Source organism: Halichoerus grypus, chromosome 10, assembly GCF_964656455.1.
Source record: "Halichoerus grypus chromosome 10, mHalGry1.hap1.1, whole genome shotgun sequence".
Lineage (NCBI taxonomy): Eukaryota > Metazoa > Chordata > Mammalia > Carnivora > Phocidae > Halichoerus > Halichoerus grypus.
The window spans coordinates 39,357,879-39,934,594 of NC_135721.1; the positions used below are offsets into that span (position 1 = coordinate 39,357,879).

Here is a 576,716-nt window from a genome sequence, read left to right on the forward strand (position 1 = left end):
TTTTCCAACTATAGGTCATAACCCAATGCAATCAGTTTAGTCACAGTAGCTCTCCCTGGAGGTAACACTCCCAGGGGGCATGCTGGAACTCTGGGGGGGGGGGTATTTTTTGATCACCACAATGATTGGGGAGTACTACTGGAGTTTACAGGAGAAAGGTACCAAAGATACTAGGTGTTTGGAAATGCACTAAAGAAGTGTCCAGCATCCCAATAAGATATGCCAAATCTCCCACCAGACGTTCAAGTACAAAATATAGTAATAATAACCTTTAAAATAATCTAATCATACTACCAAACTCCATTTCCCCCACAAACACAAAATATTTTTTGCAACTTTAGTAAACACTTATTTTCCAGGTATGCCACTATCTCGTAAGAAAGACCATTTTGCTTTATTTAGAACTTTACAAAAGACTCTTTAACATTTCAGAAAATCTGATGAAGTTGTTCGTAGTAGCTGAGTTTCTAGTATAGCATACCTATACCAGACTGCTTTTATTTATTTTTGAAGATTTTATTTATTTGACAGAGAGAGACACAGGGAGAGAGGGAACACAAGCAGGGGGAGTGGGAGAGGGAGAAGCAGGCTTCCTGCTGAGCAGGGAGCCCGATGTGGGACTCAATCCCAGGACTCCTGGGATCATGACCCAAGCCGAAGGCAGACGCTCAACAACTGAGCCACCCAGGCGCCCCAACCAGACTGCTTTTATAGCTATAACTTTCAAATAGGTAACAGAGATTCCTCTGAATAGATTTATTTCCAAACATTATTTAGTAGGGATTTATTTTTTTAAAGATTTTATTTATTTGACAGAGAGAGGCACAGCGAGAGAGGGAACACAAGCAGGGGGAGTGGGAGAGGGAGAAGCAGGCTTCCTGCAGAGCAGGGAGCCTGATGTGGGGCTGGATCCCAGGACCCTGAGATCATGACCTGAGCCGAAGGCAGATGCTTAACGACTGAGCCACCCAGGAGCCCCTTTAGTAGGGATTTATGAAAGAGGGTTCTTTCTAAATTGTATTAACATTAAAAAGTATTTCACATCAGGCCACCTGGGTGGCTCAGTCGGTTAGGTGTCTGACTCTTGGCTTCAGCTCAGGTCATGATCTTAGTTGTGGGATTGGGGGTCGGTGTGGGGCTCTACAGTGGAGTCTGCCTGAGAGACTCTCCCTCTCCCTCTGTTGATCCCCACCAATTGCACGGGCATGCTCTCTCTCTAAAATGAGTAAATAAATCTCTTAAAAAAAAAGTATTTCAGGGATGCCTGGGTGGCTCAGTCGTTAAGCATCTGCCTTCGGCTCAGGTCATGGTCCCAGGGTCCTGGGATCGAGTCCCACATTGGGCTCCCTGCCTGGCGGGAAGCCTGGTTCTCCCTTTCCAACTCTCCGCTTGTGTTCCCTCTCTTGCTGTGTCTCTCTCTGTCAAATAAATAAATAAAATCTTTAAAAAAAAAAAAAAAGCATTTCACATCAAGGTTGTCCTATATACATTTAAGTTTTTTGTGGCAGAATGATTAGAAATCTATGTTGTAAAAATTAAATGTTAAACTTTATTTGGGGTTATTATTCTTTTCTTTTTTACTCTAATAATGTCTCCCAAAGTCTACCACATAGCTATTACTATTTCTTTTTCCAGTCTAGCCTCTACTCCCTATTATTTATCAAAAGATATGCTCTCTAGGGGGGGTTAAAGACTAGAAGATAAATGTAGGTTGCTAATGGTGGGTTCCATGAGGTTTTCTGTTGGACTTCACTTCCTTGTCCCATGCCAAGTCATTTCACAGAGAATTATTTTGACACTACACTTATAAACAAGGTCAAACTCATTGATGAGTATATAGTGCTTTTATTTATCCATGTTGACAATCTAATTTGTCTTATGTTATCCCTACATCAAATAAGATCATTTCCCTCTTTTTAAAACTTCCCCTTATTTCATTTTTCTTCATTCTAACAGTTTTTATTCTACTATCTACATATATCTCAGCTCTTTCATTTTCCTACACTTTTTATAGGGTATGTTTTCTGATCCTATTTTTTAAATCCAAATGTATTTACTGTAAGTAGATGCAGACACTTAATGATGTACTTCACTGTAACATCTAAGGTAGTTGGTGACTTATCAATGAACTTTATTTCAGAATAACCAACAGAGTATTAAAATATGGGTCTGATAGGGTTGAGAATCACTAATTTAGTGGATCTTATGCAGAATTTCTTGCAAATGGAATAGAACAGAAAATTATCAGAGTACAATGCAAACAGGGTAGTTTCATGAAACTTTTGTTTCCATTATGTGTGTATTTTCTGAGTGTTGTAAAAACGTATTTCTTGCTAGAATTCAGGGTCAAATAAGTTTGCAAGCCACTGTTAAAGTTCCTCCCCTCCAACCTCCCCCAATAACTAAACAGACCAGTGGTCAACAATCCTCCTACAAGGTTGTTCCCCTCTTGGGCTCTCTGCAATCTATTTCCCATCTCTATGTCCTCTTCCTCTCTCTAAAGCACATGCAATCTCACCTTCCCCACTTCCCACATGTATGGGTTCCAGTCACTCCCTCAATTTATTTTTTACCTTTTCTGTCTTGAAAGCAAGCAAGCAAATACACAACGAAAAACTATGGGCATGGAAAAAGGCAAAAAAAAAAAAAGTGACCTTTTTAGGGGCGCCTGGCTGGCTCACTTGGTAAAGCATGTGATTCTTGATCTCGGGGTTGTGAGTTAGGGACCCAGTAGAGATTACTTAAAAATAAAATACTGGGGTGCCTGGGTAGCACAGTTGGTTAAGCGTCTTACTCTTGGCTTCAGCTCAGGTCCTGATCTCAGTGTCATGAGATCAAGCCCTGAGTCAGGCTCCCTGCTCCACGAGGAGTCCGCTTGAGATTCTACCTCTCCCTCTGCCCCTCCCGCTCATGCTCTCTCTCTCAAATAAATAAATCTTCAAAAAGAATTATAAAATAGGGGTGCCTGGGTGGCTCAGTCGTTAAGCATCTGCCTTCGGCTCAGGTCATGATCCCAGGGTCCTGAGATCGAGCCCGCATCAGGCTCCCTGCTCCGCAGGAAGCCTGCTTCTCCCTCTCCCACTCCCCCTGCTTGTGTTCCCTCTCTCACTGTGTCTCTCTCTGTCAAATAAATAAAATCTTAAAAAAAAAAAAAAAAAAATTATAAATAAAAATTTTTTTTTTAAAAAAGTGATTTTTTAGGCATGACGGAATCCAGAAAGCATAAAGGAAAGGCAGAGGTATGTCTACAATAAAAATGAAAATCCTTTGGAGGAGCCAAGACACCATATAACAAGGCAAATATGACTGGGAAAAAAGTCCTATAATATCAAAAAGGTTTAATATCCCTAAGACTGACAACAATCAGGAAGAAAGAAGCAATTCTAGTGAGGGGGGGAAAAAGTGAGTGCAACAAAAATTTTTAAATGAAAATTAGTCATACCCTATGACCCAGTAGTTCTTACTTCTAGGTATATACCTAGACACTTAAAAAATGATTAGAATTAATGAGATGATTTATTAAGAGGCTCTCAGGTTTTCTAGGTATAAAGTAATATTAGCAAAAAGAGACATGTATTTTACCTCTTATTTTCAAATGTTTATTTGCAGTAGTTATTTGATTTCCTGTCTTAACATGTTCACTTAACTGGAGGTTCTTAAAAAGGGTAATATTACTTCTGAGAGGACATTTTGAAAATTTGGTTATCACGATGATTGGATGTCACCTCGGCATTTGGGAGGTCGATGCCAGGGATTCTAGAAACTTGCAATGTGATCACACAGTGAAAAACTGTCCCACCTTTCCCATGGCTTTAAAATGTCCCAATTGGGGGAAAAAAAAAATGTCCCATTGGAGGGGTGCCTAGCTGGCTCAGCTGGTAGAGCATGTGACTTTTGATCTGACGGTCGTAAGTTTGGGCCCCACATTGGGTGTGGAGTTTACTTTAAAAAATAAAAATAGGGGCGCCTGGGTGGCTCAGTCGTTAAGCATCTGCCTTCAGCTCAGGTCATGATCTCAGTCAGGGTCCTGGGATTGAGTCCCACATCGGGCTCCCTGCTTGGCAGGAAGCCTGGTTCTCCCTCTCCCACCCCCCACCCCCTTGCTTGTGTTCCCTCTCTCGCTGTGTCTCTCTCTGTCAAATAAATAAATAATTAAAAAAAAATAAAAATAAATAAAATGTCCCAATGGAAAAACCTGTTTATAATGACTTGAACTTAGAAGCTAAGTCAGTGTTACATATAGATAGTAAGTACTTTTTGCACGATTTTAACACACATTGACATCATCAGTAATACAACTGTTCGGGTAAATTGTTTAGAACTTGACATCATGAGTTGTTCAAAAAGGAACAGCATCGAAGGCAACTTTGTTTAAGGTATGTGAACTGCCAATACGTCTGTTAGGGATTTGCATTTGAGGCTGTCACATTCACAGTGATTCTGTATATAGGTACAACCTCTTTTGTTATTTCCTCTAATATAATCATGCCTGAGAATTTACATCTTGAAAGACACATTATTTTATTACATATTATTTTGTTTTTATTTTTCCTCTGTATTACAGCATTACAGTGATTTCTTTAAAGTATGCAAGTAAGAGTTCTTTATAGAAAAATTCCAATGAACAAACACAGGAAAAATGGTAAGAGCTGGAAAATCAGCATCTTGCAACCACTATGAAACAATAGATCCAGGCAGCTTACATCGTGACAGCCCATGGAGAGACAGGCTGACATTTGAACCCACTGAGACAACCAGACATTATGGGCCTCTGAAAAGGATATAATAAGAAGTATTATGAAATATTTAGCCCCTATGAAACATTCTTACCAAAACAAACATCTGAATCAAGCCTCTAGAACACAGTACCACTTAAAAGAAATATGGGGAATGAAAGGATATGTTAAAATGACATCACAAAAATGTAAGCCAGAATGTCGGAAATACCAGTCCAGTTTCTTCAACAAATAAATGGCATTTTTAAAAGAGGAGAGGGCTGTTATAAATTAAGAGAGATTTTAAAGGACATACCAACCAAATGTAATATGTAGACCTTGTTTAAGTACTGATTTTAACAAACTAACTTTAAGAAGACAATTTTGAGACAACTGGGAAAACTGAACATGAATTGGGTATTAGATAATATTAAAGAATTACTGTTAACTTAATCAGGTATGATAATGATACTGTAGCTTCACATACAAATGTGTGTGTGTGTGTGTGTGTGTGTGTGTGAAATATTTGTGGATAAAATGATATGCAGGTCTGGGATTTGCTTTAAAATGTTCAAACCCCAAAAAAGGGAGAGGGTTGGAAATGGATATAAAAATGGCAAAATGTGGATGTGTTGAAACTCAGTAATAGAAAAGGGTAATATATTAATTATGTGTTAATCTCAGTCGACTTCTTTAGAGTCCTAGAACAGAAAAAAGGGATACAGGATCATCTCCTTAGTTCTGTCTTTAGGTTGCCACAAACCTATGGATCAACATTCTGTGAGCTACTCAACCAGTGAGCAGCTCTTACACCATTATCTAATAAATCTATCCTGTCATCTAATAAATCTATCCTGCCCCGAGGACAAGGACACTCTTGGTCCGATATACCCTAATGAAGGAGAGATACTGTATACAGTGATATTCTGATGTATCTATCTATTTTAAGCAAACTCTACGCCCAATGTGGGACTTGAACTCACGAGATCAAGAGTCCCATGCTCTACCAAATGAGACAGCCAGGCGTCCCTTGATACACCAATTAAGAAGCCTAATCAAAAAAAGAGCTAAGTTTGGTATGCTTGGTCTCAGTATATTATTTTCCATGGATCCTTTTCATTACTATCTTTCATGGGCCTTTTCCTTAGCAAATTTGTTCTACTGTTCACAAAATCTCCTGTGTGTTTTCCTGCCTTGGCCTTTGTATTACACCCTCATTTCTGCCTACGGCATTGGTCTGGAATGTCTATCTGCTTCTACTCTATCCAGGCAAATCCCTTCTCCACAAAGCTGGCTCAAATCCCTTCCCTCAGTCTCCATGCCTTCATCTGAACACTTTGATTTACAGAATGTCAGAAAAGGAAAAGACTATTCATAGCTCTCACTGGCCTTTTAATTTTAAGTAGGTAAGCCTTTTGGTATCTCCTGTATTTTTATCCTTCCTGCTCCTTTAGAATGCAAATTCCTTGAGGGCAGGGACTATATCTTATATAAGGAAATATATCTTGCATATTGTTAGTACTCAAATTATATGCAAAGAATTTAGAAGCATGATAAACAGCTGTTTTCTATATCCAAGATGAAAACGATGAAGATGGCTCAAATAATGAGTGCTTGTTATATGCCAGGCACTAGCCTATTTTACATATAATAACCACTGACCAACCACCCCAAGGTTAGTAAGCATTATGCCCATTTCATGAAATGATTCACAGAGAGATAAACAACTTACTGATGTCATAGTTAGTAAGTGACCAAGGGGGGTTTGAACTCAGGCAGTCTGGCTCCAAAATCCCATTCTTAAATTTTACTATTTAGCATCTCTGAAAAAACCTTGAGTAAACAGGAAAATTTTACTCCCTGCAGAAGTCTAGCCTCTAGTATTAGTCTACAAACCAATAAATAAACTCTGAGCCTATAGTTTTGGGTCACTTCATCTCAACAGCATATACAGTAGAAAATGGGTTGGAATCAGAGTCATGGGATCTGAATTCTAGTCCTCACTAAGATCTCAAGTAGTATGACTCAGCCTTTCTAAAACACAATTTTATTTGGAGAAAAAAAAAAAAAAGGAAGGTTGAGTTCCTTCTGGACCAAAAGGTCTATTAGTCTATCTACCTCTTGATTTTATTCGTGAGAAAAAAGAACGAAAATAAACGAATTCGTTACCCAGCTGCCAAGCCGGCCTACCTCCCACAGGGCGCTGTCCTGGTCTAGACCTGCCACAGGACACACGGGGGCTCTCTGCTCCATGCTGCCTCTTTCCTGCTACTTTGAGAAAAAAAGACAAGGTCGGAAGGCCCTGAAACAGACATTTTTACCTAATAAAAGGTTTGAGGAACTCAAGTCACACTAAACTGGAGAGAGGAGCAACACAGTCCCATCAAGTCTTGACTTCAAGATCTCTAATGACCCTGCTGAGCCAATTCAGCTCCAGGTCACTCACCCAGGTGGCATACACACCTCCCCTTGAACATCTAACAGACATCTCTAACCTAGTATGTCTGAAAGAAAACTCTTGACCACCCCCCCCCCAAAAAAAAACGTTCCTTCCCTCTTCCTGCCTTCCCCGTCTCAGTAAGTGGCCCTCTTCCTACCCACATGCTTTGGCCTATACTACACCAGCAAGTCCTGGTAGCCCTACATTCAAAGAATTAAGTTCAAATGTCTTACCAGGCCTATAAATGCCCCACATAATCTGGCCTCAGTTTATCCCTACCTCGTCTTCTCTCCTCTCCCTCCCTGCCTAGTCAGCTCCCAGCCACTCCGTTCCTCAAACAACCTACTTTATTCTAACCCCAGGGCTTTATTTTTGATGGTCTCTGCTTGAAAGGAGCACATCTGGGGCGCCTGGGTGGCTCAGTTGATTAAGCCTCTGACTCTTGATTTTGGCTCAGGTCATGATCTCAGGGTCATGAGATCAAGCCCAGCATCGGGTCTGCTCTGGGTGTGAAGCCTGCTTGGGATTTTCTCTCCCTCCACTCTCCTCCCAACCACCCCTTCCCCGCTCATACTCTAGCTCTCTTGGGAAGGAAGGGAGGGAAGGAGGGAATAAAGGAGGGAGGGAGGGAATAAAGGAGGGAGGGAAGACCACATCCTCTGAAAGACCTTCCTGACCACTCTTAAAAATAGCCACACAGATCACTCCATTCACCTTCCAACATATTCAATCCTTACTGCCTCACTCTCCTTTACTTTCTTCAGAGCATTTATCATGAGTCAAATTATACTACAGGTTTCTTTTCTGCCCTCTTCCCCCAATTAAAATGTAAGCCCCACAATGAGAACTTCTTATCTTTCATTACTCTATCCCCAGTTTCAAATACTGTGTGCCTACTGGCACAGTATTTATTGAGTGAATGAATTTTCCCAGTTTTTTTTTTTTAAGAATTTATTTATTTACGAGAGACAGAGCACGCAGGAGCACAAGCAGGGGGAGGGGCAGAGGGAGAGGGAGAAGCAGACTCCCCGCTGAGCAGGGAGCCCGATGTGGTACTGGATCTTAGGACCCTGGGATCACGACCTGAGCCGAAGGCAGACGCCCAACCGACTGAGCCACCCAGGCGCCCAAATTTTCCCAGTTTCTAATATCTTCCAAAACCTGCTCTAGGTGCTAGAGATACCTTTAGCTGTTGACATCTCTCCTTCCCTTCACAGCTAAATCTTTAGGTAGCGTTCCTAACTTCTCATGTTCATTGAGGATTGAACACCCTGCAGTCTGAGCTCTCTAGTCCACTCCTCTAAAAGTACTCACTGAATGGGGCACCTAGGTGGCTCAGGCGGTTAAGCGTCTGCCTTCGGCTCAGGTCATGATCCCAGGGTCCTGGGACAGAGTCTCACATCGGGCTCCTTGCTCAGCAGGAAGCCTGCTTCTCCCTCTCCCTCTGCCTACTTGTGCTCTCTATCTCTCTGTCAAATAAATAAATAAAATCTTAAAAAAAAAAAAAAGTGCTCACTGAATTCCACAACTTTCTCACTCTAATAGCTCCAGCCAACGAACACTTCATTCCTTGTCTTCTTGACCTATTTGCAGCAATACCGACTGAATCCTCCTTCCCAGAAAATCGCCTTCCTAAGTTTCAACGCCAGCGTTCTCTCTTGGTTCTCTTCCTACTCTCCAGGCTATTCCCATTGACACAGTCTCCTGCTCCTTAAATGTTAAATGTTTTCAATGGCTTAGTGATCAGTCTCCCCTCATCTTCTCAATCCATGTGTTCTCACCATCACTGCGCAACCAACTCTTCTACTATGGATTAAGTCCAAACTCTTCTGAATTCCAGACCCACATGTTCAACTGCCCCTGGACATTTCTACCTGGATTTCCCATATGTACCTCAAATCCAACATGCTAAAAATGGAAATCACTTCTCTTTCCCCTGCTTCCTACCTTCTCCCTCAAGGCATATTTCTGTCTTACACAGGCATCTTGGTGAATGGCACTGCCCAACTAATCAAGCCAAAACTCCCAAGTTTTCTTAGACTTTTCATTCTTCCACAATATGTCTAATTAATCACCAAGTATGTCTCCTTTTTGCATGCAGTACAGCAACTTTCTGATCTTACTGTAATTTAACTGTCCCCCTCCTCCCTGCAAATCCGTCCTTCAGGGCTATCCTTCTGGAACACAAAAATCAAATTCCTGGCTTAAAATTTCCTAAAAATTCACTCCCTATTACCCCACCTTCCCGACAAAGTTCATCGCGTGGCATTGCCCTCCCCCCCACCCCCCGCCCCACTCCTTCTGCTTCAGTAATGCTAAATTTCTACAGTCTCTCCTTTTTCAAAGGAAAACCCTTTCTGTTCAAGTCTCCCTCCATGGGATACTCTCCCCAACACCACAACACCCCATAATCCATCAACTACCAGTTCAAATGCATAACTTCTCTTGGGATGCCTTCATGAATTCATCCAAGAAACAGAGAGCCTCCATCATCTATTGACTATATGCTGTAAGTATAAATTTATTATACTTCTTACGATATTATATTATAATCACCTCTCTCATCTTAAGAGGGATGGCTTTTTTTTTGTCCCAAGTGCCCAACATAACATCTCCACTTAGAAATGGTATTCAAAATATACTTATTAAATGAATGGATTAAAGTAGGGGTCAGCAGGGTCACCTGGCTGCCTTGGTTGGTAGAGCATGAAACTCTTGCTCTCAGGGTTAAGTTCAAGCCCCACGTTCAGTATAGAGATTACTTGAAAAAAATTTTTTTTAAGATTTTTTTTTTTAAGATTTCATTTATTTGAGAGAGAGAGAGAGAGCAAGAGAGAACACAAGCCAGGGTGAAGGGCAGAGGGAGAAGCAGACTCCCCGCTGAGCAGGGAGCCTGATGTGGGACTCGATCCTGGGATTCCGGGATCATGACCTGAGCCGAGAGCAGATGCTTAACTGACTGAGACACCCAAGCACCCTTTTTAAAAAGATTTTATTTGAAAGAGAGAGAGAGCATGTACGTGAGCACGAACAGAGGGGAGGGGCAGAGGGAGAGGGAGAAGCAAACTCCCCGATGAGCAGGGAGCCCGACATGGGGACTTAATCCCATGACCCTGGGATCATGACCTGAGCCAAAGGCAGATGCTTAACTCACTGAGCCACCCAGGCACCCCTTAAAAATAAAATCTTTAAAAAAATAAGTAAAATCAAGTAGGTGTCAGCAAACCATGGCCCATGGGCCAAACGTGGCCCACTGTTTTTGTACAGCCTGCTAGCTAAGAACAGTTTTTACATTTTTTAATGTTTAGAAAAGAAATAATTTTTAAGAATATTTGGTGATGCCTAAAAATTATATGAAATTTAGATTCCAGAGTCCATAAAGATTTTTTGGATCATAGCCATGCTCACCTGTTTATGTTTAGTCTTATGGCTGCTTTCATACCTCAACGGCGTAGAGTAGCAGCAATGCAGGCCATATGGCCCACAAAGCTGTATTTGCTATAGCTTGTACAGAAAAAAGTCTGCTGACCTCCAAGTGAAATATAAATGAACATGGGCTTTGGTTTCTAACAGAACTTGGTTCAAATCCTGGCTTTACCACTTACTATCTGTGTGACCTAGCACAAATAACCCAACCTTTCTGAGATTCAATTTCTTAATTTGTAAAATGGATTAACATATCTTGCTGGGTTGTTCTGAAATTTTACTAAGCCTTTTAATCAGGGTCCCTGCTGTAGGAACCAGTCTATAAAGTGCTCAGTACAGAGTTAGTTATACTTAATGTTAAGAAGTCAGGCCCTGGTTGGTATCCCAGCTCTATCACAGACCGTATGACCTTGGGCAAGATGCTTAACTTCTCAGTGCATCAATCTCATCTGTAAGACGTGGATAATAACATATATTTCTCAGGACCGTTATGAGACTTAAATGGGTTGGTCATGTGAATGCTAAGCAGTGCCTGCAGACAGTAAGCACTCAATAAATACTACTATTAATAGAGCAGTATCAATTAGTTTCTCCCTTCCTACATCTACTCTACCTCTCACTTCTAGTCAAAGCAGCCTGCATCTATAGAAGTAAGTTAATACTTGCGTGACAAGTGCTATTATAGAAAAATGGGTGGTCAGGAAAGGGTCTCTGTGGCTTGCAAGTCACATCACAGTCATAGTTCTCTTATGTCTCCAATCCTCCCTTTTCTAAATCTTTTCTTCCTTAGAAATCTAGCAAATCCCCAGGCTTCAAAGTAGGGAGCTATAAAATTCCTATCTCTAGCCAAGATTTCTCTCTCTTGAGCCCCAGGGTAGTATTTCTCAATTCCTGATTTCTACCTAATGGCCCAGGATCACCTTAAACTGAAAATGCCAAAAGCTGAAAATTATTCTTCCCCCCAACTGTTCCCCATCTCTCCCCTCCTATCTTCCTCATTTACTAAAAGAACCTGCTATTCTTCCAGTGCACAGGCTGGCTGTCCTGAAATCGTACTTTAGTCCTTGTTCTCCTGCAATAAGACTACCTCAAGTCATCTTTTTCCTTTCGTTCCTATTGCCACTGACTACTTCAGTCCCCTTTAACTTCAAGCTTATTCCACCAAAAAAGCTCTGATTGGTCTCCCCACCACAGGCACCACTCTATACCGCATGCGCTACCACACTAATCTTCCTAAAACATACCACTTTTCACCATGCCTTTTTTCTGCTTAAAACTTTTGGTGTACTACCCCCTCTTCCAACCCATAATCTATATGGAAAAAGGCAAAGATGACTTCAGTGTGGCAATCTAAATCCTTACCTATCCACCTTGCTCCAGTCTTCCTTTTTAATCTTAGTCCCATGATAAAAATACCATCACCTAACATTTATGCAGTGCTTTATTTTACTCAGAAAACATTCTTACCTGGCTTGCATTTCATCTCCAAAATAACCCTTGGAGAGAGGCTAAACAGATCTCAGTATCTTTCTCTTACAGAAGAGAAAACAGACTTCTAGCACTGAGCTGGAAGTCAGAACAAATGGGTCCCTGTCCCACTCCCCCCGTGAATTCCTAGTAAATCAATCAGTCTGTCTAATACCTCATTCCCATCACTTACATACAGGAGTCTTCTGTTCCAGAAACTCCGGTCTCAGTGTTGTCCCATCCACCTCTCTCCAACACACCTCATGTTTTCTTAGCTCTCTAGTTTACCCCCTACCATTCTCTCACTTGGTAGACGGCCCTAATCCCCAACTCCTGTTATAAAAATACAGTAATACAGCATAGGGAATACAGTCATTAACATTGTAAAAACATTGTACAGTGACAGATGGGAACTAGACTTGTGGTGATCATTTTATAATGTATATAAATATCCAATCACGATGTTGTACACGTGAAACTAATATAATATTCTATGTCAATTATACTTCAATTTAAAAAAAACCCAGTTATTTCTTCAAGTCTTCAGTTTAAATGCCACCCTTTTGAGAATGCCTTCTCTGACACCCAAAACCATTCTATTCCACTTGCCAACACCATGGAAGCTGTAATAACTGAGTTGACACTTACCGCCCCAGTCATACTGCAGCTAGTTTATCTCATATACTTGGACCTTCCAATACCCCCCTCTAAAAGGAAAAATTGTTAGAATTTTCTATTTGTCTCTGTACCTATCACAATACTTTGCATGTAAGGACTTAAAGTTTTGGATTAGACAGCGTTGGCAAGTGTTTTTCAAATAGCAAGTCACAAACCCTGAGTAGAACGTGCAACCAATCTGGGTCACAACTAGCGTTTTTCCCCACCTCACGTGGGTAATGTGCCGAGGCGGTAGCAAGGTCTGAGGGAGGCGCACGTCAACACACGCGGTGAGCAGCCAATCGCCATGCTTAGGAACTACAAAAAGGTCAGGATTCTGTTTTTAATGAAACAATAGAAAATAAAATACATCTCTCATAGTAAAGATGAGTGCTGCTTTGTGAAACTCTTACTTCATTACATCTGTATGTAACTGCTGGATCATAATATCAAATACATTTCTTACTCTGTGTTGTATTTTTTTCAAGTTTGAAAGCTAATGTAGATGACCCAATTTCTAGGCTCAAGCGTTTTACATTTAAACCAGAGATATTTGCTTTCTACCAAACCCCACACCCTACAAGAACCATCAGCTAAATAGAACACATAGATACATAGGGGCTGAGGAAGACAAATCTTAAAAGAGTAATGAGCGTAGGGGAAAGTCTGTAAAGAAATGTTTCTTAGAGATGTTAGAATGGGCTACAACACTAGGTATTTCGTTTCCAGCCTCTGCCATTTGTTTAGCCAAAAAGACCCCTCTAGAGAAGGGCTCCGAAAATGTATTTCTCAATACTCACAGTTAAAGGGCCCTCACCACAGCCCACAATACGAGGGTATATAGGATCTGGCCCTGGCTATGGTCACTTCATTTCCCTTTCCCTCTCAATCATGGTCTTCCAGCCATAGTGGCCTCCATGCTGTTCCCAGAACATTCTAAGTTTCAGCATCTCTGCACCTGCTATATCCTCCCCCGTGTCTTTCCTTCTTTAGATTTTATTTATTTGACACAGAGAGAGAGAGAGAAAGAGAGAGAAAGTGCGCACAAGCAGGCGGGAGTGGCAGAGGGGTAGGGAGAAGCAGTCTCCCCGCTGAGCAGGGGGCTCGATCATGACCTGAGCTGAAGGCAGGTGCTCAACTGAGCCACCCAGGGGCCCCCTTCCTTCTTTAAATATCCTTCACTTAATTCAAAGTTCTTTTTCTTTTAATGTCCCATCTTCAAAAAGGTCCTCCCTGACCACAGTATGAGGGAGGGCCCCACTCCCTATTCCCTTAACCCACTGTATGGTTTTGCATAATACTTGTCACCACCTAACACTCTAGTACACATCTATTCTTTTATGGTCTACCCCAGGGATCCACAAGCTTTTTCTATAAAAAGCCAAATAGTTAATATTTTCAGCTTTTTCTGTCACAACTACTCAACTCTGCCATTATAGTATAAAAGCAGTTTAGACAATATGTAAATGAGCAGATGCAGCTGTGTTCCAATAAAACTTTATTTACAGAAACAAGCAGCCGGCTGGGTTTGGCTCAGAGGCCATGTACCCCTGATATATTCCTTCTAATAGAATGGGTCACTAAAAAAAAAAAAAAAAAAAAAAAAAGAATATGAGTGTCATAGGGACAGGAATCTTCTCTGTTTTGTTCTCATCATGGTATCCTTGAGGCCAGAATAGTGCCTAGCCCCAGGTACACATTCAATAAATTCAATAAATACATGTTGAGTAAATTAATAGTACTGGTCTGGAGTGGAGAGCCACAACTCTCTTCCACTTCGTTGGGGGACAGTAACATGGTGTTCAAGAAGAATGAGGCCAAGGTCAGCAACTGTACTTCCCTTTAGTTAGTACCATACCATGAAAAATGGTACCACAACCACTGTGTGCCCCTGTCACCAGCAATAACCCATCTCACACATAAATGCTTTGGTCATAACTGGGTCCAGGGAGAAACCTGTTAAAACACAAATGCCTTGGCTCCACCCCCAGAAACTCTGATTCAGTAGGTCCACGGTAGGCTCCAAGAGTCTGCATTTCTAGCCAAGTTCCTAGGTGATGCTAATAGTGCTGGTCCTAAACTACTCTTTGAGAACCAGTGGGTAAGAGCACCCACAAACCATATAGTATTTTTATACTGTTAAAAAAAAAAGCCATAAATTCCTGATGTTCCAGTGATCTGGTTGTGGGGGGGGCGGGGACTGAAAAAGAAGATAACCATAAAACTGTTCTGTGGGAATGTTGCCTCAGTGAAATGAAGGCAAACACCACAAGGTCTTTAATTTTTTACAGACCATCTCCCAAACACTCTGTTTTTACTTGCAAATCTAGCTCTAACTGGCTAAAACAATATGCCAAACAGGTAAAAAAGAGAAATCACCAGTGGCCAGCTAACCTTGATAGTGGGCTATTAGCTCATAATCAGTTTTCTTAAAATTACTTTAAAAAATAATTTTTTTTTCTGTAAATTTTTTTAAAGTAGGCTCCACTTCGAACATAGGGCTTGAACTCAGGACCCTGCGATTAAGAGTCTCATGCTCTATGGACTGAGCCAGTCACATGCCCCAATTTTCTTAAAATTACTTTGAGGACGAATCATAACCACCTGCTTTTCTATTGTTAGATGCCAAGGGCCTTTTCCAAAAGGATACTAGAAAGCCAATCTTATTACAATGAAATACACCTACAATAAATTACCAAGCCTGGAGGTCACTTTCTTCAAATGATAAAAAGTCTATCACCACCAGACAGAACCCACAACTACCTCCTGAATCCACCATAACAGAACTTACAATGGACTAGTAACAATTTTTACAAGTTCTACGTTCGTCATCACAGAAGACTTAAAATAACCCCCCAAACTCACATTAAAATCACCCTGAGGCCAATATTTACTCTTCCAATCTGAATAGCCCACAGAGGGATTATAATTTATATACATTTGTAGCTGTTTATAAAGTAGTTTTCTATTGTAATGGTTCTATGTTGCCAACATAGGTTAAAAAATAATTTTAAAGGGGCGCCTGGGTGGCTCAGATGGTTAAGCATCTGCCTTCGGCTCAGGTCATGATCCCAGGGTCCTGGGATCGAGCCCCATATTGGGCTCCTGGCTTGGCAGGGAGCCTGCTTCTCCCTCTCCCTCTGCCTCTCCCTCTGCTCATGCTCTCTCTGTGTGTCTCAAATGAATGAATAAAACTTAAAAAAAAAATTTAAGGTGAAAAAGTAAGGTAAAATCTTGGTTCTTAGGAAAGAAATTCAAGAAGCAAAAATCCAGAATGTTAATGAATGGACCATTAAGAAGATGGCAATACTACATCAAAATGTACCTACAAAAAGAGACTGTATGTGATCAAAAAATGTATTAGCAGACCCCCAATGCATGAGTCTAAAGATGATTCTCAGCTAAGATCAAGTATTTTTGATCCAAATTTAGTATCTGAACTCAAGTGTACTAACTGTAAAATATACACTAGATTTTTAAATTTTTTAAGAAAAAAAACCATAATTTTTATGCTGATTACATGTTTAAATGCTAATTTGGATATATTGGGTTAAAGTATTAAACTATTTAAATTAATTTCGGGGCGCCTGAGTGGCTCAGATGGTTAAGCCTCTGCCTTCGGCTCAGGTCATGATCCCAGGGTCCTGGGATCGAGCCCCGCATCGGGCTCCCTGCTTCTCTCCCTCCTTCCTGCTCGAGCTCTCTCTCACTATCTCTGTCTCTCTCAAATAAATAAGTAAAATATTTGAAAAAATAAATTAATTTCACCTCTTTGGCTTTGTTACTGTGGCTACCAGAGAATTTAAAGATTTATTTATTTGAGAGAGAGAGCTCGCGTGCACACACAAGCGGGAGGGGCAGAGGGAGAAGGAAAGAGAATCTCAAGCAGATTCCACACCAAGCATGGAGCCTGACACAGGGCTCCATCTCACAACCCTGTGATCACAGCCTGAGCTGAAACCAAGAGTGGGTCCCTTAACCGACTGTGCCACCTAGGACCCCCCACCAGAGAATTTAAAATTACATGTGGCTTGCACTAGATTTCTATTGTATAGTGATGGTCTAATCCAATTCTGCAAGTAGACTTGCTCTCTCCTCCTCCTTTGGGTGATTTCTAAAAAGCTTGTAGAGGGCGCCTGGGTGGCTCAGTTGGTTAAGCGACGCCTTCGGCTCAGGTCATGATCCTGGAGTCCCTGGATCGAGTCCCGCATCGGGCTCCCTGCTCGGCGGGGAGTCTGCTTCTCCCTCTGACCCTCCCCCCTCTCATGTGCTTGCTCTCTCTCATTCTCTCTCTCTCAAATAAATAAATAAAAAATCTTTAAAAAAATAAAAAAAATAAAAAAAAATAAAAAGCTTGTAGAAAATTATATGGAGCAAGAAAGAACATGAAGCTATGTGATATGTCTGACATGGGATGTCAGGAAAACCATGGGTCAGGTGCTCATCCACTGTCACTTCAGGTCTGATCACCATTTTTCCTAGGGAAGGGAAGATCAGTCCCTCCTCTGTGACCACTATGTATATCCGTATCTACAGCCACACACACAAACTGCACACTTTACATTAATTTCAAATTGCAATTAACTGTATCAGAATCCCTAGCTTATCAGGCAGAATGTAAGATCTCTGATTATGAAAACTACCTGGTTCCCAATACCCAAACACCCCCAGCCACCTAGTATGTATTTCATTCTTATAGAAGAGACACATCTATAACAACTCCTTTATTTTAAGATTTTATTTCTTTATTTGACAGAGAGATAGAGCCAGAGAGCACAAGTAGGGGGTGGGGGAGGGATGACAGAGGAAAGGGATGACAGAGGAAGAGGAAGAAGCAGGCTCCCTGCTGAGCAAGGAGCCCGGATGCGGGGCTCAATCCCAGGACCCTGGGATCATGACTTGAGCCGAAGGCAGACGTTCAACCAACTGAGCCACCCAGGCGCCCCCTATTTTTATTTTTTTTAAGATTTTACTTATTTGAGAGAGAAAGAGAGAGAGAGAGAGAGAGGGCACATGCGCACGAGTGGGGGGAGGGGCCGAGGGAGAAGCAGACTCCCTGCTGAGCAGGAAGCCCTGGGATCAGGACCTGACTGGAAGTCAGCCGCTTCACCGACTGAGCCACCAGGCGCCCCTGTAACAACCCCTGTAAATAAGTCCTGCCTGTTTTACTGCAGTGTCCTTAACTCCTAGTTTAGAAAGTTTCTCATTTCCTTGCACTGCCAAACCTCTACAACCATAGAGGACGCCAAAGGAGAATACCGACTGAGGAAGAATACCAAAAAGAAGTACCATCTAGTTTCTCACTCAACAGTTGCTATATAACCATTAAGCCTCTGCACCGAAAAAAACTAAACTGAATACAAAATTTAAACATTTTATCCCTTGAGCTCTTTTCTAAGCATCAAAGATACTTATAAACCTACAAGGAATAACCTTCTTGAACATACTCTAACATATGCAGATGTGTGTTGAGACTTCTATAGTCTAAGGGCAATACTGTTAAGGAAAGAAATGTCCTGCTGGGCAGAATTGGAAGTATTGAGAAACTTAAATGAAAATAAGCTTAAAAAAGAAAAAGAAAAGAAAAAGGAGGGGGAGATGAATATTGCCAAAACATTAAAATATGTACATGATTTAATTACCCTGTCATAAAATATAAACTTCAAGGACTAATTCCAGCATACTGGAAAAGAACCACAGCCCAGGGCGCCTGGGTGGCTCAGTTGGTTAAGCGACTGCCTTCGGCTCAGGTCATGATCCTGGAGTCCCGGGATCGAGTCCCGCATCGGGCTCCCTGCTCGGCAGGGAGTCTGCTTCTCCCTCTGACCCTCCTCCCTCTCATGCTGTCTCTCATTCTCTCTCTCTGAAATAAATAAATAAATAAATAAAATCTTTAAAAAAAAAAAAAAAAGAACCACAGCCCAGGCAACAGGAAAGCATTTAATTCCCAAAGGTGTTTCAACCCACTGAATATTATCATCCTGCAGAAAGGGTCACCAACTTGGGGCAAGCTCTGGAGATGACTTTGAGTGGTACTCAGTGCGAAGTCCATAAATATCCACTGAGTGAATAACTGAATGAATCAGAAAACTCACGCAAGGTGCAATTAATATTCAGAACCCACAGCCAGTTAATCCGAAACCAGAGCTAGAAGTAGAACCAAAAACAGTACCCGGATCTAATCCCAAACCATTCCCCCAGGAGTCAGCTCCCCTTAAATTTTTTTGTTCTGTGTAGTTTATCCATCCCCTCTTACTTTTATGAAAAGTTTCAAATCCTCTTTCCCACATTCTCCCTCCTTCTTAACCAGCTTCCCAGATAAAAACAGAAGATAGCATTTCCAGTCTCACCATTTTTTAGACAAGTAACAACATCTCTAACAATCACCCACAAGTGTTCAGATGTCTGGCCTCCCAAAGGCCAGACATTGTGCTCGGTGGTAGGGCACAAAGGTAAGCGTAACACTATACCTACCTTTCAGGTGGCTTCCTGGGGAGGCAGACAAGCAAACAATTACAGCATAAAAAAATACTTGGAGAATAAGGCAGGAGTGCCACTAGAGGGACCCTTAACTTTACTGGGTGGGAGGGGAGGGTAACAAGAGTCTTCAAGGAACAATGAAAGAAATAAAAGTCAAAACCAAAAAATAAATTATAATTGAATATGCCTGTGACTGTTCTCCTAGCTCCCCAAGTTAGCACTCTAAAGTGACTCTAATGAAAATCCTCTTACTATAAAAAAAAAAAAAAAAAAAAAAAAAGCTGAAGTTCAGGACACTGGCACTGAGTACTAGCAAGAGAGGGGGAAAAAAACCCCACACGATTCAGCAGGACATAATGCTAAACCTAATTAGTCATGATGTCAAGAGGCTTCACCCATTTATTGTCTGTCCCTCCTAGCTAAAGGTGACTTGACTGACCCACTCTTGTGATTTCAGTTGGTTTTTTTCTAGCAGCAGTGATAGACTTGCAGGGGTCCATCCATACTTCCAATACTCCTTGCGTCCACTGGCAAAATCTGCTGGACTGCTGGTTGGCACTGTGGCCATGGAAGAAATAAACTGACCACGTACATGAACCGGATGGACCCACACTGCTTTTTTACTATCCAGAAAGACAACTAAAACCACCATTAGCAAACACTGTGGGAGGGTGGTAAGAGAGGTAGAGTGGGATGGCACCCCGGAAAGTGCCTAACAAGGAAATTCATCTCTTGCTAGTTTCATAGGACACTGAGTTTTCACCTCCTGGTACTCAGCCCCAAGCTTCACGCCCACCTTGCCTAACTTTCCTCTGCCAACAATGTCCTGTCCTCTTGTCTAACCATCCCAAGAACATCCTCTCTTCTCTTGATCACTCACTTCCTTCCCATGGAATCTAGGTAATATGTTCCCTTAGGAAACTGTCTGCCTTTTCACATATCTCCATCATGGATCAGGACATGGCTAATATATAAAAATAAACACATTTTTTAAAAAGTTCTGATTGTACACCTCTTAAGGGCTCTTTCTTCAATTTTATTTTTAACAATTTTATTTATTTATTTGAGAGAGAGAGCGAGAGAGGGAACGTGTGAGTGCAAGCAGGAACAAGCAGACTCTGCGCTGAGCCACGGAGCCCAAGATGGGCTCAATCCCACAGTCCTGAGATCAGGACCTGAGCCAAAATCAAGAGTTGGACGCTTAATGGACTGAGCCACCCAGGCACCCCTCTTTCCTCAATTTTAATGAATAACTTCAGCAACTGAAATATCTATACCTTATCATTTAAAAAAACTGAAAAACATCATGGCTCCTAGCACAACACTAAAATTAATATGGAATTAATTTTTTACAGATATTTTAATTATGAACAGCATTTTACTTTTAACTCTGGGCGGGGGGCGAGAACCGCACAAGTACCTGTGGGGGGGGGGGGCAGGAGAGGAAGAGAGAATCTTAGGCTTCACACCCAGTGCGGAGCCCAACAGGGGGCTAGATCTCATGACCCTGAGATCATGACCTGAGCTGAAATCAAGAGTCTGATGCTTAACCAGGCGCCCCTTAACTTTTAAGAATATAAAATGTAGGAAATGTTTCCTTTGAGTTCACGCTCATGAAAATAGCCCCCCAGGAATATTTATACTGTAATTAAAAAACACTATTTCTAGGATAATCCAACGATACCTTAACCTTCACTAAAAACAGCTTTTGGAACCTCCAGTTTAAAACAAAAACACCAAAAAACCCGTAAACCTCAGCAAATGTATATGGTAAATGTTATAAAGCTGATGTTTTGAAAATTATGACTCATAAGTGCATGGATTTCTTCATTTTTAAGATATTGCAAGCTTAACCTAGGGATTTGTTTCACATCAGAAGTGTATTAAGTTTTTATTGTAAAAAAGTTTTCAATCTTTAAACAAGATTGCTGCTAATACATCTTAAAATCCTAAGACTGAAAGGAATTTCTTCCAGACTAAATTTCCAATTTAAAATAAGAAAATTATATTTTATGACATTTTAACTTAAACACGAATGTCAAAATATGGGGAAAATGAGTTCCTAAGTCAGTTTTATGAAATCATGAAATCGAAAACCCCGGAAATTAAAATATTTACATTCTTATCTATCTTTTATTGAAAGTCAAGGTAAATGTAATTCACGATTTCTTGAATTGAAAAAGTCTTAAGAATGTCATAATCTTTTAACAGATCATAGTTAAAATAAAATAAATGGTCTGACATGTTGGTAAAAATCTTTTCAGTGGGAGTCAATTTACTTCACTTACAGGAAGGCAAAAGTCACCACATTAAAATCACAAGCCAATTACCAATCCTGGCTTTGCAGTTCCCAAATCCTAAAAACAAAATTATTGCACATCACTCTGGGATCATCTGCATGTATGCTTTTAGGGTCAGATAACATTTTTTAGAGAAGAGAAAATTTAAATCTACTAACAACAGTGGCAAAATTTCAAAAAATGGTACAACTTTCAAAAGCTAGATTAATGGCCTACCTACTTCTGTACTTTACAGTTGGAAAATAAACAGTATCAGTTGCTTCTGAGAATAACAATATGATCACCTACCTGTTCACTTACTTGCTATCATTTTTACATATGAAAATCTTCTAAAAACTAGGGGAAATATAAATCCAGTAAAGGACTCTATGTGGAATCTCCAATTTTTTCCAAAATCAAGAGTAGCCCACCAAAAAGTTAAGAAGGCACTGAAGAAAAACAAATTCCCTCTCTGAAGTCGGGAAATTCGGTTAAAAAAAAAGCTGGTAATTATTTTGTTATCAATTCATTTATCCATTCCTTATGGCATGTCTCACATTTGTCTGTGGATGCTGTGCCACCAAATTTAAGGTGAGGAGCTGGGTCTCATTCATTCACCCCCACATTCCGTGGTTCCTAGCAAAGTGCCCTATACATACTAACAACTTGAAAAAAGGTTGACTGAATTAAGGCAATAAATGTGTTCCTAACTGCAGGTAATCAATTAGGCTCGAACTCATGCAAGAACATTCATAATTTCATTTTAGCTAATAAGCACTGAGTAATTTGATGTGTTTTTAATTTGCCAAGCTATTAAATGGATTTTAAGCTCTGAATAACATTCTTATTTTTTAAACATATTCAAAAGAAAGTGTGTAGTGAAACATTAAAAAAATATTCTTACAAATAAAAAAGGCAATGATTGGTTTCACTGTGTATAACATGGAACTAGATGGTGTTGGTATGGTGAACACAAAGTGACCCAGCACTGATGTAAAAGGTTTGTTAACAAGAACATTACAAAGAGAATTAGAAGCTGGAAAAATGGAATTCTGGCTAGAAAAGTCATAGTGGGCAAGCAGAAGACTTAATTAATACAGAGTACTTTTGTCTCCACTCAGACAGGGTCTTGGGAAGTTGGGAAGCCTGTTTCCCACCCTGAAGAACAATTACTTCTCCACCGATCTACAGGGTGCTGCTGGAAACCGAGGTACAGACCATGGACCGAACCTACCATCACCCAAAGGAAACGATGGAATGAATACCAAGCAGAATGGGCCCTTGGGCTCCTGGGTGGCTCAGTTGGTTAAGCGACTGCCTTCGGCTCAGGTCATGATCCTGGAGTCCCAGGATCAAGTCCCATATCGGGCTCCCTGCTCAGCAGGGAGTCTGCTTCTCCCTCTGACCCTCCCCCCTCTCATGTGCTCTCTCTCTCTCATTCTCTCTCAAATAAATAAATAAAATCTTAAAAAAAAAAAAAAGAATACATCTTAAAAAAAAAAAAAAGAATGGGCCCTTTATGGGCTCCCAACAATTCCAGTTCCACCAACTCTCTAAAGCTCTAGTTGAGAAAAGAAGTAGGCAAAGTATAGCCCACAGGCCAAACTGAGCCAAGTTCAGCCACCTCCTGCGTTTGTATGGCCTGCAAGCTAAGAATGGTTTCTACCTTTCTTAAATGGTAAAACAAAGACACATTTTATGACATATGAAAATTATATGAAATTCAAATGTCAGCATCCAAAAATAAGGTTTTCATTGGAACAACGCTGTGCTTATTCATTCCCATGTTGTCCATAGCTGCTTCTGTACTACAACAGCAGAGCTGACAGAGACCGTAACGGCACACCCAGCCCATAGTGTCTACCACCTGGCCTTTTACAGAAAAAGTACGCTGAACCCTGGCGAGAGCATTTCTTTATGCTCCTGGTTGCATCTCCTTTCTCAGAGGTGGTCCACTGCTTCACAGAGTTGAGACTCTAAGCTTGACAGATGTCCATCTTGGGGCTGTGTTGTCCAAAGTTACATCATTACATATAATATCCTGCAACTCTTTAGGGTGGGCACAAAGACAAAGTAACAAATCACATGCATTGGGAAGGCCCTGAAAAGGTAGCACAATCCAAATACATCATTACAGGCCGCACATTTCAGATCTTTTACCAGACCACCACATCCAGTTCCGGGTCACGTGGTGAAAGGAAACAAGAACCACAGAGAATTTGGAGATTGGATAGATGATTAAAAGAGCTCAAAAATCATACCACTAAAGAAATGCTAAAAGAAATGGGATGTGCTTGCTCAAAAAAGAGAAAAGCGGAGAAAGAACTATAATACGTGAGGGTGTCAAACTCTGCATTTGTTGACAGATTAAATTTTTACTGATGAAAATAATGGCAGCCTCAACTAATACTGCACAAACCACGCATCTAATGAATTAAATGTGATTCTTAATGAGACTGCCACTCCTGCCTTAGGCCATAAACTAGCCCCTTAAAAGATAATCACTTGTCAAATATTGTACTGTAAGTCTTCAACTGACGGATTAGAGGAATGTTCCTTTTTCAGAAACATCTGGCATTATGTAAGTTACCAGAAAAAGTGTGCTATTAATGTGCTGAGGTTTAGTAATATTCAAGTAACTAAAAAGTAACATAAGTTTCATAACCATATGCCTTTCCACAGGACCAAATAGGGGGAAATGGGCTTAAATTACAGAATTTGTGTTACATTCAAGAATGTTCACACTGTGGGATTTTAATTACTCTAAAAGATTACTGGTAAAGGAATCTTCCCAGGACACCATTCAATTAGAATGGAACTATCTGGATGTTATTCTGAAGCAGAAGAATGGGTCTCAAATCAATTCTTCCACTGCTGATTCTGTAGTTTTAACTCTCCCAGTTCTTATGAGTAAGAGAGCCTGCAGCCATGCTCAGTTTCATTTTGTCTTGAAGGTGGTCAATGTACACACGACTACATCTGACATAAACTTCAAGATCCCAAATTAAAATTTGGTTGTAGCTTTAATAACTTCTTTTAAATTACAGAGATAAGAGTATACATTCCCATTAAGTAGGAAAAATTGGGAAAATGGGCATAGTTTCCAAATATTTCCATGAGCCGAAGTACCTTATTATCTCAAAATGTCCAACACTTGCACACAGTAAGTGAAGACGGTATTTAGTTTTGAGCCTTTTAAAATACAGAATCCTTGAACACAAAATGTTCTTTGAGTCAATCTCAACACTGCAATTAATAATACAAATTCTGAAACTTGCTCTAAATATAATTTTAATCAACTTGAGTTTTTCAACCTCGAAATTCTAAGGCCTGCATTTCCCTAAGAAAACCCTTGCAATGGTGTGAAGCACACACTAATCTGACTCACTAAACTTTCTCCACTCCTACATCACCTATACAGGATTTTAAAATCCAAGAGTACACAACTTGCAAGCCACTTCTACAATCTTGCATTAACCTTACCAGGATAAACTTTTCGCCAAGTCTCTTAACACTTTTTTATTTATTTAAAGACCTGGGGTAGTGAAACAAAGAAAACACAACCCCCTCCCCCTTTTCTAAACCATATGGCAGTAAATTGAAGTTAACTTCTTTTTTACCGGCTCAACGCCTATACATCGGTCCTAAACATGTTTCTCTTTGTGCCCTGGGACTGGGCTAGAACTGTCTGCTTTTTTGCAACTGTACCACAATCATGTTTTTGGATCGAAAAACAAGTCCAAAACGCCCCCTGACCATTAACAGACCTCGCCGCGGTCATTTACCAAAACCTGGTTAGGTAGGTAGTGCACGCAGGGCGAGGGGCCCGCGGCCCGCCCGGAGCGAGTCCCGCTCTGACCGGGTGATCGAGCAGGGAGTTTACTCGCCCCGGCCGGGCCGGATCCGCCCCGGGAACTTGGTTACCCGAGCCCAGGGACGCGCCGAGGCCTAGCCGCGAGGCCGGGGCGGGCTCCGGGTGGCGGGGGCTTCCCGTTCCCCGGCCGCAGAGCCTTCCCGCCCGCCCCGCGGTTGCCCGCAGGCAGGGGCACTCCCCGTCGTCTCCCGGCGACCGGACGCGCCTGCAGGGTCCACGGACGGCTCCTCTGTCTCCCGCCGCCGCCTGCGGCCCCGTTCGGCGGCCGCACCGAGCCCTTCCGGGGCGGCGGGAGCGCTAGGCCGCGCCGGAGCCCGCGGCTCCGGGGCCGGCCAGGCGGGCCGCGGCGTCCGGTATCAGTCCCGAGGGCCGGGCTCCCGCCGGTAACGGGCCCCGCCGACTCCCCTCCCCCTCCCCCGCCCCATGACAGTGCAAACCCTCCGGCCGGCCCGGCCGCCCCGCCTCCGGCACCAGGCCCAGCTCAGGGCCGCGGCCGTGGCGGCGGCGGCGGCAGCAGAGCCGCCACGGCTCTCTGCCCTCGCTCGCTCGCTCCCAGGCCAGGCGCCTCGGGCCCGGCTCGGGATCGACCGAAGTCTCCGCCGCTTCCCGGCCGCCCTCCGCGGCGCCTGGCCCGGGCGGGGTAGGCCGAGGCCCGGGCGGTGGGGGCGGGGGCTCCTCTCACCTTCATGTCGGGACATCCTAGTTCAGACGGTGGCGGCGCGGCCCCTCCCGGGCTCCGGCTGCAGTGTCCCCGGCGGGGTCCCGGCGCTGCCCGCGCCGGCCGGCCGACTCCCACTCGACTCCCGGGCTCGGCCGCGGGGGCGGGGTGGGCAGGGGAGCGCTCCCGCGGCGGCGGCGGCGGCGGCGGCGGCGGCGGGGAGGCGGCGCGGGGCGGGAATGGGGCCGGGCCTGGCCGGGGCTGAGCTCCTCCAGGAGGCGGGTCCGACGCCGCGGCTCCGCCGGCGCCCGCCGTGACTCGGTCACTCTCGGGCCCGCCGGCTCCCGGCTGCGGCGCCGCGCTCCGCAAATCCCGCTCCTCCCCTCCCCCGGCCCACCCCCCGCCCCTCTCCCCCGGCTCCCGGCCGCCGCCTCCTCCTCCTCCTCTTCCTCCTCCTCCGCCTCCTTCCGCCGCCCGCACGCCGGCCCCGCCTCTCGTTGCCCGCGCCGGGCCCAGCCACCCGGAGACCCCGCGGCCGGCGGTCGCGGCGGGGGCGGCGCGGCGCCTGCCCGCGCTCGCCAGCAGGCCGTGGTCGGGCGCCCGAGCCCGGCCTCGGCCTGGCCTGGCCGCCGCCGCGCCGCCACGCAGCGCGTAGGGAGGAAGAGGAAATGCCCGGCCGCCCGCGCCCGCTGCTCGCCGGTACTGCCGGCCCGCGTGGCCCGAAGGGCGCCCGCCTACCCGGCCGCCCCAGCTCCGTCTGGGCCCTACCCGGGTCCCGGCCGTGGGCGCCCCCGCCGGCTGCGCTGGGCTGGGCTGGGCTGACCGCGGGCGGCGGGCGCTGCCCGGCGAGGAGCTGCGGGCCCCGAGGGGCTCTGGCTCTGGGGCGCATGGCTGTCCTGCCGGCCGGGGAAGCGAACTGCGAGCCCCGACCCCGAGGAGAGGCTGCGGACTGCCTGGGGACATATGTTTGTGTTTCTTTTTAAACCAGCTGCTCGGAAGGGAGAGGCGGCTGGCCTCAGGTCGTCGTCGGGTGTTGCCCCGCCGGCCGGGTGACTCGCGGTCGGGAGAAGGCATGGGCGCGGGAGGGCGCGGGAGGGCGCGGGAGGCGGCCGGGCTTGGCTACGGTGCTCCGAGCCAGGCTCCTCTAGAATCATCTCTTTGGAGACTCTGCCCCCGCCATCCTGGGTGTCCGGTAGGACCCCGCGCAAAGTTTGATCCAGCACCTTGGCTCACCCACAGTGCGCTGCTTGGAAAACTGTTGGGGGGGGGGCGAGGGTGTTGTGTTGTTGTTTTTTCCCTTTTTTCCCCTGCCCGTGAACCATTTTCCCGTTTTCATTTCTCTTTTACATTTTTACCCTCTTCCTTGTCAACTTTGTTTTCAGGCTTATTAATTCAACGAATACGCGTACTGCCACGTGTTCGCGGTAGCGTGGTTTGGTGGAAATAGACCATGCTTTGGAGTCAAGACAGATCAGCCATTGGATTCTGGTTCTGATATCCTCAGTGTAACCTTGGACAAGTTATTTAACGTTGCTGAGCCGCCGTTTCTTTGTCCTATGTTTGGTTTTGGTTATTTTAATTTATCCTTTTATATTTGAAATTGTTCTGGGTTTTTTGGTGTGTGTGTGTGTGTGTGTGTGTGTAAAATTAATTCTGGCTCTAGGCTAAGGCTACTCTTAATCCTGTACACCATTACTAGCTGTGTCACCTGGGGCAAATGACAGCCTTCCTTGCCTTGATTTCCCCATCTTTAAAATGAGCATGATTACAGATGATACTATGGCTAATAATGATAACAGGTAGGTATTTGGAGGATTAAGTGCTAAAATGTATATAAAATAGCACAGGTCATAGTAAAAATAGTGTTTGTTACCATATTTAATTAAATCTGGTTTTAAGGCACTTCCTGATTTCAGACATTAAAAAGCTCTTCTTAAAGTCAAAGAATAGGTATTAGGTCACTCAGATCTACCCAAGGACTGTATTTGGTGGTAACTAGTGATAAACTAGATATCAGCCAAATAAGGTTTAAGCAGGGACTTTGTCACCAGAAATATTTCCATTGCACTTCGGGAGCTTTTGCCTAAATTAAATCCAGCACAGCTGTTCAAGAAAGAGGTTCATCCAGGCCATAATTGGGGTTTGGTGGAATAGAGAGAACTGGGCTTCCAACAGGGCTAGCTAACACTTACTGAATGCTTACCTGCGTCTTTCTAAGCACTTTACAGTATTGGTGTGTGTGATCCTGGGTACCAAACGCTTAAGGAGCTTCTGTTTCTTGTGAGGACAACACCACCCTACAATTTTGTGATGAGTAAATGATGTCTGCAAATATATTAAGATACAGAGGTTAAGGCATTGTCAATAATAGTAAAAGTATGCTGGAGCAGGTAGGAGAATGGACAAAAATACTGCACTCCAGGAAGGAATAAGAGTAAGTATAGAGATTTAGTTTGTTTTGGTTTGGGGGGTTGTTAGCTAATTCTGTTTCAGAGAGCAAACAGATAAGTATCTAAACCTCAAGGGAATATCGGGTCTTTGACAGTTACTCCATTGTTTGCAATTAGTCAAAAGTAAGAAAGGGAAGAAAGTGACTAAACATTGTTCTTCTTTGCATAAGACTAAGGAATATTATAGTTATTTGGAGTTTTCTTGGCTGCAGGAAACATTTTCTCAATTCAGTTAAAGGTCAGGCCCTTCAATTTAAAACAGCCTGCTTGCTGTCCTGCCACGTGGGAGATTTTATTTCCGAAAAGGTTAATTTAAAGTGCTTATACCAAATTGTCTATCAAATGATTTCTTTTCTCCAGAAATGGTTCCTCCAGTCCTTTCCTCTCCCAGTATCTCCTGGAGTTCTTCCAGGTCCTTACCTCGCCAGCCCATCTTCCATACTATGGCCCATTTCTGTTCAGTAAAACAAGCTAATGCATGGAAACCCTGGTGAAATCTGAATAAGGTCTGTAGTCTAGTTAATTGTATTGTGCTAACGTCCGCTTCCTGGCTATGATAATTTTCTATAGTCCTGTAAAATGTTACTACCATTGGAGGGAGCCAGGGGGAGTGTACATGGGTCCTCTCTGCAACTTCCTGTGTGTACTGTTATTTCAAAGTAAAAAATCATAGACAAATCAGATAATTGCCTGCCTCTGAGGGGGGTGGGAGCTGGGGATTGACTGCAGAGAGAACTTTTAGAGGTGTTGAGGATATTTTAAGTCTTGATTGTCTTAGTGTTTACTGGATACGTTTGTCAAAACTTAAAGAACTATACACCCCAAAGGGTAAAGTTTACTTCTATATAAATTATGCCTCAAAACTGACTTGGAAAAAAGGAAAGCAAGCTCTTGTCACCCCAGCCTCCTGTGTCCTGGAGGATGAAATTTAACTTCTATAAGGCCCAACAAAATTTTCCTTCATCTGCCAGGGTACCCTCTGCTGTCTTACATTGATTCCTGCCCCCGAGGCTTTGCACTTGCTCTTCCTTTGCTTAAAGAGAGCACAGGAAATTCAGGCCCAAATTCAGATTCCCTGTACTCTGTTAAGCCTTCCTTGCCTCCATTTGGCACACTACTACCTTTCTCTTTTCTGCTCATGCTATGCTGTAATTTTTAATTAGTGTTCATCTTTCAGCTAAACTCCAGGGTAGGCAATCACATGATTCATTTCTATCTCTGGGATCCAGTAGTGTTGAATGAGGGGGTGAATGAATGAATGGAAACTAGAAGAATGCTTATTAAAGTAACTTCACAAAGTATGGTCCAGTGTCCTCCAGACCTTTCTAGAGGGTCAGTGAAAATGCTTGGATTTTCTTATATACTTCAAACAGCACATCTCAATAGATTGAATGTGGAGGCAGATAAGGTAAACCAGCTGTCTTCGGTTAAGCCGAACATTAAAGGTATTTGCAAAACCGTAAAACATTGTCACACCTCCAAATGTTTGTGTTTTGGAAAATATTTATTTTCCGGGGCGCCTGGGTGGCTCAGTCGTTAAGTGTCTGCCTTTGGCTCAGGTCATGATCTCAGGGTCCTGGGATCGAGCCCCGCATTGGGCTCCCTGCTCCGTGGGAAGCCTGCTTCTCCCTCTCCCGCTCCCCCTGCTTGTGTTCCCTCTCTTGCTCTCTCTCTGTCAAATAAATAAAAAATCCTAAAAAAAAAAAGAAAATAGTTATTTTTCTTAAAAATATTTGTTACTGTGAAATGGGTTTAAAGTGTGTGAAGAGGGGCACTTGGGTGGCTCAGTCGTTAAGCATCTGCCTTCGGCTCAGGTCATGATCCCAGGGTCCTGGGATCGAGCCCCGCATTGGGCTCCCTGCTCAGCGGGAAGCCTGCTTCTCCCTCTCCCACTCCCTCTGCTTGTGTTCCTTCTCTCACTGTATCTCTCTGTCAAATAAATAAATAAAATCTTTAAAGTGTGTGAAGAGATTCTGAGACCAAAACATTTAAGAATCTCTACCTTTAGAGATTCTTACAAGCCCCTCATTGTTCGAATGAGAAATGATAACGATGCCAACGCTTGAGTAGTGCTCTGGTACGTGTAGCAGGCATTGTTATAAGCCCTTTACTTATGGGTGCTATTATATCTTTATTTTATTCATAAAGTAAGTGAGGCGCAGAGCTAAGTTAATTGACTTGGCCACATACCTGGTCACGGGTAGAGCCAGGATCTGAGCCCCTGTGGTTCCAGAGGCTCTGTTGCTAACTAGTTTTCTGCCACCTCCTTGGATGCCTGGAAAGGGTCAGAAAGGCTCATGCTATCTGGTAACCTCACCCCTGTATGCTTTCTAACTAACCTCACAGTAACTGCAAGAGTCACTGAGGCCTTGAACTTGCTTTACAGTTTTTTTTAAATGTATATTTTTATTATTATTTATTTGACAGAGATAGCACAAGCAGGGGGAGTGGCAGGGAGAGGGAGAAGCAGGCTTCCTACTGCGCAAGGAGGCCGATGAGGGGCTCGATTCCAGGACACTGGGATAATGACCTGAGCTGAAGGCAGATACTTAAGTGACTGAGCCACCCAGGCACCCCTGCTTTACAGTTTTCATTTCAAATTCTGCCACCCTGAGTATTTTCAAGCATGGCCTTGCAATGCCTTTCAAATCTAATCATGTGCACCTACACTTCAACCACCTACTCCCCTCTCATGACCATACCCGGAACTTGGATATACAACTTCCTGTTTTATTATAACTTCCTGTTTTTCCAGTTTTCTTAATCTACCACTAAATGTATTCTTTTAGGGGCGCCTGGGTGGCTCAGTCGTTAAGCGTCTGCCTTCGGCTCAGGTCATGATCCCAGGATCCTGGGATCGAGCCCCGCATCAGGCTCCCTGCTCGATGGGAAGCCTGCTTCTCCCTCTCCCATCCCCCCTGCTTGTGTTCCCTCTCTCGCTGTGTCTCTCTCTGTCAAATAAATAAATAAAATCTTTAAAAAAAATTAAAAAAGTAAAAAAATAAATGTATTCTTTTACTTATTTAGAACCCCAATCCCTCGGACTTACCATTTAGCCCTTATTTTTTCTTTTAGCCCCATTCTCTTCCTGACCCAGTGGGTGCCCTACCGGCAACTCAAGCTATTCTCATTCATAACCTTTGACTCTTTAGACCCCTCATTTTCAAGCTGCACCAGCTCTGCAAACTCCCAGTCCTGAATCAGTTGCATGACTCCATTTCTCCCCACCTATATCTGCTTAGGGTGCAGAACACAGCATTAAAAAATGATGGAAATGTATGGGGGGCAGTGGAGAGCTGTTAAAAAATCTAGCAGGTCCAACTACAGTTGGACCTCTGTTCGGTAGTCTGTCTTTGATCAGCACCCTCTACCATTCTCAGATTACTATAAACTTTCACTTGGCTTCAACTGCTTATGCATCCATATCCCCAGTATATAACCTCACCTTCTAATCACAGAGAAAGTAAAGTTTAAAAAGCAAGAACTTCGCACTATGAGACTCCAAAGGAATCTGTACACGTGTATCCTGCTGCCTCACGCCCTCGCTCCCATCTCAGAAGAACTGAGAGGTCCCTCTTTTGTTTCGATCCCACCTCTGCTTAGGATCCCACTTCAACCCATCTTGGATCACGCTCCTTTAGCCACCCCCTTAACATCTGTACTTCGAGCCGCTCAGCCTCACTGGTTCATATCCCTTGTCCAAAAACACTCCAACCCTAACTCCCTCTGGTTACTGTCCCATTTCTCTTCCCAGTCAAGTTTCTTTAAAGAACTCTCACTTATCAGCTGTATGACCTGATGAATCTGGTTGCTTGGTTTCTAATGCTGTGAGCCACTCATTTATCTGCGACACCGTTCCTCACCTTCCCTGCCATGTCTGCTCTTCCCCTGTCCCCTATTGAGTTGAGCAGAATCACAGTCAACCTAGTCAGTCACCCAAGATGAGACCAACAGTCATCCTAGACTTCCCTCCCATTTACTTCTCATGGCCAGTCAGTCACCAACAGATTTTACTCATGAAACATTGGTTAGGTTCACCCCTTTTTCCATGCCCATGGTGGCCAAACCACTGCAGGCCACTACCACCCCTCCCTGGGACTCAGAGTGCTCCTGACTCCTTACCACTAATCATACTCCCGTCCACTGTCCTTCATACTGGTTAGCTTTTTTTCTTTTTTTGACTAAATTTTTAAAACTGTAGGGGTGCATGGCTGGCTCATTCAGTAGGGTAATGTGGCTCCTCATCTCAGGGTCATGAGTTCAAGCCCCATGTTGGAAACAGAGCCTACTCAGACAAAACAAACAAAAAACTATAAAAGTAATGCATGTTCTTTGAAGAAATTTTGGACAATACGGAAGAGCATAAAAAAAATTGCTTATAATCTTAGCACCCAGAGATAAATAAACATTGTTATATTTTGATGTGTTTCCTTCCTAGAGCTATTGTTCAGAATCACAGACTGGATCATATTCCACTGCTTAAAGCCCTTCAGTGGCTCACCTTCAATGTTCCCTATCTCTTGCAGACAACTCAAATGCCTACCAAGGTCTAAAGTCTATATTACAGGGCCTGCTGTAGTTCTCCAGCTTGTGTAGTGCTCCCCGCCCTGGGGGCAATGTTACCTACCCTGTGGTCAGCGTTAAGTGGGTCGCTCTGGCTTCAGTGTGATCTCCTTTTCTGCTTTCAGGGCCTTTGCATTTGCTTCTCTGGCCTGTCTGTACCGGATCCTTCCTATGACAGGCTTAACTTAAGGTCATCTTGGAGAAGCCTTTCCTGACCATTCTATCTAATAGAAGACCCTCCCACACACTGATTTTTTTTTAAGTCCTGTTTCTTTTCTTTTCTTTTTTTTTTTTTTTTAAAGATTTTATTTATTTATTTGACAGAGAGTGAGAGAGCACAAGCAGGCGGAGCAGCAGAAGGAAAGGGAGAAGCAGGCTCCCCGCTGAGCAGGAAGCCCAATGCAGGGCTTCATCCCAGGACCCTGAGATCAGGGCCTGAGCTGAAGGCAGACACTTAACCGACTGAGCCACCCAGGCACCCAGTCCTGTTTCTTTTTTATTTTTTTCCAAAGATTTTATTTATTTATTTGACAGAGGGAACACAAGCAGGAGTGGGAGAGGGAGAAGCAGGCTTCCCGCTGAGCAGGGAGCTGGATGCGGGACTCGATCCGGGACCCTGGGATCAGGACCTGAGCCAAAGGCAGACGCTTAACGACTGAGCCACCCAGGCGCCCCCTGTTTCTTTTCTAATATTTATTCATATGAATTGTTAACAACCATTGCAAAACAGGATTTCAAGAGCCATAGGCTTTTTCCCATTCTCTGACACAGCAGTCCCACTTCAAGACATTTAGCCTATTTGAATCATGACTGATACATGCAAAGATTTCAGATACAAGGATGTTTTATCACAATGTTCTTTTTAATATTTAAAACTGAAGACAATCTAAATAAATTACACTTTATACAAGCCCAAAGCAGCTAGAAATACATTTGTGGTACGTTTTCAGTGAAAAAAGCAGGTTTCAAAAATATATCCTGATACTGGGCGGCTCAGTGGATTAAGTGTCTGCCTTCAACTCGGCTCATGATCCCAGGACCCTGGGATCGAGTCCCACATTGGGCCCCAAGCTCAGTGGGGAGCCTGCATCTCCCTCTCCCCTTGCTCCTCATCTCTCTTTATTAAATAAATAAATAAATAAATAAATAAAATAAATCTTAAATATATATATATATTCTGATCCTTTTCTAAATGGCATCATGCCATTGTTGTCTTTTTAATATAGAGTGGATAGATACCAGATTAATATGGTTATGGGGGGCACAATATGAACGATGTATGTTATTTGTTCAATACATACTTATTGAGAGTCTTCTGTGTCCACCAAGGACACAAGGATGAGAAAGAAAACCATGTCCCAATCCTCGAGGCATTTACATTTGCAAAATTAATTGAATTGAATTACTGTTCTTTTTTTTTTTAATTTTTTTATTGTTATGTTAATCCCATACATTACATCATTAGTTTTAGATATAGTGTTCCATGATTCATTGTTTGTGCATAACACCCAGTGCTCCATGCAGAACGTGCCCTCCTCAATACCCATCACCAGGCTAACCCATCCTCCCAACCCCCTCCCCTCTAGAACCCTCAGTTTGTTTTTCAGAGTCCATTGAATTACTGTTCTGATAAGTATTTTGAGAGCTTCTGATGCAGATGTGAAGGGCCTTTTCCCCCTTAGTTTTGAAATTTTCTATAATGAACTTGTACTAGTTTCATAGCTCTTTTGTTTCTTTTTTATTTTTTTATGTTTAATAAAAAATATTGGCATTGAGGGGCGCCTGGGTGGCTCAGTGGGTTAAGCATCTGCCCTCTGCTCAGGTCATGATCTCAGGGTCCTGGGATCGAGTCCCACGTTGGGCTGCTTCTCCCTCTCCCTCTGCTCCCCTCTCCCCCGCTTGTGCTTTCTCTCTCTCTCTCTCAAATAAATAAATAAAATCTTTAAAAAAAAAAAAAAAAGGACGCCTGGGTGGCTCTTAAAAAAAAAATCTTTAAAAAAATAAAATAAAAATTAGCTGTAAAGCTCTGCCCTTGGGACCCATTTCCTGACCTCTTCATTCAAGTGTGCTGGGGCCACGTCCGGGAGAATCACCTTGGCGGGGTGGGGCTTGTTAAGCTTTCCGAGTCCCTGAACACTCTCAGAAGGACTCAGTCCCAATTTCTAAGGGGTGGGGCCCAAGATCTACATTCGAAAGAACACCCATGGGGAATCCCAGTGGTGCCATAAAGTTGGAGAACCCCCTCCCAGGTGCTCCCAATTCAGTTTACAACTGTCCATTATTGAAATTAAATTATTCCCTTCCCCCACCGTGCTACTCTTGGGAAGGAGTGTCTCTTCATCTCCATCCGTCTAGTATAGCCCTGCCCTAGGTACGCTATGAGAGTGGGCTTGGGTTTTGTTAAATTCATTTGTGAAATCAATGTGTCCAGATCTGGAGCCCAGGTGTCCTGACCCCCAGACCCGCAACTTACCTATTCCATCATGTGTTATCTCCATAAGTCGCTGAATTCTTCAGAAAAGTATTTCCTGCTTTGACTATGTCTAAAAATCCTATGCAAACTTAACCTCACACACCCACATAGATCCTGAGAAGAATGGGGCTTACAGAGGATTGGTTGCTCTAAGAAAAGTCAAAGTGTAGCCGGGCCGCAGGTGTGCAAGGATACCTGGCTCCAGGGGTCCCAAACCAGGCTTGGCCGCTCACTGCTGACAAAATTCAAAGGCTGAGAAACTGAGGGGTGGTGAAACAAGAAAGGGATTTATTTCAGTGAGGCCCTTTCAAGAAGACCGCGGACTCACGTCTCAAAGACTGTCTCCAAAGTGCTGAAAATACTCCCAGGTCTACATAAGGAAAGGTCGGGGGGTACTTGCAGGTGGGCAGGGAAGGTTAAGTCATTGTCTTGGGCTCAATCATAGGTGGGGTCTTGCTGGCTCAGGAAAGTCCTTATTGCTTGAGGGGGTAGTTTTGGTTCCCATCAGGGGATGCTTTGCCCTCAGGGTCTTTTGCCTGAGTTAAGAGATAAGCTGGAAAGAAGAACTGACTTAGAAAGTTTGAGGTCAAAATGGAGGTGGCTGAAGTCCTCTTCCAAATGTGAAGTGCTGCTCTTAAGTGAACTGAGTAGAATCAACACGAATTTATAGGAACAAGCCCCTACAGCCGGTGGCGTCTATTTTCAGTGTCACCCAAGTCCCCCCAAACTCAGCAAGGAGTTAAAACATACTCTGGAAAAGAGCCCTGGAATGTAACAGCAGTTAAGTGGGTGCTTGGGAGGTAATGAGTCCTAACAGAAGGCTTGCATGCAACTTGCCTGGAGAAATTACAGGGTATCTCCCACCCTACCCAAGGGTAGAGATGCTCTGATACTCTTAACAGACACAGTACCTGCCCTTAAGGGAGTCACAGTATTGTTCTCGCTCACTCACCCAATTCCCAGCCTATAATTTGGTATGCTTTGCGGATTTGCCTGGCAAGGCACAGGACTCTGAGCAAGTGACCAGAGCCAATTATTTTGCCAGCTAGACCTCCTGTGCTCACACTAATAGGATTCTAGTTTTGAATCACCTGTGACTTGGGTGAATGTGAAACAGTCAGTTTCCCGGAGTGTGGTCTCCTCTGGACAGATGGATATAGAGCTGGGTCTGCTGGTGGGCTTGATACGACAGCCCTGCCCTGGGAAGCCCAGCAGTGGAGACTGGCCAGCCTCCAGCGGCTCTCCATTACTGCACTGCCTCGCACCCTCTCCCCCCTTCAGGATTGCAGGTGTCCTTTCCTGCCCTGACGGCCCCCTGAGAGGTTGTTGAGGGGATTCTTGGAACCTCAAATTCCAAAAGAGTTTGAGTCAGAGAAAGCTCAGGGCCCTGGGGCTCACTTGGAAGGAAGAGGGAGAGTGGGGGTAGCTGATGGTAGCGGAAGAGAGCGGACATAATGGAACAGACTTGGACTGGCCACACTTGTGACTTTGAGGACAGCCCCCAGGTTCTTAGTTCCCCTGAGAGAAACCTCAAGAACCAAAACCAAGATCCTTAGCCCCTAAGTAATTCCTACAAACAGCATTTAACAGACCTGGCTCTGAAAAACATTCACTCAAGGGCAGATCCGCCTTTGGGTGCCTGAGGCTTACATATTTCTTAGGGGCGACTCTGAAGAAAGAAATACAAAATTAGACACAGGGCATTAGAAGGCCCTGTTTCAGGAAGCAACGGACCCAGAAGCTTCAACTTCAATAGTTCCACAGTGAATCTGTCTTTGCGTTCATGCTAGAGGGTAAAAGGATCGGGTGTCTGTGATCCCAGAGGATCAGAGAGTTCTCTCTGGATGTGTAAAGGGAAGGAGGCAGCGATGAGAGCAACTTTAATGTTTTACTTCCTTGTTCTTATTAATCACATTTTTTTCCTTCATCCCCCATACCCAGTTGTAGGTCTAAATGCTAGACTGAGCTATTCAGGGATGGGAATCATTTGTCATTCATCTTTGAATCCCCAGTACTTCACACACAGCAGAAGCAAAGTATTTGTTGAAGGAAGGAAGGAAGCAATGAATGAATGAGTGATTGAATGAACGAGTGAACTCTCCCAGGCCCTCAGAATTGACAGTCCTGTGTATCCCTCTCTTTCTTTCTTCTTGACCACCTGCAGGAGGTAGCATGAACTCACAAAAGAGCATGAGTTCGAGAGTCAGACCTGAGTTTGAATCCCAGCTTTGCCACACACCATCACAAGACCTTGGGCAAGTTACCCAACATCTTTCAGCCTCAGTTTCCTTATCTGCAAAATGGAGTCGATAATACCTCCCTGCAAGGTTGTGAGAATCAGCAATGTCTATAAAGTGCCTGGTACCTGGTAGGCCTCAATCAATGGTAGCTGTCCTGTTATTTAGGTCAAGGGTAGGCAGACTGCAACCCATGTGCCCTCTTTGTAAATAAAAAAATTTTTTTTTTTTAAGATTTTATTTATTTGCGAGAGAGAGAATGAGAGACAGAGAGCATGAGAGGGAGGAGGGTCAGAGGGAGAAGCAGACTCCCTGCTGAGCAGGGAGCCTGATGTGGGACTCGATCCTGGGACTCCAGGATCATGACCTGAGCCGAAGGCAGTCGCTTAACCAACTGAGCCACCCAGGCGCCCTGTAAATAAAATTTTATTGGAACACACGTTTTTGTTACATGTTGTCTATGGCTTTTGTGCTACAAGGAGAGAACTGAGGAGCTATGACAGAGACGATGTGCCGACCAAAGCCTGCTATTTGCCATATGGCCCTATACAGAAAAACTTTGTCAACCTCTGGTTTAGGCCTTCATTACTCCCAACTTGTGGGAATTGCCTCCTAACAGGTCAATGGAAAAAGCTCTAGAAAGCTCTAGAAAGGCTCCAGAAAGCCTCTGGTCCTTCTCCTATTCTGCTTTCTCGATTCTGCAGCTGGAGGTTTTTCTAAAATGCAAATCCCATTAGGGTTTTACCCCCGCCCCAACACACACACCCCTTTGTTGGCTCCTTATTTTCTGCAGCTCCCAAGTGGAGCCTTCAAGATTTGTCACAACCTGGCCCCATTCTTCTTCTGCAGCCTCGTCTCTTCCTTCTCCCTCTCCCCTCCGTGTCCTGCACACCAGCCGCAGCAGACCACAGATCAGGTCAGTGGCTTGTGCAGGTCTGGAGCTGTGCCCCCATCCCCTCTCTAGAGTGCCTTTTCTCTGTTCTCTTCTCTCTTCTCTGTGAAGCCTGTGCTGGTCTCCTTCCCCTATACTCTCATATAAATCAGGCTAAGTGAACTATGCTGCAGTAACAAAACTACAGATCAATGGAACAAAGAATAACATATACATAAGTGCCCCACTCCCACAGTGTTCAACAAGCATGGATGACGGGTTTTTTTTTCCTCCCAAGAATGAAAAAAAAACCCAGCCTAGCCTTTTTTATTTTTTATTTTTGTAATACGCACGCAATGAGTACCTTATTAACAGATACTTGTCATTTTGTCTGAAACTTGTCATTTGGGCACTTGTAGAGGTTTTGGTTGATAAACAGTTATAAAAGGAGAACTTCATTTGAGGAAGAAAGACTGGAAAGTCTGGAAAGATGAACTGTAACTAAAGGGTCATGCTCAAAACTGCTTTTGGCCACAGGGAGAACTCAGAAATGCTGGCTCACGGCTGGCTCACTGCTGCTTTCCCTAAATCCACTTCTTGAGCCAGTCCCCAAGGTGGGGAGTACGGAGGAGCCTCAGCCCGGGGGTGTGGGGTTGAGTGAGGAGGGAAGGAGGACCCAGCCTCTGTCCGAACTGGAGTGATGCCTTTATTAGTACCCTCTTCTCAGCAGGGCATAAAACCACGGTTGACCTGCTCCAAGTGGCACCGGGGAGTTTCCCCAGGACTGTCTCTTTATTCTGAATGCACTTGCCCTATCCTGAGGTCTCTAGGTCTTGTCCTGCCCCCTGATACTCCGTTTCTGCAGAGCCCCTTCCGACTGGCACTTTGGAGCGACGCCTTCTGCACCTGTGATGCAGCCCATCCGCCCACCTTCATTCTACGGAGCACGTTGGGAGCAGGCTCACCTCTGCCAGCCCTGGGCTGATTCCTGAGCTCCTGTGTGGCCATTGCCATGTCTTTGCTTTATACCCTGACCCGGGGACACCCACTGATCCTACATGTTTCTGAAATCATTGCTTGCCCTGCCTACGATCTCAATCCTTGCCTTGGCTTTTTGTTTGGGGTCCTACTGTGGTGTCTTTCTCTCTTCCCTGCCCTCCCTGTGAACTGGATCTTTGACTCTGAGCACCACCCAGAGCCCTGATTCCTGCCCCTGTTCTCCCAGGCACCGCCCTATCAGAACCCATTGGAAAACCAGGCTTGGAAATCCAGACCAGCATCATCCCTCAACTCCACTGCCATTCCGTGCCTCACCCCACGTACCTCTGGCCCCATCTTACTTGATGCGCAGCCCTAAGAACTCTCAATGTAGACCTGATTAAATTTATCGTGCTTTATTGGGATTAGGTGTTGCAGCACCAGCCCCTCTATGGGGTGCTGAACACCGTCCTCTTTTGGGAATCCACCTCCCACTCTCACTTCTTTTCCAATCCCGGTCTGAGCAACCTGGTTCCTGATTTTGAGATTCACCTTGTTCCTCAGTTACTGGACACTGTCCCGGGCTATCCTCTATCAGGCTTCTGAGTTTCCTTTTTTTTTTTTTTTTTTTTTTGATTTTATTTATTTATTTGAGAGAGAGAGAGAGAGAATAGAGGGAGAGTGAGAGGGAGAAGCAGGCTCCCTGCTGAGCGAGAGCCAGATGCGGGACTCGATCCCAGGATCCGGGGATCATGACCTGAGCCGAAGGCAGACGCTTAACTGACTGAGCCACCCTGGCACCTCTGGCTTCTGAGTTTTCTTTTGATTCTTTTCAGCCTGGAGCCCTGCGCTCTCTCACTGTGCCTCTGCTGCCCACCATCCCAATGTTGGGGCCAGCTCTTCAGAACTCTCATAGGGAAACCTCAGGGACCACTGGTCTACAAGCATAAAGAGTATCTTCTCCCAGCCAACGAAGTTTATTCACTTAGAGTCTGGCCTAGACTAGAGTAAGCCTATCTAAGTATTATTTATTGTTGTTGTTGTTGTTGCCATCACCCTGTAATTAAAGTAGACAAGGTCTGTTCTCCAAAGAGGAAGGCATACACAACAGCTAAACATAGTAAGCCATACTTTAAAGGTTAATGGACACCCCCTGACTCCTGCCATGTTGCTTCAAACCATGCTCCCTGTAAGTGGCATGTAGGACTCACCTTGAACTTTCATGAACTAGGACTGTTGTTCTATTGACCTATTCCTTTGGCTTTAATATCAGTCTGTGACTCAATGATCCCTTTTATCCACTCTGGTGCCTCTATGAAGTCATCTTTCCTTCTCCTCGCTACAAGTGACCCTCCACCCGAATGAAGTCTGAGGCTTGCTAACTGCCCTTCCCTAATGACCTGGCAAAGTGTGAAGAGCTGGTAGCTTAGAGAATGTCCAGAACCTACTGGCTCCTTTTACGATGAATGAACTGTGGGCACTGGGTGTCTCTTAGGATGGGAATTGGACTCCCATGTACACGGGCTTTGAAACAGGAAGACACAGGAGGGGGCTTTAGGATGTCCGAAGCTGCCCGCGAACAGAGGACTTCTGCCATTGAGGCCACGTGGCCACTGGGGAAAGTCAGCCCGAATGTCGGTTGGGAATAAACGAGAAGGAGGAGGAGATTTACCGAAGGGAAGAACAAATCTGAAAGAAAAAAGACCTGGCTTCCTCAGGGCCTGGTCCTGTGCCTGGTCCATAAGAATAATGTATGACAAAAAGAATGAATGGATGAATGAATTCAAGGAGGGAAGGACAGAGAAGGAAAATAAAAGACACTATCATACCAATAAAATAAATGAGTCAACAGCAAGATTTGGCTTCCAGTGACCTGGGACCTTCCTTCCCTGCCTCCCACCTTCCCTCCCTCACTTCTCTCTTTCTCTCTCTTTCTTCCTTCCCATACTGAAGTGGTGCTGACTCTTGTCCCCACGAGGGTGGCAGTTTGGCTGAGCAAGGCACCGTGTGCAGGAAGAAAACCAGCAGACTTGGTCTGAAGGGTGATGTGCGCCTGCAAGGCCTAGTGGAGAACCATAGTCCGAAGCAGTCCCTTTAGTAGCAGGGCTGAGCAGAGCACTTGGTTTCAAAAAGGAACTAGCAGGATTAGCTGGGATGAGGGCTTAGGTGAGATGTGCCAAAATTTAGCAAATGAAGCAAATGTTCTCTTTTGTATAGGGAGAGCTTTGGGATGAAATGTTAAAGCAAATCACTGATCAATACGGTTCACTGGTATAACAGTGTGTAACTGTTAAAAGGATTTCATTCACATACCATATAATTCACCCTTCAGAAGGGTGTTTTTAGTATATTCAGAAGCAATTTTTAGTATATTCACAGAGTTGTGCAACCATCCCCATTATCAGATTCTAGAAAATTTCATCACCCTGGATCTGTTAGCAGGAACTCATTCCCCCTACCCCCAGCCCCTGGCCACCACTAATTTACTTTCAGCCTCTGCATTTTCCTCTTCTGGACATTTTATAAAGAATGGAGTCATACAGGGGCACCTGGCTGACTTAGAAGAGCACGTGAATCTTGATCTCGGGGTCGTGAGTTCAAGCCCCATGTAGGGTGTAGAGATTATTAAAGATAATAATAATAAACTTAGAAAATGGACTCATACAATATGTGTGTGGCTCTTTGTGTCTGTTGCTTCACGGAGCATGATGTTTTCAAGGCTTTCCCATGCTGTAGCCTCTATCAGTGCTTCATTCCTTTTTATGGCCGAATACTATTCCATTATATGGATAGGCCACATTTTGTTTACCCCTCTGTCAGTGGAAGGGCACCTGTGTTGTTTGCACGTTTTGGTTATTATACATAATGCTACTCTACTATGAACATTCGTGTCAAGTTTCTGTGTGGACACGCTCTCCTTTGTCCAGAGTACACCCCTGAGAGTAGCGGTGCTGGGTCATATGGTGGGTAACTCTATGTTTATGTTTTTAGGGAACTACTCAGCTGTTTCCACAGTGGCTGCACTATTTTACCTTCCCGCCATGAATGTCTGAGAGCACCAGTGTCCACACGTCCTTGCCAATACTGGTTATTGCCTATCGTTTTGTGATGGCCATCCTACTGGGTGCAAAGCTATACCTCATAGCGGCTTTGATTTGTACTTTTCTCCGAATGATGTTGAGCATCTTTTCATACATTTACTGGCCACTTGTATCTCTTCTTTGGAGAAATATCTAAACAATACATGACTTTGACCTAGACGCACATAACCACATTCCGCATGGACAGTCTGAGAGTGTGCACGGGTTCTGATAATCGCTTATTTAAGTTACCATCAGTGATTAGAATGCAGAGGATAGGAATGCTCCCCTATTCCTTGAAGGAAGAGGAATGCTGTGTGGGTTGATGTTTTTCCTCAAAGTGGCTTTTCCCAGCTGTCAGGTGGCATATTACTAAGGGATTAAATTGAGTATTAAATATGAGCAGCATGATATTCCGTGGCTCATGCCGGTCAGCAGTACTGGTTATTGAAGGTCTGCATCTGTTCTGATTAGCTGATGCCCTGGCCATGATGTTTATTTAACGTTGGAATACTGTGCCTATGTCCTGAGTATCTGGTCTGTGTGTCTGGCATACACTTGGTAATTGTTCATTTCTTTCCTTCCCTCCTTTTTTCAGGCTCCCTTATGTCTTGCCATCATCAGGAGTAGGCCAATAATTGCTAGTATGTACATTTTATTGTCACCTCACCCTGGACCCAAGAATGTGCTTTGTTTTTTTTTAAGATTTTATTTATTTGAGAGAGAGAGAGAGCGAACAAGCAGGGGGAGCGGCAGGCAGAGGGAGAAACAGGCTCCCTGCTGAGCAAGGAGCCCGATGCGGGGCTCGATCCCAAGACTCTGGATCATGACCTGAGCCGAAGGCAGACGCTTAACCAACTGAGCCACTCGGGTGCCCTCCAAGAATGTGTTTTGATGCTCTTTGGTGGCTGCTCCGGTTCTTTATCACGAAGATACAGCCCTTTGCTTGTATGACTTTGGCAACCGCTTCTAATCCCAGAGTCCTCCCTTCAGACACTCAGTCTGTTGACTTGAAGACCCATTTTATTTTATTTTATTTTAATTACTTTAGTAGGCTCCACTCCCAACCTGGAGCTTGAACCCATAACCCTGAGATCAAGAGTCGTATGCTCTACGGACTGAGCCAGCCAGGTGCCCCTTGAAGACCTTATTTAAAGGTGATATTTCTCTGTGGACACATTGAGTTCACATTTGGTCATGTTCTCACTTACTGATACCAATGGTGGTAATCGACTGTGTTATGCTGACAAAAGAAGTATTATTGTTTGTAATTGTTTGTATTTGTATTGTCTCAATTGTTTGTAACACTGGGCAAAGGAAAACAATTAAAATGTTATTAATAGGGGACTGGTTAAAGAAAGCCTGGTACAGCCATATATTGCAGGGGTTGGCACGCTTTTTCTGTAAAAGGCCAGATAGTAACGTTTTAGGCTTTGTGGGCTACCGAGTCTCTGATGAAATCATTCAGCTCAGCTGTCATAGTGCAAAACCAGCCATAGACAATATGCAAATAAATGGGCTTGGCTGTATTCCAGCAAAGTTTTATTTAGGTGTTGGGCCATCTTTGGCCTGAGGGCCATGGTTTGCTGACCGCTGATATAATGAACTCCTTCTATGTGGCTATTAAAGGATCAAATAGAATTATGTGTATTGACAAAGATGTCCATCAAGTTCTTTGAATATATATATGTATGTATATTTTTAGGAAGGAGGAGGGCAAAATTACACATACACTTGTACAGGCCCAAAAAAGAGTCTTAAAAGACACACACCCAACTGTTAACAGTCACACACAGAGTGACCGGGATTGAGGAAGTGGGAGGTTGGGGCAGGTGTGGGGCAGGTACTTTTCCTTACGTTATTGCTTGAATGTTGTGCCCTGAAAGAGCCTTGGTTTTGTGATTAAAATAAAATTTGATAGTGGTGCCTGGATGGCTCCATCTGTTAAGCCTCCAACTCTTGATTTCACCTCAGGTCATGATCTCAGGGTCCTGAGATGGAGCCCCTGTTGGGCTCTGTGCTGGGTGGGCATGGAGCCTGCTTGAGATTCTCTCTCTCCCTCTCCTGCAGCCCCTCCCCCATTCACTCTCTCTCTCTCTCAAAATAAATAAATAGATAAATAAATAATTCAATAGGGACTTTTTTTTTAAATTCAAATGAGTTTTACTGGTCTTATAATGTGCATAAACTTGTATTCTCCATAAGATGTAATAACTTCACAATTGTAACAGCCACATAATCACCATTACGCAGTGCTTCTAAGCTGCAGAATCTCATGGTTATAAGTGAGAGTCTAGATGGATCCATGGACAAAGGGGAGGCAGGTTTGGTGGAGATGCCAGGTCAGAGCCTTGGTTGGGAAGGATGAGGCTGAATCTGGAAGCCAGGGTCTGAGGCAGAGCTGGGGACAGACGCAGCAGGCTCAGCCCAGGCCTTCCCCTGGTCAGCAACCCCCTGCGTTGGGCTCCTTCCAGGTCTGAAGGGTCACAGGAATCGTCCGGCAGCTTCTGCTCTCCGGATCATTAGATGCACTTTCACCTGGGCCAGGAGCTGAAGGTCGGTGTGGGGAAGAGGTCCGTACTCTTGCAAGTGGAACAAGAAGCAGACAAGTTAGCAGGTGAAGTGCACAGCTCCGGAATATGTGCGCCCAGAGGGGAGTGCAAGTGGGAGGGGATCTTTGTGCAATAGGTCACATCTGAGTCACATCTTGAGTCACTCTGAAGTATGTATAGGAGTTCACCACATCAACCAAGGCAGGGCAGGAAATTCCAGGCAGACAGAAGAGCAGAGATGAAAGTTCAGAGATGGGAAATACTGTCAAAGTCACCCTAAGAAGTTTATGAACAGAGAAGAAGCCAAGAGACGGCGCGGATCAGGAAGGGGAACCAGCAGAGGCCTGCAGGCAAGGGAGACAGGAAGTCACATCTGAGCTGTAGGAGATTTTCTGGCGGTCACGGGGAACGGGGGGAGAGCCCTCAATCATCTCTTGTCCAGGTGAGAAGTGATAGGAGCCTGGATTCAGCCCAGGAGTGGAATGTGACCATGCTGCCCCTCACCTCTGGGCCATTGTCTAAGCTGTCCCCTCTGCTTGCTATGTCCCCTCCTCTCCTCTTGGCATGGCCTGTTCTCCTTCAGTCTTTAAGTTTTTAAAACTCAGGCATCAACCCTCCCTCCCCCAAGAAAAGTTCACAGACACCCTCACTCCACATTCTACCGCTCCCAGCTGGGTCAAGGACCTCTATTCTGGGCTTTCTGTCTCTGTGTGAATCCCATAGCTTTATGATTGTATTTCGGTTTCTGAATTATCAGTAGACGGTGATTTTCTTAGGATAGAAGTCAGGTCTCATTAATCTTTGGGTCTCCTCAGGGCGCCTGGGTGGCTCAGTGGGTTGTGTCCGCCTTCAGCTCAGGTCATGGTCCCAGGGTCCTGGGATCGAGCCCCACATTGGGCTCCCTGTGGGGAGACTGCTTCTCCCTCTGCCTCTGCTGCTCGCCCTGCTTGTGCTCTCTCTCTCACAAATAAATAAATAAAATCTTAAAAAAAAAAATCTTTGGGTGTCCAAAGCACTAGCATAAAACTTGGCACGGAGAAGGGGATTAGTAAATACCTGTGACTGAATGAATAAAGGACTGAATGAAAGGTGAAGAGTGGAGATGAGAGATATTGGGGAGGCTGAATCAGGATAACCTGTTGTTTTATTCGAGGCAAATTAATACCCAGAGACTGAGCTTGTCTTTGCCGCCATTTATTTAACACTGCAGGAATTTCATAAGCCAGTAGCAGACAAACCAACGGTAGACTTAATCATGCTATTGTTCCAGGCAAGGGGAGCTGAAAAGAATCAAGTCCGAATTGAGTTAAGGTGTACCTTTTTAGGAATTGGTACCCAGGAGAGACGGCTTAGCCAACCAGAGAGCGGACGTCCAGCTGCCAGCGCAGAAATAAGAGTCCCCTGTTGCTAGAGCTCGTTGCTAGGGAATGATGGCACAGGTGTTGACCGACAAGGGGCAGAAAGAATCCCCTTTATTGCCCCAAGGCCTTCAGAGAGCTATTCAGATCAGCAAAGGGTTGCCTTGCCCAGACTGAACACTTGGATAGTTCTCACAAACTCTCGGTATTTATAGTCTAAATGTCTATTTGACATAGTTGCATCTCTGTATGTTTTCATTGGGTTTTCTGGTTTGGAAGTAGGGGACGTCTGAACTGTTTTTACTCACAATATTTCTGACACCCAGTGTATGGGGTTTTTTCCTCACACCAACCACTTCAATTCAGTTCTGATACTATCCACCTGGAGTTAGTGTCCGATCACCCAGGGCGAAGGCTAGTCCCACCAGATGGCACCCCCAATGGCAAGTCCAGGTTCTCAAGGGTACCTGACCTACTGGCTATAAATTGGGGGTTTCCACAACCCCCTGTTCAGGTTCAGTAATTTGCTCTATGGCTCACAGAACTCAGGGAAACACTTTGCTTAGATTTACCGGTTTATTATAAAGGATACAACTCAGGAACAGCCACAGGGAAGAGGTGCATAAGACCAGGTTTTAGGGGGTGAAGAGGGGGTGGCATGAAGCTTCTCTGCCCTCTCTGGGTGCATATCCTCCTAGCACCTCAATGTGCTCACCAATCCAGAAACTCTCCGAACCCCACCCGAAGCTTTCTAGGAACCCCCATCCACCAGTCAGCTCATTAGCATAACCAAAAGATACTCATCACTTTAGAGAGCCCAAGGGTTTTAGCTGCTGTGTACCAGGAACCCCGGACAAAAATCACATATATATTTATCACAGGAAGTGATACTAATTTTAAGCAAGGCAGGAGATAGGGGAAGAAGAGAAGATACGAGAAGGAAGATTGTTCAGTCATCTCTCGTGTAGTGACACAAAACAACAACGGTCATTTATTATTACCTTTTGCGGTAGCAGGGGTCAACTGACCACCCCCAGTCCCACTCCCAGGCCCAGCCGACAGGCCCCGGATCCTGGGCGTGGCTTCTGTCTGACCTGTTCCGTGTCCCACACATCTGTTGTATCTCAGGGTAGAGTAGAATGCCCCTTGCCGGCTTTCCCTAGTGGCTGTGTGCCACCCACGTATTCCAGGAATTCTTTCTCTTAATCTTTGCAAGAACCCTCTTATAGATGCCCAGACCCCAGATGCTCAGGGCCTGGGCAGCCTTGTGAAATGACCTTTCTCATGTGATCCGTTCTCTATACTTAGAGGGGCCACATGGGAGGGCTCCTTCTTGCCTTGCACTGGAAGCCTGGCATGCACAGGTTTCAGCAAACAACGGAATTTATTGAATCACATAACTGAAAATTCCAGGGGCTGGATCTCACTTTAGCCATGGCTGGATAGAAATGTCAGGACCGTGATCTCAGTCTCTGATGATTTAGTCTCCCTTTCTGGCCCTAGGCTCTATCCTCAGCGAGTTCTCCCTGCGTGGGGGCAAAAAGTGGCTGCAGCAGCTCCAGTCCATCCCTTTCCAGCCCAGTCAAGCCAGAAGGAGCAAGCCTTTGATCTAGAAGGGCAGGCAACAACCCTGGGAGTCACTGACGTGTGAGCAAACCATACTGGCTGTTTGCTGGCTCCTGAACCCATCTTTGAAGTCTGGGGCCAGCAGCAGGGTCTTCTGCTGGATAAGGAGGGATGTGGGGTCCCTGGGGGGTAGAGGAAGCAACAAATGCGCACTACGGGTGGGGGGGTCCAACACTCTGAAATCCCACCAGGGTGGAGCTCAGCCAGCCAGCACGGTGCCTGGCACTTCGACGCTCTCAAGAAATGCTTCCATATTGCATGAAAATATGGTACCACTAATCTACCACCTGGGACTCTGGCCTTATGGTCAACGTGGGCCCAAATGGTGGAGATGCCTGCTGGCTGAGTCAAGATACTCTAGAGGCCTGCAAGGCACATACTCTTTTTGTTTTCGAGATTTAATTGCTAATCTCCCTAGGGAAATACAGGCAAAAAGGCAACCTGCCCCACCCCACCCCTGCTGCCCGCAGAAATGTCGCAGAGAATCAAGTCTTTTAAGGTTGTTAGAGCCATAGTCCTTATTCTATAGTTTTCAATTCTTTTTCCTAGATGGAACCTAACCTGCTAGCCCAATTTATTAATTTGTTCATTCATCTGATGAGCATTTATTGATCACCTACTCTGGGGCAGACACTGGAGATACAAGGGTGATTAAGGCCCAATCTTAGCTCTTGAGGCATTCATGGGCCAGAGTAGGGGAGACAGACTGAACAAATCACTGTCCTGAATTTGATGATTATTAACAATAAAGGTACAGAGGAAGAGCTTTGGAAGGAAGGGGCTGCCTTTTCCCCCGGGGCCGCTTCCCCGTGCAGTTCCTCAGAACAGTGGGGTTGAAATCACCTCACTTCATGCCTGGTGCACTGCCCTGTATTGCAAACGGGAGGGTAAAGTTGGCAGGAATTCTATGGAGGGGAATCTGGCAACAACTAGCAAAATATTTCCAGCATTTTGTCTTCTGTGAATGTACCTTTCCGTGCACATGTACGGAATTACATACGTACGAGGTTTTTCGCCGCAGCGCTGTTGGTAATAATGAAGCCTGGAAATAACTTTGAGGCTTGACATTGATAAAAAAAGATGGTGCAACCACAAAAGGAATACTATGCAACTAGAAAATCAACTCAGTGGGTGCTGATCTGGAACAGTCTCCAAGACATACTGAGAAGTGAAAAAGCAAGCGTCTGAGCTGTGTTCTAATACGCTGCCTTTTTCACACAAAAAAAGAAGAAAATGATATATTTTGCTTGTGCATATATAAACTAGCTCTGGAAGGAAACAACAAAAGACACATAGTTCCTTCGGGGAGAGGACGTGCGTGTCTGAGGGATGATGAAAGGGAGACCTCGCCGTGTCATTTTTACCACCTTTTACTTTTTACTGTATTATCTGTTTGAAAGAAAGCACCCCTCGGGGCGCCTGGGTGGCTCAGTCAGTTAAGCATCTGCCTTTGACTCAGGTCATGATTCCAGGGTCCTGGGATGGAGTCCTGCATGGGGTTCCCTGCTCAGTGGGGAGCCTGCTTCTCCCTCTCCCTCTGCTGCTCCCCCTGCTTGTGTGCTCTCTCTGTCAAATAAATAAATAAAATCTTAAAAAGAAAAAAAAAAAAGGGAAGAAAGCACCCCTCTCCCTATGCCTAGCTGAGAGCAGGAAGGAGGGTGGCAATTTGTTATCTCTGGGCAGGGTAGGCCTGGCTGATTTCATCTTGGTGATCCCTTTCTCCTCCCCCCCGAGAAAGGACATCTTTGGGCATCTTTCTTCACATCGACTTGGCATGAACTCTGAGCGCCGCCGAGAGCTGTTCCACCTAATATTAGCTTTCATTTCCTTTTCCACGCCCTACGGAAGACGTTGTGCTCTCACAAACCTCAGGTTCGGTGTGTGGAAGGTCCTGAGGCTCCGAGTGGACGGTCCGGCTGCGGGCACTTCACACTTTTGTGCTTGCTGGAGGCAGCTGTCTGCAGCGAAGTTTGCCCCTTGCTCGGGGCTGTTCCAGCCATCAGCTCTTCCTGCTCCGCTGGGGAAAGTCCCCTCTGAAGCCACGTGCTGCAAACCGAAACCAAAGTGTAACGGCCAACGGTCATCACTGCCAAGTGCCTCCTAAATCCTCCCTGAGGTCCAATTCCGTAGGAGGGCCAGGGCCCGGGGGGCTGGAGGCGCCCAGCTCCTACACCTGCGGAGTTTTCTCCATCTACATTTGTTTTCCCTCCAGGGAGGGGTTTTCGCCCTCGGCCCCTCCCTCCCCACCGTGCCTTTTCTTTTCTGATTCTTATTTTAAATGGAGCTGAGAACTGCTGAACATTTTTTTAAAGGCAAAGAGAAGCCATAAGGAGATCTCCTCTTTCTTTCTCTTTCAAACCAAAGAGGACGTTGGGGAGCAGACGCCCCCATTTCCCTTAGAAATCTTCAGTGGGGGACAGGGGTTTGCTTAGGGGCCAGGCAGGTGAAGTCAGTCAGACTGGCCACCCAGGAGTAAGGTAGTCATGGGGACAGGGGTGCTGGAGGAGCTGCGGACCCAGGCCCTTCCTACAGGAGGCAGCTGAGGCTCGGCTCCAGCCCATATTGGGGTACGTGGGATTTTGCGTTTTTTGTTTTGTTTTGTTTTTTGGTTTTTGGGGGGTGGGGAGGCACAGGAGATTTTGATGTGAAATTCCATGCATCTTTAAAACACGGTGAGGGTCCCAATCCGGGGTAGGCCTCCTGTGCACAGACTTCTTTCCAGGCAAAAGGCTGCTGCTGTGCATGTTTTCTCCTCTGCCCCTTGGTCGGAACCCTTCAGGGTGCTGGACTGCCTGAGGTTGGTTGCATGATACATGACCTTCGTCTTAGTCCGTTGGGCCTGCTATAACAAAATGCCATAGACTGGGTAGCTTATAAACAACAGAAATTTATCTCCCACCACGCTGGAGGCTGGGAAGTCCAAATTCATGGAGCAAGCAGATTCATCACCTGGCAAGGGCCTGCTTCTCGGTTCCTAGACAGCTGTGTTCTCTCTGTGTCTTCACATGGAGGAAGACACTAGGGGGGCTCTGTGGTGTCCCTTGTAAGTCACTCGTCCCATTCATGAGCCCCAAAGGCCCCACCTCCTCATACCATCACCTTGGTGGGGGTAGGATTTCAACCTATGAATTCTGGGGGACACAAACATTCAGACCATAGCGATCTTCTACCAGAAAACTACCCCCTGCCCCATGGAACCAAAGGCTGTTTGATCAATATGCCCTCTCAAGGAGAGGTCAGTCCCGGATTTGAATGGTTTTAATATTTGTTTTGGTTGTTTTTACTATTTAATCTGTGTTTCTACCATCTAGCATTTCAAAATCATTTTAATTGTTTATGCCTTTTAGATTAGAGATTTTTTCTTTCCTATTTACTGTTTTTGGTTAACAGCTGTATTGAGACAGAATTCACATACTGTACAATTTACTCATTTAGCTCGTACAATTCATGGCTTTTAGTATCTTCAGAGTTGTGCAACCATCACCACAATCAATTTTAGAACATTTTTTTGTTGTTGTTGTTTCCTTTTTCTTTTCTTTTTTTAGTAATCTCTATGCCCAAGGTGGAGCTCAAACTCACAACCCTGAGAGCAAGCGTTGCAAGCTTTCCGGACTGAGCCAGCCAGGCACCCCCAATTTAATTTAATTTAATTTATTTTTTAAGATTTTATTTTTAAATAATTTCAAAACACAGCGTGGGGCTCGAACTTAAAACCCCAAGATTGAGCATTGCATGCCCTCCAGACTGAGCCAGCCACCTGCCCCACCCCCAATTTTAGAACATTTTCATCACTCCAAAAAGAAATCCGCCTAGGGCGCCTGGGTGGCTCAGTCGGTTAAGCGGCTGCCTTCGGCTCAGGTCACGATCCCAGGGTCCTGGTATCGAGCCCCGCATCGGGCTCCCTGCTCGGCAGAGAGCCTGCTTCTCCCTCTCCCTCTGTCTGCCGCTCTGCCTACTTGTACCCTCTCTCTCTGTTAAATAAATAAATAAAAATCTTTAAAAAAAAAAAGAAAAAAAAAGAAATCCGCCTAGCAGTGACTCTAAATTCACTCCCCGGGAGAAATGTTCCCAAGCCTCAGGCAGCCACTAATCTACTTTGTCTCCATGCATTTGTGTATGATGGTTATTTCATATGAATGGAATCATGCAATATATTGACTTTGTGTCTGTTTTTCTATTTAGCATGTTTTCAAGGCTCATCGATGGTGCGGCATGTATCAGTACTGTGTGTACATTCAGTGCTCTAAATTTCTCTTTGTTTTTTTTAAATAAATTTCCCTTTAAGTACTGCTCTCAGTGCATCTCATAAATTTTGATAAATTGCATTTTCATTGAGTAAAAATATTTTACAATTTTAAGACTTATTTTGAGACTTCTTTGACCCATATGTTATTTGTGAAGTGTGCTGTTTAATATATTCTTTTTTTTTAAAGATTTTATTTATTTATTTATTTGAGAAAGAGACAGAGAGCATGAGCATAAGCAGGGGGAGTGGCAGATGGAGAGGGAGAAGCAGACTCCCCACTGAGCAGGGAGCAGGAAGCAGGCTTGATTCCGGGACCCTGAGATCATGACCTGAGCCAAAGGCAGACACTTAACCAACTGAGCCACCCAGGTGTCCCTGTTTAATATATTCTTATATTAATATATCCATATAATGGTTATAATATATACTAATGTATCCAAATATCTGGGGATTTTCCAGTTACCTTTCTGCTATTGATTTCTAGTTTAATTTCATTTGGTCTGAGAGCAGACTTGGTATGACTTCTATTCTTTTAAATCAGCTGAAGTGTGTTTTACGGCCCAGAGATGGTCTATTTTGGGGAATGCTACCTGTGAATGCGAGAAGAACATGTAGTCTGCTATTGCTGGATGAAGTACTCTATAAATGTCAGTTAGATCCGGCTGATTGATGGTGCTCTTCGGTTCAGATATATCCTTATGATTTCCTGCCTGACGGATCTGTCCATCACTGAGAGAGAGGGCTGAAGTCTACACCAATGGATCTGTCTTTCTTAGTGCAGTTCCATCGGTTTTTGTCTCCTGTATTTTAACGCTCTGTTGTTACGTGCATACAGCTTAAGGATTGTTATATCCTCTTGGAGAACTGACCTCTTTATCTCTGATATTTTCCTGTTCTGAAGTCTGCTTTGTCTAAAATTAATATAGCAATTCCAGCATTCTCCTTTCTTCTGAGTAGTGTTCTTGTGGTATGTCTTTCTCCATCCTTTTACTTTTTTTTTTTTTTGAAGATCTAATCAGCTTTATTAAATAATTCACGAGTTGAGCAGCATCCCAGCTAGCAAGTAGAAGGGAGTCTCTCCATTCTTTTACTTTTCTTCTGTCCATGTCTTCCTATTTAAAGTGGATTTCTTGTACACAACATATAACTGGGTCTCTTTAAATTCACTGTGACAGTTTCTGTTTTTTAGTTGGTGTATTTAGGCCATTCACATTTACATTGATTATTGATTTAGGTAGATGAGTAACTACCATGACACTTGTTCTTTTTTTCTTTTTTTGTGGTAAAATATACCTAACATAAAATTTACCATTTTAACCATTTTTTATTTTTGTTTTATTTATTTATTTTTAAGATTTTATTTATTTATTTGGCAGAGAGAGAGAGAGAGAGAGCACAAGCAGGGGGAGCGGCAGGCAGAGGGAGAAGCAGGCTCCCCACTGAGCAGGGAGCCCGACTTGGGGCTCGATCCCAGGACCCTGGGATCATGACCTGAGCCGAAGGCAGACGCTTAACCGACTGAGCCCCCCAGGTGCCCCATTTTAACCATTTTTTAAAAGACTTTATTTATTTATTTATTTTAGAGTTGGGGGTGGGGAGGAACAGAGGGAGAGGGACAAGCAGACTCAGTGCTGAGTGCAGAGCCTGATGCCGGGTTAGATCCCACAACTCTGAGATCATGACCTGAGCTGAAATTAAGAGTCTTGGACACTTAACTGACTGAGCCACCCAGGTACCACCGCACCCCGCCCCCTGCCACCATTTTAACCATTTCTATGTGTACAGTTCAGTGGCATTAAGTAAACTCTCAATGTCATATAACCATCACCACTCTCTATTTCCAGAACTTTTCACAATTCCAAACAGAAAATCTGTACCCATTAAACAATAACTCCCTATCCCCTCTCGCCCTTGCCCCAGGGAGGCTCTATTCTACTTTTTGTCTCTATGAATTTGCCTACTCTAGGTACCTTATAGAAATGGAATCATGAGGGACGCCTGGGTGGCTTAGTCAGTTAAGCGTCTGCTTTCTGCTCAGGTCATGATCTCAGGGTCCTGGGATTGAGCCCCACATCAGGCTCCCTGCTCAGCAGGGAGCCTGCTTCTCCCTCTCCCTCTGCCCCTTTCCCCTGCTTATGCTCTCTCCCTCTCTCAGATAAATAAAAAATCTTAAAAAAAAAAAAAATGGAATCATTATACTCACCGTTTTGTGTCTGGTTCACTTAGCATAATATTTTTAAGCGTCATCCATACTGTCGCATGCATCAGAATTTAATTCCTTTTTAAGGCTGAATAATAATCCGTTACAGTGATACACACATTTTGTTTATGCATTCATCTGTCCACGGACATTTATTGTGTGGTAGGGTTGTTTCCACCTTTGGCAATTGTGCATAAATGATGCTGCTAAGAACGTCCATGCACAGGTATCCGAGTCCCTGTTTTTCTTTCTTTCTTATCTTCCCTGCTTTTTCTGCCTTTTCTGGTTTTGAGTATTTAAGACATTTTTTTCTCCTCTTAGCATATCAGTTACATTTCTTGAAAAAAACTCTTTTTAGTGGTTACCCTAGAGTTTGCTACAATGCATCGAAGCCTACTTTTAAATCACTCTCCACCAGTTCGGAAGTATCATAAATAGTGCCAAATACATGGCTGCGATTATAACTTTGAACAATTATCTTAGATCAATTAAGAATAAGAAAAAAAAACCTTTATTTTACCTTCATTTATTTCTTCTCTAACACTCTTCTTTATGAGATTTGATTTTCTGATCTATATCATTTTCCTCCTCCCTGAAGAACTTCTTTTAACATTTCTTGTTAAGATGAAGGGCAGGCCTGTAAACGACAAATTCTCTCAGAAGGGACAAAACCATCGGCCACGGAGACAATTGCGAGGATCAGCAAGTGCAAATATTCCATTCCAAATATTACAATTAATTAAGGAAATATCTGGGGCGCCTGGGTGGCTCAGTTGGTTAAGCGACTGCCTTCGGCTCAGGTCATGATCCTGGAGTCCTGGGATCGAGTCTTGCATTGGGCTCCCTGCTCAGCAGGGAGTCTGCTTCTCCCTCTGACCCTCCCCCCTCTCATGCTCTCTATCTCATTCTCTCTCAAATAAATAAATAAAATCTTCTAAAAAAAATTAAGGAAATATCTGAGCCCTGTAGCATCTTCTCCTCTTGTAAGCAGCGTGGGGAGAGGTCCTGGCCCGGTCCTTTCCTCACAAGGCCTTCAGACCTGCTTGCTGTCTGCCTCCTGGTGGTGCTCAGCGGTAAGGGCAATACCGAGGACCCACGTGCCTGTGCTTGGGACACATACAGGACTTTACCCACTCAATTCAGGCTCGTGTTGAGAGGTGCCCAATGCAAGTGTGTGAGTGTGGGTGGAAAGGCAGCTTTGGGAAGGAGGAGAACAGAACCCCAGGAGACCCAGCTGAAGCCCTGAAGGCTTCACTGACACCCTCTTTGGGGTGCAGGGAGCCGCTGGTATAGGGGAGCACCCTGGGAGATAAGAGGCCTTCGCAGAGCCCACACTTAATTCTGAAGTGGAGTCAAAGCAGGAGGAAGCTTCGTGAAGACTGCGAACAATGGCGGTCGGGAACTCAGGATCCTCCACGCCACACCCTGCCACCACTGGGGGTTTGTAGGACTCAGGCTCAAGGGCAAATCTCAGCATTCCTGGGCCCTGTCTGTCCCCCAGTGGTCAAATCAAAAGGGGACACCAAGTAGAACTTGGGATCTCATTCCTCTGAGTGCCTCTCAGGGCATCTGACCCACAGGAGTCACTCTGATACCAAACGAGGGGATGAGAAGCTACTCAGCACTCCTCAAAGAACACACACATACCTGGCGTGGGAGACAGTACCAGAGCCAAGGTGGGACCCCACACAGCCATGAGTGCAGGACTGGTTTGGCTAGGTTTGGGAGAGCACGGGAGGAAGGCATTAGCTACGCTGGAACATGGAAGGGATCCCCTTTGAGCCTGGTCTCCAAGGAAGAGCAGGTTCCTGCCAGGAGGGAGGGAAGGGCATTCAGACAGAGAAATAACATTAGAGGGGTATGTGTGACTAGGGAACAGAGGGGAGGTCAGTTGTGGCAGAAGAGGGAATGTTTTGTTCTGTTCTGTTTTTAAGGATTTTATTTATTTATTTGGGAGAGAAAGAGCATGAGTGTCGTCGGGGGGTGGACGACAGAGGGAGAGGGAGAAGCAGGCTCCCCACTGAGCAGGGAGCCTGATCTCAGGACCCGGGATCATGACCCGAGCCAAAGGCAGTTGCTTAATTGACTGAGCCACCCAGGTGCCCCAAGCGAGAATGTGGGAATGTTTTGAATTTGTTGTTTCTGGTCTGATGTGGTAGGTACTCCACTACTCTCTGGCTTTTTTCTCTGATGCTCAAAGATCATGGGACAGAGAACAAAATACAAGGTGTTCCAGTTCTCTGTGTTGCAGAAATGGCCACCAGATGGCACTCTTTCCCCCTTCTAAGGTCTCCGGTGTTTGGCACCTTGGCGGCCACCTGGAACCTACTTAAGGGCTGTCCGCAGGCTGGTGGTTTGAGTGCCTGCATGGGGGAGGTCTGGTATCCCTCTAAAACATCCAGTGCTTTCCTGAGAGGAGACAGAGTCAGAGAGAACGAAATCCAGAGCCAGGGAGGAAGGGGTGATATATATATATATATATTTTAAGATTTTATTTGTCAGGGAGAGAGAGCACAAGCAGGGGGAGTGGCAGGCCTAGGGAGAGGCAGGCTTCCCGCAGAGCAGGGAGCCCGACGCGGGGCTCGATCCCAGGCCCCTGGGATCACGACCTGAGCCGAAGGCAGACGCCTAACCGACTGAGCCACCCAGGCATGCCGAAGAGGCAGTCCTTAACACAGAGGTGGCCAGCCAGTGTTGATGTGAAGCAAGGACCGGAGAGCAGGACCGCGGGACTCCGTGTCCCCGGCGGCTGCGGGCCAGGGCGGCAGGCTTTCCTTGAGAGCCTGGGCATGTCATGTCAGCGCGTAGTGACGATGGTCACGGGGGAGCACCTCGGCCCCACACCATCCAGTGCGGAGGGTTCGACGGCCCACTCTCCTGCCGCTGGCCGGCATGTCTCCTTCCTCTCAGTTCCGAGGTGTGCTAGGCAGAAGCAGCACCCCAGGCCCTTACAGGGTCATAAACGCACATGCTTGGGGGCGGGGGAGCGGCGGGGTCTGGTGAGAGCACAGGCTCCTCCCGACAGCATTCCAATTCAAATTTTCTTAAAATACAGAGTCGGCTTAACAATGCCCATCTGCCCGCTACTTGCATCTAAAATGCTTGGCCCAGGATAAAGTCCACACTCCCTGCCATGGCTCTGGGGACCCCTCACACAGCTATTCCCATCCTCCACCCCCCCCCCCCCCGCCCATGTCCCACCTGCTCCCCAGGCACTTAGGCTCTGTGCCCTGCCCTTCTACAACCTTCGTCCAGGGCATAGGCCCTTTGTCCGGAAGGCCCTTTCCCCCCTTCCTCACCTCATTCAAGAGCCAGCTCAAGCGTGGCCCTCCCCTCCGCCGGGTAGTGCGGTACCTCCAAGGCCCACACCGTCAGGACCACCGCACCGCTTCACGCCAAGGGGCGACTTCACTTTGGATTCGGCGAGAATGGCGCCCCCTGGTGTTCCGGGAGCAGCGCAACGCCGCCGCCGGGCAGGGAGCTGGTACTCTGCGCGGTTTAAGTTACGGGGTTCACGCCACGCTGTGGACACCTTCACGGAGAGCCACCAGATGGCGCGCGTCCGTTCGTCTGGGGACTCCGCAGTCATAAGCGGATGGTGACTGGGGAGCGGGGTTACGCACACGTTTCTGGCACTCTTGCATCCCAAGGTTCTCTTTGTTCCAAACGGCCCCTGGATCTCCCGAGGCCAGTAGAGGCCGGCTTGAGGCGTCTTTCTACAGCATTCCTGCCCCACAGCTGATTCTGATCACCCTTAGCCTCATTTCCTCACCACATGGGTGATGTTGGCTCAAGAAATTGCCGAGTCATCAGACCCTCTCGTGATGCTTAAACTGTGAAATAACAGACCGGTGCATCCCACTTGCCTGGACCTGCCCTGGATCAGCCTGAGCCTTCCTGGCTTGGAGAGGCCATGGACTAGGCCTGAGGTCCTGGTGGGCCAGACTCCAGGAGAGGGTCTGGAAAGAGCCCCCTCAGCACCCTGAGCCTGTGGGCAGAAAAGGGGGAATCTTCTCCAGGAAGAGCTGGGCATTAGTGATGGGAACAGTCAGTGTTGGCCCAAGAGCTAGTCATCTGTCTTGTTTCTCTCATTAGAAGAGCCTCTAGAATTTGTTTTTGGTTTTTTTTAAGGGGCTGGGCAGCAATCTAGCTGGAAGAGGGTGGCCTGTGGGGTGGAAATGAGGGAGGCACCTACAGATCTGCTTTGTGCCTAATAAGGACACTGCTTTTGCAGTTTAATAAAGCAGCAATATTTTCTAGAGATGTCTTTATTGCATTTACATGAAGATGTTATTATAGGTGTTTATTTATGAGGTTGATGTAGATTATAGTGGGAATTACTCTGTTTCACTGTTAAATAATACGTTGGCTGTTAGTATGAACCAGATGGTTTTATACTCTATTAAGTAATTCATCTATTATTAGTTTACTAAGAACTTTAAGAAATCAAATATAGCTGTTGAAATTCATAAAAACAGATTTTTGGGCTCATATCAAGATAAATGTACTTTTTTCTTTTTGCCAATTAATGAGCTGAATTATGACAATAGATTTCCTGATACTGAAATATCTTGGCATTGTTGTAACAAACTTTAATTAGCAGCATTATAGCAGTATTATTTTAATGTACTTCCTGATTAAATTTGCTAGTATGTATTTTATTTAGAATTTTACAACAATATTCATAGATTTTGTTTTCAGGATCTTTTTGGCTTTGTAAAATGTATTGGTAGACATATGTCCTTTTCTAGCTACTGAAACAAATTTTGAGGTGTTGAAGTTATTGCTTTCTTGCAGCTTTGAAAGAAATCATCTGTGAAACCATCTGGGCCTGGCACTCTACTAAGTTATAACGATGTGCGAAGTGCGCGCGTGTGTGTGTGTGTGTGCGCGCGCGCACGCTCGCGCCCATGATGTTATTCGGTGCATAAAAGCTTGTGGATGTTTTAAAATAATGATTGCCAATATTAAACAACACTCTTTAATTGTTCACTGTTTTCTGACTTGAATTTTACTTTGATCTTAACACCCTAAGTTTGCCTTTCTGAAAACTGATGTACCTTTCTTGAAAAAATATGATTGAAAATGGTTTTGACACTGTCTGAGAGTCCTTCACAAGGATTTTTTAAAGATTTTATTTATTAATTTATTTGAGGGGGGGTGTGGGGGAGGGAGGGGAGGAGCAGAGGGAGAGGGAAGGGGGAAAATCTCAAGCCAACTCCACGCGGGGCAGGGCTAGATCTCATGACCCTAGCTGAAACCAATAGTTTGGCACTTAACCAGCTGAGCCACCCAGGCGCCCCCTTCACAAGAATTTTTTTTAAGATTTAAAAAAAAATGTATTTATTTGAGATAGAGAGTGAGCAAGAGAAAGAGCAGGAGCAGGGTGGAGTGGCAGAGGGAGAGAGAGAAGCAGACTCCCCGCTGAGCAGGGAGCCTGACACGGGGCTCAATCCCAGGACCCTAAGATCATGACCTGAGCCAGAAGGTGGAAGCTTAACCGACTGAACCACCCAGGCAGCATCCCCCAACAAGGATTTTTTAAAACATTTATATTTATAGTAAAAACAACAACAACAACAAAAAATACTCTAGTCTTATTTCTCTTATCTTGAATTATGCTCTCTTTTAAAATAATGCTTCCTTGGGACGCCTGGGTGGCTCAGTTGGTTGGGCCTCTGCCTTCGGCTCAGGTCATGATCTCAGGGTCCTGTGATGGAGCCCCGCATCGGGCTCCCTGCTTGGCGGGGAGTCTGCTTCTCCCTCTCCCTCTGCTCCTCCTCCCTGCTTGTGTTCTCTCTTTCTCTCTCTTAAGTAAATAAATAAATCTTTGAAAATAAATAAGACAATGCTTCCTTGTTTAGTCCTTTGTTTTCTTAAACAAGTTGTTTTCTTTGTTTTTCTTAGGTTTTTTTTTTTTTTTGTATTACATAGAATTGAGCTCTGTTGCATATAGCAGAAACCCCCCAAAATTCAGTGACTTGAATATCAGAAGTTTCTTCGTCTTCCTCATAAAGAAGTCTGGAAGTAGGCAACCCAAGCCTGATATAGATAGAGGTTCTGAGGTTGGTGCTCAGAACTGAGGCTCCTCCCAGCTTTCTGCTCCACTATCCCTCATACAGTTCCTATCTTTAAGGTCCTTTCCTGGCCCCAGGTCAGGGTGGGAACCTGACTTCTGCATTCTGTGGTCCGTGCTGGAGACAATGCCTGCTGGAATCCAGTGCCTATGAGGATGAAATCACAAATCAACCTCAAGCACTGTGCTGGTTAATTTTTTTTTTTTTTTAAGATTTTATTTATTTACCTGTCAGAGAAAGAGAGAGAGAGAGAGAACAAGCAGGAGGAGCGGCAGGTAGAGGGAGAAGCAGGGAGCCTGACACAGGACTCAATCCTAGGACCCCGGGATCATGACCTGAGCCAAAGGCAGATGCTTAACTGACTGAGCCACCCAGGCGTCCCTCTGTGCTGGTTAATTTTCTATGTCACCTTGGCTAGACTGTGGTGCCCAATTATTTGGTCAAACACAGTCTGTTGCTGTGGAGGTATTTGGTATGTGATTAACATTTACAATCAGCTGACTCGAAATAAAAGAGATCACTCTCCATAATATGGGAAGGCCTTAAGAACAAAAATTGAGGCTTCCTGGATAGGAAGGAATTCTGTCTTAAGATTGTAACATGGAAGAACTGCTTGAGTTTCTAGCCTGCTGACCTGCTGTATAGATTTTGGTCTTGCTAGTCCCTACAACTGTGTGAGCCAATTCCTTAAAAATATCTTTTTCTCTCTCTGTATGTACACACCCGTATATACATGGGCGGTGTATGTGTGTGTGTGTGTGAGCGTGTGTCTGTCTGTGTGTCTGTGTGTCTTTAATCTCAGAACCCTTGCCCCAGCCCTGATTTTTTGGTAAGAACATTGGGAATAAGGGCCATGATGACAAAGAAGTTAAGTGTTCTCTACCAGTTCAAGTTTATCTGCACCAAGGTAGGACTCATGTAGTTCCCAGGGGCTAAGAGGTTAATATGGGGCCTGTATATGCTGGTTTAGTACATGACTGTGGTGAACAATGATGAGTCTGGCTGCTTAATATCCATTTACCCTGTTCTTAATAATAGTCCTTAATTTTCATTTACAAATCTACTTGAATTTTGTAACTTTGTATGGTGACAGATGGTAACAAGGCTGATTGTGGCGATCATTTCACAGTGTATGCAAATATCAAATCATTATGTTGTACACTTGAAACTAATATAATGTCGTATGTCAATTATACTTCGTTAAAAAAAAAAAAGAAATCTACTCCATGTCTACTTGATGTTCTTGTGATTCTAGTGAGGCTGACCCATCCCCTAACAACAGGCATAGCATATGACCTAGGTTTAAACCAAACTGTGTCCTGGCCAGTGTGGTTGGGCCAGGGAGGCGCATCTGACCTAGTTCCGACAGGTGAAAGTTAGGTCCAGGCTTTTTTGTTTGAACTGGATGAAGAGACATTCTCTCTTTTCTGCTGTTCTCACACCTCGGAGGAAGGTAGTCTTTGAGCTGCAGCAGCTGTATGGTCACGATGAGTGGGAAGGTCATCCCGAGAAGGAAGATGCAGAACTGAAAGATGGAGAGAGAGAAACCAGGTCCCTGTGACATCATTTGACCATTTCCATCAGCCACACCCGAGGCAAAACCTACTCCCTGGATCTCTCGCTTACATGAGTAAATAAATCCTTCTTTTGCTTAAGACAGGTCAGATATGATTTTTTTAAATCAAAAAATCAAAGAATCCACATGGTACGATTCTTCACTCTTCCGTTTTTTTTTTTTTCCCTAAGAACAAGCCAGATCAAATAACCTGGCATCTGAGTAGCAGGAAAGAAAATAAGGGACAGTTTGGCATGAGATAACATTTGGACAAAAACAGTGACTCAAAGAACAGGTTCTTTTTAGTTACCGATGCCTCCGATGAAGGTCTTGGGGCTGCACTGATGCAAGAGTGGGAGCTTTTTTGAGCAGAATTGCCTTCCTAGAGAATAGGATTTCTCCACAATGTAGAAAAATTCTTAGCTATGGGGTGGGTGCTTGACAACTGTAGATAGCATTCATGGGGCCAATGGGTTGTTGTTGGTTTTTTTTTTTTATCTTCCAATTAATAGCCAAGTCCATCTGATCTTACTGACTTCTATGAAACACATCAATTTAACATTACAGAGATCGACGTAAATGCCACGGACATTCAGAGTAAAGGCTGAATAACACCAGGACTGAATCAACAGGGCCATCTCTTCATCTTAAGGGCTCAGCTTCTGAATTTCACTAGAGAGGTGAGGATTAAGCTTGGTACCCATTTAGTTTTAAACCAGAATACAGTGTCCCATGATCCTGTATTTTGTCATTAAACCAGGGTACCTGTTTTTCTTACCTGTGAGGGAATGAGGTCCAGGAGAATCCACTTCGTTTATCCTGAGCAACTACCTAGCCTGCGACCCAGTACTTAGCAGATGCTTAATAAATTGTGGTTGAGTAAGTGGAGAAAGCAATGGATCAGTGAATAGCGGTAGCTTCTCCACTGGGGCTGGCCCTACCTAGCATGTTGATTCTGGCCGACCCTGCTGCTTTTTCCCACCACGAGCTTCCACCCAGCCTCCCACCAGTGGCAGCTTCCAGGGTTTAGCCTGATGTGGGTTCACCCTGCCCTTCCCCGGGCTCAGTGCCAGAGACACCCACTTTATCACGGCCTCATTTTATTGTCTCTCAACAATGTGTTGGCCATAAAACTAATTTATGATACTGACTCAGGGACTGTGGAGTCTCTCTCCAAAGCGCTACCGTGTCTCCCACTGTGCTTTCTGGGAAGTACCCTGCTTATCAAGTTCCCCTCTGGAACTTGAGACACACAAATGAAGTCACACAGACCAGTTCAAGTTTCTGTTTGTCTGTCAGAGTACAACTTCTGTAATTGCCCCCATCATCTGAAGTCTTGCCAGTTCTCCCTCTGCAAAGTGTTTTGTTTCTGTCCTGATTTTCTATCCCCACAGCCAGTGGTGTGCTGGAGCCAAACGGCACCGACTTGCAAAGATCCAATCGTTACATTTTCAGAAGGCAGCAAGCTGATGGTTAAACTCCTGACAGCTTAAAATTGGCCATATTTACACCATAGAAATCAGCAAATGCTACGGATCAGCTCTTACCTACCTCCACCCTGACTGAGAGCTGGTTGGTAAACACTGATCAGCATGGCACCGTGGATGAACCGGCCTTTCCCTAACTTCGGTCCTCATTACTTCTTGCTTGGACAGTTACAATATCCTCATAACCAGCATCTCTGCACCCAGACTTCCCATTGCAGAGGATCATTGTAGAAGACTTTTGACTGCAAGTAAGGAAACCTAACTACAGATTTCTTAAGTATAAGAAATATGTATTATTTCACATAACAAAATATTCGAAGATAAGGCACTTTCAAGAAACCTCGGCATCTCAAGAGCTCATTATGTGCACAGATTCTTTTTATTTTTCCACTTTGCCACTGTCAATGTGTTGCACTTCCCTTCACGGCTTCAAGAGAACTGTCATGGTTTGAGAAGGTAGCACATCCTCACACAGTGGCCTGCAATGTTTTTTCTTAGGTCCTTCTTAAGGAGCAATTCAGTCTTCTCAGAAATCCCCGAGGCTTCCTCGGGGGTCCTTGACCAGAATTGCAACCCATATCTATTCTTTTTTTTTTTTTCAACCCATGTCTATTCTTAAGTCAATCACTGCGAGGGTAATATTAAAATTACCATGATTGGGTGAGACCGCTAATTTCCAACTGTTTAGAACCAGCATCCCCTTTTGGCATCAAGTATTTTATAACACTCCTCCTTCCTGAAATGGAAATCAAAGATAATATAATCTACCCTCACACATACTTTAAAAACAAATCAATACAAGCCCTTATTGGAATATAAAGGTGAAATAAAGGAATAGAATTTATAAAAAATTATATATATGCATTTCAATATATATGGTAAATTGTATTATCATGACTCCCAGGTATTTCCTGCCTTCCCTGTAACAGAATTATACATACCAACTGATAGCATGGGACTTGCTGTGCCTCACCCAATTGATGCCAGGCAGGCTTGCTTTATGATTTGCTTTGGTCAATGGAACGTGAATGGAAGTGCCACAGCTGAGAAGAGCTTGAAAAGCCATTGCATGGCTCTCCATTCCTCTTTTTTTTTTTCAGAGATAGTGACAGAGATAGTGAGAGAGAGCACAAGCAGGGAGGAGCGGGAGAAGCAGGCTCCCAGCTGAGCAGGGAGCCTGATGCGGGGCTCGATCCCAGGAGGCTGGGATCATGACCTGAGCTGAAGGCAGACGTTTAATGACTGAGCCACCCAGGCGCTCCTCTTCTTTCCTTCTGTCTCAACAAGAGCATGTCCCAGGCAGGGGCTACTCCTTTGGCTTGGCTCTCAGAATAAAGACAGGTGCAACAGGCGCAGAGTTTCAACTGATGTCTACATGGATAAGAATACAATTCGTTGTTGTAAGCCATTGAAATTTTTGGAGTTTGTTACTGCAGACGACCTATCAAAAGCTGACTAAAACACTATGGCACAGTAATATTCTACAGCTAAAGACGCAATCTGTACTTTGTCTGTTTGCACCTACACCCAGCCTTACCATGAATCCAGCAGCTTCAAATGTGCACTGATACAATCGCGTTGTATCAACAATTCAAAAGCCAAGAAAAATATCACTGTCAGTGCCACGAACTCTTGGGAAAGCTCTGAGATAAAAAAACAAAAAGGGCATCCCTCGATTTACATTTACAGGCTAGCTGCATTCTTGGAAAATGCAATGTATACTAAATTTGTGCAGAATTCATTTTTGCTAGATTCACATAATTATAAGGAGATATTTCATCGATACAAATGTGCAGTAATTCATTTACAAGTCCAATTAGGTAAAGTTCAAAAGTAGGCAAAATACAGACACGCTGTTAGAAGTGAGGATAGTTAGATGACTATCCTAGGCACTATGGTGTGTTCAGCTTGTGAGGATTCATCAAGCTGTACACTCATTTTTAAATTTTTTATTTTTTCGAGTTGTATACTTGTGACCCGTGCATTTTTCTATATGCATGTTATACAATAACAGAGAGTCTTTAAAGAAAGTCATGCAGGGGGCGCCTGGGTGTCTCAGTCAGTTAAGCGTCTGCCTTCAACTCAGGTCATGATCCCAGGGTCTTGGGATCGAGTCCTGCATTGGGCTCCCTGCTCAGTGGGGAGTCTGCTTTAATCATAGGATTAAAAATATTGGGGTGCCTGGGTGGCTCAATCAGCCTCTGCCGCTCTATCAAATAAATAAATAAAATCTTTAAAAAAAAAAAAGGCATGCGGGGCACAGCACAAATCTTTGATGTGTGGAATTGTCCCATGCCTTGCCGGATGTCTACTATTCCTGACCCCTGTTTATGAATTGTCAATAGTGTTCCCAATCATTATGATAGTCAAACTGCAACCAAACACCCTCAGAAATTTCTATAATGCTCAGCGCCTGGGTGTCTTGTGTTTATACTAATCAAACTTTGCTCCTGGGGCTGGCCCCTTGAAGCTTGTCACCTGCTTCATATCTAAATAAAATTGGGCTGCCATGTGCCACGAAGAAGGTAGGATAGGAGGGGATGAGGAGTGGGTCATGGTGGTGATAGTGGTTGGATAGATAATTGTCTTTGTCGGTCACAACATCCTTCACATGCTATCAAATACATCTCAGATCACTTTGTCCCAGCCTCCAAAATCTGCAGTGGCTCTTAACTGTGTACAGGATAAAAAACTCAATGTACCTTCCTAGGCTAATGGTGAGGCTTCTGTTTTCACTGAACCACTCCCTCTCCCTCCTCAAGGTCTTCAAATGTTTTTCCTCATGAAGCAGCCTCCTACCCAGAGTTCCCACTCCTTCATACACCTTCTCTCTAGCATTTACTTCATTCTTTGTTGGCTCCCATCTTGTGGCGCTTCCACAGGCCTAGTACAGTGATAGACCCTCGCTGGATGCTCAGAAAGGCATGCTGAATTAAACTGAACACGAACACAGCCTCTGTATTTCACAGACAACAGCAGTCCAATATCTAAAATCTTTTAACTGGTTGAGACCCACCGTTGCCGTCTGGATAATATACAGCTTTCAGTCAATAGCCTTGATTATGAATCACCTGTATTTCCCCTCCTCGTAATAGGAGTGTATCCTGAACTGGGCTCTGGGAGGAAAATGAAGATGTTTGGCTTTCTTGCACCATGGTAACTTGCACATACCCATCATGCATGGGCTCTGTCAATGCCCAGTAGAACCAACATTAAGACCGTGGTGGGGCCTGGTAGCGGCGTGGCTTTAGCGTAGACAAGATGGAGTAGGGGAGGCCAGGTGATATTTCAGCTATAATTCAGTAAGTAAGTATTGAGCATGCATTATGTGCTGGCTTCGATTAATAAGAATCAGTCTCTATTCAGTCTAGCCAAGAAGTGATGTATGTGTCCAGGTACCGGCAGAGAGGTACAGATAGGAGCTGAGAAGAGAAAGAGAAAGTCTTTGGCTGGGAAGTCCAGGAGGGCTAATCAGAGGAAGTGGTGATTGGTAGGGCCTTGTAGGATGGCTAATGTTTGACTAATTAGAAAAGAGACAGAGGGTCACTCAAAGTGGGGAAAATATTCAAGGGGGCTTGTTTATACAATTTTCAGCTCTTTTCTCTGAATTAATAGTATACGGCCTTAAAATCTGGGAATCCTTAGCTCTTCATAGGATTAAAAAAATTGGGGCGCCTGGGTGGCTCAGTCAGTTAAGCGTCTGCCTTCAGCTCAGGTCATGATCCCAGGGTCCTGGGATCCAGCCCAGCATCAGGCTCTCTGCTCAGCGTGGAACCTGCTTCTCCCTCTTCCTCTGCCTGCCGCTCTGCCTACTTGTGCACGTGTGCTCTCTCTCTCTAATAAATAAAAAAAATCTTTAAAAAAAAATCTTTTCATTTTAGCTTCAGAGCAAGCCTCATTTGTGATCGGACTAGTAATTGGTCCCTGAATTCTCAGAAAGGAGGGAAAGGGTATAAACCAGCAATTCACTATAATGCTCCCAAGGGTGTCGGTATTCCCCTGTGGCAAGGGATAGAAAAGAGAGGATAAGAGGGCCTGGGGTGCCTCAGTGCTCTCTGGTACTCCAACTCCAGGTGCTGGGTATGTCCCCACTGTGATTTCCCCGTGATCCCAGGGGATAGATCACTGGGAGAGAGGCGGGGCCTAGGAAGGTGGGCCTCTCTGCCCATACTCGGCCTTTTTGGTCTTAACATTCAGGCCTCAGGATGTCTAGATGTGTGTGCCAGGGCGCAGGTGGGGAGCCCAGACGGGTGGGGGAAGGCAGCCTTACCTTATAAACTGATGCGGTGTTTAAGACTTCGGAAACGGTAAGTGACCTCCCTCTCCTATCTGCATTTCCTTTCCCCACCTTGCCCTGGCCCCATCCAATCAGCTCATTATCTTAGAGTGGAAAAGCAAAAGCGCCCTAAGGGTCCTCTTGATTTGTGTCTTCTTAAATTCTGAGGAAGAGCGAGGCTGTCATCAGCACCCCATAACCTCAGAATAGGAAGGATTTCTTGGGGAGGGGGTGAGAGAGTCATGGGAATCTTCTGAGAGTAAAGGCACCCTAGGAGATGGGGTTCTGGAACTGCTCTCCAGGGTGAGCCCGCTGGGGTCAGGGAGTCTGTGGGACCCACAGGAAGGGAGCATGCGATTTACATCCCAGATAGGGCCCCAGAGAGGAGGTTGGGGCCACAGAGGCCTTAGGTGTGGCTGCCCAGTCAGGATTCATCGTGCCCATGAGGGGCACCCATGGAGCTCCCAAGGTGGAGGGTAGCTTGGGGAGGGGGGGGGGAAGGAGGCACCCTTCAGCAACCAACCTTGTAACAGTTGCCAAGTCCTTCAAATCGGCCTCCTCCATCTCCTGCCTTCTCACCCCTCATCTCCCTGCTGCGTGCTCACTCCACCCCAGCTGCTTGTTCTTCCTCAGATCGTCCAGCACACTCTTACCTTAAGGCCCCTGCATTTGTGTTCCCCCTCCTGGAACCTCTTATCTTACCCAGAGGCCTCCCTTGACTGCCCTATTGAAAACCGCAGTGGTGCTTCCGCTCCCTCTCCCCGCCCAGCACACTTCTCCCCTTCCCTCCCCAGCCCTTTTCTCCAGAGCCCTTCTCACCAGTAGACCTAGTGTGTGTTCCTGTTGGAAGGCAGCAGAGATTTCTTCTGTTCCCTTTTCTTTAACCTCCCAACAAGAGACCCCAACAGGGTCAATTATGCTCAAATGGTAAAGGCTCATGAAATCTCATGAAACGTTTGACACAACAGATGTTCCAAACCTTGGGTTATGGAATCCCCAAAAGCATACCCCTGGTCCCAAATTCTGGCTCCAGTACTCACTGGCGGTGTGACTTTAGCAAATCCCTAGTCTCTTTGACCTTAGCTTTCCCCATCTGTAAAATGGGTAATTATACTGCTTTAATAGAGTTTCTGAGAACTAAAAATCCTAACACAACGTGTGGCTCACAGCAGACACTCAGTAAAGGTTAGTGTCCTTCCCCCCGCCCCCCCACCCCAGGGAGGGGGGCTAATGTTTCTCTTCCTTATCCCCCCACCCTGACAACCCCACTCCCACCCCAGGTACACTTACCCTCCATAGCCCAGGTCTGTCAAGTCACTCCTTTGTGCAAAATGGGCAGTGGCCCCTCAGCCTAGGTGTCCCTGCTCTGGTCTGCTGTGGCGGCCTGTCTCACCCACCAGGATTTTAAGTTCCTGTGGACAGGGATCACACCTCATTCAAATTACTTGCCCTCAAGTAATTTTACCCGACGGTAAAAGCTTATCAAAAATCCAGTGTCCAACCCTCTTATGATCAGACAAAAATGTGGGACAAATCACTAAGCAATGTGTCCTCACCTCCCTTTTTAGAAGAAAACTTCTCCCCTGGAATCATAAGCCAGTTTCTTTTGTTCCAGAATGCCCTGCAGCCTCCCCACCTCCCATCCACTACTCCCTTCTGGGCTGGTCCCCCTCTCCCCAGGGGTCTAGAGGGTGTGACCCTGCGGGGCTGGCTGCCAGCCCAGCCCTCCCTCCACACACCCACCCTTCCTGCTGCTCCCAGCACCGGAGGCTGCTCAGCCCAGAACTCCCTCTAACGGCTAGCTTTTGTGGAAGGTTCTGCACTAGGGTTGAAAGACAAAAAGCTAGGCTGTCCCCTCCAGCTCTGATGTTCCTGCTGTGGTTTCCCCTGGATCCCGCCTTTGTTTTCCTTTTTTAAGTTCCAAGAAAGCCTCCAGGAGACTTTTGTGACCTCACCCAATTTCCAACATTCCGGATTTAGTTGCTTACCCCTTTCTTCTCAGACTTTAAATCACTGTTCTCTTTCCGGGGGTGAATCAGAACTATGAGGCCAGAGAAACAGTGGGACGGTAAAAGCTTATCAAAAATCCTGCTCCCCTGGAAAAGCATTTTTCCCAAAGAGCTTCCAAGAATGACAAAGTGAGGTTACATTTTACATGGAGTGCATGAAAACCAAGAGCTAAGCAGCTAATAATAACGCATAAAATCTCATGGAGAAGCAGGTAAAATCAACATTAAAAATAGTCCCTCCAAACCGGCCGTTCCGCGACCCCCTCCCGCTCTGCGACAGCAACTCGACTCCCGCGCGTGGGGTTTTGCTGCAGCGACACTGCCCACGCGTTCCCAACTAAGACTCAGACCACGCCAGCCATGCCACGAGGTGTGTTTTATTTTCATTAAACATACAAATAATTTGCTATAATATCCCAGGGCAAACCGGAGAATTTGGCAGTCCGATTGGGGGGGGTCCCCTCAGAGACCCGCAGGCCGGTGGCGTCGGCACGGAGTGCCCGGGTTCACAGTGCAGCTTGTCGCTCGTGTCCATCTTGCAGGTGGCTCTTCTTCCTCCACATCACGACTGGGGTGTCTCGAAGATGACGGGGGCGGGGAATCCTCTAGGTTCTTAGGATATTTCACTCCGCTTCTCCTGCTCAATGGCTGTAGAGAGAAGGCAGGCGGCACTGGGGGATGAGGACACCTTGCAACCCCCCAGCCGAGGAACCCACGAGGTCTGGGTCTGAAGAAAGAGGCTTGGGGCTGGGAAGACATGCGCTTCGTGGAACAAAAAGGGGGCCGGGGCCGCAGGGACCCGGCGCCGTGGTCAGGTGGGGGTGGGGCGGGGTTCTCGGAAAGGGCGGGGGGGGGCTGGGCTGGGGGCACGCGGACCCGGAGGCGGGGGTGCACTCACTCTCTTTGGTCGGCAGGGTGTTCTTCTCCTGCGTCTCCGTTTTCTTCAGCTTGGCCTTATCGAAGCTGGCGATTTCCCCCATGTCCGGCTTGTCTGCCATTTTCTTAAAGCGATCCTAGTGGGCAAAGCAAGGCGGTTGGCCTGCGGCCGGGGCCAGCGTCCCCTCCGCCTCTCCGCCGACGCCTCTCGACGTGGCACTCGGCTGGGGCGTTCCCGGTCCCCGCAGGCCGAGGATCTGGGCGCGTCCCGCATCCCCCCCCCCTCCCCAGCCCCAGGGCGTGGTCCATCGGCCGGGCGTCCCGTCGGGGAAAGGCGCCTGTTGCGGCGGCCGCGCGCCGGCCAGGTTCACCAGCTCCGACCCCACCCGGATGGGGCTCCCGCCCTAGGCAGCGCTCACCGTGGAGTTCCGCTCCGAGCCCGGCGCCTGGTGCTCCCACTCGCGTTGCTGCAGCAAGAGACAAAAGAACGGCGCCCGCCCCTCGTCTTATATACGCCGCGCCCCGCCCCGCCCCTCGCCCGCCGCAGCGGGGGCGGTGCTGGAAGACGATGGGCGGGGGCGGGGGCGGCGCGGGCCCCTTGCTTCCCCGCCGCGCCCTCCGCTGGGCTGCCTCGCGGGCTGGGCGCGGCTCTTCCTGTCCCGGTGGGGGGTGGGCGGGAGAACCAGCTCCCTGCGCCCCCAGCTCGCCTGGCTTCGCGGTGGAGGCTGTGGGCGCTGCCGGGTGGGCGCCGGGCCCTAGCTTTCCGTTTGGGGCTGCGCTCCCCTCCCCGGGAATCTGCTGCTCCGCTCCAGAATGGGCGTGGGGGCCGGCGGGGGAGGGGTGTGTGGTGTGTATGTGTAGTATGCAGTTGTAGGTGTGGATGGATGTGCGGCCTTGCACGCGTGCTCTGCAGTAATCCCTGCTCGCAAGAGACCCCCCCCATTCCTGTGCAGTTGCCCCCCCCCCCGACCTCCCAACTCCCCTTTTCCTCTTCTCGGGGAGGCTGAGCCCTTGCGTCGTCTCGCACTAAAAGAATCCCAGCCGAGGGTTCCTAGTGATGAAGGGACAGGGGAAACAGGTTTCCACTGCTCTTTGCTCAGATTGGGGTTGGTTGCCCTCTCTCGTCTGCCTTGCTGAGCGGAGCGGCTCTTGCGGGAGCGGTGGCGGGTCATCTTGAATGCTGGTTACAAGCATTGTCTGAAGGGCGGTAAACAGTCGGGAGAGGGCTCTCTGTAGTCCTTCCCTCACCAGGGCTCTAGGAACACTGTGTCCAAGGGTGTGGTTTTCCTCCTTGAAGTTAACCTTGAAAATATCCCTGCAAACGTTCTTATTTTCCTTATTAACCCATTATAGGAGTGGTGTAATGCGATTGTTCAAATCTTTCTTAGAAAAGTTGTATTTTCAGTTGTATTATCTAAAGATGTTTAGATAGTAAGTTCCATAAATTAACAACGCCAGGGGGTGAAGCTGGTCTTTGTTTTATTTGTCCCGAACTTTCCTTTTTTAAGTGTCAGGGGGTATTATTAGCAAGCTCTGTTAAAGTGGGATTTGGTGGAAACATCCTAAATCCTGTCCCCGCCGCCCTGATTTTATCTGCTTTTCTCACATTCCCTCAGTGTGTTTGGAACAGAAGGAAGAGTATTTAGGCGTATGAATGTGATATACCAAACTCCTTGTGTGGCCTTGGGCAAGTCTTTTCCTACACCTCGGTTTCTTCATCTTTAAAATAGCTTTAGCATAAAGCTTAAGTGAGGTAATAGAAAAGGCACCAATATGGCAGCCCCATGAGACTGCCATACTCACACTTCATTAGTGTATCAGTCAACTATCTCCACAATATGCCGTGTAACAAACTACCCCAAAACTCGGTGGCTTAAAATAATAATCATTTATTTTTGCTCATTCATCTGCTGGTCAGTCAGCTGCTGCTGGGTTGGGCTAGGCCAGGCTGGGTTCCAAGCTGCCAGTTGGATCTCATCCTCTGGACCAGTATCTAGCTGATGCTTGTTCTTCCCAAGGTGATGGCAGAACAGGAAGAGGGTGTAGCACAGAAGAGTGTAGGAGTGATGAAGTGTGTGTAAAAGCATATTATGTCAGCTCATGTCTATGAACATCCCATTGGCCAAACCCACTGTTAACGGAGTGGAGAAGTATATTCCACCCGTGGTGGGGGAGGGAGGGGAATGAATATTTCGTGACTAAAAATCCAACTTCACAGGCAGGGAAGGCAAACAGCTGTAGCAAACAGCCCCCAAAGTGGCTTAAAGCAATAAGAATTTATTTCCCATTCATGCAGCAACACTACATGCTGGTGTTTCTGGTCGGGCAGCTTACCTCCATGTAATGACTCAGGTACCCTGGCTTCTCTCTTGTCACTCTGTCCTCCTCTGGGTCCTGGAAGTTTACTCCATTCAGCCAGTTGATAGGAAAAGAGGAAAAAATACAGGACTGCATTAGAGTTTTTATGGACCAGTCTTAAAAGTAGTCTCCATTATTTCTGCTCTCATCTCTTTGGCCAGGACTTAGTCTCATGGTCTTATCTAACTGTGAGGGAGGCTGGGAGTGTAGTCAAGCTGTGCACCCAGGAGAAAAAGAAAGCAGGCTTGGATGGACTTGGAGCATTCTCTGCGATACACTATTGAAGGATCTGTCAAACTTGAGCTTGAAATTTCCAGACATCCCGAGACATCGACTTTTTGGAAGGTCTCACTGCCACTTAATTCCTTTTCAGATGCAATGCCAAGCATTATTTAGGTATTACCTTACAGGGCCCCACCTTTGGCCTGAGCATTTGTCCCAGTTTGGACCCCTGGTGAACTCCAATTCCAACTTTTATTTTGGAAACAAAGGAATCTGTTTCTTCTAGAGACAGCTATAATACACGTTTCAAACGCCTTTCTTGAGTATAGATTGTCCTGTGTGACTTTCTTCTAGTGAATGAAATATGGCAGAAGTGATGCTTTTCAGTTTATGAGTTAGGACATAAAAGGCCCCAGGGCTCTGCCTGACTCTCTCAGGATGCCTTTGCACTCTGAGAAAACCAAGCACCTACAAGGAAAGGCTACTTGTAGGCATTCCAGCCACAGTCTCAGCTGAGGTCTGAGCCAACAGCTAGCATCCACCAGTAAGCAGGCAAACAGGTGAGCCTTGAACTGCCCCGGCTAGTTGTCCCTGGCCAAATTACAGGTTGGTGAGCAAAATAAATTTGTAGTTGTTTTAAATCACTAAGTTTGGGGATGTTTTGTTATGCAGCAGCACCATGAGATGGAAAAGTCATAACGTACTGGTGTCAGGGTCTCAGGTCCCATTTGGGGATTTTTCCTAAATATCTTCTGCAATACCCACACATATACTTATTCAGTAAACATTTATCAGATATCCATGAAGTATCTGGCAGTGTCCTCTGGATGTGGAAGACGTAAAGATGATGAGACTCTTGAGTTACAAGTCTAGTGTGGTAAATGAATTACTCTGAGTCAATCAACAAGCTCATGCTCATACCTTGCATTTACTTATGACTTGGGCGTCATTTACGTCTGACAACATTTCAGCCTGCTGCTTGGAACAGATTGTATACTGTTAACAGATGGTGTTGAGAGAGCTGAACCACTCAACTCCAATTACATTTCCATTTTCTTTGTTGAGAAGGATGCTTTGGAAAATGTCGAGCTAATAAGAGGAAGCTAATGGACTCTTGATGACTGTCAACTGCAGGGTAGGGAGGTGGGGGAGGGCGTTGGTGTGGGGGAAGCCTTTAGAGATTTGCCGTGGGGCAACATTCCTCAGGCCTGTTCAATTTGACATTTTTTTTTTTTAATTGGGGATTTGAATGGGGATGTAGATAGAATGCTAATTATATTAGGAAGGATGTAACTGTAAACGCTAGGGCAAGCTGGATCCTGTGGAGATATGGAGAAAATATGATGAGACTAGACCTGATAGGGGCAGATGTGGAGCCTTCTTGATCTGACCAGAAACCCTACAGGTACAGACAGATGCGATGAACATGATTACCTCTTAAGAGGAGGTGAATTTTGTGGCTATGTGAGTAAGAGGAAAGAGCTTTCGGTCCGAGTTTCCCCTGACTGTAAGGAAGACATTCACTCTGCTTCAGAGTTTTTGCCCTTGTTGAAATGCTCATGTGAGATGTTCTTCTTAGTCTAGATATTCACATTGTGCACCTTCTTATTTCATTTAGAAAGTTGCTTAAGTGTCCTCTCCTCAGAGAACCTTCCTTGACCACCCATATAGAGTAATTCCCCTGTTATTCTCTCAACTTTTACCTTGTTTCATCTTTCTTCATAGAATTCATCTCTACCAAATGTGTTATATATTCCTTTATTTGTTTGTTGTCTCTCACCCCACACTAGGAAATGGAAGAGCTCAATCTGTCTGGTGTACCACTGCATCCCAGCACCAGATGCAATGCATGACACCGCGAGTGCTCAATCAATATTCTTTGAACAATACAAAAAATTCGTTTGTTTTAAATATTTATTTATTTGGGAGAGAAAGAGGGCAGGGAAGGGGCAGAGCTAGAGGGAGAGAGAAAATCCCAAGCAGATTGTGAGCTGAGTGTGAGCCCGACATGGGGCTTGATCTCACGACCCTGAGATCACAAGCTGAGCCGAAACCAAGAGTCAGACGCTTAACCAACAGTGCCACTGAGGTGCCGAGGTGCCCCAATACATAAAATTCTTAATCAAAATGAAATAAACTATTCTGGAAGAGGTGATGAGTTCTCTGTCCTTGGAGGCATTCAATGAGAGGTGGATAGCCAGGTATGTGGACTGTTATAGAGATAGTTCAGACCTTGTGCTGGAGTAGGCTCACAGGTGAGCAAATCTATTTCTCCCCAGATGACCTTTCTGGTCCTTTTTTTTGCTGTTATTTCAGCCTCCTCTTGGGTACCAGTTTTGCCAGCCTGAGGATAGCTGTGTGACTCTCACACAAAGGAGGTATGAGGAGCAAAGAAATCAGGCTGTGACCTCTGTATTCTCCACACCATCAAAGCTCTAGTTCTCTTTGTAGGTCATGGAATTTCAGGACTTCTCCAAGATAAAATTGTGAAGAAGGGAAAACAGGCCTTTGAGGTTCAGTCTCGCTGACGATTGTTCTGCTCTATAGTTGTGTGGAGGAAAACCCCTTATTTAAACGTTGGCAGCTGCTTAGCTCGCCCAAGTGGCTAATAGCCACAGAGTGGGAATATTATTGCTCCGGTTTTCATCTCTGGCGCCAGAATAGCAATAATCGTGGCGACCAATATTATGGAGCCGCTCTTGTGCTCCAGGCCCTGCACAAAGGACTTCTACGGGTATTATCCCACTTAATCCTCCCAGAAGCTGTGTGAAATGGCACTATTTTGATCATTTCTGCTTTACAGCATAGGATCTGAGACTTGGTTAAGGTCACACTGCAGGTAACTGGCATTGTTGAAATCTGAATCCGGGTTTAAATTTTTAATTAAATTTTAACATGGAACGATTTCCACATTAAGAGCTCTATTTTCTCATGGCAGCATTTGATTAGCAGCTGCACCCCTGAAATGGGCCATGTCCTCTTCACTTGACTGGGTTCTCTACCACTCCCTAATGTCTTCCCAGCATGGAGACCAGGGGCAGTTGTCATTTCTCGTATCTGTACTGGTGTTTTCCCTATAGTAGAGAAATATTTCTTGTGCCCGGACCTCTCTCTGTGGAAGTCAACTTTTAAGGTGGTCCTCAATGATCCCCCCGCCTTGTTCCCACCTTTGTGAAGTCCCCTCCTCTGTTGTACCAGGATAAGGTCTGTGTGACCAATGTTTTATGGCAGGGGAGATAGTATGTCATTTCCGAAGTTAAGTTATAAAAGACTATAATTTCCATTTAGGTGCCTGGCTTTATTTTTCTTTCTCTTGTATCTCTCATTCTGGGGCAAGCCGGCTGCCATATTGTGAGCAGTTCTATGGAGAAGACCATGTAGTGAGGAGCTCAAGTCTGTGGCCAACAGCCAGTGAGGAGTGGAGGCTATCAACAAGGGAGTTGGGAAGTGGGTCCTCTGGCCCCAGGTGAGTCTTCAGATGGCTGCAGCGCTGGGTGACAATTTGTAACCGCCTGGGAGACCCTGAGCCAGAACTGCTGAGCCAAGCCATTCCCAGAAACTGTGAGATAATAAGTGGTCGCTGTGTTATCTTGCTAAGATTTGGAGTAGTTTGTTACTCAGCAATAGATAAACTAATTCACTATCAAAAGTGGGGAGAACAAATAGATCAAGAGTACTATGTAGTTAAAGCAATGAAGAAAGAGCCTATTTATCTGTGGAAGTAAAGAATACTTATATCATTGTGAAGCCTGCCACAGTAAGAACTAGGTATATGGGAAAGATGAACCATGACATCTTAATGAGCCAGGCCCGTTTTACTTCTTCACATGGTCTACCTGGCCCCTCTAGCTCTTTGAGTCTTTCAAGCTTGCTGTAAAACAATGGTTTTCACACTGTTTTTGAACTTGATGATTGCCTCCCTCCCCAAGAAGTGCATTAAGTACATTTCACACTGTGACTCACATGAGCACGCACAAATGAAACAAAAGTTCCCTAGAACAATATTCACTTTCACTATGAGTATTGTACTCTAAGCTTCTCTGTTCTATTCATTTTCATTTTTAAAACCTCTTCATTTTGAAATGATTATAGACTCACAGAAAGTTGCAAAGATGGTACATTGAGGTCCCCTGTGTACTCAATGGTAACATCTTCTATAACTATAGTGCAATATCAAAACCAGGCAACTGACATTGGTGCAGTCTACAGACTTTTCCAGATTTCACCCATTTATTATGTGCACGTGTGTGTATTTCTCTGCAATTTTATCACATGTTCAGAGTTGTACAACCACCACAATCCAGATGCAGACCTAGTCCATCACCACAAAGGGAATCCTTCGTGCTACCCCTTTATAGTGTCACCTACCCCCATTCAACCCCGGCTCATAACCCCTGGCAACCACAATCTGTTTTCCGTCTCTAAAATTTTGTCTTTTTTTTTTTTTTAGATTATTTATTTGACGCAGAGAGAGCGAGAGCAGGAACACAAGCAGGGGGAGTGGGAGAGGGAGAAGCAGGCTCCCCGCTGAGCAGGGAGCCCAAAGTGGGACTTGATCCCAGGACCCTGGGACCATGACCCGAGCCGAAGGCAGACGCCCAACGACTGAGCCACCCAGGTGCCCTAAAATTTTGTCTTTTGAGATTGGCTTTTCTAGCTCAGCAGAAGGCCCTTGAGATCTATTCAAGTTGTGGAGTGTATCAGTAGTTTGGTCCTTTTTATTTCTGAGTGGTATTCCATGGCATGGATGTACCTGTTGAAGGTCATTTTGATTGTTTGCAGTTTTCAGCTATTAAAAATAACACTGCCATGGACATTTATGTACATTTTTCTGGTGTGTGCAGACATAAGGTTTCATTTCTCTGGGATAATGTCCAGGGGAGTGGTTGCTGGGTCATATGGTAAATATATTTTAGTTTTGTAAGAAATTACCAAACAATTTTCAGAGTGGCTGTACCATTTTACATTCCCACCAGCAATGTGTAAGAAATTCTTAGCATTCTCGCCAGTATTTGGTATTACCACTCTTAAAAAAATTTTTTTTAAGTTTTATTTAAGTAATCTCTCCACCCAATGTGGGGCTCGAACTTAGACCCCCAGATCGAGTCCCATGCTCTTCTGACTGAGCCGACCAGGCGCCCCTCATCGAGGTTTTAATTTGCATTTCCCTAATGGCCCGTGGTGTTGAACTACTCCTTTTCATTTTATTACTTCATTAAAAATATGATCGTGACCTGCCAACTTGATTTTATCATCCACCAACTGGTTGTGAACAGCAGTTCAAACCCTGTTGTAGTGGGATCCTTTCAATCAGTGGGTTAGCATCCTTTATTCTGAAATCATCCCCTCAACTTCTAAATTCTCCTTTTGCCTTCAAACGACAGATGTTTCTGAAATTTTATGTGTCACCCAGATGTCCTCTGGGGTCTGAAAAAGATCTAGATAAGAATGATTCCAACTCCTGTTTGATGCTTTCCCATGGTTTCTCTGAATTTTCTTATGGTTACTTTTGGTCTCTCTGAATTTTTGTGTCTCCACAGTGATGCACATCCAAACATGGCCAGCCCTTGGCTTTCATTTCCTTCTTCACATCAATTGTAAATATAAGGCTGGTTTGTGCATTGCAACCTTTTTTTTTTTAAGATTTATTTATTTATTTGAGAGAGAGAGAGAGAGAGAGCACTTGTGTGTGTGAGCAGAAGAAGGACAAAGGGAGAGGAAGAGAGAGAATCCACAGCAGACTCCCCATTGAGCACAGAGCCTGATGCTGGGCTCGATCCCAGGACCCTGAGATCATGACCTGAACTGAAACCAAGAATGGGATGCTCAACCAACTGAGCCACACAGGTGCCCCCACAATTTTTTTTCTTGCTTTCCCTTAAGCAAAATTACTAATTGTGTTCTCAGGATTTTCACATAGGGACGCCTGGGTGGCTCAGTTGTTAAGCGTCTGCTTTCAGCTCAGGTCATGATCCCAGGGTCCTGGGATCGAGCCCCACATGGAGCTCCCTGCTCGACGAGAAGCCTGCTTCTCCCTCTCCCACTCTCCCTGCTTGTGTTCCCTCTCTTGCTGTGTCTCTTTCTGTCAAATAAATAAATAAAATCTTTAAAAAAAAAAAGATTTTCACATAACTTGTGTTCTACAGATAGTATGATCTAAACAATTAAAAAATAAGATGTAATTGCATTCAAAGTGTACAAAACTTGAATATATATACAGTCAATTCTCATTATTTATGGTTGTTAGTTCTATCAAGTCACTGCTGATGCTGAATTAGTGAATACTAAATCATTGCTCCTAGGACACATACAGTTAGGTTCCCATGAGCTTTTGGTCACAACATTTTTGTCAGCTGATCAATACATAACCTTGTTTTATGTGTTTCTGTTGAAAGACACCTTATTTAGTATATATTGTTGTTCATTAACATTAAACTTCCAGCCAATGGCACTTTAAAATACTCGAACAAAGCTTATCTGACAATGTATTTTCTCTGTGAGGTGCATCACAGCCTCCTCGTGCTTGAGAATACTAGACAGCCCTTCGGCACTATGCATGGGGCCATTTGAACAGTGAAACCACCAACAAAAATGAGAAAAGTAGGATACTAACCAGACTGCAAAAAGGATAGTTGTTTACATTATGAGAACTAAAATAAGAAGGCAGAGCATTGCCTTGTTTGGCCTCAGCTAGAAACATGTGCGTTGGGGGACCTAGATTTTTTGGCACTCTGTGCCTGTCCTCAGATGACCACAAAATTGCTGTGGATATTGATTTTGGGGTTACAAATAAATTTTAGGATATAAGTGAATTCTCAAATAGGGAATCCACGAATAATGAAGATCGACTGTGTTTTCATAAAAGCTGTGAGTTAAATTTAAAAATGTTAAATTTCATATATATTTTAAACAAGATTTTTTCCCCTGAAATATTATCTAGTATTCTACAGCAAAATGCAAATAATTATTAATGAATTTCAAAATTGCAAGCCAGCCTCATTTAAAAATAAAATATTTGATTAAAATTTTTGTATATGTAGTAGTTAAATGCAATGAATAATTTTTATAAAATTTAAACTGCCTGCAGTTCTAGCATTCAAAGCCTCTCTTGTGGCCAATATAATCTGTATATTGCTTCATATGTGTTATGTGCAGACCTACCTATGTACAAATAGAAGAATAACATGAACTGTGTACTATTGCAAAATATTGCTCAGCTGTCACATGTGCACTTGCTGGGAATACTGTGCTAATTCGTGAGTAGTTCCTGTAGCTATAAGAATTTCTGTGCTAATTTTTGGAGCCATAGACTGGAACAGGAAAAGGAGCCAGAAAATGGGCGTTTGGTAATACTGGGAATTACGGTTTCCGAAGAATCTGTGAGAGAAGACGTTTGAGGGACCCAAGTGCTTAGGTAAGTGCTCTTGTCACTCCACTCATCCCTAATCTCAGGGGAGTATTTCATCTTTGGTGCTGGCTGGCGGCTAAGCCTCCACACCTGTCTGTCTGGCACTGAGGTGCAGTCAGCCTTTGCTTCCAGGATACGGAGGAAGGAAGCCTGCGTCCGGGTCTGCACGGTGCTCGTGTGTGCGCGGTGGTCTAACGGGCCAGCCCCTCTTGCCTGGGTCTCTGGAAGGGACACCTACAAGCAATGCTGCAAATGAATGAAAGCGAACAAAATCTGTGTGAGTGTCTGTGTAGGATAAATTCTGTTTCTTTATAGTTTTTGACCAATTTTCACATATTTCTGACTTCTTTTTAATTTGCATCATTTCTGGAAAATGGGCCCCTTCTACATACTACATTTTTTATCCTCCTCCTTTAAAGAATATGCAAAACTGCCCTTTTCTGTTCAGTTAATTTGCTCATTTCAGAATTCTGTCTCCTTTATGCAATGTGTTGCTCTTTGGCTTGGAGCCAGATTACTAAGCTTCTCCCAATCAAGCCTGATAAAAAGACAATTACAAGCTCACTGGGGAAGGAGTAATAATTTATAACAGGCAAGTAGGAAGAAAGGATTTACTTACTATCACTGCACCTCCAGAAAGGATTGTGGTAGATGTGTGCTTTCAGGCAGGCCCCTTCTGTTGTAATGAAAGTATAGACATATTTATGAAGCACCTCAGATAGCACGTGGGGGTCAGGAGACCTGGGTCCAAGCACTGGCACCATTACCTAGCAGCCCTGGGCCCGCGGACCGTTACATCGTTTCTCTGAACTCCGATTTCCTCCTCTAAGAAATGGAGATTGTAATTGAGCTGTCACCAGGATCTGTGAGATCAAGTATCTGAAAGCGTTTTGTAGGTGAGATGTATTATGTGAAGGGGAGTGGTTCAACTACTTTGGTTTCTTTTTATAATTTCCCTGCACCATGCTAATTACTTCTCTTTAGTACTTTCTGAGCTAGTCTCAGTATTATTCTATTGTTATCATTCCATGCTCCCCAATAAATGCTCCTGAGCTGAATATTTATGCTTCGAAAGAGGTTTCTGGAAATGTTAAAGGACACGGTGATAATGGATGGAAGAAAATGCCAGAGTTCTGAAATTAAGATCAGATGATACCTGGAATTGCCTGGGAATTGTTTGCCAGGAAGCCAGGGGAGGTTTCCAGGGCCGGAAGTAGGAGGGGCAGGGCTGGGATTTCCCACCGTATTGGTTTGCGTGGGCTGCCGTAACAAAAATGCCACATACCACAGACTAACAACAAAACAACAAAATTTTTTTGTTGCCTAAACAACAAAAATTTATGTTCTCACAGTTCTGGAGGCTGAAAAGTCCAAAATCAAGACATGGGCAGGTTTGGTTTCTTCTCTCTCCTTGGCTGGTTGATGGCCACCTCATCATTGTGTCTTACATGGCTGTCCTTCAGTGCATGCTCATCCCTGATGTCTCTGTCTGTGCCCATATTTCCTCTTCTTACAGACTCCAGTCAGATTGCATTAGACCTCACCTCAACAGCCTCATTTAACGTAATCATCTCTTTAAAGGCCTTATCTCCAAATACGATTATATTCTGAGGTATGGGGCGTTAGGACATATGAAATTTGAGGGGACACAATTCAGCCCATAACACTCATCAGGATTGGACTCACATGTCAGCACAGGTGCTGCACTTGGCCCCGAACAGGAGCTCTGACTTCTAGCCCCTGTGACCCGATGCAAACACATGACTTCTTGCAGGTACCAATACATATTGTGACCAGTCGAATAAATCAGGGAGCTCTCAGCTGGGAGTCTGACTTTCATTTGACATGGTTCATTCTTTCATGTGCTCATGTATTTATTCAACAAGCATCTCCTGGGTGCCTGTCAGGTACTGAGCACTAGGCCAGGTGCAGGGGATTCCAGGCCATCTTGCCTCTGACCTTGAGCTGTTCATGGTGTGTAATGGAAATGGACACATAAATAAGGAAATGGGATGACGTATGATGGACATCACAGGATGAGTCTACACCACATTTGTTGGTGGCATAGGCTGATCCACATGGCCGTGGGCATTTGAGCTGAGTGTTTGGCAATGTGTAATGCCACGAAGAATAATAGCAGACATTCACGGGATCTTCACTCTGTGGCAGGCTCAGTGCTATGTGTTTTACTTGTGTTATCTCAACCATAGTCATCTCAACCACCACTGCTACTGGGTGGTTGAGTCCTTATGCTTACCCCGGGAGCAAGTGCTGTTACCTTCATTTTACTGATGAGGAACCAAAGGCCCAGGGAACTTGTTAAGGACTGAATGTGTCCTGAAAAATACATCTGTGGGAGCCCTAACTCTCGGTGTGATGGTGTTAGGGGCCTTTGGGAGGTAATTAGGCTTAGATGAAGTCAAGAGGGGCAACTCTCATGATGGAATTAGTGCTTTTATAAAATGAGGAAGAGGCAGGAGGGCTGTCTCACGTTCTCTCCACAAGTGCCCGGAGGAAAGGTCACGTGAGCACACAGTGAGAAGGTGCTGCAAGTCTGGTCTGCAAGCCAGGAAGAGGACCCTCACCAAAAGCTGACACTGCTGGCATCTTGATCTTGGATTTTCCAGCCTCTAGAATTGTGAAAAATAAATGACTGTGGTTTAAGCCTCCCAGTCAGTGGTGCTTTATTCTGGCCGCCCAAGCCAACTAAAACGGAAGTAAAGGAACTAGCTCAAGGTCTCCTGGGCCTAAGTGGCAGGGATGGGATCAGAGGTTATGATGGTGAAAATCTCAGCAGAAGCAAGGCAGGGAGGAACAGGGAAGAAAGCAAAGAGGGATGGTAGAGGGTGTCGTGCCTTGGCCCCTCCGTGCCTCAGTGTCCTCGTCTGTAAAACAGTAATGACAGCAATAGGATACACATCCCAGGATTGCAAAGTGCTTAGAACAGCACCTGGAGCATGGTGAAGGCTACGCTGGTGTTTGCTCTTACCGCATTGTCGATGGATTTCATGGATGCAAGCAGATTAGTTAGGAGATTGTCACTATGGTCTACACAAGAGATAATGAGGGTCGGGCTCACAGAGTGGCAATGGGGATAAAAAGCTGAGAAATTTGAAAGTTAATCACCGTAGAAAATAAGCAGTTGGTGGATGTGATGTAGTGGGTGACAGAGAGGGGTCTCCAGCTGGCTTGGGTGACATAGTGACATTAATAGAAATAACTAACACTGTGTGCTCGGCTCTGTGCTGAATGTCCCTCCCTATGCCTCCAGAGCCTCATATGTATATATATAGTATAGTATATACTATATATTTATGTAGTATAATAAATAGCTGGGGACTGTAGCCTAGCCAAAATGACACATCAAAAAAGTCCTCACAGGGGCACCTGGGTGGCTTAGTTGGTTAAGCCTTTGACTCTTGATTTCCGTTCAGGTCATGATCTCAGGGTCGTGAGAAGGAGCCCTACTTCAGGCTCACACTCAGCGGGAGTTTGCTTGAGATTCTCTCCTTCTCCTTCTGCCCTTCCCCCCACTCACACATGCACACGCACGCATGCGCGCTCTCTCTCAACTAAATAAATAAAATCTTTGGGGCACCTGGCTGGCTCAGCCGGTTAAGTGACAGTAGGGGTAAGCTGGCCCTGTGAAGAGGGCCCCAGGGAAGGCTGCCCAAGCCAGAGATTTAAGGAAAGTGGAAGTTAGATTCAGTTAATCTGCAAAGCCAGGAAGGTCAGCCAAAAAAAAACAGACCCTGAGTTACACCAGCAGCAGGTACTTTATTGATGGGGGCAGATTAGCTTCTGGATCTGGGACCTCCTTGGGGAAGAGGGAAAGAGAATGGACCCCAAAGACTTTCTCCCAGAGGGCCTGAATGAAGCCCTAGGAGACTTTGAGCAGGAAGGTAATGAGTTACCTTTAATGTGCTGGAGTGGGCTCCCAAGTACCCCCAGAGAAATAAACAAAGCTGCATTCCCTGCCCCACCCCCTCCCCCCCATATGGGTCATATGTTCCCTGGACATGTACAATGTAAAAGTCTCTCCCATTTGCTTTGCCTTTCTTCTATCCCAATATCTGTATGTTTTTTTGTGAATGGGGCATGGTAGTCATCACAGCCCCAGTATGGTGACCCCGGGGTGATGATGTTAGCTGTGCTCTTTAGATTGCAAATCACTGGGACTTCCTTTTTTTATTTTATTTATTTATTTATTTATTTATTTATTTATTTATTTTAGAGAGAGAGACAGAGAGCAAGCCTGCGAGTGGGAGGAGGGGAAGAGGTAGAGGGAGAGAGAATCCCAAGCAGACTCTGTGCTGAGTGCGGAGCCCGACACAGAGTTCGGTCCAACGATCCTGAGACCATGACCTGAGCCGAATTAAGAGTCCGTCGCTCAACTGACTGAGCCACCCAGGCGCCCCATCACTGGGGAAAGGGGGTGTTTCAGCTTGGGTTTCCAGGGAAGCAGACTCTGAGCTGGTTTCATGTGCAGGATATTTATTAAGGAGTGCCTTAGGATTAACACCTATGGAAGGGGAGGATGGGAGTGAGATGGGGCAGAGGATGAAGTCAAGCTTGGACAGCCTCAGTAACCCCGACACCCTGGGGGCCTCTGGCACTAGAGTTGTCCCAAGGTGTGCTGAGATGGCCTTGGGAAGGGTGAGCTGGCTCTCTGCAGCCGAGACAATATGGAGGGCCTGGCCCCTGTGTGCTGACGGTGCCCCTAGCCAGCTGGGGCAGTAAGCTCTCCCCGGAAGGAGGGCGGGGCAGGGCCTCTCCGTGTCCATCACGGGGGTTTAGGGTAAGAATACCTGAGGGCTGGAAATCGACTGCTGCCAGCGACCCCCCAGAAACTCTGAGTTTCTCCTGCACTGCCCCCTGGTTTTCCTCACTCTCCCTGTGAGTTTCCATCTTATCTCCTGTCTGCTTCCTCTGTGGGTCTGGCCTGCTCTCTCCTGGGCACCACCTGGATCATTCTTACCAGGTTCTTCTGATCAAGTTCTCGAAGAGTTGTTCGCTTTGACCTGGGACTGTCAGCCCCAAACTCTTGCAGGGAATGCTGGTTCTGGAAATGTTACTATGTCTTTCAAAAGCTGGGTGATACCTGCAGGCAGGTTCATTGTCCTTCCTTCTTTTGTGTATGTTTAAAAAAATCTCCTTAATAGAAAATATAAATCAACAAATCTCCTTCTGAAAGAACATGTTAGCTGGTGATGGGAGGAGGAGGTAGAGGGTGGTTGAAAGTGTGGATTCTGAAGTTAGAGTGTGCGAGTTGGAGTCCAGCTCCTAGTGCACAGAGGAGCTCAGGAAGAATCTCACCTCCCAAGGCTGAGCTCTGCTTCCCCAGCAAGGGCCCAGGGCAAGCGGGCCCATGACAGACAGGCGCATGGGTGCCTGGCATACCCATGGCAGTTCTTTTATGGAAAAATATCAAGGATGAAGCCCACAATGTACTTTTTCTTTTTTTTAAGTTTTTATTTAAATTCAGTTAACATACAGTGTGATATTAGTTTCAGGTAGACAATAGAGCGATTCAGCACTTCCGTCCATCACCCGGGGCTCATCACAAGTGCGCTCCTTCATCCCCATCACCTGTTTCACCCTTCCCCCCACCTGCCTCCCCTCTGGTAACCGTCAGTTTGTTCTCTGTAGTTAAGAGTCTGTTTCTTGGTTTGCCTCTCTCTCTCTCTTTTTTTCCCCCTTTGCTCCTTTGTTTTGTTTCTTAAACTACACATATGAGTGAAATCATATGGTGTTTGTCTTTCTCTGACTGGCTTATTTTGCTTCGTGTTATACTCTCTAGCTCCATCCATGCCATTGCAAATGGAAAGATTTCATTCTTTTTTATGGCTAAGTAATATTCTAGTGCGTGTGTGTGTGTAGCATATCTTCTTTATCCACTCATCAATCGATGGACATTTCTTCTGTTTCCATAATTTTGTTGTTGTTGATAATGCTGCTATAAACATCAGGGTGCATGTATTCCTTTGAATTAGTATTTTTGTATCCCTTGGGTAAGTACCTAGTAGCGCAATTGTGGGATAGTAGGGTAGTTCTGTTTTTAACTTCTTGAGGAACCTCCATACTGTTTTCTACAGTGGCTGCACCAGCCTGCATTCCCACCAACAGCGCATGAGGGTTCCCCTTTCTCCACATCCTTGCCAACACCTGTTGTTTTTGTATTGTTGATTTTAGCCAAAATGTATTTTATTTTTTTTTATTTTTTATTTTTAGCCAAAATGTATTTTAAAAAGTTGTATGTGTCTGTATACAAGGACCAACTGGAAAAAATAATTTTAGTGATGGCTCATTTCTGGGAGACTATAAAATATATTTTTCTCTGTAGACCCAGATCTCCTTGGGGTAAGTGTGTGCATGCAGACTTGGAGAAAGCCTCCTCTTGGGCTGGAATTCTGGGCCCACGAGGAGGTGCCACAGGGACCTTGGGAAGAAGGGAAGCAGATCGCAGACCCTCTGGCCAGGGTGGCTGGTGGCCTGCTGGTGGGAGGGGATCTGGGCGGAGATTCTCCCTCACTAAGGCTGCTGACATTGGTCTGTGAGGCCAGGCCCCATATGGATTGCCATTTATGGGGCAAAAAGAACTTACCATCCTGAAAAACAACAGACCTCTGGCGAGGAATGAAAGAAGCAGGGATGGAGATGCTTCCCCACTCTGTCATAAAAGTATCAGTTGCCAGATGCCAGGGCGGCATTCCAAAGGCTGGTGGGGTCTCAGGGGCCAGATGGGGGTCACAGCAGACAGACAGACGGCAGAGAGATGGTGGCTGGGGTTGCTGGCAGCACATTGCATCTCTTAGAAAGGACCGGCCAGGCCAGCAGCATTCTGGGCCACCACTCCTGGAGTTGGAATAACAAGAATGATAATCCCGATGGGTTTTTTCAGCACTGATTTTCTTCGCTGCCTTAACCTCTGCAGCATCATTCCTGTTCGTAAAAATGGCATTTGGCCATGTTGTGAAGAGCCGGTGTGGTAGCCGGTGGGAAGAAGGGATAGATTGTTAGGTTTTGAAGTGCAGGGCACACTCCCAACTGGACTCGCCACAGAGGATGTCTTCAAGAAGCATTTGGTTTAAAAAAATCATAAAATTGAAGAAATGAAAAAAGTCGTGATTTTTATTTAAAAAAATCAGCAATACAGAAGCATAGAGAGTAAAAACTAAAGACCCTCTTTTCTTCCCTCTCTGACCCCACACCAATCCCTCTCTCTCCCCAGAGAAAAAGTCATCAGTTTAGTGTGTGTCCTTACATTCCAGAACATAAAGATGTACCTCATTCTTTCAAATGCCCACATATCTTTTCATTACCAGGATTGTTTGAGATTTTTACTGTGATAATGCTTCCATGAACTGAGCTTGGTGATTCCCAAACTGCGGTGTGTATGTGTGTGTGTTTGCACGTATGCATCAGTATTTCCTTAGGACAGATCCTTACAGTGGAACTTCTAGGTCAAAGGGCATGTACATTTTAAATGGTGCCAAATTGTCTTATAAAAAGCCTTTAATTCCTGCTGGATATCGCCATACTTTTATTTTTGCCAATTTGAGAGGTAAAAAATGCATGTCGTTTTATTTTGCTTTATTAAAAGAATATTTATTCCATTTTTTTAAAAAAAACTATGGTAAAATATACATAACATTTACCATTGTAATCATTTTTAAGGGTATAGCTCTGTGGCATTGAGTACACCCACGTTGTTCAGCAGCTATCACCACCCTCCTCCTCCAGAATTAATTGCTTTTGTTGGATTAGCTAGTGAGGATCTTTTTGTCTATGGACTATTATATTTTTCCTTCATGCGTCTCACCCTCCTTCCTTCTTCCTTTCCTCCTTCCCTCCTTCTCTTTGTGGCTTTTGCCTTTTTATGATCTCTGCAGATTTTCTAACTAGGCTGATATCCTTTTTCTTTCTCTCTTTTTTAAAAATTAAGAGTTTTTCTGTATTATGACTATGATCTATTTTCAGTTTTACATTTCTTGCATGTCTCCTTAAATATTACATTAGTTTTAATTTTTACAACATTTCTGCAAGATAAGTATTATTATTCCCATTTTGTGGATGAAGAAGCTAAAGTTCAGAGGGGTCATGTGACCTGCCTGAGGTGACATAGCTGAGGTGGCAGAGACGAGATAAGACAGCTTGGTCTGGCTTTTCCACAGTCTCAGGCCACAGGGAAACTACCTGAGGCAGTAAGGCTCTGATAGAGCGTAAGGCCAGCCGGGTGTCTGGGAAGGCCAGGGGAGCTCAGGGGACTTCAGGGGGAGGCTGGAAGGATCTAGAAGTTGGCATTGCCAAGCAGGGAGGAAATCAGAGAGAGAATCCCCTCTTCCCCTGTTATTGCTGCATGGAGAGCCAACAAAGCACATATGAAATTTAGGTCTGTGGGTGTTCACTCCCCCCCTTACCGCCGTGGCCACGGAGCAGAGGCAGGAGGGTGTGGTCTGGTCCTTTCTGGGCACTCATTGCAGGCAGTTTCTAGTTCCTCCTCTCTCCCACAACCAATCAACCACAAGTTGGGTGGGTTTCACTTCCTCAGTGTCACTTCTCATCTTTTTGTCCCCTGCCAGAACCGGGCCCAGGTCCCCACTGTGTCTCCTAACTGGTCTTACCCCTTGTACTCTGGCTCCCTCCAGGTCCCCTCCATGCTGCAGCGCACATCTGGTGGTGCAACTGCTCTGCTTCAAACGCTTGGATGGTGCCTCAGCGCCTCTCACGCGGGCGCCGAACTCCTCAGCCTGGCCCACAGGCTCTTCACCTTCTGGCCCCTGCTTATCTCTCCCTTTCCCGATGTTGTCTGCCCGGGTCCATGTGTCAATCAGACTGAATTCTGTGAACATGACTAACTCTCTCTCATGCCTCAAGGCCTTTGCCTCTAGTGTTCCCTCTCCCTGGAATGCTGTTCCTTGGCTAACTTGTGCTCAAATGTTATGTCTCTCTTTAAACAACATTCCACTGGGAAACCCTCCCTGGAATGATGGGCTCAGTTATGGGCTGTGCTGTTGCACACATCCTACCACCTGGTAATTTTCCTTTTGTCTGTCTGTCTGTCTCTGGACCCTGGCTGCATCTTAGAATTACCACAGCTGCTTTTATTTTTATTTTATTTTTTAAAAGATTTTATTTATTTATTTGATAGCGAGAGAGAGAGAGAGAGAGCATGCACAAACAGGGGGAGTGGCAGGCAAAGGGAGAGGGAGAAGCAGGCTCCCTGCTGAGCAAGGAGCCCCACACTCAGGACTCAATCCCAGGACCCTGGGAATCACGACCTGAACCGAAGGCAGAGCCCAACCAACTGAGCCACCCAGGCATCCCAGTTTTGTTTACTTTAGATTCATAGTAAAAATTACACATTTAGCCACTTGTGTGTGGTTGGTTCCCCTTTGGAAGTCTTCTCTCCTCCTCAGGCTGTGTTGAAACCAAATGCTACACCGTCAGAGGCCCCAAAACCCACCTCTGAAAGGTTGGTGTATAATTTAAGTTTCATGGAAAACTTCTTGAAATTTCCATTACTTATGAAGAGTAAAATATAATAAAAATTCCCTGGCCGCCATCCCTGCCATCTTTGTCCCCCAGCAGGCTTCTGCAGTTTCCTTGTCTCCAGTTTCTTCTCCTTTCCTCCATCTCTGAAAAAAACAGTTCTTGCAGACATGCAGCAGTTCAGCTCTTTCCCTCTGCTTGCATATTCCCTGCAGTAAGCCAGAAGCCAGAAGCTAGCTTTCAGTGAACAGACGGCTAGTTCCAGTGCTCTCCTCAGTTCACCCTGACCTACTGTTCAGCCCTTTCTGTCAGGAATCAGTCATACAGGCCCTAACACTGCACCGCACTCCCAGGAGCGAGATACCACTCACGTCAGTGTAGCCTCAGCCTTGTGGCATGTGGGCAGGGGAGAGGCAGGAGAGGAGGAACCGGGAGGACAGTAAAAATGTGTCAATACGGGGAGAACTTCTCCCCACCCAAGGTCTGATGTAAGACCAGTGGAAGCAAAGGCATGGCTTAGGGGCTGGCTGAAGTTGCCCCAAGTTGACAGACAGTTATCAATGCCTATTAGCCAAAGACCACCAGGGACACACACAAAGTTGAATTAGTTAGACTTCCTGCTCTTTGCAGAGAGGAAAAGCTCATACCTTGGAAAACTGTGGGGCATCTCGGAAGGACTTGTTACAGAATTTGGTTTATTTTGTTAGGTGACTTGGGGGAAGGTTCAAGGAAGCAGGGCTCAGCTCTCGATTGGGTGTTCTGAGGAAGGGGGTGTCCTTCTGACTGGACATCCATAATAGCTTGCTCAGGTTCCCATAACAAAATACCACAGACTCGGTGCTCAAACAATAGAAATTTATTTTCTCACAGGTCTGGAGGCCAGAAGTTCAAAATCAAGGTGTGAGCAGGTGTGTTTTCTCCTGAGGCCTCTTTCCTTGGCCGGAAGAGGGCCGCCTTCTTGCTGTGTCCTCACGTGGCTGTCCATCTGGGCCCGCGTGCCCCTAGTGTCTCTGTTGTGCGTCCAAATTTCCTACCCTTACAGGGACAGCTGTCAGATTGGATTTGGGCCTCCAGTCACCGTCTCATTTTAATCACTTCTTTAAAGACCCTGTCTTCAAATACAGCCACATTCTGAGGTACCGGGGTATGGCCTTCAACATTTGATTTTTTTTTGGGGGGGAACATCATTCAGCCCAGAATGGTATCTTAAAACATCTTGTCTATAAGGTGGGGGAATCATAAAGGCTAAAGCTGGGATTAGGGAAGAAGCAGCAGTTACTCATTAGCCAGGACATGGGGATGTCTGGTCCTTTTTGTGGTTCGGACAAGGTTCATGTCTTGTCTGTGTGGAGACATGATTATGGAGTCATCTGGTTTTTGTCTTCCTGCACCACAGTCTCAGACTGGCCTTGCCAGTTGTTGCTATACTGTGAAATTGTTTACGTTCACCATGCAACGATCAGTAGGCGAACACCACGGCCTGGCTGTGGATATTGGCGGCTTGTAGCCACACCAAGGCCTCCCTGATAAAGCTAGGCCACTCCCTGCTGTCAGGGGAGGTTTTCTCCTTCCCAGGATCCAGGTACACACAGCGGACTTGCTCAGCAAAAGCAGCTGTGGGATAATTGCTACCCTTTCCCACTTACAAATTCTGGCGCCAATAGCGGGTGACCAAGAGAGCGTGGCAGAATTCTGGTTCCCCTTTGGGAATGCATGGAGCCTGAAGGCCTGGACAGGCGGGAAGCAGGTCTGCAGTGGCGCCCGTTGAGCACACACTCTGATGCTGTAGCCCCCGGCTGGAATACCTGGGAATTCCTGGCACTCCGTTTCACCCGGTGTATTAGTTTTCAGTTGCTGTGTAACAAATCACTAACCCAGTGGATTAGAAGAGCACACATTTATTGACTCACAGTCTCTCTGGGTCAGGAGTTCAGGCATGGCTTACCTGGCTCATCTGCGTAGGGTAACACAAGGCTGCAGTCCAGTTGCTGCCCAGGATGGGGCTCTCACCAGAGGTGCTGCTGGGGGAAGGATCAACTTCTGTGCTCACTCAGGTTGTTGGCAGAATTCATTTCCTCATGGCTGTAGGACTCATGATAGCTTGCTTCCTCAAAGATGGCAATGGAGAGACTCCACGCAAGATTGGCACCACGTTCTCGTGTAATCCCATCCAGGGAATCACATACGTCCCATCATCTTTGTCACCTTCCATCGGTGAGAAGCACGTCACAGGTTCTGCTCACAACTCAAGGGGAGGCAATTCAACAAAAGTGTGAATACCAGGAGGCAGGATCAAGGGGCCTGCCCTCCATACCTGGGCTGTCCTGACCATCTTGGGAAATGTGCAGTGTGTTAAGTGGTCAGGATTGGGATGGCTGCAGGCTGGTCAAGCCGGGCTGGCTGGGTGAGGCCAGGAGAGGGCACAGAGGTGTGGTGGAAGCCACGACAAATCCTCTGTGCACCCTGAAAGCTTTGTTTCTGAGGGAAGGTCTGATTTTGGGGAAAGAACGAATAGGCCTTCAGCATATAATTTCCTCAGGTGACTGCTGTGAAGGGGACAAGCCTCATAGATTTACGTAAATTCCAGAATCCATTGGTAGGGGCACAAAAGGAAGAACTTAAGAGTAGGTGAACAGAGGAAGGACATATCAACCGTATATGAAGGAGAAATAGAAAGTAGCAGGGAAAGGTTTAGGAACATCCAGGTCTCTGGCAATGAGATGCAAGGACAATACTCAAGTGAGGAACTGAACTGGATACAGAAACTCTGGATAGGCAGAGAGGAGGCTAGAGGGACGTTTAGCATCTCCTTCCTAACCTAAGGGGAAGCCAGGAAGGCCAATCAGCCTAGATTGGCCTTCTAACCTAGAAGATAGGTGAGGACCTGGTCGTGCCAGCCTGCCTGTCGCCAGGTCTGGGGCCCCACTGTGAAGTCATAGGGACTCAGGAATGTCTGTATAGACAATGTATATAGCATAGATGTGATTCTGTTGAATGTCTGGACACTGAGTATCTTATAGAATAAATTTCACTTAAGGATGGGTCTAAGGTAGGAAGCTCCACCTAAAAAAAATATTAGAACCAAACAAAATGGTTCATTCACTAGACATTTCAAATTCAGTGTATGACCATATCCTGGGCCATAAAACAAGTCCCAATTAATATAAAATCATTGCAATCATACAGAATATGTTCTCAGATTACAGTGGACTTAGACCAGAAATCAATTAACAAGATGTGTAGGAAAAATCCATAATTTGAAAAATAAGCAACGTACTTTTAAACTATCCATGGTCAAAGAAAAAAGCCACCAGGGAAATTAGAGAGTATTCCAGGGGTGCCTGAGGCTCAGTCGGTTAAGCGTCTGCCTTTGGCTCAGGTCATGATCTTAGGATCCTACTCAGCAGGAAGTCTGCTTCTCCTTCTCCCTCTGCTGCTCCCCCTGCTTGTGCTCTCTCCCTCATGCTTGCTCTCTCTCAAATAAATAAATAAAATAAAATTCAAAAAGTATTCCAAATTGAATGATAATGAAAATACATCTTTTCAAAAATCTGGGCAATGCAGCTAAACCAGTACTTAGAGGGAAATTTATAGCTTTAACATGCTTATATTAGAAAAGAAAGGTTTAAAGTTAATGACCTAACATCACTCCTTAAGCAGCTAGAAAAAGAAGAGGAAAATAAATTCAAAGTAAGTAAAAGGAAGGGCATAATAAAGAGCAGGAATCAAGGGAATAGGGAAGAGACAAACAACAGGAGAAAACTAACAAACTCAGTCTCGTTTTGTCACACATTTTCCCTCCCCCTCTTCCCTCTAGCCCCAGTTGATGGGTGGAGACTTCATTTGGAGTGGGGGAAAGAGTATGAAATAATAATAGTTCCTGACGCTTTCATCTCACAACCAGAGAGACGATTTTTGCCAGTAGGTGGCAGTGCTGGTAATCTGAAAACGCCGACAGGCTACACTTCGGGTCGGTTGGGGGGCCAAGGTTTGCAGTTCGGCTGAAAACGGGTCGTTTGAAGACCGGAGAGTCAGCTCCAGAAAGCAAATCCTCACTGAAACCTAGGACAAGAAAAATTTAGCGATTTCACACTTAAACGACTGTGGAACGAAAGCTGGAAAAACTTGGCTTTTTAAAGCCAGGGGTTCTTTCCTGGAGTTTTGTAGATGGGCACTTGCCGTTCAGAAAACTCCTCCCATCGTGTGTAAATCTGGGCCACTGCGCCTCCCCCCACGTCTCCCCGCCTTTGCTTCTAGTTTCTATCGAGTCTCAAAATGGACAGCAACTCAGAATTAAGAACCCCCACTACACCCCTCAGAAGGTGATCCCACGTAAGTCTGGGCTATACAGAAAGGCTGGTAAAGTGCACTCCGGCCTCGGGTAGCAGGTGGCAGGGGCTGGGCACAGCTAGGGGCTTTGATAATTTTTTTCTTCCTGAAGCATCAACGCTGTGAAAAGGCCCTTGGAAAGTTTGGGGGCAGAAAGGGAGCAAAAACATTTTGTAGGCCTGCAATGTGCATCAAACAAGATGCTTTCCATCAATGTCCTCATCTAATCTGTGAGGTAATCCGAATTTGGTGTTCACATGCTTAATACTATTACCCCACATCCCTTAAGAGGACACTTAATGGAGTGCCGGCCTTTGTGGTTCCGGACTTTAAGTGTATGCACATACTGACTATTCCCCTCTTTTACAGACAAAACTTCAATGCCATTTCCTTTGTTTAAATGAGCTTGCCTTAAAAAAAAAAATAGCCTATATTTGTTTCTTTGGTCTGTCTTTTTCGATCAAGAGCCACCCTCAGAACTGGTAGCCTAAATACAGACGTGAGGGTAGGAGCCAATAGGATTTCTGCGCGAGGCTGGAAGACGGTGCTGGAACTGGACTCTTCCCTTCTGGCCGGCTCACACGGTGGCCGGCGGCCCCGGCCGGGTTTGGGCGGGAGAAGCGGGACTGAGGGGCAGCGGGGTGGGGGGTGGGAGGTCAGGGCCCCGCCCCACGTGGCCGCCGCCGCCCGGCTCGCCCCAGCCCCGCCCGCAGGCGGCCGCGCGAACTGCAGGGAGAGCCGACGCCAGGCGCGGGGCTGCCGGCCAGCGCCCCCCACCCCTGGTCCCCCGAGCCCCGCGCGCCATGGCGAGCGCCCCGCTAGTCCGCAGCTCCGCGGCCGCCGGCTAGCCGGACTGTGCGGTCACTGCTGCCTTACTCCTTCCCCCTCCCCTCCCCGCCTCCCGGGGCTCCGAGCCGCGGTGGGGAGGATGAGTCCCTGGAGCTGGTTCCTGCTGCCGACCCTCTGCCTCCTGCCCCCCGGCGCAGCCCCGCGGCGCGGCGCGCCTGCCTCCGCCAACTGCGAGCTCAAGCCCCAGGTAAGGCGCGCGTCCGGCGCGGGCGAGGCGGCTTCCCCGCACCTCGCGGGGGTGGTTACCGTCCCAGGCCCGCGAAGCACCGCGCCCTCGGATCCCGTGCGTCCGGCCGCGGCCCCGGGTTCCCCTTTATGGCGGGGGGCACAGCCCCCCGGCCGTATGAGACCCTGTCCCCAGCCTTCGCTATTGGGCAGGGCAGCAGAAGGGAGAGTCCCGGCGGGGTCTCCTGGGTCTCTCCAGCCTGCTTCGCGGGCTTTAGCGGACGTCGGGCGGATGAGTCTTCGACGACCGAGCGCTGCAGGGACTTGGGCACATTTACTTTGGAAGTTTGTTTTGCCCTCTCTTGCCTAGCATTTAATTTCTCCTGCTTTTATTGAGATGGTAAAAGCGCCCTGCAGCTGCTTGACTTAACCTTCATATATTCAATACCCGAGTTAGAAGGGATTTGGGGGAGCTGAAGCCATTCCCCTTGTTTTACCGATCTGGGAAACTGAGGCTCAGAGAGGGACCTTTGTGCCCCAGGTGACAGAGCGCATTCGCGAAGTAACCACATCTGACAGCCTTGCGTTCACGCACACGCGCTTCCCTCGGTATTCGCATCAGCGTTTTGCAGGTGAGGGGAACTCAGGCGAGGGAGTCCCGGTGACCTGCCCCGGTCCACCCAGCCCTCCAGGAGCAGAAGCCGAGCGGAAATAGGACAGGTCTTGCGCCTCCGAGACTGGCCTTCTATCGAGATTTCCTTCTCCTGATCAGTTTTCTTACGCTCGGAATTTTCTGTCGTTCTCAAGTTCCTCTTTTCCGAGCTCCTTGGAGCTTGAATTTTGTGTTTGTGTCGGTGGGTCTGATCTCCGGATCTCTGGAGCTGGGGAGGGTGATCCTAGGCCCGTCCTTTGGATGGCGTGTGCACCCTCGGACACTACGTCGGCCCACCTTCGGTGACACCTGCGCAGCATCATGGGCCCCGTCACCCTGGCTGGTGGTAATTTTATTCATCATCCTAACCACAGCGAAGGAGAGGGTGACCTAATTGAGCCTTCCTGTTCCACGGGGTTTAGCGGGGAGTCACACTGAGCTCCCTAACGCGTCCTGGGCTGCGGACATGCGGAGGCTCTAAGAAGGCGGGAGGCGCAGTCGCCGGAGAGGAACGGTACGGCAGCTGCGCTCTTGTTCTACAAAGCAGAAATCCATCCTTTCCTATGAAAGCAAACGTTTTTCACTGTTGCAAATCCACTCGTAATTATAGTGTGACCAGTGAGTCTTGATAACGTCTCTGTTTCTCTTGATTCTTGAACCTGTCTTCATGGCCTTTTTACTCCCTAGTTCTCAAACTTTTTGGTCTCAGGACCCATCTACGTTCTAAGAAAGTATTGAGGACTCCAAAGAGCCTTTATGTATGTGGGTTAATGGAAATATTAGTAAAACACAAGAATACATAAGGACACATGCCATTAATTGTCATAGCAGTGATATTATGCCACACCTGTAGCCTCTAGAAAAGTCTGTTTGTATACACTTATGAGAGAATGAGAGCATAAGAGGAAAATATCTTAGTATTATTACTGAAATAGTTCTGACTTTACAGACTGCTCGGAAGGGTCTTGGGGACAGCCTCAGGTCCCTGGACCACATTTTGAAAATCTCTGTTCTGTTCTGTGGGCAAACTGTCTTATCCCCTGCCGAGGTCAGGTCAGTCAGTGGCAGGACTGCGGGTGGGTGTCCGAGGAGGCTGGGGTCTTGAGATTGTAGAGCTCCGGAATCCAGCCTCCAATCCAGCGCAGTGGCTTACTGGGTAGCATTCTGCGGCTTGAGAGCTGGTTTGGTGGTCAACCTTCGTTAATCATTACAGAGAGCTCCTCCGAGCTGGTCTCTCTGCAGATATTGCAGGCTTTGCACTGAGCACCATGCAGGTTGTCTCTTCCTTATCTATACTCAAACAGAACTCAGTACGTGTTCTTTATTCTTCCTGCCTCTGTTCTTTCACATGTGCTATTTCTTCCCCCACATATCCACATGCTTGCTCCTATACTTCCATCTGGTCTTTCCTCAAACTCTTTGAAAGAGACCTTTCCTGATTATCTATTAAAGATTATGTCAACCCCCTGACCCACCTGCCCTCCTATCTGCCTTTCCTGCTTTATTTTTTCCCGGAGCACTTAACTGATAAAAATTTGTTTGCTTCTGCTTCCCTAACCACCCCCCCCCCACCATGTAATCTTCATAAGGGTAGGAATTTTTGTCTGTTTGGCTTGCTGCTGCCTCCCCAGTGCTTAGAAGAGTGCCTGGCTGCAGTAGATGCTCAATAAATATTTGTGAATGAAGAGTGTCAACTAAAGCCAACTCACTTTGGTATCTTCCTAGCTGGTGTGTTGAAGAGTACTTTTGGAAAAGTGCCATTATCACAGGCCCCAGGAGGCTGGGACGGGAGGGAGCTGAGGGGTGCAGCCGCTAAGGGACTTAGTCTGCATTGCACAAGTTGTCATTGTGCTCCTTTGTTTCATTGCATGGATTACTGATGTGTGTGTTAAAATCGCCAGTGACTCAGTTGACAGAGCTTGTAGCTTCTTGCGTCTGTCATCCATGGCCGTGTCTTTTTCTTTCAGGGCAGTTGCAGCAAGGTTCAGAAGGGACGTGTTTATGGTGTTAAGTTTTTATTCTATTCGGTCATAATGGTTTTTTTTTTTAAGATTTTAGTTATTTATTTGACACAGAGAGAGAGCACAAGCAGGGGGAGCCACAGGCAGAGGGAGAAGCAGGCTTCCTGGGGAGCAGGGAGCCCGATGCGGGGCTCGATCCCAGGACCCTGGGATCATGACCTGAGCCGAAGGCAGACGCTTAACCCACTGAGCCATCCAGGCGCCCATCCTTCAGTCAAATGTTAAAACACATCGCTTCACCTAGTAGCACATGGTGGCCACAGTTACACTGAAATGGGGTAGTAGAACAATTTTGTTCTTTTCCTTTTGTGGAGGCAAAACAGCCCCACCCCTGAGTATAAGGGCGGCAGGGGCAGTTGCACCCCTTGGACCCGCGCAGTGGCCTGGGGGGTTGCTGGTGGGCAGAGGCACGGGGAGAGCTCCTGGATCAGAAGCCCTGAAGACTTTTCTTTCAGCTCCTGCTCTACCCAAGGCGTGCCTGGGAGGGCGCCATCAGTGGCCGGCAGAGGGGGTTGCTGGTGCCACGTGGGACAGAGCTAGCCCCTTGGTCAGAGCAGAGCTCCATTTACTGAAGAAGCTCTATAAGATGAGGAACGTTTCTTTAAAAACACTTCAAAACCCCTGCCTTAAAAAAGTGGGAAAGCCCCCCAGATTGCGTTATTTTGAAAAGACAGAGTGGGAAAAGGTGGCAATCTGAGGATTTAAAAATGGTGTGGGGGCGCCTGGGTGGCTCAGTCAGTTAAGCGTCCAACTCTTGAGTTCGGCTCAGGTCATGATCTCAGGGTTGTGAAATCAAGCCCTGTGTCAGGTTCCATGCTCAGCGCGGAGTCGGCTTGAGATTCTCTCTTTTCCTTTCCCTCTGCCTCCCCCCCACCCTCTGGCTCATTCTCTCTCTCTCTCAAATAAATAAATAAATAAATAAAATCTTCAAAAAAAATGTTGGTGTGGATTTATTTGGCGAGGTCCTGGGGCTAGGGAAGGGGACCCGGACAGAGCCTTTTCAGATTCTGAGTCAGGAAGTGCTCCTGAGCCACCGTGTACCTACTAGAGTATTCGTGGAAAGAGATAGGACGCTGAATCATGAGTATAGCCTGTTGCATGTTAAGGTCGCATATTGTGGTGTTTTAAACCCAGGGCTCAGCCTGCCTGGCTTCGAATCCACTCAGCAGCTAGGGGACCTTGGGTAACATCTTAATCCTCTCAAGGTTTCCATCTCTGCATGTGGAAATGGCCAGCATCTTAATTAGTTGTGTATCTTCTCAACTGCCTTTCTTCCGATTCTCTCCTGAATGGGGGGTGCCTGGCAGGCTTTCACCCCCACCATGCTACCAAAACTCTTCTTGTTTAGGTCCCCAGTGTCCTCAGTGTTGCTCCATCCAGAGGCCAGTTCTCAAATCCTTGTCTCATTTGGCCCATCAGCCACACTGAACCCCTTGCTTACATTCTCCTCCTTGAAGTGCTGTCTTCAGTTGGCTTCCCACTCTTTCGATTTTCTCAGCAACCTCGATGGTCACTTCTCTCATTCTCTTTTGCTGGCTGCTCTTCTTTCCCTTGACTTTGCAAGGATAGATTATTTCTAGACCTTTTTTTCCCCAATTTGCACATAGTCCCTTGGAAATCTTACTCAGTCCCATGACTTTAAATAACGTCTAAATGGTGATAGTACCTCGTGTTTATCTCTGGCCCAGGCCTCTCCGAAAGTCCAGACTCCTGCATCCACCTCCTAGCTCAACCTCCCCACTTGGTTGTTTGCTTGATATCTCGACTCAGCAGGGCCCAAGCCAGACTTCTGACCTTCTGCTCTGCTCCTGCTCCATCCCGTCTCTCCTCTCTCTTGGTTGATGGCAACTTCAGCCTTTTAATTAACCAATTCCTCAGCAAGTCCTATTAGCTCTAGCTTCCAGAATATATCCATCACATCTCAGTTCTGTCACTACCACTGTGTTCTCTCTCTTGGATTCTTTTGGTAATGTCCTAACTGACTCTCTTGCGTCTGTCCTCATCCCTCCATAGTCTACTCCTTATGGCCGCCAGAGTGATCCTGTTTACGCATTAGGTCGGCTCCTATTGTTCCTCTCACAGAAACCTGCCCTAGCTCCAGTGTGGCCTGGCCTTGCTCACCTCTCTGACCTTTCCCCCTGCTTTGCTCTTCTCTCATCCTGCCATAGTTATGATGACATCCTTGCTAGAACCTTCCTAGAACCTAGAACCAGGGCCTTTGCACAGCTGTTCCCTCCTCCTGGAGGAAATGCTCTTTTCTCAGACATCCCCCTGGTTTGCCCTTTCACCTCCCTTCACAGCAAGGCCTAAATCTCCTACCAGACATTCCGTGATTTTCTGATCACCTTATTTAAGGCTGAATATCTCCTGCACCCGTATTCCCTGTTCCCTTTCCTGCTTCCATCTTCTCCACAACGGATATCACTGACATACCCGAGGCAGGGACCTGTTTTTCATTCACTGTTGTATTTCTAGGGCCCTAGAATACCCCAGTGTCTCCTGCCTACAACAGTGCCTGATACATAATAAGTGCTGCATAAATAATTGTGGAGTAAATGCACGTTGAACAAATGTAGTAGGAGCATTCATGTGCAATGCTTGGATTGACCCTGGTGCACAGTGACCATTATTGTTCTTAGCGTCATTATTGTTACTATGTGGCTGGATGCCAGAATGTGAGTCTCTTTTTTTTTTTTTTTTACTATGAGCAGTTTTCAGCAAAAAGATTGTACAACAACTGCATTTCTATTTTTTTAAAAAAGATTTTATTTATTTATTTGGCAGAGACAGTGAGAGAGGGAACACAGGCAGGGGGAGTGGGAGAGGGAGAAGCAGGCTCCCCAGGGAGCAGGGAGCCCGATGCGGGGCTCAATCCCAGGACCCTGGGATCATGACCTGAGCCGAAGGCAGCCACTTAATGACTAAGCCACCCAGGCGCCCCAACAACTCCATTTCTAGACTAATACTAATTGAAAAGGCAGTAATAAATAATTAATAAAAATGGATACATATAGTTGAACAGATTTTTTTTAAAGAGAAGTTAAAGGGGGCGCCTGGGTGGCTCAGTTGATTAAGCGACTGCCTTCGGCTCAGGTCATGATCCTGGAGTCCCTGGATCGAGTCCCGCATCGGGCTCCCTGCTCGGCAGGGAGTCTGCTTCTCCCTCTGACCCTCCCCCCTCTCATGTGCTCTCTCTCATTCTCTCTCTCTCAAATAAATAAATAAAATCTTTAAAAAAAAAAAAAAAAGAGAAGTTAAAGGGGCACCTGGGTGGCTCATTCGGTTAAGCCTCTGTCTTCAGCTCAGGTCATGATCCTGGGGTCCTGAGATTGAGCCCCGCGTCGGGCTCCCCGCTCAGCGGGGAGACTGCTTCTCTCTCTCCCTCTGCCCCTCCCCCTGCTTGTGCTCTCTCCCTCTCGCTTATATAAATAAATAAATAAATCTTAAAAAAAATAAAGAGAAGTGTTAAGTATTTTGAGGTAGGATGAGACTTTAGGGAGATTAAGGGTATTGGGGGAAAAAACAAACCAAAACCAAAGTGAAATGAAACCAGCCCTCCCACTCTGCCTATCCCCCAACCCCAACCATGACCCTGCAATATGCGTTGGATTTTCCTGGGAATATATTTAATATCATAGTCTCCTGATAGATGACAATGAGTTAGGGTGCCCACGGGTTTAATAATAGCATTGTAGCTCTTTGCTCTGTCTCCCATTTGGAAACTGTGTAGAAGTCCTTTGCTAGACTGTGTGGAACTTGTGTGAGCAGATCCCTCCTATAGGTCAGCGGTGCCCAGTCATATCACCATCCAGGGCCCTTCAGTTAGCAACTTCCCCGTAAAATGAACAAATAAACCAAAATAAACGTCTACCTAGAAGACCACCTCTACCAAACCAGTTGCCTTTATAGGTAATCATTTTGTGACCCATTTTAAATGAACCAAAGTATAACCGTCCGTCTCGGCTTTTGATTTGATTAGCCTCTAGTTAACCAGTGTTTTTCTACTGGCTTGATTTAATTCTAACAAACAGTGAGGCATTTGACTGCTTAATTAACCTTGGCAGCCATTGTTTTGGATAGAGTTTCAGTTTGGCTTTTTGATGTATTTAAATAACCCTGGAGACCGTCATTACTCCATAAGAGGGTGCCTGAGGGCTGGCTGGAGACCCTGGATTTGATTCATCCCTTAATATCAATTCAACCATTAATAAGTTTTAAAAATACATTCTTTCTTTCATTTTTCATTCATTTAACAATTACCTGTCTAGTTTGTTTATTCCCATAACCTATAACAGATATTGTTATCTAACTTTTAAAGATGGGGAATCTGAGATAGAGAGAAATGAAGTGGCTTTTAAAAATCTCGGGGAGGTAGCTGAGACAGAAGCAGAATTTAGGCTCTTGTTACCAATTAGTGCAGTCTTGAAAAGGTGTGTGTGTGTGAGCAGAACTGTAACTTAAATACTTAAAAAAAAAACCAAGGTCACAGGCTGGGGGCTAGTGAGATATGTTCTGTTTGGCTTACAAGGCATTTAAGAAAATGGAGGCAAAACATATTCCAATCAGATTTTTTTTTTGAGAGAGAATGTGTGAGCTGGGAGGGAGAGGCAGAGGGAGAGAGAATCTTTTTTTTTTTTTAAGATTTTATTTATTTATGGGGGGGAGATCACATGCAGTGGGGAGCGGTAGAGGGAGAAGCAGACTCCCTGCTGAGCGGGGAGCCCGATGCGGGGCTCCATCCCAGGACGCTGGGATCATGACCTGAGCTGAAGGCAGACGCTTAACCAACTGAGCCACCCAGGTGCCCCTCCAATTGGAATGTTTTATTTAAACTCAAGATTTGTAGTTGCTTTTTAAAAGCCTGTTCTGGAACACTAGGCCTGCTCCCAGGTGGCCAGCACTGGCTCAGGCTGCTTTAGCCAATAGTGTTTATCCAGAGCTGAGAGCCTATTCGCTGCCCACCTTCCCCCACCATTATCTCATGCCCAACCCTTGTGTTCTCTGCCCTCCTCTGAGTGGTCAGAAGGTGTTTTTGTGGAAGGTGGCCAGAGGGCAGGAGGAGAAGAGAAGGTTGAAGGCTGTGAGAATGGGGCCCCTGAATCAACCAGCTTTTGCCTTAGATTGTGAGATTCTGTGTATCATTTCATTTGAAAATAGGTAGATGCTGCTTACTTAAACCATTAACACACAAATGCAAATACGGCTGATCCTCATTATTTGTAGATTTCGTATTTGTGAATTGGCCTGCGTGCTAAAATTGATTTGTAACCCCTATGCTTGTGGCACTTTCATGGTCATGTGCAGCCATTCCCAGAGCTGGGGAAAATTTGAGTCGCCCGATGCACACACTCGCAGCTGAGGTCGAATACATTGATGCTGTGCTGTGTTTCAGCTCTCAACAAGTAACAGGTGAACAAGTGTCCTTTTGCTGGTCTACTGAATGCTACGTTTTTTGCATTTTATGCTTCTTGTGGGTGATCTCACTGTTTAAAATAACCAAGCACAGAGACCGTCTCGTGTTCCTAAGCACAAGGAGGCTGTGACATGCCTTAGGGAGAAAATGGATGTGTTAGATGAGCTTCGTTCAGGCATGAGTTTTAATGCTGTTGGTCGTGAGTTCAGTGTTCATGAATCAACGACATGTATTCAATAAGGTGCTTTTCAACGGAAGCACATACAGAACAGGGCTACGCATTGATCTGAGAATGAAAATGTTGTGACCAGAGGCTTGTAGGAACCTAACCCTTATATTTCTCCTAGGAGCGGCAGTTCATTATTCGGTAATTCAGTGTTTGTTTATAGAACATAACTATGACAATAATGAGAGCTGATGGTAAGTTGAAACTCTGCAATCCAGGAAAGCATGTTACTTAAAAGGCTGCTGAAATTAAAGCTTTTTTTTGTAAAGAAATGTCTTTTCTGTAAACCTGGATTTTCACATTTCTGGGTTGCTTGACGCATGGTTCACCTCATGAGTCTATCTGACTTTGAGACTTGAAGTCCTGGAGGGCTGCCCTGTGCACGTTTTTATAGGGGGTCTCTTAATGAACAGACATGTCGTCAATGCCCACTTTCGAGACTGAGACACTCAGGGCACCGTGGCTTGGCCGCGGGTGGATGCTCACCGCTTCTAAGCCTGTAGCTGCTGGGAGAATGTGCAGCCATTGAGAGCCACTGCTTTTGGGAATGTTGGGTTTGAGATCCAAAGCCACAGACACCATCAGTCTCCTGCCTGGGAGAGGTACCAGTGGTCTCTTCAGGTGTCCCCTTATCTGTGTCCTTGGAGTCTCTTGAGAGTCCCTGCTTTACCTCCGGCCCAGTTCATTGCTAGGGCAAACTCAAGGACGGCTATTGCTTTTTTGACTTCAATCAGCATTTCGGTGGAAAAGGGGGAAAATGCTGCCTTGAGGACTCCTACTGCTGGCAGGTGAATGTACCTAGACTCAGAAGTCTAAATCCGACTCTGATCATTTTTCTCCTGCTGTGTGACTTGTCTCTCCAATTTGTTCTCTCCTGTTGGGTTTCTGACCGTCCATGTTGTGACTTAGTGTCCTTTCTGTTCCTTTCAGCAAAGTGAATTGAATTCCTTCTTGTGGACCATAAAGCGAGACCCGCCGTCTTACTTCTTTGGCACGATCCATGTTCCATACACTCGGGTGTGGGACTTCATCCCGGACAACTCCAAGGAGGCTTTTCAGCAGAGTAGCATTGTGTACTTCGAGCTGGACCTCACGGACCCCTACACGATCTCAGCCCTCACTAGCTGTCAGATGCTGCCACAGGGAGAGAACCTCCAGGACGTGCTCCCCCGGGACATCTACTGCCGCCTCAAGCGCCACCTGGAGTACGTCAAGCTCATGATGCCCTCGTGGATGACCCCAGACCAACGTGGCAAAGGTCTCTATGCTGACTACCTCTTCAATGCCATTGCGGGGAACTGGGAGCGGAAGAGGCCCATCTGGGTGATGCTCATGGTCAACTCCCTGACGGAAGTGGACGTTAAGTCCCGTGGGGTGCCTGTCTTAGACCTGTACCTTGCCCAGGAGGCCGAGCGGCTGAGGAAGCAGACTGGGGCCGTGGAAAAGGTGGAAGAGCAGTGCCATCCACTGAATGGGCTGAACTTTTCACAGGTAAGACCCTCTTTGCATGAAGGACTTGGCCTTTGATTGTGTGTGAATCCACTGAATTATAATCTAGGAGGTGGACCAGAAGCATAGTTTATCCAAAAATTGTCTTTGCTCAAGAATGTTATTCTGGGGAACCTGGGTGGCTCGGTCAGTTAAGTGTCTGCGTTCAGCTCAGGTCATGATCCCACGGTCCTGGGATCGAGTCCCGTGTTGGGCTTTGTGCTCAGCAGGGACTCTGCTTCTCCCTCTCCCTCTGCCTGCCACTCCCCCTGCTTGTGCTCTCTCTCTGTCAAATAAATAAATAAAAATCTTTTAAAAAAAGAATGTTATTCTGATGAAAAAATAAGCCTAAGAGTCAGTTATATCAGTTACATGTGTATTACTGAGAGAGAAAAGGTTTTTTCTCTTGTTATCCCAACAAATATTGGCATACCTTTGTCACTTGTTTTAACTTAGGCCATTCATTAACAAGCTGCATTGAGAGGATGTGGACAATGTGAATGTCAGACTGACTGTCACAGGGTATGGCCTGGTTTGAAAATGATGCTGGCCAGGGCTGTTTTAGGTCACCGTGGTCCCTTTGGGATCATTGCTCTCCCTTTTCAGATCACTCCCCCCAGGAAATTCCTTTGTAAGGCCGAGTTATGTTCCTCTTTTCCATAGTTTATAGTCCCTCCCTCAGGACACGAGAATTTAGGTTCATGTTCTAGAAGTTCTTCATTTCTCGTAAGACAAGTGACACTTTATTAAAGTGCCATTGTTTAATCGGTTTGGTGAAATTTGTTGTTGTTAATGTTTTAAAGTGCATTAGGTGCTTCTGGGGGCCAATGGGAATTTCGCAATATGAAATAAGTAGATTTTACTTAAAAAAAATTTTTTTTTAAAGATTTTATTTATTTATTTGACAGAGAGAGATATAGCGAGAGAGGGAACACAAGCAGGGGGAGTGGGAGAGGGAGAAGCAGGCTTCCTGCTGAGCAGGGAGCCTGATGTGGGCCTCGATCCCAGGACACTGGGATCATGACCTGAGCTGAAGGCAGATGCTTAACGACTGAGCCACCCAGGCGCCCCATTTAATTGAAGTATAGTTGACATACAACATTACATTAGTTTCAGGTGTACAACATAGTGATTTGACAATTATATACACTATGAAATGTTCACCACAATAAGTATGGTTAACATCTGTGACCATACAAAGTTGTTACTATTATTGACTATATTGAAATAAGTGTTCTTGTTTTGCAGATATTCTCAGTGGTTGGCCTTGGGAGGTTGGACCTCAGAATAAAAGTCAACCCTCTAGGCCTTAGCAGGTATTGAAAGGCTGAACTGGGGCTGTTACTTTAAGAACTTAAGGACATTCAAGAGCCTAAAAATAGTGTTCCTGAGTTGATAATAAAATTTGTAGGGAATTTAATTTACCTGGCTAAGATTCTATATTAATAAACACTCAGGTGCTAAAATACAGTATTTGTTTAGCACATTGAGATTTATTGACAAATTAAGGGACCAGTAGTTGTCCTATTGATCTCTTGGGGGAGTTTTCTTTGCATTATTTTGGAAACCCAAAGAGTCAATATTCTAATGTTTTCAATGTCTGCATTTAATACAATGTTTTCTAAAAGGCAAGTGCTTTGATTTAAAGGCTCATTGATTTTGACCTTACAAGCTTGAAATCTGTGAGCATTTTTGCCTGAGCTAAGCCTTCTTTCATACTTCCAGTTGGGAAAGGAAAAGGCTTGGAAGTAAAATATTATCTTAAGCAAGGTATCATTGTTTTTTTTTTTTAAAGATTTATTTATTTGTGGGAGAGAGAGAGAGCATGCACAAGTGGGAGGGGCAGAGAGAGAGAGAATCTCAAGCAGACTCTGCGCTGAGCAGGTAGCCAGTCACCGGATTCGATCCCATGACCCATGAGATCATGACCTGAGCGGAAACCAAGAGTCGAATGCTTAACTGACTATACCAGCCAGGTACCCCAAGCAAGGTATCCTTGAAGGAAGGTGTGTAGCACCATTTTTTAAGATAATAAATACATTTAAGAAACATTTTAGAGCACTATAGTTATATACTAGAGTGTCATTTGATTTTGTGACACCTTCTTAAGGTTCAAGTAGGTATTTAATATTCATAAACTGAATTTTTTTATAAGACCTTGAGGCTAAGCTAGTGAGTTTAGAGTTGTTTAAATTTAGGAGGGACAATTGTATGATGTTCCTGAGACTCTTTTTGGGATGTAACTTCCTATGTTTCATTTATAAACAGTAAAATTCAACCTTAGCGAATAGGTCAATGACATTTAACATAAACCTATACCCATATAACCACTACTTGGATTGATTTACTGAACATTTCCATCACCCCAGAAAGTTAGTATAAAGTTTTCTTGCAGCATAACTATACAGAAAAGTGCACATGAATTTTCACAAACACAGTCATGTGCCCAGCACTCGGGGCTGGAAACAGAACAGCACCAGCTCCCCAGAAGCCCCCTGGCCCCCCTCCCATCTACTCCACACTCCCCAACCGAGGATAACCACTCTCCTGAAAGTCTTGGAGCAGGTAATTACCCAGTCTGCCCCCTTTAGGGGGTTAGGCTTCTTTTGCTTAGCCTTCCCCACTTGATTCACCACGTTGCTGTGTGTAGTTGTCCATCATTAGTTCTCACTGCTGTGTGGAATTGAAGAATTCCATCAGAGGCTTTGGGGTGGGGGCTGATGTAGTCTCCCTTCTCAGTAAGTCCAGAGAACAGTAAGATCATCTGCATTCATTTTGATAGAAGCTGAGCCTAACTCATTCCCTTGGGTCCTTTTCTTTTGCCCCTTTGAGGAGTGGTTGGTTCCTTCCTCTTTGTTCTCTGTAGCTCTGAAGAAGGACATCAGGGGGAGCCTGACTCTGCCCTGAGACAGGGAGATGGCCAGGTCCTGCAGGCTCCTGAGCAGCTACCAGGAAGAGGCGGAGGAGAGACTGAGTCTTCCTTGAGGCCGGGGCAGGCCTCCTGGGAGGAGTCCCGTGGCCCTATACTCCAGGGCTCCCCACCCTCCTCTTAGATTGTAGGGCGGAGGCAGCTGGAGCCTGAGGCACAGCTGAGGCTGGAACGCTGTGCTGGCAATGGGAGAAGCAATGGACCCAGAGCCAGATGTACTGGGGTTAGAGTTCCTGCACCATCACCAGTGTAGGCCTTTGAGCTGTTCCCTTAACTTCTCTGAACTTTGTTTTCTTATCTTTAAATTTTTTTTTTTTTTTTTTTAAGATTTTATTTATTTGCGAGAGAGAGAACGAGAGACAGAGAGCATGAGAGGAAGTGAGAGGGAGGAGGGTCAGAGGGAGAAGCAGACTCCCTGCCGAGCAGGGAGCCCGATGTGGGACTCGATCCAGGGACTCCAGGATCATGACCTGAGCCGAAGGCAGTCGCTTAACCAACTGAGCCACCCAGGCGCCCTGTTTTCTCATCTTTAAATGGGGCTAATAATACTTGCCCCCTACCATCCTGTTGTCAGAAGCCAATAAAACAGTAAATTGGAAAACACTTCATAAATACTATACAGATATAAGGGGAAGAGAACTAACATATAATGCCTTCTGTGAGCCAGGCCTCATCGGTAATTTTACATTTAATCTTCAGAACTTCACAAGATGGGCAAGCATCATCCCCATTTTATAGGTGAGAAAACTGAAGCTCAGTGCGCTTAAGAAACTTGCCCATGATTGCATAACCAACAGATGGAGGAATTTGGGTTTGATTCCAGATGTATTAAAGGTCATGGTGACTTTGAGTCTCCAAAAGGTGTGGTGGTGAGGGTGAGACCTTGGAGATTTGAGTTGCAGTGAAAGATTCTGGGCTTCTGTTGTCTAATTCATTAGCCATTGGCCACGTATGGCTGGGTTTTCAGCACTTGAAATGTGGCTAGTGTGACTTAGGAAGTGAACTTTAAATTTTATTTTATTTTAGTTAATTTGAATTAAAATTTAAAAACTGATCATTGATCCAGTTATTGGGAAACTTTTAAGTGTGTTTGGAACACCTTGGGCATGTGGATCTCCTTTCTCAACTATAAATAATATGAAATTGAACTACAAATCAAATGTTTTGATGCAAATTTAGTATCCAAAGTGAGATGTCAGGTGAGTGGAAAATACATGACAGATTTTGAAAACTAAGTACGAAAAAAGAATGAATAACTTTTTTATACTGATTACCTGTTGAGATGATAATGCTTTGGATATACTGGGTTAAATTAAATATATCATTAAATTTAATTTCACCTGTTTCTTTTCTTTCTTTTTTAATGCGGCTATTAGAAAACTTCAAATTAGATATGTGGTTCACACTCTGTTTCTGTTGAATAGCAGTGATCCAGATTGTTTCTGGATGCGTGTGTCTGAGGCAGGTCCACTTGGAGTCCATGCTGCCTGTGATGCGTCCCCTCACTGGACCCTTTGCCCGTGTGCCTAGCCAGGGCTCTGGGGAGCCTCTAAATGCCGATGGCTGCCCTTTCTGGTGTAACCGGCCTGGGTCAGCTTTTCTCCATTGAGTTGTGATGCTCTTTGTTTTTAGCATATCATTACACACACACATTCTCTCACACCCACGCACGCACGCACTACAATGCACGCACCACAATGCACGCACCACAATGCACGCACCACGCGCACATGCATGCCCTCCCTCTGCCTCTGCACTTCCTATTTTGTTCCGGGGATCTGCTTGCCCCTTTCTGTGTTAATATCACATTCTTAGCGACTGGATTTAAATATTTCTTTAATGATTTTGATTATCGTTTTGATGATGGTTTTGTTAATTTCTAGGTCAGTGTGGGCAGAACTGACATTTTCCCCCATGTTAAGCCCAATAATCCGGGAAAATGCCATCCTTTCCATTTATTTGATTGTATTTCAGTCTTCTTATTTTGTAGAATTCTTGATCTAGATTTTGCTCAAGTCATAAGTTTCCTCATTGTTTTTAATAAAAATCTTGCTGGTGTAAAGGCTCTCTTCTCAATGTGTTCTCTATCTGGTTACTGATTTTTATATATTAATTTAACCACTGAGTTGAAATTGTGTATTTTAACAATGGTAGTTGATCCTCTTGCTTTCTTAGTGACCAGATACATCATTCACAAATAATTATTTTATCTTTACCTTTCCGCAGTTTGTCTCATTTCTTCTTGCCCTCATGTGTTGGTTAGGATACCTAAAACAGCGTTAAGTAGTAGTGGTAACAAAGGGCATTCTTTCTTTCCCCAACTTGAATGAGAATGGCTTTATTATTTCACCATTAAATGCAACGCTGGTAGTTGATTAGTCTTTCTGATGTGAATGAAATGTCCTTGAATTTCTGTTTTACTAGGAATTTTTTTTTAAGATTTTATTTATTTATTTGACAGAGAGAGAGAGAGCACAAGCAGGGGGAGCGGCAGGCAGAGGGAGAAGCAGACTCCCCGCTGAGCAGAGAGTCCAACACAGCTCCATCCCAGGACCCCATCATGACCTGAGCCGAAGGCAGACGTTTAACCAACTGAGCCACCCAGGTGTCCCTGTTTTACTAGGAATCTTATCAGAAGTAGTAGTTGTTATTAGTGGAAGCAATTGTTGAGTTTTATTAAGACCCTTTTTTGGTCTCTGTTGTGATGCCTTTTTTTATTGAGATGTAACTGACACGTAACATCAGTTCCAGATGTACAACATAATTATTTGATGTTTGTACACATTGTGAAATGGTCACCACAGTAAGTCTAGTTAACATCTGTCACCGTACATAGTTAACAAAACTTCTTGTGATGAGGACTTTTAAGATCTCTTCTTTTAGCAACTTTCAGTGATGTCTTGATCTATGACTTTCTTTGTGCCTCTATCCATAGACTTCTCAGTATTGAACTGTCCCTGCCCAGCTGACCCTAAACTTCAAAAACCAGGGTGTGAGTTCACTAAGAGTTACCCTCCTAGGCCGCCGTTCCTATATTCATTTGTCAACACATCCATTGAATTCCTGCTGAGCATGGTGCTACGTAAAAAAAGGATAAGATGTAATCTGGTTGTTGCTCCCCAGAACTTGAGGTCTTTATGATGCAGGTAATCAGGTTCTCCAGGACGGGATTCTTCACTGTTTTCCTAGGACTTAGCACCATGGTCCACACTTGGTAGATGCTCAATCAGCTTCTGCGGGGTAAATGATGGAAGGCCTCTTTCTGTTCTAGATCCCTCACGATTCCATTATTTTCCCTACTTCTCTCTCCCCCTGCACATCTCCCCTACCACCCGAGAGCTAAGGGTTCCCCTCAGCTGTCTGGATTTGGCATGAGGGAAATGATGCTTCCTTCCTGTCTGTGGATTTGATCTGGCCGTCTCAGGGCAGATGCCGTGTTTCCCGCTCCAGGATGCAGTCAGGTTGTAGCGCCTCTTCTTTCACCCCAAGTTCCTGCCTGCTTGTACTATTAGGTGCACTGCCATTCCTTGTGTGCAGAAAGCAGATGAGCTTGGAGCCGGAGGCTTAGTGATGCAGGGCTCACCTGTGAGTCCCCTGCCTGCCTTCCCAGCTGCACAGGTGGGTCCCCATTAAAGACTCAAAGAGTTCCCTGGAGAAATGATCTTCCTAAATCCCATTTCCACGGTCACACACCACCAGATACCTATGCACAAGCTCCAGGTGTGGGCTGCTGTCTGTCGGCTTCCCCTGGGGGGCTGACCAGAACAAATCTGGCTGACCAGAGGATTCTCCTGCCCACTTCCCAGTGATGGACTGGATGTCATGTGGGCTGGGGTGGGAATTTGGAACAGGCCCGGTCTTCTCAGCATTGGAGTCTGTCTTTGGGACCCAGTCACGTCTAGGTTTGGGGTCTGAGTCACAGGACCCAAAAGCTAACATGAATGAAGCCAGGAGGCCTGGGGTTGCCCTCTGCTTCCCACATGTAAAGCTGCATCTTTGGGCTTTCTGGATCCCCAGATACTGAAGTTGGTTGGATGGGGACGTCCTGTGCCAAGCCCAGAGTGCGCTTTAGATGATGCGTAAGGGTTCTCATGATCTGAATTGCTGTTGCGCAGAATCGTTTCTGGCACTGTTTACTCTTGCCAATAGATGGCACTCACATATTTCATATTCGCCTTTTCACCTGTCACTTCTGCCGTCCCTTCCAGTAGCCGGTGTCACTGCCAGTTCTTGCCCTCTGCCCTGGGACCCTAACGACTCATTCTCTCTGCTGAAAAGCCTTTTTTTTTTCCCCCCACGAAGTGAAACCTTAAACAACGGTTTGGGCCCAGTGGACATACCTCCTGAGTCTTATGAAAGAGTGCATTTCTTGAGTCACAGTTTTGGTGTGTTGGGAAGATGGGGATTTTTCTTCTTTGGAGCAAGTTCGCTTTCGATGGATCAGTTCCCAAAGAGAAGAAACCATTGGCTCTAGGATGGGGCTCTGGTCCAGGCGGGGCAGAGTGGTGGAGGCAGCCCCTGGCAGGGCAGATTCCTGGAAGGGATGCCGTCCGTGTGTCTCCATCTCTGGCTGTTAAGGGCCAGATGGATGGAGGAGAGGCATGAGCTGGGGAGGTGCCGGCTGGTCTGAGAAAGCCTCCTGAGTACTTGAGGTCAGATTCTTAGGAGGGTGTGGACCGGCCAGGCCCAGGATAGCCCAATCCTAGGAAAGCATGGGGTGCTTTGCTTTGTAGTACTTTGCAGGCCCCAGAGCTCTGTTCCCAGAGGCTATGGCAAGAGTGCTGGTGGGTCAGCGAGCAGAGGCCCCAGTGGGGTCAGTTTCCTGTTAGAATAACCCTGGTGGACGGCTTGGGGTCACGGTGAGACCGAGCAGGGCTGGCCTGGGCTCTTTGGTCTCCCGTTTTCTCCCATCCAAGTACTAACCAAGCCCAACCTTGCTTAGCTTCCGAGATCAGCCGAGACCTGGCGACTTTAGGGTGTGGTATGGCCATAGACTCCAGTTTTCTAATCCATTTCCACTTCTCAGTGCTGCCACCTGCCAGATTCACAAGTCTGACTTGCTGAGGGAGTTCCTGCTCCCTAGTCATAAATTCCAGTAAAAGCAGATGGTCTCATCTTTGAAATTGATCATGATACGGACGGGTGACTTTTTCACATTTTCCATAATGGAAATGGAATGTGCTTGAAGATGGAGATCTTGACATTTTATTTTTCCTGGGTAGGTTTGGCTTAAAGTAAAGGCCTAGAAAAAAAATATATGAGCTCTTGGGGCACCTGGGTGGCTCAGTTGGTTAAGTGTCTGCCTTTGGCTCAGGTCATGATCTCAGGGTCCTGGGATTGAGCCTGGCGTCAGGCTCCCTGCTCAGCTGGGAGTCTGCTTCTCCCTTTCCCTCTGCCACCCCCCTCCAACTCATGTGCATGTGTGCTCTCTCTCTCTCTCTCAAATAAATAAATAAAATCTTAAAAAATATGTATATGCTCCCTAAAAGGGAAGTGGTTTCTAAAATATAGGCAGATTTGTTTGTGAGCTCAAACACTCTTAATAGTGACCTCTTCAAGGCAAGTGAGCTGTGCCTCAGGATACGTTGTCCCTTCTGCCGGGAACCCTTCCTCATGCTGTTCCTCATGCGGGCTGATTAAGCTTACACATTATTTCCTCCATGAGGAATTCCCAAAGCCAGAGTTGGCCCTCCACTGTTCTTAGCATTCCTGTGGAAGCCTCTGCTGGAGCCCTGATGATTGCCTGTCTCAGAGGTGCAGGCTTTTTTTTTTCTTCTTTTTTTAAAAGATTATTTATTTATTTATTTGAGAGAGAGAGAGAGAGAGAGCACAAGGAGCGGGGAGGAGCAGAGGGAGAGGGAGAAGCTGACTCCCATCTGAGCATGGAGCCTGACAAAGACGACAACGAAGATGATGCGGGGCTCAATCCCAGGACCCTGGGATCATGACCTGAACTGAAGGAGACGCTTAACCGACTGAGCCACCCAGGCGCCCCTCAAAGGTGCAGGCTTCTGGGGAAGGCTACGCCATGCTCTCTTGGTCCTCGTACCCCAGCTCCTAGCGCAGTGCCTGGCGCACAGGAGGGGCTCGCGAGTGGTTATAGGACAATGGGCGGGCTGCTGCGGAACGTGCCAGTGAGGCTGGTGGGCCATGGTGAGCTCGTAGATGCCTTGGCTGTAATGGGACACAACACGAGTGTGTGCTAATTACTTAAAGGAGGTGAATACAGCCTTTCTAACTGTGTTAAGACCAGCCAGTTAAAATACACAGTATGTGCAATCTTTTCACTTTTATTTCACTCTTATGCTTTTTTACATTCCTTCGCACCGTTGTTCTGTGATAGTGTCGTGTTCTTATGCATAGCGGGGTGAAGTGCTGCAGTCAGGGTAAATGCTCTAGGGGCCTGTGACATCTCGCCCCTGAATCAACCTCGGGCCTGCTTGCACACAGAGCATCAACATAGCCCTTGTGAAGGACACTGTCTCCAGACGTGGGAAGTCCAGGCTGGCCCATTAGCCCACCCAGGGAGGTCTTCCACGGCATTTCTTCACCTTGGCCTTCCCTTTTGCTTTCTTATTTTTGGACCAGAAGTGGAAAATTGAATCAACTGTGTACCTTATGGCCGGCTGTGATTTTCACGAGCTTCCAGAGACTTGGGCTCTATGTTTCCACCTGGGAACAGGCCTGCTCAGGATTTGAGTCTTCTTCCTTTTTTTTTTTTTTTTAACAACTGGTCTTTATTTGGGACATATTTCTTCAGCACTCAGCATGGGCTAGGTCCTCTGTTTCTTATTTTAGGGACTCAAAGACAAAGCTGGTGGCGATCCTGTCATCCCCTGGCTCTGGGCTGCCTCTCTAAAGTCCAAAGTGAAGTTAAACAAAAGGCGGTATTTTTGTGCACCTGCATGGACACCACACGTGCTGCTGGCATTCTGACCTCCGCTGATCTGACCCTGCTCTGCTCTCTTTGGGGTCATAAGAGAAGCACTTCAAGGGATGCTGCGGTCTCGTTTCTGCTCCATGTCCCTACCTCCTCCCTGGTGAACTAGGCTGGGGGCAGAGCACTTCTTTGACGCCCCAGCAGCCAGTTCTTTCGTGGTGGACCAGCTCCAGGACGCCCCTAGACTCTAGGAATAACTCCCAGCATATCTCTTTAGGAGGGGATGGGAGAGTGTGAGCCCTCTGTCCCTCCTCCACAGTCCACCTCCCAAGCAGGGGTGGGTGAGGCAGAGTCTACCTTGCTTGGAGGAGATGGGGGAAGGGAAAGGGGAAGGAGCCGGGTGGGACTGGACCAGCTGTTCCCTGGGCCCTGCAAGGAGCCAAAGTCTCAGCAGGATGAGGTACTCTGTGGCCCAGCGATGGAGCGAGGCTGCCCCGGGCTCTGGAGGGGGACGTTGGTGGCGCTGTATGGTGTCACAGCTTGGGCATCATGGCACGTCTTCTCTGCTTCTCCACCGTCCCTCCTGACACATTTGGTGCTGCCTTTCCTCCCCGCACTCTTCCATGAGGCCCTTCCTTTCCTTTCATGGCCATTCAGGCCTTCAAAGGGAGCAAGTGGGGCTTTGGTGCCAGCCTCAGCAAAGGCTGTGGAATCATAAAATGTGGATGACAACATGAGAGACCTGAGGGGTCGCCTTACCCCATCCCTGGGGTCCCTGACTCCATTCCAGGCGAGCCTCTGCTCTTAGCAGGTACGTTGGGTAGGCGAGGTTGCTTATCACTGAACAGAATATCCTCGTGGGGTGGTGCTGACTGACTTCTCAGGGAGGGGACAGCTCTGGGATGCTCTGTGCCGTCTGGGGCTTCAGTGGGGCCCCCAGTTTGCCCGGGACTGGGCAGCCATGTTTGCATTTGCAGCGGTCATGGTCATAAGCTGGACACCATCTGATGAGACCGCTGATGTCGTAGACCCAGCCCAGGCCCAGAAGTGATTCTGAGATGCTGTAGGGTCAAAAGTCCTCCAGCACTGGGCAGAGGGAACATGTTTGTAGACATTTGAGACAATCCGTGACTGAACCCAAGCTCAGGGGCCTGACACCTGCCTGTGCCCCTGCCCCACCCTCCCTCCACTCCCCTGCTGCTCCCGCCTTCCTTCCTGGATTCGAACTTGCAATGTCCTTTTCAGCTCCTCCTTTTGGACTCCTGTTCTTGTCACCTTGCCCAAATTCTGCAGCTGTACCCTGGGTTTCTGTTATGGACTGAATTGTGTCCCCCCCACCCCAATTCATATTTTGAAGCCCTAACCCCAAGTACCTCAGAATGTGACTGTATTTGGAGATAGGGTCTTGAAAGAGGTAATTAAGTTAAAATGAGATCACCAGGGTGGCCTCAAACTCAATATGATCAGCGTCCTTTTAAGAAGAGGACATTAGGACACAGACACAAAAGGAGCGAGGACCATGTGAAGACACAGAAGATAGCGGTCTACAAGCCCTGAGGAGAGGCCTCTGGAGAAATGAACCTCACCGACACCGTAATCTCTGACTTTCGGCCTCTAGAACTGAGAGAAAATACATTTCTGATGTTTAAGTCACCCAGTCTGTGGTACTGTGTTATGGCAGCCCCACAAACTAACACAGCCCCTTCTGTCTGGCCTTTCCACTTCATCCCGGAGGAACAGACCAGAAAGGCAAGAAGAAAACTCCACTCTTGTGCTACCAGGATCCATTTACTGATCCTCCCTTCTTCTGCTTATTTCCTTTCTCTTTCTCCTTGTCCTCTGTTTCTCTCTCTCTCTCTTTTTTAGATATTATGTATTTATTTGTCAGAGAGAGAGCACAAGTAGGGGGAGTGGCGGCAGAGGGAGAAGCAGGCTCCCTGCTGAGCAAGGAGCCCGATGCGGGGCTCGATCCTAGGACCCTGGATCATGACCCGAGCCGAAGGCAGACACTCAACTGACTGAGCCACCCAGGTGTCCCTCTCTTCCTCTTCTTATAAGGACTGCAGTCCTATCAGATCAGGGCCCTACCCTTATTACCTCATTTAACCCTAATACCTCCTTAGAAGCCCTGTCTCCAAATACAGTCACACTGGGGGTCAGGGCTTCATCATGTGACTTTGGGGGTGGGTGGGTGGCACAGTTCAGTTTGTGACAGGAGGCCCATCTGACGTCAGGGCAGGATGCGGACTGGGTGGAAGGGAGAGAGAGTGGGCAGGAGGCCTGACCGAGGAGAGAAGGAGAGGAGAGGCGTGGAGGGTGTTGAGGGGGTGGCAGACAGAGAAGAGAGGGAAGGCCTGATCGGCCTGGTGCATTCTGCCAGGTCTCTCTATGTGCTCTCGGGCTCTTCAGGAGCCACCATCATTTACAAAAGGACAACTTACCAAAGGACAGGTTGGAATGTTACCAAAGTTTCTGTCATCCTCATGCTTGAGTCTTTTTGCTGTGAAGAGCCCAGGTCCAAGTTCTTAGGGGCGCTTTCCCTCCCCACTCCCTGGAAAGCAGAGCTCAGTGTCCAAAGAAGTGTGTGGAGGCTTTACCTCCCATGTCAGGCAGCGTGTATAAACGTGACAAGAAAAGAAGCAGAATTTCTCACCATCTTGCTTTGAGGGGCCAGTCTAGACTATTCCATGGGAATAGACTCCTTTCAGGTAGAGAAGGAGGAGGGGTTTTACAGAGTGGCTGGAAGGGAGAAAATAAATGAGCTTGAGGAGGACATCCCCACTGCCTGGATACCCAGGTGAGATGGGAGAGGCAAGGACCAGAAATCCTCAAGGGGGGCTCGAAACAATATCAGGGCGGAATGTTCTGAGGACAAGGAAGACCTTCCCCTACTGCTCTCCAACTACAAGGGGCTGAATGGCTCTCAAAAGTGAACTAAGAAAAAAGACACAACAGCCCACCGCCCCAGAAGGTGAGGCCTGCGCCTGAACAGATGCGAGCCCCTTTGTTCACAGAGCTGGGAGGCTGGTGGGGTGGTGCGGGGCTAATGTGAGCCGCATAATGGGCGGTGCCTTTCATATGCAGAGCAGCCCTCTGACCTGAGGGGGATGAAAGTGCTGCAAAGTGGAGAGGCTCGATGGGGGGCCTTTGTCTTTGACAAAACAGGCATCTGCCGGAATCGAACCCCCTTGCCCGCTCCTTCAGCCCATGGGCTCCCGCAACAATGCCCCAACTGGGACCTGGGTCTCCCCACAGCTGAAGAAGTCTCAGGAAAGAGAAAGAAGCATGCTGCAAATGTTGGACAGGGAGCTTAATCGATTCTTTCCACAGCCTAGAAAGAAAGGGAGAGAGAAGGGCTGTAGGGAGGCAAGGGGAGAGCGGAAGGGGAGACATGGTGGTGGTGGGGTGTTAGCAGGATGGGTGGGGGCGGGTAGCAGGAAGGAAGGGCGGCATTTGAACACTGGAGTAAACTGTCTGGTAGTAAGCTTGTTACTTTTCCGAAGACAGTGCAGATGGGGTGAGTATGTGTCACTGGAGGGATGGAGAAGAGTATGCAGCTAATAAGACATGTTTTGGGGTGGACTGATACTTTTTTTAAAAGACAGTATAAGCAAGCACAATATGAAAGCAGACATCCATCTGACTCACTCTGTTTCCAGAGGGGAAAAGAAAGTCCCTTCAAGTCTCTGTGTTGTCAGAAACTCTATGCTAATTGTAATAATTTCCAATAGTTCTTCCTTTCTTCCTGTTTCTTACCCTTCTTGAAATCTTAACCAATACTCAAAACAAAGCACTTGGCATTTGGCCTAGAGATTTTCTGCTTGTGGATGATTTTTGAGTCTATTCTGTGGGGTCCATGTACTCCTTGGCCATAAGGCTGATGGTGCTGTGTGTCATTGACAGGACGTCCACCTAGTTGTCATGGGCATGGCTTGGGGGGGAGTGGACAGACATGTCCTATGTAGGGCTGTCCCTTCAGGGGCTGTGGTTTGGGTAGGGAGTTGGGAGAGGAGGGAGCATGGTGATTTTGGCATCTCTCATCTGCCTAGCAGGAGAGAGGGTCTGAAATAAGAGGACTGACCTCACATAGTGATCTCTGGGTGAGGGGCATTTGTTAATAGACGCAGAGAGTGACTTTGAGGCTGTCTCTGAATCTTTTTACCTGAGTGGTACTGTTATAACCAGGATAGGGCATTCAGGAGAAGTAGGTATACTGCATGTCCTTGCTCAGAGGTGCATGGGTCCTAAGCAGTTGGGCCTTGCCTTGGAAGAAGTAGGCTTTAGACACCCTGGAGAGGTCAAGGCTGGTCTTGCTGCCATCCTGCTGTTCTTCTACCCAGCTTCTCACTGGAAAGAGCGTGAACTTAGGAGGCCATGGATCTGGGATTGAATCCTGGCTCCCTCCTCATTTCTTATCTTTTTGACTTGGGGCAAGGTACTGAACCTTTCTGAGTCCGTTTCCTCCTCTGTAAAATAGGGTTGATGAAACAAACATCACTGTAGTGAGGAATAAACTAGAGAACCTCTGTAGAGGACCCAGTGCATAACAGACTTTTGATAGAAGCTCGCGGTTACCTTTGCTCCTACAACCCTAAGTGGTTGGGCTTATTTGTACCTACTCAGTACCCTCTTATACCCCATCCCTGTTGATACATCTTTACACCCTTGGTTCCTCTTGCCTCGTTTTATTCTTAGGCATTCTTGTCACGCTAGCAGGAGAAACCGGGACAGCATTGGGGGTTGAGCTTTATTTCTGAATCCAGTAGTTTGCCACCTTACATACCCTTACTCCAAGTGTCTATCTTGGAGTGATCGGTTCAGGAGCCGATCTTGTCAGTGATTTGTTCTGGAGCTGATCTTGTCAGTGATTGGCTCAGGATCCTGGTTTTAAGCCAATCAGCATGCAGAATTCTTCTGGCTTCTCCCATTGGTGTAGGTGTGAGCATGTGTCCTAAGTTGGCCCAAATAGATGGAAGAGAGGAGAGGTTAGAGCAGAGGTGTTTGCTTGCCCTGGCTTGACTTGAATTTTCTAGTTATAAGGGTGGTCCAAAAATTAAGCAGGTGCATAGGCCAGGGGAGCCCTGACCTTACTACACTCCTCTGCTTTTGGCTTTCTGCTGTGTCAGAGTCTGTTTCCTTATGATTTAAACCAACTTAGGTTCTGTTCATCCTGATTCCCACTGTCCCTAGTTACAGGGTAACTGCTCCATATAAACTCCACATTCCTTACCTGGAGTCACCATTTTTCTTTACTGTTTTATCAAATATATATTTTAAACAATATAGTGTTTGGTCTTGTTTTTGAATTATTCTATAAATGGAACTATACTATATATTTTCTTCTGTGTCTTGCTGGTTAACCCAAATTGTGTGATATTCATCCATGCTAATGTGTGTGGCTACTATTCATTTTCACTGTTGTGTGGCATCTACCACAATTTTTTAGTTCTCTTCTTGATGGACATTTGGGCTGTTTCCAGGGTTTTGCTGTTCCAAATTATTTTGCTATAAACATTCTCACAGTAGTCTCCTAGAACCCACATGTGAGAGTTTCATTCCCATATGCTATGGTTTTCCTTTCTATTTAATTAAACTATAGGAAGGAAAGCTGGGATGACTCTCTTGGGACACTTCTATGAGCCTCGGTCTTCCTTCTCTGACTCCTCTTTAATTGGCTTCAAAGGTTACTGTCTTCTTGGTCTCAGGAATTAGATACCTGTGATCTCCAGCCACTTGCCACCTTCTGCTGGCTCCACAATGACCCCCTCGCCGATCCCCAGCACAGCCTTAGACACGCTATTTCCTTCTACCAAGAGATGAGACCACCGTTTTTGTAGTAGGACTGGCTTCTTCAAATTCTTTGAGAGCCTACCCACCTGGGTCTCTCACCTGTGGAACCTGACCTAGCCATAGATTGGCTCCTCCTGTTTGTGAGATGCCTTAGATCCTTCCTGGTAGGCCTGTGGTGAGGGCAGGAGCGGGGTCTGTTGCCCCTATATTTGTTTCCTAGGGCTACCCTAACAAAGTCCCACAGACTGATGGCTTAAAACAACAGAAATGTATTCTCTCCTACTTCTGGAGGCTGGAAGTCCCAAGTGAAGATGTCAGGTCAGCAGGGCCATGCTCCCTCTGAAGGGCCTAGAGGAGAATCCTGCCTTGCCTCATCCAGCTTCTAGTAGTTGCTGGCAATTTTGGCCTTTCTTGGCTTATGGATGCATCCCTCCAACATCACACGCCTGTTTTTTCACCATGCGCCTCTACAGTATCTTCCCTCTGTGGGTGTCTGTCTGTCCACATTTCCCCTTCTTATAAGGATACCATTCCCGCTGGATTAGGGCCCACCCTAATGACCTCATCCTAACCTGATTACATCTGCAAAGACCCTATTTCCAAAAGGTCACATTCACAGGTAATGGGGATTAGGACGAACATATCTCTTGGGGGGAGAAAAGTCAACCCATAACATCCTCTTTTTTACCCCCTCTGCTGCCTCTACGGCTGGTTATGGAGATGACCTTTGGATTGACTTGTCTCGCCTGACCTGTGGGGATTTACACTTGTCGTGTGGTGATGGGAGCTCCTTCTACCATGAGCTCTAGCCTCTGTTTTCCTTCTGTCTTTCTGGGCTTCAGCGCTGGCCTGGGCGACTCTGGCTTCCATCCCGTTCCCTCATGGAGCCTTTACTCTGCCCAAATGAGATGATCACTGGACGTTTAGCTGTTTCTACGTTGGGCTTACTGGTTGTCTTTGCAGTTGCCACACTCCTGCTGCCCTCTGGGGAGGGACTGGCTCCTGGTGACGTGCTGGAAGCAGCCTCTTAGGACGAGCTTGCACTACCATCCTCCGTCCTGCTCGGACTCTCTGAGGCCATGGTCATACTTAGTCGTGCTGGCTGTGCTTCTTCCGGGACCCCTGCTGGCTGTTCCTGTCATCGCTCCATCGTCTGTCCCGGGCTTATGGATTTGGTTGCTGCCATACTCAGCTCTTGCTGTGGTCCTGTGGCTGCCCGAGCTGCCACCACCCCTGTCGTTGCCCCTTTGGCAGGGCCTGGAGGCCCCGTAACTACAGAGGAGTATGTGCTCAGGGTGGATACACTGGCCCTTCCATGAACAGAGGTTTTGGGGGTACATTGGATCCCTCACCCTAGCATGAGCAGAGGAGGTGGCTCAGACAGCACAGGGACCATATGGAGGCTCCTGATGGGCGCCTGACCTGATTCCCTTCTCCATGGAGCTCTGTGGCCTGTGCCAAGGGGAGGAGAAACAATGAAGACAGAGAAGACAGAATGTGAGACCAGAAGGGTCTGCTCCCCTCCCTTTCTGAAACGGAGCAAATCAAATGCTTCCAAGTGGAAGAGTGTTTGAGGTCATTACGTGCAGTCTCCCCTTTAATGCAGGAATCCCCTCTACATGGACATTCCAATTTTGATTGAAAAGTCCCAGTGCCAAGGACAGCAATATTACAGTTCCCCAGGGAACATCGTTGTACACTTCTTTGTTGCACACGTGTGCTAGTATTCCTGTAGGAGAGGTTCCTAGAAGTAGGACACATGCGTTTTCTGTGTGGATGGCTGCTAACAGATTGTGCATGTATGGAAACACACATTGTATCGATATATACAAAAATGACTACATGGCAATCACAGAGAGACAGGGAGCTCAAAAAGAAGAAAGGACTTTCTAATAGTTGAAAATGTCCCACAGTAGAGCAGGGCGCCTGACTTGAGATAGCAGGCATTCAAAAAGAAGAGCTTGGTATACCCTGAGAAGCACTGGGAACCTCTCCAAGGTGGCAAGTCCCCCAGTGGTGGCTTATTTGGCCCTGAGCCCTTCCAAGCGTAACGCATCTTCCAAGGGAGCCTCAGAGAGAACAACAAAGGTTTCGAGGGCCCGTCCCAAAGCGCTCTGAGCCCGTCTCCTTGTGTGTTTGCAGAGACCTGCCATGGGGCTCTGCTTGTCCTCCGTCATAGACCCAGGCATGTCCATTGTATCCCCAGCTGGGTTGGCCCGAGTTCTGCCAGGACCCTCCACGGGTGGCCTCAGGAGATAAATGAGTTCTTCCCAACAGGTAAGAAGTCCTCCTGTGTACCCTGAAGATAGCAGGAATGGCCGGCTGGAAGCTTCAGGGGTAGCTGTGGTTTCAGGGGGTCAAGGACAGAAATCTTGACAGGTTTCAAGGGAAGTAGCCTGCTTAGCTCTTAAGACCTTGGGGGCCTTTAGTTCCTTCCCCTGGTGGCCCCTGCTGGCCCTTGGTGGCACGTGTAGCATGCTTTTCCCGGTGTGTGGCTGGTCAGGCCAGCAGCGTGGCGCTAGGTCGCGGAGGGTGGGCTGATGGGGGCCACGCCCATGGTCGGCATCTGGGATGTGGGTGCGCACATCGGTCACTTCTCTCCTGCTGATCAGGATAACGTTGCTCTCAAACAACGACGTGTCCTTGAATACCCGCTCTCCTTGTCCTCTGGCTGCTGCAGCGCCCCCTGCCAGGTGCCGAGTGTGCCCACGGCGTGGCTGCTGTGGGCCGGGTGACGCTGTAACACAGATGCGCTGCTCTTGGCACCGCCGGTTTTCGGTGGCAGGGCGGAGTGTAGCTCGGGGGCCAGGTAGTGACCGCGATGGCCCGTCTCTCTCGGGGGTTTCCAAGTCCGCCTAGACTCCACTGGGTGTTTGTTAATCCTGTACTGCCCTCTGTGACCTGTTGCCGTCACACACCCTTTTGTTCTGTCCCACTCCCAGGGGGCAGCCCTCAGGCCGAGGGCCAAATCTTCTTCCCCAAATGCAGCTCCGTTTCCCAGAGGACAGGCTGCTGCCGTGGGGGGTGGGGAGGGGCTGCTGCTGTTATTATTATTATAATTATGATGGGAGTATATCAGGCTAATGACTGTGCTGACCCCTCCGGGTGCTTTATCTCCTCTGCCTCTCGTCCTCTTTTCCCTAGTGCCTCTTGCTTGGCCCTCAGGCAGAAAGACTGACAGTGAGTGACAGGGATCTATGTAAGGTATCTGCCACTCAGGAATTTTTAGGAGAATTTGTTGTTCTGCCTCAGCCCAAGTAGCTTGGCAAGGCAGTGACCATACAGGAGGCGTAATTCTTGGAACATCCCCCGTGCACTCCAAAAGCTGGACTTGAGAATTTAGAACGTGGATTTCTTCTGAAATGATGTTTTAGGCGGTGGTTTCTAGGTTCGGCCACAGAGAGTTTTGTTTGCATGAAAAAACTGTAGAAGCAATTACGTTTCAGAAGCATGCTGGTCCCAAAGCCCCCACATCCTTCCTGGTGAGGATATGAGTCAGACTCCAGAAACTGTGGTGCGGAGAACTGGCATTCAGGCTCGGAGAACTGAGCCAGGAATTGACTGCAGGGCAGCACCCACCAGTGGCTCTCTGGAGACGGTTCACATTTTAAAGAGTTGGATGTGTTTGCTATTCATTTCTTCAGGTTCTTGAAGCTCTAGCCCTGACTTAATTCCGTCAGTGACTCCCAGCCCGGCCGGCACATAGAATCACCGGCGGGTGAATGTAGGTGGCGGTTCGGGCTAGCGTAGCTGTAGTTACAAAAGGTGCCCGTAGGGGGCGGTTGCACGGGCTCTTGGTGGTTTCTGGGTGGCTCCGCTGTATGGACGGATACTCTAGATTTTTTTTTTTTTAAAGATTTTATTTATTTATTTGACAGAGAGAGAGAGACACAGCGAGAGAGGGAACACAAGCAGGGGGAGTGGGAGAGGGAGAAGCAGGCTTCCCGCTGAGCGGGGAGCCCGATGCGGGGCTCGATCCCAGGAACCTGGGATCATGACCTGAGCCGAAGGCAGACGCTTAATGACTGAGCCACCCAGGCGCCCCTGGATACTCAAGATTAAAAGAAATAAGCAAGCTCCAGAGCAGTGGGGAGAGCATGCTGAGATTTATGTCAACAGTGAAGTGGTAGATAATGAGTTGCCATCTGTGGTTTGGAAGACACTGGCTTAGAAGATTTCCTGGGAAAATCACGCCGTATGGGTATCTGGAGGAGAAGGCTCATCTGAGATTTTGGAGAAATGAACCTGAGTCCTTGTAGGATTGTCTGAAATCTTCATCTGTGGAATTCTGCCTGGATTTCTCCTTGGGGCCTGCCTGTGTCAGCCTGAGCCTAGAGCAGAGGTCCTGGTGATGAGGGAAGCAGAAGCAGGTTCACCTCTGGCCCAGAAGGCTGACCTATAGCCTGCATAGTTTCAATAAGGATCAAGTACGTGCTGGTGGCTACATTCATAAAGGCTCTCGTGAGTGCCTGTAAATCTCACCGATAGTTAATACTGAACTGAATTATAAGCACCATAGAAATCCTGCGAAAGTAGTTTTATGAGCGTAAATTCGAAGAAGACATTGATGATCTCATACTCCCCGGATGTCACCTTCCCCCGTGAGCACTAAGCATATAACTACCAGCTTCCTACAGCGAAAGTACAGCTCCCTGTGCCTGTGGGTTCCGTCCCCGCGCTACTTAAATACACCTACTAAGTTGCACCGTACAGCATCTCGAGAATTCCTTCTCGGCCGTTGTGCTCGACGATCCTGCCACACTAGGACAGCTTTGGGTTGGGGGCAGTGGGGACACCTCTGGGGTGACCCTGGGCTTCTGCATCCAGCCTGCTTTTTCCCTGGAGAGGCTGTAGGAAACCTTCATTTTTGTCCCTTCTTGCAGTCAGAAATTTCCTTTTTCCTTTTTTGTGATTTGCTGTAGTCACTAATGTTATCTTAAGGATAAGGGTAAGTCTCAGGCTGCACGTCCTTCAGAAACCGTGGAGGATAGCCCTGTTTGCCAAACCCTGGCTTTCTATCCCATCATTGTTTTGTCTTCCGTTACAGTGGATGGCTTCAGTACTCGCCCTTGGAAAGGCGTCTGTTTGAGTGCGTCAGGGCCAAAGGAGCACAAACAGAAAAGCAGAGGAGATAGCTCTGCATTTCTCTGTCTATCATGTGTCATTCGTCTATCTGTCGGCTTTTACACACAGAGACTGTCCCTGGAAAAATACACAAGACGCTGGCCGCAGTGATTGTTTTTAGGGAGGGGGATTGGGGTACAGGAATAGGAGGGAGCTCTTTTTCTTCGTACTGTTTGAAACTTTTACCATATTCATATGAACTACTAAGAGAAGAGTAAGCTGAGACTGACATGTTTTGACTTGTGTCTCCAAATCCTTACACTGAAGTCCTAACCCTCAGGACCTGAGAATGTGACCTTATTTGGAAATCGGGTCTTTACAGCTGATTTAAGATGAGGTCATTGGGGTGGGCACTAATCCAATATGACTGTGTCCTTATACAAAGGGGAAATTTGGACACAGATATACATGGGAAGCGTGCCATGTGGAGATTGGGGTTATGCAGCCACAAGCCGAGGAACGACCAGAAGCTAGGAGAGGACCTGGAACAGATCCCTCCCTAATTCCTTCAGAGGGAGCACGGCCCTGCCAGCACCTTGATTTTGGACTTCTGGCCTCCAGAACTGTGAAACAATACATTTCTATTGCTTAAGCCTCCCAGGTTGTGGTCCTTTGTTATGGGCAGCCCCAGGAAATTAAGACAACACATGAGAAAATGTTAGCAGAGTCTCCAAAGAAAGGGGCTGATGGAATAGAGAGGAGGAGGGGTGGGTGGCAGGGGGTTGGTTAGGGATGAGGTGAGGGGGCCACCCCGCCAGGACCCTGTGCTTGCTCCTTTGCCCTGCCTGCCCTTCCTGGTCGCCTGCCTCGGCTCTCAGTTGGATGGGCTGCACAGGAACAGCGCCGGGTGAGATCCTGCAGCGCTGGGAGCCTAGGTCAGTGACAACGCTCCATCAGGATCGACCTCCTGGGAGAGACCCCTGGGCTCAACGTGACTGAACACAGCTGTTTCCGAGGAGTTTGCTATCTGTGAGTCACATCCTGACCCCCCAGATTTCTCAGACTGGCTCCGACTTTGCCAAGCACAGCAAGGAGAGTGAATTGCCTAAGTGACCAACAATCATGACTCCTATCAGACTGTGGGGCCTTTCGAGGTGCCACAGCAGGTCTCTGAGGAAGCTGGGCCTGGACCTCCATGGTTTCAGCTGGCTGAGTGTGGGGCTGTGTATTGTTTTTGTGGCTCTGTCTTGCGCTCCCTCACTCCTGCTCTGGGGCCTCGAGACTGCGTGCGAGGACGAGGGGGTAGGTACCTCCTACAGCTGCAGATGCAGACACAGAAGGCCCCCCCTGGTTTGGCCCCAAAGAAGGCCCCTCCAGCAGTGCCTCAGGGCCCTGCCCCTGGTTGCATGGAGCTTGATCATCAAAAGTAAACGTAAGGAGCAAAGATAAACATCCCAGCAGAGGTTTTGGAAACCTGTTGGACAGGTGAAATGTCTTTAGGGTAAATGACATTTGACCACATTGTAAAGGGACTGAATAAACAAAGGCCTGATTTAACCTGCCAGGCGGGCCACACAGTCTTCTTCATTTTGCAGATCCGCCTGTTCTGCAGGATGGGTGGCTCAATCTTCTCTAAATACCTAAATACAAGAACACCTTCAGAAAAGCATTTCAAAGTCAATGGAAACTCTTGGAGGAAGGTAGGCCAGCAACAGATAACCTGGGTTTGTCCTGAATGGCTTTAGGAGAAGAGCAGAATCCATCAGCATGTATTTGTGAGCTAAGCAGAGCTTGAGAACTTGCTTTGGAGGAGACATTGAGAGACAATGTGTGAGACCTTGGCCTGGGGCCTGGTAGACCTGAGAGGGGCTTCATTCTGCCCCTCCCCCTCCTCTCCAAAGCTTTGTTCCTCTAGCTAATTCGAAGAAGTCATTGAGCCATTCCCAGTGGTGGTGGAGAGGTCCCAATTGTGTGGCTTTAGAATCCAGAGGCTCATCTTTGTGGAAGACTGAATTTCCTCACTTAGACCATAATTTGTGGATGTGCACCTGGGTGTATCTATCTGTCAGCTCATGTCATCAGTAGAGGGGTTGGGGACAGGGCATGGCCCAGAAGGTCCAGGCCCAACAGAGCAGAGGGGGACACTTGGAGAGGAGAGGAGGGGATTTTACAGAGGGACCTGCCCCCACCGCCTTTGCTTAAATCCTCAGGACAGGGACAGCCAATATTAGAGTAACCGTGGGAGACAGGGCCATGTGTGCCGCTGTGGCCTGTGGGAAGCAAGTCACCAAGTCCCCCTGCCTCTTTGCCCTCAGAATGAAGAGGATGTGTGACAGGAGACAGTAAGGGGGTTGGGGCTGCGTAGGGTCATCTGCTGACTTGAGACCTGTAATATGTTGTCTCCAGAGAATCGAAAACTTCCTGCTGAAGACCTCCCAGATGCTCCCATGGACCCCGCCTGTGTGCTTTTCAGCAGATGGGGAGGGAATATTCCAGCCAGGCGGTATCTGTACACTGATTACTGGGGCAGCACGTGGAAGGGCAGCTGCCGGAGGTGATATGGCTGCATCCACCTGGGGAGAGCGGGAGAGAAAGTGCCATGGCATCCTCAATGTTGTCAGGAGCCCCAGTCCCCGCCCGCCGTGCCAGAATCCCGCCTCCCCCTCTGTCCCAGCTCTCCAGTGCCACGGAGAACCACTGTTTTGTAAAATTCCTCGAGGCTGGATTTTCCCAAAGGATGTGCCAGCGAACCCTTCTCGTATGATGTGTGCCTCAAACAAACTTGGGAAACAGTCTCCCTTTGTGAAGAACCGCAGCTCACATGAGTGTATCAGAGACTCTGAGAACTCGTCCAGATAAACCTGTTTGATTTTGTTTGGCCCTCGTTTCTCACTTTTCCATAACTTCTATTAACGTCCCACCGACCCAGTGAATCCATTAGGTGGCACACGCCACACTGATGGTTAGAATGGCCTCGTGGATGTTGTGTATATTTTCCTGTCCAGTCCTTCGTGTAAGGGAAGCTGTTGTCGGTATGTCCCTGTCTGTGTGTCCCCAGCTGCCTCCTGCCTTTCCTCCCCAGCTTCTTCAGACATTCATCTCAAGCCGTTCTCTGGTCTCTTCACCTCCTGGCGACTCTCATGGGCTAGCTGCAGGTGGTCCGTGTCCGTTTTAAGGCACTTCCTCCAGTGTGACCCACAAGGGGCCGGCTTGGGCAGGACTGTCCTCCTTTTCTCTGGACACCGCCCAGGGATTTGTGTTCCCTTTTGTAGCAGCAGTGTCCATGTCCTTACACAACAGACGGAGAGGTGAGGCCATCGCCAACCTCGGACAAAAGAAATAAGATGGCAGCTAATGATTGCAGTATCAGTGAACTTAAAAGGGCCCTGTGTTTTCTCCCCTGTAGGTCATCTTTGCTTTGAACCAGACCCTCCTGCAGCAGGAGAGCCTTCGAGCAGGCAGCCTTCAGATCCCCTACACGACGGAGGATCTCATCAAACACTATAACTGTGGGGACCTTGGCTCCGTCATCTTCAGCCATGACAGCTCCCAGGTGAGGGCCCTTGTCCTCTATCCAGCTCAGCATGCATTTAAACACAAGAATAAAGACTTGACCTGCTGACGCCTGGACCTTCTGTGTACAAAGGATCGAGGTCATCAAGGGCTCCAAAAATAAAATCGGACAGGTTTAGATGTTGAAGGAGACGCCGCAGCTAACAGAGGTATTCTTTATGATACGTGGGAACTGAGGAGGTTGCGTTGATGAGTGCTAATTCTCGGATCCCAGGCAAAGGATGAAGCTTCAAGGGATCCAGCGGCAGGCCTCATGGTCCGGGGCGGCCTCCGGAGCAGGGAAGGGATCCTAGTGCGGAAGCCCCTGGCTGACTTAGACAGCACTTCTGGGAAATGATGAACCAGAACCTCAACTGCAGCTTAGTGGTGGCTTCTAGGAACACGTGAGCACGATGGGTTGGGATGTGTCCATGGCCGAGCTGGTGCTGTGAGTGACACATGGGACAGGTGACACACGGGACACATGGGACAGTGAGTGACACACGAGATAGGTTTTACCTATGGGCTGTCAAGGGGAAAGAAGCTCAGAGGAATGCAGCCTCCCTACAAGGATATTTGTTACTCTTTTATCAACAAGCTTCCCAGGGGACAAACCGTGGCTTCCTCCCCTCCCCCCACCAAGACCACGTGGCGGTGGCAAGTGCCAGCTGAGCTACTGAGTTGGGGAATGTGTTGTCTCCAGCCCCAGGACCGGTGTCCTCCTGTGGGAGGAGGGTGTGAGTGATGCTGGGGGTCTGTTAGATCTGGGGACCCTGTCTTAAGGAAATGTGAGTGAATATAAGCGGTGAACAAGGAATGGCAGCCTGGGGAGAGGGACAATCGAGGCTGGATCCAGCATCAGCCCCGCAAGCGTCAGAAGATATAATGAGCTTTCCGGAGAGTCTAGGGCTGGCGGAAGTAAAACCCGGGCAAAGCAAGCCAGGGGAAGGGGAAAACAAGGAATGCACTAAAGAAGGAATAGTAGAGGAGAGGGGGGTGGGAGAATGGGTTAGCCTGGTGATGGGTATTAAAGAGGGCACGTTCTACATGGAGCACTGGGTGTTATGCGCAAACAATGAATCATGGAACACTACATCTAAAACTAATGTAATGTATGGTGATTAACATAACAATAAAAAATTAAAAAAATAAATAAAAATTAAAAAAAGAAGGAATAGTAGAATTTATGGTGATGACAGTTCTTATGGGCACTCTTGGTGGATGTTGGGGGAGTGGGGAGACAAGTCAAGGTCAATTGGGACATCAAAATGTGAAATGGAAGGAAAAGCTAATATGGACGGGGGATTTGGAAGTTATATGGGCAAATGGGCCACCTGGCTGGGCGGTCAGGAATAGGGGCCTTATGCATTCCTTCCACGCGGCTCCTCATACCTGTCCTGCTCACAGCGCCCCCACCGGTGGTGTGGGGTATTGAGGATGTGCCTGCTGCCGTGCCACGCGGGCCAGGCTGGTCAGGCTGAGGGGTGCACGTCGTAGGGCACGTTCGGCATCTAGAAGGGAGAGCAGGATGGCAGTGGGAGGCTGCCCTGCACACTCTGGGCTGCCTGCGCGGGGCGGGGGGCGGGGGGGCTGGTACAAAGGAAGTGCTGTGCTGAAGAGAAGGGACTGGGGGAAATGGACAGAAGGATCCCACATAGACGACATGATTTTTTAAAAGACGATAAAGGAGTAGATGAAGGCTTTGGACTTGAAAATGAAAAAAAGTATCATTTCAAGGAAATAGCGAAAGGGGATCTGTTGTCGGTGAAATGGAAATTATGGCTGCGCTACAGAGTGAGGACGTTCAGGAGGCCTTTGAGCGGCTACTGCAAGCGGGAGAAGCAGCCAGTGTAGACACCCTGTTTCATAACCGAGTAAACCTTGTGAATGGTTAACCTTGTTAAATCCCTGGGTAGAGGAGAGAGCATGCGCCCGGGAGGAGGGGACCGAGATGGGCTGGGGAGAGAACTCGTGTGTCCCCTCACCTGCGGCCTCTGCGGGGAGATCGTCACGGTTTTGGGGTCCTAGCACCCTGTTGTTGCCCTAACACTGCAGCTGGCTAGCGTGAGTGCCAGAGCCAGGTGAAAGATTTGCCAGGAGGGTAAAGAACATTGGAGAAAGCAAGAGGGAGACTTGGGAACTGGAGAAGTAATTACAATGACCATGTATGGAATTTAGAACTAACAGTTGAATGGTTATAGGCATTCCATATATTTGGTAGTAGGGTCGTAATTATTGATTCTAAACTATGTATTTATGTAAAATTATTTTCCTAAAGGAAGCATGTGTGAATCCAACAAGTACAAACTATGGATGTGTTAAGGCAAAGATATGGTCTCCTTATATAAACACATGGCGCCAAGCACTCTCATTTAAATAGAACAGAAGCACTGTCTAAAATAGCCCAAGAGTTCTTTCAGTGCACTTCATTTAATATGTTTGCACTTGGGTTACGGAGAATGATATCCCAGTTTGAAGAAGTAGCAGGGGGAGACCCCCAGGAGTGGTGTGTCTGTCTTCCCCCTTCCCCCGACAGCAGCTTGACCGTCTAGGCTGGGTGATTTTGTGCTCAAATTAAGCAACTTCGTTCATAACTCTGTTGCCCCTAATTTTTCTCTTTCTTTTTCTTTTGGCGGAGGTTCCCAATTTCATTAATGCCACGCTGCCACCTCAGGAGCGTGTGACTGCCCAGGAGATCGACAGCTACTTCCGCCGGGAGCTTATCTACAAGCGGAATGAGAGAATGGGGAAGCGGGTGAAGGCCCTTTTGGAAGAGTTCCCTGACAAAGGTTTTTTCTTTGCCTTTGGAGCTGGTGAGTCGTAGGTTACCTCTGCCGGGACGCTGGGCTCTGATGCTCCTTCCACGAAGGGCATGCTGGGGTGGGCGCCTGGTAGGAGGTGAGCTGAGTGGCAGACACCTTTGACTTCGTTCACTCGCCAAGTGGCGCCGGCTGATGCCCGAGTATCCAGCATGGTTGGAACTTGGCTGGGCAAGCTGCTACCTGTGACATCAAGAGAGCTCTCTTTCCACGTGGTGCTCATGACACACTCCCCTGGAAGCTGGGAAGGCATTTTTCTCTCTTCCGAACTCAGCACTTACTCCCAACTTCTTTCTGGCCCCTTTCACTTTTTAAACTAATTCCCCTAAAATTCGTCATGTCTTGTCTCTCCTCTCTGACTCTGAGCCTCCCAGGTGGAAGGCCTGGGGCTGATAGATCAGCTGTTACCAACTGCTAGCAGTGTACAAGGAAACAGCCTGGGACAATGATTTCCTTTTGTGGGGCTTTTGAAATAAATTATCTCCTCTTCTTGAGTGATTCTATCACAGCTTTGCACCCTCCAGAATTAAAGACAGAAATGCCAGAGGCTGGGTAGTGTGCAATATTTATCAAGTCTTCCAATTCATGACCATGAATCTTTCCATTTACTTAGGTCTTCTTTAATTCCTTTAATTCCTTAGTTTTCCTTGTACATCTTGCAAGTCACTTGTTAGATTTAGTACTAAGTATTTTTTTATGCTTTTAAATGGAACTAGTTTCAGACATTTGCCAGACCATTTGCTGGCCTCGGCTTTCTCCTTTCAAGTCTTTCACTAGCTTCATTGACTTGGGCAAGTCACCTCCCTCAGTTTTTTTCACCTTAGTAAAATGGGGGGTTGGAGAGAAGCATTTTCAGAGTGGCAGAGTGAGAGGTCCAGTATAATTATCACCTGATCTCAAGATCCTCAGCTTTATTACATCTGCAAAATCTTTTTTTTTTGCCACGTAAGATAACATTCACAGTTCCGGGGATTAGGATGCAGATGTATTTTGGGGGACCTTTTCCACAACATCTGAAAATCAATTAACGTAATACCCCATATTAGCAGACTAAAGGACAAGCACCACAGGACGCTCTCAATAGAGGTAGAAGCCAGGCTCGATTGCTTTCCGCTCCTGACGTCCAGTGGTGGAGAGCGGGGCACTGGGTGCTGGGGGGACGGCGGATACTTTGAGATGACAGTGGCCTACCCTGTGGTGTGAGGCTGGGCAGCAGGTTGGCTGGCAGGTTGATCTGAGCAGATCGTGGGGCAGGCCCTCCGGATGGGGACTGTGCTGGACAGATGGCCCAGGCGGGACTGCAGCATCTGGGCTAGCCTCATTCTCCAGGCACAGCTCGTCCTATTCCTGCAGTGCTGGGGCCAGGCCTCACAGCCGCCGGGGGTCGGGCGCGCCCTGGGCAGCCGCTAGTGCCGAGCTCTCTTCCCGGGGCTGCTTTCTCCACCGCATGAATCCATTTCTCCTCGTGCCTTCTGAAGGCTGTGGTAACCGGAGGGAACCCCAGAAATTGCTCCTGACACTTAGCCCTAATGGTTTAAGATTTACAAAATCTGTGGTTAGCAAACTTTTAATTGCAAAGCGAAGATAACCCAAAACTAAAAGAACCAGCATTTAAAAGCAAACAGCAACTTTTTCTGTGGGGGTCTGGAGATAAGATTTAGAGATGAGAAATGGAGCTCGCTCTTGGAGTAGGAGGAAAATTAAGTCAAACAGAATAGCTTGGTCCCGTGATGAGAAAGCATTGGTAATGGGGGCCGTTCGTTCACTTGACAAATATTGTTTGCCTTCCTAATTGGTTGAGAGCGTGGACTCTGGAGCCAGACCACTGGGGTTTGAGATGCAGTCTGCTCGATCTCTCTGTGCCTCTTCTCACCTGTAAAATGGGGATAATAATACACCCACCTTATAGGATTGTTGGGCATCAAGTGATGTGTAAAGCGCTGCACCTCGTGATGCTCCATGACTGTTAGCTACTTTATTTGTGTGGTCACTCCCTGCTGTGTGGGCTTGGTAATGGCTGGGGGAGTGAGGGTCACAGCAGTACTCCGCAAGCTTGGTAGCCACCCCCCCTCCCCAGTCCAGGCATAGTCTTGTATGTATGTATGCATGTATGTATGTATGTGAGAGAGAGCGCATGCGCAGGAGGGGGCGGGGGGGAGGGGCTGAGGGGGAGGGGGAGAGACAAGCAGACTCCCCTGAGATCATGACCTGAACCCAAACCGAGAGATGGACGCTTAACCGACTGAGCCACCCGGGCGCCCAGGCATAATGTGTGCACTTCTGCACCAGGGCTAATCTGGGCCTTGCCAATGTCCCTTTCATCTAAGCCAGTTGCCTATCATCAATCTTGGGGTCATATAGCCTCTACAGTTGAACCCAAGAACATAGTAGGGCCCAATACCTTCTGCCATAGTCACTGCCCTCGGGCTCCCCAGGCTCCCAGAGGCTGATCCAGGTTCACCCTGCTTCCTAGAGCTGTGGGAACAGGACACGGGAGAGACCTACAGACAGCTTGTCGCCTCTCTTGCAGCGTGGATGTAACTTAATTTGCTGTCCCAGTCTCTGGTTATTGAATATTGAGGTGTCAAAATTGCATAGACTCTGCTGCTGCTTAGCGTGTGACGTCCTGAACCTGTGTTACCTGTTTTCCAATTTAAAGTGAGATAACGATCCCTCTAAAGTTCTGCGCAATAACATGATAGGCTGCTACAATTTAATGAGCCATTTAGGACATTAAAGTGCCAGACACTGTCACAGAGAGGGACATGTCAGTTCTGAGCGTCAAAACCTGAAAGGAGGGGCTCCTGGGTGGCTCAGTCAGTTAAGCATCTGATTCTTGATCTCAGCTCAGGTCTTGATCTCAGGGTTGTGAGTTTGAGCCCTGTGTTGGGCTCCATGGTGTGGAGGCTACTTAAAAAAAAACAAACAAAACCCAAAAAACCTGAAAGGAATGAAGGTTAATCCCAAGAGCTACTTTTGGTCTTTAAAATGTTGATTTTAAGATGTCACTATAAAAAAAAAAAAAAAAAAAAAGATGTCACTATAAGCTTATCTGTTTGATCTTTGTTGTTTTTTATTAAAAGGGAAAAAATGAAATAAAATTCAGGTGGAGGTTTCCAGCCATGATGGCTTCTGCTAAATGGAGGTTTTGATTGTGCATTTATCATTATGTGTCGGACAGAAGGGGGCTCAGGTCTCAGAGGTGGTTGGCTTGTATAAATGAGAATGGTCAGGACTGTTAACACTGCGTTCAGAGGTGCATGGGATTTGGTGTCTAGGCTGTCTCCTTACTGTGTGACTCTGGGCAGCTCACTGCGCCCTTCTGATCCTGTGTCCTCAGCTCTGCAGTGGGGCTTATCACTCCCTGCCCGCGTGGAGGGCGGGTGGGAGGCCTGACCGCAGAAACTCTTTGGACTCTCCTGGGCCGTACAGAAGGGCGGGGGGTTGCTAGGGTTGTTTGACTTGGGGTGTGTGTTTGGGGGTACAGTAATCATGGGAACTGCCGTATTTCTGATCATTTTCCTTCCTGCAGGTCATTTCATGGGCAACAACACAGTGCTCGATGTCTTGCGGCGCGAAGGCTATGAGGTAGAACACGCCCCCGCTGGACGAGCCATCAACAAGTAACCTTCCCGTGCTTCTATCCTGGCTGGGGAGCAGGTGGGGGGCTGAGACCCCCATGGGGCTGCCTGGGCACCAGGGTGGGCTATTCCCTGAGGGGCTCCAGCGGCCCCCAGCATGGCTATTACCCCCTTCCCAGTCTGGCCACTTGGCACCCGGCTCAGCTGGCATCCCGTTGTGGCTGGGGCTCTGTCAGACATGGGTTGGCCGGCCAGGCCCTTCGGGCAACAGGAGCCATACTGGCCTTTTCCTCAGCAGTCTTGGGGCAGAGAAGAAGGAGAAGGGAAGGATGCTCCATGGTCGTGGGGGCCCCAGGAGGGGAGATTAGGCTTAATGCTCAGTGCCCTTCCAGTGGGCACTTGGGAGGTTTCAGGGAGGCAGATGGAGAAATCAGTCCTAATGTCAGGTCAGAGGGGCTGGAGGCGCAGGACGTGCCTGTGAGACCCGTCTTGGGGGCCGGAGCTAAGCCCCTTCCTTGTCTTTCCCTGAGCTGTTTCTCCCCCCAGGTTTGCTCATTTCTCATTTTGATGGCCCTGTGGACCCTTCCTTCCCCTTCGGTACCAGTCAGCTTGGGTTGCCATCACAAAATGCCACAAACTGGGCACTTGAACAACAAAAATTTATTTTCTTACAGTTCTGGAGGCCAGAAGTCCCAAATCAAGGTGTTGGTAGGTTTGGTTTCCCCTGAGGTCTGTCTCTCTGGCTTGCAGATGGCGGCCCTCTGTGCTCACACAATCCCAGCGTCTCTCTTTGTTTAAATTTCCTCTTCTTACAAGGACACCAGTCAGATTGGATCCGGGCCCACCTTAACAGCTTCATTTCATTTTATTTTTTTAAAAGATTTTATTTATTTATTTATTTTATTTATTTATTTGGCAGAGAGAGAGAGCAGGCGAGCACAAGCAGTGGGAGCTGCAGAGGGAGAAACAGGCCCCCTGTCGAGCAGGGAGCCCGATGCAGGGCTGGATCCCAGGACCCTGGGATCATGACCTGAGCGAAGGCAGTCACTTAACCAACTGAGCCACCCAGGTGCCCCAACAGCTTCATTTTAACTTAATCACCTCTTTAAAGGCCCTGCCTATGCCTACAGACACATTCTGAGGAATTCAGCCCCAAACACAGCCATGCCTCACCCCACTCCCTCCAGATCGTGGTCACCAGCGCCCCCTCCTGGCAGAGATCTCAGCGGTGGTGAGGAGAATGCGGGTCCCCTCTGCTGAGGGGATAGAGAGAGAGGGTCCGCGGTGGTGTCTGCTCATGGCTGCCCTTCCCCAGGTGTCCTCTCTCTCCTCGGAAGGCTCCCTTCAACTCATGTTGTTTCAAGCCAGGGCCTCTCCCTAGCCCCTCACTCCAGAGGGTCCTCCCTCACAGTCCAGTGCTCCCTCCCTGGGGGCCGGGATTCTGCCCGTCTCCCTCTGAGCAGGCAGGCGTGGGTACACCTTGGGCCCGTCTCACCCCGTCTGTCCTCATACCTGCATCCAGGGCGTCAGTAATAACGGTTCTTCAGTAGCACTTCTACTCTACAAATCCCGCACCTGAGACTCCTCATTTCTCACCTTCATCACACCTCGGGCCTCCTTTCTCGGGTTCCCTCCTCTCCTTTCCCTTGGCTCTTGCCCTCTGGTCCATTCTTTGCTTTCTGTGGGACTAATCTTGCAAGTGTCCCTTCCTCAGAAAACTTCAGTGGTTTCTTGCTGTTCTTTTCCAAAGTCCGGTTTCTGCGTGCTGATGTCTCGGCACCCAGACTCTGCTGTTTTTCCAGCACGGGTGTGCTTCTCGCGTGAGAAAACCTCCCGTCCGGGGTGCTGCCTGGCCATCTCCCCCTGACAGGGAAAATCCTGCCCCTCCGTCAGGCCGCTCTGCTGGCGGCCCAAGTGTGGCTCTTTCTCTTCCGCCTCTTCTCCTTCAGCCCTGGACGGAGAACCCAGCCCTTAGTGGTTCTCTGCTTGTTTTGGGGGGACTGTGTGCTTCTGGAAAGCAGGGTGGGCTGGGCCCCCTGGTCCCTTCTCAGGCCCCTTCTCCCGCTCCCCCCGCCCTAGGCTGACTGGGTGGGTGTTTGGCACATAGTCCTTGTGGGTGCTGAAGAAGACCCTGCCGGGTGTGTGTGTGTGTGTGTGTGTGTGTGTACACGTGCACGTGCATATGTATGTGTGTATATGTACATGGGTGTACATATGTGTGCATGTGTTCATGGTTCTTCTCAGGCTTCCTACTTCTGTTTCTAATCCTGAAACCTGCCTCTGGGAGGAAGTGAGGTCAGGAATCAATATTTTGAAAATCTCTCCGTGATTCTGGTGCACAGTGAGGGCTGAGAACCAGTGCTGACATCCAGCTGGGCTGCTCACATTTCCAGGGGAGGAGAGAACATTTATCGATTGGTTGTCAGGAGGCAGCCAGGTTCACACAGACTCTCAGTGACTCCTCAAAGCCAGCCTGTGAGGCAGGTGTTTCTTCTTCTTTCCTGATGGAGAAACTAAAAGATCACACAGCTAATCAGAGCCACAGTGCGGTTCGGACTCTTCCATCTGTGCATCCCTTCTCTTTCTGCCCTTTCTTCTTCTATGTTTTACTTCCCAGATCCTTTGTCTTTGTTCACGCAGTTTCCTCTGCCAGAGGTTCACTGGTCATCCCCGCCCCTAACTCTATCAGAATCTGTGAGGCCCAGTGCCAATGCCCCATCTTCTTCTCTGCCCCAGCCTGGGTCCACCCCCATGCGTGACTTCCCAAGGGGTTTGGTGTGTGCTTCTGCCGTAGCCGTCCTGGCCTCTGGCACACAGGATGTGCTCCATTTGGGTGTGTCTATGACTTTTTAGTGGTAAGCAGTGCTCCTAGGGGAGGCCATGAGGGAGCATGAAGTCTGGAGAGGAGCTCCTGTTCGGGGAGAAGAAGGGGCGAGAGGATAAGGGCCCAGAGTGGGGGAAGTGCCCACAGTGGAGGTGCTGGTGAGGGCCAGAGGCCGTGGAGGCACCTGCTTCCTTCCTCCCCTCCTCAGCAGCCATGTGCTCACCCTTGAGGGATGATTCTGATCCTATGGAACTTGGATCTGGGGCAGGCTGTGTGGGTGGGGGCACGAGGCCTTCCAACTGGTGACCTAGCTTACTCCATCCCTGCCAGCCCCTTGGTCTTGGGGTAGACCGGTCCAAGGTGGACAGAGAAGGGCTGTATGTTGGAGTGAGGGGAGGGCAGCTGGCAGCCACTCCCCTCCACCTGTCAGCAGGCTGGAATACACAGGAAAGGCCGCTGGCTCTGAAGCTGTGGACAAGGGTCCTGCTGGGCGCTGATCGCAAGGGTTTAGCCAGTCCCCCATCCCCACACCCCTTCCCAGGATAATGGATGCTGTAGGTTTTATTTTTGTTTTTGTTTTTGCTGCCACAACAAATTACTATAAACTCTGACTTCAAGCAAAAGACTATTTTACGGTTCTGTAGATCAGAAGTCTGACACACGTCTCATTGGCTTGAAATGAAGGGGTTAGTGAGGCTGCATTCCCTTCTGGAGCCTCTAGGGGAGAATATGTTTACTTGCCTTTTCCAGATTATAGAGGTTGCTCTCATTTCTTGGTTTGTGGCCCGTCCCCCCATCTTCAAAGCCGGTGACATTGCATCTCTCTGACCATCCTTCTGTACTTACATCTGCCACTGGCCGCAGAAAAGTTCTCTGGATTTAAGGACCCATGTGATTAGATTGGGCCCACCCAGATAGCCTGGGGTAATCTCCCGCCTCAAAGTCCTATATCACACCCAGAAAGTCCCTTTTACCAGGATAGGTAACAAATGTATTCACAGGTTCTGGGGATTAGGACGTGGACATCTCTGGGGGTCATTATTCTTCCTACCACAGATTCCAGTGAGGATGTGGTGAATGTCCCTTAGGCTACACAGGGGTGTGCTCCAGGGTTCTGGTCATCCTTGCTGGGGTACATCCAGTGTCACTCATCCCCACACAGAGGGACTGGGAGAAAGGGGCATGCACACGGAGTGCACACTGTGAGCTCAGCCCTGTGTGAAGTGTAGTGCCTGGGTCATTTCAATCCTCACAGCGACCAGGTGAGATAGCTCCACTTTACAGAAACAGCAGAGGCTCAGAAAGGCGAATTACTTTGCCCTAGTTTCCAGGCCTGGGTTCTTTCCTGGATACCACATGTCCTCCCGTGGGTGTGTGCCCAGGAGAGGGGCCATGCCAACCAGGGTGTTTCTTTCTTGGGGACTTCCATGGAGTGAGTAGATTCTGTGAAATGCAGGGAGGGGACAAGCAGTCTCTCAGCACAACAAGAGTCCTGTACTGTGGCCAAAATGACCATGGGCCTAGGCTTCATAAGTAACTAGAGGTGTCGCTAAACTTTGGGAATTCAGATGGACCAAAACATGGTAACTTCAACCTGTGATGGGATCCTTAAGCTAGCCCAGAAGCTCTGGGGCGGATTGGGCTGTGTTCAGCTGCTGGGATTCTCTGTTCCTGGCAGAGCAGTGGCTACCCCTGCTGCCCTGGGGACCCTTAAGCCTGTGCCTGAACCCTTGTGAGCATTTGTCTGTAGGATCTCTCCCAGGAAATTATAGCGACGCTACTCTATGCTCGCCATAGTTTCTGTAGTGAAAATAGATTAGCTTTATAACCTGAAAAAAAAATCTTAATGATGAATGTTATTTGAAAATGACACTGAATCCTTGTTGGGACCTAGGGCAAGAAGTTTATTTTCCTGGTCCTCAGTTTCTTCAATTGTAAAGTGGGTGTTATGATTCCCAGGACATCTCAGCTGTGAAATACGAGAAAGATAAGAATCAGGAGAAGTAAAATTAATTTCTTCTGGATTAATCCTCCCTCCCACCCCACCCCCACACAGGGGTAATTAACTTGGTTCTCAAGCCCTGGCCTTGGCTACCTGCAGTAACTGGGCTGAGGTCTTCTCGTGTCTGTTGTGATGTGATTTGAACAGAACCGAAGCTGTGATTTGTCCCACTGTGAGGATCCACTGCTTGAAGCTATCAGAGCTGAGCCCTAGTGAATTTGAGTCCATGTTCTTTGCTAAGTAAGAGCAACAGACTTTTTTTGAGTGCCTACTGTGTACCAGGGCCTGTTTGGGTTATATGGAGGTCAAGGATGACATAGACGTGACCTCTGCTGGGGCAGAGGGCCTCGGCATGGGGTCTGCCTGACCATCTGCTCCTAAATCTTCCAGGAGGCCACCAGAATCTTGGAGAGAGGTAGGTGGGGCAGTTTTCCTCTCTAGGCTCCAGTTTCTTTGTTGGCATAATGAAGAGGTTCATTTAAATGGTGTCACACTTATGTGTCAGGCATTGGGCTGGGCTCTGGAGACAGTGATGAATCTGGCAGGTCCTGTCCTCCAGGGCCCTTTTAGCTGTAACTATACGTTGCTGGGATTCCCAGCCTCAAGTTCAGAATAGGGGCCTTTCTTCTTTCTTTGCCATTTGAGGAATTCCCTTCTTTTACCTTTTTTGCCCACCCTGAGTCTTTCCTTTTTTCATTTTCTATCTCTTATACCTCCTCCCTTCCTCACACAGGGCCATGAATATTAATTGACAACTCAGTTCTGTCAGGCTGTGGGTCAGAATTGAGCCCTGCTTCTGGCTAGTGGGCACTTCATCAAGGCTGACTCAGGGCAGAACGACTGAGTTTCTATGTATGCTGGTCTGCTGCACGCACACTGTTGGAGGATGCACAGGGCACATCCACTGCTCCCTTTCTTCAGGTGGATGGGCCCTCACTGCCTACATCAGGAGACAATGGGATTGACCTCCAGTAGCTGGGATTCTTCTCTTTCTGACCCCTTCTCAACCCCAACTTAAATCCTTGACAAAAGTCCTGTTGTAGGAAGAAACCTGGTCCTTCTAATGGCTTATTTACCCACTGGAAGAGATTCTTGGGGGTGGGACTACAGTCACCTTTAAGGGAAAACTAGAAGCAAGTTTGAGTTTCTCATCAGTTGTGAAAAACATATTTCCGTCTTGGGAAAGACGGTTTATGGTGAGCCCTGGGGTAAGGTGGTTAGAAGCCAGCCCTGTGAAAACTAGCAGGCATGCACGTGGGGATGGGGCTACTACAGAGTCAGTCTGAAAGCCCTTAGGAGGGTAAAGGAGGGATTAACATGATTAAGGGCCACTTCAATTGTCCTAAGTAAATGGCATTCAAACATTTTTCATGTCTCTTTCAATGCTGTAATCTTCAGTGACTTTCTAGACAGTTGTGACCTATCGTTAGGGAAGGGCAGTAATTATACGCAATTTAAAAGAATCTATTTCCTCCCCAGCTGGGGGATTTGGAACGACTATGGTGACAGTATGGGAGGGAGAAAATAAGGCGTCAATGACAGTGATCGATTCTGGAGGTGGCTTCGAGAACCCTCCCTAGCCAGCTTGAACTTTCACATTATCTCCTTGTTTTGAGGCCCTGAGCACTGAGGGCGGGGAGGACGCCATGCTGGGCGACTCTCCTTCAAGTCCATCTTCCCCCCACCCCTGTTCAAAGAGAGAAGAGCCAAAGTCCCTCGTCGGGGCCGACCTCCCGGGTCATCTTTGCTCCGGAAGTGCCCTCCGTGGAAGTGCGGGCACCGGAAGCGGCGTCTGCGGCGCGCTCGCTGTTGCCTCCTCACGTGCCCCCGGCCGGAAGTGCCGACCTGGGTCGTGAGGGGGAGCGGAAGTTTCGGAAGAAGCGGAGGCGGCCGCGCCCACAGCGAAGGCAGCGGCTTCGGCAGTTCAGCGATCTGTGGGTTCGACTGGAGGAGAGGTGAGGCAGTGGTTTGGGCTGGGCCGGTGGGGAGCCCATCCCCGGGAGCCATCCGTCCCACTGGGAGTGTGGGTGGGGGGCAGGCCGGAAATGCCCATCACACCGCTTAAGAGGGTGGGGGTTCAAGGCTCTGGTGGGGGTGAGCACCCCACTCATGGACCAGCCTTCCTGTTCCTCACAGCCTTGGGCACTGTCTTCTGTTCACTGTGATACAGATGAATCCAGATTAAAGGTAGTTGCTTCGAGCCAGAGCAAGGGCAACATGTTCATCTTTTTAAAGAGAGGGTGGGGGGCGGGTGTGGGTATGCCTGAGTGTGTTGATTTACCAGCCCTTTCTCCACTGCAGATCAGGGATTTCAGTTTTGCAGAGCTGGAAGCAACCTTGTGGGAATGGGCTTATTCAGCCCCCACATTTGACAGGGAGTAGGATGAACACAGAATGTACTCTCAGAGATGCTTAGGAGGTAGATCAGAGGTGGACAGAGGAGTCAAAGGTGATGACTCAGCCTGTTCTGCAAGGCATAAGGCTTCTGGAAGAACTACATCAGAGAGGCCTGGGATCCAGGATCCAGGATCCAGATCAATTCAACCCAAATGTACTGAGTTCCTCCCATGTGCCTGCTTTTGTGTTGGGTGCCGTGGCTTTGGAGTAAACCAGGCATTAGCCCTCTGCCTTCATGGAGTTCACATTCTGGGGAGGAAGCCAGATTTTGAGTTGATTGTCTGCAAAGGAAGTGTAGGGTACTGTGGGAATGCTCTTTTGTTGGAGGTTACTATTTAGGGTTGGGGGTCAGGAAAGGCCTCATGGAGTGAAGGGACCTTTTGGCTGATACTGAGTAGAAGCCTGACAAAGTGAAGCCCAACGAACAGAACTTGAGTCTTCATCAGGAGATTCAGGGATCCAGTGCCTGCATAGTGTTTAATAATAAATGTTGAATGAGTAAACACCTGAGCAAGGAGGGGAAGGAGTTCCAAGCAAGTGGGACAATTTGAAGGCCTAGAGAGAGTGAGCATGTTGAAGAAACCAAGATGAAGTAATTATGGCTGGAGCCTGGGAAGTCAAGGGGAGGGGGTGGGGTGGGGTGGGTCCAGACAGGAAGTGGAGTGGAGTGCCTGCAGACATGAGGAGCCACTGAAGGCTCAAAGCAGGCATCCAGTATGCTGTGGAATTGGCTTTTTAAAAAAATTTTTAAAAAAGATTTTATTTATTTACCTATTAGAGAGAGAGAGTGAGCGGGGGAGGGAGAGAGAGTCTGAAGCAGACTCCATGCTCAGGGCGGAGCCCAACTCAGGGCTTGATCCCATGACGGCGAGATCATGACCTGAGCCAAAATGAAGAGTCAGATGCTCAACCGACTGAGCCACCCAGGCGCCCCCGGGATTGGCATTTTTAAATGGAGGGAAGCTGGCAGCGAAATGGGACCTGGAGAACAGGGACAGATCCTGTTGAATCCGTGTTCAGTGGTACCTGCAGAGAGTGGCTCTTCAACTATCCTTCCTTGGGGGGTGGAGGAAGAAATTGACATACTCAGTTCTTTTTCAGTCTGGGCCCTTTCCTTTCAAGGTGGCCTGGAGTCGGGCACTTTACACCTGAGCTGAGCTGAAAGGTCCAGTTGGGTCTGAGATCATGGGCCCCTCAGCTCATACTGTCTTGACTTGGGATGTCTGCATGGAGTTCACACTGGACCTGAGCTGGGTCGGGGGGGAGAGCCAGATCCCAGGGAGGACCCCTCATGGCTTGGATGGGCCTCTGCGTGTGGTCAGTGTGGAGGGTCCCTGCCTGAGATTGCCCAAGGGCTAATGACACGCAAATCTGAGTTGGGGCTTCTTACACCTAGAGTTTTAATAATCTTTGAACCAAGAACCATGTCGCCGGGGGGAGGTTGTCCGATGTGCTGGTCTTAGCACCTGAATTACTTGGATTTGTTGTAGCAATAGTATTAAGGGACAAAGACACAGGAAGCCCGTTAACATACTAGGATCCATTCCCATCTTTAAAAAAGGGAGATGAAAAGAAGCTGTGTGGGCCTTCAGGGGCCTTGGAGTATCCACTGGCTCCTTCTGAGCTCTGAGACTCTGTTTTTTCTTTTCCTCGTAGCGCCATGGTCCCACAACTCCAGGTCCCTGCTCTGGGTAGATCCATCTCTGCTGAGCTGCGGCTTCCTCACCATGGGCATTCCCACCACAGCCACATGGTGGCCAGCAGTGCCTGTCTGTCTCTCTGGGCTCCTGTGTTCTGGGTGCTGATGCTGGCTTTCCAAACAGAGACATTCCTCCTGTAATGACTGGAGGAGCCAGGCCAAGCCCCGACCCCCTGGACTTGAAGGATGGCCGTTCCTGTACTCCACACTCTGGTCTGGCCTTGATAGGCCCGACCCAGGAAAGGAGACAGAATAAAATGCAGTGTTGGTTCTTCTCTTTCCAAGGAGTGACTTTGGGTTATCCACCAGTGCTTGGGGTGGGTGTACAGTTTTGTAACATAATGAGTTGTATGAAAAGAATTATAAATGTATTATATAAAAATGATTAAATACATTTTCTGTGTAGACTTTTCCCCACAATATGTATATATTATGCAAACAACTCTTGCTCACACCCTCTGGATACTATCACTGCTTCACTCCTGGGCCCTGCTCCTGGCCTACCTGCCACTTTGGATCCTGACCCTGTTCTTCCTGCTGCTCCTCTTCCTACTCACTCCTGGTTCTGGATTCAGGGGAATTAATAGGCCATGGGACCTTTGTTTGCTCCTCTCTATTCAAGGTCTGGTGGCTGGGCTGCGTCCTGCACTCTGACAAGTGCTTTAATTATGTGTGATGTGTGAGTGTCTCGCCAACACGCTGAAGACTGGGTGAATGGGTGGGTTTCGTCAAAGCTGCTGTGCAAGAAAGCACTTTGCAAACGCTCCTTCTTCCTGTCTTGTTATTTATTATTTATATGTCTATGTCTTTTACAAATAAAATCTTATGGGGAACCTACATAAAATGATTAAGAGTAGAATTGTCTTGGTTGAGTCTGAAATGGGAACTTTTAGTCCTGCCCCCCGCTTCCCACCTCATGGCAAGGTTTCTTTAGGGGCTTTCGAGCAGCTCACAGAAACCCAGAGGGTCTGCCCAGGACTTAGATGGGGCCAATAAGAAACAGATGTGTTTGTTCCTAACCTGGTTTGGGGAAAGCTTGATTGCCTGGGCTCGCAGTTCTGTGATCTTCTCTTCCTAGACTTTCTTGTGGGTGCATTCGCAGTCATTTCCAGGGCCCAGAAGATCTTTGGGGTCTACTTAAAGAGTGGTGTGGCGGTACTCAGGATGCGTGTCCTCCACCTTTGCTCCATTCTGCAACATGCACCTGTATTGCAGGGGTAGGAGGACTCAGCGTTCCCAGAGTCCCTTGCTGCTATGCTTGAGATTCTCCTAATGAGATAGACTCGCCTGACTTGGAAGGCGGAAAGAGACAGAAGAACTTCCTCTTCAGGGCTGGTGGCAGGTATGTGTAGGCTCCAGCAGGCACGAGAGTGTGCAGTGGCCTGGCTCTGCTGTTCCTCGTCCAGTCGGTCGCTGTTCCACGGGTGCGGTACAGTGTGAGGTTGGCCCAGTTTCCCACAGCGCTGTGACCGTGGATTACAGCTGCTGTGGTGCCTGACGTCAACCTCTGCCTTGTGCAGCTGCAGCCATTCCCATGGCTCAGTAAGTACCTGTTCCCGCTTCGAATGCCAAGAGTAGTCTCGGATTCCTGCTCTGAACTCTAAGTAATAGAAGTGCTGTCTGCTTCTCCGGGACTTGAGTCTGTTTTTAACTTTGATAGGTATGGGGACGAAGGCGGAGGTAAAAGGGGAAGGTAGGATTACTGGGCCTGACCCAATTCTTGCAAATTTCTGCAAGGGGGTGGTGTGGCTTTATCCATCCTAGCTGCGTGATTCCCAGTGTCTTGGCTCACGTTATGGCTGAGGAGGCAAACAGACCCTTGTTGGCAGGGCTGACACAAGATGATTTGCAACAGTGACTGCTCCATCTTTTCCTCTTTTTTTTTTTTGGTGACTGCTCCATCTTAATGGTGGCCCAATAACCTCTGCTTTTGAGGTGGCAGGGGCTCAGGTGCACCTGGGGGGGACTTGGCTGCTTTTCACACAGGCTCGTCCTAAAGTGGAGGGGAAGTTCTGTACTTGGGCAGGACCAACCTGCACTTCCGTGAAGCACAGCAGCCTCTCCTAAGGACTGTAGTATAGCCCCATAGAGCGGGGGAACAGGCACCATGGGGTCGAGATCTTGCTATCTAGCTCATTTGCTCATCAGCCTCCCATGTGTCGGGCTCTGAGCCTTCATCTGGTCTAGAAATCGAAGCCCCTGGGGCCACGTGACTGCAGTGTACACCAGGCCTTTTATATCAGAGTGAGGAGGAAGGAAGCCCCTGTGGATAAGGCATTGCTGAGCTCTGACTCGCCCACGTTACTCCCCTCACTCCCCTCACTCCCCTCAAGTTATTGATGGGAAGCTGCCTGGCTCTCACCTGGGGGAGGGGGAGCAGGTTTAAGAGGTGAGTGTTGAACCCACTGCTTTCACATCAGAGCTTGAATGACCAACAGGAAGAAACACTCAAACACTTTATTTTAGATTAGAAGAGAAAAACCACACTTACTACCCTTAAGTCAGATCTGAAGTAAAGCTATTTTGCTCACATATAAGTTATGCAGACCTTTGTCCCCCATCAGGAAAGATCTCCGGCCTGGTTCTTTTTTAGCAGGAGGTGGCGACTTTTCACTCATTGAGCTGGCAGAGCAAAGCTGATCCCTTGGCAATCCAATAATCTTTGGAACGCTTGGAGGGTAAGAGGACAGTCACCACAAAGTTGGTTGAATGACCTAGTTAAGGATACAAGGACAAAAGAATAACCCCTTGATACAAAGAGCACTGTACTGGGAGTCAAGACACTTGGGTTTCAGACCTGACTCAGTCTCTAAAGATAATGGGCAACTAACCCTCTATGGATTTCAGTTTTATGCTCTATAAGATGAAGATGTTAGAACAAATGATCCTTTAGGACCTGTCCAGCTTCGACTTTGTATAATCTTGTAAAATATGTTTCAAATTCTCTGCAGGCTGACTGAGGGAACACTGGACTAGGATTCAGCCTTGAGCTTTTAGTGGGACTTGGGATACAGTTGGTAGGTCGGGCATCTGTTCATTTGTCCATCTGTCCGTCCGTCCATCCATCCATCCATCCATCCATCCATCCATCCTTTGTTTCACCCTGCAGTTAGGCACCAGGGCTCCTGAAATGACTAAACACAATTGCAGATATTTGGTCCTCAGCTCTGGGACATCTGAAGTAAGAGGTCACTTTTGCACTTTTTTCATCGTGGGCCTGTGTGAGGGGCCAGGACCAGTGTAAGAAGAAGAGCATTCGGCTCTCAAGATGGCACTGCATTCATAGCAAACCCCATCTATGTGGAAGTTGGGGAAGGTGGTGGTGTTGCCAGCAGAGAATGCCCGTATCTCCCCTTCCCTTCCCTTTGTGTGCCACGCCCTGCATGGTGCCTTGGCAGTGCTTGAGGGCCATTTTATAGTACAAACAGCATACACACACACACACACATTTAACTGTGAGTTTGATTCAGGATTCAGATAAGGTCCATGCCTTGCAATAGTGATGTGTCTTATTTTATTTTTGAGAGAGAGAGAGAGTGTGTGTGTGAGTGGGAGTGGGGGGAGAGGAAGAGAGACAATCCCAAGCAGGCTCTGCAACCAGCATGGAGCCTGACATGGGGCTTGATCCCTCAACCTTGAGATCACGACCTGAGCCAAAATCAAGAGTCAGATGCCCAACCCACTGAGCCACACAGGTGCTCCAGTGATGTGTCTCTCAAATTTCTTAAAATTGGTAGGTTCTCCCTCTGTTCCTTTTGCCACTCCCTTGTAATTGTTGAAACAACCAGACTATCCTATAAAGTTTCCCAGAGTCTGGATTTTTGCTGACAGCTTCCCTGTGGTGATTTTAAGCATGTTCCTCTATCCCTGTAAAGGGGTGGTGAGATCTAGAGGCATGATCACATTCAGGTTTGAGTTTTTTGGGACAAGAATACTTGAATAGGTGGTGTGTATTTTCATCAGGAAGTACCTTATGTCTGATTTTCTTTCTTTGTTGGGATGTTAGCAGCTGTTGATAATTATTACTTAGAGTCATTATTTCATTAGGGTTAATAATAATTTTAAAATTTAGTGATGATTAAGTGTAAAGTATCCATCAGTGATTTAATATTTGTATGTAGTATGACATAGGGTCTAAGTTTGGTATAACCAATTGTCTGAGCACCATTTGTGGAATAATTTCTCTCTTCCTGACCTATTTTATTTTATTTAAGATTTATTTATTTATTTGAGAGAAAGAGAGAGAGAGAGAGAGAGATAACACAAGCAGGGGGAGGGGCAGAGGGAGAGGGAGAAGCAGACTCCTGGCTGAGCAGGGGGCCTGATGTGGGACTTGATCCCAGGACCCCAAGATCATGACCTGAGCTGAAGGCAGACGCTTAACCCACTGAGCCACCCAGGCGCCCCTTCCTGACCAATTTTAAACCAATATACACAGTGTGTTTCTGTGGTCTGGGGTCTGTATCCAGTGCATTGATCTGCTTGTTGAGTCTTGTGCTAGCGCAATATCATTAAAAATTTTTTTTTTTAAAGATTTTATTTATTTGACAGAGAGAGAGCGACAGCGAGAGCAGGAACACAAGCAGGGGGAGTGGGAGAGGGAGAAGCAGGCTTCCCGGCAAGCAGGGAGCCCAATGTGGGGCTCGGTCCCAGGACCCTGGATCATGACCTGAGCCGAAGGCAGACGCTTAATGACTGAGCCACCCAGGCGCCCCTGCAATATCATTTTAATTACTACCTTTCCTTGGTTCCTCTTGCCAAGAAGACAGGGTTCCTGTTGGAATTTTAGCCAATAATAAGACAAATGACTCTTAAAAAAATGGGTAAAAGGGGGCGCCTGAGTGGCTCAGTCAGTTAGGTGTCTGCCTTCAGCTTGGGTCATGACCCCAGGGTCCTGGGATTGAGCCCCACGTAGGGCTCCCTGCTCAGTGGGGAGCCTGCTTCTTCCTCTGCCTCTGCCCCTCCCCCCTGCTTGTGCTCGCTCTCATGCTCGCTCTCTCTCTCAAATAAAATCTTTTTTAAAAAAATGGGTAAAAGACTTGAACAGACAGTTCATCAATGAAGATATAAATAAGTACCAGAAAAGATGGCTAACATCATTAGTCATTAGGGAAATGCAAAGTAAAACCACAAGAAGATACCACTATATTCTATCATTCCATCTATCTATCTATCTATCTATCTATCTATCTATCTATCTATCATCTAAAATTAAAAGGACTGGTCATCCTAAGTGGTAGTGAGGATGTGGAGGAACTGGAACCCTTACACACTGCTGGTGGGAGTGTTCAATGGTATGGCCACTTTGAAAACAGTTTGGCTGTTTCTTAAAAAGTTGAACCACGTACTTACCACATGATCCAGTCATTCCATACCTAGATAGTTATCCAAGGTAAATGAAAGCATATGTCCACATAGAAACTTGTACATATCATTATTAATTTTAATATGTTTTTAGATTTGTCATAGGAGGGGGAGATGAAGACATGATAGGAGTGTCTATTTTAGTCCTATTCCGTATGTTACTCTTTGAGAACATACTGTAATTGAAGATTTTATTAGAAAAATATTTATCAGTATCTATATTCTCTACTCAAATGAGAAAATGTTTTAGTTCTTTCTACCTTGCCCCTCTCCCATATTTCTATCATCTGGAAATTTAGTTTCAAGTTCTTAAAATCATTTTTATGGTCAAACTATTAAGATTTAAGTGTGTGTGTGTGTGTGTGTGTGTTTTAAATAGAGGGTCAGTGGTGATTAATTTAGAGCCACTGTATGTCCAAAAATAGGTTTACTACTCCTTCCCTTTTAGATGATAATTTGGTTGCATTTGTTGCAGTTCTATGGTTCAAAGTTGTTTTTCCTCAGCCTTTAAGGATGTTTGTCTCTTGAGGTGCCTGGGTGGCTCAGTTGGTTAAGCATCTGCTTGGCTCAGGTCATGATCCCAAGATCCTGGGATCGAGCCTCGCATCAGACTCCCTGTTCAGTGGGCAGCCTGCTTCTCCTTCTCCCTCTGCCGTTCCCCCTGCTTGTGCTCTCTGGCTCTCTCTGTCAAATAAATAAATAAAATCTTAAAAAAAAAAAGATGTTTGTCTATTTTCTTTTTATGTGCGCTGTGGATAAAGAGAGATGCTTGGTGTCAATCTGATTCTCATTCTTGGGAATTTTAGTTCCAGTGTATTCATATATTTATCTCTTTGCTTTGAGTATTTTCTTTATCTCTGATAGTCTTAAGTATTGCTTTGATATATCTTTTAAAATTTATTTCTTTGTTGTATGCTTTAAAAAAATCACTCCTACCACTTTGTGAGATCTTGTAATCTGGGGACTCAAGTGTTTCCTTCAGTTCTGGGAAATTATCAACCATTATTATCCCTCTTCCATTCTCTTTCTCCTTCCAGATTGCCTACTAGATAAATACTGGAAATTTTGGCTCCTTTCACAATGTCACTTTTTTTTTTTTTTAATTGCATTGTGCTGTATTGTGAGGGATTTCCTCAGCTCATTCCCTGCTCACTCTTTGGCGGTGTCCTAGCTGTGTGTGGGCAGATCATCAGCTTCTCTGTTGATGGGGCTTTCTACTTGGTTTCTTTTCTCAGGGCTGCATCTTAGTTTCAGGCCCACTCGGATTCCCCTTTTTGCAACATGGCATTCCATTTTTGGTTCATTTTCAAATCCGTTTTCTATGATGAGTCTCAGTGGCTTTGGTGGGAGAGAGATTTTCATGTCTACTCAGGTCATCATTTTGAAAATAAAAGTCACTGCTCAATAAGCTCTATTTTCTACTTATTAGACTAATAGAAGAAAGCATTAGTTTTATGATGTTAGTCCATACTCAGAGTTAAAAGAAAGAGAATTTATAACATTTATAAATTAGTATGTTATAAGTGGCCTCATTTTAAGCCTTGCTAATTGGCTTAAGATCTCTCCTTGCACAGTATAGCTTTTTTTTTTTTTTGGACTTTGTAGTTTGCGTTTTGTCATCATTTGGGCCAATCTTGGCACATCCTTACCTGTGGTTGAGAGTGTTCCTGCCCGGGCCCCTGTTTTATAAAGTGGGGAGTGGTAAAGTGTTGGGTTTGGCACATAATTTTGTTGAGGTTCAAAATGCACCACAGGCAGCATTGGATTCATCTGTCCTGGCAATGCGTCCTCTATCACCATCTCCGTATTGTCCCATCGAGAAGCATCCATGAACATTCCATGAACAAGAACACCATCCTCAGGAGAGGGCAACTGAAAGATGACGAGACGTTTTAAGGTGAGAAGAGGAGAGGGGGATTAGCTGTTGTGGGCCATTTCCTGAGTCCCACATCCTCACGAGTTAATTCTAAGAACCACTCTATAGATTGCTGTTATTACTCACATTTTAGAGAGGAGAATACCGAGGCTTGGAAAGGTAAAACGACTTGCTTCTCGGTTTGACACCAAATCTCATACTTCCCACAGTCCACCAGGACCTCTAATAAGGGATACCATTTATGGGCTTCAAATGATCTGGTATGATATTATGACTTTCTCCTTCTCACGGGAAGCAGATGGGATAGGAGGGCTGTAACTATCATGTTCTTTTTAGCAAGGTCTTTCGAGGGCCTGGGTGACCTCAAGATAGATTCTGTATCTGTAGTAACACTTGCAGAGCACCAGTGGAAAGTTCCTTTTTTGTCTTCAGAAATTATGCTAGATTTTTCATGTTCCTATTAAAGGGGGGAGAAAGAGAGACAGAAAGACCCTGCCCCTTAGTGACCCGTGATTGGACGCCGCTGCGGGAGCACAATTTTGGCCGGTTGTAGGCTTCTGTGTCGTCCTCCCTCAAACACTGAGCGCGTTTGGCCACTTGTGGAGCCAGTTATCTTTTGGATAATGGGAGCTTCACACCTGCAGGCAGTGACCAAGCTGTATGGACACGGGTAGTATCTTTTTATTGGGAATAAAAGAATGGTAAGCTCTTTTTGGCTGGTCTTCACTTCCTAGCGTCCCGAGCTTCGTCTCTTGGGCAGGCAGTGTGGGGCCTGCCTTCCTGTTGGGGGGCTGCTGCACCCGCTTGTGCACGTTTGCCTTACTACAGGCTGCCCTTGCCGGGCCATGGGTGGGAGCCATTTGGGCAGCCACCCAGAGGGACTGTGTTTTCCTAAACCGCACAAAGGTGGCAAACGGGAGGACAGTGGCCCTGCTTGTACGTAGCGGAACGAAAGCTGTGTGAGCACAGTCTCTTGCAGACATTCACTGGGAGGACCAGGAGTTGGGCCCACCATACGACCTGCCATCTCCATAGAAGGCAGAGATCTAAAGCACTGTCATGGCTCAGTGCCCATGATCCAAGGTGGAGGTGTGCTGTGGGTTGGGGCACGGTGGAGGGACAGAGGTCCTGGTGGTCAGTGTAAGCTTCCGTCTGTCAGCCTCCTGGGGCAGGTACAAATGTGCCAGGCCCAGAGCAGGGCCAGCGTTCTGGAAGGCCTTGGCGAGAACTTTTATGTGGGTGCCTTTCCGAGGCCTCAGTTATTCCTGATGTGGGCCTGGGACACCCTCCTGCCTAAGAAGGGGCTCAAAATAATGAGGAGTGCAACTCTCAGTTTATTTTCTTTTTACTTTAAAAAGGATTTTGATGCTAAAACAAATTTCCTTAAAAATGTAACCCTTTTTATTGTCATTTTAAATACAGATAATTGGGGCGCCTGGGTGGCTCAGTTGTTAAGCGTCTGCTTTCGGCTCAGGTCGTGATCCCAGGGTCCTGGGATCGAGCCCCGCATCGGGCTCCCTGCTCAGCGGGGAGCCTGCTTCTCCCTCTCCCATTCCCCCTGCTTGTGTTCCCTCTCTCACTGTCTCTCTGTCAAATAAATAAATAAAATCTTAAAAAAAACCCAGATAATTAAGAGGTATGGGATATTATAGTATTTCATAAGTAAGCCATGAATATTGGATCAGTTTGGTCTTTGTAAGTTTTTGCTCATGAGAACAAAGAGTAGATCAATCAGATCTGAGTGGGGTGGATACTGATAGAATTATCCAGGAGCAATTTCTACTAACTGATGCCAGGATATGTTAAGGAAAGTTTAGTAAAGCCATTCACCACAACTATGCTGATTGAGGAGTGAACACTTTCTTGGAAAAAACAATCTGGAGCAGATGTTTGATTTTGTGGCACGTGTAGAAAATTATATTTATACAGCTCACTAGTGTGGGTAGGTGCTTGGAGGCAGAGCTCCAGTGCCCCATCGATACCCCCTCAGCACACTGAAGCTGGGCAGCTCAGATTGGCAGCGGTGGTGCTCATCCCTGGCTGTACACTGGAATCACCAGGGGAGCTTTGGAAAATAATGGTGCCTAATGAAATTGCAGTGATTCTGATGTAACTGGGGTGTAGTCTGGGCACTGGGATTTTTGAAAAGCTCCACAGGTGATTCTAACCTTCAGTCAAGGTTGAGAATCACTGATACTCTAGAGCTGTGGTTCTCAAACTTTAGTGGGCTAAGAACCCCAGGTAGGACTGTCACAGTACAGATTTCTGGGTTCCAGCGCAGGGTTTCTGATTCAGTAGATCTGGAATGGGTCCTTGGAATTTGCATTTCTAGTAAGTTCCCAGGTGATGCCCATGCTCCTGGTATTGGAACCACACTTTGAGAACTTCTGCTCTAGAGGGAGTAAACTATGTAGGCAAGGAGTTTAAACTGCTTCCTTAGTGCATTCCTATTAATTACGTCATGTATTTATGGTTATATAATGTATGATATATTGGTATATTCCTTCTGCTAGGAGGCAGTTGAATGAACAGCAAATAAATTCAGCCTATAATAATAATTTATTGCGGGAGCATTATGCGCTGGTTATTTTTACTGCATTACAACTCTGAGGTTAGCAGCAGCAGCCCCATTTTACAGATGAGAACACTGCGATGCAGACATATGAGTCATTGCCCTAGCACACACAGCTGGCAAAGGGGAAAGTCAGAATTTAAACTCAGGCCTGCCTGATTCTGAAACCTTTGTTTTTAACATCTGGCTAAAGTCCTGATATTTAACCCTTTTCTCCATAAGAAGGAGAAAGTTGCCATAGGAATCTAAAGAAATAAAGTGTTACTTTAAAAAATATCTCTATAAATCAGACTAATTTAGGCAGTTCCATCTAGGCATTGCTAGACTGGGGAGTTTGTCTGAGGGGTGTGAATCTTGTCCTGCTTCTCGTGCTCCTTCGTGTGGGAGGCAGTAGGGGAGTGGGGCAGGGGAGGTTGGCTGAGACCTCAAATGGCAGAGGGACAGAGCTGCTTTGCTGTAACAGTAGTCAGGGGGACAATACCTCCAAGTCCATGGGCAATTCTTGTCCAAACTGCACTGTCTTGGCAGCTTCTATAACTGCAGCTTGATCCCGGTAGGTAGGAATCATGTTGTATTTGAAACTCAGCTCATCTATAGGCAAATTGTATTTCCGAGCATGATTTTGAAGAGTTCCTATAAATACGAAAACCAGAAAGCTGGGTCCTCGGAACAACACTGCCGTTTCTCGAACACGGCCTCCGCTTGCCTCCATCAGTTTGAGAGCCTCCTCTCCACTGAGAAGTCTCAACCACTAATGCCTTATTCTGTATTAGTTCATCAGCTGGGAAGCCTGCGGTGATGTTGGGAGGGGTGGAGCCATGGCGGGGCTGGGAAGAGAGGGAGGAAGGCCAAGTCTCAAGGGCACTGCTCTGCAGTGAGGGAGACAGACCAGTGCAGGAGTTCCAGAGCCCCATCTCCCTAACTTCAGAGTCCTGCTCAGCTTGTCTTGTATGGGCTGTTAATAAGGGATTCAGGATGAGACAGATTAAGGGCTGGGCCCTCTAGCTGGAGTCCTTGAGGGCTGATGGAAGGACAGAAGGAGTATTTTTTAGAGGGAAGGAAGCTGCGCTGAGGTGGGGCCAGAGCAGGGGGTGAGCAGGTGGTGCCTTTAAGCACGGGTCGCATGGGTCGCATGGGTCGCACGGGTCGCACTGGTCGCACGGGTCGCACAGGGACTGGGGAGTGCTGTGGACCTTCACAGCAGCAGTGCACTCGCGTGCACAACGGAGAGGGTCTGGGATTAAGTTGTAGGGGAGCGGCTGCTATTTCTGTCATCCTTTCCCCTGGCAAGTGAAGAAGAGCAGGGCCTCACCGAACTGCCCTACAACCAACAGTCCACGGTTAGGTCATTGGCAGCCAGGCCTTTCCCCCGGTTCCTAGAAACCCAGCATGTAACAAATCACGGTCTTTTCGGTGGGATTTTTCTTGGGAAATCACGGTTTGTTACCTGTTAGAAATCCTTGAGGAAAGAAGAAACCGGAGATCCAGAAGGACTTAGGCTGCCCCCTTTTGAGCCACAACTAAAGGAGAAACATTACATCATCATGTATTGTTTTTCTGAAATGGAGTTTGTTATTTAAATCAAAGTCATATTCTGGAGGGCCTCTCAGGAGACAGAATCTCAACCAGCCTGAGTTAGTCACCAGCCCCGTTCTCACTGCCTGTCTGTCCCCCCTTCCTCACCCAACAGCCTGACCATAAATCCAGAAGCTGGTTATTACAGGGGGTGTGGAAGAGGGGAGACCACAGCAAGGTCACACCTGGCAGTTTGGACCCATGTCAGATTGGTTCTGTACCTCACGGTGGGGTCCTATGAACTAGATCTGAAACTAAAATGGGATGTGGGGATAAGGGCCAAGGGCAAAGTACATTATAATGAGCATGACTTCCAAATTGATGCCATTCGGGAAGTTTCTGTTTCTTTGGGCTCGGATGATCCCTCAATGGTTGCTAGTGTTTCAGTTTGCTAGGGCTTCCTAAGGACCTTAAGGCCTACCGTGTTCATCAAACCCCAAAGAAGTGAATTTTCTTACGTCCACAAACGCAGTCCTCAGGATGAGGTCTTTGACCCATGATCCTAGTGGCTTCAGGGATGGGTAGGCTGTGCTGGACCACAGAGAAGGAACCTGGTTGTTGAGGAAACTGTTATACACCTTCTCCATTTCTTCAGACATCACCACTAAGCCGGCGATGGCTTTGTTGAGTGTTTCCAGAGAAGTCTGAAAGAACAAGAATGGGGAGATACCTTTCACAGATGTAATTATCAAGTGTGAGTGCCACTCATTTGAGGCAGCTGGTACTGCCTTGGGCTGAAGGGCCCACTTGCTGGGTTCCATCCTCTCGGTACACGGTCTGCTGGGCCAGACCCTCCAGTCTTTCATCCATTTTTACAACATGTGACCATAGGGGTGGAAGAGCTGGGTGGGGGTGCGGGGGGTTCAGGTGGTTAATAGCAGAATCCAATGAAGTGGAAAGAGGGGAAGGAGGAGAAATATCCCCTGAAGCCTCGAGAAGTGGTTTCAAGAACTGCCACTGAACAGCTTTCCTTCAGGCTAAAGGAAAAATGGGCCTGACGGTTAGTTATTTGGGAAGCATGGGGGTGGTGGTGGCAACTACCTCAGGCCTCCGGGGAGCTCTGCCCCGGGGCTGCCCATGGCCTCTGAGGTTAGAGCAGAGAGGGAAGATTCTTAGATGAGACCAATCTTTCAGCTGGTACCAGAGAGTCTCCTTGAACTGGAAACACTTCCTTAGGACATCCCCTCACCCTCCCCTCGCCACCACAAAAGTCAGAGGCTGGTAGCAGCCTCAGGAAGCCCAGGGCAGTATGGGTTAAAGAGGAAGGCTGGTGTGGGATTGGTAGGGCCTGCACAGGTTCCAGTTTTGTGAAAACTACTGCTATCTACTGGGAAGATATTACAGAAAGACGTTGGAGGCCAAATTTATCTGGATTTAAAAACAAAATAAGGTCCAGGACCATATAGTTCTGGAGATAGGCCATATGTGGATGAACAAGGTTAGTCAGCCTTCCCTTCCCTCATAGGGTTATCCCCCTCAGCAACCCCCCCCCACACCCCGTCTCTCTTCACAAGAGGCAGTAGTATGAAAAAGAAGAGTTTTAGTTAGATCTGCCCTTGGGACATTAGGAGCCCTTGGTAGTGTTGGAAAGCAAGGGGGCTCTCAGCCACAGCCGAGGCGGTATTCTACCTTAGATACCGAAAATGGAAAAAGAAGCAGAAGACTTATGTAAAATGCTGGGAGAATGCTTAAGTTATGGGGGGGGGGGGAGGTTAGGCAGCTAGGGTCTTCTAGGTCTGCTTAAAATAGAGGTCACTTTGCGGCCGATTCTCCCAGAGAAGAATGTTCAGTGGGAGAAAGTGTACTTCAAGATGTTCTTCTCTATGGCTAGAAGCCTGACTAACAGGCTGGCCTCATCTCCCCCAGGAACCTCCTGGCTCACAGTTCCGTCACTAGAGGGAGGAGAATGGGCTCCCCGGGGTGCTGCCACCTTCCTTGGCCTTTCTTATTGCCGCCGCGGTGCTGCCTTCCTATTCCCTGGGTGAAATGAAGGTGAGGCTGGGCCAGAGTCAGGATGGGGGGGCGGTGAGGGGCCACCACCTCTCCCTCAGACAGGAGTGCCCTGCCGTGATTCCCGACTGCCTTGCAGGCTGCTTCTTCCTGGACTCTGCCCTCTTCTTCCTGTAGGTGAATCCCTCCATTACTGGGAGACGGTAACATTTGACCAGAAGTGGCCACAAGGAGACTTGAGAGCCACACTTATTCATTCGCCCATTCAAATAGTCACAAAGATTTAGGATGTGTCAGGGACTAGGGAAACAAAGATGGCTAATATACTAGTTTCCTTCTCTTCAAGAAGTTCATTGACTCATGGGGGAGCCCTCCTCATGGAGGGGAAATTACAAAGTAATGTGGCAGGTACTGTGATAGACACAGACACCTGAAATGATGGAGTGCTGAGGAGGGGCTCCTAAGTTATCTGATGGTGGAGGGATGGGCTGGTGTGTCAGGAAGACTTTTTGGAGGAAGTGACATTTGGATTTGTCCATCTTCAAGTAGGTGAAAGGTCATGATGTGGAGGAGGCCAGACATGAGCAGCATCCATGTTCGTCCTCTGAACAACAGTCCTCCCTTCATTTTAGCTGGGCATACAGCAATCCAATATAGAGACTGTATTTCCCACCACCCTTGCAGCTGGGGTATGGCCATGTGACCAAATTTTGGCTAATGGGGTACAGGAAAAAAATGATGTATGCAATTTCTGGGTCACATTTTTATGAGCTTTCTCTCAGCCCTCTCTTTCCCCTGTCCCCCTGGCTGGCAAAAGGGGACAATAGAAGCAGCCACCTTAGGCCCAGAGATGCAGGCTAGCTGTTGAGACTGGAAGAGCCAACCCTCCAGCTGGGGACCCTAGATGAGCTCACAGAGCAAGATGAACTACCTGCCCTATAGGGCTTCTTCTGGGCTGTTACCTGAGAGGGAAGTGAATTTTTACCTTGTTTTGGTCATTGTATTTGGAGGTCTTTATCACAGCAGCTTAATCTCTATCTTGGCTCTTTCAGTGTAGAAGGAGATAAGCCCTGGGCTGGCCACGTGGCCTGTGACACTGGTATACAGCTGTCTAGATCCCCAGTCCCAAGGTGAGGACTTCACATATTCAGCTGACCGGTGCCCCCCTAACCCACAAGCCTAAGTATTGCCAGCCAACCAGCAACATCGGGAGACTGCTTTTCTAATAGGAGACAGTCTTTGGCTTTAAAAGATTTACACCAGTTGTCCTCCCCAATCTTACCACCGAGCCTTGACTTTGTGCTAGGTATTTGGTCCTTGCTGGGCAGCAAAATCTTTCCGGGTAATATTCAGTATTTGGTCTCTAAAAGTTTTTGTGTTTCCCTTATCAAAGTTTTGCACAGAGAAACCAGGGAGGCCTTTAGCCATCATTACAAATTCAAGGCCATCCAGAAAGTGTTCCGGAACATAGGCAAAGTCTCCCAATAGTTGTCCTCAAATTTTAGTGGCAGTGAAATCATCTGGGGGAGTTTATTTAAAATTCATAATCCCAGGAATTTCTCAAGGAATTCTAACTCAGTAGGTCTGGAGTGGGATCAGGGAATCTACATTTTGAACATGCCACATGGCAGATTCTAACGCGAGCATTTTGTGGCCCAACTTGGAGAAACTCTGGTTTTTATAGTCGTCATAAAGACTGTGTTATTATATGCAAACCAGACATCAGGAACATGCACTGAATCTCTCTTAATTCAGTGCTTCGGTCCTTGATCAAATGTCTAGAGTCAATGCTCATTCCAGGGGTGTAAGTTAGGATAACGAGGACACTGGGATCTGTAACGTCACAGACTGATGGAGGCCTTATTAGAGAAGGGGAACAGACTCGTTGGATGGGGGTCAATTCCATTTTAGCCAAGTTGTGTTGGCAGAGTTGTTAGCATATCCAAACGGAAATGCTGAAGTGGTGGGAACCGGACGATTCTTCCGAGGCTACGCTTCTCTACAAAGCTTTGCTGCCCATCAGCAATGCGGGCAGTGAGCGCTCATACGTGTATTAACTTCAGTAGCTTGTTAAAGCGGTCCACTTCTTGTCCGAGCATGGTAGTCAAGGAGTTAAGGCGTCCTTGAGGATCCCTGATGAAAAGGCTCTCCGATGCACTCTCCATTTCTAGTGTTTCTGAAACACACACAGCTGATTCCTCAGATTGATCATCATGGATGGCTGTCCTCCTAACACTGCTATCGTCATGCACTTAGCTTAACTCTTACAAAGCCGATGACTTCTGCACCTGGGCCGGGGCTGAATGGGAGTCAGGCCCCGCACAGACCTCAGTGGCAAAAGGCCATCAGGACAAGCGGTTACCTGGCAGGTGAGGGCCATCCCTGGGACCAGAGGTGCCAGCGACCCTGAATTTTCTCTGCCATGCAGGCATGTAAGCCGCCCTCTTCCCTGCACACGTGCACTGCATTTCAGAGACGAGGGGGTGGGTGGGGGGAGAATGAGGGATGAGGCAGGTGTAGCATTTATCTCGTTCCTGAGCATTATTCAAAGGGACTGACTCAGTTATTAGGCCCATGGTTCAGGCTGGATCGAAAGTTCTGCTCTTCCTTTTCCCTACAGTCTAGCAACTGGAGGCTCATAGAAGCGATACAAAAATGAAGGACCAGCATTTTGCCTGCATGTCTGAGTGAAGTGTTAGTGAGTGGCTCTGAAGTCCATATACTGAATTCCTTCTGAATTTGCATTTTCACTGCTCTAGAAAAATCACACAGCGGTGTGGGTGAGTCTAGTCTCGGGTCATCCCCGGTGCTGTGCTCATACGTCCCGGGTCCCCTATCAGCCCCTGAGGGGCTATTCCAAACCCTCAGGTCTCTTACTGAACCAGTCACATCCCTGTCCCCTTTGCCTTAGCAGATGGCATTGCTTATTTCACGCTGAAAGTATAAGCTGTATTAAGCTCAGAGAGAAAAATCTCCTAGGTGTCAGTGGAACTCTGTGAACCAAGTACACAGTCTTCCAGCCAGCCACCTGCCTATGTATCCCTTTTCCACCCAGCCCTCCATCTCATATTTGTTAAAAATCGCTTCCTAAACTAACTGACACAGTTTGCTTCACCATCAACAGAACCCTCTACTCAGAAGGCCTCTTTTGAGGGCCTGTTTTGGGAGGAGACGACTGGCTTTTGAGGTCACACAGGCCTTTTCTTCTGGGGGTCTTAGGAGGATTGGCAAGACTCTGTCTGTTGTATGGTGATATAATAAGAAATAAATATTTTGGTCTTTGTCCCTGGTTCCTCCTGGCTGGAGCCCCCCAGACCCTTGTAATTTCCTAAGTAATAAGAGTGATAGGTTGCATCATTTTTTATATTTGGCTTTGACCCTGGCTCCTACAATAGCTTCTGAGTGTTAAAGGTGAAAGGAGCGTCTTTTGTTATTCATAACATAAGCCTGGGTCTTTGTTAATGAGATGGCTTTGGAAAGCCTCTAAGGGTGGGGGGCTCTTTGTCAGGGGAACCAACCATGGGATTAGACTGTTGGAACTTTCAGCTTCCCCCTCTGACCTCTTGGGAAGGGAGAGGAGCTGGAGATTGAATTAATGACTAATGGCTAATGATTTAGTCAATTATGCCTAATAATGAAGCTTCCATAAAAACCCTAACTGAAGGGGTTTGGAGAGCTTCTGTGCACTAGGAGGGTGGTGTACCCTGACTCCATGGGGACAGAAGCTCCTCCTCTTGAGACTCTTCTAGACCTTGCCCCATGTACCTCTTCATGTGGTTGTTTATCTGTACCCTTTATTATATCTTTTATTATAAACTGGTAAATGTGTTTCCCTGAGTTCTGTGAGCCATTCTAGCAAATTTTAAACCTAAGAAGGGGGTTGTAGGAACCCCCAAATTATTGCGGGTTAGTCAGAAGTATAGGTCACAACTTGGGACTTGAGATTATCATCTAAAGTGGAGGGCAGTCTTATGGGATTGAGCCCTTAACCTGTGGGGTCCACGCTAACTCTGCTTAGTGTCATAATTGGATTGTAGGATACCCAGTTGGTGTCCAGAGAGTTGGAGAATTGCTTAATGTAAGGGAAAAGCCCACACATTTGGTGTCAAAATGTTGTGAGTAGAGAGAGAAACACAGTTTACTTTTACATTAGACTAAGAAATGTAAATCTACAGTCACTCTAAGAAAAGTGTGAGAGTAGATCTCTGATCATTTGGGAAGATTCCTTAACTCACCAGAAAACAAGGTGATAATAATTTAGCCATTTCTCTTGAATCTAGAACAAAAATGACATGGATTCTAGAGCAGGGCTATCTAATGGCACATTCTACAATAATGGAAATGTCTTCGACCTGTGTTGTCCGATACAGTAGCACTCAAAATATGGCTAGTGCAACTGAGGAAATGAATTTTAAATTTTACTTATTTATATTTAAGTAGCCACTTGGGGCTAGTGGCTACTGTCTTGGGCAGCACAGGTCTAGAGGCACAGGGAAGCTCAGGAAAAAGTCTAGTTAAAGTTTCATGGGGCTAGAAACCAACTTGCACCTAATGCTTCTGGCAGTTGGGTTGTTGAGGTGCTCAAGGCTTCCATGGAGAGCTCCGAGTCAGAAGTGCTCTCTACATAAAGAAAAGTGTATGTAATAAAGCATATTTGGATACCTGCTCATCACTCAGCTTTCTGAGTTTATTCCTGAAAGTCCTATGATGTACAGAAGCCAGGGATTATTTATTACCTGGAACTCTGGTCCGGACTGAAGCAACAAGTTCTTGGACAATTTCATCATTGCTTTTTCCCTCTCCACCAGATGACGACCTTGGCTGAACTTCAAGTATGGTGTTGATTAAAGTGTTGGTCTCTTTGTACTGTAATGTTGGGAAGAGACAGAACAGTGAAGGCTCGAATTCTCAGACAATAATTTACAGTACAATTTACTTATAGAAATGGCAATTGTCAAAAAGGGAAAATTTTTGTGTTGAAGATAGAATTGGTAAAATGTGCTCACTGGAAATGCACAGTACAGGTGACCCTTGAACAATGCGGGGGTTAAAGCTCATTGCCCTTCCTGGTTACACAGTCAAAAATCCATGTATGACTTGATTCTTCAAAAATGTAACCACTAATAGCCTACTGTTGACTGGAAGGCTTACCAATAACATAAACAGTTGATTAGCACACATTTTGTGTATGTATTATATACTGTATTCTTAAGTAAGCTAAAGAAAAGAAAATGTTAGTAAGAAACTCATAGGGGCGCCTGGGTGGCTTAGTCGGGTAAGCGTCTGCCTTCGGCTCAGGTCATGATTTCAGGGTCCTGGAATTGAGTCCTGCATCGGGCTCACTGCTCAGTGGGGAGCCTGTTTCTCCTTTTCTCTCTGTGTGCTCCTTTACTCTCTCTCTCTCTTTCAAATAAATAAATAAATCTTAAAAAAAAAGAAAAAAAATCCGTGTATAAATGGGCCACACAGTTCAAACCTGTGCTGTTCAAGGGTCAATTGTACACAGTGGTCAGTGTTATATTTAAACATTTTTGGTTGAACAATAATGTGAATGTACTTAATGCCACTGAACTGTATACTTAAAAATGGTTAAAAGGGTAAATTTTATGTTATATATATTTGACCCTAATAAAAAATGAATAAAAATTTTTTAGCTAATCATTTAAAAGACAGTTTATAAAAATGAAGAAGAAATAATGAGAATGCTGTTTTGAAACATACTTTTATTTAAATAACATTTTTTTCAACTAGAAAAGTGTTATGGCTTATTATAGAAAATTTAGAAACTACAGAAAAGTATAAAGAAAAACTAAATATTCGTGATCCTGCTTTTCAGAAATATTTATAACTTTAGTTTACCCCCCACTTGGACATTTTCTCTGTATATGTGCATCTAATTAAAAAAACTGAGCCCATACAATTTATATAGTATTCATTCTTTCTCAATTTCATGAACATTTTTCTCCTATCACTGACAAATCTTCCTGAATCATGCTTTAAGTGACTGTGTGATACTTGGTGGTATGAAGAGCCATAGTTAATATAGTTGTTTATCTATTATATTACTACTAGATATGTTTTGGACATTGCTAGTTTTTAGATTTTATAGAACTTGGTGAATAGAATATCTGTATATGAATTTCACCCACTATATTTGAAATTCTTTAAATGATATATTTCCAAAAGAATATTTTTAAAATGGGTATTATTATATTGATTTCTAAAAACACTGTATCAGTTTATACTCCCAACAATAGTGTATCAGAGGACCTATTTTTATTTTTGCAAGAATTAATATCTTTGCTTAAAAATCTTTTCAAATTTAATAGGTAAAAAGTTTCTCTCTCTCTTTTTTTTTTTTGCTCTACTTGGAGGGTTATCAGAGTTAAGCATTTTATTTTATTTTTTTCAGAGTTAAGCATTTTAAAAATATGTTCATTGGTCATCTGTATTACATCTTTATAAATTACTCATGTATTTTGCACACTTTCGATTTTTAGTCTTTTTGTTACTGATTTATCAGAGATAATTCTATAATAATAATTAACTTCTTTCCCCCCAATTCTTTTGTGGTAAAATACATGTAACATAAAAATACCGTCTTAAGTATCTTTAAGTATACAGTTCAATGGTATTAAATACATTAATAATGTTGTGCAACCATCACCACCATCCATCTCCATAATTCTTTTCATCTTGTAAAACTGAAGCCCCTTACCCATTAAACAGTAACTCCTCATTTCTCCCTTTTCCCAGCCCCTGGCAACTACCATTCTACTTTCTGTCTCTAGGATTTTTGACTACTCTAAATACCTCACATAAATAGAATTATACAGTATTTGTCTTTATGTGACTGGCTTATTTCACTTAGTATCATGTCTTCAAGGTTCATCCATGTTGTAGCATATTACAGAATTTCCTTCCTTTTTTTTTTTTTAAGATTTTATTTATTTGACAGAGAGAGACAGAGCGAGAGAGGGAACACAAGCAGGGGGAGTGGGAGAGGGAGAAGCAGACTTCCCGCGGAGCAGGAAGCCTGATGCGGGGCTCAATCCCAGGACCCTGGGATCATGACCTGAGCTGAAGGCAGATGCTTAATGACTGAGCCACCCAGGCGCCCCAAGAATTTCCTTCCTTCTTAAGGCTGAATGATACTCCATTGTATGTATATATCATTTTTTTGCTTATTATCTGTCAATGGACACTTGGGTTGCTTCCACGGTTCAGCTATTGTGAATAATGCTGCCGCTGACCAGGGAGCCTGATGCAGGGCTCAATCCCAGGACCCTGGGGTCATGATCTGAGCCAAAGGCAGACACTTAGTGGACTGAGCCACCCAGGCGCCCCTATTTTTGGACATTTTAATCTCCATTCTGGAAAGTTTAAGTTTGTCCTTTATATCACATGTGTGATAATCTATATACCAGTCCTGGTCTGTAAGCCTCCAGGGTAGTTTTTAATTCTGCTGTGGTATTTTTAGTTTCCTTGAAAGATTTCATTCTCAGGCATCTCATGGCATCCTGTGTGTGTGTGTGTGTGTGTGTGTGTGTGTGTGTGTGTGTGTGTATCAGCCAATTCTCAAATTCTGGCTTTCTCTTTCTCCAGGCTAGGTCTTCTACCCTACCTCAGATGCCAAAACACATTGTTTATTTTTTTTGTTTTTGCAGCAGGTGATTTGCAGAGGGCAAGTCTGTATCTTCTGGATGGTGTTTTCTATCCTTTATCCTTTAGTATGTTTTTTCCTACCTATTTACTCAGGCTCTGTTGTTTTTTTCTTTCCATTTATTCAGCCTCTAATGAGAAAAGAGATAACAGATATCTGTTTGTGCATAGTTTATACAGATGGCCTTTGACTTATGCTCATTATTGTTTTGGGAGGCAATCTCTGCCTTGTATCTCCATTGATGTGCACAGGTCAAGGTCCAATTTTCTTTACTAGTTTCTAATAAGCATCTAAGTAGGTATAGTTTGCGGAGTGAGGAAGGAATCATATCTTTAATTAAAGACTCTATTGATGGCAGGCAGAATTAGCTAACCTAAAGCAGCTAATCAAAGAAATCTGTTGGCTCATACACTGGGAAGAAGAGAACACAAGTCACATGGGTCTCAGGCATGAATGGATCTAATGTTTTCTCTCCAGTACATGCTTGGTTGTTTCTCTCTTTCCTATGGCAGATGAGCTTCTTCTATGTGGTAGGGGGAATGGGTTGAGTGTCAATGATAAGGCCACAGACAGCTCCAGATATGCAGTATGCTAGCCAGTGATTCCAAAGGAAAGAGAAATCCCTCCCCCAATCCTAGCATCTATATATACTAAAGCTTAGGGAAGAATTCTCATTCACCCAACCTGGTCCATGTACCTGTTCTTTGGACCAATTCCAGTGGCTAGGTGATGGAGTACTGCCTTTGGCCAGGCCTGAGTCACATGCCCACCTCTGAAGGTAGGGAGGTCTTACCAGAATTTCATGGAATGAGGAAGGGGCTGTTATCCCAAAAGGAGGAGATTGGGAGTAGGGCATATACTCTACCAGAAAAATGGAGGAAGGGAGGCTAGACTGAAAAGCATACCACCGTGCTCACTACATGCCTGCTGTCTCATTCTCAGTCATTGTGAACCAATGGAAAACACAAAACTACACTCCTCGGTGCACACTGCCAAGAGTGTTACCTCTGCCAACAATGCTGTATTTCTCACAGGATGCAGCAAGTCTTACAATATCTACACTCCCCTTTCCCTTCTCCCCCCCACCCCGCCCCATGCCCCACCCACTCCAGAACAAACTGTCAGATATGAGTGAATATTAACACTTGTTTGGCCACCTCTTTTTCTTCCTGAAAGCAGAATAATGAAAAACAAGATAATATTCTAACTCCTTGCTAAACAGCAAAGCAATTTTTTATGGCAGAGAACCATGACATAAGGTGGCAGAGCATTGACCTCCTGGGTTTTTTTCTGGAAGTTCCACTGTTGTTTCTTATGGATTCATTGATATCTAGGTAGACCTCACCCTCTAACACTTGTATGGGCAAAATTTAAGTTGAAAGGAAGATGATTCCCTTCACCCTTGTGAGCCAAACCTAGTCTCCAACCTTTATAGTATTCCAGGCCCCAAGGGCCAGACCTTAGTTCATGACTTCGGTTCATCCACAGATGCCTGACCATGGCAGATGAATAAACTGGAAAGGTATGTAGTACACGGGTAATGGAGGGGCCTCAGGTGCCATGCTGACGAACTTGGACTACCCCTAGGTAATGGTGGGGCATCAGAAGGTCTTAGAGGAGTGAAATGATCCAGTTTGCTCTTTGGACCTACTGCTCGTGTCTGGCACTGTGACCTGATGGACCACAATTTTAAAGAACACTGTTTTATCTGTCTTGGATGTTTGTTATTGTACTTTTATAACTTACTCATCTGTGGATCCATAAACCTTTGTGTAATATGATACAGATTTGCTCAGTGTGGAGGGAAAAGGGCAAAAGAGAAAGGACTGTCTGGATTATCGTCCAAATCCCCAAGTTAAGGTGGACTAGCGGGTAGAAGGCCGGGAGGTCGGGGAGTGGCCAGTGACAGGGAAAAATGCACGGATCTTAGGATGCTGTGAAGGATCCAGAGGGAACAGGCTAAATTGGAATCGAATGCTGAAGTTGAGGTGAAACATTTACTTTGGTTATTTAAGGATATAATAATTTATGGGACTAGTGAGATGATTATTGATGTTTCAAGTTTACATACACAATATGAAAATGTATTTTAGGCTAAAAGGCCACATACCTGGAAAACTAGGTTGGCATTTTCATGCATTCCAAATATTTCTGGGTCATCCATCAAAGGCAGATTTTCAATGTAGTCCTTAAACTCTTGTAGGCTGTCAGCCAAAGGTGCAAAATAGATGCCTGTTTATTGCAAACACAGAAGGCAGGTATGTTTCAAATAGACTAGCTTTGTACCACCACCGTTAGTCCTTCTCTGCCTGTTCAGATGGTGGCTATAATCAAGTGCCTTCCACAGAAAAGGGGATTGTTTTCCCCACTCTCCTTGCCTTCATTACTGTGCCTGGTCGCTTTCCCTTTTCTTGAGGCCTTGAGCATGTGATTAGTCTCCTACTCTTTCAGGGTGTCTCCTCCAGAACCTTTCAAGATTCTGGGAATCCAGGGATGTGCTGCTGAAAGCCATGCCTTGGTAAAGGGCTCCAAATTTATAGAACTTTGAAAACACATTTAGACCAAATACAACCATTTTAGAACAAATAATTCAAAGTGGCTACTGCACAAAAGATATTTTCGTGCTTTAACTGCCAAGCCACTTTTGGAGGTGGTCAAGCGTGGGGCTGGGGCGGGCGGGCGTGGGGACTGGGCTGTGATGACTGGACACCGAGAGCTCCTGGATGGAAAACTGAGAGATGCCGCCAGTGACATTTTGCAAAAGGTCCTTTCCGGAATATTGAAAAGTCATTCACCTGATTCCGAATATTTATAATCCTCTTCTAATGTTTCAGGAGAAAAGAACCTTTTTAAGACCGTACGAAGGCATCTTTGATCCCAGGTATCTGTAACTCTACCACCATATGTAATTTCACCTGAAAAGGAGTTTGCATTTTTAAACATATTTTTTATTGATATGCTTAGCCAAATTCCAATAGGTTTATTTATATGCACATTTATTTGGAACTGAAAGTGAAAAGAGCATATCAGAGTTTCCTTCAGAGAATAAAAGGCAGGAAAAAACCTAGTATATGTACCCTACCCTAATTATTTTGCTTTCCCCAAATAACCAGAACCAAAGCCACTGAGCTCTATTTCTCTTTCTTTCTTTCTTTCTTTCTTTCTTTCTTTTTCTTTTTTCTTTCTTTTTCTCTTTCTTTCCTTTCTTTTTCTTTCTTTCTTTCTCTTTCTTTCTTTCTTTCTTTTTCTTTCTTTCTTTTCCTTCCTTCCTTCCTTTTTCTCTTTTTCCTTCCTTCCTTCCTTCCTTCCTTCTCCTCCTCCTCCTCCTTCTTCCTCTTCTTCTTCCCCCTCCTCCTCCTCCTCTTTCTCCTCTTCTTCTTTTGCTGCAAAATACTGATTTTGGGTCTTATTCCATCATTGATCACAGTATTCTAAAACATATACACTTCCTATGCAACACTGATTCTTTTTGAGGCCAGTAAATGAACCAAAACATTTACAAGACATTGAAACTGTATGCATACTTTATAATTATTAAAATTAAGCTAGGAAGGAAAGATAGGTCCAAGGTGAAAGAGACAACTTGCCTCACAGAAATTATGTTGTGGGGAATTAAAACTTATTAGTACCCCATCTCTTTTTTCACAGAGAAGCTACTTTCAGCATGCTCCACAGTCATCCCAAAATTCTAAGAGGAATGATATCTATTCTTCTTTGGAATAATATCATTGCTGATATAATTCCTTGGGAAAACTCCAGATCCATTGCTACATTTCATTATTTACCACGTAGTGTTCCCAGAAGGATTTTACATATGGTACTGACACTCAACTTCTGGATTCTCTGAATGTTCAGCCATTCTCATCTCTATATCTTCCATTATGTCAGGAAGAAATGTTTTTCATTCTCTTTCAAGCTGAGATGGTTGGTGAAAGAAAGTTATTTCAGTCTTTGGAATCTCAATAATTTATTTCTTCTAAGGGAGCAATGTCTTTACTTGCACCTCTCATAGGGACACTTATTTTCCCTCTCCTGTTGAAGCATTTTTGGTCTGTCGTGTTGGATCAACCACTAAGGGGAGGGGAGAGGAGGTAGAGTAGGTATTACAGCTGGTGGTCAAGTAGCTAAATCTCCGTATTAGCAATTCTAAGAGGGAAGAAAGAGATGCTGTTGTATTTTCCTGGGTATATTCTTCTGTCACCTTCTAGGAAGTCTTGGAACACAAAGTTCGGTTACATCTTTGTAGTGGGTCCATCAGGTCTGGGCCTAAATTGAGGCTCCTCTTGGATCTTTGGGGCTGGATGGGAATGTAAGCTCAAGTTTCTCCAACTGCATGATGGTGTCTGGAAAAGGAGGATGGCCAGGAAAACTAAGACTTCTATAGTTGGTAGGTGGTGAGAGGAAAGAGTTGCCCTAAAATACTTTTTTAAGTCACAAAGGACAATATCTGCATTTTGAGAAGCAGCACAGAAATATTTTCCTTACAAATTATCAGACTTTGTGCTTCTCCATCCAGATTGAGTTTTACCCTTTTCTTGGATCAAACTGAGTAAATAATTTTGACTCAGAGTAGACGACTCACTTTTGGGCTCAATTTTAGGAAGGAGTCTTCTGGGTTTGGTTTTCCCAGAAGAGGGACCTGGGGAGGAAGTGTCCACCATACATGCCCACCACCTGTCCTGGCCCTGACATCACAGTCCCCAAGGGTCTCGTTGCAGATTCCAGTGTGGTGGCTTCCCCCTTCTCTTCCTCTTCTAGCCCCAGAGGCTGGCTGAGGGATGGCCCAATACAAACTGGACAGGCCTTAGGTTTGGCTTTGTCCTTGCCTACTTTGAGCTTAGATCTGTCTCCTGGAATTATGTATTGCTATACCTTACACTATAAAATTTTAAGACCTTCCCCACCCCCAAATACCTTCTCATATTTAAAGCCTCCTCAGTATTTCTCTGTTTATTCTCTCCTGTTTATTTTTTTTAAAAGATTTTATTTATTCATTTGAGAGAGAGAGACAGACAGAGCACAAGCAGGGCAAGGGGCAGAGGGAGAGGAAGAAGCAGACTTCCTGCTGAGCTGGGAGCCCAACATGGGGCTCGATCCCAGGACTCTAGGATCATGACCTGAGCTGAAGGCAGACACTTAGCCATCTGAGCCACCCAGGTGCCCCTATTCTCTCCTGTTTAGTTTCCCCACTGGTGTTTCTGTATCTTCTTGTTCAGTCCTTCATGTTGCTTTTATTATAGCTTTGTAAATTATTGTACCTCTTTACAGCCTAAAGGACTATGATCGCCAATCATTGATTACAAAGTAGAACCAAAATTTACTAACAACACACACAGGCCTTTCAGGTTGTGCCCCCAGCTTACCTTTTTTAGTTTTGTTGAAGATAAAGCGCCCCTCCATGTACATCCCCTCTTCCTACTATGCACCAGCCCAGCGGAAATGCTCACAAGTTCTACAGACAGGCCACACCTCAACCCATTGGGCTTTTACATCATGATTCTCTCAGCCCAGTGTGCTCTCCTGCCTTTTCTCTCCCAGTGAGCCCAACTTAGCTCAATGTAGCTGTTCAGCACTTAGCTCCCAGCAGAGCTCTCCCGGATTCCCCCGGGGTAGTGTTGTTCCTTCCTAGTTCCCACAGCATTGCGCAGACACTTCTGATTTGGTTATTATCCTAACATAGAGTTTATTCATTATCTCCACCCTCCATGCCATGAGTTTTTGGCAGGCAGGGTCTATGTCATCTTTGTATTTCTAGCATCTCTTGTAGTAGTATTAGGCGTATTTTCTGGATTAATGCATAAATGACTGCCGAAAATACCACCCTATGGATAAAGCATTCATTGCCTTTTTGCTCCTATCCATTTTTTAAAAACAGCTTTAATAGAGAGCTATAATTTAAAAATCATAAAATCCACATAAAATTTACATGTATAATTCAGTAATATTTAGTAAACCTGCAATGTGTGTGTAACCGTCACCACAATCTAATTTTATTTTATTTTATTTTATTTTTTTAAAGATTTTATTTATTTATTGGACAGAGAGAGACACAGCGAGAGAGAGAACACAAGCAGAGGGAGTGGGAGAGGGAGAAGCAGGCTTCCTGCCGAGCAGGGAGCCCGATGCGGGGCTCGATCCCAGGACCCTGGGATCATGACCTGAGCCGAAGGCAGACGCTTAACGACTGAGCCACCCAGGCGCCCCCACCACAATCTAATTTTAAAACATTTGTATCATCCCCCAAAAGAAATCTTGTGCCCCTTCTCAGTCACTCCTCATTCTTGCCCCTGCTCCATGCAACCAGGAATTTACTTTCTGTCTGTATACATTTGGTTTTTCTGGAACTTTCATATAAATGGAATCATACAATGTGGTATTTTGAGCTGACTTAAAAAAAAAAAAGACTATTTTAGAGAGAGAGGGAGGGAGGGAGAGAGCGAGCAGAGGGAGGGGTAAGGGGAGGGGGAGAGAGAATCTTAAGCAGGCTCCCCGCTGAGTGTGGATCCCAACTCAGGGCTCAATCCCAGGACCTTGATATCAGGACCTGAGCCCAAATCAAGACTTGGATGCTTGACTGACTGAGCCACCCAGGTGCCCCTGTGCCTGACTTTTTTACTTAGCATAGAGTGTGTGGGGTTTACCTATGTTGCAGCACGTATCCATACTTTATTCCTTTTTATGGCTGGATAGTACATTGTGTGGATACGCCACATTGTTTTTCCATTCACCAGCTGATGGAAGTTCAAGTTGTTTCCATTTTTTGGCTATGAAGCAATGCTGTTATAAACATGTACAAATTTTTTGTGTGGACATGTGTTTTCATTTTTTTCCTGGGTATACACCTAGGAGAGGAGTTTCTGGGTCATATGGTAAGTCTATTTTAAAAATCTTCCAAAGTAGTGGCACCATTTTACATTGCCACCAGCAATGTATGAGGGTTCCACTTTCTCCATATCCTCACCAACACTTCGTTACTCTTTTTTTGTTGTTTCATTTTTTAATTATAGTCATCCTAGCCGGTATGAAGTGGTATTTCATTGTGGCTTTAATTTTCATTTCCTTAATGATGGAGCATCTTTTCATGTGCTTATTGGGCATTTATATGTCTTCTTTGGTGAAATGTCTGTTCAAATCTTTTGCCCATTTTTAAATTGGTTTATTTTTCTTTTCACTGTTAAGTTGTAAGTGTTCTTTATATACTTTGTATACAAGTGCCTTATCAGACATATGATTTGCAGATATTTTCCTTCAGTCTGTGGCTTGTCCTTTCACTTTCTTGATGGTGTTTGTTGAAGTATAAAAGTTTTAAATGTTGATGATGTCCATTTTTTCTTTATTGCTTGTGTTTTTTGCATCATATCTAATAAGTCATTGCCTAGCCCAAAGTCACAAAGATTTACTTCTATGCTTTCTTCTAAGAGCTTTATAGTTTTAGCTATTACATTTAGCTCTTACAGGACTCATTTTGAATTAATTTTTGTGTATCATATGAGATAAGGATCCAAATTCATCCTTTTGCAGATGGATATCTAACAGTCCCAGCATCATTTGTTGAAAAAATTATCCTTCCTCCATTGAGCCGCCCTGATACCTTTGTTGAAAGTAAGCTGATCATCACTATAAGGTCAATTGACCATCATCATTTTATTAAGAAGTGTTGGCCCCACTGGAGTAGTGGAGTGCTGGACGCCAGAGTATAAAGTAGCCCCCTAGATTCCAAGACCACCCCTTTTGGTCCACTCTGAGGATGGTCCTCATTCATTTTCACTGTTGTTTCACTGCCCTCCATTTCCAAGGTTTATTTGCCTTTCAAGGCTCTAGGTCACCTGATCCCTCTCTGTTCTTCCCCATTTCCCTTACTCACCAGTAAAAACCACCCATTCCCATTCTGCCCCTTTTCAGAGTGCTCTTCTTCCCCCCACTTCCCAGTGCAAATCATTTCTTCATTATTCGGGCCTACATATTCCACATTGGACCTAATTTTTTGGCACAAGGTCCCATGTGGCCACAATTAGTATTTGCTAAAAATTGTAATTCCTGAAATATTTTTTCCTTTTTCACAATTATACCTGAATCAACAGGTCTCTACTAGTCAAGCAATGTTCAGATTCTTTTGAATTTAAGAGCATACTCTCGAGGCTAGACTGACTGGATTTCAATCTTGGCTCCACCACTTATAAACTGTGTGCCTCAGTTTCCTCATGTATAAAATAGGTATATAACAGTCCTCACCTCATAGGGTTGTTGTGAGGATTAAATCTGCTAATTCTTGGGAAGTGCTGAACACAGTACTTGGCATGTATCAAGAGAGATATAAGGTTCTGCTATTATTATTTGGGAAAACACCTGCCCATTTTCTATGTGTAAATATTCTCATGATATTCTTATCATGGTCTTATCTTTACAAAGGGACTATCAGAATCATCATCACCACTATCAAACACTGGGAAAGGATGCCATCTTTATATGGGCCGTGGCCTGGCCACGTGGGCATACTGACCAGTAATGTAAATCAACGCATCCCAGGGAATCTTTCCTTCTTGACAATAAAGGTTGAGGTTTAGTAAAGCACATTCCCTGTCACTGTCATTAAATTCATAGCAGATATTCCAACCAAGGGGGCCAAACTTTTTTCTCTCCTAGAAGGGAAAATGAAAATAGTCTTACATAAAATTTGATAAAATTAACTTTGTATAAAATATTGAGAAATTAAAGGTTTCTGTTGAAGTTGGGCATCCGCATTCTGTAAAATCAGTTAAGATCATGAAGTTCAACTTCATCTAGGCTTTCAGTTTGGCTTACAGCAAACATGGGCGGCATCTCTTCCCAGTCCTAGCTCTTCTCCAAAATTTCCAAGAGAAAATTTGACATTACTGGAAATATGATAGATCTGTGAAAAGGACATTTGTCCTTCATGGTAAAATAAAATATTTCCCCATCAAAATAGGCAAAAAAGAAAAAAAAGTTCTGACACTAATCTTCCATCTGATGGCAAGAACTACTCTCTACTCTTCTAAGGCATCTATCACCTAGGCTTTTCAGTCATGTCACAATGTGCTGATTACATACTGACTTCTCTGCAGTGACATCTTTTTTTTTTTTTAAACTGGTACACAGAATCATAACCTTTGTTTCATGACTTCACATAGTGAAGTCTTACCCTTTCCTCATTATCTCCCTATCCCATCTTAATTTCTTAATTCCAAACTAATGATTATATGAGAGGTCTCATATTCCCTCCTCTTGATCTCAAAATTTCCCTAGGTCTTGAACCACCTCCCTATCTCAGCTGTTTTTCTTTGTACAATGGGGGCCTCACACCTGGAGCCCCTGGTCCCAGCCTCACGGATCTCCTCTAGGATCTTGTTTACTTATTTATTTTGTATTTTGCATCTTTAATCTTTGTTTTTTTCTTTACAGGTCTTTCTCTGGAGACCATACACATTTGAAACCCAGGCAGCCAGTCTAATCAAGACACCATGTAGAGACATGTAGTCGAAGAGTCAGAATTTAAGTGCAGGGTCATAGGATGGACACCAAATCACAGCAGTGAGCTTTGAGCAGAGGGAAGGAGAGAGTAGTACTGAGTTGAAGGTCCTCTTTCAGGGGACTTGGGGCTCTGGTCACAGGGAAGAGGCTCTTAAGTGTGGTGAGCCCACTCAAATAGGAATGGGCAAGAATGAAACTATTGCAAGAAAAATAATGGACTGATATGTGCAAAGAAGGGGTAATAAAAATAATCCTGAAATTATGGAGATATGAGACCACTGATTTCAGAAGTAGAGCCTGGAGGGAAGCAGATTTGGGAGTGAGGCATAGCTGAGGAGATCAATTTTGTGCTTTTGAATTTAACCTCGTACATTTATCCAGGTGATGGTGTCCTTTGGTCAGATCAGAGTAGAGCTGGGAGGCGAAGCTGTGAGCTGCTGAGGTGAGGGGAGTACAGAGAAATCAGCCACTGAGGGAGAACAACTTGGGTTTAGACCCTGAACTGGGCCTCAGCACTTCACAATGCCACTTGTAAGCTCTCATGTAATTCCCACTTTTTAAAAAATTTATTAACATAATGCACTTTCTTGTTTCTACTAAAAAGCAAAAATTAAGTGTACCTGAATAATTGCATGGAAGAAGCAAATGCCAAATATTATTTGTCTCCATTTTCTTCCAAGTATATTTTCTTCAAAAAACGAAGGTGTCATTTCAGTAAATGCTCGTCTGATATTTGCACGTAGACCTTTCGGAGGCTCATTGGTTACCTGGATTCAGACACATATGTGGCAGAGAGGGCAATTTTATAGATTCACATTATTTCTGAATAACACACATAGACTGAAGCCATCGAGAGGATGTGGGGCATTCCTGGCATGTGGGGGCCTGCTCTGTATCTTGCTCAGCTTCAGTCTCTGCAGTCGGGCCTCATGGGGTCTTTAGACCTATAGTCGGTGAACTGTCTCCACAAGAACCTCAGACAATTTCTTTTGGTGTCCATTTTTCTAAATATGGGCCAGGAAGTATGCTCAGGTCTGCAGCATTGGATTTTCCACGCATCCCAACATATGGCATCCCTTGATGACATGGGACAGGGAAGGAAGAGGCATCTCTTGTTCCTGAGTGATCATTCATATGCAGAGGCTTTCTATATATTGGAGACTTCCAGCACTGAAATCCAGCAGCCATACTACCTGTAGGCCTTCCTATCTCTCACATGCTGAAATAGCCTCTTAATTCTGGGAGGGGTTCCATTCTCACTACACTCTGCATCCTTGACATTTTTTTTTTTTAAAGATTATTTATTTATTTATTTGACAGAGAGAGAGAGGGAGAGCTGGAACACAAGCAGGGGGAGTGGGAGAGGGAGAAGCAGGCTTTCCGCTGAGCAGGGAGCCCGATGTGGGGCTCGATCCCAGGACCCTGGGATAATGACCTGAGCCGAAGGCAGATGCTTAACGACTGAGCCACCCAGGCGCCCCCTTGACATTTTCTTATAGAGTTGAATGATCAACAGACTAGGGCGCACAAGGATGAGAGTGACTTGGGAAACTGCCTGCGTGCTAGCAGGTGAAGGGATACTGACTTCCCCCTCCCAACCTGGGTCACCCACACTTTGATGTGGTCCTGTGTGGGGCCTGGGCTCCCCGGACGACTCGGGGAACACTCTGAGGCCAATCATTTTGCACCATTCCAACCATGTGCATACGTTACCTTGACAGAATTTTGAAGAACTGTAACAGGAAATGTACTACTAGGCATGGAACTTAAAAAAAGTCGAAAAGTGTCCTTGATAGTAATAGCTGTTTAAAACAAAGACAAAAAAAAAAAATGAAAATGCTTAACTTAAAATAATACTTTTACATAACAAACACTTATTATGGGATAGCAAAAAACCCGCTGTGAGCTCTGTTTAAAGGCTAGTTTAAGTCTTTTATGTTGTAAAATGTTCTAAAATGGAGGTGGGAGGAATTTTTATAGAAACTCTTAATACATGAAAATTTGGCAATCTAGACACTGGCACATCCGAGTAAAGATATTAAGGACACATTAATTTTTTTTTTTTTTTTAAAGATTTTTATTTATTTATTTGAGAGAGAGAGAATGAGAGAGAGCACATGAGAGGGGGGAGGGTCAGAGGGAGAAGCAGACTCCCTGCCGAGCAGGGAGCCCGATGCGGGACTCGAAGGACACATTAATTTTTAATACTTGGAGGTGTTAAGGGCCTTCCCTCTGAGATGGGGAAAATTTTCAATTAAAAAATAGGACAGTTACTGCCAGTGCTCATGAAGTGTTTTGTTTTATTTTTAAACAATTCAATTTATGGCAGATTGCATGAAAATGGTCAGAAAGCCTCATGGAGAAGAAAGGGATTTCTCCACTCTGCAGATAAGTTGCAAAGGGAATTGAGGGAGCAGGAGTATGGACAGGCTTCATGAGTAGCATGAAGAAGTTAAGTCAATATGCTTACTTTGTGAGCTTTGCACAGAAAGCCTAAGAAAATGAGTTCCCTTCTGGGTTCAAAAGGCTGAAGCAAAGTTGGGAAAAGTGTTGTTCCCATTATCGGAAGACGCAGGCATCTCCACGGATGACTTTCTCGGTGCTGGTTTTTAAGTACATATTATGGTACTTCTCCAGCATTCCAGGCCTGCTCCCTCCCTAGGGTCTTCGCACTGGCTCTTCCTTCTGCCTGGAATGCTCTTCCTTTAGATTCCCCCACTTTCTTCAAGTCTTGGTCAAATGTTACCTTCTCAAAGAGGTTTACCCAGATCACACTGTTTAAATTGCTACCCACTCTTCCTCCCTATCACCCCCAACCCCCGCCCATTTCATCCTGACCTTTCTGATCCTCCTTACTCTATTTTTTTCCAAAGCACTAGCCACATTCTATCATACCATAAAATTACTTATTTATCATATGGTTTAATTATTGTTCGTCTCCCCTTACTAACATTTAAGTTCTAGGAGGGCAGATATCTATGGTTGTTTTGTTCACTGTCCTACCTTAAAGATCTAGAACAGGGCATGGTACATGGTAGGTTCCCAAATATTTATTGAATGAATGACTACAGATTAAAGCTGAATTTATGCTTATTTTGGTAATCTAAATTCATGAACTACATTAAATAGCTAAAATTAAAAGGTAGTTCTAGTAAAATTCTAGAGCAACACTGAAGTTGCTTGCATGGTAAAAACTATTAGGTATAGAAGTCAGACATCAACCAAAGTCTTAGGGCTAATGAGATAACCGAAATAACCAAATTTTCAATAACCAAAAATCCAAAGCATGAAAAAGGTAGATTTAGAGAAGTACTTTTATTCATACTTTTTCTGTTATAATTGCAGAAAGCATCAAGAATATTAACTTTCACAGACATCACAGAAGTTTCGAACTGGAATGGAACCTCAGGAATCATCTTAGCATAGGGTTTCTAGCGAAGATGCCGTGTGGGCATCTTATGGCTGGGGAAACTGAGGCCCAGAGAGGAGACATGGTAGCACAGGCAGGGAGTAGTGGGGGCAGAACTCTACTCTACCCCCCCCAGCCCCTTTCCTTCAGGTGGGCTTGCAGTTTCGAAGGCCACAGCCTGCTGCAGCCTCCTTTGCCTGGCAAAGCAATATAGCTATTGTTCCTCTTTATCCTAAACTCTGTCTTTGCTTCGCTATTTTGGCTCCGAAGCACTGAGGTCGGTTTTCCACAACATGGCTAGGAGGCACACATGAGGGTTAGTTAGTTGGCATAGGAGTCACAGAGAATAAGAAGTGGTGAAACACGACTCTAGGGGGATTGGTGGCAACTTGAATCTGTGAATCTTCTCTCATTCTGTAGTGAAAGATTTAATTTCCTTGCTTTGTCCTAAGTCCATTTTTCTATTTCTTTTATCATGCCTATATGTAATCTATTTTGAATTCAAATGGCCTCCATAGAAAGGAACATGAAACAGAAATGATCCAGTGGATCATACCCACAACTTGGAGTCTGAAGATCTTTTTTCAAGTCTGGATTGTGTAATTTAACTAAAACTCTCTAGGTCTCAAATTCCTCCTTTTTATTATGGGGAAACATAATTCCTACAATAAAAAATTATTGCAAGAATTGGATTCAACAAAGAAAGTCTACATAAAAAGGTATTATTATGAAAATGCTATGTTTTCAACATACTTGAATCTGTGAAGGTTTTAATTAGTTCTTCCATTGCCAACATCCAAGAAACAGCAAGATGGCAGTTTTGCAAAAATACCCAGTTTCCTGATTTCATTGCATCTTTGATCATTCTTTCAGCAATGGGTCCTTGTCCTTGCCCCAGTGAAATTGATTGCACCCTGAATTCCACAACAACAAAAAAATGCTGTTTTATGTTATTTATAAGCAATGAGACTATGAAGAAATGTAAATATAGTATACTCCTAAAATATGCACACATTTCAAATCCTCATTTTAATAGATGTGTAAATATTTATTTTCTTGTTTTAAAAAAACATTATCTACTATAACACACATATAGAAAAGTCCAAAAAACCAAATATATAGCTCTATGAATTATCACAAATAAACACCCGTGGTTGAGAATGAAGTTTGCCAACACCCCAGAGACATCTCTTTTATGCCCCTTTCTACTCCAATGACTTTTCCTTCCTCCTTCCCAAAGGGACCTGTTATCCTGATTTCCAACACTATCGATTAGTTTTTAAAAACTTAAAAAAATTTGAAGTCTCACATCCATATAGAGTAATACGTAAATCATTAGTGTACGGCTTAATGAAGTCTCCCAAAGTGAATGTGTACACTTGTAACACCACACAGGACACAAAAAAGAGAGGATTACCAGCACCCACCCAATTGATAGACTTCTTCATTCTCAAAGGTAAAAACTATTTTGAATTCTAACACCATAGATTAATTTTACTAGCTGTTATATTTTATATAAATGGAATCATATAGTATATATATCTTCTGTATTTGGTCTGTTTCAATCAACATTATTTTTTTAATTTATTTTTTATTTTTTTAAAAGATTTTATTTATTTGACAGAGAGAGAGGGAGTGCACACAAGCAGGCAGAGTGAGAGGGAGAAGCAGGCTCCCTGCTGAGCAGAGAGCCCGACATGGGGCTCGATCCCAGGACCCTGGGATCATGACCTGAGCCAAAGGCAGAGGCTTAACCAACGGAGCCACCCAGGTGCCCCAACATTATTTTTTTAGATTAATTCATATTATTGTGTGTCATTGTAGTTCATTCATTTTCATTGCTATATAATATTCCACCCTGTGATTATACCACAATTTATTCATCTTTTCTGCTCTTGATGGACATTTGGGTTATTTCTGGTTCTTGGCTATGACATCCAATGCTGCACTAAACATCTTCTACATGTCGTTTGGTATACATGCACACTCCATTTTGTTTTGTATATTGCTAGGAGTAGAACTGCTGTTTGACACAGTATGTGTATGTTTAACTTTATTATAATATCAAACTGTTTTCCAAAGTGATGCCACCATTCTGAATTCAACTTCCACAGAGAGTGTTTCTCCATATCCTTACTAGCACCTGGTGGATGTATAGTGGTATCTCACTGAGGTTTTAAATTGTTTCCGCTTTTCATAGCTTTATTTGTTGGCCATCTGGCTATTCCCTTTTATATCTCCCCTCCCTCCTTCTTTTTTTCCCATTGTCCTTTTTTAATTTCTAAGATTTCTTTATATTGGATATAAATCCTTTGTTAAATTTTTACTGTCTCCACAGTTTTGCCTTTTCCAGAATGTCATATAGTTGGAATCATACAGTAGGTAGTCTTTCCGGATTGGCTTCTTTCACTCAGTAATATGCAGTTAAGTTTCCTCCATGTCTTTTCAGGGTTTGATAGCTCATTTGTTTTTAATGCTGCATAATATTCCATTTCATGGGTGTACCACAGTGTATTTACCCATTCATATACTGAGAGACATCTTGGTTGCTTCCAAGTTTGGCAAGTGTTAATAAAGCTGCTATAAACATCTGTGTGTATATTTTTTGCATGGACATGACATAAGTTTTCAACTCCTTTGGGTAAATACCATGAAGTGTGATTTCTGGATTATATGGTAAGAGTATGTTAATTTTGTAAGAAGACCGCAAACTGTCTTCCAAAGTGGCTATACCATTTTGCATTCCCACCAGCAGTAGAATTGCTGTTGTTAGTATGCATTAATACAATCTGTTTTTATGTCTAGTAACCTTACTAAATCCATTAAAAAATTTTTTAAGATACACTTTATCAGAGTAAAAAATGTTCTATTTCTGGTTTTCTCTTTCTAAAAAATGATTTCTGGATTCTTTTAAATATTTTATTTATTTATTTGACAGAGAGAGAGAGAGAGCACAAGTAGGCAGAGGGGCAGGCAGAAGGAGAAGAAGCAGGCTCCCTGCTGAGCAGGGAGCCCGACACGGGGCTCGATCCCAGGACCCTGGGATCATGACCTGAGCTGAAGGCAGCTGCTTAACCAACTGAGCCACCCAGGCACCCCTGATTTCTAGATTCTTAACTAGGATTTTTTTCTCCATGAATGCATGTTGAATTTTAACAAATGCTTTTTCTGCCTCATTAATAGTTTTCTTTATTTAAAGGGTTTTTCTCCTTTATTCTTTCAGTGTGGTGATTTATATTAACTCATTTTCAATATTTTAACCATCATTGCATTCCTGGGAGAGATCCAGCATCGTGGGAAAGTTTTCAATAATGAATTCAATTAAAAAATTATTGAATGGACAATTTAAACATTCTAATTATTCTTATCAGTTTTTAAGTTGTGGGGACACCTGGATGGCTCAGTCGGTTATGCATCTGCCTTTGGTTCAGGTCATGATCCCAGGGTCCTGGGATCAAGTCCCTCATCAGGCTCCTTGCTTAGTGGGGAGCCTGCTTCTCCCTCTGCCTCCTGCTCTCCCTGATTGTGCTCTCTGACAAATAAATAAATAATATCTTCTTAAAAAAAAGTTTTTAAGTTGTGTTTTTTGAGAAATTTTTTCATTTCATTAACATTTCAAATTTGTTGGTGAAGTTTTTTTAAAAAATATGTTCTTATGATCATTTTAATGTCTGCTGATCTATAGTGATACTCTTTTCATTCATGATACAAATTTTTTGGATCTCTGTCTCTGTCTCTCAACAGTTTCAGCAGGGATTTATGTTTTATTAAACTTTTTTTTTTTAAAAAGCAGGGCACTTGAGTAAGTGTCAGACTCTTGATTTCTGCTCAGGTTATGATCTCAGGGTCATGAGGTTGAGCCCTGCATTGGGTTCCGTGCTGGGCGTAAAGCCTGCCTATGATTCTCTTTCTACCTTCCTCTCCCACAGCGCATGCCTTCTGTCACTCCCTCTCTCAAAAAAAACAAACAACTTAAAAAAAAATCTACTTCTGGTCTTTTGGATCTTGTCTATTGAATATATGTTTCTATATCTGTTCTTACATTTTTTTCCTTCTATTAGAGTTTAATCATTACATTTTAGATTGCCATTTGCCTAATATATGCACTTATGCCTATAAATTTCCCCGTAATCCTAGTTTCAGATGCATCTCACAAGTTTTGATATATTTTCACCATTATCCTATTTAGTACATGTTTGAATTTCCATTTCAATATCTTCTTTGTCTGAAAATGGCTTAATCTTAGCTTTGTTTAAAAATTTGTTGTGACAATGGAGCGCCTGGGTGGCTCAGTTGGTTAAGTGTCCGACCCTTGATCTCAGTTCAGGTCTTGATCTCAAGGTCCTGAGATCAGCCCAGCATGGAGCCTACTTTAAAAAAATTGTTTTGACAGGAATAAAATTCTATGTGCACAGTAATTTGCTTTCAGTACTTTGAATATACATTTTTGTGGCTTTCATTGTTTTGCAGAGAAATCAGTCAACAGCTTACCTGCACCTTTGAAGATAATCTTTTACTGTACTGTCTTTGTTTTTTTTTTGCAATTTACTATGATGGGTTTTTGGTAGAATTGTTTTTGTTTACTTGTTTGTTTTAAAGATTTAATTTTTAAGTAATCTCCACACCCAATGTGGGGCTCAAACTCATAGCCCTGGGATCAAGAGTCACATGCTCTATCAACTGAGCCAACCAGGCACCCCACGTAGAATTGTTTGTGTTTATTATGCTTGGCATTTGGTAGGGTTTATTTAATTTGCAGATTGGTGTCTTTTGTCAATTTTGGAAAATTTTCAGCCATTGCTTTTTGAAATATTACTCTGCGCTCTTTTCTCCTCTGGGACTCAGATGGTATCTTATTAGATCTTGTCACTGTATCTCTGTCTCTTACTCTCATTTGTCTTTTCCCTTGTTTAGTCTCTGCATGCTTTTTACTCATCAAATTCATCTTGGAATTCTTAATCTTAATTCTTAAATTCTTAATTTCTAAATTCTTAATTTTTCAATTCTAGAATTCTGCTTTTAAATAATTTTAGTTCTCTGTCAATTTTCTCAATCTTTCCTTTTTGAACATTTAAACATTGCTATTTAAAAATCAATCTCATGTATCCATTATCAGGATGCTGTACTGTGTTCCTATTATGTATTGTTTTTCTTGACTTTTAAACATGTTTTTTGGCCTTCTCGTGTCCCTGGTTATATTTTATTTGTATGCCTAGGATTTTGTGTTCCTCCACACAAGATTCACATCTTCTGGCAAGCAGCTAGAGATACTAGTAATCAGGGGTCACCATAATCTCCTTATAAGTGTATTTCTTACCTGGCCTTATTCCTTCTGATGAATCTCCTTAGAGGGCCAAACCAAAGTAAGGGAGGTGGTTTACCAGTTTCCTCTACGATTTAGTCGGCTCTGGGCTCCAATTTTGTCCCCTTTGTCCCTTTAATCAGTGAAAAGTTTTGCTCAGCGTCTCAGCCTCTTTGCCTCCTCTTCTGATGCCTCTCTGTGAGTGCAGGACTTACTCTTCTGGGTTTTCTTCGTCTCTGGACTATTCCTTACTATTTTGTTCATTCTCCAAACTTTCAAGCATTTTAAAAAATATATTTTGTTCAAGGTTTCTAGTTGTTCTTAGTGGGGATATTAGTCTGAGTTCTTAGTCTGCCATTTCTGGACCAGAAGTCCTTAAATATTCATAAATTTACAGCTAAGTGCCTCATTACTATACCTTACTGGTTTTTGATATGTAATATTGTTTTTGTTATGTACTTCCACTTACTGGGAAATTTCCCTTACGACTTCCCTTTAATAGATGAGTTGTTCAAAAGGGCATTTTTGGTTTTCCAAATATTAAAAAAACTAACTTTTAAGATTGATTTTTAATATTAATTGTGTCAGGGATTAAGTTTATCTTATTTTTGAAATATGACTTAGCACACGGTTAATTCTTATAAGTGTTCCATGTGTACTTGAAGAACTTGCATTTGTTCTATGCATTGAGTGCATAGGTCATTAATCAAAGGTCATTAATTTCACTGTTAAATTTATTGTCTGAATATTTTATATTCTTAGCAATTCTGCAACTTTTTTTGTTCTTCATAATGGTTTCTATTAGAGATGCATTAAAATTTTCCACATTAATGTTACTTTATCAATTTCTCCTTGTATCAGTTTCTCCAGTTTTTGCTTTATAGATTTCAAGCTTTGTTAGTTGTGTACAATTGTACAATTGGTGTTTTTTGTTTGTGGGTTTTTCTATATATCATACAGTTGCCCTTACTTTATCCCTAATTTTTTTTTTTTTTGGCCTCAACTCTATTTTGTGATATTCCTTTGAATTGTCAACAGCTTTTTTTTGGTTAGTATTTGCATAGTATCTCTTTATTTTCTACTTTCCTATGCTGTCTTTGTATTTTTTATGCATTTGCTAAGTAGCATATAGCTGAATGTTGTTTTTAAAATCCAGTTTGGTCATATTTATCTTTTCACAGTTGAGATATTTTTACTTTCTTAGGTATTTGGGTCAATTTCTCTATTTTGGTTTGACTTTTTGGTTTACTATATTTTGAATTTATTTTTCTTCTTCCTTCCTATCTAATGTTGGATTAGAATATTGCACTACATATTCTTTTGTTCCTCTCCTGGCTTGCACACTATAAATTATTTATTATTCTGGTGTTTTCCCTTAAAATTTCAACATTCCATTCAAACACAAATTTTCTCAAGGCAAACAGAGTTATTCTGTACTTCTTTTTTCTTCCTGAATACATCAAGAACTTAGCATATATTAACTACCTATTAACATCCCTCCCCATCTTCTGATTATCTTGAATTCTTTTATGTTTAATACTTACTGTGAAATATTTGAGACATACAAAAGCTATAAAGTTAATATAGTGAATATTCATGTACCCACAATCCAGCTTAGGAAATAAAACACTGTCTACATGATCTGAACTGCAGTGTGCTCCTCCTTGTTCACTTCTGTCTCATTACCCAACCTTCACTTCCCAAGGTCACTGCTATCCTGGATTTGGCATAAGTTCCCTACCTTTCTTTATACTGTTATTGCAATATTATGAATTCCTAAACAATATATAATATATATAGTTTAAAATTTTTATATATTTTATATTTCTCCAATATTATATAGTTTTTCTGCAACTTATTTTTTTGGCTCAATATTAGTTTGTGTGACCCATCCATATTGATATACATAGTTCTCGTTTGTTCGTTTTCATGACTATGGTGTATTATATTCAATTTTATAAATATGCCACAACTTGTATGATCATTTTTCTAGATGGACATTTTGGATGTTTTGGTGTTTTCTGTTATGTTTCTACAAATGTTCTTGAACATGGCTCCTTGCACCATGTGACTGATTTTATTCTACGTTGCAGATTCAGTGATGACTTGTTGAAATGTAGGGGATGCCATTTTCAACTTTAACATACTGTCAATTACTCTTCAAATTGATTTTAACCAATTTTTCACTCTCACTTGTAATATGGATATTTCCATTGCTCCTTATCTTTGCCACCATTTTGCCAATTTCATGGGTATGAAATGATATCTCCTTAATGGCTTTAATTTGTTGTATCCTAATTACTTGTGAGGCCAGACATCTTTTCAAATGCTTATCAGGCATTTAGGTTTCTTTTTTTTTAAAAAAAGATTTTATTTATTTATTTGACAGAGAGAGAGAGACACAGTGAGAGAGGGAACACAAGCAGGGGGAGTGGGAGAGGGAGACACAGGCTTCCTGCTGAGCAGGGAGCCCGATGCGGGGCTTGATCCCAGGACCCTGGGATCATGACCTAAGCTGAAGGCAGACACTTAACAACTGAGCCACCCAGGCGCCCTGGCATTTAGGTTTCTGAAATTTTCTATTCTGAAAATCTCTGAAACTCTCCTGTTCATATTTTTTGTCTTTGTTTATATTGGATTGTTTTCTTTTTCTGAGATCAAGAGTTGGATGCTTAACTGGGTGCTGAGCCACCAGGTGCTGTTTTCTTTTTCTTATTAATTCATAGGAGCTCTTAACAGTTCTGTATACTAATTCTTTGTTAGGATCTCAGAACCAAAGGCAAACGTCTAGGATCATAAATTTTATGTGTCAACTTGACTGGGTCACATGGTGTCCAGATATTTGGCCAAACATTACTCTGGGTGAAACTGTGGGGGTGTTTCTGGGTGAGATTAACATTGAATGGGTAAACTGAGTAAAGCAGATTGCCCTCCTTAATGTGGATAGGCCCCATACAATCAATTGAAGACCTGAATAGAACAAAAAGGCTGAGTTAGAAGGAGCTCCCCCTGCCTGTCTGAATGGTGACACTGGTCTTTTCTGGCTCGGATTCAGATGGCAACACTGGCTCTTGGGTGTTGAGCCTCCTGGCTTTCACACTGGAACTTACACCATTAGTTCTCCTGGTTTTTAGGCCTTTGGACTAGAACTATATATTGGCTGTCTTGGGTTTCCACCTTGCTGATTGCAAATTTTGGGACTCCTCAACCTCCATAATCATGTAAGCAAATTTCTATAAATATATATATATATAAAATTATATGTTATATGTGTATATGATAACATATATTATAAGATACTTTTTCTTTCCTCCTTTCCCCCCTCTCCTTTCTTCCTTCCCTCCCTCCTTTCCTTCTTTCCTCCTTCCTTCTTTCTTTCCTCCTCTCCTCTCCTCTCCCCTCCCCTCCCTTCTCCTCTCCTCTCCTCTCCTCTCCTCCCCACTCCTCTCCTCTCTTCTCTTCTCCTCTCCTTTCTTTTCTTAGTTGGGTCTGTTTTTCTGGAGAAGCCTGACTAGTGCGGACTATGAACTCCAAATGAACAGATAGGACCCATCATCTTATAATCCTCCAGCCAGGGAAAAGGCCAGACCCGCCACTCCATGGAGGGGCCTGTCAGGTGTTAAGGCTGGAAATTACCTTGTAGATAAGAGACCCCTCCCCTCCCCTGCCACCCTGAGGTCTTGTGCACTTCCCTACCCATCTGAACACCATTTTGGGGAGGACTGGGGGAAGAAGTCAGGAAGACTGACCTTTTTTGAGAAAGAAACCAAATCAGCTTACCCTGGAGACATTTAAATCAAAAGAAAATAAATAAAGTAAATGTGAGAGTTTAAACTTCCCCCTGCCCCTATTATTCAGCAGGGTAGAGGCTCATGAGAAAGAGGAGATTGATAATACAACATAAGGAGCTCTGGAATTTTTGCACATTTCATACGGAATAAACCAGTCCTTTTACAGTTACATTAAAGTAACATCTTAAATAACAAAAAGTTTTAATCACTATTCTACTAGCTTATTATACATTTTGGAAAATCTTCCCTTTGTTCAAATAAAGTTTACATCTGCTTTTATTATTTTTGACCACATTTTAACAACAGGCATAGCTAAATATTAATATATCTTAATTTATTTAGTAAGGGATACCTAATGTAGGAATTCACACTCCACAGAGGGAAGAAAAAGGGCAAATTTTAACAAGGAGATGTTCATATGAATTACAAATATGGCACCATGTGACCTTACCGTTCTGAATACCCGCTGTCCCTGGCAAACCTCTGGAATGCGCCCATAGGATCCGAGCCTGTGCTTAAGATAAATACCAGGGGAGTGTTATATGACATGTCTTGATACAGAGTGGGCAAGTCCACAGGTGGTGTCTCTATAAAGTGTTTTCCAAGATTTTCTATTACAAAGTCTGTAAGAGCAAAAACCACCTGAAAGTTGAAAAGAAAAATGTTTAAAAAACAGTATGTTGGATGAGGATCCTTCATAATTCTATCCTATTTCTCCCCTTCAACTTCTCCAAGGGGGTGCCCTGTTGTTCTGCACTCATTCTCTCTTGATTAGGTATCTTTCTTTCTTCCTACCAGATTTGTGCACCACGTAACTGCCAACAGCCATGGTTCCCATGACCTCACGGAGCAAGCTGACTCTTGGATGAGAGGAAAGTCCCTTGTCATTCCATCCATCTCCAGACCTGCTATTGCCCCATCCTTGCCTCTTTTTGTCCCATCCTTCTCACATTCTTGTGGACTTTATTTTCAGTCCTTCCACTATCTCTTTCTGCACTATTGATCTCCCCCTCTCTCCCAGATCTTCTTATCATCATACAATTGGGCTCCTCTGTCTCCTATTAGTAAAACCAAACAAAAGCCTTCCCTTGATTGCTGTGCCCCTCCAGCTATTTTCTTTCTTTGCTTCCCTTCATAAGCCAGCTTCTCAGAATTGACACCATATATTGTCTCCCCATCTTCCTCTCTCATTTTACTCATCAGCCTCTTCTGACTTTTCTTGGGAACCAGCCTCAGCCCTGATGATCATACCCCTGCCTGACCACTTCCTACACCGATCTGTTTCCTTCACGGATCCTATCCTAGCCTGTTTACTCCATTCCTGCTCTTTTTTTTTTTTTTTTTTTTCCCATTCCTGCTCTTGCAGACCCTCTCCCTCTTAGCCCGCATGGAGCTTTTGTGTGAGATGGGAAAAGGTGTCCCTTCTTCAATATACTTGTGCCAGAAAGCTGTCACGATAAATGTACAAACCACACCTACAGTATCTATAATGCAAACGGCGCCCTTAAGGGTTGTGCAGTGCACATCCAGCACAACTGTAAGCAGCAGTCTTGCTTTAACGTTCGCCCTCCATTAGATGTTGACATCACCTCGTCCAAACAATTCTTGTATGTTTTTTGCTGTTATCGTTGAGAGGGGACATCTCAACCTGGTTCAGGGCCATGGCCTTGGATCGCACCCTTCTGTGGCCAGTCTGGGAAAAGATGTTTACATGCCTGCCCACTTAAGTGAGGATATATTGTGCACTAACTATAAAGGGGGCATGGGCTAAAACGGACAGCCTTGCAACAGGGCCAAGGGAGTTTGGAGTTTAGTTTTAGCTATGTCATTGTGTGACTAAATATAATTTCAACATCAGTTTCTTCATTATTATTTTTAAAAATATTTTTGATAGTATGATCTATTTATTTGCTTTTTACTTTGACAAAAAGTGCTTAGAGTTTACAGTAAATAACAATATACAAAGCACAAATAATTTATTTCTTGGGGCTGTTATATAAATATAAAAGTGGTAACATACTCATGAAATGTTTTTGAACTCAAAAAGTTGGAGAAATATTTCTTTTGTAAACAGGACAAACTGCCATAAATATTATATAGAGATGTAGGTTTCCAATGGCTTGATTAATGAAAGATCACGAACTATCGGTTACATGTGCAATTTCTCGTGTATGAACTGATTTTATGAAACATTTCAAATATGCAGAAAAATAAATTTGCACAAAACACACCCTTGGTTAGGCTCAAGTCTACCTCATATATACCCAGAAATGTGTATTTCCAAGAATATGGTTAAGTACATAAAATACAGAAAGGAGACGCATCAGTTACAGCTATGGAGTTGAGGTTTCCTGTGGAATTAGCATGTGGTTTCCTGTCTTTTGATTTGGTCTGGTGCTATTTGTCCCTCCAGTGATAAGTTCGTGATTCCCAGGCGGAGGAAGAGGTAATACAATAGGACTGAGTATAAGGGGTGCCTGGGTGCCTCAGTCAGTTAAGTATCTGCCTTCGGCTCTGGTCATGACCCCAGGCTCCTGGGATCGACCCAACAACCCCCTCCCCCCACCCACTCCTTGCTCAGCAGGGGAGTCTGCTTCTCCCTCTCCCTCGGCCCCTCCCCCAGCTCATACGCATGCACACGTGCGTATGCACTCTCTCATAAATAAATAAAATCTTAAAAACAACAACAGAACTGAGTATGTGCGCATGCCTCACCACCATTGCTAAATGGTCCTCTTCACTTTCCTACTAAGCGGCTAGGAGTTCTCTGCTGTTTCCAATGGTGCATTAAAGATCTTGTCCATATAAAAGATAATGGATAACAACTGTGATCTTATTTCAAATCCAAGAGGCTTCTTGGTTTCTAGTTATTCTAGTCAGTGCGAGTGAAGCAGGCCGGCTTCCTGATGTTGGGCGTGCCCCTGATGCAGCGGCCTGAATAGAGAGTGCACCCCTACAGCTCACAACACTGCTGAGCTGGGAGGCGTGTGGAAGATTTCCTGCCCTGGCCTTTCTTGTCAGTTGCTCAGTTCTAGCTTCTGTGCACTCTGCATCTACAGTGTCCTTGCTTTCAGAGTCCTCATCATCCAAGGAAGTCTTGTTATCTTGCAGCGGTCTTAACTCGTAAGTGATTTTGGGGGCTTTCACTAGGTGCTTCCTGTGCCATGCCCCTGGAGGTTCCTAAGTAGTGTCCACTGACGTGCTTGCTCCTTAGGTTCCTTCCATATCACAGGCTGGAATGGATCCAATTCTGTGACCCTTCTGGAATTCTGCTGTTTTATTCTCATCAAGATTTTTATGGCAATCCTGGCAAGAATGTACATGCAAATGTTTCAGATTTCCCACATCTATGGTCTAGGGAGTTAGGCATCTCTTGAAGACCACCCTCTGAAAATCCCATGTCTGGCTGCAGGATCGGAGACTTTGTAGTCTCTTCCCTCTTTACCACCAAGTCCTTTGCTAGGAGCTCCTCTCACTTTCTTTTTAAATTGAGTTTCCCAATTCTGACCTATGTGACTCCACTGTGTCTTGCTTAGAACCGTTTTCCTGGCCTGCTGCTTGATCCTTGTCTGCCTGAGGCCTTCAGAGCATTTTTCAGTTCATCTTCCCGATCAGAATCCATAGGGAATTCCTGAATTTAGGTAAATACTTTTTTGAAGGTACTGATGGGCCGATAGTGTACAAATTCACTCTTGAGAGACCCTGCGTTTGAGAATTCCCTGACTGTTGCTTTCATTGTGACGAGAAGGTAAGCTTTAAACTTTTGGAAATAATGACCCCTTGTTCATCCTTCCAGAGTGGTCAAACCTCATTTAAGTTATAGTGTATTAGATGAAGGGTAAAGACCCATTGTGCGTTATATTAGAACACAAGTGCTCATACTATTTTTTTTTAAATTGTGGTAATATACATATAACATAAAATTTAGCATTTTAACCATGTTAAGCATATAGTTCATAAGGAAAATTGCATTCTGGTGTTTCTCAAATTGGAAAAGCTGTGCAAATAATGCTCTGAGAAGATTTCATCCTGGGTGACTGTCTACACTGTGGTTTTCAACAGAGGGAAAACCTGGCTCTCAAAGAGACTGCCACCTTCCCAAGGTAGAGGAAGCCTGGACTGAAACACCAAGACTGTTAAGGTTAGGATTCTCAGTAGATTTAGCCTTGGAAATCAACAATACTGTATGTGATATGTCTTGATGTCCTCATTTGTCTGCTTTGAGAATGATTGTTTCTCCTTATATCTGTTTAATCACAGTAAAGGAGGGGTTCACAATATGGTTTCAGGATCAGCATCAGCATCATCTGGGAAGCTGGTAGAAATGCAGATTTTTAGCCTGTTGCCCAGACATGCTGAATCAGAAACTCTGGGAGGTGGGCCCCAGGTCTCTGTGCTTTACCAAGCCCTCTAAATGATTCTGATGCACATCAAAGTTTGAAAACACTGGTATAGAGGACTTTTCTTAGCTTTGGTGTGGTGATGAATTATTCTCTAGCAGGCAATCTTTATTCATCTCTGATCTAAATGATAATTTCTTTTTTTTCTCTTTCTATTTCAAATTTCTAATAACCTTGTCCTGAGAACTGTTGATAGTACTGATGCCAAAGAAAGGATTGTTGGAATGATAGGCATTCTACTTCCTGTCGTGGTTCTAATGACTCTACCACCTGGTTTACTTAGAGGTTTTAAATTTAATTTAATTTAAATTTTAATTTTTTTTTAAGTAGGCTCCAGAACCAGCATGGAGCCCAATGCAGGGCTTGAATTCACAACTCTTAGATCAAGACCAGAGCTGAGATTAAGAGTCAGATGCTCAACCAACTGAGCCACCCAGGCACCCCTGCTTAGAGTTTTTTGAAATGAAGTTTCATTAATAGGTCCAAACATGCTATTTCTGAAGGAGGCTGAATTTTACGCAAGATTGTGGTATTTCACACAAGCCACTGTGTTGGAACATCCTCTTTCTCCCAAAGGAGCAATTGACTCTACCACTTAGAAACACTGGATACCCAATGGGCTCTGCTTGTGATCAGACCTGGGAACAACAGTGCCTCACTGCACAGATCTTATCTCTGGACTTGTCCTTGTTCGAAGGCTTTCTCAGATTCTCTTTTTCTCTGGGCAGGGGGTCCAGATCTTTAGAACTTGAATTCTTTACTCTGGAACCCCAATTTCTTTAGCAAGTCATTCTCTGGAATCAGTACCAGGGTAAGGGTTGTTCCCAAATGCCTTGATTAGTGTATCTGTTTGAGAGGAGGTGTAGCTGGTATAATAATGTCATGCTTGGATCTTCTCTTCAGGGTGACTTTGTTGGTGGTCTTGACTGATTAAGGTCCCTGTCCTCTTTGGAGTGCATATCTAGCTCTTCATTTCTGAAACCTAATCCAAATTCCAGACTCCTCCATGTTGATTTATATAGCAAGTTTTATTTGATAGTATAACACAAGGAAGATCTTTGGTTGAATGTATTAATAAGAATTTTCAGTTAATCCTCTGTGAATTTAGTATGACTGTATCTGTCATTTGTAGATTTGATCACATTTAGAGAACTGTCCTGGGACATGTTGCGAGAGTCCTGGTGTTCAAAGATGTAATTTTTTTTATTATGAAAATTTCAAGCACATATAAAGTCAGAGATTAATGAATTTGATGTTTTACCCGGTTTTAACATTTGCTAAGAAAAAGCCAATCTTGTTTCATTGATATACCCACCTACTCCCCCACTTCTTAGGATTATTTTGAAGCAAATATGTGTCATATTTTCACATCCTCAGCACATGTCTCTATAATATAAGGACTCTTTAGAAAACATATAACCACGGTACCGTAATCACATCTAAACAATTAACAATAATTCCTTAACATCACCAAATATCTAGTCAGTGTTTACCTTCCCCTAATGAAATTATAAATGCCTCTGTGTGTGTTTAAATACAGTATATTTAAATCAGGATCTAAATAAAACTTATACATAGAGATCAGTTGGTTTGTCTAAGTCTCTTCGTATCTATTAAGTTTCATCCTTCATCTCTTCCCCCTTGCAAAACAAACAAACAAATAAATAAACAGACAAAATGTGTTGTTGTTGAAGAAACCAGACTGCATGTCTTGCAAAATTTCTCATAGTCTAGAATTTCCTAGCCTCAATGTCTTAATCTTTAAAACTCCTCCTTTGGGCGCCTGGGTGGCTCAGTTGGTTAAGCGACTGCCTTCGGCTCGGGTCATGATCCTGGAGTCCCGGGATCGAGTCCCACATCGGGCTCCCTGCTCAGCAGGGAGTCTGCTTCTCCCTCTGACCCTCTTCCCTCTTGTGCTGTCTCTCATTCTCTCTCTCAAATAAATAAATAAAATCTTAAAAAAAATAAAAATAAAAATAAAACTCCTCCTTCTTTGGGGCTCTTGTCACTTAGTTACCCTTTCATCTTTTGTCAGCATCTAGTCTGGTAGCCACTGTCCCATATTCACTGAAGATTTTCCACCTGGGCCATAACCTTACTCTCCATTACACATCTGTTCCAATGATTTCTCAACTGTGTCCGAGGCATTGTCTTGCCACCATCTTGTTGGGGGCCATGTGGCCATCCAACATCCTAACCTCACAGTTTCTTGACCTCTAACTCCAGTACACAATATCTCTTCTCTTCCTCAGTCTCCCACACCCACAGCCACCCTCAGGATATTGTCATCATTCAGAACTGTGCATTAGAAATTTTAACTCAGTGTTGATCACAACTCTCCCATCCTTCTAGCTACACCTCTAGTCCAAATACGTTTGCTCCCACAGAAACTTCCAGGGTTTTTCCTTTTCTCCCAGTCTAGAAGCCCTTTCTTAGATCTCTTCCTCTTTCTAGTACTACTTTTACCAACAGTCTCAATTGCAGCCTTACATCCTCTATTCTTCTATTGCAATCATCTGTGGCTCAGGCCAACCCTACAAGCTAATTTCCGTGTTCCTACAGAGAAGGCAAAAAATCCTACAACAGAGCATCAGTATCTCCCAATTATGCTTAGGCTTTCTTCAGTTAGTTTTCTCCTTCTCATTTCTCATAGGAACAACCATCATTTTTCTCCAGTGCCTCCTGAAACTTATTAGAATTATCATCAATGACATCAGGAATTATATCTGTGTATATACAAAAACTGGAACTGTCTGCAATGCTTCATTCATTCTATTGATAACTTTTGCTGTACTGAAACTCTATACATCCTTGGTTTCCACGTCACTTTTTTCTCCTGGTGTTCTTTTTGCCCCGATGACTATTCCTTTTCATCCTTTCTTTCTGCCCTTTAAAAGTTGGTGCTCCTCAGGGTTTCATCCCTTGCCCACCTGTCCTCTTATTTTATTATGCATTATTCCTATGTGCTTTTGACAACTCCCATGGTTTTACTTCCCAGCTCAATGCTGATGACCCCCACCTCTCTATTTCTAGCCTATATTTCTCTCTAGAGTTTCCTACCTACATATTAATTGCTCTCTAGACTGCTATATACTCTGATAACTGGCAGGTACTGCAGACTCAGTGACATCTTTCTGTGTTATGCTTCTTTCACATTTGCTTAGTTGTTGATATAGCTATCCTCTTTGGCACCCAAGCAGGAATTGGGAGCCATACTGATTATCTCATCTCCATGTCCCCCTCCATCTCTTCAACCTACTACCTCTATCCTAATTCAGGCTGCCATAATTTCTTGCATAGACCAGTCCAACAGTCTTCAAACTGGCCTTGGTGACTATGGTTTTGTTCTCTTCACATCCCTTCTTTCCACTGTTGCCAAGATCCGAAAGGCTCATCAATTCCCTGCTAATGCCCCCCAGCAGACCACTGTCCTCTCTGGAGAGCACAGGTCCCTAATGGTGCATGCTAGGAAAGGATAACCACGTTCCTGGCTGGCTCTCTAGCCTTTTCTTTCATCATTTTCTGTATAAAACACCATGTTCTATTAATAACACAGTCTCTATTTCTTAGAACCTTCTCCCAAACTTGGCCATTGTTACTCTCTAAACAAATAAATCTAATCAGTTATGAATCATAACTGGCTGATGAGCATTAGCAGAAATAACTATAACATAGTCCTTAAAAAAAAAGATCCTACCTTCTCTTCTTTACAACATTTAATGAGAATTAGCTTTTGGAAAGAACTTAATACTGGATGCCAAGAATTATGGCTTTTGATCTCTTTTTCTTGTGTCATGAATTCCTCTTCTGCCTTCATTTTAGAATAGCCTTCCCATTCAGCTGGGTTAATATAAGTCTCAAAAGATCCTGGAAACACAATTTAAAAAGATGCTTTAATTAGAGTTGGTTTGACTTTGAAATTAAATAAATATATGTGGGAATTTAAAAATCTCTACATTTACTACCAGTTTTTTTTACCACAAATGTAAGTATATTAATCTCCCCCTCCCCAACCTAATTAAAAATAATTTAAAATTGGATCAGAAAACAAATTCAACAGAAACCACTTACAAAAAGCAAAGCTAAAACAAAAAACCAAAATAAACAAAGAGCTTAAAAATAAAAGGATGCATAGAGACACATTAATCAAATGTGAGCAAAAAGGAAATTGAAGTGATAAGAGTAACCTTGAAAAAATTAGAATTCAAGGCAAATGTAATTAAATGGGACAAAGTAGGTTAAATTATATTAATTAAAATACAAACCCCATAATAAAAACAATAAAACAAACCTATATTTGTCAGATAATAGTGTAAGAATACATCAAGCAACCACTGCTGGAGGTGGAGGAAAAAGCAGAAAAAAACATAACAGTGGTCAGAGATAACACACAATTCTCAGTCTGTGACAGATGAAGCAAATCAAAAGCTCTGGCATATATAATTTGAACAATATAAATAACATATGAATAAATTGACATATATACAACTTTATGCCCTAGTAAAAAGAATATGGTGCTCCCTCTCCCCCATGGAATACTTATAAGAAATGGGCCTCACATGAGGGTTAGGATCCTCGTGAGTCCTTAATGGTTATAACATGTGGCAAGACTTAGCACTGAAATTCCGGTCGGTGCACGGTCTACGGTGTGCCGTAAGCCTCTCAGCAAGCCCACACAGCCAGTGTGTCCTCCGGTAATGAAACCGGTTCCTTTGGCTGGACATTAGGCAAAATAGTCGGCTTGAATTTCAAGCTAGAAAACCACTTTCTCCAGCTGGTCTCTACTGGGGTTCTCCTCTGAGGGTCTAATAATAGCAATCAAAGAGGAGGTGACAGAAATGTAGTGACACTTGAGACTATGGCCCTGGAGGAGTGTGCACCTCTGCGAGACTTCTAGTTTCTATACGGAATGCGGACAATTACACAGTATGAGACCACAGGGCACAGCACATGATCGCTGTGGTTGTGCTATTCTGAGGGCCAGAGAGTAGAGCCATTTATTCTAAAAGGACTTCTTTTTTCTGGAGGTTCTCATTACTTACTATATAATCACTACGATTCTGGCTAATGAGAGAGGATAAGACAGAATATTTTATTTTATTTTAAAAGATTTTATTTACTTATTTGACAGAGAGAGACACAGTGAGAGAGGGAACACAAGCAGGGGGGGTGGGAGAGGGAAAAGCAGGCTTCCTGCGGAGTGGGGAGCCCAATGCAGGGCTCGATCCCGGGACCCTGGGATCATGACCTGAGCTGAAGGCAGACGCTTAACGACTGAGCCACCCAGGCGCCCCAAGACAGCATATTTTAAATAACTCTCAATTAATAGGACATGAAGCACCTAGAAACCATCAAAGACAAAAGATTAAGGCAATTAGGAAGCTTTTGAAGGTAAGAATGACATTGGAATTAATTATTAAATGTCACCTGCAATGATCTAGAGCTCACTTTTAGAACACAAACCATCCTATCACACATATACAAACCTTCACAGTTGTGCAGGATTTCCAGAATAAACCCTGAAATTTAACAAATGAAAGCAGGAAAGTTGTTTTAAATAGCTGAAATTTTAGTCCCAACAGACAGGGACAACGCCTGGTGCCTTTTGTCCAGACATGATGAGTTGTTCCCAGAACCCCTTTGCCTTCTGGTCTCCATCCCTCCCCTCCATCCCTTCTTTCTTTGCCTCTGTGTTTAGGAGGCTCCATCTAGTTCTTTCTGCTTTGGGTCTGTCCCTAACTGGCCATCTCTAGGCTTCTCCTATGAAGTGTTTTTCTTTTTGTGTTCTACCACTACCTCTAGCTGTCTTGTTTAGCTGGTCCACAACATAGAAACATCATTTCTACTTGATGCATTTATTGAAGAGCATTTCATTTTTTCTAGTCTTCATTTAGAAATCAAACAAGTATATTTGGATCCCAGAAATTCTGGTCCATCTAGACTTTAAATCACCACACTTAGTGGTTAGATAAATACTCATAGTACAAGTATAAGAGTGATTGTTAAAGAATAGAACTAGAATGCAGAACCTCAAATAAGTATGGGGTAAATTAAAGAATGGAGAAGCCACCTGAAGACCAGAAAGAAGGAAAAAATGAAGCAAAGACAAAGGCTGCCAAGAAAAAAATCTCCACAAAATAAGATGATAGAAGGAAGTTCATATAGGTCAGGATTTCTCAGTCTCACCACTATGGACGTTTTGGGCCAAGTGCTTATTTGTTCTGGAGGATTGTTCTGAGCACTGCAGGATGTTTAGCCGCATCCTTGGTTTCTACCAGTGAGATGCCCGTAGAACCCCCCCAGACCAGAATGTCTCCAGACACTGCCAAATGTCCCCTGGGAGACAAAAGTCCTCCCCAGGTGAGAGTCCATGAAGTGGATCAATGACTCTCATAAATTATCATTGAATTAAAACTTCCCTGTTAAAAAAGAGAGACTCTCGCACTGTTCAAAACAGCAAAATTCCACTAAAGATACACCAAAAACATGACAATGACACAAAAGAGTTAAAAAAATAAAGATTATAGAAATATATAGAAGGGAAACACTAACCATGAGAATTGTGCTGTAATTACATTAACATTAGAAAATATATTTTAAGGCAAAAAAGAACTATTTAAAGAGGAATATTATTTATTTTTTAAAAAAGATTTCTTTATCTGAGGCGGGTAAAGGCAGGGAGAGGGAGAGAGAAAATCTTCAAGCAGACTCCCCACTAAGCGTGGAGTCTGACACGGGGCATGATCTCATCAGTCATGAGATCATGACCTAAGCTGAAACTAAGAGTCGGACACTTAACCCACTGAGCCACCCAGGTGCACCTAGAGGAATATTATTTAATAAAAAAGGATTAGTTTACTAGGAAGATAATAATTTTAAAACTATTTATACTGAATAGCATAGTTTCACAGGATATGAAGGGAAAAATTCTGGAATTTCAAAGAGAAATTGGCAATTATAGTGGTATACCCTGATACCTCCCTTAGAAACTGACTGATCAAGTGTAAAAAACATTAATAAAATAAATACCACAATAAATTTGGGCTAAAGGTCACATATGGAATCTTCCATCTAAGAAAACACGCATGGAACATTTTATGAAGACTGAAATCTAAATAAATTACAAAGAGGGATGCCTGGGTGGCTCAGTTGATTAAGAATCTGCCTTCAGCTCTCTCTCTCCGACAAATAAATAAAATCTTAAAAAAAATAAAATAAATTACAAAGAATCAATTTCATGCAAACCATGAGTATAATTTCCATAACATAATTAAATTATAAACAATAAAAAGATAGTTCCCCCAAACCTAAGTGTTTTCAAGCTAAAAAGTGTACTTTTAGAACTGACAGGGCTACATATTAAAACTTTTGGGGAAAATTTACATAGAATGTTATAATTCAGAGCACTACCTCTGGGGAAGAGGAGAAGGGTCCTGTGACAGAGAGGATTCTGGGAGGCTGGTACTATTCTAGTTCTTGATTTGGGTGGTGGTTTGTAAGTATAGTTAGTTTTTGATAATCAGGTTGTACGATTTTTTTTTTTCAAGTAGGCTCCATGCCCATCATGGAGCCCAACTCGGGGCTTGAACTCATGACCCTGAGATCAAGACCTAGCTGAGATCAAGGGTTGGATGTTTAACTGACTGAGCCACCCAGGTACCCCAAGTTGTACAATTTGGTTTGTGCACTTTTCCATATATATGTAATCCTTCAATGAAAAGTTAAAAAAAACCAAAAAAACCTATGGGATGTAGCTAAGGCAATTCTTAGAGGTAAGTATATCCCCTTAAAATGGAGATAACAGTAAATATAAAATACTGAAAATTCATGGGCCAAGCATTCAACTCAAGCATTCAACTGGGAAAGCAAGTAGTTCACATTTTCTTAATAATGAAGAAATTTCCTAGTGAAAAATATTGATACAGCAGAAGAGGTTAAAGGAGACATCAAAGTTGGGATTCACAAGCCTGTTTATAACTCCCTATAGCAGATCCTTTTTGACATATTACCTATTCGGATGGAAATAGGATGTAACAGTATATATTGTGTAAGTCCTTTAAAAACTACAAATGATTCTTCTAAGTCACAGCATGCGAACCACATGGCAGGATGCAGCCAGGGAACATCAGGCCTAGGTGGGCGTTCCTATTAGAAGACAGAAAGAAAATGAGTAATCATTCACAAAGACAACCACAAAATATGTTTTCTGCTTGTCTAAGTGAAAAATCAAGCTCCAACATCATGCTAAAAATAACCATTTGCCTAGGACAAGGAATTAGGTGGGGTGAGACAGAAATGATGTTGAATCAGTTCTACCTGTAGACCTTTGCTCAGAAGCGCACCTGGTGAAAGCTTTCCAGGTTGACATTTGCAGAAAGCAGTTGATCTGGTGAAGGGTTAACATTAAATGTGTGACTTCTAGCCTGCTCCCCAACTCATCACACCAGTCACACCAGTCTCTCCTCACCCTCCAGATAGTCTTACAATGATTTTTTTTCCCCTAAAGACTAGCTTCATGGCAGTATTCCATGAAGCACTTACACGTGGGTAAACAGTTTTACAAGAGACAGAGAAACAGCTGGGATCATAGACTGAAACTAATCCCTTGAAAGTTTCAAGAGTATTTGCATGAGGTTCTATACTACATTTTTAAGTAGATTTATTGAGATACAATTTACATACCATGCAATCCATCCATTCAAAGCATACAATCCAACGTATTTCGGTAAATTCATAGATTGGTGCAACCATTACTAGAGTGAGTTTTAGAACATTTCCTCTCCTCAAAAAAACCCCTAGTATTCTTTAGCTACTACCCTATCTGCCCACGCCCCCAGCCTAAACAACTACTAAACTGCTTTCATTTGTCTGTTCTGGACACAACATATAAATCAAATTTTATAATATGTGGTCTTTTGTGACTGGCTGCTTTTGCTTAATGTTTTGAAGGTTTACTTATGTTGTGATACATATCAGTACTTCATTCCTCTTTATGACTGAATAATATTCTGTTGTTATGAATAGACCACTGTTATGAATAGACCACATCAGTTGATGAACACTGGGGCTGTTTCCACCTTGTTGGTTACTATGAATAATGCTGCTAGAATATTCATGTCCAAATTTTTTGTGTGGACCCGTTTTCATTTCTCTCTGATAAATACCCAGGAGTTGAATTGCCAGATCATATAGTAATTCTACATTTTGCTTGAGGAGCTGCCAGACTATTTTCCAAAGTAGCTGCACCATTTTTTGCTCTAGTCAGCAGTTTATGAGGGGACTGATTTCTCCACATCCCACCAACACTGGTTATTATCTGTCTTTTTGATTCTAGCCATTCTAGTGGGGATGAATGGTATCTCCTTTAGGTTTTGATTTGCATTTCCCTGATGAATAATAATGTTGAACATCTTTTCATGTGCTTATGTATATCTTCCATGGAGAAATATTTATTCAGGTCCTTTGCCTATTTTTTTAAATTGGGTCATTTGTCTTTTTTTGTGGAGCTTTAAGAGTTCTTTATATATTCCAGACAAATCCTTTCTCAGATATGATTTGCAAATATTTTCTCCCATTCTGTGGGTTGTCTTTTCACTTTCTTAAGTGTTCTTTGAAACAAAAGCATGTTTATTTTTGATAAAGTCTCATTTACCTATTTTTTCTTTTGTTGCTCATGCTTTTGGTATCATATCTAAGGATCCATTGTGAAATATGCAGTCATGAAAACTTCCATGTTCTCTTACAAGAGTTTTAGCTCTTATGTTTAGGTTTTTTGGTACATTTTAAGTTATATATGGTGTGATGTAGGGTCTAGTTTCACTGTTTTGCATGTGGCTGTCCAATTGGCCCACACCATTTGTTAAAAAGACTTCTTTTCAGGTGCCTGGGTGGCTCAGTCGTTAAGCGTCTGCCTTCGGCTCAGGTCATGATCCCAGGGTCCTGGGATCGAGCCCCACATTGGGCTCCCTGCTCAGTGGGAAGCCTGCTTCTCCCTCTCCCACTCCCCCTGCTTGTGGTCCTGCTCTCGCTATCTCTCTCTGTCAAATAAATAAATAAAATCTTTATTAAAAAAAAGGCTTCTTTTCCCAATGAATTGTCTTGGCACCCTTGTCAAAAATTGGTTGACTATAGACACAGTTTTATTTCTGGATTCTCATATTTGATTTCATTTATCCATTTGTCTATCTTTGTGTTAGTATCATACTGTCTTGATTATTGCTGCTTTGTAGTGAGCTGTGGGATCTGGATCCTTTGTGATTCCGTATGAACTTTAAAATATGCAATTCCATACGAATTTTAAAATAAACTCGTCAAGGGGCGCCTGGGTGGCTCAGTTTTTAAGCGTCTGCCTTTGGCTCAGGTCATGATCCCAGGTCCTGGACTCGAGCCCCATGGGCATCAGGCTCCCTGCTCAGCGGGAGGCCTGCTTCTCCCTCTCCCATTCCCCCTGCTTGTATTCCTCTCTCGCTATCTCTCTCTCTGTCAAATAAATAAATAAAAAATCTTAAAAAAAAAATACTCTGTCCCTTAAATAAATAAATAAATAAACTCATCAATTTCTACAAAGAAGTCAGCTGGGATTCTGATGGGGATTTCACTGAATCTGTGGATCACTTTGGGCAATATTGCCATCCTAACAGTACTAAGTCTCTAATCCATGATTATGGGATTTTTTCCCCACTTATTTAGGTCCTCAAATGTCTTTCAACATGTTTTACAGTTTTCAGAGTATAAGTCTGAGCTTCCTTTGTTGACTTTCTTTCTAAGTATTTTATTCTTTCTACTGCCATTGTAACTGGATTTTTTCCTAATTGCATTTTCAAATTGTCTCTTGCAAGCATCTATGAGAAATACAAATTAATTTTGTATATTAATCTTATATCCTGCAAACTTGCTGAACTCATTTATTAATTCTAATACTTCAGTTATTTTTTAGTAGGTTCCTTAGTATTTTCTATATACAAAACCATGTCCCCTGCAAATAGAGATACTTTTACTTCTTCCTGTCTAATTCTTCCTGGATGCCTAATTGAGCTAGCAAGGATCTCCAGTACAATGCTGAAAAGAAGTGGTTAGAGCAGACATCCTTGTCTTGTTTCTGATCCTAGGGAGAATGCACCCAGGCTTTCACCACTAAGTATGTTGTTAGTGTGGGTTTGTGTACGTGCCCTTTATCTAGTTGAGGGAGCGCTCTTCCATTTATAGTTTGTTGAGTGTTTTTATGATGAAAAGGTGTTGGGTGTTGTCAAATGCTTTTTCTGTGTCTACTAAGATGATTGTGCAGTTTGTTTTTCTCTTCTGTTGATTCTAATGCTATGTAGCATTTATGATAAAAATGGAAAATACTAGTATTAAAATACTAGGAACTAAATAAAGTAACTCGATAAAAGATATCCTCCAAACACATTTATAAAAAAAAAATTAGCCAAGAATCATTCCAATTTCCTTGTGGTGGAAGAAAAGAGAGTTTAATAAAAATTTTTGAGATGTGTCTTAAGATGATTTCTGACTAATTTTAAGTTTTGTGTTTGATGGTATTTAAAACATATTTTACATTTCTTGTCAAAATACGTTGCTCACGAGAAGTAGCAGGTGGTACTGGAATGGACACAGGCTTTGGAAGCTTAGACAGGTTTGAATCAGACTCTGTCATGCGTTAGTTATCTGATTCTGGAAAGTTCTTTAACCTCTTTAAGCATCTGCTTGAGAAAACTGTAAACAAGGCTATTAACAGAGTGTTGTGAGAAGGACGATAAAGCACTGGGAAGGGCCTGGCTGAGTGACCCACTAACAGTCAGCAATAGAGTGAAGCGGGTAGGAGGGCAAGCTCTGCAGACTGACTGTGAGGGTTCCAGCACTGGTCCCAAACCCCAGTAAGTATGTGAACATGACAAGTTATTTAATCTCTCTGTGCCAATTGTCTATCTGCAGGCTAGAGATAAAATTAGGAACTCACATAAGGATACTGAGAGGAATAAATGAGCTGATATCTATAAAACATATAGCAAGCCCTCTGAAGTATGAATTGTGATTATGAAGTTAAGACAGCATTAAGCAAGGATTAATAGAATATGTAAGATGGGGGGGGACTGGGAAGGAAGGACGGCTGGTGGAGAGGTCTTGTCGGGCTTGTCCTGGGAACATAGGGCACTGAGAGTCAAATAAAAAAGGCATAAAGTCCAACCTCCCAGTGATACACGGAGGCTCAAATAGTGGCAAACAGGTGCAGAGGTCATGTCTGCAGAGACCAAAGGTGGGGCTCAAGATAGGCAGGGCAGAGCCAAGCATTTAGAGTGGGGCTAAGCTGGAACTGCAAGCAAGAGTTGGGGCGGGGGGCTGTGGCTCACTTCTGTGGACCACCCAATTCATGGTATGTGGGTGAGATAGGCTAGTTTAAGGGGCTGGAGAAAGTCTGACAAAAGGATGAACACAAAGAAGGAAACTGCAGGAGAGCTCGTATTACAGTATTCCAGAAGGCGACAGTTCAGTCATATTAGTTCCTGTGTTTTATAATGAAAGATGTGTCCAGGCAAGAGGGAGTCATGATTTCCCAAACACTATTGCCAAATCTGTGAATTACAACATTTATTGCATTTTAGCTCTTCATATGTGTAAGATGGTCAACTTTTCAAAACATGTTCACATCTCCTAGCCCATTGGTTAATCCCGACATCCCTTTTGTATAGGTGAGGACAGTGCTGCCTAAAGAGGTTAAATTTACTGACATTGCCCAGCTACTGGAGACGGAGCTAAGTGGCAGCCTAGCCCCTAGACCCCCAGTACCTGCCCCCCTGGGCCACATGGCCAAATGTATCACCTTCAGCCACTGCAGAGCACTGGTAGGTGCTTGTGGTCCCGATCTAGAATAAACTTACAATCCAAACTTGAGATAGGTACCTTTTCTAATCCTGCAGAACCTCGGAGAAAGAAATTCCATTCAGCATCAGTTAAGTTTTCTTGCTGACGCATGATCTCAACACAGAGCATAAAGCTGTAGATGAGTTTATGTTGTTCAAAAAGTCCTCTTGAAACATTGACATAAGCGGTTAGAAGAGTTTGTTCCAGCAGTATTTCCAAGCGCTGCTGTAGATCATCTGTCCTTAGAGAAGTCTCGATTGTTGTATTGAACAACTGTGCAAAAGAGAGCTCTATCAATCTCTGATTTAATTCAATTTCTGTGGAGGAAAAAAAAAAAATCCCTGCTCCTCACTCCCGCCCTTCGGGACCCTGTATTCAGTGGGTAAATAGCAGCACAGGAGAGGACTACTGTACTATGAAAAAGTCCAGAATTCACCCCAAATTGATAAGTGATAGTTATTTTCTGCATTCCCCTACCTCTCCCCATTTTTCAGAAACGAACCACTGCGAACCCTTGACAATATACAAAAGGCATCATCTTGATGTGAGGCGGAACACAGGAAAATGGAGGTGAGCTGCCACCACCCGTTTTTTCATATTCTTAACTCGGATTTGATAATCACTTTGGGGTGAGAGACAGAAGGGCAAGGTAAGGTCATGTGCTCTTCTTGGCACTCCCCCAAGATCGTTAGGATGTGGGAAGAATGGGCTAGGATTTCGCCAAAATTTAAGGGAAAGCCCTTGTTAATTCTCCCCAAAGTTTGGTTGACAAAGGGAAACAGAGGTGTTATTTAACACACTTAGAAGAAAAGAGGATCGAGCTTTCTTTAACAACCTGACAAGAAGCAGACAAGTTCAAAATCCAGGGAAGGTGTGACGCTTGGTGCCAAAATAAAACATGGCAAACCTTGACACACACTGGTAGCTGAGAGGAATTTTGGTGGCGAACAGAGGGTGCTCCTGGGGATGCTGGGTAAGTTCTGCTGTATAATGGGTGAGGCAAACTCCCTGTCTCCCCCGGAAACCTTCGGGTAAATTGATCCTGCTTGCTCAAGTTTTGTGACATTGCATCTGCTCTTGGGAGAGAGGGACTGCTGCCACAAAGAGGATGAGGGGTGAAAGTATCCTACTCATGAGAAATCTGATTCAACAGTGAATATGAGATGAAGAAGAGAGACCATACAAAAAACAAAAGTTGCACAGTAATATCAGTAATATGGTGGGAGTGGGAAGCAACCAAGGACAGGAGAGCAGGCCATGTATGATTTGTCTAAAAAACGTTGGGGAGGTGCGGTGAGGGATCGGGATAGCCGGTTGTATAGAAAGTTCTGGGGACAAAGATACAGAAACCAATTCGCTTAAGGTCAGTGCTGTCAGAGACTTGAGATACAGCACAGTAAAAATCTAACAGGGGAAAGGAAGTTGGATTATTGTAGAGACAGTATAAAGAAACAGCATGGAGCTGTGAGTCTGAAAAGAAAAAAAAAAGGCAGGCCAGAAGGAAAACCAACAAGCTAGTTAGCCAAGGAGGCCAAGAGAAAGTCTTTCTTTTCTTTCTCTGCAGTTTTCTGTGCATACTGGGCACTTGAGTGTTGAGAAGACATGGCAGGTGGAGTCACTCTTGAACAGGTAAGTCTGAACCCAAGCTCCTAGAGGGTCTTACTTGATAACTAGACTCACAAACTGTCTGAGGCTAAAGTAACTCAACTGGGTTTAAAGGGAAACCAAAGAAATAAAGTTCACTGACAAAACAACACACTTACCTGTTTAAAGTATTTTAACGAATACTGGTACATAGGATCTATTTCTGAGAGGCTTGCAATAACAAAGTACATGACGGAGCCTTGAGTGGCTACTGGACGGTACTTCTCACGAGCGACATTGATCATCATTTCAGTGGACTCGGCTTCCTTTAGCCTGATTTTAATGGCACCAGAAGTGATCTGAATAAAGGTATGAAAACAAGTTCTTAAGGATCCCTTTTTAAAAAAAATGGTAGGATTTTTGGAGTATATCCAGTTAGGTCTAGGAAAGAAATAAGGATACAGTGAATTAGTGATTATAATAAGGGGGTCCCCAGATAGAACGACTGACTCTCAGGTCTCCGTGACCTTCTTCTGACTGAGCTGACCTCTTTCCTTCCAGAACGTGGAATAGGCAGCTGGGAACAGGCAACACAAGAAGCCCTGACAAGCTGGAGGAGCACTTCTCTGAGACTCGACTCTGAATGACTTCTGGAAAGGAAGCCCTAATACAGCACTCCCAGTTGCTCCCTGACTTCCGCATGAGCAGTCCTCAAATGATGTGGGGTTCGCATAATGAGAGAAGGTATAAAGGGAGAAGGGGCATCCATGAAACTGCCCCAAAGAGGAGGGTGGAGAGAGGCTGGAAGGAAGTGGTATCACATCCCACTCTGGAATCATAAGGAAGACTAAGATTCTCTTTCTTTCCCTAGTGTTCCCAGGTGTAGACATAAGGCAACCTGGGGATAGTAGCTGTTGTTTGTGAAGGGTTATAAAGCTAAGTTGTTGGAGATGGTTGCGAGGTCTTTGCTATTCTTTTGGTTTTCTGTTTTGGGTTAGTGGCTCTGGGGAGCCTTTTGGTCAATGGGCTTTCCAAAGTTCCCTTCTCTGGCTCCCTCAGTCTCTCTATATTGCTGCCTGTCTGTCCTCCTCTCCCAACCCCCATTTCTTTCAGCTGTGGATATTCCTCAACTGGGAATTTGTCTCTAGAAAGTCAAAGGGTCTAGGTCAGGGACCATGAAAAATCACTGTGGGAACTGCTGTTTAGTGTTGGCTCTATTGAAAGGAGAGCTAAAAGGGAGTCTGAACAAGCTTTCTGTCTAGACCCCACTGCCCAATAGAAACATAGTGTGAGCCACATATATAATTCTATCTCTTCTAAGTTTATTAAAAGTAAAGGAAACAAGTGAAATTAATTTTTTTTTTTTTTAAAGATTTTATTTATTTATTTGAGAGAGAGAGAGAATGAGAGAGAGCACATGAGAGGGGGGAGGGTCAGAGAGAGAAGCAGACTCCCTGCCGAGCAGGGAGCCTGATGCGGGACTCGATCCAGGGACTCCAGGATCATGACCTGAGCCGAAGGCAGTCGCTTAACCAACTGAGCCACCCAGGCGCCCAAGTGAAATTAATTTTAACAATAATTTTATTTAGCCCAATAGAACCCAATATATGTTGATTATATTAGCATTTAATCCATTTAAAATAAACTGAGATTTTTAACTTTTTTTTTGGATTAAGTCTTTGAAATCTAGTGTGTATTTTACACTAACAACACATCTTAATTCAGGCTAGCCACATTTCAGGTGCTTAATAGCCACATGTGGCTAGTGGCTAAGTTCTAGACTGTCGACCCCTGTCCTCCAAGAGAGGGAAGGGAGGGACTCAGAGCTTTTTCCAGGAATCAAAGGCTCAAACTCTCTCTGTATTAACCACTTAGGAACCTGAGGGGACAAGAAAGGGTAGAGTTGAGTGGAAAACCTCGGTCTCGATATTGGACTCAACTAAAGCATTTACATATGAGTAGGAAAAAGGAAGTTGGTATAGGAGCAGTTGGATCAAGGAGACCCACCTGTAAACAATCCTTGGAGGAGCCCAAGGCCCTGATAATGAAGAATCCAGGGCTAAAGAGAAAGCAAAGTAGACTACCTTCTTCTTTTTGCCAGAGAATATTAGAAGACTATACACCTCAGTTGAGCTTAGTAACTACTTATAGATTTTATGCCCAAGAGACTTGAGGCCTCAGCAGTGATTAGAGAATATGACATATATTTTAAAATGAGGGCTCTGGGGGGCACCTGACTGGCTTAGTTTGAGGAGCATGTGACTCTTAATTTCAGGGTTGTGGGTTTGAGCCCCATGTTGGGTGCAGAGATTATTAAAAAAAAAAAACAAACAACTTAAAATAAAATAAGGGCTCTGGGAGTTTAAGGGAGTATAAACTATAGGCAGGAAGTGGTAGGAAATGAAGCCCAGGAACAATCAGTCCTATCCCTACCTGATAGAAAGGAAATCTTCAAGGCAACTCCCTGCAGACACAGAAACCAGCTCACAGAGAAAGAAGGCAGTCAGAACACATGTATCTACCTTACTCCCTACTGAAACCATGATACAATTATAGTAAAGGGATTTTTTGAAACAGTGCAAACCCACAAAGATAGGAAGAATGGAAGAGGAAATATCAATAAAATTTTGAGAACTGGAAAGCAGAGTAGAGTGGTAATGACTTAGCAGATGCAGGAAAATAGATTCCTAAGCTGGCAAAGGGAAAAGCCAAAAAGTCACCCAATTTGTAAAACAGGATCCCCGTCAAAGGCTTAAGAATTCGTGGCATCCAACCCCTGGAAGTGGGAAGGGCCTAAAATAAGAATTGGTTGATAGACTCCCAAGTCATCTCCCCACCAGGCAGGGGGTTGTCCCTTCCCCACTCTGACTGAAAAATAGAGGTTTCTTCCTTGGGGAAATTAAAAGAGAGGATTTTTTGACGGAAGGAAGCCAGGGATAGTTGAGGGCCCGGTACCATAATGAAAACAAAGAGATTAGGTAAATGTATACACAATGGATACTAGGATACCCTAGCTCTTCTCCTGTCCTCAGCCCCTAAAATACTTGCAGCCAGATCTTCATACTTCTAGGCAATGTAAACATTGGATATGTAACTATAATCAGAATATAAGTACAGTGGGAGGCTAGGGGATGGGAAGAGTGTGTGTGTGTGTGTGTGTGTGTGTGTGTGTGTATGTATGTATGTGTGTGGTAAAAGTATAGACAACAGTGAATGGATAAAAGAAAAACTCAAGAAGTAGCAATATGCGTCTATTATTTAGAGAAAAGATGTAAAACCCCAAATAATCAAAACAAAAAAGAAGAACATAGTTGTTTTTATGGAGGAAGTCATGGATGGTAGTGGTGGTGGTGGTGGGCATAGAGAAAGCAGGGAATGCTATCACAAAACTTGTACAAATATTTCATTCCTTAAGCAATTTGCATGTAAAGCTTTGTTTGTTTATTTATTTATTTAAAGCGCATGAGTGGGAGGGGCAGAGGGAGAGGGAGAGAGGGAATCTCAAGCAGACTCTGCACTAAGTGCGGAGCCCAAGGAGGGGCTCAATCCCATGACCCTGAGATCATGACCTGAGATGAAATCAAGAGTCGGACCCTTAACCAACTGAGCCACCCAGGTGCCCCTCATGTAAAGCTTTGATAAAAAAAAAATAAATAAATGGGTTAACCATTGACTTCCAGAAACTAAAAACCCAAGGAAGAATGAATGGAAAGAGGATAAAGAGACTGACAAACAAGCAAAGAGAGAAAAGAAATGGGAGACCCAGAATGGGATCTCAAGAGACTGTAGGATAGAAAGCAGTATCATTTCTGATGTCAACAAAAGACAAAGGACATAAACTTCTGTATTCCATGTCAAAGGTTTTTTTTTTTAGTAAATTACTTTGTTTCTCATGAATGGATGAAAATCATTTTATAGGTTTTATTTCCAGTATACTTTTAAAATTATGGTCTGAATGAGAAACAATTTAGTACAAGATTATATGTTTAATGTAAAACTTCATCTTACTATTGTGACATTTTTACTGAGCACCAGTTACATACAGGGCACCAGGGTGAGCCCTTGGAGAAGGAGTATCAAGCTGCACTAGTCACAGATTCAACACCAAATTGAACAGGCTAACATGAGATTTAAGACCTGGGATTTGATAATGGTGACATAAGGTAAACAATGTCAAGGGCTGTAAAAGAGGGTCAGGTAAGTTGCTACAGGTGTTCCAAGGAGGAAGAGATTAATTCCAGCTGGGCATACCAGGGAGGCTTCCAGATGGAGGTGATACTAATGTGACTACAACTGCTTTTCCTTTCAACTTGTATCCTGTCCCAGTTCTTTACATTACATGCTTGAATAAAAAAATGCAGACAAGACAAGAGGAGCAGTTGTCTACGATTTACCTCCTCTTCCATTGTGGGGTGAGGGGCCCTGCTAGCTAGGTTCGTTCTTGCGCGATGCTGGCAGCCCTGGTGTGGCTGCCATTCTTGCTATAAAAGATTTGCAGGGACCCTCAAAAGTGGCAGTTGTAACTTTTGAAGCAATACACTTTCTATACATACTAAAAATATTTTACTTGCCTTTGAATCCTGGAGTGTGTCAATAAGTTCTTCATTGTCCAGAATATTTCCTTCCGATGTAAAGAGCATTCTCAGGATTTTCTCCTCGATAGTTTTCAGCTGGTTTTTGTCAGTGTTGATCCTCACAATGAGCTTGATTCTTTGTTCCTCCAACTCGGGTTTTTCGAGTCGTACCACATCACTGGAACCAAAGTTTGAATACTTAAATTATGGCTTTATCAGTGCCCTGAAGTTGCTTCTATTTTTCTTTACTACTTAGCTGAGTACTAATGCTACTAGCCAAGTCCTAGTGCATAAGGCCCCTCTTTGCTGGGTTTATAAGGTGGCTATTCACTGAATGACATGTTAGTTCTGATTCTTTATCTTGTATTTCAAAACTGACAGTCTACCACAGTCCCCATAGCTTCTGCTCATCTTCTCTTCAGAAAACCTGCTCAGTGCTTGATCCCCCTAATCATTCAATTTCTGTATCTAATGCTTGCTTGTGCCAGGCTGAAAATGGTGCCTGGAATATTCTTTTTATGGGAGATTCCGAAATCCCACCACCTCCATGAAGTGAGTCTTGCCTGGGTCTCATAAAAGGGCCTTATCTCCAGCTCCACTCCTGTCAAAACATGTGAACTTAGATCTCCCTTCATTTTTGCTTTCATAATCCCAGCCCTGTGTTTGCAGGAACTAATCTTTATTAAGCATCACTCTGTGCCAGGCACCCTGCTCAGAGTTTTATGTGGATTCTCTTGTAATTCTTTGAATGCTCCTGTGAGGTAGGCACTGTGGTTACCACCCCAGCTTGCAGATGAGGGAACAGACCCTAGTGGGTCACTTCCTGAGCTCACGTGGCTCTGAGAGGCAGAGCTGGGCTTGCACCTGGCTTCGCTGACTCCAGGGCACGTGCTTTACCTGCTAGAATGAACGGCCTCATTGTTCATTTTTATGTACATACCGAGTTCAGAAACTTTAAAAGTTATTATATGAACACCATAAGAAATCATCATCTCAAGTTCATTTGTTTAAATAATTTTTTCAGAAGAGAGGAGTATAAACTAGAACCCAGAGATTCTGTGTCCTACACCGGAGGCTCAACATTCTCGCTTCCAGGGCACTTGTCTGTGTCCCTGCAGTCTAACATGCTGACAGCTTGTGACACAACTAAGCGGAACTCCTCACGGGAGTGCACGGGTATGAAAACGGTTCAGCCATGTCCTTAGAACATGTCTGTAAAATGTGCTGAAATACCCTTTGTCCGGAAAGAAGTTAGCCTTGCAGAAATTAAGCAAGTTAGTGGCTGGCAGAATAGATTCCTAAAATAAACAAGGAAAACGAGACTTAAACTCAGTGATAATGGAATAAATCAGGATAATCTTGACCCAATTTTGACTTGACTCAATGAATATGACGACTTATTTTGAACGTGGGTCTAAATAATCTTTTCCTTTAGAGCTAATGTAGTATATACACATACACACATACATACACATATACTCACACACACATATATAATGAGTTTTTAACCATATAAATTTATTATTTCAATAAATCCTTACAATTTTTTTGTCTAAGCCTCTTGGCTAATTCTGATAATTACTATCAACAATTCATAATCTTATTTTTGGGAAGCAGAGATTTAATCACAGAGTATACTGAAGGAGGGTATTTAATTTTTTGAGGTGGACAGATGTAGGTACAATTAAGTACACCAAGAAAACACCTGTAAACCAGTAAAACAGGAAAGCTCTCTTTGGGAGTTTTTCTCACAGGTATGGAGCAAAGCATCTAAAGGAACCACACGACGACTGACTTCATTCACTTGCCCAAGATTGGAAACCCCAGTGAAGGGGAAGAGGCTGGGCTGGGCTGAAGGCCTGGCCCGAACCATGGTTGAGAAGTAAGGGTATATCCCTGATCTTGAGAAGACCGTGAACAAGACTGGCAGCCGCAACAGTGACAAAAGATGAAGAACCTGGTTGTTTATTATCATCTTTATGACTGATGACTCATGAGTGGTGCTTTCACACATTAAAATGTTTTGTCACAATTTCTAAACAAAATATGAGGAAACTTTGCTTCCCCCCCCTCCCCTCCCCCCACTTTTTTTTTTTCTTTTTACCTTAACAATTGATCCTCTAGACCTGATTTGGTTACGGTGAAATTGATGATGGTAACTTTAATGCACACCTGAAAGAGAAGCATAGATTTACATAAAAATGCTTAAGTTCAGATGAGTCAAATAAGAAGTGCTTTCTTTAGTAGAACAGGGCCCATTATTACCCAGCTGGATGTCTCTTGGGTCTAATTGTGAACATACCCACATACCCACACACCCACACACCCACCAAGCATATTATGTCTTACAGAATCCTAATATGATTTTCCCTGCAGTATGAATGACAATCTTGTTCCTCACAGGCCACAGTTATAGAATCCTACATGGTGCTTTAAGGAAAGGCGAGCCAGCAGAGGGTTAAAAAGATCAGGTTCTGATTCCAGGTACACCCTTTAGTGCATGTTAGACAAGATACTCACCCCTGCTGAGCTTCAGTTCCTGAGATTTAAAAATTGGGATAATAATAGTTATAACTCACAGGGTATTTATGAAGACCAAATGAGGTAAGAAAATCACTCAGTTACAGTGACTTGTACATAGTTTGTCCTTGTTGAAAACAAGTGATGACTGATAATAGAGCTTTATATGTATTGTGCCATCATAACATTTTTATGAAAAATGGTTGCTATAATATTCTCACATTACTAGAATAAGTTAACAGCAAAAAAAGAGTGTTTGAACGTCCCATATTTTACATGTTATTCTTATTTAATCTTCACAATGAATCCTTGAAGTAGGCTTTATCTCCACTTTTTGGTTAATTGACTTGAGGATCCAGGACATGGAATAACTGGCCCACGGCCACAGAGCTAGTATTGGGTAAGGTGTGCGATGCTCCCTCCCAAAAGTTAAATAAGTGAGAAGGTTGTAAGTCATTGGCACATCGGTCACTCTTCTAAACTTCACCATGGATCTTGCGACATGAGCTCTGGCAGTGGCTGTGAAAATTATACCCCTCAAGGCTGACCTGGGCTTTTAGTGGCATTTCCCTCATCTTATTCAAGAGGTGTGTCTGTTTCATCTAACCTGAGCACATCTAGTGAAGACAGGCAGCTATGAGAAAATCAGTAACTAAAAGGAAAATGACACTATTTGGAATGGCATATGCAAGGATTTTATTGTTTTTGGGATGGAGGGGAGAGGTGAAGGAGTAATTCTGATTTGTGAAGTTTCTTCCCTAATTGTGTGGGCCCTGTTGGAGAAGGGGAGACCTGCCACACTGGGAAGACCCTGTGGAGCGTGCAGCCGTGCCTGGAGCTGTGGCAGCACCGAGGGCCTGCGGGGGACGAGCGACCTCTTGGAGCCCTGTGCAGGAAGGCAGAAAGGAGCCCCAGCTGCCTTCATTTCTGTTGCAACTGCCTTGGGCTCTGCAGCACAAGAGTAGTTCTTCCGGATCCTATCGTAGGTCAGGGACGTGTGTGGAAGTGAGGTTCACATAGATCCCCTTAAAGTCTAAGCGCATGAGGGATGCCCCCTCCTCCAGAACTCAAACACTGGATGTTTGAGTCATCACTCTCTAAGGGTGACAGTCACCAGGGTTTTCAAGCTGGCAACTTCTTTATTTGGGCCTTTATGCCACGGGCATTTGCAAATGTTAACATTCGCATGTCCCCCTCTCCCCACAGACTCTCTGTGAAGCCCTGGTTCATTTATGAGCCACAGCAAGAGGGGCACAAATGGCCTTGAGCTGCAGGAGGGAGAAGAATGATTAGAAGGGAGTGCTGCTCTGTGTTGTGCAAGCAGCTGTGGGCCGGGAGGGAGATGGAGAGAGCGCGCTGAAGAGGTGCTCAGGGCCTCGGACAGGGCAGCACCTAGGGACTGGGTGGGGAGGGACTCAAATCCAACTGAATGGCGAGCAGAAGGGCAACTGGAATCAGAATCAGGATGCAGAAGAGAAGCAAGAGTGGAGGACAGTGGAAGGAAGGGGGGTGGCAGAGCAGTGGGGAAAGGGGGAGCTGGGAGAGGGCCCACCAAATGTCAGAGACCGTCACACATAATAGTCCACTCGGGCTGGGAATTCGAGACCAGCAGCTCATACCTCAGGCAGGTAGTGGGGATTTGGCAATTTGGTTGTCATATAGAACCTAAAGTTTTTGTCATAATCAATGTCTGAATCTCCAAGGTGAATGAGCAGCCGTCCACCACTCATGAAAGTCTGCTTCAAGAGAATGGGTTCTAGAGCTGGATCCAAGGTTTCTTTAAGCTTGAAAGTTAGAATACAAAAAAAAAAAAAAATAATAAGCCATTAAAATGGATGGTATCAATTTCTCTAAATTCCTTGGGCCTCCAAATTTACTTTGAATGAGCAATTTTCCAGTGATCTGATAGATATTTCTCTTACTATGCACTCATTACCTCTAACGGTGTATATTTTCCAGTGGTTATCTTACCGGTAGTCTAAGAAAATATGATCATGTGAAGGCAATACAGATGGTTAGACTAATTGTACATACCATTCATCCCCATAAGGAAGAATCTGAGAAAGGCGGGTCTCTGCACGTGGCCCTTCGGCAGGACCCAGACAAATGATCTGTTCACTCTCATGGCTGTTCTAAGGCAAATGATGACAGTCTACAGCCTGCAGGCCAAATCCTGCCCTCTGTGACCTGTTTTTGTATGGCTCTTAAGCTAAAAATGATTTTTCACCCTGTTAAAGGGTTATAAAAACAAAACCCTAAACCTAAACCAAAACAAAGAAGAATATTTGTTTGAATAATATTTGTACAGGGACTGTATGTGGCCTAAAAAAACTAAAATATCTGGCTCTTAACAGAAAAAGTTTGTGGACCTCTATTTTGTATGATAGCTATTTTCTTTCCCTCAAAGCAAATTTGATTGTTGGCAAGAACTTGGGCCTGCAGACACTGCTATCGGACCCCATGACAAACACCCTTATGTCAGCATGGGTGTGATGGGGGTCCATGGCCCAGGAGCTGTCAAAATTTGATTGTAATCCATAGTTAACAAATCTATTTCATACTGTGACATGATACCCAAGAATGTAAACAAAAGTTTATGAGATAAAATTTCCATTTCCACCTATGATGCAATTTTGTGTTCTTAAAAATCTATTCTATATCATTAAAAAATGCTGGTTGAGACCGACTAACTCCATTTCACACCCACGAATAGGTGGAGAGGAAGTTGGAAAATACTGCTTTACGAATGTAAAAAGCAGCTAGGTGCATGTTAATGACTCCAAGTCACAGAAAGCAGTTACAAGGCCCTGCCATCCAGGGGCAGAACGTCATAGAAAGTCTTTTGTGCCCTGCCTTGGAGAAGAAATTCCCCCAGGACCTCCTGTGTTACAAAGTAAACTGCAGTTTAAGAATCCAGTTTGGGGCTAACATAACTGCACCAAAGGTTTGGGGAGACTTTACCCTCCCCTGTAACATCAGGGTTTGGATGAGGGCCTGGGACCCACTACAGAACCTTTCCCATGTTGGTCAGTCAAGGCTAGAAGGGTAGAGAATAATAATATTTATGCCCACCGGAATGTTTTGCTGGCCTCCCGTCGTCAGCATGTGTAGACAGTTCCTGCTGGCCCCAGGGCTCTGCTGCTCTGCACTTTCATGGCAGCTAACCATCAAGAGCCACAACGGGGCTAAGAATCAGCAGTGTCAGAAAACAGCCCATCCCACTAACACCAAAACCATGTCTGGAATCAGAAAAATCATTCAGTCAATGGATTGCTCCCCACGTGATAGTGCACCGTTTAAGGAGCAAAGCGACTGGTTTGAACAACTTGCAAATGGAGCTGACTGGTGTCTCTAGCATGATGCAGGTGTGGCCCGTATAGGATTCCAGATGTGGTCTGAAAGTTGGGGATGAACCAGAGAAAAGAAAAGTGAAAAGCAAACCTCTTCCAGCAAGACAGGTAAACCAAGTTGGATTGAATTTTCCAGTGTACGTAAGAAATTACTATCCGTAAGCTTAATGATCTTTAAACCACTCTTGCTTTCCTTGTTCCTTATCCAACGGTTTGCCTGTTTGAGAAAGCACAAAGCAGGACACTGGACTTAGAGATTTATAGATGATAGCAAGTGAAAGTTTTTAGAGTAAAGTTTAGAAATTTTGTTCAATTTAGAAACAGTTTTGAAAGATGAAAAAGATAAAATAAAATATTACCCCCCTGCAAATAAAAAACACCTTTTAAACTCCAGTGTTTGGGATTCTTCCTTTTATTCAAATTTGAAACAAATGAAGAAGAGACACATCTAGGGAAAAAGCCCATCCTTAATGTATTCAAGCTTGTCTTCCTGGCTCTGACAACAGCTCCCTTTTCTAAACCCCACTTAGAACAGTATGATCCATGGACTTTGGAGTCAGATAATAGGATTCTCTAAATTCCAGGCAGGCTTACCCTAAAACCCATCCTACCCTGACTTCATTCTGACTCTTCAGACCTTTTAGGAACAAGAACTATATAGGAAGGGTGCCTGGGTGGCTCAGTTGTTAAGTGTCTGCCTTTGGCTCAGGTCACGATCCCGGGGTCCTGGGATCGAGCCCCGCATCAGGCTCCCTGCTCGGCATGAAGCCTGCTTCTCCCTCTCTCACTCCCCCTGCTTGTATTCCCTCTCTTGCTGTCTCTCTCTCTCTGTCAAATAAATAAATCAAATCTTAAAAAAAAAAAAAAAGAACTTTATAGGAATGAATTTCTGCTCCCACAGAAAATAGAAAACTAATGGTCAACCCCGTAAATAAAACCAATCAAAATCAAGTATGCAGAGCAGTTGGACTCTTCTTCCCTTTCACCTTCTGCCTCCACAAAATGAGGAACTTGGACTAGAATACATTTTTTTAAAGGTTTATTTATTTATTTGAGAGAGAGAAAACGTGAGCGAGGGAGAGCGAGAAGCTCAAGCAGACTCCTTGCTGAGTACAAAGCCCAACTCGGGGCTTGAGATCAAGCCCCCGAGATCATGACCTGAGCCGAAACCAAGAGTCAGACATTTCACTGACTGAGCCACCCAGGTGCCCTTTTGACTAGAAGACTTCTAAACTCCCTTCTAGGTCTAAATCCCCAACATCTTACAAGTGTGTTCAAGTCCACTTTTGGAATTTGGAACGGACAGCATAACAGTAAGCAGGGCTAGGAGGCTGCTCTGCATCTGAAGCACTTGTTACGCACCTGATCCTGGGGATCAATCATCAGAGGCCACCGTCTCCCTTGAGTAACCAAGATACCATTTTCTGTTGATATTATGTCACGGGGCAGCCCATCAGTGTTCCACTGCCGTATTTCGTAGGGATCGCCAAGAATGTTAATGAGACTGAAGGAAGGATTAATTGGGATCTCCAGAGACAGACAGTCCTGGATCCAATATTCTATAAGCTGTGGGAGGAGGAAAGCTTATTTGTATAGAGTCAGGAACACTTGGTAAATGAGGATACATACAGAATGTCATGGTTATAAGTAAGTTCTAGTGGTCTCCACATGCATCCTGGCATCAAAGCATAGGACACAAGAAGTGGACTGACAATCAGATCTGGGGCCTTGAACCATACCATAAACTAGCGGTGACTTTGGGCACGTCACTCCCCATGTCTGAACCTCAGTTTTCTCATGTATAAATGACAAATGTTATCACAGTAGTCTTCAACCAGGGGTGTATTGTCCCCGTTGGGAGAGTCTGGAAGCATGTGGAGAAATTTGGGGTTATCACAATGACTGTGGGTGCTACTAGCAATGAGTAGATGGGGCAGAGGATGTTGGCAGGTTACCTCCTTCAGTGAATGGGACAGTCCAAAAGCACCACTGGCATGGCTCACATGGCACCAGATGACCCCTGAGCTTCTGTTGAGTCTACGAGTCCTATACTAACTCGGTTTTATAGCTCAAGGGCAAGGATGAAGCCTTTTTAGGAAGGCATTTCATAAAAATGGCCTGAAAAATCTCTCCAAATAATTTCATTTACTGCTCCTTCCCATTGCCTAGCCCTTTGTAGCAGTCTCGCCAATTCAGAAAACTTCATCTTGTCTGACTTTAAAGATTTATTTATTTATTTGAGAGAGAGAGAGAGAGAGAGAGCATGGATGTGGGTGGGGGGTGCAGAGGGAGAGAATCTCAAGCAGACTCCGGCTGAATGTAGAGCTTGATGTGGGACTCAATCTCACGACCCTGAGATCATGACCTGAGCCGAAATTGGGAATTGGCCGCTTAACGGACTGAGCCACCCAGGTGCCCCCATCCTGGCTGACTTTAGATGCCACTTCTGATCATAAGTTGGGGGGGACTCCCTGGCCCTTTTACTTCCCCCAGGTTCTTGAGCTGTATAAGGAAGTGATGACTAACTTTCTAAGGCAGGAAAGGAAAGGAAGGAATGTGTTAAGGAAATCCTAGGGGTAGACCATTGCTGGCTGATGGGGGAGCTGGAGGGCTGTGGAGTTTCCATCATGGAGAATCTTCACAGTGGAGAGCCTCCCTCTAAACTCAGGAAAACTGCCTCTGCCAGTTTCAGCTGCTTCTCCCCACTCCTCACAGAAAGTGAGTTTACTCACCGATTGCCTATACTGGGCTGTGAAGGCCCCATAATAGGCAACACAAGCTGCTGCTATAAACACATTGCCAATGATATTTGATATCTCCTCATTGGATTTCTCGATGCTTTCTTCCCATCGAACTTGCTCATCTCCTAATGCAGCCGTCAGCTTTCCAGCACGTATCAGACGTGCTTTGGTCAGGGCCATAGTCTTTGCTAGAAAATTTTAAGAAAATCAAATCATGTTATTCAGTATTTTCCTAAAATATAAGATGTTTATTCACCTGCTTTTGCTTATAGTGACATTAGCATTATTTAGCTAATGATGTCAGTACATCTCTATGAAACCTCATACCAATTCAGCGTTACTTCCCATTCCAGAAGCAAGTCCACGTTCACCTCTTCCAAGCAAACAGCTCCTTTATGATACTCCGTTACTCTGGCTGAAGCTAGCTCTCTCTGTGTCTGGGTAGTATTTATTTTCTGGATCAAATGTCAAGTCGTGCTATAGTGGAACATGTCCCAACAAGCCTTCCACACAGGAGTTGAATGTATGCCATATGTGCAGCTCTAATCTTACATTAGGCTAGTCAGTACCTCCGTGGAAATACGTCCTACATGTTGGATGGAAGCTGAGATCTGACTGCCTGAAAACTCTTTCTACTTTTAAAAATCAGGTATCTCCTTGTGGTATATATATATAAAATGGAATATTACTTAGCCATCAGAAAGGATGAATACTTACCATTTGCAACGACATGGATGGAACTGGAGGGTATTATGCTGAGCGAAATAAGTCAATCAGAGAAAGACAATTATCATATGGTTTCACTCATATGTGGAATATAAAAACCAGGGCAGAGGATCATAGGGGAAGGGAGAGAAAACGGAATGGGAAGTCATCAGAGAGGGAGAAAAACCATAGGAGACTCTTTTTTTTTTTTTTTAAAGATTATTTATTTGAGAGAGAGAGAGCAGAGCGAGAGAGAATATGAGTGGGGGGAGGGGCAGAAGGAAAGGGAGAAGCAGGCTCCCTGCTGAGCAGGGAGCCCGATGCAGGGCTTGACTCCAGGACCCTGGGATCATGACCTGAACCGAAGGCAGTTGCTTAACCGACTGAGCCACCCAGGCACCCACAGTGAGAGACTCTTAACTGTAGGAAACAAACTGAGGGTTGCTGGAGGGAGGTGGGTGGGGGATGGGGTAATTGGGTGACGGACATAAAGAGGGCACATGATGTGATGTGATGAGCACTGGGTTGTACGTAACTGATGAATTATTGAACTCTGCATCTGAAGCTGTACTATATGATGTACTATATGTTGGCTCATTGAATTTAAATAAAAAAAAATTAGGCATCTCCTGACCACCATAAATTTATGAGTTACTTACCTAGACCTTCTTTCTCATTCACACCTTTGTCATATTCATCTTGTAAGGCTTGTATTTGATCTTCTACTTGCTTTAGTAATGCTTGCTTTTCTCTCAGAGTGGCCATAGTAATATCAAGTTCAGCCTAATAAAATCAAATAAATATTTAAAATGAAAATCCAAGGTCCCCAAAGAAAATAAAATTTGCCCACTTCTAATACATTTTAAAAATAGGATTTATGTTCTTTTTCATGTCTCAAAATATTTTGATATGGTATATAAAGTTAAAACAAATGTAAAGTTTTTAAAATATAAGAATAGAAGCATAACAGAACAAAACAAAACAAGAAACAAAGCCCAATAAAATAAATCACAGAAGGAATAGAGAAACAGATGTACCATTGCACATTAATCCCAAACCATTTGGGATTAATTAGTTACTACAATGGATTAACTTTAAATGATGAAATAAATGGAAGGTTCACTCAACTGGGAAAACAAATCTTTCCTAGCGAGTTCTCTAGAGCAGGGGTCTGCAAACCAAATTCAGCCTGCTGCCTGTTTTTGTACAGTTAGCAAACTAAGATTGGTTTTACATTTTTAAATGGTTGGGGAAAAAAAATCAAAAGAAGAAGAATACTTCATGACACATGGTAATTGTATAAACTCAAATTCCTGTGTGCATAAATAAAGTGACATTGGAACACAGCCATGCTTACTCGTTTATTATTGATGGCAGTTCCTGTGCTGCAACAGCGGAGCTCAGGAATTGCAATGGAGAGCAGATAACCAGCAAAACACAAAATATTTACTCTCTGGGTCTTCACAGAAAAAGTCTGCCACCCCTGCTCTCGAGCCACGGTTCCTTTCAGTAACCCTATCCACTCAATGAGCATTCTTTGTTCTGCTTGGGACCTCACATCCGATTGTGGCTTAAGCTGGTTTTAGACCCTCAGATGACATCACGGAGTGTGGGAGTATTAGCAAATGCAACCCAGAGGATCACATGCTAGAGCTAAAAGGCACCTGAAAAATATCATTGGCCTGATGATACGACTATACTAAGGACTTATTTTCCTTTCATGCTGGGAAAGGGCTGATTTTAGAGGTCATTTCTGAAAGCATAATCTTCACCAGCTCTTTTTCTACAAAAAAAAACTAGTTTTCAAGAGCATTGTTACTATCTATGTTTTACAAAGTCACAGGAGCTTGAATGATTAATGATCATGGCCTTTAATTGTATAAAATATTGCAACACAAATGATGTACCTGTGCAGCACGGAGTTTTTGTCTCTTTGGTTCGACTTCTTTGACTACCCTAGAGTATAAATCCATCGCTCTTACCCACATGCACATGGATTTACATGCTCTGGACACTTTCTCTACTTTTTCAGGCACAAAATCAGGATTGTTAATATACTTTTGAAGTTTTGCCAATATCTGAGGCTTTATGTTCTCCTTATCATATTCTAAAAGTCTTCTTAGAAAGTTAGAATCACCAAGAAGTTGCTTGGCTGTTGGCCAGTCAGGCCTGAAAGACAGACATAATAAGTTAATAGCACTGTAATAAAGTAATTTAAGAATAAAAGAAATGTGTTCTTTTGAGAACATTAAGATATTATCCCAATCAGTGGGTAGTTTTAATCTTGATACCATAATCCCAGTCACTGGTAGTTAAGTACACCACAATTCCTGGGGAGACATTCCTGGATGACTAATGTTTCATCCAACCCAGTTTTGGTAGAGAAAGGAATTACAAAATCAGAGTTTTAGAAATGTAAGACATTACAGAAATAATAGTTTTATTTTTACAATGCCCTGGCACTCACATTTTTACCCCACTTGCCTTAGTTTAGGTCCTTAAAAATCTCTTGCCAGGACACTACGATCACCTTCTACCTGGTTTTATGTCTCTCAGTCAACCCTCCTTCTTGTGAACTTCTGCCAGATTGGTCTTTCTCACAGGAAAAGCTGATTATGTCGAAAATGTTCAATGGTTCTCAGTCCCCTCTGGCCCAGGCTTTCCATCTATGCTTTGCAGAACTCCCTGGCTCCACTAAGGTGCTGGCCAGAGAGGGAGCAGGGAAGCTGGGTGGGGGTCCTCTGGGCCTTCTACCCTTGCTTGATCAGTTTTACATAGAAAGATTTCTTATAATTTTTATTGAAAAAAAATTGTATTACTAAAGAAGGTTTGAAAACTACACATCTCCAGGATCAAACACAAGACCTTGCATGCTGTCATCACTGCTCTCCTCCCCAGCCCCATCCCATTCCACGAGCATCAAAGTTCCCTGAGCTCTCCCCATAGTCTCACTCTCCACCTGAGCATCATATCTCAAAAACCTGCTCACACCTCTCCATGAGCACTCTTTTTTTTTGGAAGTCCTGGTACTACGCAAATATCGCATATCTTGAAATTATTATTTTTCATGTCTGTCTCCCCATTATCCTATATGTGCCTTAGAGAAGAGCTTTGTATCTTCCATCATCTAGCACAACACAGATGTTCAAAAAAATGCTTGTTGAATCAATCTGTTGATTGACTGACCAAATCAGTAAGAAGGCAGAGAAGAGAATGAGCACATATAAATGAAAATGTAGAAAAACACCAAAGAAATTCCCCCATGCATTTTGGTAACACATGATTATGGATGTACTCACTTGGCATTCAAGAGAATAGAAATCGCTTCCATAACAGTCATGACCATATCTGGGGGCTTTGTAAAAACTCTGATTTCCGATATGTCTGCTTTATCTAAGGAATCCAGGGCTTTATTAGCAGCATCAAGGGCAGGGAGAGCTTCTTCAAGGTCTCTCTGAGCATCATCGGCAATTGCTTGGGTTTCCTCAGCTTTCACTTTTGCCGTTGCTTCATCTTCCTGCACAATGCTACGGACCTAAACATTGAAACACGGCTGCTTAGGTGGTCTCATTATTTGAATTTCAATGTTTAAAAACAAAGCCAATGATAATGCGTCATATTTGCCCCTCTGGATTATACCAACAATGAAAGAGTATTAGCTACAGCACATTTTAGGCTCTCCTTTGTCCATCTCATGTAGGCTGATGGGATAATTGAGCTGAAGCTGTTAGAACAAACCATTCCTTCTTAGGAGATGAAGAGCTGCTGCTTTATACTTGTTGGGGGTACTTTTCTCACCACTCTCTGTCCCACTCATTGTGTTCACTCATTCTCAGGGTGAGAACCAGGCTGATTCATTGAAGGTAGATTGTTTACAACTTAAAAGCATTGTTAAAACTATCAATTACTTTAAAGACATATAAAATTAAAAAAATCCAATCCCATGTCATGATATATAGGTGATCAGTTGGTGATCAAAACCTTCTCATGACCACAATGTCAGGGAATGCATACCTGATCGGCATTTTCTTGATCTACTGCCAATTTGTCCATCAGGGCTTCCACATCTTGTGATTTTTGAAAAAGGACAGGTTCTAAAGCTGAAAGTTCTAATTTCATTTTATCTACTAGTACGTTTGTTTCTAATAGCTTGGTGAGACCGTTCTTCACCCGGTCACGTGCCTAGATGACAATAAAAATATCTATTATAATGAATATTATAAACTATACATTTCTTGGCATCTCTTACTCACGTACTAGAATTTTACATCTACAGAACTGGTAAATCAGTTTGTAATACTTAAAATTGTGAACAGACAGAAATCTTCAGGTAACAGAACTCTAGGAAATGACCATGACATTCACCACGGTGGGTGTAGATCTATGCCCCCTAGCCACAGCAGTTGGCATGTCACCAGACTGCGGGCTCACCGAGGAACCACATCATATTATTTTTATTCCCTTAGCTTGGCAGCTTGGTAGACTGTTGAATGAATGAGGGGTAAGTTCAGATAGGAATTTCTGGAGGCCACAGCTCTAGGAACTTGTTTCGTCAAGATGGGTAAGCAGAGCTAGGAACTTGTCAGTGTTCTGGGGACTCAGCTCTGGTTGCTGGATCTGAACCCTACTTCCCAGTGGTAAGGAACTTCTGACTAGGATCAAAGAGGCAGGACCTAGAAGAGGAGGCAGCCGTGAATAACTATTTTTTGAAGGTGAGTCAGAAAGCCTGGTTCAAACTGACAGGTTTCAAAATATCTATCAAGTTATTTTACAAAGCATGTATTTATTTACCAAGTAAAAATCCTCTGAAAAACATTAAAAATATCTTAATGGTCTATACTTCTATTTTAATTTTGATTAAAATGTTGAAAATTTCAGCTCATGTTAATAGCCTGCTGATGGTGATCGTGATGGCAGCCACTCTTTCCTGAGCACCTCGTAGGTGTCAGATCATATTCCAAGCCCTTCACAAACAGTATCTTATTTAAACTCCACAACAATCCAAGTGGTAGATGTAGAAATTTCTAAACCTTATTCTCTACTAAGCCCTAGAAGTTACAAAATGTGCTCACGGTTGTGCAGCAAGAAAGAGGCAGAACATAGGTTGTATATGGTCTGCCTGACACTGAAGTCCTTGCTCTTAATGGCAACTACGGACACATGTTAGGCCACCGGAACTCCATCTCTGCTGCTTAACAAAAGGTTCTCCTTCTCATGAAATATTACAGAGATGTCTAACTTACCGCCTCACTTTGATGCTGTTACTATATCCGTCTCATTCTACTGAGGCACTTAGGTAAATGACAGTAGAAAAAATATACATATCAAGGAAGGGGAAGGCCTCTCGGCCGACAGCATGAGACATTCTTTTCATCTTTTTGTCTGTCGCAGGTTGTCAAGGGCACATGTGGGGATGGAGAAGGCTCCAGCAGGTAAGATGGCATGTAGAACTTCCGCTAGTTCTGGCAAGTTTTGAGTTCAAGCAAAAAAAAAAAATTTTTTTTTTATTGATAACATTATACTTACCGAAACCAGCTGCTTCTTTTTCTCACTCAGCATAGTCAGGAAGAGATTGATGAGTTCCAAGTAGGAGGTAGGCGTTGTGTAGTACCGTCTGCGGAGCTCCATGTAATAGCGTTCTGCCATCGTGGAGACGCTCAAGTGAACGTTCACGCACATGAGGGAAAGCTTTTCTTTCAGTTCTTCTTTTCCAGCATCCACGTTTGCAAAAAACGTCTTTGATACAGAAAGAAGTGCTTCTCTAGGCCACTGAAAATAAAGATATAATTTGGAAAGTCTGTTGCTCATTTCTATAATATACATTTTAACAAGTAAGAAAACATATTTCTCTGGACCTCTTCCTTGCTTTGTCCCCCCTTTTACCCAATGAATTCCTACTCATGTCTGTAATGTGTAATGAACGGAATGGCTGGATTCATTAGAGAGGGGTTTGGGGCTGCATTTTCTATCCCCAGCACAGTGTCTGGCACATGGAAGTTGTTTAATCAGGATTTGTTAATTGAATGAATAAATGAATGGGTGTATTTAGAATAATTCCATGAATAAAATCACATACATTACGAGGACCTCATGTCCTTACTCTGTTTATTATGCAGGTCCGTTATTATAATCATTGTCCTCTTCACCTCTTCAACTTCTTTGCTCCTTTCTTGTTTCTCTGCACTCACCTGAACCTTAGCCAAATGCAACTTTCTGTTACCCCATGTCTGTGACTGTGTAGTTGAGCATGGCTAGAGAAAAACACACAACCTTGCCGACTGGCCTCACTTTAACTTTGTGACAACTAGCTCAAGTGGGTTCTTAGAGCAGCCCAGAAAAGCTTCTACAGACTGCTAACACCTCCTCTTTCCACTTCATTCTCAGCTGATGACCTCGCTTCCCACATCACTAAAAATAGAAGCAACGAAAACAGAATTCAGTGAGCTCTCACCCCCACATCTTCCCATCTCCCTGTTATCTGTGCTCATGTACTCTGCCCCCCGCTCCTGTTCCTCTGGGGTATGCTGTGCACGCTCCCTGCCCAGGCCGACCCCTTCGCTGATGACTCCATCCCATCTCTTCTTGCCTATTCAATGCCATTGGTACAACTACACTTAAATCTGTCTGCTGCTCTGTCAATATAGTTCTTTTCTGGATCACTTCCATCAGCACACATGCATGCTATTTGTGTTTCCCACTTAAAAACACTTTTCTTTTGACCTCACATACCCTTGTAGATACTACCCAGCTCTTGGTGTTCTTTTGGGGCAAAACTTCTTGAAAGAGTTGCCTATGTTCACTGTCTCTGATTCCTCTCGTCTCTTCTCTCTTGAACCTTTTCCCCCATCACTCCACTGAAACCAAGCTCTTGTCAAGATGACCATAATTTCTACATTGCTAAATTCCATAGTCTCCTCTTCCTTTATAAATTCTGTTTAGCCTTTGTTAGGTCTTTATCATTGTCATCTCCTGTATATGAGTAAATTCCTAGCAGGGTTTAAAGCTAATGCAAGTACCCTTGAGTTATTTTTGGGCAATGTGTTACCCCTTTAAAATCAAGTGAATCCAGGGGCACCTGGGTGGCTCAGTTAGTTAAGCCTCTGACTCTTGATCTCAGCTCAGGTCTTGATCTCAGGGTCGTGAGTTCAAGGCCCGTGTTGGACTCTGCCTTGGTGTGGAGCCTACTTAAAAAAAAAATCAAGTGAATCCAGCTTCCCAGAGAGGTATCCTGGTATGTCACCAACCTGGACAAACCAATCAATAGTGCAGCAGTTCACAAGGGATGGAAACATCCGGCATCGGGACCGAAAGGCCTCCCCCACAGGGCTCATACAGAGAACAATGTGCAGCTTCTGACGGACTCTGCTGATAAAGTGCTGAAACACCTGACAAAAAGATATATTTCAATTAAAATAAGGGTGAAGTAACAATGAAAATAAGTGTTAGCTAATGCCTCTGGTCTACCAATACTAAATAAAAACACGTTAGTGTAGCAGATGCGCGAATTGTTTTGGTCAACCTCCATTCCAACCCCTCATGCAGTCTGGAAAGATTAAAAATGACATTTGGCAGACTCCATTGCAACTAGGATTCTGGATGTGATGTAGGTTTTCCTCACCAGCGTATTTAAGGAGGCCTCTTGAGTAAGGTGGAGAGAGGTATTCCTACAAGTTTTTGCTTTGGGGTAGGGGCCACTGAAGAGAGAGACAGGGGCAGGGCCACAATTTGTGCAGGGGCAGAGTCTGGCCGAAGCGGCATGGGCCTGGAGCCACCATCTGGGGATGTGGCTCCTTCTGTCAGCTATGTTCTTTTTTTTTTTTTTTTTTTAAAGATTTTATTTATTTATTTGAGAGAGCGAGAATGAGAGAGAGAGAGAGCATATGAGAGGGAGGAGGGTCAGAGGGAGAAGCAAACTCCCTGCTGAGCAGGAAGCCCGATGCGGGACTCGATCCCGGGACTCCAGGATCATGACCTGAGCCGAAGGCAGGTGCTTAACCAACTGAGCCACCCAGGCGCCCTGTCAGCTATGTTCTGACGAGGCTGGGGATGTGTGGCTTTGGAGCCGGCAGCCGAAGCAGCAGCATGCTGATTGCTGATGGGTTCAGTGGCTTCCAGGCTTGGCAGCTTCCCTGACCACTGACTTCTACCACGTGCATCTCATGATCATGCTGAGGAACTCAGCCTGGAGTCCCTTTCTTGGGCTCTCCCAGTGATTCTGTGTTCCTCGAATAAACCCCTTTCTGCTCTCGTCAGCTGAAGTAGACCCTGCTGTTTGTATGTACAAGCCCTGACCTAGTAGAGTAGAGGAGATCTCATAAAAGGACACAGAGAAGGCCTAAGAAAGAATGTTCAAAAAATTGAAGAACATCCAGAAGCAAGGGAAAGCACAGGGGCGGGCCAATAGCAGCATATGGAATCTAGCACTGTGTTGGAGAAATGGAGGAGGACAGGAGCTGGGTTGTTTCTCGGATGGGGCTGGGCCTGGAGACGTGGGGGAATCCATTTCTGTTTCAGGTGCTCTGATCTTGCTGATAGGCAAGGGAATCAGAAGTACTGCACTCCTCAGGCAGGGCACGGAGGATATGGGAAATCCCTTTGTGTTGAAAGAAGGATATGGCAAACTGTCCAGTTTGGACAAGACTATGACCTCCGTGGGGCAGTAGGGTTTCTGTTTTCTGCTTTCCACTGACCTCTTTGGAAGTCTGGTGAACCAATGCTTTGAATGCAGGGAGTAAAATACATAGAATTACAAAGGAAACCAATTATATTGGAAAAAACATCCATCCATGGACTCCTCAAAGGGATTTGTAGATTGTTAAAAAAAGGAAAAAAAGAAAAAAAAGAAAGGAAGGCTAACACAACTTTTTGTTTTACTAAAGCCGTATCACCACTGTGACATGTCCTACCTCATCTCTGTTCCCCTCAGAAATGCCTACTTCTTTCGCCCTTGGTCTGGTGGCTGCTAAAACATGTTCCAGTTCATCCTTTTCAAATAAATTGGGCACTTCACCTGAGTTCAGGATGTTATTTATATCTTCCAGGAACTCCTCCACTACAATCTGTAGAAGAAAGCAGAGTGATCATTGTAACTCACCCAATTGGTTCACATTTATTATGTGTAAATTGTAAACCAAATATTTAATCAAAATTCACATTGAGTTAATTTTATCTTTAAGAGAAAATAATCTTAAAAATTAGAATCTTAATATCCTAACACAGAAGTGCATTGATTTTTCATTTTTCCTTCCTGTATTGCTTCTTTTTCTTTTTTTTTTTAAAGATTTTATTTATTTGACAGAGAGAGACACCGCGAGAGAGGGAACACAAGCAGGGGGAGTGGGAGAGGGAGAAGCAGGCTTCCTGTGGAGCAGGGAGCCCGACGCGGGGCTCGATGACCTGAGCCGATGACCTGAGCCAGAGGCAGACTCATAATGACTGAGCCCCCCAAATGCCCCTTTCCTGTATTGTTTCTTAAAAGGAATTCATCTTTTTCATGGTTCAAGTAACATGTACAAACATTTTATTTTACAGTTATTTTTTAATTTATTTTAAAAATTTGTTTAGGGGTGCCTGGGTGGCTCAGTCATTAAGCATCTGCCTTCGGCTCAGGTCATGATCCCAGGGTCCTGGGATCGAGCCCCACATTGGGCTCCCTGCTCCGTGGGAAGCCTGTTTCTCCCTCTTCCACTCCCCCTGCTTGTGTTCCCTCTCTCGCTGTGTCTCTCTCTGTCAAATAAATAAATACAATCTTTAAAAAAAATGAAATAAAAAAATAAAATTTTGTTTATTTGAGAGAGAGAGAGAGAGCACGCATGCACACGTAGGCATGCAAGTGAGGGGAGGGGCAGAGAGAAAATTTTCAAGCAGACTCCCTGATGAGCATGGAGCCCAACGTGGGGCTGGATCCAACGACCCATGAGATCATGACCTGAGCCGAAACCAAGAGTTGGATGCTTAACCGACTGAGCTACCCAGGCACCCCTGTGCAACCATTTTATATTCTGCCCTTTTTCAGCTAATATTTTCTCATAAATATTTATCCATAATTCTGTAGAGTACTCATTGTATTTATAACCATTAATGGGAGCATAACACACTATTGAGCTAATGTGCCCTATTTTTACATAGACTTAAATGGTCCAGAGTCTTGTTTACATTTTAAGAACATATGTAGTTCTATAGATTTTTTCCCCAGTTGGATTATTTCCTGGGGATAAATTCCCAGGAGTGGAGGGTGCCTGGGTGGCTCAGCCAGTTAAGCATCTGCCTTCTGCTCAGGTCATGATCTCAGGGTCCTGGGATTGAGCCCGGTGTTGGGCTCCCTGCTCAGTAGGGAGTCTGCTTCTCCCTCTCCCTCTGTTCCTCCCCCATGCCCCCCTGCTCGTGCTCTCTCTCTCTCTCAAATTAATAAATAAATAAATCTTAAATAAAAAAATTCCCAGGAGTGGGATCAGCCATTAAAATGCATGAATAGTTTCTGGATTTTGAAGATTTTTAAATTTCCCATTCAATTCAAGTAAGATTTCATTAACCTTTAACATTTATTTTTGCTAGTTTAGGGAGAATTTTGCTTTGGGAGAATTTAATTTGCATTTCTTTGATTATTAGCAAGGGCAAATATGATTCCACATTTATTATTTTCCATTAAAAAATCTGTTCAAACTATAACCATTTAAATATTGGAATTTAAATTTGAATGAGTAGTTTTCATATTATAAAATAAACCTTTTGCCTCTAATAATTGATGCAAATATTTAAGAAATCTACAATTTATCCTTTTGTTCCAGTTAACTTTTTAGTGTTAAGAAGTTTGAGTTCTATATATTTAACTATGACAAAATATCTGTTGTTTTATTTTCTTCACTTGTAACTTTTTGTTTTTTTCTTGAAGTTGGCATAATTGTGTCTTGTTAATTTTCCCCAAGAGCAAACACTAGTTAGTTCTTTGTCCTGATTTACTTATTTCTGCTTTTATCTTATTATTCACTTTTTTGTTGTTGTTGTTACCTTGTGATCTTTATTTTCCTGAACTTTTAAGTCAACTAATATATGTAGTTTCTAATTTTTTATTCAAATCTATAAATTTAATCCTAAGAACTGTTTGACTGCATTCACAGATTTTTATTTATATTAAGTTCATTTTCCCTGTTCTCTAAATAGAGATTTAAATTTTGATGTTCTTGACTCAGGAATTTTTTATATGAAATTTTTTTTAAAGATTTTATTTATTTAAGAGAGAGAGATAGAGAGAGAGAGAGCTAGCAAGAGACAGCATGAGCAGGGAGGAGAGGGAGAAGCAGGCTCCCCAATATATACACATAGGCATGCAAGTGAGGGGAGGGGCAGAGAGAGAAAGGACAGGCGCCCTGTCCTTTGAGCAGGGACCCCAATGCCGGGCTTGATCCCAGGACCCCGGGATCATGACCTGAGCCCAAGGCAGATGCTTAAAAGATTGAGTCACCCAGGCACCCCTATATGAATGTTTTAAAGTCCTGAGCCACATCATTAATTTCTCCTTTGATCAGAGCGTGATCTGATCTTTGTGATAACAAAGAATGTTATCACCGTAGTTTATGCTTTTTTGAATTTCTTGAAAATTTGTTTAAGTCTAACATATGATCAATTTTTGTAAACCTTCAGTAGTATTAGAAAATATTCACTTTCTTTGTAAAATATAAATGTAGTATATAGCCATTAATTCCAGCTTAGAAATTATATTCTTCATATTATCTAAACATACTTATAACTACTTTGTATTTGCTAGAAATAGCAAATTAAAATTTTAATGTCTTGTTTCTCTCAACTTCTCGTATTTATAATAGTTATATATATATATATACCTACACACATTAATTTCAGTTATTATGGTTATGTTTACTCTCCATTAACATAGAACATTTGAGATTGATTGGGGCTTTCAAAAGGGTATAATAGCCTTTTGTTTGCTTAAAGTGGAGCAAGACAGTCTGACTTGATCTTTGGAGCTTTAATACTTAGAGCCTTTTTATATAACTTGCTTAATTTTTAAAAGCAACATTAAACTTCTATAAGAAATATTTTAATTTCAGAATAATAAGAAACTACAGATAAACAAAATTAAGAAAATAAAAAAATCACTCACAATCCCATGACCCAGACATTTTCTAATTGTATATACAGCATATCTGTTTAGTTATACATTAAACCAAAGAACCTATATGGTAGATGATTTGTGTATGTGTTATGATGTAACAACACATCATAAATACTTTTCACATTAATTAATGTGTATTTCCACAAAGTAATTTCAAATTTTTTACAAACTGTCCTATTGTATAATTACAGCACAATTTACTTGTGTGACTCTCTCATTGAAAAATGAGGCTACTTAAAATTAACTGTTATTTTAAAATACTGTATTAGATTTTCTTGTACATACAACCTTGTATGCAGTTGTGATTACAGGTAAGAGAAATTTAAGGGCTTTAACTGCATATTGCCAATTACCTTCCAGATGATTTTGCTAATTCACAAGTGAGGTCTATGCAAGGCCTGTTTCCTGACACCTTTGTCAATACTGCATATTATGATTTTTTAACCTTTGTCTGTGTGCAAGGCCAACCCCTGACATTTATCTTTACTGAAATTTCTTTGGTTACTGGTGAGGCTGAACATTTCTTCAGGTGTTTAAAGCCCTTGATATTTTTTTTTTTTTTGCGGGGGGGGGGGACTTTCTATTCACATTTTATTACATTTTAAAATTTCTTCTATTGATGTGCTTGTCTTTTCCTTTTCACTTGAAAAAGACTGTATTTGTATTTATTTTCCAGCTTTATTGAGATATAATTGACATATAACATTTTGTAAATTTAAGGTGTACAATGTATTGATTTGCTACACTTACACATTGCAACATGATTACCACTATGGTATTAGTTAACACTTCCATCACATCACATAATTACCATTTCTTTTCTTTTCTTTTTTGTGGTGAGAACATTTCAGGTTTACTCTCTTCACAACATTAAAGTATATAAGTTTTGTTAACTATAGTCACCATGCTGTACATTAGATTCTTAGAACTTAATTCATCTTATAACTGGAAGTTTGTACCCTTTGACCAACATCTCACCATCTTCCCCATCCTCCAGCCCCTGGTAACCACTATGCTTTCTGTTTCCATGAGTTTGGCTTCTTTTAGATCCACATATAAGTGATATCATACAGTATTTATCTTTCTCTGTTGACTATTTCATTTAGCATAATGTCCTCAAGGTTCATCCATGTTGTAAACAGCAGGATTTCCTTCTTCCTCATGGCTGAATGATACTCCATTATGGGTCTCTGTGTGTGTATACTTGTGTGTGTGTGTGTGTGTGTGTATATATGCCATATCTTCTTTATCCATTCATCTATTGATGGACACTCAGGTTGTTTCCATATCTTGACAATTGTGAATAATGCTGCAATAAACATGGGAGTTCAAATATCTCTTTGAGATCTTGTTTTCATTTCCTTTGGCTATATACCCAGAAGTGGGATTGCTGGATCATATGGTAGTTCTACTTTTAAGTGTTTGAGGAACCTCCATACTGTTTTCCATAGTGGCTGCACCAATTTATTTTTTATTTATTATTATTATTATTTTTGGGGGGGTTGTCCAATGATCCTTTATTGAAATATTTTCCTTTGTAGTTAACTAGCTGGGCATTCCACTGCACCACTGTTGATGTCATCTACGATGTCATGAGGGTGGTGGCCATCAACATTACAGCCCACAGACTGGGCAGTCCCCAGGATCTCTTTAATGGTTCCAGAGAGTTCTCTGGCTAAAGATCGGTGTTGCATCTGTCAGGCAATATTGACAATCTCATCAAAAGTGATATTTCCACTGTGCTTAATGCTTTTCTGCTTCTTTCTGTCTCTTGGTGGTTCCTTGAGGGCTTTGATAATTAGGGCAGAGGCAGAAGGTACCACTTCAATCTGGGCCTGTCTGTTCCGAATGGTCAGTTTTACTGTAATCCTTAGACCCTTCCAATCACCAGTCACCTTGGCAATGTCATCACCAACCTTTTTTGAAGACAGACCCAGTAAGCCGATCTTCGGGGCCAGGGCAGACATGGCACTGACTTCGCCACCGGTGCACCTCAGGTACACGGCTTTGTACCATTTTCCCCATCCTCCAGCCCCTGGTAGAACTTAGGTGGCATGGCGGAGGTGGCTGGTGTCGGATGAACCCGGATTTGGGACAACCGAAGACAGTTGCACCTTTGCCTCCTGAGCCAAAAGCCAAAAGAAAGCGGCTGCACCAATTTAATTCCCACCAACAGTGCACACGGTTCCTGTTTTTCCACATCCTTGCCAATGCTTGTTGTCCCTTGTCTTTTTGATGATAGCCATGGTAGGCTATATGTTTCTAGGATTTTATCCATGTCTTCCAGGTTATTCAATTTGTTGGCATGTAATTGTGTGAGGTGATATCTCATTGTGGTTTTGATTTGCATTTCCCTGATATTACTGATGTTGAGTATCTCTTCATGTACCTGTTCTGTTGGACATATGCATGTCTTCTTTGGAAAACTGTCTATTCAGGTCCTCTGCCCATTTTTTTAAATTGAATTTTTTTTTTTTTTGCTATTGAGTTGTATGAGTTCTTTATATATTTAATTATAATGTGTCTCAGTGTAGCCCCTTTCAGGTTCAACCTATTTGAGCCTCATGGATCTGGATGTCCATTTCTCTCTCCAGGTTTGGAAAGTTTTCAACCATTATTGCTTTAAATATATTTTTTTGTTTCTTTTTCTTTCTCTTCTTCTGGAATTCTCATAATTTGGACATTATTTCTTTTCATTATGTCCTATCAGTTCTGTAGGCTTTATCATTCTTTTTTCTTTTTGTGCCTCTAACTGGATAATTTCAAATGTCCTGTCTTTTAAGTGACTGATTGTTTATTCTGCATGGTCAAGTGTGCTTTTGAAGCTCTCCATTGAATTCTTCAGTTCAGTCATTGTATTTTTCAGTTCAGGATTTCTATTCGGGTTTTTTGATGGTTTCTTTTTCCTTGTTGAACTTCTTGTTCTGTTCATCCATTATTTTCCCAATTTTGTTTAGTTGTCTGTGTGTTCTTAGAGCTCACTAAATTTCTTCAAGAGAATTATTCTGAGTTCTTTATTTGACATTCATTGATCTTCATTTATTTAGGGTCAGTTATTGGGGTTTTGTTCATTTTCTTTGGTGGTGTCATATTTACCTCATTTTTCATGATCCTTGATTCCTTACACTGGTATCTGCTCATTTGAGTAAGCAGTCACCTCTTCCAGATTTTACAGGTTCGCTGTGGCAGAGACAATTCCTCATCAGTCTGCTTAGTTTGGGTTTCTGGACATGTCAGCTAGCAATCCTTGAGCAGGTGGGGCTTGCTGTCAGGGTCTACTTTGGGGTGAGGCCACTGCCCAAGCTCTGAGGTTGGAGGTGGGGTATACTGGCTGAGAACAGTTGGACAGGACTGCTGACTTGGTTCTCTCCCCAAGCAAGGTTGTAGGATGGGCTATGTGGTTGCCTAGATTCTCTGGTCTGGCTTCCTAGATGGCTGGGACTGGGTACTATACTCAGTAACAGGTAAGGCTATGAATTAGCTTCCCTGTCCTGGTGGGGCAGTGGAGTGAGACCCAAGGCCCCCATGGCTCATTGTTTGGGGACCTAAATCAAGCAAGGCTGTGCACTGAATTCTCTGGCCAGATGAAGCCACTGCTTTGCAGACAGGGAGCAGGGCTGCTAGATGGGCCATGCAGCTTCTCGTGTACTCTGGTTAGGTTTCTGGTCAGGTGGGCTATTTCTCTGCCAGGGTGGAACAGGAGAACTGGCTCCAAGGCCAGAAAGGCTCTCTCTTTGGGTCTTAACTCAAGCCAACCTGTACACCAAGTTTCCTTTCTGAATGGGCCCCCTGGCTTTGCTCTGTGGATAATCATCTCTGCTTGCTTTATTTTCCACTCAATCGTTGGTGGCCAGAGCTGGTGGTGTATATACATTTGGCTATGGGTCCTTTCTCATTTGTGAAAAAATATTTATATATTCAGATATAAATTCCCTGCATGTCACAGATGTTAAAAATATTTTCCCATTTTATGACTGTACTTAATTTAAAATAATTTAAGATATTTATGCATCAGATCTATCACTTTTTTATTCCTGCCTAATTTCTATAAAAGTTTATTTTCCCTAACGTTGAAATGCCCAAGTATAGTCAATGCAGAAAATTTTCTTCTTTAGAATAAATTCGAGATCAGTTAAATTGGTTCTTATAGACATAAATGTAATCATGTAATCCTATTTTAATTTTAAAGTTAATTTAACCCTAAAACAGACATCATTATTTTCCTTTTCTTGTGTAAGGCATATTTCCCTAATTGATTTCAGTTAGGGAATAACTTCCTTATATTTACTGCTACAGAAACAATTTATTACTTTCTACTACCCATGTCCTTCTCAAAGAAAAGTTCAAACCTCTCTCACCCCCTTAATCTTTGATCATATTTACTTACTCGGAATTTAAAGGGTAACAAAATGGTTGGTAAAATAAATGAAAACGTAGTATAAAAGTCTTTTACAAGGTCTAAGACGTCTGCTATCCAAGGGAACGGTTCCTTGAACTACATCATACAAACTATTCAAAGCACACTCATGATCATGACACTTGTACTTTAGCTATTTAAACATATACCTGGGTGTCTGTGAAGAGAAAGACCATATTCCTGTCATCTACACCAGCCAGTTTGTACAGCTTCCTCAGGTCTTCGTGAAAACTGTCATAATTATATCCCCGGCTCAGTTCAATTTGCAAACATTTGTAACCACATATGTGAGCTGCAAGTCTTGTAAGAGACTGCTTTCCTGTGCCTCCCACTCCAACAAGCAGGGCGTTGCCTCTTTCCTGACGGATCATGCGGGCAATCCTGCAGGCAGCAAAGTAGAGAAAGACTTTGTATTTCTTTTCTTTTCTTTCTTTTTTTTTTAAAAGATTTTATTTATTTATTAGAGAGAGAGAACGAGCAGGAGGGAGGGGTACAGGGAGAGGGAGAAGCAGACTCCTCGCTGAGCAGGGAATCTGATGCGGGACTCAATCCCAGCACCCTGGGATCATGACCTGAGCCGAAGGCAGACCCTTAACCGACTGAGCCACCCAGGCGCCCTGCTTTTGTGTTTCAATGGCAGAATTGAGTAGTTGTGACAGGGACCATATGACCTGCAGAGTCTAAAATATTTATTACCTGGCCCTTTATAAAAGAAGTTTGTTGGCTCCTTTCCTAGGATCTTTTGCCAACTCCTCCCCTACAGTAAGCAAACAGATGATTTAGGCACCATTTCCACTGTTACGTCTCTAACAGAGTGGCACATCTAACAGAAGGCACAACAGATCATTGTTTATTTCTCTTCAGTCACCCAGGTAGGTATAAAATTGAGAGGTAAAGGGATGTGTAATAATGTTTTGCTATTGTTTTCCATAATGTGCACACGTTCGACAGTAGATGAAATATTGACTATTATAAAAATCTTGCATTTTATATGTTACTCTTTCCTTGTTTCATGTATAGTACAGTAATTTGATTATTTTCATCTTAGATTATTGGAAACAAATAACTTGTCCATTCTGTTTCCAGTGTTCTTCTTCCTGTCAACTTACATATCCAGAGATAGAAAACCCCCTTCATTAGAAATCCTCCAAGGTTACATTTTCTCTATTGTAGTAGACAAGAGAAGGCTGTCCTCATTAGTGGCTTACATTTTCATAGAGATCTGTTTTACCATCCTTGAAGTATGGTGACAACTTTGGGCATATGTAATAGGTGGAAACAGCCTGGAGCAAATTGCCCTTTGAAAACACAGGCTCTAAAGTAAAAACAATTTTTTTTTTCTGAGTTGAGAAGGCTTTTATCCACTTATCCTATGCAAAAAAAAAAAAAAAAAGTCTAAAATGTCACCAACAAATGGAAACGTAGTATTTGCTAAATTACTGAATATTTAGTAATTGTCCCATAATTCATGTTCATAATGAAGCCCTTTCTATTGCTACTCAGCAGTAGGTATTTGAAAACCCTTACAAGCAGAAATTTGTTTACTCTAATTCCTAACTACTGATCCTCTTTAGAAAAAGATGTCTACATCGTTATTCACATGGCAGCCCTTTGTGTATCTGAAAACCAAATCTCCTCCATTCTACAAATGGCTTTTAATTTCCTCCTGTAATACTTTAAGCAATCCTTGAGTAGCCTGGTGATTTTCTTTCACAGAAGTCAGAAAGATTATAAATAAAATTAAGTTGACTTTGCCTATCATCTGGTCTATTCTCCAGGAAGTTCCTCAGACAGAGTACTGCCATTATTTTTTCTTTGCAGGCTCAGGGCCTGTGTGAGCAATCGGATAAACGTTGTTAGGAGGTAGTGTGTGGGTATGTCGGCAGGGGGATAGATGAGAAGCAAGTGGTATCTCGACAACCCAATGACAAACTATTGTATAACACTGGAGTTGTGACAAAAATAAATTCTCAAATTAGAGTTAATTAAACAGAAGTAGAGGAAAGGTAAAAGACTTGATTGCTTATGGTTTATAGAAAAAAAATTCTAGGATTTAACAGTCAAAATTAACACGATGCAATACTAAAATGTAGTTGACAAGGGAAAAAAACCAGTCATTAAAATCTTGCTATGGTAGCAGACCGTGGGAGATCCTGTCCTCACTCACACACACTTCACACTGTGGATTCCACAGACTACCGTATCAAGTCTGCGTGTCACATTTTAAGTGGAACGTGGAGAAATTATCAAGTGCTCAGTATGTTGAGGCTGGAAATAATCCCTAACAGGCAATAGTGGAAGATCTGGGTTATATCTGCCCAGAGAATACAACGCTAAGAGGAACCTAGTCACAGTTTTCAAATATTTGGAGGGCTGTAATGAAAAAACTGGATCCATTTTGGGTGGAGGCACCTGCAGCCAAGTTAGAGTCAAAGGGCTGGATGCGATTCTCTGCCTATGACTCACTAGCTTGCGGACTTTGGACAATTCACCTAATCTCTCTGTGGTACACAGTATTGTCCAAAAATGGCTGCAGTACTATTTCTGGTCCTACTGGCTCTTTGATCCTGTCAAGAGATAGAGTCTCTGACCCCTTCTTGTGGACGGGGTGGGCCTGTGCCACTCTGTTGACTAACAGAGTTATGGTAGAAGTGATGCTATGTGACTTCCTAGGTTAAGTCGTGAGAGGCCATTTGGCTTCTACTGTCACTCTCAGGGCACAAGCTTGGGAGCCCGGAGCCATGGGAGAAGCCCGGACACCCCGATGCCACCGCGTAAGAGGCACAGGCAGTACGCACAGAGGCAGAGGTGTGCCAGGCCCTCCAGCTGCTGTCTGACTTGAACTGCACTGAGACCCCAAGACAGAACCACTGGGAACCATGAGATCATGAACTAATGAATCCACCAAGGGTTGCAGTGGCTGATTATGACCACTGGAATATTCTCTGAGTCTTATTTGTAGAGAGATTAGGATATTGAGCCGCAGAGAGGCGTTATCACAGTTAAATGAGATACTCCGTATCATGGTTTTATATTCATGCCGTTATTGTCACTGCTTCACAGGATGGGACAGATACAGATGTCACAGGGAGCAGATTTGGCATCATCCTTGAAGCGTCATTTCAATACTTGGAATTGTCCAACAGTACACAGATGCACTTTAAAAAGTGGTGCATCCTGGGACGCCTGGGTGGCTCAGATGGTTGGGTGTCTGGCTTTGGCTTGGGTCGTGATCCCAGGATCCTGAGATCGAGCCCCGCGTTGGGCTCCCTGCTCAGCGGGGAGCCTGCTTCTCCCTCTCCTGCCGCTCCCCCTGCTTGTGCTCTCTCTCTCTGACAAATAAATAAAATATTTAAAAAAAATAAAAAAAGTGGTGCATCCTATGATTTCCCTCATATGTGGAATTAAAGAGACAAAACAAAAGAACAAAGAAAAAAAAGGAGACCAAAAAAACAGACTCTTAAATATTGAGAACAAACTGATGGTTACCAGAGGGGGGGATGGGTGAAATAGGTGAAGGGGATTCAGAGTGCACTTGTCATGATGAGCACCGAATACTGTGCAGAAGTGTTGAATCACTGTATTGTACATCTGAAACTAATACAACATTGTATGTCAATTATACTGGAATTAAAATTTGGAAAAAAAAGTGGTGTATGCCCCAAGGACTGCAGATATTCAGGCTGGATACCTATTTGTCAGGGATGTCTCTCAAAGGAAACTTTGGTGGGTGAGAGTCACACTCATAAGCAGATGGAATCTACAATCCTTGGATTTCACTCATTTTGCTATAATCTTGAAATGCATCTTTCTTTAGGCATGCATGTAATCAGCCTTGTCATACTGTACATGTATCTCTGTAAACTACCTTAGATCCTTTTTTGTAATGAGACAGGGCATTTAAAACAAACAAAAACAACCTATTAATATTTAGCAAAAATAACCCCTGGGACTCCATAGAAAGTTCATGCCACTTATATTTAAAATATATAAGGAGGGGCACCTGGGTGGCTCAGTCAGTTAAGTGTCCGACTCTTGATTTTGGCTCAGGTCATGATCTCAGGGTCCTGAGCTCAAGCCCTGCATTGGGCTCCAAACTGGGTGTGGAGCCTGCTTCAGATTCTCTCTCTTCCTCTCCCTCTGCCCCTCCCCACCCCTGCTCTCCTCTCTCTTTTCCCCTTTCTAAAATAAATAAATAAATAATAAAATAAATAAATATATATATAATAACTTTTACATTATAGCAAGATTTGCTAATAGGCCTTTGTTTATCTAGAAATCTAAAGACTTTTGTATGACTTAATTCTTACCTTTTAATACACAAGAAATTAGATCAATGCATTATTGGGCACCTTATAGTACATACCTTGAAACATGTTCTATAGCATCCTGGAAGAACACCAACTTTACTTCTTTGGGATTTGTAAGGTTATAATCATCAAGATAGTCCTCTAGAACATTTGCGATTTTCTCCATATCGGGCATGTCATCATAGATCCGGTCAATCTTATCTGCTCCAAACTATAAGATGATTTATGGGAGAGGGACCAAGTTAGATCAATTATGACACAGAAATATACACAACATTCATAACCTTAGGAGGGAACATTATTTTATCCATGTTACTATGTAATCATTTGCATGCATATTTTATTTATTTGTATATATATTTGCATATATATATGCGCAAGGCTTTCAACCCAAGGAAATGGGACTAAGAAACTCAGATTTTCATAGTAACTGAAAATCCATTTCATTTAACTTCAAACAGTACATTGGAATTTCAATGATCTTTGCCATAAAATTCATACAGCAGCTCAGAAATAGGTTTCCAGTTTTTCTTGCTATACCTTACTTTGGGTTTGTACTTTTGCTCTCAGGCTGTTGACATCAGAGAAGCTAAATGGGCTGAAAATGATGCATGCCAGACTGTTATGGTCATAAACAATCATGCCAGAACTACATGTAGTTTTTACACAGCAGTCATCTGATTAAATAAATCATGGAGAATGAAATTTGGGGTGAACTAGAAGGAACTGAGTTCCTGTTTGATGTCTTGTGTAGACCTGTGGATGTGGTCTTTTCTTTGCTGGGGCAACTGCCCTGGGGGCATTTTCATTTGGAGCCAGTGACTAAAATAATGCAAGAAGGGTCCAACTGTTGTTTTCCCTTTGCTTTATTCTCCCATTTGATGATTTTATCAGTAGAAACACATGGGAAATATAATCGCCACCTGGAAACAAACTTTGGACTTTGTTTTTAATAATACATTTAAATAGATATATTGCATGTAAATAAATTATTTATCTTTTTTATTTGATAGGGATTACCAGGGTGATGAGGTAATTGCATACACACAATATAAAGACAAGTTCGTGCTTTTGTTTAACCAGCGCTGATTGAGAGCCTGCTCTATACCTAGCTCTGTGCGGGAAGCTGGGGATTTAGGGTGAACAGAACAGACACAGCCCCTGCCCTCTTGGAGACACTAGGAATGTTGTGCCCAAACAAAAGTCAACTTGGTAAAACGAGATGGTTACCTATCAACATAGGTAGGATGGTTAGAAGAAGACTTATTCAAGGCGGTTCTAGAAGGCAAAATTAGGGCTGGTGGGTACACGTTATTGGGGGTACAAACTGAGGAGCATAATGTCAGAAAAATTTTGCTACTGATGAGAGCTACCCTGAAATGAGGAGGGCAGCATGGTTACCCACTGAGCTGCTGGAAGTGTGTGAGCACAGGCTGAAGAGCTACACAGAATACAGTAAGGGGGGGAATGCCAGTCCTGAGTTAAGAAACTAACCCTCCCTGTTTCCTTCCAAATCAAAAACTTGATGGGTCTCTGATTCAAACTATTACCAAAACAAATGTGACTAGATCAGGAGTCAGCAGTCTGTTTCTCTAAAGGGCCAGATAAAAAGTACTTTAGCCTTTGCAGGTCATATTGCCTCTGTTGCTACCTCCCCACTGTGTCTTGTCATGTGAGAACAGCCATGTAAAAGAACAGCACACAGTCAGGTGGGTGTGGCTGTGTGTCCATAGAACTTTATTTACAAAAATGGGCAATGGGGTAGATTTGGCCTATGGGCCATAGCTTGCTGACCCCTGGTCTAGATCTTTAATCTTCACAGATGCAAAGTTCTTGTTGAATATGAAATTGAACTGTAAAATAGTAAGTGCTTTATTTATCTTCAAATATAGGCAAGTCAGTTCAAGATACCTACCTTAATAAAGTCTCCAAAGATGATGGGTCTATTTAAAAAATATTCCAGGCCAATTGCAATTCCAAAATGTTTATCTATTCAAAAAACAAAATCAATTTGTGATATATGATAAGCTTGAATTCAGTGTTTCAATAAGATATACAGAATAATATCAGCTGTTACTTTTTACTTAGAGGGCTTAACTAGTAAATGAAAGTTGAGAGAAAGCCATGTTGATACCACACCATTTTAGTTTGGTTGATAATCTCCTGGATTTAAGATTAAGAATGTTTAATATTAATAAAAATTTTATTAAATAATAGATATTGAATATATATTTAATAAATAAGAGGTACTTTAGAGATATCTTGGCTTCTTACCAGACAAAATGCTGGTTCTCTTTCTTTCCCTTTTCTACTTAAAATTGCATACTGAATTTAAAATATTAATTCTTCCTGAATTTTAATAAAATGATTTTCCTAATATTTCACATATTTCTACATATTTGAGTCACTGAAGAGAAAAACTTTTACCCGAATGACTAAAACTCATTTTGCTTACCTTATCTAAGCTCATTTTAATTTTTCTTTATAGAAATCAAATTGCTTTTCTAGGCCCCCCACCAAAGAAAGAAAAAGAACAGGTACATAACGATTGATATTTACTGGCCATTTCTGTCAAAATAGTATGGAAATAGTGTTTATCTTCATTATTAATCAAACGGTCATGGAAAACTCTTTGGCATTCATGGCAAAAGAGTCTAAATATCTGTATTTCTTCTCTTATTGTTCCTGGATCACACTGGAGGATACCTGTTTTTGAAGAAAGAGGAAAAAGGAAACTTCTACATTTGTGAAATATCTAGTAATAGTTTAATTAACTAGAAAATCCTGCTGAAATCCAGCTTTATCCCCACACTACCAGAGGTGGGTGCTTCCCTAGTGGGTATACACACATAGAATAATGGTGATCTCTCCACAGTTTGGCTATTGCAGACATTGCTACTATGAACATTGGGGTGCATATGGCCCTCTTTTCACTACATCTGTGTCTTTGGGGTAAATACCCAGGACTGCAATTGCTGGGTCATAGGGTAGCTCTATTTTTAAATTTTTGAGGAACCTCCACACTGTTTTCCGAAGTGGCTGTACCAACTTGCATTCCCACCAACAGTGTAAGAGGGTTCCCCCTTCTCCACAACCTCTCCAACATTTGTTGTTTCTTTCCCTGTCCATTTTTGCCATTCTAACTGGTGTAAGGTGGTATCTCAATGTGGTTTTGATTTGGATTTCCCTGATGGCTAATGATGATGAACATTTTTTCATGAGTCTGTTAGCCACTTGTATGTCTTCTTCAGAGAAGTGTCTTTTCATATCTTCTGCCCACTTTTTGACTTATTTGTTTTTTGGGTGTTGAGTTTGAGAAGTTCTTTATAGATCTTGGATACCAGCCCTTTATCTGTAGTGTCATTTGCAAATATCTTCTCCCATTCTGTGGGTTGCCTCTTTGTTTTGTTGACTGTTTCCTTTGCTGTGCAGAAGCTTTTTATCTTGATGAAGTCCCAAAAGTTCATTTTTGCTTTTGTTTCACTAGCTTTTGGAGATGTATCTTGAAAGAAGTTGCTGTGGCCGATGTCAAAGAGGTTACTGCCTATGTTCTCCTCTAGGATTTTGATGGATTCCTGTCTCACATTGAGGTCTTTCATCCACTTTGAGTTTATCTTTGTGTATGGTGTTAGAGAATGGTCGAGTTTCATTCTTCTGCATATGGCTGTCCAATTTTCCCAGCACCATTTATTGAAGAGACTGTCTTTTTTCCATTGCATGTGTTTTCCTGCTTTGTCAAAGATTATTTGACCATAGAGTTGAGGGTCCATATCTGGGTTCTCTATTCTGTTCCATTGGTCTATATGCACCCCAATGTTCATAGCAGCAATGTCCGCAATAGCCAAACTGTGGAAAGAGCCAAGATGCCCTTCAACAGATGAATGGATAAAGAAGATGTGGTCCATATATACAATGGAATATTACTCAGCCATCAGAAAGGATGAATACCCAATTTTTACATCAACATGGATGGGACTGGAGGAGATTATGCTAAGTGAAATAAGTGAAGCAGAGAAAGTCAATTATCATATGGTTTCACTTATTTGTGGAACATAAGGAATAGCATGGAGGATATTAGGAGAAGGAAGGGAAAAATGAAGGGAGGAAGCATCAGAGGGAGAGATGAACCATGAGAGACTATGGACTCTGAGAAACAAACAGGGCTTCAGAGGGGAGTGGGGGGGATTGGTTAGCCCGGTGATGGATATTAGGGAGGGCACGTATTGCATGGAGCACTGGGTGTTATACGAAAACAATGGATCATGGATCACCACATCAAAAACTAATGATGTATTGTATGGTGACTAACATAACATAATAAAATTTAAAAAAAAAAGAAAAAAAAGGATAATGGTGATCTCACTTTTTGAAAGCAAAACTGGACATACTATCTGACAAAAACCTTTTTCTTGTTTTGTGATATTTCTTTCACTGAACACGTGAAGTGGTCAGACTTCATAGTATAGGCTATGTTCATCTCATTATTACATTCGGTTGCAACATGTTAAGTGAGGAGTGTCATATCTCTTTAGTATACATATATATTCATCCAGTAACTCCCCCCACCCCCACCCCTGACCTTTACCCTGTTTTCAAAACACCAATTCCCTCTCTCATTCTTTTCCAATGTTCAGTCCTCACCAAATGCCCTTGGTCCTTCTGGCTTCTATTCCAAATTACTCTGATTACTTTGTATTAATATAAATTATAACTGTAAATGCAGTTCTAATAATATCAAGTTACAACAAAAGCAGTGATGTATAGCAGTCCTTGAAATGTTCATTCTCTCTGGGGATGCTTCACTTCTCACAACACAGTGCAGAGGGGGACAGGGAGAATATTTACTCTACACATAGGTATACATGGCACACAGGATGAACCATACAACATAAGAGCAAAATCCCTGAGTAGGCTGAAGGGGAGGGGGACACTGAATGTGTCAGACGGGGTATTGGCACATGACCAGAACAGGGACAACTCAGCCACTGCAGTAGGAGGAAAGGCAGATGCAAGTGGTCTGGGATAACTGGAAGATGAGGCAGTTCTGGTTCTATTTCTTCTTCTTCTTTTTTTTTTTTTGGTGAAATAAAAAGAGAGGTCATTAGCTGGGAGCCAGAAATGGAAGGGGATGCTGGTGGTCTGAGGAAAGCTGTGAAGTCATCAGGCTGCGGTGGGGGTGGAGGGTGAATTGAATAGGGAACATGTAATGGGATTTCTAGGTGGGGCACAGACACTCATAGACATATAATTCTACTGAGAGACTGGGGCGAATGGAAATGAAGGGAGGGTGCAGGTCAAAGAATGAGGGTTCCATACATTACCTTGTACACACTTGGATAAATCTCTCAAGTTAAAGACATAATGGGACTTGGCTGGTGTTGGCAGAAGATCAACACTCATTCTGTTATAAATCTCAACTGCGGCTTCTACAATGTTTGCTGCGGTTTGCTTTACAGCTGGTGGGAAGTCACTAAGGAAGCCGTTTAAGATGGCCTAGAACAAGTAACATAATGTGAGAGGGTTAGATTTTTTTTTTTTAAACAACAAAAATTTCTCATCTTTCAAATACTCCAGATCTGATGATGCTTTTTCTAATAATAATTAGAAAGCCGAATGCCAATGCAAGGACATATGGGTGATAAAACTCTGCCATTCCCTTCAGAATATGTCGCCGAGAATGGGCTCACTCCTGTCTTCTGTGATAGTCTGGTGATGCCTGAGCAGCATTTGTATCGGACCAGTGAACTGACTGAACTTACTCTCCACGTAATTTAGACTTCTGCTTCCTGTGGATCCAGAGGTTCATTGTGGCGTGCCCAAACTCATCTGGAAATGAGCTGAGGGCCTCTCTCTGATATTTATGGGTGCATGACCAACAATTCCATGGAATTGTTGTTTAAAGTGCAACTTACTTGTAACTACAACCCGCCCCCCTTCAGCTTCCCTGTCTCGGCATACGGCCCCACCCCGTGCTCAGAGCAGGAGCTTGCAAGTCTCCTTTGACACCTTCCATTCTCTGTCCCCACAGTCAAGCTTGAACGCATATCTTGAATCTCTCTGGATCCCGGACATCACCCCATTCCAGCCCTGACTCTTTCATCTGGGCTTCTTCAGCCCCTCCTTCTCCTACTTGCCTCTCCACTTCCACTCCTGTCTCCCTTCAGTTACCTTCGGTCAGGAAGATCAGGCACTGCCCAGCCCCTCACTTTGTCTTCTTCCCCATTGCTCACCATGACCCAGCCGCCCAGGCCTAACCACCCAGGCTCTCTCCCCTCCTCAGGGTCTTTGCACAGCTATCTCCCATGCCCACCCTCTTCCTTAGGGCTCCCTGCTGCCAGGGACTTTTTCACTCCTGTGTTTTAGGTTACCTGTCATCTCTTTGCAGAGGCCTTCCCTGACTCCTCCTCTCAGTGTCTCTTATGGCTCTCTCATCTTCTCATATACAACTTGCCACAATCTCTGAGTACATATTTATTAGCTAGCCTGCTGCACCCAGATGCTTGGGACAATTATTACAGATTTTTAAATAGGTAAATTCCCATCACAATGGTGATAGGAAGGCACCAGAATGCACATCAATGCTTGTAAGTCAGTCCTTGTGACTTTAGATTTCGGATTCTCATATAGGAGATATTTTAAAATAAACCCAAGTATTTGTTTCAATGAGCCTCCTCATTGAACATTAGTTTTAGGAGCCTACAAGGACTATCTTTTGAGCTACTCTCCTCTAGGCCCCCAACATGAGTTTACCATTCTCCATACAGCCCATATTTTGAGTAGGAGCATCCCAATATATATAAAATAAAAATTTTACTATACATATGTACACTATATATATAAAAAAATTAAAATTCTAGTCTGTTTATTCTCCATCCATTGTAAATTTGTATTTATAAATATAGTACATATATAACCATATTATATAGTTTTATATATATAGTATTAATATAATACATATTAGTTCATTTATCTGTTTATTATCTGTCTCCATGGTAGAAGCTCCATGAGGACAAGGATGGCATCTTCTTTGTTTAAAATGTAATACCATGCACAAACAATGAATCATGGAACACTACATCAAAAACTAATGATGTATGGTGATTAACATAACAATAAAAAATAAAAAAAGTGTAATACCAATGTCTGGCCCCTGGTACATGCTCAATAAATATTTCTTTAATAAATGAAATTAAGGGCTACTCAATTTATATTCAAAAATTAAAATTAGCATGCCATTATAGAGTTTACTGAGGACCACAGCTTGGTCTTCTATTCAAAGGTCTGGCTTACATGACATATTTGGCAACTTCAAAAAGCTTCTACTCAGAATATGCACACAAGATAGAGCCAGAATTCCCACAGTCTGGGGGAAGGATGCTTTGGCATGAGCACACTGTTAGTATTTCATGGAGTTGATCATTGGTTTCAATTACTGCTGTCATACCTTTCTAATTAGAAATTATATCTAATTTAATGACAACATTATCAATTTAATTTGTTGTGTGCTGCTTAGTTTACCTTTAGAATGTACAGTGATGCATATTTTTGGTGTATACATTTTCACTAAGTAAACACTAAGACATGTATGAATGTGTCACTGCCCCTCTTTGGCTCCTCGGCGATTTACTGCCAAAGTCAGCTTCTCCAGAGCAGTCACCTAAGTGTCTTATTCCACTTGTATGCCCACATTACCATTTCTCGCCCCTGTGACTGCATTTGCCCGTGTGCCTTCTGTTCCCAGGATCTGTTCCTCCCTGTCAACTCTTGTTCCCCAAGGCTCAGCTCGCTATCTTCTCCGTGAGCCTTTGTGGTTGGTTATGGCATGCTCACTCTAGTCGTGCTGCTTCACGATCTCTCAACATCCTACTCAAAATAATGTTGCATCTTTTATTGAACACTTCTGCTAAGCACTTACAGGGCAGGCACGGTTATTTTTCCCACTTCAAGGTTGAGGAAGTGGCCCTTTAGGGAAGTTTGTACAGGTGGAAGAAATATGGGTGGTTGCTTTTGTCGGAGGTGGTGGTGGCAGCGAGGCAATGAATTCTGGGTCAGGTGCGTGGCGCTTGAGCTTGCCCGCGTATGGGGAGCTGGTCAGGTATGAGAGGAGCACAGAGGCGGGGGCGGGATAGCGCCCGAGATCTGCTGAGTGCTGAGCGGCACGGGCCCACGATACAGCCTGCCTTAAAGGCTTTGGCAGTCTTTCTGCATTCGTGAAACTCTCTCTGGGGCCACAAACACAGAAGGCAGTGATGCAGATGCCCATCAGCTACTGCCCAGAGGTCCCTGTGTTTACCTGCTCTCTGCTCAGCAAAGGGACAGATGGGCTCCTCAGAAACACAACAGCCTATTCTGACTGTGGGAGTTTGGGAACACATGTTTTCTTTTTCCCTCTTGCCTAGGTTTAAATTCCCACTCACCTGAAAAATCTGCTTCAGACTGTGCTCTGAGGGCATGGGAAGGCACAGCATGCTGAAGTGGCGGATGAAGCGGGGAGTCACAGGGTTGCGGCCCCCGCCTGGGGGTGCACATGCCGATAGGATCGTGACATCCTGGGTGGGAAGAAACCCATGCGAGTCACCCAGCCAAGCAGGAGACGACAGCTGCCCATACCGGTGGCAGGACGTAGAACCACCACTTATTTTGAGGACCTACCACGTGACAGCATTACCTCATGTCCTCCTACACATTACCTGACTTAATCCTCACAACCACCTCAGGAGATCTCTACCATTACCCTCATTCTGCAGATGAAAAAATCAAGACCCTGGGTGGTTAAGTTGTTCAAGGTCACTCAGCTAACGCTTCTATCTGTAGAAACACACCTATGTAAAAATGTAACCTTAAAAAATGGTTAAGAATTTGTATGTTAGGTTAAAAGATATTCGTTCAACAAATATTAAGTATCATGGATTCTTGTTATTTGTTGTAGTTATGTTCTATAAAATCACTGGAACACTGAATTTACACACAGTGAACCATTGCTCCTGGGGGGGAACTACAGAGTTGGGTTCCTATGAGCTTCTGGTCATAACATTTTCAACTGACCTATACATGATATTGTAATTGCCTCTGGTCTTGCCTCCTCTTAGACCACCCTTCCCTGTGGCCAAGGGAATCTTTCCATAACAGTTCCTCTAGAGGCTGTGCATCTCTTAGAGGATAAATCCACATTCCTTATCAAGGTACCATGGCCCCCTGGGCTGACCTCTGCATCTGCTGCCACTCTGGTGCCCACATTCCACAGCACCGTGGTGTTCCACACTCCCTGCTTCAAGATGCAAAATGCTCCCTTCCCTTGCTTGCCATGCTCGGACTGCAAAATCCCCTTCCAACATCATCTCTTCTGGGAAGTCTTCTCTCATCCTCAACCAGTGCCCACCCTGCCTCCCTCCACTCATCACCCTGCATTATAAATACATGTGTCCATCTATCCCCTGAAGCTGAGTCCCTGGGGAGATGGGCCCATCTCACTTGTCCCTGAATCTCCTGAATAAATTAGCAGGGCAAGAATTTAAAATAGATTAAATAAATTGAGTCACATACACCAAGGCTGTAGGTTAGAGGCTGAATTGTGTCCTCCTCTTCTCCTGGTCAATCATACGTTGAAGGCCCAACTCCTGGTATCTCAGAATGTGACTATATTTGGAGATAGGGTCTCTAAAGAGCTCTAATCCAGTATGACTGATGTCTTTATAAGAAGAGGACATTTGGACACAGACAGATACAGAGGGAAGATCATGAGAAGATACAGGGAGAAGACTGCCATCTGCAAGCCAGGGGGAGAAGCCTCAGAAGAAACCCACCCTGCTGACCTCTTGATCTCAGACTGCCGGCCTTTACAACTGGGAGACAATAAATTTCTGTTGTTTGAGACACCCAGTCTGTGGTATTGTGTATGGCAGCCCTAGCAAACAAATACACCATCTTTTCCTACTGTTTAAATTTAAACACACAAAGTAATTTAAAACCTAAAGTAACCTGTATGTCTTTCCAGAAGAATTTGTTTCTGTCATAAAATCCACCAAAATCTTGATACTGCCGAAGTAATTCAATTGGAGGTTGAGAGCCATAGTGATCCAGTCTGGGCATGTTTAAATCATCAACAAAAATCACAACTTGTTTGTTTCCCGGTGCTCCTGGGGAACAAAATGAATTTAAGAATTAAGATTTGCCATTGGAAAATGTAAGACAAAGCTCAGGTAAGGCTTTGAACTCAGTGAACACCCCGTAGGTTGTAATGCACACATTCTGAGTGATGAGGGCCCCAGCAGGGAGAGGTGGACAGGGCTGAGACACCCATACTGTCAGGTGGGCCCCCACCCTCACTCCCAGAGGGGCAGGATGCTGCCAGCTCTCCAGTCAGGTTTGGATCTTTCTCAATCCCAGTCACTGCCACTGCTCTCCCCAACTGTGTGGCCTGGCATGGGGTGAGGAAGGTCACTTTCTTTTCAGAGCAGGAAACAGAAGTACTCCAAAAGTTTCCTTACATAAATGCCATTGCACCACCCTCCACAGGGAAAACAGGGCTGGATATTCAAAAGCATCCTGATCACATCAAAGGGAAATCCAATACAGTGGAACTTCACAATGCCATATTTAACTTAGAGAACATCAATATACACACTAGTCAAAAAAAAAAAAAAAGAGTAGTGACAGAGAAAAGAGAACAGTGTAAGCAGAGGTGACCCCACCCACTCTGGCATCCAGTACTTGCCAACAATGAAGGAACCAAGGCAAACTCAGTGCCCCACTCCATCCTCCAGATCCCAGAAGCCAAGTAGCTGGACAGAAGTGGTGAGGGGCTCAAAGAGAATCATTCATAAAGACATGGGTCTCCCACCAGAGAGACTGGCATCAATTGCCCTGTGCCTACCAGAGTAGGAAAAAGGGAATAGAGAGGAGACAGTAAAGCAGCTGGTACCCCCACAGCTTGGCACAGAGGGCCCATTAGATAATGGACAATGTGGAAGGCAGCTGGGCTCGAGCTGGCCTCGTGTGCCACCCAGGAGGGCTGTGGGCTGGCCAAGTGGACCCAGTAGCAAGGACTGCAAGATGTACTGCTGGAGGGTGGGCCTGCCTGGGGGCTGGGACCCTGATTCCCAACATGAGGGAACCTTCCAGTGGGGAGGCCAGTGCCTGACCTGCGCACATCTTTCTGGGGAGTCCCTCAGGGAGCTGCTCCTGGAAGCCTGCCACACAGATAGCACAGACCGTCGTGCAGCACCAGCAAGAGAAGCAGAGACAATCCACACGAAGGCCCATATAATGCCAGTTAGGGAGAACATTGTCCTGTCCTCTCCTCCTCCCATCCCAACACACCAGAGCCTCCTACAGGAGGGCCAGGAAGGGCAAAAGGGCACCCCGTGCTCTGCTCCACCTCCAGCACCATGAGCCACAAACCAGGTCCATGACAGAGGAGAGGAAGAGCTTTACATTGGGTTTTGGATTGAAACCTTACATTAGACCTGACTCAAAATAGCTGCAAGTGACCAGAAGTTATGCTATGCAGTTAATATGGGATGGTGAGGGAGATCCCACAAAGCCTGGCTGAAAGCACTGACTGAAGACAAAACCTAGACAGTCTCATGGCAATTCCTTGCAGAGTTCGGATAACTCAGTGCGCCAGATACAAAGTCGTTTGTTTGTTGGTTTGTTTTAAATAAAGGGAAATCAATGCAGGTTTGAAAGCATGCGTGGAGAGGGGCAGCCACAGAGAGGAGAGATTGAAGATGTTCTGAGTTGAAGGTGATGACAGAAATACACTGCTTGATTGCTAATGGTAAGATGTCTGGATATACAGCCCAGGAAAGAATGCCATTCACAGAATCACCTTTACAAATAAAATAAGCAAAGAAAATATCCATTTGTAACTTTATTACATGCAGTATTTTTGTGATTATTAGTTTAATAAATAATTTGGGTAAGACAAATAAAAATGATCACTCTTACCTAGTATATTTTTTCTTTTCCTTTCCAGTTTTGACTCAATGATCTCTTGTGTTCTTGCAGATGAAGTTTGAGCAGAAAAATTCAGATAAACAGGAACATAGCCGGCTGATTCCTGAATTCTATTCAACAATCCTTTTGCAATGACAGACTTTAAATTAAAAAATATGTTAATATATGTATTCAATATATCTTTCAATTGTCCACATCAGTAATAATCCAGTACAATGAATAAAGAAACAGGATAAAGGAGATAGGTTAAAGCTAGATCGAAATGTCTACCTTCTTCCTGGAGATTCCATTTAATTATATTTATCAGAGCCAAAGAGATAGTCTAACCAGCTCTATCTTAGCAAAAGTTTTTATTTTAGTTTTATACCAAAATCCACCTTGGTTCCTATCCAAGTCAATTTGGTAGCACGAGTCCTAGAAGAACCCAAACCTCTTTTAGAAATAACTTAGAGGAGGAAAAAAAGAGAAGAAAAAAACCAAAATAATGTAGAGGGTCAATAGTGAATCCCTGTTTATGTGGACTCTCCCCAAGCCAAGGAGACCAAACAATCAACATTTCCCTCTATGCTCTGCTTTTTTCCAAACCCCATTGCTGTGTCGGGTAGAAGTAAATGGGCAGGAGGACACGGACTGGCCTTTATCAACAGTCCTCTGGGGACACCAACTGTTCTGACCACCCTGTTCCCACCCTAACCTGTGTGGTGGCAGCCTCAGAAATTCCAAGGGATACGACTGAAAAGCCCCCAAACCCAAAACACTGGTCCACAGGGTCCTCTGGTTTATGAGGTATTGACCCCAAGGATTTATTCAGAAACTGGCAAACTTTGGAGTAATTCCCAAGATAGATACAGATTCAGCATAGTTACATTCTTCCTAAAAAATGATCAAAATTCAAAAGAATTTCCTTTGAAAAATAATATGCTATTTCTGGGGCTTATAATTCCAAGTCCACCATGCCCTCATTTTGGGACAGACCTTCTTGTTTCAGATAGGTTTCCTACCTTGCCAACTCCAGTTATTCCCGTAAACAACACTGAATGCCTGACTGCCAGCAATTTTTCCATTAGATACCCAAAGCGCACTGTGTCCGTTGTGGGGACAAGCATTTCAAAAAAAGGAACATCTCGGCTGTACTTGAAGGTGGGTATGATTCGTTCCCAGGGATCCAGCCGTTTGGTGTCGAAGTCCATGTGGATGCTCCACAGATCACCAGAACTGGGCAGCTGAAGTATAAAATCAAATACCACTTTCAATAGGACTGCCACACAGCAATAGAAAAAGTCATACATAAACAAAGGCAGTCATAGAATAGGAATGTATTTGGGTTTCTTTTTTCTTTGTAGAGAATGTATTTGGGTTTCTTTTCTCTTTTTCTTTTTTCTCTGTTTCTTTCTTTTCTTAGGTATCAGTCTAATACTTTAAACATAACCATGCAATACAATGCACAAAAATCTTGATATATTGATTATATTAAAACCTTAGATTAGGGGGCACCTGTTGGACTCAAGTCAGTTGTGTGTCTGACTTCGGCTCAGGTCATGATCTCAGGGTCCTGGGATTGAGCCCTGTGTTGGGCTCCTTGTTCAGAAGGGAGTCTGCCTGTCCCTCTGTCCCTCCCCCGGCTTGTACTGTCTCATTCTCTTTCTCTCTTTCTCAAATAAATAAAATCTTAAAAAAAAAGACACATTAGATTAGAATTTTAAAGCATTTTCTTTTCTTTTTTTTTTTTTTTAAAGATTTTATTTATTTATTTGAGAGAGAGAGAGAGATAGCGAGAGCAGGAACACAAGCAGGGGGAGTGGGAGAGGGAGAAGCAGGCTTCCTGCCGAGCAGGGAGCCCGATGTGGGACTCGATCCCAGGACCCTGGGATCATGACCTGAGCCGAAGGCAGACGCTTAACGACTGAGCCACCCAGGCGCCCTTAAAGCATTTTCAATTCAAGTCATCATTCAAGGGCTTACTCCTTGCTGACTACTGTGCTTGGTGGAAGAGGCAAATGCTGAATGAGACCCAGTCTCTGCCTTTAATAACCTTGAAATTCACATGCGGGGAACACAAGCATATCAGTTAAGATTACAGAGAATTAAGATTCCAATGGAGTTAGTACATTTGCAAAGGCAGGATGATTCATTTTTACTTGCAGGGGAGTTTATGGTGGTGGCTGGAGATTCAGGAAAGCTTCCAAGGGGTGGTGATGCTACAGTTCAGACTTAAAGGACAAGCAGCAGTGCTATGGGCAAAGAAGGAATGGGATGGGGAAGGAGGGTGAAGAGAAGGCTGAAGACATGGGAAGTACCACACATACTGGGAAATACAAGAGCAGTATGTACAGTGAGAGATGAATCTGGGAACACAGACAGGGGCCAGGTTATGAAAAGCTTCACTTTTTCTTTTCTTTTAATTTTTAAAAAAGATTTTATTTATTTATTTGACAGAGAAAGAGTGAGAGAGAGCACAAGCAGAGGGAGCAGCAGAGGGAGAGAGAGAAGCAGGCTCCCCGCTGAGCAGGGAGCCCGACTCAGGGCTCGATCCCAGAACCCTGGGATCATGACCTGAGCCGAAGGCAGACTCCCAACCGACTGAGCCACCCAGGGACCCCTGACAGCAACTCTTAATAAGAAATCCATTTTACAGGGTGACCTCATACCTATATACATATGTGTGTCTATGAATATGTATAATATTTACCCCTACTGTCTGCAATTCACTCTATTTTCTATCTTATTCTATTTTTTAAAAAACTTTTGAGATGTAACATCTTTTGTCAGATTTTAAGAGTCCAGTTTAAGGTGTTTTTGCGTATGTAAATATCAACGTAACTACCCCTGGATCATGATGTAGAACATATTCAGAACCTCAGAATGCTCCTTTCTTCCCCTTCCCCATCAATACCGGCCATACCTCCACCCTGCTCTGAAATAAATCACTGATCTACCTGTCTGGTCTATCTGTCTACCCTTGTGCTAACACCACACTCTTTATTTACTTACATTAGCCCCAGTATACAGAATGGTGCCTACCATGTACCAGATTTCCAATAAATAATTGTTGAAATGAATACTCAATGCTTGCTTTGGACCATCTCCTACTGCCCTTTGATGATCCCAGATCATTTCTCTTGACCCAGAGGGATCTGTCTCAAATTCCCAACTGTCCTTAAAATGGCCCATCCTGTCCAATTATGATACAGTCATGTTGGGGATCCAGAAAGGTGTCATATCTACTAGAAGGTCCTAATCCATAGAGCTCAGATTCTTAGGGAATTTTTTTCTTCTTTTGGTAACTTTTTACTTTGATATAGGTTAAAACTTAAAGTTAAAAGAACAGTGCAAAGAACTCTATATATTCTTTATCTAGATTGATGGTTCACATTTTGCCCCCTTGTTTTATTATTGCTCTTTCTACTCTATGAGAGTTAATTGTATACACTATTCCACCTTACTCTAAATAACTGAGTGTGTATTTCCTAAAGAACAAGAATGTTTTCTTATATAATCACAGTAAAATGATCAAAATCAGAAAGTTGAATAGTGATATGTTATTACCTAATTTACATTCCAAATTCAAATATTGCCAGTGTTTTTAATAATGCCACTTACAGCTATATTTACCCCAGTCTAGGATCCAATACAGGATAATGCATTGTATTTAGTTATATCCCTTAAGTCTCTTTATTTGGAAAAGTTCCTCAGCTTTCTTTGTCTCCCATGACAGACAATTTTGGAGAATATAGGCCAGTTTATTTTATAGAATACTCCTCAGTTTGGGTATTCCAGGTGTATTCCCATAATTAGATTCAGGTTATGCATGTTTGAAAGGAATACTTCACAAGTGAGGTTTTGTCCTTCTCAGTGCTCTGTATCAGGAGGCACAGGTTTGTCCTAATACTGATGATGTTGATTTCTTAGTTAAAGTAGTGTTTGCAAGGTTTCTTTACTGTAACAATACTATTTTTCTCTTTGCAGTTAATCAGTAATTTGTAGGAGATACTTTGAAACTATGTAAACATTGTTTGTCATCAAGTCTTCACCCACTAGTTTTAGCATCTGTTGATGATTCTTGCTAAATCAATTATTACTATGACAGCTGCAAAGTAATGACTTTCTAACTCCATCATTTCTCCTATATAGATTAAATGGTATTCTTCTATGAGAAAGAGCTCTTCCTTCTCCCCCATTTATTTATTTATTCAGGTATATTTTTGTTATGAGTATCAACTCATAGATTTTTATTTCATGCAAATGCTTGTAATCCCATACTATTATTATTTATTTTGATGCTCAAATCTGTTCAGATTTGGTCAGTCCCTCAAACTGGCTCCTGTGTTCTTTTGACATGTGTGATCATTCTTTGAGCACTTCTTTGCTACATGCCATAAGAAGATGTTTTAGGTTCATTTTATACATTCCCCTGTCCTACTCCTGGATTCATTCCAAGGAGCTATTTCATTAAGAAGCCTTGGTTCCCTTTCATGGAGAACAGTATTTAGAAATTAGCATACTAGGTACGCTCATTGCTCTTGGGGTATCCTTTCTTCTAGTTCCTATCAGCACACAGAATTAGGAAATTTATGTATGTATGAATATATGTATTAATTTTCATATATGTATATACATTTTTTATCTATGAGTACCAAGACTTCCAATTCCAATGCAAGAATACAGGTGCCTTCTAATCTCTCCCCTTTCATATTTGTAAATCCTTTTCCTAACAGTGAGAAACCTGGTTGACATTATCCTCAACATATTTATTCATTTGCTCAATTTTAGAATGTATAGAAAGTAATTTCTGAATTGCCGAACCATAACACTGTGAAAAATAAATGTACTAACTAGAATTCAATATTTGTTTATGGTAGGGAGTTTTTATATACTTTTATACCTTACTTTCTTCATATGGCTGGGAGAGGATTCTTAAAAATTTTAATACAATAAATATTATCTATGGTTTAAAAAAGTGAATAATTTTTGAAACTCTTTTAGTGAAGGATTTTTATTTGCAGTAGAACTAAGTGTTTCAAAATTTTAGTCTTGAAATTTAATTTTAATGATACAGAGTTATTATGTTAAAATGAAATTTATTTGGCTCTTACCCTGGCATCAGGATTATCATCGAATTGTGTTCTAATAAATGTATCAAAAGAATCCCAGTAGTTTTCAGTTAGATTACCACCCAAAGACCATAAATAACAGAATATGAAAGTCTGACATAGTATTGTATTCAGTTTTGTTTGTTCCTGCAAGAACAAAAAGAAAGAATTTTAGTATTTTATTTGTTAACATAAATTGCATCCTTAATTTCAAAGCCTGAAGATTGTTTTCTTTTGTCTAGACTCATGCATTTTAAAAAGAGTATAGTGTATGTTTCTTATAGTTGACTCAATAGTTCACAGAGCAATGTTTTATACTAGTACAAGAAAATGAATGGCAAGGTAGAAAAAAGCTCAAGGTTGTCTTTCAACTGATTATTAACACTTTGTTTACACCTGCATGAAAGTATGTAAGCAGCTATTAGACACATACTGGGAATGTGTTGCAGACTGTAGGGAATTTAAACATTGAGTACAAGAGTAAACTATAGGTTCTCTTACATTACTTCCAATTTTGAGATTCTATGAATCTAGTCACAATCATTACTCCCCCAAAAATTAACTTGAAAATCAAATGATCATTTTATAGAAAAGTTAGTTATCTATTTGCAAAGCATCTATACAACAATCTCATTTTCCTAGCTTTATAGCAGTGAGAAAAACCTTTCATACCATTGTCAAATTAACTCCATCCTTCCCAAGTATCAAAGACTCCAATAAGCAACAGAGTGTAGTAACTTTGCTGATGTCCACTTGTGGGATTGCTTGGCCACATTTTTTATTGATAAAATATAAACCATCATCAACATAACGTTGGAAAAGATTCAATATATATTCTTGGGTTTCCTCATTCAGCTGAAAATCATACAAACAAATAATATTTCAGTAAGACCCGATAAAATATGTAATTAAATTTAGAAATGGGTTAGTTTAAATCTGTGTATTACAATATATTCTGTGACTTTTAGATTAAAGGGTATAAACATCACAAGATATAAAACAAATTGAAATTTAAAAAAATCTATGATTTGGGAGAGACATATGGAGGAGATCCTGGGTAGTGGTAGTGGACAATGTCCTACATCTTGATCTGGTAATGGGTACAGAGATGTTTATTTTATAATCATTTGTTACCTGTCAATATATATTTCATGCAGTCTTATAATTAAGAACAATTAAAAATGAGAAACATAAAAAAACAGCAACTTAACTATCTATGTAAGGAAAAGGAATAATTCCCAAAGATTTAAAAAGAATGCAGCCCCTCTCATCATTCCTATTTAACATTGTACTGGAAGTCTTAGCTAATGCAGTAGGACAATAAAAAGAAATAAAGAGTACACAGATTGGGAAGGAAGAAAAAAATGTCTTTGTTCATGGATGACATGATTGTCTATGTAGAAAATGCCAAAGAACTGACCCCAAACTCCTGGAACTAATAAGCACATATAGCAAGGTTACAGGATACAAGGTTAAGATACAGAAGTCAATTGCTTTCCTATATATCAGCAATGAATAATTGGAATTTGAAATGGAAAATATAACACCATTTATATTAGCACAAAAAATGAAGTACTTAGGTATAATTCCAACAAAATATGTGCAAGAGTTAAATAAGGAAAACTACAAGAGTCTGATGAAAGAAGACAGAGATGACCAAAGTAAACAGAAAGCTATTCAATGTGTATAGATGGGGAGATCCAGTATTATAAAGATGTCAGCACTTCCTAACTTGATCTATAGATTCACTGTAGTCTGAATCAAAACACCAGCAGGTTATTTTGTGTATACCAACAAACCAATTATAAAGTTTATATGGAGAGGCAAAATACCCAAAACAGCACATTGTTGAAGAACAAAGTTGGAAGACTGACATTATCTGACTTCAAGAATTACTAAAAAGCTACAGTAAGCAAGACAGTGTGATACTGGCAAAAGAAGAGACACAAAGATCAATGGAACGGAATAGAGAGCCCAGAGATAGACCCATACAAATGTAGTCAGCTGATCTATGACAAAGGAACAAAGGCAATCCAATGGAGAAGGGATGGTGTTTTTCTTTTTCTTTCTTTCTTTTTTTTTTTAAAGATTTTATTTATTTATTTGACAGAAAGATAAAGAGGCAGAGTGGCAGGCAAAGGGAGAGGGAGAAGCAGGCTCTCAGCTGAGCAGGGAGCCTGACGAGGAATTAGATCCCAGACCCTGGGATCATGACCTGAGCCGAAGGCAGAGGCTTAACTGACTGAGCCACCCAGGCGCCCCGGGATGGTGTTTTCAACAAATGGTGTTGGAACAACTGGACATCCACATGCAAAAAAATATGAATGTAGACACTATTATTACACCTTTCACAAAAATTAACTCAAAAAGGATCACAGACCTAAATGTGAAAAACAAAACTAAAAAACTTCTAGAAGATAACAGATAAGAAAATCTAGATGACCTTAAGTTTGGAAATGGGTTTCAGATACAATGCCAAAAGCTCAATCCATGAAGGAAAATTCGATAAGCTAGACTTCGTTAAAATTAAAAACTTGTGTTCTGGGTGCCTGGGTGGCTCAGTCGGTTAAGCGTCTGCCTTCAGCTCAGGTCATGATCTCAGGGTCCTGGGATCGAGCCCCACATCAGGCTTCCTGCCTGCTCCCTCTGCTTGTGCTCTCTCTCTCTCTGTCAAATAAATAAATAAAATCTTAAAAACAAAAAACAAAAAACTTGTGTTCTGTGAAAGATTGTTAAGAGAATGAAAAGACAAGTCAGGCTGGGAGAAAATTTTTACAAAATACATACATGACAAAGAACTTGTATCCAAAAAATTGCAAAGAACTTGTAAAGCTCAAAAATAGGAAACAACCCAATAAAAAATGAGCAAGATTTGAATAGGCATCTCACCAAAGGAGATATACAGATGGCAAATAAGCATATGAAAAGACACTCATGATCACATATTAGAGAAATGCACATTAAAACAATGAGACATAACTATTAGCATGGTGAAAATCTAAAACACCAACATCACCAAATGCTGGTGAGGATGTGCAGCAAGATTTCTCATTCATCGCTGGTGGGAATGCAGAATGGCATTTGGAAGACAAACTGGCAGTATCTTACAAAGCTAAATAAAATTTTACCATATGATCCAACAATCACACTTCTAGATATTTTACCCAAATGAATTGAAAACTTATGTCTACATAAAAACCTGCACACAGATGCTTATAGGACCTTTCTTCATAATTGCCAAAGCCTGGAAACAATCAAGATGTCCTTTAGCAGGTGAATGGATAAACTTGGTAAATCCATACAATGGAATATTATTCAGAACCAGAAGGAAATGAGCTATCAAGTCACAGAAAGACATGGAAGAAACTTAAAAACGTATTGTTAAGTGAAAGAAGCCAATCTGAAAAAGCTACATACTGTATGATTCCAATGACATGACATTCTGGAAAAGGCAAAGCTATGGAGACAGTAAAAAGATCAGTGGTTGCCAGGGATTAGGAGGGGGTATGGATGGATGAATAGGTAGAGCACAGATTTTAAGTCAGTGAAACTATTATTTATAATACTGTAAGGGTGGATATATGACATTATACATTTGTTAAAACCCACAGAATTGTACAACACAGAGAGTGAACCCTAACATAAACTATGCATTTTAGTTAACAGTAATGTATCAATAATGTTTCATCAATTTTAACAAATCACTTTTAACAAATGTACCACACCAGTGGGGGATGTTAATAGGAAAAACTATGTTTGGAGGAGAAGGAGTATATGATAACGTTCTGTACTTTCCATTAAACTTTTCTATAAACCTAAAAGTGCCCTAAGTAATATAGCCTATTAATTTAAAAAGAAAAGTATATTTGGGAAGGTTTAAAATCTTACAGTAGTCATGATACATTCTCAATTCTGAGAATTATTTTAATAATGTACTCTGAAACTAGAACATATTATTGTTCAAATGTTGATGCCTAAGAATGAAAAAAACAAACAATAGTTTTCTGATTCATCTTTATAGGGGGAGAGGCAGAAAGAAGACGGCTCCCTGGATGGGGGCTGGGATGGGGCACAACACTTCAAAAGATCCCTTGCTAAGCTGAGGCAAAGAGAACTCCTATTTTGGAATGGAGAGGGTGCAGAAGGTGATAGAGACCTGAGTTGTCCCGTATAATAATGTGGAATGTTTCCTCTGAGGTTAGAACACATCTTGGGTCAGAGACCTAAGATTGGGTGGGAGGGAAACTAAAGGTTTTCTTTTCTCTCAGAGGTGTTAGGGGCTCCTACAATCTAAAAACAATGACAGCGCCTAGATTAAAATGTTCTTTTTCTTCACTGTGATTCCCTCTCATTATCTTAAGCCTTCTGCAAAGTCTTTTTTTTTTAATTATGTTATGTTAATCACCATACATTACATCATTAGTTTTTGATGTAGTGTTCCATGATTCATTGTTTGCATATAACACCCAGTGCTCCATTCAGTACATGCCCTCTTTAACACCCATCACCAGGCTAACCCATTCCCCCACCCCCATCCCCTCTAGAATGCCCCTGCCTGTTCTGGCTGTGTTTAGGGGACTTAAGGAAGCAGTTTGTGTTTGTATGGGAGAGGAAACAATCTGGGGAGAGGCCAGGCAGAGTGGGCAGGAATCAGAGTGGCAAGGCAGCTTGGCAGGCTGAGGTAACAGATAATGAGGACAGATTTGGGGGGGATATACATTTCGGGAGGATCTCAAGAATTCTTAGGGAGAGGCACTAGGTAACGGTGCTGGAATTCCCTCCACAAAGCACAATGAGGTCTCTTAACTTACTACAATTTGGGCACGCGAGGGCCTCCGTCCTGACCGATGGATATGTTGTGGAGTATCTGGTTGTACTTACTTTTTTAGAAGTACTCTTCATCCATGTTTTAACATAAGGCATCCATTTCAGTTCTTCAGGATCCACAAACACCATTCCACATCGACTGACTGTTGCAGGAGAGGCAACCCTTAGATCTTGCACCTAAAATGGAAGGAAGTTGAACAAAAAATAGCTAACAATACTTCCTAATTCTTCCCTCTTCAATGCTGATGGATCACATGTTTAAACTTAACACTTTGTATGAAAGGGAGAGGGACAGCCTTAAGTAATCAAAAATGGAGGAGGAAAGATAAGTGAGGCATAAGGTGAAAAAAACCCCTAAGAGGATAATGTCAAATCCTTACGGGAAGGTAGAGGTATTTCTTTTTCCTCCTCTTTGCTTTTGTCTTCTTTACTTTTTCATTCTTATATCTCACCCCTAGCTGAACGCCTGGCCACATAGCAGGCATTCAATCCCTGTTTGGTGAATGGGTACAGCAGGGGTGGTATCTTCCAGAATATTTTATGGCTGTATTAGGTTCCTTTTCCAATCTCTTCACCAAATATTCATACCACAGAGAGATAATTTATTCATAGTAAATATAACTACTTTTTTTTTTTTAACTTAGAACGCATTTCAAATCATGTAACACCATTAATATATTGATTAACTATTTCCAAAAGAAAGGAAACAAGTGCTGAGGAAGATAGAATTTATTGTATTTCCTGTTTCTAGAGAAACAGGAATATTTGAGAGTCTTCAGTTCTCAGGATGCACACTCTACTATAAAAGGACAATTTGATAAGGATGTAAACAATTTAGGATGTAAACAAAACACCATGGTAGGCCTTACAGATAGTAAATGACATATCAGCAAGAAAAAAAAAATTGATGACGGCATGCCAATCTAATGAGTGATTTCACTCCACAGTAAGGCATATATATTTACCTCAAAAAGCATGTGGATTTGAGGTGTGAGTTTGATCCTCTCACTGTTAGCCAGACAAAGCATCTTGTTATCATCCAACACTGTATTCATATTTTCAATCCAAAGAGCATCCACGGGCCCATCACTGATGATCCATTTATGGTCTTCTGAAGTGTCATTCACAGCTGCTCGGACACTTAGTGCCATCAAACCATCTTTCCACTCCAAGGTTACGTTATTAACTTCGCCATATAATTCACCCATTGTAATTGATTTAGGATTAAGAACGTATGTTTTAACTGGTTGATAAAAGGGATTGTCTACACCAAGTTTTCGCAAATTCCCTAAAGTTTCTGCCAGTATTTGGTAAACTGTGGTCTTGCCACCTCCTGTTGGCCCGACTAACATCACACCATGTCTTACCAGCATAGTTTCATAGAACTGTATCACTTTTTTAACCATACATGCCTCAGGCTGAAGATTCTGTCTATTCATGACATCTATAATTGTTGACTGCAATATACCATAATCATGTTCTGGAATTTGGACTCCAGGAAAAAGATCAGATATGATTCCACTGAAAAAAACAAAAATAAAATCATTGGTCATTGATATTTCCCAATATTTATTACAATTAATTTATTACAATCATTGATTACAATGAGTCTTATTTTTCCCCTTAATCTTTTCTTCTGAACATGCACAATACTAGTCTGTCCTATGTGTTATACCAGAATCTAACATTTCTCTGATATTGTGTATGATTTTTTTGTTTCTTGTACAGTAGACCAATGTTCTTAAGTATATTGGGAGCTTTTTGAGGTAAGGAATATCTCTTATGTGTTTGTATTGTCCACAGTACATGGCATAGTATCAAACATACAGAAAGTGATGAATTTATCAGTTTATTTTAAAAATTATATTTAATCTCAACTTTTTCCAAAAGCATTTATGCATGCTTATTACTGTATGGATATTCAGAAAAATAAGATGGAAATAGAAATAGAAACTAATAGTAGATTAAAAAAAAGGGAATAAAGGAGAAATAATTGTTTCTGTGAGAAGCAGACAATATGGGATGTTTCTATGGGTAAAAAAGAAGCTAAATCCCTACCTCACACTACATACACAAATACATTTGAGATATAATAAAGGCTTCAGTATAAGATGACAACAAAAATACTAGATGAAAATATAACAGATATATTTTGCAACACTGTGGTTAAGAAGGTCTTTATTTTATTTATTTACTTAAAAAATTTTAAATTTAAATTTTAGTTAATTAGGGGTGTCTGGGTGACTCAGTTGGTTAAGCGTCTGCCTTCAGCTCAGGACCAAGCCCCACGTTGGGGTTCCCTGCTCAGTGGGGACTCTGCTTCTCCCTCTGCCCCTCCCCCTGCTCATGCTCTCTCCTTCTCTCAAATAAATAAAATCTTCTAAAAAAATAAATTTTAGTTAGTTAACATACAGTGCAATATTGGTTTCTGGAGAATTCAGTGATTCATCACTTACATACAACACCCAGTGCTCATCAAAACAACTGCCCTCTTTAACACTCATCACCAATCTAGCCCATCCAAGAAGGTCTTTCTAAGGAAGACAAGAAATCTACAACTGTTATTTAAAAAGTTGGTAAAGTAAAAAAATAAAAACAAACAAGCAAAAAAACACAAACGTGTGAGAGAAAAGGCTTTAGAAAAGTATTTCCAATTTTTATACCAGATAAAGTTTATGATTTCCTACAAATCAATAAGAAAAAGAACACAATAGAAATATGCTCTAAAAATAATAAATATAAATGACTAATGAACACAAGAAATAATGCTCAATGGCACTAATAACTAAAGAAATGCATATTAAAATAGCGAATGACTTTTGATCACTCTCTAAAACATTTAAAAGGAAATAGGTATTGTCCTAAAATAATTTATATAAATGTAAATATCTTTGGACAACATCCTAATAGAATCTATCTAAATTAAAAATACCCATACTCTATAAAACCTAGGATATTTACTAGAATCTCATTTATAGAAGTATCACAGGTGTGTAAAGATAAATGTATAGGAATTTTCATCATTGTGTTCTGCCAAAAGGGAGTAGACATGTGTCTACTCAGAAGATCTGACAGAGGACAAAAGCAAAGGGAACTCCAGCATAGTCATAAATGGACATCCCAGGATGATCAATGTGCACCAGGGTAATGGGCAAGTGGTCCAGATTAGAGCAGGAGGACAGAGGGCTCCAAGGAGACAAATTTGATAGAATGTTTTATATAATTGAAGGGTTTTTTTTTTTTAAGAGGAGATTTACACATACCCTGGCAGAATTTGGAAATAAATGATTGATAAATCTATAGGAAAGTAGATGAAGGATTAAAAAATAAAAACTAAGACAATTAACAAATGCAGGGAAAAGAAAATAAAACAAAGGAAATGTAGCTCAGCTGTGGATACTATTTCTATAGCTGTAATAAAGTGTGGGAACCCTGGACATTTAGCTCCAGTTAGACTGCAATGTAACTGCGGGGCAGGGGGAGAGGGAGAGGTGCATGTGCATATCCTCATCTCCTGTTTACTCTATAGAGCATACCTAAAACAGAAAAATCAAGAAATAGCATAAACACAGTACTTAAAACTATGGAGGGAAATAACAACACAAACAAATAAAGAACTGAAAAATGCTTGCCTTTAGGAAGTGGGAGTTGGTGAAGGGCATGGATGTACTGTTTCTCATGAGACTAATTTATGATAGTTTTTACAACTACATACATATATGACTTGGATAAATATAAAACTTAATAGTGAAAGTAGAAATAGATAAAAGCCCTCACATTTATGTTAAGCCCCAAGTCTGGTTTTTTGGGGTCAGGAATGTCTCTTAGGTCAGAAACTTGTAACCAAACGCCAATTTGTATGACATACAGCCTAGTGACCAATACTGTGAAAAAGAGAAATGATTGATTGTTGCTTAAGCTTTAGGATCTTTATTTTAAAACTAGTATTTTTTTTAAATTGTAAAAAGTATCTCCAGAAAAGATAAGGATGTTATTACCTTGTTAGAGACAGACAAAACTGAAGAGCAGACTATCCTTTACCTCTACACAGCAGCTATGCCTTATTCCGTAATGTCTAGAAACTTACCTGAACAGAAGAGCATCATCTGTTAGGAATTTTGGCAAGTTGGAGTCTCGTAAAGCTCTTATCAACACCACATCTTCACTTAGGTCTGGATTCTCCCTTTTTAAAGACCTAAATTTAAAGGGATAATTCAGATGATGTTGCAAGAACGCAGTACTTCTGAGCATGATTTTCCAAACCTGTAGGTTAGGGATTCTACTTGCAAAAAGCTGTGGAAGGCACCCCTCCCCCTGTGGATTCCTGCTAGAAGGAGAGGATCATTTTTCCTCGCATGCCCACTGTCCGTCTCCATCAGAGCACAAGGACAGATCAGGCACTGGCTACATGGCCTTGGGGAGAATGACAAAGGTATTTTTTAAACCTCCCTGCGTCAATCCAGACTTTATTCAACCTGAATTTACGCTTTCCCGAATACACCATAATGATTCACATCCCTGTGACTTTCTTCTCTCAGCCCAGAAAGTCCTTCTTTGCTCTTTTGACACCTCTTATTTCTCCTTCAAAACCCAGCCTAGTTACTCTCTCCTCCAGAAAGTTCCTCTATGGCCCTCCTCAGAGAACCTTGGGCATGGCCCTATTATGGTTGCCCCCATGCACTGTATCCTAGATGACTTGCTCCTGTGTCTGTCTCGCCCCCTGGCCTGTGGCTGTGTTCCTGGAGTGCAACTGTGTCTGAACCCCTTAGTATCCCTGGTCTTTACATGGCAATCTTATAAAGGGGAAAAATAGTGTATCTGGGAGGTTGAAAGAAAGAACAGAGAAGGGCAGGGAGATTTGGCCCAGGAATATAGGGGCCAGACAGAAGGGGCCCTGGATGTGTGGAGCAAGAACCAGTGAGTCATGGCCTAAAAAGGACTAGAGAGAAGGTCGATTCCCTCAGAGACTCCGGATAAAGTGGGGGTTCCAAAGGTAGGGGTTTCAAGAGGTTATAAAGGAAGAAGTTGGGGGCGCCTGGGTGGCTCAGTCCCTTAAGCGTCTGCCTTCGGCTCAGGTCATGATCCCAGGACCCTGGGATCAAGTTCCTCATTGGGCTCCCTGCTCAGTGGGGAGTCTGCTTCTTCCTCTGCCTCTCCCCCTGCTTGTACCCTCTCTCTGTCTCAAAAATAAATAAAATATTAAAAAAAAAGGGGGGGGAGAATTTGGGGCCTAAAAAGAAGAAAACTAGAAAGCTGCCTTACTAGAAACTACAAAGCAGCTCAGTGTTGAACCATATGGGAATGGCAGAGGCGGAGCCTAGGAAGTAAACCTGGACTGAGGTCAGAATGCGGAAACTGAAGTTTCTCTCAACCCTTCCAGCTTTCTCAGGTTACAGGTATGACCTACCTTACTGTATATGCATAACAAGTGGTGCCTTTTAAGTCTAGTCATTCTATCTAAGGTGGTAAAGGCGGTAAAGGCTTTTGTACACTGAAACCCAACATATACGATGAGTTCAGAGGAAATGAAAGCTAGCCGAAGCCTGGTCGAGAGACTCGGGTTCAGTGTGGGGCCAGCCAGGACTGCCGTGTGATGAGGAGAGAGGCCCCATTTGGCTGTGGCCTGGGAGTGTCAAGGTAAAATGATGATGGTGGCAGCTAACATTTCCGAGTCACTCTCTATGTTGCTTTAAGAGCCGTCTGTGAATTAGCCATTTGCTTTGCTTACATGGTTTAGAATTTCACTCTTGACCCCTTTGGTTTCTTACCCGGCCATGACCAGTACAGACTTTACAGCTCTCATGCCAAAGTCATAGTGATCCTGCTGAGAGAGCTGTTCACTGCAAAGCTTATACATCTGGGTCATTTTTCTCGCTAATATTTTACTGGATTCAAATCCTTCCGAATATAGAATTACCTGGAATGGAAAAGTACAATGCAATGCTTCTTATATTGTATTGACAGCGATATATTAGCATAATACCAATGTATGCAAAATCTACGTTAGGCATTATACCTCTCCGAGTTGTTATATCATTTAACAAAGAAATATGAAGATTGCAAGGAAAAGGGTTTTCTGTGTGACAAGAAGGTGGAAGGTGGGATATTACACAGGGATGCTTGAGCAGTGATTCTGCTTTCTTTCTGTAGATGAAGATGTGGCCTTGGTGACATTGGGTTCAAGGAACAGTAGAGCCCCTGTTTGAAAATGTTCGCATCGTGGAGGTTGGATGGTGTTACAAGGCCTGCGTACAGAGGCAAGACTTGAGTGTCTCCGATCTGGCGGGAACACCACCCTGTGGACAGATTCAGTGATAGCTGGGTGCTCCCTTTAGGCTCCCTGAGTATCAAGGCAAGCTACACAGGTTTACAGCCTTCCTCTGCCCTAGGAGGCTACCTTGCTTCTGACAAGTTTCTGCATTCTTGGTTAAATGAATTGGATGACGACAGTGGAGGTGAGTGTGGACCCTTTCTTCAATCCATAACCTACTCAAATCACTGCAGTTGGCCTCAGAATCCGGATATGAAATGATGTAGACAATTAAATTCATTGATTCATTCCAGTTTTATGGGCCTACTCTATTCCAGATACCATTCTGGGCACTGGGGATATAGCAGTTACACACACACACGCATACACACCAAAACATTCTAGGTGATAACAGTCCTAGCTACATGAAGAGCAAACAATAATGTGTAACTTTTGCCAGGGCACAATCATAAAGGAAACTTTCTACCTCCATAGAATCAAATGGTAAATAAAACATGCTTAAACTTTTTCTGCTTTACAGTGCGAAGCTCACCTCTGCAATCAAAGCGTAATTCGGAACCATCATTGCAAAGGGTCTAAACAGGGCTTTCAAATTATCCGGCAATTCGGTTCTGCCTGCGTATCCAGGATTCATTGTGATAAAAGCTGCACAAGTCATGACCAACTTTATTTCCCGCCCCTCAAACATGAATCTAGACAGCTGTTTAAAGGAAAGAGAGAGTATAAGCTAACACTTCTCTAGACATTTGGAAATTCTTTCACATAAACACCACTTGAGTACAAAACTTGTGTATGGAACATTCAAGCAAAGACTACCAGCCCAGTGAATCCTGCTATTGGACAACAGGGAATGTTTCTCTCCTGATTCTGTACTACCCACTCCCAATCTCTTCTGGGCTCAGTATTTCCTGCTTTTTTGTTTCTCTGCTCCTGCTTTGCCCAAACTGTCCCTGCCTTTCTGGCCCAGTCCTGTAATATTTTAGGCCTCAACCTCTTTTGCTGAGACTCCTCAATTTAAGTTAGATTTAATGGCCCTGAAATCTTCTCCATCCCTACTTTCTGGTATTCCCTAAGAAATTCTAATGGGATCTGAGTCCTTGGGTGTTGGAGGCCCCACTCTTACTCTTGGCACTACCCCTTCACTTTCATTCAAGGGCAAACACCTGTTGAGCATCTGTTGCAGATGAGGCATAGGGTTAGGTGTGGAGGTGGAGAGCTGAGAGAGACTCACTCGGGCTCCCCCCCCCGCCCAAGAAGCTCCCAGGCCTACAGTGTGGAGTCAGATATGGAACCTGTGGTTGAGCAGTACAACAGATGCTCCATGGGAGGTGTGTGCAAAGTCCACGGGAGGAGCAGGGAAGCCTGTTGGCCCTGAAGAATGAAGAAGGGCATTTCATGTGGATAAGCAGGGGGAGCTATCTGGTCAAAGAGAGCAGTGCATGTTCAGGAAATGACCAGATATTCACTTTGCTAAAGGGTAACGTTCCAAGAGGAAAGCATAGCTAGGCCGAGGCCTGAGCATCAAGAGTCTTGCATGCTGGGCTAAGGAATTTGGATTTTGCCCTGTGGGTGGGAGGAAGCAGAGAAGAATTTTGGGCAGAGTGATAGGATCAAAGGTGGCAGTAGAGAGGCTGGACAAACTATAGAGGGGGACCAGTAAGGAACTGTTATTGAACAAAGACAAGATCCGGAATTATGGAGTTACTATTAGGGATGAGAGGCATCTAGCAGATACAATTAAATGGACTTGATGATGGCTTAGATTCTGGGGTTGATGGTAATTGGGGGGGGGAATCCAAGATGAATGCCAGGTTTCTAGCTCGGCCACGGGAGGAAGGCACTATTAACAGACACAAAGAATATAGGGAAGACCAGGAGATGTGTCATAGCCCGGAGGAGAAAATGCTGGGCAGTACAACGGAGACCAGTCCTGCAGCCACTAAATGGCTGTTTGTGCTATTTTTCATCTATTCCAGGGGATCGATTCCACTCCAACTATCTCAGATGTCTTCCTCCCTTCCTTTTACCTCACGTTGCTGCCCTCCAGTTGGCAATGCTTCTATCCTGCCTCCATTCTCGTTGGTCCTTCCCTCTTAGTCCCCATGCTCTGCTCTCAGCTATATGGTCAGCAAGGTAATAGTGACTTATGAGTAATGCTGTATCTGGAGGTCCCTGCATTTAATACAGGCCTCCTCTGAGTATGTGGGAGGCAAGAGAGTGTGTAGTTGAAGGAGCTCAGACTTTGGGGTCACATAGATTTAGGTGAATATCTTGGTTTGTGGTGTCCCCAGAAATATTTTTAAATTTCTTTGAATCCTTTTCATCTGTAACCTTGGGAAAATGCCTTCTACTTCATGTAGCTTTAGTGTGAAAATGAAATAAATGAAAAGTACAATGCCTTGTACAATTTGGTGACTCACTAAAGTCCAATATCTGCTTTCTTTTTACTTGTTCTGTAATTTGCTTTTTTGCAGAGGTGATAATCAAAACATTTAACAACTCTTTATCAGGGCACCTTCTGGTGAGAATGGCCTCCGTCCCTAGAGCTACAGCTAGGTCCAGAGCCCCCCTGCTACACCAGAATGAACCCTCATGGCTGGATCTAGCAAAGATCTGGTGCTTTTTAGGAAGGGGACAAGATAGTGGTTGGGGACCCTCTAGGGACTCAGGGCAGCGAGTATGTAAATATTAAACAACTGGCAAGCCTGTTTTGGTTTGTATAGGCTGAGAGCCTTGGGTTCTGCAGGGTTCCTCTCTCATTTTTCTGCCAGCACTAGGCTGAGCCTGGGGGCCACGATGAAGGCAGTGGAGTCCAGAAGAGGTACAGGGGAGAAACCTAACAGAGAAGTAAATGTCAAAGGCAAGAACAAGAAGAGGAAAATAGGAGGTGGAGGGGACAGGGACAGGCTGTGGGTGGATGCGTGTGCGCATGCGTGTGTGCGTGCATGGGTGTTGGGGGTGGGAAGAACAGAGCTCCTGGAAAGCAGGGACTGAGTCTCACCATCTGCGTATCCCCAGGTCCCCACACAGCGTGTGACATATAGTTATTTCTGTGTTGCCTGGATGAGGAATTAATTCACTCAACTATGTCTTATTGCTGTAGTACTCACCAATTACACTGGAAATATGGGTAGACATGCTAAAGTTAGCATTGTTCTTCCTAAAGTGCAACAGACTTCAGAAATGCTACCTCCATGGACAATTGCCCACACCTTACCTTTGCGGCTTTGGCATTCCTAATGGTAATGAGTTGCTGTGCTATGACCGACAAAACTTCTATGTCAATTCGATTAAATTCATCAAAGCAGCACCAGGCCCCTGACTGTGCCAGACCGCTGAAGAAGCGCCCCATCATCTGAAATCAAAATAATGCCATTCGACTTTGTGCTTTATGTTTACGTTATGTTTATGCTTAGTTTTATGTGAATACTGGGCTATGTTAGAAGTTAGTGCCTTCATATGAGAGGTCCAGAGTTTCTTCCTCTGTAGGTCTGCTGTGGGGCCTGATAATTTGCATTTCTCACAAGTTGCCAGGTGATGATAATGCTGGTGTCCAGAGTTAACACTTTGAGAACCAATGCTCTAGAACTTGGCTTTTCAAAGTGCACCAGTGAGAGTTGACATCACCCAGGGGATTTGAGAAATGCAAAATTTCAGGCTTCCTCTAGATCTCCAGAATCAGGATATGCACTATAATGAGATCTTCAGGTGATTCACAAGCAAAGTAAAGGTGACAAAACACTGCTTTAGAAGAAGAAAGCTGAAAAGAAATTGAAACCCATTAATCCTGATGCTTAGAATGTGTTCCTTTATTGTTTTTTTTTAAAGTTTTTATTTAAATGCCAATTAGTTAACAGTGTGATATTAGTTTCAGGTGTACAATTTAGCGATTCAACAGTCCCATCCATCACCCTGTGCTCATCACAAGTGCCCTCCTTCATCCCCATCACCTATTTCACCCATCACCCCACCCATCTCCCCTCTGGCAACCATGAGTTTGTTCTCTACAGTTAAGAGTCTGTTTCTTGGTTTGCCTCTCTCTCTTTTTTTTTTTTCCCCTTTGCTCATTTGTTTTGTTTCTTAAATCCCACATATGAGTGAAATCATATGGTATTTGTCTTGGAATGTGTTCCTTTGAATGGCAGTGTTCATGACGTATGTATTGATCCTTCTCTATGAGCCTGATCATTCCATTAAATTCCATTATGAGTCATCCTTGATATTGTAAGTGCTATATAATGGGTCTACATTTTTAAATTCAACCCCCAGACAAAGCAAAGAAGGCATAATTATAGTTCTAGAATAGTGCAACTTCATAAACCTTCACATGGTAAGACAAAATTATATGAACTAATGAAAATCAGAAAGTGAAGTTGGAACAGAAAGTTGGAGGGTTATATCTAATAAAATCTTGATTTTATAAGTTGGCAGATAATGTTCAAAATTGATATATACAAATACCATAATAGACACAAATTTTTATAGATAATAGCAATCACCAGAAGAAGTAAAAACAAACAAATACAATCAGAAACTTGGTCTCTGGAGAGTGGAACTGGGTGATGTGAATAGAGAGAAAATCTGTTATTTTTAACTTTGGATCTTTCTATACAGTTTGAATTTTTTCACATGTATATATTTCTTTAATTTAATTATTTTTTAAAGATGTATTTATTTATTTTAGAGAGAGAGAGAGAGCACGAGCAGGAGGAGCAGAGGCAGAGGGAGAGAGAATCCCAAGCAGACTTCATGCTAAGCGCAGAGCCTGATGTGGGGCTCAATCTCACAACCCTGAGATCATAACCTGAGATCATGACCTGAGCTGAAACCATGAGTCTGACGCTTAATTGACTGTATCACCCAGGCGCCCCGATATTTCTTTAATTTTAAAAGGTTAGTGTAATAAATCCTTATGGAACAAGGTAGAGTATAAATAAGAATAAATAAATACTTAAATTTCTTATCATTGAATATAATTGGTACTTCAGGGATCATCAAACTACAGCCCACAGCTATATCTGGCCTGACACCTGTTTTGTGAATGGAATTTTCATGGAACACAGCCGTGCTCGTTCATGATATATTACATTTACATACGGTACGTGGTTGCTTTCATGCCACAACAGCAGAAAGAATGACAAGTTGCAAGCCTAAAATATTTACCACTTGGGCTTTTCCAGAAAGCTTGCTGACTTCTGCTCTAGAGTCTAAGATAACTGAGTCATATGTATGCATCCTGTGGCTTGAAGTGTCACACAGTACACACTTGTACCTTTGGGAGTGCACAGTTCCCGGGAATGATTGAGCCTAAGCAATGACTACCTAACCATTAAAAGATGGATTCAGGTGTATAAATTCAAATTTTGAGTTGAGAAGATCGAAAACAACCAAAATTATTATGGCCAAGATAAAAAAAATCATCACTATCATAAAACTTGATGTATCTCTGCTGAGATAATGAGGTCACTTCATAGCAGTGGGAGCAGATCCCCATAAAGGTGGGATGTTAGGGAGTATGAATTCTCCCCTGGATTGCTGACAGCAGTTTCCCAGACTCTTTCCTGTGTGTACCAGAGGCCACCTCTGCACCTGTGCTGAAGGGAGAGAGGTCACCTTTCCTGATTCACCCTTCCTGAGATTTTCTAGTCTCTCGTTCCTCTCTTGTTCTGCTCCTGTGAAACAACTTTCTGCCTGTGCTGCACTTCCACTATTTTTTTTTAAAGATTTTACTTATATATTTGACAGAGAGACACAGCGAGAGAGGGAACACAGGCAGGGGGATGGGGGAGGGAGAAGCAGGCTTCCCGCTGAGCAGGGAGCCCAACGTGGGGCTCGATCCCAGGGCCCCGGGATCATGACCTGAGCTGAAGGCAGATGATTAACGACTGAGCCACCCAGGTGCCCCAACTATTTTTTGTTTATTAATAAAAAGACATTCCCAGCAACATCTTTTTTTCCCTAAATTTTAAAAAAAGGATCAGGGTTTTTAAAGAACATGTCCTATGAAACACTAATTTCTGAAGATGCTTCTGAAAAGTAAGTATGATTTACTCTGTAAAAATGAATGAATTACAGTTTACTTGGGACAATTTAAATGATTATATTCTAAATTCAGACATTATACAGGCATTCATGTAACTTTCAGAAAAGTGAGACTATCAGCTCTGTGTGTTAGTGGCCAAAAGGCACCCTTGGTGAAATATATTCCAGATTCGCTGAATTAAATAAAGGTAAATAGATTTCCTAACTGTGGGACTTCATAAAGTGTTTCATATGCTACTTTGTGCTATGAAAACCTGGAAGGGGAATAAGGTGTGACCAAAAACTTTGAGAACTACTGTACTGAAAAATCTTACCATGCATTCTCACCTCCTACATATTTCATTTTTAATACACAACTCTCTGAATTGCTCATCTCTTCCTATAAGCTTATTCCTTGTTCCTAGATTTCCCTGCTATTATATCTTGTATCTCATCTCATTTTTTTCTATTTAGTGACATGAAAAGACTTTTAATTTTGCCACCATTTAGTAGATCCCTCAATGGCCTTGATTCTTACCTGGACCACTCAACCCACCTTGTGGTGACTCTTCTCCCTTGCTCTATTTATCCCACTTTGACCATCCCTTGTCTTATTAGTTTCCCCCTTGCTTGCCATCACCCTTTCTCTCCTTTTTTTGTCATGCCATGTTGCAAGTGAGAAAGCCCATAAAGCACTTAATGGTAGTGTTCAGATGCTGGCATGTACCTTGTAGTCCAAACCATCGGAGCAGTTGAAGACCACACATTGGATGGCAAGAGCTTTAGCTAGGTCTTTGGTTGTCTCTGTCTTCCCAGTACCTGCAGGACCAGCCGGCGCGCCTCCCAGGTCGAGCTGCAAAGCTCCCATGAGGCAAAGGTAGCAGCGATCCTGAAGAAATGCAGAAATTGTCATTATTGAAGGGAACTGACTCAAGCCATAAATTTATAAGTCTCTTCCTTTCTACAGGAGGAGGGTCATTATTTTCTATGAAAGGTTTTATAGCAATTGAGATATACTCAAAGATCCAGGCACATGATTAATGATGCACATCTCTGCTTCACAAAGATGTATTCATGGCAAATCCTTTGAAGAGTTAAGGTTGGATGGAACTTTTCGAGACTATTTTTTTTTTAAAGATTTTAGTTATCCATTTTAGAGAGAGAGAGAGAGCACGAGTGGGGCAGGGGGCAGAGGGAGTGGGAGAAGCAGACTTCCTTACTGAGCAGGGAGCCCGACGTGGGGCTCGATGCCGGGACCCCGGGGGTCATGATCTGAGCTGAAGGCAGATGCTTAACCGACTGAGTCATCCAGGCGCCCCTTTTCAAGACTATTTTAAGAAAGCATTTGTATCACGATTAACCTAATTCATCACTAACTTACCGTGAGAGGAGTAATAACTAGTCTTGGGCATGCACCCAAATACTCGTAGCCATAAGTGTACTGAGAGAGCGCCATCCTAGCCACACAATTATCCACATCTACATCCCAATAATAGCGCAGTTGTCTCTGCCAGTCAAAGGAATTGACTTCCTCTACCTGTATAAGTGGTAACAATGATATATATATTAGATGCACTAATTTCAGGAAGAAATATATGATTTTACTTAAATAAAAGTTACCTTGGCTTGAACAAGTTCAGTGACTATGTCTCTTGCATGTACATCAATAGTAATTAAGGCAGTTATGATGTTTCTCTGTAATTTTGGAAGACTGCCTCGAACTATCACTGCCAGGGCATTTAATCTCTACAAATCAAAAGAAAACCTGTCATAATGAATTTTCAAAAATCAGCTTACATATCTATATTTTTTACCATCTTTTTCTATTTTTTACTATTAAATTTGCAGCAGACATTTGCCAAAACTAATTTAAAAAAAAATTTTTTTTTTTTTAGATTTTATTTATTTATTTGAGAGAGAGAGACAGAGATAGTGAGAGAGAGCACAAGTGGGGAGGAGAGGGAGAAGCAGGCTCCCCACAGAGCAAGGAGCCCGATGCGGGACTTGATCCCAGGACCCAGAGATCATGACCTGAGCCGAAGGCAGCTGCTTAACTGAATGAGCCACCCAGGCGCCCCTGTGACCTGAAATTCTATGAAGTCCTCAAGAGATGGTGTTCTCGCATCTCAAGAAAGTTGTTTCTTCCCTTTTCTGTTTCAAAGGTAATTTAAAAAAAAAATGCAAACTTGCCTGGAAGTAGAATTAAATTTGTAGTTAAAGATTGGGCATACTGTAAAATGGCATTCCTGAACTACAGCTTAAAAGTTCTTGTAGAATGGTATTTGGATTCAGTTATTTATTGTGTTATTGCTGGCTGCCTGAGGATTCTCTAGAATGGTAGAAAGGCACATCTTAAGCCTAAGAGTAGAAATGGCACAAATCCTGGGGTTTTCCAGGATTTGAATAAGCTTCTGTGAGAGATATCCAAGACCTACTAAATACAAAGTCTCCTTAAATGTTGCAAACCATTATAATTCTGAGATTTTCCTCTTCAAATGGTCTTTTCCTCCTATTTTTATAAGCATTCTTATAAATATTACACAAATATCAAGGTAGTGTTCCTAAGAAAACCTGAACATAAATGGTTTTCGTAAGAACCCCAAAGCTTTGTAAGGCAGGTCAGAGCATTAAAATTTCTGAAGTATGTGACTTGCATTAGCCAAATCAAAAAAACCTCCTGAGACCATCCTGCACAGCATTATGTTCACTGTCACCCGGTTAAACATCTCACCTCAAAGTTTACTTTCTCAAAATCTTCCAGGGCCTCTACGTGGTTACCATCTTCTCTTTCCAGACACTCAGTCAAATCACGGCACCACATTATTTGAGAAATGGTCAGGATCACCTGCATGGAAACATGGTCCTTAAGTATGGGATGCATCTCACCAGCAATGGACTCAGAGGTGGACATTTAAGGAGTGTGTTACTTGAGAAGGGTGGCCAGCAGTCACCCAGTCTGTCCTTGGTTTCCCCTGATAGTCGGCGATGGCAGCTTTGCTCAGGCGACGCAGAGAAGTGAACATGGCTTCCTCCACTTTACCAAGCCATTCCTCCACGTTGCCCCGGGCTTTCAGGCCTTTTCCCAAGCTAACCTAGCGGACAATCAGCAATGATAACATGTTCAGTGTGGCACTTGCCAGCCATACATCCTCTGTACTTCTATAACAGAACCCTGACACGCTGAAGCCTATCCACAAATACTAGAAACTTCTATTGATGTCCCACTCTACATCTCTCTTTACCTCCTTTTTTTTTTTTTTTAACTGCTTCCCTTTGGAGCCAAATCCCTGAAAAAAGGAGTATATGTGTCTACATGAATTCCTTCACTTTCTTTTCCTACTTACTGCCATTTGATTTTCGGCCCCAACTATTCCTCTAAACTTGTTAAGGTCATTAAGGTTACCAATGGTCTTTCAGTTGTCAAGTCCAGTTGATACTTTTTAGTCCTACACATATTTATTTCTTGGACTTCCAGTGACCTGACTGCCCTGCTTGTCTGGGTCTCTTAGTTCTTCTACCTTCCCTTTAACTTTCATGTTTTCCCTGGATCCTAGCCGTGGTCCTCCCCTTTCTCTTCTTCTGCACTAGTGATGAGCAAATTCTTTTGCAAGAGGGTCAATTCAGGACAAGTAAAATGTTTATAGGTTCCTGCCACTTCCGTGGATACATCTCCTGCTCTAACTGAACTGAAATCCTTGGCATTTCCCCGCACATTTCCTCTGTATGAAATGCTTTCCCTCTCATGTCTCTGCTCCATCTTCTTTGGCTGTGTGTGTGTGTGTGTGTGTGAGAGAGAGAGAGAGAGAGAGAGGGGAGAGAGAGAGGGAGGGAGGGAGAGATTTCTCTCTGTGAAGTCCTGTGGTTCTCCACAATTTGCTAATGGATTCACTCCCTTGGTGTTTACTGTATGCCAGGCTATTATCCAGTGTCCTGGATACACCACAGCAAACAATGACAACTAACACTTTCATAGCACCCACTGGGTACAGTTCTAAGTAATTTACATAGAATTATTTGTAAATTATATATATACACACACACACATTTCAAATACTATTTGAAAATCCTCAGCATCTCATTAATCAGGCACTATTACTATTCTTCATTTTATAGATGAGGTTAAAGGATGGGACTTGAATCCAGGTGGCCGGGCAGGAGACTCAGCGCTCTTAACCAGCTCACTCGTCTGCCTCTTGTGGAGAGTTGAGTAAGGCTGGGCTCCAGTTATCTCCACTCTGTTCCCAAGAACAAAGCACACACCTCTGTTACTGCACTTACTGTGGTACTTTTCAATCATTTGTTTGACTGTATCTCCACTAGAGCTCTTTGCAGGCAAGAATTTCATCTTTGTTATCCTTGAAACTGCTGAGCCCACAGAGTACGATGCGGTAGCACTTGATGAATGCTTAGAGTGACAGACAGTAAATTTCTACCCTCAACCCTAGAAGGGCAACAAAGCTTCCCTATAAAGAATCATGAACAAAAACACCTCACCCGTTCTCCTTCTGGTGATAGCATCGCTAAAATATCGTTAGTGTAAATTTTTTCTGGCTCTCCTTCCACACCAGGAATTTTTCCTTCAGTAGGAGGCATGAGAGCAAATTCAAGCTTTGAAATGGAGTCAAAGCATTTCCTTAAGTGTGGCTGCACAGCTTGGGGATTTCGTGTCTGGGCCAGAATCTCCAGAAGTTCATCATTTGACAAGAAGTAAAATCTGGATTAAAGAAAATACTTAAAATATAACTTCAAAGTGAAGGAAAGCCTTATGTAGACATGAAAGATAAATCCCTTAGCCATATCTCTTTCCCAATCACTGATTTCCTGAACTTCCAACCTACCAGCCCTGGGTTTCTGGGGAGACCACGTGTCTCTACAATTGTTACGGAGACTAGTGTGGATGCATCTCAGACATCCAGAATTAGTGCCTGATACATAAAAGATAGATATTTTTCAAAAAATTATAAAAAATGCTAGCTCTTGCTATGACATTGATTTGCTCTAGAGTGAAGATATATTATTTGTTTTCCCTAGAATCTAGCCTTAGTACTTTACACCCCCCTGCTTTCAATACCTAATGTGTTGGGTAGATGGATGGGTGGTTACAGGAGCTTTATTTGGTTCTGTGAATATCCACATGTGGCCCATGCCAATGTGATCCTGCATGGGATTTTCTTAGATCTTGCCCACCAGGGCCATTTAGAGTCATGAAGACACCATCGGTAAAGAACTGGAGAAGGGGCATTCCTGGATGCCCAGGGATAAAGGCCTGGCCAGAGAAGACATTTCACTTCTGGAGTGGAGGAGGCTACCTATGAGAGATCCCTTGGTTTTGGAGGGAATGAATGGTAAAGAGCCCATGGCAGGCCCCACGTGGAAGAGAGGGGGCCAGATATGCATCAGCCTAGTCAGGCTGCTCTGCTGCCTTGCCTCTCTTCCCCTTGCCCCAAACCTGGAGACCTCAGAAACCTCATAGGGAGAGGGGAGGGTTGATCACCACATAGCCTCATCATCACTAAAGCCTTTAGACCTGCAACAATCTTGGGCAGGGAAGGGGGAAGTTTTCACTTTGAAAGAAGTTCAGAGTTTGATTATTAAAGATCATTTATTGGTTGACAAGAGGTTTTTGTTTGTTTGTATTATTATCTGAGAATGACCAGAAAATTCATGAGGTCTGCTCAAGATTTGGTCCAGGGGCAGGAAGAAACCTGCCCCCAGCAGGGAATGCAAAGGCAGTTATTAGTTAGAAATAAAGATGCTTTTGGTTGGACTCTATCGGTCCTGCTACTTTTACCATCCAGTAATAATTAATTTGTGCCCATGCCTCTTTTTCAGCTAACGAAACAGGGGGATAACTATAAAGATTGGACCATGAGCTCTGTGAGAGCAGGAATAGTACTGTATTCGTCTTGTGTCCCCAGGAACTAACTTGGTCTGCAGCTCACAGTATGTCTTCATGAAGGCCTGCAGGGTGAAATCAACACCACAGAGAGCCTCCTGACATAACACAGTAGCAGAACTAGTTCATGCAGTTCTAAGCAAAAGAACAAATAAAAGCGGATGCTTTTCAGTGGTCAATATTATCACCGGTAAATTTGTTTCCAGTTTTCTTTAAGTATCAAAAGTAGTATATAGATTTTCTCTGGCTTTGGGAGACTCAACTTGGGAACCACTCAATTAAGAGTGAAACAGACAAAAGGCACATTCCAAACCTCAAACTCTTTCATCTTTATCCATGTTGCCTGAAGGATGTTTTAGTAAGATTTGTGTATATTCTTTAAAGCCTGACCACTTCTGTTAAAACTCAACCAAATCTTCTGGATCTTGGATTTCTCGTGCACACACATACCCTGTTCTGGTCCCCAGCAACAACCCCTCTCAACCAAGTAACCCAATAAGTACCCACCCCTGGCTGCCACAGTGCTTGTCCAAGGACAGACCTTAAAGGCCATTTCCTTAACAACTAACAGGAAAATACCAGGGAAGATGAAACATTTTGCCAATGTCCTCTGTGTTACAGTACAGTGTGCCCTAAGGAATGAAGTTGGGAACTTTGGCCACCATCAAATAGTTTATCCTGGTTTTAAAAAAACTGTATTATAATGTTTATTTACATGACTATCCACCTGTTAACCATGAGCCCCATTAAGGCAGGATCCAGCCTTTTCTTCTTTGTATCTTTAGCACTGAGCATAACATTTGGTATGTTCTTGGAATAAAGAGATGAGTAAAAATATCATTTGGAGTTTGTGAAATGATCTCTTGGGCAACTTCTCCAGTGACACTCTTAGGTCACCGATTAGTGCAAAGAAACCTGCTCAGGCAACAGAGGGTCCTCTGACTTTTCGCATGCACCTCTATGGACGCATGCACAGGCAGGCACACACATGTGCACCCAACAGTGAAACAATGCTGAGACCTAGAATCCCTCCAGCACCTCGGGTACCTGCCCACTTAATCCTCCACCAAATATTGTACCTTTATCCTTGAGCCTTACACTCCCCAATCAAGATATCAGCTGGATTGATTCACCAATTATCGTATCTTTCTTGTTTCATTCTGGTTCCCTGATGTTTTGAGGTTACGGTTTGTTTTAAGTATATCCTTTTAAATTAATGGATAGTCTTCACTACTAAAAATATTGTAGGTTGCTTTATAAACTTACCTTGGAAAGATAACTCTTTTTGATTCTAAATATGCCTCTAGACACTTTTGAATTTGGTCAAGTAATGCATTATTATTTTGAAAAGTCTCCAGAAGTCCTGTTTATTGGGGGGGGGGGGAAGAGGTGTTGGTAAAATGGTGTTAAAATAAATAGAAAATACCATTTTAAGTGGAAGTAAAATATGATATTAACATTCTTTAAAGCTTTGGTTTTATTTGATAAAAAATGGTCGAAAAAATTTAAATTGCAGGAGGTGGGCTAACAATGTTAACTATTACTTTTAATAACATTATCTAATGGTAATTTTAATATTTACCACAGGCAAACAAGTATTCAATCTGAAACAATTTTTAGCTGGCACCCCCAACTGCTGGGAGTGCATAACCAAAGCCAAACCCAAGTACAGACCGTTGTGCATGCTAAGTACATTTTCACCTCTGGTCTTCACCTTTGTTCTTCTCTCTGCTTTTCATACCCTCCCTCAGATTTGCATGTGTCTCACTCCCTCTTTCCTGCTGCTTTATGCTCGAAAGCCACTCACTCTATCAAAAAAGCCCTCCACCACACACACACACACACACACACACACACACACACACACACACGGCAGCCCCCAGCTGTTCTCTAGCCCCTTATGCTGCTGAATTTTCCTTCATAGCTTTATCATCACCAAATGACATTTATAGGTCCACACTTCTTTATCTGAAATCCCTAGGACCAGACGTATTTTGGAATTATATATATTTTTTTAATTTCAAAAGTTATGTAACAAGTCTGCGGCAGCACTCTGTGATCACACACGTTAACATTATTGCAGCAAAAGGTTTGAATATGCATGTGGTAGGCAGAATAAAGGGTGCTCAGAGATGTCCGTGTCCTATTCCCCAGAACCTGAGAATACGTTAGTGTATACGGAAAAAGGAAGTTGGGAGATGTGACCAATGATCATGGGATGGGGAGATTATCTTGGATCATCTAGTGGGCCCAATGTAATCGGAGGGGTCCTTCGAGGAGGGAGGCAGGAGGGTCGGAGGCAGAGAGGAGATGTTAGGACAGAAGCAGAGGCTGAAGTGATTCAACTGCTGGCTGGAAGGTGGCTAGGAGTTAAAAAATGTGGGTGACCTTCAGAGCCCCAAAGTTTAAAAGTTTTTAATTCTATCACACCATATAGTTTTTCCTTTCTGTTTCTGTTTTTATGTAAGCGTCTTTGGGCAAAGGGCATAGCCCAGCAGGCTGCCTCTGCTTGACAGGGAAGCTGTCTAGAGCTATTCAGCAGAAAAAGTCATATGTTGCAGAACAACACACAAGCTTGCTGAGGCTTTGATAAAGTTCAATAACCATGTATGTGCACGCACCAATGCTTTGATTCCATATCCTTAGAAACAGAACTTATTAAAACACATTTCAGTCTTGAGATTAGAATTAAAATTTGTGGTAATATTTTTAAATGTTTTTAATGAATTAATGAAAAATAAGATGTGGAAATTTTTATGGTTATAAGTGTGTGAGAGCTTTAGCAGAATGGGTCAACTGAATGTGAATATATATCTTGTAGTCAAATTCTGACATGCAAGCCTCACTGAGACTCTGTGGCAGAATCCCCAAATTATAAAAGCAGCAAAAAGAATCAGATTCTTGGGGCACCTGGGTGGCTCAGTCGTTAAGCGTCTGCCTTCAGCTCAGGTCGTGATCCCACGGTCCTGGGATTGAGCCCGGCATCGGGCTCCCCGCTCAGTGGGGAGCCTGCTTCTCCCTCTCCCACTCCCCCTGCTTGTGTTCCCTCTCTCACTGTGTCTCTCTCTGTCAAGTAAATAAATAAAATCTTAAAAAAAAAAAAAAGAATCAGATTCTTGGGTGCCAAAACTATGAACTAAGCTGACAGGTAATAATAACAGTGATAATAATTAACAACAACAACAACAGTGTTCAATTCACATTGTTCAGCAAGAGAGTCGATGTGCCACAAATATTCCTGGTCATCAATGCTGACAAGAATCAAGGATTGACTGTACCCCATATTGCCAGAATCTTATAGGTGCTAAACATATTAGATGGTTGTAAACCCTTTTTATTTATTTTTTTTAAAGATTTTATTTATTTATTTGACAGAGAGAGAGAGAGACACAGCGAGAGAGGGAACACAAGCAGGGGGAGCAGGAGAGGGAGAAGCAGGCTTCCCGCAGAGCAGGGAGCCTGATGCGGGGCTCGATCCCAGGACCCCGGGATCATGACCTGAGCCAAAGGCAGACGCTTAACGACTGAGCCACCCAGGCGCCCCTTTTTATTTGTTTTTTAAAATTTTGTTTTATACCTGGTTGAGTAGCTGCTCGAAGAGCGTTAGGCAACCGGTTCACCTTCCTCATGATTTCTTTCCATGACTTATCCACTTGCAGGAACATCTTAGCCTCGGCAGGCAATTGCCTCTGAATATCTGGAGCATTAAAAATACTTTCTAGGTAGAGCCAGTTTCTCTGGCAGTTCAGCCACTCTTCCTAGGAGAAAAATATGGGCATTATCAAAATTTTCATCCCAAATCAAAAACACAGTTACATTAAAAATAATTACATGGGACTCATTATATCTTTTTCATTTGGGGGACTTCTCACAGGTTCTTTGAGATGAAACCTCCTTACAAGGTCCAAGACTCACTGCAGCCTAATTTCAACCCATGCTCTACTAGGTAGAGTTATAATGAATCTACTGTGTGGTAACTAGAGTGGACCCAGAGAAAGAGGATTAAAATGCCCAGAGGAGACAGTCTAAGGGGAGGCAAGATACTTAAAGAACTCTGAAGGTTGGGAAGTGTTTAGTGACTATTTCCAAATACAGAAAGGGTTGCCCAAAAAAAAAAAAAAGGTTTTTTGAGTTTTTCCTTTTTTTGGCCTCAGTTATATCTATATTCTTTCCTCTCTTTTTAAAAAAGAAATATGATTCATTTTCTTCAATCAAAAAAGTAAAATCAGAACACACGGCAAGTACAGAGGACTGGAGGAAGAAGAAAATCACCCACTGCCTCTGTCACTATTCATCAAAGAAACCAGAAATGCAGTGTCGGGACCTAGTTCTCGCTGTCCTCTGTGCCTCCCGCCAGTGCATGTGTCGGCCCAACATCTGTGAGTTTCTCACTTCTCACTCTGGATTCGGGGGTTATGCCTGAGGCCTAGTGTCACAACCACTCCCTGATTTATCTCAGGTCTCTTACTTTCCAGACAGTTAATTCTTTGGAGAGTCCCCACTAGTCGGCACTTTATGGAAGGGCCCTCTATGAAAACATTACTTTGCTCTGCAGTCCCTCCCTTCATAGGGCTCAGCCATCATACAGGAGGCCAGACAGGGGTCAGATTATCAGGGGTTCATCAAAGAGGGTGCATTCCTGAAAATGAACTCTATGAAACAAAGTTGGAACAAACGATCTTTTCCTACTTAGTGCCTTTATTATTTCACAGATAACATTTCATATTAGAATATTTAGAAACCTAAACGTAATTAAATCAAGCTAAACATCTGAAGTCTAAGAAAGAGATTGGATGGGAACAAAGTAAGATCAGTGTAAGTGGATTCTTTGTTCTACCATGGGATAACTTGAGGTAGAAAAAAATAAAAAGGAAAGGTGTACCACAAGGAAGGGTACCAAGGAGACTTTAAGCAAGTGTGTGTTTTTCTAGTAAATACGAGGTTGTTGTGGCATTGTCAGAGGCTGTCTAAAAGCTGCGAAGGCCTGAAGCTTAGAAGCCCGGATATTCCCTGCCTGAGCTTAATGCTGTTGCATTAAGGTTTAAGCCAGTTAGTAAGTTACCAAAGCTGTCTGCCATTTTGGGATAGAAACTGGTTGAGGAGGGAAAGTCTTTCACTGGAGTGTATGCATAGGCAGATTGTTCTTAGAGGTGCTAATTCTTCTAATTGACAAGAAGGCCCTTTCTTTTCCAATTATGAAGTTATAAATATCAACTGGCCGAGATACTTAGGGAGGGGAAGAGGGTGGTATGGAGGGAATGAGAGTAGCTCAAGACAAGGGCTCATATTCTTAGGGTGAAAAACCCTTGGAGCTTCTCTGTTTTTTGAACTTTAAATTCTGAAACCATTGGTGGCAGGGTTCAGTCACTGACAACACAAGTTCATTGAATCATTTCAAGAGCTGAATGATTTCAAAAGCTCTCATCTCAGGAGAAGATTCAGTTTTCATACTGGGGCAGTGATCACTTTAAAACACAGAACAAAAATAATTTTTTTTAATCTTAAGAATTAATGAATACTCAAAATGCTATCTTGAATCATGATACCCATGAGTACTTCCCATCATCTAGACCTGCATCTAGAACTCCACTATAAAATCTTTTCAGGCATGTTTTAGGTTTCTGTGAAAACTTTGTTTAAATGTAAACTTCATACCACACTGTCAGCTTTGTCTCAATAAAACTATAGATTTATAAATAAACACAAAATGTGGGCAACATCTAGGAGCTGAGGATGACCTCCACCTGATAGCCAGCAAGAAATTGAAGCCCTTAGTCCCAGAGTTGTGAGGAAATTATTTCTGCCAACAACCTGAATGAGCTTGGAAGTGGATCCTCCTTGAGTTGAACCTCTGATGAAAACCAAGTCCTGGCCCACAACTTGATTGAACCTTTGTGAGACCCTAAGTAGGAGACTTAGTTAAGCCATATCTGAACTCCTGACCCACAGAAACTGTGATATGTATAATAAATATAGACCGTTTCATACCACCAAGTTTGTGGTATTTTGTTTCATGGCAATAATAACTAATTCAAGAGACATGGCATAATTATATAAAGAAGAACTTAGTATATTTGCATTTTCTTTACATTCTGAATATAATAAAATGTCAACAATTAAATCTTATCTAAACTACATCATATTTAAATGATTGGAGAAATGATTTCTAAAGTACCATGGCTCTCCAATTCTCTGAGTGCATGAAATTGCCCTCACTCACCAGTGTTTGATTAAATAAGGCAAGTTGTTTCTGCCAGTCATCCACTCGAGTTTTCAATGGACCAACATAACGTGATGAGGCAATGGTTGCGATGTTGATGGTGCTGTCATCAAGGAGGACCTTTAAAGAAAGAAGAAGAAAATATGCAGCATTATGAGTTTGTGCTCTCAAAGATAATTACAGATGTTTAATCCCGAGAGTCCACTTAAAAGCCAACTTTTTAAATAAATAGCTTAGTCTCACCTACTGTTTCCTACCCATCCTTTTCCCTTCCTCATCCACTTCAGTGGCTCACAACCCACTCTGACGTTCTCTCAAATGTCACCAAGAGACTTTTGATTGCCAAATCTTGGCTATTTCTGTAATTATTAATGGCACATGTTTTTTGTTTGGTTCAATACTCCTCTCTCCCCCTACTTTTAGGTATCTGGTACCTTCTTTACACCATTTGGTCATCTAAGCTTTTATTTCTCAAAGGATTCAAAACTTGCAAAATTAAAAAGTTTTAAATTAAAATTAAAATTATCTTCTCTATCTAATGAAACATCACTTTATCTCAATTATCTTGCAGAAGAGGGAAACTGAACTCATTCATATCAAGCTTAGAAGGACTATAAACAGTTTTCTCTCTACCTCCTTCCCCTACTTTTCCCCTTCCACTACAGCAACCGTTACAGAACATGTGCATTCTGTAAAAAATGTGTTTGTTAATCTAAAGGATTTTAATTGCCCTATTTAAATTATAAATTTCTTGAGAGCAGAAGCCCCATCACCTAGCATCACTTGGCCTCCTACTACCTGACTTCATCTTGGGTTTGCTCTTTCATCTACTGCCCAGAGTGACATCTGGTCTTGCTCTTCCAACCTATACCTGGCAAATCCATCTCATCATTAGTTCTGGTGTGGGTACACCTAAATGCGCCAGGGCTTTGCTTTTTAAATTAGGCCATAAGACACAGATCCTTTTGCTAAACAAATGTGTCTTTGAATTTTAAATCACTAAGAATATTCCAAACACATGGATTAGATTTATTTTCTTTTATTGTTCATAGAGTATAGCCATCTACTCCTAATCTCAAAAAATTCAAGTGAACTTAGTTTCCTAGTATGCTATAAACCTGAAATGCTCATTCATGTTTCTTTGCCTCATTGAAATAGTTTGAAATGCCCTTCATTCTCATCTATGTCTGTCAAATACCATTTATTCTTTAAGGTCCAGCATGTCTTGGCTGGTCTAGGAAGGATTCTGTGATCACTTCAGCCATAAATTATCTCTTATTTTTCTAAACTCTTCCACTGTTAACTACAGGATTATAATTCATATATATGCTACTTTTATTGCTTTGCTAAATATTTAATGTACAAGCATTCCTGTCAATTATACATATTCATATTTTGCCTTTCCAATTAGATTTTTTCTTAGTAACTCTCATATTTCATTCCTTCATCATAATCTCCCATAGAAGATTCAGGAGTAGGTCTGACCAATCTTTACCATGGTTTTTTTTTTTTTAAGATTTTATTTATTTGGCAGAGAGAGACACAGCGAGAGAGGGAACACAAGCAGGGGGAGTGGGAGAGGGAGAAGCAGGCTTCCCACTGAGCAAGGAGCCTGATGCGGGGCTCGATCCCAGGATGCTGGGATCATGACCTGAGCCAAAGGCAGACGCTCAATGACTGAGCCTCCCAGGTACCCCTACCATGGGTTTTCAATAACCCAGTTACCCTACCTGTATGTCATCTGTGCCGCCCAGAATAAACACATCTTTGGAGTCACGGTGAGGGAGAACGACGAATTCGGTTGTTTTCCAAGAATCCTCCACCTTAGAAATAATTCACATTTTAGGATACTTAAATTCATTTCTGTTTAGGTACTCAATAAATGCACGTAGAATAAAATAAGTGAAAACTCCATAATCATCCCATTTTCCTCTTTACTGCCTTTAAAATTCTTAAAATCCTCTTCTTGGTTAAAGGACACAGATATGCTAAATTTTATTGATGAAGATTAATACATATGAATAACTTATGATATGTTAATGTCTACCCCTTACCACTTTGTGCTTTAAATGTAAGGAAAATATTTCTTTTTACACAGGTGATTTGTAGGTATGTGTGTATTTTTAGGGTAAGGAGGTAGGTAGCTTAAGTAGAGGTAAGTAGCTTAAGTAGCTTCAGTGTCTTTTGTAGCATTTCACAGTTACTTTTTTCTGGTAGTTTGAAAGATGATGTATTTTGGTACAAAAGATCTTCCTTGGAATATGTTTTTTTATATAAGCATGGAAATATCAAACTTTGTTGTCATCAAGGTGGGCTATAAGCTAAGTAGAGAGAGGATACTGATCAAAGTGCTACTGATAATAATAATGATAATAAATGTAAGGAAACAACAGAAGGATGAATGATAATGAGAGAGTGAGAGCTGCAATGTTGAAAAACCCATCTAGATGAATCAAAAGTTGGTGATCTTCATGCTGAATATGAAAACCTACATTCCTTGATCTTCAGAACATATTTTTCAGATTTACCTTTTTAAGAATTGTTTCTAAGGCAGCTTCTCCAGAAGCCTGCCCAGAAATGTCCTGGATTTCTTGGCCAAAATCAAAAACACGCAACTCAGAGAGCTTCTGCAAGGTTAATGGAATTTCAAGGTCCACTAGGGAGGCATCAACTGTTTGTTCAATAGCTGCCCAATGTCTTGCCTTCAAAGTTGGGTTCCTCAAGTCAATGATAACTGGAAGCTGGAAAGCAAACACTCTCAAAGGCACCATGCTTTTTATCTTTTTTTTGACTATAGATATAGGAGTTTGTTTGTTTGTTTATTTCTTCTTTTTTTTTCAGTTAACATATAGTGTATTATTAGTTTCAGTGGTAGAATTTAGTGATTCGTCACTTGCATATACCAGCCAGTGCTCATTATGTCAAGTGCCCTCCTTAATGCTCATCACCCAATTAACCCATCCCCCCACCCACTTCCCCTACCTTAAAAACATAGCCCAAGGCTTCTGGTTTCAATTCAGGAATGTGGAGAACTGGAAAGAATACAACTTGTGCTCTTACAAAATAAAATTCTGGACAAACTGAAAATTAATGACTTCTATTGAGCCCATCAAAAAATTGAGGTTGCAGGGCAACCAACTAACTCAAAATCTGGGGAGAGACTGGTATCTGTAGATTTCTCCACAGCAAAAAAACAGGACCTGAGAATTTGCTTACCTAGGACAGATGCCTTGGGTTGCCACTTAAGCTAGCAAGAAGATTCAGCTAAATTTTAAAAATAAATTGCTAAAGAGTGAGCGTAGGGTAGCATGAGAGTGTGAAGTCCCTGGGGGCTACAAATACAAAGATGTTCACAGGGAAGATTGGGGAGAATCCTAAGAAAGTCTACCTTATGGTGTTGCCTGGGGGGAGGAACACAGCAGCCACTATTTTAACTCTAATCAACCCATTTCTCCTAGTTTCCCTATGGAACAAATGACTTAATGTCAGGGAAATGAGCAACAAACACTGTCATTTTAAGGCATTGTATAACCTACTGTAGATTTCTGTATATACCGGGAGAAACAGAATTGGAAAAATAAAAGCTCTACTCATGGGGGGAGGGAAAGAAATACATTCTAGGCTCATTACTACAGCTGGAGGAGGGGCAGGAATACCAGTGAAGGTCAACAGTCTGAGAACAAGGGACACAGTGCCTTACTAAGATAGAGGCTTAATCAGAACACCAATGGAATGCCCCTCCTCACCTCTCCCACTGGGCTAACAAATACTGAATAAAAATAACAGTGGAATACAGACTGATTAGTTGCAAGAGACAGATTCTCTCTGGGGACAATACACAGAGAGGACCCAAGGTCAGGGAGAAACAAAAATTGAAAAAATAATCTTTGGCAAATGAGCCCAAACCATAAACACAAGGTATCAAAAGAACAATTTGAAGGCTGTAGTATATTGAGGGTAACCATAGCAACATCAAACCTCAAATCTAGCCTAATTCCTTACTAGATTTAACATAACATGCCACACAAAAAGCCAAGTAGGAGGAAAGGCATGCTCATCTCCAGGCATAAAAATTATTTACTTCAGGGGCGCCTGGGTGGCTCAGATGGTTAAGCCTCTGCCTTCGGCTCAGGTCATGATCCCAGGGTCCTGGGATCGAGCCCCGCATCGGGCTCCCTGCTCCGCAGGGTGTCTGCTTCTCCCCCTCCTTCCTGCTCGAGCTCTCTCTCACTATCTCTGTCTCTCTCAAATTAAAAAAAAAAAAATTATTTACTTCAGTTATCTACTGTACTACATAAGATGTCTGGCTTTCAATAAAAATGTAGGAACTGTATAAAAGTTAAGATAAACATACACTTACTAGATAAAAACAAAAAACAAAATAAAAAGATAAACACCAGACTCAGATATGACACACAATGTTGAAATTAATAGAGAATTCAAAATAATTGTAATTAATATGGTAATGGCTCTCGTGGAAAAGGTAGGCAACATACAAGACCAGATGGGAAATGTCAATAGAAAGATGGAAGCTGGGACACCTGGGTGGCTCAGTTGGTTTAGTGTCTGCCTTCGGCTCAGGTCAGGATCCCAGGGTCCTGGGATCAAGCCCCGCGTCGGGCTCCCTGCTCAGGAGGAGCCTGCTTTTGCCTCTGCCTGCACTCCCCCTGCTTGTGCTCTCTCTCTCTCTCTCTGACAAATAAATAAAATCTTAAAAAAAAAAGAAAGATGGAAGCTATAATTAAGAATTAAATAAATGTTAGAATGGAAAAAGACAGCAAGAGAGATAAAGAATGCCTTTGATGAGCTTGACACAGCCAAGGATCCGTGGACTGGAAGATAAGTGAGTAGAAATTCTCCACACTGACATGAGAAAAAAATAGTGGTTAAAAACCCCAAACAACCAAAAACCAAAACCAAAACCACAGGCAGAGCATCCAAGAGCTACAGGACAATATCAAATGGTCTAAAATATGCAATAGAAATCTCAAAGAATAACATAATGGCTGCATTTTTTTTTTTTTCAAAATTAAAGACAGACACCAAACCACAGATCCAAGAAACTCAGGGAATGCTAAATGGGATAAATACAAACTGTAAACAACAACAACAACACACACCTGGGCATACCACATTATAAACTGACAAAAATGAAGAAAAAGAAATAATCTTGAAGACAGCTCAACCAAAAAATACATATTATCTACAGAAGAACACGGACAAGAACAATAAAAGATTTCTTGTAGAAACCATGCAAGCAAGAAAGTAATGAAAGGATGCTTTTAAACTGCTGAAAGAGAAAACAAAACCTGTTGACTCAGTATGATAAGTTTAAATTATCATTTGAATTATCATTAAAATAAAGAATAAAGACTTTTTCAAAACAAAAATTTAGGGAATTCATTGTTAGCATACCTACTCAATAAAAAATATTAAAGGAAGTTCTTCAGGCTATGAGTCAGAATCTTAGATCCATGCAAAGAAATGAAGAACACTAGAAATGGAATAAAGGCAAAATAAATTTCATTTTGTTTCCTATTTTGATTGTCCTGAAAGATGATTATATAAAATAAAAATAGAGGAGAACATAGGCAGTAACCTCTTTGACATCGGCCACAGCAACTTCTTTCAAGATACATCTTCAAAAGCTAGTGAAACAAAAGCAAAAATGAACTTTTGGGACTTCATCAAGATAAAAAGCTTCTGCACAGCAAAGGAAACAGTCAACAAAACAAAGAGGCAACCCACAGAATGGGAGAAGATATTTGCAAATGACACTACAGATAAAGGGCTGGTATCCAAGATCTATAAAGAACTTCTCAAACTCAACACCCAAAAAACAAATAATCAAGTCAAAAAGTGGGCAGAAGATATGAAAAGACACTTCTCTGAAGAAGACATACAAATGGCTAACAGACACATGAAAAAATGTTCATCATCATTAGCCATCAGGGAAATCCAAATCAAAACCACATTGAGATACCACCTTACACCAGTTAGAATGGCAAAAATGGACAGGGAAAGAAACAACAAATGTTGGAGAGGTTGTGGAGAAAGGGGAACCCTCTTACACTGTTGGTGGGAATGCAAGTTGGTACAGTCACTTTGGAAAACAGTGTGGAGGTGCCTCAAAAATTTAAAAATAGAGCTACCCTATGACCCAGCAATTGCAGTCCTGGGTATTTACCCCAAAGACACAGATACAGTGAAAAGAAGGGACATATGCACCCCAATGTTCATAGCAGCAATGTCCGCAATAGCCAAACTGTGGAAAGAGCCGAGATGCCCTTCAACAGATGAATGGATAAAGAAGATGTGGTCCATATATACAATGGAATATTACTCAGCCATCAGAAAGGATGAATACCCAATTTTTACATCAACATGGATGGGACTGGAGGAGATTATGCTAAGTGAAATAAGTGAAGCAGAGAAAGTCAATTATCATATGGTTTCACTTATTTGTGGAACATAAGGAATAGCATGGAGGACATTAGGAGAAGGAAGGGAAAAATGAAGGGAGGGAGCATCGGAGGGAGAGATGAACCATGAGAGACTATGGACTCTGAGAAACAAACAGGGTTTTAGAGGGGAGGGGGAGCGGGGATTGGTTAGCCCGGTGATGGGTATTAAGGAGGGCACGTACTGCATGGAGCACTGGGTGTTATACGAAAACAATGGATCACCACATCAAAAACCAATGATGTAAAAAAAAAAAAAAAAAACCAATGATGTATTGTATGTGACTAACATAACATAATAAAATTTAAAAAAAATAGTAGTAATATATTGCGCATATAGTATATATAAAGGTAAAATACAAAAACCAAAATGATGAGGTACATCAAAGGGACAGAGAAGTCAACTCAGAGAGTTCTCAATAGCCGAAGTTGTAATGATTTAAGCAAACAATAAATAATGTAGTATTGTATTATAATCCAAATTATAAAATAAATATCCATGAGTTTATATTGACATAAATAAACAACCGAATGGATGGTTGGATTACTAGACAGATAGATAAGCAGACAGAGAACAGATAAATCTATACAGAAAGATACAAATTATCAACATCAACAGTGAAAAATGGGACATCACTTCTGATCCCACATACCTTTTTTTTTAAAAGACTTATTTATTTATTTTAGTGAGAGAGAGTGAGTTGGGGGAGTGGCAGAGGGAGAGAATCTTCAAGCAGACTTCCTGCTGAGCACAGAGTCCAACACAAGGCTCGATATCACAACTCATGAGATCATGAACTGAGCTGAAACCAAGAGTTGGAAACTTAACCGACTGAGCCAGCCAGGTGCCCCAGATCCCACATACTTTTAAAGGATAATAAAGAAATATTATGATCAACTCTATGTCTACAAATTCAACAATTTGGATGAAATGGACCATTACTTTGAAAAATACATTATAAAACCCCTCAAGAAGAAATAGATAACCTAAATAATTCAATATGTATTAAAGAAATTCAATTTGTAGTTAAAAGCCTTCCGAAAAAGGAGACTTCAAGCTGAAATGGCTTCACCGGTGAATTCTACTAAACACTTAAAGAAGAAATAATATTAATTCTATACTCTTTTCTCCAGAAAACAGAAGAAGGAACCCTTCCAAACTCATTTTAATGTATAAAAAAAGCTCCTAAAATTAAAAACTGAATTTAGTAACATCACAGGATATAAGATCAATATACAAAGGTCAATAGTATTCAGTAGTATTCTGCTATATAGCAGCAATAAACAATTGGAATTTGGAATTAAAAACAATATTATTGGGACGCCTGGGTGGCTCAGTTGGTTAAGCATCTGCCTTCAGCTCAGATCATGATCCCAGGGCCCTGGGATCAAGTCCCACATCAGGCTCCTTACGGGAGCCTGCTTCATGCATGCTCCTCTCTCTCTCTGACAAATAAATAAATAAAATCTTAAAAAAAAAAAAAAAAACATTATTTAGGATAACAAAAAGTGTTTAATTATAAAACTAACAAAATACATGCAGAATCTGTGTACTGAAACTATAAAACTTCGATGAAAAAAATAAAGGAAGACTTAACTAAATGAAGAGATATGCTGGTAACAGACTGGAAAACTTCATCTGGTTAAGATGTCAGTTCTCTTCAAATTGATCTATACATTCAACACAATCCTTCAAAAATTCCTGGCAATTTTTTGTACATATTGACAACCTAATTCTAAGATTTATATGGAAAGATAAAGAAATTAGAATAGACAAAATGATTGTGAAGAAGAAGAACAAATTTGGAGGACTTAAACGTACTACCTGATTTCAAGACTTACTAGCTATAGTTATTAAAACAGTATAGTATCGGCGAAAGAATAGATTCACAGAACAACAAAACAGAATAGAGTCCAGAAATAAACTAAAAAATATAGTCAGCTGACTTCTGGCAAAGGTGCAAGGGCAGTTCAATGGAGAAAGGATAGTCTTTTTAAATAATGGTGCTGGATTGAGTGGATATCCAAATGTAAAAAATGTACACCTTGACACATCTCTCATATTTTATGCAAAATAACTCAAAATAATTCATAAACTTTAATGTAAAAAAAAGTAAAACTATAAAACTTCTAGAGGCAAATACAGGAGAAAATCAGTGTGACCCTTAAGTTTAGCAAAAACATTTTTAGATAATATACTAAAAAGATAATCCATAAAAGCAAAGAATATAAATTGAACTTTATTCATATTAAAACCATTTGCACTTTGAAAGTCACTGGTAAGGGATTGAAGAGACAAGACACTGACTGGGAAAAAATATTTTCAGGTTACATATTTGAAAAAGGAGTTGGATCCAGATTTCAAAAAGAACTCTTAAAATGCAATAATAACAAAACAAGCAACCCAATTAAAAATGGGGCAAAGAGCCAAACAGACATTTCAGCAAAGAAGATAAAAGGATGGAAAAAAGACATTTAAAATATACCCCACATGATTAGTCACTGGAAAAATGCAAACATGACTGCCATGAGATACTTCTATACATTTACTCGAGTGACTGAAATGAAAACCAAACCAAACCACACAGAAAACCTCCCGAGCAATAAGGAGTGCTGGGGAGGATGAGGAACAGCTAGAATTCTCACACACGGCCTGTGGGAAGGCAAAATGTTATAGTCCTTTGAAAAACAGTTAGGCGAGTTTCTTCTAAACATATACTTACCACGCCACCTAGAAATCCCACTCCTAGTTACCTACCCAAGTGAATTAAAAACTCATGTTCACTCAAAAAGCTGCACAGGACTGTTGAGAATAGCTTATTAATAATTGCTATAAAACTGGTCACAACCCAAATGCCTTTCAACAGGTGAATGGAAAAACCAACTGTGATAATCTATATAGTGGAATTATTACTCAGCAATAAAAATTAACAAACTATTGATTCACCTAACAACATAGAAGAATCTTTTTTTTTTTTAATTTTGTATTTCAATTCAATTAACATATAGTATATTATTAGTTTCAGAGGTAGAGTTAAGGGATTCATCAGTTGCATATAACACTCAGTGCTCATTATATCATGTGCCATCCTTAATGCCCATCACCCAGCTACCCCATCCCCTCCAACCTCCCCTCCAGCAACCCTCAGTTTGTTCCCTATAGTTAAAAGTCTCTTGCGGTTTGTCTCCCTCTCTGACTTTGTCTTATTTTATTTTTTCTACCCTTTCCCTATGTTCATCTGTTTTGTAAGAATCTTTTTAAAAAAATATTCCAATTCACAGAGATGTGCAACTATCACCACTATCTAATTTTAGAACTATCACTATGAACTACTTATTGCTATCTAATGACCCCAAAGGAAACTCCATACCCATTAGCTTTCATCACCCATTTCTCCTCCACCACAGTGTCTGGTAACTACTAAATTTACTTTCTCTATTGATTTCTCTACTCTAGACATTTCATATCTATGACACCATATGCTATGAAGTCTTTCTATGATTGGCTTCTTTCACTTAGTATAACATTTTCAGGGTTCATCTATGCTATAGCATGTATCAAAACTTCATTCCTTTTTATTGCTGAATAATATTCCATTGTATAGATATATTACATTTTGTTGATTTATTCATTAGTTGATGGACATTTGGGGTTTCTCCACTCTTGGCTATTATGAATGATGTTGCTATGAACATTCATATACAAGTGTTTGTGTAAATATATGTTTTCAATTCTCTTAGATAAATGTCTAGGAGCAGAGTCCCTTTTGAGAAACTGCCAAACTGTTTTCCAAAGAAGCTATACCACTTTATAATCCCACCAGCAACATATGAGGGTTCCAACTCTCCAGATCCTTACCGACACTTACTATATAATCTATCCTTTTGATCATAGCCATTCTGATGGATGTGGACTGGTGGCTCATTGTGGCTTTGATTTGCATTTCCATGATGGCTAATGATGTTCAGCCTCTTTTCGTGTATCTTCTGTGGGGACATGTCTGTTCAAATCCTTTGCCCATTTTATTTTATTTTATTTTTTTAAAGATTTTATGTATTTATGGGATGCCTGGGTGGCTCAGTTGGTTAAGCCTCTGCCTTTGGCTCAGGTCATGATCCCAGGGTCCTGGGATCAAGTCCCACATCGGGCTCCTTGCTCAGCAAGGAGCCTGCTTCTCCCTCTGCCTGCCTCTGTCTCTCTCTCTCTCTGATAAATAAATAAAATCTTAAAAAAATATATTTAAAAAAGATTTTATTTATTTATTTGACAGAGAGAGACATAGTGAGAGCAGGAACACAAGCAGGGGGAGTGGTAGAGGGAGAAGCAGGCTTCCCGTGGAGCAGGGAGCCTGATATGGGACTTGATCCCAGGACCCTGGGATCATGACCTGAGCCAAAGGCAGACGCTTAACGACTGAGCCACCCAGGTGCCCCTCCTTTGCCCATTTTAAAGGATTATTTCTCTTTTTATTTTTGAGTTAGAAGAGTATGTTATATATTCTGAAGAGAAGTATCTGGATGTATTTTAAATGCATTTTTCTAGGTGAACACTGCCAGACCCAAAAGGCTGCATATTGTATAATTCCATTTATATCGTATATAAAATGAAGAACTTTAGGGACAGAAAACAGGCCAGTGGTTGCCTGGGGTTGGCTGACTACAAAGAACAGCTTATGGGACTTTGGGGGGTGATGGAACTATTCTGTATGGTACTGTTGTGTTTTATACATGACTCTACCCATTTGTAAAACCCCACAGAACTGTATACCATAAAAAGTGACTTTTACTATATGCAAATATTTTTAAAAAATCAACCAGAACTCTGAAGGAATGCAAGATGAATAAAGACTGTGACAAATAAATTTGTTTACAATCATATGATATAATCACACAATGGGCAAATGAAGAAGAAAGAGGCTGACATAAGAAACTTTGGGAAAGTGTTTTCACTAGATATTGTAAAACTAAAGAGGGAGACACTGCAAAAACGCTCTTCTTGTTGCGCCTAAAGTTTTGCTTACTTTTCCTACCCATGTCTTCTTTTAGTCCTTTATCTCATCTTTTAAAAAAATCTAAAACTGCTTAAAAGGATAAAATCATAATACTTTTCATTCCCATTTCAAGTACTGGTTCAGCAGTGATAAGTTTCAAAGAGCCAGTCTCACACACCCACTGCTGGGCTTCCCAACTGTCAAGTCATAGCACATCTGGAAAATGGCATATTTATTTGGTGCAGTGATATAAATGGACAAGGCTGCACTAGCCTCATTTGGCTGTCTAAGGCCTGAGTGGATCAGTATCTTGGCATACCTACAACCCATTACTGCACTAAGCTCCCTACCACTTGGGAAATTCTTACTCTGAATGCTGCTTGAACCAAGGTATTCAATTCCATGATTTGGCCAGTTGGAGATAGGGATGTAGTCTGCCTCTGAAAAAATTTGTCTATTCTTTCTTTTCTCTCTGCAAAGCTGACTAATTTAAACAGGGAAGAATTCCTGACTTTCGTCTCATTAGCATCAAGTAGTAACAGACTGACCTGGAGTTTTTGAAATAATTTCTACCGAACTTACCTTTTCTTTCATTTTTTCCACCTTATGTTTTAGCTGGGGAACTACACTGTTGGGTGGCAAGCCCTTTTCCAATTGAGTCACAAATTTGGCATATTTAGAAACTTGACTATTCAGGAATTCTGGATCCAGGCAGTCAAACTTGGACTATAAATCAGAAAGAGAAAAAAAAAGTTAAGACATGATAAAGGCAAGCTTGAAATAGTAAAATTTTTTACTTTACTAGACTTTCCAGTAGTTAAATTGTTAATCCAAATCAGCTCTTTACTTTTGGAAATGGCTTTACATATTAAGACTGCTAATAGTGTATCAGGCTTATTCCTTATTCCTTATTCACTTGCTTATTCCTTTCATGTTCTTGTCTCCTACATCATCAAATGTAGTATTGTAATCCCTGTAATTTATTCCTGAGGGCCAACTCTTGGAAGGAGACCACTAGATACTTCTTACTCTTACTAACTAGAACTTTCTCACCCAGTAGTCTCCTATTATTTGATTATGTACCCCTTTAATATAAATGATTTAAAGATATACCCCAAAATATACATGTATCTATAAATATATTTCTCAGTTCTATAAACAGAGAAAGACAAATACTGTATGATCTCACATGTGCAATCTAAAACAACAACAAAAAAATGAAATGAAAGGAAACTTACAGAGAACAGACTGGTGGTTGCCAGAGGTAGGGCTGGGAGGTGGGGGAAATGGGTGAAGGAGTAAGAAGATATAAATGTCCAGTTATAAAATAAATAAGTCATGGGGGTGTAATGTACAGCATGGTGACTATAGTTAACAATACTGTATTGCATATTTGAAAGTTGCTAAGAGAATCGATCTTAAAAGTTCTCATCATAGAAAAAAAATTTCATAATTATATATGACAATGGATGTTAACTAGACTTACTGTAGTGATCATTTCACAATAGACACAAATATTCAATTGCTATGTGATATACCTAAAACGAATATGTTATGTGTAGTTATAAACCTTCATTTTTCTTTTTTTCCTTCTAGGTTCAACATTTCCTTTCTGTCCTCTAATGGGTCTTTTTGTATGTTTGGGATGACATCATCCCATTTTGGACGCTTCTGTTCTGAACTATGGTGGTAATCAGAAAACTCTCTAAGCTTTTTCTTTATACCTCAGGAGTTTTTCTACATTCCTCAGGAGCTTTTTCTACTTCTGAGGTAAGTGACAAAGGAGTTATACAAGAGCACTTAAAATTCTTTGATATTATATCATATATTTGTTTGTTTTCTATTTTCTTCACCAAAAGGTAAGTTCTGTGAGGGTTTGGACATTATCGTTTTTAGTCTCTACTGGTATACCCAGCACTTAGAACATTATCTGGGAAACACTTTCTGTGTTACTGGTGTTTAAACCAGACATGTGACTTCTAATTACAGGTATCAGCACAAGTAGGCTGAATGAGCAAGTGTAAAACAGTACCTGTAAAGTTGATGGTATTTCTAACATGTCCATATCACACTTGAAAGAAGAGATGATCATCTATTCTGCCTTCTAGAGGGTTGACCCTTATCAAGGTTTGAATATACAGGTAGATCCTAAAAATCAAATTCTATGGTGGCTGTTGGTACTTGGCCCCCTAATTAAGGTAATTTACTGTTGAGCTCTTAAGGGAAGATCCTAGATCTCATTACTCTGATTCTGTTCTATCACAGTGAACAAAATGGCTTCCTTTTTTTCAAAACCAGAACAGAAACAGAAGTTAACAGAAATCTAAAGGGTGTAGATCACAAATAAAATCCTACAATCTTCAAGAACACTTGGGTGTAGTATATCATGACAATATTGTATTCAGAAGCCACAAAGCAGTTAAACATCAGGCAGTGAGATCTTTTGATGCTTCCTTCATTTAGCCTTCTTAAATGGGGGACCCAAGAAGCCTGTCTTACAAGAATGCATTCTGCTCTGTGGTATATAGTGACAGAAAGACCTTTACCCATTTCACTGGAAAGCTGATAACAATTACCATAAAACTGTAACATTGCATATTTTACTGAATTAAGACTACTCCAGATTATTAAAAATAATTCTTATTATTAGGATATTAAGTTTAGTTAATAAAAAATGATTTTGGGATTGAGAGGTTTTTTTGTTTTGTTTTGTTTTACCTTTAACCATTCTTGTTGGAGTTGATCCCATTCAGATAAAGAATCCCAGAGCAATTGTTTGAGTTTCAATTCAGCACTAACTTCTTCCAGAGCTTCAAACTTCGATACTTCTACCTTTAAAAATATAATAAGCAAAATGCCCTATTTAGTTTTCAGATGTAAAGATCTTATATTATCCTCCTATCAGTAATTCTTGATACAGTGACTACTTAGCAGAATATGGGTGGGTCCCAAATGGGGAAATAAAAGGAGCGATATAAACAAATGAAAAAAATAAATCATAAACCCTATGTATATTCAAATTTCCACTTGAGTGACAAAATATAACTCTTTACATTTCCTTAGAACTTAAATGTTCAGCAAAGATATAAATATGATGAATACCATCGGCATTCTTCTTCAAGTTGGATCATACATGCCTGGCCTTTTTTAGCAAAACAAATGAGTTTTCAGAGGTACTCATTTCCTTTGGGACATGTATAGCTAGATGACAGAAGAAGGAGATTTCTGTGCAGTAGCTGGTGGAGGGGATGGGGAGATTTAACATGGAAAGAACAGCCTGGTTTCTACCTCTTTCTAAGCCCCTGGGTTGTATATGAACACTGTAGGGAGAAAGACTGCAAGACAATCAAGAAGCTGTTTTCATAGAAGCATTTTAAAACTGCCTTGGCTTAGAAATGAACAAACCCCCAGGGGGGTTGTTTGCACGGAGATAAGCTAGGGCTTTGAACATTCCATCCAACAGCAGCTGAATACACATTCTTTCCAAGTGCACACAGAACATTCCCTAGGACAGATCATATGATAGGCTACAAAACAAGTCTTAGCAAATTTAAGATTAAAATCATACCAAGTATCTTTTTCAATCAGAATGGTTTGAAATTAGAAATCAACAAGAGGAGAGCTGGAAAACTTACAAGCATGTGGAAACTAAACAACACACTCCTGAACAACCAGGTTAAAGGGGAAATCAAAGGGAAATAAAACAAAAAAAACTTGAAACAAATGAAAACACAGCATGCCAAAATCTATGGGATGCTGCAAAAGCAGTTCTGAGAGGACAGTTTATAGTGATAAATGCATGTATTAAAAAATAGGAAGATAACAAACAATTTTACACATTAAGGAAGCTGAAAAAGGACAAACTAAGCCCAAAATTAGCAGAAGGAAGGCAATAAAGATCAGGGTGGAAATAAATTAGAGACCAGAAAAATAGAAAAGATCAATGAAATTAAGAGCTGGTTTTTCATAAAAGATGAACAAAATAGATAAACATTTAGCTAGATGAAGAAAAAAAAGAAGACTTAAATAAAATCAGAGGAGGGCGCCTGGGTGGCTCAGTTGGTTAAGCGACTGCCTTCGGCTCAGGTCATGATCCTGGAGTCCCTGGATCGAGTCCCACATCGGGCTCCCTGCTCGGCAGGGAGTCTGCTTCTCCCTCTGACCCTCCCCCCTCTCATGTACTCGCTCTCTCTCATTCTCTCTCTCTCAAATAAATAAATAAAATCTTTAAAAAAAAATAAAATAAAATAAAATAAAATCAGAGGAAACTTTATACCAGATACCACAGAAATACAAAAAATTGTAAGAGACTACTATGAATAGTTATATGCCAACAATTAAATTATATCACTTAAAAGAAATAGATAAATTCCTAGAAACATATAACCTACCAAGACTGAATCAGGAAGAAATACAAAATCTAAATAGACCAATAAGGAATAAGGAGATTGAACCAATAATCAAAACCTCCCAACACAGAAGAGTCCAAAAGTAGATGGCTCCAGGAGCAGATGGTTTTACTGGTGAATTCTACCAAACATTTAAAGAAGAACTAATGCCAATCTTTCTCAAACTTTTTCCCCCAAAACTGAAGAGGTGGGAATACTTCCAAAGTCATTTTATGAGATCAGCATCACCCTGACATTATGGATCTAACCTTGTCTTCATTAAGAATTAGAAGTAATTTCCTTAGGCCAGTTAGATCTTCACTCCTATCCCCCAAGTGACTGAGAGCTGCAGAAGGAAGGGTAGACCTGAGGTGATCATGAAAGAAGAATTAATCAAGAATGGATACAGAGTGTGGAAAGAAGGGGACATACTTTTATTTCAGGCTCTGGCTCAAGCAGTGCTATCCTTTCTGACCCAAGATGTGCCCACCTGTTAGTTATAACTTTTTATCAAGCAATGTTTCCTCAATACCTCACTTCCCACTGCATACTGTCCCATCTTGTAGGTCAGTTAACTCAACCTGGGAACAACTTTGAACCCTAGTTCTCCAATGCACAAATCTCAAGTACCGCACCAGTGACATCGTCTAGAGTCACACTCATTATTTTGCAGATTGCCCCCACCAAGTCCTGGGCTCTGGAATGGACAGCTCCTCAGATAACTTTCTGGCCATCCATCTGGGGCTCTGGAATAGATAGGTACATTCCCATGTGAGGTCCAGGCACTCCTCCAAGACTGCTGGAGAGACTAATAATACCTCTCATTGCTGGTGGCTCCCTGGGTTTGACCCTAGGAATCTCTTCTTTCCTATTCTCTTTTCTTTTTGGTCTCTTTAATAACTGTTCAGAGCACTTAAAGCTCTTACTCATTTCTCTTCATTTTTCTTGAGACTTCAAAACCTACCCTTTTTTGGGATCCATCTATTCCCTGGCTTAGCCAAATTCTCTTCTTTCACCAAATTGGCACATCAAACCAGGGCAAATCAGGCAACATTCATGGAATCGCAACACACACAAGAATGTAAAAGAAGCTTGAATATTATTCAAGAAAGACTAGAGGGGCTTTAATTGACTATGTTAAAAAATCCACATACATATTTTAACAAAGAAAGTGCAGTCCCTGGTCTGAGGGTTTACCTATAATTCATCATTATTTTTTTATTAAGAAAGATACTTTGTCTCTCATGTGTACTAATCTTTAAACACTTCAAAGGCAGAGAACACATCATATTTGTATTTCAGACCATTCTGGCACAATGACTAACACATAGGTGTCCAAACACTGAATGTTAGAGTCACATTCTTGAGGGTGGTTGTGCATCAATGCCATTTCTATGCATATGTTTTAAAAACAGATGTGTAGAGCTGTCCTTACCTTAAAATTCTTCTGATAGGATTTATACTGAAACGCACGTTTTTGAAGATCATCTAGAACTACCTGCAGCTCATTCAACATGAGCTTTATTTTGTCTTGGTCAGCAGTGATATCCAAAATCTGTGGATCCTGTAAAATTAAGATAATTTTTGATTAGCCATTCCTACTTTTGATGTTGACCATTAAATTAAATGAATTCATAAACATTTTCAAAAAATATTTTTCTAATTCTCTTTTCACTCTGATTTTTAGAAAATGTTAAAATGGTTGCTTTTCTTGCATTTTAAAGCAATAGATGTACCTTGTAAAAAAAAGTACAGAAATAAATAAAGAAGTGTCATGGGGACAATATTGTTTTTAAATAGTACCTAATATATTTCCCCCATCTACTTTCATTCCCTACACTTCCTCAACCAGCATGACTTCAGGTAAGGAGAGGAGCATGCAATAGGGAAGACAAGGAAGAGGACATGATATAAGGGAAATTCCTATTGTACATTCATGGAAATAGGAAGCCCTTTGATTTCTGAGAGGTAGGAAGAGAGAAGATAAGGAATAAGTGGTCAGATATCAATTTTCCTGGCTTACCTGTTGAGGTTGAAACCCTACCCAGTGAATGGGAATGGAAAGGTTCAGGAGCAAAGAAGGAACACCTAACTAGGTTTGGGAGAATCTGAGAAATTGGAAGAATCTGAGAACTATTATAACCATAGCTTGGGAGGATAATCTCTGATTTGGCATGGTACTGCATTCAAAATGGCAACATGTTCTAGAAAAAGCTAAGGGAAGTGTCTAGCAGAAGGGCCTTGTGTTTACACTCTGGTGCCTTCATGGCTTGGGTTGGCACTTGGTGGATCATGAAGTTCTCATGTGCCTTGATTCTGGCAATGGGAACCACAGCTAGTACTGGAGGACTAGAAGGAGTCTTAGATCAGGATGAGGAGGCCACAGATCACCTGAGACTGTAGACTATAGCAGAAATGATGGATTACAGCAGGAGGGGCCAACACGGTACCCAAAGAATCAAGAAGGACCCTTAGCTAACAGCTGCTTGGGACCACCAGGCCCAGCCCAGCCAAACTGCACTAGAAGTCCTATGGTCCAGAGGACACTAAGAGGTCTGGATGCCCCCTCCCTCCATCCACCAGGAGGAAATGCACATTTCCACTTACGGGCAAGACGTTGGAGATAATGGTGGCAGGGGTGAAGAAATGCCCAATAGGCATTTTGAATTGAATTAAAATCTATCAGAAAGAGACCAAGCTAGAATGAAATAGACATTTCAAACTGAAATAAATTGCATTATCATCACTTGTCACACTGAGGTTTTTTCTCCAACTCCCTCTATCATCAAGAGTAGAGGTCTTGACAGCAAGATGGTATCATTTATAGAAATAATAAGTTTGCAGTTTTTTGCTCAAGAGTGATAATGAATTCATTCCAAACCTTCTATGGAAGAAGCACTTGCTGGAGAGAACCTCTGCTGTCATTTCTGTGTGTGTGCATCATGTTTTTTACAATGCATGATTACACATGAAGCACTTGCCAGCACTTTTGCTCTCTCTAGCAATCCACATACATGTATACAGTTAATAGCAGATTATCAACCATTGGAAGCAGACTGCCTAAGCTTGAATCCTGGTTCCTCCATTTATTATGTGTGTGACCCTGCGTTACTTAACCTCCCTGTCCCTTTGTTTTCTTCTCTATAAAATATGAATACTAAAACCTTATTGGTGTTCTGAGAATTAAATGAGTTAAAACATGCAAACATATATAAGAATGTTCCAAGAAGCATTATTCATCCTTGTCAAAAACTGTAAACAACCCCAATATCCAATATCCATCAACCATGGAATAATTAACTTGTGGCATAAAATGAAATACTACGTGGCAACAAAGATGGATAAACTACATCCACTCACAGCATCATGGGTGAATCTCAGGAATATAACAAAATAAAATAAAGGACATACTGTATGATTCTATTTAATTGAAGTTCATAAACAAGCAAAACTGATTTATAGCATTAGAATTCAGGGTAGTGGCTTCCTTTGGGGAGGAAGAAAAGGCTAGTGATTCAAGGGAATCCTAAAGGTACCAGTAACATGAGTAATGGATACTTGGGTGTGCTCATTTCTGATGATTCATGAAGTTGTAAAGTTATTATAGCTATGTACAGTTTTTTTCTGGGTGAAAAATACAAAAATATTTCAATATAAAAATAAAAACAATACAAAGACCTTAGAGCAGTACTTGACACATAGTAAGTACACAATAAACATTAGCTACTTTTATGTTTCCATGTCAATATGTATAAACATACTTTGTAATCTTTAATGTCTACATTGTATTCCTTTGAGCAAATGTACCCTAATACCTTTTATTCATTCTCTATTGATGGACATTGAAATGTTCCCATTTTTTCCTGATTTGATTATAATTTTATATGCTTTTATACTTCTGTGATCAGATTTAGTTAATATTAATAATAAAATAGTAGATCATTACAAAATTATATTTCTTTTATTAACATATAATGTATTATTTGCAAAATTATATTTTCATGTATGCTGCTTCTGTTAAGAATCACCCAGCTATCTCTTCTAAATTCTTAAAAAATTTCCCTTGTATCTTTTGTATAGCAAAATTGGTATAAAGTTAACCAAATATTCTTCATTACCATTTATCAATGTAGATAGATTCTTCTTCTTCCTAAATGTGAATTTTCTAATATGTACCTAAGCAAAATTTAAAATTGTGACAATAGCTACAAAATATGTTAAAAAGTTATAGAAGCACTCATTTCAAAATAATAAATACAAGTCAGGAGAAAGAAAATATTACATATGCTTTACTTGCAATGGTCTGGAATTTATTCAGTACTTAGAGGTTCAGAAACATGTTCGGTTTTTAATAGCAGCTCAAAGACACTGTTAACGGATTAGAACGAAACCACAAAAATGGAAGTTAAGTCAGGTTAAAATGAACTATGATCCTAAAATAGCTTAATTAAAATATAATAGTCCAATTTTACACAGATTATTTTTTTTTAAATCCTGCTTTAGCTTACCTGTGCTTGTAGCTTTACTTCATTCACTTCGTTGGTTAGGTCTTCAAGGTCTCTACCCAAATGCTGAGAAAATTGCTTGATCCTTGTTTCTCGGTCACCCACGGATTTATCGATGGCATTCCGAACTGCAACAATGGACGGCTTCATAGTAGCAAAAACAGCGAAGTCTTCTGGAGGTGTGGGGACCTGATATTGTTCAATGAGCTTGTACATCTGAATCACTACATTGCCTTCATCTTCAAGGCTTTCGATCTAAATAGAAACATTGGTTGCTTGTTAAATATATCAGAGTCTGATTATTCCCTTTCAGTGTTGTCTTCTAGGAGACAGTCACTGTGCACTGTGAACATCACACATTCATAACCAGCACAGGAGGAGTGTGCTTAATGGTACAATCCCCCTGGCTGAAGCCTGCTGGTTGATAAAGACAGTCGTTGCTATGGTACAGGTAATCAGGCCCAGGAGGTAAGTTGTTCAGAGCTGAGCACAGTTAGTATGACTCTTACAAATGTTTATTGTTCTCTTCTCTCTCTCTTTTGGTCTCCAGTAGCATTAAACAGTGCCAATATTTGGTTTTCAGGGACAACATGTGCTGGAAGGATGCTCCACTGCAATTATCTGAGCTCGCAGGCATGCATGCTGAGCAGGGATTGTCCCAGAGCAGCCCCTGAGGTATGCACGGGCCATGATTCTGGCTGCATGTTCCCTACTATCCTTTAATAAATACTTTTACTATCTTCAACGGACTACTAAACATCTTCACTTTGATGTTCTATCTTCAGTGGATGGTGCCTTTCCTAATTTTCTGGGAAGGGACTCTCCAGTTTGGGGGGAACCCTCCTCTCTTTCACTCTGTCATGTGGCTAGAGCGGGAACAGCCATGTTCACACAACTTGACCCAAATCCCTGGCCACAAGTTGAACCAAGCAGCACAAAATTGGGACCTGGCGAACCCCGCTTAGTCTCCCTCTCACTGAACATGGGAAGAGTTAGACTGTAGGGGATGGCAGAGGCCATTTGCTTCCATGTGGAAACAAAGCATGTCCTTGACACGAGAAGAGAACTGCACAGAGGCTTTTATTTATTTTTTTCAAGATTTTATTTATTTATTTATTAGAGAGCGAGAGAGATCACGAGCCGGGGTGGGAGGGGCAGAGGGAGAAGCAGGCTCCCCGCTGAGCAGTGAACCTGATGCAGGACTCGATCCCAGGACCCTGGGATCATGACCTGAGCTGAAGGCAGCCGCTTAACTGACTGAACCACCCAGGCGCCCTGCACAGAGGCTTTGAGAGAAATGATTCCTAACCCTTCGCTTGGGAATCACAATTCCATGATCACTGATCACAAATGAAGAATTGCAGGAAATTGTGACTGAGAGCAGTGGCTTTGTGGCCAGAGACTCAAAGTCGAGCTCCACCACAAACTTTGTGATCTTGGGCAACATAACTTTTTTCAGTCCCTGTTTCCTTATCTGGGGAATGAGAAAAAATTATCTACACTTCTTAAGTTTTTGTGAGGATTAAAAATGTAATAACATATATAAAAAACTTAGCATAATTCCTGACTAGCAGTAAGAGTTTGATCAATGTTAGCTCTCATTATTGCTGTGATGTAGGGCGTTCACTTACATTGTCTGAAAAGTGTTTCTGATATTTTGACCGCTGTTTATTGACCTTCAGTCCCTCAATTTCTCTTATTTGTCTTCCTTATCTACCACAAGGACTGGAATATTGAGTTATATGAAAATCAACTCACCCTTTCCTGAATTTCATCAAGAAATACTAAGCTGTTAACATATTCTATGGTGGTTGTTGGAACAAACTCAAGTTTATACTCTGCATCTTGTGCCTCAGAGATAATGGCATCCACTTTTTTCTTGCTTTGACGGGGAAGCATATAATTTAGCACCTAGGAAAGAAAAAGAAAATGTGAATCATAACTATTTAAATATTTTCATTTTATTAAATATTTTAAAGAAATCCTAATTGAATGTTAAATCAGCAGCTCTGTCTTCTGTAACCTACAGTAGGGGTGAGCAGAGGTTTTCTGTAAGGACTGGATCGTGACTATTTTAGATTTGCAGGAGTGTCACAAGTACTCAACTCTGCCCTTGTAGTGAGAAAGCAACCATAGGTAATACAAAAGCAAACTGTCATGGTTGTATGTACAACACAGGTGGCAAACTGGATTTGCCCTGTGGGCTATAGTTTGCCAGGCCCTGCTTTATACCATTGTCTCGTTGGAGGTATTTGAGAATATTACAGGTATACTCTGGCTCCAAAGGAAGACATGAAAGTTATTGCAGGATCCATACAAATGTCCTCAGCAATACCATTCACTAAAATATAATCAGATCTTTAGGGACAGTTTCAGAGCAGGAAATGATGTCCTAAACTGGATCTCAGTATCATTAAGTCAACAAACATTCCCGTTAGAACACTGAGCTGTTATAGTGGTGTCTCTTGGGCAGGAAGCCCTGAAATGCTCCAACAAAGGAAAACGAAATGGGAGTAAGAGGCTAGTCTGAGGCCTGCAAGTCCCCTCCCTTCCCTCAACTGAAAGCTGACTATGCTTGGGACAGAACAAATATGGGACTTTTCTTAGGAATTAAGGATGCCCAGTAGGTTATGTTAATTTTAACATATTTGCAATACTACAAAATAAAGATAGTCTATTTGTAGTAGAAAAATTGTAAAATAATTATAGAGACTATAATTAAAGTTTTTCCTAGTTTATAGTTACCTCCAAGCATCGCAAAGGTGATGGTATTAGTTTTTCTTTTAGCAGCTTTGTATCAATGAGCAGCAATCCTACATTTCTGGTAGGTCTCAGAGCTACTGCATCCTTGTGCTGTCTGTGATATTTTTCCAGTTGTACTCTAAAAAACTCAACATCTACATAAAATTATCATATAAGGCATAAAATATATTAAATTTTAAAGGATCATTATGAAATACATTAAAAATCATTGCATTAATAAATTTATAGATGTATTTATAATGCTATTTTCCTGATGTATAATACCTTGAATAACTTCAAAATGTTAATTCATAATGCTTTATATTTTATTCTTGTACTAAAGAAAATAATATTCAATAATGTAAATACGTTTTCTGGCTCCTACTAAGAGATGGCAGATGAAAATAATTTGTAATTGTATTAGAGGATCTAGTCTGGAATGGACTGGATCTTAGAGTCAGGTTGGAGTTGGGCTTCATGGAAGGGTTCTCCCACATGGCACCTCCATATAAAGCATTCTGAGGATATTAATAACAAAAGTGTAAAACACAAGAGATCAAGCATAGCTGGTTATCTCCATTCCTTTTCCCAACACCTCTCTGCCAACCCTGCTCCCACATCACGGCTAAGGCTTTGTCGATGTGCATGTGCCATACGCTGCAGTTACATTTTAATAATCTTCCTATTTTCATTTTCTCCCTTCTCCAATCTACCTGGAACCAGTGGAGACCTGATTACCTTTGAATACAATTGTATCATACTGTTGGTCAAAAACAGCTCTTTATAATATACATGTAATACTAAACTATTCTGCCTGTCTTTAAAAATCTTGTACCCTCTAGGCCTGTAAAAATTTAGCTAACTTTGGAGTGCCTGGGTGGCTCAGTTGGTTGATCAGGTCATGCTCTCAGGGTCATGAGATTGAGCCCCACATCAGGCTCTGTGCTCAGCATGGAGTCTGCTGGAGATTCTCTCTCTCTCTCTCCCTCTCCCTCTGCCCCTCCCTCCCTAAAATAAATAAGCAAATCTTAAAAAAAAATTAGTTAACTTTATTTCTAAGTACTTCCTCCACAGATTGATTTCCTTACTGCTCTCTATTCTCTTTCTATAGCCCTCCTCCACCATCCCAAAAAGGAAAGGGTGTTGATTCTTGTCTTTATTCATGTCATCTCCTCTCCTGAATATAAGGGTCAGTTTGACATAGTATAAAGAACAGTGTTAGAAAACCTAAGCTCAAGTCTTTAACCCATATTTAGCTTTGGTTAAGTCAATCTTTCTGAGTTAGCTTCAGCTTCCTCATAATACACAAAAGGGTCAACAGTTATCTATCCTACTCACTTCAGAAGGTTTAGATGTGTATATTTTTGAGAACTGACAAAATGAGGATATCAAGTAATCTGAGAAGTCCTCCGGTAAAAAAAAACCTGTATAATGTGGCTTGGTCTAGTATTTTCCAAACTTATTTGAACACAGAGTATTTTTTCATGGTATCATGTAATTATCCTTCAGAATAGTGGTCCAAGCATTGGAAATAGAGTAGATCTATAAATGACTCAGGTGGAAAGGGAGCGATAACTCCTCCTAAAATCCTAAGATTTTTTAAAAGTGAAGAAACCCTATGAGTGCTATTAGACTCCATTGTGAGAGCCAACACAAGAATAATGGGTACACCAAAAGGAGAAGAGAAGAAGGAAGTAGAGAGGTTAAAGAAATAATAGCTGTGAACTTCCCAAACCTGGGGAAAGAACTAGTCATACAAGTCCATGAAGCTAATAGATCATTTTACTATCTCAATGCAAAAAGACTCTCTCCAAGACACATTATCATGAAGCTGTCAAAAGCCAATGATAAAGAAAGAATCTTAAAGGCGGCCAGGGAAAAAAAAAGAAAGTAACCTACAAAGAAACCTCCACTACACTATGAGCAGATTTCTCAGCAGAAATTCTACAGGCTGGGAGAGAACAGAATGATGGATTCAAAGTATTGAAAGATTAAAAATTGCCAGCCAGGAATACTCTATCTAGCAAAGCTATCCTTCAGATATAAAGGAGAAATAAAGACTCCCAGACAAACAAAAGTTAAGGGGGTTCATCAACACTAGACCTCCCTTACAACAAATGTTGAAAAGAGCTTGTCTACCTGAAATGAAAAGATAAAAATACACAAAACTTTGAGTAAGGTGATAAACAGAATCACAAAATTGTAACTCAATTTTAGAATATGATGTTAAACAATTATAGCATAAAGGTTAAAGGAAAAAAGCATTACAAATAGCTATAGCTACATATTTTGGTAACAAACTCACAGCATATAAAGGGATAAAATGTGGCAACATAAATATAAAAGGGGAGGAGGAAAATAAAAGAACTTATATAGGCAAATGAAGATAAGTTACTATCAGCAGAAAAAGGACTATTTTATCTATGAGACATTTTATACAAACCTCACAATAACCACAAAACAAAAATCTAGAGCAAAGACACACACACACAAGAGGGAGAAATTGACCAAATCATCAGAGAAAGCCACCAACCTAAGAAGGTAAACAGAAACACAAAGAAAGGGAAAGAGAGATACAAAACAACCAGAAAATAAAAAATAAAGTGGCAGTAGTAAGTCTTCATATTATCAATGATCATCCTAAATGTAAATGGATTGAACTCACCCATCAAAAGGCAGAGAGTTGCTGGCTGGATTAAAACACAAGACCCAAACTATGCTTCATAAGACTCATCTCAACTCCAAAAACAAACATCAACTCAGACTGAAGAGGTGGAAGATGATACGCCAAGCAAGTAGTAACCAAAAGAAAGTGGATGTACCCATTCTTATATCAAACAAAATAGACTTCAAGCCAAAAATCGTAATGAGAGACAAAGACCATCATGTAATGATAAAGGGGTCAATAGATCAAGAAGATATAACAATCATAAGTATATATGCTCCCAATATCTGAGCACTGAAATGTTTTAAGCAAATACTGACAGATCTTAAGAGAGAAATAGAAGGAATAATAGAGGACTTTAATACCCCACTATCAGCAATGAATAGATCATCCAGACAGAAAATCAACAAGAAACAGAATTGAATCACACTTTAGAACAAATGAACTTAACAGACATATATAGAACATTCTTTCCAACAGCAGAATATACATTCTTCTCAAGTGCACATGCCACATTCTCCAGGATAAATCATATTCGAGGTCACAAAACTAATCTTAGGAAAGTTAAGAAGATCAAAATCACACCATGAGGTGTGGACAGTAATTCTACATAAAAGAACCCAGAAATGAATAAATTCTTGACTTTTATCAGGCCGACTCTTTTGGGCCACAATTTCTGTCACACCAACAAACAGAAACCTACAATACTATAAACCTTGACATCCCTCTCAAAAATAATTAGTAAGGACAAATGGAAAACTTACCAGGTTCTTGAAGTTTAAGAGCTTGTAAGTCAAGACTTTCATTTTCCTTGAAGAATATCTGAAACTTTTCAAATGTAGCTGCATATAATTGGGCAGATTCAAATGCTGCCTGTATGGTTTCCTAAATGTTATAAATAAACAGACAAGTAAAATTATATTTTTTCTGAGCAGAATTCAATTCAATATAATTAAACAAACAAACACAAATGCCTTCTCTGTGTCCAACACTATGCTTTGACCAAGGGATACACAAGTGAGGGAAGATACCATCCTTGATGTCAAAGAGCAGTTAATGGATTCTCTTACAAAATTAAAAAAAAAAACTTCAAATCTGACTTTTTTTTTTTTTTTCAAATCTGACTTTTGAAGAACTGTTCCTTATAATTAAAAGGAAGCATACTAATAATTTTTTAAATCTTAATTCCTCAATCCTTGTCTTTCATGACCTTTACATTTTTGAAGAGTATCTCATTTGTGTGTGTGTGTATGTATATGTTTTATAACTTCCAACACTTAGATTCAGTTATACATTTTTGGTACTAATACCACAGAAATGATGTATGTTCTCAGTGCACCATAATGGAAAGCACATAATGTCAATTTGTCCCATTACCCGTGTTGTTAACATGTTGGTTAATCTGGTGTCTGTCAGGCTTCATCACTTACTACTTTCCCCCTGAAATCAATAAATAGCTTATGTAGAAATACTTTGAGACAAAAATCCTGTTTCTCATTATACTTTTGCATTCTCATTTTAGTATGCATTGGAGACTCTTAACTGTTTCTATGATAGCCATCGGGGTGATTTGTCTTTACATTTTCCTTCTGCATTTATTAGTTGACATTCTGCTGTAAGGAAAAGCTTTCCCTTTTCATTCAATTCATTCCTTCATTCACAATATGGACTAATATGCTTTCATTTTATTCAAGAGTTTATGATACTTTTATAATCAGTATTTATTTTTATGGTCAATTTGTCCAACTTGTCTCAGGGAAATGCTTCTATGGCCTTGATACTTGAAAGACTATCTTGAATAGATAAAAATTTTTGATTCACACTTTCTTCCCTAGAGTTTCATTAAGAAATGCTATTTCATTATTGTCTTGCTTTACACATTGTTTTTGAGAAGTCTGATGCTGGTCTAATTCTCTTACTTCGTAAGTTATTTGATCTTTGTGCTCTGAGACCTGGAGGAATTTTTCTTTAGCTTTACAAGCTAATAGTTTTAAGAGGCTGTAGGTCAGAATTGATTGTTCTGGGTCAATTTTCCAAGGTACTTTGTAGGCCCTTTCAATATATAGATTTAGGGTTTCTTTTCTTGGACTAGTTATAAATGTTCTACCCTATGGTTTTGTTTTTTCTCCTTCAGAGATGCCAATTAAATGTATGTTATTTCTTCTTTGACCATTTCCTATTCCAATTATTTTCTCTCTGACCCTTTTACTTGTCCATCTCTAGCTTATTTTCATTCTCTTGGTTGTTTTTCTGTCTTTCTTCTATTCTCATTTTTCCTATCATTCTCCTATAGTAATTATTAAATTTTCATTTGAGTTTATTCTCCCTTGGTCACAATGTAATTTCATCTTCATTTCTGAGATGAATGTTAATTTCCCATTTCTATTTTGAATTTTGAATTTTGATTCAATGTGATTTTACACATATTCAAATGCTTGTTTGAGGATATTTACTCTAGTTGGTAGTGTACCTTTTGTTTCAAGGTTTTTTGGGAGGGAAAGGAAGGAATATTCATGAGGTCTTTTAATCTTCGCTTTCTGTTTTCTCCTTATAGTAATTTTGCATGAATTTAATATATCTTCATTTCCTCAGCTTATGGATCTGAAGTGATTTATGAGATTTATAATACAAGGGTAGTCTGTTCCATCAGTGTAGCAATGAGCAGATTATTTAATTTTTTGGCTGTGGGGAAAAAGTTGTGTGTACTTTGATTTTTTGGTTCTCTTTAGTCTTGTAGGACCTTAAGTTTTCACCAGTTGCTTCATTTCCCCTACACCACCCCAAGTTTAAATAATGGCTCTTCTTCCTTCTTAATCTTATCTTCTCCCCTGGGAGTGAGGGAATGATGCCATCTCAGATAACTTGCACTTCTAAATCCTTTTCTGTAGTCAGTGTTCTGATCTACTAGGACTTTAAAAAAGAAATCACTTTACCATTTAGAAATTAAGTAGCATTCAGTTTAAAGATAAGAAAGGATGAAACTTTATTACTCAATTGAGAATATTAAAGATTGAGAATATTATAAAATAGTAAAAGTAAATGTACCTTTATTTGAAGGATAATTGTGTGAAAATTCTTATCATCATCAAATACTGTTGATAGGCTTGGCCCAGATCCACAGGTTTTTTCTTCAAGTTTGTTGTTAATGTAAGGTCTGGTAAAAGCATCGAAATATGTATCAGGTACAAGGTTAGGAACTGATAGCACAGTGTTTTGAAAGTGATTAATTGCGCCAGAAATACCATCCTGTTAGACAGAAAAACATAAACATAAATGTAAACATATATGATTATATTTATGAATAAGTTTGAATTTTTTGAAATGCTAAAATAAATAACTCATTCAACCATAACAAATACTGTGTTGATTCTGAGTTCATACAAATCATGTGAAGAACATGAGTTCTCTGGCCGAGAAGGGACATTCAAGAGCCCACTGCCTCTGCATGGAAGCTTCTGAGTAAGTCCCCAACCAGAGGGAACTCAGCAGTCCACTTGTCCTTATAAATATCCTAAAATAACCTATCCGATAAATTACAGAATCATAGACTCCTGGATTTGGAAGGAACCTTAAAACTCATCTGCCTTCTCATCTTACAGATGCATAAATTGAATCTTAGAGTGGTAAGTGGTTTCCCCAAGGTCAAATAACCCATTAACTGTAAAGGCAAGACTAGAATCTAGAGATCCTGATTACTAGTGCTTTTGTGCTACAGTATACCAGGAAATATAGACTCTGATTGGTTTACTAATCTATACATGTACACAAATGAAGAGGACAGAATTCTAAGATGGCCCCCAAGATTCCCTCCCTCTGGTGTACATGCCTTGTACAATCCCTTCCTCTTGAATATGGAGGGAAGGAGGGCCTGTGAATATGATGGGATGCCACTCCCATGATTAGGTTACATTATATAGAAAGTTAAAGGAATTTTGCAGATATAATTAAGGTCCCAAATCAGCTGACTCTGAGTTAATCAAAAAGGTATACCCTCGGTATGCCTGACTGAATCAAGTGAAAACCCTTAAAAGAGGGATTGTGCCCTTCCCAAAGGAGATTTTCTAACTGGTCTTCAAGGAGCAAATATCCATATTGTAAACTGATTATAGAGTTGGCCACATGGCAAGGAACTACAGGTGGTTTCTAGGATCTAAGGGTGGTCCCCTGCTGACATCCCTCAAGAAAACAGGAACTTCAGTCCTATACTTATACCTATACAACAACTTGAGGGAACTTAGAAGTGGATCCTTTTCTAGTCAAGCCTCTAAGGAGACCTCATCACAGCCAATACCTGAATGACTGCCTGGAGAAGCTTTGAAACAGAGGATAAGCTAAGCAGTGGCCAGACTTCTGACCCACAGAAACTGTGAGATAGCACATGGTTGTTGTTTTAAGCTGCCACATTTGTGGTAATTTGTTACACAGCAATAGATAATTAAAATATTTTCACAGATGCAGCATACCTAAAAAGATTTCAAAAATTGTGCTTACTATAGTCAATTCTAAATTTTGTATAGCATATGTTCTCTAGATGGTGTACCCTACAAGCTCCCAATCTGTCTCAAGTTAAAGAAAAGGTGCTAAACTTTTAGACAGTTTTTATGTAGATGTAATGCTGTACACAGAACAGTACTTTCTCTTTTCCTTCTGATCATTTTGAAGGAGGGACAACAGCAAACCCGCCAATCACTTGACAGTAAAACAGTTGCTTCATTTCCCAAAAAGGTACTTATAGATGGATGCTATAAGAAGGAACACACACCAGAAAGTCTTCCAAAGAAGGTTCAAATAGTAATGATTGGACTGTCAAAATCAGTTCTGTGAGAAACATGGGGATGAGAGACTCATCTTCTTCCTGCTTTTCCACCACAGAGGTCCCCTGAAATAAACACATTTGCAGTGTGATAAAGATGTAAGAACCAAGGTATAAGATAAAAGATGTCTTTATTACAAGAAGCATGTAAACTGAAGCATATACAATTAGTTGATTTCATAATGTTGGCTTGTCTTTCAACAAATATTACCATAGAAATTAAAAAATAAAGGCAAACATTAAAAGACTACAACAATAGTGTAAAACTTCTCTCCTTATGAAAACGCTATCAACAAAATGGAAAGGCAAACAACAAGCTGGAAAAATATATCAGTAGTGTATATAGAATATAGGAGATTGATAATATTTAAATAGAAATATATTTGATATACTCAATAGAAATGTATACTAATATAACAATTGATATACAAATAGATATATACTAAAATACAAATGTACTTAAATAGAAAAATGGGCAAAGCTCATAATCTGACATTTGCTAAAAGGATGATACAAGTGATCAATCTCCTTCTTGTTCTTATACTCAAGATAGTTTACTCAGTAACAACATTTATTATTTACTGTGTGCCAGGCAGTGCTAAGTATTCATGTACCCACATCAACCATATGAAGCAGATATCATTATTACCCCCATGAGAAAAATAGGATCTGGAGAAGGTAAGACATTTCATTCAGGACCCACTGGTTATTAAATGCCAGGCCGGCACTCAAATCCAGGTCTTTCTGACCACCAACCTATGCTCTTATCCCTGCACTGGGGTGACAATTAAAGGAATATAACAGTTAAAAGCAGTGATGTACTACTTTACAACCATCAAACTGACCACAATGAAAATGAATGATAATATCTAGTGTGCATGTGGTTCATTCTCAAACATTGCTAGAAAGGTTGTAAATTGACACAAAAGTTTTTGAGAAGTTAATGCATCAGTATCAAAAGCACATTTCTGACCCCAAAATTCCATATCTAGGAATTTCTTCTAAGGGGAAAAAAATCATAGATGTGTGAAAAATGTATGGACAAGGATGTTCTTTGCTTATTTGGAATAATAAGAAACAAAGATGTCTTTGCTTATTTGGAGTATGAGAAAGTGATCAACGATAGAAAATTATTTAGCAGATGTACAGCTGTTATATTTCTATGTGAGAATATTATATGGAAAAATACATATTGCCTTTGGAGATTTTTCACAATACATTGCTAAGTGGAAAAAGAATGTGTTAAAGCAGTAAGTATGGTACCTTCTTTCACTTGGGAATAGTTATCTTTGGATAGCAGAGGATCCTTTTCTTTGTATATTTCTGTGTTCTTCCAATTTTCTTCACTTAACATATATTACTTTTATACTTAGAAAAATAAATGTTACTTTCAAAATATAATAGTACTCAGAAAAAGGAGGAATTGAGACTAGGGGAGGAGAGAAAGTAATCAAAAGGAGTATGCAAACTAAAATCCAACTTTTGGAGAAAAGGGAAATTACGGCAAAGAGCATGCAGCCTTGAAACTTCATAGCTGGGTTTCCTGGGGAGGCAGTTGAAAGGTGCAGGTAGGAAGCTCGATGAAACCAGGTATGCATGTTTTGCTATGTTTTTAGGTATCTGGCATGAAGTATTAGATAGAATGGAGCTAGGGGAAGCTTATTGGGAAACGTGGATATGAAATGATATGATTTCTCTCTTAGCTATGCTAGAATGCAAAGATTTGTAGTACTTCATCTCAAATGTCTCAAATTGCTCTGTGTCTCTAAGATCAACATCCTCCCAAGAGGTTATTCACTCAAAGCACAAAGGTTTGCTTCCATGATTTGCTTCTTCTCACCCCTAAACCATTGTTTATCTTTCATTTATACCACCTTCCCTGCTTTTCTCTGCCAGTTCATGCCCATGATGACCCCCAAACCATAAGCTTCTTGGGGGCAGGAATCCTGTCTATGCTTTTCATCACTATAAACCCAACACCCAGCACAGGGATTGGTACAGAGTAGGTACTTAAGAAATATTTGTCCAGTGTACACATGAATAGCCTTTAGCAAATTCCTATGAGACAGACAGCAACATCTAGCACTAGCTTGCCTGTATTATTAGATATTTGGTGATATGGTGATTTTCATTCTGCCATTTCAAGTGCATATGGTAAGCTCTGATTGTCCTGTGAAATCTAAGCATTTCGGCTACTTTTCAAGTACATAGAAAACAGTATAATTCATAGGACATAGTAAGCACGCCTCAATAAATGCTGACCTATGAATTTTCTTAATTTTTGTCTGAATATACCTTTTTCTCAGTGACTTCAGGCTTCTCTTCAGTAATCCATTTCTGAATGACATCTGCTGAAGGTGTTCGTTTTAGCTTGTCAGTAAGATAATTCAAAAGAGAGTTAACAGAATTTACTGTTAGGATGTGCATTGTGTTCTCAATTAGATAGTCATTTAGACGGATAAAGCTTGAAAAGAAAAAAAAATACAGCTTCAGTTTTCTATATTCACTACTATGAAAGTGACACTAAACCAAATATTTTTGAAAGTGACACTAAACCAAATATTCAAAATTTAAAATATCATAATTTCTCTTTGAATTTCCATTTATGTTATAATAACAGAGACTAACTGTCCAAAAGAGTTATTCTTGGACATTCTTCATTTTAAAACACAAATATATTCAAATATATAGCATCAATTTAGCTGGGTGTTCTAACTATCCAAAAGTATATTTAATGAGCAATATAGCTGGTATGGAAAATGCACACAGATCATCTAGCCAAAAGGGCCGTAAGATTCTTTATGACCTCACTGATAGGAGGAATTCTTAATCTCATGAAACAAACTGAGGGTTGCTGGAGTGGGGGGCTGGTGGGAGGGATGGGGTGGCTGGGTGATAGACATTGGGGAGGGTAGGTGCTATGGTGAGTGCTGTGAATTGCGCAAGACTGTTGAATCATAGATCTGTACCTCCGAAACAAATAATGCAATATATGTTAAGAAAAAAAAAAGAAGAAGAAGATAGCAGGAGGGGAAGAATGAAGGGAGGGAGATCGGAGGGGGAGACGAACCATGAGAGATGATGGACTCTGAAAAACAAACTGAGGGTTCTAGAGGGGAGGGGGGGGAGGATGGGTTAGCCTGGTGATGGGTATTAAAGAGGGCATGTTCTGCATGGAGCACTGGGTGTTATGCATAAACAATGAATCATGGAACACTACATCAAAAACTAATGATGTAATGTATGGTGATTAACATAACAATAAAAAATTTTTTAAAAAAAGATGCTTTAAAGAAGAAATCAGAAAATATACAACATCTGTAACTCACATTCTAACGGTAAAGGTGTGAAATCTTTGCTCTTGCATAAATGTTGTTTGATAGCAACTGCTAACCCAGAGATGCAGATTTTATGTTTCCTTACTTGGGTATTTAGAATAAATGTTTATTTATTCTGAATAAAGGCCAAGGGGCCTCTGTGACCTGTACTCTGACGGTGGCCTCAGGGATTGCTCCATTGACCTCTGTTGTGACACAGCCATTTTTATCATATTATTTCATATATAAACCAGTACACAGTTAAGATTTATTAAATATACAGCTGTCAAAGTTGGACTAAGTTAGTGGGCACTGAGGAAAAATAACAGTGTTCTATCGTGCCACACAAAACTTTTCAGATAATGTCTGGTGATTTCGTTTGCAAGTTATTTGTAATGATGAGGTTTTAGAATGGTGGGAAATCCGAACTCTAGAACAATGTCAAGACCCAGGTGAGGCTCTGGAAGGAAGGCTTTCTGCCCTGGTCTCCCACGTGCCAAACCCGCCTTAGGGAGAGGGTGGAGTTTTGTGTGGCAATGCGGCTGTCATTCTTTAGTGACCACACCGAGGTAGTGGGCTCTCCAGGTTCACTGGAGGAGGCCCACAACTCTCTCTGTACCTGACTTCTCCTCACCACAGCCTGCTCCATGCTTGCTCCAAGCTGGGCTAGAGGGAAACAAAGCTTTAGAGACCAAAGGGGAGCACTCGGCCTTGGGCATGCCTTCCACTCTCCACCAGCCTGACTCCCAGTGGCTGCTCTGTTGGGTGGCAGTCGGATGCGTGAGCTTCTGGGCCTGCATTCAGGTTACCATATTCCCCAAATCTCTCATCATTATTAGTGAATCCTTTGATGAAGGCTTTAATTTTTAATGAAACTTGAGAAGGCTGGATGCTCTAATTTTTCTTGAAAAAGAGAATAATCATTTACCACGTTAGCCTCAGGCAGTGATGCCTTTTGCTGGCCTGCTCTGTGTATGTCATTTTGTCAGAGTCTGCGTAAGCAGGCAACTCAATGAGACCTCCGACGTCTTGCATTTTATAATAATCTAAGAACAATAGAAGACACAATGTCAAGAATTCTTGGGTAAAAATTCTATTTCTTTCAATATGGATTAAAAGATGAGTAAAATTCTTTTTTATGGCTGAACAGTATTCCATTGTATATACGCATACCACATCTTCTTTATTAATTTATCTATCGATGGACACTTGGGCTGCTTCCATAATTTGGCTATTGTAAATAATGCTGCTATAAACATAGGGGTGCATGTATCCCTTTGAATTAGTGTTTTCACATTCTTTGGGTAAATATCCAGTAGTTCAATTACTGGATGATAGGATATTTCTAGTTTTAATTTTTTGAGGAGCCTCCATACTGTTTGTCACAGCGGCTGCACCAGTTTGCATTCCCACCAACAGTGCGCAAGGGTTCCTTTTTCTCCACATCCTTGCCTACACTTGTATCTTGAGTTTTTTATTTTAACCATTCTGGCAGGTATGAGGTAATAATCTCATTGTGGTTTTGATTTGCATTTCCCTGATGATGCTAAGTGAAATAAATCAGAGAAATACAAATATCATTTCACTCACATGTGGAATCTAAGAAACAAAACAAATTAACAAAGGGGGAAAAAGACCAAAAAACATTCTTAACTATAGAAAACAAACAGATGGTTACCAGGAGAGATGAGTGGAGGAATGGGGGAAATAGGTGAAGGGGATTAAGAGTACACTTATCATAATAAGCACTGAGTAATGCATAGAATTGCTGAATCGCTGTATTGTACACCTGAAACTAATGTAACACTGTATGTTAACTACATTGGCATTAAAATGGAAAAAAAGGTAAGTAAAATTAAAAACCAACAAAATGTAACCAAGCATTTTGTCAAGCAATTTATCATTAATCAAATGAGATATTTCAAACTCTAGAAAACAGCCCAGTTATCCAAAAGAATTCCACATCAAAGGATTTCAACTCAACAAAAGACTGCAGACAGTTCATTAATATTCCCCTTACTCAGATTTGATCTCTATACCATGCTACCTCTTCCCCAGGAACACCTCTACCCTCCTTTTCCACCTGAATTTTAGTTATTCTTTTACAGTTCTTGTCACCTGGGGCCAACCTGAGATCCACCCAGTTGCTTAATTTTAACAAACCTATTGTCCATACTGGTAGGCTGGACATACCTTTAAGCAAAGAGGCCCTGATTCCTCTATAAAATGCTTATGAAATAAAGGTTCTGTAACCAGTTTAAAATATTATATATAAGCAGTGGTGATGCAAGGAAGATGCAGTATTTACTGTGTTTTCCCCCCTCTACAATATATACTGAATTTATAACGTATCAAGTAGACACTTAGAAAAACTGAAAAAATATTTAAACTTAAGAAAAGTAGAAAAAGAGTTAATTTTTTAGAAAGCCATGACTTCTGATCTATTGAAGTATTTTCCCCTTCATACCCTCAACAGGTTTATGTAGACAGTCATCAGGAATAAATCCTGCAGCACGAAGAGCAATTCGACAAGCCTTCCTGACCACATTTTTTGCCTCATTTCGAAATTCTTCTAGGCGCTCTGTTACCTAGACATTGATGAATATGTATAATTAGTAATAGCAAAGTAGCAACAATGAAAAAAAATCTTGAAATTATAGACAAAATTCCTTACCTCTTCTAACCGTATGACTTGTGCAACTTTAAATTCTTGCAGGGTGTAGGTATGACATTTTTCAATATGACAAAGTCCCATAAAACTCAAGTGATAGCATAGTTCATTTATTTTAAGAAGAGCTGGTCGCAAATACTGCATGAAAATAAAAATCTGTCATTAAAGAAAGCCCTGTCTTTTGAAAGAATAAAAATATTTGGAAAGCAAGAATGGTTATTAAGGAAAATAAATGGCTCTATGTGTTAACTGTAGCTATAACTCCAAAGTGCATACATTAAACAGGAACACATTTGAAACTTTTTTTAAAAGCATTCTTTGTTTTTCTTCTGTTTGTTCTTATTTAAATTCAAGTAGCCAACATACAGTACATCATTAGTTTCAGATGTAGAGTTCAATAATTCCTCACTTGCATACAACACCCAGTGCTCATCACATCATGTGCCCTTTTAAATGCCCATCACCCAGTTACCCCATCCTCCCCTCCCCTTCAGCAACACTTAGTTTGTTTCCTATAGTTAAGAGTCTCTCATGGTTTGTCTCCCTCTCTGATTACTTCCCATTCAGTTTTCCCTCCCTTCCCCTATGATCCTGTTTCTTAAATTTCACATGAGTGAAACCATATGATAATTGTCTTTCTCTGATGGACTTATTTTGCTCAGCATAATACCCTCCAATTCTATCCACATTGATGTAAATGGTAAGTATTCATCCTTTCTGATGGCTAAGTAATATTCCATTATGTGTGTGTGTGTATGTATATATATATATATAAATATATATACTTCTTTATCCATAAAAGTATCCATCTATCTATATATATCTATATATATAGATCTTCTTTATCCATAAAAGCATTCTTTGAATTATCAGATTTAATTTGTTTGAATTCCTTTCTTTTCATTTTGAGTATGTGTCTTTTAGCTATGAAATTGCGGGCATGTAATGGAGGACTGGGCAATGTCTTAAATTTCACTATGTTTGATGAATGGCTAAGAGACTCATCGTGTTATCTTAAGGACTTTACAATGTCCAGTCACCCTGGTAATGAGGGGCCCGTCTACTGACCTAAGAGGCTATGACATAGGACAAAACCACTTTGAATTTAAAAATTTTTAAAGTTAAATTTTTTAACTTTAAATTTTCAGGGGTGACAAGTTGCTGAAAAAGAAAATTCAGTCACCATTAAGAATGTATTTATGGGGCACCTGAGTGGCTCAGTCGGTTAAGCACCTGACTCTTGATTTCGGCTCAGGTCATGATATCAGGGTCCTGGGATTGGGCCCTGAGTTAGACTCCGCACTCATTGGGGTGTCTGCTTGAAATTCTCTCCCTTTGCCCCCCCCCACTCACTCTCTCTCAAATGAATAAATAAATCTTAAAAAAAAAGAACCTATTTATTTGTGGGCTGGAATAATGAGTGGAAGTGTTTGTAAAATTATGTTACATAATATTAACTTAATCTTTCTCTATGCCACAATCATGGGTCAGAGTTCTAGGCTGTTGGCTTCTAAGACACATGTTCTAACAATGTTCCACGATCATTCACCCTCACTTGTAATCTAATCAAACAAGTAGCAGTCATATTTAAAAAGTTAACGATTTATTTGTATGTGATTCTGATTTATATGTTATATACACCAAGCTATTGGACTCTTTTCTATGTGATTCCAAAACAGGACAGACAACAGTTATTCAGACCAACATGAAACAGTGCTTTATTTATTCAAAGTACAAATAAAGGGAAGTTATAATTAGTAGAGTTCTAAATGAAGAGTTTCGTGAAAAAACATCTAGGAAGTCAGATAGCCTTAAGGTTTAGCTCATGGAAGAATTTGCATGATAAAAGAAGAAGCAAAAGTTTAGAAACTAAGTCTATGAATTGAAATAAGTAAGATACTACATAAATTAACATGAGTATAGGAGTAGAGAGGAGAATGCGATCAAAACGGGACAGGGAAAGCAAGGAAGTCCAGGGTACTCTGGAGAAAGCCCTTGAACCAAAAATATAAGTTCAATTCAGTACAGGGACAAAGTGCAAGGATCGAGGTGGAGAGCAAAACTGATATTGATAGTCTGCCAGAATGTGAGAGGAGTTTGACAGTGGAAATTTTTTGGAAGAAAAAATATGTAATCTAAGAAATTACTTTGGCTTAACTTAAATATCATCTGGCTGTCCGCATACAGGACTGTTGTGAGAGCAGCTATGAGCACAAGAGAGACTGCGGGTGTTTTAGTAAATTTCAGACAGAATCTCGGGTTCATTCTCAGGCTGCTAAATCCATAGTACTTGTTGAAGGTGATAAGGATTACATATTATTTTAAGTGTTAGCAGGACTGTAACAGGAGGAAGAACTTGTCACTTTGAGGGTGGGTTTCAATATGTAGACTGAGAAGCTATCATTTTTGTCTGCCCTGGACAGACCTACCTCAGACCTACCTCCAATACTTCTGGGGTTAGAATCCCTCTTTCTTTTGGGAACCCCATTACCATGTGGTTTTGATAAGGCTGACCCCTCCCTTTCCCCATCACAGGAATGAGGAATAGGCACAAACCCAGGCCTGGCTTATCGGAGTACACCTGGCTGTGCAAGGATTGGCTCAGGGCTGAACACGTGACCAAGCTGAGCCGATCAGTGCTCTCTCCAGCATCTCCCGCAAGAGGGCTCTTCTCACTCCAAGAGCCAGCTGTAACTAGATCGGCAGGTGGTGCTCATGGAAGAGCCCAAGTGAGAATGAAACAGGTAAATACAGAGCTGGAAGATGAAGAGAAAGAGGAAAAAATAAAGATGATAAGATATTATTTGAGCTTCTGAATTCAGCCAGGCATAAAGGTATGTTCATCCCTTGAACTTCCTTATTATATGAGCTTTTGTTTGTTGTTGTTGCTGAAGCTCATCGAAATTGAGTTTCTGCCAGTTGCATTGAAATGAGTGTTAATACTTTCAGAGGTAGAAAATCATTGTGATTAATCTGGGGGTTGGTCACTGGGTCAGAAAGCCCTAGGGAAACTCAGAGACTAGAGCCTTTGGAAGATAAGTGCGGAAGAGCTGTAAGAAAAATCAGGGCCATGCTGAGGCACAGCGTCTTTGGTTGGAATGCAGGAGTCCTTTGGATTTACTAATCTTGCCTTCACCACACCACCACAACTTTAATTTACCCTAACCCTAGTCAACAGAATATTTGGGTGATCTGAGCAATTTGACACTTAGAGAGCCCACTGGAGCTATATTGGTCATGGCCCAGCCAGAGGATCTAGGCTCGAGATCTGTACATTTCTCATCCAGAATAGAAAGGGCTACAGTAAAAGGTACATCCCTTCTTAAGCGGAGGAATGGTTATATAGATCTATGAAATTAAGAGTAGTGTTTGCAAAGCAATGGCTGACTAAAAATAAAAAATGGAAAGATTTTAATTACAAAGTAACATTCAAATTAAAATAAATGAGTGTTTGAGAATGTGAAAACTAAAAAAAAAAAAGAAAATTGCCTGAAAGTATCATATGCAACAAAATTACACATTATTAGAAACCAGTAGGTTAAAACCATGTGCAGCATTAAATAATATTGAAAAATTAATATTAAACACACACTTAAGTTTAAAGAAAAGTGAAACTTGGAAATGTAGGAGACTAGAAGACACTTGAATTCTACAAAACAGTAAAGAAAATGGCTCTTCATAAACTCTTTCAGATTTTCATAAACTCTTTCAGAAGACAGAAGGAATATTTTCCAACTCATTCTATAAAACCAAACACATCACAAGAAAAAAAAAAAACTATAGACCAGTCTTCCTTATGAATATCCATGTAAATATCACTAACATAATACTAGCAAACCAAATCAAACAATAAAGGGATTATATACCATGACCAAATATGATTTATCCCAGGGATACAAAGTTGGTTTAATATCGAAAGATCAATTATTATAACAAATCATATTGTTATAATAAAGGGCAAAAACTGCATGATAATCTCAATAGATGCAGGAAAAGCATTTGATAGAATCATCATGGCTTCACGATAGAAACAGTCAACAAACTAGGAACAGGAAGAAACTTCCTTATAGCATCATGCTTAATGGTAAAAGACTGAAAGCTTTCCTTCTAAGATCAGGAACAAGACAAGGATTTCTGCTTTTTGCCACTTCTATTCAGAAGGTTCTAGCCAGGGAACATAGGCAAGAAAATTAAAGTCATCCAGATTGGAAAGGAGTTGTAAAACGATATCTATTTGCAGATGACTTATTCTTGTTCATAGAGTATACAAGAAATACACACACACAAACACACACCATACTAATAGAATCAGTAATAAATTCTGCAAGGTTTCAGAAAACAGGCTCCATATACAAAAATTAATTGTATTACTATATAGAATACACACATATTTATAAATATACTATTTATATATTCTATATACCTATGATATATATGTATATATATATGAGGAAAAATCCAAAATGAAATTAAGGAAACAATTCCACTTATATTAGTATCAAAAACAATAAAATATTTAGGAATAAATTTAACAAATTAAGTGTAAACATACTCTGAAAACTACAAAACATTGTTGAAAGAATTGACGAAGACCTGAATAAATGGGAAGGCATTGTATGTTCACAGACCAGAAGTTAATATTGTTAAGACGGCAATATTCTCTAAATTGATCTGTAGATGTAAAGCAATCCCTATCAAAATCACAACTTGCTTCTTTGCAGAAAATGACAAGATTATCTTAAAATTCATGTGGAAATTCAAGGGGCCCAGAAGACATAAACTCCCAATTTTAAACTTAAAATGCAGATCATCAAAATTAAGAACTTTTGTGCTTCAAAGGATACCATCAAGAAAGTGAAAAGACAACCCACCAAGTGGGAGAAAATTTTTGCAAATCATATAACTGATAAGGGACTTGTATCCAGAATATATAAATAACTCCTACAATTCAATAGTAAAATGAAAAAACTCAATTAAGAAATGGGTAAAGTATCTGAATGTACAGTTCTCCAGATAAGGGAGTATCCAAGAAATACACACACATAGAGTATCCAAGAAATACACACACACACACACACACACACACACACACACACCATACTAATAGAATCAGTAATAAATTCTGCAAGGTTTCAGAAAACAGGCTCCATATACAAATAGTCAATAGGCACATGAAAAGATGCTCAACATCATTAGCCATTAGGGAAAGATAAATCAAAACCACAATGAGATACCACTTCACAAGCAGTAGGAATGACTATAATGAAAAAGATATAATGGTGAAAACAGAGACAAACCAAAGCCCTCATTTGCTGTTGGTAGGAATTTAAAATTGTGCAGTAGCTTTGGAAAATTGTTTTGCAGGTCCTCAAAAGGTTAAACATAGAGTTACTGGTGACTCAGCACTTCTACTCTTAGGCATATACCCAAGAGAAATGAAAACATACCTCCAGACAAAAACTTGTACACAAATGTTCATAGCAGTTATTAGCCAAAAAGTGGAAGCAATCCAAATATCCATCAATAATAGATGGGTGGATACATAAAATATGTATATCCATACAATGGCATATTATTTGCCAATAAAAAATGCTATGCTATAACATAGATGAATGTTGAAAACATTATGCTAAGTGAAAAAAGCCAGTCACAAAGAACCACATATTGTATGGTAATAAAGATGAAAAGTAGATTAGTGGTTGCCTAGAGCTGGGGAGGGGATTGGGAGGAGTTGGGGAGAAATGTAGAGTGATCACTAATGGGTAATAGGGTTTCTTTTTGGAGTGATGAAAATGTTCTAAAATTGACTGTGGTGATGGTTAATCAATTCTATGAATATAATAAAACCACTGAATGGTATACTTTTAATAGGTGAATCGTATAGTACATTAATTATATTTCAATAAAGTTGTTGAAAGGAAACATTGGCACAGGTGCCAATAAGGTTTGTTACTAAAAAAAAATCATGAAAAGAAATATTTCGAGGATAGCTCCACATTTGTCCCTTCCACCATGTCTAGGCCAATCAGCCCTCCTAATTAACTAATTATAAATACAAGAGTAGTGGTAAGTGTGTGGGTAATTATAGCATCTAATAGATATTTAAACCAACACAATGGGTCTGTTATTTAGGTCAATCTAAGTTTAAGTGGATGAGAACTTTATAGTCTGCTAGGGCTACATTTAAGAGAAGATATTATCAAGGTCAAAGCACTGTTGGTATGAATGGTGGACTGAGAGAAGGACAACCTCAGCACATAAGAGAACAAGCCTTAAGGATCAATAGAGGTAATCTCAGAGATGAATACAGGAAGAACTATTTAAATAACTAGTAACAAACTTATGACATGTATAGTGCCCAAGACATGGTGAAAGATAAAAGGTAGTAAAAAGGTAGTAAAATAGGTTCAAATGATTGATGGATCCTTAAAGAAATTAGAGGTCTAGAAGTTGAGTGTGATACCAAGGACTGGAATGTTTTCTACAACGCAGAAGGCTTGATGAGATGGATGACCTGAGATAGTACCTCTCATACATTTGTTTTTGCACTAATATCTATGTTAGCCCTATTCCTTTAATGTCCCTTTATTGTGTGACTGACATCTTGATAATCATCTTTCAGATTAACATATGAAAGTGGAACAAATGAGCAGTAAAAAGCAAACTTGAGGCTTCTGATTTGAGAGGGTGGTGACTCCGTGTCAGAAATAGACAGCTAAGGATCATGACAGTAATGGTGATTCCAGTTCATTCCCAGGGGCCAGGTAGAAAACTTGTAATGCAAGTTGAAATTCAGTGAGTGGGTAAAGATTTAAAATATAGCCACACACCGTTTAACAGATCTTTTTCCATGATTACCCCATCCTGCAAAGTAAATATTAAAATTTTCCTTTCTGTCTGAATCCATGGTAGAGGGAAGCATACGCTACATTGGGAGGTACTGGCCCATGAAAACAAGCCCCCAGGTTATTTTGGACCATAGAGTCCAGAGTCACTCAAAGATGAGAGGAGGTAATAAGGGTTGCCAGCCCACTCTGCTCAAGAGGATATACCATTTTCCTAATCTACAACCAAGGGGGCCATGAATCCAAACCTCTGAGGCTGCTTCTAACTGAAGGGGACCTGTGCAACTCTCTTCTTATACTTTTGCATTCTGCAACCCTAGTTAAAATGTGAAAACACTGTTCGACTGCCATGACAAGACAGAATGACAAGACAGAAAGAAAATTGTGAATTCTCTTAAAAAGATGAAATATTCTATTTCAAGGACAGTCTATACCAATACCTATAACAGATTCACATTTTGTTTTTCTGTAATTCTTTTAGAGTATGATTAATAGGGGCACGTGGGTGGCTCAGTCGTTAAGCGTCTGCCTTCGGCTCAGGTCATGATCCCAGGGTCCTGGGGTTGAGCCCCGCATCGGGCTCCCTGCTCAGCGGGAAGCCTGCTTCTCCCTCTCCCACTCCGCCTGCTTGTGTTCCCTCTCTCACTGTCTCTCTCTGTCAAATAAATAAATAAAATCTTAAAAAAGAAATATGATTAATAAATACGTACATTATTAACAATGAACAGATTTTTTTGTAGAGATTTTCGACATCCACTGATTTTCTTGGAACGGACATTCTTCTTCCACACGTTAAAAGCCTTCCATTTCCGGAAAAGTGCAAATATGGGAATCTTAGTGAGTTCTCTGTGATATAGATATTCCTGTTCCCATCGATCAATTTCGATATATTCAATGTCCTCATTATAAATGTGCGTTACTGCTTTTTTGCTAATAGTATAGTAGTCATTTTTATTGATGTTTTCATAACTTACAACTCTATGAACAAATAAAAATTGAGTCAAGTGAATAAAAGTATTCAATACAAAATTAAGCAATTGCATTACTTTTGTGTTCTAAAGAGATAAGCATTTCTGAAAAAACAAATATTATTTAAAATTTTTAAAAAATTCTAACAAATTATTTTTAGATTGAATACTCAGCAATGAAGGGAGAAGATGCTTTTAAAAAAATAGTTGGACTTGTTTTAGGTCTTAAAGATTTCACAACCTTGGCAATATGCTTGACAATTTCTGTTACATAGTTTTTACAGAAACAAGTCAATTACAGATTTTTAAAACCTAATAGCCCTATATGAAAGCTACCTGAAAATAAGTTTTTATTATTAGCTCTCTAGAAACTATTCAATAATAATAGTGTAAAAGAGTTTTACACTACCCAGTATTGAGAGATTTATGAGAAAGAACAAAGCAAGAAAAGATGAATTAGGTAAGAATCGAATCAAGACCCAGATTAGGTGGGGGGAAAAAATGCCCAATTTATCACAAAACAAAATAATTATTGTTGAGACATTGTTTATTTCAAGATATTCCTCTTTCAACTGTCATCAAGGGCATTCCTCAACCTTCTGCATAACAGAAACAGATCAAATAAGGAAGAAAGCAAGAGAGATAAAGACAGGAGTAAAGATAGGAGAAGGAAACGAAGTAATGAGAATAGAAAGGGCTGATTCTCTACAATTTCTTAAAACAAGAACTTGCCTACAGGCACAAAGATATTTTTTTTTTGTAATTTTAGCTATAACATTAAAATACTGGATGCAACTTAAATATTCAATAATACAACTCTGAAACATATTGTGATACAGCAAGTTACTAAAATATATTTTAAAATTTAGGAAAATAAAATTTATAAAGATTCTCTGGTACTTTAGAATAATAAGATAATGGTTAACTGCAAAAACAAAACCCCAAATTGTTTTTATGTTAAAACTATGCAAAAATTATATGTACTAACAAAGATTAGACAGGAACACTCCAGTGAAAATCAACTGTTTCCCTTGTCTATGTTCTCTCCTGATCCTTAGCTCTGCATTTTGAACCTAGAGTTCATGGCCCTTTAATATAGCCTTCAGGTCACCTGTGAAATGTATATACACAAATTTATGTACATATGTATGGTAACTTTTTCAGGAATTGGAACAAGATTCTTATATGTTCCAGGTCTGTTAATCAAAAAACTAAAACCACTGGAATAAATCACTTTTAGTTTTTAATTTCTATTTTTGTTTAATAAAACTGAGTAAGAAAAATATTTTTATAATTAGGGCATACAGGACCAGAATGAAAAAAAGCAAAAACCAAAACCCCAAGCCAAGACCTGTTCATGTGAACACAGAAGGACGCCCTGGGGTGCTGATGGTGTGTTGGAGAGGAAGAGTCTGGAAGGTTGCTCTGAAGTGCTGTTACAGAAAAACATCAACTTGCTCAGCTTTTACCTAATTCCATTGACTCTTTGTTTGTGTTCTAATTAACATTTCACATCAGAACTGTCTGGGAAAATGCCAGGTATTACATGTTGCAGGTGAGGTAAATGGAAAACATTTTTTTCCTTTTTTCTTTGCCTATAGCTGAAGATATAATTAGGACATTCTTGGGGTGATTCTCTACAAAATGTGAAATTTTAACTTGTCTCTGAAACTATAGTCAACTTCAGATGTTTCATTAATATCAGTTATCAAACCAACCTAAAGACAAATCAAGCAGCTCACCATGGCCTTGATGCATGTCTAGAAAACTTGCTCCGCATTGGTCTATCTGCTACTAAAGACCCTTCTAGAAGGTGGCAGATGTGGTCCATGATGTTGAATTCTAACTTATCAGTACTCAGTGCCACTCAGAAATCTTTTTTATTTACAGTTTACTATCTAAGATCCTCATTCTCGAGCCCCTAAACCTTTTCCTCCACTACACATTTCTACTCTGCATAGAACAAAAGAACACACGCTAGTCTTTTTCAAATCCTGGATGCCAGCATCAAAATCACCTGGGGTGATTATTAAGAATCTAGATTTCTGGGGCGCCAGGGTGGCTCAGTCATTAAGCGTCTGCCTTCGGCTCAGGTCATGATCCCAGGGTCCTGGGATGGAGCCCCACATCAGGCTTCCTGCTCAGCGGGAAGCCTGCTTCTCCCTCTCCCTCTCCCTCACTTGTGTTCCCTCTCTCGCTGTGTCTCTCTCTGTCAATTAAATAAATAAAATCTTAAAAAAAAAATCTAGATTTCTGGGTCCAACACAGAATCAGAACCTTTATGTATGAGACTCAAGATTCTAGTTCAACAAGCTCCCTGGATGATTCTGATACACAGTCATGTTTGTGAACCATTGAACTTTATTCAAAAACAAGGTGGTCACAAGGTGAGCTCTCTCTTCACTTGAAAATCATCACGTTTGTGTGCTCCCACCTCAACCCCCGAGTGTATCTCATGGTTTCCTCCAGAGAAAGAGAGAGGTTTCACCCCATATTTTTCTAACCCTCCTGGCTTTGGGCTACTTTTTCTCTGCGTCTAAAAATGTGCAGAACTTTTCTTTAACTTGTAGAAAGCTTCCATTTTATAGAATGCTTTTTCTTGACCCTGCAGCCCATTTAACTTAAAATCCCAAGTATTCTTCTTCCTCTTAAACTTCCTATACAATGGTGTGTATTGGTAAGCCATATCCCTCCCATCCATTCCTTCCTAAAGTTTCCAAAAACCGATCTTGTTTCTCATAACTCTAACAAAATTATCCTCTCACAGATGGGCAGGGACTTCCTTCAAGCCCAATTCTGTTGGTAGATAAAAGGGGCAGCAGGGTCGGGAAAAGCTTTGCAAAAATTAAGAGGGCCTATGCACAGTTCTCTGTAATCCTATCCTTAGACTTTCCAGGTCATTACTGAGAGGGTAACTCCTCAAATACACTCCGTGGGCCTCTGCGCTTCACTCCACACACTCTGCCTCCGACCACGCATCCATTTCAGGAGGTGATCCACCACACCTCACCTATGCTGAGAACTTCCTAGTCAGCACTGCTTGGCATCCAGGATTCAGCCTTAAACTTCGGCTGCTTCTTGGATAGTTGCTTTGGATTTTTCTCTCATCAAGCCTTTCTTTGAGGAAATAATACAAAAATTTACTTTGAGACTTAAAAAGAGAACTTCATTTGTTCAAGTGCTGTACTATAAAATTCCTACTTTGCTGATAAACTAGATGGCTTTATGATCTAATCAACTAAACAGATCCTTAGTTAACTAATCAGGATGAGATGAACATCTTGAATAAGATTTCATTTTACTATGTTTTACTGGAAAAAAAATACCTGGAGTGTATTCTTGCTCTTCAATGTAGAACCAGGTCAACTTATTTTACTGTAGAACCTATATCTGTCCATCTAAAATGAAACTGGGACTCCAAGGCTTCTATTAACTTCAAAAGCATGTATGTCTTATTTGAGAGACTCATATGGAATAAGGGAATTACACAGCTCTGTGGTAGGTCATAAATTGTCCTGTTATTGTTTGTTTCAGTTATAACTCAAACTGTACCTACAAGGGTGTAAAAAATGTTAATTTCTTCTCCTAGAATTCCTTGATTTTCCAAAACAATAACATCTCGATGTGAGTTGTTATTTAAAACAGGAGCTCTATCTGTTGTTACACCTTACAGTGACTGAAAATGCTGTTCATCTTTAAACCAGTCTACCAAGACTAATAGTGCAGAAACGTGGTTTGTCTCCTAATCAAGAACTTTAAATAGCCTCCTACTGCTTATATCATCAAATCTAAATTATTCTGCCAGGTGTTTTGGCACTCTCCTCTTGTTTTATATTAGTTCCTTCTTTGTCTCACAAATTGCCTTTTTTCATTCATCAGGCTGATTTATCATATCCACCTGAGACCATGTTTGAATGCATACATGTCTTTGTTCACCCTGTTCTCTCTTCCTATCTCTTTCAAGTTTCTGATTTCTATAAGCAAAAAAGTAATTACCTGCTTTAAGGTAGTGAGATGTATTAGATAAGTTCATATGGCCCTATGCAAATCTAAGTTCTCTTATTATTTTCATAATTATGGAGTTTTAATTGTTATGATTTGAGCATATTTATTGGGTGAAGGTAAGCAAGCAACTGCCTGGAAAGAAATTAGCCATTTCCTATGTTCTGCAATTATAAACCTCAATTTATTTGATGGTCAGTATCATGAATCAGTAGGGGTTTATATCTAACCTAAACGAGAGAAGAGAAATGGTTTACTTGGCTTCTGATTAGATTAACCAGAAATGATGAAATATCTGATAAGGAACTCCTTTTTACCTAGAAAATTAAACAAAAGTATAACTAAGAAGAAACTTCCAAATTTCTGTAATAAGAGAGTGTTCTAGGGCCAATGGTTCTCAGTGTTATGGTCCCTGGAACAACAGAATCAGTATCACGTGGGAATTGCAATTTCCCAGGCTATCTTCCCCTACTGAATCAGAAACTCCAGAGGTTTAACACTCTGTTTTAACAAGTCCTGTAGGGCTTGTTTGAGAACCCCAAGTCCATGGTGTGCAATACTGAGCTGAATATTGGAATCATCTGCTGAGTTTTAAAGAAATACTGTTGCTCAAGCTCCACCACAAATCAATTAAATAATGTCCTGGAGTAGGGCCTGGATGATTCTCATTAGCAGCCAAGGCTGAGAACCACTCTTCTAGGTTCTTCAAATTTTTGTGTGAAATGAAATTATTACCCATTAAATTGTCATAGCTCCAGAACAATGCCAGGGCATGTGTATGTGTGTGTTTGAAGGAAGGGTAAGGAGACAATATGAAGCTGAGCATTTTTGATGAGTCCAAGTGAGAATATGAGGGGCCTTTAATGTTTCTATGTGCTGACTGAAATTTGACTCATCAGATTTATTTATTTTTATTTATTTGACAGAGAGAGAGACACAGCAGGGGTTGCTGCAGAGGGAGAGGGAGAAGCAGGCTCCCCATTGAGTAGGTAGCATGACTCGGGGTGCGATCCCAGGACCTCAGGATCACAACCCGAGCTGAAGGCAGATGCCTCACCGACCGAGCCACCCAGGCACCCTGTGACTCATCAGATTTAAATTTCTTCATGGACTAGCCCAAGAAAACTGTCATTGTGTTAGGCAACCTGGCAAGATTTCTGATAACGTGGCTTCAAAATGATCTGTTATCATAGCACATATATACCTCACTATAAAGTTTTTGTAATTATGACTTCATACAGAAACCACAGGGCTGCCATTTGTGTTTTCTGTTCTAGGCCGTTAAACAGGTAATCTCCCTGAAAGGACAGGATAACTTTAGTTTGAATTTTTAAAGCTTCCTTAAAAAAGTACTTTTAACATAATAGGCTTAGGAATCATCTGAGAACCAACTTGATCACTTAGAAAGTAATACAGCCTGAGCCACGCACAGATGATTATATGGTCCTCACGTAACTATGTTTCACAGAGTTCTAATCACCGCATATATCCCTCACGAAATAGTTCGTTGTCTCCACAGGGCAGAAATGCATAATTAGCATGATTTAACTCAATCCCAGCACTACTGACATTTTGGGCCAGGTAACTCTTTGTTGTGTGAGGCTGTCCTGTGCACTGTCAGCTGGTTAGCAGCTTCCCTTGCCTTTTCCCACCTGATACCAGTAGCACCATCCTCTCTAGTTATGACAACCAAAAATTCCTGCAGACATCCCCAAATGTCTCCTGGGGGGCTGAGGGGTGGCAAAATCTCCCAGGTTGAGAACCAGTGATTTAATTTAACGTTTCTTAATTTCACATGATCACAGAATAATTTTTTTTTTAACCATCTACCTGTTATTACCACTTATATATAATGTTCCTGGAAATACACATCAGGAAACACTGTGTCCTCTCTCTTGGCTTTCTATGGACCCTAAAACTGCTCGGAATTTGGGGAGGACTCTTCCATACATTCTGACATATTCACTAAATTCTAATGGCTTTAAAACCGACATTCCACAGAGGATAGATTCACAGAGTTGAATGGTGGGAGTAGCAGACATTATTTTGAACTTCTATCTACAAATCATGAAACAATTATCAAATACCACAGTCCTTCATACATCTGTACCTCAATCTCCTCACCTTTCAACTGTAGAGAACGCCCTTCTAACAACACTGATGTACGGGAAGCACTCAGTACAGCCTACCACAGCATGTGTGACACAAATGACGGAAGCAGTTGTCATTAGGAAGGTGAGTGCATTGGGCATAGTGCGTGAGAGGCTGGGTTCTCAAGTCCAAGTACATGGGTTTCAATCCCAGCCCCACAATTAACTAGCTGTCTCAACTTGGTCAAGTTACTTAACTCTGCCTCAGTTTCATCATTTGTAAAATGAATATATCAATATTGGCTACCTTGTAGAGTTGCTATGAGGATTAAATACATAGGAAGAATCGAGAATGTTTGGGATTTGCCCGTCAAGTTTATTTTTTATAAAGGTGTATTTGTTTATTTATATATAGAGAGAGCGCGCACACGCATGAGCAGGGGGGTGGGGCAAAGGGAGAAGGACAGAGAGAATCTCAAGCCGACTCCCCGCTGAGTGGGAGGCTCTATCTCAAGACCCTGAGACCATGACCTGAGCCAAAACCAAGAGTCAGACACTTAACCAACTGAACCACCTAGGTGCCCGTAGAATTCATTTTTAGTCTCTCCCAATGCATACATAATTTATAAATCAGGGGTCATTTTTATCATAAGCAATGTTGCCTAGAAATAATTGACATTCTACTCTTATGGGGGTACCAGAAAAAAAGAATTTCATGTTAACTAAGATCAGAATCTCATGCAGAGAAAATTGCTCTACAGTCCTCTAGAGCAATGCTTCTCAAGCTACATGTTCTAACATACCCATACAATGGTAATATTCTATAAGGCACACTGGTGAAGGCATTAATTATAAGTTCTTTATATTATAAGAAAAATAACACACAAGGTATTCAGGGAAATATTCAATACTTAATTTGATAACACTTCCAAATAAAGTGTAGCTCATAAGCAACCACAGCTGTGACCATAACTTTTTTGAAGTAGCCACCTGAATTTCTAATCAAGACATGATGAATGGTCTCTTCAAATTCTTGACAGTCACCACTACTGAGAAACTTTGTTTATAGAAATAGGAGACAACAAATGGCAGATGATTTATTGCTTTGTTTCTTGTGGTTGCAAACTCTCTTTTCCATTAACCAGAATTTGGGTAATTCGTTCTCTTGAAATTGTGAACTAAAGGTAGCACCATTCTTTAATTCTAATAGCTTTCCCTTTTCTCCCTTTGATAAATGCAGTGTTGAAATTTCTTGTGAAATGCAAATTGATTTAAAATCCAAACATTTTCAGGAGCGCCTGGGTGGCTCAGATGGTTAAGCATCTGCCTTCGGCTAGGGTCATGATCCCAGGGTCCTGGGATTGAGCCCCACATCCGGCTCCTGGCTCAGCGGGGAGCCTGCTTCTCCCTCTGCCTCTCCCCCTGCTCCTACTCTCTCTCTCTCTCTCTCTATCTCTGTGTCTCGAATGAATAAATAAAATCTTAAAAAAAAATAAAAAAATAAAATCCAAACATTTCCATATCAAGTATTTTAGAAACAATGGTGAAGCTTTCTCTGAAACACAGACAGATTACTCTGTTTGATTGAATTTTTCTTTAGGTTTAAATCCATTGCAATCACTAAAAGTCACTATAGAAGCGTTTTAAATATCATTTTTCCAAAGCTGAATTCCAAGATGTTCTGAATTCTTAATCTTTGTCAGTACGTGTTGACACATTTTCAGGCAGGTCCCATAATTTTTTATTAGGTTCATTCAGGTGCTCAAATGTCAATTAAGTAATCCAGTTGTAAAATCAAGAACTATCCACTAAATCTGCACAGTTAAATTATTTGCAAAATATTTTCTAATTCTTGACAAAAGTTTTCCTTTGGATCACCAATGCATTTAAATCTGAAACAACAAAAAATGGCATTCTGCTCATATTTTTTTGTTATGTCTTGGACTTCATTGTAGTCGCAATTTTGATAATATTTAATTTGGAATTCATAACCACAGGGAAACATTTACATATGGGCGTTCCTTTGCAAATAAAATTATGTATTACTTGAATGTAGGATTGTCAGAATAAACTCTAGATGTAATATATATTTTTAAGAAGTATTTCTATAATGTCTCATTTGCCTTAAATGTTTCATTGCCAGTAGGGTTTTTTTCCCCCTCCTCAAAACAAAGTTCTTCCAAACATTTCACTTTTGTGATTCTACATAGTGCTGTTATCTAGCAGTTACTACTAACTATAGGTTTATCAATATTCAATAAAACTCATTTTCTGCAATAAAATTTTAATAATGTCCTGGTGTGTTAATCTCTGTTATCTGACATGTTGATCTAGTAGTATTTTTTTAAAGTCAGGTTTATTGAGGTAAATGTACATAGAGTAAAATTCTCTTTTTTTTCCTTTCTTTTTTTTTTTTTTTATTTTTCTTTCCTTCCTTAAGGTCCATCACTCAGTTACCCCATCCACTAGTGGCATTATTGATAGATTTCCTTTGCTTTTCTGGTAACAAATAGAATGAAAAAATGTCCACATAGGCTATTAAAATTGCAATTCTGCAATAGTGAGTTTTTCTGACATTAGATATTGTGTTCTTGCATTCCTACTTCTTAAGCTTATTGATGAGATGTTAATCTAAAACAGAATTTGGTTTCATATTTTGTTCTTTATTATGCCTTAAAAAGTTTCAAATCCTTTTCTGGGTACGGTGGACATCTTTTGGTAAGGTGTTGATATAGCTTGCTTGGAACTACTGATTCATTTGATAACATTTCCATACAAATGAGATATTTAGGCAAAGGACAGGAACATTACTGTGATTCACAAATCCAAGTCTGAGGTAGTTCTAATTACGTTGTGTAATTTATAATCTTTTTCCTTTTCACCACTGTGTTTATCTTATAGTTCTAGTAATTTTCTAGCTTTAGTAATAAACTGTCAAAGAAGACATAAATAAATGGAAAGATGCTCATGGACTGGAAGAATTAATATTATTAAAATGCTCATAGATTGGAAGAACTAATGTTATTAAAATGTCCATACTACTCAAAGCATTGTACAGACTCAGTACAATCCCTATTAAAATTCCAAAGGCAGGGACGCCTGGGTGGCTCAGTCAGTTAAGCGTCTGCCTTCGTCTCGGGTCATGGTCCCAGGGTTTTGGGATTGAGCCCTGCATCCAGCTCCCTGCTCAGCGGGGAGCCTGCTTCTCCCTCTGTCTGCAGCTCCCCCTGCTTGTGCTCTCTCTCCTTCTGTCTCTGACAAATAAATAAATAAAATCTAAAAAAAAATTCCAAAGGCACTTTCCACAGAAATAGAACAAACAGTACTAAAATTTGTAGGAAACTGCAAGAGAATCCAGATAGCCCCAGCAATCTGAGACAGAACAAAGCTGGAGATATCATGCTCCCTGATTTCAAATGATATTACAAAGCTAAACTAATCAAACCTGCATAGTATTGACATTAAAGCAGACACATAGACCAAGAGAACAGAATAAGGAGTCCAGAGATAAACCCCTGGATATATGGTCAATTATTTTATGACAAAGGAGCCAAGAATATACAATGGGGAAAGAACAGTGTGTTCAATAAATGGTACTGGGAAAACTGGACAGCCACATGCAAAAGGATGAAACTGGACCACCATCTAACACCATACACAAAACTAAATCAAAATGGATTAAAGACTTGAACACAAAACCTGAAACCATAAAACTCCTAGAAGAAAACATAGGTGGTAAACTCCTTGAGATTGGCCTTGGTGATGATTTTTTGGATTTGACACCAAAAGCACAGGTAACAAAAGCTAAAATAAACAAGCAGGACTACCTCAAATTAAAGTGCTTCTCCACAGTGAAGGAAATCATCAAAATGAAAAGGCAATCTACTGAAAGGGAAAAGATATTTGCAAATCATATATCTGATAAAGGATTAATATCTAAAATATATAAGGAACTCATATAACTCAATAACAAAAAACTAAACAATCCAATTAGAAAATGGGCAGAGGATCTGTATAGATATTTTTCCAAAGAAGACATACAGATAGACAATAGGCACATGAAAATATGGTCAACATCACTAGTCATCAGGGAAATGCAAACCAAACCATAATGAGATATCATTTGACCTGTCAGAATGGCTCTTATCAAAAAGACAAGAAATAATAGGTATTGGCAAGGATGTGGAGAAAAGGGAACCCTCTTACACTGTTGGTATCAATGTAAATTGCTACAAGGACTAAGGAAAACAGTATGAAGTTCCCTCAAAAAAATAAAAAAATAGAGCTACCACATGACCTAGCAATTCCACTACTTGGGTATCTATCTGAAGAAAACAAAAACACTAATTCAAAAAGATATATGTGCCCCTATGTTAACTGCAGCATTACTTATAATAGCCAAGATATGAAAGCAACCCCGAGTGTCCATTAAAGAAGATAAAGATGTGATATATATATATATGTGTGTGTGTGTGTGTGTGTGATATGTATATATCTCACACAGTCAATGAAATCTTGCTACTTGCAACAACATGGATGGACCATGAGGGCAAGTCACTTAAACATTTGTAACTCATTTGTAAAATAGAGATAATAATTGTATCTTATAGTGTTTTGTGAGGATTAAATGATTTAATATATATAAATACTTTGCCTAGAACATAGTAAACACCAATAAATCATTTTTTATGATATGTAAAATACAGGGATTCACTTTGGTGTGCTCTCATACAACTCTCTAGCCAACAGTCTTCCCCCATACCTCATGGCTACCCTTCAATTCCAGTCACTCTTGTTCAAGGTCTAAGTCCTAACAATACAGGATTGTTTTGTCTTGATCAATTCCATTCTCTGTTCTCTGTGCTCTTCATGATCTCCCTAGTTCCTGACCCTTTACCTAGTTTCCTTTTTACTCGCACCAGAACTGACCAGAGTCCCCACTATGCCTCCTTGCTGGGCAAGATAACCGGCAGCATATAGTTGTGTACTCACTCAGGTTGATATTCCAACATATTTAGACATCTCCTTAAAGCTTATTCCTGACAAAATTGTTATGCCTAACACACAGCACTGAGTTGATATTTTAGAATAAACTTGATAAAAGGAAACATTTTCTCACTTAAAGGAATTGTGTTAAACATTGTAGAACTGCACATCTGATGTATTTTGCTACATTTGAAAAATATGCAAAGGCATTATATTTTATCACATTACTTTTAAAAGGAGTTTAGTTTAACATGTCTTCATCTCGTTGACCCAATATTTCCTATTTTTAACTTCCAATTTAGCTGCTTCAAAGTTTGTGCCACCCAAATGATTGTCTTTTCATAAGGTTTCTGATATTTGGAGTTCAGGCCAGGGAGGAAAAATTAACGTCAACTTTAACACATAATAAAATAAACTATGATTCCAACTCTGTCTTCTTAAGTGAGACCTTGTGTATTCCCGTCAAGCATCACGAGTATCAGTCCAAAGTAGTATAAAACATCAACTCAGTTCCCCGAGTAGAAGCACTCATTAGTCTAGAAATACCATTAATTTCTTGAATTGGACAAAAGCAGTTTCCATATTCATCTTTCATACTTTGTCTTGTGCTAGTAAAAATAAGAAAATCATTTTACATTTGGCAAAATTTGACTCCTCTCATAATGGGGAATGAATTATCACAAATGGCACTTCTTGATATCTGGGTTATTAGATGATTTTTTTAAATAAGAGAAAGCTATGAAAACATTTCATCTATTAATCAAGAAGTATTAAAAATCAGCAAATAGACCATTTTTGCTGATCAGTCACCATTTAAGATCCATAACCTCTTCTCCAAAAAGAACTAGTAAAGAACTACTAAGGCAGTGGTGGGGATGACAATACTAACATTTTTTTTTTTTTACATCAAAGGGCTTTATAGTCTATTGTATGTTAATTCTCCATCTTAAAAAAAAAACAAAAAATAAAAAACCTCACTCAACCCCAATTCTCCTTTCATCTACCACCTCACTTCTCTTCTATTTTTGGCATCCCAAAATCAGTAGGTCCAAACCCAAACTCTTTTCTTCCCAACAAATCTGTTCCATCCAACCTTCTATGTCTCAGATAATAGCAACTCTTCTTGCTCAGTCAGCAGACCATTAAAGTCATCCTAGATTCCTCTCTGGTTGTCCACCTTACATACAGGCCATAAAAACATCCTGTTGCCTTGACCTTCAAATTACTTCCCACTTCTCATCATTTCCACCTGGTTCATCTCTCACCTCAATAATTATAGCCTTCAAATTGGTCTTCCTGTTTCAACCCTTGCTTCTCAAAAGTCTAATCTCTACACAGCAATCAGAGCAGTCCTTTTCAAAATGTAACTCAGATCATAACATTTCTCTGCTTGAAGTCTGTCCCTGGTTCTCCACTTTTCTCAGAGTAAAAGCTAATGTTCATACAATGGCTGGCAAGCCCCTTCATGATCTGTTCCCTAGCTCTCATTCACTCTACTGTGGTCATACGAGCCTTCTCTTTTCTTCTTGACTATGCCAGGTAGGCTCCTGCCTTGGGATATATGTACTCACTTTCCTGCTGTCTGGAATGCTCTTTTCCCCACCAGCACATCATTCACTCCTTCTCTTTCCAGTCCTTATTCAAATGGCAGCTTGTCAATGAGGCCTACCCTGACATCCAGTTAATTCACAACTTCTTCCCCAGAACTCCCAATCTCCTTTGCTTACTTTTTTTTCTCTAATACTTATCACCATCTAGCTTCTCTGTAATTTACTCAGATACTGTTTATTATTGTTTCCTTCCGCTAAAACGTAAGCTCCACAAGGGCAACAATTTTGATCTGGATGGTTCAATAATGTATCTCTAGTACCTAGAACAGTTCATGCTACAGAGTGGGTAATCAGTACATTTTGCCGAAGGATTGGATTCTGATAAGCATCTCTGTTCTTTCTTCAAATTATTTCTCACTCTAATTAAGCTCTTTCAGATTTATAATAAATCTACCATTTAAAAATTTGACTAAAATGTTATTCTTTTCTCCCTCTTTTTGCCAGTAGGAGAGCTGTCCTCAGTGTTACCTGACTCAGTCAAAACTACAGTGCTGCATAAGGGAGAGTAAGAGAATTCTTAACGAGTTCTTTTTTCTTCCCATGCAGCAGAGAACGGGAATTTGGTGGTAAAGCTAAACCACTATCACCTTCCCAGGAAAGACTGTCTCAACAGCTGTTGTCCACACAACTAAACAACAATGGAGGAAAGCCAGTATCATCTTTAAATTCTACTGCCTATTGTGCTGAATTTTAAAGCAATTCATAGGGGCGCCTGGGTGGCTCAGTCTGTTAAGCACCTGCCCTGGGCTCAGGTCATGATCCCAGGGTCCTAGGATGTGGCTGTGTCACTCCCTGCTCAGCGGGGAGTCTGCTTCTCCCTCTCCTCCCCACTCGTGCTCTCTCTCACTATCTCTGTCGCTATCTCTCTCTCTCAAATAAAATCTTTAAAAAAAAAAGCAATTCACAGACTCACATTTGTATGATTCTTCTAATTATTTCAGAAACAAATGTGTTTAGTAATAATAAAGAGTATATGTGTGTGTTATTAATCTCTATAAATACCTTAAGTTATCAAGTTCCTTTTATTTCTAAAAAAAACCTTATCTCTACTAAGGAAAGTTGAAATAACATGTAAAGCAAATCATGTACTTACTTTTTATACATTGCCATCTTTTTTTCTCAGGAATCACAAAATATCAAAATTATCTTTGGAATACTGATTAAAAATAGATGGCATTATATAATATAAACATAGAAGAGGCATAACAGTGCACTACTCTATAAAATAATGTCTACAAGTAAAGGAAAGCTAAATGGAAAAAATAAATAACATTGTTGTGATTAAGATTCATTTGTCATCAGATGATAACCAAAATTGTATTTGACATTTATCATTAATGCCCAGTCAATTATGGATAACATTCACAATCTTAACTGAAACTTTTACTGTTGAATACACTGTTTTATAAAAGAGAACTCACTTGAGATTATATGTATCATATTCAATGGAAGACCTTGGCACTGCAGGGATCATATAAAGAAATCCAAGATGTTCATTTTCACGTATTATTTTAATGATTTGCAAGGGATTACGAATGTTGGCTTTAATGACTTCTTCCCGGTCATGGAAAGTGTACTTAGGGTACGCTGAGGAGCTAGTCCCATAGAGACCTCTTCTTCCAATACCGGTACGTGACAGTTTAGGAGAGGGAGCGAACATCTCAGTAGAGGGCCGCTGGATCTAAACAAAGCCAATTTTTAAAAATATGAGTTTTTGCAAAAAACAAAGTATAAAAAAATGACATAGTTACCATACTGCTTGAGATGTCTGGGTTCAAAGGCAAACATTTTTGAACAGAAAAATTCAAATTATTATAAGGCAGGGATATATTCCTTCCCAGTCCTCCTTATCCAGGGGTCCATCCCCTTTCCCAACCCCCCAGCATCGCTCCCATTGTCACCCTCTCTCCTTTAACTCTGTGTTTATTACATCAAAATACTACCAGCTCTCCGGGGTTCTCGGGAGCCCAGCACTCTTGCTGCTCAGTTGCTTTGCATCTATCTTGACTGTGGCCTCTCACCTCAACCCCCTCACCTAGTTCTGAGGACCTTAATGCTTTTCAGTGAGTGACATCTTAAACAGCTGTTATCATAGCTCATAATAAACTTCTTTTTAGTGAAGGTAAGGGGTGGTTACATTGAGTATTGGGGATCATTATATAATAATAGCCTTGGAGAAGCATTCATGCTACAAACTCATGATTGCCTGTTCCGTAGACCAGTGCTTCTCACATTTAAACGTGCATGTGAATTACGTAGGTGTCCTGTTAAAATGCAGATTCTGTCTGTCAGTCTGGGGTGGAGCCTGAGATCCCGCATTTCTAACCTGCTCGCAGGAGCTGCGGATGCTGTGGACCGCCACTGGACCACCAAAGCTAAGTCCCCACCATGTTCACACACTTGAACTTTGCTCTAATCCCCCAGTTCCACTGTCTGTGTTCTCAGTGCCATTCACACTCCTTTGTTCCTCCTCAGCAAACTCTGGGGCAGCATCATACACACCCCCTCCTCCTGAGGAGGAGGTTGATAACCATGTTTCAGGAAATTTGACACTAACTCCCAACAGTCATCACCTGGTCTCACCAGTAGAAGGGCAACTGGCATTAAGACAAAAGAATCACTATCGCAGACCTGCTTTGTTGAATAACTGATGTAAATATATGAATGATATCTTTATTGCCTGTTAGCATAACTAACAGAGGCTGCCATTTCTTTCTTTTTCTTTCTTCTTTCTTTCTTTCTTTCTTTCTTTCTTTCTTTCTTTCTTTCTTTCTTTCTTTCTTCCTTTCTTTCTTTCTTTGACAAAGAGAATAAGAGAGCACAAGTAGGGGGAGCGGCAGAGGGAGAGGGAGAAGCAGGCTCCCCGCTGAGGACTTGATCCAAGGGGCTTGATCCAAGGACCCCAGATCATGACCTGAGCCGAAGGCAGACACTTAACCAACTGAGCCACCCAGGTGCCCTGGGGTTGCCATTTCCATGAGAGACTGATTACCACAAGCTCTATGGAACAATGTCCCCAGGAAATTTGTATTCACAGATCCCATCATTCTCCATCTCTCATTAAATATACCCTGGTGAACAGGAGTTTCAGACAAAAATCCTAGAAAGTTTAGAGCCAGAGAAAATACATCTTTGAACTCAAAAGATACAATGTGCTTTTTTTACTTAATGGCCAGGGACAGCAGCAACAACACTGTTTTCTTATGTAAAAGAATAGGCCAAGCCAGATACCCCTAAGCCAGAGAAAATACACATTGTCTTGTCCCAATGTTTCAACAAGGGCTGTAGTCAACGTTAATATTTTTATGGGACTAGAGTATTAATATTTTAACAGAAAATGCATGTATTTTCTTTATTATATCCTTCAAAAAGTTTTACTGCCTTCTAAGTGCAAGATTTCTTCAACAATAGGCCTATATATTTTCATCTGAATACTTATTTCCAGTTATGTAACTCAGTGCAAAGATGTGTTTCAATTTAAGCAGCCACATAAGTTCAGATTTTGTGGGGGTGGTGGAAAGAGAACGAAGGAAGTATGTATGTATGTATTTAAAGATTTTATTTATTTATTTGAGAGAGACAGCGTGTGCGCTCGAGCAGGTGCACGAGTGGGGGGCGGGGCAGAGGGAGAGGGAGAAGCAGGCTCCCCACTGAGCAGGGAGCCCGAAGTGAGGCTCGATCCCAGGACCCTGAGATCACGACCTGAGCCGAAGGCAGAGCTTAACCGACTGAGCCACCCAGGCGCCCCAGGAAGCATTTGTTTATAAAGTATAGAACACCTGTAGTGTTCTCTATGATGGATGTCCAGTCCTATTTGTTAAGTCAATCTTCCTTAATTACCAGAAGCAATGCCTCCAACGGCCTTCTTATATCTCCCAGGGCATCCTCATTGGTACATTTCCATTCTAAACTCATTCTGAGAAATCAATATCCCCCCAAAATGACCCTCTTCTCAGAATAAACACCCTCCTCTTTTTATATGGAACATCCCCTTTCTTCTACATTTCCCTTTAACCCCTAACTCTTGCTGAATTCTTCACTTAGTTATAGCTACAACCAGGCATAACACACAATTTAACATTCCCTTTTAGCCCCCTCCCTTCATCCCAGATGTGCACAATTTCATTCCTCCCCTTTAAATTCAAGATCATGATGCCCACTTTATACCAAATAAACTAATTTATGGGCAATCAGAACTTTCTTGGTCCTACTTAAGATAGTTTGTTCTCCTTTCCTATTTCACAGAAATGAAATTAACTGAGGCTTTATAATTTCATACAATTGAGCACGTAATATTCTTTGAGGGTGATCTCACCCACACCCACAGTGAGCCTCTTTCCAGCCAGCTTCTCAAACCCACCGCTCTCCCACCTGATCTGCCTTATTAACTTTCCATTCATTCCTCCCAGCCTAGTGCCAGTCCCTACAGTGGCGTTTCCTCCACTGACCCTTCCCCTCACCACTAGGTGCAAGCATTCCCTTCAGTTCGCCACAGTTTTGTACCTTAAATGACCAACGGAGAGCTCTGATTGCACCCCCACTGAGTTTGAGGCTCACTTGTCCATCTACCCACCATCAAATTCTGCAATCTTCAAGGATGGAACCTGTCTTCATCTCTTCCTCTCTAGTACTCTAGCCCAAAGCCTGAAAGACACTAGCACTGAAATGTTTAACAGGTCTCGAAGGATCCTCTCAGTAAAAAGCTCAGAGAATTCTCAGCTCTACTGGCATTTTTATTGTGAGTGTGCCCACATTTTCTCCCACTTCTACTTCTCTGTCTAATTATATACAGGTATTTATAGAAAGCCGTGCTCTGGTGATTTCTCCCCAGAGCTACTGTTCACGTATTCCTTTCAAGGCAACTTCCCACTCTACAGCTCACCAATTACAGAAGTTGTTTTCCTAGCTGGTTTAGTTTCTATTTTACTGCCCTTCACCAAGGTCTTCAAAGACTGTCATTCTGGGTAATAATGATGAAAATTTCATAAAAGGTAAAATAAAATTGAAAACACTATTATGTCTTCTTTTAATATGCAAGAGAAGATCAGAGGGCACTGAATAGATGCTGTAAGTTTTCCTTTATGATTTTCCTCCACTGCCTAAAATTTCCTGGAATAAGAACTGGGAAGTACAGTATTCCCCAAATACATTGTGTAACCTGATAGAGAAATATTTTGCAACTATTCTTATGAGTTAAAAGCATGTTAGCAATGCTATAGGAAACTAAAATTAAAGTGAAAGGCTCAATTAAGTATTTTAATAGTATACCTGTTTTTTCTTCACCACACGAACTTGCTGTTCAGGAAACTGAATAGATACTTTGGCAGAACTTCTTTCCTCTCTTCTTGGAGGTTTTATGATTCCAGAAGTGACTAACTGAAGTCGGTTCTGCTCATATATGTATTCTGGCCTCTTATGATCTTGGTAGACTTTTAGCACTGGCTTTGGGGAATAAAAAGACATATTAATCTTTTTAATATTAACATGAATTTGTCTTATTCTTCACTTTGGACCCTATTCCTGTTGGAAATTGATCTCCCTGGACTAATTTCCTATCGAAGTCACAATCAGTATGGTAGTTATCATCATGGACTGGCCATGGTCCATCACTAGACTAAGACTTTTCTATTCGGTTTCTATTAATTCTGTCCCTTAATTGCCAGTGCATACTTCTAGGAGTAAGGTTCTGACAGAAAAGGGTCAGAAGCATGAAATCACATATCCAGTAATTGTGCATTACAAACCCCTACCACTCATTACAACAGTTATTGTGGGAAGGACTGTACAATTCTCACACTCTACCTGAAAGTCATTAATCAATTCCCATAGCCATAACTGATTGAAGAACCAGAAGAAATTATGGCAAAAATAAATAAATAAATAAATAAATAAATAGGAGAAATTGTGGCATTAAAATAAATAAATAAATAGGAGAAATTGTGGCATTATATTAGGCTGATCAAATTTCAGATTAAGGCAATAAAATCCAGCATTCAACATGATACACTAATGCAAGGAATTCACCATAATGGCTTTAAGTTTCTAAGCATTATGATTTTAACATGATAGCTAATCTTTTACAATTGGAGTCAGAAAAAAAAGCTTGGGAATAAGCACAGGAATCAGCTGTTAAGCTTTCAAGTGTGTGTAAATTACATTTGGTTTTGGCTAAAAATCCCTCTTGAGCCACTCACTGAAGAAAGGAAAAACACATAGATGGGGGCGGGAGGATCTCAGCTATATAACAGTGTGGAAAAGGAATACAGACCAGAATCACAAGGTAAGAAGGGGGAGAAAAGCTTCTGCACAGCAAATGAAACCAACAACAAAATGAGAAGGCAATCTACCAAGTGGTAGAAAGTATTTGCAAATCATATAGTGATAGGGGGTTAAGACCCCAAATATATAGAGAACTCATACAACTCAATAGCAAAAACAAAATAATCCAATTAAAAAAGGGGGGCAGAGGATCTGTATAGACATTTTTTCCAAACAAGACGTATAGATGGCCAGCAAGTATATGAAAAAGATGCTCAACATCACTAATCATCAGAGAAATGCAAATCAAAACCATAATGAGATACCACCTTACACCGGTCAGAATGGCTATTATCAAAAAGACAAGAAACAAGTGTTAGTGAGAATGTGTAGAAAGGGGAACCCCCATCAATATTTGATAACACAACTTATATCTTTTTATCTTATGTATTCACAACGAAGTATTGCAGCTGTATTTTTACTACTTTTGTCTTTTAACCTTTAACTAGTTTTATAAATAAGTGATTAATCCACCACCTTCACATCAGATTATTCTGAATTTTACTATATATTCACCTTTACCAGTGAGATTTATACTTTCATGTTTTCCTGTTACTAATTATAGTGCCTTTTCATTTCAGCTTCAAGAAGTCCCTTACAGGGGTGCCTGGGTGGCTCAGTCTTAAGGTTAAGTGTCTGTTTTCGGCTCAGGTCATGATCCCAGGGTCCTGGGATCGAGCCCCGCATCGGGCTCCCTGCTCAGTGGGAAGCCTGCTTCTCCCTCTCCCACTCCCCCTGCTTGTGTTCCCTCTCTGGCTGTGTCTCTGTCAAATAAATAAATAAAATCTTTAAGAAAAAAAAAGTCCCTTACAATTTACTTTTTAATAACAAAGCAACAAGCAAATATGTATATATAGGAAGAGAAAGAAAGCAAATATGGTAAAATACTAACAATTTTTTAATCTAGGTAGATGGTATATAAGTATTCATTTTACTATTATATCAACTTTTCTGTATATTTGAAACTCTTTATAGTAAAATGTTGGGAGAAATTGATTTTTTCAAATAAACTGGCAAAAATACAAAAAATTAGATAGATTCATATAAACCATAATAGTGATCATCTCTAAGCAAGGAGAGAGGGCACTGAGACTAAAATGGGGTACAAAAGGTATCTGAAATGTATTTGTAACATTCCTTTAAAAATAGATATTAAATCAAACTAAGCAAAATTCAACATTATTAACTTGGGATACATATACTTGTCTACTATACTTCTCTTTATATCTTTTTGTATTTGAAATTTTCATAATAATAGAAACAGAGGAAAACTTCTTAATATAACTATTTAGCAAAATCAGCAGCAAACCTCAATCACCCTAAATAGTAAAAACCTAAAGCCATTATGAAAATCAAGAACAAGATCGCTATTTTCACTACCAACTTCATTTTTCAATTCTCAAATGGAAGCATCTAGAACAGGGGTCAGTAAACTTTTTCTGTAAAGGATCAGACAGTAAATACGTTAGGTTTTGCGGGCCAGATGGTCTCTGTCAGAACTACTCTACCATTGCAGCACCAAAGCAGCCTTAGACGATACAAAAATAAACGGGTATCACTGTGATCCAATAAAACATTATTTACAAAAACAGGTTATAGGACTGGACTTGACCCATGGGCCATAGTGACTCCTAATCTAAAAAATAAAGTAACTGGTGTAAACACTAGGAAAGAAAGGCAAAATTATCTATCAATGATATTTATTATATACATTAAAAATAAAAGCCTAACTACTGAAGTAACTACAAGGATTTAAAAGAATATTGCTGAGGTTTCTGGTTACAAAGTAAACAGACAAAATCCATTTGCTTTTCTCTGTATTAAAAATAAACAGAAACTGGATCACAATAAAAAACTGAGGTTGAAATATTTAAGAATTTAACAAGAAAAACACAGGACCTTATTATAGCAAACTATAAAATCTCACAGAGAATGAAAAACAAAACCTGCAAAAGTATAAGGAAATGCCAAATGCTAATTGTGGGAAAAATTACATGCTCATCTCCATATATGTCAAAAAGGCATTTGATAAAATTAAACTATTTTTGATAAAAATCTATTTGATTTTGTTAAAGCTTGTTTGTTTGTTTCTTTATGTAATCTCTGCACCCAACGCGGAGCTTGAACTTAACGAGCCCTAGATCAAGAGTCGCAAGCTCTTCTGACTGAGCCAGCTAGGTGCCCCTATTTATGATTTTTTTTAATAAAAATCTATTTTTGATAAAAACATTAATCAAGAAAGGATAGATACTTCCTTAAAAATCTCAATGGTTAATATCATGCTTAAAGGGGGAACACTCAGAAATATTCCTACTAATCTCAGGAGAAAGACAAAAAATGTCTACTGTCCTCACTGTCATTTCTAATATTCTACAGGTATTAGCCAATGCAATAGTCCAAAGACACAGTATGAATATAAAACTTGGAAAGAAGGTGGCAAAAGTGTCATTATTATCAGATGATTTTACTGTTTGCCTGAAGCACCTGAGAGAATAAACAGAACACCTAGCACAAAATTAGCATCCAGAAATAAAACCTGTTCATAAACTTAATAAGAAATAAGTAAAAGTCATATGAAGAAGACTTTAAAACACTCATGATGGTCATGGAAGAAAAAGCAAACAAATAAAATCCTATTTTGTTCTTGACTTGGAAAATTAATTATAATAAAAGTCAATTTTAAGTTAATCTATAAATTTAATATGATCTTGACAGGATGTCTTGGAGATTAGACAATCTGACCCTAAATTTAATACATAAAAATTATTAAAAAGAATAGCCACAAAAGTTCTGGGGGGAAAAAAGAGTGATCAATGAAGACCAGCCCTGCCAGATATTAAAATGTTGTAAAACTACAATAATTAAAACTGTGTATTCTGGACACATGAATAGGAAAGCAGATCAATGAATCAGAATAGAAAGTCCAGTAATGGATCCCAAAATCTAAAAGGGAACTGAACCTACAACAAAGGTGATAATTTTAGGAAAATAGTATTATTCAATAAATGATAATGAAATAACTGGGTAGTTGTTAGGAAAAAAGTTGAATCCTCTCATTCATTACAATGGGAAAAATTATGAATAGATCAAAGATTTAAATGTAAAATAACAAAAATAATAAAAATAATCTTAAAGTAATCTTTAAAGAAATGTACCCATGACATCACTAGATAATTTTATCTCTACAATCTTGCTAAATGTAGGGCCGAAGTATTCCATAAAACTCAGAAGACATAAATTACTCAATTGCATAAAAATTAGGAATTAAAACAAAACTTGAAACTTTTATCATGCTTATCACAGATAAAGGGTTTATTTCCTAATATATGAAGAGCTCATGCAAATCAATAAGAAAACTACCAACTACCCAATTAGAAAATAAGACATGAGATTCATACATTTCAGATAGAAAAACAGTAACTCCTGAACATATGAAAAGATGTTCAACCTTATTCAAAAAAGAAATTTAAATTAAAACTACTCTGAGATAGCATTTTTCTTCTATTACTGAAGCAACATTTACTAACCAAAATTACAAACGAACATATGTTTTGAGTTGGCAATTCCATCTCTAGGAAGTCTGCCTACAGAGAGCCGCTCACATGTATAAGATATGTCCAAGATTATTCACTGTAACACTGTTGTCATAAAAATACTATTTTAAAAACCTAACCTATAAATCTGGGGCTTGCTAAATAAATTATGGCACATTCATCTATGATAGGATATTATGAGCTATAAAGAAAATTGATATAAAAAAACTTCTTGAACTGATATAAAATGATCTCCAAGCTATGTATTAAATGAAGAAAGCAAAGGGCAGAAGAGTTTGTTTAGTATGGTGGTTTCAGGCTTATAAAATTGTAATACATCTCTGAAAGCATACACAGCACTCTTACCATTGGATTGGTTGCCTCTAGAGAAGGAAGCTGGATGGATGAGGGACGGTGGGAGAAAATACACTTTAATTGTGCAACTTCTGTACATTTTAAAATGAATTACTTAACTAAGAAGGACAAATGTTAAAGTTTATATGAAAGGATAACTATCTAAAACAGAGAATATATAAAAAATAAGAATAGTGCGGAAGCAGGTGTCTTCTACTTATCAAAACAAAGCTACAAAGCCGGTGTCACCGAACAATGTGGTTAGATCAGCAGAGAAAAGAATCAAGAATCTGTAACAAGGTCTCACCATATATGAGAATTTTATACATGATAAAGGTGGTGTTTTAACTTAGGGGTGAAAAACATGGTGCTAGCAAAACATTATGAAGAAAATGTAGTCCCTTTCCTCACATCAGATTTAAAAGTTCACATGAACGAAAGCTTTAAATGTAAAGTACAAAAATAAAGAAGAGTAAAATGGAAGAAAATGTGGGGAAATGCTGTCAACAGAATGAGTATAAAATGGTGGTCAACGGAGAGAAAACAGAAGTCCAATACAAAGAGAACGCTGCAATTCCGGTAAGAACAGGACCCATTACCACTAATCACATGGGAGATGATTAGCAGCAGCCTGTGTGAGGATGCAGTTTCAGCCTCCCCAATCAGGCAATAAAAGGCTGGAAGATACTACAGGAAAACCTAGGAAAGGGTGAAAGTGAAATTTAATTTAGGCAACACACAGGCGCTGGTTTGAGAAACTGGTCCCCAAGTAAAATGTGTCCGAATCAAATAAAATTACATAGATATATTTTTTTTCTCTTCAACCCAACAATACCAATCATGGAACTCTAACCCACAAGAATATAAGCACCAGTTGGGATGGATAATACAACGATTTTGCTGCACCACTGTAACTATTTGTAAAACCAAATGTGCCAAAAGAGAATGATTTAATAAATTATGGAATATTTGTGCAATGCGATACCTTAATGGGATAGGCAACCATTAAAAAAAATGTTACAGAAATATCATCTGAAGGACCTCTGGGTGGCTCAGTCAGTTAGGCCTCTGATTCTTGATTTCCGCTCAGGTCATGATCTCAGAGTCATGGATTGAGCCTGGTGTCAGGTTCCAGGGTGGGTGTGGTGGGCTGGGTGTGGAGCCTGCTTGGGATTCTCTCTCTCCCTGTCTCTCTCCAGCCTACCGCTCCCCCCCTAAAACACACACTCACACTCTCTCTAAAAAAAGAAAGAAAGAAATATCATCTGACCTTGAGGAAGTCCTACAATGTATATTTAGATGTAAAAAGCAACATGTAGAGTACTATATTTATATTTATAATATGTTTTAAGACAAATGTCCATAAGTCTAAATATGTATTTCGTGTGTGTTTATCCATTTGTATAAAACTGAGTGTGGAGAAAGGCAAGAAGGGATATACACTAGATTGTTGTTGACCTTAGATACCATAGACAAGGGGCTCGGAGATGGGAGAATGTGAAGGAAAAAATGTGAAAGAAAAAGAACAGAAGAGGGAAAGGGGGTGGGAGGGAGGAAGGGAAAGAAAGGAGGAATGAGGGGGGGAGGGGTAGGAAGAGGGAAGAGGAAAATGAAGGGGATGGAAAGAGAGAAGGGGTAGCAATCACAAAAAGAACATACCATAGTATTAACACTATATAAACAAATCAAACTACAGATACCCATACACATGAAACCAGTCACTTGAATACAAAGCTACTTTCTCTCTGCATGATGGAAATTCAGGTAGTTTTCACTTTATTCCTTACTATTTTTAATACTGTATGAACTACCATATTCATGGATTAGTTATATTGCTCTAGTCATCTTTTCATACCTAACAACAGCCCCAAACCTAGTGACTTAAAAAACACTTCCACTACAATTTAGGCAGAACTCAGTGGGGACAGCTTGCCTCTGCTCCATTAAGGCATCAGATGAGACAGCTCAAAGGCTGGGGACTGGAATCAGCCGATGGCTTGTCCATTCACATGTGTGGCAGGTGATATGGGCTATAGTCTGGGACTTGTTCAGATGACATCTCCTTAAGAAGACCTTTGTAGTCACACAAGCTAATGTAGTCTGCCATCTGTTTCCAACACATTCCCTGTATTATTTTCTTAATAACACCTATCATTACATGACATTGTTCAGTCTATTTATTTAGGGTTACTAGAATGTCAACAGGAATCTTGTCTGCTTTGTTCACTGCTGTATTCCCAGAGCACGGCCCAAAGCCTGGTGCATAGTGGGTACATGATAAACATTCAATATACACAATTAATTGCACTGAAGACAAACAGAACAAATTTAATCATAAAGGGGTTACACTTTTGCCAAGTGAAGGTAAATATGTTACAGAGAAATAAATGTAAAAGGTTTCATACTAAGTCCATGGGAGAAAAATGATAGGTAGGCCTGATGCCCCGCACATGCAGTGGAGGCACAGGGAATGAACTCCCTAGAAGAGACAGCAGGGGTCAGTGCCATAAAGCAACCTAAAAATAAAAACAACAGATCAGAACTATGGATGCTCAAGATTGTTTTCCTTCAAAATGAATAAGTACTGAAGTTTGAAAAACAATGGGATAAGAGTTAATACTCATTATATATATATATATTTATTTAAAACTCATAAACTCATAGGGAAAAAGGTTAACAATCTGATTTTTTTAAGTTTTTAAGCAATCTCTACACCCAATGCAGGCCTGAACTCCCAACCCCGAGATCAAGAGTGGCATGCTCCACCCACTGAGCCAGCCAGGTGCCCCAACAATCTAATGTTAAAGTGGGCAAAGGTTATGAACAGAATCCACAAAACAGTAATATGCCAATGAATGAATGAAAATACACTTCACTAATAAGATGCAAATTACAACAATGTGATGCCATTTTAACCTGTCAGTCTAGCAAAAAGAAAACAACTGAGGGTCAGGTTTGGCGAAGATGTGGGCAAATGGGCCCTCTTCTACACTGTAGGTAGAAACTGGTTAAACCTCAACAGCAATTGAGCAATATTTTTCAAAATTAGAAGTGTACAGAAGTCTATGACCTATAAAATGACACTTCCAGGAATCCATCTTTATATGTACAAAAGCAAGCCCATCCCATGCAGCATTATCTGTAATCACAAAATAAAAACAGTAACAAAACAAATAGCAAATAAGCTGAATTCCCATCAACAGGACACCAGTTAATAGGTTACCCATGCAACAAAATACGGTGCTGCTGTTAGAAAAGATAGCTCGTTAAGCAGGGATTGGAAAAACTTCTGTATGTTTATTTCACTTTGAAAATCAGTATGTATTCCATAATCTTATTTTAAAGTTATATATGTTTATACACACACACTTGAATAAACATACAAACAGCCTAAAGGGCAACTGCTAACAGCAGTAAGTAATGTCCCAGGGTGGGAGTGATAACCTTCACTTTTTACTTTATGCATGTTCACTGCTCCTTTCCATGGATTTAGAATTATCCAAGGGCACAAATGGATTCTTAAAATTAAGTATTTTCAGACATGCACAAAAATTTTTAGGATACTAGGCATTTACTTTAAAAGTAATAAATTGAAATAACTATATGTATGTAACATATATATTACTCTTCTTGAAGGTACAAGTATTAAATGGTACCCTAATATCTCAAAGAGCCTTACAACTTACATAATTAAGTATATATATTGTACATAATCCTAAAGAGGATTTATCTGCTAGAAAACTTTGTTCACAACTGTATCCCCCCACCTTGAACAGTGCCTAAAACTCAGTATTTTTTTTTAAATAAATGTTCACAGTGTTTACAGCTTCACAAACAAGTCTTAACTTTTAGGCTTTCATTCCTTCTTTGTTAATTAAGAGTCTGGAAATGACCATCCCCCATAGGAATTTTTCAAGCTCCTGTCTAGCCAAAATTGGCTAAATGCTGGATTTTGAACTTACCAAAGGCTCTAGTTTTATAGGCTGCTGTCGTTTTCTTGTTCTCTCTTGAGCTTTTGTAGTGTGCCTGAATGTCAGGAACTGTGTATCAGATTCATTTTCGGTGGGTACTACAAAACTCAGTCTTCCCTTTGCTGTTAAACTGTTCAGTCTTGCAAGGGCAGGGTTTTCCACCTGCTCTTCAATATTTTTCAGTTTGACATCCTTCTCTGAGGTGTGAAAAGCCATTCTCACTCCTGGAAAGAGGAGGGTCAGCAAAAGAAAAATGAAAAGTAGAGCAAAAGAACTGGGGAAGTGGGACCAGTGTAAGGGACTTAAGAACTAGGGAGTGCTGAATTTGCTCAGCCCTAAGGAAAACCCACAAAGTTACTCATTTCTTCCAAACTAAGGACTTGAATCAGAGAAGTGAAAATGCCTGGCCTTCAAGTAGCTGGGGTGGGATCCAGGAATTTGCATTTCTAACAAGTTCTTAGATGCTGCAGATGCCACTGATTTGGGGACCATACTGGTCTAGATTTGGAAGGATAAAAAGAATTGCAATTAGTATTGAGATCAATGTTTTTCATGCGTGAGTATGCAAAATATCTCCAGGGGAGCTTGTTCAAAACACAGGTAATTTTAACGCAGGCAATCTGAGAAATACAGCCTAGGTACTCCAAAACCAAAAACCAAAACAAGAAACAATCAAAGGGAAAAATAGGAGTTGAGGACTAAATCCTAAAACACTGCTCCTGGAGCTTCCATATGCATGAGGAAATTGTTAAAATGCACACTCTGATTCATAACACTAGAACTATGAGCCTCTAGTAGTGGTCTTGCATTCTCACCACCACTCCCACTCCCACCCCTCCAGATGGGTGGAGATACTTCCCTTCAAAATAGTACCATAGCACATACGGTCTTGAAACAGGTGTCAGCAGGCCTAGGTTTTAGTCTAGATCTGTGGTGACCCATCAGAATCTCCTATGCAATTTTAATTTTTCAAGTAGCCATATTAAAAAACCCAAAAAAGGAACAGGTGAAATAAATTTTTAATAATGTGCTTTATTTAACGTATCTAAAATATTCTCATTTCAACATGTAATCAATACAAAACTTATTAATGTTTTATTTCATTGTTACTACATCTTCGACTTCACATTTCGAGCAGATCTCAACTCAGACTCGCCGCTAGTGGCTACCATATTGAGTAGCGCAGCCTAGATCTGATCACTCCGTGAGAGATCTTGGCCCAGTCTCCTGATCCCTCCATTCCTCACTTTCCACCCCTCTAAAATGATAGGTAGCTAGTAAATGGCCACTGAATGCTCTTCCACTGACTTTCTCTGCTTCTCTGAGCCTTATCCTCACGTGCTCTGAAAGCCAAGCTGCCTCCCTGGCTTTAGAAGTCGGAGCCCAGACCCACAGCTCTATTCCGCAGGACTCACCAAGTCAGCCTAGGGCAGCCACAGCCGCCGCTGTCGAGGGTCTCCAGAGACAGCAAAACCAGGTCTGGTAGTAGAAAGTTGACTGTAGTCCGGAATGTTTGCTGTTGCCTAGCAGCCACCCGTCCTCTACAGACGTGCAATGCGCCTGTGCGCGACCTGTCGCTACGGCAACGCCTCAGCCAACCGCAGCTCTGAGTCCCTGAGCCCGCCGGCCAATTGAACCAATCAATGCCTCCGAAACATTTCTATGCCGCTGGTTGGTGGAGAACACCCACTCGACCTGCGTGGTCGCTGCTCGGCGCTGGCAACTGGCCGCTGCTTAGGCCCGTAGGCAAGGCGGCCGAAGGAGGTGGCTAGGTGTGTTTACTCCCTCCCTTCTCCGGCGGGAATCTTTCCTGTTTCCCTTCACAAGGCCTGAGACTGACTTGACGGTTCCTGTAATCTAACTCTCTCTAGTGAGAAGACTCAAAAATCTCGGGAGAGGTAGGTGCCTTGTATAGCGTCCCGCTCTCGGAAGGAGCTGGGGAGCGACCATCCGGCATCTCTGTCCCACCCACCAGCCTCCTCCCGGGAGTGAGGAGGGAATGCGGGCTGTTCTTCCCCTCAAACTCCACCGTGTCCTTTCAACTAATGTTCTTTTCCACCTGGAAGGTAACCTAGTGTCAGGCACAGCAGGAGCCCATATTACTTGGTCCCGCGCTCTACTTACCAAAGCAGACTCTGGATCTTGTTCTGGCATTTTGGCCCACCTAATTAAGTCTCCGGACGATTCCTGCTAATGCTTTGTGGAAGCGACCCCACCGAAGCCCGATCCAGGTTGCTTACTGAAGATGTCATCCCAGTTAATGATCAGGGGAAGCAGCCCTTTCACCTGCCTGAAGGAAATGTTAACACCAAATGGCAGAGTCCTGGTTTTCAACCTCCCCTCCAAAATGACATAATCACCGCTGGAACTCATCGTCTTCTTCTGTGCTTTTTGGTCCCTCTTTTTTTTTTTTTTTTTTTAACCTTGATATTTGTTTCTTGCCTTGAATGCCAAACCCTATATGAAGTGCTTGACCTATCATACAACCTGCATTTTCTCAATCTTAACATATCCAGGTAGGTATTTTACATGCTAGATAGGACACCACCTACAGGGTAGAGAATCACCTATCAATAGAGCTGGGATGGAGATTACAGATCACCTAATACAGCTCCTCCATTTGATTAATAAGAGAACTGAGACCCAGAGAGGAAGCAAGTGATTTACTCCAGGTTAGGCAGCTACTCAGGGCAGATACAGAACTTAGAATACAGATCTCCTAATCCCTAATCAGATACTGGAAACAGCAAGGGAGTAACTTCAGTTTAGAAACAATTCAAAAACACCTCAAATGTAGACATAAAAATACTAATTCACCAGAGATAAAAGGTCCACACAAAGCCAATCGGAGCCAATTAAATATAATAATTTATATAAACTAGTAATTAAAGAAATTTGAAGCCAACCCAATACATCAAAACATAAAATTAGAATAATATGCAGTGTTAGACATATTTATAAAATGAATTTCATGTCACATGTGCAGTGAATATTCTAATCTGTTCCCTTAAACATTGACATAGTAGAGACAAAGGCCATTGCTTCTCAGCCCCAGATTTTTTTTTTTTTTTTTTAGTTGATGAAGTTGAATGTTACCTTATGCTGCTGAGAACATTCCAAGAGAGTCAAGGAAAGTGAGGGGTAGAAGACCTTGACACATAGAGTTTAGTAAGGGTATTGCTATATTAGAAGCTACTCATCAAATCTCTCCAAGCTTATTTTTTAATGTGGCAAGATATCATCTTTATTATCAACTTAATAGTTTCTAAATTAGTGCAGACAGACAAGATTTTATGTATACCCTGTTGATTTTTTTTCACAGTTACTATAGATAATAATAATTGTTACAGTTTACTGGGTGCTTTCTATGTGCCAGGTACTTTGCATTTGTTCTTTTTTTTTTTAAAAAAAGATTTTATTTATTTATTTGACAGAGAGAGAGACAGCGAGATAGGGAACACAAGCAAGGGGAGTGTGAGAGGGAAGCAGGTTTCCCACTGAGCAGGGAGCCCGATGTGGGACTCAATCCCAGGACCCTGGGATCATGACCTGAGCTGAAGGCAGACGCTTAATGACTGAGCCACCCAGGCTCCCAAAAGGTCACATGTTTAAGAGTGAAAGTAAAAATGGTTAAAATTGATTGAGCATTCAGTCAAGATTTATATTCTGAGCCCTTTGTGAAGTAGTTATCACCATTATACTAATCATTGCAACAACTTTATATTATTTTAGAGGTATTATTGTACCTATTCCACTAATAGGGAAATTGATGTTTAAAAAGATTACATGACTTACCCAAATCACTCCAGAGGTATAAGTGGCAGAGCTGAGAGACAAATTCAGATCCATCAACTTAAATAGTTAAATTTCTGTAAGATTCTAGAGCAAGAATATTGAGTCAGGGAATTCTGCTACTGGCTATATGTGGACTATATTCTGAAAAATTCCTGAAGCAAAACACCCATGTATTTGGATCAACTCCAAGGCACATATTTTAACTGCACTGCAGAGATTACAGAAATTAGGGAACCCTTGAGGGTCGAAAAAACAATGAAATGAAACCAGAAACAGAAAGGAAGCTGCATCACTGAGGACTGTGGTGGTTTAAAGAAATAAAAGTAGAACATGGGTAGCAGGGCTGGCACTGTGATGGGACCCTGGATCTGGGCAGAGTGTTCTTGTTTATCTCCCCTGCTTTTGAACCACTGCTCACCAAGTCTCTCAAGGAGCAGGATGCCTTTGGCTTTAAAGTCAGGATGTTTTCCACAACCTCATAAAATCACCCAGTATAAAACCAATTTCTCTAAAGTTCTGAACTTGAGCAGACTTCTCATATAAATCAATCACCTGTCTTTTAGAATTTTTAGATCAAACACATGTAAAAGGAGGTAAATGGTAGTGCTTTATACACAGTAACAAGTCTTTTTTGGAATATTTTCTTAATAAGCAGGAAGTTAGGGGCCAGGTAGCTCTGAAAAGGTTAGGCTGGAAGTCTAAGACCAGATGATGACCAGTGATGGTGCCAAAGAAGCAAGGAGGAGAATCCTAATAGTGAGCTGGGCATGGACCTGATTGGTAAGTCAGCCTACAGATTCAAGAGAGGTGGGAGAAATATCCCAGCTATAGCATCTGGTCTCTGAGAGACATTTAGGGAGTGCAGAATGTAGCATAGAGGATCTAGAAAGTTGTATTATTCATTTGAGGACCTGATTGGTGGTCCTGTGCAAGTTCAGATACAAACATCTACCCTGTATGGAAGATCATTGCTGCACAGAGCAAACACAGCCTGGAGTTCACAGTGAGGAAGAGCAGGCCTAGAAAGAGAGAGGCCTTATTATAGGGAGGTGGGGAGAGTTTGAAAGCCAGGGGCCATGTGGCTTTCCAAGGATCATCATTGGGTCTCTGACCCCAATTCTAATGCCATATTCTGCTAGATTGCCCAGATAGACTTATCACCCCTAACAGATCCCTCCTTGCTTATTTTTATCCTAATATTAGATCTCTAGTTATTCAGTAATGCTTTTACTGCTAAATTGTTGTTATGTCTACTCATAAAAACATATTACTATCCTAATTTTCTGAGCTTATTAAAAACCAACTTGCCAACTTGTTTTTATTGTTCCAAATATTCCCAGTTAGCCTGTGATAGAGAATCCTGGGCTTAAAATTCTGGGTTGATAATCCCATTTACAACTAAGTTTCAGAGAGGTAAAGTTACTCTCCCAAGGGCATACAGCCAATAAATTGCCAAGTAAATGGGAATACAGTCACCACAAGACCCAGGCATTCAATTCCTAAGTATTTCCCAAGAGAAATGAAAGACTTGTATGTGAATGTTCCTAGAAGCTTTATTTGTAACAGCCAAAGCCTGGAAAACAATCCAAATGTCCACCAGCAACTGAGTAGATAGGCAAATTTTGGTACATCATACTTTGTAATACTACCCACCAATAGAAAGGGACAAACTGTTGGTGCATGCAACACTGGTTGAATTTGAAAAACATACTGAGCAAAATAAGCCAGACACAAAAGAGTACCTATTGTCTAATTACAATTACATGAATCTCTAGGAAAGATAAATCTAATTTATAGTGACAGGAAATAGATCAGTTGTTGCCCGGAGCTAGGACTGGGGTAGAGGATTGGCAAGGTGGACAAAGAAATTTTTTGAAGTGATGGAAATGTTTTATATCTTGGTTATTTGGGTGGTTACAGAGGTGTATAAGCTTGTCAAAACTCACTGAAATATAAATCTTAGAATATGTGCATTTTATTGTATATAAATTATAACTCAATAAAATTGTATTAAAAATTATATTCCTAGTGTTACACTTCAAAAGCACAAGTAAGGCTTTCTAAATATACAGACTTCCAGGCTTCACACCAGAACTGGTAAATAAGAATCTTTGTAATTGGCATCCAAATATATGCTTAAAAATCCCTATAGATGAATCAAATGAACGTGTTTGGTGAAGAACCATTATCTGCCAGTGAAAATGTATGAAGATTAAAAAATGTTCAATTATATTAAATTAATCAGGTCTTAAGCAGTTTGCATAACATGATCATATTTTTATAAGCACAGAATGTATATATACTCAGCAACTATCCGGAATAAAGACATAAATGTTTATGAGATTTACAAGTATTTTCTGTTATGCCCTTTGGTTTTCTGTATATTTAAAAATAAAAACCATATACTGGTTTTGTATTGAGAAAAATGAGTTATTTTTAAAATCAGCACAAGAAAATATAAGAGCATAGAGTGGAGGGACCCCTGGAGGCCAGGGCAAGTGGATCAGGAACGTTCGCGGAGGATTTAGCTTTCTGCAAAAAGACAAGGCACCCCATTCCATGCAGATGGAAGGAACATGGGAGTGGGTTAGGTAAATTGGTAGATTTGGGTCTGATGTCTTCTTTTTCTCTCTAAAGCAGGAGGTAGGTCAGCTGCTGAGATGGATGGAGGTGGGGGTGCTAGAGGCTCCATATAATTTATATGGGGAGATGGGGTGGGAGGGAGTAAATCACTTTTAGCCTTGGCTGAAGTTTAATTTCAGGGTCTGTGAACTGCTTAAAACTGTTTTCACATTGGTGGGTGTATGTTTGTCGATAGCTGTTAGATTCTCAAAGGAGTCTGTGACCAGTGGGTCCAGCGGGGTTGGAGACTATATGATCTGCAAGCATAGGTCACAGTCAGCCCAAGTTTCTGAGAGGTTCGTTGGATCATATTTTGTTACTTTATCACCACCTTGTGGTCAAATGAATGTACTGCCAAAGGAGATTTCGAATCACAGATTTTGAATCCGGGAGATAGTTTTATCTTCCATTCGGAAGGGACTTGAGGCACTCTGTGGTGGTCTAATGTCCCACAAATTATGAGAATTAATAATCACTACACAGTTTTCCTCCAAAATGTTGAACCTGGGTTAACTATGCATGAGTAAGAAGACCTGGCTAACCCCAGATAATTACATTTCAATTAAAGATCTTTACAGAAGTAATCTCTGAGCCAGTGTTCAATGATTTTGACAGGCCAAGAGATGTGGTCCTTAAACTTCACTGTATATTAGGACCACTTGGAGAGCTTGTAAAACTCCTGATGCCCAGGCCACACTCCATGCTAACTAAACTCTCTGAGTGAGAGCCCCACGCATCATTACCTTTTCCCCCCCTAGTGCCCCTTCCCCAGGTGACTCCAATGTACACTAAGTCTGGGAGCCTCAGCCACAGGGCCTTGCAATTCAAGGTGAGATCCACAGAGCTGCAGCCTTGGCATCACCTGGGAGCTTGTTAGATATGCAGAATCTCAGGCCTGCCCCAGACCTCCGGAATCGGTCTGCATTTTAATAATTCCCAGGTGGTTCGTTGCATATTAAATCTGAGTAGTGCTGTTGAAGAGAACAGAATGGGTGTCCAGTAGGTCCACTGGATACACAAGGCAGGAATGGTGTCTGAAAGGCAGGCTTCTCATTTTTTATCAGTTCCAGTTACAGGAAATGTATGACCTCTCTGCCATGGTTGGGAAAGTTCTAATTGTCCGAAAATTCTTTTTTAAGAATTTAAGATGACAAAATCTACTTTCTTGCCAGTTCTGCAAACTGCCCCCATGATCTCTTAAAATATTTGAAGGCAGAAATGTTCTTCCTTTAATCTTCCTTCTTTGAATCCCTCCCTCCCTCCCAATCTCCCAGTCTCCTTAATCTATGTAGGATATGTTTGCAGAATGCCTAGTAATTCTACACTAAAACTGGCTCTCAGAACTGCAGGCGAGATTCTAGATGTGGCGTGACACAATGAGCATAGTAGGAAAATGACATTCCTTTATCTAGAAATTCTATTAATGGCTCCTTTTTCTTCCTGGGAATCAGACATTAGTCAGGATCTTTGTTAAATGGTGAATAATAAAGAAGTTATATCCCACAAACAAATCAGTGCTGATGGTCCCAGGGCCTCAGGTCATCACATGTGACTGCTGGTGCTGTCCTGAGCTCAAAGAGATCACCATGGGAGTCCTGGGCTGAGGTGGTTGGGGCCTGTGTTCCCACTTCTCCTAGGACCACATCCTTCAGCAGAGATAGCTCTTCCCTCAGTGTGGCTGTTGGGGGAAAACCACCAAACCCCTCCTGCTGCCTCTGATCTCAGCCTGCCCACTCCGTCCTGCCTTTGTCTCCAACCTCATGCCTAACCACATGACAGATGCCCATGTGCCCAGGCAGGAGGGCTTGACTACTGTCCCTGGCTCAGTCCTAGATCAGTTCTCCTGTTCTGAATATTTTTTTTATTTATTCATTCATTTATCTATTCATTTATTCCTGAATATTTAATCTTAGCATCTCACCCTGTTATGGACTAAATGTTTGTGTCCCTGTAAAACTCATATGTTGAAGCTCTAACCCCCAGTGTGATGGTATTTGGAGGTGGGGCCTTCCGGAGGTGGTTAGGTTTATATGAGATCATTTTAAAAGTGGGGCCTTCATGATGGGATCAGTGCCCTTATAAGAAGAGACACCAGAGATCTTAGTTTCTCTCTCTCTCCACCACTATACCTGTCCCCCGCAATCCCCCCCATGCCATTCCCCCCAATCCATGAAGACACAGGGAGAATATAGCCATCTGCAGGCCAGAAAGAAGGTTCTCAATAGAAACTGAATTGGTTAGCACTTTGATCTGGGAGTTTCTAGCCCCTTGAACTGTGAAAAATAAATGTCTATTGTTTAAGACTATGGTATTTTGTTACAGCAGCCTGAGCTGACTAAGCCACCCCTTTATCCATCTTTGGGCCTGAAGCTGTTGTGTCTACCAAGGCTATCCCATGCCCGCCTCCTCTTGGACCATTTGTCTCACTTGCATGGTGGATCTTCTGGCATCTATAATGATGACCCTTTAACTTTTTTTTTAAGTTTTTTTTTTTTTTTTTTTTAAGTAATCTCTACACCCAACATAAGGCTTGAACTCATAACCCCAAGATCAAGAGTCAGCATGTTACTACTGGGTATTTACCCCAAAGATACAAAAGTAGGGACCCGAAAGGCTACGTGCACCCCGATGTTTATAGCAGCAATGTCCACAATAGCCAAACTGTGGAAAGAGCCAAGATGTCCATCAACAGATGAATGGATAAAGAAGATGTGGTATATATATACAATGGAATATTATGCAGCCATCAAAAGGAATAAGATCTTGCCATTTGCAACGACGTGGATGGAACTGGAGGGTATTATGCTGAGCGAAATAAGTCAAACAGAGAAAGACATGTATCATATGACCTCACTGATATGAGGAATTCTTAATCTCAGGAAACAAACTGAGGGTTGCTGGAGTGGGGGGTGGGGTGGGAGGGATGGGGTGACTGGGTGATGGACACTGGGAAGGGTATGTGTTCTGGTAAGCGCTGTGAATTGTGCAAGACTGTTGAATCTCAGATCTGTACCTCTGAAACAAATAATGCAATATATGTTAAGAAAGAAAAAAAGAAGAAGAAGAATGTAGCAGGAGGGGAAGAATGAAGGGGGGGAAATTGGAGGGGCAGAAGAACCATGAGAGACGATGGACTCTGAAAAACAAACTGAGGGTTCTAGAGGGGAGGGGGTTGGGAGGATGGGTTAGCCTGGTGATGGGTATTGAGGAGGGCACGTTCTGCATGGAGCACTGGGTGTTAGGCACAAACAAGGAATCATGGAACACTATATCTAAAACTAATTGTGTAATGTATGGGGATTAACATAACAATAAAAAAATTAAAAAAAAAAAAAGAGTCAGCATGTTGAGGTGGGGATATGGACAGTCTTGTGGGACTGAGTCCTTAACCTGTGGGATCTGTCACATCTCCAGGTAAATAGCGTCAGAACTGAGATGAATTGTGGGACGCCCAGCGATGTCCACGAATTCTCTGTTGGTGTGGGACTCCTCCCCACAAATCCATACACAGGGGTGCCTGGGTGGCTCAGTCATTAAGTGTCTGCCTTTGGCTCAGGTCATGATCCCAGGGTCCTGGAATCAAGCCCCCGCTTCGGGCTCCCTGCTCAGCAGGAAGCCTGCTTCTCCCTCTCCCACTCCCCCTGCTTGTGTTCCCTCTCTCGCTGTGTCTCTCTCTGTCAAATAAATAAATAAAATCTTAAAAAAAAAAATCCACACATAATGGAATTGGGGCCAGAATCTTGATAGTGTAGAACAGAGGTTAGCAAATACTGTCCTATGGGTAAAATCCAGATGGCTGCCTGTTTTTAAAAAAGTGTTATTGGACCACAGCCACACTCATTTATTTACATATTTTCTATGGCTGCTTTTGTATTATAAGTGTTGAGTAGATTAAGTCTTTAGGGAACTCCTCATTGCTGTCAACTTTTACCTCTATTGTGATTTTATAGTCTGTATCTTTTTTTTATTGTGTTAAGACATGATGGAAATCAGTAAGCTAATACCAGAAAGAGTCTATAAGTTGTACTTTCAAATGGTAGAAGATAGTGACTCTCAGTGGACAATAGCAGGGAGCTCTGAGACCTACATTCCCCAAGGCATTGAGATATTTGGATAAAGGGTGTTTAAAAAGATTATTCTTGTAGACTGGAAGGCAAATGTGGCGTTTTGAATATACCTAATTGCTTTCATTCCCCCCTAAAGCCCTACTAAAAGGATTTTTTCAATTTATAAACTCAGAGAAATTCGGAGAATGGGTGAAGGGACAATAGCTATAAAAATTGGACTCCGGAAAGCAGAAATATGAGTGGTAAGTGATTAAACAAACACAAAAAGGGTAGATTGTAAGTAATGGTGGGGAAATATAATAACCAACTTGATACACACTATGGAAGCCCCAAGGACTCTCGAATTGGTGGTACCAGACGTTTCTGGAAACAGGGACTTGAATAAGGAGATTGGTTGGCAGTCTGTTCAGGAAGTAGTCAGTTCTTCAGGTCTGTTCTACCCTCCCCAATCCCAGCAGAAGACTGGAAATTTATTCTCTGGAGTGGGTCAAACAGAAGGTCTCTAGACTAAGGGGCACTAGGTACCTATGGGGGTGGGGTACCATAATGAAAACAGTGGATTACCTGAATGTGTACATGCAAGATGATGAGCTCACCCAACTCTCTTTCGCTAGTCAACTCCCAGAATAATGGCATAGCCTGTGCAACCATCTCAATTTTCCTGGGATGGTAGGCATTCCCAGGATAGGGACTTTCAGTTTTAAAACCAGGACAGTCCTGAATAAACCAGGATGAGTTAGTTACCCTAGTTTCAAAACATTGGCAGTTAGACACTTCCAGGCAGGAAACCCAGAGAATTTTCTCTGGGGAATCTGACCAGCCCAAGGGGAAAGATCTGAATATATGGACAGCGGAGGTTCTTCCACTAAATGGTCCGGCCAAGTCAACTTTGAGGTGAAGCTCACAGTGACTAAGTTCCACCTGGGTGTGTGGAGGTTTCAATCATGTTTTTAGGCCCTCCCTCTCAAAAATAAGCAGAGAACTAAGGATTACTAGACAAATCACAGAAGATCTCTCACACAAAAGACAGAAAGCAAAACATTCAAATAGGAAAACCAACCTGAGAGGTAAGCATATGAGTTAAGTTGGGATGATCAGAGTCTTTCTCTTGGATTTCAAAGACTGGATCTGAGTGAGAGAATTCTCTCTTCCTCTCTAGCCATCGTGCTATTAGAATATGAGCCTGGAGCTCCTGGAGGCCATATTCCAGGGCCACAGTTGGTCACATAGAGATGGAAAATAGACTCTAAGTCTGGAGTCCCAATGGCTTTTCATGCCAAGATCCATTATCTCTAAGGCTATTTTTGCTTTTTCCAAAGTTTGGCTGTATGAGTCAATAAACTCCAACACTTTTTTAAAAAGCATAAGTTTGAATAGATTTTCTGTCATTTGCAATCAACTGGTGGGCCTCATGAATGGTATTGCCTCTTCTACAGGCCTGCTTTTTTAATCTGTGCTCTACATCCGGAAAGTTTCCAACTCAGCTTGTGGGTTTCCTTGTTTAAAATAAGGATCGCATAACTCATGAAGGTAAAAATACATGAAATTTCATTGAACATGGCAGACCCAGAATACACTAACTTTTCATTATCTCTCACAATGGGGTCCTCCCCAAAATAAACTCTAAAGCAATATGTCTGAAAGACAAATATGTGGGCCACAAAACAAAGATGAAGGGAAAGAAAGGAAAATGCCTGTGTGTTAACTAACAGTGTTTGCCTTCCACACATTAGTGAGGGAAAAAGCTGTATCCATTAGGATTGTGTTTAATAGCGGGTAACGGAACACCACATCAACAGTTGCCTAATTAAACAGGGTGATTGGGGCGGGGGTCATGGATGTTAGGTGTTTCTATGATTCTCTTGGTCTTTTCATTATGATGGAAATAGGGTTGCTGCAATCTCAGCCATCATATCCACATTCAAGACAGAAATAAGGAAGTAAGGTCAAAGGATATATATATTTGTCTCCTTATAGTGGAAAAGCAAAAGCTCTCCCAGAAGGTTCTTCATTAGATAATCTCTCTCCTCATGTCTCATTGGCCAGAACTGGGACAAAAGATTACATCTAGCTTGAAGGGAGGCTCAGCGGGTAGGGAACAGGATTGTCGTCGTGACTTGGAACGATCATGATCCATTACCTAGGGCTAGATATATCCTGCCTACCCCCCACCCCCCAGAGAGTTCTACTGACAGCAAAGAAAAGGCAGAAAGATGCCACGTGGGAAAGTGTGCCTGCCACAGGAACCAAAGTAAGCAGAATGAAACACTGAAAACAAGGCTGGAACCACAATGCTCACACATTGCTGGTGGGAATCCAAAAAGGGAGTCACTTTGGAAAGGAGTTTGGTGGTTTTTTACATGCCTAAGCGTCCTTTGCAGATGTGATTAAGGATCTTGTGATGGGAGGAAGTATCCTGGATCATGGAGGTGGGCCCACTACAGGGGTCCTTATAAGGGGGAGGCAGGAGGGTCAGAGTTAGAAAAAGAAATCATAAGAAAGCAGAGGTGGGGTGTGGTGCACTTGGAAGATGAGAGAAAGGGTCATGAGCCAAGGGCTGTGGGTGACCTGGGGAAGCTAGAAAAGAAAAGCGGTCTCTTTGCAAACCTCCATGAGGGATGTGACGCTGCCAACACCTTGATTTCAGACTGCTGACCTCCAGAACAGTAAGAGAATAAACTTGTGTTTTTTAGCCACTACGTTGGTGGCAATGTGTTACTGCCACCTCCAGGAAATGAGTATACCTGCCTACCTTCCTACCTTTGGGCATCTAGACCAGTTCTTATTTTTCTGTGCCCATCTTTGTAAAGATGTCTGCATTGTTCTTCTTTCAAAAGGTCCTTTATTGACCTGTAATTCACATACCATACAATCACTCGTTTAAAGTGTATAATTCAACGGTTTTTAGGACATTCACAGAATTGTGTGACAATTACCAGTTGATCCTAGAACCTTTTCAAACACCTCAAAAAGAAACCCTATATCCTTTACCACTCCTCCCCAATTCTTCCCATTCCCTCCAGCCGTAGGCAACTACCAATCTAGTTCCGTCTCTATAGATAGGCCTATTCTGGACATCTCATATAAAAGGGATCATACAACATGTGGTCTTTAGGGACTGGCTTATTTCACTTTGCACAGTGTTTTCAAGGCTCACCCATGATGCAGCATGTACTTCATTTATTTTTATTGCTGAATAATATTCCATTGTATGGATATACCACATTTTATTTATCTATTCATCAGTTGATGGACATGTGGGTTGTCTCCGCTTCCTGGCTATTATGAATAATGTTGCTTATAAACATTCAAATTTTTGTCTGGAAGAATAGGACATTCAGTTATTAACAAACATTTATTGGGGCGCCTGGGTGGCTCGGTCGATTGGTCACCTGCCTTCGGCTCAGGTCATGATCCCAGGGTCCTAGGATTGAGCCCCGTGTCAGGCTCCCTGCACAGTGGGGAGTCTGCTTCTCCCTCTCCCCCTGCCCCTCACCTGGCTCATGCTCGCTCTCTCTCTCTCAAATAAATAAATAAAATCTTAAGGAAAAAAAAACCCACAAGCATTTATTAACTGCTGATTGTGTACATAGCACAGCGGTAGGAGTCGGGGTTCAGTGGCGGGGGGGAGATGGAGGAGGGCAGATACCCAAAAGAAATGTAAATATAAAATGTAGCTCCTGTCCTCTGACTGGTGGGGAAGGCAGACTAAGCTTTCAAGAAATATTTAAATAATGAATGATAATCATGTGAATTATTTTCTTGGGACAATTTTCTTTTCATGTCTATTCTCCAAACTGAGTATAAAAGTGGGCTGGACTCTTTAGAGTGTGTCAGTTAACAAAACAAGAGACAGAACCCCTTTAAAAAGACAGCTTTGACCCGTATAAATACGGGTCATGATGTCCTAGAATAGAATGTTTGTCTCCAGAGATGTACTTTCCTCTCTGCAGTTTTCGTCATAGACAGGGACTTGGTACCAGGTCCGAAGAGCTCAGCATCAGGCTGACCTCAGCTCTCCTTGCTGACCTGGGAAAGGAGGCTGTTCTTTGCTCTCTGGCTGCTTCTTTCCATGGGTCCAAATCACGTTTGTGAACATCTGGCAGGATTTCATCAAGGGCAGACTTCAGGCCCCTAATTCATAGCCAACATCATTAACATCATTTGTTGAGTGTCTGCAAGGGCTTGGGAATTAGCAACAAATCTTTCCTGCGTTGTCTGTGGCTTTAATGCAGGAAATCAATTTGGGTTCTGTCTGCACCATCCAAGGATCAGAGGCAATGGCTCATTGGCTCTGCAAGAATTGCTTTTTGTCATCCAGGGATACAGTATGAACCAGACTCCATGTGGCTCTGAGGCGTGAATAACACCGCCGTTTCTCAAGCTGTCAGGGATAAGTTGGGTTTTCTCATTCATTCATTATAGAGCTGAGGCAGTGCCATGTACAACTGGGGTGCCTGAATTGGAGGCATTTAGCTAATATGATAATATCCATTTACTCAGAGTCTTTTATTACTGTCCACATTTGATCCCCAAAATAGTGCTGAACAATGTAGGAGAGGCAGAAATGCATTACCATTCGACAGATGGGGAAGTTTAATGCATACAGAAAGGTATACCTTTAAAAGTCTTAATCAGTACCAGGACCAAATTCCAGGTCTCCTAACCCCCAGACCTTACCTGCTACTTCTGTCCATAGTGAATGAGTAATAAAGAGAAATGACCACCTGTGTGAAGCTAAGGTAAACGTCGGACCTGTGGCCTGGTTGTTACTGGCTCCTCTGGCGCCCCCAGCTGGAGCCTTTCCAGAAAGTCTCCTTGCTCATCATGTAACTCACCACCGTGCCTTCGTCCAGACACGGAGGCCCTGAATAAATATTTGTTGAACGAACAAGTGATTGATTGGTTCTAATCATTAAATTCCTTCTCAACCACTGAATCCAGATAGTTTTGTAGAACAGGTTTCCTTTGGCATCTTTGTCCTTTGTCTGCTCAATGTTTTGTTCTTATATTGCATTGGCAGTGAAAGAAAACACCTCCTTTCTCGCCATGGGAAAGGCAAACAGCCACGCAACCCTGGAAGATAGCCAAGTCTGTAGGGGCAATAAAGGAGGCAAGCCAGTTAGCTATTAACCAGCAGACAAGATGATTCAGCTACTTATCAAGCTCTAGGCACCTCCCTTTGGATGCCCTTTCCTTACTTTTTCCAGCTCAAAGTGGTGAGGCAGATTAAGGCCTTGGGCGATCACAGTGTGCCCTTCCCCTCCCTCCCGCCCCCCAACTGCACCCAGGGCAGCAGGTTATAGTGAACAGCAGGCTGCTTGAGGTGTAGGAAGTAACCAGCAAGCAGTCTGCAGGCTGAAGGGTGAGGATAGCTGGGAAGGGGTAGCCTCAGGCATTGACAATGGGGTTGGGGTAATGTGGGAAACAAAGGCAGAAGAAAAACTATTAAATGTCCTTACTGCCTACAGCCCACTGACAAGTCCTTGAAATAGGCAGAGTGGCCTTCCTCTAAGGACTCAGCTGTCTCGCTGTTAATACTTTGCTAAGGGCAAAAGGCAATCTTAGCCGGACCCCCAGGATCCTGTAAGTCTATTTAACATAGAAAAATTCCTTTGGAAACTTCCTTTATCTCTACCCCCCACCAAGATACATGCTGGCAATCCTCCCCCAAGCATATAACCCATCGATATACATCTGAAGGGTTTCTTAACTGAGGGTTTACTAAACAGTAATAAATGACCTCTTCCTAACATTAGCTAGCCCCCTCAGGGTCCTGGAAACCTTGTCGCCAAAATATGTTGGAGGCTTGTGCTATCCCTAACCCCCTCCCAACTTGAAAGTATACAATGGGCCCCTCCTCCTGACCCCAGTACAGCTCTTTCTGCCCACAGGTGCTGTCCCCATTCATTAATAAAACCACCTTTTTGCACCAACATCTCAAGAATTCTTGGCCATTGGCTTTGAATCCTAACATCTTTTCCACATCAGGGGGGAGACTTCAATGGCTTCTTACATTTTCCTAAAACTTCACATTTATTTTGGATCATTTAAGGCTTATTCCCCACTGATGACCTCTCAAGATATCAGAGTTCTTTTATTTTATAATTAAAGCAAAGGTACAATTTCACAGAATTCTGAAAATGTTAGGATATGCTTGAGAGGTTGAGTACTGTAAAGATATGTGTAGGATAAGCTAATGTCTGTAATGGGAAATGAGGCAGGAAAAGACAGTTTGGGGTGAAGTGCTAGCAGTTAAGATAAAATATTTTCTACTTTATCTCACCAAGTTGATATTGTGTAAAATCACAGTTTTAACTTCTTTTTTAGCACTTAGTATCTCACAAACATTTATCCTATGGTGATTGAAGATTTTTGGACATGGAGACACATCTGTCTATGAACCAGGAAGTGAGCACTCATCAGTGAATCTGCCAGCCCCTTGGTCTTGGATTTCCCAGCCTCCAGACTGTGAGAAATAAATTTCTCTTGTTTATAAGCCACACAGGTTATGGTATTCTTCTATAGCATTCTGAACAAAGACACCACTCTACCCCAGCCAAACAGTATGGAGAAAAAAACAGGGCCCACCCCCACCTCTGTCAACAAAGGCCAAGGGGGTGACCTAAACTTCCATCCTTGCTCAAGGTACCCCCTACCCCTTCAAAGAAGACCTGGTGGGGAGCTGGCCCTTCATTCCTACTCAGTAATAATAAAGCTCCCCCTCCCCCAAAAGGGTATCAGTGAAAGCCATGTGGGATGCTGGACATCCATCCCCACCCAGCAATAATGGGGCCATTCCCCCTCCCTTCCTGGATGGTGCCAGAATTGGCCAAGTGGGAAGCCAGAACTTTCACCACCATTCAGTAGTAACAAGGCATCCTCCACCTCCTGAACTATCATTGCACTTCCTGTAAATCTGTAATTCTTTCAAAATAAAAGTTAAAAAACAAAAACAAAAACAAAAAACAATGAAAAGACTTTGCTGTCCTCTTTCTCATCCTCTCATGATCATGCCAGATGACTGTTACATGGGGGTGGGGGAAGGCAGCAAAGAGAGAGAGAAAGAAAACAACCCAACATGATTGAGCCGATTTCTAATTGTTTCCCAATTGGTAAATACTTTGAAACACTGTTTCTCTTTGCAACATGCTGTTGTCCTCAGGACCTGCTGGCACTGCTCATGTGTATGGCATAAAGAGTATAACCAAGGCATTGAGTATGAACTCCTAAGAACTACTACTGGTCAAAAGCAGGGAGCTGCCATATGCCAGGAGCTACATGAGGATCATTTGGGGAGCTTTTTAAAAATATAAATTCCTGAGATGCCTCACTTGTGAGATTCTGATAGCTTAGATCTTGAAGAAACATCCCTGAGCCAATGCCCCAGTGGTCCCTGTTGGCTCCAAAGGTTGCTTTGACTCAGAGCGGACCAGGTTCAGGGATGTGCGGGGGTACTCCTTGATCTGTTCCATTCTAAATATATGACTTAGGGTATGGCGTTTCTCTTCACTCTTGTTCGCATATTGTTTTTGATGACAGGGGTTTTGCTTCCCCAGTTCTGATTAATTTTCAGAATAAAATGGAATGTGAGAAGAACCCGGAGTTAAATGAAACCTGTTGCCCTCACTGCTTTGTGTTTGCCACCCCCCCACCCCCATCTGACACCTGACACCTGTGTTCTTAACTCTTAACTGCTTCCTCCTGGGGGTCTGAGTGTACAGAAGGTCTCTTGGAACACTGTGATTGCCTCTGACAACGAGAACAAATTGACTGCAAAACCTAGAGTGCCATTCAGAGCCACATCTGCCAGACCCTGATAAGTGACACTCAAGTCTGCCCCGAGGAGCTCCCTCCAGAGAGTAGTTGTTGGAAAAACCAGAGCTGTGAATCTGGGTTGCTTCCTGTCATGAGTGAGGACAACTGGGCTGGACAGATCCAGCAGGTGGGCTTAAGGCTCCAGGAAGACAACCCGCTGTTAGCTTCCTCAGGAGGCAACAGATTGCACTCTCTTTATTTTTTTTTTAAGATTTTATTTTTAAGTAATCTCTATGCCCAACGTGGGGCTCAAACCTACAACCCCGAGATCAAGAGTTACATTTCTCCCAACTGAGTCAGCCCGGCACCCCTATCTTTTTTAAAATGAGTCAAATAAATAAATAAAATCTTTAAAAAAAAATTAGTTGATCATATTCAATAGCTTGATACATTAAGCGCCTGTCTGGTTTTATGTCACTTTCAGGAAGATCCAAAACTTTTGGTCATCTCTTTTACTCAGAGGCATTACTTAAATGTCAGCTCCAATACCACCATAAAAATAACTAATTTCATCAGAGGAAAGGTGAACTAACACCACCAGGGAGCTTACATGTGCCAGGAAGTGTGCAATGTACTTTTTGTACATATTGTTTCTTCTATTCCTTATAATAACCCCGGGAGGTAGGTGTTATGATCCATATTTTATCTAAAAAAATGTATGGTTTGTGGAAGCCGTACAAGAGGGGTACTCCCCAGAGGTTAAATTTGTGAAGGTACGTGTGTGTGTACGGGGTGGGGGGGGGGTCCTCCTCTTCTTTAGCAAGAGAAATTGCCACCTATGTCATGGCAAAGGCAGAGGCAAGAAATCACCTGGGAACTTTTGAAAACAGCTTCCCTTAGATAAGTAGGGTGGACCAACTTGGGCTCACAGGATGTGACCTCTCTTTGAGGTGGGTGTAGAGGAGGGACAATTGTTTGGGAATTGCGGGTCACCCAAAACAGAGGATGGTGGATCTGCAAGGTGGACTGGTCTTGAAGCAGTACTCCAGGATCACTGGGACACTGCTCGGTAGGAGAGGGGGGCGTAGCAATCAGTGTTTCCTGAGAACATGGACTTCGGCAGCCTGGACCCCTCTCACCGATTTCTGTCAGAGAAAACAGCCAGCTGTCATTTTCTGCCTCCTTCAGACTCATTAAACATCAAGAGGAACAGAATGTCAGATCTCATTGCTGTTTTCTGAATATGGGGAACAAAGCAGAGCATATGAGTCGCTCCTTGAACTTCATTAAAAATAAGTGAGGAATCTGAGATTCAGAGAGAGTAGGTGATTTTTCCGAGCTGATACTGCTGTGAGTGCCATGGCGGAGGTCTGAGCTCTGGACCGTTTGATGGTGAAGCCCATGTATATTCTGTCCCATATGCTTGTGAGCTGTGTCACCTTCACCAGAACTGGGTGGACACGTAGAGGATATTTTCATTTGTTTTCCAATTTAAATCTTGTTTCCTTTCTGTTTACCATTTCATCTTGCCTGTCTTTGGGCTAAGTTCATAGAAAATCCTTTCTAGGGAAAGATCCCGTGTCAGCTGTTATTAAGCATTTGAAAGTCTGAGCCTAAAATCATGAAGTAGAGATAAACAGGGGTATTGGGGTTGTGTACAACATTAGGATCTTAATCCATGATAGCGGGACACAGATTCCAGAGTCTCTTGTGTGCCTTTGCCTCCACCTGAAACACCTGCTGCCCGCTGCTGCGCACCCCCCTGGCCCCAGCACTGAAAAGTGCACCCAAGTCTGTCCAATCGCGTAGTCCCAATGCTCTTGCTAGAGGAGTCAGGACAGAAGCATTCTCTTAGTGAAGGGTTCAGTTGGAATTCTGAGGACATGAGACCTCATGACTTACTTGCACTATACCTGAAGGATACACCCTAGATTTTTCAGTTAAATGAGCTTTTAATAATAGGCAACATTTATTGAGTGTTTACCATCAATTATAGTCTCTTTTCTAAGAGTTTTATGTGGAGTATCTCATTTAATCCACACAACAAACCTATGAGATAAGTACTATTATTAGCCCTACTGATAGGAGAAGAAAGTGAGGCACAGAGATTTCCAAGTGACATATACAACTGGGAAATATCCAACAGGGCAATGATACCATAAACTTTGAGGGTTGAGTTTTCTGCTGGATAGAAACTATTTACATCTCTACCAGACAAAAATCTACAAGCTAACAGAGAGCTTCACACAGTCTGGGTCCTAATCACATCATTTCATCCATAAAAAAAACAAAACTATTGATTTTTTTTCTCGTTATAAAAAATAATATGTTAACCTTGGAGAACACCTGGAAGATATTGAAAAGAATAAATCCCAAAGTAGAAATTATCTGCAAAATTTATAATGAACAAGTATATTACTTTTGTATTAACCATGAAAGAAGTTAAATAAAAGTTCATCTTTCTAGAGAATGAAGTAATAATTTGGAGGGCATTAGACAATGTTCCAGAATGGATTGAAAGGTGTGCATCCTTTTGGATCCATGTAGATCCTTTCAACTTCTGTCAGGGGATATCAGACTTCAAAGCCCAACACTCTCACTTATTGCACAAATATACGAAGGCCCAATGAAAAAGGCAGACTTCATAGCCCCAAGAGATGAAAATGTTGATCACAGATGAGTGATGGAGCCTGAGCCAGAGCCACCATAACTTGGTAGCTGTTCAAGTCGTTTTTTGTGGAGTGCTTCATCTTCCAGGAACATGGGTCACTCTCCACCACCTTACAGTCCTTTCTCAGGCCACCACCAGCTTCCCAAGAATCCTCTCCTTTCTTTTCCATAGGCTCCAGGGCCCTGCTTTTCTCTCCTTAGTACTAATTCCTTCTTTGCCCTTCTACCAGGCTGCAGAGTAGGACACACGTCACAATGTCTTCAGCTACATTCCAGAGTCTCAGGGAATCTTGTTCTCTCCTGGTATCTTGGATGTTCATCTGCTACAAAAAAATTAAACAACACACACACACACACACACACACACACAAAGAGAGAGAGAGAAAGAGACAGAGAGAACTTCCAGAAGATGTACCTGATGAAGAAGGAAAGTTATTCTAGAAGGATCAGAGGTGGGTGGAGAAACAGCTTTCCTGGCTATAATTCCAGAAATTCTCAACATGACTCGCTCATTTGTGTGAAGACACTGGCAATCTCTATTAAAGTGTACAACAAACATGTAACTTGGAAGGGACTTTCAAACTAGGCCAAAGTCCTAGTGTATTTAATCCCTCGGCGACAGCATTGCCCTGAGAAACAGGGCACTGTCTGCAGAAGTTCTTCGAGGTGGTGAGAGACTGGCCGGACCCAGCACTGGGCAGCATGTCAGCCTTCAAAAGAAGGGGAAAAGAGGGACACTGTCCCTCAACCAAGCTGTCTTCTTTATGGTTTTCCTGAGGATTGACTCTTGCTTTCTTATCAGACTTTCTCCTGGAAGGGGCATCTGGTGGATAGTGTGATGCACCACCCAGATGCCCCTTCAATGAAGGACATGCTGCCCTCTTAACGGGGAGTGCTGTTGGTAGAGAGTCTTCAGCTGTCTCCCAGCTGCCCCAACCCTTTCAGGAATTTCCTGAACACAGACGGCTGCCTCAACCATACCATATGATCACACCCCTCCCAGGGCTGTTCACATCTTGGTGACAATCCATGCAGGGGTATAGAAGCCTGACCATCTTGCCCAGTTCAGGGCAATTCTGAAGGGCTTTGGCCAAGACTGTCACTGGACCTGCACGCAGCTGGACCTCTCCCTCTTGCCAACCTTGCTCTCTTCCCTTCCCTTCTGCAGGAGTTGGGCCCCAGGATACTCTTGCACAGGGTATTCAGGGCACCAATCCTGCAACAGGGCTCAAGTATGGGGAAAAGAAATTATATTTGGAAACCACTTCCTCTAAAGGGGAGGTCAAAGCTCTTGACACTCCCGTTAAGGATCCAGTGCAGATGAAACCTCCCCTTTGCAGGTGCTGAGTGGGACAATCATTCAAAGAAGTGTAAGAAGCTCTCAGGAGGGCCCTGCAAATGCATTTCAGAAAGTTCTTTGTCCTCAAGACAGCCAAGGTGACAGTGCCCGTCCCTGGAAGGGGAGAGGGAAAGAGCCTGCCTCTGCTCAAATCAGCCAGTGGTGTTAGTTAGCTGGTTCTTAGAATTGTGCTGTGTGATTCTGCCTCTCTTTGAAGCTGCACTTCGGGTGAAAATAATCCCCAATCTTTCTGACTCATTTCTTGTAGTTTTCCAAAAGCTGAAGCTGTGTCTGAGGTCAAGTGTTTCTGATTTGTGTTGTACCATCTTCCATAAGGAAGGCCAAGGATACAAGCTCCTATTCTCTACATTTGTTTTATGAAGGGATTAGTCATACCTATAGTGGCGCCTGAAGGGCTCAGGCTGGCTCATCAGCCTCTCATGGCTACCATTTGTTTCTCTTCGTGTGCCTGTATCACTGAGGATGAGGCAGCTTTTCTCCTTTTGGAAGGCAGCTGGCAGTTTTGTTTTTTCCCCAGAAAGAAGTTGGCAGAACTATGCCCAGACCCCCATTCCTATGTTGAGACCTACTCCCCAATGTGATGGCATGAGGAGGTGGGGCCTTTGGGAGGTAATTAGGTCATGAGGGTGGAACCCCACGAATGGGATCAGGGTCCTTATAAAAGGGACCTCAGAGCACTGTCTTGCCCTCTTTCTGCCAGGTGAGGCTATAAAGAAGACAGCCCAGAAGAGGGTCCTCGCCAGAACCCAACCATGGCGGCACCCTGATTGATCTAGGACGTCCAGCCTCCAGAACTGTGAGAAATAAATTTCTGTTGCTTATAAGCCACCCAGTCTGTGGTACTTTGTTACAGCACCCTGAGCTGAGGGACTAGAGAAGGTTCCTTTTGTCCCATTTCCACATGGCAGAGTCGGCCTGCCTAGGTGAACGCACACAAAGCTTTGGCACATCCAGATTGTAGCAGGAAGGTAATCTGTAATATTAACTGATGCTTTTCCTTCCAGTATCTCCTTCTATTCTTTGGCCCTCTTCTCCCTGATATTTCTACTCCTTCCCCTCACCAATTTCTTTTTGGCCTTCTCAGTCCATTGCCCCAGGAAAGGAATGTGTACCTAAAAGCCCCTGAGAATGACAGAAACAACTTAGATTTAGGCCAAAAATGAGAATTAATGTTTCCAAGACCAGAAAAGGATCCCAGGCTAGGAAAGAGGCAGGGAGCAGGAGAGCTTAGGTGTTGATTTTCCCCAGCCCCCCTGCTTGAAGGTGGAGAGAGGTGAGTAGTCAAAAGAATCACCAAAAAGGTTATATGAAGCAGGGTGTATTCATGTGTTCAGGTTGCCATAAAGCAATATTACAGTCTGGGTGGCTTAAACATTAGAAATTTATTTCTCACAGCTCTGAGGTCTGAAAGTCCAAGATTAAGGTGCTAGCTAATTAGTTTCCTGGTAAGAGCTCTCCTGCTGGCTTGCGGATGGCTGCCTTCTCACTATGTTCTCACATGGTGGAACAGAGAGCTCTCTGGTATTTCTTCTCATAAGAACACTAATAATATTGGTGTTTAACCCTAACTTACCTAATTTAACCTTAATTACTTCTTTACTCCGAATACAGTCAAACTGGGTGTTAGGACTTCAAAATATGAATTTGGAGGGGGGAGATGACTTGGTTCATAGCCCAGGAACTTGTTGCCCCCAAGAAAGAGAGAGAGAGATGGAAAGATGGAGAGAGAGAGAGAGAAAGCCGACTGGTTATAAGATTCTGCTAAATGGTGTGTCTAGGCAAGCAGGGATATTTGCTATGGTCCAACACAGAACCAGAGGAGCTGAGTGGTTCTCACTTATCTGAGAAGAGCCCAGAGATAGCTGATAGAGCCAGACCAAAAGGACCAAAAGGAGGAAGGCATGATATAGAAGGATGCCCAGATGAGGGGCTGCCTGCATGGACAGAGGATCAAATGCTTCTTCCACCTCAGCCACCTCACCCCAACACTACTTCACAAATTTAGACAAAACTCTGGTGAAAGGAGATGGATCTGAAATCCTGGCAGAATGGGGGCTCATAATAAAATCAAGGTAAAATACAGAACTATAGCTACTCATATATATATATATATATATATATATATATATATATATATATATATAAATAAATAAATATTTCCTTTATCAAGTAGAGAATCTACCAGAGTCTTGGTCAGATTCTCTTTTCTGGTCTGATTGGATTATAAATATCAGTGACTACAGCTGATTTATTTCCTTAAAAACAATGCAAATGAGAGACTTTGTTCCAATAGATTGAACCTCTTTACTTAGCTCAGACCTGTCAAGATTCTTGGTTGCAAAGAGCAGGGACTACTTCAGGTTAAGTTAAGCAGAAAAAGACACTGCCCTGGGGTAGTCAGCATGGACACTAGTTGCCTTTATTGCTGGTCTCCTGACTCCCCCACCAGCCCTGTTCTTAAGTCTCAATTGTCCCCTTTTCTTCTCACATTAGTGGCAACATAGAAGGGTGATGTACGGGGTGGGAGGATGGATATATATGTATGCTTGCATATGTGCAAAATAGATCTGGAAGGATACACAAGAAATTGGGTAATATTGATTTCACCCAGGGAGAACTGGATGGTGGGGAAACAGGTAGAAGGAAGATTTCTCACTATATAAATTTTGTAACTTTTGATTTTTTATTCATTGGAAAAATAGCCTATTTTAAAAATTAATAATTCTAAGTCCTCTTCAATCCAATTCAAAACATAAATCTTATACCTAATTCAAAGCTCCTTAACCCGCTCTGATGTCTGGCATGATCTGCGGCTCCACAACCTCAGCTGGGAAGGAGTCAAGGTCTGTTTTCTCCTCCTTTTACTCCTCCTCCTCTTCACTTCCCTTGCTCTTGGCTCCAGCAGGGGTGGGATAAGGTTTGGATAAAATCTCTTAAATGGTGCAATCTGAGGTTCTCTCTGGTCCTTACACTCTGGAATGCTGGCTCTTTGTGAGTCTTTCAGTGGCTCCTCTCCGCCCACCCTGCCCAGGAAATTTCATCTGCATAGTATCCTGATGAGTTATGCACTCTTTGGCTGACCTCTTGTAAACCCCTCTCCACCATCATCTCCCTCCTGTCCCTGGAGGATCTTCCATGGTCTTTTATGCTTATAGTCCCTTGCCCCAGCAGAGGATCCTTAGACGGAAGCTCAGCTTTCTTTTCTGGAATCAATTTTACCCATGGGAATATTACACATCTTGCCATACCAAACGATGCCCTGCCTGCAAACAAGCGTTGGTCCAGCCAACCTCGTGCCTTGAGTTCTCCAGTCAGGAAGCAGGCATTAGTCTGTATGTTTAGGTATGACAGCCCAACTCGAGTTTTCCTGAGCACTCTTTGACTTTATCTGCTCTAGGGCCCTGAGGTAGGCTCATGGATTTCTGGGCTTCTGCAGGGATTTAGCCTGGATTTAATGCCAGTCCTTTTTGTAAGGAGTCTCTGCCACCAATCTGTCTGGGGGGTGAGGGGAGAGGGTAGCATTCAGGGGACAACTCATGACTCAGAATTCCCTTATTCAATGAATTCCAGTCCTTTTGCTTATTTGAGCTGTTAGGATGTGAGTGTGAGGATCCAAAGACAAGTCTGACCTCTTCTTATCAAAATCTGGAGGGAGCAAGCTCCTAGGCTGCCCTCCTTAGAATGTGGAGTTCTTATGGCCTGTTGCCCTCATCTCTGGGGCTTTAGCCAAAGTTTTGATACAAATGGAAATGTCCTATTCCACATCTGGTTACTCAGATCACTAAAAACTTCAAAACAGGGGCGCCTGGGTGGCTCAGTCGGTTAAGTGCCTGCCTTTGGCTCAGTTCATGATCCCAGAGTCCCGGGATTGAGCCCCACATCGGGCTTCCTGCTCAGTGGAGAGCCTGCTTCTCCCTCTCCCTGTGCTGCTCCCCCTGCTTGTGCTCGCTCTGTCTGTCTCTCTCTCTGTCAAATAAATAACAAAAAATAAACATAAAAACTTCAAAATATCCTGCCATGTGAAGAAGAAAGTTCTTATCTTTAATAGTAATAACTACCATTTACTGAATGTTTACAAGGTACAAAGAACTTTACATATTAATGCATTAACTGCTCACAACACTATTATGAGATAGGGATTTTCACGCCATCTCAGTGAGAAAACCTGAGACCCAGAGATAACATAAGCTAGCGTCAGAACTGGAATTTGAATCCAGGTCTGTTTGACTTCAAAATCAATCTGCATATAAAAATGAGTAGTATAATTGGTATCTACTGCAACTGTCTCCCACCAGTGAGCTACAGAATTAGGGTGGAGGTGTAGTTATTGTGAGTGATTGTGAGTGATTAGGTCCATTAAACATTGTGTGTGGATTCAATAAATAAATGTATATGGTATTTCTTATCTATCAATGCAACAAATAATGCTCAAAAAATAACTCAACAAATAATGAATTCTCTTTTTGTGCCAGGTGGGGATACATCAGTGTACCAAACAAACTAAAATACTTGTCGTTGTGGAAATAAAAATTCATTAAAATCGTACCAGAATTGTATTTTTTGTCACCATGCATTTTACCAATTAACTAAAACTGCAGATATAACTATTATCATGTGAAGGCTCAGGAAGAACTTTGCTATTGAAAATGAGTCTTCATACTGGGCCTATATGGAAGCCATTGATAGTATTTAAATAAATGATTGCAAGGACAGAATACATTAGATGAAGGAGGCATTTGTGAGTAGTCAAGTCCAACCCCGCGCTGACAATATCTGGGTCATGGAAGAAATATTGGGCAATCTCCGTTGGGTAATCCTACTCATACATCAGACAGCTCAGTGTAAATTATAATTACTACTTAAGTAAATTAGGATCATAATTCCACCGATGAGAACGATGAGGAATCTCAGGAACACGGTTGGAGGCAGGGAGATGGATTACTTTGTCTCCTGTTTACCCTTTGCCTCTGGGACTCTGAGGTTCCTTCTAAAGCTCTTACAGGAGTGACCGGTTGGTTTAAACAGGGAGCAACCACATTTGATCTATAACTTCAGTCCTCCGGGATCCCCAGGGAAAAGTCACTCTCATTCACTTAGTGCTACTCAAAGGCTGTATCATAGCTTGTTTAACCAAAAGATCCGTATTCCAAGAAATTAAGTGTCAGTAAGGTAGCTTATGGTCTATCTCGTCACTTCCTTACCTTGACCAGACAGTAGCCATGAACTCACTTTTTTACCATCGGTAATTCTTCCAGGTCCTCACACGGGGGGCCGGTGATGAGCATTAGCCTTTCCACATGCCAGCCGCGCTAAATGAAAGTGCAGATCGGTTTAGGGATACGAAAAGTTCTGCACGGCTCTTCGCACCTCGCCACGATTTCCTCATTCCTCTTGCCACCCCATCCCCTGGGTATGAGTACCCTCTTTGTGGCTCGCTCCGCCTCCCGCAAACCTCTACTTAAACTGCAAACTGGTCGAGGCCACCAAACTACATTTCCCATAATGCTTAAGCGCCGACCGGCCTCGCGTGGGGTTTACTCTAAGCTGCCGTTGTAATGAATGTTAGATCAAAGCCCCATTTCCGGGGAACGGCCAAGTTATCGTCCACTTCTGCGTTCAGATACCTTTTCCCCCCTCCACCTGCGATCCCCAGTGTTCGGCGAAGAGGTCTCTGCGGCGGGAAATTCGTTCAGGCGACTGCTATGGCCACCCATTTCCTCTTTGAGCCTCGGCCCTTGCCAGGTCCTCGGGGGCTTGGGAGTGTCATTGGTGGATGACCGCAGCTCTTGCTGCTGCCGCTGTCACCGCGATCATGGCATCTGGCAGCAGGGGCTTGGCAGCCGCCCGCCTCCTATCGCGCTCCTTCCTCCGTGAGTCCAGCCGAGACTCTCTCTTCCAGGCCTCCGAGAGTTCCTGGCCTCGCCGGGCCCAACGTCCTGCTCCAGGCCGCGGCTGGGCCCTCCGGGGCCGGACCTCGGCGGGTGCCTGGAGCCGCGAGAGTGTGGCCCCAAGTCGGGGACCTCCTGGGGTGGAAGGAGCTTTGCTGGATTTGTGGGGTGGGGACATGATCTGGGCAGCTGGCCTAAGTAGCGTGGCCGAGCCAAGATTCGGGTGTGGGAGCCCTGCAAACCTGGGGAATTCTCTGCCCCCCGCGATGATGAATGGCCGGATGGGGGCGGCATCTAGACTGTCCCTATTTGGGAGTGAGAGGTGAGGTGGTCCAAGATTAACTCAGCTGGGAGAGTGAGTGTCTGGATTGAGAGGTAGGAGGAGGAATGTCTCAGTAGCAAATTGCGGGGAGAGGGTAAGGCTGTCCCTTGTTGTTGTTGTTTTTCCCCCTGCAGATTATAGGCTTAGCAGAAAGGTGGGTTCTGCACCCCAGAGTCAGCATAGCTCAGAAGACTCCTAGAAGTTTAAGGTTGGCAGGGACTTTAACCAACTATTTGCAGTGTCTCCACCAGGCAGTGTGAACTCCTCAGTCCCTGAAAACTTAATACCCAAGGTTGCTAGTTTTTGAATAACGCTGACTGTTGAAAATTCTTGCTATGTTCAAAGTCTCTATGTTAGGTAGGCTGTATAGAAAGACTTTGGAATCAAACCAAATCACATTTGAAGTCTGGCTAGTCCCTTACAGTCTGTGTAATAACCCTGGGCACTTTTCTTAATCCGTTTCTAAATTCCTGTTTTCCAGTTCCGTAAAAATAGTATCTGAGACACCATCACTTGTAAGGTGCACCATTATTTTGTCTACTGCTAACAGTAGAAAATGATCGCTAATTAAAATTGTGACATGCCATTAGTTGTCAGATGCTTCCAGATTTAAGAGATGTTAAAAAGTGAGAAAATGTGCATCTTAGAAATGGTGCAGTACAGGATAATCTGGGTTCACTGTACAGAATAATTGAAACAATTTACATAAGGCATGTGTGATGTAATACACACTGAACTAAAGTTAGTTTCCTTCTCTCCTCCTTTCTTACACTTTACTCCTAATTCTGTTTATACTGAATATTGGACAGACTTAATTCATTTCTTGAGAAGATCACATTCCAAAAGTGTGCAAGGATAAGTATGCACTCAGTAGCTGCACTTACTTACCCGACCACATGAGGACAGACATTTGGCTAGATAACTTTGGCAAGTAGGAAAAAGTTGGGTTTATTTGGGAAAGTTTTCTGGAGATTATTATTGTATAATTTAAAGGACAATTGAAGGCGGCCTAGGCAGAAGGGAAAAAGGGATTTGTTATAGCGATGTCATTCTCGCCTGGTGTCCTGCTCATCTGAGTTTCTGAAAAATCCTAGCCTCAGATAGGTCTGCTATCTTAGTAGGAGGAGAGTCTAGAGAAGTGTCTAAAGAATCAGGATCTTTAATCTGCCCGTAGCAGTATTTAGCAATCCTTTTCTCACAGAACTGGAAGTTCTTTTTTCCTAGACTCTCAGGAAATAATTAGGCCTTAAAAGATCATCTAGTTTAGCTTTCTGTTGCTGGAGTGGTCTTCATTTATCCTAATCATGTGATTAATCTGTTATTAAGGGTCTAAGAGGTCTGAGATCCAAACCAAATTATCTCCTGTATTAGAGGGCTTGCAGACTATGGTGTTTAATGCAGAAAAACCTCTAAATCCCCCAAATCTTCTCTTTCTCATGCCACATGTTTAAGCCCATTTCCACGCCCACTAGAAAAACAGCCACAACAATATCACCTTATAAACTTTTTTAAAAAAGGGTGGTCACAAATTAACTCTGAGGTTAGTAATAGACCTGGAGATGGCTAGGGAATTTTGTTTCCTCTGTTTTCTTAAGTTTCAGTTGATGGTACATTTGTGCCAAAGGTCACAAGTGTTGCAATATTGATTTGAGTTAGAAAAAACAAAAAACTCCAACACTTGTAGATGTCTTCCAGAGCCCTGTTGGAATGTTTAGAAATTTTTGAGCCAAGAAACCAAACCAAACCAGTTTTATAGTTTATGAAAAAAGGGAAAGAGTCCAGTTGAAGTAGGGAGAGAAAATAAAATGAGAATAAGGAAGATTTCTTCCCTGAGAAAGTTTAAGGATTTTATAAGCACACTTGAAGTTGAGATTGTAAAATTTTTCAAGAAATACAGAGCTATGCAAGGTCATTTTAAACATAAGCCAGGAATTCCTATAAGTTAGGTCTTGTAGAGTAAGTAGGGAACAAGAGCCAGTATTTTTGAGCCTCTCAATTAGGGTGTTTTAATGCCAGAAAGTGAACCTTACAATCCATCTGGTCTCATATCTGTTTGGCAAATGAGGAAATAAACCCAGAAAGTTTCCTGGCCAATATCAGAATGGGTATTAGACCTCAGGTCTTCTGACTCTGCAGTATCCTTTCTACTAGTGCTATGTGATACTGTGAGTCTCCTTTATTGAAGTTCTGGTCTTTCTTTTTCATTCTTTATTTCCTTTTTGGCCACCTTGTTGTTTTGTTGAGGTGACTACCCTGCTCAAAGGTGCCACCTGCCTTTTCCATATGTTTGCTAAGTTGTGTAGGCCACTTTTGGAATCAGGCATTTAGAAGTGTAGTTGGAAAGGGGACCCTCAACAGTGATGTTTCTGGTACTACTGTCTGTTGCCGTTGCATCCAAGAACCAAAGCTCTGTTTCAGAAATCCAAAATGGTCTTGATCTAAATGTACCAGTGTAACCATGAGAAAGCAATTTGACTTTCTCACCTCAAACTCATTCTTCTATAGAAACATAATTGGGGATGTTCAAAATAATTTCTGTAAGTATAGGAGAACAATTTCATTTTACCAAAGGACAGGAATGTTGTTACTATAGACCCACTTTTTTTTACATTATAACACTTCTAAAATTGGGATGTGTCTTATAATTGATGGTATCTACAATAAATTGGCAGCATTTTTTCTTTCTTACTAGTACTTACTAGTACTTCAGTGGTGTTTTAGATTTGATGAAATATGGCACTTTTGGCCAACTAAGCTTCATTTGTAAGTAAATAGTGAATGAATATATAATTTTGCATTTGAATAGTGGATTGTTTGGGGTTTAGGAGTAAGTGGCTGCTGAGTTACTCTGCTGTAAGGTTCTATAGGTAGGGACCCCGATAGCCTATATATATTATGTATATATAATATATGTAGTTAATAAGTAACCATTTATTAAACTGATGAGTACATGCAAGAATAAATGACTAACAAAGATACAGTTTGTGAGGTGACGTTGGAAGAGGAGTATTTTCATGAACAGAGTCTCAGATTATTGGTTGGGAGCGTGGTACTGGTCATACAAGGCTATGGTTTGAGTCCCATCTGGGCACGTGCTCTCTGGCCATGCCTCCCATCATGCATCCCACAGCCATCTCATAAATGCTGTGGTACTGTGTTTGGGGAAAAGGACTCAGCATGTGGCTAACAGATACAAATTTATCACCCTTCTCGAAGGCACATGTCTCTCACATTACTCAGCCTCTTTCCTTCATAGCCTTTGTTACGGTTTGCAACTTCTGTAGTTTTGTGTTTCTTTGTTTAATATTTAGCTGTTTTACAGGGTAGGATGCTTCATGTGGGTAGGACCTGAGTCCATCTTGTTTGCTCCTGAATTCCTAGTACCTGGCAGATAGCTTGGCACAAAGAACACCTCAAAGCAGTGTGGTCTTTTCATTCTGCATTGGTAATGATAATAGATAGCTAAAAATGAAATAGCATTCGCTGTACCCTAGGCATTGTTCTATGTGCTCTTTATGTTACAAACTCATTTAATTCTCATATTGCCTATGAGGTACATAGTATTACTATTCCCATTTTTTTTTTACAGTGAGGCTGCACCTTTAAAAATGTTTCATATGGTAAAAATTTACAAGTATATGTGTACATACTACATACTCTATGTAGACATGGATTAGTATATTTATAGATAAACATAGGATATGCATGAGGACATATATAAAACATTTCTCGTTGGATTTTTTTTTTTTTTTAGAGGGAGAGTGAGAGAGAGAGACGGAGGGGAGGAACAAAGGGAAAAGTAGAATTTTAAGCAAGCTCCATGCTCAGCGCAGAGCCCAACACGGGGCTCCATCTCACAACCCTGAGATCATGACTGAACGGAAATCAAGAGTCGGATGCTTAATTGACTGAGCCACCCAGGCGCCCCAACGTTGGACTTATTTTAAAATATGAATTATATGTTCTCTTTTTTTAGGAAATGGTTAGTTTACCTTTGTGTTCTTGTAGGATGTGAACCCAGTAGTGGGAACATACCCACTACTTTGCTACCCAGTTTACCCAAGGCATCATATCATATCAACATCACAGAATCCTTGTGGGCAGCTGTTATTCCATTTATAGATGGGAGGTCTGAGGTTAAGGTTGATCAAAAGATCTGTCTCAGGTCTGTGGTTGGTGAGCAGCAGAGCATAAACTCAGGCCCAGGCCTGTCTGATTCCTCAGAGCAGTTCTCAGATGCTCCTGGGATATAGTCCTAAGGTTAGGCTGGCTGATTTCTAAGAACTGGAAGAGAAGGCTACACCAACACATGCCCTGCAGGTGGCCCAAGGTGTGGCAGCTACAGCCTTCATCACTGGGAAATTCTTCCTGGTGTCCAACCTCAGGCCTTTCTGCTGCCCTAATATTTAATTTAAAATGCTCATTTTCTTAACAGTAGTTAAGTTAGATATCTCATCATCTGTTGATTTATCATTTATCTGTCTTTGGTTTTGTTTCTTCTTCATGGACTTTATCTTGTTCTTCCGTTAGGCTTTGGGCTCTACCTTGTTGGCACTTCATGTTGCCCAAGTTAGTTCCTTGTCTGTTCTATGTTATGAAAACACTTCCTGGTCTGTCACTGCCTTAACTCTCCTGTTGTGAAATAGTCCATTGGTATTACATTACTGCTTCTGGATTTTATTTCTTTTTTTAAAAAAAAGTTAGTATGGAATTTGTACTAGATTAAGATAAGAGCTTTGAGCACTGCTAATAGCATTTAGGGCTGTACAATCTTTCTAAGAATTTTAGAGAAACCTATGATCTGTGCATGTATAAAAGTGGATGTAGGTTTTTCTCCTAAGTGGGGAAAAAAGAGATGGAACTTACGACATTTAGCTTGATATAAGGGTGTTTTTTATAGACTGTCTCTTGTCCTGAAATTCAGTGAAACTCAGTTTCTTGTACCCTGACTCCATAAGGCACTGTACCATAGGGGAGACGCCATGGTGTGCAAGACATGGGCCTTCTAACCATGGCGTTTATAGTTAGAAGTTCTAGAGTATTTAGATGATACTTGAAATATCTTGAACTAAATTTAACCCTAAATAATTTTTCTTAGAAATAATGCAGTAAACAAAGTAACAAAATGTGTGCAACCATCCACATACAGTGTGTGGCGTAAGTATTACATACCGCATGGGAGGGTTTGCAGGTTCCATTCTTAATCTCAGATCCCCTAAACACCCCCCATTATATTCACAAGTCATGAATGTCATGTGAAGATTTAAGGATTCCTCACTGTGCAATGTTTTACTTAAATGTGAACTTACATGAATTAATGCCAGTGAAATTCTCAGGGAATTGTTGAGTACAATGACTCTGTCATTGAAACGTGAGAGATATTTACAAGATAGTTTGACCACTATTATATGCCCTATGTTCTTGATTTTAACTTTACAGAATAACTTATTCTAGTTACTTGGTAGTTTTATCATAGAGTCAGGCTTGTATTTAAAACCAAAATATGATTGAGCATCTTTTAGCAGTGGACAGATAATTGAAGATTTGTACTGTAAACCACTTTGCATCCTTCAGCAGAAGTGGAAGAGGCTATTTTTCATTGCTTAAGGCATTTGGTTTGGGTGGAGAGGAAATCAAGTAGGGAAAGAAAATTCAGAGCTGGTCTGACAGATTTAATGTTTACAGCAGCTAGTAGTTTGCACTCTACCAGCCCACATGAAAGAGAGCGGTGGGATTGTGGGAGGGAAGGTGAAGAGGTGCAGGGGTGGGGTTGAGAGGCTGCTTTCTTGGGGAGCCTCCAACCTCTGATTCTGGACCTTGGATATTATAAAGTAGGGAAGAATGAGGAAAATGATACAAGTAAATTAGAATTTGGTGGGTTTGACTTGGAATATAAGCGTATTTTGCATTATTTCCATCCGAAAGCTGTAGAAGAGGCAGAAATTAAGGTGAGGAGAATGATAGTGGACAGCCAGCCCGTATAGTTAGGTCCTCCTCACAGCCGTGGTAGCTGGGAGAGTGTGCTTGCTGTAAGGACCAGAGATAGGGCAGGTCCATCTGGTGTGGGGCGAGTTTCTGGGACTAAAAGAGCCATTTGTGGTGATTATAGAGTACCATCATGGCTTGCTGGGGCGCCTCAGGTTTTCCTTTGGGTTTCAGAGGGCATTTGTAGGACTGCTAATAGCATTTAGGGCCGTACAATCTTTCTAAGACTTTTAGGGAAACCTCTGATCTTTGCATGTACAAAAATGGATGTAGGTTTTCCTTTGGGTTTCAGAGGGCATTTTTTTTCTTAAAGATTTTATTTATTAGAGAGAGAGGGGCAGAGGGAGAGGGAGATGGAGAAGCAGACACTCCACTGAGCAGGGAGCCCGGCGAGGGGCTAGATCCCGGGACCCTGATACTATGGCTTGAGCCGAAGGCAGATGCTTAACCCACTGAACCACCCAGGTACCTCAGAGGCCATTTTGACTGCTAGCATTCCTCATTCAGTTGACCTACATGTCCTAGAGCAGTGTTTCAGAAAAAGAGGAATATAATCGGTTCCTTATCTAGGACCTTCTGTGACATGTTGATCTTTACCATACGGGTGCAGGTGGGTCAGTTTGGTTGATTTGGGGCCAAATTGGGTTGCGTGGGCTAGGACGAGGGCAGAGGTGAAAGAGTTTTTAGTTGTGGAGAGATTACAGCCATGGGCAGGAACTGTACAACCCTCTCTACTTTCTTTAGGAGGTTGGAAGTCAAGTATCAAGGATTTTAGGAGGGAACTGCTGGAAGTCTAGGGCTCAGTTCGGAGATAGCCCCAGTAAGGAATCCATCCCTTAACCCTACCCTCTCTGACCCTCTACCCCTCAAGCCCTCCCCCACCCCCAACATATACAGACTTACTTGGAATAGGAGAGTGTATCTGTCCCAAATGTCCAAGGCCTATTCCTACCACAGTTCTTTTCACACTGTGCACTTATGGCCTGTTTCATGTCAGTTCAGGTAGATTATGATTTCCTTGAGGGCTGAGACTCTCTTATTCAACACTTTATCCTTGATACTTGGCATTGTGGTTTGGCATAGGTGTTCCCCGATGTTGATTAAATAAACGAATGATGACAACTCCAGGAACTGGGATGTGTGCTTGATTATTCCAGCATTCTCTCATTTCGGTACCAGTGATACCTGGTCTGGCATCCTATAGGTTTCTTGTCAGGACTAAATATGATCAGGAATTTCTTATGTTTGGATATAGTTTTTTGGGTTTGGCCCAAAGGTGATGATAGTCTATTAGTTCTAGCTTACCTGCAGCTAAATCTGTGTGAGCCTGTGCTTATATGGTAGATGGGTGATCACGCGCACATGTGTGCACACATGCACACACATAAACATGGCCAGTTTCCCTAGATCGACTTCCCCAGAGGTTTAGAATGTCAGGGTCACTGCGCAGGCTGAGCAGTACCAAAGGGCTAGGAAACTGGAAGGTGAATTGCTAATCATCACACTTCCTGCTGCAGTTTTTATGGGCACCAGAGATCTTGGGCTGTGAAGTCCTGAGCTCCAGAGGGTTGATCTAGGAGGTCTGGAGTAGGAGTAGGAGAAGAGAGAGCTCTTAGTTGTTCTGCTGTTGAGCCATGCTTTATGGATGTAGGCAGACCTGTCTTTTCTCGGGGTGACAGGCCACTCTTGCCCCCTGTGGAAGGAGCTGTGAACTGTCTGATTGCTCCTTTCTTAAGAGTGAGTATAAGAATACTTGTGGAGGCCCAACTTTACCTTCAAAAAGCAAGGATTTCCTTTTAGCAAGTGTGGGCTCCAGATATCTTATAATTGGATCTTATAATCAAATCTACTATCCTGTCTGAAAACTCCTGATAGATGGACCATGTATTGAAGATTCTAGGAATGGGAAGGACTGGTGGAGCAGATTCTGCCAGGAAGAGCAGCAGGAATACCTCCACAAGTATAGTGGTTGTGGGTCTCCAGCTGGGAGAAGTAGGAGCCACGGGCGAGAATGATCCTTAAGTGACAACACTGGCTAGGGTGGGCCCTGACGCTGCAAATTCCCTTTGTAGTGTCTGCTGTCCCAGGTTCAGGTGCTTAGCTGTGCCCATGTGGCAGGACTTGACCCCCAGGGCCCCCTCATGGCCCCTTGTTCAGCATAATCTAGTCCAAGAATGCAGCTGGCTGTTACCCAGCAGATCTCTGCGCACAGAACACTCCTTTTCCCGTTGGTAAGGGCGAAATCTTGGCCTGTCTTTTCCCTACAGGGGATTCCAAAATTCAAAGTTGTTAGAAGCTGACGTCAACACGGGAGTGGAAGACAACTCAAGAGATGCCCAGAGGGCCAGATACAATCAACTATGGAACCTAAGTTCTGAGGATTTAGGAAGGCATGAGGCAGTGATTCAAGACAGAAAGCATGAATGGACCCTGGACAAATATGTGATGAGACATTCTTTTCTGGAGCTAGCTTCTATGGGCTACCTCAGTGGTAGGAGGAAAGCCTGACACTTGGAAAGGGCCAGGGATGGGCCAAGAGACAGCAAGTTGGGGCTGAAATGAAGGTTTAAAAATAGAGAGTAGCCCACAATTTTAATACATCTATGCCCTACTTTCTACTGACTTTTGAAATACAGTGAGCAGGTATTAATAACTACATAGATTTCTCAGTTTTCATTGAGGTAGGTTGCTGAAAATAAGTTAGATATTTATGACACGTTTTTCCCTTATCTATTTATTTTATTTTCCCTATTTCATCTATATGTAAGTTCTGGTGTCTTACATCAGAAGAAATCAAATTAAGTAACTTTGGATTATATATTAGACAAGCTTTATCTCTGATTTAAGATTTAATCTTAATATTTAATGTTAACATTTAATATCATTTTAGGGAATGAATTGCAGAGTAGTTCTTACAAGTTCTCCTAAGAAAGTGTACCTCTTAGCTCACCTGTTACTTACAGATGTTGCACTTAAACAGGTTGGGTAAAGGGTGCCTGCCTGGCTTAGTCAGAAGAGCATGTGACTCTTGATCTTGGGGTTGTGAGTTCGAGTCTCACATTGGGTGTAGAGATTACTAAAATAAATAAACTTAAAAAAAAAAAGGTTGAGTAAATGGGCAAAACGTGGCTAGGGGCGCCTGGGTGGCTCAGTCGTTAAGCGTCTGCCTTCGGCTCAGGTCATGATCCCAGGGTCCTGGGATCGAACCCCGCATCGGGCTCCCTGCTCAGCCGGAAGCCTGCTTCTCCCTCTCCCAATCCCCCTGCTTGTGTTCCCTCTCTCGCTGTCTCTCTCTCTGTCAAGTAAATAAATAAAATCTTAAAAACAAAAACCAAAAAACAAAAAAACCCAAAAAACATGTGGCTATTTAGCAAACATTGTTGGTACAAGTGATACCTAGTTTCCTGTCCCTGGATTTAATTTGAACCATTTGTGTTTGGGCCCCAGTTTTCCTTCTGAGGAATGACAATTATAAACTTAAGCTTTTCTTTAAAAGCTGCAAGATTGTGGTTCTCAGTAAAGAGGGGATTCTGGAGAATAGAAAGGTGTCTTTTTTTGTTTCTCTATTTCTGTAGTCTTTGTGTCTCGTCTGAAGTTGCCATGATCACGATAGCCCCTGTATTAGAGGATTTTCTTTTTTTGTCACTAAGTTCAGTTCATGGTCCAGAAGTTTGGAGAGATTATAATGTGTCATATTTTCTTTATTTTTCAGTGCAACAGAATGGAATTCGGCATTGTTCATATATAGCGTCCCGGAAACATCTCTATGTTGATAAAAATACGAAGGTTATTTGCCAGGGTTTCACTGGTAAGCAGGTATGTGTCAAGATGTTTTATAAAGATGCGTATTGCAGGTACAGAAACATTTAACTATTTTCTATTTTTTTAATAATCACAAAAGTTACATGATTGTTGCAGAAAAGTATACAGTACAGCAGTGGACTTGTATCTTAGGAGGGGGTTCAGTGTGATAGCCTGTAAGATGAAAATTGTGTTTAAACTTACCTGGAAAATACCTTCCTAGGAGCACTCTTTTTCAGCAAGTTCACCACCACTGGTTTTCCTCCAGCTTTGGAGTAGATTACTGTTTGTTTAATTAAAAACTAGGTAAAGTAAATGGCTTTACAAAAACGTGCCCAGTTAAACACAGATCAGTATGGGGAAATGCTGCAGCCCAGAGAGGCTCATGAGAACTGAGATAGGCAGAAGAAGCAGCTCGCTGACTTTTCTCACCTTATACTCTCTCTAGGCAAATGGTCTTTGAGGGGACTAGCCGGCAAAATTGCCTGAAGTATTTTAATTTGTTCTCATTCACTTATATTCATTGTCTCTCCCTATCGCTGCTTATGTCATAGAATTTGCTAAGTTTTAAATATATTTGCAATGTGATTCCACAATAAAATGCAACATAAGAGTGTCCTTTCCCTCCTTCCTATCATTTTACGCTGTAATGTATATGCTATATTTATATATAATCTATAAAATAGATTCATAAAAGAAAAATTGAATGTCAAGGTTCTGTGTATTTAAAATTTTAACAGCTTGGCTAAGTTACCCTTTAAAACATTTGTACAGATTTGTAGTTCCACCAAAGTAGATGCAGATTTTTTTAAAACAAAGGAATACTACCAAATCAATTAGAAGATAGCCATGAGACTTAACCCAGAGTATCCCTTTCATTATTAAAAAAAAAGCATGGCAAAATAAAAAGTTAATTATTTTTTTGTGTGATTTAAAAGTTAATGATTCTTCTGTCATTAAAAGAATTGTCATGTCCATTCTGTGGTATTTTGGTAATCTAGAGCAGGAGTCTGCAAGTTTATTCTGGAAAAGGACTAGACTGTAAATGTTAGGCTTAGTAGGCATGCAGTTTGTGTCACCTACTCAATAGCATTGTAACAGCAAAAGCAGCTATAGACAATATGTCAATAAATGGGTGTGATTGTATACCAATAAAACAGTTTTTAAAATCAGTGGCAGGCCAAACCCTTTGTTTTCCAAACTTTGATTTATAGGATAATACCCTAAACATCCAAATTTCTGTAGCTTTTGTTTTTAAAGTATTTACAAATTGCTTTAAAATTCTGTAGTTGTCAGTTTTTTTTTTTTTGGATGAATTTGGTTAGGTTGTTTCATATAAAATGTCCTTTCACTTTTTGACTTTTTTCTGAAGTAATTGGACACCAGAATGTGTTATTTTTCTGAAATAACTAGACCTTTCTTCTTCTATTCCTCTACTATCTTAAAAAAAAAAAAATCCACACCACAAAAAAGGAAACACCCAAAACCTTGAAATTTTGTTCCTAGGTAAAATTGGTTTACTTATTTTGATAGCTATATATTTTATGAGTATCACTTCCACATCTATATATTCTAAAGAAAGTTGATGCTCATTTAAGATTTGAAGTACATTTTATCATTCCCCTGCCAATTAAAATTATATTCAGTCCCCTTATGGTTATATATTAATTGTGTTAGCATATAATCAAATGTTTGATTAATCCAGATTCTCCACATAAGTTTATTATATAAGACGTTTTTGTTTGTTTGCTAAGTTTTATATGATCCTGTGACATCTTAACCTTTGACCTTTTTTTTAAAAGAACCATTGTCCATGGTGTAAGCAATATTTGGAACTGTCTCTGCTTCCTGAATTAAGTGATGGTTTGCCTAAATACTGAAATCCAAGGTTGGTTTCAGTGTCTTTCAGTTACCTGCAAGTACATTGTTTCTCATTCACTTTTTTTTTTTTAAGTAATTGGGAGTCTTGTCTCAGATTTGTTAGTTAAGATTCTATTAGTGTAGAGATAACAATGAGGTCTGAAATTTAGAGTTTATCTTCATAGGAAACCTACATTTTGTCTTGTTAGTTCTTTTATTCAGTGTATACATTGTTCCCCATATGAATGAGGAATATTTGTATTTTGGAGTAGATTTCAATAATGCAAATTTTCCAGTGGGTGGAATTTCTTGTACTGGCTTTGAGCTGCTAAAACTATTTTTGTTCTTAACTGGATGGTGATAATGGGAAAACTAAGGAAAATAAGCTTACTAACAGGAAATGTTGTCCTTGCTTAGCCTTATATTAGGACTAAAAAATTGGTCCATTTGAGTTTATCTAACAGAGTAGTGATCTAGGTCAGTGCTTCTCAAACTGTCTGGAGTGAAAGACCAATTTGGGTGTCTGTTTGCTTTTAATTTCCAATCTAATGCAGATCAATATTTTTTGCAAAATACAATAAAAGTTGCAGCAATATCATATTGCTATAAAAAGTTTGCAAACATTCTCACTTTTATTTTTGTTTTTTTAATTAATTTTTCTCTTCTTGTTTTTTCATTCTTTCTTCTTCCCCCCCCTTTTTTTTTGTAATTTTTTATTCTTTTTCTTTTTGTGTTTATCTCACTGCAGACCAGCAAGAGTCTACAGATTACACTTTGAATAGCACTGCTTAAAGAGAGAGCATTGGCTTGTGGTTCTTTTCAAAACTCCATCATTGACTTTAGACAAGTTAGTTAACATGCTTGGGGCTAAGTTTCCTATTCTGAAAAACGAAGAAGTTGAATCAGGATATTTCTGAAGTCCCTCTTATCCCCAACTATTATGCCTTTAATAGAACTTGAGTAGTTGGGTCAGCATTTTTAGGTCTCTATAGAATGACCACATAGATCCATTCAGTTTCAACAACTGCTTATTGAGTGTCTACTGTATGTCATGTGTTGGGTTAGGTGCCACCTCTCAGTGAACAAAGTAGACAGAAATCACTGCTTTCGTGGAATTTACATTTTAGTGGCGGGAGGGAGAGAAACATACCAACAAAATCAATGAGTAAATTATGTGGTGTATCAGAAAGTATAAATGCTATGGAAAAAATAAACCAGAGATAGAAGTGTGTGACTGTGTGTGGAGTTGTGGTGTTCAGGATGGGGAAGGGGGGATTTTATGTCAGGTGGTCAGGGGAAGCCTGACCTGAGTCAAGATCTAAGGGAGATGTGGGAGTAAAGCAGGTGGTTATGAAGGGAAGTGCATTCAAGGCAAAGGGGACAGCAAGGCCGTGAGGCAGGAATGTGCCTGTTGTGTGTGGAAGCCATAAGGCCAGTGTGACTGGAGTGAAATGAGCAATGGGAGAAGAGTAAATGAGGCCAGGCAGGTAAGGAGTTTGGATATGAGGATGTAGGTTGAATATTGACTTATGAGGCAGTATAAGGAGTTTGGCTTTTACTGTGAACGAAGTGGAACACCACTGGAGAGTTATGACCAGAGGAATGATATGATCTTGCTTATGTTTTAACAGGATCACTCTGGCTGCTGTGTTGAGAATAGATGAAAGGGAGCCAGGGGCAATATTCTGTCAAGAGTTGATGATGACTTAGACCAAGGTGGTAGCAGTAGAAGGGATTGAGACATTGTCAATTATATTTTGAAGGTAGGGCAATAGTGTATCTGACGTGAGATAAGAGAAAGAGAATCAAGGATGACTTCAGTGTTTTTGGTCTGAACACCTGTTAGAAGTGGAATTGCCACTCACCAAGACGGGGTGGAGTGTGGAGAGGAGTGATCAGGAATTTGGTTTTGGGCACATTAAGTTTGAGATGCCTACTAGTTCTCCAAGTGGAGATGTGATGTAGGCAATTGACAGTGTGAGTTTAGAGCTCAAGGCAAAGGTCCAGGCTGGGTATGGGTGTGTGTGTGTGTGTGTGAATGGGATGGGTCGCCATATGGATGATATTTATTGCTATGATGAGATCACCAAGGGCACAAATTTAGATAAAAAAAGAGAAGTCTAAGGAGAGGGAGAAAGAGAAGAAGAAAACCAGGGGAGGTGGAGCCCTTGAAGCCTAGTGAAAAATATTCTTTCAATTTATGGAGACATTTTTGGTTGTCACAACAGCTGATTGGGGTGGAGAGGAGGGTGTGGTACTGGAATCTACTGAGTAGGGGCCAGGGATGCTGCCAAACAACACACAAAGCCCGGGACAGCCTCCCATAACAACGAATCCATGCGACCAAATGTCTGTAGTGCCAAAGTTGAGGAGGGAGAGTGAATGGATAGGGAACTACAGGATATTGGCTGGGCAGCATTGAAAACTCACCTAAGATTAGCGATCATGGATTTAAAGTGACACCAGTTAGGGCGCCTGGGTGGCTTAGTCGGTTAATCAGCTGCCTTCGGCTCAGGTCATGATCCTGGGGTCCTGGGATTGAGCCCCGCATCGGGCTCCCTGCTCAGCGGGGAGTCTGCTTCTCCCTCTGCCTCTCTCTCCAGCTTATGCTCTCCCTCTCTCAAATAAATAAAATCTTTAAAAAAATAAATAAATAAAGTGATTCCAGTAATCAGGGTTCTGTTTTTTCTCCAGCTTCTGCTTGGCTGCACATGTGCAGTCTTATCAGTAGGTAGGGGACTGGATTTAACCAAGACTGGATTTGCCAGATGTGTAAGTTGAAGTGAGAGAGAGCCAGGCTTGCTGTGTGTTTATAATGACTGACCGTGGATTTAAACTGCATAAAAGAGGGATGCAAGGACATCAGGAGTTGACAGAGGAACAGTGAAAAGGAGTTTTTTTTTTAAGTAAACACACGGGTGTTTCTGACCATCAGCCAAATTTGAAAATGGAATGAAAAAAGATCCTCCTTTAAAAAAAAAACACTCCTATTTTGGCTTTGCAGAGGATTATATTGTTTCAAGGTTCAAAGCTGGGTTTAGCAAGTTGTTGGGAATGCTGGATATATGTATCGATCACATTCTGCGAAATAGTTAACCTATTTGTTTTTCTTTTCCAAGTTGCTGAAGATAGCCTTCAGGCTTCCCAGCGTGTCTTTTCTCATGAGCCTTGTGTTTCTTCCCTGTAGGGCACCTTTCATAGCCAGCAGGCATTGGATTACGGCACCCAGCTGGTTGGAGGAACCACTCCAGGGAAAGGAGGCCAGACACATCTGGGCTTACCAGTCTTTAATACTGTGAAGGAGGTAATGAATGGTACTGAGTTTGCTAAGCAAAGAAAAGCAGGAGAAGAGCAAGCCTACTTTGGATAGAGATCTTAATTGTGTCCCTTTTGGGAGAGTCACTTGCTATTTTAAAATCCAGTAACGTAAAGAAGTTTGAATCACTACGTAAAAACCTCTGGGTTCACTTTAGTCACACAGACTCAGGAAGCCTTCCCCACGCCTGTGTCCTTTTGTTTATAGGCATAGATCAGCTGTGAAGAGAAGTGCTGTAGCTTGGCTTCCATTTGGCTCCTCCTGTCCTTACTCTTTGTTCGTCCAGGGTGTTAGCAGTGCACAGGTCAGCATCCCCAACACTGCCTGAGAACGGGCTGTTTGCCAGGTGCGTCACAGACATTGCTTCATTCAGGCTTCCCCACAACCCCCTGAGGTGCAGGTGTTACCCTCGTCCCCATTCTAAAGACAAGGGTGCTACAAATGCAGAGAGGTTAAGCGTCCTGCCCAAAGTTCATAGCTGCGAAGTGGCAGACTTAGCACGGCTCAGGGTAAGTAGGATGGTGATCCTGCCTGAAAAAAACCGAGCTGTGAAGTCAGATGGACAAATCACAGAGCCCTAGTCTCTTCCCAAATTGTTGATCTCTTAATACTTTTTAAAGTATTTTGAATGACACTTTAATTCTATGTTACAAAATTAATATGTGCTTATTGTAAAAACTCAGATGATGTAAATGTATGTAAAGTTAAATTTTGTAGTGCTTTCCACGTCTCAGATTTTACCTTTCTAGAGAGCTCATTTAAGCTCCGTGTGTATTCCTTCATTCTCTTTCTACACTTGCATGAATACATAGAAAAATAAGAGTATTATAAAAGAAACTATGGTATAAAATCTTGCCTATATAATAAAAAAGAATCTAGGAAATAAACTTAGTACTTGGGACTGATGTATTGATAAAAGATGTATCCCTCCCCCTCTTCTTAAACATAGTTTTAAGCATGTTTTAAAGTATCACATTTTTTTAAAAGTACAAATTTATAGACTTAATCCCTTTTTTAGAATACTAATGTCAAGTTGAAGTTAATTTGTATTCTTGATCCTAAAATGTAGGAGAAAACAAATATTCAAATATGGAATTTTCATTTTACTTTAAACTTGAAAATAGCATGTACTATATGTGTGTATGTATGTTTTAGGTGTACTGTATTTTAAAGAGTAAAAAAAAAAGTTAAAATCGTACGTTTTGTAAAACAATCATTTAAAGTCTTTTTGCTTTAAATTCTTGGTGTTTCCCTGTACCCCTTAAGTTCTCCTATGGCTGCCTTCATGACCTCAAAATACAGAGAAGAGCTGCTTTCATAATTCCTCTAGGTAGATATGACTTTTTCATGAGCCTTTTTTGCTTTCTTTTAAAGAAAGTTTTTGTTGCTAAGCAACTCATTTATTATTCATCGTGATATAAATAGATACAACATTTGCAGTATTTTGTAAGTTCTCTGACAAATACTATATTTCTCACCTGTTAGCACTTAGAAAGAGCTTTCTGAATGAGTAGAATGGATACTTTTCATCCTGTATCGCTTGTTAGCACACACCCCGCTGTCATAGTCGGCTTCTGGCAGTATTTGTAGCCTTAAGAGGTAGAAAACTGCAGGATGTATTTTCCAAAAAAATACCTACATGCCTATGATCTGACTCCTTTTGTTTCGAAGCTAGGTTTTGTTTGTTTTTTGTTTGTTTGTTTGGTACCCCCTTCTGTGTTACCACCTTGAACAGAGTTTTTTAAAAAATTATTTTTAACCCCTGGCATTGTTTGTTGATGATCTGTCAGCATCCTTTGACTGTTCTTCCGTCAGTGTCAGGATGCCGTTTTTTATTAGGAATACCATAGAGAAAGCTCCTCGGTCTCTGGGGATGTGGGGAGTCATTCAGGGATGATTCTGAAAGTCACTGTCTTTTTTTATTTCTGCCCCTTCTAGTTGTACCTGTATGCTCCATAGCTTAGTATCTCTATCCATTGTAAAATCCCATGACACAGCCTTCCAAAAGGTTTTGCTTTATATCTTGATTAAGTTGTATTTTAACATTTATAGGGAGGCAGCCTGCTGTCACTGAAAAGAACAGACACTTGGGAATCAGAGATACTTAGATCTGAATCTTGGCTCTGTCACTCACTTCCTAGCTATGTGACCTTGTGTAAGTTATTTACTGTCTTCTGGCCACAGCATCTTGATTTGTAGATGGGGATACTAAGCATACAGGGTTGTGGTGAGGCCTTAACGGGACTGTCTTGAGCCCTCTTGCAGGGCCTCTCAGAAAACAGGTACTGTCTCTCTTGGAGAGTCAGAGATCACTGACAATCTCAGTCTTCCAGGAGCTTCCATTACATTGGAAGGGATGTGACCACACATAGAGGTGGGTAGAAGGAGACATTGTATTGATATATGTGGAGGGTACGTGGAGACCACGGAGAGAACCATGGTCCAACTGATGGTCTTTAAGTGTTTTGCATTTGTGGGGGGTAATGTAGAGTAGACCCTATTTGGCCCACCTTCTCATTCTATGGCCATTTATGCATTTGTATTTATTTTTAATTAACATGCATTTAGAGTAAAAATTGTGAGCGTAAAAACCACATCATTTTTGACGTCTCTTGATCATATTTATCAAGCATGATATGTTTTGAAGGGGTGTTTGCGAGCTGAGTTGTGAGGCTCAGCGGCTTACTCCTCTCTTTCCTCCTGGGGAGGTATAGGGTCTTTGGTACTGAGTAGTGATGCAGTGTCTTGTAGGGCAACAAAACAGAACATGGCCACAGGAATGAGAGGACACAAACGCAAATCAGGCAGTGCTTTCAGCTTTCCTGACATGCAGTCATGTCACCTGAGGGAACCTTTCAATTCAGAGTGGCAGTCCACGGAGTGGGGGGCAGAGGGGAGGCCCAGCTTGGTTCTGCTCTTTTCTGACAGCGCAGTGAACTTGCTAATGGGAAGAATGAAGACATCCAGTGTCTCCTGGTGGTGCCCTTTCCTGATCCCAAGACATTATTAAAATCATGGTATTGAATGCATTTTACAGTGTTTACAACGTAACCCATAATGAAGGGCTTCATGGTTTCAGGCCAAAGAAGAGACAGGAGCGACAGCTTCTGTCATTTATGTTCCTCCTCCTTTCGCTGCTGCTGCCATCAATGAAGCCGTCGAGGCGGAAGTGCCCTTGGTCGTGTGCATTACTGAAGGCATCCCACAGCAGGACATGGTACGGGTTAAGCACAAACTGCTGCGCCAGGGAAAGACGAGGCTGATCGGGCCTAACTGCCCTGGAATCATCAATGTAAGTGTCACAAACAAAAATAGGCCTGGATTTAGGCTTTCACAAGCCTAAGTAGCTTGGAATCAGTCCAGGTGTGTTTGTGTGTATGACCTACTAGTTACTGGTTGTTGTGTGTTTTTTTCACTTTTCTGAAACTGTGATTTCGTTTCCTTCAGCCTGGAGAATGCAAAATCGGCATTATGCCTGGCCATATTCACAAGAAAGGAAGAATTGGTGAGTATTTTTCTTATAGATTAAAAAAAAAAAATTCTTTGCTCTAAGCTCAAAATTCACCAAGAGAATTTGTGACTGTGCAAATCTAATTCATTTTAATTAACTGTAGTGGAATTTACCAGGGAATTCTGTAGTGAATCAGTTCTGTATCCTGAATTGGAGGGGATTAAGAATCCATAATAATTCTGCAGAGTCAATGAAGCTATTTTTTGGAGTTTTTAAAGATTCTTTTCCTGCTCAGCATGCTGTGGATTCTTCCATGTGTTTGCATGTATCAATAGTTCATTTCATTTTACTGTTAAGTAATATTCTATTGTGTGATTCTATCACCAGTTGTCCAAACATTTGGGTTGTTTCCAGGTTTGGATCATTATGAGTAAGGCTAAGGTGACATTTGTGTATAGGTCTTTCTGTGGACACATTTTCATTTCTCTTGGGTAAAATACTTAGGAATAGAATCAGTAAGTCATAGGTTTGAAGTATGTGCAACTTTTTCTGCCAAGTGGCTATTCATTTTACATTTCCACCATCAGTGTATGAAAGTTCCAGTCTACATCTTCACAAACATTAGTATTCTCAGTCTTTAATTTTAGCCATTCTGCTAGAAGTGAAATGGTGTCTCATGGTTTTCATTTGAGTTTCCCTGATAACTAATGATGTAGAGCACTGTCTCATGTGCTTATTGGCTATCTATATATCTTCTTTTGTGAATTAGCGGTTCAGGTTTTTTGCACATTTTTTTATTGGGTTGTCTTTTTATTGTTGATTATGGCAAGGGGTTCTATAAATACTCCTTTGTATGTGCTATATATGTGCTTTGGATATTTTTATTGTTAGTCTTTCTATAATCCTGTCTTCAAATGAGTTTGCCCTCTAGGATATCAAAGACTTTCTCAAAATGTCTTGTGAAAATTCTGCTACTTGTTTAGTTGCTTGAGGAAATAACCAAATTAACATTGTGGGGGTGAAGAGGAACTCATTATCAGCTGGCATAGATGAAAGTCCTGACTGCCTACTTGGCCTTCTCTTTCACCAATCTGGCTGGCATGTTGGGGTACCTCAGTGCAGCCTCCTAAATGTGGAAGTCTAGGAGACCCTTTTGGCCTTTGCCCATGGGAGTGAGGGTGGAGGCACAGTTATTTTCTGTAATGTTCAGTTGATATAGAGTGGTTCTTGTCTCAAAAGTTTTCTGTTTTGGGGCACCTGGGTGGCTCAGTCAGTTCAGCGTCTGGGATGCTAGCTTCTTTCACTCCATATCTGGGATGCATGAGGCAAAAGAAAACCCAAGGAGCTCACCAGTGTATCATTCCTCGAGTCTCGAGGTCCCTAGCCACTTTGCCTTCTTCATCTCTTAGTGATTTCTTGTATTTATTTTATATATAATACCCAGGGCTTTTAGTTGTACTTAACAGGAAGAATAAAGGAAAATACTTCTACGTTTCAGAAGCAGAAGTGTCCTTGTGGTGGGTATTTTTAAGTGATAACCTCTTATATTATATATACTTTAAGATGAAAGCCCCTTAAAAGAATGATAACATCCTGGTGTTAGTATTCACTGGTTATTATACTGATGCATCACCAGACTAGAATAAATCAAATAGTTGTTTTTCCCAGTAATCTAGGATGTTGAGTGGACACCTAGACCACAATCGTACCACAAGAATCAAGTAGGAGGAGTGGAAAGGAGACTAGACAATCGTACACAAGATGTACAACTAAGAAATTGCCAACTATACTTTGTTTAAACAAAGCTAAATGTATGAGTACGTAGGTAGGTAGGTATTACCTACCCAACCTTCTCAGTTATGAAAGGTCCCACAGAGGAAGGACTGTAGTAAGGAGACAGTATGTAGATGGAGAGAAAGCTCGGAGAATTAAGGAAAAACTGATGAATGAGATAGATGGGGGATGGTGGTAGTGATTGTCATTTGTCATGAATTAGGGTCCAGTGATTGAATGGCCTTAAAACTCTTTTTTTTTTTTTTTAATTTTTTTTTTTAAAGATTTTATTTATTTATTCATGAGAGACAGAGAGAGAGAGAGAGGCAGAGGGAGAAGCAGGCTCCCAAGGAGCAGGGAGCCCAATGTGGGACTCGATCCCAGGACCCTGGGATCATGACCTGAGCCGAAGGCAGACGCTTAACCATCTGAGCCACCCAGGCGCCCCAAATGGCCTTAAAACTCTTGAAATCAGGTTTGCTTAAGAGGAAGGTTGTACTCCATTGAAGGGTTTTCAGTTTTGAGCCGTTTCAGTATTGAGCTCCTTCTGTGTGGGATCTGTGTTCAATACTGGGAACAGAGGACTTGTTTACCAAGTCCCTGGAGGTTATAGTATAGCAAGGAAGACACAGAATCTTAAACACCATTGGTGGTCTCTTACTGAACTGGATGATGAGAGAACAGTATTTGTATTTGAGAAATCAGGAAAGACTTCAAAGGAAAGTGGCATTTGAGGAGGTGAGGGGCTCTGTTTTAGGCAGAACCTACGTGACTAATTGGGAAATAAATTGGTTTCACTAGGGTAGGGAAATAATGGGAAACAAGTCTGGAGAGGTAGGCTGGCACCGTGCTGGGCTGCGGAGTCGATGCAGGGTTCCGTGTGGAACGAGCAGTCCTCACCGAGTGACAGCCCCCGCTGTCTGGTGAAGTTAATCTAAGAGAGCAATCTAACAGTGTTTATAGGGTACTGTCTAGCAGTGCCAGGATACACACACGTCTTTCTATTTGACCGATGGGTGCAGAGAATCTGGTGACTTACACCCGAATTCATGGTGAGAAGTTACGTACTTATGCACTGATCATACACTTGTTGATTTGGATGACAAATTGTGGAATGGATTTTTTTATGTATTTGTATCTGTAACATGATAGTCTATGATATGAACACAATCTGTTATTTTTAAATTCTCTTCCTTTAAGGTATTGTGTCCAGATCTGGCACCCTGACTTACGAAGCGGTTCATCAAACGACACAAGTTGGATTGGGGCAGTCTTTGTGCGTTGGTGAGGGATTTTTGATCGAATCATTTTATTATAATGCAGTATTTTCATTGAATGAGTACAGTAATAATTATTGTTTTGGTTACTTACAAGAGGTTTTGATAATCATTTTATTAAAAAAAGATGTTATGATCTTAAATTTAATTAGCTTGAGTGTGAAGCACCACCGTATATTTTAAAGATTCATGGTCCAAGGTTTGACTGGCATGTTGAGGAACAAGCATCGTGGGACACGTGACCCCTGAAGAACCTTGGTGCCTGAAAACATCACTTCCTTCACTTATTGTGAAGAAATGGTTCTTCACATTAGGGCTTTGGTTGCTATAATTATCATTTTGTTATCATTATAAGCTATCATTCAGTGCCTCCCAGTAACTGAATTCTTTGCCATTTGTCATCTCATTCTTAAGGCAACCCTCTGAGGCACCTCTGAGCTGAAAAGTTGTCCTACTATAGCTTTATTCATGAGAAAAAATCTATGTTGAGGACGGTTGAGCTCCCCAGAACTTCTCTTTTTGCCACATTATATTGCCTATCACTTTTAAAAGTAAAAAGGTTTTACATTTTAAAATAATTTTAGTATTTGTTGCTAGATGCAAGGCAGATTTCTCATTTTTCTAAATATTTCTTGAAATTTTTAGAATAACTTTTAACAGCCTTTCAAAAATAGCTTTTCATAATAAATTATAAAATCAAGCCCTGGACTATTTTTATTAGGATTCAGAACCCTAAAATCAATATTGGAAATAGTAATTGAGCTTCTCTATGTACATTTTTTTTTTTTTTTAAAGATTTTATTTATTTAGGGGCGCCTGGGTGGCTCAGTCGTTAAGCGTCTGCCTTCGGCTCAGGTCATGATCTCAGGGTCCTGGGATCGAGCCCCGCATCGGGCTCCCTGCTATGCGGGAAGTCTGCTTCTCCCACTCCCTCTCTCCCTGCTTGTGTTCCCTCTCTCACTGTGTCTTTCTCTGTCAAATAAATAAAATCTTAAAAAAAAAAAAAAGATTTTATTTATTTATTTGACAGAGACACAGCGAGAGAGGGAACACAAGCAGGGGGAGTGGGAGAGGGAGAAGCAGGCCTCCTGCCGAGCAGGGAGCCCGATGTGGGGCTCGATCCCAGGACCCCGGGATCATGACCTGAGCCGAAGGCAGACGCTTAATGACTGATGTACAAAGCGCAGCCTTAGCGACAAAGTAACTTAGTGTGATGGAGAATAAGAAAAGGTTTGAAACAGAATTGCAAAATTCATATTCCCCAGCTTCTGTCTTTAATTTGTAAATTGTTAATACTAATGCCCATTTCACAGAGAGGCTGGAAGAACTAGGAAATGGCAGGTCTAACGTGTGCTGGGGCGTGGTATTTGACACACGGTTGGCACTCAAATGCTGCTTCTCTTCCTCAACTTCGTTCTTCAGAGGTGCATTGAAAAGTAGGAAAAAAAAGTAGGAAATCAATCCTGCCTTCAGTAAGTTTATAATGTAAAAATATGAGACTGGTGCGCAGCCGGCGGCGCTCAGAGGGCAGCTTTATAATGTAAAAAAAAAAAAAAAAAAAAGTGGCAGCCAGTCTGTTGGGAGCATTTCCTTTACTATCCAAGTACTTGTCCTTAAATGCTTGTGTTCGTGGTCATCACTCACCCTGGATCTAAGGGAAGAGGGGTCAGTGCACCCTCAACTCTGTCCCTCATTGGGACTTGTGTCTTAAAAACTTGTGTGTGGTTTCTCTGCAATGCGCCTCATCTAATAGTTACTTTGTGCAAAGACATTCGTGAAATGTTTAATCAGAGAAGAGACAATCTTGCTTGCTTGCAACATAAACGCACTTTTTCTTAAAACGCCCGTTTTAAAAGAGTTGTTTGGGAATAATTTCATGGGAGGAAAGAAACTTGATAAAAGAGCTAAAACAAAAAGAAGGTTGTCTTTGTGAATATCCAAAATCAACCACCATTTAGCATTCATGTAATAATGAGAAACAGAAATAAATGTAGCACTTTGTGTTTTTTTTTAAATGTTAACAAGAGTGATGATACATTTTAAAACACTGGTGAGAGGGGGAGGCAAAATAAGAAATGAGTCGAAACAACATTTCTTGGCCTCATTTTTATGGTTTATTCTTAAATTTTCAGCTGGTGGTGATACTCTTTGACTTTTTCAGGCATTGGAGGTGATCCTTTTAATGGCACAGATTTTATTGACTGCCTTGAAATCTTTCTGAATGATCCAGCCACAGAAGGCATCATATTGATTGGTGAAATTGGTGGTAATGCAGAAGAAAATGCTGCAGAATTTTTGAAGCAACATAATTCAGTAAGTTTGGGTTTGGGTGTGGAAAAGTACAGCTCTTCACATACAGTAGGCACTTCCTGAGCCAGTCACTGCTGTGCTACTGTTGAATCTTCCTCTCCTGACATTGCCTCTGTTCCTTCTTCATCCTCTCTATCCTCTTGGTTTTTCTCCTGTTTCTTCTCATCTTAATTTTCCCCTGGATTTACTTTCTGTGGCCTGTTCCTTAAGTGTGAGTGATTCTTGGATATAAACATCATACTTCATGTAGTTTCCAAGGCAGAAACCTCAGAAGCATCTTTTACTTCTCTCTCATCACCTGTTTCCACTCAGTTACCAAGATCTGTCCTCAGTAGAATGTGGAGATTCAGAGCGTCGTCTGTAATTCGTCCCTCTGCTCTGGTTCGAGCTGCCGTCTTCTCTCCCCTGGACCATGTCAGTAGTTTCTTCTTGATAATCTCTATTCCCGTTCCTCAGCCACCACCCCCTCCTTCTCTCTCAGGCCATCCTGCTCACGGCCACCCAAATCACCTGCCCTTCTGAAACACAGACATGGGCGCCTCATACCCCCTGGTTTTAGACCATGACAGTTTCCCATTACATGTAGGATAAAGTGTGGACTTAGCATCATATTCCAGTCCCTACACACCTCCCTAACCCTCTGCACATCCATGTCTGACTTGCCAGTTGTTTTCATTCTCACTTGCCCTTGCTTATTCCTTCTTCGAGGCATGCTTAATATCCAACTCTCGCTCTAGTCTGTATCATGGACAACAGGAACTGGTACCTTGGTGCCCAGCCCAGTCACCTCGCACATTAGACACCAGTAAATGGTGGATAAGGAAAGGATAATGTAGATCGTCAGAAGTTTGGGGTAAAATGTTACTAGAGTCTGTTAAATTCAGAAAAGTTGTAAAGTTTGAAATGTAAGTAAAAATTGACTTCTTTTTAGGAAAGATTTAGGTTAATGTGACATTATGCTGTGTTTCAAGTGAATTTTAAAATGTATTTAGGCCCAACTCTGGATCCCTTGAATAGCTTAGAATTTAGTGGGGAAAGCTAAGCATTTACATTTTATTTCATTTGGCACATGATTTCCTATTCCTGGTTAGTTCTTATCGGATGAATTTTTATTAAGAATCTACTGTGTACAAGATTCTAGGTTGAACAGATGACATAAAACACTTAGCACAGTAGCTGGCACAGAGTGAAAACTCAGTAATGTTATCTGCTGCCACCATTACTATTTTTATTATTATTATCATTATAATGACAATACTTATTTGTAAAAGTGGTGTTGTTTAATCTTGACCCTTTGAGTAAGATGCTTTTGTCCTTTTATGATAAGGCGACTGGCACAGAGAGGTTACTAACTTGCCAGTGGTAGGTATACAGCAAATGAACTAAGGGTGGGATCCATCCCAGGTCGGCCCGACGTCTCCATTGCACCATGGAGGGAGCAGGAGTCGGATGGCAGGGGTTCAGGGAAAGGGTCACCAGCCCTGGGCCTCTGCTCGGACTATACTGACATCATCCCAACTGGTCTGTTTCTCATCATTTCTGTATCCTATTTTCAGACCGTACTTCTTCATAGTCTTTTTCATTGTATTTTTCTCTGCTTAAAAAATTTCAAGTGACTCTTCTTTGTTAATAGGACAGAATATAAACTTCTCTGACATTCTAGGTTCATCAAAATCTTATTTCCTTCTAGTGCAGTATTCCTTTTCTGAGTATGGAGACAGAGAGGGACAAGTAGAAATTAGTACCACTTAAATATGACACGCTCCTAACTCTCCAGAGCCCACGAGTGAATGAATAAGTGACTTGTAGAGTTTTTTCTTTCTAATTCTGTACCACAGTAGGTGCTGCGCATACAGAAATAAGTGAGAACATAGTTCCTGTGTTTAGGGAATTCATAGTTTAGGAGGGGAACACACGGGAGGTAAGTTACAGCTGCTGTACTTAGTGTAGTAGTAGGAACTTGTCAAAGGCACAGCTCTGACGTCACTGAACAGAAGATGATCCACCGCGAGGGCATTTGTGGAGACTGTGGGAGGAAGAGTCAGAAAGGCTTATGGGGGAAGAGGAGGCTTGAGCTAGGTTTCAAAGTTAAGTAGAAATTGGCCAGGTGTCCAAGGAGGGTGGAGAACATTCTCTGCAGAGGAACAGGCGGAGCAGCCTGGAATTACTGGAAGACAAGAGCAGGGAGGAACGGTGGGAGATGAGGCTGGGGTAAGCAGTGTCAGACCACGCAGAACCTGGCATGCTGGCCCCGTAGCACGGGTCTGGGCGGTGGAAGCAACTGTTCTAGATCATTCGCTGGCACATACTGTTAGAAAAACCAAACCAAACCAAAATCCTTTAAGAATGTCCTTGATGAAGCAATAAAAAGTATTAATTTTATTAAATCCTGACCCATGAGTCAGTGTTTTGTGATGAAGTGGGAAGTAAAGCATCTTCCCAGTTGAGTAGTGAGCTGAACTAGCTGCTTTTTTTTTTTTTATGGAACACTAATTTTACTCTCAAGAACGTTGGCAGACAACCTGGTTGTTCAGACTGGGGTATTTGGCAGACCTTTTCTCAGAAATGAACAGAGTGAACCTGCCATAGCAAGGAAAACAACTTACAGTATTTGTTGACAGTGATAAAATTTGAGCTTTCAAGTGAATATTCCTATTTCGGGAAAGTTGTTTCTGCCACTGAGCTTGATCACTTCCTCCTACTAAAGACTTTGATTAAACCTGATAATGATGACTATGATTTGTTGATACTGAATAATGAAATGTATCAGCATTTAGAAGATATACATAACTCAGTAACCTATATTTTTCATCTGACCAATGAATGTTACAAAATTATTATAGGTAAAAGATCCATTCAATGGATTTTAAAGTAACAAAGGACAGAAAGTTCATTGCTATGGTTTCAGATTCCAACATTGCAACTAACCTTTAAGAAATTACCACTTGAAGAGGTTGGTGTAGTATCCAAGAAGAATATCCACAATTATCTGACAGGTTATTAAAATTCTTCCCCTTTTCCAACCATGTATGTGTGTGAGCCCAGATTTTCTCTTGGGTCAGCCAAAATAACATATTGTAATAGATTGAATGCAAAAGCAGATACCAGAATCCGTTTGCCTTTTGTTACATTTGACATTCAGGAGTTACAAAAATGTAAAATAACACGACACTTCTTACTAGAATGTTTTTTAAAATAGTTTTTAAGTTTTTATTTTTAAATGAATACTTATATAATTTCTTAGTTTTCATTTCTAATACAGGAAATATCAGATATGATCTACATAAACAATAGTTCTTTGGGATTCTCAATCATTTTTGTGAGTGTAAGGGGTTCTAAGACCAAATGATTTGAGAATTGCTGGCTAAGGGGAAGGTGATGGTGCCTGAGTGAAGGCACTCAGGTTCCATTTGTGTTCAAGGTCTGCTTTGTACAGGCCTCTCTGGATACCTTGCTGCCTCCGGACTCCTATGATGAACACGATATTTTCATTCACTGTGAAATTTAGCCATATATTCAAAAAACTTTTTGGTATTTCTTAACTAATCGATAATATATTATTTCTTTGACTGTATTTTAAGTCTAGAGCACAGGAATCCTTATATTTCTTATGTGGATTTTTATTTCTAACCTCAGAATATAATACAGTGCTCTTTATCTACATAGAGGTTGTGTATTAGAATGGATTTTTATTAAATAAAACCAGTCCTGATCTTCCTTAGACTTCACAGAACTTCAGAGGAGAAAGGACCCTTGGCCATTGTTCTGGTTTAGCTATTTCATTTCATAGATGAGGAATCAGAGGTTTACAGAGCTGATGTGCCTTGACAAGGTCAACTTTAGCCAACAGAAAATTGAATCTGGCGACTTCCAGTCCTGCGACTTCCAGTCCTGCATCTTTTCCAATATACCTTCCCACCTCATCTTTTCCTTCTAGCATATTTATTATAGGTAAACTAATAATGAATTAAGACATAAAATCAGGTTGAAATAAAACCTCATCTAGTGTCTTAATTCAGTATTATCACAAATTACATAACATATGTTTTCAAGTGTGCTTTTGTTTGTCAAACGGGAGAACCACACATATATTTGTAAAATAGCTTGTGGCCCGTGAAGTTGACGTTTAATATCTAAGTAGACAACAACTTTGCTCAAGATTGTTTTCCCAAGTTCGTATGAGAAGCTGAGTCATCTCAAAGGTGAATGCAGTCAGTGGTTTCAATCATAGCTTCACGTGTGTGTGGATTCTCTCAGTGGGGATGAGTGGTGGGCCCTGCCCAGGCCATTTGGCATTTCCCTTCGGAGCTGTGAATTTGGAAGTCCAGTTTTGGGCAACTTCTTCATTAGAATGTTTAAAATACCACTTTCCAGGGTCCCAAGGCCAAGCCTGTGGTGTCCTTCATCGCTGGTTTAACCGCTCCTCCTGGCAGGAGAATGGGTCACGCAGGGGCGATTATTGCTGGAGGAAAAGGTGGAGCCAAAGAGAAGATCTCGGCCCTGCAGAGTGCGGGAGTTGTGGTCAGCATGTCTCCTGCCCAGCTGGGAACCACCATCTACAAGGTGAGCTGTAACAGTGGCCCGAGTGCTCTGAAGTTATAGTCCTTGTAGCGCGGGGCCGCACTGGGTGCCCAGAAACCCTCGTCCTTTATTCTGGGTCTTACTGTTTCTTTCTTTCTGCTGTGCAGCTTAGCAGTCTCTAGCAGCTCCTTTCATGTCCCAGGGTCCTCACTGGGCATGACTGGGAATAACGTTCTGATTTTTAAAAACTTACTTCTTTCAACTTTGGAATTTGCTCTTTTGTGGGGGACAAAATATGATCTACAAGAAAGTGTTTCAGAGGCCATAAGTGCCATGAATTCCATCTGGGGGTAGTGCAGGGCATTGCATTTCTTTTTTTTCACTGAGGGCCTTTGAGATAAAGCTACTCTGATCCCCATAGGTTTCTGTTTCTAGGGAGAGGGGCTGAGTGACAAATGAAAATGGGATGATGAGTTGATGGGGAGCGGGGAAGGGAGATCAAAAGAAGAGGGTGGGGGTTTCCAGCCTGTAGCTTCTGGCCCTGGCTGTGTTGGGATGCCATTGTTTGCAGGTCGGAGGAGCGACTTCTTAACCATCTGCTTTGCTTTTCCTTTTTAATAGAACATCATGGTTTAAAATGTTCTAAATGGCTCGGTATCTTCTATAATCTCTTTGCAGTGAGTTTTAGCCTGTCTCTTTAAGTGATCATTTAAGGCTCTCTTTCTTTTTATTTTTATGATGGTTATAGCTTTGAGAAAAAAGCAAAGCAAAAACCAGACATAAGCATGTTGAGAACAGGCACAAATTTGTATCCCCAGGAGGGAACCATATTTTGGCTCAATCTTTTTTGCCCTTGCCTTGCTCCTTGTTTTATTGAATCTTTGCATGATCCTGTCTTTTGAAATAAGACACTATGTGCCACAGTTCTGGGTGGTTAGTGAGAGTGTGTCAGGGGGTTGGGGGCAGGAAAGTGGGGGGAAGCAAATGCTTACACTCACTTTGGAGACATGCATTACCATTTTGCTCCAGTAAGTGGCAGCAGGCAACTACACTTCAGTTGTAGTCTGATTACAATCTGGAGAGATGTGATTTTCAGTAGTGTTTCCTTTTCAGATATTTCTGAGGTGCTTGACATTCTGTTCAAATCTTAACCGAATCTGCATTTAGTCTCTTTCTTGGAGAAACTAAGCAAAGCTATTTCCATTGCCTTATTAAAAAGGCCAGTGCGGTTCACTTGTGGCCTTGAAGGGTTTGCATAAGTAGTCAAGTTTGTCAGCTCTTAATAATAATACTGCCGTAGAAAAGTAAGTACAGTTCAAAGCCTCTCGGCCTCTGTGTTTGGGAAACATAAAGTTGAGGCTCTGCCTCTGGTTTCGTGAAATTCAAGCCGACACAGCCTAATTTGAAAGCTATTCTGTTGTGTTCACGCACCCTCATCCTGGTCCATTTCACTTCTGTAATTTTTGGTTGTTCAAAGGGTCCTAAAGATAAGAGGTTTCAGAATCACTTTGACCGAGAATGTAATTTGAATCTTAAATCTTTTTTATCACCTCTCTGTTCCCTGTTTCTGAAGGAGTTCGAAAAGAGGAAGATGCTATGAAAGAGAAAAGAAGTTCCCTAAAGCTGTGGCGTGATTATGGAAATGTGCGGCAGCAGCGATTTGCTTCTCTCGTCCTTCACTGTCAGCCTGTGTACCTGTCGCTGCTTTGTCAGCACGAAGCCAGAACAAGGCTCAGAATGTCCAATATCGGGATGTCTCCACCTCATCGTGTAACACACAGCCAGTAAACCTACCATTTGATTTGAATATGCTTTTGGAGCTTTTTATTGTTTCCACGAGGGGGGGCGGAGGGAGAGTGGGAGAAATGGAGGTGGGGGGGTTGTGCGGGTTTTAATGGGCTCTGCAGAGAACATTGTAACAAACTCTGGAGAGAACGAGGCTGTAAAAATGTCAGTATGGCAGTGGTCTCATGATGTCAGGCGTAGAGTGACTTCACTTCTCCTTTGAATCGGTTTTCCCACGTGTCTGTGTGCGGCACTATCTTGCAGGGCAGTCTGGAGGATTGGAGCGTGTAGTAAGGCAACTTAATTGTCGTCCACACCACCGGCCGCAGCGGCCCCAGCGGGATTCCAGGCAGAAGCTCACCTGTGCTTCAATTGAGAAATGGAAGGTTTTCAGTAATGCTGTGTTTTTCTGTGGTTCTGCAGAGGTTCTGTGTTTTTCTGTGGTTCTCTCCCCTTCCCCATCCAGAGCCTGCTTTTCTTTGCTTGAGATTTAAGACATGTGCTGCAAAACCCCAGGAAAGCGGTTAGCCATCCTACTTTGGTTTAAAAGGGAGCTTGTTAACAAGAACCAATTCCAGTGGATATTCTCACATTGTGTAACTGCCCTGAAGGAAACAAACACTGTATTAGGGAGAAGCCCTGAAGAAAGACTGTTTGGGGAGGCCTTCCTGGGGAGGGGCTATGAGCTGGGACCTGGAGGCTGAGAAGGTACCAGCCACGCAGCAGGCCGAGCGCCCAGGCAAAGGCAGGGAGAGGGGAAGAGCTCACTTTGAGGAGGTAAAGGAACGCTGGGTCTTCGGGGCAGTGAGCCCTGGGAGGGGCTGGAGGAGATTTTGGGGGGCTGGGGGGACAGAGGTGCTTTTGGAGCTCCCATGAGCATGCCCAGGCTGCTGAGGGCACAGATAGCAGGTGTCAGGCACAAAACGATTCTGCCTGGACCACGGGACACAGGGTGATGGGCTTTGGGGCAGATAGTCTTTAGTTCCTGCTCACAGCTGTTTCCTCATCTTGAAAGTGGGGACAATGACCCCCATCCCACAGGTACCTCACAGGATGTATGAGGCTGCTCTTGGCATTGCTCATAAGCTGAACTTGCCTCCTGCTGTGCTGAGCTCAGCCCAGGCTGACACCCATCACTAGGGAGGAAGGCACTTACTGTCTTTGTGGTTGGCACCCCCACCCCAAGGTCCCTACAAAGCAAACATATCCTTCTTTTGTCTAACTGAGGCTTTGTGACAGGAGCACAATTCAGATGAGGGGCAGGTGAGCCTACCAGAAGAGATGCTTTTGAGGGTCCACTCCTGATTCCAGGCTGCTCTGGGCCTGGCTCAGCCCCCTGTCCTGTCCCCTGAACATCCATCCCAAGATAACACCTCTTGCCTCACAGCTCTGTTCCTGTTGCCTACCCCAGCAAACTCAGTGCCCTCTCGACCCTTTCTTCTCTCTCCCACCCCCATCCTCCCTCTCCCACGCCTCTCTCCACCCCTCCCAGGGCCTTGTGAAACCACTCCCTCCTGACCATCTCTCCCCTCTCCCCTCCCGCCGCCACCACCACCTCTGGTCCCAGCAGCTCAAACAGCAGCAGGAGAGATACTTGGTTCTGTTTTCTCTGATTTCATTTTTACAAAGCCAAGAATGAAAGTCCCGCTCATGACTCCAGTGCATTCTTTTTGGAAGTCGGGGGAGAGGGAGAATCTTAAGCAGTCTCCATGCCCAACGTGGAGCCCGTGCGGGGCTCGATCTCATGACCCCGAGATCATGACCTGAGCCGAAATCAGGAGTCAGACGCTTAACTGACTGAGCCACCCAGGTGCTCCCCCAGTCCATTTTTAAAAAACTATTGTTACAGAAACTTTGAAGCACTTACAGAACAGTTATGATAAAATAAGGAACCCCTTCTACCCATCACCCAGCTTTGAAAATTATCAACATTCTGCTATTCTGCTATTGTCCTAGGATCTGTACCCCCAGTAACTCCTTCCCCCCAGGACTCCCAGGGCTATTGTTACAGTTGTTTTGTGGAGGCAAAATGTACTTATGCTGAAATGGATCAATCTTAACCGAACACATCTGACAAACGGTTGAAACTATGGTACCACATTCTTCTCAGGACACAGAACATTTCCATCCTCCCAGAAAGTTCCATTCTGGCCTACGCAATAGGTGTACGGTATTCATCTTAGATTAGTTGTGTCTGTCCTAGACATTTAGATGAAGAGAGTCTTTTAGTTTGCCATCTCACATGTTGGCCTCTTTCAGTCAGCATAATTTCTGTGATGTTCACCGGGCCAGTGCGTGTGTCCACAGTTCATTCCCACTTACTGCTGGCTTCTACTCCCTTGCGTGGATTCTGCCACAATACGTTCCTTTTCCCTCTATTTTCTGAAATGGACCAGGGTGAAGAAATGTACCACCAACGAAGCTGGAGAAGTAAAATCCGAAGAGATCTTGAAGGCCAAGTGAAGACTTTTGCACTTTATTCCCCAGAGCAATGAAAGCTCTTGAAGAGTTTGAAGTGGCAGCATCTGCATTTTTGAGAATGCTTCCTGGCTCCTGTGTGGATGCAGGAGAGCACTCAGCAGTTTATTGCATTAATGCCGCTGAGGGCTGGTGGTTTCTTGGGCCAGAGTGGTGGCAGGAGGGAGAGAAGAGGGTGGCTGCTCCGGTCTGAGAGGTCTGTAAGGAGTGAACTGGACAGTGCCTGGTGAGTCATTGGATTTAGGGGGGGAAGGATGAGAGATGAGACAGCCGGTCGGTTTCCAGCTTGAGCAGCGTGACAGCTGAGGCCCTGGCTTGATAGAAAAGGAGGAAACTCGAGAGGAAGTATTGAATTTGACATTTCCGTCAGGGTGACAAGGCCAAGTAAACCACGGTACATGCAAGTTCTGGGCACCCTGGCTTGTCTTTGTGTATGAGTTACAGAAGCGACAGGAGTGATGGTGAGCATCTAGGGAAAGAGAAGGAAAGGCCTGGGCCACCCCATCTCAGCATTTCCATGCCATCGGGACGTCAGACACTGAGATGGAGCTCAAACATACCAACTGCATGAAGAATGGTACAGCATGCCTTCTAGACAACATGGCCATAAACTGGAGGTCCTGTTTGATGCGAAATCCTCCCGTGCAGAGTTCAGACTCCCAAGACCGGTCAGGGAGTGGGAGCTCAGTGATCATCCCATGAGTGCAGTCCTTCCTGTCACACATCTTTATGAGAATTTTCAAGGGAAAATTGAGCTGATGACGTGAAGGTTCCAAATTTCCTTTGGAACCCGTGGATGACAAATGCCAACTATGGCATATAAGGGGGCACCCAGGAGGGCTTTATCATCCTGAACTGTGCTTTTGAGAGGAACAGAAACATTTTCTTGGAGCTATGAGGATTTACCAGGCTTTGCCTCTGTTTTCAAAGTGGCATTCGTCCTAAATGTTACATATTTGAATTGCAAGGCCTGGGCTGGGGAGTAGGGAGGTGAGGGGGCAGGGCCTTGTGGAGAATTTGGAAAGTGATGGGAAATCAGTACTGATATAACAGAAAGCAGTTGGGACATTTTTTTTTTCCCCAAGAGAAAGCTGAGCGGTAAATGGATGATAAGATTAACTGGAAATGATGACCATTTATGACCCCAGATCCCTTGTTGAATCCAATGAATTGGAGGCCTGGGCTTAAACTCTTCCCTGAGGCATTTTTTTTTTTTTTTTTGCATTTGTATTTTAATGTTAAGCTTTTGGAGAAGGAATTTTACATGGAAATTACAGAGTTCATTATACCCTTCCTCCTTGAAGCCAGTCTATCCTATGCAAGCAGCTCATAACCTGCTGGCTAGAAAGTTGAGCATGATTCCAATTGGCAAGCCTCTTGGCAGCCCTTTTGCTTGTTTCAGACCAGGTTGGTTCATTTGGTTCTGTCTTCTCTGGGTCCTGACCTTCTGGCCCTGCATCTCCTACCTTGATTCCTGGTTTTCTCCCGGACTGGGCATTAGAACATGTTCTCTCATGTATTTGAACTGTGGTTCCCCTCAGTGGATTTTGGCTTGGACATCCCATTGGCTTTTAGCACTCTGCACCCTGGGTGGTCCCTGGGAGGCGGCTGACAGATGGCACATTCAAAAGTGAAGTGCCCTGGGATCAGAAAGAGCGAGAAGCCATTACCACATTTACGCCTGAATTAGCAAGGAGAGGAAGCTGTTTTCCCAAGGTGAGACCAGTAGCTCTGTGAGAGGGCTCCAGGCAGGTGCTGTGGCCCTGAGGAGGGGATCCCAAACCACTGCCCAGGTCAAGACCTGACATGGTAGACGTGAGGGGAATGAATGTCCTGATCTCACACCCCTCCTGTCCTCTCTCTCCTGCCAGTACGAGGCCTGGCTCCACCCCCCTGGAAGGCAGGGGTGGGCAAGCCCAGATGATGCCATGCAAAGTGCAGCCTCCTGAGGGCACAGAGCGGAGCTGAGCAGGGCAGATGGAGAAGGGACACGGAGGGGGTCCATGGAGAATCACGGTTTTACCCACCCCGGCTTCACACTGGGACAATATCCCGGCCCAGGCAGCAGCAAATCCATTTTGGTGGGAAATTGACAGGTACGGTAGCAGATCAGCATGGGCACATTTGGGGCAACACCCGACAGCCCCAGGGAAACCTTTATTGGAATTTTGCATTTTACCCTAAGTAGTATTCCCCAGGGAAAAATTAGTTAATTGTTTGCTCTCTAAAGTGTGGGAAGATAAAGGGGCATTTTTGGTGGGTAGACCATGATATTGGGTTTGGTGAGTGTCCCATGAGACACGTGAAGCAAGCTTTCGGATGTTCAAGGAAGGGAGGCTGTAGGTGCAGATGAGCACCCTGGGGCCCCGGGAGGTGAGGGGTCTGGGACGCGGGACGGGAGAGGACAGGAAGCTGGGCCAATGCGGTGTCTGCAGAGAGTCCAGGACTCCTGCTCTGTGGTTTCCCAGAGTCTGGAAGCAACGGTGCAGTCGTGAGCTCCTTGGTCTCAGGCTGCTCTCTGGCTGCTTCGCCGGAAATCACCTGGCACGGAGTGGTTTGCCCAGAGCACAACAGGCAGGACAGGACTTGTACCTGAGGCTCAGAAGCAGGTGACCCTGGCCCAGGAAGAATTCCCTTCTTGGGGGTTCCAGACAGTTTGTCGTTGTCCCTTGCCTCTCAGACGACACAGAGCTGCTGTAATGGAAAAGATCTGAAGAAAGATTGACCTAGCCTCATTTTGCAGGTGGGAGAGCTGTTGCATGGAGGTTAGGCCTAAAATTGCAACCGAGTTGGTGACAAAACTAAAATTTGTCATTTGGAAGGGGTTGCCCCTCCTGACTCCCAGGCCTGTGCCTCACTCAAAGGGCATGAGGAGGGCATCAGAGCTGGTCATCACAAGGCAGTTAGAGGTGATAGGAGGTGCTTAGGATAGGCAGCATTTTCAAGGAATCTGCACACACAAAAATAGGTATTCAAATAGTGTGAATACAATGGTGGCACACCTTCCTTGAGTTTTATATATTCCACGAGTGGGATCAGCTCAGCCTGGCAGGGGGAGTGGTCCGAGAGTGGTTTATGGCCCTCAGATGGAATAAAGCTGGAGAACTGGGCAGGAGTGAGAACATTGTTCTTGGCTTCAGTGTCACAGAGCTAGACTCTTCTCGATAATGAGCCAACCACAGACAATTGGGATGGATGATTCTAGGCGGACTTGGCAGCTTTCGGATAAGCCACCGGAAAAGGAACTGTGATTCCTTATCAATTGCACTTTATCAAGAATTCCATCAAAGCTCTGTGGGGTTCCGTGTCTGGGGTCAGCTCTGTCAGATCTAGAATCAGATTCGAAATTTCTCAAGATCAAAAGCTTGGTAAGGTATGCTGTAATCCACGGGGAAATTGAGCTGACAATGTGAAGGTCAGTGCTGATGGCTTTTATTCCAATACAGGAGTTCTATCTTTTAATACCTTTTTTGCTCATTAGTATTCTGGTGTGGGAAGGAAAGCAACTGTTCCTTGTCCCTGTCACCTGACTTCTGCCTGAGGCAGGCCCTGGGCTCCAGTGGAGGCCTCGCCGAGGTGGGGAGTGGGGGTGGGGATAGTGACAGCGAAAGTGGTGAGAAGCTCGACTTCTGAATGGACATTATTATTACTTGGAATTGGAAATATTAAATTCTGAAGCAGTTGGCGGTTTAAATTAGTGTTAGGATTTTGAATCTTCTGCGTGGGAACAAATAAGTCATTAGGGGTAAGAGAAATAAGTAGCCCTCTGTTAGTTTCCCAGGACTGTCGCAACAAATGACCACAAACTGGGCTGTGGCACAAGAGGAATTTATTCTCTCACAGGTCTGGAGGCTGGAGTCCAAAATCAAGATGTCGGCAGGTCCGCACCCCCTCCAGAGGCTCTGGGGGACAGTCACCAGCTTCCAGAGGCTGTTGGTGTTTGTTGGGTTTCCTTGGCATTGAGGGCTCCCCTGGGTAATCCAGGATAAATCCAGGATAATCTCCATCTCACGAGCCTTCACTCAATCACCTAAGCAAAGACCCTTTTTCTAAATTAGGTAGTATTCACAGATTCCTGGAATTAGGAGGCAGACATCTTTCAGGGGGAGCGGGGCACCATTCAATCCATGACATCTCCCAAAGTTGCTTGTGTTCACGTTCTGTGAGTCATGCTCATTCAGTGCAGCGGGACTTGGGAACACACAGAGAAGACAGTGCCTGGTGCGCAGGTCTGAATTTGCACTGTATTCTGAAAGCTCCAGGATGGATCTCCAGGGATGGGATCCGGCACATTCTTTTCAGCATCTCAGGAGGGAGACAAAATTTGGGCTTTATTGGGTGCCATGTGGGAGGGTGCCAGAGTTGGTAGTTGTTTCTTCTTCTTTTTAGAAAACCCTCAATAGAATGCAGGCGAGGTCATCAGCTTTAAGTGAAGGGGCAGCAGCGATTTGTTGGAGCCTTGAAGAACAGGGAGAACATGTGGACTGTCCTCAGGAGAATAGGAAAGCAACCAATTTAGATCTTCATCACACTTCAGCTAAGTGCTCCTAATTGTTCCCTGCCTCAGATCTCTCTACTGTCTTTATCTTCATGCCCCCCCTTCTCTGTTCTTGCTCAACAACCTTCAATGAACCCTTATTGTTAAGACAGTGGAGTTGAGGGGTGCCTGGGTGGCTCAGTCGGTTAAGCGTCTGCCTTCGGCTCAGGTCATGATCTTAAGGTCCTGGGATAGAGCTCCGCATCGGGCTCCCTGCTCAGTGGGGAGCCTGCTTCTGCCTCTTCCACTTCCTCTGCTCATGTTCCCTCTCTCGCTGTGTCTCTCTCTGTCAAATAAATAAATAAAATCTTAAAAAAAAAAAAAAGACAGTGGAGTTGAAAGTGCATAGCCTAGTAAGACCCACGACGACCTGGACCCTGACAGTTCCCCTGCTCCTTGATCTGTTCAAGTGATTGCTCCTCAGCTAAGCCAGCAGGAGGCAGTTTTTTTTTTTTTCCCTGTAATGAACCGCATAGTAAATATTTTAGGTTTTGCCAGCAACAGTCTCTGTTGTGACCACCCAACTCCGCTGTTGCAGTGAGAAAGTCAGAAACAATACCGCATGAATGAGCATGGCTGTCTTCCAATCACTTTATTTGTCGGCTCTGAAATTTGAATTTCATAGAATTTCCATGTGTCACGAAAGATTTCTTTGATGGTTTTTCAACCATCCAAAAACGTAAAACCCTTTATTCGCTTGCAGCCCCTATGAAAACATGGCAGGCGGGATTTGGCCCGTGACCCACAGTTCACTGAACACTGACATAAACCATGTATGTTCTTTCTTTCACTCGGACCACACTTCCTGCCCCAGATCCATCTTCTTGCAAGTTTACATCTGTCCTTTACTTTGACCTCAATACTTTCCATTCCTTTTCCTTCAGCGTTCTTCAATCTCCCCTTTTGCCCCAAAGCTCTTAAGGACCCTGCATGGTATTTGGCTTTCTGTAGCCCAGATGATCTGTGCTCCTCATGATGCTTAGCTGGGTCCGTTATTTGTCTTTTCTCTATCTTATGCCTCCCAAGCAGACTGTATATTTCTGGAGGGAGGGCAGAGCTGACATTTTATGTCTCCATGTGTCTCATAGAGTCATGCCCTACACCTACTTGGTGTTCAATAAATATTCAAGAACAAAATGGTACTTTTTAACCCCTACTCTGCAGGGCTCAGCAGGATTGTTTTATGCACAAAGTTCAGAAATAAAAAGCCAAACCCCAGCAAAATTGCTTCCTTTTGCATTCTTCATTTTGATGATGTCTCTAAGGTGTGGTTTCCTAGATTCTTTATGCCCCTAATATAGTCCAAATTACCTTATATTTCTGTTGTCTCTAATAGATAGGAAGTGACACGTAGGGTACAGAGGCTCCGGTCACCTAGAGTCATATACCAAAACCTGTCAGAGTAATGTAAAGAATAGACCACACCAGACATTTTATTAAAGGCTTTTACCTTGTACCAGGTAATTGTGCACCATTAAGTTAATTCACACTGGAAAGAAGCAAAAAGAATTTGGGGTGTGTTGAATGTGGTTCGGCCAATTAGGACAACAATTAGGACGACTCTGCCTGAAACTATGGTGTATCATTCGGATAGAGGCGCTATTTGGAGGTCATTGAACAGATGTTATTTGAGAGACTGCTCTACTTGGGAAGGGAGGCGAGGGAGAAAACAGCAGATTCTGAATGTTCCAACCTCTGCACTTCAGGTTTGCCTCACCTCCACTGCAGGCACGTAACACAGTCAATCTGCTGAAACTTCAGCCTGAACTCGAAATAGCCACCATGCTATTTTTGCAAAGTAGACAATAATAATTATTGAAAACGTGTCTCCCTCTAAGAGCATTTTTTTTTTTTTTTAAATAAGGGCTGACCTAACATTTCCTCTCTTCCCTCGAAGTTCATTATTCCCCGAGTTACCTCAGGGCATCCATGGGCATCCAGCCTTCGCCACCATAGCAACACCCTGCTCTCAGACTTCTCTGGTGGAAAAGACAAACACCACAAACTCCTGTGCAGGAATTCTGCCCCTTCCTTCCTCACCTACAAAACCAAACTGACTTGTTGCTCAGTACACCCGTCTTATACAGAGCAGCAGTTGTATACGGAGCCTGCAAAGACGCACGAGCAGCAGAATGCTGGTGATCACTCCCACCCATTGCTCATGAGGCAGTCTCTCGAGAAGGCTCTTGGAGATTGTCCAACTTCTATAGAACTTTTTACTTTCTGGGAGGTCATTAACCATGATCAACCAGGTCATTAGCCTCGACTTACAAAGGAGACCTAAGACCTTCTCTTACTTGAAAATGGCTAAGGCAACTGCAACATGCTCAATCCATAAGACCAAGTGTATCTAATTCACAGCTGTATCCCTGGAGTGCAGTGTAGTACCTGGTACAAAGTAGATGTGAAATACATATGTCTCCTTGGGTCATGCTCATAACCTATTAAGTGCTCTATAATTTTCAACAAAAAGTGATACACTTTGGGTGTAGCCTCACAAATACATATGTATTTGTTAAGTGCTCGAATGAATCTTTCCTGCCCGCATATTGCTTTCTTTGGGATGCTGACCTGGATGAGAATGAGTGTGCTTAAAGGGCCGGGGGGGGGGGGGGGCGGTGGTGGGGTTAAGTTTTGATTAGTGAGCTCCATGAGAGGCTCTCCTGACTCCAGGCAATGGGAGGCACAGCACTGGAATGGAGATTGCTGCAGACTTCCCATGAAACCAACCAAACTTTAAGCCTCGAGCCTCTCCTTTGCCCCTGCTCTTCCAAGGCTATGCTAGGGGCCCTGGCATTTTTCTATTCCCTTTCTTGTATTCTTTTCCTTACAGCTGCAAAAGCTTCAGGCCTCACAAAACTCAGACCTGTCCTGGGAGGTTCTCCTTGGAATCCTTCCTTGATTTCCAGGAGAACGTTTTTTTGTTTTTTTTTTTTCCCCCAGGAGAACGGTTTTGATCAACATGCATTTCAAGCCTCAGTTGAAAAGACCCCACTGGTGTGAGTATTTCCCAGACTCCTCTAGCTTCCCCACTGCCCCACCCACACCCTACCTCTCTCCCAGCCACCACGCTCACCTTCCTTTGGTTTGTGTAAGTCGTCAACCTCTTTGCCACCTCCAGGACACCTTACATCTTACTCTCTCTGTGCCCCCTTGCCCACATAGACGCAATTAGCCTGACAAGGTCCTACCCAGCCATTCTGCAGGTCTATCTTCTCAGGCCCCTCAATCTATATATTAACCCCTCCTTGCCCTCGTTCATTCTCTTTCCGAGTAGCACCTGCAGGCTTCCACCCTTGAAATCATCACATATCCTCAGCTTACAGTGATTTGTCTGCGTCTCTCTGCTCCACCTTTCTCCCCAAAAACTCGAGGGCCGGAAGTAGAGCTGACTTGTGTTCACCCACGTTTGCTGTCTTAGCCTCTGCCTGACGCATAGTGTGTGCACACTGACTATTTAATGAATAAATGAACAGATGCCTCCACGGCACGGAGTGAAAATCATGTCGCTTTACGGCTTAGGTTTTATTCGCTTATTTTGTTTGTCTTTACATTATTCTCTCTTTCACGGCACATTCCTGTTCTTAGAGGACTGTGCATTTTTATTATTTGTGTCAGGCACATAGATAAGTGCTTAAAAACATAATAACAATTAGGAAAAGCCCTCTTTTGCTCTCCCTGGTGCTAGTGCAGAATCCGTGCAGTGATTTTGTGACTGTTTGCTCTGAGGTCCCTGGAGCCAATATTGCTGTGCTTGCTTTGTTTTCTGAGGGACTCGCTGAGCTGCAGAGAGAATCTTTGAGCCCATCTTGCTCCTGCTTTCTGCTTCCCCATCCCTGTTGGCGATAGGCTTTCGAAGTAGGAGGCATGAAATCATGTTCCCTTTATTGGCAGCTCTAAAGAGCATCTGAAGCACTGGAGTGGTGATCTTCAAACTGCTGGGGAAGATTTGAAAGAGCACCAATGTCTGGGCCCCACACGCGAACAGTTACAGCAAGATCTTGGTGGTGGGTCCACCACAGAGATGTTTTAAAAGCTTCCAGGTGAGACAGAAAGACAAATACTGCATGGTCTCTCTTATTTGTGGAAGCTAAGAACAAAGTTGAACTCAGAGAAACAGAGAGTAGAATGGTGGTTGCCAGGGCTGGGAGGTGGGGAGAGATGGGGAGATGTTGGCCAAAGAGAACTAACTCTCAGTTATAACTAAGTTCTGGGGATCTAATGTGCAGCATGGTGACTGCAGTTAACAATACTCTATTGTATACTTGAAATTTGCTAAGAGAGTAGATCTCAAGCACAAGGGTAGCCAGGTAAGGTGATGGATGTGTGAATTAACTTGATTGTGGTAATTATCCCATAATGTATACACGTATCAAACCATTACATTGTCTGCTTTACATATATCCAATTCTGCTTGTAAACTTAACCTCCATGAAGCTTGGGGAGAAGCTCCCAGGGGATTCTTTTGTGCAGCGAGGGCTGAGAACCACGGCCGTGGAGGAGGAAACGCAGCTATGGCATTGGCTGAAGAGGGGTTCAGAGAGTCTTGACTGTAGCAATGACAAGCACTTGGAACCAGTCTAAGTTTTTTGTGACAAACAAGCAGAGAAGCCTTGCTCCCAGGCTATAATCCATTTCTTTTCTCACACAGGTATGGAAGGAATAACCCTCAAGAGTACATGTGGCCTGGAAAACTTCAGAAGGGAAATAGGGCTTTGGGACCCAGAGATTCTCATTTGATTCCCTATACTTTTTCTGTTGCCGGTGGGGCAGGCAGGATTTATGAGGTCTGCAGTGGGGCCAAGGTGATTTGAAACTTGATTATTTGGGGTGTCAGGGAATTCAGGAGAGAAAGATCAAGTTCCCAGGTGATGATGCTGTTGGTCTGGGACTCACATTTGGAGAACTGTTAGTTTATTATCCTAGGGTCACCCTGTCTTTGGTTCCTAATGACTGATCACTTTGAGATAACTGAGGCATCATTGAAATGGCTTTCTCAGAGTTGGGGGTGATAAACAGCAATCTACCCTGCTCACTCTGCCTTTCTTCATCCTCTCCAGCAACTCAAGACTTGCTTCCTGGAGCCAGCCTTCCCCAGCTATTTAATTCAAGCCTAGAAGGAAGTACCAAGTCTTTGATGTGTACTTTGGCCCATAACTATTTCAGTAGAGTTAAAAAGTATTTCCCATTCAACATCTCATGTAACTTTATTTTTAAAAATTTTTTATTGTTATGTTAATCACTATACATTACATCATTAGTTTTTGATGTAGTGTTCATGTAACTCTTTAGAAAACCAAGTGTTTCATTCTCCTGCTTCTTCTGTTTACTCATGATGTTTCTTCTCCTGTAGAACTTCATCTATTTATCTATCTATCTACCTATCCATCCATCCATCCATCCATCCATCCATCCATCCATCCATCTATCTATCATCTACTTATTTATTTGGCTTGCTATGGTGCTGAACCTGATTCTCATTCAGCAATTACTCTTTAGTTCAAGAACTTATCACTAGTTGACTAGAGTCTGTGTCTCTCAGTTCCAGTTCTCAAGAAAGAGAATATTTGATTAGCTACCCAAACCTGTGGGTGAGATACTCTTGGTCAGGTGCCACCTCACTCCTACCTCAAACCATCCAATGGGAAATTGAGGTAGGGCATGCATAGATGGAGGTCCACTCAACAGGGTCATTGTACAAGAACAGGGGTCAATAAAATTTTCTTGAAAGGGCCAGACAGTAAATAGTTTAGGCTCTGCAGGTCATATGGTCTGTGTTGCTGTGAGAGCACCCAGGTAAGCCCTAGACAACATATAAATAAATGGGTGTGGCTATGTTCTAAGACAACTATATTTACATGAGTAAGATTGGACTGCATTTGACCCCTTGGCCATAGTTTACTGACTCTTGTATCTGAGCACCCTAAATGCTTTTAACTTCTTAACTGCAATAACTTAATCGTAATTTTTCTCTCTGTTAATTGTGTCACTTGCAAAGGCTTACAGAGCTCTCAAGACAGACATATCATTGTCTATTTTATATTCCTCATAGCACTAATATGGCAAGTGATGCACATTGTATCCTAGCAATTGTTTTGAAATGGATGTAAAGAATGTTTGGATGAGCTATTTGGGCTTCCTAGAGATTGGCATAATGTAAATCCAACCAGTCTGTTTTATAAAGTTGGCCAAATCTTCTAATCAGAGTACATGCCTTAATTTTCCCCGTAGTAGCCAAGTGTGATGCATATTGGGCATTGTTCACTAAAAAAAAAAATTCTCCTTGTTGTCTTGATCCCACAGACCATAGGATTCTTTGTGAAAACTTTATTCTTAAGTCCCTGGCCAGGAATAGCCTAGATGGGGCAAAATCGGGGTCTGCTGAGGCAAGAGTTCTTACTCTGGCTGAACATTTATTTAAACACTAAATTAATCTGATAATTTAATTTAATTTTAATTATCACCTGGCCAGCTTTTAAAAAATGCCAATTGCCAGACTGAAGATGCTTTGAGGATGAGACCCAAACATCATGTCTTATTGTGTGATAGGGGTTGGAAAGCTAAATAGTATATTTACTATAGTCCCTTCCACTTGGGTTCTATAAATGACCCAGCTTCTTCCAAGCAGACACACCCATGCAAGACTAGAAGGAAAAAGTGACCGTCATGAGGCAAATATAGTTGTGGAGGCATTTAGTATTTTTCTGTAGCAACTGTTCCAGAGTCCCTCCTGTGTGGTTTCAGCTTTGTGGGTATTGAGAAGCATGGTATTTAATTTGCTGGCAAAGATCACAGCAAAGGTATAGTGATCTTGGTGCCAGTATGGCTTCCTGATCATGGTAGAGAGGGGCGGTTCCCTGGTGAGCAAGTTCTGCTTTTATTCTGAGCGTCATTTCTGGAAGTTCAGTTCAGTTATTCCAGTGTTTTTTGTAAGTCACCTAAAAATCAGCATTAAATTCCTTTATACTAAAACTAGTTAGAATGAATTCTGTTGTTTGCATGGAACTGGGAGTGATATCGAAATCAGGCAACAGAAACTGAAGGATGGGAATCTGGGGTGGGGGACGTGATTTGGTCAAATTTGAAGGCCCTGAGGATCTGGTAACTATTAGAGGGTAGGCTACTGATGGACCATGGCAGGGGGGATACAAAAGTTACTTCAGTTACATAAATTCCAGGGTCATCGGGAATAAAGTGCCTATTGGAATCATGGTGCTCTCAGACTGAGTATGTATTGGGGTAGCAGTACAAGGGCCATGGGAATGTGCTGGCTGGCTTATTTATTTATTTATTTGAAAGAGAGCACAGAGGGAGGAGCAGAGGGAGAGGGAGAGAGAGAGAATCTCCAGCAGACTCCTTGCTGAGCAGGATCCCAGGACCCTGAGATCAAGACTGGGGCCAAAATCAAGAGTTGATGCCCAATCGACTGCATCACCCAGGTACCCCTGTGCTGGCTTTTTATAACAGCATTTGAAAACTTTAAAAAAGAGAACTTGGATTTTAAAATTTTCATTCAAGCCTCGGCCAGAGAACTAGTGAGTTTCTTCTACCCTAAAAAAATCTCTTATCTCAGGACGCCTGGGTGGCTCAGTCTGTTAAGCGGCTGCCTTCGGCCCAGGTCATGACCCTCATCGGGCTCCTCGCTCAGCGGGGAGCCTGCTTCTCCCTCTCTGTCCCTCTGCTTGTGCTCTCTCTGTCAAATAAAATCTTTGAAAAAAAAAAATCTCTTATCTCTTACTGTTGCAGAGTTGATTCAATCAAAGTCAGCTACGCAGTCTGATGAGGGGGGAATGCTTAATTACAATGCAGGTTGAGCTCTTAGCCTCAGCAGATTGCATGTGAAAGTTGGAACAATTGTGGGAAGGAGTAGGAACTTAACATTGGAAATGACCACATTTGGGAGGATTTGGATGAGTCTGAGAACCCAGAAGCCCCAAATCCTATTGAGTTTCCTTTGCACCCGAAGCCTATATTTCCAGACTTCCTTGTATCTTGGGCTCAGCAAATGTCCTAGCTTCCACCAGGCAGACATGGCCCCATGAGACTGGGAAGGCAGGGTGGACATAGGGAGGCAGATGCCTCCATCCGGGTAATGCTGATCACGGCAGAGGCAGTGTGATCCGGAGGCAGCAGACATGGAGGCAGCTTCCTGATTCCTCAGTTTTCTTTCTACAACAGCGGAGGATCCCTCAGAAGGTGAGTTCTGTTGTATGGTTTGGAAAGTAGCTCCTACAATCTCACCCTCAAGCCTGCTCTCCAGGTATTTCTGCCAGCCACCTAATAACCATAATAAATTCCTTTCTGCTTAAAGTAGCCAGGGTGAAGTCTGTCCTCTGTAGCTGAACCCTGTACAGAGAGGTAATAAATCAATTCATCAGCAGCTTTCCTAGCCGCTGTGGAAATGGCCCATAACAACCATAAGAAAAAGGCATCTTGGCTCTGCCTGAATCCCTCTAGGGACAAGTTTCTTAGGCAACTCATTCCATTTTGAACAAATTCCAATTATCAAAAAAAAATTTTTTTTAGTTGTCTGGAATCTGTCTATTTGTAACTTGAGCCCATTGATTTGGTTTCCTGTTAGCACATTTGTTTGGTTTCCTGTTAGTCACTTGGACAAGCTAAAAACTCAAATTCCTCTACTTGTTTTCTCTGTGACATGGTTCCCAGATTCCACCACATTGCCTACAACTAGCTGAGGAAGAGAGAGAGGACAGGAGAGGAGGAGTGGAGAGGAGAGGAGAGGAGAGGGGAGGGGAGATGAGGGGAGGGGAGGGTAGGGTTAGTTAGTCCTGATGGGGACTGTTGACCCTGAGTGTGGTGACACGTGCTGGTATAAATCTTTATGTAAAAAGAAAAGCAAAAAAGGGTGGAGAAAGTGTATGTGATTAAAACCTTCTTATTTAGTAAGAGTCCCCATGCCAGCTCATGGTTACTTTGTCAGCCTCATTGGAACATTTTATTTGCATGGTAATTTATCTTTCATCTATTAGTTCATCTTTCTGTTGATAAATTAGTGACCCTTGGTTCATCCACTCAATAGCATGAATTTTGTTATTTTACCCAAGGTAGTTACCCGTATTGAAAAAGAGACAGGAAAGGGGAATAGAAATTAAAAACAAATCTAATGTAATGGGGGATTAACTAACATCCCCCGGTTATTTTTATTTCTCAAACTACTTACCACTATCGAAGAGTAGTTGTTTATATGCTTACTGTCTGTGTTCTTTTGCCAGAACATAAACTCTAAGAGGGCAAAGAATTTGTATGTTTTGATCCTTCCTGTATCCTTGGAGTCTGGTCTCTCTCTCTATGCTAATTTAATGAATGCATGTTAGCATAGATACAATGATAGAAAGAAACAGAGGAGGTGAAGGAGCAGAAGGGAGCCTGTGTTAATTTCCTATTGCTGTATTACTAGTTATCACAAACTTAGTCACTTAAAACAACATACATTTATTATCTCATAGCTCACATGGGTCAGGAATCTGGGAGGCACTGCTTGACTGGGTCCTCTGCTCGGGGTCTCACCAGTCTGCAGTCTAAATGTTGATTGACTTCATTCTCATCTGGAGGTTCATCTGAGAAAATGCCTACTTCTGAGCTCATGCAGGTTGTTGGTAGAATTCATTTCCTTGCAATATAACCGAGGACCCCAGTTTCGTACTGGATATTAGGTGGAAGCAGCTCTAGGCTTTTAGAGACCACCCTGCAATCCTCTGCCACATGGTTCTCCCATAGGCAATTCACAGCATGGCTGTCTGCTTCCTTGAGGCCAGCGGAGAAAGTCTCTCTTCACTCTGCTAGGAGTCTTATATAATGTCATGCCATCATGGGAATGGCTTTACTTTTGGCATATTCTACCAGTTAGAAGCAGGTCACAGGCTCTGCCCACACTCAAGGGGCGGGATTTATACAAGGTTACTCCTTGGGAATCACCCTAGGGTGTGTTCATCACAGAAGCCCAGGAAAAATGAGAAATGGTCAAGAAGAGAGAGATTTGGCTTTTGTTTCTCAAACATTTCTTTTTATGAAATTCACCCTACATTTTACAATCAAAATATTGTGTAGCTCAGAGATTTGGTTTAGAACGCCCCCAATCTTATACATTTTAGCAAATTCCAAGGTCCGGAATTTTTAGTTTGGTTAATGATTCACATGATGTGGAGTCCTTCTTTGGATTTTAATTTCTCTCTGATGAAGAGGGAATTTCAAGGTAGATTTAGACTGGATCTGGCTCCCTGGTTGTTTAAGAAGTAGACGTGTCTTGGTCAACAAGATGGGTAAAATTCCAAGCTGAGAATTTAGAGCACCCAGCATGAACAAAAGTCTACCAGTGATTTCAGAGGAGGTATATGGTTGTGGGACTGGACTTTTCCCTCAGAGTGGCTTCATTTCGTAACCAATGAATCTGGACTGGTCAGACAAGTTGCTTCATGCAGCTCTGCAAAAAGACAGTGAAAGCCTGTGAAATATCTTCTGGCTACTTGTCTCTTTTCCACAGTAGTTGAGTAACCAAAATGTTAGCCCTTTACCCTGGTCAAATGGGAGAGGGGCTTGCCTACAAAGCCTGTGGGTATATAGCTGAGGGTGGAGCATATATATTTGAAAATCATAAGAAAAAAGAATGCATTGACCATGCTTGCATTAGAGAACCTGCTGAAGTCTTACTATATTTAATTGAATCAAAGATGCCGTTGTAAGGCACAACATTATTTTATATGCCACTAAGCAAGAAAGAGCAAAGCCCTGGCAATTAAACAGCAACAAGCCATTGATTATAAGATACGTCACTATTTCAGAGGTATTAGTGTGTGCAAAAAAGGCATGTCTTGGAATTGATGAATAAGGTTGGCTTCCCAGGAGCAAACCTACCTGGAAATGGTATTACCTTCAGAAAGCCCTGATTCTCAGCACGGCTGGGGTCTAGAAGACCTGGGAATATGACATTGACTAGTCTGCTGTCACTAGGAAAAGAAAACATTCAAGTTGGAAATGTCCTTGGAAGTCATGTAACCCAGCCTCCCTCCTAGGGCAAGAGAAGCTGTGCCTCTCTTTCTAATGGATATTTTTCTAGTCTCTGCAGAAATATTTGGAGCATTGAGGAACTCACTACCTCACATAGCATCTGGTTGCATTTTTGGGTATAATTTATCAGGTAATGGGGTCCCAATTTAAACCTAACGATGCTTACCTTGATCCAACTGTGTAGGAGAATGTCTGGGTGATTTTAGGCTGGGCATCATCTGTGAAATGGGAAAACGAAGATCCTGTAGAGAAAGCTCATGCCAAGGGAAGAGGAAGATGGGCTGACAGGTACGCCCTGACAGTGCCTCAGCTTATTTATTCTTTCTTTCCTTTGGTGAAAGTACTTATCAAGGGCCAAGGTCTAAATCAATGACAGACATCAGTTCCCAGTTTCCACACCTCTCAGCTCATAGCTCTTCCAACTCCAGTTTGAAAAATACAGAAGAACTCTGATTGGATGTGTTTGCCTTGAGTACCTGCATGTGGTCCCATCACTCACCACCCAGGGGTGCTGTGGTGTAGCAGACAGGTCACTGGCCTTTCCATTCTATAGGCACCTTGACAAGGCTTGGGTACCACTGGGCATAGCATTGGTGGGTGTCAGCTGGAAATGAGGATGCACCATGGCACATTGCTTTGCCTAGACCTCAGAGAGCCAGATTGAGGGTAATCGCAGAGGAGGTAGAAAATGATCACACATGGTAGCAAAGGGGGCTGCATTCATCACACTAGGAAAATGAGAAGCCCCTTGATGGAGTGCTTGAAACACTCGGAGATTATGTAGTGGAATGGGACCTTGAGGTTTCCATCATAGGAAACAGGGACAGAGCCAGTTACACATTACTAGCCAGTGCTAAGTAGTTCTGCTTTGACCATGAGCAAAGAAATCTGTAGAAAAGCATGGATTATATTTTTACCAGTTGCACTCATTATAACTTACACCATTATAGTGGATCTTGTCATTAATAAAATATTAACATGTTGCTAAAACTTTAATAACAATAAAGTGCTAATGCATTTTATTTATTTATATTTGATAGTTCATAATCTCACTCTCCTCTACTATAATTAATGAGTCCACTGTTCAAATTCTTAAGAAAGCTATTCATAGATGACTGTGTCTAAATTCAGTTTTAGGAAATAGAAGTAGACTTCCAAAAGTCTGCCAATGACTCGGAGATGGTTGTGGAAAAAGCTAAATAAAAAGAAAATTATTTTCTTTTGAATATAAAAGGTACATTTGATTTTTCTCATGGGTGAAGTTAGAGATATGAATAGGAGGAGAACAATATCCGAGCTGATTGCAGTGCTCACCATTGTAACAGATTTTCAAAGTTAGGCTCTTGCAGGTTGATTTATACATATATTGATTATTGGCATCCCACAATTTTAGTAGTCTTAAAACATTTTGCTCTTATCATTTCCAATTGTTTTTCTCTTCCTTTATCATTCTCTGTCTTGGTAATGTAACATTTCATGTTGGAAGAGTTGTCTATTTTACTTTTTGTGCATTGTTATATTAATATTTCTTCCCTGGGTTCTTAGAATTCTCCTACACAGTCAAGCCCCTTTTAAAATTTTCTTGAAAATGCATATCCTTTCTTAAGTAAAAGAAAGCTCAAAAAGGCATAAATAACTTTGTTTTTTTTTTTTAAGATCTTATTTATTTATTTGAGAGAAAGAGGGAGAGAGAATCTGAAGCAGACTCTGCACTGAGCACAGAGCCTGACACGGGGCTCGATCCCACAACTGTGAGATCATGACCTGAGCCAAAACCAAGAGTCAGACACTCAACCAACTGAGCCACCAGGTGCCCCGGCATAAATAACTGTACAAGAGAATGAAAGCATAAAAAACCATAATTCTTACAAATATTTTAGTTTTGGCTTTAATTTATGGTAAGTATTTCAGACATTCAAAAGATGTACATGGTAATATAATGACTACCAGGATACTTGATTCCCAGATTAAGAATTAGAACATAATCAACATAGTTGATACCTTGTGTATGCTTCCTCAAATGCATTCTTCATGCCCCTACCCCCACAGAAGCATCCTCTTGAATTTGTTTATTGTTCCCATGCATCTCTTTTACATATTTACATATAATTACATATTTAACTTGCCTTGAATAATATACATTGTTCTGCATATTTAAAAAACATTTTACATAAATGGTATCATTTTGCATTAATTATTTTGCAACTTACTTTTTTCATTCAAAACTATGTATTTGTCCATGTTGATATATGTAACTCTAGTTCATTTTAACACGAGTATGTTATTCCAAAATACCTCCATTTATTATCACTCTCCTGATGATGGGCATTTAGTTTATTTCTGATATTTTTGTCTTTTTATATGTTATTAGAGCAAATGCAACAAAGTTGCTTACACATGTTTCTTTGTGCTCATGACGGGGAGTCTCTTTAAGGAAACTGTTTGGACTGAATTGCGCCTGCCCAAATTCATATGTTGAAGCCCTGATGCCCAGTATCTCAGCTCCTGACTGCGTTTAGAGACAGGGCCTTCAAAGAAAAGATTAAGTTAAAATGAGGCTGGTAGGGTGGAGAGTAATCCAATCTGACCAGTGCCCTTATGAGAAGAGGGGCCTAGGACACACAGAGAACCCTGGGGACTGAGGGATGCACTGAGGGATGGGCGTGAGAAGAGTCCACAGAGGGCGGCTATCTGCAAGCCAGGATATTGTTCTTCTCCTATTCATATCTCTATCTTCACCCATGATACAAATCAAATGTGCCTTTTATATTCAAGAGAAAATAATTTTCTTTTCTTTCTGTTGTTGATGCCGCCTGGTCTGTGGTATGTTGTTACGGCAGCTCGAGCAGACTAATACACTCTCTTAGTGTGAAACTGCTGGATGGAGGGATGTTTGCAGGTTCAACTTCTTGAGCTGATGCCACACCACTCTCCAAAATCATTGACACACATCTAACTCCCACCACCGGGTCTCTTCTAGTGGCAGAGCCTCACCGACATCAGACGAGTGTTGACATGGTATCTTCTTATGGTTTTAATTTGCACTTGATTTTTAGTGAGGTTGAACATCTTTCCTTATGTTTCATTAGCCATTTATGCTTTCTATTTCTCTGTAAATGGCCTGTACATATATTTTTGCTTATTTTTTTATTGGATTGGCTTTTTTTAAACAATTGATGCGTGCAGTGTTCTATTAATGCCATTAGTTTAGATTTTTTATATTCTTACTGATTTTTTAAAAAGACTAATTTATTTGAGAGACAGGGACAGAGAGAGCGTGCATGTGTGCAAGCGGGGGGAGGCTTTTAAAGAATTTTGAGGCCAGGAAGATTAGCTGTGTCTTCCTCTCTTTTTTAGTAGCATCCAGTGCATATCTCTGTTACTAGTTATGGTTCTGATCACATTTGTTTGGTAGATGCATGTTGAAATGCCTTTCTTTTCTAGACTGTGAGCTTCTTAATGGCTAGGAGCTTGTCTTTATTTCTATTCCCAGGGTCTGGCACGGTACTGGCCTGATTTGTATTTGTTGAATGAATAAATACAATAATAATATAATGTTACTATGAAGAAAAAGAATTTGTTTTATAAATCGCAAATCACATCACTCTCCCTTCTGATATTTGTATGCTTTTTTCTGTTTCAGTGAGAGTGACTTGCCTTCCCAGCTGCATTGTGAGTTTATGTGGGCAGAGGCTGTATTTTAGAGAGGATTGGTACTGCTTTGGTCCTTAGCACAGTGTTAAGTATATTAAAAATCCCAGAAGATATTGTTTGATTGATGAGAGACTAAATGTAGCATACATTCTAATCATTTATATTTTACCTTTTTATTTTTTATTTTATCTTTTTACTAAAATGAAAGTATGACAAGTAGTATTAATGAAGTACTAGTTACTCAAATAAGGTGACATATGGGGACATATGTAAAAAGGTTTCAATGCTGAGGGACAGGCTCACGCCCCCTTGGTTGGAGCCAATGCCCCGTGGCTGCCGGGTGCTATAGTCAGTCTCTGCCTTTCTCCAGTAACCCAGGCTCCTGGAGAGGCCCATTTTGACAATCTCAGCAGGTCTTGAAACTTCCTTCTGGTTTACTCACGAATTTTAGTATCTTTTTCCTTCTCAGAAACAGAAAAGCTGAGAAAACCACATATCTTCACTCTTTTTCTGAACATAATCTTTTTTTCAAGATTTATTTATTTATTTGAGAGAGAGAATGAGAGAGAGAGAGAGAGAGAGAGTGGGGAGGGGCAGAGGGAGAGTGAGAGAGAGACTCTCAAGCAGACTCCCTGCTGAGCATGGGGCCCTACGCAGGGCTTGACCTCACGACCCTGAGATCATGACCTGAGCTGAAATCAAGAGTCAGACGCCCAACTTACTGAGCCCCACCCAACCCAGGTGCCCCTAATCTGCACATAATCTTATGAGTACTCTTTGGTTTTTCTTTTTCTTTTCAGGAGAGGTTGCCTGTCTTCCCAATGATCTAAAAATGACTTATAGCCAAAAGTTTATTAGGCTACTGTTTCTCAGGAGTTAAAAATAGTGCTTTAGACTGATGGTTGTCAAAGTGTGGTCCCCAGAGCATCAGCATCAGCATCACTCAGGAACTTGTTAGAGACAGACATCCTTGGCCCCCACTCAGACCTACTGACTTGGAAACTCCAGGGGTGCAGCAGTCTGTCTTAACAAGCTTCCAGGGGATTCTGATACCTGCCAAAGTTTGAAAACCACTGCTTTAAACCTTCAGCTAAGGGTCTAAAAGGAGTAAATCCCTCCCTCCCCCATCTTCTCCTTTATGATTATTTGAAGAACTTAAACAGCACAGGACTGTTTTGAAGCAGTCATACAAACAGTGTTAGAAAGGGACATGATTAGGTCACATAGTAGCCAAAAAGACAGAGTAGAACAGTCATTATTAGGAGCAGAACTCCGAGACCAGAAGCTGGCTTGTGTTCACGTCCTGCCTCTACCATGTCGTCCTTTTGTAACCTTGAGCATGGTATTCAACCTCTCCGTGGTTCTGATTCCTCACGTATAATACTGAGATCCTGGCAGCACCTCTCTTATGGGGAGGCTTATTGCTGGAAATGAAGGGTTCATACTGATAAGTGCTTCGCACAGTGTCTGGCCCGCAATGAGAGCTCTGTAAGTGAATGTCCAATAAAATAAATGAACTTGAAGCTGAAGGTTTCATAATCTGAGATAGTCCCCAACAAGAGGGACACAGAGCAGGTGTGTGGAGCAAGTCACACCCCCTTGGAGGCCACGGCCTGTGTATCAGGCCAGAGCTGTTCTCCCAGATGCAGAGGGAGAGAACTGGACCAGCAGTGACCGCAGCGTATAGGAAATCTGTATATATTAAAGCAGGATTCACACTTGTACCCTTCTGAATCCTGGAAAGGGAGGTGATAAGAAATGCAGTTATCCGTCACCAGGATATGGCAGGTGTCTGAGATCCCTGGGCCATCATATGGCCAAATCTTGGTTGTCAGAACTTTCACATGTACTGCTTTCAAAAAAAATCCATTCAACATGAACTAGGCACCAACATCCATTTCTGTTGGTTGCTGGTGTATACTCCAGCACTTGGCAGATTTGATGTATTTTAACCTAGCTTTCAGCTTTCTGTAATCTCGCTGCATCAATCCTTCTCTGATCAGGCATGTCTGCCTTCATTTGGTAGACATGGCAGGTTTTTCATTTCCCCCATGTAAATGACTTGTTTATTACAGTAGGGGTCCCTGGTCTTTGGAAACAGCTTATAGATGTCCTCACACAGAGCTGAGAAAGGGCTTCATGAATAATAATGCCCAAGTAAACCTGAGATGAGCTTGGACGTTGCCTCTTTGAAATTCATACATCATTCTAAGTGCCATCATTTAAGGCTTCCTGGGAAAGCTGGGTCTGAAATATGCTTTCTTTACAAAACTTATCATTTCAGCACAAAGCAAACAGCAGAAAGCAAAGGTGGGAGTATGTGATTCCTGGTATGTGTTTTACTTGAGCATAAAATTTGTTTTTCTGATTGTACTGGGATTTTCACAGCCCTATGGTTTTAACTTTTTATTTTTTTTATTTTTAAAGGTTTTTTTATTTATTCATTCAAGACACAGAGATACAGAGAGAGAGAGAGAATATGAGCAGGGGGAGAAGCAGAGGGAGGGGGAGAAGCAAGCCCCCTGCTGAGCAGGGAGCCCGATGTGGGGCTCGATCCCAGGACCCTGGGATCATGACCTGAGCCGAAGGCAGACACTTAACCAACTGAGCCACCCGGGCGCCCCAGTTTTAACTTTTTAATTTGCATTTCTCTTTCTACTAAATGTTTCTCAGCTTCCTTTGAATTTATGGTAAAAAGCACAAAACTGAAGATGAGAAGACCACCATCCAAGGTAAGTTAGCGCTCAATTCCATTTGTCTTGGGACACAAAAGAGAATTATTAATGCATTTGTAGCATGGACTTTAGCTTCTGTCTAGACTGCAGGTCTTCAAACTTGCCTGTGCATGGGAATCACTTGGAGACTGTTAAAAATACTGAAGCCCAAGGGCACCTGGGTGGCTCAGTCGGTTAAGCGTCTGCCTTTCTCTCAGGTCATGATCCCAGAGTCCCAGGATTGAGTCCTGCATTAGGCTCCCTGCTCAGTGGGGAGTCTGTTTCTCCCTCTGATCCTCCCCTGTCTCATGCTTTCTCTCTCCCTCTCTTGCTCTCTCAAATAAATAAATAAGATCTTAAAAAAAAAAAAAACAAAACCTGATGCCCAGGACCCATCCAAGGTGTTATGGTCTGGGGGTGTTGGGGTTTTTTTGAAGATGCCCAGGTGATTCTAATGTACAGGAGAGTTTGAGAACAAACCACAGGTGCACATAGATTTGGAGATAGCCAGCCATTCATGCAGAAAGTCATATGACCCAACCAAAGTCTATTTAGAGATGGACTGAGTGGCCTCTGAGGAGAGAACCCATTGTGAGGGAGGAAGGAGCCAGGCATACTCAGGTAGGAAAGCTGGGAGTTCTGCTTCTGGGTATATTCACTTTACTCTGTCCCCTCCCTGCTGTGATGGTTGCAAATCTCAGACAGAGGGAGAGAGAGGACTGAGCTGAAATGGAAGCGCTTTTCCAGTAGAAGCTCTGCAAAGCCCTGGGTCCCAGCAGAAGTGGTCACGGAGTGCGACATAGTGACACAGGGGAGGTGGGCTCCTCGGCCTTGTCAACACACGCTGCAGCAATTCAGGCCTAGAGGCGGGAGGGCAGTGGTACCAGGGGCCCGGTGAGCCGGAGTGACCTCCCGCAGCGCCCTGTGTGATCTGCGATGGGCCGTGCGGGGTCACGAGTGGTCGGCGTGGCGGGGTGTGCACGGCGGGTACTGCGTCTGGCAGAAACGCTGGGAGGACGGCAGATTTGTCAGAGCGCTGAGGTCGCGGACGTTGGCAGGTAACAAGGTAACGTTTGCTATTTATACTCCAGGTGTATATCTACCAGCAGGTGAGGCCTGGGGACGCAGCACAGTTTATCTGTGTAAGTAAGGATGTGAAGATACAACTACACGGTTAGATATAGAAAATCAGAATGCTACCTTCCTGCCCCTATTGGCTTAGCTCCCCTGAAGAACGGTTAGACATTAATAGGATGCCCTTTGTCTGAATTGAGGAAGGAGCTATGTAAGAAGGTTGTGGCCGTTGCTGTGGAGCTGCTGTTAAAGACATTGCTCATTAAATCCTTCAGTGGTTCTCCTAAGGCCCCATGTGATAAATTCCTTTTGGAATTCAAGAGCGAGTCTATCCTGAATAATTGGTATGCCTTCATTTATGAGATAATAAGAACTGTGCAACCCATTACATTTCCTGCCCTCCTTCCCTCCTCAGCTGTCAAGAATTTCAAAACCAAACACAATGCTTTCTTGCAATAAATATAACTTCTGGTGTTAACAACATCGAGTCCTTCTTATTATGGCTTTGCTGTGGTTTAATAAATTTTTCTATGTGTCTCTTGTTTTAAACCACACTAAAATATTTTTAAAAGAAGCAAAGGGTGGGGCGCCTCGGTGGCTCAGTTGGTTAAGCATCTGCCTTTGGCTCAGGTCACGATCTCAGGGTCCTGGGATCAGCCCCGCCCTGCCTTCCGGTCTCCCTGCTCAGCAGGGAAACTGCTTCTCCCTTTCCCTCTGCTCCTCCCCCTACTCCCTGCTTCTGCTCTCTTTCTCTCTTTCAAATAAATAAATAAAATTTAAAAAAAAAGAAGCAAAGGGAAAACATAAAAATCTCAGTTAAATACAATCTGATTTATAAAAGTCTTTTTTTATAGCTTTATTGTGGCATAATATATACAATAAACTGCACATATTTAAAGTGTAATATTTGTAAGTTTTGACATAATATATACCCCTGAAACCGTTACCATGATTGGGATGATGAACATATTTATCATCTCCCAAAAGTCTCCTCCTGTTCCCTTGGAATCTCTCCCCCAACTCTCCCTGTCCCTAGGCAACTACTGATCTGCGCTTTGCTACTAGATTAGTTTGCATTTTCTAGAGTCTCACACAAGTGGATTCATACACTATGTTCCTTTTCTTGTCTGAATTCTTTCGGCATAATTATTTTGAGATTCATCCATCTTATTGAACGCATTAATAGTTTATTTTTATTGCTAAGCCGTATTCCACTGAATAGATACATAACACAATTGTTTCTATTCAGCTGTTGATACACATTTGGGTTACCTCCAGTTTTAGCTACTATACCTAGAGCTGCAATAAACATTCATGAACAAGTCTTTGTGTGGACATGTGCTTTCATTCATCTCGAGCAAATGAGAGGGACGGCTAGATTGTATGGTACAGGCACACGCGGCTTTTTTAGAAACTGCTGCAGCATTGTGCGAAGTGGTCGTACCATTTTACGTTCCTATCACTGGCATATGAAAGTTCTCATTGCTCCACATCCTCCCCAACACTTGGTATGATCAGTCTTTTCTTTTTTTTAATTTTAATATATATATATTTTTTATTATGTTATGTTAATCACCATACATTACATCATTAGTTGTTTTTTTTTTTAAAGATTTTATTCATTTATTTATTTGAGAGAGAGAGAGAGAGCACATGAGAGGGGGGAGGGTCAGAGGGAGAAGCAGACTCCCCGCCAAGCAGGGAGCCTGATGTGGAACTCGATCCCGGGACTCCAGGATCATGACCCGAGCCGAAGGCAGTCGCCCAAGCAACTGAGCCACCCGGGCGCCCTACATCATTAGTTTTTGATGTAGTGTTCAGTATTTTAAATTTTAGCCATCCTAATGGGTGAGTAGTTGTATCTTATTTTGGTTTTGGCTTGCATTTCCCTAATGACTAATGATGCCAAACATCTGTTCTTGTGTTTATTTGCAATTCATTTATCTTTGGTGAGATGGCTGTTCGAATCTTCAGCCAATCTTCAAAAACTGAGTTGTTTGTTTTCTTCTGATTGTGTTTTGAGGGCTCTTTATATATTCTTGGATATAAGTCCTTTATCAGATACGTGATTTGAAAATATTTTCTCATAGACTGTGACTTGTTATTTCATAGAATCTGATTGTTAAGTACACCATTGAAACCACTCCAGCACAATCCAGGCATGTGGGACCGTGAGAAGTGGTGTTCAGAATTATGATCCTGAGACTCTGCAATGTCCTGCCCTGTGGTTGGATTCACTGAATGTCCTGGGCTAGTGTAACTGGCCCCAACTCACCTCCTCTCTTGCAAGCCTCACTTTGCCTCCATCTCCTCCAGCTCCTGCCACACAGCCATTATCGAGATATTGAAACCTGCCCATTGAATGGACCCTTATTTGCCAAAATAGCACTCATTAATCTTTTTTTTTTAAGATTTATTTATTTATTTGAGAGAGAGAGAGAGAGAGAGAGAGAGAGTGCAGGGGGGAGGGGCAGAGGGAGAGCAGAGAGAGAGTCTCAAGCAGACTCCGTGCTCAGTGCAGAGCCCAACTCAGGGCTCAATCTCACGACCCTGGGATCATGACCTGAGCTGAAACCAAGGGCTGGATGCCTAACCCCCTGCACCACCCAGGCGCCCCAGCACTCCACTGATCTTTGATCTGCTTGACATACAAGAGATTGGAAGGACCTCATCTCTTTCTCCAGGGACTAAAATCTGGCTCTGCTGGGGAGGGGGGGAGGGAGAACCTAACAGTCTACCTCTTGTATTTAGGTTGAATCAAATGAAATCACTGCTTTTTTTGTTGGTCAAAAAGTATCAACCATAGGTGTATTTGTAATGGGTTGCCATAACAAAGTCCCCCAGATTTGGGTGGTTTAAACAACAGAAATTCATCGTCTCATAGCTCTGGAGGCTAGAAGTCTGAGATCAAGGTGTCAGCGGGGTTGGTTCCTTCTGGGGCCGTGAAGCAGAATCTGTACAGACGTCTCTCCCAGCTTCCGGTGGCTGGTTGGTAATTGTTGGCATTCCTTGGCTTTTAGATGCACCACCCCAAACTCTGCAAAATATCTTTACATGGTGTTCTCCTTGCATGTGTGTCTCTGTGTCTAGATTTCTCCTTTTTATAGGAACACCGATCATATCAGATCAGGACTCGCCCTAACGACCTCATTTTAATTAATTATATCTGCAAAGACCCTATTTCCAAATAAGGTCATATTCTGACGTATTGGGGGTTAGGGCTTCAACATATGAATTTTCGGGGAATAAAGCTCAACCCATAACAATAGGCAGTTGTATATAGTTCAGCCTAACAGAAACTTTTAGTCGATCTACTTGTTTTTAGCTCCTGACTTCCTTACACCTTCTGCTTTGGATTGGTTCCTCCTATTTCTAAACTTTTCCAGGGAACCTTGGAGTCAGATTGGTTGTGTCTCATTAGTTTTCTCATCCCTCCATCCCACAGGTACTTAGAGTTGACTTTTCTTCTCTAGGTCTGCTATGCAATTTGATATTCATCTAACATCCAGTTTATTGAAGTTGAGTTGTTGTTTTAAAGTCTTTGGTCTTAGCTTAGTCAAGGCTTTTTGGGCAGTGTAGAGATGTGCTCAGAAGTTCTTCTGTATTTAGAATGGGAGTTTAGTGTCAAGACAATAGAATTTGGACTCAGAACACTTGGGTTTGGGTCATGCCTCTACTATTTACTAGTCCTATGAAACTGGACAATTTGGTGGCTCAGTTTCCTCATCTAGACGATGTGAAAACAAGGTTGCTTGGTGTCTAAATTAATTGTGGAGAAAAACATGGGGGATAATTTTCAATAACATAATTTGTATATGGTAAGGCTTTATCTAACCATTAATTGTTATGACAAAAAGAATTATTTTGCAGTTGTGGAAAACTACAAAATTGAATAATAACAGCAAATATGTACCGAAAGGTTACTTTGCACAGTTACAGTTCTTAGCCTCTTTACACATTGACTCATTTAATTATCACAACTCCTGTATGAAGTAGTTACCATTTGGACTCCACTAGAGAGAGAAGGAAACTGAGGCATGGAGGCCCTATGTGTTAATCCTCTTTAAAAATCCCCTGCTCTGCACAAGACCCAAAGCATTTGTCACTTTCTCCCTCCACAGAACACTCTCCCCAACTCTCTTTACTCACACTTCCTTTGATGTCAGGGAAAGTAATTTCTCTCTTCTTCATTTATAGTTTTCTTTTCACTGGGGCCCTAAATCCCTTCCCTCTGTATCTCATGAAAACTCCCACTGCCCTGAATTCTCTCTCACTCCGTATCATGCCAGTTTCCTGTATTTGTAGGTTCAGTTTCTTACCCATCCAGAAAAGTAGAGGAGTCTAATAAAAATAGGAAAACCGCTCGAACTGTTGTCTCTTTTATCTACCTCCTATTTGGGCTCATCCCTTTTTATGTCAAATCGCACTCAAAGCATAGTCCGTACCTAGACTCAATTCACATTTCTTCTTAACTCCTGCAATCTGGCTTCTAATCTCTCCTGTCCAAACACAGTATGAAAGCAAATCTCTCCAAATTTCCTTCGCTGCAAGATTAGCGACCTGTTCTATCTTCATCTCTTACTCTTCTCTGCCTACATGAGACTTCTGGTGGTGTCCATCTGAGTGAAATCACACAGACCTGAGCTCACTCTTTCTAGCTTGTACTTTTCAGATTTGATCCAGTTGCCTTCCTTCCCACCTGGACGACTCCCATCTCCTCTGTTCTATTTCACTTTGAGAAATTATCGCCACTTGAAACCATATTATATATGAATATTTTCTTTCCTGACTGACATCAGTTGTCTTCTTTCTTCAGCCTGTCTAACTCCATGGCCAATATTTTTATAAGAGGCAGGGACTGGTGGGACAGAATGAAATGTAAGTCAGCTGTTTCTATGTTCCTTTCCTATCTGAAAACAGAATGTTGCTTTGATCAAATCTTTTTGGCCTTTGAAGAATCACTTGAGGGCTTCTTTGCATGTTCTTGGTGGTACAAATAGTGGTTCTGGGGGTGAGAGGAACGACACAAGAGAGCATGGGAGGAGAAATACTGACAAGGTGGGAACTGATCAAGGCAATGATAGTGATGTCTCCTTTCTTACGAACATGGAGTCAGGCCAAAGCTGGTGAAGGAATAAGTTCTAAATTGGTTGAAACATTGAATCTTGGATATCAGCATGGATTGGAGTCAAGAGACTATGCCATAGGGTAGGTGAGTAATGGCAGGTGAAAAGGAGAGAGGCCTAGACTGGCTATAGGTGAGATAAGAAGTGGTTGATTCTGGATCTACTTAATGGGTAGAACACATGAAATTTGTGGTTAGATTAGGTGTGGGGGCTAAGGGAAAGAGAGAAGTAAGGATTACCCTCAGTTTGGGAGCCTGAGCAACTTGGCAAATGTTGGTGTCATTTACTAATAGGGAAGGAGAAGATTTGGGGGGTAAATCCCACAGTGTGGTTTTAGATGCAATGTTTGAAATATTTAGATGTGATGTTTTGCACAGTCTAGATCTGTGTTTTGCACAGATGTAGAAGAAACTGTCTTTTCTGGCTGGAAGAGTTCCCTCTTCTAGATTTAGAAGCTTTCTCTTGGTGTGAATTTTCTGATGGATAAAAAGCTCTGTAAACCAGGTGAAATGAGTGGTGGCATAGGTTGGTTGGCAAGGCTTTCCACATCCATCACATGCAAAGAATTTTTCCTGTACTCATTTCCTAATCAAAGATGGCACATTATTTCATGTTGCCTGCCAAAGTAAAAAAATAGTCCTCATTAACAATTTCATGTGCCATGGGTGGAATACTAATAAGTCAATATGATTTACTATAAAATATTTAATAGAAGTACATTTCCATCACTGATTCTAATAAAAATAATATAAAGATTTGATCAATATTGATGATATCATTTTTAATTTGTTTTATTATAAAAAGCTGTTGGGAACAAAGCAAAGTTATTTCTGACTAGATATAATTTGTAGCAGAGCAAAGACATCAAGAAAAATTAGATATTGGAAAAAATGATCAAATAAAAATTTTATTCTTTAAAAGTTATGAAAAGTATTAGGTTATAATTTTGGAATGTGCAGACATTACAACTCAATCTGCAGATAATGCAGTGAGCATTGATGTCAACTCAGCTCAAATTCAAATGCATATAAAAGCTACTTTGGTTTTTATTTTTCAAAACTTAAGCTTATTTATGGCTTTAAAAATAAATTCATTGTTGGGGCACCTGGGTAGCTCAGTTGTTAGGCGTCTGCCTTCGGCTTGGGTCATGGTCCCAGGGTCCTGGGATCGAGCCCCACATCGGGCTCCCTGCTTGGCGAGGAGCCTGCTTCTCCCTCTCCCACCCCCCCTGCTTGTGTTCCTGCTCTCGCTGTCTCTCTCTCTGTCAAATAAATAAATAAAATCTTAAAAAATATATAAATAAATTCATTGGTTTGGGGCGCCTGAATGGCTCAGTCCGCTAAGTATCCAACTCTCGTTCTCAGCTCAGGTCTTGATCTCAGGGTCATGAGTTCAAGCCCTGTGTTGGGTTCCATGCTGGGCATGGAGCCTACTTAAAAAATAAATGAATAAAAATAAATAAATAAATAAATTCATCATTAAAAAATGGTTAATCCATAAAGTTGACAGACATTTATTAAACATCTACTATGTGTCAGACTCCAGGTTAAATGCTGAGTACACATAAGTGACGAGAATGAACAAAGTCAAGGCTTCATGGAGATTACATGATTGTTTTGGTTTCAGACATAAAAATATGAAATAAATCTCTCTTACATAATTTGAAATGCTTTCAAATTTCAATAATTTATTAGTTTGATATGTTCTAAATATTGGGAAATAATTTCTTATGTTTACTTATATTTTTCTGACCAACTGACTTATGACTTAAGATGTCTTTTTGCAGAAAGTAATATACAATGAATTGATTTAAAGCTCATGACACATGAGGATTTATCTCTGTTTGACAAAATTCTAGTTAGCAACTCACAATTATTTCAATCATGTATGTCTTCTCCTCTTTTGTAACTACTAAATTAGAAAATTCAACGGGACAGTCAATGTAATTTTAAAAAAATCAAATAAAGTTCATGTTAGTTTCTTTTAACAGAATTTTAGGGTGCCAGTAAAATCATTCAAGAAGCCAATATTAAAATAGTCACAACTCTCAAGCTCAAAATCAAATTATGACACCCAAACCAAATGGAAAGCCTTTGAGTTGGGTTTTAACAGTCATTTGTTTTTTTTGTTTTTTTAAGATTTTATTTATTTATTTGACAGAAAGAGACACAGCTAGAGAGGGAACACAAGCAGGGCGAGTGGGAGAGGGAGAAGCAGGCTTCCCGCTGAGCAGGGAGCCCGATGCGGGGCTCAATCCCAGGACCCTGGGATCATGACCTGAGCCGAAGGCAGATGCTTAACGACTGAGCCACCCAGGCGCCCCTTAAAAGTCATTTGTAATAAAACCGTAGAATAGCACACTTGACAGAATAGAGAACTACACAGAATAAGATTTCCAGGCAACATCAACATTCAGCTATATATCGAATCATCAGGATCATGCTTAGGCAAGGTACATAGCACACACTATTGTGTGACGCAACATCATAAGTTGTGTTGTCAGATGACGTTATACTCATAGACTTATTGTCATCTGATTCATTATGTGATTTTATATTCTCCACAGAAAAACTAAGGTATCTCTAAGTTTCATTATAAAAAAACTCAAGTGGAAATTCAAATTAATAAAAACACAACCTTTAAAATTTCATTTTCTTTAAAAAAATTAATTGGAATGCCAGATGAGATTATGAAGGGAAAACATTAATTTAAAAATCTCTTCTATGATCATATTACCAAATGAACCTTAACGTGTATGTGTGTTTGTCTGTATCTGTGGATATAGATGTCGATACACAGAAACTTACCATTCCTACTTGAACGTATATCAAGAGAGGTGTGCTTCTACATTCTTTACGTCCATAAGTTCCTTCCTCCCCCGCAGGATGAATTTCTGATGATGAATAAGAAATTTATTCTGGGGGCGCCTGGGTGGCTCAGTCTGTTAAGTGGCTGCCTTCGGCTCAGGTCATGATCTCAGGGTCCTGGGATCGAGAGCCGCATCGGGCTCCCTGCTCAGTGGAGAGCCTGCTTCTCCCTCTCCCACTCCCCCTGCTTGTGTTCCCTCTCTTGCTGTGTCTCTCTCTGTCAAGTAAATAAATAAAATCTTAAAAAAAAAAAAAAAAGAAATTTATTCTGAGGGAATTTTCCGGTGTAGAAAAAACTATTTCGATGGCTTCTAAGTTTCTCTAACTTGGGCCATCTTGCTTGGTTAGAATGTACAACGGGTTCTTCAGGACTCAGAGAGTGAATTACTAATTCTTGTCTGAGGGTGAAGGCCTGACAGCTTTTGCAGGTGGAGTGAAATCATGTCTCAGGGATAAGAATATCACACTTGGGGTCAGGGGCCCTCACTAGGAGTTCTAGTTCTGCCACCATCTCAATATGTGAAACCCAAACTTCCCCAGACTTTACTAACTTTTGAGTATAAAATTAGGTTTTATCAATGGCCCAATTTCACTTTCTTCTCACCTGAATTGAAAAGGGCCTCATAATCCTAAAATAAATCCCTTCCTTGAGGGTGTCTCATGCATTTAGCAACTGTCAACTGGAGTTCTTCCTCCAGAAAGCCCCTCTAGATTGATCCACATACACATGTAGGCCTCCTTGAACGTATTGGAATAGAATTTTCTGCCTTTGTACCTGTACTCTATAGCTACTTGTTTTGTGTGTTATATGCAATTCTCTGAATCCAACGGGATTTTCATATCTGCAGGAATGTCTCATTGCAGATGCTTATACTTAACACTATCAGCTCTCTCTGGCAAAGCTAAACCAAAGGCAAAGCCAAGCCCCATTTTCTTTTACAGTTGTGGTTGAGACCTGTATGGCTGCACCAGCCAGGGGCTGAAAGACAGATCATTCATCCCTGAATGGCACCAGATAATGAAGTAAGAGACATTCCGGAATTTCTACTAGAGTTTTTGATGAGAAGCCTCCTATGTCTGTCTAATTTTTTGTCTGTGATCCCACTTTGCAACATGTGGCCAGACTCTCTGTGCTAGGGTCTAGCAGCTTGACTCATACTTCAGATAAGAGTGCTTAAACATGCTATCAGTATATGCATCTCTTATATTAAGGTGGTCCAAGGGCATAAACTTCTAGTTATTATCATCTGCTTCTAGCACTAGCTAGCTCTCCTCTACTCGCCGTACCTCCCCCCCGCCCCACGCCGCAGGTCTCCTCCCCCCACCAACCCCAACGAAAAGATGTCTTACATTACTCTCTTTTTTGGACCATACAGCTATTCCTTCAAAACTTCCATGCCTCAGGCAGCACCTACAACTTAGGCCAAATTCTTTCCCTCCACTTCAGATAGATTGACCTCTTTAAGAGCCATTCCTGTCTAGTCACCACAGGATCTGTGCAGAACACTGGGACCCTAGGAGATTTACCCAGAAATTTAGCATTCATCCACATCCAGAAATAATCTCAGAAATTTCAAGAATAGAGTCTTAACATGCGCTGATACTATCAACTTTGGTGTGCAACACTGCATCAGAAATTATTGAGCCTGGAGGCTGGACGACCCAGGATTTTGTCCTGGCCCACTTTCTGACAAACCTCACCTCCTGAATAACAGCTGACTATGACACACGGAACAGCTCTTTGCTAGACTTTCATGCCTCTCCAGTACTCTTCCCCCCAGCTACCTCTGTGACTAGCTTAGCTCACAAGGTCCAGGAACAACATATATCCATCTATATCTATTAACAATCAAAAATCAGTCAGTAAACTTGCTCCATGGCTGAATATTACTTGGCTTGCCAAATTATGAAAACAGAAATCCCCATTGTTAGACTGATGCTGTTCCCAATCAAAAGCTTTAAAGCCCCCAGTAAGGGGGTAGGGAAACATTAGAAGGAGGATAAAAATAGCAGTGGGGTAGAAGCAAAGGGGCCCCAGATAATATCTGGCAAATGGAGAAAATCTGTTAAAAAAAAAAAAAAAGCAACAGTGGCCAATTAGAGAGAATCACCTGCCTGTACTGACTTTTGTCCCACAAACTTTCACTCCTTTCCTTTTTTTCTTTCTCAATGGGCCAGCTCAGGAAATAGTAACATCATCTCTGTTTCTCTTCCTCCAATAGCACAGAATTTAAGTGCCTTGTTGACTTCGGGGCCAGACCTAATATCCTTCAACCTAAGGGCTCAAAATTTCTCCCATATTCCATAAACTTCTGACATATTTAAGGTACTAGAAATTTCCCATCATATCATCCCATTCTGAAAACATCTCTCTGACCAATATATTTTCCTTTTAAGCCTGTTTTCTCCCACCAATCTGTTAGATCTTCTGTAAAATGAGATACCATTCATTTCTGAACAGGAATTCTTTGTATGTGCTCACTTAATTTCCAGAACTTCCTTTCTAATAACCTCTGCTCATCAAGGAATATTTGCATATACATCCTCCCACCCACTCTTTTGTCTCAAAGCATAAATGATGTCAGACTCACTCATTCTGCCCACTGGTGAAAATCAATGGAAGTCCTACCAATCCCATCCCAAATTACCTGAAACTCCTTGCAGCTGGAGCCAATCATATTTTTCCTACCCTATTCTGCCAGTTAAAAAACCCCCAAATCTGTCAAAGACATGCTTTCCCTTAGGATCTTCAAATGGCAGGTCCTCAGGCTCGCCTTCTTTTCCTATCATAATACAACCCACAACTCAAATATTTTCACAATGCATTTTGTTCCAACTTTCTTTTTCATAATAATAGATCTTGACAGGCAATTTCTGTTTACTTTCTTCCTATTAAGGTTTCCATTTCACCTAGACCAGAATTTCCCAAGACTAAAACCCAAAATCTTAAAGGTGATTTAGATTACATTAGGGTTCCTGGAAATTCTGTTCTTGTTCAACACATTAGTGACCTAATGTTAGCCTTTCCCTGCCTAGAAGCCTGCAAATAAGATGCTTTCATTCTGCTTCTCCAGCACCCGGGGCTGCAAACCTCTCTGATGACTGATTACAGTAAAGCCAAGCTTGCCCTGAATTGTCTATGACTTTAGGAAATGGCCTCTCAGCCAGATAGAAACACTTCTCCTCCTGATTGGGGGGTATCCTCAGGATCCATGGGCCCTGCAATCGCATGATGCACACCTTCGCTTACGTGGCTAGGTAGGTGGGGAGTGGAGACAATAATGTGTTTCAGTGACAAAGCTTCTTTCACATCCAACTGAAACTGACAACCCAGAACACCAGCTTTCTCTTTGACCAAAACACAATCCATTTTGTAATGCTGGTTTCTTTCTCCTGGTCATAGTACTGTCACTCATTTAGTACTAAATTTTGCTTCTTCACTTTTGATAAAAGCCCCCAACATCTCATGATTATCTTCAAGTTATAAATCTCATGAGGTTCTCCAAGATACCCCACTTGAAAATTAGATCTCATCTTTTCTTAGATGGGTCTAGTTCAAGACTCTCAGAGAAAGGTGGTCCCAGATGAGTTTGTAAGATTTCCCTTTGCCCTCTTATATTTTGCTCAAACCAAACTCTCCCCCACTGCCCAACCTAGGGAGGTACCTCTTCTTTTCATCAGTCTTTGCTTTATCATCGTCAATTATGCATCATTGCGGAATCAGTATAGGTTTTCATTTCTGCAAAAAGCACTATCTCTAATGGCCCTTTTTTTCCTTTCATGGTTTTACTGAAACTGCCGTAACAGCTGCCGTGCAGCGGAAGGTTTTGATGAGGTTACACATAATCTCTGGCTGATGCTCTGGCCACTGTTGTACCACAACCACCAGCCACTTGCCCTTCTCTGGACATGCCTTGGTTTCTATCCCCACTTCTCGGATAATTTTCTCTGGTACTTTCTGCGCTCACATAATAATAATGTCATTTCTACCGGCGTTGCCATGAAGGGCCAAGGTCACATTGGAGCCATAATCTCACGGCTGCACGATGCTGCTCCAGAGAACTAATCGCGCCCCGTTGTCTGATTGTGTTGGCACCTCGCTGTCAGGGAAGTCTGGGCTACCCTAAAGGCTGCTGCTGAGGTCACTTGTGCATGCCAGTGAGCAATCACCCTGGTGGTGGTTAGTTTCTGCCTCATTGTCTTGCTTGACATACTAATAAAGGTGAAGGGGATTTGGGGGAAAAAAAAAGAAAAAAGCTATTACAGAAAGAAGAGGGTTTGCTTCTCCAAACAGGTAAAGCATTTAGGTATAGGGTCTATATTAGTTTGCTAGGGCTGCTCTAACAACCACAGTCTGGGTGGCTTATGAAACAGGACTTTATTTTCGTGCAGTTCTAGAGGCTTGGAGTCTGGAAATCAAGATGTCGGTTCCCTCTGGGGGTGGTGAGGGGAGGCTCTGCTCCGGCCTCTCTCCTTGGCTCTCAGATGGCTGTCTTCTCTCTGTGTCTCTTCACATTGTCTTCCCTCTGTGTGCATCTCTGTGTCCAAATCCTACCCACCTTTTAAAAAAAGATTTATTTATTTATTTTGAGAGAGAGAGAGAGAGAGAGAGAGTGAGCGCAGGAGGGGAGGGGCAGAGGGAGAGGGAGAGAGAGTCCCAAGCGCAGAGCCAGACACAGGGCTTGATCTCATGACTCTGAGATCACAACCTGAGCCAAAACCAAGAGTCAGATGCTTTAACCAACTGCACCACCCAGGCACCCCCAAATTTCCTCTTTTTATAAGGACACCAGTCATATTGGGTTAGAGCCCATCTTAACGGCCTAACTGTAACTTGATTATCTCTGTAAAGACCCTATTACTAAATAAGGTCACCTTCTAAGGTACTGGGGGTTAGAACTTCAACATGCAAGTTTTTCGGGGAGGGACACAATTCAAACCATAATAGGCTCTATCTCCTAGTGCCATACAGTTCAAACTACAGACAATTGTAAATACATGTACACCTCTGAATCCTAATCACGGACAGGAATAAAGTGGGTTTTTTCCCCCCACAGGAGTTTTATTCACATTTATATTTTAGTAAATACGACTTATATGGCCTGATCCTGGCTTGATTGTCCCACGGTGAAGCCAGTGTGTTGGACATATCCAAGTATTCCCTCCAGTTACTAGAAAAAGATGATAAATACACCTCCTAACCTTGAGGATTTACAGAAACAACAAAGACGGACATAAAATGTCAATATAAATAGGATAACTACTAAAGGAGGTAACCTCTCAGGAAAAAATAAATATGCATTAGGAAAAACATTTTAAGAGGTGGGCTTGAGCTTTGGAAGATAGATAAGATGTAAACAGTTGTAGAAGGAGTTGATGGTAGAGACAGTTCCAGAAAAAAACTTATTCACAAACCCTCTTAGGGTTTCTGGGGATGAGATCATAAGGAGACTTGTGTGGATGCAGTAAGCTTTTCCTTTAGTGTTTGGGAGGAGGGTGGTATGTGAAGAGGGATGGGATTGTGAAGGCTCTGCTATTTATCCTGGAGATCACTGAGCACAACAGAATGTTTTTGAGGAGAGGAGTGACATGATGGAGAAATGTTTGGGGGACAGACAACTGAGTGGAGTGGAGAGTGCATAGTGAGGGGAGGTCGAGATGGCCCCCAGGGTGTGGGTGGGGGCTGACATGAAGAGGAGGAAGGCAGACTAATTTTTTCTGAGCCTATAACCATCAAGCATGTTTACAAAGTCATGATGATGTTAACACTGGATGTTGATAGATGTAGATTATGAAGATCTATATTGGGCAGGTGGGGAAGTGTGTGTGTGGTTAGAAAGAGGCAATGGTGTGAATGAGGGCTAATACAGGAAATCAATAGACAGTGTTGAAAAGGAAGCCTCAGGGGGCGCCTGGGTGGCTCAGTCGTTAGGCGGCTGCCTTCGGCTCAGGTCATGCATGATCCCAGGGTCCTGGGATCGAGCCCCGCATTGGGCTCCCTGCTCCGCGGGAAGCCTGCTTCTCCCTCTCCCACTCCCCCTGCTTGTGTTCCCTCTCTCGCTGTGTCTCTGTCAAATAAATAAAATCTTTAAAAAACAAAAAAAAGAAAAGGAAGCCTCAGAAATTCCTAATTTAATTATATTACTTAGTAGAATGGAGGAAATATCAAAATATTCAACTGAGTATTTTGCCCTGAAAGTAATTTGCCTTTAAGGAGCAGGCAGGTGGGGGTGGGGTGGGGAGGAGAGGCGGATCAAGGGGCTCTTTTTGTAAAACAAAACAAACCCATAGAAGGACTTGACTCTCTAAGATGTGTCTATAAGTAACTTTGATCAAATTAAAGATTAAATTCAGAAAGGAATGGTAATAACAATAGTGAGTTGTTTTCGTCTATCAGATTGGAAGAAAAATTGACAATTTTTCTAAAAGGCTGTTTGACAATGCATATTAAACCTTTAAGCTATATACCTTTTTGTTTTTTTTGGCTCAGAACCCCCGGTTCTGGAAATTGACCCTAAAGAGTACAGTACAACTATGTTCAAAAGTATGATCAAAACTGTTGTACTGTAAGCATTTACTATTTCTGAGCCTTTTCGTATGTCCGGCTATAATGGGCATCATCTGATTTAACCCCAATGACAGCACAATTACCTAGATCTTAGAGATTCCACTTTGTATCCAAGGAAATAGCTCTCTCTTGTTCTTGCTCTCCTTCTTCTCTGTTTCTCCTCTTTTCTTTCTTCCCTGCTCACTTACTCTCCTCTCCCCTCTTCCTCCACTTTCTCTTCCTATATGGTAGGAGCACCAGGATAGGACTTCCCATCTAGCATGAAGTCTTACATTCATTTAACATCTGTGATTAGATTCAATTCAAGGAATGGAAAGGGAGAGGAAAGCTCCCTTTTGTCTACAGAATATGTTCTGTAATATAGCCTTTTTTTTTTTTTTTTTTTTAGTAAAGACAAGATGTTTTCCCTCTTCTTCTCAGTTGGTGAGAACTTGAGGTGGAGGACAGTGGCTGATCGGCCAGACAAATCTCCAAACATCCATGTTGAAGAAAGTCTTAGTAATTAATGAGACTATGGACTAAAAGAAAGTTGGGTACAGTAAGGAAACCTGCCGGATTGGAAAGATTGATGTGAACCCATAACTTTATAAGGAAACAGATATTCTAGCTGAAAAAGTGGCCCATGGAAATAATAGTTTCAACAGTAGCCATTTTGCTCATCATGACTCTCATGTGTCTAGTGTCAGATTTTCATCTGTTTTGTTTTTATCCACTAAAAGAACTAGATTTTCTTTAAAAGTAGCTGATTCCCCAAGTCTTGGCAGGAAAATTCAGATGGGTCTAGAACATCTTGTTGTTGCTGGAAAGCAGGGATGCTTTCAAGGTGTGAACCCACTAGTCAAAGCATATCAGGAACAGATTTAAATTTATTTAGCTTGCTATGCATGGGAACCATCTGCGTGTGGGTAAAGGCCATTTGGGAGGGGCTTATTATAAGATTTGTGCTTATGCTGAATGATTTTTATGAAGAGATTGGGGAAGCGGGGACCATCCCTGGATTGCATAATGTCAAGAAGCTGGGAGCAGTTCAGTGATTCAGTATCTCAGTAATCTCTGTTCAGAAGGTAGGAGGAGTGAAGTGAGGCTGGTGATTTCACTGGCAAGAAAGCAAAAATCACTCAGAGATCTTTTTTTTTTCTTCAGTTGCATTATGGCTTTAATTATGTTGGAAATTGTTTATCATAGCTTGATAGCCACCAGGGCTGGTTTTCACTTTCTCAGAAATATTCAAGGCAGTGCTACAAGAATAAAGGAATCAACTTAAAAAAGGTCTCCTATTGGCCAAGATGAGACAATATGAGCATCAAATAATTATAATCATTAAGGCTATGAGGTCATTAGGATACTCAAAATTAAAGGTTAGTAGAAGTATAAAAATGTAGCTATAATAAAAAACGTAAATATGATAGAATATATTTAATTTTTACTGATTACAAGTTTCCAATTAATACCCACAGACAGACATTTAGTACCTACACGTTAAGAAATGTCAGCCATCCAAACATTAAATAACACATCAGTTCTGGGAAAGCAATACATTTTAAAAGTTTGAAACCTATATGAAAGGCAGACACTTAAAAAATCTCATGATGTATCAAGTAAACTTTTATTATAAAAAGGGACTCTGCCTAATGCCCCAAGGCTTGGGTTGAAATTACAGTGGCGTACACAATCAGGACCCTTGGGTAACCAAGATCAGTGGCAAAATTCCAGAAGCTGCCATTTCAACTGATCTGAGACGGTATTCTTCTTCTGTGACTGGTAAAATTACTTCAGCCTTGGGAAACTTTGATAAAACATAAAAACAAAAATCCTAGGGAGGAAGGAGCATAAGACTGTATGATGAAATTAAAATTCATTTTGATTTGAGCACCTTTATTACTGGTTTAAAGTGAAAGTATAATAAAAATTATTTAAAGCTTTATTTTATTTTTTGTATTTTGTTGGATTTTTTCAGAAAAATATGAAATATTTATAATCGTAATTTTAATTAAACTGTTTAGAACATTTTATTAGATAAGCTCATAACCAATTAATAAGTTTGGGAAAGTTTAATTTGTTAGATTCCAAGTCCAGACATTTGTTATGAAGATACTGTGTGAAAACTTAGAATAGTGACTGCTTACTCCTTAACAAGAATGTTATCTTATTTTTTACTAAAATATAATTGACACACAATGTTACCTTAGTTTCAAGTGTACAACATAGTGATTCGACAAGTCTATATGTTATGCTATGCTGACCACAAGTGTAGCTACCATCTGTGGAACGTTAATCCTTTAATGAAATCGTACAATTAAAAAATTAAGCATTACATCATAGTAATGAATATCCTTCGTTATGTACAGATTATTTTCAGACATCAGAGAGTCTACCAACAGAGCAGAGGTAAGGATATAATAGAACTCAGAAGCAAGGTGTTGAGGAACCATTCATCCATTATCCTTTAAGATGTTTCTAGAACAAAGGTTCTTTGAGAGCAGCCCTTCATCTACATCCCCTGAGAACCTTGTGATTCTACGGTCTTGACCATAAATAATTAGGTTAGAAGAGATGATGTTTGTTTCCCTTGGCCTTTTCCTACCTGTCACAAAATGGTGTCCTCAGGATCAGGCAGGTGGCCAGGAAGATTGTACTCAGAGCTGTCCACAGAAGAGTGCAAGTTTGGGTCAACTCAATCAGTCAGGATTACCCCATTCACCTCTCCATTATGGCTCTCTTTATATGGAACTCATACATTGGAATGCCTCGAACTTCCCAATCCCAAATGAGTTCCCAGGAAACATCTCCATTTGTGAACTAATGGACAAATCTCTTGCCATTGCTGTCTCTTTGGTTAGGAATGTAAGGGAGGTTGGGAAAGGAAGAATTTATGTCTGTTATTGCCGCTCTGAAAAAACCTGGGCCATTTAATAAGGAAGACAAGAAAAATGGATATTGGGTGACCAGTAGCTGTGTCTGCCACAGGAGTGACTAATCGTACAAACCAGGTATAATCTTCCAACTGGGAAAAAGAAAAGAAAAATGGTGCACAGAGGGAAAAACCCCTGGAGATACTTACCCTGCTGTGGACCAGGCAAATAGAGTATTTGGACACAGAAAGATGCTATGTTTTGTGATTTGGGGTTGGCCTGTGGCAGATAGAGTCATCAATTGTGCACTCTCAGAGCCCTTGACTTTATCTACAATCAGCAATATCCCTCCCTCTAGGCTCTCACACTTCCCCGATCTCAGAGCAAAAAAAGACCTGCTGCCTATTGAAGCGTCCTTGCAGCCTGCCCTGTGGACCCCATCGATTTCATCTCTACCGCACCCTGTCTTTCTGTGCGCCTCTTACTCTGCTTCTCCATCTCTCCTATCCTCCTGCACTCAGGCATTTGTACGCTTCCCTTTGTAAAATATGAAACCTCAGTCGTCATGTTAATCCACCCATCTATTTTTTTCCATTAAAGTCTTCGATTTTATGGCTCACACCCACAGTTTCCTTTTCCTTTCCTGCCCTTGGAATTTGGAGTTTCCCATTTCACAATGTTATTAAATCTGCTCCTTGGAGGACACTCTAGCTTTCTTCCTATTCAAATATAATAGATTAAAAAAACTTGTATTATCAACAGCCATCTTCCTTTGGTAACAGTCTTGACCTTGTGTTCTTCCTGAAGGCCTTTTCCCTTGGGTTTTCCTTTCTTTCATAATTACTTTCTTATTAGCTTTCCTCTCTTCCTCAACCTGCAAATATTCTGAGGACTGGTTTTCCACGCCCCCCCCCCACACACACACTCCCTTCTGTCTTGAGAGAAAAAACAGAGGAGTATTTCCCTGACTCTTTATTCTGTGTGTTAAGTCCCGGCCCCACAGGCACATCCAGCTTCTTTGTATCTCCTCTGTTCTAATTCCATGTTCAGAGTTGCGGTGGGAGATTTCCACTTCAAAGTCCCACTACCATTTAAAGCTGAGTTCATCTCCTGCAAAAGCGCTTCCCTTTCCCGTTGTCTCCATCTCCAACAGGGTGGCACCGTGTTTTCCAGCACAAACTCTGGAATCAAACAGAAAAGCAGCTCTCATACTGACCTGCTGAGGGACTTTGGGCGCATTATGTAACCTGTCTCTGTCTCTTTTCTTACCTGCAAAATGAGACCACCTACCTCAGAGGGCCTGGCACTCCTTGTGGAGTTACTAGCTGTTGTACAAATATTTAGTTCATTCCTCCAAGGCAAATGGGAGGGCTGTACTACCCTGCCCCACTGAACTCAGGTTGGCCGTGTGACTTGCTATGGCCTAAAATGTGAGTAGAAGTGCCAAGTGTCATTGCTCACCAGAACCTTTAAAAGCTGTGATCCCTTTCCCTCTGCTGCAACAACCAGCAATGTTCCCATGGTGACTTCTGGGTCATTCTGGTGTCTCTGACATGGGGCAGAGCCCCACTGATCTTTGATGGATGTGTAATGTTAGTGAGAAATAAGCCTTTGTTGCTTGAAGCTCCTGGAATTTAGGGTTGTTTTGGCACTGTAGCATAACGGAGCTTATACTGACTAAGAACAAGACAGCTGGAGCTTAGAGCTGAGTGGAGAAGATAAACACTGGAAAGTAATTATGCAAGGCTTTTCTGCCTGTAATAGCTCTTGCCTTGTTTTGTCCTCACGCTTCAGCCTTTAATACTGTCAAATGCTATTAGTTCTCTGACACAAAGCTTCCCCTTTTAGTTGTCATGAAAAATCTTTCTTTTACTTAAGAGACTCAAATGCAAGGATGCATCGAAATCACCTGGTGGGCTTGTTAAACCACAGATTGCTGGGTTTATCCCCAGGCATTCTGATTCAGTAGGTCTTGGGTGGGGCCAAGAACTTGCTTTTTTAACAAGCTCCCAGATGATGCACATGCTGCTGTGTCAGGGACCACAGTTCTAGAACCACTGTTTTACTGGTTGTGGTTTTTAAGGATATGGGGCGTCCTCATTTTTTCAGTCTTCACATACTCACTAGTTAATGTTAGGTCTGACTTTAGTCTTCAAGGGAAGTGTTTATGTAATACCAGGAAGGGAAAGAATATTGGGGGCCACTTGGGAAGGAAAAGCACTGAGTCAGGGGTAGTGACATTTAGATCCCCTGGGGGCTTTGTGATGCTAGCAGGGCAAGGCTAGCAAAATCCTCAAGCTGGACTTTGAGTCCATGGCGCAGTTCAACACTGATTTTATTGATTAGCAAAGGGACCACATTTACTCTTCTAAGAGCTAATCCCAGCAGAAAAAAACGGGATTCAATCCTCCCCAGAGCATCAACCTCCTACATCTAGTTGTCTGCTCACACGAAAGGTTCCACCCTTCCAAAACTGGGTCCAGATGAAAATCAAATATCTGGTATAGATTGTACCATGTTGATTTAGGCATAAGATACAGGTTTGTCGATTTTCTTGAGACAAAACAGAAGATCTTGGGACAATTTTCATTTAAAGTGCAAATAAAAATCAGCTGTATCTTGTATGGCCAAGTCTTCTCTTGCCATTCCTTTAGGAGTACTAAGCACTGATGCACTTTAACTAATAGCTTGTTTTCCTTCTGAAGTTTGTGGCCCTTTAAGCAATAATAAAGACAACTAATTTTTGCTACATCCCAGACACCATGCTAAACCTTTTCGTGACTCATTATCTTATTAAATCCTAACTTGAACACTTTGGTGTAGGTATTGTTATTTTCATTTCTTTTTCTTTTTATAGTTAAGAAAATGCTGGGAGCTTCCCAACTTGTGCCGTGTTAGCTGGCTAGTACATGACAGCATGGAGACCCAAAGTGTGGCTATCTGATTCCAGGGAGTTAATCACGTGAATAACATGAACCCAGGGCAGGTTTACGATTAAACTTGAAATCCTCTCCTTCCTTCCAGGCATCTTCAAACCTCCCCTTTTGTGTCAAAAGCCCCAGCAGAGGATCATTAGGTGATAGGATGAGCTGCAGCAAAGGGTGCTATAAGAATCACTTCAGGTAGATTTGTCTCCAAAATTAACTTGTGTTTGCATCTAAAACAAAATGAGGGCATTTCATCTTCTGAGGTGGCATTCCCAGGCCCATGCTCTTACTTTGACTCTTTTCTGATGTTTTTAATTAAGGCCAGAACCCTCACCTATTTGCCCAATTACTCAGTAAGCTATTTTAGCCAAATGGTAGGCCAATATCCTCAGTCTGCAACGGTGTGAGATGCTGGTTTAGAGAACATTCCCTGCCACCCCCCAAGGACAAGACCTTTCTTCAAGCAATAAGCAATATCATACATGGTACCCCAGTAGATGAAAGGCATAGTAGTGGTGCTACCGAAGGTAGGCCCCTCCTTCACTGAGCTTCCCTCCATTCAGCGGCTCTAAGGACCCAGGGGACCATCTCATCCCGATGGCTGGCCCTCTCCAGCCCCCCTTATGCCGGGGCCACTAACTACACATTAACTGGACATTCAGCCTGGCTTCCTCCTCTCAGCCCCACCTTTACCTCCTCTCTCAGATCCCCCTGGTGCTCCCAGGTCCTGAGCATTTTGGAGTCCTTCTGTATAAATGAGTTTGCCTCTTACTTTCCCTCGGTTTTGGCATTTGGGGTCTGCTGAGTTGGTTTCCACATGCCTATCTGCTTCTCAGCTTTTATGTGTATGTATGTACATATGTATGTATTATATCTGTATAGTTGCTCTTCCCTTTATTTTGGGGGGTTGTGCCTTTAAAAACTCACCTTTGGTCTTTTCCACTGAGATTATTTTGCTTTTGGGATTATAGTGTAATTTTTAGTATTTTGAATCCAATCTTTAAAAAAATCTTTATGTGTTCTTGATTCACAGTTGCCTGTTTTTGCTGCTTAATTTTTTGGGGGGTATGTTGATATTAGCCATTACTTTATCTCATTGAAGATTTAGACCATACTATTTTTTAATTATCATTTTTAAAAATTTTAATTTCAGTATAGTTAACATACAGTGTTATATTAGTTTCAGGTGTACAATATAGTGATTCAACACTTCCATACATTACTCAGTGCTCATCATGGTAAGTATGCTCTCTTCATCCCTTTATCTAATTCATCCATCCCCCCCATATCCCCCCTCCCCCCCCACCCCATAACCATCAGTTTGTTCTCTATAGTTAAGAGACTTTTTTGGTTTGTCTCTTTTTTTTCTTTGTTTTGTTTCTTAAATTCCACATATGAGTGAAATCATACAGTATTTGTTTTTTTCTAACTGACTTATTTTACTTAGCATTATACTCTCTAGCTCCTTCCATGTTGTGGCAAATGGCAAGATTCCATTCTTTTTTATGGCTGAGGAATATTCCATTGTATATATATATACCACATCTTCTTTATCCATTCATCTATGGTTGGATACTTGGGCTGCTTCCATAATTTGACTTTTGTATATAATACTGCAATAAGCATAGGGTGTGTGTATCTTTTTGAATTAGTGTTTTCATATTCTTTGGGCAAATACCCAGTAGTGGAATTACTGGATTGTATGGTAATTCTGTTTTTAATTTTTGAGAAACTTCATACTGTTTTCCACATGGCTGCACCCATTTGCATTCCCACCAACAGTGAACAAAGGTTCCTTTTTCTCCACATCCTCGCCAACACTGATTGTTTCTTGTGTTTTTGATTTTAGCCATTCTGACAGGTGTGAGGTGCTATCTCGTTGTGGTTTTGATTTGCATTTCTCTGATGATCAGTGATGTTGAGCATCTTTTCGTGTGTCTGTTGGCCATCTGTGTGTCTTCTTTGGAGAAATGTCTGTTCATGCCTTCTGCCCATTTTTAATTGGATTATTTGTTTTTTTGGTGTTGAGTTTTAGAAGTTCTTTATATATATTTTGGATACTAACCCTTTATCAGATACGTCATTTGCAAATATCTTCTCCCATTCAGTAGGCTGTCTTTTAGTTTTGTTGATTATTTCCTTTGCTGTGCAGTAACTTTTTATTTTGATGTAGTCCTGATAATTTAATTTTGCGTTTTTACCCTTGTCTCAGGAGACATATCTAGAAAAATGTTGCTATGGCCGATGTCAGAGACATTACTGCCTGTGCTCTCTTCTAGGATTTTTATAGTTTCAGGTCTCACATGTAGGTCCTTAATCCATTTTGAATTTATTTTTGTGTGTGGTATAAGAAAGTGGTCCAGTTTCCTTCTTTTGCATGTTTCTGTCCAGTTTTCCCAGCACCATTTGTTGAAGAGATTATCTTTTTCCCATTACATATTCTTACCTACTTTGTCAAAGATTAATTGACAATATCATCATGGGTTTGTTTCTGGGCTCTCTATTCTTTTCTATCAATCTATATATCTATTTTTGTGCCAGTACCATAATGTTTTGATTACTACAGTTTTATAGTATACCTTGAAATATGGAATTGTGATACCTCCAGTTTTGTTCTTTTTAAATAATTCTTTGGCTATGCAGGGTCTTTTGTGGTTCTATACAAATTTTAGGATTTTTTGTTTTAGTTCTGTGAAAAATGCTGTTTGTATTTTGGTAAGATTGCATTAAATCTATAGATTGCCTTGGGTAATATGGTCATTTTAACAATATTTGTTCTTCTGATCCATGAGCATAGACCATACTATTTTAAAGTCATTTTTTTTTTTTTACAAAAGATTGAATTATTATTTAGAATCCTATAAAAGAGAAATCTCTCATTAGTTCAGTTTGTTGGCTTTTTTCCCAGTTTTTATAGAGATATAACTGACATATAACATTGTGTAAGTTTATGGTGTACAACATGTTGATTTGATACACTTACATACTGCAAAATGATTACAACTCTGGTGTTAGCTAATACCTTCATCACATCACATAATTACCTTTTTGAGGTGAGAACATTTAAGGTCCACTTTCATAGCAACTTTCAAGTATATAATACAGTATTATTAACTGTAATCACAATGGTGTACATTAGATCCCCAGAACTTATTCATCTTACAGCTGGAAATTTGTACCCTTTGACCTACCTTTCCCCCTTTCCCTCACTCCCTAGCCTCTGGGAATCACCACTCTACTCTATGAGTTTGGCTTTTTTAGATTCCACATATAAGTGAATATAGTATTTGTCTTTCTCTGCCTGACTTATTTTACTTACCATGATGCCCTCAAGGTCCATCCATGTGTCCAAGCAGCAGGATTTCATTCTTTCTCATGGATGAATAATATTCCATATATATATATTTCATATCTTGGCTATTGTGAATAATGCTGCAATGAGTGCAGATATCTTTGAATATATACCCAGAAATGGAATAGCTGGATGATGTGGTAGTTCTATATTTAATTTTTTGAGGACCCTCCATACTATTGTCCCTAGTGGCTGCACCAGTTTGCATTCCCACCAACAGTGCACGAGTGTTTCCTTTTCTCCACATCCTCGCCAACACCTGTTATGTCCTGTCTTTTGATGTGGCTATCTTTTCTCACATTAGTTTTACTCACTTGCTTTGGAATTTGAGTATTTGAGCTGAGGGTGGGGGGCAGTGTTGATGTGTCCATCTTATTCTCATTGTGCGCCTCCATAGTTTCCTCCGCTCCCCTTGAAGGACCCACAGGTCGGAACCAGTGTTATACTGATGACTTCGAGCTCTCCTTCTCTAGAGATGTTGCAGATCAGATTCCCGAGATCACAGGCAGCTGTCTCTGCTTCCTCTTGCCTTCCCTCTAGGTGACAGGAGGGGATGCCAACCCCAGTGCCAGTTTTCCTGCAGGGGCCTGGCTTTGGTCTCCCGACATCCTCAGGGACCATTATCTTGCCCAAGCCCAGTAGACCTAGAGCTGCAGCTGGTTTTGTATTGTGTTGTAATGTTTCTGAGTGTTTCAATCTCACCTCCTCAGCAGTGTAAGCCTTGTTCTATTTATATTTTTTGAGTGAGGTTAAGACTTGATTATTGTTTTTGGGGTAGAAGAAGATTCTTTGTGATTCATAGTGCCACCTTGCCCGCAAATCAGGTCCTTTAGATTCTGTGGTATAAAAATGTGCAAGACACACCTTCCTCTTGCTAATATTTACACATTTTATAGCATAACTTCCACAAATTATTGAATTATTAGGCTAACAGAGCTTAGGTCTCTTTACCATAAATCCCTGCTCAAACCTTTCTGCAATAAAGTTTAAAGTAAGTAAGGAGTTAAGGGTGGAAGGAAATCTGTTATGCCACAAAATGAGTGTTTTTCAGGTCAGCGCCATGAGTTAACATTGATCTTATTTCTTTTTTTTTTTTTTTTTTTAAAGATTTTATTTATTTATTTGAGAGAGAGAGAATGAGAGAGAGCACATGAGGGGGGGGGGAGGGTCAGAGGGAGAAGCAGACTCCCTACCGAGCAGGGAGCCCTATGCGGGACTCGATCCAGGGACTCCAGGATCATGACCTGAGCCGAAGGCAGTCGCTTAACCAACTGAGCCACCCAGGCGTCCAACATTGATCTTATTTCTGAACTTATGCAGCTTGAAACCTTTAAAAGTATTTTAGTGTTTAGTTCTTGGATTTTAGTTGTTGTCTTGAAGGCTTAGCTCCAGACTCTCACCTCCTCCATGATGCCTTTTCTCACTGTTTGGACCCGTCTCCTCCCATGCTTTCCCCTACTGCTACATGCAGACACAATCAGAGTTTGTATCTTATAGTGTTTCACATAATTATGCACTTTTTTGAGGGGGGGGGTGTTGAGCTGTAATTATTCTGTATGTGTTTCAGTCTTACCCCCTCAATAGTGTAAGTCCTGCAAGGGCAGACTGTCTTTCGTTACTTTTATGAGCACATTGTGATGGCTTATGTAACAATAAGTGGGTATTGAGCAAGAACTTATTTTCTTGGAGATGAATGGGACGGCTCCAGCCAGCAATGCTTCCTAAGCTAGGTGTGCTGATTTGAATACATCTCTTAAGAATATACCTCCAAGGCCAGAATGCACTGTATGGTGTGATCTATTTCATGTATCCAGTGCGATTGGGTGTCAATTTATCAGCTCATCATAGGATTGGAAGGGAACATTAGGGACATACAATCCAGTGGTTCTCAAATGTGTTTTTAGTCAGGGAGCACTGCCTCCAAAAATCCTAATACAAAATGGATAAAAGAGGTGGTGGTAAAGCTCTTCTTTTTACATGGGGTCCAGGGGAGAGATGCAGACACACTTTGCCTCCATTCCCTTACCACTCTTTCCTCCACCTCTTGGGATGTGACCCAATGTGTAAATGGAGAACCCAGAATCCACAGAACATATTTGAAAATCCTGATCTACTCCATACCCCTTATTTGTACAAACTGAGACCCATGGAGGAAAGGTGTCTTATTTGGTCTCATAGCTGGTTGGATTTAGGACTGGCTCTTTATCCGATTCCCTTCTTACTGCCTTTTCTACTTGACCAGGGTCTCCTAACAGAGGTAGAAAAAACCCGAAAATTTCAATTGAACTGTTAATCAAAATGTTACGGAGTGCTCCTTCCTTTTTATGCTATGCCTCTAGATACCTCCTCCTGTGGTAGGCCCCGAATGATAGGGCCTGCCCAGTCCGCCGTCAACCCCACTGGCTTAGTCCTTTGGGACAGACAGCTTCCTGAAACATGTGAGAAGGCTTCAGCCTCATTCAGTCTTCCAGAAAGTGTTTCTCTGGGTGTCTATCAAAGCCTAATCATTTAACTTAGCCCGGTTCTTCCTTCCAGCCCCCACTAAGTTTCTGATTCACCCACAACACCCCAGTCCAGGAATTTTTCACTAAAAGTACAACTGAGCAGAGGGGTGGGTCTGGAGGGACTCAGGGGCCAGGTGAGAAGGTTTAGGAACATGTTAGGTTATGTGGTTTTCTAGGTTTTTTTTTAAAAAAAAGATTCCATGAACTTCCCTACCAAATTTTTGAAGTTGAATATACCAACAGTTCATCAAAAAACCAGAGACCAAGGGGTGCCTGGGTGGCTCAGTTGGTTAAGTCTCCGACTCTTGATTTTGGCTCAGGTCGTGAGATCGAGCCCCGTGTCTGGCTCTGTGCTCAGTGGGGAGTCTGCTTGTCCCTCTCCCTCTGTTCCTCCCCCCTCCCCCACTCTCTCTCTCTCAAATAAATAAGTGAATAAAATCTTAAAAAAAACCAGAGACCAAGATTCTAGACAGATTTGGGATTTAAAAAATATATTCATAGAAAAGTCAATAATTAGATTTTTTAAAAGAAGTTAATAATCTTTTCAGGATATGGAAGAAAACTATGATAGACAACAGCAATTAAGCTTTCATATATGCTTCAGCTAAATTAATGAACATATTTAGACACCATTACAGTCTGAAAGGTACTTTTAAGGATATCATCTCACTGAATTTTTACACCACTACTGAGAGGAAGGTATTCATAGAACTATTTTACAGATGAGTAAATTGAGGCTGGGAGCAGATAAATAACAGCTTGCCCAAAGTCCCACATTTCAAAGTGGTGAAAATAGGCCCCCGAGCCAGATGCTTCTGTTTCTGGATTTCATATTCTTTTGTGCCCTTTAAAAGGCAGACTGCTGGACAGGACAGACGATTGATCTGAGCCAGTTCGGTAGCTTTTATGTACAGTGATGCCTCATTAATCTCATATTACTGGGGAATGAGCTGTTCTACATAAGTGAATATTTCATGTAATGGAAGCATTAAGCACTAAAGCTTAACATAAAACTTAACCATTTTGGAGGGAATCTTTCTGGCTTGTATTAGACATTTTTGTTCTGTAGGTCACTTCCTGTGCCAGCCCCATTTTATCTGTCCCCAGTGTTGTCTAGCTTCAGCAGAGCCAACCCTGCCCAGACTTGGGGCCAGTGAAACCATGGGTCTGGGAGCGCATGGATAGTCCCTACCTTGGTAGAAACTGGAACCTGAGTTTGGGGCTCCAGTAGCTTATTGAAATGTGGATGGGGGCACCTGGGTGGCTCAGATGGTTAAGCATCTGCCTTTGGCTCAGGTCATGATCCCAGGGTCCTGGAATCGAGTCCCGCATCGGGCTTCCTGCTTCTCCCTCTCCCTCTGCCTGCCGCTCTGCCTACTTGTGCTCTCTCACTCTCTCTGTCAAATAAATAAATAAATAATCTTAAAAAAAAAAAAAAAGAAAGAAATGTGGATGGATTTAAGCCTGAGGACCTTCATGATCACTGAGTGGTCACTACCCAGTCTCATACCATCATGTGCCTGGACAGCAAATGTTATGGGAGCTGTTTTGTAAGCACCTACTGCTCAGTTATCCATTAGAGACTACAGGTTCTGAAGTGCAGGCTGGTTATTGTCTAGCAGAGCTGGAGGCCATACTCTCCATGGCCATTTTACCCAAGACAGAGCCCTGCTTCAATATTCTTGATATTTTTGAGGCTCTTAATTAAAGACTTGTGCCTTCACCTGATGTCAAGAAGCACACACCCCAGAGTATCTTCGTTGTGTCTCACCCACCCCTTTGGACATGACCCCTTGGACTTTGGTGATGGCTCAGGTCATCCTGGATTGGCAGGTCTGGTTAGTTCTCCTTAGCCCGCATACTATGGCCATTCTAACTTGATTGTAGCATGCTCTACTCTTTAGGTGAAAACTTCAAGCATAACCACGGGGTTGGGTCAGGCTATTTATGACAATCTGATCTCATTTTTAAAGTTACTTAAAACTTTTACCAAAATTAGAAGGCTATTAAAGGAAACAAATAAACAAACAAGCAAACAAACAAACCCAGTAGTCCCCTGCTCTATTCCTCTGTAAACTTTTGAGTATAATGTTTAGTCCTTGATTTATCAAATTTTATCATTTTCTACTTTTTATTGGCTTTTTATCATGAAGAGGAGGACTTCATATCCTTATATGATCCAATATCCTTGCTTTCCCTCCTGTTCTCAAAAGAATTTGATAATTATATCAAAATGTTTAGTTAAAGCAATGTAAAATGTTTGCCTGATTTTCTGTCTGGTATTTTGTGATTACACTTCCTTTCTTGTTCAAAATATTTTGCTTCTTGGAGTTAATCGTTAACTTTATTTCCCCCCACCTACTTCTTTGCCTGTGTTCTTAACACTAATTATTTTCCAAGTTTCCAACTCCAGTGACTATTATTTCTCATCCAGTCTAAAGCATCGGCTTTTCTTTGTCCTTGGAGATGTTCCTCTGGGAGTCCTCTGTCCTCTGGCTCCTGTGTGACCCAGCTGTGCCCTAGGCATGCTCTACAGATGTGCTCCCGGCTCTTCTCTTTGCTTCTCTCTTGAGATGTGTTTCTTGTTTCCTAAATCTCACCTCTTTCTCATCCTTGGAATAATGCCCTGATTTCAGTAGAACATATCCTTCAGTAGTTTCTTAAGAAAGCATGCATGAGAAATATTTTTTGAGACCCTGAAAGTGTTGTATTATTATCTCTTCACACATAACTTTTGATTTGACTGAATGTAGCATTCTGGGATGCAAATATTTATTCAAAATTTGAAGCTGTTGCTCCATGGACTCCTAGCTTTGACTATGTTATTGAGAAGTCAGATGACATTCATATTTGCAATCATTTGACGTGAACTAGTTATTTATGACTTGAGGATTTTAGTATCTTCTCTTTATCCCCAGTGCTCTGAAATTTCACATCAGTGTAACTTGACATGGGGGTTTCTTTATTCATTGTGCTATACATTCAATAGGCTTTTATAATCTGAATATGTCTCCCAGTTATGAGAATATTTTGTGCATCAGTATTTTGATAATTTCTCTTTTATTTTACCATGTTCTCTTTTTCTGGAACTCAATTATACAGTGGTTAGACTTCCTGAGCTGATTGATACTCAAATTTCCTCATATCTCCTACTGTTCATCTTTTTGTTTAGCTTTCTGAGAAAGTCTTTTGACTTTACATTCCAAAATTTTTATCGAATTTTTTTCTGTTGAATCTCTTATTCAGCTTTCACATTGTCAAATTGTAATCATTCTAATTTGTTTTCTATTCCTTAAAAAACGTAGCATTCTGTTCTTTTGCTATGAAGAATATTTTCTCCCATCTCTCTAAGGATATCAGTTACATACATTCAAAGTTTTCTTCTCCCTTCACTGTCTTGATTTCCTCTGAGTTCCTTTTGTTAGTTTGTTTTGGTCTTGATTTTCCTTATTGGAGGCTTACTTCTGGTGTTTTGGGTCTGATTATCTTGGAGCAGATTGGTCACTTTTTGGGAGGGGAGAAGCAGGGCTTTTCAACTATGATGTGACTGGATAGGGATCCAAGTGCTCATGGGAAAACCCTACCTTGAGAGTGTAGTGTCTGTAAATACCGAGCGTCAGTCTTTAGAGATCTTTTCTCTGGGTATAGTCTGTTTCCCCAGGTAAGAATCCTCCAGTTTCCTGCCTTGTCCTAGTGCCTCTCATTTGAGTCTTTCCAGGGATCTGAGGCCTGACTTGGCTGGCTTCTCACTGGCTTCCTTCTGCAGGCCCTTGCTGTTCTGCTTTATCAGCTCTCATCATTTCATTTGATCCTTTCTAGCTTAGAAATGTTGGCTGACATTTCTTGTCCACCTGGATCTTTTTCTCTCTCTTTTTCCTTATGGAAATCACATACACACATATCACTTTCCTGTCCTTTGAAGTAGGGTATTAGGAGGGAAGCAGAGATAAGACCTGTGCTCACTCTCCCGTGTTTAACCAGATGTCATCATTTGCTATCTCAGTGAGAGCTTACTGAGCATAGTTTAAATTTCCCTTGCTGTCTTGGCCACCCACGTGGATATTAATTGCGGTGTGTACAAGTCTTTGAGAGGCTCTTCAGGCATGTATGGTCATGGGTACCTGTACTAAGTGTTCCCTGACCACTGTATTTAAAACAATTATATCTGCTTTTTGTAGGTATTGCTTTCATTCATTTATTCATCCATCCAATCATGCATTCATTTAACATTTATTGTGCATATACTATGTACCCAGCACTGGGTATATAGCAACGAACCAGATAAAGTTCTGACTTCTTGAAGTTTTCTGTTTTCTCCTTTGGGCTTTCACTTCTTGTCATTGTCAGTGCTCTTGCCTGTTTCAGCTAATTTTCTCCTTCTAATGTGTTGTGAGCCCAGCAAATAGAGCAAACAAGTCACTAGGCCAGTGTAGCAAGGAAGAATAAATTGATGGTGAGCCTGGGCCTATCAGGTTCTGGGAGGCATAAAATGTATGGACTTTATAACATCAACTTATGCTCTTCATGGGTTCTTTCTTTCTGCGGTCCTTTTGATTCATGGTTATATTTTTGATAGTTAAAATAGTCAGAAAAGGGACTTCTAAGTATAGAGCTTGTTTAGGATCAAGGAATTTTAGAGCTGGGGGATATCTTTGAGGGCATGCAATAAAATCTTTTTATTTTATAGTTGTGTTAGTTCATGCCAAGAGAGGTAAAAAGAATTGCTTAAGGTCACATGGTTGGTGAGTGACTGATCCAAAGCTGGAACTGGGATCCCTGGGGGCTTTGCACGAAGAAACGTTCAGATGTATAATCTTCAGAAGTATGCATGGAAAATTAGCTGGCAGTTCAGCTAGTGGGAAATGACAATAGTGATGAGGCTGCCTCTTCAGAAGGAAGAAAGCGGATCTCATTAGAATACCAGGGCATCTTCAGCTTGAGCCAACCCGAGGCTGGGGCAGGAAGAGCTTTAATATCCGCACCCCTCTGCTGTGTAATGTTAATTACATTTTTCACTTCAGCTTAACTGGAAAAAGAGCTTGAATTTATACTGCACACGATTTTTACGTGATTTCTGCTGATCACTGTTTAACAAGGTATTCCACAGGAGAGGTTTGTTAGCTTTAATAGCCCTTAAATTACTTATGGCAATTACCTGCCTCACTTTCAACTCCACGGAGGTTATTAAAATGCTCTCATGGCAACTGTAAAGAAATATAAAAATAGGTAAAGATGAAATTATGCCCTTTCCCTGAAGGCATTTTCTTGGAATGTATTTGCATTGCTTTTATACAAGGGGATGCATTTAGTTCAAGATAAATATCCTAACCACAGAGGCTTAATCAACCTAAAAGCAGACATATCTCATTAAAAAAACTTTTTTTCTCATCCCACAGGTTTATTTCAGTGCTGTCCTCGCAGAGGTAACTGGGAAATATTTCAGCTGAGATTTAATAAGCATTTGCTGAGCCTCTAGCATATGCAAGCCCCTCTGCCAGATAATGTCACAGATGCTATTTCATCTGAATTCAAAGCACCCCTGCGAGCGATGTGAAATTCTACCTATTTCACAGATAAGAAAACCTAGGTTCATAGAAGTGAAGTGAAAATCATAAGGTCACAGAGCTAGTGAGTATAATAGATGGGATTCCAATTCAACCTCGATTCCAGCATGATTTACACTATATCACCACTAGCACCTACTAACTGTATGACCTTACCTGTAAGCAGAGCTACTTCTGTGGTATGGTTTGCAGGACTCCAGGGAGGTGTTTTTTCTTCTAGCTGATCACTGAAATGCCATCGCTTCTTAGAGTCCTATAGGCTCACATGCTTTCTTTCTGGGATTCTCTTGTAGAAATCAAATCCCAAATTCAAGTAAAGCTTTACATGAGTCTCTAACCCCTAATGCCTTGCTTACTCGAAGTGCGGTCTGTGGGCCAGTAGCATTGGCATCACTGGGAAAAAGTAGAATCTCAGGCCCCACCCCAGACCTACTCAGTCGGAATCCACATTTTAACAAGATCCGCAGGTGATGTACATGAACAGTCAAGTTTGGGAAGCACTGTTCTAGTATGAGGGAGTTTGCCAGAGACTTCTGTTTGAGGGTATTGATCATGTGGAGGCGTATGGAGAGAGGGAGAGAGGCCTCAGCAGAGGGGAGAGTCCTGCTTCATGGAAGGACCTCGCTTATGGATCCCATCTACATCCTCATCATGTCTGGGATCCGCTCTGAGTAACTAATGCAGGAGGAAAACAGTGCATGCATATGTGTACGGCAAGCATTTCCTTGCAATGCCTGTTGTGAATATTTCCTTAGAAATGGCCTGCAGCACGGACGCCTGGGTGGCTTAGTCAGTTAAGCATCTGCCTTTGGCTCAGGTCATGGCCCCGGGGTCCTGGGATCGAGCCCCGCATCGGGTTCCCTGCTCAGCGAGGAGCCTGCTTCTCCCTCTGCCTGCTGGCCCCCCGGCTTGTGCTCTCTCTCTCTCTGACAAATAAATAAATAAAATCTTAAAAAAAAAAGGTTTAAGAAATGGCGTGCAGCATTTTCGTGTGAAATGGGCAGAAGTGTTTCTGCCTCCTGTGGTTAGGAAGACCTCTCCAAGCCATGCCTCCCTAGCCTTTGCTTTTCATCCTGTCCTCTCCCTGGGCTCCAGTGTCTCTCTCTGACGTATTTCTCAGCATCAGAATCCAAAAGTCTCACAGGAGCTTCTAACTCAAAATACCTAACTCCAAATGCATCACCTTCCCCCATCTCCTTCAACAGAGCTGTGTTTCCCAGGGGTCGATGGGGACATTGATTTATTAATCCAGTCAATCATTCTGCAAGGAGTTATTATACAGGTGCTATGAGCTGGTCACTGTTAATGATCCTGTTTTTAAAGACTGACACCCTGTAACACACAAACACAATTACACTGCGATGTGCTAAGAGTAAGGTTAGGCCGCACTGTTCCGTTCAGCATTAGCTGCATGTAGCCACAGAGCACTGGAAATGTGGCCGGGGTGATTGAGATGTGCTGTAAGTGTACAAGACACACCATTCTGGAGACTTCGAATGAAAAAAAAATGAATGCAAAATACCTCAGTATTTTATTTTTATTTATTTATTAAAGATTTATTTACTTTTTTGAGAGAGAGCACGAGAGATCATAAGCAGGAGAGGGAGAGAGAATCTCAAGCAGACTCTGCACTAAGCTCAGAGTCCGACTCGGGGCTTGGTTTCAGACCCTGAGGTCACAACCTGAGCCCAAACCAAGAGTCGGTTGCTTAACTGACTGTGCCACCCAGACGCCCTCTCGATATTTTAAAAATATATTTTTTGAAGATTTATTTATTTTAGAGAGAGAGAGAAAGTGGCAGAGGGGCAGAGGGAGAGAATCTTCAAGCAGTCTCCTCGCTGAGGGAGGAGCCAGACACGGGGCTTGATCTCATGATCCTGAGATCATGACCTGAGCAGAAACCAAGAGTCAGACTTTCAACACACTGAGCCACCCAGCTGCCCCTCATTGTTTTTATTGATTACATGTTGAATTGATCCTGTTTGGGATATATTGGGTTAAATAAAATGTATTATTGAAATTAGGTTCCCCTGACTCTTTTTAAAATCCTGTATCTAGACAATTTAAAATTACACATTGGCTGGCATTATATTTCTATTGGGTTGTGCTCCATATGGGTTCTAGAGTGTAGTGGAACCACAGAGTCAGGGAAAGTTTTGAAAGGGTGAAGGGGCAATAGGAGTTCTCTAGATAAAGGAGAGAGTTCTCTATGGCTTTAGTGACCAGGAAAGCCGGTGCATTGAGATGAAAGGAAATTAACAGAACTACTGCTTTTCCATTCCCAGCAACCATATCGCAGTGGGGGAAGGTGGGAAGCTTCACGATGTGTCCAGCCAGAGAAGCCGAGTGATCTCTTACACAGTCACATTATCAAATCGAGCCCTGCCTCCCACCTGGTTGTTCTACCACAGGGCTCCCTGAAGAATCACCCTCACTTTCCTGCACTCCCCTTGAAGTGGGAGCCCTCACTTCTGAGTGCAGGCTGCAGTGTGAGAGAGTGAAGTAAAATTCATTTCCGGCTGCAGATGGAGGGTTAAGGATAGTTCGAGGTTTGTGTGTGTTCTTCTGTTGTCTCTGCTAAATGGTGACTTAAAATCAATTATAATCAAATGGAAAGAGGCAGAAGTTGCTGATTCCTGAGTCTTTGGGGCAGGGCGGGGGAAGGGAGGGACGGAGGCTGGGATTTCTCTCTCTCATTTTTTCCCCCCATTCGATAAAACCTGACACTTGAGATCCCAGGTTTACCACGTGGTTGAGAGTTCTGAGGTGCGGCACGTTTTTAGAAGGTGGGAAACTTCTACCCCAAGTCTGTAACAGTGAGGGCTATGGGATGGCACGGGGGTCGGGGGGCAGGCCCATCTCTCAGTAGAGCAGCACCTGGGGGTCTGTTCATCTCTCTTCTGTTTTGGGCAAACACAGGGTTCCCCTGGGAGGTCCCAGGTCTACAGAAGGCGAAAGGATGAGACAGGGGCCAGCAACCTAGGTAACCTTCCAACTGATGGACTCTAGATTGGTCTTTGAGCTTGAGAGAAAGATCTCGTAGGGGAGAATAACCTGAGATTTTTACCTGTAGACTGAGAGCTGGTTCTGGATAAAATGTGCAGTTTATTCAGTAAACATTTATCAAGTTATTTCTCTATGCCAGGAACTGCTGTGGGTGGAGGAAAAGGAAGGAAAACACCATAATCCTGTGAGGTAGGTATTTTTGTCCCTATCTGATGGATGAGAAAACTGAGGTTACATTCTTTGCTCCAAATGGTCTTAAACTCCAAGTCACTAACCAGGGCTTCACTGTCTTATCCTCTCCAAAGCCTCCCCTGACACCCTTTGCTCGTTCTGTCCCTTTCCACTCTGTCGAGGCCCCCAGGTCCACGTTGGTCCTGAGAGGGAGGGGTTGGGAGAGGCGGCTGAGCGGGCTCTGAGCACCCCCCTCCCTCTCAGTGTGTGTTGCAAGGGGTAAGCCGTGGCGGTCAGGTCTTGAGTAAGCAAACTTAGCAAATCCTGCCGAATGCCCTCCTCCAGACAGCTGCTTTTTGGGGTGAAGGGAGGAAAGACTACTAACAACACAATTCTCTTTTTTTGTATTCTTCTTTCTTCTGTGACTTGGTATCTCTGGGACTGACTACAAATGTGTTTATGATATAAAGTAAAATTTCCCCTAGTTTATCATATAATACAGCATAATCCCCAACCCCCAGCCAACCAAAGCACCTGGAGAGCACACAGTTCTTCTACGCTCTGGCTGCCAGATGTCTGAATCCAACCCTGAGAAGTCAGCTTTGAATTTTCAGGAACCAAACTGTGAAAGTATCAGACATATAAGTAGAATAAGTTTATACCTTTTTGACTGATAAATATTTATCAAGTGTGCGAGGTATTTTTGCTGAAACCATCTGGCAAGTCTGCCTCTCCTCTCTGCTCCTTCAGACAGGCCAGAGGTTGACGTCTGACGACCCCTTCTGGGCTGAATATTTATATCCACCCCACCCCCATTAATATGTTGAAGTGCTAATCCTGAATGTGATGGCATTAACAGGTGGGATTTGGGGGAGGTAATTAGGTTTAGATTAGGTCATGAGGGTGGAGCCCCATGATGAGATTAGTGTCCTTATAAGGAGAGGGAGACAGTGGATCTCCCTTTCTCCTTCCTGTGAGGACACAACAGAATAGCAGCATCCGCAAACCTGGGAGAACCCCTGATCTCGGACTTTCTAGCCTCCAGAACTGTGAGAAATAAATGTCTGTTGTTTAAGCCGCCCAGTGTTGGCATTTTGTTGTGATAGTCTGAGTTGATCAAGACAAGACCTAAATACCACGCCAAGGTGAGCACGAAAGAAAGCAAGGATTCAACCGTCAGAGAGAAAAGGCAGCTAAGGAGGACTGTCGAAATCCCATTCTGCCCCTTGTTTGGCAGATGTGGAGAGTGAGCCCCGAAGAGGGGAAGTGGCAGAGTAACCTAGCCTGTGGTAGGCGAGGCCGGGCTGGGAGCAGGGCTCCTGAGGGCTGGCTCAGCCCCTCTCTTAGGGAGGGTGCCACGAAGCTGCTTTCAGAGGTTGCTTCAGTCAGGAAGCAGAGAACATGAAAATCCCATAGCCTTTTTCATCGAAGAGAACTCAGTCTTTGCTCTGAGCTAGGAGCACTGTGCTGTGTGGAGGAGCTCACGCAGGTCTGGAAAGAAACTTGGCATTCAGCTCCACACTCCACCATGGAGAGGTTTTGTTACCTCAGACGAGGCTCTGAAATTTTCGGTACCTCCCTCTCCCTGTCAGTGGATGAGGGGCCTGTTGGACTTGCTGGATTAATCAGGTGAGGTGTGGAGAGATGTCAAGAGACCCTCTGGAGAATCCCAATCAATACCACACGTGAAAACAAAGCAGGCTTTGAAGCCCCTGAGTTCACAAAGGAAAGTTTCTTTGCTGCTAAGACAAGTTAGAACAACACAAAAGTGGTTAAAACTAGTTCAGAAATTTTCTTTGTTCCCTTCAGAAAGCTTTGGCTTTGGAGAGGGATTTTCCCATAGTACATCTGGGCATATATGGATCAATATGAGGAGGAGAGAAACATGAAGGTAAACAAGTGTGCCTTCTGTTGCTTGATTGCAAATCTGGAAAGCTCCCTCTCTCTGTCCTGGCACCGAGGACTCATGGTCCTGACTGTTGATGGCTACCAAGTTGAGCCCACTCTTCCTGAGCCTGGGCTCTCATTCTGGAACTTTCCTCCTTCTACCCCAACTTATATATGCCTTGTCTATCCACCTTCACCCCCATTCCTTCAAAGCCTTGGTCACAAGGCTTAAAGCTTGTTAGGTAGCCAGATCCTGTTCAAGTCTGTTGTGTTGGGTATCAATGCTTTACTCACAACAGAGGCTAATGCTCTGTGGTTTGGGACAAGTGATTTACTGCCTGGAAGCCTCCATTTTCTTATCTGTGAATAACTGAACCTTGCTAGGTGGCAAGATTCAAAACCCATGTGAATTAATGAATGAATGAAAGGGTCCTTGTCGGGGCACCTGGGTGGCTCAGTTGGTTAAGGGTCTGCCTTCAGCTCAGGTCATGATCCGAGGGTCCTGTGGTTAGCCTGCTTCTCCCTCTCTCTCTGCCACTCCCTCTGCTTGTGCATGCACTCTCTCTCTGTGTCAAATAAATAAATCTTTTTTAAAAAAGGGTCCTTGTCAAACTGTAGCATGCCTTATAAAATGTAAGATAGCATTATTAAACACTTAGTTTAAAGAAGTAATTTTCTGAGTTCATGTCACATCAAGGGAAAGATAATTATTGCTAGGTGCCCCCCCAGTGTACCTTCTGACTTGCCCAAGTAGGCCCTGCATTTCTCCACCTGTGCCTCAGTCTTTCCTTACTCTGTTTAATCCCTCTTCTAGAGATAGGAGGGAGTGCCCAAGGTGACCTAACCCTTCATGAGCTCTAACATAGAGATGGAGCACTGATGAGCCAAGGCAAGCCTTATGCGAGCCTACCCAGAGTGGAACTGGGGGCAGCCATGGGAGAAGAATCAGAATGCTTTGTCATTTACTCCTTCCAGGGGCCCACTTGAGCCCTGGACTGAACTGTCTTGGGAGCAGATGTTGAGCGGGACTTTTTGATTGCCCAGAATTGGTACTAGGGGTCCAAAACTGACGTTGAAGAGGTACCAAAGGAGCCACATTCTAAAGAGAGAAGTTAAAAATGCATCCCTCTCCTGGCCCAGCCTTACGGAGAGGTGGCAGCTATCCTCGGGCAATGTTCCCCCTTGTGGCTGTGCAGGAATTCATTGCCCTGAGAGGACATTGTGTGTGTGTGTGTGTGTGTGTGTGTGTGTGTGTGTGTGTGTGTGTAAGAGTTATCAGTGTCCAGAGCCTCAGGACCTGAGGGCCCTAGGAAAGGTGCTTCCCTGCCCTCCCTACAGGGGAGAGGAGGGAGTGTACTTTCCTTTCCCTAAGGCTGAAGGAAGACAGGGGAGGGCTCCAAGAATATCACACGTGAAGATTTTAGGTGCCTGCAAGAAGGGACAGATGATGTTTCATTTTCTAGAGGGATGCTCATTACTGATCTGTTCTGGGCCATGTGTGCAAGGGACAAGATAAGTGTCATAGAAACAGTCTGCATTCACGTTTGGTGGGCAAAGATGTGAGGATTTCCTGTGGGCCAAGGAAACCAGAGGGTTCAGCAAACAGGGCTGCCAGAGGACCCTAGCAGAAGATACTGTTGGGCCCACTCCTGGTGACGGTCTGCAGGGGGTGGGTGGCGGGGAGCTGGAGCTCCCTCTCCCCCAGCGAACTGTGCTCAGGGAGTCTTTACAAGAAGCCCCTGTATGGGGTCCCTATGGGAGAGCAAGCGCTTGGTTTCCCACCACATGGGGGCCACTTTCTGCTTGCCAGGAATGCAGCTACACCCAGTAGTGAGAGTGCTCTGTGAATGGCAGTTGAGTAGAGAGACATGTGACCTCACCACACTGAAGAATGAAGGGGGGAGGAGGCACCCGGAGCTAGACCAGGTGCTCCTCTCTCTCCTTTGCTCCAAGAGTCAGGGTCCCTGCTCAGTCCTGTACTAGCTGAAAGATGGAGTGTGAGAAAGGTTTAAAACTGGACTGAATAAGTTTTAATAACCAGAAGTGTCCCCCAAGTAATAAATTCTGTTCAGCTGTCCTTAAGAAGTCTGCTTTCCAGCGGGCAGGGATAAAGCAGTTAAATAAAGAGAAGGGTTTGTATTTGCACCTCCCATTGAGCTGTGACACCTCAGTAAACCACCTGCATGGGGGAAAAGGGGCAGTGGGAAGGAGATAAGATGGCAAGAGCATCTCAGGTATTCATTTCGTGGCCCACCGGCCTCTGTGTCCTGCTTTCCTTCCCTGCTAAAGCACTGAGTTTGTCCCAAAGACCTAACATAATGACCAGTCCATCAGAAGTAGGTTCCAGCACATGGGACTATTGAGGTCCCTTGCCCCTGACATGTCTCTGGCAGCAGCAGTAAGAGGAACCTGAAGGGTTAAGTCCTGAAGTCCCCAGAGTCCTCAGAAGTGTCTAGAGGCAGATGTCCTGAGGTCCTGCTCAGAAGGTCACTGGCCAGGCTAGATGTGAGGTCAGCGGAAGGCTCCGGACTTCTGCTCAGGGATCAGCTGTCAGCTCTCCTGGTCCCTTGGTCTTGATCCAGGCACCTGTGTTATTTTGTAGCCCCCAGGACTTCGATTGTCCTTCAGATGGATGGTCCCTTAACCAAGGAGCAGCCTTGAGTGGGCACCGCCTCTGGCTCCCTGGCTGATGCTTGGTTTTGGGGTTGCAGCCCCAGGAGCGCCACCTTGACAGATTATCCTGAAAGGTGTTAGGGGACTGCAGGCCACAAGGTGGCAGCAGAGGACTAGCCTGGTCTGAGGTTCCTTGCTGGCGGAGTCGGGAGACCCCATGGGGGTAGGGAGGTGGAGTTTCCTAACCACAAGGGCAGGTTGGAAAGGAAAAGGAGTGCCAGCATTTCAGCGGGCCGGGACGTCAGTTCTAACAGGTGTAGAAAGATTCCAGAACGGTGTTGAGATGAAACTTGAATAGAAAGACTAATAATCACGAATGTTTACTGTGACCTTGGCACTGTGCTTAACACTTAACATACATTACATGATCCGTTTCTTAGAACATTCTTATAATTATCCCTATTCTACTTGTGGGAAAATAGAGGTTCAGATTAATGAAATTACTTGCCCAAGTTCACACCGCTATTAGGAGCCAGGGGTAAAATCAAGTCTGTCTGACTTTAAAGCCTGAGCCCTTGAACCTGTGTTAAACAGTTCAAGTGTCAGGATAGACCAGTGGTTCTCAAAATGTGTTTCTGGGAGCCCCAGTAACTGGCATTACTCAGTGACTTGTTTGAAATGCAAACTCTCAGGCCCCACCCCAGGTCTACTGAATTGGAAACTCTGAAATAGGCTCAGCAATCTGTGTTTTTGTAAAGCCCCCCGAGGGGTTCTGATGCCAGTTCAAGTTTGGGAACCACTAGCGTAGACAGTAGTCCTACCTGCTTAAATGCTGGGCTGTGGCTTTGCTTCTGGGAGTCCCCTCACTGTGTAGTCATTGCTCTGCCCTGAGCTGGAATAACCTGGCTCCTGACTTGAGGCCAGCTGGCCCCAAAGATAAAGTAGATATTTTAGGGTTGCCCCGATTCTGCCCCTGACTTGCCAACATTTCTTTCTCACCTTCAGCTGTGGGGAAAAAACGTCTTTGTGGAACTTGGAACTTTTCTCTTCATTAACATGACGAACAGGCTCCCTCTCTCAAGGGCAGCCGGGTGAGACCAGCCTGGAATTTAGAATCTCCTTTATAAATAAAGTCTCAGCTTTAAGCATTAATGAAAGACATGGGATCATTATGGCGCCATTCATTTCTGATCTTGCCAATTCAGTAGCTGGAGAGTGTCTTCTATCTTCACTCCTGCCACTAATTATGGAACTCTGCCCTCATGTGCGGTAGTTCAGGTTTTTAGCAAAATCGTATTCATCTAAAAATATTATGTAATATGTAAGACTGGAGAAAAGACTCCAAATTGTTAATATTTGTCTGTCTAGCTAGGAATTTCTGGGTGATTCTTCACTTCTTTCTTTATGCCTTTATTTATTTATTTTTAACTTTGAAGTGTGTGTAACTTTTTCAGGAGGAGAAGAAAATAATAAACAAATCTTTTAATCTGGAAGGTGAACCCAACGGAATGAAAGTTAGAAGCCTGAAATTCCTGATGGGGCTGATCTGACTAGGGAAGAGCTGTTTGAAGTTATCGTATAACCATTTAAAGGGGAAAAAAAACCTCATTAATTTTCACTTTCTTCATTTGGAATTTATGATCACATCCATAGGAGGTAGGAGCCCTTTCTGCTGAGACTACAAAAGGACATTACGGACAAGACAATGTTTAGGAGAACAGATTGTTTACATGGAGCTTGAACTACCTTCGACATTCTCATTGATGTGCTTATTTTATACTTTTCTTACATATTCACTAGATTATAGGTAGTAACCCTCTGCATTAGCACCTATCTCTGGCCTTGACATCGGAGTGTAAGATGTATCAGTATATCAACCATACCAGTATACCAAGTCTATCAAGCTCTAAATAGTCATGAATGTTTTTTATCCAGACAGATGCGCAAATCCTGTCTCCAGGCTGAATCCCAGACATTCAACGGGCTGGACATTTGCTACGGAAGAACCAAAGCAATAAGATCTCCTGACGTGACCACCTCTCAGAGAATGGGCTTCTGGACATTTCAAACCTCTTTAGAAGCCAGGCAGCCTTGGGGAGGTGGAGATAGCCTGAGGGCAAACTCGTCATTATCAAAGCATCCTTCCTCTGATGTCCACAGACCTCAAAGGCACGCTGGTTCCCGGACTCGCATTAGGTCTCCGGTAAGCCTTTGAGGACAGAGGGCCTCAGCAATGGCATCTGTAGTATGCGCCAGTGGATCCCCGTGAGCTAAGCTGCTGAGGAAGCCCCTGTCCTTGCCAGAAGGGAAAGTGCCTCCTTCTGAGGAGTCTGGGAGGACTGAGCAGGAATACGGAGCCCTCCTCTTTGGGACTCTGGGCACACAGGACTCGAGACTGCAAGATGTGTATGACTGAACACCATCTCATGCACACGTCTGTCTCTTGCTTGCCTCCCTCATTAGAATATAAGCTTCCTAAAAGCCAGACCTTGTCTCTCAACTTCAAGCTGGTATCCTCAGTATCTAGAACATAGTGGATAATACTCAATAAATACGCACTGAATGAATGTGTGAAAGGTATCATAAACTCTATGTTTTTGGCATTTATTGACACTTCTGTTAAGTTAGGGCACTTTCCTAATAATTCAAGCAATTATATTTTCTTTTCAGCAACAGCATATAAGAACTCCAGTAACCAGGGTACCAGTAGGGAACATCTAAAATGATGCTGAGAAGAAGTTTTCTTGCTACAAAAACCCCATGGACCCTTTACATCTAAGAACTTCAAAACAGTGGTTCAAACTTGTTTATTTTGTTAGCAGAGAGCTCTTTCTTCAGTGGAAATCTGAGGCAGAGACCCAATATATAAACAAGATAAAAGTGGGGATGCTCAGGTTCAAGCTGGAGGGGAGGGCGGGGGAGGCTCTGAGCCCACCCCCTTCTTTTCTTCCTCTGGGGAATCCCAAAGCAGCTCCCTGCCACACCTGGGACGGTGGCTCTCAGACTTGGCTGCCTATTAGAATCACCTGGGCAGCTTTAAAACCCCAGATGTCCAATCACATCCCAAGAGCTGCCAATGCCTGGCGGCAGAGGGGCAAGTGATGCCCGGGTTCCGTTGGTTGTTGAGAGCACGCACACGATTTTGTTTGGTTTTGCCTTTGTCTTAGAACATTGTTGAGAGAGTGTAGGACTCAGAGTCAGAAAGAGCAAAGTTCAAATCCCAGCTCTACCACTTTCTAGTTCTGTGCATTTGGACTAATTACTTTAGTCCTTTATGGACAAAAATCCATGAGAGAATAAAGTCTATCAGAGCAGGGATATCGCCTATCTTGTTTAATCAGTGTATCTAGTATCGACACGCAGGATACTCAATAAGCATTAGTTCAATTAATGAATAAGTCATTAATTATTCATGGACCCAGGATGGATTGCATCTAGGTTTTATTTATTTTTTTAAGACTTTATTTATTTGTTTGTCAGAGAGAAAGAGAGAGAGAGAGAGCTTGAGCAGGGGGAGAGGCAGAGGGAGAAGCAGGCTCCCCACTGAGCAGGGAGCCCGAGGCGGGACTCGATCCCAGGACCCTGGGATCATGACCTGAGCCGAAGGCAGACGCTTAACCAACTGAGCCACCAAGGCGTCCTGCATCTAGGTTTTAAAGGTTCCCAACACTGTGATCCGAAGAATGTTAAGTGCTGTTATCACGTGGTCACCTCCTGCCAGGTTCTCAAATGCACAAGACCTAGTTCCGCTCTTGTTCTCCTTGAAAGGGGAACCCTCCTACACTGTTGGTGGGAATGCAGGCTGGTGTAGCCACTCTGGAAAACAGTATGGGGGCTCCTCAAAAAGTTGAAAATAGAGCTACCCTAAGACCCAGCAATTGCACTACTGGGTATTTACCCCAAAGATATAAATGTAATGATCTGAAGGGGTATGTGCATCCCAAAGTTTATAGCAGCAATGTCCACAATAGCCAAACTATGGAAAGAGCCAAGATGTCCATCAACAGATGAGTGGATAAAGAAGATGTGGTGTATATATACACAATGGAATATTGAACAGCCATCAAAAACAAAACAAAACAAAACAAAACATGAAATCTTGCCATTTGCACCAACGTGGATGGAACTAGAGGGTATTATGCTAAGGGCAATAAGTCAATCAGAGAAAGACAAGTATCATATGATCTCACTGATATGAGGAATTCTTAATCTCAGGAAACAAACTGAGGGTTGCTGGAGTGGTGCGGGGTGGGAGGGATGGAGTGGCTGGGTGATGGACACTGGGGAGGGTATGTGCTATGGTGAGCGCTGTGAATTGTGTGAGAATGATGAATCACAGACCTGTGATAATATATTATATTATATATTATAATATAATAATTATATATTATATATTATAATATATGTTAAAAAAAAGAGAAGATAGTAGGAAGGGAAAAATGAAGGGGGGGATATCGGAGGGGGAGATGAACCATGAGAGACTATGGACTCTAAGAAACAAACTGAGGGTTCTAGAGGGGAGGGGGGTGGGGGGATGGGTTAGCCTGGTGATGGGTATTAAAGAGGGCATGTATTGAATGGAGCACTGGGTGTTGTATGCCAACAATGAATCATGGAACACTACATCAAAAACTAATGATGTACTGTATGGTGACTAACATAACATAAAAAAAAAAAATGTTCTCTGTGGCCCCATAAAGAATGTTCTCCTCTGTGGCTCCTTTCTGCCAATTGTGCAGGGATCTCTCCTGGGCAGGGAGGCCTGCCTTGGCCTAGTGTCACCTGTGACAGCCTGAGGAGGTCTGTCATCATCACCTGGGGTGTAGTTAGGGGCTCCGTTGGCTCTCCTATAAAGCTGTATCTCCCAACTTAGCTCCTGTCAGTATTAGATAGATATTTTGGCCACCATCTTTCTTTTGTGTCTGATTTCTCAATTTGTTCACAGCCCAGGTAAGGAAAGTGAGTACTATTTTTGAAACGACCTCTTTGAGACTCCAACAGCAGACACTCCACGGCATTTGGCTTCATTTTGTGTATGTTTCTAAATAAGGATTTCACTTAGCTTCCATCAAGCAAAAATATGAAGCCTAGAATGTCTACACATGGAAGATTTAGCAGCAGGCCCCATGCTGGCATCCTCAAGAACAAGGCACAGGGCAGGGGTGGAGGACTAATGAAACATGACATTTCTGGAGCGCTTGCTCAGTAAAAACTCATGCATGGTCCCTCAGCTGGTAAGGATTTGAACCATTCTGTGAAAACCTGTCCAGGCTGAGTGCCTGGGGCATGGTAGAGACTCAACAGATGGGTAGGTGCAAGAGATAATGAGTGGATAAACTGGTGAATGAACAAGAGAAATTGGGAAACAAATGAGGGGAAAATGGAGGTAGGAACAAAAAGGGAGAAGGAAGAGGAGATGAAATTCAGACACATTTGGAGGGTCATCATTATTGCCAGCTCTCATAGCAGGCTCTTCCAAGTACAAATGGCTTAATTCACCTTAAAACACTTTGTCTTTCAAGATTCTTAGGGCCAGTGAGCTTGCTCCCTAGCAAGCTAACAATGCAAGATAGATTGAGAAATTGATACAAGTGGTTTCTGCTCGGTGAGAACAAGATGACACTTAAAAAAAATGTCACAGTAGAGCTGTGAAAATGTCAGCATGGTCACAGATGCCTCCTCCCACTCACTCACCTGGGAGGCACAGTTTATAAAGTCTGTAGACTGTTTTTATTTTACTGTTTTGGGAAACTTCTTGAGGTAGGCAGAATAATTATTGTTATCTTCATTTTATAAATCAGTAAATAGAAGTGCATGAAAATCAAAACAATCATCCAAAGATTCAATGGCTATTAAGGGGAGGTCACTGGAGATCAAATCTAAAACTTCTGATGTGGGGTGCCTGGGTGGCTCAGTCAGTTAAGCATCCGCCTTTGACTCAGGTCATGATCCCGGGGTCCTGGGGTGGAGCCCTGCATCGGGCTCCCTGCTCAGCGGGGAGTCTGCTTCTCCCTCTCCCTCTGCCCCTGCTCATGCTCTCTCTCTCTCAAATAAATAAATAAAATCTTTAAAAAAAAAAAAAAAAAGAAAGAAAGAGTCAGCCCCTGGATGAACTGAATTTGTGGTCTCAATTCCTGGTCAAGTTCTGCAGGGCTGATCTTTTTATATTAAAAATAACAAACAAATAAATAAAACTTCTGATGCCATTTCTAGATCAAGATTTATAAATTCATCATCATTATTCTTTCATAGAGTTTGTGACTAGTAACAAGTTGGTCAGGTATCCAAAGTTCATGGTTCCATAACATCTACTCCAGCAACCCTCATCTTTCCGGAGGCTGGTCATACCTGGAATGTGTTGAAGCTAGGGAAGGTGTCTGCATCCTCAGAAGTAGCTTTAGCCAACCGAGGGATGGACCATTTCTTCAGATAAAACTTGGAAAGTCTCAGCCTGTGATTGACATTGCACAGCATGCTATTAGTAGTATCATCTGGGAATTCCTGGTGGACTGGGAGCTGATGACTCATGGCATAGCTCTGGGTTATTAACTGATATGGCCATTACTTTCATGGGAAGGTCTTGAGTTCTTATCTTTTTAAAAGATTTATTTATTTATTTATTTATTTATTTATTTATTTATTTATTTATTTAAAGTAGTCTCCTTACCCAGCATGGAGCCCAATGCGGGGCTTGAACTCACGGCCCTGAGATCAAGACCTGAGCTGAGACCAAGAGTTGGATGCTTAACTGACTGAGCTACCCAGGTGCCCTGAGCTCTTATCTTTCTAGCTGCTGATGGAAGCTATTTTAAGGAAAATTAAAGGTTTTGGGGGGGTCAGAGAGTTTTTAAAAATTAGATCTTGTGCACAAACCTCTTTGTGGTAGAGTTCTTGGGGGTGTGAGTGTGTGTGTCTCCTTCCCAGATCATGTTCAAGGCTTGTCTCTGATGTTTGAGACAATAAGTGAGGAAGGTAGGTGACCTCTTCAAACTCTGTCAAAAGACGTAATCATGGAGGCACAATTGAATTAGTCATTTCATTTGGTGTTTTGGTTCAGAAAACAGTATCTGAACAACTTGGTTAAATTCTGTGTTACAGAGGAGAGTGCCATTGGGAAGGGGATAGAGTTGGGGCCATGGCATCTAGGCTGGGTCGAATTATGGCCCTGGCCCCCTGCAGCTTTTGTATTTATTCTCTGGACTTACACTGCCCCAGCGAGGCAGATGGGGCTCGACATCTGTCCCCTGGGCTCTTTGGATGGCCCTGGAGTGGATATTGTTGATTTTTGGCTGCCAACTTCCATTCCTTCCCCTAACAGCACCTCAGTTTCCTTCTGGGAGAATTACTGCTCTGTCTAGTGGGGCAAAAAAGGAAGGAGCTGAACCTCCCACCACAGACCCCTGTGACTGGTCCCCGGGGATCATCTCTCAGCCCTGGATAGTCAGGGAGCAGCATGCGACATACACTAGATCAGTTGGATTTTCTCTCCCCAAACTCTGAATCTGAAACAGAATGATCAAAATTGGAGGAATGCTACGAATCTGTGTTTCTGGCAGCAGCATCCAGTGGCGGGCAGAGAACTGAGTGGTGCTTGTTTTCACACTTTCTAGAGCTGTCCCATTTCTGAGGGCTACAAGCCTGGTTCTCCAGCTTCCTCAACCCCATGAGCACCTCCTCAGCCTTGGATAAATTCTTCTTTGGCTTCAGTTGCTCAGAGTTATATTCTATCCTTTGTGATCACCATACCTGAACTGGAAAAGCCCCTTCACTAGTCCCCTTTCCTCCAGAAATCCTGCACGTTTTTCTAAACAAGCCCAAACCTGAAATTCTTTCAATGCCTCTCTTGCCTACGGGAAAGCTCATGCTCTTCAGCATGGCGGGGAAGTCTCCTTGGGTAGTGCCTCATCTCTCTGAACTTTTTTTTCTTTATAAAATCTTCAACCTTTTCCCTCCTAAGACTGACTACTCTGTACGCAATTTCTGTTCTTATCCACTTATTTGAATCTCCATGACCCTAGTAAATGAACTTCCCTTGAAGGGGGGCATTCTATCAGATTCACCTTTGCATTCCTGGTACCTGGGCCCAGCGTAGATTTTCTTTTTGTGTTTTCAGGATGGTCGGATGGGTGAAGGAGTTGTCGCATTCCTTAGGGCACACTCACACACGTGAGTCTGGCACCTGTCCTACACGCCTGGCCTGGAGCATGAACCTGCCTTATAATTAGGGCAATGATCCTGAGAGTCCACAGGGAGTGCAGAAGCCTGTGTGCAAAGGTGGCCACAGCGATACCTCGCTTCCTGTGGACATACGCCTTTGCACTGTGACCTCACCGCTGTTCCCATCAAGAAGTGGGTTTAATTTTCCTCCCACTGAATCAGACCCTGTGACTTATCATGACCAAATGGCTGTGTTTGAACTGACATTGCGGGACTTCTGAACCAGACCTCAAAGAGCCTCTCAATGTCTGCTTTTGCCTTTTTTCCTTGCTGACTCAAGACCACCATGGAAAACAGCTCTGTCCAGCCTGCCAGAGCGTGGGAACCCAGGCTCAACAGCCGACAGCCAGCGCCGATTGCCAGACATGTGAACGGGGCCCTCTTCAAACAGTCCCCCCCGGTCAGGATGCCAAACAGTCGCAGCCAAGTGGGTGACCTTGGGAGAGACCAGCAGAAGCGCCGCCCAGATGATCTTGGCCCGAGTTGCTGGCCCACAGAGTTGTGAGCCAATGGGTAGTCGTTGTTTGGAGCTGCTAAGCTTTCGGTGGTTTGTGATGCAGCAATCAAGAACTGACACAGAGATTTTGGGAAACTTCTTGGTAGATGTAAAGAACAGGGGTGCACTGTCCCCTTCATAGTCCCTATTCTTTAATCATTGTGACTCTTTGCCTCCAGTGTCCACTTAGGGTGCTGACCAATGCTTCAGCTGGTCCCAGTTAACCCCAGGCTCTTTGCCACCTGTATTAATCAGCTCAGGCTGCCAGATCAAAGTGCCACTGAGTGAGGGGCTTAAACAATACAAATGTCTTGTCTCACAGCTCTGGAGGTTGGACGTCCCAGATTAAAGTGTCAGCCGGGTTGTTTTCCTTTACGGCCCTTCTGCCTGGCTGTGGATACCGTCTCCTCTCTGTGTTGTTACATGGGCTTCTCTGTGTGTGTCTGTGTCCTAATCTCTTCTGCTTCTAACAACAACTTTCGTACTGGATTAGGGCTCACCCATAAGACCTCATTTGACCTTATTTACCTCTTTCAAGGATTTATCTCCAAATATAGTCACACTCTGAGGTACTGGGGCTTAGAATTTCAACAAATGAACCTTGGTGGGGGCCACCATTTGGCCTGTAACACTGCCTAAAGCCTTAGCCAAGCTTGTTTTGCCATCCACTTCTTGTCTACTGGCAGTCAGAGAAGCGATTGTGCCGTGCTGGACCGACCCACCACTAGTTGGTCAGCTGCCATTGTTAGTGATACCCTTCCAGATGTGCGAAACCCCTAAAACAATTCAGGGAGGACAGGTGCATATGTCACCATCCAAGTCCATGTCCTTGCTGGCTGCATTCTGGGGCTGTCTGCGTATCCTCTGGAGGACGCTGCAAAGGACAAGACGGGGCCGGAGTCTGTGGAGGCCACCACAGGCTGGGGCCATTTCTGCTGACGCTACAGTGTTCCTGCTGGAGAAGACATCCTCGTGTGTAAGGGGCAGGGTGGGAATGAACTTTTGCCAAACTCTAGAGAAGAAAAGTAAACTCTTATGGAAACTCTGGAAAGAAGGAATTTGCTCGAATTCTAAGAACGGGACCTGGTGCCTCTGCAGCCAGCCCCCCGATGGAGACCGGCAAGCTAGAGGGGAGGGGTGGTGGCAGGATGGACAGTGCACATGTGTGTCTATGAACATTTACCTTGGTTAATCAATATACACACAGCCAAGGAGGAATTCGTGATAGAATTATCTAGATTTCTGAAGGGTAATCAGTTAGTATTTATTAAATGTTTGCTACGTGTGAAGTCATGCATTATGGGTTGTGAAGAAAAATTCCAATCTTCACTCCTGCTGTTAAATAATTTCTGAAAGGCCTGAGTTACCTTTTTTGCCTAATTGAGTCTAAGTTGGATCGTAAGACTGACTTTAATGACCTGGCCCCTCTCCAGCCTCAGGCATGAATTCTTACTTCTACTGATCACTGGCACAGGGCTGGAGCGAGCCAGGAAAGATGATCGATCGGGCTACGTGTCAACAGATCCAGTTCATGCTTTCATCTGTTTATGCAACACAGCTTTGCTGCAGATCTCATCATGGGTGCCAGACCTGGGCTGTGACCCCGAAGATCCGCAGACCATGAAGCCAGGGCCGCTGTGCCAGAGAGCTCAGAGCCCGTGGGTTGCTTAAAGACAACCTAGAAGTGGCTCATTTGCATGAGTTCTTGAAAATAACAGCAGTGTCCCAGTTACTTGCATTCTTGACATTCTAAAAGTGGATTCAGCGAAAATATCCCAGCTCGTTAATGCCAGTTAGTTAGGTTATGTGCACTTTTCTTGCATGTACACCTAAGTTGTATGTTTTTACTTGTGTGTGTCTCATACACACACGCACACAACTGTACATGATGATCACACAATCTTACTAATCAAGTCATTACTGTGACACACCTGCCCTTGCTTACATGTGCACCTACGCACAAACACACGCGTGCTGACCTGCGTACATAAACTTAGCTGTGCATGAGAATTTGCTTTGAGAAGGTTCCTGTGCTGCCAGCCCCATAGGGGAGACAGCAGGGGCGGCCCCTAGCATATCTGGGAGATACTAAATCCAGTCCGAGATGTGGTGGGTGGTCAAGTTTAGGCAGTGACATTCACCGGAAGAGCAGTTTGTGGTGATTAAAGTGCAGCCCAGGGCTGGCTTGGGGACAAGTGACCAGGGGCACAGATGAGGTGACAGAATAGGAAATAATGTGTGGAGTATTCAACAGGGGGAGACTGATTCTTCTCGGTAATTCTACTGGTCAGTGCCTCCGGGGGAGGCTGCGTGATATAAAGGGTTCTCACACTGAAGCCAGGAAAACCTTGTTCTGAATCCAGCCCTTCCAGCCTGTCTGCACATCAGTGACCTCCCTCTCATGCTTTTGGGAGGATTACATGCATAACATATATAAAGCAGTTATTACTTTGAAGTCTTTCAACAAATGCTAGCTTCTTTCCTTCTCTGGCTTGAAGCCGCTTTCCGTGTCTTGAAGGTGCCACCCAGAGACAGGAAAAAGAATCAGGCAGATCACGCAGGGTGTCCCAAACAATTCAAATATACATCCCAGAGTGATAAAAGTTGAGAAATCTTTCTCTTTTCCACCACTTTCGGAGCTATTTAACTTCCCAGGGAGCATGAGAAATGTCTAGGGAGAACTGACTTCCGCTCCCTCTGATCTTAAAGTCGACGGAATGAGGCTGTCCTCTTGCTGGGGGGCCGAGGCACCTGCGGATGGAGTTTCCATATGAAGCCCACAAATACTGACACATGCAGGAAAATTGTGTAAGAAGTACGAAGAAACTCTTCGGGCAGAATATTTATCACAACAGCGTGGAGCCTCACACGGTCTTGTGTCTTCTGATCGTGGGCTCTGAGTGAGTCGGGGGAAGAACTTTAAGGGCAGAACAAAGAGCCAAGTTCCAGAAAGCACTTCACGTGCCAGGACTTCTTCCCTCTAAGCACTGGTATGTTTATTAACTCATTTAACCCTCATAAAAACTCTGTAAGGTAGGTATTACTACAGCTGGAGAAACAAGGCACAGAGAAGTTAAGCAACTTCTCCAAGTCACACAGCTAGTGAGTAACTGAGCTGAACACAGATTCAAACACAGGAAGCCTACCTCCCAGTCTATGCTTAAACCCGTGATGCTATGGCCACCATTATAATCGGACAGAGAAGTTTAAGACATTTTCAAATTTAATGCTGGGGCGATGAAAGACCTAAAAGTGAAAGGCAGAACTATAAATCTTTTTGCAGCGAATACAGAACAATATCTTTATGTTCTTGGAGTAGGGAAGGATTCTTAAGTTCGACCCCCAAAGCACTAACTCTAAGGGAAAGACTGATAAATTCAACTGTGTTTTAAAACTAAAAACTTTTGTTCAACGAAATACATCCACAAGAAAGTCAAAAGACCAACTCTGGGGTGGGACAGATATTTTCAACAATTATCATTACGAAAGGCTAGTGCCCAGAATACATAACCGACTCCTTCAAACTATTAAGAAAAAGAAAAACAATTCAAAAGAAGAATCAGCAAAGGATTTCCACCCACTCTTCATAAAAAGGAAATATAAATGGCCAGTAAATATGTGAGAATGTGTTTAACTTCATCAGTCACCCAGGAAATGCAAAATAAAACCACTAAGGAATATCATTAAAACACAACCAGAATGACTAAAATTAAACACTCTGAAATACCAAGTGTTGATGAAATGTGGAGCGGAGGAAATTCTCCCTCATGCCGGTAGAAATGTAAAATGGTACAAACACCTTGGAAAACTGCAATTGACGATCTTCATTCCTTATGACTCCGGGCATCATTTTCTGGGGATAAAGCTAGAGACATGTGTGCATAAGAGCACCACGAAACAGATATCAACAACAAGCAATGTTTGTAACAGCTTTGTTCCCAATTGTCCCAAACTAGAAGGAACCTAAGTGTCTATTAACAAAGGAATGGATAAATAAATTGTGGTATATGCATACAACCGAATATTACCCAGCAGCGAAAGGAGCTACACACAGCAGCTACACACAAGGACAAACATGAATATTACAAACCTAATGATGAGCAATGAGCACAAGAAAAGTAGCATCACTTCTAGTGACGGTATCCCCCTCTAACGTTTTCCCTAATAAAACACACCTGCATGATTTTACTTGGGGAATTCTGGGGGCAGCATTACATTTCGGGGAAAAGCTCTGCTGTCACACGGATTTCCTCTCCTAAATTGCTGTCCATCTATTGTCCATCTCTACGCCTCTCCAGGAATAGAGAAATTTCCATAGCATGACCTCTGTGCCAGCTACTAGTCCTCATTCTTCACATTTATTATTTTATTCAATCTCTATGGAACCCCACGAAGGATCCAGTTTCATTACGCTCCTTTTGCCAATGAGAAAACTGAAGCACAGAACAGCTAGGCAACTGGTCTAAGGCTGCACAGCTGGTAAGTGGCAGAGTTAGGATTCAAATGCAGGCAGTCAGATTCCAGAGTCCATGGTCTTGTCCCTGACACTTTGCTGTCTCCCATTAAAGCATTTTTTCTAGACACATACGGAACTCTCCAGAAAAGGGACTTTGGTGAATAAAAACCTCTTCATTTCTTTCTGCAAATATGTGTATTTCTAAATTTTGCATTGGATTGTCAACATTAGGCATACTTAAGATTGGAAACACTGTATTTTATTGACTCTAAGACACCATTGATGGAAAGATGCACCATTATTTTGTTCATCATTTAAACTATGACTCCAGATCTCAGTGATAGGGCAGCATGACCCATGACTTGGTCACATTGCTTCAAATTTTCTTTAACAAATTTCAAAGGTCTGGGCAATTTCTCTTGCCTTCAATCTCAGTAGCAAAACATATGTTGCTTTATCCACTTATGGATATCTTTCTTTGGTCTTTGAGAGAGCTCACTGGTTAGTTTCATATATATATATAAAATCACACTTATTCCTTTCAATGTCAAATGTTTGTTCTACTAATATCACATTGACACTGCGCTGCTCTGTTTTCTCCTTTTCTGAAAACACAAGAGGCATTTTGCTTCAGTGTTGAATTCTTGTACATTTTGGAGGATTATTTTCCCCCTTTTGATTAAGGAAATGTTGAAACATATAAAAAAGTGGAAAGAATAGAATAATGAACTCCCATGAATCTGTTATCTAACTTCAACAATCACCAACATTTTACTGTTCTGGGATGAAGACATTTTAAACTTTAATTAAACTCAGTACGCGAACAAAGACAATGGACTAGCTGGGCCATGCTGGGGCACGCGGGCAACGTCCGTTCCACTGTAATTGACTCCTGGCTGGGAGACATGGGGCCCAGCATGGCTGCCAAGTACAACCCAGTTTCAGAGATGTTAAAATGTGAGAAAACATGGGCTTAGATGGGTCGCATGCAGCCGCCATGAGGCCAGGCTGCATTTTACTTACGGGTCAGTACCCAAGGAGTCAGGATTGCCCTTATTCAGTGCTTCTGAGGTTTTCTGTTTTTCCTTTTCAGTTTCTCCCCATCACCAAGACACAAGCAGGAAAGAATCTTTGCATGTTTCCTGGAGAATCTCCTTCTTCTCCCCCAGTCTTCGGACTGTCAGGGCCAGGCAGGCCTTTAGCAACCCACTGATGGCTCTTGTGGGGCCTAACTGGAGAGAGCCCAGGCCCTGCTTCTTCTCCTCCCAGGAGACTTGGTCATTCCCCTGTGCCTGAGGATGTGTGTACAGCTCAGATCTGGCCTGCTCGGGGCATGTGAGTCCAGCCCAGAGATGTTGCTTCTGTGAACCACAAGTGATGCTTGCTGTTTGCAGATTTAGTACCTGAACCAGGTTCTAAGTCCCCTGTACCCTCTCTTGCCCCGATGGTCCTACCACTTGGACTTAAGAACTTGCCTTTCTTCTTCCTTGCCTTTTGTCCTGGTTACTATCCTCCCTTCTGCCAAAATGTGTCTCTGGATTGATATCCTGGTAACAGATCCCTTTAGGCCTGGAAACAGGACCCCAAATCTGTGAATTCTCATGTCAGGGACTCTGTACTAGGTTTGTAAGGCTGGGCATGCTGGGCTGAATGTCTGAAGCCCAGAGAGGACAGTGTGGCCAAGAGACGCCTTCTTTAGACTCTGACCCGGTGGGGCTGCCACGTATGGGAAGAACAACCCTGGCAGGAAGCAGTCTGAGCAGAAGCCTCCCGAGGTCAGGAGTGTTCATCCCGGGTGTCAGAGGAGAGCATGATATGGCCGAGTGAGAGAGATCCTAGTGGGCCAGGCAACCGGAGTCCTGGTCTCAGCGCTGCCCATACTAGCTGTCAGTGACTGATACCACACACATCCAAGGCGTCTTACCACTTCAGTGTTCGTGGCCAAGCTCCAGCTGGCAGCCTCTGCTTTCATTTGTCTGCAGGATTTCTTCAAGGAGCCACGGAAGGCCCCTCTGCCCACAGTCTGTCCCAGCAGCCTTCAACCAATAACTGTGGCAAGTAGGCCTGTAAATACTCCAGCTCCCTCACTGCCTGGGTGGGATAACTCTGAGGTCTAGTTCTGCTCCATTTCCAGAATTTCCTCAGGCAAGTAATCTTCTGGTACCCACAGTGGTTATCTGGACTGTGAACACATCCTTTACTGGCTTCCTTCTCTTCCTTGGCTCACTTTCCCAGGATTCTTGTTTTCTTGCATTCCTTAAACTACTTGCATTCAAACCCTTGTTTCAGGGTCTATTTCTTGGGAGGAACCAAAACGAAGAGAATGGACACGTGGGTTGTTTAGTTTCCTCAGGCCACAGTTTTCTCGCCTGTGAGGTAGTAGCCAAGTTTGCAAGTATGTTGGGGCGTTAGAGTTCCCCAGGCATTTTTGCATGCACTATCGTATTTGGAGCCCAGGACAGACCTGTGAGCAGGCAAGGTCTTGTTGTCCCATTTTGCAGATGAGGAATGAGAGGCCCTGAGAGTTGTCCAAGGCCCCTCCACTGGCAAGTGGCCGAGCTGAGACTAGAGCACAGGCCCTTGAACTCTGAGACCACTAGTTTCCTTTCCAGGGTTTTCTGGTCTTTACTGTTCCCTTCCAAACGTTGTTCTTATATTTCTGAGTCCAAGAAAAACAGTTCAGTGTTGGAGACAGTTTTCATCATCTAGGCTTCATCCTTTGGGACTGTGTGGTCAGCCCTGGCTGGGGGAGGTGCTCCCAGGGGTAAGTCTCTGGTACCCTGGACAGGCTCAAAGGCTCTTCCATAGGTCTCCCGAGGGTGCTAAACTCCCAGGGCCACTGAGCCTTAAGGAATACATTCACATCTCGTGATCCCACCTTCTGGCAGTTCTTTCCAACTGGCTCTGGGTCATCAGCCTCAGCGTCATGGTAGAACCCAGAAGACAGTCAGGGTGGGTTGTCTATCCTGGCTCCACGTCTCCACTGGCTCCACGTCTCCACTTGGTTGCGTCTTCCTGGCAACGATAACTGGCTCTTGGTACTGACTCTTACAAGGCCTTTGTCTTATGATGTCCTGGGAGGAAGGTCACTAAGTTCTGGAGGAAAGAGGGAAGTGTCCAATGGAGGCCATTTTCCCCAGTAAGATAATCGCCTTATTATTATCCCATCCTAGGGAGAATATCTTTGGACACCTTTGGACCCCAACCCTACACCTCTAACCTGGCCCCACATCCCACCCAGTCTTCAGCCAGGAAAACAAGTGTGGGTCTCTGAATTTAGTTAACTCTCTTGGACTTTTTTTTCTTTTTAATTTAAATTCAATTAGCCAACATATAATACATTGTTAGTTTTTGATGTAATGTTCAATGATTCATTAGTTGCATTTAACACCCAGTGCTCATCACATTATGTGCCTTCCTTAGTGCCCATCACTCAGTTACCCCACCCCCCACCCACCTCCCTTTCTGCAACCTTCAGTTTGTTTCCTGGAGTCAAGAGTCTCTCATGGTTTGTCTCCCTCTCTGATTTCTTCCCATTCAGTTTTCCCTCCTTTTCTCTATGATCTTCTGCGCTATTCCTTATATTCCACATATGAGTGAAACCATATGATAATTGTCTTTCTCTGATTGGCTTATTTCACTTAGCATAATACCCTCCAGTTCCATCCATATCAATATAAATGGTAGTATTCATCCTTTCTGATGGTTGAGTAATATTCCATTGTGTATATATACTACATTTTCTTCTGTTGAAGGACATCTTGGCTCCTTCCACAGTTTGGCTATTGTGGACATTGCTGCTGTGAACATTGGGGTGCAGGTGCCCCTTCTTTTCACTATGTCTGTATCTTTGGGGTAAAAACCCAGTAGTGCAATTGCTGGGTCATAGGGTAGCTCTATTTTTAACTTTTTGAGGAACCTCCATACTGTTTTCCAGAATGGCTGCACCAGCTTGCATTCCCACCAACAGTGTAAGAGGGTTCCCCTTTCTTCACATCCTCTCCAACATTTGTTGTTCCCTGTCTTGTTAATTTTAGCCATTCTAATTGGTGTAAGGTGGTATCTCATTGTGGTTTTGATATGTATTTCCCTGATGGCAAGTGATGTGGAGCATTTTTTCAAGTGTCTGTTGGCCATTTGTATGTCTTCTTTGGAGAAGTGTCTGTTTATGTCTTCTGCCCATTTCTTGACTGGATTATTTGTTTTTTGGGTGTTGAGTTTGAGAAGATCTTTATAGATCTTGGATACCAGCCCTTTATCTGATATGTCACTTGCAAATATCTTCTCCCATTCCATAGGTTGCTTTTTAGTTTTGTTGATAGTTTCCTTTGCCATGCAAAAGCTTTTTATCTTGATGAAGTCCAAAGAGTTCATTTTTGTTTTTGTTTCCCTTGCCTTTAGAGATGTGTCTTGCCAGAAGTTGCTGCGGCTGAGCTCTCCTGGACTTGTTGACTTCTCTCTCTCATTTGTTCATGAAACACTCCTTCATCCCAGCAGCTTTCTTTGTTACCTCTGTTCCTTATTCTTTATTTCATGCTCTCCCTTATTTTTTGGAAGGTGACAAAATCTAACCAATCCCACTTTGATTTGGCATTCCTTATGACAAGCTTACAGACACCCCCACCCCCATCTGTTTCTGGCTATTTCACATAACCACTTCCCCGGAGCCAGCTGTAGCTACTAGAGCCTGCTCAGGTGTTGATTTCTTGGCCAGCACCTGCGTGGCCCAGTCAAGAGCACCCACAATGAGTATTTGAAAAGGTATCATAGATCACTTAGGTAGACTTTACATCTCTGGACAGAAGCAGCAAAGACTATGCTGATGAGCCTTTGCAAACTCAAAGCTATCTGGATGAGCTTTTTTAAACTTCATGAGCTGTTTTTATTTTGAGAGATTATTTTTGGTCACTGGTCATGATCATGGTCAGGTGATGGATAGGCAGTGATGCTCTGACTGAGGGAAGCTGGAAATAGTCTCTGCCCCCACCCAGTAATACCTATGCCTATTAGCCTGAAACTCTGACATCAGTGTGGGGTTCGTGTTGAGTCAACAGAGCCCTTGTCAAGGTTGCAGTACTATCAGGAAGGGGTAACACTGGAGTGGCTTTTGATGTTAACTACCTTAGCACACGTGAAGAGCACTTCCCAGGAAGTTTAATGATCAGATTAGAATCAATCAGTCACTTAGAGAGAAGTAAGATTAGCAAAAGGGCAGAATGAGGGCCCTGGACATTGGAGGATAGGGGACAAAAAGGCACTAGGGGCCACCAAAGGTTATTCTTCACAGCTTTGCCTCAGATCAGCACTTACCTTGATCTACCTTGTCTAAGTTTTATAGTAGTCCTTCCCAGCCATCTATAGTAGTCCTTCCCACCCATTTGAGGTTGTGCCACCTCAAATTTTTATCCTATTCCTTTTCACAGCAGTGCGGGAAAAGCAAACATCAGAAACAAGCAGAAGCTGAAAGGTAATACTTGAGTCTCTTCTTTCTTATCTCTAGAATGGGAGAAATACAGAATTATCACCAGGATCCAATAAGATCATGTGTCTACCATGTTTTGTAAACCATAGGACTCCTAGGCAAAGGTCCAGTTGAATTTTCTTGGAAAACACTTCCCTTTGCACTGTCAATCACTCTCACCTTTTGAAAATTAGCCAAAGATTTCACATCTTTTGAGGTAACCTGATGCCTCTTTGGGTTTTAGAAAATCTGAGTGAGGAGTTATTCTACGGGGCCTGCAGGCTGCTGTTATTTTTCCCCTGGGACTCACCTGGAAGGAGCTGTCCAAGGTGTCATGTCTGGGGAAGTTCAGAGAAGAGGGTAATGCACACGAGGAGGGAGATGGTGGCTCGTCAACAACCCTTCAAACAGGAAAGGCTATGCTGCCTGAGACCTTTGGGGGTGCTCTCTCAGCCTCCAACAAAAACCCTTTCCCAATTTGTGGGGTGCAAAATGGCAGGCATTGTTGCCTGCGAATCCTCTGCAAATGTCAAACCCATTATCAGGCTGAGGAAGGCAGGGTTTTAATTGAGCTTTTCCTCCAACCTTCTGCCCTCCACAGCCATAACAGGACAGCTTGTGCCATCTTGGCCTTTTGATAAGACCCAGACTGGAAAAAGCAAATGATCTCTAAAGAAATGTTTGGACAGGAATAAGTCTGAACTGGAAGTGTCTGTTTTCTTTATGTCCCTGTATCTTCTTGCTGCTAACATATCTTGCTCACAGGATGAGGACACTATCCGTCACAACAGGTCTTCAATGCAGGTAAAAAAGAAAAATGCAAGCAAGAAAGGTAGAGGGAGAATCAGGCTGACACTTTGAAGGGCATGTCCTGGTAACTCTATAAAGGTGCTTCAACTCTCTTCCGTCTTCAACACCACCCCTCCCACCCTCTTTTAACCCTGAATTTTCTTTCCCTCTCCCTTGGCCAAGCTTCTAAAAAATACAATTTTTCCTTGCTCTTATTCTTACATTCCAAAGCTTGCCCACCCATTCAGACTGATTTATTGGCCTTGCCTTTGCCATATCTCCAGTGGCCTCCCAATTAGAATTCATTTACTCTCTCTGGCCCCACTTTTACTTTATTTCAGGCTGCCATCATTTCTTGGTTGGATTATTTCAACAGCTTCCTAACTGGTCTCCACGTCCTGTCTCTTGCCCCTTTCGAACCCATTCTTTTCACTGTCTCCAAAGGGATCCTCAAAGGCACCTTAGGCCCCGAAGGATGTTCTAAATCCCCTTGCTTGGTTTATAGAGCCATTTGGATACAACCATTCCCCACCTTGCTCCCTCCTTCCTGCCAGTCCCTTGAACAGGTGGTGCTCCCACTGTACTGATTTATTTGTAATTTCCCAAACTTGCTCTGTTGTGCCTTTTCTTAGGATCTTTGCCTGGCTGCTTCTTCTGTCAGAAATGCTCTCCCACTTTGCTATGCTGATCCTCACCTCTGCAGTGTTAGCATAGACTTCTTTGGCTCCTGGAAGCCCTCTCTGTTCCCATAAGTCTAGATCTTGCACCCCCACCCCATATGTTCCCCCTGGAATTGTGTTTCCCCCACTTTTTCACACTGTACTTACTATTCACTTGCTCCTCCCCCTTCTAGAGAGTGAGCACCTCAAAGGTCTCAGGAGCAGACTCTAACATGAGGGTTCAAGGATAGGTGATGTTCTAAAGAAAGTGCTCCCTCGGGAGGCTGGCAGGGAGTTGGGGGAGCAGGACAGTGATGGGGAGGGAACCAAGCAAAGACCTGTCCTCGGGGGATACCCTTGAGGCTGACTCCAGCCTGGTCCTGCAGGGAGCTCTGGAGTGTAGGTGATGCCCCAGCATTGCTCCATGGGAGCAATGGGCTGTGGTCTCCCCACATGTATAGGTCACTGGTCAAGGGCCGCCATGGATAAGGTAAACCCCCAGGATTCCAGCTCTCCTGTGTGTGAGTGTGTGGACAAGCCTGGTGGTGGGGCTGTCTCACTGCTGAGTCTTAGAAGCAAAGGGATACTGAAGGGGAGTAGATTGCAGCAGTGACAAAAATTGATCCCAGGGGGCCTGGGTAGAGCACTGACATTGCCCCTACAGTCACATTCCTTGTGGGACATTGTTCAGCAAATGTCCCACGCAGTGATTTGTTTTGTTTTTGTTTTAAGATTATATATATATATATATATATATATATAGAGAGAGAGAGAGAGAGAGAGAGAGAGAGAACGCAGAGGGGAAGAGGGAGAGGGAGAGAAAGGATCCCAAACCGACTCTATGCTGAGCACAGAACCCCAGAGAGCTCAATCCCTGACCTGGAGAACATGACCTGAGCCAAATCAAGAATCGGACGCTTAACCAACTGCACCAGCAGGTGCCTCTGCAGTGATTTGTTTTTTAATTGAATTGGTGAGGATTTTTCGGTTTGTGACATTTTACACTATTCCAGCCTCCTTCCTTGAAAGTATCTCTTCCACTGGCTTTTGAGGTACTGCTTTAACCACTGCTTCTCCTCTTTCCATTCCATTCTGCTCTGTGTCCCTTCTTGGCTCATCATCCCCTGCTTGTTTTAAGCACTGGTGTTTCCACGGGTTATGTCCTCAATCCTCTTCTTGGTTCACTCTCTGTGAGTGTTCTTACCTCTATGTATGGTTTAATTATAATTTATATCCTAATGATGCTCCATTTCATATTTCTTTTATTCACTTACTCATTCATTTAACAAATATTTCTGAGAGTATATTGCCTACTATGTATGTGTCAACCACTAGTCTAGGTTCTTAGGATACAACATTGACCAAATCATACGCAGATCTGTCTTTGGAGAGCTTGCACCCTGGTAGCAGGGTGGGAAGGTGGGCAGATAATATGCAATTAACATAATTAAATGAGAAAATTATGTAATACACTAAAGGGAAAAGGAAAAGCAAAGCAGGGTGAGCAGGATGGAAGTGCTGAGGACACAGAGGGCAGGTGGAGGTTATGATTTCAGCAGATGAGAGTGGTAGTCCTCATTGAGAAGATGACATTTGAGCAAAGCTCTGAAGGAGCTGAGGGAGTCAGCTGTACCATTGTCTGTGGCGAGAGCATCCAGGAAGAGGGAACTAAGAGTGCAAATGCCCTGAGGTGGATTCTTGTCAAGTTCAAGGAATGCGGAGGATGACTGTGTGGCTAGAGCAGAGTGATCTCAGGAAAGAGTAGGAGATGAGTTCAAATGGATATGGGGGGTGGATAGATCATGTAGGGCCCAGAAGGCTGTGGTAAGGACTTTGGCTTTTGATCTGAGTGACCAAGTAGCATTGCAGGGCTTTGAGCAAAGGTGTGAAATATCTGATTTATAGCCCAATAGCCCTCTCCTGTCTCTAGACTGGTATATTCAATTGGTTTTTGGATGTCCCATGGGCATGTCAAGTTAAATGCAGTCTTCATCATTTGCAGATTCCATTTCTGTGAATTTACTTACTAGGTAAAATTTATTTGTAATCCCCAAATCAATACCTGGGATGCTTTTTTAGTCATTTATGGACATAGGCAGAGCAGTGGACAATTTTGATAGCATGTTCCCATCTAAGGTTGAGCAAGGTAACACCTCACCTTCTTAGTTCAGCTCTTATACTGTAAACAAGTTTCCTTTTCACTGTCTATTCATTGTCACTTTTTTTTTTTGCATTTTTGTGCATTTTCTTGGTGATTTCACTGTTTAATATGGCCCCCAACCTTAGTGCTGATGTGCTGTCTAGTGCTCCTAAGCACAAGGACGCTGTGACATGCTTTATGGAGAAAATGCATGTGTTAGATCAGCTTCATTCAGGCATGAGTTACAGTGCTGTTGGCTGTAAGTTCAATGTCAATGAATCAATAATATATATTAAACAAGGAATCTTTAAAGAGAAATGCACATTAAACAACGTTATGTATTGATTAATTGATGAAAAGTTGTGGCCAGAGGCTTGCAGGAACTTAACCTTGCATTTCCCCTAGGAGCAATGGTTCAGTATTCATTAATTCAGTGTTCGCAGTGACTATAGAACATAACTACCACAAATAACGAGAATTGACTGTATGTAAAACGTAGCATTTATTTTTAGTTCCATCATTCACCAAAACACCCCAACCAGATAGAATTCCTACTTCCTCCTTCCTTACATCAAATCAGTCTGAAGCTCCTCCTTAAACATCCTCTTCTCCCCATCTCCACTACCACAGCCTTACTTAGATTTTCATTTTGCCTGGACTGATATAGCAACCTGATCTTTCTGCCTCCAGTGTGGCCCCTTTCAATTTCTCCTTCATGCATCTTCCAGGGAGGTCTTTCTAAAATGCAGCTCTGATCACAATATATTTCTGCCAACAACCTTCAGGGGCTCCTTTTTTTTTTTCTTTTTTTCTCCATCAGCAGTGACTTGCCACTTACTGCTAAATACCTACTGACTAGCCTCCTTCCAATTTCTCAGGTGGCAATGTGCCCAGCTTGCGTCCTCAGACCACCTTGCAGCATATGGCCCAATGCCACTCAATGAGATGTATGCACAAGTCACTGGATGGAGCTGACGGGAAATCCTTTAGAGGGGACACATGTGATTGGCATCAACAGTTTACCTTTTGATCTTTCTTTCCTTGGACGTACTTTTGATGCAGCACCCATCTTGTTAACCACAAAACAGAAATGAAACACAAAGGATAGTGTTTCAGTTGTCTATTGCTGTGTAACAAATCATCCAAGACTTAGTGGTTTAAAACAGTACCATTTATTTGCTCACAATTCTATCTGGAGGGCTAAACTAGGTTGTTCTTCTACAGGTCTTTCCCTGAGGTTGTGTACGATAGGGAATTGGCTAAGAGTTGGTTGGTCCTGGATGGCTTCAACAGTCACATGTCTGGAGCCTCACTGGAGATGTCTGGAAAAGCTGGGTTGGCTGGGCCTTTCTCCATCTGGCTTCATTCTCCATCTGGTCTCTTTCTCTATCTGGTTTCCCTTTCTCTAGGAGGCTAAGACATTCTTACATGATGTTTTCAGGGCAAGATGATGGGAGCAGCTGCTTCAAGGCTTCTTGAGGATAAGGCTGAGAAGTCACACAGGGAAACTTCTGCCATATGCTATTGGTCAAAGCAAGTCACATGGCCAGCTCAGATTACAGAACATGTATCCAGGGATGGGAGCAATTGCTGTGGTCATCTTGGCAAGCAATCTGCCATAGATGACAAAATCTGAGGATGGAAGGAGCCTGGATCCCCATTGTTACTGTGAGTCCTGATGTCAGCACTGGATCACCTATGTCTAGACTTCTTGTTATGTAACGAATAGAAGTCTATTTATTTAGCTCCTGGAATGGTTGTTTTTATCACATGGAACTGAACGTATTCCTAACTGGTTCAGGTTGTTCTTAACTATGTTTTTATTGTACCTTAGTAGTTCCAATCAGTGGTTGAATTCTCACAGGTAATTTATCACTAGTAATAAAGTGCCAAAATTTTTGAATAATTCATAGAGCTTAAAAAATAAATTAGGGTGGATTCAAGATCCCACTTCTGAATTGCCCATCTCCTCTGTCATGAGGATAAAAGCCAGAGATGCACTGTCCTGTAAAAGCAATCCATTGTCTTTTGCTTGTGGCTAATGCTAAAATTCATAAGGGACTGTATCTTTAGGTTCCCTTTGGCTTTATTGTGCATCTCTAACTCCCATCCCCAAACCAGACTCTTCCCTCTTTATTTCTGAGAGCCCCCAAGAGTGCTTCCATGTGTATACAAAGCACTCCCAATGGTTACTTGTTACTGTGGCTTCCACGGCCCTGACAAACTCCATGAGATACTGCTCTGAGCTATGACTATTTCCCCCTTGATGTTGCCTGGGGACCCTAAGACTTGGAGGGCCTCTGATGTTCTTCTGATTCCTCCCACCACCAGGCAGGATTCACCACTCCTTCTCACGGCACTGGCATCTGTTAATATTCCTTTCATCTTCCAAACAATAAGGAAGATGCTCCCTTCTGGTTACACTTTATTTGAATGCCCCAGCAAGCTGGCCCGGATGCCAAAGTTTTACAGAGGAAAACTCTCTGCTGGAGGTAACTGTGAAGAGACTGCCCCCTCCCCCTCCCCCTTTGTTCTTGACACTGTTATGGGCAGCGAAGCTGAAATACCTACTCTACCGCTAATGGGCTTTGACCCTATCCCAGTGCCAGAGACCATTCAACACCCAAGAAGGCCCTGGTGCATCGAGAAGGATGTTTTATTCAGAGGTTGTTCAACAACGCTGTTGTTTTGGACCCTAGTTAGTGATACAACTTTTTCCTTTAAGAACACATATTTCTTAAAGTCTCTGAATAGCAACTTCACGTATGTGATTAAAAGCAAAAAATCCAAGCAGTACAAAAAGATACAACAAGGCAAAGCAAATCTCTCTAATCCTGAAATCCACTTCCTTGGTCTCCTTCATTTGAACAAACTTCCAGAGGTGTTTATGCATCCTCATGAATACATGATCCAGTCCTTTTAATTCGTAAACACAGCTCCAGCTGAACCAGAGGCCTGGGTTAGCAGAAGTTCTGGAAGAAGCTGCCACATGGCATGCAGACCCCCACTCCACTCTGATCCTCGGGCTTTGCTTAATTTGACCAGCCTCTGTCTTTTCTCACGGAAACTTCCTTATTCATCTCTTCATCCCATCTGTTGTCTTTTTCTCTCTCTGGTCTTATTGAGATATAAAGACATACAGCTCTGTTGTCTAAGTTTAAGGTGTACCTTATAATGACTTGACATACATATATTGCAAAATGATTACCAAAATAAATGTAATTAACATCTATCTCCTCATATGGTTACAAAAAACTCTCTCTTTTTTCCCCCCTTTGTGATGAGAACTTTTAAATTCTACTCTCAGCAACTTCCAAATAGATCATACAGCCCATCTGCTGTCTTTTGAGATTATCAGACATGTTAGTACATGTTCAAACTTCACTACTGGCTGGGGTTCAACTGTTTTTCCCAGGAGGTTTGTGAGCCCCTAGACAGGGGTGAGAAGTCGCCTACTTCCAGCTTTCAGAGACGGCCGAGAACAAGCTCCAGCTCATCCAGCACGGCTCTTGATAGGTGTCCCAAGGTCCCTCATCATGTAACTCCCAGCTGCTTGGCCTGCCTCAGTCCCCATCCCGCCCTCACGCCACGTCCCCCTCTAACACTACTCTGCGTGCCCTCCAGAGGTTTCACGCTCCCATGCCTTGGCAAAGGCTTTCCGTCCTCCTGGGTTACCTTTTTTCTTTTGTTCTCTTTGGAAATTCCTATTTTTCCACCAAGATTAAACTTAACTGTTACTTGTTCTGTGAGTGTCTTACATGATTTATTTCCCCTCTAAGCCCCTGAGTTGAGGTTATTACATGGACGCTGGTCACTGCTGTCTCTGGCATTGATTCTGGTTATTCAAATGATCACACTGTGCTACAATTTTATTTTCGCTTCTATTTTTCTCTCCCGTCAGTATTATGAGCAACTTGAGAATAAGTACTTGGTGTTAAAATGTATGCATGTCGCATAGGTGGCCGTCAACAAACTTTGCTTAAATAAGCCCTCACGTATAATACATGATTTTTGTACGTATGCAGCTCTGGTGCTCACTGGAATTTGGAATCAAGTGAAAAAGATTGGGAGCTGTGTCCTACAGACTACAGCTCAAAGTCCTTCGCATCAAGCTGCTGTCCCCTGTATCAGGAGACCCAGCTCTAAATCCTCAACCATTTAGCGGTTGCAACAGTGGCCAGCCGCTCAGTCTCACTGAGCTTTGGTTTTCTCGTTGGGAGAAAAAAAAGAGGATTTATACATCTTACAGAGTTCTGGGAACTAATTGCAACTATGAGAAGCTGCCTGGAAGGGTGCTGGGCGCCTACTGGGTGTTCAATACATGTTCATTTGTGAATGAATAAATGAACGAGTGTATTAAGAGCTCTCATGTTACGGTAACTGACATCTGGACTAACATAGCATCTAAAGGAGGAAAGTTTACAGAAATAGCAATAGGAACAACATAAATGTATCTTTGTGCTTCTCTATTTTATTCTTACACACACACACACACACACACACACACATACAGGAAGACTCTCTCTTCCTTTCTTGTACATACAATTCCAGTTCCCAGTCTTGTTTGCTCGTTACACAGCAAATCTCCAGGATGCAGTCTTGCAGGTCAACAGAGAAGTTGAGGCAGCTTTAGCTGCAATTTTGACGTTATGCCCCAGTGATGCTTCATTTTCATGTCTGCTTTTCTCGAGTCCAAGGCTGTTACACACCTTTCCTTTATGTGCACAGCTGGGGAGGGCTGCTTACTCTGGTTTCGTGAGCTGTTTTGATGACCTGCTGTCCACATTGGTATTCTGTGAGCCTAGGATTTCTAGTCTTCCTGGAAAGCCCCGATATCTTATCGTGTGGACGCAGGAAGTTTTTTTCAATGCTTACTTTGCTTCCATTTTTCAGTGTGATTGAATTCTGCAAAAGCCTCTCAGTGAAAGAATGTTTTGTGATAAGCACTTGAAATCCTCCATTTGTCAGATTTCGCTTTTAGTTGGTGTTTGGACTACTTTATACCACACGGGCATCCCCCAGGCTCTCGGTCTCTCTCACATGTGTATATATGTACATATCCCCTCGCTGCCTGATCTCCACCTACCCTCAGTCTCTGCTCCATCTGTGAGCCTATTTGGGGAAAAGTGGACTTCTCTCAAGTCTGTTCCTGGACTGATCCATACTTAGCCTGCTTCTCCACTCTCAGGCCCAGCTCCATCTTAGTTCTGAGGTCATAGTCACCGATAATGTGGCCCTTGGGGGCTACCACCCTCCATCAGTAAGAAGCTGCTATCCCCACAGTGCTCCCAGAGACAGAGTGTGTTTGGGGGCAACATGTGGGGAGGTCACATCCCTGTCCCATGCCTTGCACACCACTTCAATTCTTAGCGGCACCAATGTGGTGTTAACAGTCTCAGAATGAAATCTTGGGGCTGCCAAAAGGGATCATAATACAGAACAGAGGTATCTTGAAACTTTTCCCCAAATTGACTAGCCCTCATTAAAGGGGATCTCTCCCTGATCATGTCTCACTTGGGGTCCCAGCCTGCTGCTGGGCTGATGAGTTGGGAGTTTTCTTCTCAAAGATGGTTTCTCCACCTTGTTCATTATGGAGCTCAGAGGTCCCATCCCTGCCTATCAGGTTGTTCAACAAAAAGTTCAAAGGCCACTCCTTTACTACTCAGGGTAGTTTATTTTCCCTCGGTCTCAGCCATTCTCTCTAGCACAACCTTCAGCCCCCACTTTCACCCTCAAAATGCCCACCGGGAGTGTCTTACCAAACAACAGAGCAAATTTCCCCCTCTCTCCCTCAAATTTTGCCACTCCCCTTAGAACGTGAGACTGGCTACATTTAGTTTCCATTTTTAAAATTAGTAACATTTTTTTCTCCTTATGACACACAGATCTTACCCTTGCAGATAATCACTTCCAGTTTTATATTCCAAACAGGTTTTTCTTATTGGTCCATTAAAAAGAAGACACTTTAAGCTCACTAATCCATGGCCATTTCAGTTATAACTCATCTACTAATTTGTACCTATTATAAATATTATGATAATTATTAATGACAAGGAATATTATTAATTGTTGGCGTATAATGTGTCTGTTATGAATATTTGTGGTAACTCATAACTACATGCCCATCATTCAGTAAGAGAAGTCTCATGCCCAGGATGTATTTAGCTAGTGTGGTGCACAGAGCGGTGTACTCTCCCAGCCAGCGCATATTCTACGGGTACACTGTGACTGTTCTTACTGATAGGAGCCCTGCGAAATATTTTCAATATTACCTTTCTCCATACTCATGCCTGGCATCAAATAAACAATTGAAAATTAAATCAGTCAAGCTTCTATCTACTTGGAATATATAAGACCAAGCATTAATTTATTGTAATGACTGAATTGGTTTAACTAACCAGGTACTTGATAGCAATACAGACTTATCGAGTGTGTAGAACCCCATCCCAGAGGTCAGGGCTGTGTTCAGGGAACTAAAACCCTAATCAGGTAGATAGGATCACCCCACATAATGGGTGCTTTATGCTTTTGTATATTGTGCTGGCTTTCCCAGGCCTTTCCGATTCTTGAGATGTCTTTGGCCATCTTGATGATGACAATGGTTCTTGACCCTGATAATCTGCACAACTGGATCCTCAGGACTCTTCATGTCATTCTTGGGTTTCTGGTGGCTCACTCGCTCCTCTGTGGTGGTTTACTGTCCTTGGTTGTTACTCGGTGGCAGGTCATTTTCCTGCCTGTGTTCCTCTTATCTTGTCTGAATGGCCCTTCTGGGTGACCAGGAGGCGTGGGGTTCCAGCCTGAATTAGTGGTGGGAAGAACTGGGTGACAATTGTGGGCTGGAGAGCAAAGAGACACCAAAGGCAACATCTCAGACCCTGTGGGAAGTCCAGTGGAAAGTATTATAGACTGTCTAGGAAGCAAAACCTGGAGCATGCTGACTAAGGAGGTCAAGCAGGTGAAAGAACCACAAGAGATCTTTGAGGCAACTTTCTGTGGGAAGTGGGAGCCTTCACAGGGGCTGGTGACTATGTAGGAAGGAATTGTGAAAGGCTGGCCGTCTTTCCATTTTTTTTTTTTCTACCACTGTGGGCATCTTCGTTCAGCAGAGGGCTCTGTTTACACCTCTAGCACCCCACTGCTCCTCAAGCTGGAAAGGAGCCTCAGCCTGCAAATTTTTGCGAAGATGGCATGATCTGATATCTAAGTGATGACCGATCTCAAGTCTTGTAATTGCATTACCCCTTCTCTTATAAAACTTCAAATAAGTTTTCAAGGGAGCTTGACATCTGTGAAACCACCCAGAACTACCCTCACACTAATGAACTATGTCGGGTCCCACGTACTTCAGCTCTCTCCTATTTCCAGTGTGCTCTCTGCCCTTCTGGGGCATCCTCTTTGATGGACTCTTCCCTGTGGGTTGGGCAGCCATCACTTTCCCCTTTGTCCAGGCATCATAATTCCTATGTTCGAGGGCCGGACCTTTGGTCTCTGAGTCCCTGTTGATCTGCCAGCATTCTTACAAATAGTTTCCTAGTGTCCTTTCCTGGAAGTTCTGTGGAGGTACACAGATGTGTCTCCACCCTGACACCTTGGAAATGTAGAGTGTGTCGTGATCACAGGGGTGTGGTTTTGCTGTGGCTATTAATATCAAGAAAATAAGGGACGCTCACTCCCAGGTTTGTGCTTCCTTCCTCTGTTTTAATGTAATGTCTGCCTGCTACCCTAGGTTCCTTCCCTTCTGTCCCAGTCCTGGCTGGTCAGCCTGATGCAGTGCCCTCAATATTCATGGTCCCCCTCCTTTCTGCTTTTGAGTACCATTTCTCCATGGTAATGCTTCTCTCAACAGGAGGAGGGTGAAGAGTTCTCAACACTTGGTCCTCATTGTGCACCCTGGTCGCTGCAAGGCCAGATCTACTTGACAGGAGCCGGGCACAGGATCGCCGCATGGTGTGCAAGCCTGTCAGTTGCTGTCAGTTATGGACAATGCTCTTCAGCCTGCGATGATGTTCCAGGAAGGAGGCCTGAAAGAAATTTTTTCCTTCCGTTTGAAAATCACAAGATCCAGGTCATCCTTCGTGGTGAAATGGACCCTGCTTTTCTGCAGATAGTACGTATTTCCATATTCTCTGTTGGGAGAGGAAACGAACCAGTTGAGCTCCTCCACAAACCCCCATGAATGCTGATGGTCTGGTTTGGGAGCCTGAAAATGTCTTGACCTTAATTTTTTCCCCAGTGTCTCCCGACTCCCAATGCATAACTCTCCCAGCTTCTGAAAAATCCTGAACTGAAGATTCTATAGGAGGAGAGATTGAGGCTTGGCAGCAGCATGCAAAATATGCCCTTAAGGCCATGGTTTTTATTTTTTTGTGTCATGGACTCCCTTGAGCATCTGATGAAATACACACACACATGCATGCATAAGAATAGATACCCCTCCACACACACAAAGATAAGCATACATACAAATTTTTTTGCATACCATATTCAAAAAGATTATATATCCTTGAAGCACATTTGGCTTTCCAGGTAACTCAAAGTGATGGAGGTAATCTCTAATAAGACAGAAGTTAAAACAGCAGAAGAAAAATGAACACGTAAGGGGATGCCTGAGTCCATTGGGGAGGTAAGCTGTTTGGGAATACAGGAAGAAAGAAGGACACCCATTCTGGGCTGAACCCATTCTGGGCCAGTGGATGGACAGCCTGGAGGATGGGCGGAGGGAGAGACAGAATCCTAAAATGAAAGTGTTTACATCTGAAGTCAGACAAAATAGAATCATTCTTTCACTACATGTGACTGAGAAAAATATCTGGATCCTGTCTTCATGTTCTTTTCAGTGTTCCATATTCTCTCTGCTGCTCTGTTTTTGTGTGAAGAAACACAGTCCTTCCCAAACTTTTGCTGTGATCACAAGCATCAGAAAATGTGGCATTGCTTGGTAGGCAGGGAAAAGAAGGATTCAGTGTTTTTTCCTTGAAAGCTCCTTGTGTTCTGAGTTTTTGACTCTTTTTAGGACATCTTCACTAAAAACCATTCTATCACACGATGGCAGTAAAGATATAATCTAAATTTATAAGCTATAATGCATGGATGCATCCCAATGGGGAGAAAAGTCTAATTTATGTTTGTCCATATATTTTTCTTTGGTTGGTGCTTGTGTTCTAAGTTTCCGGAGGCATCAAACATAAAAAGGCCCTGTAATTCCAGATGGGATTAACACAGACAGTATTTCATTCAGGAAGTGAAACCATAAATAAGGAGAGGTACTTTTAGATGGCCTCTAAATTTTTTGAGATACCACTCAAGTGCCCGTAAAAACCAAAATCAACTTTCTACTTGCATTCTTAATTTTCTCTGCACCTCATTTCTTTCCTGGATAGAGACAATTTTTCAGGCTGGACAGGAGCTGAAGAACATCTATGAAAGACTCAGGCTTTTCCCTTTCACATTATCTCTACCCTAACTCCGAATTCCTTCTGTTTTTGTCAAAGGAAATTTTTCTCGGGTCCTAAACAGTGATAAACAAAAAGACAAGTAAAATGTGGAATCCATTAGGATGGGTCAAAAACCTTTGTTTAGGAAGATTTGTATGTTTCGCTGTTCTCTGTGGATATGCTTTTCTCAAGCCACAAAAGGGTTCTGTAGAACAACCAATGTCTTCTTCAATGATGCCAGATTTTCTTCTGAGAGAAAAAACAATTGCTCCTCATGATTCATTTATTCATCCAACACACTAGTGGAAACCATTATGCGCCACACACTAGGGAACTAATACTATTTATTTAAGTGATCACTATTTTTTTTTTTTTAAAGATTTTATTTATTTATTTGACAGAGAGATAGACAGAAGAGCACAAGCAGAGGGAGTGGCAGAGGGAGAGGGAGAAGCAGGCTCTGCACTGAGCAGGGAACCCGATGCGGGACTCGATCCCAGGACCCTGAGATCATGACCTGAGCCGAAGGCAGACGCTTAACCATCTGAGCCACCCAGGCGCCCTAAGTGATCACTATTAAGTGACCACTAATAACATGCCACAGAGCTTGGAGCTCTGTGGCATGTGATTATCTCATTTGATCCTCGCTGTCTTGCCATGAGGCAGGTCCCAGCAATAGCCTCGTTCATCTTACAGATGGGGAAACTGAGACACTGGGAGGTAAAGTAACAAAATCAGACAGCTAGTCAGGGACTGACCATGATTAGCAACCAGGCAGTCTGGCTTCAAAGTCCATGCTATTAACCATGGAGCTGCAGGAGACAAAGGCTCTTTCTGCAAGTAGTTTATAATCTCATAAGAAATGAAAGCTTACAATCTAAGGCAGACATGCTGAATCAAAGTGAGATGACATTCTGGTGCCATATTGGATATGACATATGAGAAAATGTGAGCTTAGAACATGGGTCAGTTCATTAAAGGTTATGGTTTATACAGGGAAAAATTAGTAGATGTGCGACTGAAGCGAGCACTATATGGGGAAAATTTAAAACATAGGAAATTCTCCCAACTAGAGAGTGAGATGGATATTTCATTTCCTTAATTCTTCATCCTGGGCATGGCAAGGTTTTATATGGGACCTTGAACAGGAGCATGAGGGTATGTAGGCTTAGAGGTTTTGATCAGAGATTCGATTTTGGGGAGGGAGGCAGTGGCGATTGCCTTGTGTTTTGGAAAGTATTTTGGTCTGAGTGCTTTTGTGGGGTTGTCTCTTTTTCACTCACTCTTTCCCCTCTTTGAATCTGGGAAGCTCAGAGAAGATAAGAAGGCAGGCTACACAGTTGTGGTGCTCAATTCAAGGGTGAGATGGGCGTCTTCAAGTCTCCTTCTAGTTTGTCCATCTTAGCTCCTCTGGGATGGGAAAGGAACAGGGATTCAGGGTAGAAGCGCAGTCCAGGAATAGAGAGCATGCATTTATCTGAAACATCTCTTGTGCTATAATTTTTAGGAACCAGGGTGAGGCAGATGGAGTATATGAACCCAACACTAATGTCTTATGAAAACATATGAAAATTAATTCCCTGCCTGAATAGCAAAGGTGTCAGTAAATCATATTCTTGGTACATCCAAAATTCTCTTTACTTTATATTTTCCAATTAAATTTCATGTTAAGAATAGCTTGGAGTTGTTTAGCTCTTCTTGTCCTAGAAAAAACTATTATTTTTGGATAATTTTAGTCCTTTCTGTTTTTGCTTTTCTGTATTTTGAAATTTGCATGGATGAGTTAGAAATTAGTTATCTAAAAACACCTGCTTTCTCTATACTTTTAGAAAGAAGAGACGATTAAGTTCTCTTCTAATCTACTTTTAAGTGTCTAAAGTTTGAGATAACCATCTTCAGAAGATAGATAATTGAATTGAGGCCATTCTTAGGGATCATGACATTAAATGGTGCTAAGGATACTCAAAATGACAAAAATCCAAGGAATAAAAATAATGCTTGACTTTCATTTTACTGTGGAACCATTTGAACTATTAAAAGTGAGAAAATTTATTGTAGTGCAACAGTTTATGCTTTCCCATTTCTAAAGAGATAAATAAATAGAGAAATGGGGCCATATTTCTCCAAAGATGAATGACTTAAGACAACAGTGAGACTATTCACTAAAAGCCATAATGAGTAGGGGCTAAAACTATAGCCACTTTATGATGTCTGCAGTAGCTCTTCAGCTATCTGCATTTTATAGGGTAGAACAGAAAATATCTTCACTGGCCTAACTTATATATTCTATTCAATGCACTTACTCTATCTTCCAACACCATTTGTTGGTGTCCAAGGTGTTTCCTTTTATTTTTACAATAACTAAGAGGCGGGTTGGCTTAGAAGGCCAATGTGAATGTGAGGGTGAAGGAGAAGACAGGATTCACTGCTGTAGTTTTGACCAAAACGGCTGTGTGAATCTAAAACCTTAGAAGTGAAATTTTGGTCATTTGTCCTCACTTCTTAATCTTTATGTTGCCAAGCATCTTTATTAGGAATAAATAAGCTAATGTTATGAGATAGGAGAAGGCCTCTGTGTTGACTAGTAGGATTACTCTCAGGTTGCATGGGAATAGTCCTCATTCTTTTCTCTGGAAGGTGCATCTGTATGTCCTATAGAGAGGAGGGGGCCCATTTTTAGTCTACCCCTGCCTCGATTCAGAGAATCATGTAGGGCCCAATAGGACAAAAGAGGTCCATTAGCTCTGACAGGAGTTCAAATCGTAGATAAACCTCTGAAGGAGTATCACGTAGTAAGGCTCAGAGCCTCAGTAGTGCAGAAAGTAGAGGGCCTCCTAATCCGTTCACTGAGAGGTGCTAAAACTTCACTGGAAGCCATCTGGCGGCCCTGGATGGCTGCTATCAGGACGGCCCTCTGTGACTCTTCATCTGGTGTGCTCTCACCTCAGAGAGGGAAACAACATATCGACTCTCCTCACTGGTGGTGTCTCAGTGACTACGTCGGTAATTAACTCTGTTTACCATACTCATCAAAATTCAGAGGCAACTGGAATAAAGCATTATCACCTCCTTTCACTGTGTAAATTCTTTTGATTGGCTTTACATGATTCTCTTTTAAGGGGCAAACCAACCTGGCTAGCTCTGAGCTGCTGTTCGCCTCACAAAAGGGCTGTGGAATATGAGACATTCTCGTTATAATGGGCCAGCTGAGCCCACAAACTAGGGGCTCTTCCCATTTTCTGGAAACTATTCTCCTCTCTTCATCTACAGGAGGTGGCCTCCCCCTCCATGTGTGTTCTGCCTGACTCTTCTCCCCCTCCATGTGTGATCTGCCTGTCAGGAGTTGAAATCTATCTCAAACTGGGAACATTCTCTCTTCCAGGATTTGGAAGAGGGAGAGGGAGAGACAGAGGGAGAGACAGAGGGGGAGAATGGAGGGGTAACACGTTATGTGAGGGGTTGCAGGGTAACCATGCTCCCCTGCAATCAAGGAGAGGGAGCTGAGAAAGCTGATCTGGAGTACAAGTGAGAAAAACAGCAGCTTTCCAGTTTTTTTTTTTTTTTCTCCTTGATTTTTACGAGAATCCCCACATCCCTGTAATAAATTGCTCCAATTTATTTTATCTAGATTGAATTGGTTTCTGTAACTTGCAATCAAAGGATCCTAACTAAAACACAGACTAAAGAAGACACTGATGATTTATTTGGCTTGTGGATTTATTTCCAATAATTTATAAATCTGCAAAATTGTATCTTGGCTTGTATCCAATTTAATAGGACTTTGGAACAGGAAGGACAGGTATGGACTAAATGTGGCATAAGAGTGTGCTCTGGAATTAATACAGAACAGGTATCAGCCTCTTGTTATCTTTAAGAAAGTAGGCATATTATTTAATCTCTCTGAGCTTTAGTTTCTTTAACTTCAAAATAGGTATCATATGTATCTCATAGGACTTTTGATAAATTTAGTGAGCTACAATATGTAAAGTAACTAGCTAGCATAATAAAGGTATCCTCTTCTAGTTATGGGGAGTTTCTGTTGGGGAAAAACTATCAATTTGCCATTTTTGTTCTTTGTTGTTGTTGTTTTTGGGACTGCTTAGTGTTGGGTCAGGAACTGGACAGAGCTGAATCTAGGCATGGAGGAGTTATAGTGTCTCCAGGTGGAGTTGGGAGGGGCAGGAGCTCAGATGACCGGAGGATGTTGGAACGGGAGAAGATAGAAAGAAGAAGAGGGGCGCATACAAGCTTCATCTGCCTGACAGTTTTGGTGATGGCCTGCCCAGGCTGACAGATCCGCAGGGGCCTGCTGAGAAGCTGCAATGCCAATACTACAGGGGTCACTCCCCTTCTCACCAGACTGGGGTCCTGCTGCATTTGTATGCAGTGCCCATGTCTCACGGAACCTCTTAAATAGGGTTCCTCCTTCTTATTACTATTGCCATTTTGGACCCATAGTTCTTCATTGTGAGGGCTGTTCTGTGCATTGCAGGGATGTTGATCAGCATTTCTGTCCTTTATCCTTCAATTGTGATAACCAAAAATGTCACAAATGTCGGAGGACATTGCCAAATAGCCAATGGGGTGGTGATGGTGCAAAAATCACTCGGGTTTGAGAATCACTGTTTTAAAATGCATTTTTATAGATTAGTAACTCTGTTTTAATCAAGGACTCTAATCATGAAGACAACCATCAGTAGAAATGGGACAAAGTGCTCCCCTATTCCACCCCACCCCAGCCCCACCCATTTCTTATTATTTTTTTTTTTTTTTCATGTTTTAAAAATATTTCTTTCTTTTTTTTTTTTTTTTAAATTTTTTTATTGTTATGTTAATCCCCATACATTACATCATTAGTTTTAGATATAGTGTTCCATGATTCATTGTTTGTGTATAACACCCAGTGCTCCATGCAGAACGTGCCCTCCTCAATACCCATCACCAGGCTAACCCATCCTCCCAACCCCCTCCCCTCTAGAACCCTCAGTTTGTTTTTCAGAGTCCATCGTCTCTCATGGTTCTTCTCCCCCTCCGATTTCCCCCCCTTCATTCTTCCCTTCCTGCTACATTCTTCTTCTTCTTTTTTTCTTTCTTAACATATATTCACCCATTTCTTATTTTTACCAACTTGGCCCTGATTGCACCATGCACAACTTGTGAGAAGGCTGGATTTGGAATGAGAAGACCTGAGTCCAGATCCTTTATACTCTGGGTGTGTGCGAGGAAAAAAAAAGAGAGAGAATATATGGAACTGATTACCAGTACTTATTATTGCTATATTAAAGAGGAGTTTGCATAGCTCCAGAGAACAATCTGGTGGTGGCCAGAGGCGAGGAGGTGGAGGGATAGGAGAAATAGGGAAAGGGGATTAAAAGGTACAAACTTTCAGTTATCAAATCAATAAGAAATGGAGATACAATGCATAGCATAGGGAATATAATTTTTTTTTTAAAGATTTATTTATTTATTTATTTGACAGAGAGAGAGACAGCTAGAGAGGGAACACAAGCAGGGGGAGTGGGAGAGGGAGAAGCAGGCTTCCTGCTGAGCAGGGAGCCCGATGTGGGGCTCGATCCCAGGACCCTGGAATCATGACCTGAGCCGAAAGCAGGTGCTTAACGACTGAGCCACCCAGGCGCCCCAGCATAGGGAATATAATTAATAATATGTAACAACTTTGTAAAGTGACAGATGGTAACTAGATTTCTTGTGGTGATCACTTTGTATAGTATATAAATATTGAATCACTATGGTGTACATATGAAATGAATATACCATTGTATGTCAACTCACTTCAATAAAAAATAAATAAAAAGAAATTTGATGGTTTGTCTAGCTAGCAAAAGTCACCAGAGTTCAAATTCAAGAAGGTCCTTCCTTTAATTCACTCGCCACTCACATCTTGGAGGGCAGCAGAGATTATGTTGACTTGGCAGCCGAGGCGCATTAGGACTAATCTGGGGTTAAAATAGTAAATGTCCAAGTCTCAGAGTGCGCTTGATTTGGGAGTTATGAGGATCCGGAAGGTTGTAAATTAAGCCCACTCCTTTAAGCAGTATTAAAAAAATATGTTTAAAAAGTTGGTGTAATCCTTATATGATCTTGAACAGAGGGCAGTGAACACCATCTGTTCTGTATTGCTTTGTTTTGGGAATGACGTAGATCACTCCTGCTAACCCTTGATGTATGCACAGCTTGGTCCCCGTGAGCACAGACAGATCTGCTTCTGGGTTTCTTGTGCCTGCTTTCATCTATCATCAGAGGCAGGAGCTCACTATTGTCAGAATTTGTTTATCAAAAAATCCTTCCAATTTCCTGCTGAAAATCTACTATAGGCTAAGATACCAAATGGCTAACCTTACTGGAATAGTGTCTAGAATAGGGAATAAATAGACTGTGTGAGGACCCCACATTTCTCTAAGGTGTGAATAGTATTCGTGAATGGACTTTATAATACATATTTTGAAAATGTATGACATCTGCTCTTCTCTCTTATTAAAAACAAATGAACATTGCTTTGTTCTGAGTGGGTGAGGTTTCTAATAACTAACATTTATTAAACTTACATGATAGAATACATACTGATACCACCGAAGTTTCACCAATATTAGTTGGAAATGAAAATTTTTAGGAAGGGAATCAATTCTACCATTAGATTTCTTTGCCAGGAACGAAAGAACAACTCAGGAGTAAACAAAGAATTGAAGGAGAATACATTAATTCTGTATTTTGGGGAAAATTGTTCAAAATATGTATATATAGCTTTGTCAACTTAACTAAATAAAATGCTTAGCCCAAACAACTTAGCCTAGAAATCATGTACCCAAGATATGGTTCTATAGAGTAGTGTTTTAAGATGAGTATTGCAAGGGCACTTTTGATACACAGAACTTCTTTTGTCTAAAGCTAATGCTCACTGAAAATGCCTATAATGAAGGCCACCATGAGTGAGGCAGGCAACTTTGGGGTTTTGCTGGGAAGGGAAAGAGTTATATCTGAAAAATACTCTCAGAAATTCATCAGGATCAGGGGTCCCAAAGGCTTAGTCCAGAGTCTGTGTCCTTTTTTGTATAGGTTATATTTCTTGTGTTCCTTTCTCTGGTTCAGCGAGAACCCTTTCTGGAAGGCAGGCATCCTGGAAATTCATCTGGCCTATCTGGACAACTTCTCTTCTCTGTGGATTAGGAGTATTTTCTACCTGTAATTTGGGCTAGTCTGGGAAGGCAGCTTCCAAGTTTGCTGGAATGGGACAAAATAAGACCAAATAGTTTAGTGTTTATTGGGTCCAAATCCTGCTCAAACTTTTGTCAGCTGTGCAATGTGGAGTGAGATTTCTAATGAGATAATATATTTAAAGTGCTTGATGCATAGTAAATACTCAACAAACTATCTAATGTTTTATACTCATAAACTTACTATTATTAAAACACTATTCTTGTTTATTTATGATTCATTGAAGCTATCTGACAATTGAAAGTGTCTCCTCCTTGTCCAGTGCTATGGAATGTAAGGGTCAGACGATTTGATGGGGATGCTGTGGCCTCCTGAGGCCTCCCCTCCCCTGTCCCTGCACCAAATGGGTTCACCCAAAGCAGATGAGACTTATCAAGTTGACCCAGTGTGATGGCCATGATGATGGTTTCATCTGTGCTTTTCTCAATTCCCTCTGACTGAGTCTCAGTTGACACCAAGATTGATGTGAGTGGAACTGAAAATCCTTAGTCCCCAAACATTTCTTCACCACTTTGTCTCAGTGTCTAGAATTTCTACCACAGGCCCCTCCTGCCTAATGGCAAGGGAAGCTTTGCAGAAGCAAAGGTGACTTTGACTAGTTCTTTCTTCCCTTTTAGAGGTGACAAAACAGACGAGAGAGCCCTCCCCCATCCCAGCTCTGTGCGCTATCATCAGAGACAGTTTCCTGGACAGGAAAGGCCATGGACAACTTTTAAGGTGTTAAAGATTTTTTATGTTTTCCATGGGTGACTTCTGTAGGAATAAATGCATAACATATGAGCAATTTCTCAATGCCTTGAATTGACATCCGTGGACTTTCAGTAGAATCCTGGCCTCGGGCTTTGGTGGTTTATACGTCATTCTCCACTTTAGCTGTAGAAGCAGCAGGTGAGTGAGAAGAGCCTGTTTAGAGCAGCCAGATTTTGTTTTTGGTGTCAGCTACAACAGAAACCCCATCATTCTGGACTTGGCAGCTTGTTAGTAGAAAAGCCACTGGGAAGCTCTGAGTCCGTAATTTGGAGCCCAGGCTTATTCCCCAGTACAGCTGCACAGCAGCAGGTACCTGTGACTTAAGCAAACACTAGCTTTAAAAAAAAAATGAAATTAAAAATTGGAGAATCTTTTCTTTTGCACATATCAATGTGGCTAAGAATGTGGGAGTTCATATCTTGTTCCTTGGGATTCTCGTCTTATTAACTTGCTTAGACATATATAAGAGAGTATTTCACTCCACCCAATTCAATTTAACAAACATTTATTGAGCACCTACTGTGTACCAGACACAGTGCTAGGTTTTGGGACTCTTCATTCCCTGGTTTAGAGTTTGATGTGGAGACAGATGTGTACATAGATTCATAATAAAGAAACAAAGCTATTCCTTCCGAGCCCTGGACAGGGACTGATTCTGATCATGGAATGGGAGAAGCCTTCTGGGAGAAAGTGGGCAGAAGCTAAAGGGATAAGTTGGACAGAAATGGATTGGAGGAAGAGGGTTGCAGGCAGCAGGGGCTGTCAGAGAAAAATCTGAAGGATATCAGAGTGATTGAGTGGGAGGAAATAAAATAGGGATGTCCTTGAATTCATAATTGATCATCTCATCCTATCATGTCCAAATACGGTCCTAATTTTGAAAAAAAGTTTACAGCTGTGTACATATTTACAAATTTTACAGGGGCAGCACAGAGATCTACTTGTTAATAGTGATCATTGACTGCTGTTAGGGTTAGAGATTATTTTAATTTCACCTTTTCAGATCTGCTACAAAGAATTTGAAATTGAAACAGAAAACATACCTACTCCATTTTCAACAGCCTGATCTCAGCGCCTGGCGCAGAGCACTCTTTCAGAAATAGTGGCATTAAGGGGCGCCTGGGTGGCTCAGTTGTTAAGCATCTGCCTTCAGCTCAGGTCATGATCCCAGGGTCCTGGGATCAAGCCCTGCATCGGGCTCCCTGTTTGGCGGGAAGCCTGCTTCTCCTTCTCCCTCTGCCTGCTACTCTACCTACTTATGATGTCTTCTCTCTGTTTCAAATAAATAAATAAATCTTAAAAAAAAAAAAAGAAATAGTGGCATTAAAACATCTAGCAATTGGAGTGGAAAGTGTGGAAATAAGAATGGGGATGGCAGAGAGGATGGTGCTAGCACTGGGCTGCCCCAGATTCATGGCAGCCTGGAAGACCCAGAGGCCCCACAGGACGGGGAGTGTGAACAGTTTGAACAAAACTCAGAAATCACACCTTTCTCCTCCCTCTTCCCTGCTCTCCCTGCCCTGCTGTGCACACACCCAGCGTCAGAGGAAGGGCTGGGTTTGCCAGGGAGCCCAAAGGCTGGTGCAGCAGTGCATGGGCTGAGCTCTGGGGCCACGGATTGATCCACAGCAGTTGGGGAGCTGCTCTGACCTCCAGAAGAAACTTGTTTGTAAAATAGAAGAAAAATGCTTTCTTCTTTGAGCAGATGACAGAGTGGAGAATCAGAGGTAATGACAGTTACATGAACTGAAGGTCTCTGAATTCAGTAGACCGGGAGATCTTCATCCAACAGCATGATGAATGAGAATTCCCAATACTCCAAGTGGAAGAGGCTACAAGTGGGAGAGAGCTGAGGATAAGACCCAGATAGAACATAGGAGGACTAAAATTAACACTGAAGTAGGGCAGGCCATGTTCTAGTCACACATTCCCTCTCTCTCTCCTCCATATTTATTAAGCACCCACTGAATACCACCATACTCTAGGAGCCCTGGTTCCAACCTTCAAATGGCTCAGAAACCAATAAAGCTACCCTCTGGTCCAGGTTGCACTTTAGAGACTCTGTAATTGGTTTATATCCTCTTCCAGTGTTTCCTGGTATCCTGTCATTCCTCCCCTGCTCCTGTCCCCCCACACACCCCCAACCCCTGAGCTGGGCCATTCGTCCCTGAGGGATGCAGTGAGTGATAATCTGGACTCTCTCCCATGATATTAGCTAGACAGTAGGATTTAACCCTCTTCTCTCTTAAAGGTAACAAATCCTGGGAAGATGAAAAGGACAAGTTCCTAACTCAATGGAGGAGAGTTAAGAAGTCCTAACTCAATGTAAGAGTAGGGGAAGCTTCTTAAAATGCGGATTCCTGGGGCACCTGAGTGGCTCAGTCGGTTAAGTGTCTGACTCTTGATCTCAGCTCAGGTCTTGATCTGAGTCATGAGTTCAAGCCCTGCGTTGGGCCCCATGCTGGGCATGAAGTCTACTTAAAAAATGCAGATTCCTAGGCTCATATCCAGATAGTCTGGATAGATCTAGGATGGGGGCTCCAGACTGCTTCCTAACAATGCCCCTGGTTGATTCTGAGGTAGGTGGTCTTCTACACTTTGGGAAATGTTGCTCTAGGCTCTGAGTCCTTGCCATCTTGATGGATTCTCTGCTTCTCTCAGTTTCAGTTCTCACAGGTGATGGATTCTGACTGTGGCCCCCAGAATCTTCTGTGAACAACTGTTAGGTGTCCAATCAGGCAAGGTCAGTTCAGCCCCACTTCTTGACCACCTTCTTGCTGAGCCCCTTTCTCTTGAGCCCCCTCTACCGTTGTACAACTGGATCGAGAAGCAGCATTTTTGAAGGGGCTTGTTCAGCATCCTCTAGGTTTCAGGAAAAGTCCTACATAGGTTTGCTATTTTCTCAGTAGAATTTCAGAGGGATCTCCTTTAGGTCAGTGTAGTGATAGCATGGTAACCAGGCTTATTTTCCAAGAGGGAAATTTGGGCCAATCAGTGCAGAATAACTCTCTGACACGTGCCTTTCAGAAAGACTGTGGCAACCTATCTAAGCTGCCAATTTCTCTTCCCTACAAGGCAGGAGAGAGACAGCATTTAAGGATCTTCTTGATTTGACCTCACTCACCCTTCTGTCACCCTTCCATTTCAGTGTGAGCTGTGGGTTCTTACTCGGGTGGAGTCCGTTCATCTGCTTCTCAGGTTTCAGCAGTGGCTGAGTTCAGAAATTTGGTTTGTTGCATCTTCAAACCTGACCTTGACCTTTTACCTCGGACCCCAGGTATTTTCTGAGCCAAGTTTTATTTCCCGGTATTGCTGCTCAGCATGAGGACCGAGGATAATGGCAGAGCATGATACAGGGCGGCCCCCATGTTCCTAAAGCGTTAGTGGTCAGTGCCCTCCGAGGAGCTTTGTCAGCTTGATAGACACATCTAAGGTTCTGCCATGGTGGAAAGTCTCAGACCTTGCCTCTGGACCTTTTATCAACAAATTACAATATGGGACCTTTGGTTAAATTTCCACCTTTATATGTTTTATTGAAGCAAAAAACAGAAAGCACACGCTCTGCTGGGATTGGAGAAACCTGATCTTTTATTTTTTTTAAGATTTTATTTATTTATTTGACAGAGAGACACAGTGAGAGAGGGAACACAAGCAGGGGGAGCGGGAGAGAGAGGAGCAGGCTTCCCGCTGAGCAGGGAGCCCGATGCGGGGCTGGATTCCAGGACCCTGGAATCCCGAAGGCAGACGCTTAACCGACTGAGCCACCCAGGAGCCCCTGGAGAAACCTGATCTTATGCTGCATCCGAGAGTTGAAAGTTATTTAACCAAGGTCTGAGATGCAGTGATAAAAAGCATTTCATTTTGGTTCATGGTGAGGCTCATGCAGTGTGACTGGGAAGACAGCTAACCCGTGTGAGGGGTAAATAGACCCATGCTGCTTCTGTTCTTTATAGCACCTGTAAAATCAGATAGATTTGTGGAGGAAATGATGGAAGGCCATATTTGCATGGGTTGGCAAGACCACTTTCTCTCTTTCCTGATTTGGCCTACTGTTTGTAAGTGTTACTTCTGAGTCACTTCTGCAAAAGATCTCTTTCTCTTTGGCAATTTTCCTACATCATCCCCCCCCCTTTTCTTTTCCCTTTGATTTCTTCTTCCTCTGAACTCTCAGAACTTATTGTCCACATTGTTCATTTTCCATTGACTATTTCTCATTCTTTTCTGTTTCTGGGTTCTGCAATCTGAGAGCCTATTCCATATTGTCCTTTATAGGAAAGTTCAGGTGACAAGTGTTCCGTTCCTCTCCCCTGCTCCTGCTCCATCAGCATGTTTCTCTTCCCATTTCCTCTACCCTGCAACCTGTTCTCAAGAGTGGTGGAGCTGGTCCTCGAAGGGCTCACCAGCTGGGAGGGTGTCGGTTTTTGAAAGTCAGCACAGGCTGCGGTACTTACTCTGGTATTTCTTGCTCTTATGCGACAAGTGTATCCTGGCAGGCTATTTTCTCCTACTTCCTATGTTAGTGTTCTTCAGGCTTCTGTCTATTGAGGCCTGAGCATCTCTTGTTTGGTGCTGGAGGGGGTGGTGTTATTTATATTAGTTGTGTGCCCATGCATGGATGCGTGAGTGTGTGTGTGTGTGTGTGTGTGTGCGTGTGTGTGTGTGTAGGTGGGTGGAGAGAAGACTGAAGTGCAATCTGTGTCCTCTGAGTCAGCTGTGACCAGAGAACCCTGCACTGGGTCTTTAGCTTATTCTATCTGATGCAGGCCAGACTCCACAAAGAAATCTTAGCACAGTGCGTTTTCCATAGTGCTTTCCCATTGTGCATGCTTGAAGGAGTGAGCAAAAGGAGGAAGTAATGAAGAAGCAGAAGAAGGGATCTTTAGAGAGACATCTTAAAAAGAGATTTGAATGTTTGACAGTAATGGAAGAAGACACATTCCCCGTGTCTGGAAAGCGCTAGCCTGAGGCAAAGTTGTCACGTAGTTAGCCAGGCTGTCGGGGGCCTTCTTCCCAGCTCAGTCGGCTAGCTTGCTAATCTTATCTTCAGGCTGTTCTGATTCTTCATGTTGTTTTTATTCTACTAGCTTTCAGTTCTGTATTTACCCCCCAGACACATTCCTTGTCCACTGTTAAGGGGAAATAATTTCAATATTTGAACACTAGTGTATTTGGAGGCATGGACCTAAGGTCCATAGGAAATGCTTTTCAGAGCATGGTGGGGGAGGGGAGCTGGGGGATCCCTTGGGGGTTGTTGGTCTGTGGGAAGTAGGAGAGGGAGGAAGGGAATGATCCTACAAGTTAGTTCTTTTCTGTTTACTGTAGATGAGAGGCTTCCAGGGTCTGATATAGGGCCAGTAAAGTGAATATACACTTAATATGGAGGAAGGCTCATATGGAGGAGAATGTTAGCCTTCCCTGTGAAGGGAAATCAGGTCACAGGTGAGGGCAGCTGTCCATGTGGTATGGTCTAGAAGGTAGGAAAAGTCTTGTTGAAAAGTCATCCCTTTGCTGACCTACCGTGGTGCTGGAAATGCTCACCCCTGTGGATTTAGGTATTTTTTGCAAAGCCCTTGCCAAATAATAATCGGGTTAATGAAGAGGTAATGCACTGCACAAGTAAATACCTTAACCAGGGGTGGTAATGTATAAACTCATGAACACGTACGAAACATAGGCACAGGGTACTTCGTAAAGCATGGTTACTTATGGCTGAGCCTAGGGAATGGAACAGAGGTCTAGTCTGTTTTGAGAGGCTAGTGTATTGCCAGAGGGGGCATGTGTGAGGATTCTGGGGATGAAGAAGGAATGTGAGGTTTTTGGGTATTTGGAGAAGGTAGGAGAGGGGAAAATCATAAGGGGAGAGAGATATTTAGATAGAAAATGAGCATGAACACAGCATGAAGTGAGTGTGAGGTTTTTGGGTATTTGGAGAAGGTAGGAGAGGGGAAAATCATAAGGGGAGAGAGATATTTAGATAGAAAATGAGGCACCAAAGATAATTTTATCTTTTTTTCCTTTCTTTTTTTTTTAAAGATTTTATTTATTTGAAAGAGAGAGCACATGAACGGGGTGGGGGGGGCAGAGGCAGAGGGAGAAGCAGACTCCCTGTGGAGCACAGAGCCCAGTGGGGGGGGGGGGGCTTGACATGGGCCTTGATCCCAAGACTCTGAGATCATGACCTGAGCAGAAGTCAGATGCTTAACTGACTGAGCCACCCAGGTGCCCCCGATAATCTTTCCTAACTTCACAATTTTCCCAACTTTTCTTTTTCTTTTTTTATTATGTTATGTTAATCACCATACATTACATCATTAGTTTTATATATAGTGTTCCATGATTCATTGTTTGCGTATAACACCCAGTGCTCCATGCAGTACGTGCCCTCTTTAATACCCATCACCAGGCTAACCCATCCCCCCACCCCAACTTTTATTTTTTCTATTGCTATTTTTATTTGTATTTAAATATTTGGAGAGTGGATCAATAGCTCCCCATGAAGGAGAGACTTAACTAACTGCCTGCTAGAATGCATTAGATTGTCAGACTGGTTATCTCAGGCTTATAGAATACATCTATTCAGAGTAGTGAACTCTATGGGCTGATTGTCTATATTATCCAAATGAATGAGATAATTGATAGATATCCTTAAAATCAGTCCATAATACCTAAGGGAAAAGAAAATGGCCCTTTTTATAGTAGCCTAGGTTTTAGCCTGTCACACACTTGTTCTGCAAGAAGGAGGGGGCGATTTGTGGATCTTGTAAATTGCAGAATTAAGATGATATCCATGATCTCCTCTTAACATTTACTAGGATAAACAGGAGTATCTCTGACCATCAGCATGTTGAGTTAGAGAAATAAGCATATTCCTTCTTTCTAATTAATCTGGCTAGTTCCTACAGCAACTTTAACAAGCTATGATATGCAGAGAGATGAAACATTCCAATTATTTCTCTATAATGCTATAATCCTTTTACAAGTGCTTCCCTCTGATGTATAATCTCCTAAATCAGACACTAAAGAAGTAATAGCAGCTTTGATTTGACGAGCCTATTCTTCTCACTGAAGGGGGGTGAAAAACAACCCACCAAAAACCTTGATTCTCTCAACAGTTGTGAAGTATTCCCTTCCGAGGGAAGTCTTTCTGCTGCTGAGTGCTGAGTACTCCTTCTGTGCTTGATTTGTTTCCTACAGGGGCCACCGCTGATTATGGCATTTGGATTCAGCCACTGTTTTCTTTCCGATGAGCATGAACACAGCATGAAGTGAGTGGGAGTGGGCATGGGAGGAGAAGCAGCAATGGTGAGGAAGAAAAGCATGAGTGGGAAGAGTCAGAGGGGCAGGAAAGAGGGAAGGGCACAGAGAGGAGGAAGGTACGTGGCAAACAACCAAACTCCATCAGGCCAGCTCACAAAAAGAGACCGGGACAGCCCAGGAGGGGAAACCGCCAGCAGGAGATGGAAACAGAAACCCCAGCTTTGAGTTCTATGGGATTTGAGAACCGGTTCTGAGCCTGGGTCTCCTCTTTTCTAGCTGTGTGATTTTAACTGCCACAATTACTGTTGTAAGATTTTTTTAAATTTAATTTTTAATTTTTTAAAAGATTTTTATTTATTCATTTGAGAGAGAGAGAGAGCGAGTGAGTGAGCAAAAGACAGCACGAACAGGGGGGAGAGGCAGAGGGAGAGGGAGAAAGTGGACTCCCTGCTCGATCCCAGGACCCTGGGAGATCATGACCTGAGCTGAAGGCAGACACTTAGCCAACTGAGCCACCCAGGTGCCCCAAGATTTTTTTCTGAAAGTGAAAGAACCATGTGGATTGAAGACACCATACAAATATGGGTCATTCTTAGATATTTTATAGAGATGCCACTAGATATATAGAGAGAGTCAGATTGAGAACCAGCAGGAGAGACAAAGCTTATACTCAGGAAAATTTCAGAGTGTACATTATATATGACAAGTTTATCGAAGAGTCTCCACTCATTGGGGGTAGAAACAGGAGATTGTTTGTTTTGTTTTGTTTTCCTAAGCAAGTGCTACCAGCCCTGCACTGTCCAAACTCTCTGCTTGGGTAGCAAGATTCTTCATGGCCTCCATCCCATGTCCTGATTTCTCAGACACTTTCTGTTAACAAAGCAGTCTCAAGTCAATTATGTGAGACTCTGTTGTGATTATTTTAAAACTTCATTCTCAGGCATAAATCAAAGCCATTGTCTCCCCAGTACTTGGAGTTGGACCAGGAGTATGAAGGAAAGAGGGGCCTGAGGTCCTTCCTTCCACAGTGATGTGACTCTCTGTCCTGTGCTCATCCTTACCTTTCATCCAGGTCTTTGCCTGGGGGCTAGTGGGATTGTTGCCAGTGAAAGGTCCACACCCAAATTGCTCCTTGTGCATAGGTGGTCCTTTCTGGCTGACCCTCATCTGGAGGCTCCCCCAAAAGAGTCCTCTGCTCAGAGGGTCTGTTTGCTTTGTGGCTGATTTCAGCAAGCACTTTGAGGACATTGCTGTCCCCAAAAGTGGATTCTGTGAACTTAGAAGTGGGAAGTGTTTTTTTATTCTTTGTTGTATCCTTAGTTGTCAAAACTAGGAAAATTGAGGAGAAAGTAATTTCTCTGGAGTTTAATATGTATATTGGTATGTAGGTGTATAATATGTATATATTAATGTACATATTAAACTCTAGCAGGATCTATGACCTCTCTATTTCTCTATCATCATTTATCTATCATCTATCTACAGTCTTCCATTTTTATCTAAAGCCCAGCACAGAAAATCTTGAAACCCTTTCTTGAATACAATTCTTTTCAAATTTCTTTATTTTGAAAAGTGGTAAATTTTCCCTCTCATTTTACAGAAAAAAAAAAATCACTTTTATGATGCTATTAGCTTCTCTTGTAAATTAAAACTTTTTTTTGGGTGTTACTGAGATATCACCAACATCTAACATTGTATAAGTTGAAAGGGTACAGTGCAATAATTTGATATACATATGTATTGTGAAATGGCTACCACAGTAAGGTGAGTTAACCCATCCATCACCTTTGCATTGGTGGTGGTACGTTTTCCTGGTATCTTGACCTTAAATGTTTTCTAAGCCTTTCTAAGGACCAGCTAATGGAATGATCTCTTTCTCTCTCTTCTGCTGGTAGAAGCTTTGGGCTAGGGAAACTGAAGGAACCCCATGAAAGACTCCTTTTTTGCTCCTTCTTTTCCTTTTTTTTAAGATTTTATTTTTTTATTTGAGAGAGAGAGAAAGTGAGAGACAGCACGAGCAGAGGGTGAGGGGCAGAGGGAGAGGGAGAAGCAGACTCCCCACTGAGCAGGAAGCCTGATGTGGGACTCGATCTTCTTGCTAAGACCTGCACCTCCACCCTACACATGGCTTATAGTACCGGTAATGTATATCCTCCTTGTAAGGGTCAAGGAGTTTATGATGTCTTTGGAGTCTTCCAGCACAATAGATAACATCTAAGGAGTGACCAGGCCATGTCATCATGTACATTTTCCAAGACCAAGGACTCCAGACACCATGACCCCAAGACCCCTGGCTCCAGGGCATAAGGGACTTGCCGAGGACTTATGGAGGACCTGAATACTCGTCTTTGTTGGACCAGTTCCTGGATGCCTGAGAAGACATGTACACCAGACCACCAGCCTCAGTAAGAACCCCAGACCCCAAGCAAAAATGAGACTCTCTCCTTTCCTTTCTGAGTCGCCCAGACACTGTCTGTACTTGCATTCTCTATCTACCTTCAATAAACTCTGCTCTCACTTCATCCTGACTCACATGTGATTTCTATCTTACGCTTAGCCAAGGACTCTGTTGGCTGGTTCTGTGGGACCCCTCTGGGTCCTCAGACCCGGCCTGCCTGCATCGGCTTGGCCTTCCAAAATGCAAGCACTTTCTGTCCATAAGATCATCTCTGATGTTAGGCTCAGCCAAGAGTTTTCCAAAAAATCTAGAAAAACTGTTTTGCTTTCCCAAGTCCTTACCAAGGCTCCCATTGTTGTGGACTCTCTCCCGCTGTCTCTCAGCAGTGTCATTTTTTTAGTTCAGAATGCCAGAGGCTCCCATTTAGGTGTGTGGCCAAATGTGCCCGACAGCTGCCTTCCCTAAATTGGGCTACAGCAGCTGAAAATCTGCCCAGAGAAGAACGGGGCAGATTTTTGGCTTTAGGGAAATCCTGGAGCAGCTCACAACTTTGCTTCCCCACATGTCTGCAACAGAAGGTGCATGGAATAATGATCAAGTGTTGCTTCCTAGGTGATTTTGTTCCGTCTGGACCATGATCTGAGAGAGATGCTTTCATGATGTTTCCAAAAACGCACATTGTTCTTAGTTTCTTGTAATGAACATCTTTCTGAGGCAAAGGAATCTCCCCAAAGGATGAAGAACCATGGCCTCTGGGCTTGGTTCCAAATAAAATTTCAGAGCCATAGAGCAGGTATAGGTTTATCATCTTTGGAAGTTCTAAATCTGGTCGAAGTGGGTAATCTCACCTTCTGACCCTAGGGCCAGGCATCCAGATCTGTTTTTAAATCCCCCTAATGTTAACGATTTGCCACCATGGTTACAAACTTCGGGGGTAATGGAATGTTCCATCTCTCTCTGCCTCTTAAGAAGGTAAAATGGTGTTTTATTCTTTCTTATTAAAGAACGTAGATACACAGTTCTGAAAATAGCACATTCCTGCTAATGGCATCAAGATCGGTCTCTTCTTAAAATGTAATGATATTTTCTTAGGCAGGGATTTGGCATCAGGGATGGTTTTCAGCAGCCTCTTCCCTTTGATCATTATAATTGAATAATTATTACATACATTCAAATGTTCTATTTATGCTAATGCATTGGTTATAAAGAATGACACAACTATTCAGATTATGCTGGTTGCATTAAGAATGGAAAAAAGGCCACATTGAGGTAATTTTGTTTCATTATTTTTGTAATTATTTCTTCCTCATTAATGTGCCTTGAAATCTTCATATTCAAAGCTAGTGTTTATTGAACAAAATTGCCCTTACTTAAGCTACATCATTGTTCACAAAGCCCATAAGACCGGGAAACATTTGAGTATCCACCCTCCCTATGTTTATCAGTTGAGATTGATTTCATCTCCTGGTCAAAGAGACCCAAACTAAAGAACTTAGAAGTTGATTTCTGTCTGACAAGGAGGTGTGGAGCACGAGGCCTCTAAGGTTGGTATTGTGCCTCCTCTCTACAAGTTGTGAGCAATTCAGGCTCCCTCCAGCATGTTCGTCCACTTTTTGTGCCTTGTATTGTTAACGTCAATCGATGGCCCAAGATGGCTGCATTGGCTTCAGCCCTCGGGCTGACCTTCCAGTCTACTAAAAGGAGGAAGGGCTGGGGCACGGATGTCAACTGCTTTTAAGAAAGTTCCCTGGAGGTGCAACACATCATTTTTGTTTAGATCTCATCAGCCAGATTTTAGGCATCTGGCCCCATTTAATGGCAAAGGAGCCTGAGAAACAATCCACCCTCTACTTTTTTTTTTTCCTGGGCGGTCATGGACTGAGATAAAAAAACAAAAATGAGGGGCGCCTCGGTGGCTCAGCTGGTTAAGCATCTGCCTTCGGCTCCAGTCATGATCCCAGGGTCCTGGGATCGAGTTGTGTCCCGTGTGTGGCTCCCTGCTTCTCCCTCTCCCTCTGCCTGCCACTCCCCCTGCTTGTGCTCTCTGTGGCAAATAAATAAATAAAATCTTAAAAAAAAAAAAAGAAAAGAAAAACAAAACAAACAAACAAAAACTCACAAAAAGCCCTAGGATTCTATTACAATGGAAGAGGGGAGAAAGTCTATTGGTAGTCAGCCAGCAGTCTCAGCCTCATTGTCCTCCAGCCTTTGAATGAGCCAGAGGGACATGGATGGAGCGTCTTTGAAAAGTAATCTAAATGAGGCCAATGGAGGGTCATTCATATTCTGCCCCCACGGTTGGCCTGATGGGCAGTTTCTCTTGGCTCTCTAGGGAAAGAGGATTTTTCCTCTCAGCCTGCATTTATTATGGAATCCATTCATGCTCTTTAAGATGTTAAAGCTTTGAATAAAATGCAAATGTTCTCTGTGAATATTAATGGATTAACTGGCAACATGTAGTACAAAGAGCACAGATGTTAGAATCAGAACCACATTTAATTCTGGGTCTGTCACTTAATAAATGAGTGAATATGGGAATATTCATACGAATATCCTGGCCTCAGTTTTCTTATCTATAAAATAAGTGCAATAATACTTTACATGTTTTATGTATGTATGGAGTAAATCATATAACGTTTGAAAAGTGCAAAGTTAGTGATTAAGAATGATCCCTCCTTTGCCGTTCCCTATCAGCCATGAATATAACAGCTCTGATCAGATTCTTACACGACCGCGGCACTAGGCTCTGGGCAGATGGGACTGGTAAGTGTTGATACAGGGTGGTCAGACTTCTTCTGGGGACACGGGGGAACCTTCTGAAAGAGCTGCATGAGTTGTTAATGATGAAGGATAGTTGGAAGGCAGGCAGGCAGGGACAAGGGGCCCCCACCCTAAAAGGAAACTACTCTTTTAAGGGTTTTAAAAGGATTTTAAAAGGATTTTATACCACCCTGGAAGGAGCCCGCCACCCTTTCCCACGTGATAGATAGGTGACAAAAGCCTGATTGGATGACAGGCACAGGGAGGGTTAATCAGATTAAAACAGCCCGACACCAAAGCCCATAAAAACCCCTAGACTTAGAAACTCCGGTGCCAACCCTCTCGGGTCCCCTCCCTCCTTGGGACCTTTATACTATCACTTTGCTATTGCTCAATAAACCTTGCTTTGCTGCCCACCGCTCTGTCTGGTCTACCTCTTCATTCTTCGAAGCGGCAGGACCGAGAACCGCGGGCACCGACGGAGAAAAAAATCCTGTAACATTATGGTACCAGGTCCCGACCAACATTAGGCAGGATTAGAACTCCTAACTGCACCCAGGAGAGTGTTTATTTTGGCCTGTTGCTGTGATAGTTTTAATTCAGTCATTTTAGCATGGGAGCATTTTGGTATAATCTGAAACATAAACCACTCAACTTTCACACTTTGCAAATTGTCAGTCATCAGGGGAAAACAGCATCCACCTGGAGTGAACCTCAGGAGGTGTTTGAACAGTGGGGTGTGTGTCAAGAGCGAAGGTGAGACTCCAGGGTGGAGTAAGGACCAGGGATAGCTCTTGCACACTTTTTTTTTTTTTAATAATAATGAAAAATAGTGTATTTACTTTTTATCTTGGATACGGAAACACCAAAACCATCTCGTCAAATGAGTCAAGTCCAAAGGATCCTGCTTCAAGTGCAGTCTCAGTGCTGAATAAGCGTAGCGTATATCCTGCTTTGGAAAAAGACAGTCATTTAGGAGATGCGCAGTCTTTTCTTCGAACTTCAGGAACTCATCAGGGAAACACAAGGACCTAAGATCCTTCGGAGGAACGTAGAGCGATCAGCAGGCTGCACGCCCACCATGTGCACTGGTCGTGTTCCTGTGCTTTTGAGTTTGGGCATCGCACGTGCTGGGGTCTAGGGTGGAGTTGGCCAGGGGTGGTTTTACCCCCATCAGGGACTGTTGTGAAGAATCACTCCCTCCCCCCGGTTTACTGTGACCATTTCCATGTTGTATGTGAGTGCAGTGAAGCAATAATGCATTAATGATGCCTTGCAGAGCTGTGTGAATCCTTTCCTTGATAAACTAGGAGCCTGTGCACAAGATAAATGCCCAAGAAGGGGGAAGCTATCCAGGATCCTGAAAGAAAAAGCCCAATAAAGGTCATAATAGGCACGTAGAGAAATTTCGCTCCGAAGAGTATTTTTTAGACGTCAGAATTTTGTGTCATATTATGTTTTGCTGTTTAAAAGCCTTCTGCCTGGCAGTGCCTAAAAATTGAAGAGGAAAGAAAAAGAATAAGATAAATGTGGCTGTGTAGCTTATCTTTGTTATAATGCAATGGCGATTACCTTTGTGTCAGCTTTGCGGTCCCTAAATAGGGATTTAAGGAGTAAAGTAAGGTAGCCATCGTACGAAGAAATATGGTGTATTTTTTTAAATTACCGATACGTGACACTACACTTATGGGGTTGGAACTGAGAAAGCAGTGAAGAGAGGATTTTGAAAAAGAAATGTTAACTGTCAGCTCTTACCTATGTTGTTACAAAAGTTCCTGGATCAGATATATCAATGCCAGTGTCGTGTATCATAATTGTAAGGTGTAAATAAAACATTATGGCAGCAAAAAGTCATGTGGCTTTTACGTGGAGAAATAAAAATGACCTATTGTCTACTATAAATTGGGGTGAGGGCATCATGTGAGGCAAATGGTAGGCCAAGAAATAAAATATGTGTAATATATGGCCACAATTTTCTAAGTTTTAAATCTCCCCATATGGAAGTTGATCTTAAGTGAAACTGTGGATTGAATCTTGAACCCTTAAATTAACTATATGAATTTGTTGAATTTAAAAATGAACTCAAAATATATACTTTCCTCCCAACAGAAATAAAACCTGTTTTTCTTTTTCTTTTTTTTTTTAACCAACCAGGGAACGAGTTTGAACTGGATCGAGACTTAAATATATTCAAAGTCTGAAGACATAAAAGTATACCCTGGGTCAAATAAAAATCCATTTGGTCACCTTGTAAGAGGGTCAAGACATCAAAGTATTCTTTTTTTTTTTTTTTTAAGATTTTTATTTATTTATTTGACAGAGAGAGAGATAGCGAGAGCAGGAACACAAGCAGGGGGAGTGGGAGAGGGAGAAGCAGGCTTCCTGCCGAGCAGGGAGCCCTATGTGGGACTTGATCCCAGGACCCTGGGATCATGACCTGAGCTGAAGGCAGATGCTTAATGACTGAGCCACCCGGGCACCCCATCAAAGTATTCTTATGAACAGGTATCATTATTGGACAGTAGGACAGGAAGAGGCAAACTGCTCCATCCTCTCCTTTCTTTTAAACCTTTTTAAAAATTATTATTATAAATACTTTTTAAAAAATTCATTCACCCCGGTACACCTTTCAGCATTTAGATTTTTCATTCATTTATCACATGGCACATTTTGCATTGTAAATACTTGCTTAATGTATGACCGATTTCTCATTTCTCTAATATTTGATTTCATCTTGGGCTTTCTTGTTGGTTTTAATTGAAAATTTCATCAAGTAAATACGTTGGACTCCCAAGTCTAGATTCATCAATTCAAGGAGGGCACAGCTTGCTTGTGGCCTGAGATGCTGTGTTTACTGATTGACATGCTGAGGATTTAGACAGGTGTTCTTGCAGAGTGAGGTTGCAGAAAGATAGAGGAAGAGAGAAATCTGGAAGTTGATAATGTGCCTCTCTTTATAAATGTTCGCATATGTTGAAGAAATTGGCAAATTTAGATTTGTTTTTTGTTTTTTTAGCATGACTGATGTTCAGTTTGGTTTAGATAGAAGAGCCATCTACTGTCTCTGATTAATCACCAAGGTGACTTGCAGTGAAAAACAGCATCTGAGAAATTGTTGGGACTGGGAGAAGGATAACAGGAGAGACCCTTGCATGTCTTTGAAACCACTTTCCAAGCATTTAAGCCTTGTCAGAGCCTGCCCTGGTTTTACACTGGGTGAACACTTCTGAGTACCTTCTCTCTCCCCAGGCTAACATTCCTACATTTATTTACAGGCTACTCGGTGCTTACATTGGTGAGCCTCAGGGTTTGGTATTTGGTGCTACATTATTTTTGTTTTATCTTCCCCTCAAATGCATTGAACCGCATCAAAAAATACTGCCATTAAGACACAGGCATATACAAAAGGTAGGAGCGGGTCTGGCACCAAGAGGCAGGAACTGGGTTTCCTTGGAGCTGGGCTGGGTGTGCCCACAGGAGCAAGATCCGGCTTCTCTTGAAGGCGGGTGGGGGGCGAAACAAGGTACACCTGAGATGAAGACTATGAATATTTTTAAAAAAGATTTTATTTATTTATTTGAGAGAGGGAGAGAGAGAGAGCAGGAATGGTGGGCCGAGGAGGGGGGCAGAGAGAGAGAAAGACAAGCAGACTCCCCACTGAGCAAGGAGCCCGATGCAGGGCTCCATCCCATGACCCTGAGATCATGACCTGAGCCTTAGGCAGATGCTTAACCGACTGAGCCACCCAGGCGCCCCAAGACTATGAACATTTTTTAAAACTCCTGGATGAAAGATGCCTAATAAATCTTCCAACTTAATTTTGTTTCTATTGGTTTCACTTTTCATCTTGTTTAGTGTTTGGTGTATATATCCCTAACGTGTGTGGGCTATTTTGATCAAATAAAAGCTACCCTTTTGGACAAAGGACAAAGCCATGCTTGCCCATCAATTTTTCCCCCAGGTTATGCCCCTTGGAATCAGAATGCTGGGCTGATATGACCATGGGTTTAACCTAATGGCGAACTCTCTTGGTGTGTGTTAGAAAGAAATCCGTATTTTGTTATCTTCGTATTTCCCTGGAAGGAGACATCTACATTCTCCCTGCAGGATGGGGGTGGTATTGGAGTGACTGGTCTGCCTCTCCCTGGAGCGTCTTTACTCAGCCCTCTGCCGAGGAAGAAGAATGACTTCTTTCATTGGTGAAATTGGTGAAAGGCTAATTTCTGTTGGACTTCATCATCTGGGCAATGAGGCTAATGCATTGAAAAGACAATGCTTGCCCATCACTCCTGCTCTTGAACTCTCCATTTTAATGATTAGGTTTGTGAATGGGCTTTACCTTGCACTTTGGACTTTCACTTCTGAGGTGGATGCTTTGATCCCCATCTTGTCATTAGCTTTTGTGTTTGGGTCCTTACCCTACTATAAGGAAGAGGAGGGGAGTAAATGGTCTTCTCAGTGTGCTCACTGCCCAGGAGCTGGCCCAATGACTGCCTAGGGCTCCCCACTGTTGAGAGCGTTCTGGAACTGACCTGCCATGCCTCCCCAACAATGCTGATTATCAGAATCATTTGGGACAGCTGTTAAAAATACATATTCCTTGTACCAACTTCAGAGCTAAGCAAGCAGCCCTTCATGGAGAGGGGTATGAGATTTCCTGTTTTAAGCATTTCCTACAGGTAACTGTGGTGACCAGCCAAGTTTGAGAAGCATCTCCGGAGACTTTTCCCAATATCCTCCTCTACAATTAAAACTGCACTTTACCTTGTCATAGTCTTTCGGGTTGCTATTTAGGAACTGCTCGATAATTCATGTTGGTAGGGACGGTTTGGTTTAGGATTGGTTTAATATATGACTGTTCCAGAAGAGGGTATCTGTCTGTGTCAACAAAGACCTTCTGAGGACAGTGCTGGAGCTGAAAGAGGGATGCCATTCTAGGCACTGTCGGCCTGACACAGCGTACAAGGCTAGTGGCGCTGGGAGCCCTCCCAGCACTGTGCAAATCACACCTTGCAGGCCACATCCCTTCTGCAGAAGTCACACAGGTCCTCGGTGTGTATTTCAGGGTGACAGGCTTTTCTGTCCCTGCTGCTGGACTCGGAATGAGAGAGTAGATGAAATGTAAATTCAAGCACATTTGGGAATGAGCAGTTCGTTCTTTTGAATAGACTGGCATAGAGTAGGAGATGCAGGTGACAGGCCAGGAGCTGGTGACATTCATAAATTATCAGATCCTAAAATTCACATTCTAACAGGATTATTTTAAAGAAGCTTAGCTCTCTTTGGGCGCATAATGTCTTATTCTTTCATCTTAAGCATTCATGTTTGATAAGAACGATCCCTCATGTAAATTCATTTATTGTAATTCAATCCTTCCTAAATTCCCTTGATACGGAGCTACAGAATGTTACTTTTCTTTTTCCTCTTGAGAAAGGTGCTAAAAATGCAATACTGCCTTATGGTATATGAATTCATCCAAAATCCTTGCAACAAATTCTCTTGCCTTTTAGAAGCTCTGCCCCTCTCTAACTTGATGGTTTTCATCTGCCGAACAAATTATTGTCCACTTTTGAGATTTTATACACATATATATATACATTTTATACAGACATATTATATATACATATATACTATATATTTATGAATTGGATTCAACCAAAGTTCTCCAATGGATCAATTCACTCCCTTTCCTGAGCAGTCTACCTTTCACCACTTTGATGCTTTTCAGCCATTTTGTTCCTCCCCACGGAACGAACGCACCTTCAGAGTGACCATCTTCGTTGGCCCCATGCCGCTGCCGCTGCAGAATTATGGCACTGACAGGGCTGCCAAGAGATGACTGATGTGAGAATTGGTCACTGAACTTCCTGGTGCTGACCTTAAAGTCACAGAGGTGTGCTGTTTATCTTTCCCTGGCAATCCCAAGCTAAAATTAGTGACGATATGCCAGTTACTGTTAGTCTTGTATTCAGTTCATAGATTGAGAGTCAGTAAATGTCTGCCAGGCATTCTGAGAGCCTAAGAGAGAGGGGTTCCGGGTGCTTTGCCTTGTGCAGATGAAGAAGCAGAGGGACTGCATCTGCATGCCAAGTAGTTCTTTCTGTTTTGTTGCACGATCGATGCGATTCAGTGTTCTACTGTGTTTATGCCTGGCAAATGGAGCTGCTCAGCCTTGGAGTCAGCAATGCTGTATCTTACCAGTGACATGTCTGTAGGAGATAGGCCTGCTGAATTAGTAGTTGCTATGGGGCAGTGAGTGAAGAATTCAGCTGCAAGAAGCAAGCAGAGCAGGAGGCCTTGTGTTTGCTCTGACCTCTGCAATCTGATTTAGGACCAACGGAGAAATGCTCTGGTGTTCCAAATCCTAACCTTAGAAATTCATTTCTTTGAGATATATACTATACTTCCAGGAATTCTGTGTTAACATGTCAAGTGTTTATGTTCCCTAGGGTGTCACGTTATTATTATTAGCCCTCCAAAATGTATCCTGGTCACTCACCAGGTGCTAACAGCATCCTGAGGGCTAGGCCAAAGGCTCAGGAAGTCTGAAAGTAGGTCAGAGTGGGAGGCCATGCTCACTTTCTCCTAAGAAAGGCCCCTTGGTCCTTTGGCACGGTTGGCAGTAAGCAGCAATAGGCTGTGAGAGTAATCGCCTGGGATCCAACCTGATGAGCAGATGCTTGAAATGGAGTCCTGAAAGGTCTAGGGTCTGTGCTGGACTATTCCTGTTTACAAGTCATTCTCCCGGTTCTTGAGAACCCTGTGCTCTCCTCTAATGCACCCCAGGAAGGGAGTCTTGCAGGAAGGCCCCCCCCACCCTTGCTGCTTAGGTTCATGTTTCTCCTGTTGCAAATTTACTCAGGGATTTTCCATATACCTTTGGATGTCACAGTAAATTGCTGTCTTCCCATCCTTACTTAGGAATATGATTTAAATTTTAAAATATTTGTATCTTTCTCTATATTTTTTTACATTGAGTATAAACACCTTTGGTGCTACTCCTTAAATCATAATCATTTTTAAAAAAGGAAAGATTAGCCAAAGAGATTGACTTCTAGGATGGACAGCTTACTGGTTTCTAAGGAAAAATGTATTTGCCCAACTACTTAAACATAGCCAGGAGGTATTATTTTAGTGACTAATATACTCCTTTACTTTCTACTGTCTTGTTTGTGGAAAGGGATGTGAGCCTTGCTCTTAGGCATGTGGGACAATGCATGGGGGAGTTTTCTATGTATTCTGAACCCCAGATCCTATATCCGAAGTCCTTGGGTCAGTGTATGCCTAGCCAGTCTGCTTAATGTTTTGTAGTTTCATCCTTATAATCTCTTTGAAAGACAATTAAGGTTTTTATCTTTCTTTTATAAGTCTCACTGTAAACTGGAACAATGGGTCTTTTCCAGAGAAGGAAACGGAACACTGATTTATACGTGTGCGTGTGTGTGTGTGTGTGTGTGGTCAATTCTATGCTATGCTATAAAAAAGGTAAATGAGATGGAAAGGAACAATTCAGAGGCTACTAATAGAATCAGTTTTGATCCACACCTGGGAATGGCAAAGGCTCTAAAGACTGAGAATGTTTATATCCACAGTACTTTATAAGAAACTCATAAAGTGGCTCCTCCTCAGGAGAAGTCAATTTTACCGAAAAATTCTCCATAGTCTGCACCTTGAATTTATAAAACACAGCCATGTAGACCTTCACAAATAAAATCACAACAAATTCTCCAAAGCAGAAATTATAAGCTTAGAATCATTAATATTACACTGTATGTTAACTAACTAGGACTTAAATAAAAACTAAAAAAAGAAAAAAAATAAAATGAAATGCATTAACATTTGAAATAAAAGAGAGCTTTGTCAATTCACCTAATACAAAACGATACAAAACAAAAGCTTCTGAACATAATATGATTTTAAGGTAAATTAAAATGGAATTTATGAATTGCTTAATACAAAAGGGGGATAAGAATCTTATATATCTTATATATAAAAACCTATGGAATCAAGCCAAATATTCCTCAAAGAAAAATTGATAGTTTTTAATTCATTTATTAGAAAACAAAGATTGAAAATCAGTGAGCTAAGATTTCAACTTAGGAAACTAGAAGAGCATAACAAAGTAAATTTAAAAAATGTGGAGGGAAATATTAATACAAACGTTATGTTGAAAGAAATCAGTATAGACGAATGCAGGCATTACCAAAATGGAAAATAAAATGTAGAAGATGCTTAAACAAAATAGAATTTTCTCCTTAGAAATAATGAATGAAATAATCAAAACTTTGTCAATGTGATCAAGCCAAAAAGCAATAAATGAATGACAAAAAAGATTAAGAACAAAAAAAGAGGATTTATCTGAAGGTAAAGAAGACATTAAAAATACAGGAGGGCAGGATTTACTTTGGAATGAGAGCACATGGAACTCCACAGTCACATTTCTCAGCAACATAAGCAAAGCCAGGGGAAACTATTAAAAAAAAAGTTTAATGTCTCTGTGAATAATCCTACAGGCATACAACAAATGAAGAAACTGTTTATTCAAGAAAATCTACTAAAACTTTATAAGGACGGTGAGAGTCTCTGGCATTTGAACAATGGCCCTCTCCCTCATCACCCATACCCCAGCTCAGTGTGACAAAAGCTCAGTCTGGCTGGGGGTAGCCAAGAAGATGGGGCATGCTCTCCCTTCAGCTCTCAATAAAAGCTTACCTGTTTCATTAAAAATGGCAAACAAGGGGCGCCTGGGTGGCTCAGTCGGTTAAGCGTCTGCCTTCAGCTCAGGTCGTGATCCCAGGGTCCTGGGATCGAGCCCCGCATTGGGCTCCTTGCTCCGTGGGAAGCCTGTTTCTCCCTCTGCCTCTGCCCCTCCCCCAATTCATGCTTGCACTCTCTCTCTCTCAAATAAATAAATAAAATCTTTAAAAAAAAAAAAAAAGGGCAAACAATGACTGTTTTTCATCCCCTCTGACTCCAAGTTGAAGAGATCAAGTTCCTGGTGAGTGTGGCCTAGAGGTCAGGGGCTCCCTTTCTGCACCTAGGCCCAACCTCAGGACAGAGGCTGTACCTTGGGAGTAAAGAAATGACACCAGATGGTAACTCAAACCCACAGGAACAAACACAAAGAATGAGAAAAGGTAAATAAAAAGGTACATAACAAACTCTATAAATATATAATTACTCTCCTTTCTTTTCTCAATGTCTCAAATAGACATAAAATTGTATAAAGAATTATAACAATATGTTGATGGGTTTGTAATGTACATAGATGTAATATGCATAACACTAATAGAACAAAAAGGATAAAAGTGAATAGAGTTGGGGGCGCCTGGGTGGCTCAGTCATTAAGCGTCTGCCTTCGGCTCAGGTCATGATCCCAGGGTCCTGGGATGGAGCCCCGCATTGGGCTCCCTGCTCAGTGAGAAGCCTGCTTCTCCCTCTCCCACTCCCCCTGCTTGTGTTCCCTCCCTCGCTGTGTCTCTCTCTGTCAAATAAATAAATAAAAATCTTAAAAAAAAAAAAAAGTGAACAGAGTTGTATAGGAGTAACATTTCTATATCTCACTGGAATTAAGTCAGTATAAATCTGAAGTAGATTTGGTAAGTTAAAATGTCTGTGATGAGCCCTGGAGCAACCATTAAGAAAATGACTTGAAAAAAATCATTCAAGGAATTAAAATATTCCACTAGAACATATTCATCTGAGAAAGGATACAGTAAAGCAGAAACAGAGGAACAAAAAAATGACATAAGACACATAGAAAACAAAAAGTAAAATGGCAGATACAAATCCAATTATATCAATAACAGCAATAAATATGAAGGAATTAAGCAATATGCTCGTAATGCAGAGATTGCCAGCCTGGATAAATAAACATGATCCAACCATATGCTGTCTACAGCAGAAACCCTTTAGATTCCAAGATATAAATAGATTTAAAGCAAAAGGATGGAAAAGACTATATCCTACAAGCAACAACCATAAGTAAGCTGGAGTGTCTATATTAATATCAGACAAAATAGAGTTTAAAATAAAAAGAATGTTACTAGAGATAAGGAGGAGCATCTTATAATGATAAAAGTTTCCATCCATCAGGAAGTTATAATGATCATAAACATAGATGTACCTAATAAAATATGTGAAGCAAAAGCTGATTGAATTGAGTGAAGAAATAGAGAATTTAACAATAATAGAGATTTCAATACTTGACTTCAATAATGAAGAGAAAACAAGGCAGAAGTAGAAAGCCTGGCAACACTATACACAGAGTAGATCTAACAGACACCTCTAGCGCGCTCCATCCAGCCATATTAGAGTACATACACTTCTATCTCAAGCATACATGGACATTCTCTATGATGGACCAACTGCTACACCATAAAACAAGGGTCAGTATATCTAAAAGGATTGTGATCATACAAAGTATGTTCTCTGATCACAATGGATTGAAATTGGAAATCAGTAACAGAAAAAAAACCTGGGAAATTCACAAATATGTGGGAATGAACACACTACCAAATAACCAACGGGTCAACAAAGAAATGGCAAGCTGAATTAGAGAACATATTTGAAATGAGTGAAAACAAAGAGAAAACACACCAAAACTTACGGGCTACAGCTAAATAAAACTGTGCTGAGAGGGAAATGTATAGTGCCACACATCCGTATCAGAGAAGAAGAGAGATCTAAAATCAATAACCTAACCTTCCTTCTTAAGAAAGTAGACAAAGAAGAGAAAATAAAACCCAAGTAAGCAGGAGAAAGAAGAACAATGATGATCCCAACAAAAATAAATGAAATGGAGGATAGAAAAACAATAGAGAACATCAAATCTTTAGCTAGGCTGACCTAGAAGAAAGTGAGAACAATCAAATTACTAAAACAAAAAAATGAAAGAGGGTACATTACTACCAAACTTACTGAAATATCAAGAATGACAGGGGAGGGCTGTGAACAGCCATATGCCAATGATTTGACGACTCAGACGTAATGGACAAGTTCCTAGAAGGAAAGCCACTACCTAAACTGGCCACTAAGAAATAGAGAGTCTGGATCTAGAAAGAGATTGCAGTAAATAAAAACTTTCCCCCAAAGAAAAATCTGGGACCGGATGACTTCATTGATAAAAGCTACCAAACATTTAAAGAAGAATGAATACCAATTCTTCACAAACTCTACCAAAAAGTAGAAGGGGAGGGAACACTTTGTGACTCATTCTATGAGGCCAGTATCTCCCTGATATCAAAACCAAACAAAAACACTAGAAGAAAAGAAAACTAGGGGAGCCTGGGTGGCTCAGTCGTTAGGCGTCTGCCTTCGGCTCAGGTCATGGTCCCAGGGTCCTGGGATCGAGTCCCGCATCGGGCTCCCTGCTCAGTGGGAAGCCTGCTTCTCCCTCTCCCACTCCCCCTGCTTGTGTTTCCTCTCACTCTGTCTCTCTCTGTCAAATAAATAAATAAAATCTTAAAAAAAAAAAAAAGAAAAGAAAACTATAGGATAGTATATCTTCTGAGTAGAAACACAAAAATCCTCAACAAAATACTAGCAACCGAGATTATGTGCCGCGACCAAGTGGTCTAGAATATAGTCTATGCTGCAGAAACAATAGACTGTTGACCAAGAGTTTTAGATCTAGTAAAACTACTGTGCACAAATGAGCAAGCAATTGACATTTTGATATTAAAAAAAAAAAAAACCAAACTTAGAGAATTTTTCAAGGGCAGACAAAAAAATACCAAAGGAAATCTCTTCAGGCTGAAATTAAAAAAGCATTAGATGATAACTTGAATCAACAGGAAGAAATAAACAGTACTTGGTGTCATTCACAACTGCATTCAGATTGCAAGTCAGTCATTATTGACGATGCCAGTTGCCCAGTGACTTACTCTCTCTCACCTTCTTTCCCTTCATGGACAAAGAACAGTTAATCACATCTGCACACATGGACCATAACACAGGTCAAACTCCTGGCAAAATGCTGGGCACGTGGTAGATCGCCAGTAACAAGCGGTGGTGGCTTGCATTTGTTTCTCTGTCCCTCATGGCTTGTGTCAGGGAGGGAATTTTTCTCCAAGTTCTTGCCTTTTCTCTCCTTCCTGAAGGGCAGGAAACCTTCCCGGCCCTTGGGCATGTGATGTTTAATTTATTTCTGACAGAGCACGAGGAGATCTTCTGAGGACTGTGCTCTAGGCATTGCCACTGGGGTCCTTCTTTGTCCTTTGCAGGAGACAGGCACTCTGCAGCAGTGCCCAACACTGCCCCCCAGCCGGTGTCAGCCAGAGGCCGAGAAGCTGCAGCTGCTGTAGCTGGTCTGCTGCAGCTCCCCACTCAGTCACAGTGGCCTCAGGACCCTGGGGAGAGTGGCGGGGCTGGCAGTTGCTAGTGCAACGGGGTCGGCTCCTTGTCTGTTTCTCTCCCTGTCCTTCAACCCTGCCTGCCCCGTGCACGTCCTCCTGCACTGCCCCAGCTCCAAGGATCAGCGTTGGTCGTCCTGAATCACAAGACACCTGCCCACAGGGCGGGCTTTTTGGGCCCCTGGAAACTGTGCCTCTGTGATTCTGAAGAAGGATGGGTCTATTTGGACATTGCCTTTTAAAACTCATCTCTTCTCTATCCCTACCCTGCCCCTTCTTTCATGGTAAAATTTTCATAAATATTTAATATCGGAGGGGTGAGTTATCTGATCTCATTCTGTCTGGAGCTGAGGTTGTGCAAGAGTTCCAGGGTGCTCTGGCCTCTCACTGACAAAGTATGAGTTGGACCAACAGATAATGGAAGGACTCCTGCTGCTTACCCTGGACGACTAACGCTGCAGAAGACCAGCTACGGCAGCCGCCCCAGGACCCGTTAGAAAACATGTTTGTATGTGGCCTCTGTCTGGAGATAAGGAAATGGGTTTGGTATTTCCTTTCTGTGCCAACGTCCTTCACATTAACCTAAGCAAAGTAAGAGAACGGCCCCCTCTGGAAAATCTTGTTATATAACACATTGTTTATTCTGTTGTTTTCATGCTCCTAGCAGACTGTGAGCTGTTCAAGGTCGCGAGCTTCCCTTCCCCTGTGTCTGCAGATGCATCTTCAGATCCGCCTAAAAGCAAAACCTCTGTTTTTTTGCTGGACTACTAGAAGGTTCTAATGAAAGCACTGGTTTGCTTTGCTAAAAGCGAAGCTGAAAACCTTCCCGTTTCAGTGACTGTTGCAGGTGATAGGAGGGCTTTCCTGCTTTACTGGAGCTTACCTAGTGAACCTGACAGTGAGAACTCTCAGAGCCATTATTCTGAACCTCACTTCTCCACGTTCAGGCCTCAGGAGGGAGCCGGGGCCGGAGTAAGCTGGGCTGGCCGAGAGAAGGCTTGAGTAGCTGCTTTGCCATCCAGTGCCCAAGGCAACCATCAATATTTTATCACTGAGCTCAGACACAGCCTTAGATTTTTCCTGAGGGGGTGCTCCAGGCGGCCAGTACCTGCTGATGGGAAGTGGCAGCTGAGATGAAGTCCGTTTGCCAGCTTAGGTGGACGGAGCCCCAGATGTCCTCTAAATCTCCCTTTTTGACTAACTTCTTACTACCCACTCACATTTCTTTCTTTCTTTTTTTCAAAGATTTTATTTATTTATTTTGACAGAGAGAGAGAGAAAGCGACAGAGGGAACACAAGCAGGGGGAGTGGGAGAGGGAGAAGCAGGCTTCCCGCAGAGCAGGGAGCCCGATGCGGGGCTCGATCCCAGGACTCCGGGATCATGACCTGAGCCGAAGGCAGACGACCAACTGACTGAGCCACCCAGGTTTCCCCCCACTCACATTTCTGACATTAACTCCTTTTGCCTAAATAAATAGGGACCTCTCCAAATCTGAGCATAGTCAGCAGACGATTTTTCGAAACATGCATGTAGCTGAAAAGTGTTACTATTGATTTAATTAACACTTGTTCAGTGACTATGCTTTGCACTGGTTGAGTTCAATATAAGCCTGGTCTCGGAGTAGAGACATAGTTTATTGCCTTTCTTCCAGGAATTACCTGCCCTCAAAAAAGGCCACACTTGCCCATCTCTAGGAGAGACTGCTTCTTTGCCCACAAAATCCCTTCTTTCTCCTCAACTATCTATACCCCACATATTCTACAGGACCTAGAACATTCAGGCTTCAGCCTCCTTTCTTGATTTCCCTCACTACCCCAGCTCTTGTGGCTCTCAGTTCTTCTTCTGAAGGGATCCTGGAGAACCGTGCTTAGTTGACCTCTTTGGGTGGAGGGAAACTGTAGCTTTGAATCCTTGTATCTCTAGTAGTGTGGGATAGTACTTGGCATGTAGTGAGTTTCCAGTAAATGTCCGTGAAGTGACTGGACAGGTATGTACAGAGATTTACAGCTTATCAAGTTTTCTTTCACACACATTATTTTCCTATTCAGTCCTGAAAATGTCCCCGTAAGATAATTATTTTTTTTTTAAGATTTTGTTTATTTGTCAGAGAGAGAGAGAGACAGAGAGAGCACGTGCATGAGCACAAGCAGAGGGAGAAGCAGGCTTCCCGCCGCGCCCAGCAAGGAGCCCACCATGGAACTCGATCCCAGGACCCTGGGACCACGACCTGAGCCGAAGGCAGATGCTTAACTGACTGAGCCACCCAGGCATCCCACCTGTAAGGCAATTATTTTTCCAGGAGAGAACTCTGAAGCTCAGAGAGATTAGGCACCTGTTTTGGAGATGCACAGCCAAATAACAGGCAGAACTGGGACTCCAACCTTCCAACGCTAAACTATCATTCCTCCTCCCACCTTCCCAATGTCAGCGCTTTTTGGTTATGAGCCATGAAGCTGTTACATGTCATTCACTGTTATAGTCTGGGCTCACATTGTCTGTACATCTAGATTATAAACTCCTGAAGGGTAAGGTAAATATCTGACTTTTATTCTCTCTGCACCTCTTCTCTCATTATTGGAATAGGTTGGCAATTCTAAAAGCATGTATTCAGTATTGTCTGATCACTGGATGTCACAAATCACTGTAAGATTAATTTTTTTAGACTTGGTTTGCCAAAAAACTGATTTGTCTAATGAGGTCATTAAAAAGAAGCATGAAATATATTCAAAAGAGTATGGAATTTTATGCTGTGATGGCAGTATCTGAACTGCCTGAGCACATATAAAAAACCATTAAAGAAGCTAGTGTGCTTATTAAATCTTAAAAAAATTTTCCTTTAGTCATTGTAATTGAAAAGACTTCAATATAACACTTGCCTGCCAAGAATCACAGATGATCTAGTGGGACAGAGTCTAATAATAAATTCTGGCACTTAGGAGATAGGTCCTGATTCTGTGAAGGTCTCTTGCTCCCTTTTCTGAATACGAATTGTCCCGGCAAAGGAATAATGGTCAGGTAAATCTAATATGTCCCCTTGAACTCATCCCCATTATGCTAATATATAAATATATATTCTAAAGTAAAAGTAATGCTACCTTCTGGTTTACACAATTCCCCTGATATCTAATGCTACCAGTTAGCTAACTTTTGGTCTTGATATGGCCTAATTTTGCTCTGTAAATATATGATCTGAAATTATATTCCTATTCAGCAATAGCTGAGGGCAAAACCATCCAATGGGGGGGCACCTGGGTGGCTCAGTCAGTTAAGCGTCTGCCTTTGGCTCAGGTCATGATCCCGGGGTCCTGGGATTGAGTCCTGAGTCAGGGTCCCTACTCAGCGGGGAGCGTGCTTCTCCCCTTTACCCCTGCCTCCTGCTTGTGCTCTCTCTCTCTCATACTCTCTCTCAAATAAATAAATAAAATCTTTAAAATAAAAAAAAAACCCCACCCAATGATTACTACTTGTAATAAATCTTTTGATTATATTTTCTTGTTGGAGAAAATGAAAGAAACTCAAATCTATAACAAATCAATGAATCAATGAAGATTAATGCAGTTTAGGGGAGGCTTTCACGGTTGCCTATGATGTAGAAGTCATCAGGCTAGGGACAGAGGTACAAGGGTGAGGGACACTCATCATATCTCCAAGTAGCTTAGAATTGGGTGTGGAGTTAAGACAAATATGTTTCTAAGGTAAATTCTGCAATAGATATTTAACCACAGGGCATTGGAAAGATGAGGGAGAGATTACAGCTGGTTTAAACAATTAGGATAGGTTTCATGAAGGTAGAATTCAGACAGACTTCAGGAGCAGTGAAAAATACAGTTTACCCAGTCTCAGTATGTGCAGAGAAGTAGTGGGAAATAATTGGAAATGTAGATGGGGTCATTGGGTGTGTGGGGTCATGATCAATGAGGAATTTGAATATCTTTGTGTAGACTGTGAGAGCTTCTATTGGAAGATTTTTAACCAAGGTACTGCTAGGTGTTGGAAGTCTGTGTGAGATCGTAAAAACTGGCTTAAGGGGCACCTGGGTGGCTCAGTCAGTTGAGCATCTGCCTTCGGCTCAGGTCATGATCCATGATCCTGGGGTCCTGAGATCAAACCTCAGATGGGGCTCTCTGCTCAGCTGGGAGCCTAATTCTCCCCTCCTTCCTGCTCCTATCTCTGTCTCTCTCTCTCAAATAAATAAATAAAATCTTAAAAAAAAAACAAAAACCGAAGGAAAGCTGGTTTAAGAGGGACAGTTAGAGGTTTATGGGTGACTAAATTTGGGATATGACCATATAGATTTCAAATAATGAAAGACAGTGTTCATGTTTGGCCAACAGTCAACTTTTGATCCTATGTGGGTATTCTCTGTTAGCTCCTTGAATTTACCCTCTACTCTTTCCCACCTGCTTAACCCCACAGAAATGGACATATATGGCCTGGGGTTAGTAGGTTTGCTTGCTCTTTGATTTCTGTCTGGCATGGCCAGTGGAAGGCATTGGGTGGGGCAAGGAGTTAGTGGCCATGGTATTTTTCTCCGGGCCCCTCCATGCCATGGCATGACGCACAGGTTGGCAGTGGCCAGGCTCCTTTAGCTACAGGATGCATGGGCTTCTGGTAACCCCTTCCCCCCACCCCCCTGCTTCAGTTCGAGGGGAGTAGCCTTGGTGGGGGGGTTGCCTCCCTTGTTGGTTCCCTTACTTCTTTAGATTCTCCTCAATTCTCTGTTCTGAGGGTGCCCCACATTTCCTGAGGGCACCTTTAACTGTTGTTTAACTGTTTGTTGGTTTTTTTTTTTTTAAAGATTTTATTTATTTATTTGAGAGAGAATGAGAGAGAGAGAGCATGAGAGGGGAAGGGCCAGAGGGAGAAGTAGACTCCCCGCTGAGCAGGGAACCCGATGTGGGACTCGATCCCGGGACTCCAGGATCATGACCTGAGCCGAAGGCAGTCGCTTAACCAACTGAGCCACCCAGGCGCCCCTGTTTGTTGGTTTTAATAGTGACCAAGCTGGGGCAGTTTTCCAGCTTTCCTCAAAATGAGAAGCCAGAATTGCCTATAGGACTTTAAAAGTGGTCTAATCATTGCAGAAGAGAGTGGGGCCTCACTCCCATTAGCCTGTAAGCCAGGTTTCTATTAAGGCACAATTAATTTCTTCTTAGAGGGGAATCGTTTGCAACTAGATTAACACAATTTTGTTTCTACGGTTAGCCAACACTGACCTGTGAAAATAGCTTTGTTGGCAAAAATCTCCATTGTATTTTACAGTTGGTTATAATCCGTTTTCTCTGCTTTACCACAAAGCCAAGGCTGTCCTCGAAAACTCAAGCTGGACTTGGAGATGGGTGACACATTTGTAATGCAGGGTCGGTTCCACTGGGAAACTCACCCCAATTGCCAAGACAGCCAGGGCCCCTCGAGATGTGTGCATTGGAGATTTAGAGAAGACTTTGTCTTCACTGTCACCTTTGAATTTTCAAACGTTTCAAAAGCTTTTTTCCCCCCTTTTCTGTTCTATTTAACTTACATCTTATTACCTCCATGAGGCAGAATAGGATATTTTCACTTGAGATGTAAATTCTGCCTTTCCTGACCTCGCCTTCCCCTCTATCTTGTCCTTGATGCTCCAACTGAAAGCTCCTTTCCTGTGGAGCTGAAATTTCCCCACTTCTCCTAGGCCTTCCTTCCTATGTCTAAGGACCGGGAACATGTCTTACAATCCTTTTGATGCCCCCCATCACTTGGAATGGAAGAAGCTCTCAGTTATTCTGGACTGGTGAAAGGATATCAAAGTGGTTTCTTGGATAAAAACAATTTGAAGATGGGTACTCACATATGCCTTGCTCAGTTAATTGAAGAGTTACAAATAAAGTCTTTTAATTTGAGAACTGGAAATATTTCTATTTATATTTCTGCGTGACATTTCTTCGTTGGCTCTTACTCATCCTTCAGAGCTCACCTCCAGAGTCTGCCTGGCCTCTGCGGGGATCTTGTGCTCCGACCCTAACTGAGCCAGGATTGGATGTCACTCCTCAGCATATTAGAACATCTTGGTCACAAGACTTCACGCTGCCGAGCTGACCTCGAGTATCTCCTGTTCTTTTCCCCTTTAGATGATAAACTTCTTGAGGGCATGCACCATCTCCTTTAAACCTTGTATACTTGATGCCAAGCACAGAGCCCGGCACATGATAGGTATATAACAAGAGCTTATTGAAAGCAAGAGTGAAAACAAATGAAGATAAACATCATTGTATGGGCTTCTCTATTTAGGATCTGAGTTTCAGCGTATCCAAGAATAGCTGGGAACGCTTGCAAAAAAAGGAAGAATATACTCTTGTATCCTGCCTTTCTGTGTCCCTTCTTCCCAGGAGATTCGGATTCATCAAGACTTGGGTGAAGTTCCAGAATGTAAATGTTTGAAAATACACACTAGTGGTTATGACAGAGGCAAAAGATAAGAATCACTGATCTGATTTCTCCTGGGAGCAGGAGGGATGTGGGGGAAGTCTACCTCCAGAATTCATGGAAAATGGCAGGATACTTGAAGGTTCAAAAGCCTTGCCTCACCCTGTTTTGTTATGAGTCAGTGTTTGGGAGTCAAGAGAAAACTTTACTCTTCCCAGTTTGTAATCAATCGTTTCGTGAGGACTTGATGAATTGGCTGGCTGACTTTGTGTTACAAATGCATTGAAAGAAACTATGGTAAGAATTAAAGAATGTTTTGGTGAACATGTAAAATTCTTTTTCTTTTTTTAAAGATTTTATTTATTTGAGAGAGAGAATGAGAGAGAGAGCACACGAGAGGGGGGAGGGTCAGAGGGAGAAGCAGACTCCCTGCTGAGCAGGGAGCCCGATGTGGGACTCCATCCAGGGACTCCAGGATCATGACCTGAGCCGAAGGCCATCACTTAACCAACTGAGCCACCCAGGCGCCCTAAACGTGTAAAATTCTTAAAAGATTACTCAGGAGATCAGAAGCTTTCAGGTTAAGATTTCCCATTTTTCTGGGAAAAGTTAATTTTTCCCCCCTTAAATGGTTGCTTTTAGTGAATTATTGCCTTTGTGAAGAATTTGCTTGTTCAAGTGCCCCCCTCCACATTAATTTTCTCATTTTCTGATGGATTCTTTCCAACAGCAAAGATGCTAAAATATCTCACATCTCTTTTTCAAAAAGTTACAGTCTTCACTTAACCCTCCAGCTAATATTCTATTTTTCTGCTTTCATTTATAGCCAAACTCTATGATAGAAACTTGAAGAACACTATCTCTGGGCTGACGTTCAGCACTGGAGTCACAAACAAAAGAAGTGGGCTTTGGAAAGGACTCAGAGAAGGGATGCGAGTACAATTTCTGTAGGATAGGCAAGCAGCAGTCTCAAAATACTTATTTGACACACTCAGGGGCCAGAAGTGAGAGTGGCAGACAGATCTGGCCATCAGTTGAAGAGCAGAGAGTGAAGGGAGGCAAGCTAGGGAGACAGTAAGTCCCTGCTTTTTCCTACCAGTTTGCCTGTGAAGAGAAGGGAAGATGAAGAGACATGCTCAGAGGAACTAGGAGATCAATTTGAAAATTATAGGGCGTTATCTAACCTGGGTGAGGACTGGGCCATTGGACTATGTGGAGCAAAAGGATAAGGTTACTTAATTAAAATTGGCTGCACTCGGCTGTGTGAACTGCATTTCTGTCCTCAGACTCATCAGCTGATTTTCTAATTTTACAGTCTAGGAGTTGGAAGAGGGATCACATATATTCCAGAGAGATCCTCTTCTTATGGCACCAGACCAACATACAGCAACACTAAGTAGCTGATGTTGTCAAGTTCAAATGGGCCACCATGTGAGGTACTGAGTTGTCATGGTTGACAAAGGGACAGTGAACATTGGTAACCTCTGAGGTCAATTCTGTCCAGTGCATTCTCCTTCCAATGGGACTACAATACAGGGAATCCCACCATGAGAGCCGATTCCAAGAACATGATGTTAGCCTATTGAATTGCATTAGCTTAGATTTGGAAGAGTTCCTTTAGTTAAGTTAAATCTGTAATCCAGTTTAGAAGACTCTTTCACTATCACCATAAAGCTTTAGTTTGAACTTGCCTATGAGACGCCTACTGATTTCCCACCTCTTTTTCTTCATGAGGAGAACTAATTGCCATCTGAGTTAACCAGAGCAGCTTGCTATCACTTAACAAAGGAGAGGTCCCTCAGAGAATGGGAATCAAGGCAATAGATATGAGAATATGGAAGGGCTTCTAGAATGTTGCGCAGGGAGTATCTACTTGAGTGAAGTGTAAGACCAAAGGTAGGGGGTGCGAGGGGTACAAGGATGTAGCTTTAGTGGTTCAAGAATTATTGAAAGAACATAAAAAACACCTGTAGGGTATTTCTTTCATCATTTTGCCCAGCTTTTTGCTGTGAGGGACAGAGCCCCACGGCTCCGCATGGCAAAGTCCCTGGCACAAAGTAGATACTCAATAAATATTTGATGACTAATAAATATCTGTTCACAGCATGCCAACTATTTAAGAATATGTTCCTTAGCATAAAAGTGTCCCAGATTCGATTGTTGGTTTCACCTCAAGCTCGTTATTCCTGTTGTCTCACTCTCAGGTACTTTTCCGTGAAATGGATATACCAATCATGCTCATCTCATTGAGCATATGTAAATATATATACATCCACATACCTACACTCCTAAGTATCTCTTTCTCTGTCCATCTCTTTCTCTTCTCTCTAAAGAAACATGAAATCATACTTGAGGCGTACTTCCATGGCAGACTGTTCTAAATATTTCCCATAAATTAACTCATTTAATCTTTACGACAAATCTGTGTGTAAGGTAGCTTCACACATGAAGAAACAGGCACAGAGAGGTTAAGTAGCTCACTCAGCTAATGAGGAGAAAGCTGGGGTTTGAAGTCAGGCACATGGCTGTTGAGTCTGTACTCAATCACGGTGCTCCTTTCCATGGTAATGCATGTAAAATTGTGTGACATTGGGACTGGCACAATTTCCCTTTGCACTACTATTACTATTACTTTAGTCTCATGTTAAACTCTTGTTATGGTTCAGAGTATCCCCCGAAAGGGGAAGAAACAAGATCGCCGAAGCTGAGAGGCTGGGAGAGGCTGATTCTCACCCCCGAGGACACAGACAGTCCTGTGTTTTGGCAATAACCTCTGTCTGCTTCTCCAGCATTTGTTTGAGTTTTATTAAACATGATTATACGACCCACCCCCTAGGGAGAAACTAATTTCCTGGGGTTCTCAGTACACCATCTAGCATAGCACACGCACTTGACAGCTTACTTCCAAAGTGATTATCACACTTGTGTTAATCTATCAGCCAGCAAATGACCCCCAAAGATTCACGGAGACTGAACAATGCGGTGGTAGATCAATATCATATTTCACTTTGTCGGCAATGGATGTCTGGGATAGCTGAGTGGGATAAGAGTTAAATGAACTATCGGATTATTGAGCAGGTTCCCTCTGGAGTCATCCTGGGATTCATCAGATATTAACTAGAAGCCAAATTTTTGTTGACCATAGACCCAGAAGGAGATAAAAAGTCTTTTATTTGATAGCTGATAAAGTATAACTTATGGCACATGTTGTAATTAATGAGAAGTTTTCCTCATGATAAAGAAAAGAGCCCTTCTATATTGTGGTAGTGATTGCTTATATGTAACCCCCTCTAACTCTCTAAGCTTTTTGAATGCATTGTATCTTCATAAATATTCCCTTTCACCTTGTATATTCTCACTTCTTATCCTTCCCAGCATTTTTGGAGGAAAAATTAGTTTTCCTGGATAATTTCTCTCCTCTTTTTGGCTTTTGGCACTAGATTGTGAAGGTCGGTTATGTAACAAATATTTATGTCCTGTTTTCTCTGGGTTCTGTGGGAGACAGAGTTGAATGAAGCACATGACCTATCATCACAGAGCTTGAAGTCGAACAGGGAGAGCCAAACAAAAAGCAGTAACTGAATATCTGGGAGCCAGTTCTACTTTGCAAGGTGACTCATGCCTTGAAAAGGGGAGAAGAGAGCGTGAGAGGTGAAATGATCCACATTTAAGTCACAAGGGCGATGTACAGAGGAGCCACGGGGTGGAGAAGAACTGGGGCTCTGTGCTGTGTACGTGTGTCTGTGTGCTGTGGGTACTGTGTGTGTTCTGTGTGTGTGTATACACTGTGTGCGCGCTATGGGCTTTGTGTGTGTGTGCATGCATGTATGTGTGTGTGTGCGCGTGCATGCGTGCATGGGATGGATCTTAGGAGTTCTATTCCATCGATACGTCTGGGAACTGACTCCTGGGCAGAAGGGCGATTAGTCAGGATAGGATACACCACGCTGCAGTGACAACTCCCACATCTTCATTGTTTATTATAACAGATGACATTCTTGCTCACACTGTTTGTCCCCTTCAGGTCTGTTGTGGCTTCTACTGCTACATTTCCTTACTTTTGGATTCCCTCTTACAGAGCGGCCACCATCTTGAATGCTATGAGTTGTTGTAGCAGAAGGAAAAGAGAGTGAGCTTCTTGATCTGGCCATGGAAGGCTCCCAATTACTTAACCAGAACCAGTCAGGTATCCTTGAAGAACCAGAGACGGGCTGGAAGTATAATATCACCATGTGTCCCTGAAGGTAGGGAGCTGGAAATATTTGGTGAACAGCAGAAGTGACAAACGACCACAGAAACTGTGCCAGGGAAGTCAGCCGCTAGTGAAAGGCATTTCAGACTCTTCCCAGCACCAGGGAACAGCAGTGAGCTGTGGTGCAATGCACGGAGGAATAAAATCCAGGACAACTTGATTCTAACCCCAAACCAGCAGCCTGACCGAGGACATGTCTCTACGTCAGTTTCCTTATCAAAACCAGTTTTCTAGGACTGTTCTGGGAATTACAGGATATTGATGTTTTGTGGGTAATAAAGGGGGAGGAAATGTGTGAGGAGCCCTTAAGAGTTTTCCTATCCTCCACTTCCCTGCCCTCGTGCCTCCTGCCCTACCCATTTGGTTGTGGGTTGTATTTTCTCTGAAGTTAACTGGATGAACACAGGTGGAATACTTGTGTCAAGAAGTGGGCAGGCCCGAGTCTTCAGGGAGAAGAAGGTATGAAGCTGAGAGAGAGGCCAGTTTCAGTGGCTCTCATCCAGGGGGCCTGCTGCCCCCTGACACATGTGTTTGAACACATGCGGGGGACGTTTGGATGTTCACAGTGACCGGGTGCACTGGTGGCATTTGGCAAGTGTTTCCTGGAGACGCTAATTGTCCTACCATGCCCAGGATGGTCCTGACCAGTAAAGGATGGTGCCGTTCCAGATACAAATATTTGAGAAACACTGGGAGGGGAGAAGCAGGTTCAGCACCGAGTGCAGAAGTTCTGTGATTTGAGCCGGCTCCGAGCTCCAGAGAGGCTTGCGGTCAGGTTGCCAGATTGAGAATGGGTTTTAGACTTCTTTTTCTCCTAGGTGGCAATGTACACAGTGATTGCTCAATTAAATATGTGGTGAGTGGATGCCCCAATTACTGTGTTCCTGGCTGTTGCCTAGCTCGCATGACAGTGTTCCTTAAGATAGCTGGAGACTTAAAAGGAAGGTTTAGGCAAATTCACAGATGGTATTCTAACAAGTTAAAAAGGACAGATAGGGACAGCTGGGGCATGCGCCTAAACTCTTTAAGTCAGCATCAGGGTACCTCGTGGTGCCTCTTGCTTACATGCTCCTTGATGCCTGGACCCCTACCAGAGACAAGATTCTTCCGGAGGTACAGAGCCTGGTCCCAAGTCTGGGTTATTCTTTGGCTCCTATACTATCCTTGCTTGTCTAGTATTGGCCATCTTTCCAAATTCTACTCTTCTTCGATGTCAGGCTCAATTATATTTCAGCAAGGGAACATCGACAGGGCCCTGAAGAAACCACAATCTCCTTTAAAATCCCACCTCATCGATCACTGGAAACATTCCTCTAGACTGCCTGTTTTTTTGCTTTTGTTTTTGTTTTTTTCCTGAGAGATCCTAAGAAGATGAGATCTGCGTCTAGGATAATTTATTCTGCAAGTGGAATGGAGGGTGACGGTGAGAGATAAAAACCTAAAAATTTTAGATACAGTCAGTTGTGTTATAACGTTAGCTTGCTTTGAAAACACAAATTTGTTCCCACACGCTTGAAATATCAGAGAATGGCTTGAGCACAGTGTGAATTTAGTGTTTGCTTATGCACAGTCCTGTCCACAGCAAACACGAGGTGGGTGCGGAAACCGCGCTCCGCTGGTCTGAGCCCTGGGGAATACACAAGGAGGGTCTACACAAACACATCTTCCGGGGCTCCCATGTTCACCGCCTATGTTACGAACCACATCCGTCCACACCCAGGCTTTCAGTGCTTGGTTTGATTTCTGGTAGCCTTCTTCTACTACTGCACAATGACTCACAGCTACAACCCTCCAACCCCCACATACTCAGGCAACACATAAGATGTGTACAACTGTGTTGTCATTTTTGTTTCCTAGCTTCTGTTTATGACTAAAGCTTCAGCGTTAGGGGTGTACACAAAATCCCTTTGCAGATCTAGGTAGAACACTGCGCTGCATTGCTTGTTGTGATGTTAGTATAATTGTTATAAAAGGGCCGAGAAGAAAATGGACAAATGACATGTACAATGTACAGGTACAACAGCGTGTTTGTATAGAGATAGCTCGTCTTAGAGAGTGGCTCCCCGAACCCACCCGTGGAAGGAGGGAGGTGGTCCCATACAAGCCCTGTCCCCATTTCTTTGTTCCTCTTGGACCAGGAACACTTCTATGAGTTGTTCGTGGAAGCATGGGGCTCCCAATGGGTTTTGTTTGGGGGTGTGGGATGTTTGAGGTGAAGACTGATAAGAGTAGTTAAAGAGCACATGACTAGGATCGTGGGACTAAAGTGTAGGGCCTCGTTTTCCTCTTCCCACCACAGAGCCTTGCCTCCTGGCCAAGGAGTGGATGAGGGGTTTTGGGTAAGATTTTTCACGGACTAGAATTTCTGATAACGAGGTTCATAAAAGCTGGGGAGGGTCACTTCCCTTTTATCTTACCACATTTTATAGCTTCATTTTGTGTTGGTTGTTTAGAGGTGGTATCCTTCATTTCTCCTCATTTGGTAAGGAAATTGTTTTCCTGTGGCTTATTTAAATTGGATGTGGAGCTACCAGGCCATGGGGAGTACACACATAGATGTGAGTGATAGATTAGATGCCTGAGATGTTGAGGGCGACAGAATATATCTAGGAACTTTAAACAGTGCTCCCTGGCAAGTGCTATTTATAGAAAACTGCTAAGAATCTACAAGATGCAAATGGAGTCTCCCCCAAATAAGCATCAAAAGCTTTCCCTCTTTTGTCCCTTGAAATAAAGTGCTAACAGTTTCTTCTGGATCATGGGTTGTACTGTTTACAATAGGTACTTCCTGAGCATTTGGTTGCAAAGAGAGAGTGAAGACACTGCTGACCTTCAGCTCTTGCTGGTCTTTCGGAGTCTCTCTTCCACTTTCTCCCAGAAGAGAAATGGCTCCCCCCTTCCCGAGTAGCCCGGCTTTCTGTCCTCAACCCTCTCTAGCCGTAACTCTATTCCTAAACTCAAGTTTTGTTTGATACGTAGAGAGCAGCTTTGGGAGTTTGGAAAACCATTTGCTCCCTCAACACAGCTAGGATTTTAAGATTATTGTTTTACCCTTGATTTGAAAAACCCAATTTGAAACTCAGCACTGAGCAATGACCCCTTCATTTTAGGTTGGATCCTCCCTCTACTGATTCAGTGTGGTGGGGAATGCTGGGCAATGACATTCACAGGGAATGGAGGACATTTCAGTTTAATATCTCAATATATTATTACTGAAACAGAGTTTATGAGATAACCATATGCTAATTGGTCACTTCCCAGATTTCTGAGACAATCTCTAGGCTTCTCTGAATGCTGAGGCATCTTGCCCTCCAAAAAAGGCAGAATGCAATGTTTCTAAACCTGGAGTTATGTGTGACATGTTTCTGTTACAGTGTTACTTAACATGTACACATATATACTCTAAGTGCAAACTTCTTGTGTTTATAGCTCTTGATACTATAAGCACTAGTAAATGGAAAGAAGGTATCAATTTCATACCAGTGATTCAACTGATACTCTAATAACATTCCAAAAAATGCCACTAATTTAATATGGCTGATAATATTTTCCTGAAGCTAATGTCCCACTTATAAGGTGAATATGACACTGATGGCTATGGTTTGGGTTGATATTTTGCACTTGGGAAGACTTTTCTACTCTGCTGTGTGAAGGTTTAATTCTCCCATTTACTGTGTTTGATCTACTGCGAAACCTTGGTTTATAGAATACATTGGGTCTCCACTTGGCTCAAGTGCCTCCCTTTCACATCCAAACTGTTCTGCTCATTTTTCCTTGGCCACAGGAATATACTCAAGCATGTTTTTATTTTCATGGTATTTGGACAAAAGTATCAGTGTGGTAGGCAGATTTCTAAGATGGCCCTCAAATCCTCCTTATTTTGGTGTTCACATCTTTATGTGATCATCTCCCCTTGATCATGGGTTGGACCTGGTGACTTGCTTCTAACCAACAGAATACAGCGAAGATCATGGGATGTCACTTCCCATGTGACTTCATGTTGCTAGCACACTCTCTCTTTTGCCTTTTTGGTTTGTCCACCTCGAGAAAGCAAGCTGCCATCATGGAGGCAAGCAAATGAGCAAGGAAATGAGGGGTGGCCAGCCAGCTAGGAACTGACGTCCTTAGTCCAACAGTGCACGAATAACTGAATCTTTCCAACAACCATGTGCTTTTGAAAGTGGACCCCTTCCCCACTTGAGCCTTGAAATGACCATGGGCCAGCTGACACCTTGATTGCAGCCTGAAGCAGAGGATCCAGTTGAGACGTGTCCAGATTCCTGACTCACAGAAACTGTGACATGAGAAATTGGTGTTGTTTAACTTGTAAATTTTTGAGTAATGTGTTATGCAGCAATAGATAATGGATACAATTAGTTTAGTAAATAACTTAAGAAATCAAAGTCTTATTTTATGGAAGTGTCGGTCAGCTGATACCTATACGGTGCGGTGCTGCCTGTATAATTGACAAGAGAATTCAGTGTTAATGTAATGAATAGTCAGATGGAAAAAAATTTATTTATTTATTTATTTACATTGAAGCATACCTAAATTCTATCAGAAATGTTTATCAACACAGTAGATGTCGTCATACTATTGATCATCATATTCATGATCACTTAAAGCCAATTTATTTGGGGCCACTATTTGCAAGTGCAGAAACTGAAGTGTGTATATTGGACCCCTGGAGCCCCAAGACTATGTTGAAGTATGAATGCACTAGACTAGCAGAGCAGGACTGGAGCGGTTAATAGAGATTCCCACCATCGGATGCTACTTCACTGCGGAAGGTGTCAATATTTCAGTGTAACACCGGTGGAATCTGTTTATTCCCAATTTACTGTTTTTTTTTTTTTCTTTAATAAAAAATAGTTTAAATTCCTGGCCTGGAACAGTTTCCTACATTGTATTAGGACAAAGTCTGTGAACAATTATTGATCACTGGCTAAGTAATCTCAGTAACTGACATTTTTTAATGTATAAATTAAAAAATTTTTATTATTAAAGTATAGATGACATATCATGTTATATTAGTTTCAGGTGTACAACATAGTGATTGGACCATTATATACTTTATGCAATGCTTGCTATGCTAAGTGTAGTCACATCATCTGTCACCAGACCGTTATTACAATATTATTGACTATATTTCTTATGCTGTATTTTTCATCCCTATAGATTTATTTATTTTATAACTGGAAGTTTGTACCTCTTAATCTCCTTTGCCTATTTTGTTCATTCCTGTACCCCCTCCCCTCTGGCAACCATCAGTTCATTCTCTGTATTTATGAGTCAGTTTCTGTTTTTTGTTTGTTCATTTCTGTTGTTTTTTAGATTCATGTATTGAACTTTTTACAAAATTACCATTAGGCCCTCTATGATCCTCTGTGAGGTACAGTTATGCTCTTCTGGACTTTGTTATTTTCTCCCAGTAAGCGGGGATCACCAGGGACTCCAATCTTTGCTGTTCCTGTTGCAGTGTTTGGTAATCCCGCACCAGGGGCTGGAAGGTTGGTCTTTATATTTCCTTTCCTGTTTCTGTTTCAGGTCCATGTGGACCAAAAGCACTGTATAAGGATCCATGCCGAACCTCCATGATATAACAAAGATCAGCTATAAGATTATATCAGCTAAAGACAGAACAAAGATTATCACATACTGCTGTTAGGAAGAGGTTTAATGATGGTCCCCTGGAAATATCATGGTGTCTACATTTCTATTCAAAGGGACAATCTGCTTTCAGTTCAGAAATCTCTGGGGCAGTTTCCATCACCCAAGATTGACAGAGAGCCTACAGGGTACAGAAGGGATTAAGGCACACAGCATTCATATGCAGAAAGACAGACAGAACCAATACCATGCCCCCAGAAAGGACAGACATCTTTAGAATATAAAATGTCTGAAACATCACAGGAACCTAATTCATATTTGTCAAAAATAATAAATAACAATTAAAGGAGGTACCAGAAACAAAATATTTTTAACAATGTATTTTATAAAGGATCTGAAAAGCAAAATTTAACAATTGTATAAGAAGAAATAGAGAATTTCCAAAACCAAAATGTCAACTTAGACTAACATAGGGTAATAATTGTGTGGGGCTTGCAGGGAAGGATCAGAAGAATCTAGACTTTAGGAGAAGACGAATCTTAGCCTGATAACTATGTATCTTGGTTTGCCTGGTATATAACTGTCTTAGTATATACCTGTTGTTCTGAGATAATCATTTACGGTGTCCTCTTTCACTCTTAAAGTGTCCTGCTTTCAATGGTAAACTGTAATGTCACTCTCCTCTTAGCATATGTCCAAGAACTATCATACAGTCTGTAGGGGATGCCCACTCCTTAGAATAGAAATACAACCTAAGTCATGTAGATAATTTTAAATTTTCTAGTAGTCATATTAAAAAAGAAATAGATGATGTTAATTTTAATAATATATTGTATTTAACCCAATATATCAAAAATATTCTTTTCAACAGGTAGTCAACTAAAATTATTAATGAGATTTTTTTCCAAAATTTTATTTAAATTCTAGTTAGTTAACATATTAATGAGACATTTTATGTTCTTTTCCACACACTAAGATTTTGAAATTTTGCATTTTTTACTTGCAGTGCATCTCAATTTACTAGCCACATTTCAAGTGCTCAGTAGGCACATGTGGCTAATAACTCCTGCATTAGAGTAGAAGCACAGCTATGGAATATAGAGTTTGCTGAATATAATTGTATCATGTCAACTGAACAGCGAACGGTGTGGTTCAGTCATTCTTGAGTCATCTGTTATCATTATAAAACCAGGTTAAAGAATCCCTCAGCATTAGGATTGTTTCTTCATCTTTGGCTCTGCTTTATTCTACTTTAATTTAATTTTCAATCAGGCTCTTCCTTCCCAAAGGCAATATGGCCATTAGGAGTTCTAGACTTATTCTCCACCAAAGTGAAAATGGCTTACTCTTTCTCAGTAGTTCCAGCAAGTGTCTAGGCATTGAGTCTGATTTGACCAACCTGGGTCACATGCCCATCCCTGATGCAGTCACCGTCCCAGGGGATGGGAAATTCTGACTGGTCACACATCTGCCCCTGGAGCTCTAGGGGAGGGGTTAAGTTCCATCCAAACATGATGACCAGTGAATGGCGAAAGCCCTTCACAGTAGAATCCAAGTGCTATTACCAGAAGGAAAATGCATTTTGAGATGACAAAACATTAGAAGGACAGGGGCTCTTTGGAGACCTCAGGGGGAACAGGTAGAGCCTAGATAATCCAGGGCCATAGGTCGACTTGAGTAGTTCTGTAAGAGCAGCCGCCTTCCCTCAACTGCAAGAACTTTGTTAGAGGCCACCATTGAAATCCCATCTCTAAATCTCTCTGGCAATGGACTTTGGTTACTCATGCAAATTGTGACATGTGACTAAAAGATCCGGTGTCAACTTCCAGTGGGAAGATTGTAATGAATGCATTCATTTTGACCCCAAACTAGGGATTCAGAATCTCTGCGGCTGGAAGGGAAAACATCTATTATATCCAGGTTTCTTTGGGATCTCCCTCACATTTAATGTAAATATTCATGTTCCAGATAGGACCAGGACATGTGACTATGGATGTTCAACAATCCACACCTTAAGGAATGGAGACTAGTCGCATCCCCAGAGCCTAAAGGGCAAATGGACGCCAGACTCGCCAGAAGAATTTGATGGACTTTGGGGTATGACATCTTCTTATACAAGAATTTGATGGACTTTGGGCCTCTGACCACATTTGGGGGTGCTGAAGGGGCTATGCAGAGCGGGTGGGGAATTCCAGAGCCTCATGTACTGCAGGAGTTGGCTAGAACCGTAACAGGATAGGATGAGCCTGGGCTAAGAAAGGAGTCCTCAGAGGGGTCAGCTTGTTCCTATACGCTGTATCTAACAAAGCATTATATTTGGTGCTACCTGAGGCTTCAGAGAGGAAGCCCAGCTCTGTCAGTGGCAATCCTGAAAAGGTAGGTCCCCATAGTCTTCAGCCAGCAGGAAATCCCTATGTCAACTGCTGGGGTTGAGGATTGGACAAAACTCTCCATTCACTGAGGTGCGTAGAGTTCAGTGCTTTGCATGCTTCCTTCTAGAGAATGCACCACTGATGATGATAAGATAGTCATTGAAGAATTTTTGTGCCATGTGTACTCTTAATCACCACATCCATGCAAAACTCCCTCCTAAGTCAGTGTGGTGGGCTGAGAAGCAGAAAGCCTGGGACGGAATCCTGGCCCTGCCTTCGGTTAACTGTGTGATTCTGAGCCAACCCCTAAAATGTTCTGCACCTCAGTTGCTTTATCTGAGAAATGGACACAGTGCTAATGCTAGTCTTACTTTACAATTCTTGTATGAGTTCATTTATTTATTCATACACTATTTATAGTATCTGCCGTGTATGTGGCACTGACTTAGGCAGTTCCTGACCTAATAGAGGGGATCAAATAAGATATTAGATAACAAATATCCCCTAAACTTTAAGATGTAATAGACATGTAAATGGTGATCATTATGATCACATTTTATTAATAATTCAACTTTTTATTTTCTCAGACAGCTGTTTATCTCCCAACCTCTCCCCAACAGCATGTTGAATATACAACATCAGCAGTTTTCTGCCTTTGTAGCGGAGATTACATTTTCTCTGTCAGTCTAGGCAAGCCTGCTGCGGTGTTTGTATTCATAATTGCCCCCCACCCCCCACAGGCTCCCGGGGGTCCCCAGGGCCAGGCGTGCCAAGGTCATGAAGAGGCAGCCTCCCTGGCTCTTGTCACTGCACAATCATCAGCCTTCAGAGCCACACAGGCAAATGTGTCATTGATGTGTAATTAATGAAGAGGGAGTCTAGCCCTGCATTAACACAAACAAATCAAGGCCTTGTCAGCCATGGGGGTGTCAATGGGACTTTTGTTCATTTAACAATATTTATTGTTACAAAATGCTGCACAGTCGAGTAGGAAGGGAGTGCCTTTGTGGCACTGGTGATGTGGCTGTTTGCAGCCAGCCAAGGGACAGGCATCAGTTGGATCCTCCGATTAATTCAAGGCTCCACAGGCTGAAGCAGAAGAGGTGGCTGGAGGGAACATTCTTCTGTTTAAAATGTGTGTGCAGATTCCCTGATTGTGAGCTGCCCTTGGTTTCTGCAAGCCTAGGGGCTTTTAAGAACTTTTGTTCACTCCAGTGATTGGAATTTATTGAGCATTCTCTGTGTGCAGGTGATAGAAGGGGACATGGCTCGCGAGTTCAGGTACTCTACATTCAGTTGATGGAGACTGGGGTTCCCTGTGGCTCAGGCAATCAGAAATGGAAGGAGTCTTAGAGCTCATGTTGTCCAACCCTCTGGGTGGGAATCCTTTCCTGGTGATGACTTCTGAATGTTTACTCATATTTGTCCTGCCATGGTTGGACCAATAGAGCAATGAGTCCCAGCATCTAATCCCAGTTCCTCACTTTTGGAGAGAAGACAGAGATGGGGGCAAAGAAAAATGAAAGAGGAAAAACTGACATCCTTCCTCCTCTCTGAAGGCTCATAGAGAGGGAAAAGCATGAAAAAAACTGGCAAATCCAAAGTAGTCTTATAGTGTATCTATGGACCAAGATGAGCTTTAATTCATGGTCATCAGACCACAAATGTTGGGTTGTCGAGTTCTGGGGCATCCCCCAGCATTGATCCATATCTAAAATTTTATGCACAGCTTTACCTGTCTCTGAACAAAACTCCCTGTCTCTCCAGCCCCTTGCTTCTTCTCTCTCATCACACATATTCTTCAACCTTACCTCTGCTCCCTCCTCCATCCCTCCAGTCATAGCTTTTCTGTCTTTCCTGGGCTATGGTATATCACTTCAGTCACTGCCTTGCCACGAATGTGCCCAATTATCTCACTCCATGGGCCTTTTGCTGCAACTTCCCCATACATTTCCTACTTTTGATCAATTTGACCATCTGCTTCTCTGTTCCAGTTCCCAGATGGCTGGATGCTGTAGATAGGGGAAAAGCACATGAGGGTACAGGTGTGGTTTCCAACTTTAGTTAGATTCTCAGTGCTGCTCTGTGATCTTCCTACAAGGTCCCAGTTGGTATCCTCATCTGTTCATCACAGCAGCTCTTATACAACTGCATCCACTGCTCAGATTTATTCTGCGAAGATGGCCTTGCTTTCTCTTATCAAGGAAGAAGGTAAGGCCATTAGCTATGAACTCTCCCATCTCTCTCCCCTGGCTGCTATAGATTTATTCATGTGATTCATGTCACAAAGGTGTCTTTGTTTGGGTTTCTCCAAATCAATGATTCCAGTGGGTGTAGTTTATTTGGGAGGTGATCCCAGGAAACATCAGTAGGAGAGTGTCAAGACAGAAAGGGAAGACAGCCAATAAAAGCTGCGTTATCAAGCACGTTTCCTCTGTAAGTTACAAGTTCAATCCTACTGGGAACTCTGGGAGTCAGCATAGAACATGTGCTTTGAGTTATCCTGTGAGGGGCTGAAGGATATTTACACACCATCTCCCATCAGTTTTGACCAAAGGCGCTCTAGGAGTCATTCATTTTTCAGAACTCCTAGCCTGATGCAGTTACATTCTCCTGGAAGGGTAAGCCCTTGTACCAGCTGGTAAAACCTTTGAAACTCTGGGTGATCTACCTAACTCTTGCATATTCTGTTTTCTCTTCTCAATATATTATTTACCTAGAAATATTAGACCTTTTCCATGAGATAATGGTTATTTAGTCCTTCAGTAAGGATTTTTAGCATAATGAAAGTATCACCCTCAATCAAGCACCTGGCTCCCACATTTGAAAGCATGGCTTTCAATGTGTGTGTGTGTAGTGTGTGTGTGTGTGTGTGTGTCCATGTGTGTGCACGCACATTTGGATGTGCTATAGGTTTACAAAAGACTACCTATGGCTTGATCTTGTTCTGTTGTATCTTCTTTGAGGTAATTAGCCACATTTTTTTGCTGAATATTTAATATTGGAGGGAGGCAGATGATGATGATGATGATGATGATGATGATGATAATATGACTATGATAAAATATCCTTGAGAAATAAAAAATAAACTGGAAAAGATTTAAAAATATTCTCTCTCCACATCTTATCTGTCAGCGTCCCCCTCCTTGGCTGCCCATATCACCCACCATACTGCCGCAGGCTGCTGGCCCACAGGCTGGCTCTGAAGTCGATGTCCATCAGCATCCCAACTGATGCCCAGAACTGAGGTCACTCATGTCTGGCTAAGTCCTTTCTGCTGAGCCTGTTGGCACTAAAGCTGCTCCAGTTCTGAGTTCTCCGTGTCTCTCAAGACTTTAGCATAACCATGCTTTGCTTTTGTTTCTATCTTATGTTTCCAGCTTTCTGCCCTGAGAATTAGTCATGAACTCTTGTGGGTTACACTTACTCCCAAGCCTTGGGCTCCTTGCTCAGTGGGGAGGGTGTCTGCTTCTCCTTCTCCCTCTGTTAGTTCCCCCTATTTGTGCTCTCTCTCTAAATAAATAAATAAATAAATAAATAAATAAATAAAATCTTAAAAAAATGTAGTTTGTCATCCCCACATCCACTGGTGTAGAGTTCCATCATTTCCTGCCTGGCCCCAAATGGGGACATAAATAAGTGAAGCATGTCATACAAAGCACTTTGCACAGCCCTGGTACACTGTTTACCATGGGCTGCCCACCAAACTGAGCCTCATAATCTGTCTTCTTTCTATTCTCCAACCTGTTCTAAGGCCTGCTCTAGAATAATCTTTCCAAAAGCCTAAATAAATCACATAAAAACCTACCATGCACCCCACTGCCGATAGTATAAAGGTGCAACTCCTGAGCACATGCCCAAGATTTCCCACGCATTGGTTTTTGCCTTTCTGTCCAGGCTCATCTCTCATTGCAGCCTACTTTTTGCCTGTTGTCTGAACACGTGGCCTCACTCAGGCATTTGAGTACATGCGTGCACCATGACTGCACTGTGCCCTCCTTCCCTTTGCTCCTCCTTCTGCTCTGCATGTGCTTTCCCCTGCTATATGCCCAGTGACTCCAGACTGCTTTACAAGCTGGGCTCAGTCACTTCTTCTCTGGAGCTCCTGTGTTCTCCCATAGAGGGGGGTCACCATGCTCCTCTCAGGCCTTCCTATGTAAAAGGTGGATGAGGTTAGCAGCAACCACATAGGTGGCTGTAGTGAATTAATAATAGAAAATGATAGGAGGGCGCCTGGGTGGCTCAGTTGGTTAAGCGACTGCCTTCGGCTCAGGTCATGATCCTGGAGTCTCGGGATCGAGTCCTGCATCGGGCTCCCTGCTCGGCGGGGAGTCTGCTTCTCCCTCTGACCTTCCCCCCTCTCATGTGCTCTCTCTCTCTCTCTCTCACTCTCTCAAATAAATGAATAAATAAAATCTTTAAAAAAAAAAAAAGAAAATGATAGGAAACATGTAACTATTCCTGGTGCAGAATCAATCCTTGATGCATATAAACTTTCTAAATGAGTACTTTAGAAATCTCTACCATGAATATCATAACCCATGGATGTCATTAATGTGCACAATTCCCAGTGCCTACCAGATATGAACTGTGTCTTATTCATCTTTATGTCTCCAGTACTTAGTATCATGTTAAATAAACAAAGGAAGGAAACCTATCATTGCTACAAGTTAACACTTAACCTAGAGATCTGTAGGTCAAAAAATATACTTCTTAATTATTTCACTTAATCCTTAAGTCCTTAAATTAGGACAGTGAAACTATTCCGTATGATACCACAATGGTGGATACATGGTATCAGACATTTGTCAAAACTCATAGACTAAAACATCAAGAGTGAACTCTAATGTAAACTATGGATATTAGTTAATAATAACATATCAATAATGAGGCGTCAGTTGTAACAAATGTGGTACATGAATGCAAGACATTAATCACAGGAGAAATGGAGGGTGGAGGAAGGTAGGGGTATATGGGAACTCTACTTGCTGTTCAGTTGTTCTCTAAACCAACACTGCTCTGAAAAATCACCTCTATTAATTAAAAAAAAAAAAATTGCTCCATGAAGCAGTGAGGGCTAGTGGATGGTATTACTTGAAAATCAGAGAAAGTGGTATGAATGGTCCAAGGTCACACAACGAAATCAGTCCGAGATGGGATTCAAGTTTTTTTACGCTGCACTTTCCATAGTTAGCACAGGATGAATTTTAATCTCCATTCCTTTTTTTTTTTTTGGTGAGTGATCAGGCAACCTCATCATTGATATTCTCCTTTCAGCACTTTTGGAAAGTAAGTCTTAGGTGGAGTGGAGTTTATTAGGGACTGTCTGAGAATACCCTTCACAAGACTAATTTAAAGTCTTTATGACTCAGTAGAGGCTGTCAATCCTAAGTTATCTGACGTTTAATTCCTGCTGATGTAAATTTTATATGACAAATAGTTTCATTTAATTGTGTCACCTCTGGCTTATATATACCATAAAAGGTTTCAGTTTTAACAGCCGGCAACAAAAGAGTCCTGGATGAGAGGAATAATGTTGAGAAAACTTGCAAGGGCATGGCTGGCTGGGGAAGGCGGGTGGCTCTCTGGGTGGGGAGATCTCTGGAGGGAGGCTGGGCTTGGGGCAGAAGTGTATCTGCAGCTGTGTTTGTGCTGAGCACCTGGACGGGGATGGGTGCTCCTTCCTCCTGAGAGTTTGACTGATATACCTTCCTCCCGGCGGTGAGTTCCATACACCTGCCCCTCCTCTGGCTCATCCTTTCCACCCATGGACTTCCCACAAAGAGTACTTGCTTTGTAAAAGCTCTGGTATGCACTAATAACAATTCCAAAATAGTTTCATGAAATTTCCCTAACGTTGTAACTTTGTTTCTCTATAGAAAATCACTCTGCTTAGGGATGACGGCATGACTGAATCTCATTAAGTATTGGCAAGTGCTGACTTGTATCTACGTATCCTCAAACTATTTATTAAGCATCTACTGTATACCATGTTCTGTGGTAGATCCTGTGGAAAATGAGTGGTTTCTGTCCTGAAGAAGCTTTCAGTTTACTGGGAAAATCCGATATACCTATATAATGAAACAGTAGTAAAAGGTATATATGGGTGCAGTATTTTATGGTTTATTAAGAACTTTCATGTGTCCGTTGCAACAACACTCTCAAGGGGGAGTAGAGAGTATATTTCTCCCATTTTATTGGTGATGACTCTGAGATCCATGGTGTGACAGCTGGACTTTCCCTTCCCAGATCTGGTGCTCTGTTCTCATCACACTTTGTGCACAGGCTTCCATACGCACACTACAAAGTCTCCCAATAGAAGATGAGTTCTTCCAAGGTGTTAATAACACAAAATAGATGCTACTCTGGTGTATGCCATTGTTGACAATGCCTTGGTCCTGATGGGGGGCATTCTGTACACTTCTAATCATAAGGAAATCAAAGTAGAGACCGGCTAATATAGTTTCATTCTACATAATAGAATATTTGTCAATATCGCTCTAACCAAATGTGTATTTTATTAGGGTACACTATATATGAGATATTTCTCACTTTGAGTCTAATATTCCTTCACAGTACCAACCTTGCTTATTTTTTTTAAAGATCTTATTTGACAGAGAGAGAGAGTGCACGTGCGCAAGCAAGAGCATGCACAAGCAGGGTGAGGGGCCAAGGGAGAGGGAGAAGCAGACTCGCTGCTGAGCAGGGAGCCTGCGATCATGACCTGAGCCAAAGGCAGATGAGCCTGCGATCATGACCTGAGCCATGAGCCACCCAGGCACCCCCAACCTTGCTTACTTAAAAGTTCTATCCTCTGTGTGAAAGATGTGATACCTGGCAAATCTCTGAGAATGACGATCACTACTTATTCCAGATATCTCTCATTTACTCCACACCATCCACTCTTCACACTTCTCTAATTTTTTCTGCTGGGAGAGGGTGACCTGCATGAACTGTATCAGTGGGCTCTCAGTGCCCTCAGGAGGAGGTGTCCTGTTGGATTTGGCCAAGGGGGAGCCTCGCAGGCAATCAGAGGGAGGGGAAAAAGCCTGTGGCCCCACCTCTGTGAGATCGTCTTGGACTGACTCCACTGCTCCTCTCTAGGATGGCCTTCTCTCCTTCCTGCATCTTCTTCTTCTCCACGTCCCATCAAGTCTAGGGGAAGTAACAACTATTTACAAAGAAGATACTCTTATTTTTTTAAAGGTTTTATTTATTTATTTGAGAGAAACAGAGAGCACACACGCACAAGCAGGGGGAGGGGCAGAGGAAGAGGGAGAAGCAGATTCCCTGCCTAGAGGGGAGCCCGGGGCGGGGGGGCTCCACACGAGATTCGACCCCAGGACCCCGAGCGGAAGTCAGACCTGAGTGGAAGTGACCTGAGCAGATCATGACCTGAGTTGAAGTCATGCTTAACTGACTGAAAATAAAGGTGTGCGACTACCCCCCCCCCCAGCCAGTCAGGCACCCCTCCTATTGACAAAGGAAGCCCTTATTTGTAAACAATCCCTCTATTCAACCCTTCTTAAATTATCCTGAGTGTGCCTTTTGTTTCCAATTGGGACGCTATTATCTGTGGGGATCCTTAAAGAGTCCATGCACCTTGAAAGATCTGTGCTCCACACACCTGCCTCTCTCTGGCTTATCCTTTCTAATGATAGACATTTTGTAAAGTAAAAATAAGCACAGTGAACTTAGAAAGAAAACCCAGGCCATATGAGGGCTAGAAAAAGTACATGGGATGTGAATGATTGGGTGGGAGTGGAGGTGCGCAGAGCTGGAGATGAGAGAAAGGGCAAGCTCCTAGCCAGAAGTCTTTGTTTCTTGTCTTTGAGTGACTTACAGTGTCCTTGGGGGGAATTTTGAGATACATAGAAAAACTTTCCCTGGGAAGGTCTATTGCTAAAATGCATATATATATATGTATATTAGGGAAACAGAATATAGTGCAGTGGGAAGAGACTGGAGATAAATTTGTGATCCACTACTTACTAGATTCAATATCTGTTAACTTCTCTGGGGTTTGGTAGACTTAGCTATAAAGTGACCTATGCCTGGGTGCCTGGGTGGCTCAGTCAGTTAAGCGTCTGCCTTCGGCTCAGGTCATGATCCCAGGGTCCTGGGATCGAGCCCTGCATTGGGCTCCCTGCTCGGCGGGAGGCCTGCTTCTCCCTCTCCCACTCCCCCTGGTTGTGCTACCTCTCTCGCTGTGTCTCTCTCTGTCAAATAAATAAATAAAATCTTTAAAAAAAGTCCCCTATGCCCTTAATATAGGATAAGCATCTCTATTATTATTTGTAGTTTAATTAGATTTTAGATATGTAGAAATATATTTTCCCTAGTGAAAAAAATTTTGGGGAGGGAACTTCATTTTTGTACCGTATATAGAGGAAGAGGGAGTATGGATTAGTATTTACCCTGAAAATTAAGTACTTCCCCAAATATCCATCAATCAAGGCCAGACTATCCAGGGTTGGGACAACCTCAGCTGATGTTAGCCTACCATGAGAGAACCTTTTGGAATAAGGATTCTGGGACTGATGACACCACATCAGTTGTGCCATTAAATGGATCTCTTAGCAAAAAGTTTATTAAGTAACTGAGTGCCTGCAGCATTGTTGCAAGACTCTGTGTTAGGTACTTTAGATATAAAAAATAAATAGGCAATGGTCTTGCATTCAAGGAGACCCAAGCCCAGTGAGGGAGAAAGGGTAAGAGGTGATCTAGCAAGATCATAGTTCATGTCTTCTTAGCCTCTGTCTTCCCAGTGCTAACATAGATCCCAGTCTATTACTGGTATCATAAAAGCTGGCTGAATTTGAATACATTGCTAACTAGCAATGCCAGGCATGAGAGGCAAAGACACTAAGTGCATTGTCAATTCAAAGGTGAGAGAGCTCTTTGTGGCTTAAAAGTTTCATAAATGTGGAGGAAATTGTTCTGGGCCTTGATGTATAGATTTCAGTAGGTTTAGAGGGGTGGGGATAACACTTCAGGGGACTAATTATTTGCTTAGTATAGATTTATTGAAATCAAATTACCAGGTAAAGTGGTATGAATTTTAATAGGAAGTGATTTACAGACACAAACTTACATAGTCTTAATTTTATTAGGACTTGAATTACATACACCATGGAGAAGACTGTATTATTATTATTTTTTGTTTTGTTTTACCACAACCAGCAATATGTGAAAGTACTGTTTCACCATAACAGCACTAGCATAGTGTGTTACCTTGGAAAAATATCGGGGGAACAGAAGAACATTGGAGGAAAGGCGAAGATGGGGAGAGGATGTATGGCACAGAGAAAGAGGCCACAAGGAGGGGTTGGTGCTGATATCAGCTTGTGTAGCTATCAGGAGCCAGAAGAGCTTATTGGCTGAAAGTAGGCCTGGCTTCTCCATTTATTAGTCATTTGATTTGGGCCAAAGCACTCTACGCTTTTGTGCTTCAGTTGCCTCACCTGCAAAGTAGGACTGCTGTGGAGTTTAAGTGGGATGCTACATTTAACATGAATAGAATGGTGTCTGCACACAGGAAGTGCCTGTGTTAGCCACTGTTTTTGGGGACAGTGTTGTATGGTGGTGACAGGAGGTGGTATTTTTTTCTGGTTGCTATAATTGCATGTTGTTGGTGGAAAAGACGGTCATGTGTTGTTATATAAGGATGAGAGTGATGGAGCTGAGGAGCAGGCTGGAGGCCAGTGTTTTCAGTGGGATAAAAGGGACTGGTCTCTAATCCCTTCAAAAAGTTGGAGAATGCCCCAGGGGTTGCTGGAAGAATGCCTAGCATCCTCCTAAATCTCCTAAATCTTGGGGTATCGGAATTCCTTTATATGCGAAGTGACTGTTGGAAAGGAAGCACAGTAGGGATCAGGGCAAACAGTTAATATTTTTTTAAATTAGTTTCAGAGGTAGAATTTAGTGATTCATCAGTTGCATGTAACACCCAGTCCTTGTTACATCACGTGCCCTCCTTAATGCCCATGACCCTGTTACCCCATCCTCCCCTCCAGCAACCCTCAGTTTGTTTCCTATGATTAGGAGTCTCTTATGGTTTGGCTCCCTCTCAATTTTCATCTTATTTTTCCTTCCCTTCCCCTATATTCATCTACTTTGTTTCTTAAATTCCACATATGAGTGCAATCATATGGTATTTGTCTTTCTCTGACTTATTTCACTTAGCATAATACCCTCTAGTTCCATCCATGTTGTTGCAAATGGCAAGATTTCATTCTTTTTGATGGCTGAGTACTATTCCATCATACACACACACACACACACACACACACACACACACACACACACACATACACACATCTTCTTTATCCATTCATCTATCATAAAAGCCATATACGAGAAACCCACAGTGAATATCATCCTCAACGGGGAAGAACTGAGAGCTTTTCCCCTAAGGTCAGGAACACGACACAGATGCCCACTCTCACCACTGTTATTAAACACAGTACCGGAAGTCCTGGCCTCAGCTATCAGACAACAAACAGTTAACATTTGCTGCAGGATTTCTGACTCACTGGGAGGAGAGGAAAAATCTAGACTGACTTTTTGAACTCTGCCCAAACCTGACTCTTTCTGGGAGGCAGCTGGGGCTACAGCCTGACTTCTGCCTTTCATGAAACCCAGGAGTCCCTAAGTGCCCATCACAGTTTGGGCTTAATCTTGGTTTTGTGCTCCTTTAGGTGGGAGTTCATATGGGTGTCATCTGTTTTAATGGGCTTTGCTCCATAAGGTGAGCTTATGAGCTTGGCAAAAATAGCCTTGTTTTTAGTACCCTTTGGTTCCTCGGTTTATCATTCTTGTTTATCTGTTTGGTCTGTGACCTTTTTTTTCTTCTTGGTGTGGCCTGATGAAAACAAGTGAACATTTCCTGACAAGTTTTAGCCCAGAGTTTATAGCTTCTGCTATGTTTCAGATTATTCTATGCTTTGTCTGAAGCTGCAGCAGTGTGAGAGGCCTGTTTGTCATGATGATTCGGGCATGGCTGAAAAGCTTCTACCCTCTGTTT

At 42.6% G+C, this 576,716-nt stretch overlaps 5 protein-coding genes, 3 long non-coding RNA genes, 1 other non-coding gene and 1 pseudogene across 11 annotated transcripts in view; 4 read left to right on the plus strand and 6 right to left on the minus strand.

The window, feature by feature from the left end:
• KCMF1 (potassium channel modulatory factor 1) overlaps positions 1 to 26,326 on the minus strand; it is a 77,235-nt gene extending 50,909 nt beyond the window's left edge. The window contains exon 1 of one of the 2 annotated variants that reach the window (XM_078056367.1): positions 26,021 to 26,326. In XM_078056367.1, coding sequence (XP_077912493.1) covers positions 26,021 to 26,036 — 16 coding nt within the window. In that variant the 5' untranslated portion in view covers positions 26,037 to 26,326. The remainder of the gene's footprint in view (positions 1 to 26,020) is intronic. The other variant, XM_078056368.1, reaches the window with a different exon arrangement.
• Positions 12,932 to 13,035, minus strand: LOC118551565 (small nucleolar RNA U13). Its single transcript, XR_004925121.1, has one exon. It is a non-coding gene; the product is annotated as a small nucleolar RNA U13 (small nucleolar RNA).
• An 18,461-nt stretch (positions 26,327 to 44,787) lies between the features above and the next one.
• LOC118551535 (uncharacterized) lies at positions 44,788 to 58,341 on the minus strand. The gene is made up of 4 exons (XR_004925104.2): positions 57,930 to 58,341; positions 55,151 to 55,267; positions 50,052 to 50,230; positions 44,788 to 45,230 (listed from the first exon to the last, which is right to left on the minus strand). It is a non-coding gene; the product is annotated as an uncharacterized LOC118551535 (long non-coding RNA).
• Positions 58,342 to 70,391: 12,050 nt separating this feature from the next.
• On the minus strand, positions 70,392 to 71,487 carry TMSB10 (thymosin beta 10). Its single transcript, XM_036117339.2, has 3 exons — positions 71,330 to 71,487; positions 70,933 to 71,047; positions 70,392 to 70,682 (listed from the first exon to the last, which is right to left on the minus strand). The coding sequence occupies exons 2-3, from the start codon at positions 71,030 to 71,032 to the stop codon at positions 70,648 to 70,650; spliced, it is 135 nt and encodes a 44-aa protein (XP_035973232.1). The 5' UTR covers positions 71,033 to 71,047; positions 71,330 to 71,487; the 3' UTR covers positions 70,392 to 70,647.
• A 24,024-nt stretch (positions 71,488 to 95,511) lies between these two features.
• Positions 95,512 to 145,893, plus strand: TRABD2A (TraB domain containing 2A). Its single transcript, XM_036117338.2, has 7 exons — positions 95,512 to 95,755; positions 104,976 to 105,536; positions 129,603 to 129,749; positions 132,387 to 132,561; positions 136,100 to 136,190; positions 142,672 to 142,929; positions 145,028 to 145,893. Exons 1-7 carry the CDS (start codon positions 95,648 to 95,650, stop codon positions 145,209 to 145,211), a joined length of 1,524 nt encoding a protein of 507 aa, XP_035973231.1. The 5' UTR covers positions 95,512 to 95,647; the 3' UTR covers positions 145,212 to 145,893.
• A 1,630-nt stretch (positions 145,894 to 147,523) lies between these two features.
• Positions 147,524 to 386,922, minus strand: DNAH6 (dynein axonemal heavy chain 6). Its single transcript, XM_078056370.1, has 77 exons — positions 386,640 to 386,922; positions 359,158 to 359,390; positions 350,259 to 350,432; positions 346,412 to 346,671; positions 332,045 to 332,312; positions 324,493 to 324,627; positions 324,286 to 324,406; positions 322,747 to 322,864; positions 320,797 to 320,965; positions 318,451 to 318,567; positions 316,734 to 316,934; positions 314,453 to 314,573; positions 311,027 to 311,178; positions 310,040 to 310,192; positions 308,285 to 308,536; positions 305,212 to 305,340; positions 302,107 to 302,220; positions 299,971 to 300,114; positions 290,465 to 290,677; positions 289,667 to 289,759; positions 287,937 to 288,056; positions 285,294 to 285,474; positions 282,983 to 283,079; positions 280,315 to 280,534; positions 278,748 to 278,912; positions 278,552 to 278,665; positions 277,441 to 277,566; positions 277,202 to 277,357; positions 276,548 to 276,709; positions 273,017 to 273,154; positions 270,332 to 270,499; positions 269,297 to 269,445; positions 267,616 to 267,723; positions 264,494 to 265,049; positions 263,583 to 263,705; positions 259,374 to 259,556; positions 258,705 to 258,848; positions 254,613 to 254,834; positions 253,603 to 253,750; positions 251,632 to 251,789; positions 250,071 to 250,202; positions 246,975 to 247,146; positions 244,213 to 244,359; positions 243,569 to 243,642; positions 241,710 to 241,864; positions 237,493 to 237,724; positions 229,700 to 229,852; positions 228,038 to 228,178; positions 226,320 to 226,562; positions 224,808 to 224,975; positions 224,093 to 224,328; positions 222,701 to 222,962; positions 221,453 to 221,576; positions 220,080 to 220,276; positions 218,710 to 218,913; positions 217,439 to 217,564; positions 215,617 to 215,781; positions 213,582 to 213,649; positions 211,475 to 211,655; positions 207,083 to 207,262; positions 205,359 to 205,592; positions 200,471 to 200,606; positions 196,159 to 196,328; positions 188,513 to 188,703; positions 179,722 to 179,882; positions 177,273 to 177,361; positions 176,180 to 176,326; positions 174,571 to 174,709; positions 168,866 to 168,985; positions 168,181 to 168,302; positions 163,144 to 163,273; positions 160,456 to 160,583; positions 156,916 to 157,101; positions 156,330 to 156,402; positions 155,364 to 155,515; positions 152,084 to 152,306; positions 147,524 to 147,784 (listed from the first exon to the last, which is right to left on the minus strand). The coding sequence occupies exons 2-77, from the start codon at positions 359,380 to 359,382 to the stop codon at positions 147,681 to 147,683; spliced, it is 12,462 nt and encodes a 4,153-aa protein (XP_077912496.1). The 5' UTR covers positions 359,383 to 359,390; positions 386,640 to 386,922; the 3' UTR covers positions 147,524 to 147,680.
• Positions 234,428 to 237,092, minus strand: LOC144379310 (large ribosomal subunit protein uL11 pseudogene; annotated as a pseudogene).
• A 102-nt stretch (positions 386,923 to 387,024) lies between the features above and the next one.
• On the plus strand, positions 387,025 to 417,749 carry SUCLG1 (succinate-CoA ligase GDP/ADP-forming subunit alpha). Of its 2 annotated transcripts, XM_036117337.2 has the most exons (9): positions 387,031 to 387,308; positions 397,346 to 397,449; positions 402,482 to 402,598; positions 405,690 to 405,902; positions 406,058 to 406,115; positions 409,035 to 409,118; positions 411,273 to 411,424; positions 415,796 to 415,984; positions 417,516 to 417,749. In XM_036117337.2, the coding sequence occupies exons 1-9, from the start codon at positions 387,212 to 387,214 to the stop codon at positions 417,540 to 417,542; spliced, it is 1,041 nt and encodes a 346-aa protein (XP_035973230.1). In that variant the 5' UTR covers positions 387,031 to 387,211; the 3' UTR covers positions 417,543 to 417,749. The 2 variants fall into 2 exon arrangements, with proteins under 2 accessions (XP_077912495.1, XP_035973230.1); XM_078056369.1 differs by lacking the exon at positions 411,273 to 411,424 and having other exon boundaries at positions 387,025 to 387,308.
• Positions 417,750 to 427,437: 9,688 nt separating this feature from the next.
• LOC118551529 (uncharacterized) lies at positions 427,438 to 463,722 on the plus strand. Its single transcript, XR_013442175.1, has 3 exons — positions 427,438 to 427,741; positions 428,637 to 428,785; positions 463,647 to 463,722. It is a non-coding gene; the product is annotated as an uncharacterized LOC118551529 (long non-coding RNA).
• Positions 463,723 to 478,019: 14,297 nt separating this feature from the next.
• On the plus strand, positions 478,020 to 485,233 carry LOC118551531 (uncharacterized). Its single transcript, XR_004925103.2, has 2 exons — positions 478,020 to 478,164; positions 484,582 to 485,233. It is a non-coding gene; the product is annotated as an uncharacterized LOC118551531 (long non-coding RNA).
• Positions 485,234 to 576,716: the final 91,483 nt, after the last annotated feature.

What these genes read in the sequence shown, in the direction of transcription:
- TMSB10 (XM_036117339.2), bottom strand. Translation starts at nt 71,032, where the DNA reads ATGGCAGACAAGCCGGACATGGGGGAAATCGCCAGCTTCGATAAGGCC. An exon ending in CACCCTGCCGACCAAAGAGA is followed by an intron (nt 70,683 to 70,932) that starts GTGAGTGCACCC and finishes TTCTCTCTACAG; the next exon opens with CCATTGAGCAGGAGAAGCGG.
- TRABD2A (XM_036117338.2), top strand. Translation starts at nt 95,648, where the DNA reads ATGAGTCCCTGGAGCTGGTTCCTGCTGCCGACCCTCTGCCTCCTGCCC. An exon ending in ATGGGCTGAACTTTTCACAG is followed by an intron (nt 105,537 to 129,602) that starts GTAAGACCCTCT and finishes TCTCCCCTGTAG; the next exon opens with GTCATCTTTGCTTTGAACCA. An exon ending in GCTGGACGAGCCATCAACAA is followed by an intron (nt 136,191 to 142,671) that starts GTAACCTTCCCG and finishes CCCTGTTCAAAG; the next exon opens with AGAGAAGAGCCAAAGTCCCT.
- DNAH6 (XM_078056370.1), bottom strand. Translation starts at nt 359,382, where the DNA reads ATGGCTTTTCACACCTCAGAGAAGGATGTCAAACTGAAAAATATTGAA. An exon ending in TCCTATTTCCATCCGAATAG is followed by an intron (nt 196,329 to 200,470) that starts GTAATATGTCAA and finishes TTGTGTTTCCAG; the next exon opens with GATCTTTTGAGACTTATATT. An exon ending in TCTTCCATGCAATTATTCAG is followed by an intron (nt 174,710 to 176,179) that starts GTACACTTAATT and finishes TTTCCCTTCTAG; the next exon opens with GAGAGAAAAAAGTTTGGCCC.
- SUCLG1 (XM_078056369.1), top strand. Translation starts at nt 387,212, where the DNA reads ATGACCGCAGCTCTTGCTGCTGCCGCTGTCACCGCGATCATGGCATCT. An exon ending in TCACAAGAAAGGAAGAATTG is followed by an intron (nt 406,116 to 409,034) that starts GTGAGTATTTTT and finishes TCTTCCTTTAAG; the next exon opens with GTATTGTGTCCAGATCTGGC. An exon ending in GGGGCAGTCTTTGTGCGTTG is followed by an intron (nt 409,119 to 415,795) that starts GTGAGGGATTTT and finishes ACCACTTTCCAG; the next exon opens with GGTCCCAAGGCCAAGCCTGT.